This window comes from Ascidia mentula, chromosome 1, assembly GCF_947561715.1.
Source record: "Ascidia mentula chromosome 1, kaAscMent1.1, whole genome shotgun sequence".
Taxonomy (NCBI): Eukaryota; Metazoa; Chordata; class Ascidiacea; order Phlebobranchia; family Ascidiidae; genus Ascidia; species Ascidia mentula.
In genome coordinates, this window is record NC_138566.1 from 1720976 (window position 1) to 2172895 (window position 451920).

Consider the following 451920-nt stretch of genomic DNA (forward strand, 5'->3'; position numbering starts at 1 on the left):
GTTGCTGCCACTTTAACTTCTGGATCATTATCTGGAATGACGTTCAAGAAATTAGGCTGTCGAGGAAAACCAGTATCACGGCACCAAAGAAAGTCTGGCCCATTCAGCCATTGTTTACACTTCAAAAAACTCGTAACTGTTAGTCCCCTTGACGCGTGGTCAGCAGGGTTGTCTAGAGTCGGCACATACTCCACTGGCATGACTTGGACATATTCAATATTTGAACAATGCGATTTGCAACAAAAGTATGAAAGCATTTGCTGGTATTACGTATATATCCGCAAAACTGTCACAAGGTTACAGAATCAATGTCAAGTTGCAATTCCGCTACCAAAATATCAGTTTGTTTTGCTACTACGTTTGCAGCACACAGCTCCAACCTTGGGACGGTCATTGGTTTAATTGGGGCCAACCTAGTTTTTCCACATAAAAATGCACAATGAATATGATCGTTGTCATCAAAAAAGCGAATATACGAAACGCAACCGTAAGCTGTCAAGGATGCGTCACAAAAGGTATGAATTTCAACTCTTACTAAAGGTCCCAAATTTGTCGGTTTGAAACAGCGAGGTATCGTAAAATTTTCTAATGCTGGCAATCATTTGCCCAGCGCTGCCAAGTGTCACTGAAGACCTTTTGAACGGATTGATCCCATGTTAAGTTACTTCTGCACATGTTTTGCAACAACACTTTTGGAGTATGCAATACCGGTGCCGGTAAACCGAGCGCATCATAAAGTGAGCTAACCATGGACAAAATTCCCCTTCGGGTTACAGGACGATTTGGTATGCGAATTTGAAAACCTAAGGTGTCAGCATCTACTCTTCAGTTAATACCTAATGCTCTCTCAGAAGGCAAGGAGTCACGACTGAGATCAAGATCTTTTATCGCGATGGCATGATCACCGGACGGAATTGATTGCATGACTTCGCGACTGTTAGATATCCATTTCGTGATATGAAACCCGCCACGTTTTAGCAGAGAAGTTAGTTCGTGAATCATTGTAATTGTTTTTCTTTCATCATCTAATGATTTTAAGCAATCAACGCAAAAGTTGTTCGATACTGTGTTTACAGTCTCGGGCGAAAGGCTATCGCCGTGATTAATTGCGGTTTGACGTAGCGCAAAATTGGCACAACTTGTAGAACAGACGGTTCCTAACAAATAAACGTTCATTTGATACGTCACAATTTCCTTTTTTATATCACCATCTTGCCACCACAAAAAACGCAATAAATCTCTGTCTTCTTCGGGGACGCGAACTTGGTGAACCATACTTCTTATATCTCCCATTACAGCAATTTTGTCTTGTCTAAATCTACACAGAATACCAAAGAGCGAGCTAGTTAAATCCGGCCCCTGTCAAGTTGCTTAATAGAATTATCGAAACATTTCATAAACAGTTGCTGATCTGGCGACAAACCCTTTCTATTGCTTCCAGCGGTTTCTAAACGTCCCCCATTAACGTCGCTGACTAACAGATTATTCAGCAAAAAAGCTTCTTTCACGACATTACTGTTTATCGTGGTGGATGTTATTTGAACTTTTGCACCGTTTGCCTTGAGTTCACACATAAGTTTCCTGCTACAAAACGTAGATGTGCTACCCGGATCAAGAAACGCGTTAACAATCATCCAATTATCGGAATCTGACCGCTGTACCTTAACTGGCAAAATTGGCAACATAATATTAGCTTCATGGGACTGAACCACGCCACATTTTACAGCGTCCGAATTAGAGGGCGAATTAGGGTTTTCTTCCGGATGCAACAGGGTGCTATGCATTTTTACGCAACCCTCTTTTCGGCATGGATTTGTGCGACTACAGTTGCTTGCAACATGACCAGGTTCGAAACAAGAAAAACACAATTTTTGTCCTTCACAAACTTATATCTTTCTTCAACATTCATTCGTCGAAAGACTTTCACATTGATTCAGATAATGTTCAGCGCGACAACATACACAAATTGGCTTTTTCTGATAGGCGCTTTGCTCGATAAAAATGAATCGACAGCAGAAGTCGCGTAGCAATTCGAACCACGTTTGGAATGTTCACATCCTACACCGAAGATTGGATTATTGGCCTCTCTGGCCTTCTTTCGAACAAACATTGCAATATGTTCAATCGTGATTTCTTTTGCACGATAGTGCATAATATCGTCGGCAACAGAACGCCAATTAATCTTTAACGGTACTGGCAGTTTGTCTATTATTTTTTGCAGCGTTTCTGGATTGTTCATTTTATGTAAACTTCCGAAGCTTTTTAATGCATTAACGCACGATGTATAAGGCATATAGAAAAAGGCTGTAGCGCATCAGCATCATTCATACTAATCTTCGGGAAATTCGTTAGTTTATGAATATAAGACATAGAGATCTGATACGAATGGCCATGGTGCTGCCTAAAGCAAATCTTTAGCTGCGACATACCCTTCAAAAGGAGTTAAATACTGGCAACTTGCCACCAAGTCATGGGCACATCCACTAGTGTACTGCATCAGACAGTATAAACGCTGGCGGGGATCAAATTCCCATTTTTCAATTAGTGTTTCAAAAGCCGTCATAAAATTGAGGTAATCTGCAAGATTTCCAGCAAAAACCGGTACCTTTACATTTGGAAGTCTTGTCGCTGCAATAGTCTGCTGCATTAGTCTTTGGTCCGAAGCAGAATTCTGATGCGATTGTCCATATACTGGCTGATAGATGGTGAAATGTTGCTGAGAGGTTGACGGCATCTGTGGTTCGGGCGCAGACGCATGTGGAGGGAAAAAACATGGGTTAAACACACTGTCACTTCGATTAGCAGAAGTTACAGTAGAAACATTTAATTTGCCCTGTTCTCTTGTTATTACATTTAACAAGGCATCGGTTTCAGACCGAAGTCTTTGGAGCCTCGCCTCAGGGGTAGGCGGCGCTTCATCTCCGACATCTGGTCTATTTAATCTAGACCGAGCACGGGTATTTGGACCCGTATAATCGTTTAGAACTTTACCTTTACGCGGCATCGGAGGGCCGTGTCGAAAACTGTGTAGCCGCAGCTTTTTAATTTGTAGCTGTGGTGTGCTGCTCAATTGCCGCTGTCTACAACTCGTACGCACTTTCCCACTTGTTTATTCAATTGGTGCGGTCAAGATTGTAACGGAAGGTTTTCTATAAATAAATACAAACGATAAACATACAAAATTCAAATTTAACAAAATAAACCACACTTACCGACAGTAAGGCCTGAGTAAGCAACATAAAACGTGCGCTTTCAAACGTGCGCTATTTATTTGGCGTAGACAAATTATAAGCCACGCTTGTAATAAAGCTTACAAGCGGCAGTTATTTCGTTGCGTTCAAGACGCGAAACTTTGGCGATTACATACACCAAGGCCAAATATTTTTTAAAAACCGATCACACAATGAAATAGTTCTCGTTCAATGCTTGAATAATTAAAAGCATCGGCTTGTTTGAAAATTTATGTGTTACTCAATGTTTAATGGTCAAGAACAATCTTTGAATTAATTTAACTGAAAAAAAATCAAATATTACTTGCTGATCACTCAAGCGTGGTATAAAGGTGGTTCCCCTCCGGTGTCCCATTAGTTTCGTTTCGTTCTCGGAAATGCTGCTTAGTTTCGTCCTTACTTAGTTTCGTTCTTACTTAGTTTCGTTCTCGGAAATGCAGAAAGAGGTTGCAATCAAACATTTAGGGTTGTACGCTAGACCCGGCATTTCATTGACTGTCAGTTTCCCTTTTTGTCTTCATCATGAAGCGAACACAAGAAGAAATAAACTTGCATCACCAGAAAGTGATGGATTTTTTAAACAAGTAAGTTTAATTCACGGAGATTTACTGAAGTTAAACTATTGATGTTTTAGTGACAGAAAAGAAACAAAACGATTTTGCAACAGAACGCTTTGTTCCCAAGGAGAAAACTATTCAATACATGATGCTGTTGTTTGTTCTATGTCAGATTATTTTAATGCTTTACTTGGTGTTGAGGTAAGTGTTTGTTATGTAGAAATATTATGAAACCTGAATGTTTGTCATTTAGTTGTCCTCTGTCCGTAAATGCTTTGTTGCAATCAAGCAAAAATTTAATTTAGACAACAACAACAACTCTTTACATTTTAAAATTAATTTAGTTTGTTGGCAAAACTCATAGGTCATGTGGTATAATATCTCAACAATTGAGCAACGAACCATAATATTTTATACCTGTCTTTTATGAACATACAAACCCAGAGTTGTTCATCCCCTTTAGTTTACACCAGGCCTCCATACCACATGGCTTGATACCGACATCCAGCTCATGTTTTGACACAATTGGCTCAGTTGCAACAGTTTAGTCTAGTGTTTGCATATCTGATAAGCATTTCTTTGAGTTGTTACAATATTAAGGTTTAAATTTTTAAGATGTTAAGGTGGTTTTTGTTATTACTCGACAATTACATTGGCTTAACTTTTGTAACTATGCTAGAATGCAACTTACTAGATTGATTTATTTTTTGCTATGGCCCTTGTATTGTTTCTATTTGAACGGGACTGATGTATGTTATTATATGTAAATTACATACCATATTCCAAATGGTAAAGTTGTAAATTTTGGTCACTTCTTTAGACCAGATTGTGTGTGTTTGTTGTGATTGGTTAACTTTGTTTTCTTATAGATGCGCGAGAAATACTCAGATTTTATCAAGGTTGACAATATTCCACCAAAAAGACTGGAAAGTGTATTGGATTATATTTACACTGGTGATATTGAAGTAACAGAGAAAAATGTGTTGGAAGTGTTGGAAGATGCTGATTATACACAGATGGAAGGTATGCAAGTTTTAATCTTTACTGATGTTGATGTGTTAAGAGTGATTATTTCAATATATATGTTCTACATGTGTATTTATTTATTTGCAAACCATGACAAATTTTTGTGTTTGACTATTGTCACGTTGTTGACACCAGGGACAAAACAAATTATTTGTAATCAATGGAGAAGTGAGAACAGATATCACTTCTGAATTAGGTGTGGCTGAACTTTGTTTTGTTCACACTTTCAGAGTTAAAGTCATTTTGTTGTCGAGTCATCCTAAAAATGACTTCAACCGACAACTGTTTGAAGCTAAGAGCTTATGCTACTCGATACAATCTTGCTGATGTGGAAAAGAAAACAAATCAAATGATTGTTGATAACATTGCAACAGTTGTACAACATGATGATTTCTTACAACTTGATGTTGGTGATATGTCTGCAATCATCAAACAGAGAAACAAAGGGGTAATTATGATTAATTTGTATTTTCTCTTTGCATTGTGGAAGAAAATCGTCAAGACTTTTGATTTGAACTTTAAGCTAAATTAAATGTCGACTATAAAAGGTTGGGTAAACGCATCAACAGTTCCTCATCCACAGCCACCAGCTCTCAATGTTGTTTGTTCGTGTTCACACAAAAAGAAGTGCATTCTAGCAATAACTGCAGTTAAAACTTAACATGTATTTTGCATAACATTTACTGTTTTCTAGAAATAGTGGTAACTTTTATATCATATTTTACGACGGACATTTTTAGTAGGTTATGGTCCAGGGGTTCTTATCTGCATGTTTTTGTAACGACCTTACATCAAACCAATAAATATCAACTTTTTATATTTGTTTTAAGTTGCTTTTGTGGTGATTAAACATTTCACGTGACATTTTTACTTTCTATTTGTGTTTTCGGTTTTGATTTACAATTTAATGCAGTCAGATCATGTTAGTACCCTTTTTATGATGTATTTTAACAGTTACTTAACTTGTTGTCACTAATTAGTTGTTGAATGCAGACGGAAGAAGCTGTATTTACTGGAATGGTTCGATGGGTTAATTTCAATCCTTCCCATCGAGAGGATTTGTTTGTGAATCTTTTCTCACAACTTGATCTTTCATCTATTTCAACTCAGTCTCTTGCAACCACAATGAGAAATGAAGTAAATTGTTTTAGTTGATTCGCTTATAATTAGTTTATATATTTAATTCTTTTCAGCCCCTAGTAAGAGGTAACATAGAATGCAGCAATGCAGTCATGGATGCTTTTTCAATGAACTTTGAAAAACCTGGAACAAGTGGAAAAGCAACTTCTGTCAAAAAAGGTGTGATATTTTTTTATATATTGTCACATTATCCACCATATTTATACCACTGTTATGGACAACATGCTTCCCAGTAAGAAATAATTATTTCCTCAACCACAGTGATTTTGTTGTGGACGTCTTATGACGTAACAAACACCTACTATATTATGTTCTCCTCATTTCGCCGGTATAATGTTAAGATATCTGGTGCAAAGAGCACAAATCTGTATATGTTTATAATATTCTATTCGAATAAGGTGCGGTCCGAAACTTTTTGAAATCTCACTTTAGGAAACTTTCTAAAACTGTTGAATTGTCAATAAAAGTGCATATTAAACTTGACCGACCTTATAATACCAGACTGGTGTCAAAGTAATTAAATACTTAAATGAAGCTTGTGTAAATACTATACACAAATACTAACTCCATTCAAAAAGATTGATTAACAAAGCAACAACTTTACCCTCACAAAAATATGTTACCACTGTTATTACCCCCAAAAAAATATTTTGAGCAAACAAAACCATAACAAGCAAATGTTTATGTTTCAGATTTGTCAGGATTTCTTCTCATTGGTGGCCGTAATTCAAAACGAGATTGTGTGAAATGGAATGTTACCACAAAACAACATGAACATTACCCAGTATGTACATTGCTTGCTGTCTTACAGTTTTGCTTTTTAACATACTTTCTCATAAATATACATGCTTTTTGTGTGTGCAAGTAAATGTAAATTTTAACTAAATTTAGCAAGACAGCAAAAGTCCAGTAGCAGCCAGGATTTATTGCAAAACTTGGACACTAATAATTTTTTGTTTATTTCATTGTACATGAAATAATATTCCAAACATGCCCTGGTTTAGTGTAACATGCCAATGACTTAACAAAATATGTTCCATAGTATGTCATGTTTTTTTTATTATCCGAGTTACATGTTTTAAGATAGAGACTTTTCTTTTGTTTTGTGAAACATTTTAATCACTTTGCCTTGATGCATTGTTTTAAATTATCAAAATTTATTTAGAAAATGATCACAGACAGAGTGAACTCAACTTCAGCCAAATTTGGTGAAAATGTTTATGTAATGGGTGGAGATGGTCCAACACAAAGTTGTGAGATGTTGAATTTGGAGGAACGTAAAAACTGGGTAAAAATTGCTGATTTATCGGAAGGTCGACGTTGTGCTGCATCTGCTGTTGTTGGAGGTTGGTGTGGTTATTTCTGAAATTGTTGATTTCTTAACGGGGGGCTGTTCTTTTTATCACTAGTGTGTCTTTGTGTGGTATATGACTATCTTCTCATCTCTCAACCAACTCATTCTTACTGCTCTCCATAAATTTTGTTAGTAATACCCCAATGAAAATTTGTGTTTTTTTGGACTTGTAACAGTATTACTGACAAGTTACCAATTGTTGAACAGAAAGTTGTCCAACTATGTTTTTGGAAACTGATAGTAAATATTTGGTGAATATTTATATGTTTATCAACAATTATCACTTTTATGGACGACCTTGTATTCACTAATTACAAACAAATTTAGATGACTTGTATCTCACGGGCGGTCATGGAAACCAAGGAACATTCTCATCAACTTTGTGTTATTCTGCACAAGAAGACAGATTTAGAAATGGTTTCAACATGTTACAACCAAGATATTGGCATGGAATGTGTTCAATTGACAGTAAGAATGCATCTAAATTCATTTTTGTATAGGAATAATCCCATTACTGGACCCAGTCCCAAATAGTTGGCATGCATCTGAAACAATAACATAATTAACCGTAAACCATAAATTAAAGTAATCAGTAAATCCACTCTATATACCCCAACAATATTCCATGACTGGGCCCAGATGTAAATCAGTCAGTTTAAACTTTTTACCCCAACAATATTCACTTTTGGACATGAAAATGTTGTGAAACGCCGACCTAATACTTACCAGAAATACAGGAAATATTCCATCTACATTTTGTAGTTCTTTATTGCATGAATATCAACCATAATATTGATTAATTTTAATTTGTACGTTAAGAAACGCAGAGCTTACCTCATTGCTTATTACGTAACATTACGACATAATCGTAATATGACGTCACAATAAATATTAACACAACCGATTTGAAAATTTCTTCAGATGTTTTGTTTTCTGTGGGCGGAAGTGCTGGTGGCTTACAACCCTTACAATCATGTGAATTCCTCGATATTCGTGTTGGAACCTCCACAAGAATCGCTTCCCTCAATGAAGCAAGATGGGGTTTAGCATGTGAAGAAATTAAAGGGAAGATCTATGCAATTGGTTAGTGATGAAAAGTTAAGCAATAAAATTAACAGTAAGTGGTTTTTATGTAAATTTTATAAAATACAAATTCTTATTCGTCACCGGTAAATGTATCACGTGATAAATATAATGGAGTTTCCTGAAAAGAATCCTAAACATAAAAACTGGTAGATATAACTCTAAAGTATTAACCTAAAAACACTAAAAAGTTTTAAATCTGACAGGAGGTGGCGATCGTGACTTCCTGCAAACAGTTGAAGAATACGAACCTAGAGTCAACAAATGGAAATATGTTTCTCCTCTCCTAAATCCTCGTCGCTGTCACTCTGCTTGTGTTATTGATGGGAGGATTTATGTTGTGGGTGGGTCGAGGTAAGAATTACTATTATGACGTCACTATACTCCACTGTTTCCCGTTTTATGTGAAAATGTAAATGTTGAGAAACTGGGACAAGTGGGATATACGATGTTATACTTGATTAACAACATTCATATAATGTTTGTTAAATTTAAAACACTTTGCATTACGAAGAGGTTGTATGCGTGGTTCGGTTTAGTGGTGTAGAGGTCTGCGGGTGTACGTTGGTTGGTTTTTGTTAACTTATAAAATTTACTTTTTATGAAAAATGTTGTAGAAAAACTTGCCTGTGTTTGTTGTCTATCTGATTCATGAAACTGTATCATGTTTGTTTTATAGGAGCTTGGGTAGAGGACTCACATCAGTTGAAGTTTACGATCCAACCTCAGATGTCTGGACACATGCATTTGATCTTGACAAACCAGTTGATTATGCGACTGTCGTTGCTGTTTAATATGTTTCCATATTTGGGTGTAGTTGATATTTAACTGAGATTGATCATCTGTATAAAGGTTTTTGTCCCAAATATCGTCTTTGCCAATTGTTTCTCCTTTAACAGCATTTTCTGAGTGATAGATTTTTTAATAAATGTCATTACAAATTTGTGTATCAGTGTCTTTATATGTCAGATTTTTTTCATGCTTTACTTGGTCTTGAGGTAAGTGTTTGTTATGTAGAAATAACGCGCTTGAAATCGCTCCAGTCTTCTTGATATAAACTGAGCGAAACACGACTCAAACACTAGAGGGATGTTAGTTGACAAAAAAAACGCCAGTTAACAAAACTTTGAACGCGGGTTACTCGGCCACCTTACGATGTAGCGGCATGATTTTTTTTATACGATACAGATCATAGGCTGACCTTTCCAACGATACCAAAATTATTAAAGACGGAATTGATTTAAATTTGATTTCATTCGATAGTGGGATGGTATAGGATTGTTTGTGCAAAAGAAAGCTCGCGACTCGGTTTGTAGCAACATTTATCGGCGAAGTATGCACCGGAGCACCCCTAAACCGTGTTTACAATGGGGTGTGTAGGGTTGAAGTGTATTCGGCTCGTACAGCGGCAGCTCAATGTGTTTTTAGACATGTTTAATATTTTTGGAAAGTTGATTTTTGAGCTTTCGTATGGTTGTAAAATGAAACTTGGGCCATAACGATAAAAAAAGTTATTAAGGAAAAATCGATATTTTTTCATGTTTCAAAAATATAAATTCATTTTTCTGCACAAGCCCAATCCGAGTAACCCGCGTTCAAAGTTTTGTTAACTGGCGTTTTTTTTGTCAACTAACATCCCTCTGATGTTTGAGTCGTGTTTCGTTCAGTTTATATCAAGAAGACTGGAGCGATTTTCACGTTAAACGGAATTCTTCTATAGCACAATGAATACTTTTGCCTTAATACAAAATCACACGCACCGTTTGTATTTTCTCTGTAGCGACTTAATTCTATTCTAATGCCGTTATTCCTGAATTAAACTTCCCAATGTTTGTTTCGTTCAATTCAAGTTTCGTGCATATATTCTTAAGGCAATGTTCAATTCCAAGTGCCCTTGTTAAAAGTTTGGTGAAACAAATTTAATGTAGGATTCGGTGTCGATATTCGGATTCGGTTCATTTCCGAATAAATAATAACCTCGTTTTCTGGCTGATTACCTGATGTTTGAACTAAGTTGGCTGCATTTACTATTAACATTTACACCAACACTCAAACATAACCAAGGTATCTTTATACCTATATTGCTATAATTTATACATTATTAAGTCGTGTTATTCAAATCGCTGGTCCGACATATGAAAAGCTATTATAGAGTCGTGTCGGCGATGCCTTTAAGCTTTTTATCGTACAGTGAGCAACTAGTTACCCTTCCTTGGGATTTGTCATTAGACTGCATCAGGTGCTTTCCTATAAACCGTAGACTTTTCCACAAACTTACTCTCATATTTCAACATGCTTCTATTGGATGGGAAGCGTTAAAGGCACATGTTTAGGTTTCGACCAGAAGGCTTTGCCTTTTAAGTTACTTATCTGAAAGTCCAGTGGACAATTTAACAAACACAATGGAGAAAACCAATCCATTACAATTTACTTTATCGAAAAACTTTAACCGGTTTTGGGAATCTTTAATATGAACAATATTGCCCATATAGCTGATGTAAAATTTATATGGTAGAAGTTTTGTTCCTCAATAATTCTCAAACCACCAATAAAGGAGTGGTTTGTATTCAAAAATTATTACATTGTTGTGTGCCATATAACCTCAGTATTTTCTCCAGGCCAGGGAATAATGTGGTCCTCAGCGTTTGGCGACAACTTATGGTACGCGGGTAAAATATTCCTGTGTATTGCTTTGTTCGCAATGTACATCAGGTGTTTCCAAGTCTACCTCGTGTTCAAATACTTCGGGCCCAAGGTGTACATGATGAGGAAGGTTGAGTTGAAACGGATATTTTTAACTTCTGTGAGCTGTAGACAGATGACCGATGTTTCGACCTGTCAGGTCACATCAGTGCAGCTTGGTTTAAAGTTTGGACGTCAAGATCGTCCATAACCACATCAAGCTGCCCTGATGAGACCTGACAGGTCGAAACAGTGGCCATCTGTCTGCAGCTCACAAAATTCATATCATTTTCCTGTTTATATATTTATAACTTCGTTTATCAGACATAAGTTTTATGAAATGCACAAGGATAGTCAAGGTGTGTTTGTATGATCGTCAACTCAATATTTTGTCCACAGTTGAAGGATTTAGTGATTTTCGATGACCTTGAAGCACAAACAAGGCCAAGCAATCGTGTTCAGTGCAAGCATCACATAAATGAGGCAGCTTGTGTATTTGTAATTGCCTAAATGTCTTTTTTGCCTGCGCTTGTGTTTCTTTGCCATTTTTCCATTTTCGGTGTTATGTAAAAATGTTTTTTTCATTCGATTGATTTCCATCATTGCTTTTACAGACTTTTCTTTATTGTTTCTGCACTGATTTCAATAAGTTTTGCACGGGCTATATCGTTGCCTTATTAAAAGTTACTGTTATCAACATTGGGATTTTGAAACTGAATGATGTAATACCTTTACATTCTGCTTTCCTTTGAAACAATTTTTTAAAGTGTGAACTATTTATTTAACCAGATAATAAAAATCCCGCGTGTATTTATTATCCTGACTGGAACAAATGATTGATTTATTAACTCTTACAATGGATTAATTTCAACACACATACTTCTAGTAGTTGGAAGTTTTGTTTCATCTTCTCCAACCATTGCACGTTTACAACGTTTCAATTATTGCACGTGGGTGATGGTAACAACCAATGACCACTGGGGTCGACACAAATTCCACGCTAGACCATTCGGAGTACTTCCTGTACATGGATAATAGCACGACGGCTTAACCTGAAACCTAAGAATACTTCTTAAAACCGATAATATGTTTGCAGGACAGTTGTACTACTTCATGCGTGTGCAGTTCAACTTACAGCGCAACTATTTGTTTTCCACCTAACATAATATGTTGAAACATTACAAGACAAGCTTTCTCAACACGTTTGTTTCAGCTGTCCATGTGGTCAGGTAATGAACACGGTGATCCCCCAGCTAAGAAACCCGTTTTCAGAAACAGAAAACTTATAGCCACCAATAATGTGACAATAAACAGGGTCGAGTTATTTTTCCATTGGTTTAGTTAAGGTAGAGTTTGCTTACCTTCCACACCGATAAGTAGAACAGCAACCAGTAGACACGATAATAAACGATTCATTTTCTTCTCTTTACAAGTGGTGATTGAATATTGAAGTTTTATTAAAATACCAGTCGTAAGATTATGACTCGAAATAGAAGAATTAGATTTTAGTAAAAATCAAAAACTTTTAAACATCCATCTTCCACATTAGCTGTAAAACCAACGGGACGTCAACTTATCGATACTGAGGTTTTTGCTGAGCTTGATATTTTAAATCCTACGTAGTATAAAGCAAGCCATTCGCAAACAGACGAAATCTTCCTGTATTCATTGGAAGTTGTCAAAACGACAGCGTTGGCATTTCTTGCAACTTATTATAATTTAATTGACAAGCAGGAAACCAAAACAATAGCAATTAATGTCGTATGTCATGTAAGTATAGGGACCCATGAACATGGCATATGTCAGTCCCCTTTGTCGCGTAATCGCAGCAATTATCTCTTTGTTTCTCTCTCGTCTTTGATGTATCCCTAGGGATATCCCTAGGGACAATATATAGCTATATATTTGCGACTGTTTCCACAAATAAACAGATCTTGGTTCTCGGTCTAGCGGATCATAATGAGTTCTCTGAGATCATCATTTTCGGTCTCAGATCACGGTGTTCGGTCCCTTCATCGGATTGTTTCGCTTGTGTTGCAAACTTAGTCTTTCTTAAACCTTAATATAAACGTCACCAACTTAACTCTATTTTCTCTTTTAATATTTGTGGTGTTCTGTGTTGCAAAATTTGTGCTATTGTTGCTTTGACGTTCTTACAGCAAAGTTCGGTACTTGACGGCAAAATTTGGGAGATGATAGATCACATTCTATTGCAGTGCTTCCCAACCTTTTTCAGTTCGCGACCCACTTTTAATGCAAGTTTTATTGTGCGACCCACAATGAGATATGACCAAACGAATGACATGCAACAATTTCGTGATCTAATAGAAAACTGTAACATTTAGAAATGCGACCCACTGGTTGGGATGTACTGTTCTAGTTGAATAAACACATACGTATACATATTTATCTGTTGAAGCTATAAATAGACCAAGGCCAAATATGTTTTAAAAACCGATCACACAATGAAATAGTTCTCGTACAATGCTTGAATAATTAAAAGCATCAGTTTGTTTGAAAATTTATGTGTCACTCAATATTTGAAGGTCATAATAAATTTTGAATTAATTTAACTGAAAAAAATCAATTATTACTTTCTGATCACTCAAGCGTGCGATTGGGTGGTTTCCCTCCGGTGTGACATTAGTTTCGTTCTCGGAAATGCTGCAAAAGATGAAATGAAGTTGCAACCAAACATTTAGGGTTGTACACTAGACCCGGTATTTTATTGACTGTCAGTTTAACTTTTTGTCTTCATAATGAAGCGAACACAAGAAGAAATAAACTTGCATCACCAGAAAGTGATGAATTTTTTAAACAAGTAAGTTTAATTTATGGAGGTTTACTGAAGTTAAACTATTGATGTTTTAGTGACAGAAAAGAAACAAAACGATTTTGCAACAGAACACTTTGTTCCCAAGGAGAAAACTATTCAATACATGATGCTGTTGTTTGTTCTATGTCAGATTATTTCAATGCTTTACTTGGTGTTGAGGTAAGTGTGTTTGTTTTGTAAAAATAATATGAAACCTGAGTGTTTGTCGTTTAGTTGTCCCCTGTCCGTAAATACATTGTTGCAATCAAGCAAACATTGTCATTTAGACAACAACAACAACTCTTTACTTTTTAAAATTAATTTATTTTGGTGACAAAACTCATAGGTCATGTGGTATAATATCTCAACAATTGAGCAACATACCATAATATTTTATACCTGTCTTTTATGAACATACAAGCCCAGTGTTTTTCACCCCCTTTAGTTTGCACCAGGCCTCCATACCACATGGCTTGATACCGACATCCAGCTCATGTTTTGACACAATTGGCTCAGTTGCAACAGCTTAGTCTAGTATTTGCATATCTGATAAGCATTTGTTTGAGTTGTTACAATATTAAGGTTTAAATTTTTAAGATGTTAAGGTGGTTTTTGTTATTACTCGACAATTACATTGGCTTAACTTTTGTAACTATGCTAGAATGCAACTTACTAGATTGATTTATTTTTTGCTATGGCCCTTGTAATGTTTTTATTTGAACAGGACTGATGTATGTTATTATATGTAAATTACATACCATATTCCAAATGGTAAAGTTGTAAATTTTGTCAGTTCTTTAGACCAGATTGTGTGTTTGTTGTGATTGGTTAACTTTGTTTTCTTATAGATGCGTGAGAAATACTCAGATTTTATCAAGGTTGAGAACATTCCACCGAAAAGACTGGAAAGTGTATTGGATTATATTTACACTGGTGATATTGAAGTAACAGAGAAAAATGTGTTGGAAGTGTTGGAAGATGCTGATTATACACAGATGCAAGGTATGTAAGTTTTAATCTTTACTGATGTTATTGTATTAAGAATGAATATTTCAATATATATGTTCTACATCAGTGCTTTTCAACCTTTTTAAATTCTATCCGCACTTTTCTGTAGCACAAAAATTTCATCCGTACAATGCGGCCAAACCGCGCATGAAATGTGTGCGAAACCCAGGATGTACACAACTAATACGAACAGCCAGGCTTCATGATAAATTGCCCTTTCTTGGATGTTTCAAAATTTAAAGGATTGGAAACCTACTGACAATTAAAGGGGAAGGATTAGCATTGCTTCTTGAAGCTAACCAAATATGAAAAATTCTTAGACTAAATAGCCTTTTATCGGGCGATTGTCATCTGCACTCATCCGCACCATGTTGCCCATCCGCACAACAAATTTTCGCATCCGCACCAGTGCGGATGGTCCCACAGGTTGAAAAGCACTGTCCTATGTGATTACAGATGAAATCCTAAAATATTAATTTGAACTTTTTCAAATATTTCCTAACTTCTGTACTTGGCTCAAAGCACTGTTCTACATGTATATCATTTTATTTGTCAACCACGACATTTTTCATATCTTAGGTTAATATTATTGTGTTTGACTATTGTTAGTTTGCTGTGATGGATATTGATATGTTTGTACTGTGTAAAATGTTGGACAAAACAAATTATTTGTGATTGATGGAGAAGTGAGCACAGATATCACTTTCAGAATTAGGTGCAGCTCAATTTTGTTTTGTCCACACTTTCAGAGTTGAAGTCATTTTGTTGTCGAGTCATCCTTGAAATGATTTCAACCGACAACTGTTTGAAGCTAAGAGCTTATGCTACTCGATACAATCTTGCTGATGTGGAAAAGAAAACAAACCAAATGATTGTTGATAACATTGCAACAGTTGTACAACATGATGATTTCATGCAACTTGATGTTGGTGATGTGTCTGCAATCATCAAACAGAGAAACAAAGGGGTAATTATGATTAATTTAAATTTTGCTGCATACCTGCATTTAATATTGTTTTTTAAATATTTTAAACATTTTGTTTTTCAGTAAAAAAATAACAATACCAAATGTTTTCAATAAAATTATTATTTTTATATTTTCAGAAGCTTAAATGGTGATTTAAACTCTGTGATGTTTCACTTTTCGTTTCATGCTCTTGGTGTAAATTTAGTATATGATGTAGTCACCGGTGACATTAAACTCTTTATCATTTGTTCAAACTGTTGCTTTGTTATTACATATTAGTTGTTGAATATAGATGGAAGAAGATGTATTTACTGGACTGGTTCGATGGGTTAATTTCAATCCTTCCCATCGAGAGGATTTGTTTGTGAATCTTTTCTCACAACTTGACCTTTCATCTATTTCCACTCAGTTTCTTACAACTACAGTTGGAAATGAAGTAAATTATAAAGTTTGTTATTTTTAGACCTGTGACTTTTTAACATTTGTGTGTTTTTCAGCCCTTATTGAGGAATAATGTTGAATGCTGTCATGCAGTTTTGGATGCTTTGTCAATGAAATTTGAAAAGCCAGGAACAAGTGGAAAAGCAAGTTCAGTTAAAAAAGGTGCAAGATTTGTTTTTTTAATGAAATATTTGTTCTGAATCCAGGTACAGTCAACTACCAACAAGTTAGGGATACTATTCTGTGGCCTGAGATTAAACAAAGGTCTAAAAATAAAACTACATTGATTAGTACAGAGAGATGTGCTTCATCATAACTTACAAAATGTGTTAGTTTCGTAGTTGCATTTAAAAACTTAACTGAAGGTTGTTTAACACAAATACAAACTCCAATGAAATAGGTTGATTTACAAAGCAACAACTTCCCCTGAATGGAAAATATGTTTCCATTGTTATCACCATAATTATTTATTTTACACAAACAATAACCATAACAACCCATATTTATGTTTCAGATTTGTCAGGATTTCTTCTCATTGGTGGAGATAATTCAAAACCAGATTGTGTGAAATGGAATGTTACCACAAAACAACATGAACATTACCCAGTATGTACATTGCTTGCTGTCATATGATTGTGTTTATTTAAGGTACTTTCCCATAAATATACATGCTTTTTGTGTGTGCAAGTAAATGTAAATTTTAACTAAAATTAGCAAGACAGCAAAAGTCATGTAACCATAGGCGCCTAATCCAGGGGGGCAGGGCGGCGGCGACTGACACTGGTTGTTGCAACGTCAGTCTCGCAGTATAATATGCCAACAGGTACTTATTGGTTGTGTCGTAGACCGATCTCGTGTATTCATCATTAACGCTGCCCTTTTGGCTAATACACAGTTTTTCGATACTTGATGACGCCATAATAGCAAATTATGATGTCATAATATAGCCGCCCCCCCTTGGAAAAAATGAAAACTAGGCGCCTATGCCAGTAACCTTGAGAATTTAATGCAATATTTGGACACTGATAATTTTTTTTTAATTCAATTGCACAAGAAAATGTAGCAACATGAATCATGCCCTGGTTTAGTGTAACCTGTCAATGACTTAACTAAATATTCTCCAGAGTAGATCATGTTTTCTGTTATATGTTTTGAGATAGAGACTTTCTTTTATTTAGAGAAACATGCAAATTACTTTGTCTTGATGTATAGTTTCATTGTCATCAAATTTTGTCAAGAAAATGATCACAGACAGAATGAACTCAACTTCAGTTAAATTTGGTGAAAATGTTTATGTAATGGGTGGAAATGGTCCAACACAAAGTTGTGAGATGTTGAATTTGGAGGAAAGTAAAAACTGGGTACAAATTGCTGATTTATCGGAAGGTCGACGTTATGCTGCATCTGCTGTTGTTGGAGGTTGGTGTGGTTATTTCTGAAATTGTTGATTACTAAACCAGAGGCTGTTCCAGGAATAAATGATTGGGGGCCTCACAAATTGTCATAGCAAAAAAAGTAACGCGGTGGCAGACAAAGGGTTTTGTTAATATTTATTTCCACCCATTACTAGTGTGTTTTTGTGTGGTTTATGACTATCTTCTCATCTCTCAACCAACTCATTCTTATTGCTCACCATAACTTTTGTTAGTAATAACCCAGAGAAAAATTGGGAATTCTGCCCAGACACAAAGGCATTTTTTTTTGGACTTGTAACAGTATTACTGACACTTTACTGACAAGTTACCGATTGTTCAACAGAAAGTTGTCCAACTATGTTTTTCATAACATATAGTAAATATTTGGTGAATATTTAGATGTTTATCAACAATTATCACTTTTATGGACAACCTTGTTTTCACTAATTACAAACAAATTTAGATGACTTGTATCTCACGGGTGGTCTTGGAAACCAAGGAACATTCTCATCAACTTTGTGTTATTCTGTACATGAAGACAGATGGAGAAGTGGTTTCGACATGTTACAACCAAGATATGGGCATGGAATGTGTTCAATTGACAGTAAGAATACATTTGAGTTTATTTTTGTATTGGATTAGTCTTATTACTGGACCCAGCTTCAAATAGTTGGCATGCATTTGAAACAATAACATAATTAACCGTTAACCACAAATTAAAGTAATCAGTAAATCCACTCTATTTACCCCAACAATATTCACTTTTGGACATGAAAATGTTATGAAACGCCGACCTCAAACTTACCAGAAATGCAGGAAATATTCCATCTTTATTTTGTAGTTCTTTATGACATGAATTTGAACTTTAATATTGATTAATTTCAATTAAAACCCCGATTGAAAGCTGATCGCTTATTTGTACGTTAAACGCAGTGCTTACCTCATTGCTTGTTACGTAACGTTACAACATAATCGTAATATGACGTCACAATAAATATTAACACAACCGATTTAAAAATTTCTTCAGATGTTTTGTTTTCTGTGGGCGGATGGGATGATGGCGGACAACCCTTACAATCATGTGAATTCCGCGATATTCGTGTTGGAACCTCCACAAGAATCGCTTCTCTCAATGAAGGGAGAAGTGATTTAGCATGTGAAGAAATTAAAGGGAAGATCTATGCAATTGGTTAGTGATGAAAAGTTAAGCAATAAAATTAACAGTAAGTGGTTTTTGTGTAAATTTTATAAAATACAAATTCATATTCGTCACCGGTAAATGTATCACGTGATAAATATAATGGAGTTTCCTGAAAAGAATCCTAAACATAAAAACTGGTAGATATAACTATAAAGTATTAACCTAAAAACAATAAAAAGTTTTACTTTAAATCTGACAGGAGGTGGTCGTGGTCGTGGCTCCCTGCAAACAGTTGAAGAATACGAACCTAGAGTCAACAAATGGAAATATGTTTCTCCTCTCCTAAATCCTCGTTTCCGTCACTCTGCTTGTGTTATTGATGGGAGGATTTATGTTGTGGGTGGATTGAGGTAAGAATTACTATTATGACGTCACTATAGTCCACTGTTTCCCGTTTTATGTGAAAATGTGAAATGTTGAGAAACTGGGACAAGTGGGATACACGATGTTATACTTGATTAACAACATTCATAAAACGTTTGTTAAATTTAAACTTGAAACACTTTGTATTATACAAGGTTGTATGTGTGGTTTGGTTTAGTGGTGTAGGGGTCTGCGGGTGTACGTTGGTTTGTTTTTGTTAACTTATAAAATTTACTTTTAGTGAAAAATGTTGTAGAAATACTTACCTGTGTTTGTTGTGTGCCTGATTCATGAAACTGTATCATGTTTGTTTTATAGGAACTGGGGTGAAGTACTCACATCAGTTGAAGTTTACGATCCAACCTCAGATGTTTGGACACATGCTTTTGATCTTAACAAACCAGTTTATAATGCGACTGTTGTTGCTGTTTAATATGTTTCTATATTTGGGAGTAGATGATATTTAACTGAGATTGATCACCGGCAAAGATGCTCAAATAAAAGTTTTCATGTAAAATATCGTTTTATGCAACTTCAACCAGTTTTATTAAAATCATGTATTTGTGTTTGCAAACCGCTGTATTTTGTGATAATAGCAGATATCCGCAAAATAGCAATTATTCCTTTTGTGGATTTCCAACGTGATTCTGCTACGAATTTATAATTCCAATTCTACAATAGGTGAAGATGTACATTATGTTCAATGCATGTGTGCCTTAAGCATCTTGTTTTCCCTTGTGAATATCAAGTGCTAATCCGCGCTATATGAAGTCCAAAGCAGTCTGTCGCAACCTTTACATGGGCGCCTGACTCGCCAACCCTTTTGGTTTTATCGGTGCCCAAACTATTTTATGTTTCATGTTCATATACGTTGTAACTTGTAAAAATAAAATAGGTTTGATTTTGTTAATAATTTGGTCTTCGTGGAAGGGAGTGATTTTTTTAAGTGCGTGACCCCTACCATGCAGGTCTGGTTTTGTCAAAAATTCGTTTAAATTTGTTGTTAAAAACCCCCTCCCCCAGAATATAAGATAAAAACAGCCACTACTTCAGGATAAATAAACAAGCATGTATAAAGCAAAATTTACGTTTAGCGAATGCATAAATTATCGATGAACATTAGTAGGAAACACCAAAAGCGACAATTTACTTTAAGGCAAAGAAAAACGTGAGGAGTTAACGGCAAACCTGGATGTGGTGAGAGCTTTTTCTGTGGTCATCAGCCCTTGATCGTGTGGATAATAAATATTTTTTGTACAACTATGAAAAATCGTAAATATTAATATCTTTTGCCCGACTTTGTAAACGAACTCAGAGAATTAGGAGAACAAATTTGGTTACATTGTCTTCTGATTCACATGCTGCGATTTCATATATTTAGAAGGCAATAAAATTACATTCTTTGACAATTTCTGCTTTGCCTAAACGCAATTAGTTACCGCTTCACTAAACGCGTTTTATTGCAGAACTCCCATCTATAAACACCAGCAACGCATTTTCAGCCAATCTTTACATTAAATTGCATGTGACGCGGATAAATAAAACATTTTAATAATTAAACTAAGAGATGGTTATAACTTGAAAGAAAATGTTTTTGGTAAAACAAGTAGGTTGATACGACGACCGGCTTTTGAGATACAGCTGATCAATGTCGCGTTCTTGCCGCTGCGAACGAAATCGTACGAAAGCGAGAATATTGTTGGGTGACGTTATAGAAGGCGCTTCAGTCGTGCGAGTGCTGGCAGCAAGCCTTATGCATAGGAATGGAAAACATTGTAAACCAGATTTAGTTTTGCATTAAACAGGGAACAATAAGTGAACAAGTGCAGGAAACGGATTTCGATGTTAATTTGAGCTGCAGATAGATGGCCGCTATTTCGACCTATGAAGTCTTATGTGGTTGCATAATAATAAAACAGTTACTGGGACAGGGTGTTCTTGTGGTTAAAGCTTTTGTGATTGCTAACGTGATGCATGAACTTTTAAAAACACGACAGAAACAATAAACCGTCAATTAAGCAAAAGATAGAAGTAATTCTTTGCTTGGCAGTTGCGTTACCTACGAATTTGTGTCATAAATGATTAGATTAATTCGCCACAATCAACCACTATAACGCCCGTTTGATGCTCCCCGGTTCGTGGAGCGGAACGTCACACGAGGGAAAGGTCAAAACGCGCCTCCTGAACTTCCTCCGAAAATATTCGCAGTTTTTTTATTCGGACCAAGAAGACGGTTTCTGTACAAAATGCATCACATCAACAAATGTACTTTACATTTATAATCAATACAGGCTCACTAACTGTTTTCGGAACCGGCATGCAAACGAATAAATTGCTAGTTCAGTGTTACGCCTAAACAAAGATGCAATGTATAGTCACAAATACCCGCTACGACGTTACACACAATGCTTATCAATTGTTGTGACAACAAACCACAAACACCGCTTTATTAAATGGCACGAACACTCTAAGAATAAAAAAAGCAGTGTAAGTAACTTGTCTGACTCATTTACTTTCCAAGGTACAACGAATGGCATTTTAAGCCATTGCGTTCAAATAGCAATCAAGGTTAACGATAATACAGTTTATCCAATACGCATAATTAAGCTCTTTGCGACATAGAACCGTGCTCCACGGAAGTCAGACACAAAAAAGGACTTAACCACGCTTTCAGTTCAACAAAACTATACCCGTTAACTGTTACGTCTCAAACTACAATAGACTGCAACAATTATAGCAGTGAAAGGAAAAACGGTACATAAATAGAAATCAGCCAATTGCTGGCAAATAAGATGTAACATACCCCCCCACAATGTACGAATCCAAGGAGTACATGTCAACACAACAAACAAACATCGGACAGTAATTGCGAAAACAGTTCACTCGCAACTAATCACGCATCGCGACGTCGCGGCACAATAAGCACAATTTTGCGATTGGGCGTCTTAACGCACCAGTGTGAGTCTTGACGATCACCTGACGCACAACTCCTTTCCGATCAGGAAGTTCCTCAACCACTCGACCCAGGAACCACTTGCTGCGGGGCTGGTTGTCATCCGCCACAAGAACCACGTCATTGACCATAAAATTCGAATGTCCACTTGCCCACTTCGATCTGGGCATGAGCGTAGGCAGGTACTCGCGAGACCATCGCCTCCGAAACTGATCGGCCAGGTATTGTACCTGACGCCACCGGTTTTGATGGTAACAGTCCTTCCCCGTGAACAGTCCTGGTGACATATTCGGCGCTGCACGTTGCAGCATTAAATGATTGGGAGTAAGGGGCTCCTCATCCTTCGGATCGAACGTCACTGGGACCAAGGGACGGGAGTTTAGGATTGCCTCGGCCTCGACCTCTACCATCAGAGTGCACAACCGCTCATCAGACAACGTCTGTTCCGAGAGCAGGGCGTTGAGAATTTTGAGCACAGAGCGTATCATACGCTACCATACCCCACCCATGTGGCTGGCAGTGGGGGGATTAAAACTCCATGCAATTTCGCGTTGTTGCAGATATTGCTGAATCTGCTGTTGGTTCCACTTCTTCAGTTCTTCACGCAGGATACGCTCGGCTCCGACGAAATTCGTGCCGTTATCACTGAAGATCTGGTTTGGACGTCCGCGACGACCGATGAACCGTCGAAGGGCTCCAATAAAGGAGTCGGACGACAATGAATGGGCTATCTCGATATGTGCGGCCCTGGTGGAGAAACAAGTAAAGATACAACCGTACCTCTTTACCTCACTTCGCCCTTGCTTCACAAGAAAGGGTCCGAATACTGAATGCATTCTGGCTCTGCTGCCAATTCATCTTTCTGAAACATCGTTTGAGTCGTGTTTCGATCAGTTTATATGAAGAAGACTGGAGCGATTTTCACGTTAAACGGAATTCTTCTAAAGCGTAATGTGTACTTTTGCCTTAATACAAAATCACACGCACCGTTCGTATTTTCGCTGTAGCGACACAATTCTATTCTAATGCCGTTATTCGTGAACTAAATTTCCCTATGTTTATTTCGTACAATTCCAGTTTCGTGCATATATTCTCATGGCAATGTTCAATTCCAAGTTCCCTTGTTAAAAGTTTGGTGAAACAAATTTAACATAGGATTCGGTATCGATATTCGGATTCGGTTCGATTCCGAATAAATAATAACCTCGTGTTTTGGCTGATTACCTGCGGTTTGAAATAAGTTGGCTACATTTACTATTAACATCTTTTCCTATACTGCTATAATTTAGAGCATTGGTTCTTAAACTTTCTTGGTCGCGCCCCAAGACATTTTATGTTAAATCTTGCGTTCCCAACTCCACGAAAAAATCCTGTTCAAAAACATCTTCTTGTTCGTGTTTAATATCACTCATCGATGAGAGGGATGGGAGATGTTTATTACGTGGTTAAGTGGAAGACAATTCACACCGCGGGTCTACTGTACAGTCGGGTTTGTTCCGTGCTTTTGTCTTCCCACTCACAAGTGCAAAACAACCAGACATTAATCTAAAACTACTATTGTCAACATAATGAACATTATCGCGTCACAGTTATTTAAATTTAAGACAATCCCTTGCCAGTGGCGCTTTTTCGACAAACCACTGCAGCGAAACTTTGTGATTAAATGTCATTTTCGTGTTAAATTGTGCAATTCGATTACTTCGCGTACCTACACTGTAAAAAAAATTTGCTCATTTTTTACATAACTTTTATGGCAGCAGTGGTGCCATAAAAGTTATGTACTTTTGAAAAACAAACTGTATGTATTCAAAATTTCCCGACAGTTCCGTATATCTCCGATACATACGTTTTATGTTAAAATACAGAATGGTCTATCAATTAACCTAAACTTCGTAAACAGATCCAACTCAGTTGTAAAAGAACATATTTCAATGAAAACTTTATTAAAGCGATGTGTTTGGGCCAGGTATGTCCATAACACAAACAGACATGCTGCACAGACAACAAGAACTTACAGTGGGCAAATTTAAAATTTCCACAACTGGCAGTGATAACTTTTAAGTGTTTGAGCAACAGCGACTTAGGAAAACAGCATTCACAAAGTGTTCAAAGTAGCTGTAATTCCAAAAAAGGCAGCAATGCATGGAGGCAACAAAGACCACTCCAACTAGTTACATAAGCATTGTGCTACATGCTCCAATTTGTCTGCATAAATTGCATTTCACATTGAATGGGTGCGTTACACATAAGCAACAACTGTTACACAAAAGCAGTCAGTTTAAAACTTAACATGTAAAGAACAGAAATCTTCGTTATGCACTGAATGAAGCATTACTTCGTCAACGTCAAACAAATTCAAAGAGCACAGAAGTCATTTATGTTGTTAGTAAGTGTTAAAACTTTTGCATGTATTCCATTCATTCTGCTTTTATTTTTTCCCGCCTTCTCTGTTTTAATACCTCTTGGTCTTATTTCAGCAATGGACCTAAACACAAAAACAGCATTCAGACTAACGTATTCATGAAAATAGTATTCAAGAGTTGTATGTCATACCATTGAAAAAACTCCAAAGTGATAGCACTTGACAAAGGGTATTCTATGTCGAATACATAAAATGATGCAAAAACAGTGGCTATTGCATTTGCAGCTGTTGTCACGTTTTTCATGATTACTTGTTTGTCCACTACTATGTCAAAAGTTGCAGCTGTGTACATGGTTGAACCTGAAAATTCCAGTTTTCAAGTTGTGTTATGATATAAAACTTGATGTGACGTAAAGGAAGTATAGTGTGCTTTACAAGAAACAAAACAAAACTTTAACATTTGCTTTTATCTACAAATTACATTTTAGTTATCATCACTTTGTGGATGGGTTTGATATTTGCTCCCTTGTATTTATTTTCATAGTATGTTATTGACAGAAAGAACCTATACTTGTATAGCTACATGAGTTGGTATTGGCTACAATTGACAAGCATATCAAAACATTGACTGTTACCTACCTTTACAGATGATACAAGGCGTAACAGGAAGATTTGCATCTCCTTCCTGAATGAAAAATTTCCATGTTATCAATCAAAAATATTGTAAAGGCTGCATAAAATGCTTTTAGGGATCTCAGAATACCACACCAAAGCAGAAATGAAGTGCTGATTGTGTTACATTAAGTTCCACTGTTGATACTTAGCTTAGAACTGGTGCATAATTGTTAAACTTACTTTCAAAATGAGTGTGTGCAAGTTCTCCCCAAAGTAATGGCAGAGGAGAGCAATCATTCCTATGATGTCAGGTTGAGAATTCATTGTGGTACATTTAGCAGCGCTGATTTCTTTAATCACTGTCTTGATATCTTTGTTTTTTATCTGCATTGATTGCATAAATAATTGAAAATTTGGCATCATTTTATGCATATTTTCTGTAAGCTTTATTATGCTCTTCCCCACAAGTTGTTTAAAATGAACTGAAAAACCATCTTTGGTAAAGAGAATAGGCCATTCGACAAGCAAGTCAGTAATTTGGTACTTTTGTGAGGTAATTACAGATCTTAATCCTGTAAAGCTCCTTTGAAGAAGCGCAGTGGCTTCTTCATCCAGACTTCCTAGTGAACCAGTTTGAAACTTTGCCACAAGAGCAACCCGATAACTCTCTAATTCATCCTGCGGCAACTGGGATACATTACAGTCTTGTCTTTTTCTTAAAGGGCTGGTTTCACTTTCTGAAGAGGATTCTGCAGACCTTTTTTGGCGTTGACGACGACTATTGCTCAAACTGTTTTCTAGTTGTAAAATAAAAGAACCACATCCATCTCCCAAAAACTCCCCATTGAACCCAAAATCAGCCAAAGACTTTGGATATTTAAGAACAACATTGCTTGCAACTATACGTAAAATTTTTCTTCCTGGTGAAGTAAACTTTGTCGAAATATCATCTGAAATGATCCTCACAAAAAGCCTGCGTTCAGATGGAGTTAGTCTTTTTTTTTCTTGCAAACATTTCAATGTCAAATTGGGAATTTTCTCCTCGTTAAGTTTGTACTGTACTGCAGCAGAAAACTGTGGTGAGTGATCATCCTTCGTACAGGTAGTTTGTAATGGGGCATCTGAATTGCAGTCAATTACATTTCCTTGGAGCTTTTCATTTTTAAACTTTTGTTTTATACACTCCAGCAGCTTTCTTCGCTGAATTGGTAAAAGAAAGGGAGAAAGATCTTCATCCTTTATATAAATCATGTCTTCAACAGAAAACGCACCCATTTCCACCATAAAGTCAACAAGGTGCTGTTTAGTTTGTTCAGGCATTTCCACACCACTTTCCACCAGGACATCCAATATATCTTGTTCCACTGGTATGGTGTCGCTATCACTACTTATGGTATCCATTATCAGTACACTGAAAATCTTGAATCTTATACAACTGATACTATAGTCAAGAAATACCCTAGAGGAAACGAAATATAAAACACATTTCACTGTCAGTTTGAACGACAAACCAAGCATCAAAAATTTGATCTGCAAGCAGTCTAGACTTCTTTTACCTATCCGTTCTAATCTGAGCAACTAGTGTGTTAATTACCACTACTAGGTACAAACCTTTAGAGACTAACCACTGTGCAGCATACTATTAGTTAGTTTCCAGGTAATTGTTTGTGGTTAATCTCTATTTGTTTGCACCTAGTTTGGTACCCAGCAGGTTGATGTTGACTGCAAGGCCACACACAAAAGCGAAAGAACCTGTGTCTGGCTGGTGTACCAGCAACACACCAGTTGCTCAGATGAGACCTGATAGGTGAAAGAAGTGTACACTGCTTGCAGCTCAAAACAGGTGAATGAACAGTGCACTGAAAATAACAATCAAATAAACACTACTTTCAGCATGAACAGTAAGCTTGTTCACATGTAAATCACACTGCGAAAAATTGCATGTTTTGCACACAAACACTTTTGACCATCGATTACATATGCTTGCAAAGGATAATAATCCAACAAGTCATCACATTTTACTAACTTAAAATGTTTTGTTGTTTCCGACAAGCAATATATGCCAGTTTTACATGACAAATAAGAGTTGAAATCTTCAATTAACAAAAAAAACTCATTGGAATTCTTAACAATCATGAGTAATATACAACAAAATGTGTGGCGTGATGAGCCTGAATAATGAGAGATATACATGCCACGTCTGTACATTGTTCCATAGTATGTTACATTTGATGTCAAAACAGAATTTTTAGCTGTAATATTTTGGCTCCTTAACAAATGTTTAATAGAGTCACTGTAAGTATGGATATCCAAATACGTACAATTACTAAAGTCCAATGCACTTTTTAAAAATTTTCCAGTATGGATATAGCTGTAATATAGTTGATGTACCTCCGACAATGACTTTGACACATTCTTGAAATTTTTTAAATTTCGGGCAGCTTTTTTAAAAAATGAGTGTTTGCTTTCTAATCTCATTGTCCACAACAAGATCAGTGGACCAAACTGGTGTATCAGGGATGAATAGTGTACCAAGTAATGATGTTTTGGTCGTAGTTTTACATGTGGAAAGATTTCTTGACGGTTTGCAATATACTCTTTAACAATCACATCAAGATAAGCTACTTGTGCTGTAGATATGTAAGAAGCACACACAAGCTCAACAATTTCACGTAGTTGCAATAGTAAACTCCAAACTCTGTCAGAGTTATCAAAAATCAAGTCATATACAATCAATGGGAAAAAACGAAGCAGGCACCAGTTCTCAATAGCCTGTCCAATTAACCTTGGAGTTTTGGATGGCACACAGGGTGGTTTGCTTGATGCATCACTACCTTTATACGGAAATCGCAAAATTCTCTCATTTAATAAGTTGTATGTAAACCACTTTTTGTGCACAAAATATTGTATGTACAAGCCTAAATCATAAGCAACAATGCCTTCAAAAAGATCATGTCCAAGACAAGGTGGCAATCCTGGTCTGCAAACATGGAATGACCTTAACTGGTTAAAAATGGAATTGAATTTAATACCTTTATACATTCCTTCATGAAGTTGTTGTAGACGAAGTACTGCATTGTCATATTGCGCTATATTTCTTCTTGTGCCAGTTTCGTATGGTATGTCATGAAAATCGTGTTTTGTTATCATGCAGTAGCGACAAAAATACTCACAAGAAAAACTTTCCGAGAATCCACCAATAGTGTGGGAACCAAGATTATCTCCCAGAAAAGCAAAAAGCTCAAATTTCACTGTTTTGCCATTACACTCAACTCCATCCCGTTCCAATTTGTTTAAATCTGTTAGAAGTTGTTGGAAAACCAGCTGTTGACCAAAATGTTTAAAATAAGATTCCTTTACCAGCAACACTAAAACAATATTGTCAAGTGAACTTCTATGTGGAATTGGCAAGTTTCCTATCATCGCATAGACAGCAAGCAACTTGTGTTTTTTTCTGCTGGAACCTAGTGGGTTTACAATCTCGAAAGAATCTTGATAGAGTAGAATTTGTATCTTATCTGGATCACTCATGGTTTTAAAAACAGTTCCATCGAAGAAGTCATTTAAACTGTCATGACATTTATTACCTGAGCCATAAACAAAATTTATACCAGCATGCTTTAAAACTAGTTGTACAGTCTCAATAATTGGCACATAGTAGAAAAGGGAGGTTTTCCCAAGATACTGGCCTAAATGCATCGCATGAGGTGCAATGTAACCAAAGCGTTCCTTAAAAAACACAGAGCGACAATGAATGGATCTTAATTTACTGCAAACACTGACAAAGGATAAGTCCTCAATTGCTCTGTTAAATTTCAGGACTTCCTCTTCATTGTGACCTGAGTTTAAAACAACTTCTTTTAGCATGTCATTTCTAATGGTGTCAACAATGGAAATTTCTTCAAGAATGCATTGGATTGTACTTTTTGGAACAAACTTTTGACTTTCCAACTTTAACAGAAACAAAGCAAAACTTTCCAAAACCTGTTTATCATTGGACGCTGAAGATTCCATTATACTAGCCACTGTTGATATACTTTGAGCCACTTCATGTTCTGCATAACAATTGTTATAATTTTCTACACATTCTGAGTTTGTAGCCTGGTCTTGGTCAATGCATGGTACATTTACAAATGTGGTTTCTCTATTAAAGTGACATCTTGAAATATGTGAGGAAAAAGATGAAACCACCATGTATGAGTATTGACAATTTTCAAATGGGCAAGTCACTGTGTATCCCTGTCGAATATGTTCTTTAAGATGCTTTATCATGTTACTGATTGTGGTAAACATTTTTTTGCATATATCAATACTGCAGTGCAGTTGTGGCCTGTAGCCCAAAGACGCACTTGTGGCAAATGGAGACAAGTCAGTACCTGTCTTTTCATAACTGTTAGTGTGCTTTCTTCTAACATGGCTTTTAAAAGAATTATAGTTCGTGTACACTGCTGAACAGTTCCTGAGACAACAACGAAACTGAGCATTTCGCAAATTTCGGTGGCATCTCATGTGATTAAAATATTCAACATTAGAAGGAAAAGATTGGGCACATACACTACAAGCTTGCAGCATTGTTTGTGGCTGGTTTAATACATCCTAGTTACACGACCTAATCAAAAATTGTGTAAGCATCAACCCATATAACATAAGCACATTACGTAAAATGCAATCCTACATCCGACTCTGTTGTTTTATGCTACGTTCATATCTAAATTTAATGCATTGTACGACCAATGCAATTAGGGCATGATCAATTATTTTCCAAAAAACTTACCATACATATTCGTCTACCGTCTGCTCAAAGGTGGTGCATATTTGCGTTAACAGTTTTGCAAACACCTACCTGTTTATGCACATGTTCGATTTTGTTGGAATAAACCAGCCTCCAAATATCGGCCGACATTACATCACCCTGATCTGTTAAGGTCCCGGATGTCTTGCATGCTTTTAACGCATGAGTAATTCCGAAACAATTTGCCACAAAAAATAATCTATCCCACGTATGTTCCTTGTGGTGTGAATAACAATCGGCACATTTAGAATTTAAAATATAGATTTTTATTATAAAACGCATGTAATCGGTTATGTTTCAAAAGTAACTCACTTTGCAATAGAAACAGGATTTGATTGGCTTTAAACCCCACCATTTTGTCACCAAATAACAAGACGGCACATGCTTTGGTGGTGACAAATTATTATTCTTTTATTGGACATCACTACCAAGACAAAAAAATAAATAGTTTTTACGTTGGTTTCACTCTTTTGGCCAGTGTGGTTTGTAACGTTACGCAAAATATGTGTTTTTGCCAAACTAAAAATATGTCACCCCAAAAAAACCTATTACGTATGTAAAATAACCTTAAATGGAGTTACAGACGCAAATATTCTGCGTAGTTTTACATAAAAATAGGTAAACAAAATATACCTACAAAAAATGGCTAAAATGTATGTAATTTAACGAAATTTTTTTACAGTGTACGCATCTGTTATTTTTTGTGTTAATCACTTCATTCTCTACGACAGATAGGTTATTCTCTGACATATGTGTTAATCGATTTTGGTTTTAATTTCTCATCGACGTTTTATAATAATCCGTCCATATTCGCATTTTTCTCATTTCGATGATATTATAAATACCGCCACACGGCCTTAAGCTAGGGAGAGGAAGCGAGAAAACGGACTGAGCGAGACAAAAGCAATTGAAGTATAACTCTCGTCGTTGCATTTAACGTTGTTTGTTTTGAAACAAGGTATGTTTGTTTAGCGTTTTATATTTTGATTAAAAAGTCGCAAAGATAGTTTTTTGGCAGATGTTCTTGGTAGTCTTAGGAGTCAGTTACACGGCGTGTTCATTTCTCTGCAAACGGTCCCTGCAAGACCAAATCTTCGCTCTAATTAAACGTAATATTTCTGAAAACTGAAATACTATACATGGATAGATTGCTGCTTGGTCGCTAAACGGGTATTCTAAAAATTTGAGGTCCCCCTTGTCAACCTTCCACGGCCCTCTAGGGGCCGCGCTCCCAGTTTAAGAACTCCTGATTTAGACAATATTACAGCGTGCTATTCAAATTGCTGGGCCGACGTTTGAAAGACGCCTTTTTGGACATCGCCAGGTTCATCAACATTTGTAGAAACGGACCGGTTGGGTTCAGTGCCTTCAGTAAGTTGTTTATTGACAAACGAAAGTAAAATACACAAGCATGGATCCAATAATATTAATTTTGTGATCATGTCAACCTCAAGTTTGTAAGAATATCATCCTCATCTTCCCATCATCTTCGTTTCAGGGAAGAAGGTGAGTGAGGAACAGGAGACGAAACTTTACACGTTCGAACAACATGTCCTCCAGAAGATGATGAAGAAGAAGGAAGAAGAAGACAAAGACGAACATCTCATGACAATGATCGTTGAGCAGTAAGTTGGTTAGGATTCGAATCCACACAACAATGGCTTTAAACCGATTCTTCTGGATCAAACGTTTGCGTTGAAAGAACTTGATTTAATTCACAACAAATCGTAAAGATTGATAGGATTTGCTTCAAAAATGATGAATTTCTGCCGCAAAGCCTTAATCCCATCTTTAATCTCGCTAAACAAGTCCATGCCTTGAGATATTTTATTTCAAATGGCCGTGGTTCCTATATCATAGAAGATGTTGTTTATGCTTCGATCCCGCTGAAAGTTTGATTCGCCCTGTAACTAAATGTATTTATTTCAGGCAACAGGAATTGCAACTACAAGTGAAGCAATTATTAAACCTTGAGAAACGCAGAAAAAGTTCGAAACTTCAAAAGGTCACAAGTTGCCCTTCTACCACGTGAGCAATGACCTTGAAGCACAAACAAGTTCAAGCAATCGTGTTCAGTGCAAGCATCACATAAATTAGGCAGCTTGTGTATTTGTAACTGCCTAAATGTCCATTTGCCTGCGCTTGTATTTCTTTGCCATTTTTCCATTTTCCGTGTTATGTAAAAATGTTTTTTTCATTTGATTGATTTCCATCATTGCTTTTACAGACTTTTCTTTATTGTTTCTGCACTGATTTCATTAAGTTTTGCGCGGGCCACATCAGTGCCTTCTTAAAAGTTAATGTTTTCAACTTTGCTATTTTGAAATTGAATGATGTAATACCTTTACATTCTGCTTTCCTTTGAAACACTTTTAAAGTGTGAACTATTTATTTAACCAGATAATAAAAATCCCGCGTGTATTTATTATCCTGACTGGAATCTAATGATTGATTTATTAACTCTTACAATGGATTAATTACAACACACATACTTCTAGTAGTTGGAAGTTTTGTTTCATCTTCTCCAACCATTGCACGTTTACAACGTTTCAATTATTGCACGTGGGTGATGGTAACAACCAATGACCACTGGGGTCGACACAAATTCCACGCTAGACCATTCGGAGTACTTCCTGTACATGGATAATATTACGACACAATATCATAAGGTAGATAGTAGGATTTTTTCGGATAGAAATCAACTCCAGTGATCGTTGGAGGAAAACGACATCCTGTAAAAAACTTGAGATGGTTAAATGTTACAAGAAGTGTGATTACAATGATTTTGCTTAACCTGAAACCTAAGAATACTTCTTCAAACCGATAATATGTTTGCAGGACAATTGTACTACTTCATGCGTGTGCAGTACAACTTACAGCGCAACTATTTGTTTCCCACCTAATATAATCTGTTGGAACATTACAAGACAAGCTTTCTCAACACGTTTGTTTCAGCCGTCCACGTGGTCAGGTAATGAACACGGTGAACCCCCAGACAAGAAACCCGTTTTCAGAAACAGAAAACTTATAGCCACCAATAATGTGACAATAGAAATGGTCGAGTTGTTTTTTTATTGGTTTAGTTAAGGTAGGGTTTGCTTACCTTCCACACCGATGAGTAGAACAGCAACCAGTAGACACGATAATAACGATTCATTTTCTTCTCTTTACAAGTGGTGATTGAATATTGAAGTTTTACTAAAATCCGAATTGTTTGATTATGACTTGAAATAGAATAATTAGATTTTACTAAAAATCAAAAACTTTTAAACATCCATCTTCCACACTAGCTGTAAAACCAACGGGTCGTCAACGTATTGATACTAAGGTTTTTACTGAGCTTGATATTCTAAAATCCTACGTGGTTTAAAGCAAGCAATTTGCAAACAGATAAAACCTTTCTGTTTTCCTAGGACGGTGTTTCAAAAATGCACAATGTCGCTAAAGCCGCTAAAGCCGCTAAAGCCCGCTTATGCCCCCTTATGTGGCTAATGCCGCTAATGCCCGCTTATATAGCTAATGCCGCTAAAGTCGCTATTGCCGCTAATGTAGCTAATGCAGCTAATGTTGCTAATGCCGCTAATGCCCGCTTATTTAGCTAATGCCCGCTTATGTAGTTAATGTAGCTAATGCCGCTAACGTCGCTAATTCCGCTAATGTCTCATTGGCTCCTTCAGTTATATTAGCTACATAAGCGTCATTACCGCCATTGGCTACACATAAGCGAGTATTAGCGACATTAGCGGCATTATAGCGGCATTAGCGCCATTGTGCATTTTCCTTGGAAGTTATCATAACGACAACGTGGGCATTTCCTGCAACTTATAGTAATTTAAGTGACACGCAAGAATCCAAAACAATGGCAATGACATATGTCATGTGAGTACAGGGTGCCATGAACATGGCATATGTCATGGACAGACGCGTACATGGAGCATCACAACCCATGCAAGCACAGGGTCCTATGAACGCCATTTGATTGCTTTGGAACTGAGGAATTTCTATTGAAAGGCATGGTCCTATCCACGTTCTTGCAAAAAATTTGCCTTGTTTTTACAGATAAATATGTATATGTTTGTGAAGTTTGTTTCACTACAATGTGATCTACCCTCTTCCAAATTTTGCCGTCAATTTCCGAACTTTGTCGTAATTACATCACAACATCAACAGCACAAATGGCAACGTTTACATTAGGGTTTAAGAAAGACTGTAAGTTTGCAACACAAGCCAAACAATTCAGCGACATCGCCTGAAGAATTCAAGTTGGATTTATGGACAAGTTGCTCTGCCACAACCACATCTATATATTTAGTTTCAGATACAATTATTTCCGAAAACGTTTATGTCATTACCTGGTTGGGATGTACTGTTCTAGTTGAACAAACTCCACATACGTATACATATTTATCTGTAAAAGCTATAAATAGACCAAAGCCAATAATTTTTTAAAAACCGATCACACAATGAAACAGTTCTCGTATAATGCTTGAATTATTAAAAGCGTCAGTTTGTTTGAAAATTTATGCTTGACCCAATGTTTGAAGGTCAAAATAAATTTTGAATTAATTTAACTTTAAAAAATCAAATATTACTTGCTGATCACTCAAGCGTGGGATAAGGTGGTTCCCCTCCGGTGTCACATTAGTTTCGTTCTCGGAAATGCTGCAAAAAATAAAAAGAATTAGTTTGCAAAAATTTAGGGTTGTACACTAGACCCGGTATTTCATTGACTGTCAGTTTAACTTTTTGTCTTCATCATGAAGCGAACACAAGAGGAAATAAACTTGCATCACCAGAAAGTGATGAATTTTTTGAACAAGTAAGTTTGATTTATGGAGGTTTACTGAAGTTAAACTATTGATATTTCAGTGACAGAAAAGAAACAAAACGATTTTGCAACAGAACACTTTGTTCCCAAGGAGAAAACTATTCAATACATGATGCTGTTGTTTGTTCGATGTCAGATTATTTTAATGCTTTACTTGGTGTTGAGGTAAGTGTGTTTGTTTTGTAGAAATAATATGAAACCTTAGTGTTTGTCATATAGTTGTCCCCTGTCCGTAAATACATTGTTGCAATCAAGCAAAAAATGTCATTTAGACAACAACAACAACAACAACAACAACAACTCTACTTTTTAAAATTAATTTAGTTTGGTGACAAAACTCATAGGTCATGTTGTATAATATCTCAACAATTGAGCAACAAACCATAATATTTCATACCTGTCTTTTATGAACATACATACTCAGTGTTGTTCACCCCCTTTAGTTTACACCAGGCATCCATAACACATGGCTCCATCCCGACATCCAGCTCATGTTTTGACACAATTGGCTCAGTTGCAACAGCTTAGTCTAGTGTTTGTATATCTGATAAGCATTTGTTTGAGTTGTTACAATATTAAGGTTTAAATTTTTAAGATGTTAAGGTGAGTTTTGTTATTACTCAACAATTACATTGGCTTAACTTTTGCAACTATGCTGGAATGCAACTTACTAGATTGATTTATTTTTTGCTATGGCCCTTGTAATGTTTTCATTTGAACAGGACTGATGTATGTTATTATATGTAAATTACATACCATATTCCAAATGGCAAAGTTGTAAATATTTGTCAGTTCTTTACACCAGATTGTGTGTGTTTGGTGTGATTGGTTAACTTTGTTTTCTTATAGATGCGCGAGAAATACTCAGATTTTATCAAGGTTGACAATATTCCACCAAAAAGACTGGAAAGTGTATTGGATTATATTTACACTGGTAATATTGAAGTAACAGAGAAAAATGTGTTGGAAGTGTTGGAAGATGCTGATTATACACAGATGCAAGGTTTGCAAGTTTTAATCTTTACTGATGTTAATGTGTTAAGAGTGATTATTTCAATATATATGTTCTACATGTGTATTTATTTATTTGCAAACCATGACAATTTTGCATATTTGAGGTTAAAATTTTTGTGTTTGACTATTATCACGTTGTTGACACCAGGGACAAAACAAATTATTTGTAATCAATGGAGCAGTGAGCACAGATATCACTTCTGAATTGGGTGTGGCTGAATTTTGTTTTGTCTACACTTTCAGAGTTGAAGTCATTTTGTTGTCGAATCATCCTTAAAATGACTTCAACTGACAACTGTTTGAAGCTAAGAGCTTATGCTACTCGATACAATCTTGCTGATGTGGAAAAGAAAACAAACCAAATGATTGTTGATAACATTGCAACAGTTGTACAACATGATGATTTCATGCAACTTGATGTTGGTGATATGTCTGCAATCATCAAACAGAGAAACAAAGGGGTAATTATGAAGAATTTGTATGTTTTGTTTGTGTTGCAGAGCAGACTTTTTATTGCATATGGTGATTAAGCAATAAATTATTAGGCCTCGTATGTAAACCGATATAAGTTGGGTAAGCACATGCTTATTTCATGAGATGTCATTTATTTTTTAGTCTCACAAAGTAAAAGTTGATTCCAGTTGTAATTGCAGTCCTAATGTAAAATGGATTTCACATAGGTTGTAACTTTTACAAGGATTAGTGGACTTTGCTGCATACCTACATCCAATATTGTTTTATTTTACTTTTTTTCAGTAAAATTATTAATGCCAATGATTTTGAAAAAGAATTATTATTTTTATGTTTAAAAAAGCATTATTGGTGATTTAAACTCCTTGATGTTTCACCTTTTGTTTTATTTTCTTGGTGTAAGTTTAGTATTTGATGTAGTCACCTGTGACATTAAACTCTGTATCATTTGTTTAAACTGTTACTTGTTATTACATATTATTTGTTGAATGTAGATGGAAGAAGCTGTCTTTACTGGAATGGTTCGATGGGTCAATTTCAATCCTTCCCATCGAGAGGATTTGTTTGTGAATCTTTTCTCACAACTTGATCTTTCATCTATTTCCACTCAGTTTCTTACAACTACAGTTAGAAATGAAGTAAATTATAAAGTTTATTATATTTAGCCTTCTGTTAGTGGCTTTTAATATTACTGTGCTTTTTTCAGCCGCTCACGAGAAATAGCTTTGAATGCTGCCGTGCAGTTTTGGATGCTTTGTCAATGAAATTTGAAAACCCAGGAACAAGTGGAAAAGCAACAACTGTCCAAAAGGGTGCAAGATTTGTTTATGTAATGTTACATTCAAAAAAATATGTTACATCCACCATATTTACACCACCCACATATCTTATGACTTCAAGCTCCAAATAAATTTCCCACTTCACATAAACTCGAAGCAAATAATAATGCAAATATGTGGTCAGAATCCAGGGACAGTCAACTACCAACAAGTTAGGGATACAATTCTGTGCCTGTGATCAAACAAAAGTACTAAAATAATACCACACTGACTAGTACAGAGAGATGTGCTTCACCATAACTTACAAAATGTATTAGTTTTGTAGCTGTACTTAAAAACTTAACTGAATGATGTTTAACACAAATACCAACTCCAATGAAATAGGTTGATTTACAAGCAACAGTTTCACCTGAATAAAGATATGTTATCACCATAATTATTTATTTTGCGCAAACAAAAACCATAACAAGCAATATTTATGTTACAGATTTGTCAGGATTTCTTCTCATTGGTGGAGGTAATTCGAAACGAGATTGTGTGAAATGGAATGTTACCACAAAACAACATGAACATTACCCAGTTAGTACATTGCTTGCTGTTAAATGGTTTTGCTTATTCAACGTACTTTCCCATAAAAATACATGTTTTTTGTGTGCAAGTAAATGCAAATTTAAACTTAAGTTATCAAGACTGCAAAAGTCCAGTAACATTTCGGATTTAATGCAAGATTTGGCCACTGATATTCTTTTTCAAATTTTATTGCACAAGAAAAAAATAACGCAACATGCCCTGGTTTAGTAAATGACTTAACAAAATATGTTTCAAAGTAAATCATGTTTTCTGTTATTTGAGTTACTTGTTTTAAGATAGAGACTTTCTGTTATTTAGTGAAACATTTTAATCACTTTGCCTTAATGTATAGTTTCATTGTCATCAAATTTTGTTAAGAAAATGATCACAGACAGAGTGAACTCCACTTCAGCCAAATTTGGTGTAAGTGTTTATGTAATGAGTGGAGATGGTCCAACACAAAGTTGTGAGATGTTGAATTTGGAGGAAAGTAAAAACTGGGTAAAAATTGCTGATTTGTCGGAAGGTCGACGTTTTGCTGCATCTGCTGTTGTTGGAGGTTGGTGTGGTTATTTCTGAAATTGTTGATTACTAAACCAGGGGTTATTCCAGGAATAAAGAATTGGGGAAGCCCCCCTCACAAATTGTCATGGCAATAAAAAGTAACGCGGTGGCAGACAAAGTGTTTTGTTAATATTTATTTCCGTTCATCACTAGTGTGCCTTTGTGTGGTTTATGACTATCTTCTCATCTCTCAACCAACTCATTCTTATTGCTCACCATAACTTTTGTTAGTAATAACCCAGAGAAAAATTGGGAGTGAATATTTAGATGTTTATCAACAATTATCACTTTTATGGACAACCTTGTTTTCACTAATTACAAACAAATTTAGATGACTTGTATCTCACGGGCGGTCATGGAAACCAAGGAACATTCTCATCAACTTTGTGTTATTCTGTACAAGAAGACAGATGGAGAAGTGGTTTCGACATGTTACAACCAAGATATGGACATGGAATGTGTTCAATTGACAGTAAGAATACATCTGAGTTGATTTTTGTATTGGATTAGTCTCATTACTGGACCCAGCTCCAAATAGTTGGCATGCATTTGAAACAATAACATAATTAACCGGAAACCATAAATTAAAGTAATCAGTTAATCCACTCTATTTACCCCAACAATATTCACTTTTGGACATGAAAATGTTGTGAACGCCGACCTCAAACTTGCCAGAAATGCAGGAAATATTCCATCTTTATTTTGTGGTTCTTTATGACATGAATTTGAACTTTAATATTGATTATTTCAATTAAAACCCCGATTGAAAGCTGATCGCTTATTTGTACGTTAAACGCAGTGCTTACCTCATTGCTTGTTACGTAACATTACAACATAATCGTAATATGACGTCACAATAAATATTAACACAACCGATTAAAAAATATCTTCAGATGTTTTGTTTTCTGTGGGCGGAAATTATGGCGGACAATTCTTACAATCATGTGAATTCCACGATATTCGTGTTGGAACCTCCACAAGAATCGCTTCTCTCAATGAAGGAAGATATCATTTAGCATGTGAAGAAATTAAAGGGAAGATCTATGCAATTGGTTAGTGATGAAAAGTTAAGCAATAAAATTAACATTAAGTGGTATTTTATGTAAATTTTATAAAATACAAATTCGTATTCGTCACCGGTAAATGTATCACGTGATAAATATAATGGAGTTTCCTGAAAAGAATCCTAAACATAAAAACTGGTAGATATAACTATAAAGTATTAACCTAAAAACAATAAAAAGTTTTACTTTAAATCTGACAGGAGGTTTTGGTCATGACTTCCTGCGAACAGTTGAAGAATACGAACCTAGAGTCAACAAATGGAAATATGTTTCTCCTCTCCTAAAACCTCGTTGGGGTCACTCTGCTTGTGTTATTGATGGGAGGATTTATGTTGTGGGTGGATTGGGGTAAGAATTACTATTATGACGTCACTATAGTCCACTGTTTCCCGTTTTATGTGAAAATGTAAATGTTGAGAAACTGGGACAAGTGGGATATACGATGTTATACTTGATTACCAACTTGCATAAAGTGTTTGTTAAATTTAAACTTAAAACACTTTGTATTATACAAGGTTGTATGCATGGTTTGGTTTAGTGTTGAAGAAGTCTGCAGGTGTACGTTGGTTTGGTTTTGTTAACTTATAAAATTTAATTTTAGTGAAAAATGTTATAGAAAACTTGCCTGTGTTTGTTGTGTGTCTGATTCATGAAACTGTATCATGTTTGTTTTATAGAAACTGGAATGATGGACTGACATCAGTTGAAGTTTACGCTCCGAACTCAGATGTCTGGACACATGCTTTTGAACTTGACAAACCAGTTCATGGTGCGACTGCTGTTGCTGTTTAATATGTTTCCATATTTGGGTGTAGTTGATATTCAACTGGGATTGATCACGGACAAAGATGCTCGAATAAAAGTTTTTGTGTAAAATATCGTTTTATGCAACTTCAACCAGTTTTATTAAAATCATGTATTTGTGTTTGCAAACCGCTGTATTTTGTGATAATAGCAGATATCCGCAAAATAGCAATTATTCCTTTTGCGGATTTCCAACGTGATTCTGCTACGAATTTATAATTCCAATACTACAATAGGTGAAGGTGTACATTATGTTCAATGCATGTGTGCCTCAAGCATCTTGTTTTCCCTTGTGAATATCAAGTGCTAATCCGCGCTATATAACGTCCAAAGCAGTCTGTTGCAACCTTTACATGGGCGCCTGACTCGCCAACCCTTATGGTTTTATCGGTGCCCAAACTATTTTATGTTTCATGTTCATATACGTCGTAACTTCTGAAAATAAAATAGATTTGATTTTGTCAATAATTTGGTTTTCGTGAAAGGGAGTGTTTTTTTTAAGTGCGTGACCTCTACCATGCAGGTCTGATTTTGTAAAAATTCGTTTAAATTTGTTATTAAAAATCCCCTTTCCGAAAATGAGTTAAGATAAAAACAGCCAGTACTTCAGGATAAATAAACAAGCATGTATAAAGCAAAATTTACGTTTAGCGAATGCATAAATTATCGATGAACATTAGTACGAAACACCAAAAGCAAGAATTTACTTTAAGGCGAAGAAAAACGTGAGGAGTTAACGGCAAACCTGGATGTGGTGAGAGCTTTTTCTGTGGTCATCAGCCCTTGATCGTGTGGATAATAAATATTTTTCGTACAACTATAAAAAATCGTAAATGTTAATTTCTTTTGCGCGACTTTGTAAACTAACTTAGAGAATTAGGAGAACAAATTTGGTTACATTGCCTTCTGATTCACATGCTGCGATTTCATATATTTAATTATAAAAATTATATTCTTTGACAATTTCTGCTTTGCCTAAACGCAATTAGTTACCGCTTCAGTAAACGGGTTTTATGGCAGAACTCCCATCTACAAACACCAGCAACGCATTTTCAGCCAATCTTTACATTTTAATAATTAAACTAAGAGATGGTTATAACTTGAAAGAAATTTTTTGGTAAAACAAGTAGATTGATACGGCGAACGGCTTTTGAGATACAGCTGATCAAAGTCGCGATCTTGCCGCTGCGAACGAAATCGTGCGAAAGCGAGAATATTGTTGGGTGACGTCATACAAGGCGCTTCAGTCGTGCGAGTGCTGGCAGCAAGCCTTATGCATGGGAATGAAAAACATTGTAAAACTGGTTTAGTATAGTTTTGCATTAAACAGGGGACAACAAGTGAACAAGTGCAGTAAACGGATTTTGATATTAATTTGAGCTGCAGATAGATGGCCGCTATTTCGACCTATGAAGTCTTATGTGGTTGCATGATAATAAAACAGTTACTGGGACAGGGTGTTCTTGTGGTTAAAGCTTTTGTGATTGCTAACGTGATGCATGAACTTTCAAAAACACTACAGAAACAATAAACCGTCAATTAAGCAAAAGATAGAAGTAATTCTTTGCTTGGCAGTTGCGTTACCTACGAATTCGTGTCATAAATGATTAGATTAATTCGCCACAATCATCCACTATAACGCCCGTTAGATGCTCCCCGGTTCGTGGAGCGGAACGTCACACGAGGGAAAGGTCAAAACGAGCCTCCTGAACTTCCTCCGAAAATATTCGCAGTTTTTTTTCGGACAAAGAAGACGGTTTCTGTACAAAATGCATCACATCAACAAATGCACTTTAAATTTACAATCAATACAGGCTCACCAACTGTTTTCGGAACCGGCATACAAACGAATAAATTGCTGGTTCAGTGTTACGCCTAAACAAAGATGCAATGTATAGTCACAAATACCCGCTACGACGTTACACACAATGCTTGTCAATTGTTGTGACAACAAACCACAAACACCGCTTTATTAAATGGCACGAACACTCTAAGAACAAACAAAGCAGTGTAAGTAACTTGTCTGACTCATTTACTTTCCAAGGTACAACGAATGGCATTTTAAGCCATTGCGTTCAAATAGCAATCAAGGTTAACCATAATACAGTTTATCCAATACGCATAATTAAGCTCTTTGCGACATAGAACCGTGCTCCACGGAAGTCAGACACAAAAAAGGACTTAACCACGTTTTCAGTTCAACAAAACTACCCGTTAACTGTTACGTCACAAACTACAATAGACTGCAACAATTACAGCAGTAAAAGGAAAAACGGTACATAAATAGAAATCAGGCAATTGCTGGCAAATAACATGTAACAAACCCCCCACAATGTACGAATCCAAGGAGTACATGTCAACACAACAAACAAACATCGGACAGTAATTGCGAAAACAGTTCACTCGCAACTAATCACGCATCGCGACGTCGCGGCACAGTAAGCACAATTTTGCGATTGGGCGTTTTAACTCACCACTGTGAGTCTTCACGATCACCTGACGCACAACTCCTTTCCGATCAGGAAGTTCCTCAACCACTCGACCCAGGAGCCACTTGCTCCGGGGCTGGTTGTTATCCGCCACAAGAACCACGTCATTTACCATAAATTTCGAATGTCCACTTGCCCATTTCGATCTGGGCATGAGCGTAGGCAGGTACTCGCGAGACCATCGCCTCCGAATCTGATCGGCCAGGTATTGTACCTGACGCCACCGGTTTTGATGGTAACCATCCTTCCCCGTTAACAGTCCTGGGGGCATATTCGGCGCTGCACGTTGCAGCAGCAAATGATTGGGAGTAAAGGGCTCCTCATCCTTCGGATCGAACGTCACTGGGACCAAGGGACGGGAGTTTAGGATTGCCTCGACCTCTACCATCAGAGTGCACAACCGCTCATCAGACAACGTCTGTTCCGAGAGCAGGGCGTTGAGAATTTTGCGCACAGAGCGTATCATGCGCTCCCATACCCCACCCATGTGGCTGTCAGTGGGGGGATTAAAACTCCATGCAATTTCGCGTTGTTACGCTCGGCTCCGACGAAATTCGTGCCGTTGTCACTGAAGATCTGGTTTGGACGTCCAATGCGACAGATGAACCGTCGAAGGGCTCCAATGAAGGAGTCGGTCGACAATGAATGGGCTATCTCGATATGTGCGGCCCTGGTGGAGAAACAAGTAAAGATACAACCGTACCTCTTTACCACTTCGCCCTTGCTTCACAAGAAAGGGTCCGAATATTGAATGCATTCTGGCTCTGCTGCCAATTCATCTTTCTGAAACATCGTTTGAGTCGTGTTTCGCTCAGTTTATATCAAGAAGACTGGAGCGATTTTCACATGAAACGGAATTCTTCTAAAGCGCAATGTTTACTTTTGCCTTGATACAAAATCACACTCACCGTTTGTATTTTCTCTGTAGCGACACAATTCTATTCTAATGCCGTTATTTGTGAATTAAATTTCCCAATGTTTGTTTCGTAAAATTCCAGTTTCGTGCATATATTCTCATGGCAATGTTCAATTCCAAGTGCCCTTGTTAAAAGTTTAGTGAAACAAATTTAACATAGGATTCGGTGTCGATATTCGGATTCGGTTCGATTCCGAATAAATAATAACCTCGTTTTCTGGCTGATTACCTCAGGTTTGAACTAAGTTGGCTGCATTTACTATTAACATTTACACCAACACTCAAACATAGCCAAAGTATCTTTTCCTATATTGCTATAATTTATACATTATTAAGTCGTGTTATTCAAATCGCTGATCTGAAAAGTCCAGTGGACAATTTAACAAACACAACGGAGAAAACCACTCCATTACAATATACTTTATCGAAAAACGTTAACCGGTTTTGTAAATCTTTAATATAAACAATATTGCCCATATAGGCTAGCTGATGTAAAATTTACATGGTGGAAGTTTTGTTCCTCATTAATTCTCAATCCACCAATAAACGAACATAAGCGTGTTTGTACAAAAAATAATACATTGTTGTGTTACCTTATAACCTTAGTATTTTATCCAGGCCTGGGAATAATGTGGTCCTCAGCGTTTGGCGACAACTTATGGTACGCGGGTAAAATATTCCTGTGTATTGCTTTGTTCGCAATGTACATCAGGTGTTTCCAAGTCTACCTCGTGTTCAAATACTTCGGGCCCAAGGTGTACATGATGAGGAGAATGGTGAGTTGGAACGGATATTTTTATCTTCTGTGAGCTGTAGACAGATGACCGATGTTTCGACCTGTCAGGTCACATCAGTGCAGCTTGGTTTCAAGTTTGAACGGCAAGATCGTCCATAACCATATCAAGCTGCCCTGATGAGACCTAACAGGTCGAAACAGTGGCCATCTGTCTGCAGCTTTAAATAATTCATATCATTTTCCTGTTTATATATTTTTAACTTCGTTTATCAGACATAAGTTTTATGAAATGCACAAGGACAGTGAAGGTGTGTTTGTTGGATCTTCAACTCAATATTTTGTCCACAGTTGAAGGATTTGGTGATTTTCCTTTCCATTATGGGTTTGATATTTCTCAGTTATGGCGTCATTCTTCTTTCCGTCAACAATTATTCAAACCCGACAAAAACGTAAGCAGTCAGTTTGTACGCGTTAACCAACTGCACGTTAACTGGAAGTTATTACTTCAAACAAGTCCATTTACTTTCTAGTTACACGAACACATTAAACATTACATCGGTTGACACTTTCCTCTTGAGTGTCTACAACAACATTATCAGGGTTCCTTACTGGCAACTTTATGGAAACGAGCTTGGAAATGCGACTGTTGCACAAAACAGAAAGTATCTTATTCATTAAGGGTATCTCAAACTCTTTTCTGTACATGAAGAGTTTGGTAATCTGAAATCCATCCTGCAATCTGCAATTATGACACAACAATATAAGTTTCTTCAACTTTAAATCATCCTCAAAGTGCATAGGAAACAACCTGATATCATAGCTGCAGTAAGAACAAAACGTTGAACTGCTAACTTTATTTTTGTTGAAGCCGAATTAAAATTGCAAACGGTCCCCAGGGGGCGCTAGTGCCCATTGTGAGGACCACTGCCTCGATTTGTGGAATATCAAATTGCAAACGGTCAATGTGGGCTAATTTCCAAAATGGAGTTTGTTTTAAGTTTGCTGTTAATTCCACAGGTTACGGGATAGTATCGGCTTTGTTGACTTGCTTCTACATGTTATTCTCGAACATTCTTATGCTCAATCTACTCATCGCCATGTTCAGGTTTGTACTCTTGTGTGGTTAAAAGTATTTGCGTCAACTGCCTGGAACATTACTAAAAAACATTGATCTTGGGTTATTTTGTCGAATTTGTTAAAAATCCGTGAACAAGGTCAAGTGAAATGAATTATTTGCATGTCGTGTAGATGTAAGTTTATGATTTCTATAGTTACACATTCCAAACAATTGAAGACCGCGCAGGAATATTCTGGAGTTACCACAGATTCGATGTTGTTGAAGAGTTTTGTGACAGACCTTGGCTTCCCGCTCCTTTTGTTATTCTAGAAGTCATCGCCAGGTTCATCAACATTTGTAGAAACGGACCGGTTCGTTTCAATGCCTTCAGTAAGTTGTTTATTGACAAACGAATATAAAATACACAAGCATGGATCCAATAATATGAATTTTGTGATCATGTCAACCTCAAGTTTGTGAGAATATCATCCTCATCTTCCCATCATCTTCGTTTCAGGGAAGAAGGTGAGTGAGGAACAGGAGACGGAACTTTACACGTTCGAACAACATGTCCTCCAGAAGATGATGAAGAAGAAGGAAGAAGAAGACAAAGATGAACATCTCATGACAATGATCGTTGAGCAGTAAATTGGTTAGGATTCGAATCCACACAACAATGTCTTTAAACCGATTCTTCTAGATCAAACGTTTGCGTTGAAAGAACTTGATTTAATTCACAACAAATCGTAAAGATTGATAGGATTTGCTTCAAAAATGATGAATTTCTGCCGCAAAGCCTTACTCCCACCTTCAAACTCGCTAAACAAGTCCTTGAGATATTTTATTTCAAATGGCCGTGGTTCCCATATCATAGAAGATGTTGTTTATGCTTCGATCCCACTAGAAGTTTGATTCGCCCTGCACCTAAATGTATTTTTTTCAGGCAACAGGAATTGCAACTACAAGTGAAGCAATTATTAAACCTTGAGAAAAGCAGAAAAAGTTCCAAACTTCAAAAGGTCACAAGTTGCCCTATTACCACGTGAACCATGACCTTGAAGCACAAACGAAGTCAAGCAATCGTGTCTAGTGCAAGCATCACATAAATGAGGCAGCTTGTGTATTTGTAATTGACTAATCGTCTTTTTTGCCTGCGCTTGTATTTCTTTGCCATTTTTCCATTTTCCGTGTTATGTAAAAATGTTTTTTTTCATTTGAATGATTTCTATCATTGCTGTCACAGACTTTTCTTTATTGTTTCTGAACTGATTTCTTTTCGTACCGGCTACATCAGTGCCTTGTTACAATTTCTGTTTTAAACCTTCGATTTTGAAATTGAATGATGTAATGCCTTTACATTCTGCTTTCCTTTGTAATACTTTAAAGTGTGAACTATTTATTTAACCAGATAATAAAAATTCCGCGTGTATTTATTATCCTGACTGGAATCTAATAATTGATTTATTAACTCTTACAATGGATTAATTTCAACACACATACTTCTAGTAGTTGGAAATTTTGTTTCATCTTCTCCAACCATTGCACGTTTACAACGTTTCAATTATTGCACGTGGGTGATGGTAACAACCAATGACCACTGGGGTCGACACAAATTCCACGCTAGACCATTCGGAGTACTTCCTGTACATGGATAATAGTACGACGGCTTAATTCTGTGGAAGGGTAGGATTGTGGTGACCCCCAACGAAGCCTGCCACAATGCTGTCTACCACTTCCCGCTGTCTTTCAGGGAGAGGGTACGTTCTGGCTAAGTAAGAGATCTGGGGGAGGAGTAATGTTTTAGTGAGGATGCTTTTCGAATCGTAGGTCAGAAAGGGGTCGCTTATAGAGGAGACACGGGTGCGTAAAGAGAAAATGGCTTTGCGCCATGCCGCTGTGATTGAGCTGGGGTGTCCGTTTGGTATGTTTAATGGGCTTATGGCCTTACTATTCCAAGTTATCTGATATTGGGTAAAGTTATGAGGGGGATTAATGGTGGCGATCGCCTGGGTTTTGGTGGGATTTACTGTTAAACCTGATATACTGGAAAAATTTGTGACGATGTCGAGGGCAAGTAAAAGGGAGTCGCGGCCGGTCACCGCTAGGGTGACATCGTCCGCGTAGGCGACCGCTTTGTGTACGTTACGGCATGGTGCGGGGATAGACCTAATTGAGGGGTGGTTTTGAAGGGCAGCAAGAAGTGGGTCGACAGCAATCAGGAAGAGGGTCAGGCTAAGGGGGTTACCTTGCCTGACACCTCTCCTGACCGGGAAACCCGTTGTGGCAAACCCGTTGAGGAGGGCTTGTGATGAGGATGAAGAATTGAGTGAAGATAAAAAATCAGTAAAAAGTTGGGGAAAGCGCTTTAGTTTTAATTGTAAGAGGAGCCAGTCAAAAGAAATGGAATCGAAAGCTTTTCGGAAGTCAAGAGAGATAAAAAAGGAGTCTGAATTACGATTTTTGGCTGAATTATGGAGGTCGCGAAGAAGGGTAGTTACGTGAGATGAGGTAAAACCAGGTTGGGAAACTGATTAGGGGAAATTAACTGTGAATTAAAAGGGGTAATACGTAAATTAAGTGTTTTCGTCAAAATTTTATAATCTAAATTAAGAAGGGATATGGGGCGATAATTTGATAACAAAGAAGGGTCAGATTTTTTGAAAATAAGAGTAATATGGCCTGATGTAAACTTAGGAGGGGTATAAGCGTTAAGAAAAGAAAAATTAAGAGCTGATGTGAGGTCGGCCCCGATCAGGTTCCAGAACAGTTTGTAAAACTCTGAACTGAGACTGTCGGGGCCGGGAGTTTTACCGTAGGGAAAAAGAAAAACTGATTTTTTAATTTCTGAAACTGAAAAGGGGGCAGATAAATTTTCTAAATAAGAATCAGGAATAAACTTAGGAGGTTGTTTAAGAAAAATGTTCGAGGGGGTTGGTAACTCAAGATTTTGATTAGAATATAACAACTTAAAAAGATCATAAGTGTGTGAAAGCATTTCTTTGGGGGTAGATAAAGGAAGGCCGAAAGAATCTTGCAACTCAAAAATGGGTGGATTAAATTTTAAAGGAAGAAGTTTTGAATAAAGTGCTTTGTCGATAATGGGTTTAAAATTAGGATCAGAAGATAAGGATTTAAGTAAATTAGAACGTGAGGTTTCCAAATGAAAATCAACTAAGGACTTTTTGACAAAATAAAAGGAACTAAAATTTTCTTTCGAAGGGGAGAAAGTAAGAGTGGTTCGAATATTATTGAGGGATTGTTGAAGGGATGAAACATAATTACGGGATTCTTTAACTTAACGTTTCGAATGATAAATAATAAGGGATTTAATTTTAACTTTAAGGGATAACCAAAATCAAGGGGGTTGTTGAACATGGGAGCAAGTGATGACCAAATAACATAATGACGATTTAAATCATAAACAAAAAAGGGGTCGTAAAAGGTTTTAACATTATTTTTCCATGGGCCTCTGCCCCTTGGTGAAGCAGAGACCAAATTAAGAGTAAGAATAACAAAATCATGATCGGAATAGGGACATGTAATAAAAGAATGATTTTTATGTGTTAAATTAGGAGTAACATAAATTCGATCCAAACGGGATTGAAAATGAAAAGAACGACGGGAAAATTGAACTAAATCGGGGTGGAGTATACGAAAAGAGTCTTGTAACTTAAAAAGGTTAGTTAACTGTGCTAGATTTGTGCAGGGGGCAGAGGTTTTGATAGGGGGAAATTTATCTAATGAAGGGTTTTCAACACAATTAAAATCTCCAGCCAAAATTATAGGGTGCGGTGATGTAACATAGGAATACAGTGAGTTAAAAAATAAATTATTACTAACCGGGTTTCCAGAGGGGGCGTAGATGTTGACAACATGGAGGGTGTGGGTGCGGGTTGAGATGTCGACCGCAATAATACGGCCGGCAGAGTCAGAAATAGATTTTAGAATTCGGAGGTTCGGAGAATTGAGAAGAAATGCGACACCCCCTTTGGCGTAGCCTTCGTAGGGTGCCGAGTTTAAGAGGGCAGGGCCGGAAGTCCATTCGGACTTCCAGAGGGATTCGGTTTGGGGTGAAGAGTGAGTCTCCTGTAGGAGATAGGTGTCAAAAGCTAAAGAGGAAAGATGGCGGAACAAGGCCCGCCTTTTGGTGGCAAGGCCCATGCCATTTACATTCAAGGTACAAATTTTTATGTGTGACGTCATTACTTTTGGTTATTTTAACAAAAAATACAAGAACAAATATACAAACTACGAAAAAATACACTAACAGGTCCATTATTATTGAAAGTTCCATTACAAATGATTAATTATTATAAATTTATATTGTTGTTTGGTTGAAATCAGTTGGTATGCGGACCCCACAGTTACACGTTATTTTTTCTTTTTCTTTTACTCGGTAAAATTCTTTACATACGGTACAACCGGGGCATCTTACTTTGGTCCCATAGTCCACAGCAGGGCTCCAAATACCACATTCGCACTTTAAGTATAATTTCTCACATTGGCACGTAAAGTCACTGACCTCGCTTGGGATTCGTGTGCGACAGCACCTTGTATAGGAGTTCCTTGATCTTCTGTTGCGCTTGCGTGGTTGCGTGCTGTTCGCAGTTGACAGGGAGTCAGAGGGAACTACTTCTGTTGACGCTGTGTTGGTGTCGGTGTCGGTGTCGGCGTCGATGTCGGAAACCGAAACTTCTTCCTCTTCTTTCTCTTCGTGGTGGGTTTGTTGCTACTCCTGATCCTCCTGCTCCTGTTGTATCTCTTCGGGATGCTGTGTGTCTTCGAGCATTGGTTGTTGCTGCTGCTGTTGTTGTTGCAGTTGTTGTTGCCGTTGCTGGTGCTGGTGGTTTTTGCGGCGGAGTTGCGGGCACTCCTCCTTCTCGTGACCCATTTCTCGGCAATAGTTGCAGTGCGGTACTTGGCTGGGGTAATAGAAAGACAGTTTTACGCCTTCAAGCCATACCTCGCGACCAATTGGATGGGTCTTTATAGTTGAGGTCTTGACCATGAAGGCTCTTTTCCCCGCTTCCTTTCGCCGAGGATCCAGCATATTCCAGTGACGGGTTACTGGGGAGTGCCTTTGTACAAAGTTCTTCACCGTTTGCGTGCTCATCCACAGTGGGACATAGGAAACGACCATTCTTTCGATGTATTCTGTGTACGGTTCTGCGTACACGGGTCGTCCGGTGCTCATCAGTTCTGCTGCGAATTGTTTTGCATAGTTTTCAGTAAAAGTATAAAAAGTCACCTTGCAGGCCGGGTATTGTATGAATCCTTTCAGACGGTCAAGGTCGAACTTCATCGCATCGAGGATCTCGTAGATCTCCGTCCTCTTTAATCCGGGATTGAATCGAGCATCGATCTCTCCGCGTCGGTCGACTGGGTAGGTTCTGGCGGGAACACTTCCTATTGGTTTGGCGGCGGTGGGCGCTTCTTTCTTGGACCTGGGCCATGGTTATTCTCAAGTTTCCTGCCTACCACCGGCTCAAAAGGGGTTGAGGATGTTGGTGTCTGATCGCATCGGAGATCAGCTGGAATGTCACCTGGTGCAGAGTCTTGGGCTTGTATTTGGGAACGAGCTGCAATGACCCAGGGGTATGAGGGTTGGTGACAACTTGCCTGTGGGTTTTGGTGGGGATGTAGATTCCTCATCTGTTTTGGTGGAGGCGGAGGAGGAGTCTTCATCGGGAGAAGAAGTGTCTCCATTTTCCTCAGTGGAGTTGGCGACATGCTCGCTCTGCTCTTTGGTCTCATCGGTCTCGATCTGGTGGTGTTTGGTGTGTTTCTTCTTTCTCTTTGCTGCCAGGAGGTGGCATTCGGCCTTGTTGTGGCCATCGGCCTTACAGTGGTCGCAGTGCGGTGGCTGCGATGTGTGGAACGCCGATACCACGTGTTCCCCGAGCTTGAGCTTTTTGGAATGGGGTTGTTTTGGAGGACGGACCTCTTCCTAATAAATGCTCTTTTCCCATTGCTGGTGCGGTACTCGTCATAGAGTCCGTTAGGAAGAAGGTTGATACCATTTAAATTTCTTATTGCAAAGTTCATTGCTTTGATCAGGTTGTAGATCGCTTCCCGGTTCAGCCCGGGATTGAATCTCGCTTCTACCTCTCCATCCCGCTCAATGCGGAAGGGGTCATCGTCAGTGTTGTCTACGTTTTGGGCCGCTACTGCAGCATAAGACGTGCCTACAGGGTTTGTAGCACCTGCCATACTTCAGTGCGCAATACTATAAGACAGTTTGTCCAACCGCTCACCTTGGATTTGTGGTCCTGGAATACGTTCCGGAAAATCCCAGATGATATAATCCAATTTGGCGTAATCCAAGGACTAAGAGCCAGAAACTAACTTGCCTTCTTTGCTGTTATAAGTAACGTAACTGAAGTAAAAAACGAATTCAGGTCTCGTCAGTACTTCTTCAGTAAACGAATGATGTGGTTGTGGCAGAGCAACTTGTCCATAAATCCAACTTGAATTCTTCAGGCGATTGTTTGGCTTGTTTTGCAAACTTACAGTCTTTCTTAAACCCTAATATAAACGTTCCCAACTTAACTCTATTTTGTCTTTTAATATTTGTGGTGTTCTGTGTTGCGAAATTTGTGCTATTGTTGCTTTGACGTGACGGCAAATTTGGGAGAGGATAGATCACATTCTATTGCAGTGCTTCCCAACCTTTTTCAGTTCGCGACCCACTTTTAATGCAACTTTTATTGTGCGACCCACAATGAGATATGACCAAACGAATGACATGCAACAATTTCGTGATCTAATAGAAAACTGTAACATTTAGAAATGCGACCCACTGGTTGGGATGTACTGTTCTAGTTGAACAAACTCCACATACGTGTACATATTTATCTGTAAAAGCTATAAATAGACTGTAGCCGCAGCCTTTTAATTTTAAGCTGTGGTGTGCTGCACAATTGCCGCTGTCTACAACTCGTACGCACTTTCCCACTTGTTTATTCAATTGGTGCGGTCAAGATTGTAACGGAAGGTTTTCTATAAATAAATACAAACGATAAACATACAAAATTCAAATTTAACAAAATAAGCCACACTTACCGACAGTAAGGCCTGATTATGCAACATAAAACGTGCGCTTTCAAACGTGCATTATTTATTTGGCGTAGACAAATTAAGCCACGCGTGTAATCAAGCCTACAAGCGGCAGTTATTTGGCTGCGTTCAAGACGCGAAACTTTGGCGATTTCACTCCGGCCCCTTTAAGGAGGAGAGAATGGAGTGCTTAACTCAGCAAATTGATAACAATACGCAAGAAAACAACTCATTTTGTTACAGCTTCCACTATTAAGCAGATTTTGGTAATGGGTCTTTCTACAAAGCCGTTTTTAGTTTTAATTTTAACAGACCGCACCAGCCCATCGTGGCTGGACGGAAAAGTGGCAACAATGCCTGTCCAAAGAGGCCAGGTGCCTCTGGGCATATTTTCGTCAACAACACAAACAATATCATTAACAATAAAATTGCGATGAGGTTTGACCCACTTCTGGCGTTTGTCCATCAGTGGCAAATATTCCTTCAGCCACCGCTTCCAAAATAGGTCCGCTAGATATTGAACTTGGCGCCATCTGCGCCTTGAATAAATGTCTCGTTTGGTAAAGGAGCCTACAGGAAACGGCTGGTCCGACTTTAGATGTAGGAGGTGGTTTGGAGTCAAGGGCTCAAAATCATCAGGATCGCTGGACACCGTTGTCAGAGGTCGCCCATTAACAATTGCCTCCGCTTCACACATCAGAGATGTTAAACCTTATTCGTCAAGGACTTGCTCCTTGGTGATGGCCGATAGCACCTTTCGTACAGTACGTATGGATCGTTCCCATATTCCACCGTGATGGGACGCACCTGGGGGATTGAAGTGCCATTTGATGTGGTATGAAGACAAAAAATTCACAATTTTAGTTTGGTTCAGCTCTTGGAGCGCCTGCCACAGCTCTCGTTTGGCACCGATGAGATTGGTTCCATTGTCGGAACGAAGCTCGGCCACTTGTCCTCGTCGAGCAATGAACCTGCGCAAGGCTAAAATAAAAGAACTTGTGTCCAAGCTTTTGCTACTCCTATATGAATAGCTCTGGTTGTAAGACAAGTAAATAATGCTCCGTATCTTTTAACTTGTGATCGAGCGCGCTTTACATTGAAAGGACCAAAGTAGTCAACTCCCATAAACGTAAACGGCGGCTTATCGGGGGTTAACCTGTCCTCGGGTAAGGACGCCATCTGTTGTACGCCACGCCTTCCCGTTCTTCTTTTACAGTCCACACAACGGTTCAACACGGAACGCACCAGAGTATTAGCTCTGACCATCCAAAATTGTTCTCTTATCAGAGCCAAAACGTATTCCCTTCCACTGTATAGCCAGAAATTTCGTGAAAATGTCTTGCAATTAGTTCAGAAGCGCGGCCACGTCCGGGCAAGATTACTTTGTGGTGTACTTTAAGCGCTTTACAAAGGCTAGTTCTCCCACCAACACAAATTAGTTCATCAATTAAACAAGGATTCAAGTTATAAATCGAACTGGATTCGTGAATAGGTTTCCCCACTTTTAGGAGTTTATACTCCTTACCGTAATGTTCTTGTTGAATCATAAAGAGTGTTCGATTTTTCGCCTGCTTCAGTTCATCTACGGTTAGAGAGCCTAAAGTTGTTCTCTGATCAGGATTGCGTAATGCTTCTGGAAACCTAAGCACCCAGCCAACAATACGAATCATCGATTGCCAGGATGAGGACCTCTCCAACACCCTGTGCAAAACACTGTTGAAATTTGTAACAACAGCACATGTTGTTGCTGCCAGTTTAACTTCTGGATCATTATCTGGAATGACGTTCAAGAAATTAGGTTGTCGAGGAAAACCAGTATCACGGCACCAAAGAAAGTCTGGCCCATTCAGCCATTGTTTACACTTCAAAAAACTCGTAACTGTTAGTCCCCTTGACGCGTGGTCAGCAGGGTTGTCTAGAGTCGGCACATTCTTCCACTGGCATGACTTGGACATATTCAATATGAGAACAATGCGCTTTGCAACAAAAGTATGAAAGCATTTGCTGGTATTACAAATATATCGCAAAACTGTTACACTGTCGGTCCACAAGGTTGCAATTCCTTTTACCAAAATATCAGTTTGTTTTGCTACTACGTTTGCAGCACACAGCTCCAACCTTGGGATAGTCATTGGTTTAATTGGGGCCAACCTAGTTTTCCCACACAAAAATGCACAATGAATATGATCGTTGCCATAAAAAAAGCGAATATACGAAACGCAATCGTAAGCTGTCAAGGATGCGTCACAAAAGGTATGAATTTCAACTCTTACTAAAGGTCCCAAATTTGTCGGTTTGAAACAGCGAGGTATCGTCAAATTTTCTAATGCTGGCAATTCATTTGCCCAGCGCTGCCAAGTGTCACTGAAGACCTTTTGAACGGATTGATCCCACGTTAAGTTACTTCTGCACATGTTTTGCAACAACACTTTTGGAGTATGCAATACCGGTGCCGGTAAACCGAGCGCATCATAAAGTGAGCTAACCATGGACAAAATTCCCCTTCGGGTTACGGGGCGATTTGGTATGCGAATTTGAAAACCTAAGGTATCAGCATCTACTCTTCAGTTAATACCTAATGCTCTCTCAGAAGGCAAGGAGTCACGACTGAGATCAAGATCTTTTATCGCGATGGCATGATCACCGGACGGAATTGATTGCAAGACTTCGCGACTGCTAGATATCCATTTCGTGATATGAAACCCGCCACGTTTTAGCAGAGAAGTTCGTGAATCATTGTAATTGTTTTTCTTTCATCATCTAATGATTTTAAGCAATCATCAACGCAAAAGTTGTTCATTACTGTGTTTACAGTCTCGGGCGAAAAGCTATCGCCATGATTAATTGCCGTTTGACGCAGCGCAAAATTGGCACAACTTGGAGAACAGACGGTTCCAAACAAATAAACGTTCATTTGATACGTCACTATTTCCTTTTTTATATCACCATCTTGCCACCACAAAAAACGCAATAAATCTCGGTCTTCTTCGGGGACGCGAACTTGGTGAAACATACTTCTTATATCTCCCATTACAGCAATTTTGTCTTGTCTAAATCTACACAGTACACCAAAGATCGAGCTAGTTAAATCCGGCCCCTGTAACAGGCATTTGTTTAGTGAAAACCCGTTAAACTCCGCTCAACAATCAAATACAACCCTTAACTTGTTTGGCTTTTTAGGGTGATATACACCGTGGTGAGGCAGGTACCACACATTTCCGTCATTGCACTGTAGCAATACACGTGGAACTTTGCGAGCATGATCTTCAAGAAGCATTTGATTAATAAAAGAACGATAATGCTCGTAAAACTTAGGGTTTCTCTTGAACTTCGATTTCAATTGTTTGATACGGTTTTCAGCTTGCTTTAAATTTATTGGCATAATCAACTGTGTTTCCCGTTTAGGCAGCGCGATCTCATAATGTCCGGTGTCAAGTTGCTTGATAGAATTTTCGAAACATTTCATAAACAGTTGCTGATCTGGCGACAAAGCCTTTCTATTGCTTCCAGCGGTTTCTAAACGTCCCCCATTAACGTCGCTGACTAACGGATTATTCAGCAAAAAAGCTTCTTTCACGACATTACCGTTTATCGTGGTGGATGTTATTTGAACTTTTACACCGTTTGCCTTGAGTTCACACATAAGTTTCCTGCTACAAAACGTAGATGTGCTACCCGGATCAAGAAACGCGTTAACAATCACCCAATTATCGGAATCTGACCGCTGCACCTTTACTGGCAGAATTAGCAACATGATATTAGCTTCATGGGACTGAACCACGCCACATTTTACAGCGTTCGAATTAGAGGGCGAATTAAGGGTTTCTTCCGGATGCAGCAGGGTGCTATGCATTTTTACACAACCCTCTTTTCGGCATGGATTTGTGCGACTACAGTTGCTTGCAATATGACCAGGTTCAAAACAAGAAAAACACAAACTTATTATCTTTCTTCAACATTCATTCGTCGAAAGACTTTACATTGATTCAGATAATGTTCAGCGCGACAACATACACAAATTGGCTTTTTCTGATAGGCGCTTTGCTCGATAAACATGAATCGACAGCAGAAGTCGCATAACAATTCGAACCACGTTTGGAATGTTCAGATCCTACACCGAAGATTGGATTATTGGCCTCTCTGCCTTCTTTCGAACAAACATTGCAATATGTTCAATCGTGATTTCTTCTGCACGACAGTGCATAATATCGTCGGCAACAGAACGCCAATTAATCTTTAACGGTACTGGCAGTTTGTCTATTACTTTTTGCAGGGTTTCTGGATTGTTCATTTTATGTAAACTTCCGAAGCTTTTTAATGCATTAACGCACGATGTAAGGCATATAGAAAAACGCTGTAGCGCATCAGCATCATTCATACTAATCTTCGGGAAATTTATGAATATAAGACAGGGAGATCTGATACGAATGGCCATAGTGCTGCTTAAGCAAACCTTTAGCTGCGACATACCCTTCAAAAGGAGTTAAATACTGGCAACTTGCCACCAAGTCATGGGCGCATCCACTAGTGTACTGCAGCATCAGATAGTATAAACGCTGGCGGGGATCAAATTCCCATTGTTCAATTAGTGTTTCAAAAGCCGTCATAAAATTGAGGTAATCTGCAGGATTTCCAGCAAAAACCGGTACCTTTACATTAGGAAGTCTTGTCGCTGCAATGTTCTGCTGCATTAGTCTTTGGTCCGAAGCAGAATTCTGATGCGATTGTCCATATACTGGCTGATAGATGGTGAAAGGTTGCTGAGAGGTTGACGGCATCTGTGGTTCGGGCGCAGACGCATGTGGAGGGAAAAAGCATGGGTTAAACACACTGTCACTTCGATTGGCAGAAGTTACAGTAGAAACATTTAATTTGCCCTGTTCTCTTGTTATTACATTTAACAAGGCATCGGTTTCAGACCGAAGTCTTTGGAGCCTCGCCTCAGGGGTAGGCGGCGCTTCATCTCCGACATTTGGTCTATTTAATCTAGACCGAGCACGGGTATTTGGACCCGTATAATCGTTTAGAACTTTACCTTTACGCGGCATCGGAGGGCCGTGTCGAAAACTGTGTAGCCGCAGCTTTTTAATTTGTAGCTGTGGTGTGCTGCTCAATTGCCGCTGTCTACAACTCGTACGCACTTTCCCACTTGTTTATTCAATTGGTGCGGTCAAGATTGTAACGGAAGGTTTTCTATAAATAAATACAAACGATAAACATACAAAATTCAAATTTAACAAAATAAACCACACTTACCGACAGTAAGGCCTGAGTAGGCAACATAAAACGTGCGCTTTCAAACGTGCGCTATTTATTTGGCGTAGACAAATTATAAGCCACGCTTGTAATAAAGCCTACAAGCGGCAGTTATTTCGTTGCGTTCAAGACGCGAAACTTTGGCGATTACATACACCAAGGCCAAATATTTTTTAAAAACCGATCACACAATGAAATAGTTCTCGTTCAATGCTTGAATAATTAAAAGCATCGGCTTGTTTGAAAATTTATGTGTCACTCAATGTTTGATGGTCATAATAAATTTTGAATTAATTCAACTGAAAAAAATCAATTATTACTTTCTGATCACTCAAGCGTGGTATTGGGTGGTTCCCCTCCGGTGTGACGTTAGTTTCGTTCTCGGAAATGCTGCAAAAAATAAAAAGAAGTTGTAAGCAAAGATTTAGGGTTGTACACTAGACCCGGGATTTCATTCACTGTCAGTTTAACTTTTTGTCTTCATAATGAAGCGAACACAAGAAGAAATAAACTTGCATCACCAGAAAGTGATGAATTTTTTAAACAAGTAAGCTTAATTTATGGAGATTTACTAAAGTAAAACTATTGATGTTTTAGTGACAGAAAAGAAACAAAACGATTTTGCAACAGAACACTTTGTTCCCAAGGAGAAAACTATTCAATACATGATGCTGTTGTTTGTTCTATGTCAGATTATTTTAATGCTTTACTTGGTGTTGAGGTAAGTGTGTTTGTTTTGTAGAAATAATATGAAACCTGAATGTTTGTCGTTTAGTTGTCCCCTGTCCGTAAATACATTGTTGCAATCAAGCAAACAATGACATTTAGACAACAACAACAACAACAACAACTCTTTACTTTTTAAAATTTATTTAGTTTGTTGACAAAACTCATAGGTCTTGTGGTATAGTATCTCAACAATTGAGGAACATACTATAATATTTCATACCTGTCTTTTATGAACATGCGTACCCAGAGTTGTTCACCCCCTTCAGTTTACACCAGGCCTCCATACCACATGGCTCCATCCCCACATCCAGCTCATGTTTTGACACAATTGGCTCAGTTGCAACAGCTTAGTCTAGTGTTTGCATATCTGATAAGCATTTGTTTGAGTTGTTACAATATTAAGGTTTAAATTTTTAAGATGTTAAGGTGGTTTTTGTTATTACTCGACAATTACATTGGCTTAACTTTTGTAACTATGCGAGAATGCAACCTACTAGATTGATTTATTTTTGCTATAGCCCTTGTGATGTTTTCATTTGAACAGGACTGATGTATGTTATTATATGTAAATTACATACCATATTCCTGCACCAGAAAGGTTGTGAATTTTGTCAGTTCTTTAGACCGGATTGTGTGTGTTTGTTGTGATTGGTTAACTTTGTTTTCTTATAGATGCGCGAGAAATACTCAGATTTCATCAAGGTTGACAATATTCCACCAAAAAGACTGGAAAGTGTATTGGATTATATTTACACTGGTGATATTGAAGTAACAGAGAAAAATGTGTTGGAAGTGTTGGAAGATGCTGATTATACACAGATGCTAGATGCTGATTATACACAGCGAAAAGCTATCGCCATGATTAATTGCCGCTTGACGTAGCGCAAAATTGGCACAACTTGTAGAACAGACGGTTCCAAACAAATAAACGTTCATTTGATAAGTCATTATTTCCTTTTTTATATCACTATCTTGCCACCACAAAAAACGCAATAAATCTCTGTCTTCTTCGGGGACGCGAGCTTGGTGAAACATACTTCTTATATCTCCCATTACAGCAATTTTGTCTTGTCTAAATCTACACAGTACACCAAAGATCGAGCTAGTTAAATCCGGCCCCTGTAACAGGCATTTGTTTAGTGAAAACCCGTTAAACTCCGCTCAACAATCAAATACAACCCTTAACTTGTTTGGCTTTTTAGGGTGATATACACCGTGGTGAGGCAGGTACCACACATTTCCGTCATTGCACTGTAGCAATACACGTGGAACTTTGCGAGCATGATCTTCAAGAAGCATTTGATTAATAAAAGAACGATAATGCTCGTAAAACTTAGGGTTTCTCTTGAACTTCGATTTCAATTGTTTGATACGGTTTTCAGCTTGCTTTAAATTTATTGGCATAATCAACTGTGTTTCCCGTTTAGGCAGCGCGATCTCATAATGTCCGGTGTCAAGTTGCTTGATAGAATTTTCGAAACATTTCATAAACAGTTGCTGATCTGGCGACAAAGCCTTTCTATTGCTTCCAGCGGTTTCTAAACGTCCCCCATTAACGTCGCTGACTAACGGATTATTCAGCAAAAAAGCTTCTTTCACGACATTACCGTTTATCGTGGTGGATGTTATTTGAACTTTTACACCGTTTGCCTTGAGTTCACACATAAGTTTCCTGCTACAAAACGTAGATGTGCTACCCGGATCAAGAAACGCGTTAACAATCACCCAATTATCGGAATCTGACCGCTGCACCTTTACTGGCAGAATTAGCAACATGATATTAGCTTCATGGGACTGAACCACGCCACATTTTACAGCGTTCGAATTAGAGGGCGAATTAAGGGTTTCTTCCGGATGCAGCAGGGTGCTATGCATTTTTACACAACCCTCTTTTCGGCATGGATTTGTGCGACTACAGTTGCTTGCAATATGACCAGGTTCAAAACAAGAAAAACACAAACTTATTATCTTTCTTCAACATTCATTCGTCGAAAGACTTTACATTGATTCAGATAATGTTCAGCGCGACAACATACACAAATTGGCTTTTTCTGATAGGCGCTTTGCTCGATAAACATGAATCGACAGCAGAAGTCGCATAACAATTCGAACCACGTTTGGAATGTTCAGATCCTACACCGAAGATTGGATTATTGGCCTCTCTGCCTTCTTTCGAACAAACATTGCAATATGTTCAATCGTGAATATCTTCTGCACGACAGTGCATAATATCGTCGGCAACAGAACGCCAATTAATCTTTAACGGTACTGGCAGTTTGTCTATTACTTTTTGCAGGGTTTCTGGATTGTTCATTTTATGTAAACTTCCGAAGCTTTTTAATGCATTAACGCACGATGTAAGGCATATAGAAAAACGCTGTAGCGCATCAGCATCATTCATACTAATCTTCGGGAAATTTATGAATATAAGACAGGGAGATCTGATACGAATGGCCATAGTGCTGCTTAAGCAAACCTTTAGCTGCGACATACCCTTCAAAAGGAGTTAAATACTGGCAACTTGCCACCAAGTCATGGGCGCATCCACTAGTGTACTGCAGCATCAGATAGTATAAACGCTGGCGGGGATCAAATTCCCATTGTTCAATTAGTGTTTCAAAAGCCGTCATAAAATTGAGGTAATCTGCAGGATTTCCAGCAAAAACCGGTACCTTTACATTAGGAAGTCTTGTCGCTGCAATGTTCTGCTGCATTAGTCTTTGGTCCGAAGCAGAATTCTGATGCGATTGTCCATATACTGGCTGATAGATGGTGAAAGGTTGCTGAGAGGTTGACGGCATCTGTGGTTCGGGCGCAGACGCATGTGGAGGGAAAAAGCATGGGTTAAACACACTGTCACTTCGATTGGCAGAAGTTACAGTAGAAACATTTAATTTGCCCTGTTCTCTTGTTATTACATTTAACAAGGCATCGGTTTCAGACCGAAGTCTTTGGAGCCTCGCCTCAGGGGTAGGCGGCGCTTCATCTCCGACATTTGGTCTATTTAATCTAGACCGAGCACGGGTATTTGGACCCGTATAATCGTTTAGAACTTTACCTTTACGCGGCATCGGAGGGCCGTGTCGAAAACTGTGTAGCCGCAGCTTTTTAATTTGTAGCTGTGGTGTGCTGCTCAATTGCCGCTGTCTACAACTCGTACGCACTTTCCCACTTGTTTATTCAATTGGTGCGGTCAAGATTGTAACGGAAGGTTTTCTATAAATAAATACAAACGATAAACATACAAAATTCAAATTTAACAAAATAAACCACACTTACCGACAGTAAGGCCTGAGTAGGCAACATAAAACGTGCGCTTTCAAACGTGCGCTATTTATTTGGCGTAGACAAATTATAAGCCACGCTTGTAATAAAGCCTACAAGCGGCAGTTATTTCGTTGCGTTCAAGACGCGAAACTTTGGCGATTACATACACCAAGGCCAAATATTTTTTAAAAACCGATCACACAATGAAATAGTTCTCGTTCAATGCTTGAATAATTAAAAGCATCGGCTTGTTTGAAAATTTATGTGTCACTCAATGTTTGATGGTCATAATAAATTTTGAATTAATTCAACTGAAAAAAATCAATTATTACTTTCTGATCACTCAAGCGTGGTATTGGGTGGTTCCCCTCCGGTGTGACGTTAGTTTCGTTCTCGGAAATGCTGCAAAAAATAAAAAGAAGTTGTAAGCAAAGATTTAGGGTTGTACACTAGACCCGGGATTTCATTCACTGTCAGTTTAACTTTTTGTCTTCATAATGAAGCGAACACAAGAAGAAATAAACTTGCATCACCAGAAAGTGATGAATTTTTTAAACAAGTAAGCTTAATTTATGGAGATTTACTAAAGTAAAACTATTGATGTTTTAGTGACAGAAAAGAAACAAAACGATTTTGCAACAGAACACTTTGTTCCCAAGGAGAAAACTATTCAATACATGATGCTGTTGTTTGTTCTATGTCAGATTATTTTAATGCTTTACTTGGTGTTGAGGTAAGTGTGTTTGTTTTGTAGAAATAATATGAAACCTGAATGTTTGTCGTTTAGTTGTCCCCTGTCCGTAAACACATTGTTGCAATCAAGCAAACAATGACATTTAGACAACAACAACAACAACAACAACTCTTTACTTTTTAAAATTTATTTAGTTTGTTGACAAAACTCATAGGTCTTGTGGTATAGTATCTCAACAATTGAGGAACATACTATAATATTTCATACCTGTCTTTTATGAACATGCGTACCCAGAGTTGTTCACCCCCTTCAGTTTACACCAGGCCTCCATACCACATGGCTCCATCCCCACATCCAGCTCATGTTTTGACACAATTGGCTCAGTTGCAACAGCTTAGTCTAGTGTTTGCATATCTGATAAGCATTTGTTTGAGTTGTTACAATATTAAGGTTTAAATTTTTAAGATGTTAAGGTGGTTTTTGTTATTACTCGACAATTACATTGGCTTAACTTTTGTAACTATGCGAGAATGCAACTTACTAGATTGATTTATTTTTGCTATAGCCCTTGTGATGTTTTCATTTGAACAGGACTGATGTATGTTATTATATGTAAATTACATACCATATTCCTGCACCAGAAAGGTTGTGAATTTTGTCAGTTCTTTAGACCGGATTGTGTGTGTTTGTTGTGATTGGTTAACTTTGTTTTCTTATAGATGCGCGAGAAATACTCAGATTTCATCAAGGTTGACAATATTCCACCAAAAAGACTGGAAAGTGTATTGGATTATATTTACACTGGTGATATTGAAGTAACAGAGAAAAATGTGTTGGAAGTGTTGGAAGATGCTGATTATACACAGATGCAAGGTATGCAAGTTTTAATCTTTACTGATGTTAATGTGTTAAGAGTGATTATTTCAATATATATATATGTTCTACATGTGTATTTATATATTTGCAAACAATGACAATTTTGCATATTTTAGGTTAAAATTTTTGTGTTTGACTATTGTCACGTTGTTGACACCAGGGACAAAACAAATTATTTGTAATCAATGGAGCAGTAAGCACAGATATCACTTCTGAATTAGGTGTGGCTGAATTTTGTTTTGTTGACAATTTCAGAGTTGAAGTCATTTTGTTGTCGAGTCATCCTCAAAATGACTTCAACCGACAACTGTTTGAAGCTAAGAGCTTATGCTACTCGATACAATCTTACTGATGTGGAAAAGAAAACAAACCAAATGATTGTTGATAACATTGCAACAGTTGTACAACATGATGATTTCATGCAACTTGATGTTGGTGATATGTCTGCAATCATCAAACAGAGAAACAAAGGGGTAATCATGATTAAATTGTAAAAAGGTATATTAAATTTCGACTATAAAAGTTTGGGTAAACTCATCAACAGTTCCTCATCCACAGCCACCAGCTCTGAATGTTGTTTGTTCGTGTTCACACAAAACGAAGTGAATTCCAGCAATAACTGCAGTTAAAACTTAACATGTATTTTGCATATCATATGCTGTTTACAAGAATTAGTGAACTGGTAACTTTTACATCATATTTTGCGACAGACATTTTTAGTAGGTTATGGTCCAGGGGTTCTTAACTGCATGTTTTTTTAACAAACTTACATCAAACCAATAATATCAACCTTTTTGTATTTGTTTAAGTTGCTTTTGTGGTGATTAAACTTTTTATGTGACATTTTTACTTTCTATTTGTGTTTTCTGGTTTGATTTACAATTCGATGCAGTCAGATCATGTTAGTAACCTTTACAGATATATTTTAACAGTTACTTAACTTGTTGTCACAAATTAGTTGTTGAATGCAGACAGAAGAAGCTGTATTTACTGGAATGGTTCGATGGGTTAATTTCAATCCTTCCCATCGAGAGGATTTGTTTGTGAATCTTTTCTCGCAACTTGATCTTTCATCTATTTCCAATCAGTCTCTTGCAACCACAATAAGAAATGAAGTAAATTGTTGTAGTTGATTCGCTTATAATTAGTTTAAATGTTTAATTATTTTCAGCCCCTAGTAAGAGGTAACATAGAATGCAGCAATGCAGTCATGGATGCTTTATCAATGAACTTTGAAAAACCTGGCACAAGTGGAAAAGCAACTCCTGTCAAAAAAGGTGTGATATTTTTTTATATATTGTCACATTATCCACCATATTTATACCACTGTTATGGACAACATGCTTCCTAGTAAGAAATAATTATTTCCCCCGACCGCAGTGATTTTGTTATGGACGTCTTGTGACGTAACAAACACCTACTATATTATGTTCTCCTCGTTTCGCCGGTATAATGTTAAGATATCTGGTGTAAAGAGCCCAAATTTGTATATCTTTATAATATTCTATTCGAATGAGTTGCACTCCAAAACTTTTTCAAATTATACTTTAGGAATCGATTCCAAAACTGTTGAATTGTCAATAAAAGTGCATATTAAACTTGACCAACCTTATAATACCAGTTGGAGAACTGCAAGGTGGAGGCTTGAATGCTGCAACCACCCTTATAGCATTTGTACTCCTGTAATTTTAAACCCTACTCAATTTCCCACTTAAGATTTACTCGTGGCAAATCATATTGCAAACATGTGGTCAGAATCCAGGGACAGTCAACTACCAACAAGTTAGGGATACAATTCTGTGGGCTGAGATTAAACAAATAAATCAAAACTGACCAATATAGAAAGATGTGCTTCACCAAAAAAGCATTAAGAAAGACTGGTGTCAAAGTAATTAAATACTTAAATGAAGCTTTGTGTAAATACTATACACAAATACTAACTCCATTCAAAAAGATTGATTAACAAAACAACAACTTAACTTTCATAAAAAAATATGTTACCACTGTTATTACCCCCAAAAAAATATTTTAAGCAAACAAAACCATAACAAGCAAATGTTTATGTTTCAGATTTGTCAGGATTTCTTCTCATTGGTGGCAATAAATCAAAACGAGATTGTGTGAAATGGAATGTTACCACAAAACAGCATGAACATTACCCAGTATGTACATTGCTTGCTGTCTTACAGTTTTGCTTTTTAACATACTTTCTCATAAATATACATGCTTTTTGTGTTTGCAAGTAAATGTAAATTTGAACTAAAGTTAGCAAGACAGCAAAAGTCCAGTAACAGCCAGGGTTTATTGCAAAACTTGGACACTAATAATTTTTTGTTCATTTGATTGTACATGAAATAATAATGCAAACATGCCCTGGTTTAGTGTAACATGCCAATGACTTAATAAAATATGTTTCATAGTATGTCATGTTTTTTTCTATTATTCGAGTTACTTGTTTTAAAATAGAGACTTTTCTTTTATTTTGTGAAACATTTTAATCACTTTGCCTTGATGCATTGTTTTAAAATTATCAAAATTTATTTAGAAAATGATCACAGACAGAGTGAACTCAACTTCAGCCAAATTTGGTGAAAATATTTATGTAATGGGTGGAGATGGTCCAACACAAAGTTGTGAGATGTTGAATTTGGAGGAAAGTAAAAACTGGGTAAAAATTGCTGATTTATTGGAAGGTCGACGTTGTGCTGCATCTGCTGTTGTTGGAGGTTGGTGTGGTTATTTCTGAAATTGTTGATTTCGAAACCGGGGGCTGTTCTTTTTATCACTAGTGTGTCTTTGTGTGGTTTATGACTATCTTCTCATCTCTCAACCAACTCATTCTAGTTGCTCTCCATAAATTTTGTTAGTAATAACCCAAAGAAAATTTGTGTTTTTTTGGACTTGTAACAGTATTACTGACAAGTTACCAATTGTTGAACAGAAAGTTGTCCAACTATGTTTTTGGAAACTGATAGTAAATATTTGGTGAATATTTAGATGTTGATCAACAATTATCACTTTTATGGACAATCTTGTATTCACTAATTACAAACAAATTTAGATGACTTGTATCTCACGGGCGGTGATGGAAACCAAGGAACATTCTCATCAACTTTGTGTTATTCTGTACAAGAAGACAGATTTAGAAATGGTTTCAACATGTTACAACCAAGATATGCGCATGGAATGTGTTCAATTGACAGTAAGAATGCATCTAAATTCATTTTTGTTTAGGATTAATCTCATTACTGGACCCGGTACCAAATAGTTGGCATGCATCTGCAACAACAACATAATTAACCGTAAACCATAAATTAAAGTAATCAGTAAATTCACTCTATTTACCCCAACAATATTCCATAACTGGGCCCAAATGTAAATCAGTCAGTTTAAACTTTTTACCCCAACAATATTCACTTTTGGACATGAAAATGTTGTGAAACGCCGACCTCAAACTTACCAGAAATACAGGAAATATTCCATCTACATTTTGTAGTTCTTTATTGCATGAATATCAACCATAATATTGATTAATTTTAATTAAACCCTTGATTTAAAGCTGATCGCTTATTTGTACGTTAAGAAACGCAGAGCTTACCTCATTGCTTATTACGTAACATTACGACATAATCGTAATATGACGTCACAATAAATATTAACACAAGCGATTTGGAAATTTCTTCAGATGTTTTGTTTTCTGTGGGCGGACATGATGGCAGACAACTCTTACAATCATGTGAATTCCTCGATATTCGTGTTGGAACCTCCACAAGAATCGCTTCTCTCAATGAAGCAAGAAGTTATTTAGCATGTGAAGAAATTAAAGGGAAGATCTATGCAATTGGTTAGTTATCAGAAGTTAAGCAATAAAATTAACAGTAAGTGGTTTTTATGTAAATTTTATAAAATACAAATTCATATTCGTCATCGGTAAATGTATCACGTGATAAATATAATGGAGTTTCCTGAAAAGAATCCTAAACACAAAAACTGGTAGATATAACTATAAAGTATTAACCTAAAAACAATAAAAAGTTTTACTTTAAATCTGACAGGAGGTTTTGGTCGAGGTCTTGACATCCTGCAAACAGTTGAAGAATACGAACCTAGAGTCAACAAATGGAAATATGTTTCTCCTCTCCTAAACCCTCGTTGCTATCACTCTGCTTGTGTTATTGATGGGAGGATTTATGTTGTGGGTGGATGGAGGTAAGAATAGCTATTATGACGTCACTATAGTACACTGTTTCCCGTTTTATGTGAAAATGTAAATGTTGAGAAACTGGGACAAGTGGGATATACGATGTTATACTTGATTAACAACTTGCATAAAATGTTTGTTAAATTTAAACTTAAAACACTTTGCTTTATACAAGGTTGTATGTGTGATTTGGTTTAGTGGTGTAGGGGTCTGCCGGTGTACATTGGTTTGTTTTTGTTAACTTATAAATTTTTCTTTTAGTGAAAAATGTTGTAGAAAAACTTGCCTGTGTTTGTTGTGTGTCTGATTCACGAAACTGTATGATGGTTGTTTTATAGGAGCTGGGGTAAAGGACTGACATCAGTTGAAGTTTACGATCCAACCTCAGATGTCTGGACACATGCTTTTGATCTTGACAAACCAGTTGATTTTGCGACTGTTGTTGCTGTTTAATATGTTTCCATATTTGGGAATAGTTGATATTTAACTGAGATTGATCACGGACAAAAAATGCTCGAATGAAAGTTTTTGTCAAAAATATCGTTTTATGCAACTTAACCGATTGTTTTTTTTTATTGCAACGCTTTCTGAATTTTTAAATATCATGTATTTGTGTTTGTAAACTGGTGGATTTTGTAATAATAGCAGATATCCGCAAAATACCAATTATTCCTTTTGTCGATTTCAAATGTGATTCTGCTACGAATTTACAAATCCCAATATTACAATGTGTCAGGTTGTGCATTATGTTCAATGCATGTGTGCCTTTTGCGAATCTTGTTTTCCCTTGTGAATTATCAAGTGTTACTCCGCGCTATATAACGTCCAAAGCAGTCGGTTGCAATCGATCACCTCCCAGTGCAACTAGCTGTGATCCTGTGACAGACTGTGATTCTTCGTGAGGAAATCACCTTCACATGGGCGCATGACTCGCCAACCCTTATGATTTTATCGGTGCTCAAACTATTTTATGTTTCATGTTCATGTACGTTGTAACTTGTGAAAATAAAATAGATTTGATTTTGATAATAATCGTGAAAGGAAATGTTTTTTTAAGTGCGGGACCCCTACCATGCAGGTCTGATTTTGTCAAAATTCGTTTAAATTTGTTATTAAAAACCCCCTCCCCGGATATGACTAAAGATAAAAACAGCCAGTACTTCAGGATAAATAAACAAACATGTATAAAGCAAAAATTTACATTTAGAGAATGCATGAATTATCGATGAACATAAGTACGAGAAGCACCAAAAGCGACAATTTACTTTTAGGCGAAGAAAAACGTGAGGAGTTAACGGCAAACCTGGCTTTGGTGAGCGCTTTTTCTGTGGAAAATGACTATTTTTCGTACAATTGAAAAACATTAGTAAATGTTATAATATCTTTTGCGCGACTTTGTAAACTAACCTAGAGAATTAGGAGAACAAATTTGGTTTTATTGTCTTCTAATTCACATTCTGCGATTTTATATACTTAAAAGGCACACCGAAGCGAAGTTATATTTCTTGACAATTTCTGCTTTACCTATACGTAATTAGTTAAATTAGTTACTTAAACTAGTTCACTAAACGCGTTTTATTGTAGAATCCCATCTGAACCAACGCATTTTCAGCCAATCTTCAAATTAAAGTGCATGTGACACGGAAAAATAAAACATATCAATGATTAAACTGGGAGATGGCCATAACTTTGAAACATTTTTGGCAAAAAAGTGGATTGATATGAAACTGGTTTCATAGATACAGCTGATCAAAGTTGCTAGTTTTTAGCGTTGCGACCGTAATCGTGAGAAAGCCAGATTATTGTTGCGTGGCGTCAAAGAAGGCGCTTCAGTCGTGCGAGTGCTGGCAGCAAGCTTTGTGCATAGGAATGGAAAACATTGTAAACCAGATTTAGTAAAGTTTTGCATTAAACAGGGTGACAACAAGTGAACAAGTGCAACATATGGATTTTGTTGTTAATTTGAGCTGCAGACAGATAGTCGCTGTTTCTATGTAAACATGACCGTGTCACGTGCACTAAGTATTGTGACGTCAGACTCATTAATGACGCGAAGTCGGTTCATGCATGACTAGTTCTGACACGAAACCATTTGGGAACTTTATGTTAATATCAAAGCACATTTAGAAGGTGGGTGTGCTGTTGAATAACTTGTTTTGTGTGCAGAAACTTTTGTAGAAAAAAATTTTCGACGAAGTTTAACTCCAGTGTCTGTGTGAACGGTTTTCGAGTTGACCAGTTATTTTTTGTGAGATTAAAACATTATCAGTGTCCTTTCGGACAAGTTAAATAAGAATAGTTTAAGACCACTTAGGGTTTCAGCACTATTTTTTTTTGATGTCCATTTTTTTGCAGACATGGCGAATGCTAACAAAACAATTTATAGGATTCAATATCTTCACGAAAATGTTATGAAATATATATAAATGGAACAACAGAAATCTACACAACCTACATCAGAGAAAAGTTCATCATCACCCGAACCATCAACTACCTCAAACTCAGCCATGGCTGGTTTGTTGCTTGTTTTTTTTTCAATTTTTTGAAATGTGCACTGCATGCCTGATTGGAAAGAAGGACTTTTACAATTTCATCGGCAATCCGTGCAAAAGCAATCGACCAATTAACATCTAAAAAAACATCAGTTTGTTTGTGCAAAGTCTGTCACCGAAAAAACCCTGTGCAAACTACAAACTTTCCAATCCGGACTGCATGGCTAACAAACCCCCAATATTAACTTTTCACATCACCTACCTTGGTGGATAGTGTTGCTACAGGTTTCTGTGATACTTATAAGCAACTTTTTGAGCTGCCATGTTGTAAATTGCAGATGGGGCAGATAATGAGTGAACATAATGTTGGTAACTACAAATCAATCAAATCAATAATGCAAATTTTGAAAGCATGCTGACCTAGCCTTTTTAACTTGTTTTGCCAAGAAGTTTTGTTCATCCTTTTCCAACAATAAACATAATAAGCTTGTTGTCATTGGTTACAGCAAATATGAAATACATTTCTCTGGTATGTCTGGTGTTACAAAACGCTACCCTCATCTTGACGATGCGTTATGCGAGAACAAGAGGTGGTGAACAGTTTTTTGCGACAACAGCTGTTGTCGGAGCTGAACTACTTAAACTTTTTACTTGTATGCTGATCATATTGTACGAACACAAAGGTATGAAAAGTTCTCTACTATGCCTTACCTTGCAAAACATTTTATGACATCAATGTTTTTTCTGTTGATCTTAAATGCAAAATTTAAGGTGATCTGTAGTTTAAAACAGTGAGGTTAATGAAACATTAAGGAATACCAGCAGTAAATTGTTTTCTGACAATTTTACATAAATGAAAGGTTTTAGTTACTTTGTGTGTGGTAAAATCTGTTTCTGAACAGGAAATGTGAAAACATGGGCGTACCATTTGTATGAAAGCATTGTACTACAGCCAAGAGACATGCTGAAAATATCTGTGCCAGCTTTGATATATATGGTGCAAAACAACTTACTGTACGTCGCTGTTTCCAACCTACCCGCTGCAACATTTCAGGTAACTTACTTTATCCATTAATTAGTTTTACTGCTGTTACTAATTAGGTTAGCGTACCTTACATTTTGTAGATTTCAATACACGTTGTAACTTCTGTGTTTATTAGTTGTTTGAATGTTAACTAAGCATCAGTCATTTGATGTTACAACAGTCATTTAATTCTGAACAATAGCTGATCTGAAGCTTATCACATTTAAAAATGTTTAAATTAGCAAACATACATTCTTGCTCAGGAAAACTCATTTTGTATAATGCATTTAAAGGACAAATCCCTGTTTCAGTTTTTGGCACATAGAAATATGACCATAGCATTCTTTATGTTCTGTCGACCTTGACAAAGCTGCGCAACTGATGATTTTAAAGATATGCATTTTTGTCAAGTGGACCAAACATCTTTAACATGATGTTACGCAGGTGACGTACCAGCTGAAGATCCTAACCACTGCAATGTTCTCAGTCACAATGTTGGGAAAATCTTTGGGTCGTCTTCAGTGGTTTGCCATGTTCCTCTTGTTCATGGGTGTAGCCATTGTGCAGGTTTGTTCCAAATGTCTCTATGTGATTAGATAAAGTGTTTTTGTATACCACCCTTTTGTGTAGAGCAATATTAAAAAAAAAATCACAATACAGACTATTGAAACTGTTTTTTTTTTAGTTTTATTTCCTCATAGTTTTAAAGTTTGACTAACCTTTGAGGTGTTTTTCTGTTGCAGGTGTTTATATATATTAATATATACAGAAAATTTGCCCAGTTTGTTTTTACTTCTTTCAATCATTAAATCTTGGTTTATTTAGGTTCAAGTGCAAACGGGTGGAAAAGAGTCAAAGTCAGCCACAGAGCAAAGTGCACTGAAAGGACTTTTTGCTGTGATTTTGTCGTGTCTTTCATCCGGGTTCGCTGGAGTTTATTTTGAGAAAATATTGAAAGGATCCAAAGGTTCAGTTTGGCTTCGCAATATACAGCTTGGCCTATTTGGTGCTCTGTCCGGTTGTATTGGAATAATTACAAAAGATGGGGCAGAAGTCATGGAGAAGGGACTCTTCTATGGTTTCACACCACTCGTATATTTCATTATCTGCATCCAAGCTTTCGGTGGTTTGCTGGTTGCCGTGGTGATAAAATATGCTGACAACATACTGAAGGGTTTTGCAACTTCTATATCCATAATAGTATCCACAGTTGCTGCTGTTTTTATCTTTAGTTTTGACGTGACATTAGTGTTTGTGCTCGGGGCAGCACTGGTTATACTCGCTGTTTATCTTTACAGCTTGCCAAAAACTGAGGAGAAAGTTTTGCCGCGTTAAACATTAAGTTCTGACCCCCTGTTGGTGCACTTAAATTTGTGACTGTACTGTTTTTACACCAAAGAAGCCTAGTTTATTTCACCTCTTGGTCACAATAATTTAACTATGATTGAAGAGGAGTTGTACAACATTATGTATGACTGCCAGTCTGTAGTGATTTTAGCCCAAGTACGGCATTAAACTATTGATGTTATAATTTTTAGTGTAGAAAATATTTCTAGTTTGAAACGCATAACTTTACATTAGATAGTTTTAGTAGAAAACTGACAGTATTTTGTGCAGTAACGTATCGATATTTTGAACATGTCAAACATAGTCAGTGAATTTGTTAATTGTTTTTAACTCTTAGTTTTTGTCTGATAACTGCTTCTTAAATACATTTAATGACATTCACATGAAGTATTTGCACAAACATTCTTTCCTTATCCTCCACCTGGTACAGGTGTTCAAATTGCAGTAGAATTTATAAGCATCGCACAAATATGTATTGCTTGTATGATAAGTAGCTCCATGATACATACTATGTATAGTGATGTGTGACATGCATACAGCTCTATTCACGTGCCTGTTTAAAATGCTCTACTGTTTCCTTTATAAGATGTATGAATAAGAATCGACTATCAAACACCATGCAGTCAAAATTGTCCACTTATTTACTGAATTTTATCAATTTAATTCAAACATTAGTACTAATTATATCAGGGTTTTGTACCACTGACTTCACAATTCTATAGCCTTATTACTGCGATGTTGTTGTTGTAGTTTGTTTATAAACAAGAATAAATGTGTTTCTTGCAACAAGTCCCAATGGTTTTTATTCTTGAACAGACCACCTTGGCAACAGGAACACTTTTAAACAGGTTAGACTGGGTGGGTTTTCTGCCCGAAACATTCCTGTGTTTGTTAAGGGAGTGTCTCTTGTAGTTTCAACAAACAACGACCTTTTCTTATATTTAAGGTCAACCATGAAGAAACTCCACCTCTTGCTAATATAACATGACACCTACATGTCCTTTGTGTGGACACAAATGTACTTAAATCACAGAAGGTTAAAACAAATATTTTTTTTCCATTAATTTGTATCCACTTAATCTGTGCAGCCACACAATGACTCAAATGTAAACAAAATACACTTTTATTTTGAAAACAATTTCTATTTGGAAATTTAAAAACATTAAGTGTTGACGCTTCCCGACATTGTGTCACAAACCTCCTTGTGCTTTGGCCAGTGTTTCACCTGACATTCCCTAAACAAACAATGTGTTTAAATGGTAAAAAGCATTTCAGTAAACACTGTTTATGCCAACCTCCTACAGTACCACTCCACTTTGCATCGTGAGCATCTCTTGGTTGCTTCACTACCACAAACACAACATTTTGGAACTTCTGTTAAAAGTGAATCCATCACTTCGAAATTATAAGTGTCGGCCAATCTGTACAGAAAGATTGATTAGAATCAAATGCACACAAAGAACTTACTTGATAAATAGTGGTTATATACAGTGGTGGGATTCAGCCCGTTCGCACCGGTTCTATAGAACCGCTTCATGAAATTTTATGAGATCAGCCGACCGGTTAGCATTACTGGTTACCGTTATGTAACAGAACCCGTTGAAAAATATGACTTTTGTGATAACCAGCTGACGAAAAATTTGAATCCCACCACTGGTGATATTTGTTTCACACATTTGCTATGTGGGTGGAATTTGAAATTCATATTTCACATAGGCGTAGAATTCATCTCTAGATTCATTTTGTGAGTTAAATAATGGTGTAACAGCTTATAATTTACTTTTAAACCGGAAACAAAAACCTTTGTGCTTGCTGCTTGATTTCTTCAGGACTTGGATCAAAGAAATTTTTCATTTGGTATTTTGCAATTGCTCTCCATTTCCCAGCATTGGTTGAAACAATCCGATCACGAATTTCAGGCAACTGTTCCAATACCAGGTCTGGCCTAAGTTTAATTTTGTTGTTAGTTAGTACATGACCAAAAATATATTACAATACCTGCCTGCATTTAACACTAGGTATTTACATTAAAAAAAATGGTTTTGAAGGTTGGGGGAACTTTTACTCTAAAATTTTTAACAAATAGTCAGAAAATACACAATATTTAGGTCATTTTAGATTTCCATAAACTAAATCATGTTTTCATTACTGCATAATCAGCACTACAACAATTATCACAGTGTAGTAATTTACTCAGTATAGTGGTCAATTTTGCTCTTTGTAAACACATGGGGTTAAATGCTCTTGCCAAAATTAAACAAAAAACACAGGAGGAAACCCTATTGGTACAAACAACAATGTGACATAAACAAATAGTTGTATTTGCTGCATACTTGGGAGGAGCAGGATCCGACAACGAAAGTTGTTCGAGATATTTTCTCAAATCACCAAGAATTGGAAGTTGGTCGAGGAGAACTTCATTCATGTAAGATTTTAACTGAAAACAAAATATTTCGCTTTTTTTTATTTCATTAAAATAGTTTGACTTTCAGGGTGACTTGATCAACTAAAATGGAATTATGTTAGTGGCAATTAAATTATAGGGGCAAATTATATCAATAACAAAACATAATTAATATACTTAGAAACAATTCTGTTTGCCTAACCGTACTTCTGACACATACTGGCTACAACATATAGGATACCAACCTTAACAATTTGTGCTTTATTAAATGAACTAAAGTCATATTTTTTGATGCATTCCATATTCATCAGGAGGTTGTAGAGGGAGAGCCAAACTTGGGCTTCTATCTTGGTTAGTTGAAGAACTTCCGGTCCCTTCATTTCTTCCCATTTTCCTTCTGTGATTTAACATGGGACAATTTCGTGATTGTTCACAAAAGTGTGTCCAAACTTTGGGCTCAAACCCCATCTATTAGGTCCAAAATTATTTGACCATTAGTGTTTTACAGTCATCTAATTTATAAATATTTCACAAAACAAATCTTATTTATTCATTAAACAGAAAGTATAAAAAGATGACTGAAAACCTTTACAAGTTGATATTCACACGAACTCAGCATATGTGTCTGGAGATGTAATTTGTGAACTAATACAGTCAAATGCTGCATTTTTTTTGTTTAGTGAATTCTTTGCACGCTTTTTGTAAGCACCACAGGGTTGTAGTACCCAGTCTGGGAAGCTGTAGATTAGGACAGGGAAATACAAACCAATGTATTTTAGTGTCTTTCCATCTTCAGCTCTGGTCCATGGAGGGTTTTCAATCAGTTCAACCAGAAGACAGGGGATATTGTGTGTATTCATAATACGCGATGTCATGCTCAGTGGCAAGCTATGCACAAAACAGAATGGTTACTGGTTTTTGGTAAAAGAAAATTTTAATTAAAAAATAACCTTTCTAATGCTCCTGTCATATAACGCAGAATAGAAATCACTTTGACAACAATTTCAAAGTCCATTTTTTGTTGTTGTTTTTCAAGTTCCTTTGATAAAAATTTTACTAAACTTAAATATCAACACATGGTACATAGACATCATTCTTTTTATGATTAAGTTGATTTGGTTGAAATTGGTATATCATTTTTTTTACCTTTAATGTATCAACATTTCCGACATCTTTTGATATTTCTTCCTTAAAATCAATTTTTTTCCCGATTGAAGTTGACAACTTCCTGTAACAATAATCAAGCAAATCCAAACTTGCGTCATCAGCCGATTCCAAGCTTTCTTTGTGGAATAAAACGGTCTCCAGAAGATTGACCAGCGTGGCTTCATGGTACAGCTGTAGAAAGAATACAAAATAACCACTGTCTTATGTCTGCACTTTAGCTAAAGTGTTTGAAACACATTGCAGGCAACATACCACCATATATAGAGGAATTGATGTTTTGGGTTTAAAGTTTGTTGATTTGATAACATTGAAAACATTCTGCTTCCAAATCTCAACACTCAGCAGATCCTCAATCAAGTAAGCGACCTAGTAGGGACAATTCATGTCAAACTAAAAATAACAATGTGAAAAGTGTTCATACTTTGCCAAATGTTATAAGAGCTTCTTTAACATATTCTTCTTCTTGCGCTGAAGCACTAAGCAGTGCTTGCATGTTTAACTTCTCGATATATTCATGTTGCTTTTGCCATCTAAAACCATCAAAATTTATTGCAACAAACAACAAACCAAAACTAAATACTTTTAACGCATACTTTAGATCAGTTAAATTCAGGAGTTAAGTGTTTTAAATTTACACCATATGGATATTTAAAACACAGCACACACTGCTTACTTGGGACAGCCGATTTCTTTTACAGGAAAAACTTCCAATGCTTCAATCAATGCCTCAGCCTCGACAGAAAACAGCACGTGTTGTTGTTCATCAGCCATGTTAAAGTCGTATATAATGGTCCAATGGTCCTTACCGTCCGTTTATAGTTGAACACAATGTACTGAGCGTTCTATAAACTCTATCAGCAGCTGCCTTACAAATAAGAATATACCGGTAAGATTTTAAACAAAACTGTTTTCTTGTTTATTTTCCTTTCAAATTCTTGACGATGCGTCACAAAAACCAATCAAGCGTTTCATTTACGGTCCAATGATATTTGCCCGAATAATTTTTTGGGGATCAAAACAGTAACACTTACGTAAAAAAGGAATTTTTAATAACGTGCTACCATTATATTTTGTCTGAGAGGGCAAAGTAAAACACAAATGCAAAATTTATTCAACGCCAGCGTAAGAACAACAATCAGTACACAGTTTAAAATGTCACTTCTTCCATTGTGATGATCTTGCTTTGAATTATGTCTTTCAGCCAAATCTCCCGAAACTTTGACTTTCCGGGTCTGTAATAAACAAAAATAAAAATGTAGCTAATTGCACAAAAATAAGCAATTAAATGTGAGCATGTGAATGACAACAAAGATCATAGATTACCTGTGGATCAGACGATTTCCTTCAAAAACATAATAAACGTCCACTGGCAGAACCTACAAAAAGTTTGCTTGTAGAAAATACGGAAACATACACAGGTTTTCATTTAGAAACACATTAACATTTGCATTGTATTTGTTTAAAACCTAGTCATACAAAACACAATCATTCTTAACCAACAACAAGTCTATATAATAAGGCATTTTGTATATCCTAATCTGTTAACCGGTGTTTAATTTTTAGTCACTAACGACAGTTTCCACCTTTGGTTTTATCTTGGAGACTTGAATAGTGAAATAAACACATGCAGTTGCCCTAGGAATTGGTTTCCGTCTGGTTGGGATGCTCCACCTCACTCTGTACTTAAATCTTGTGTCATAGTCATGTTCCTCAGCAGGACCAAGGAAGTCAATGCAATACAACCAAGCACTATCACGTTTCCATGTCTGCGATTCATGAACATTTCCTGTAATTCTTTTTCTTTGAGTTTTAAGAGACTGGCCCATTTTGTTATTAACACTGTCATGTAAAAATAAGACGTTTCGACAAAAAAATTATGTAATCATCAGTTTGACTGACGCGATTGGGGTAGCTCCATCATTATAAGGAGCTGACCTCCTTATATATTTTTCTTTATTTTAAGGTTCTCTAAATTTACATGATAATGTTCTGTCCACAACAAAAAATAATTTAAGCAAAGATTGTTTTAAAGACTTGTTTTACAGTTTGGTTTGCACGATGGCATGCATAACATACACATGGCTTAACTTGTTCGTAAAACTGCTACTATGGTCAGCTTCTATAGTATAAGTTCCATTCTAAAATAATGATCCAATAATTTATGTTTTAAAATTCAAAGAAATTGGCTAAAATGTTTTACAGCTTTTGAGTGGTATTTACCGAAATAAATTCCTCAATTTGCTTCAAGCCCACTTCACTGTCAAAATCTTGGCAGGGTGACCACTTGATATTGGGGGTTGGTATGTCATCACCATCATTATAATTTATTATGATGTTTGTCTGTACTAAACAAAGTGAATGTCTGAACACAAAAATCTTGTAATTTCTTAAAAAAACTTTCTGGTGAGTGGACAACGACGTACTGAAATGAATTTCGAAATTTTTGCCAGGCATAAAATTACTTTGAAAGTTACATAGACTCACCAAATTATGCCTTTTCTCTAAAGCAACGGCTTTCAAGGCACTCTCAATGGCATTATTCACAAGTTCAAACGCTTGCTGTTCGCAAAAACTTTCCATTTTCTTCTTTTATCGGCACAAGAACTCAATGAATATTATGCTGGATTATGGTTGCCATGGAGACAAAATACGCGAACAATGGAAAGTATGATATCACTGTACCTCTTTATTTAATTTTTATTTTGTAACAATTAAACCTTTATTCACAGAAAAAATGTACTCTTTATTGAGATAACAGATCTTTTGTCAATTTTGTTTTCAAAACTAAAATATTTGGTATGTAACGCTTGATTAGGTTTGCAAAAACATTTAGTCACGTGACGGCAGGAAACGGCACAAATTTTCATTTTGAAAACAAAACATGCTGAGCTGAGATTGTGGGACTTTTAATATATCGAAAACAACGTAGTTGCTGGTGGTGAAGTTTTTTGCATTAATGGGTTGATGGTGGTGAAGTTATGTATTTATAATTGTACACATACAGATTTACCTCATAAAACGTAAATCGTATAAACGTTGTAGGCTATTTTTTTCACAGAACCAATGACATTATAACGATTATCTAAAAATTATCTACTGATTGTGAAAAAAAGTATGTCGATGCCTCCACAGAAACGAGCAGAGTTAAAACAAATCATCCACAATCAACTTACACAAGCCGACATCCAGCAAAAAATCAAGGATGCTGTTTCAAGTGCGTTATCTGAGCAGAAAGATGGAGAGGGTCACCCTGTCACTCACAACCAGATTCTTAGTGACTTAAAGAGACAAGGCTTGGTGCAAAATCTTTTGGAAAAGCTTAAATTTGAATCTCCAATATATGAACATGAAACCAAACCAGCAACACACAAACAAATAGATGAGGAAGTTTTACAAGCTAAAATTACTCAAAAATCAGCTTTGGATCCAACTAGACGGTACTTGTACTTTCAAGTGCTTGGTGGAAAAGCATTTTTGGATCATTTAAATGCTCCTGCACATCCTCAGGCTGTGAGCCAAGAGTGTTCTACATTCTCTTTGCATCTTAACTTTCGTGGACAAAGATTCAAGTCACGCAACGTTCCAGTCGCATGCGAACCAACATTCTGTGAAAGTTTTCTGCTTGAAATCCATTCAGAGGAATCGGGTGAGGGTGCAACAATGGCTGATTTAAAGAGCATGTTGTTTCTCGCTGATGACGTCCACTTGGTGGTGATGCAGCACGACACAGATGGAACCAGTTCTCTAGTTTCCTCTTGCTACATTGAATGGAGAAATGTGTTGACAGCATCACACCAAAGAATGGCAAGATCAGTTGAACTCCTGGGAGTTGGTACAGAATGCAAAATCCCAGCAGGCATTCTGGATGTTCAGTTGGAATTAATTCCCCCAACAAAAGAAGTTGCTCTTGGAAAGGATCTATTTGAAGCCCAACTGCAGCTTGAGAAACAAAGAATTGCGGAGAGGGATAGACTTTTCCTTGTTTATGCAAAACAATGGTGGAAGGAATATCTACAAATTCGAGAAGAACACTCCAGTCGATCGGTTAAGATCTTTGCACAGGATGAAAATGGAACTAACAGATTAGTATGCAATTACATTCGCCCTATGTCTACTGGAAGGTTGTTGAATACTCCCAGAAGTGTTGCACGATTTGTCAGTGCCTTCACATATGAAAAAGCATCAAGCATTGGGTCTGGAAACAAAAATCAATATTGGCTTTCCATGCATTCATTTCTCTGTTGTAAGAAAGGTGACCATGAAGAGCACAGCAACTTACTGTGCAGCTTGCTGCTGGGTTTCGGCCTTCAGGCGTTTGTTTGCATTGGAACAAAGAAGAACCACTCATCTTACAGTTGGGTGATGACAAAATATTGTGATGGTGAAGTCCAGTTCTGGGATCCTGTGAGAGGGGTGAGGTACGTCCACCACAGAGTTGAACCTGATGATCCTCCTATCATTAACCAAGGTGCAACTGCCCATCCTTTCCGGACAGTTGATTGTCTGTACAACCACGAGTGCTTCTTTGCAAATTCCCAATTTCTCAACAATGTTGAGACATGTCACTTTGATTTGGAGGACCAATCGCTATGGAAACAGATAAGTCGTGATGCGATCCACTCTGTTTGTGGTCCAGGGAAGTTAAATTCATCCACCTCATTTCCTCCCCTTGCGACTCCAACTTTGGACCCAATATTGGTGAGTTCCAACCTGGAGATGGAACTGAGATCAATGGTTGTGGATTACCGCAGTGACTTTGAACTGATCACTACATGGGATGACAAGCTCAGTAGGATGCTGGCCACATCTCTTGCGTCATATGAGATTGAAAGACAGAACGGGATCTCCAACATAGGAAATGAGGACTTCCAGGACATGGTCAGAAGAGCAGTTCCCAACGGGAGCACTTTCAAAGGGTTTCCTCTCCAAGTCCTACATCGGGATGCAAGAAGGGCTTTCAAAACAGCCCTGAGGAACTCTGTGTGCACAGAAATCTTGAACTGCAGAGGTGACCAAGTTCGGCATGCTCTCCGTGTCATCGTCACCGTTCTTCCGGATGACGTATTGGTCACGTGGATAATGTTTGCGTGTAGATATCAGTCTGTTTTGTGATTTCAAAGTCTGTTTTGTGTATATTTTTACGGATTAGAATTTTATGTACCGGTACTTGTTTTCGTTTTTATGATGTTTGCTATATTTTATTCTTCAATAGAAATAATACAGAAATATTAATTTCGCGAGGTTTCACTTTAGGGGATTTTTATAGAATTTATATCGGATGAGCCTTGCATTACATTTTCACGTTTTTTATTGCAAAAAAATATCACGCACCGTTATCTAAAAAGCTCCAGAAATTACAAGTGAGGTTTAGGTCAGAACTTCTAAATAATTGCACTAAACGTGTTTCATTCAAAAGAAAAAAAATATGCTATTTGGGATTTCTTGCAGGATACTCGAGCAACAACAAACTGATTTTAGGATGGGGTTGTGTGCGAAAAACGGGGAGAAATTGGTTGGTTGCCCATGTTAACAATTTAGTTTTTTTCAATATGTGGAAGTCATTTTCTTGAATTTAGTATTTATGAGTTGTTGAAATCGTTTTTTTGATGAATTTTTCTATCATTGAAGTATATATGTAAGCAACAGGTTTCATTATTTTACTTTTATTTTCAAGTATTCAGGTGGGACTGCAAGCAATATGAATGACGCTGAAATTAGCGGATATTTTCTGCAAAAACTTAATGACAAACAAACTTCATCTGCCATTGCAGCGATCCAGACACTTCTTGAATGTTTGAGGAAAGATCCTGCTGAGACATTGGCAGGGTTGCTTGACAATTTAAAAACTGCCATTAATGTTCTAACAAGCACAGATTGCATTGCCAGCACTTCTGTGTCATCTGGTTCCGATTTATTTCTCCGATTTATCACTCTGAGTGCATCTCTCGAATCTTCAGACTTTCTACAAGTTAAAGAAGTCCTCATCACGCGAGGGGAGTTTTTTCTTCAAAAAGTTCTTGGATGCAGACAAAAGATTGCCCATCTTGGTGTTCCTTTCATCAAAGATGGAGCGACAATTTTAACCCATTCCAATTCTAGAGTGGTTTTGTCACTAATGAAACAAGCAGCTGAAATGAAGAAGAGGTTTTCGGTTTATGTCACGGAGTCATGTCCAGATGAGTCGGGGAACGAAATGGCTCAAACTCTACGATCGTATGGAATTCCTGTTACTGTCATACTGGATGCTGCAGCTGGATACATTATGGAAAAAGTGGATCTAGTTTTAATTGGAGCTGAAGGGGTGGTTGAAAATGGGGGCGTTATCAATAAAATTGGCAGTTATCAAATTGCTTTGTGTGCAAAAACTCTTAACAAACCACTGTATGTGGTTGCAGAAAGCTTCAAATTTGTCAGACTTTATCCCTTGAGTCAGGAGGATTTGCCCAATCGATTCAAGTACAAAGCTTCCGTGTTAAAATCAAACAAAGTTGATTTGAAGCAAGAACACCCAATCGTGGACTACACGCCACCATATCTGATCAGCATTTTAATAACTGACCTCGGTGTGTTGACGCCTTCTGCAGTGAGCGATGAGTTGATTAAATTGTACTTGTGATTTTTTGGGCGAGCTTTGTGGGTTAATGAATAAACTTGTGCTGCTGGAGAGCTAACGCCTGTTCTGCCTGACAGAGTTTAGGGATGAAACGAATTAAGATGTACAATTTATTGAACATGAACGCTCAGTTTTCGCTCGGCGATTAAAATAGGGCAGTTAACAATTTATCATGTTTTATTTTTTAAGCACTTACTTGCAAAAAACATTTTTGTACATCACAGGGGTAATAAAAATTTACATTTTCTACATGACAGCAACAAACAATAAAACACGTTTAACTCCTTCACGACCTCAGTTGCGTGGATTGTTGCAAACCAAACCTGACTATGTTCAGGTACAGAATGGGATAAAATTTCATGACCACATTTTCTTGATCCTTCATTCAGTGGATGAACTAGAGTCTGATGAAGAATCAGAAGATGAATCTTCACTGGATGTTGGTTTTCTCTTCTTCTTCAGCATCGGGGAGTAGCTTAAGGAACGTGAGAGTTCACGTTTTCGCTTTGTTTTCTCATTGTGAGACGATCTTCTTCTGTCGTCACTGATCCGACGAGGAGGAGAAACAGAAGGAGATCGGATCTGTCTTCTGCGAGGAGGACTTGGAGATGAGGATTTATTTTTGATTTTCTGGACCTTTGATAGAACAGCATATCGACGTGGAGGTGTTGAATCGGAATCAGAACTCGAGCTCTCCTCCTGCATCTTGGGATGTTGGGGAGCTACCACTGGAATCTCAGAGTCACTGGATTCTGACGAGGATGAAGATGTTTCATGCTTCTTATTTTTTTCTGCTCTCCTTACAGAAGAATTTGTTTTCCTTTGATGAGAGCGCTTTTCTGGAGGCAAATCATCTCTTGATGGGTGACTTTGGTGGCGGCGACCTCTTTGTTCAGACATTTTCTGAGATGCTTTTTCATAGTGCTGAGAACGTCTTGGCGATCGGGATAGTTGTCGCTTGGGTGGGGATATATTACGAGATCTGACCTGTCTGGAGTGTTGCTGAATATTTTTCCCTCTTGATGGAGCAGATGGTTCTGAAGAGTCGCTATCAGATGAAGAAGAAGAAGGCCTGACAATCTTTGATGACCTTTTTACTTCTGCTCTGCTTCGTACTTGCTTGGGGGAAGGTTCATCATCTGATGAGCTGTCTGATGATGTCACATTTTGATATTTCACATGTTTTTTCACAAGTTTCTCAACCATAGGTTTTCTTTTCTTCACTCTTTGATTTTCATCATCAGAGGAGGAGGAAGAGCTAGAAGTTGAAGAATCTTGTCGTTTTCTTTCCACTCGAGATTGTTGGCGTGGAACTGCTTGAGATTTCGCTTTCAACTTCTTGCGTTCAGATTCTTGTTCAGCCAAATACCTGCGTTTTGCTTTACTGTACTTTGCAGCATCAGAATCGCTTTCCGATTCATTTCTATTTCTTCTCTGCTTCTGTGGTGGAGATCGGGAGAGCTTCCTTGTTCTGGATGATGGAATTTTTCTTTTATCTGCGACTCTTTTACGCTCCACAACCTTTTCATCAGAACTACTTTCTTCAGATGAAGATTCTGAAGAAGTTGAATCTCTTGCAGTAATTTTTGAATGCTTCTTCTTGACATCTCTGCGAGTCTCGTCTCTTAAAGGTATCCTTCTTGTTACCTCTGGTGAAGACGGTCTTTTTTTCCTGGAATCTCTTGTTGAATTTTGATGATTTCTGCCTTGAGTATCGTCTCTTTTATTTCTTTTATCCATACTTCGGTCGAATGATGGAGACCTTTGTCTTGATGTCTCAGATTGATGCTGTTTTTGGGAATATCTGTCCTTATGTCTAGGAGGCGGTAACTCCGGTGATGAAGATTGCGTCCTTGTTCTTTTATCGTTTTGTTTCTCAGATTTCTTGTTATCTTTACTTGGTCTTGAACGATTTTGCTTGCTCTCAACCTGCCTTTCATGGCTGCGTGACCTCCTACGACGTACAGGAGATGTTGATGGACTTCTTCTGTTTTTGTCCTTACGAATTCTTTCCTCCCTCACTGGTGATCGCTGACGATTTTCCCTGACTGCACGCCGGGGGGAGGGGGTTCTTCTCTGCATGTTACTGTCTCTATGGGAAGATTTTGATTGTCTTTTCCTCTGTGGTGAAACTGACCGCTGTTTGGGAGCTTCTTTATGTTGCTTTTGTTTCTTTGGCCTTTTGGTTTCTTCATTTTCCAGATCAGATGAACTGCTCGAGGGTTTTGCTTTTCTTTGCTTTTTCTTCTTTTTTCGATTCTTTTTATCAGCATCAGAACTTTCTGATGAACTTTCAGAGTCAGATGAGCTCGACGACGATTGCTTTTTTCGACGTTTCTTGCGTTTCTTTTTCTCTTTTTTCTTCTCAGAAACTTCATGTGGTGGGGAAGCACTCGGTGAGCGAACAATCTTATACTGTTTCTGTTCATCTTCTGCCACCTTTGTGTTTCCCATGAACGAACTACCTTTAACATAATCATCTCGGATTCCAAACGCTTTGCGTATTTTCTCGTTCTCTTTTTCTTTCATTTCAGCAACCTGATGTGTTTCAGAGACGATGGGTCGTCCGCTTGCATCTTCCTTTCCTGGGAGACTTTCTTGGTTTTCAAGGAGCATAAGTCGATAGGATTGGACTTTCTCTTGTATTTCCTGTTCGTCATAACCTTGCTCTTCCATCAAATCCTGCACAACATTCTTATATTTAAACTTTTTGCTCTGAACTGGAATAATAAGAATAATTTCATGAATAACAAGCGTTCAGCTATGTACGGAAACTCAGCTTATATTGATATTAAAAGTTATGATAATACAATGCTGATATTTAATTGTAATATTCAAATAAATAAACAAATGCAGGGAAAACTCACTTGAAATTCCATGCATTTTACTTCTGCTCTTCGTTTTAAGTCGTGGAGAATTAAATCTGCATTGGGTTTTTTCTCCAATCTATGCGATAACAAAAAAATTACCAAATACTCATGAACACTGAATATACGTAAATTATAATTTTTACATATAGGCTACAACAAAACAAAATTAATTTTGACCCCATTTCATTTATAGACAAAACAGATTTAAACCAGAGCACATCTTAACAAGAAATTGCACGGGGAGCCCACAAACACCACCATCAATGAAAAAAAGTGTAATGATAACGAAAATACCTAGAGTCAAGTTTGATAAGTTCCTCCTCTGTTTTGAAACCTCCTTTTTCTTTAAACTTCCTAACTGCTGAAAGATTGCGTTGAACATAACCATTCGTGCCACTTCCACGGACAGTATTCAGTCCAATACCATTGTACGACATGTTTTAATCAAATCAGTATGTTGGAAAATTAAAAGAATTATTTATAAATATAAAACAAACCAAGTGTAACTTCACCATAAACGTATTACATTATATCCATATATATGTCTAATTAAAAAAAACACTACAACGCCATTAAACATATTCCTATTTTCTTCACTTCTGTTGGTTGCTCACAGCCTCGCGATTTTGTTCAAAAACTCTCGGCCGCTTTTTATTTCTCATAGAATCCACACACGCGCAAAAACTCAACTGCATACAACCGTAAATTCAAACGACCCACAGCAGAACCAACGATTAAGTTACGTTTTCATTAGAGTTGTCGTAAATATACAAAGCCATACAACAGCCATCACCACATTGATTTGACAATAAACGAAATTGTGAGTATCCATAAAAGTAATTTTTCTTTAAAAATAATGCAAAAACAAGTTTTAAATAAAATTTAACACGTGAAAAAATCGAATAATTTTAATAGTCCTGCAGAATCATTACTAAGCATTGTTTTACCTGATTGCAGAATTTGCAAACAGTTATTTGCATATTGTTTATTGAACGTGCTTTGCTTATCGTAGGTTTAATCTAAACACAATAATACAATGGCCCCAGTATTGTTGGACGCTTTTAATCAACTGCTCGCCTCTGGAAAATACAGGGAATGGCTATCCTTAATCAAAGGCATTCGCAATGGAATTGTGTAAGTTTGTCAAAATAAACTCTTACATACGCAATGTTGAAAAAAATACATCATTATTCACACCACTATGCTTTTGCAGATACGGTGCCAAAATTCGTTTTCCCCATGCGTTGGTCATGACGTTTCTGTTCAAAAGTGGAAGGTAAGTATTATTATGTATTACAACGGTTACCAAGCAGGGGTAAACTTTCTTAACAGGAAATTTGCAAATTCTCAAAACCTCTCTTTGCATTAACAACTATTTTGCAAACTCAGTGTGTCAAAACATGGGGCTAAAATTAGCATTCAAAAGCTGCCAGGAGGTAAATTGGGGAAAAGGGTTGGTAACCTATAATGCATCAAGTGTTGACAATATCAAACTTTGAATCAGTTTTCTTTTTTTTTTAGCTTGAAAGATAAGTTGAAGTTCATATTAAGGGCAACCTACCAACATGCTCGAAATCTTGCGCAGTTTGTGTTTCTATACAAGGTTTTCACTTCAACCCTCGTTAAAATGTCTGGCAAGAAAACTCCGCTGCAATGTGCTGCTGCTGCCTTCGTTGGTGGCTACATTGTTTTTGGTGGAAACAACCCGATTAACCAGCAGGTCTGTACAACTTGACTTGCTAAACATTTGTTTGTACTTTTAGTTTTTTTGCATGGTGTATTTTTGTTTATGACTTGCAATGAATGAACTCAAACAGTTAACAACTTATTGTGATGCAGATTAATATGTACCTTTTGTCACGGATCTTGTTTGGATTATGTCGACTTGGATCAGAAAGAGGATATCTACCATCGTCTGATCCGAAACAAGGTGGAAGAGACTGGTTTCCTTTGTTTGGTGCCACCATGTGGGGTATTGTGTTGTGGTTATTTGAGTACCACCGACACACACTGCAACCATCACTCCAATCTTCAATGACATACTTGTATGATGATAGCCAAGTGTGGCATGATTTTACTGACTTTCTTATTTATAACAAACAGCCATAGTTGACCTTCAATGCTCTGTAACGTCTATGTGCAATGGCGTGTTATTTTTTAATGTTGTCAATTCATTTAATTTTAAGGTACCTTACATGGTTGGAAGTACCACCATTAATCATTTGTTGCTGCCTACTAAAATTATCATGGTATATCTATCACATTCTCACAATTTCATCTCAAAATTCCTCCGAGTAAAAAAGCTTATTATATAGTCTATAAATATTTATTCAAGTGTTATCCAACAGAAGTAAAATTAGGCAAGAATTTCTGCACTTTTTGACTTAGTTACTCCTTTTTCAATTTATTTCTGCAGTAAAAAATGTATTTTTTTGAAATTTATGCAAACAGTAAAGTTTTTTTAATCTTTGTTATTGGTAGGAAATTTAAATACAATTTGCGTTCAACGGGAGTCAATTTTTATGAGAGAAGCAATTAACATTTTAAAATTTTTTTTATGTTAGAATGTTTACTTTTTGTTTTCAAGTTGCAACTAGTAATTTTTTATGTTGGTTTATGTATTTCCTGGAATAGATGAATTCAACCCAGAAACTGGTTGTAATATATCCTGCCATATAATATATGAAAAATTTTTTTTTCCTACCTATCCTTACCTCAATACCACAAACCACACTCATTCAGATGAATCACTTTTACAATGGTATTACTGGAAGTGCAAAACAATCCCATAGTTGTGGCAAAAAGTTGAAACATGCAAAATAGTACCGTGTTTTAAAAACTACGCACGCCTGTGTTAAGTGTAATAGTACCTCACACAAAAAAATAAGGGAAATAATCGTATGTACACAAAAATTATACAGGTGTATTAAGTGGCACCATTTTGTTCTTGATTTTGATGTTAGCACCAAACAGAGGTAGCTTAAATACAAGAGACACCTTATGCAATATTCCAAAAATCTGTTTCTCACAAAATGTTTGTTGTATGCTAGTAGTTAAAAGTCACTTGACATTGGAAATATAAAAAATCAAAATAAAACGTACACAGTTAATATATGAATTGAGCAGTTAAGTTTATAATGAACAGTTTAATTCACACATTTTTTTGATGAAAATATTGCTGACAAAGAGAATTGAACATTAAAACTTTAATCAACATAAGAATTACCAATTGCAAAGACACATAAGGAAAGAAATTTTGCTGCTCCACACCAGCAAATGGATAATTTGTCAACAAATTTTTAAATAGATGCTGGTGTTTCTAGAGCATGGGCCAGATTTCCAGCACTTACAAGAAGTTCATTGATGTAATCGGAGGCAGTGGAAAATACAGGCTCAACTTTAGGAGTGTTATTATGAGTTTGCGGGCTGAAATCAGTCGCCGAATCACTCACGCTGTCTTCCTCCTGCATCAAAACCTTAAGTTGATTTAACTGCTCCCGAATGTTTTGGTTGTGATCTTCGAGAACCTGCACTTGGCCATCAATTCTTTCTGATTGCTGATGCAGAATTTGTGCTTCCGACAGCTGGTGTGCATTAGGTGATATGCCGGTATTCATAGCAAACCTTGTTAATGGGGGCGTTACTTCAATGGGTTGGTCATCCTGGTCAGTCACTTTCACCTTTGGAGGCATGTCTGGTGCAGGGGGAGCATGACTACTCGTGGCAACGTAACTTCCACTGAAAGGAATTTCATCTTGCTTGTGATGAAATAATGCAGAATGACGATGTGGAAACTCAGCAGTTTTCGCCTCCGATTTGTCAAAACCCATTTTCTCACAATATTCAAGAATGAGTCTATGCTCGTCGTCCATTCCTTCAATGAGGGAGTTAATTGCAACGCTATCGTCAAGATGAGCAAGTTGATTGGCATATTGTTGAATACGAACATGTGTTTCTGTTGTAGCACCACTCGACACTGGAAGCATAGCTTGCATCACTTGGTCTTCTGTGTCCCCGTTCTGGCATGTGGTCTCTACTTGTTTAGGCTTACTTTCTGAGAGGTTCAATGTCTTCTTGTCCTGTGGTGTCATTTGTACAGGAAGATATCCTATGTTTTTCTTACTGCTACGCCCTTTTAATTTGTTCTTAAGAACCTTGGTAAAATCTCGTATATTCTCAATGGAAGTTGTCGGCAAGCAATACTCTGCCATTGGATAGCAGAAAATATTGCCATTGGCAATTCTGCCAGAAAAAAAGCAGCTTTGACAAATGTCATAGTTAAAGTGGCGAAGGCTTCTATATCTGAATCCAACTATTGGGCATTCACGGCAAACAGAACACCTTGCAGGGTGGCTCACATTTTCAGCTGCAGCAAGTCTGTGGAGAACTGGAAGCCATACAAGGGACTGCGGTTCCAGTTTCAACCAGTCTATAAATTGTGCAGCATCAATTTCTGGTCTGGTCCCAACCAACTGGAAGCAGCTTCTTATGCTCGGGCCTGCATTGCAACCACCAAAAGCACTGGACTCTCCTAGTTGCCAAGGAATAAACATTAAATTTTCAATGATACTTTCCAAACCACTATTATCCAAAAAACCAGTGGCCGCAGCCACCTGCTGGAAAATATATCGATATTTCTCCTCAAGGCCAGCTTTGCAAAGCGAAACAACACCACATTTGAAAGAAAGCGATGAAATTTGGCCCCTTCTTTTTGTGTCGTAAACATTTAATATCCAGTTGAGACACATGTCAACACACAGCGGTACATTTACCAAAGTTTTGTGTTCATTTTCCAACGAGTCATACAAAGTTGTCAGGCAACCTATCATCTCAAGAATCCCCATGCTTTGTTTTGTGGCAGGAGTTTTGAATGTGGCATTAATTTTGTGTTCAGCAAATGCATTGTTTGCTGTCTGAAGTGGCAGCAAATCAAGACACAGGGCTTTTTGCAATCGCCGGAGCTTCATTGCTGTTCTGTAAGCTGAAAATCTCACATCATTCAAATCAGACATAGAGTCCATCAATTCTGCCATTTTTGGGTGATCCCAACATGTAGTTTGCTTTTGGTGGTTGATGTAATAAGGAACTTTGTTTTCAGCAACTGCCCTTTCCCAAGGGCCCTCAACAGAAGATGTCAAAAACAGTTGGGAGTTTGGGCCAAAATCTCTCACTGCATCTACAAGTTGTTTAACTCGCTCACCGCAATAAACCTGCAGCAACTTCCATCTCATATTTATTTCATCAACTTTGTTCATTGCATCCTGGGATAATCCCATTTGGGTTTCTGTGACAGCTTTAAAGCACTCATCAAGATTGGAAATATTATCTGTCATTGGCTTTATATGAGTAGATTGAAACATTTTCATTTGTACTACGTGCTCCTGCAACGATTCAATCGGAAGCTCTCCCACATTTCTCCATGTGTCTCTTTTAATTTCCAAGGTCTTCAACATCTCTCTGCAACTTCCAATCTGTGTCCATAACTTCTTCAAAAGTGGTAGCAGAGTGTTTATCTGATTGTGAAGCTGGTCGCTCTTGCGTAGCACCATGCTCCATTCCTTTTCTAGTTCAACAACAAGATTCCTCATCAGTTTCAGGATGTTGTTTCTTTCGTATTCTCCACCCGAGAGTCTGTTCTGTTCCTGAGATTCCCGAGTAGTTGAGATATGGTTGGCAAGAGTTGACTTCGCAGTTTCTAAACCACTTCTGATGACTTCCTGTTTAGCTTCAAGCTCCATAACCAACATTTCATGTTGACTCTTTTGCTGCTGTAAGGTATTGATATCAGCGCTGCACTGCATCACCATATTACTGACATGTTCATTTTTTATTCGCAGCCAGTCCAGCAAACCTTCCAAGATACTGCACAAATTTTTCCATTCATTCATTCTTATTAAATATTTCGACCAAAAATTTAGGTTTTAAAGTGCTATGTGCAAAGCAGATACAGGCACATTAAGGAAAACATTAAAATACAACTAGTTTAGGTTAATTCACAACACCATTCGGTCATCCACAGTATTCTACTTCAACAGAGCTTGTCAACAACAAAGCGTAGACATATGACGATTGATTTACAACCATTTTACAATTTCACTAATAACGCAAACGGTCTAGTTAAACCAAAATGATTACAAATCATTTAGATTCAGCGAACATTCAATTGGCGGATAACGAAGACAAGCAAATTTCGGCAGCTGTTTGTTCAACCCACACGACCCAAATAACAACATTCCTTCATAATGGTGCGAAATTACAACAATCCTCCCTCGGGCTTTTTCTTCGACGGGGCGGTTTACAACCAATCAATATATTTTAATTCACCACCTCTTGAATTACCGGTACAAGATAACATATTGCTTCCACATAGACGGGCCAACAAACTTAAATTAATAACCGAAGGTAAAAATTGATGACTCTTTCGCAAAAAAACCTTTGAAAAAAAAACAAATTCAACTCTCTAGCGCCGCAGTGTTTGGCGCTCCGGGATTCTCACGTTATGAAAACGTTTGTTACCCAAAGGTTGGAGGTTTATGTATTGAAGGGAAAGATTAATCGAAAGCAATCGTCATGAGTAAAGCACATCCTCCTGAGTTAAAAAAGTAGGTATTTCGGCTTTTTCTGTTTTTGTATATATCATAACTTCGACCCTAGTAAATTGAAACATATTGATTAAGGCCTATGATAGCTAGTGCTAGACGTTTATTAACTGACCAATAAAATTGCTTTGTTGTTTTCTAGGTTTATGGACAAGAAATTGGAATGTAAGTGTAATAATTGTTTTGTATATAGTGTGACAAATTACTTGCACAAATGCATTTGCTGTGCTTGTGCAAATTTACAGTGATAACAATGCACTGCACCAGATTGGTATAAATGCAGTTGACTTGATTTTGTTATAAAATGTGCAGAGCAAACATAAACTTAGGAGCACAACTCACGGATTTACTCATAATTCTGAGAATGAGAAGACTGGCCCATACTGTTGTTAACATTGTCGTGTTCGGCACAAACTGAGAAACATAAACTAAATATACATTATATATTCACAAAAAATGGCTGACCTTCTGTACAATTAACATGCACAACACAGTGGTCGTTAGTTGGCCTAACTTCTGCATTAATGTTTGTTTCTGTAGTCTTTTGAGCTTGTTGATCACATATCCTGGCTATTAAACTTGGAGGACCCCTATCACCAATATTTGGTGGTGGTTTCCCTATGTTAAATGATTTTAATTGCAGTGTTATTGTTTGGGAGAGTCTCGTTGATAAATTAAGTAAATTTTTCAGATATTTTTTATATATCAACCTTTTAATGCTGGACACCTGCTTCAAGTCATTCTATATTTCTGATGTATTTAAATAAAAAACCTGCAATTGTTTGCTTGTATCTAAAGCACGAAATGGTATGGTAAAAAATGTCTAACATAGTTTCAGGTTCTGTCCTCTTAATTGTTATTGTTATTTGTAGTAAGGTTAAATGGAGGTCGAAGCATCAGCGGAATTTTACGTGGTTTTGATCCTTTTATGAACCTGGTTATGGATGAAAGCATCGGAAAAAAGAAAGATGGGAGCACAGAACAAATAGGAATGGTTGTAAGTAGGACCAACAATCATTATGTAATGTTGGCCAAATTATATTTATCATATCTATGATAAATAAATTGAAGTGAAATGATGAAATCAAAATCGAGAAGAGATCTACAGGTGTTACAATCGAAAAAATAATTTTCATTGATAATATTTACCATAGTGATGGCTGCTTGAATTTTAATGAAACATGTTTAAATATAAACAAAAGCATTTCCCAGAATAATGTTGGGCTTAAAGGAATTTTTTGAACTTTAGGTAGTACGTGGAAATTCCATTCTGATGATGGAATCTGTTGACAGAGTATAGCATGAATCTCACACATTTGTGTCAACACACATTTGCAGTTCTATCTGCCAACTTCATGATGACTTTATCATGCTGAATGTATTGTTTATTTGATCCACTTGTTGCGCGGTCAAACTTTATTTCTGCATTCGCTCTTGATTTTTTATGTTGACTGTTCAATAAAACAGTTGCTCTTTTATCAAAACTGAAATGTGATTCTTGTAAGTGTCCGTGATATACCCGGATTGAGTAGTGTTTTTGCAATGGGGAACACAGTGCAGTTTAACAACAGGACAGCTGCAATTTTCTGGTTTACAGAATAGATTTAATTGCTTGAATAAAATACATGTTAAAGCACGTTTGACGTCACTGGTCTAACATAACAATTCACTTGTGGATGATATTATAAGAACGAAAACAACAACATTATTCTTACAATGTAGTCTAATAATTTGCCGCAATTGAAATGGTGCTGCACGTTCTTTTGTTGCGAAGCACCGAGTTAAATTGTCTTTGCCCCATAATAAAAAAAAGCCTTTGTGGTTGATTGATTTTGATCACGTGGACAAATTGTCTGCGCCGAGGGACAGGAACTTTTATCTTGTTTCATCAGTAAGTGCAGAAAAAGTCAGAGGTAATTGATAAGAGACAACATTTTGAAACAGATTTGCGCATGTTGCAACAAATGCCTTACTTCAATGCTGACTGGTGGAAAATGCTGGTTTTCCTGTTTAGTGTTTGGTTATCCCAGTGTGTGTAAAATCAACAAAACAAAAATGAATTAGTGCAATTTGTACTCTGATTAAAGTAAATGCTTTATTCAAGGTTGTTTCTGTGATTGATGAATTGTCACTGTTTGTTTATGAACAACACGTTTTTCAGTCACAATGCTTTTATTGTGTTTTGACTTTAAGCAACATTGCACTCCGTACAGGTAATACAAGCGCAACTGCTGTAATAACATGCAACTCAACACATAAAATAAGAAAAAGATTTGAACTTGTTTGCAAGGAAGTTATCACAGTGCGTCCAGATAACTTAAGCAAAGAAAAAAAAACTGCAATGTGGTAACTGTTTAAAAGTAACTTGAGTTATCCAACAGTAACAACAATATTGCCTATGTATGTGTAAGCTAGGTTTGGGTAACCAGGACTTGCATACTGCTTAGTCTTGTTTAGCCCGGTAATATTCACGAAATTTGGAATAAACTGATTTCATAAAATCAACATAATCAACCTGGAACTCCGGGAAACTCGGATCAAATGGCGCAATTTCTGAGAAGCAAATGTGACCAACCATTGCTAAGGTTTCCTCGATCCTCTGCATGAAGTATGCAAGAAACAAGGGCAATGGAAGGTAAATACCCATAAATCGAATAGTTCTCCTTGTGCTAACAATGTTCTGTAGATCGGTAGTACACGTACCGATACTACGTGTTGTGGGACGATCTCCCAATAAATCTGATAAGTTGTCCTCTTCAAAATCGTCGAAATCCGGTATTCTGTTGCAAAGCGGACACCGCGTTTCGCGAACTTTCGCCGTGTTTTCGTGCAGGGTAATTTCCTCGTTGAACCCGGACGGACGTCGCAAGTCCGCTGTGGACATTGTAGCGCGCTGGATAACTCGGTCGCACACAGGGCGGTTCAGGTCTTCCAGTTCCATTAAACCTGGAAGCGAGACGGGCGACGCACGAGGTGTGTCGTCACATTTCGGTGCCGCGGTTGAAGCTGTCGGTTCGTTTTGCATGAAATTAACGGGCGTCCGTGAACGGTTTTCCATCAGTTTTAATTTTAGACGCGAATTTTCGGCCATCAACCGCTGGATGTCGTTCTGGTGCTGGGAGTCGCGAATTCTGAGTTGTATGACTTCGTCTTGTAGTTGACGGATTCGCGTGTTTGCGGTGACTGTGAACAAAATAATTACGATTAATATTGTGTGACTGTTGCAGCAAAAGAAATAAGTCGGTTGTTGTACTTTTAATAAAAATAATCGCACATTGAAAAATATCTTTAAAATATTTGCCGCATGGAGCCGGTTATGACCTCGTTAATCCGAGGTTAAAAGCTGGTGACCTCCCACCTCAACGCACTATTATGATCGATAGTTTTTTAATTAGGCCATTTTTTATAAGTTTAGATCGAATGCTGCGCGTGATTAATGGCGTTTAATTTCAAACTAGCATCTGTAACATTTGATCATTCATAAATTTAGTGACTTTAATTATAAATTTAAAAAACGTATTGAAATGGTTGTTTGAAAACGGGGTAGGGTTTTTTTTGATACCATTCTTAAATTTAGCAACAAAAATGACAAAAAAGGGTTTTGAAATGTTATTCAAAATTGCGATGAGGCATTTTTCTCATATTTTCTTTTACAAATTCTCCTTCTTACCGTTTTCGTACAACGCTTCACGCATGATTTTCTCCTGTCTTCGTTCCAACAAAGTTAGAGACCTGTGGTTCATCCCGACCCTCTCCCGCAAACTACATCCTTCACTCGCCTCGCTCTTCACTCCGTGGATTGCCTCGTGAACCTCCTCATTCTTCGATGCGATCATTTCTCTCGCTTTGCGCAATTTCTGTACGAGGGATTCGAGTGTGCTGCAAAAAAACAAATGGAAATCATAGTGGATACGTTAGCAGAAAATGGTTTAACGGCACACGAAATAGTGGGCAGGCCAGTGACATTTTAAAGCCACTAGAACATAGATTTATTTGTGATGCTATGTTTTTTATTTGCGGAAATCACCTAATAGTCGATGGTTTAACCGTTTTTCCAAAAAAAGTCTCACGAGTTTGCAATACGTAAACCACTGTTTTTAAACGTACACTCGCAGTAAATTAACAAAACGTCGATCTGTCAAAAACCGCACCACAGTTTGCACACCATTATTAAACTGGCACTGTTGAGCGTACGCTTTGTGTGTTTAATATACAACAATCGACCTGTTCCGCGTCTTGTTTATTCGACTCGTGACGTAATGAATGATGTAACAGTTGCGCAATGACTCTGTCACGTATGCAAAATGCAAACAGTCGGAGGTGGTCGTTGAACGTCGTTAGTCTCCCTAAAAGGTTTTTCGCCCACGATTTAATTTCATTATTACGCGTTACGAGGAAAATAACTGCGATCTAATATTTGCTTGGTGACACCCTCGTGTCTATTTTTCCTTTCGCACAAACAGAAACAGCAAACACGACATTATTTTTGCCGCCGTTTTCGTGCCGAAGGTTTGTTTTGACAACTACACGTTTCCCTACTTTTAAACTTGAAACGTTTCCACGGAATTTTACTTCAAACACTTTCACATTGTGACGTCACTATATATTAGCGTATTATATTCGAGTTTAACTGCGCAGCATCGGTGAACCTTCCACTGCCACCATAGTGATGTCACTATAACGTTGTCAAGGCGACAGACCTAACTGGAACCGGGGACAAAGTTCTTTAGTTTGTTATTTGTTCTAAAATTGTAACGCGCCATTGTCACGTAACAAGGTGGTGGGCGTCAGGGCGGGATGCGAACGGACAACTTTGTGGGAGACCAACGACCTTGTAGTTGATGTTTGACGTCACACGCGGGGTTTTGTAAGTTTCGGTCTCTGGTTTCGTTGTGTAAATATGGAAAAAAACACTGATTTGAATATCACCTCCTCCTACCTTTGCACAACCCCCGGCGCCATTTTGATGTCAAACCAGGATTTCACAACCAGTTTTAGAAAAGCGCATTTTAGATGCAAGATTAGCCCACTAAATTATATCAGTTTTAGGTTAAAGTTTAAAATATAAATTTTAATTATAAATATTTTTGTTTTGTACACTTATTGGCTCATGACTGTTATGATTATTGCCGACAAGGCTTTACAACTTTCATTTAAGATAAATCTGCTTTGATTTAAAACTTACGATTTATCGTCTTCCCCTTTTTCGTCATCGGAAGTCACTGACGTCACTTCAAAGTATTCTTCCTCGTGGACGTCACAACCGGGCAATGAAACGTCACAATCAGTTTCTGTAGACCCGGGCGGTACGATAACGTCACAATGACCGGAATCGTCTTTTGTGAAATCGTAATCGGTCGAGACGTTTTTATCTAAAGTCTCAATATCTTCGTCGGACATCCCAAGACTTGGTTTGATGTCGGTGGGAATAGATCCGCTTCCTAGATCACCGTTCACACCTTTGTACTCTTCCTTCCATCGCAGAAATGAACGTTGGGTGGCGGCTATGTTACGGTGGAGAACTGCAGACAGGAAACAACGTTAAATTATCGGTTATTTTCCACATAACCAAGCGCCCGAATAATAACTCTGTAGTTGTAATTAGATGTTTTGAGTTTTCGTGGAATTTAGTAAAACATGACGGTAAAATTTTAACATTTTTTTGTAATTTGGCATAACATCAAACATTCTTGCAAAACCCGACATTTTTTACACGTTTTTTAAATCGACTTATCAATTAAAGTTGTTTTTACCAATAGTTTTCACTTGAAACAAACTTTAGCCGCTTCTCAAAATTTATACACGCAAAAAACTTCGTATATAAAAAGATCCATAAAGACTGGTCGGTAAAAACAATGGAAGGAAGTAGGATGTTTACGTTGTGCGTGTGGTGACGGTGTGCCTTATATACCCATAGCTCAACTCGCGCGTACGTTAATCGGTTTAAACGAGGATGCCTGTTTTTGCTCTCACAGTCCATCTATCACGTTTGCTACAAAAACGGCCATTACATCGGGTGTTTTAAAGCAACGTGGGCTCCTTGCATTAAAGGTTTGTACACTGTCACGCATATGCAATGCACATCGTACTCCCGAGGGAGGTTTCGCATATAACGCAACAATCGCTTGTACTTTATGTGCAGCTTCGTTTGCTACTGGTATCTACAAGCCATTACTTTCAAACCCAGTTTTATGGGAGTTAATTGTTATTGTGATGTAAAATCACATTTCTTATTAACTGTCACCTCCCATGCTAGCGTACTCACCTTGAAGCACACTGACAAGGTCATTGCTGTCTTCCAGGGTTTCAATGCTCATCTCCGCAACTCTTTGTAGCATAATATCAGCAAATTTTAACCGATAACCTTCACACAGCTTCAACTTAAAACCAGTTTCCTGGTGCTGCAGGAACACAAAACCGATAAAGTGAGTCACTGTAGATGCTAGACTGACTCGGAAATGACGTAGCAAGCCTGGCGCTGAGTGGTAAAAGTTCACATTCGGTTAACACACACTCCAGAAACACTTAAACTTGTCAAGCAGTCTGTGAAGAATCTCAGCCCGTACCGAGCCCCGGGCGTTTCACGGCACCGAGCATCGAATGTTGTTAAAATTGTTGCCTGACTACTTGGTTCGATCCCACGATCTGTACTTTGTGATATTCACAATATGCGTCATTACAGACCGCTCTGACGATCATCTTTTGCGCGGTGATAATCTAACGATAACGCAGATAAGTCACCTGCGTCAAGTGATTCTTCTACCAATAAACCATCGTATTTAAGATAAAAATTTTCAAACAGTTTATGATACAGTGGTCGATTACACCCCAAATATCGACAAAACTCTACCATTAGGAATATACACATTTCTTTCATCCAGTTACTACGCCTTGATCTTTCTTGCTTGTTAAACTATGTCTTTTCTTTATAATTCGCATATTCTTGTAGTTTTAAACAAAGCCAGTAACCTTTCAAATACTAGCGTAGCACTATACCTAACCCTAATCACGACCACACACTGCACACGCATCTATCCATCAAAGCTTTTAACCACACGTTCTGTCACGAACATCAACAACACGCCACTGAAGGTCACCGTCGAGGTCACCAAGACTATGTACCGCTCGTGTCCACTCTCTTATCACGCCCCCTTCTAGGGAGGGTGTGAAAATGCGAACCAGATTCCACGCGCCGAGAATATAACAGCGCGACTTTGAAAAGGCCGGCGCCGCGCCCCTGCGTGAAAACTACCGCCCCTGAAACCCTTTTTCACCTGCCAAGGTCACGCGACCCGCGACGTCATCGCTGGTTACGTCGCAATGCAAAGTCTACGCCCGTGCGGCGCCGAACCCGCACCACTCGTGCATATATTTCTCTGCAGTCTAGGACATGTGCGTCGAAACATTTGCAAAAGAAAAATACGGTTTAATTTAAATAACTGGTCAGTGCTTGTCCAAAAAGAAGAAACAGCGTTTGAAAATACATTCAACTTGTTTGATTTACAGTCTGGCCACACGCATTGCTGCCCTTGTCATCAAATATGGCCTTAAGCTTATCGTGTGTGTTGCATTCTCCAAGGAAATACCCTGTTTTGCAATTTCGCATCAATTCCAGAGAAATGCCACACCCCCAGAAAATGTGGGAGTAAAAAATTGATTAAATTATTGATCGTAAGAAGGGAATACACGGCAAAACATGGCAGCTGTCGTGTAGCATTGTAATATATAGCTCTTTTGTTGCGTAACAAACCACAGTTGTGACATCACTTTCGGGAATTGTTAACCTTACCTACAACTCGTGGTGGCGAAGTGTTATTTGCTGTAGCTCTTGAGGAGCTCTGCTAACTTTAATAACGCAGCCATTTTCTGTATTAAGCGGGTGTCGCGCTGTTTAAGGAGCCAAGGGCGTTTTAATGAGGCGACAACACTATGCGGTTCGATAGGACTTGACTACAAAACTAAGGTTTAACGAACTTTGACATGCTGCGGTTTTAAGTCGGACGAAGTCCTGAAAATGGCGCTGCTTTCCAAAATATCCACGACATTTTGTGTAGTTGATTTTCATTTCAATTCCCAAGGTTACAACGACATTGCTGGGGCCACATTTCATTAATATCATTTCATGCAGTCGAGTACCTGTATGCTTTGCACTGAGGTCACGAGACATTCTATTATTATCTAATCCGCCGTTTTGTCTTTCGTGTTCTATCGGTGTATCCGTTCCACAATCAGTAAGATCGCCAAGATCACCGGCGGTAAGTTGAAAGAAAAACGCTTTCAATCAAAGTTATAGCACTGCAGACAGACAACTTACAAACCAATGAAGACTTCTCCATTGTCTCCTATCAAATACAATACAGTCTGTCTAGTTTGCTTACACTTATTCAGTTTCCAGAACACGCTGTGCGACTGTGTCAAGCCGCATCGAACTTGCATTGTTACAAACTACATGGCTACCAGCCGTGTGGTTACTGTCTGCTGTATTGTGTGTTGGACTACTCCGACTGGTCTTGTTTAAACAACAAGCAAATGTTCAATGAAGCGGAACATCCCAACTAACCCCTCGTCATACGGATGTTAAGTAAAAAACACAATTCCTGGTGCCGCAAAAAGGTGAAATATCGCCCACTTGGTATTACACAGATGTCAGGAATTTACCTTGCCCACCTTTTTCATGGAATCTTTGTGCCCGGTGCACATTTTGGCGACCCGTTTACTAATCAATACGTCTTTCCACCACATCTGTCACGAATTTTTTTGTGCAAAAGTTGCTTTTTATCTTTTGAAACTTTAAATAAGATTGTGAAGAAAATTTTCATGCCATTAGACGTAGTTTATCAAACTATACCGGATCTTCTGGTTTTGTGTCTGCACGCATTTATCGTTGTGCAAACAGTACGCATTCCTTAACAATGGAGCTGTTTCAAGGCGGTTGCTTTTTGGCGAGGCGGTTCCTTAACACCCTCAGTTTGTTATCTGAACACAAGAAGTCAAACCAGTTACACCAGACATTGTCATATTGAGGCCCGCCAGTCAGGGGTTATTATAAACTAGCGTCACTAAAATGAAATCTTTCATACTGTAGTTTGTAGTTTAATACATTTTTAATAAATCACTACATATGCTGTCAGGCATGTTGTATTGCTGCAATAGACTTTTCGGCCACCATGCATCAGTAGCTTTGTTGCAGCATTTTTTAATTGCAATTTTTTTTGCTTTTCAGGTAAGGCATTTAAACGTTAATTACAGTAAATAGATTAATTCACAAAGTGTGAGAACCTCCTCGTCCACTTCATACCCACACGACCCATTGCAATGTCCCGCCTGTTAATTTTAAGAATATTTTTGTTTCGCGAGTCGAAAAGTTTTTCCACCCCTGAGCCACACATTCTAAATGATTGACAAAAAGTAACATTTGGAGAACGTTTAATATGTTTAACTACACGGTACTATCACTAGCTTGTGCTTTTACTTCGCGAAATGAAAGTTGGAGAATATTTGCAACCTTGTGAATATTCATAGCGGGGTGTGTTTGCATTGCTCGGTTTCGCTTGAGAAATCATGCAAAGACACGACCTTGCATATTTTGTTCTGGATTCTTCTCTGTGACCTTGAAGTTCTTCCCAGAGTTAAAATGAAGGAGAAAACGTTTTACTACGAAACGAGATGCCGGAGGCGGAAACTTACCTCGAACTTTTTTTGCGATTGCAAAAGTTAATTATCAGTTTTATTGCTCAAGATTTTTCAATGAGTCAAGTAAAATGCTTACCGACAATGCTCCTTTGTTTACAATAGCAACTAAATTACAAGCTCGAAATTTCTTATCTAATACAACTTGCAAATGTATTGTCAACAGTGGCAATGTAAAGCTCCATCACTCCCTAATTACCGCATTACAAATGCATTCGCAGCCCCAAAATTCCTTGCAATGCCACAGCTGCGCTGCCTGCAAACCCATAAATATTTAACTCCCTTCTGCATTCTTTCAGTTCTTAACACAAGTGCTGTGCTGTAACATATGTGCTTGTATACCGACAGGCATGAATGACAAAAGGTTAAAGAGCGAACCGGCGATGGAAATCCACGCACGAACGCTTCGTCAACTTTACACAGACTCATTAAGGTGAGACCTCGTATCAAAGCACTTTGCCTTCTATAAATGTTGCAGACGTTTTAAAGCTTTATTCCGGCAGCTGTGAATGGCGTATCCACATATTGTGAAAGTTAAGTGGCATGTAAAAATTTACACGGTAATTCGGGTGGATGTTTAAAGAAACTTTTGTTACCTGTTTTATGTTTCAAAAATGCACAGCTTTTATCCAACCTACTTTGCTCATCCCAATAACTTTGGCTCAATTTTGTGGCAAAGCAATTAAACAATGAATCGTTCTGTATACTTCAATTTACCCTTTTTTTTAACAACCAGCAAACCAAATGAGCTGAACACGCAAGCCTTGAACACGCATGTGTTCCCTGTGCCAAACATGCTTGGCGCCACAAAAAGTATTTCATTAAACTCAGTTCTATGTCAAAAGCTTTACATTAAATAACGATCTGTGCATTCAAAACAACAACAACACCATTTTGTAGTGTCAGTACCAATAACGTCAGTCAGGTTAGCTTCATATAATGATGGAGCTACACCAACCGCGTTATTCAAACTGATGATGGCATAAGTTCTTGGCATAAGCGAAACGTTCTTAAAACGTGACAATGTTAACAACAGTATGGACCAGTCTTTTTATTCTCAGAATTATGAGGAAATCCTTTCCTAAGTACCGACAAGTTTTCACACAAACACAATATAAACTTCCTTCAGGCTTTATGCGGCTGCTGAATGACTTGGTAGAACTGCTGAGGGTGCTAATGTGCTTTCCATGTACAGTTAAACATACACAGTTCCCGCCACGACCCTCTTCCCTGAATGGTGGCGCTTATAACAACAAAGAATCATCTCGCTTCGCTGACTTTTCTAGAGTGTCCACAAGCTCGCTGGACAATCAATAAAATTGGACGAAGCTAATTACTCTAATTACAATTCGGCTTTAAACGATTGGACGTCGCGCCATATGGTTTTACTATATACCCCCAAGATACGAGTTGTCTGTAATTAATAAGGATTATCGTCGTTATTCTTTGTGTGCATTCATATTGTCATTTAGTTTGTTTAATGGTCGTATACCTAACGGTGGGAAATTTACTTGAGATATGGAACTTAGTCATCACTACTTGTCATAAATCTTCTAACACATCGAAACCTCGCAAAATCTCGCGAGCCAGACGTGTAGTGACTTTATGACGTAACAACACAATAAAAGAACTACAAAACACCGACATTTACAAATCCTAAATAATTTTTCGCTTGCAACAAGAGATCCTAAAAAACCTTCAGGCGAACCAACTTTGGGTCGCGACCCACAGGTTAGGGAACACTGCTAAAACACTCTGGACTCACGTTTAAACTTTGATTGTTTTTTTTTTCATTTACACTTACTGGTCATGTGCATTTGTATTGATGAAGACATGCGAGTAATAAATAAAGCGGATATTTTTGGGTGTAAACACTGATGCGAGGTAAACACTATTGTGGAATGCGACTTTATACAAGCGTCAACACTGATCATGATTCGTTCACACTGGCTCCGATAGTTAGAAAGTGGGTCGGATAATATATTCGTTAAAATATCAACTTCGAGACTTTCTGGTGGATGTTTCTCAACAATTGTATGTCAAAGACCATCGTCATAGCCAACCGCAAAGTAACAAACTACGTTCATTAATAAACTGATTTGAACAATACTTGGCAAACACACTTACAAGCAGCATTTATAATCTGTTTCTGTTGTGTTGCAACACATGACGTCACCATAGAAAAGTTTTCTGATACGTAAAAATCTTTCACTGTCTTCGATATTCTGAATGCTCGCTTCTGCAACAGAATCTTGCGCAAAGATTTTCTTGAACATCCACTCGTTTTGACCAAGGAATACGTTCTGCATCCTTGCGCACGCCGCTATCACGTTTGTGACGTAAGCGATGTCAACGAACCGTAAACGTCGAGAGGGGTTTCTTGAATTGCGCTTGGGCGCCGCGTGGTGTTGTTTTTGGCTCGCAAATCAGCGTCACTAGAGGTGCCAGAGCCGCTCTCACTAGGTAGAAGTGTCCGTTTGCGACCTTTAGCTGTCAACCTTGCGTTGGTTCTCAGGTTGGGATTGCTTGAAAACGCTTCCTTTTTCGTTTTCATTTCCTTGGCATCTTTGGACGGTTTCTTACTCGCTCCGCTCTGCTCCCTAGTGGACGGCTTTATTGACTTGGCGCTTACCACACGTTGGCGTAGTTGTATCACTTCTCTGGCTTTGTTGTCACGTTCGGTTTCTGTGTCTGCAAGTCGTTGTTGTAAACAGGCAACTTCTCGTTGCTGAAACATACAGGTTGAAAGTTGATTAATTTCCAGTAATTTTGTTGTTACACAAATACAGTAATAAGACAGTTACGGATGGCCTGCTGATTTGGGTGTTAACGTGACTTACAAAATTACCAGCCCTGTCTGTATTATGCAATGGCCGTATATATGTGATTTGTCAACCCTGTTTCTTTGCGACAAGAAAATATTTCCCGCAATGTCGTCGAATTGAAACTCACCCAAACTGCGTCAAGGGATCGTTTCAATGCGTTGAGATTATCCTGATACGCCAGGTTAAGCTTCTCCGCTATATCGGGTCTCATTATGGAGCCAATCATGTCATTAGGAGGTCGCTCGTTTCTTGACATGTCTGGATCCGATCTTCGGGCAGGAGAGGGCGGTAGAGCGCTGTCCGGGCTCTCGTCTCGTCTGTCAAGATAATAATATTTACTTGTTCGTCACGTGAAGCCAAAATTAATGACGGGAATTTACCCTAGTCGTATTAACTTCACATAGAAGCAACCACGCGTAGACGTTTCCAACTTAGGTTTCAAGCAAAAGTTTAAAAGATCGGAAGGTGTATTTACATGCTTATGTTTAAATTGCGATATTGCCTTGGGAGGAATCAGACAGGTATATACAATATTCACGCCCTATAATTAGTTCCCGAATTATCAGTTTTTACGTTTTATTAATACCCAAGAACGAATTAAAAATGTTGGTAAGCGTTTTCCAATGACTTTGCGTCTTGGCTTGAAAGGTGTTCAAAACAGCAAGCTTTAAATCAACGTCAGCTACTTCAGCATTAGGAGTTGAAATATCGGTTTGTCTGTTAGGCTTCATCAATACGTCAGTATAAAATCAACTTTTTTGTCTTTAAATTGTGTTGAGCTTTTTGTAACCAATTATTTTGTGTCTTGTCATGACTGATATCAGCAAATTGATCAAAAAAAGCCCATAATTGCGGCCCAAATATAAAATACAGCCAAACGCAAAACGATTTAGAATTCGGCGAAATGAGAAGAATTTATGGGTTAGCAAAAATAATATGTATTTACCCGACATCTGCATTGTACGTTCCACTCCTCATGCTGACGTTTACATTTGATACAGACTGGATATTACTTGAGGTTGCAGTCTGTTTAGTTTGAGTCGAACCACCACTGTAGGCGTTTGCAGCGGAACGATTCCTTCTCGCCTGTTGCATGATCAGGTACTGAACAAAACGCAGCAGTTAGGCAAGAAAACCGCCAACCATTTCTAATTGTCTCCGCATATACGTTGGTACATTGATGCGGTATAAGTTCTATCGCAAGTAAATATCTACTCGTAATACCACAATACCAGTTTAAGGCACTCGTAATACCAGTTTAAGGCATACCCATGCGATTACCAAAGGTCCGCCAAGCACGTCACCGTAAATTTGCTTAAACCAGCAAGAAAATCTTTTATTTGGAGCAAAAACAAATCTGCGAACCCAACTTCGAAAACCATACTTTCTTTACAAATGTAACTGTTAGCCCGTGTCTATCGAAGCGTGACCAAAACTCACCTGTACTCGCGGATATTTGCCCAACGACATGTTCACGTCCTCTGACGTCAGCACGAATAACTCGCTGTAGCCACAGGATATGACGTCACACGTTCTTCGGTGGTCTTTACGTAAGTTAAGAATGTTCATCTCGCCGAATACGTCACCGTCGTTTAGCATCGTCATACTCCCGGTGGAGTCCCTAAAGCGACCGCAAGATTATGTTTTGTAAATTTGATGAATCAAAATTGTCTTCGGTATTTTTAAAGTTGCAAACAATAGTAGCAATTTTCTCAAGCAATGACTTATTTTTTTAGCTTCGTACTTAAACTATGTAGCTACACACTGGTTTTTTATTTACTTGAACCTGCTGAACATCACAAAATGTAAACGTGTTTGCAACTAGTATTTTCTTCATGATTTGAGTTTTATAAAAATTTAATGTATATTTATTTTGCACACAAAGTTACAGCGCTCATGACAATAAACATGATACATAAAATCGTGTTGCGGACTGAAGGTTGCACCTTTAACTCACCATTGTACTCAACTACCAACGACTTACTTGATAAGTTGTAGAATTCCCTCTCCAACAATGAACATCTCGTTTCCCGCATCACCGCTTGTGTAAACACACTGACCGGGTAAATACGATCTTCTCTTCATCTTTGTCACCAGCTCTCGTAACAAGTTCGAGTCGCAATTCGCGAGCTCGGGTAACTGCAGGAGAAAATGTAATGTTGCGGGTCGCAGTCGACAAAATTTTTTTTTAAATAAGCAAATTGGAGCCAATGATATGAATTGTGTAAGCTGCAGACAGATGGCCACTGTTTCGACCTGAAAGGTCTCATCAGTGCAGCTGGTGTGACTATCAGACGAATTTGCCGACCAAACGGCCAAGCAAAGACTTCCACTTTGTGGTGACTAGTTTGACACAAGCTTGTTCAGTTTTGTTTCATGCACAAATATCAGTACCTGTCTAAGTGCTTTGAAGTTGGTGTGCCAATTCATCTCGTGCTTTACCGTGACCGGTAGATGGCGCAACATATGCTTTTCGTCCAGGTGATCAAAGTCGGTGCTGAATTGAAAATAAGCATTCGTAAGTTTTCGAATGTTGTGTCACAAATTACTTTAATGGAATTAAAACGATTTCTATTAGTAGTTATTAGTATCGAAATATCAGAAGCAACAGACTTGGCACCGATAATAAGCTTGAATAAATCTTATCCCAGCGTTGAAACGACAATATGTTCACTAAACACATTTTAGACGTTTTATGCTGTTTAAGCACGGTGTTTCCCCCAAACTACTTAAACTGTCGTACTTGAGCCACGTGTGATGATAAAATCTCTCCACTCGGTGGCGCAAGTCTTTCGGAAGATGTCGCTGTTTCATGTATTTGAGAGTTGACGTCATAGAGCGCTCGAAGTCATGCTTCTTTGATTGGTGCGACATTATTAGTGACGTCACATAGCCTGCGTAAAATAAATTATTTTTCCATGAAAACAATATTGTTTGTGGTGAAGATTTACAAAACCGTGAGTCATGTTTTTATTCTCATCTTTCCACGATATAATAAGGAAAAACAAGGTCTTACCAATGATAAAAGCTGTCATAGCGAACCCGATGACGTCAACGTAGATTGTGTAAGCAAACCTGGAAGGGAAAGCAATGATATTGGTCTGTTGTTTTCCTGAATATTATCATTTGTCCGGAAATAATCGAACCACTGCGTTTGGCATCTATAAATGTCCCTCGTATTCCAAATAGGCTGCGTTATTTGGCACGTTGCTTGGGCCTGCACTGGACAGATGCTTTACTGTTATAAATGGTCTTGTTTGGTTGCACTCTGCATGGCTTGACCTCTGTCAACTTACTGATGACCTTTGACGCCATCTTGTTGACTCAACAAACGCGTGGCGTGGAAAAAGAGTTTTGGGTTGGTTTGCATGGCGACATTTTCAGTTCAAATTAAGGACACTCCTTTTATTGGCGCCTTTAGCTTTTCCTGATGCATTTCCGCAACAAATTTCCGACGATTTATGTCACGATTTAGTTTTTAAATTATTCTTTCTGTAACGCTCGACCCAACAATAAAAATCATATTACTTCCAAAACACTGCATTTTCTCTTGCAATTTTTTTAAAAACACATTTTAGTACAGATGGGAATGTAGAGTCTCAGTAATAACCACAATAGTGTGGTATAACGTCGTACAGTGTCGTTATTGGGATTAAATAAAATGTACATAGACCTACTGTCCTTCCCCAAATTCGCCGGTAAATACATATAATACATGGGTTTACATCGTTGCTAAAATAAAAACACTTTGCTTTCAACACTTACTGCCAGTCATTCTCGGGCAGTGGACTGTCCTTGTTCCAGAATAGAGATTGCAGTGACCAGTACAGAGAGTAGGTGTATTGTCGTGTCACGTTCGTGTAGTCGGGGAACAGGGCGGGGTCCGGATAAGCCCAATGACTCAACGATATACCTGGAATTTCACGTATATTAGCAATTGAGTCTGGATATTCATGTTTGCAAGCAAACAAGCACTTTTGTTTGGGACAATTTTTTTAATCCTGCTTAAGTGTTTCTGTGTAAAGCTGAAATAACGATGATACAGACAGTTATATAAATCTTGATTCAAGCATAGATCCAGTATTGTTTATTATTATTTTCGACTGCTTGGGTAATGTATTATTAGTCTCGGTTTGCTGCTTTGCCTGCTGTTCACTTACTAACTACAGTAACGCAGAGAACAATATATAGGTGCGTTACCCTTGATTGGGTATTTGAACATAGGTTTGAACGTACAAATACTCACCATAGCCATTGACGATCGACAGTGAGTAATAAATACACGCGTTGTAGTGCGCCACCAAGAGGGTAATGTGCAGTAGGTTTAAAGTGCGCCACACAGTGGTCCACTGTGTCCATAGCTCCACCATGCGATAAAGTGTGTACTGCAAAACAATGGTTTTGTAAAGTGCGAATCGTTGGTCATGTTGTAAACGTCGCCTGTAGCGTTTGAGCGTGCGTCTTGTTCGAGGTAAAACGGTACATAACATCGGGTAATGCACAATTTAATCTAGTATATCAGCAACACACTGCCCATCACATCAAGCGTAAACATTATATTTACCACGGCATGACAGCTGGTAAGCACAAGCTTCTCAACTATATATTATTTACCTTATATCTAAATCCATATAACGTGTTGGTGTCTTTTATGTTTTAGGACATAACATCTGATAGGTGCCAACTTTTTAAACCGAATAATATTTGCATTATAATTACCTATATCGCGATACTCACCGCTCTGTAAATGCGGATAATCCTGTTCATTCGAAGATAGGGGTTGATTGTAACAACGAAAAATATGTCGGTTGGAAATATTGAAAGCACATCTAACAAGGTTGCCCACTTCTTACGCTGGTGGTGAATGATTTCCTCCGTGTCTGCAAAATGTCAACATTCGAAAGGTCACGTTGCAGCTTGCAGCAACTTGTACTCCGACTTGGCATTTGGCCACTAGCCATTTTGCATTTAAGACACCAAAAGTTGGTAGTTTCATTTTTATGCCACTTGATATGTATTCTGATACAAAGTTGTTGTGCTTTTTTAAATCTTACATACTGTGTTATTTCAAACTCTCAATTGTTGGGAAAAATTAACATGTTATAAAAGGCGACTGCGACTATTCCTACACATTATATACATGTGGCACTTAACAATCAATCTTCTACTTGTGGTTAAAAGAAGGTTTGTTGGGACCTATATTGAGGTGTTTTACAAACCTTGGATATAAACGCCTCCACTCATGAAGCGCGTCCTGAATCTGACGATAATATCGACGATATAAACGATATCGCACACTACGTCAATTCCCAACCATACTCTACTCCATGGTTCTTGAATATCTGGAAAATAAGCAACAAAATCTGGTGTAGAACCACACTCACCACATTCGAGATATAAAAGTTAGATGTAATTTTATGTGATAAGCAATGTGGAGCCAATAATATGAATTGTGTATAAGCTGCAGTAATTTCATGTGTTTGAATCTGTTTGGAGTTTCCTACAAAAAAAAATCATGCACCAAACCTTGTGTAAACTGGGTTTCTTTGATATAAACGTATAAAATGTGTACAACTATGGGATTTTGGACGATTCAAAAATATGTCAAGCAATTATTAATTTGTGTCACGTGACCCAACGTGGAAAGGAGGCCGGGGAAAAAAACTTTTGGTTGAAATCTTTCAAAATTTACAGAAACCAGTAATTTTGGTAACATAAAAAATTCGGGTATTTTCACTTGGAATTAAGGAGTTAAGTGCAAAGTTTCCCTTATCGGGGAAGGTCCAATCACAATTAGGCGAATCGAACTGACAGTTGATTGCCCTTGAAATAACCTTGATACCGTCATCCCTTCCGCTCAAGTCTCTTTGCCGAAACCACATCATCCTATTTGTTACTGATAATATTTTTGCGACGCGCTGTGGTGGACTTGGTGGCTACTGTTGCTTTTAAAGGCGATTCGTGTCATGTTCAAAAGGACTTGAAAATCAATTGTAGAAGACAAAGAAAAATACCGTGAAGTTTTTTTTGCAAAATTTTGTGCTTCGATCATTTTTGTGGATCCGGAGAAAGAAACCAATGCAATTTTTATATTTAATTGTGTGAAGTGTCGCACTCTTGTTACGCATAAAGTAGCATTGTGCTGGTGTACAAAATCAAGTAACCATTGCCAATAGCCAGGCCGTGTCCATCGAACACTCATGCGTAAATACTTAAAATCAGCTACAGTGCAGGTATCTTGTCATTGCATGGCATCGTTTTATTCACATGAAGGCCATGTTTGGTATTTGTGTGTCGTGCGCTGCCAGTTGAAGCCTCTTGGCTCCAAGTCCACGATAAGCCATTAAAACCCTACGATTAAACTGTCGTCACCAAACACACGGGGGGCCTGGTACAAAATTAGCACGAGGAACAAGGTGTTTGACCTAATCACTTCAAGCAATACGATCGTATGGAGAGGAAACGGCACGGAGTTACGTTTCCTCCCTGGATTCCCGCCATTTTGGTGACAATCACTCGCGTGTCGTTTGACAGCTTTCAAGTCCGCTGTTCCAGTTTTGCTCCAAAACATCTGACTTGAGGTTTTTCGGTCAACGCAAATATAGCAAGGATATTGACCTGTTCCTCTATACGGACTTTCCTATTCCTGGATTTAATGGGTTTGTTCAAAGAATTAACTTTACCAATACATATGATGCGGATGAATATTAAATAAAACTCGCATATGATTTGTTCTCGTTTGCAATCAAGGTTTATTTAAACATTCGTTAGAATCTCCGGTGATTTTAAGCGGTTGACCCCTTTGTATGTGTAGAAAGGTTCAAGTCTTGACACGCAACAAAACATCTACAGATTGCACCTATGTTCGTATGTTTTCAAATGACATTATCGCTTTCCCGGTGATCAAAACGCGCGAAGCTAATTGTTTCGTTACAATTGTCCTGTCGAGGCATAGAATTGTGTTACCGCATTCCATTAATTGTATTCATTTCACGTCAGACTCCCGTGCAGTAATATGACAAAACCGTGTCACGCTGTACTCCTCAGAATGATCAACGCAATGGTGATTTATTGTTTTAATGGAAGTAATCTCGTTCCGCCCATCAGTAACGACTGCAATATGTGTGACGTCTGTTATATCAGTATCACTGCAGTGATGTCCGTGGTGACATGTTGAAGGCATACGACTTGATCAATTCAACGTTTAAAAGATTGCTTTCACTGTGCCCGAAAATTTTTCAAACGTATGCGGAAATGACAAAGATTATTGAATAAGGTGAACAAGAATAAACCATGTTATGTCCTTGCCATCACCCAAATATAACGGCACCAAAATCTCCCAGCACAGCATTAAATTTCACCACAACTAAAACTAATCCCGAAACAAAGTTTTTTTTAATATATTTGTGTTCACCCACCTGCAAAGCTCCCGCGTAAGGGAATAACCCACACGTTGTATAACACCGTTGCTGTGACAAACATCAACCAGAAGTAAATGAACGTTGAATCGGGTCGGCGCGTCTTCCCCCAGAGGGAGCTACAGAGCAGCTTTGTGTTGGGCAGTTTGGATGTGAATTCAGTTTTCGGGTCTTCTTTGATGACGCTGCTTTCATCTTCTGTGTGTAGTTTGACAAAAAAATGAATTAAATATATTTTATAACATACAAAAACTGATGATGCCTATATAGGCGAAATTGATATTTGGATCGGTGATTCCCAACCTTTCTGTGGTTGCGTACCACATGGAGATTAAACAATATCGACGCGTACCACCTAGTTGAGTGTTACAAAGTAACCTAGGGGATAAAGTATCGAACATTTTGAGATCACTAACGATTTTTTAAATTCGAACTATATCCGTAAATTACGGGAAGGTGCTCGCGTACCACCTGGATTGCCGTCGCGTACCACTATTGGTACGCGTACCACCGGTTGGGAAACAATGATTTTGATAAACTATCTGACTTTAATCTTAAACATTTTGTTTAAATAAATAAGTTGCTATCTTAAAAAATGTCTGTCGCTGGTATCAAGACAGTGTCAAATTGGGGGCTGGATTCGGCTACAAATGAGGAACCAGCAGTCTTATAACAAACAGGAAATTTGTGGTTGGACGCGGAAATACATTCTTCATGAGGCAATTTCACCACAAATTTTCTGCTTTACCGAATCGCGACTATAGCTCGGGTACTTCCAGTAGCTTTTCTATAACATCCTATAGCTCCTTAGTCTTACAAGTTCTTTGTTTGATGCATATATTTCGCCTACTTATAGACATCAGTACCGCGTATTCAAATCGGGTAAGTCCTATAATTTTGGAGTGCTGTAGAACAGGGATTCCCAATCTGCCCAAACCCAGCGAGGTTTACAAGGAGTTCATAAATTTGTATTTCCGTAGTATTTTACAAGTGAGTTATATTCCCCCAGACACGTTTGTGGGGTCACTAGAAGTTTTTCTGTCGTTTAATTAAAGTTTCTGTTTAAAGTTTTCCCACATTAAATAACTGTCAACAAGAATAAAATCCATTCAAAAGGGTGGGAACCAAAAACAGTTTGGGAAACACTGCAGCAGAGCAATTACCCAACAAGTCCCTCCAAACACAAAGTTACAACTTGATCGCGTTTGTCTTTAGCTTGGAATACACTACACGCACACTCTCCTGTATCTGTCCGTTAAACTTCGGCCTTACATTTATCCACAATAAAAACATGTGAAAATCAAGTTCGTTTGGTAAAGCACAGTTTAATTAACACGGGCGTACCCAGGACAAAATCGTTTTATCTTTGTCACTTTTATGTTTGTCATTTTTCGCCCTGATTGATATTAATTTCGTTTCCAAGGACGGTAAGTGATCGTGTGTTTCCTAAAACCCCCACAAGAACTTTTACCTGATGACGAATCTTCATCATTCCCGGTTTCTTCAATGGTGATTGGAACCGGATTCCCTGCCGAGTTAACCGAATATATTCCAGAATCGTACGCGCGGTAGTTCTTTGACGTTTCGGATCTTTCCGGTTCCGCTTGATCGTCACTATCCGAATATCTCGGCACGTAAGCCGGATTTGTGTAACGCGATGTCCGAAATAATCCGCTTCCATCCGAATCCTGCGTCCCGTGCATATTTCGCATCGCAAACGAATCTTCACCGCGGCTCGACGACGATTGTTCTGGATTTAGAAATCGCGAATCGTTTTGTTGCGAACCATCGGGTGTCACCGAAGCCAGCCTGTGCCATCTCAAAGCTTTGCTGACTGCGTTCGTGATGTTGGAAAACCATTTGTGCGTTTTATCTGTTGGTTTGTCGTCTTCCAAGCTTTGAATGTTATAATCACGACTTCCCGTTTTAGGTTCAGTTGATTTGCGCGTGGTTGCCGACCATGAAACACGTGGTTGTGAAGGTGGTTGACTTTGTTCACCTTCGGTCTGAGAAGTTTCATTTCGCGGGGTTTCGGAATTCTTTTCCCCGCCAACTTCGCTGGCGATCTCTACGTCTCTCTCCGTGTCCATTTTTGTTCCACAACCGACCACTTAATGTATTCTAAAGCATCCCAGCAGATTTGTCAGTGACAAATTTTCGGTTTTTTTAATCCTAAAAATATCGTGAAAGGTTTGCGTGAGTTATTTTTGTTGAAACATTTCGGATCCAAATTAACTTTAATTAAAGACCGACTCCATTAAAGTTTATTCAAAGGCTCAATAGTTCAAACAATACCACTTTAGTGCGCTGCAGACAGATGGCCACTGTTTCTACCTATAGGGTCTCATCAGTGCAGCTTGGTGTGACTATGGGCGATCTTGCCGGCCGTCCAAGCTCACAAAATTCATATTATTGACTCCATGCTTATTTCTATGACACAGTTTCGACAACACGGTTGCATCAAACCCCCGACATCTGCTCGTGAAACTCACCGAAAAGTTGTTTTCAGTCGCAAACCAACACACGGGATTGGATCTGCCAAATCAAGACCAACTAATTACCTTTCCGGACAAATTGCACAAGTGACGTATAAATTAGTTCCGCTCATCGCGATTCGAGCGTTGTCCCGGCAACGCAGTGCGTTCGACCCGAATTTTGTCGTCAACAATTTTATTGACCTAAATTCGAGACAATCAAAGTGGAATTGTGGCCGAAAAGTTCAGGTCGGCCACGTGACAAAACGCCCAACACCTTCAGTCCCTTGACTTCTGTAAAAAACCGAGCAGGAATTTGTAAATAAATGTCTGCCTCTCTTCCTGGGACGCAACTGGTTGCATAAAAATGTTCATGAATGCAATCAGATGACCTCACAAATACCTGGTTATTACCTCATAATCCACATTCCGACAACAACAGAACACTTCGTAAATGTCCTCCCTCGATAATAATACAACAAACATTTATCTGGTACATCTGATAACTTGCAAAGCCAATTTCTGCCTACAATGCATTGTTTGTTTGTTTGTTATCTGTTCTACTTCATTGTTTTCTATTCTAAATCTCACAACCAAACAAGCTTAAGCGCGAAGCGTCATTCCACTTCGAACAATCAAGTGAAAATGAAACTATCACCTTAACATGCGCAATTGTAACCCTGGCGATGCGTCCTATTCACATGGACTGGCGCTGTGTGCTTATAAACTAGCCGCGCGCGCCGCACGGATCGTTGTGATGTGTGTACGGATGACTGCAACACGAGACGAACAAAAAAGCTTTCCAGAAATTTCAACATGTGATCGAAATGGTTGATTGCTTAGGTTTTGCCCGAAGTTTTTTTAAACACTGGATTGTTTGTTTCGATAAACATCTCAATCATAGGAGAATCTTAGAGGTTTCAACGACTTTTGTGCTTGCGCAGTTTCGTTATGACGTATGAAACCATTTGTGCTTGAACAGTGACGTAACAATGTGCATTGGCGGAAATATTGGCATATTTGAATCGATATCAAAGAAATGATCTTTTGGAAAGTTTGTCTGTTCAGGTGTTATTACTCCAATTAGGCAATCGACGAAGTCGGCATTCGGCAACAAATGAATTTTATTGAAAACACAAAATTTTATGTCTCAAGGTTTTCGTTAAACTGTGTAATCTGTTAGAATTATGGCATCTAAAGTTTTACATGATTTTTATTAAGTAATCATTCTTACGTCCCTACAACTCCAAAGTTGTTGTAAGAAATATCATTGGACAAAACACATGCGGATACATGGCCTCTTTTTACTGTTTCCATTTAAAGAAAAATCCAAATTTAGATCCGACCATGCTGTTCATTTGTTCGGTGTGTTTTAAAATCAGCCACAAGGATCTTCCCTGGTGCCCACATTCTCCACATACAGCGGAAACAGTTGAGGAGAAATGAAGAATAATGGATTCTACGTCCCCCGCCACCCTATATCCCCAACATGTTGCTATATTTGTAACTGCGGTGCTTCTCTTCCAACAACAACCTACAATTGATCGTAACTCACCGCAAACAATGCTCGTATATGTTGTGTGCATTTAAATCCAGGAGCGGTCGTGGAAAATGCAGGATTCGATTCGAAAAGAATTTATTTTTTATGATGCCTCCCGAGAAAATGACATTCCGGGGAAATACGACCTAAATCGGGTTATCTGAAAAAGAACCGAAGATGTCGGAACAGTGTGTACAACTGTCTGCAGCTCTCAATGATTGTGATGGTTTTTCTGCACATAAATCGAAGATGTTTTCTTTAAATTATTCTTTGTTTTGACACGAGGTCTTTTTATATTGTGAGTTAAAATGTGAAGTTTCCACCTGTGTCACAAGTAGCGTTGGACAAAGGTTGATATCAGGAAGAAAACCTTCAAATATACCAAGGACCGAATGTGTTTAAACCTCACTCCGTATACCCTGGGTTGTGTGTACAACCGTGAATCCGATATATAACGGGCAACATAAGTTCTCCAAAACACGTGCAAGCGAAAGTTTCAGAATAGTGGGCAAGTTTAAAACACTTAAACCCGTGCGTTTTTACTGGAGCAGTTGTCAGACGGCAGCATGTCAAAACGTACTCTGTGTCTCAGTTCACACAAAACATTTCGAATTGTCACAATGTCGAGAATCTTTTGACGGCGTTGATCTTACAGAAGATCCATCAGCAGATGTCCCTTCCACAGTAAAATGGATGTAAGCGTGCAGCTGTAATCACACCAACCCACAAACACCATCCACCCGTTGATGTCACCTGACACCACGTCACAATCGAACCGCTCGCGCGCTAAACAAACGAACACGACCCCTTCATTGTTTCAACCGCGATTTTTATTCGGAGCACCAAAACACTCCGCTCATCCATTGTCCCTTATCCAAACTTACAACACGGTCGCATTGTGCGTCACAATGATCGGCGCGCTTCGTAATAATTGCTATTGTTTCATGGTGGAGGATCGCTTCTTGTAACCCTCCCCAGGCAGAAGACAAAGCTAGAAATGAGACTAATCAGTTTCCGGTTCGTCTCGCTTAGACTTCGATTGTTACGTCACAAACAGCACTGTGATTCACTGATCAACGATTAAAAGCTGGAAAGTTTTGTAAATATTTGGACAATCAGTTAAACAGTATCGGATTCGGAATGTGTCACGTGATATAGGCCGATCCCGAGCTGATGTATCGTTTATCTCAAAACTAATCTAATCGGATCGTTTTTCTTTAAAAATAACCACAAGATTTTTTCCCAGCTAAGTGATTTATTTCAAGCGGAATTGAGTGGAAATAATCACCCTTGATAATAACTGTCTATGACGTCAGCACACTACATTGTTGCTGCGACACTCGAAATTGTTTTTGTCACGAGTGTCTCGTGCAGGAGGTATCGGGTGGAATATTTGCGTGTGTTTAATTGTTGACGTAACTATGGCCGATTGTCTTCGAAGTGTGCGGGAGATTCTCGAAAACATCCAAAGGTCTGTGCAAAGTTGCGAAATAGCCTTTTTCACTTCTTTGAGCGACCCGAAGTCGCAAATCGACGAAGCGATGAGCATTTTTAAATTAACATAAAATCTTCTGGGCTTGGCCCAAACTTTAACCTGACTTTTCCAGGTTTGTTAAGTTCAACATCAAATATTTCAAAATAAAAGCGCACGAGTTGAATTAGAGAAGTGAATTTGCACAGAAGGTTTTAAACAAAACAACTTGTTTATCGATTTTGGCATCTCGCTATGATTTCTATGTTCTCGTACTGCGACGACAGGTCGTTGCTGGAAAACAATCTCATGGCAGATTTAAAAAAGATCGCTCCATTGAATGAAAGATGTTTCACCGAAGAACAGGAACTTTGGCGCCTCAAGTGGACGCCGACATTGCCACGTGACTGCCAGTGGGGGTTAGTCAGTGCGAGAGAAAGACGCGCGAAGCTTTCCCACGCGTGGTGGTCTTGTTAGGTGCGAAACCCGATTCCAGAAGGGTCGCGCGATGTGGGCGTTTATGTCGTAACAATAGGAAGCGCGTGCAGTGTTCTAGAGGCGGTGGTTGCATTCTTTCGTCGTCTTTGTGGATTGGAAAGGCAACAGACCAGCTGTGAGTTCGTGTCGATGTTGGGGAAATAAACCGACTTGATTGCGTGAAAGGAGCGGAGTCGAGTTATGCCAGCTCATAACCTTGATGGCCGCTGTACATTGTCGTGAAACAAAGTTATGCTAATGCGACACACGCAGATCGTATCTTCAAAGTAAAAGGTTTTTGCAGAATTTCGGAATCAACGGAAAATTTACACATTTTAGGGTTGCAAAATTCTGAACTTTACGACTAACACCAAGCAACGAGATTGCAAACCCTCAGCATCACTGGCAAGCTCGCCACTATTTCCTAAAATACATATTACTGACATGTTTAGACAAGCAATGTACAGTTTATTAGCACAAGCAAAAGTTCGCAAAATGCAACAAATTTAAGTCGGCAATGAAATTTGAACACCAACATTTACAACAAACTCTTAAATATCCCGTGTCGCGATGTCGCTTGTGATGATTGCTGCCGATTCACACTTGAACTATTGACGTCATAATTTGTCACGCCTCATCGGCTCCTTGAAGCCGCATGGCGGCGCCATCGAGACACAACTTCAGTTTCTTCGAAACAGCAACAGTCGCTCTCTGTGAGGGAGATTTAGGAGTTTTTAACCATTGTTACGTCACAAACATCACACGAGACAAAACAATACGATGTTTGGATCGAAAAGAGAAATCGTCACTTACGTTTTTAGTAGTTTTGTTAAGAGCCACAAGCTGATCTTTTGCGTTGTTTACTTCTTGCAAAGCACTTTCGATTATAAACTGGAGTCGGGCAACCTGGAACAACAGTTCATTACATGAAGATGAGCACGTTCTATCCCATGATAGCCTCGGCCTGTGCATATGTTCACAAACAAAATACAAAATAGCTAAACGTGAAGTGTTTGGTGTTTATTCTCCAATGATGTGTATGTTGTGTGTTTGCAGCACCTTTCACGTAAGTTGAATAATAATGCAGTAACATATTACCTCATCTGTTTGATCAGTCGTAGTTGAAGGTGGGTTATCTGGCACACTTTCATCCTCAACCTCCTCTTCCACATCATCATTTTGCTCCTCATCCTGTGATTCTTGTGAGCTTGCATCGAGAACTGCCTTGTCTTCCTCCTGTTGTGATGTTTCATCATCCTGCTCCTCAGACTACATTATAATATAAGGGTGAGACCAATGTTTTCTTCTATTCAGCTAGTAATTGTTTAAAAGAAGCCAGTAAACATTTAAAAGTGTAGGTGCATGCAGAGATTTGAAGAAATTAAAAAATGAAAACCGAACCTCTAGCCTAATTGAACATTACTTTGCTTCAAAACTTTCCCTGGTTTTATTAAAATTATTACAACCCACACTCGTACCTTCTTCTCTTCAACCACAGTTTCAGGTTCATTTTCTTCAGCTTTCTCTTCATCCTGGTTTGATTTCCCATCTATCTCAGTATTGGGTTCCTCATTTTCCTTCACCTTCTCCTCCTCAGGTTCCTCATTTTCCCCCACTTCCTCAACTTCCATCTTTTCCTCCACATCCTCAATTTCCTTGACATCATTTTTCTCCTCTTTTTTAACTTCTTCTTCCTCCTCCTCCTCCTGGAAGGGAATGGCATCAGTCTCTGTGCACCCTTCCTGCTCCTCTGCATCATCCTTCATCTTTTCTTCCACATCCTGACGATCGTCAACATTAACATCCTCAAGATCAAGATCAGCTTGATCCAGATCCGTCATCCCCTCCTTGGCATCTTTCTGCTCTTCCTTTTGCTCACTCCCATCTTCCTCATCTTGTTTTTGACCTTTCTCACCATCCCCATCATTCTTCTGATCCTCGCTGTACTCGTCCATGATAGCAAAGTCATCGTGCATTGCGAGTTCATCTGCGATTGCATCCAGTGGATCGGCTTCAACTGTAAACATGATTTATCGGATTGTGTTATTTGGTTATCAACAAAATACGTGGTAACTACAAAGCCATATTTTTATGTCAAGGGAGTGTTGACAATACATTTTCATCATAGCATCTGTTTTGATTAGAGTTACTCAGTAAGATTATTGTGTGCGGATAAGTAAGAAGAGTTTCTGTTAAGTTTGTGAAACATTTGATTGCTAACACAACCTTTCTGATCGTAACACAAAAACTGTTAGGGGGGGGGGGGAGGTATAACTACTGCATAACAAAGTTTGTCTGCAGACACATTCTTTAAAACCAAGTGAACTTACCAGCAACCTCCTTGCCCTTCTCCACTGGAACATCCTCGGTTTTAACATTTTTCTTCTCTGTTGCATTTTCTTCAATTTTTTCATCTGTTTTTTTCCCATCCTTGTCAGTTTTTGCATCATCTTTCGGTTCAACTTTCACTTTCTTCTCAATGCTGTTTCTCTTGTCGTCAGATTTTGATGACGGAGCTCTTCTCCTATCTGCCGAATGACGTTTATTATCTTTGCCGCGTTCAATGCTGGAACTTCTCTGTGATCTACGCTTGGTGTCAGTCTGTTTGAGACAAAAGCGGTTCATTTTATTAAAAAGTTAATAATTTTCTAATATCACAATGTGTAAAAATACGACTTGAATTATATACGAATATGCAGAAGTTATCTCAAAGTGTCCATTTGTAATACAACAATAAATTAATGGAACTTCTGCATTTTCAAAAATACAAAACGCAATTAAAGCTTTCTGAAACGCTCACTGATGTAACTATAGAACTAGCATGGAACAACTGCAAAGAGTAGTCCATAATATAGTGGAAAAAATAACCAATTCCTGCCAAGCCAAGCAAGATACTTCAAGCAGTAATATCTCGACCACACAAAAAAATGTTTAGAAACAACTGGAACAACATGATTTACCTTCAAGTCCGTCTTTCCATCTTTGGGAGGTGTTCTGCCCGGGGTGTGAGTGACAAGTCGTCGATTGTCCGACACCGAAACGTTCAATCTGGGTTTGTCGTCAAACCTACTTTCACGAACCCTCTTGCTTGGAAGTTGGGTGGTTCCCCTGTGTTGAGAGCACATGATATTTTTTTGGTTTGTCAGATAACAAGTTAACTTACTTTCTAATGGGTGAAATTGATCGTGATCGGCCTCTCTTTCTATCGGGTTGCTAAGAAACAAACAGTAAGTAGTTACTGGGCAACATTCCCATCAAATATTCCACTTTCACAACTACATGATCATAAATGAGGTTTCAACACTTTAGGTAAATGTAAAATAAAACCACACACATGTGTTGGCCTTACCTGCATTCTGAGTTGAAGATCTCTGTAGTTTGATCGGTCGACGAGAACGCTGCACCCGCATACTATAGGTGGTTTTGCTTTGTAATGTTCAACCATTGCAGCCGCACAATCATAAGATTCCATCTCCATGAAAGCCTGTAAATTAAAACCAGACCCTACAGTATTCTATTCACAGATGCTGCAAAACCACATTTCCACAATTGTCGACACCAGTACTTAAACTGCCATTGCATGGGATTAGTGGCAGCAGTTTTTACACAAAAATCAAGGAAAAAGTACAAATTGTTTGGGAGTGTATCTACACATACATAAATTTTTCATAAAATCATGTGTGCCTTTGTTGCTACTTTTTGTTATCATTGTGTAACTAAGTGGGTGGTTAGAAACAACTTCGTGTGGGGTTTCAGTCTTCAGTGTGATTGCAACAGGAACCACTGAAGTACACAATGGTGAAGTGATGTAGTATTAACATTTAAAGCAATTTATGTGCCTTGTTTAAACTAAATTAGCTTCACCTGGGAAGCGTATAGGATTGATCACACAGAAGTAAAGTGTTTATATTTTAGACAGCATGTTGTTAATGATTATAGCCTTGGGCAAAATCACACCTCGATATTAACTTACAACCACTTGTGATGTAACAACCGCATGTTTTAATTTGCACTAAGTTTTGTGTGTTGAAGAAAACCATTTTTCAATCAGGCACCAAATTGTTACAGTTGCTTCATATTCACAACTCACAACAGATTACTCATAATTCTAAGGACAAAGAGACTGGAGAAAATTTGCAAGTTTTTGCCAAAATATCTGAAATAAAATATATCAATGTTTTCTGTAATTTGGACCAGTATCTTTGCCCTCAATATTTACAATTTTTGATACAATAAAAATGTGTTGATTTAATTTATGATTTATAAACCCTTGATTTCAATACCTGATTGAATCCATTCGGGATCTTAGCTTTAATTATGAGAATCTTGGAAACTTTCCCGAAAGCTGAGGCAAGTTGTTTGAGATCAGCTTCAACAATTCTTTGAGATTTAAATCTCATGTAAAGGACACGACCTTGCATTGCTCGCATCTCATCAGCCTACAGTTCACAATGGTGAAATAAAAAATAAATTTGCATTAAAAGAATCTGACTAATCCAGTGCTGTCTAGAGGATTTTAATGCACAACCCTGGTTTGATAACATACCCATCAGAATATGCTTGTGCATATTTTACTTGAAGTAGTGGTGTCATAATAGTGAGGGGTCTTGTGGGTTGGTTTCAGAGGTAAAAAGGCCTTTTTAATAAAATTTAATTTGTTTTTTAGTATCTACTGTTTGTTTTTCGTTCATATCAAAAGAAATTCTAATTTTTGATAAGGTACATAACCAATATGTCTAATTGTAAGTGTCCTTGATTACATTGGAGAGCAGACAAAGCTTAAAACCCACCTCCTTCTTCGCATTCCTCCTGCTGTCCTCCTCCCTTCTCTCACCTCGATCACTGGGAGGGTACGATTGTCGTGGTTGTTGGGGAGCACGAGATTTGCTTGAACCTACAACAGATGGTAAGTAGTAAGTAACAGGGAATTTGTGTCAGTAGGTTTAATAAATATTATAATTAATATGCTTTCATAATGAGTTAAATGCCAGCCACTGGAGAGAAACTGCTTTCTAGTGGCATGTTCCAAGGGATATGTACACTAGCAACCACTGACTGCATAGCAACAGAAACATTAGTAATTATGAAGCAATTCCAATATCCAGAAGAGTCATTTTTGCATTGAAAAACATGCAGCACCAGTCGTGAATTGTCTAAGAAGCATTTGATGTGTGATGGTAAAATCACTTACTGCCGTGGGATTCATATGAAGAAGGTTGCTGCTTTAAAGCTTCTGCTTGAAGAACTTTGATGGCCTGAAGCTGAACTTCCAATACTGCAGGATCAGTCTGACCAGCCTACAAATTAACAATGAATAAATTAGATCAACTTTAAATGTGTTATGATAAAATCAGGATAGTTTGGAACTAATGACCCACATACAACCACTGCAAGGACAACTAGATTGGAAAAAGCATAGTTACCATTAATAGTGGGTTAAGTACAGTTGAAGCAGCTTGAGTGACAGATAAAGATTGCTGAGGAGTTCGTCCGACAGCAGCTGCAAGTGTATTCAACCCCTGTGCATTTGGTTGCAAAGGATTTCCTGCACACACAACGTTAAAATTACAACATGTACATGTAAGTATAGGGTGCATGTTTACATGGGGAGAAATGCGGAAGTTAAGAATTTGATGACCAACATTGCACAAATGTTTTAAACACAACTGTGTTCATCACCAGTGCAGCACATATTTGGCACCCACAATTTTTCTGCTTTGAGATAAATATATTGATGTTGGGCAAAAATTCTTCAGGATTTTATGAACTAAACATGGAGGCCAATACTGTAAGCATGACTAACTTCCAACTGTTTCACGAGAAAACTCTAATAGGCTTTTCCAAAAACGTTTTTGACAAAACTTAACTCTTAGAACACACCACAATCTATAACTGACGTCACCTACCTAACAATCCAGTGGAAGTTGGAGGATTCCTTTCCCATCTGCCTCGTTTCTCCGGGGATGCAAGCAAGTGTGAATTGTTCGACCCACGATTATCTGGTCCTCTAAGTAAACCACGAGGCGACGCCCTGTTCGCTCCCGATCTTGGCTGCAGAAAAGTCGTTTTTAAGTCGAAATAATTAATACAGACAAGGTCTATTTGAAATAACGATACTGGTGATGTCTACAAGCATAAGTGAAATCTATTTATCAATTGAAAATTTTGTAAAACAACACAACTTGAGATTCATTTTTATGAGTTGTTCAAAAATTCTGCTACTAAATCTTTGTTAGCCATAAAAGCTGTTAGGAGAATTTAAACTCTCATTATCACACATGTACAAAAACTCACTGGTGGCTGGGATTTTTTGATGTTGTCAACTCTCTGGGATCTGCCATAATCATGACCCTACATACAATGTTTGATTTAGCAATTTAACAGCATATGTATGAGAGTTTAATATATTTGATGGGTTCGCTACATGCAGTATTTAACCTGCTGTGCTCAAATTCCTACAATAGGAGGTCATCATCGCAGGCAAAAATAAAACATGCCATCACAAAGAAGTGACAACACTAAAACAGAACATCCCAAATAATATTTATTCTTCAGAAATTGGTCATAATCGCCCCCCCTAAATTATCTAGTGGGATTTGACAAAGTGCTTCAGTTTCAAGATTTTGATTCTCGAGTGAAAGGAAGAGGATGTTTGTCAGACATATTTGTTTGAGAAAGGACACAATTTGTTAGAAAGTTGACAGTTCTGTGTTCCCTCTAGGTGATAAAATTTACAGCTTTTGAAGAAATGTGACACAACTGGAGATGTTTGACACCATCATAACTGAAAGCACATTTGCTCATGAACAAACTTTAAGTAAACAAGTTTGAATTAACAAAAAATACTCCCTATATTTTAGAGGGAACAAAGAATAGAATTAACAGTAGCTAATGTGGAAACAATCGACAACCAAGATCCAGTTTGTAAAAGACCAAGCAAGAAGCTAGGTCCTTCCAATTTGATCTAACCCGTCTATGGAAGCAATCAGCTGCTACAAGATAAAGCCACAAAAATTTACCCGGCACTTACCTGGCGATCATCATTAATTTCTTCAACAATTCGTTTTGTTCTAAATTGTTCGTTCCTAGACTGGCTGCTGTTGTACTGATCTGAACTACTGCGAGAATATCGGTCGTTCCTGTCATCTCTAGAATGATAATTGTCATCGTCACGAGGGCGGTCCCGCCTTCGATCAACATTCCTTGCGCTGCCCCCATAAGAATCGTCATCTTGTAAAGATGCCGGTTTGCGTTGCAAGAGTTGGCCACGCTGGGGAGGACCTGCAGATTTAAAACTTGAAGAAGGGGAGTTGTTATACTGGGCGGAGTCACCACGCGAGTACGGTGGCTCTCGAACCAAACTATTTCCACTTCTTTCGTATTGACCTCGACTTTCCGATTGATAAGATGACGCACTCCGTCGATTGTATTCGTACTCGGTTGTTGGATGGGACGGATCGTATGCAGATGAGCTGCTACGCTCCTTTGTGTACTGAGGAGATTGCCCTTTCTTCAGATCTCCTATTGCTCTAGCCAGGTTGTTAACATTGATCTCGTGCTCAGGCATTTGACTCAACTTCTGGATATCCGATTGCGATAAACCAAGACTCTTCATCAGCTGCGAAACTTCATCAGATTTTCTTCCGTCTCCTGACTTCATCTGGCGATCGTCCCAGTTTTGAGGTCGGCCTCCATAATTATCACGAGCTGGAGGTTTCGGAGGAGCTCCAAGAATTCCGTCTCTTACAGATTGAGACGGACGGGAGCCTTGCCAATCACCCTGGCGACTGTTCTTCAAGATGGAATGGGGTTGGGGACGCTGAGCTTGGGTTGGAACAGGGCCAAGAATACCCGAGCGAGAAGTCGGTTGCCTGACGGGGTAACCCTGATTGGAAGCACCCCGGAAACGAGGGGCCCCATATCGATCCATTCTTTACAAACGTTTCTGTTGAACATAAAATTTGTCTACTTAACGTTTGATCTAAGAAGGTAAGTTTAAATCATTTAAAAATAAGAAGGGTTCCGATGGTTTGACAACTTTTCCTCATCTTCGGTTGGAAGTGGGAGGTTGATCACATGATGTCAACTAGGCCAAGTTTTTTGAAGTACAAAATCCATGTGCAGGAAATAATCACGAAAGTGAAAATGTTGAATTAATGAATCGGACAAATTACCCACGCAGGTTGCAAAAAGATTGAAATTAGTTTTATTGAAGTTTATATCTACCGTAGATAAACAAAAAGAATTTTCTGGGCAAAACAAGTTATTTTACGCCATATCTTCACTTAAAAATTTTACTGTTTGGTGATAACCGAGTTGATACAGGCAGATTGTGATGCTCTTGGGTTGATGTTACAAGCTAGGTTCCAAAAGAAGCATTTATTTAGAAATATCATCATTGAAAGCTTAGAAATGAGATTTCTTGCGATTCCTTGCTACATCTTTGATCAGACTATCAGAAACTCTGCCACAACCTCCTAAATTTCTGTGTGAAACTTTTGTGTTCATAACTTTTTACAATGTTTGGCCCTAATATTATTCTCAGCAGTTTTGCAAATTCACAATCCCAGTGATTGGTAAAGCAACATTTGAAATGCAATAATGCAACTAAAAAAATTATGCAAACAAAAACTTGACAAATGACTAATAATTTTACATAAATCCTGTCAACACAGACTGACAAACAGAAAAAAATAAGTCTTTCTGTGACATAGTTTGGCTAGAAGCCAAGCAGAAATGTGTTGCACAATAACAATGTTAAAAAAGTATTTTCTAGTCTTAGATGGATCAAACTTTCCACAAACTACATTCCATAAACAGCTTTTGTTGTCATATTACAAATGTACAAAGCCAGAAAAAAAATGATTAACTCGACACAAACATTTATAAAATTCTGCATTCCGCCCAAAAAATTAATAAACTATTATATATTTTGCATGAAGAAACGTACGTATTTCATATATTATTGCATTAACCAATTGTTTTTGTATGTATTGCCAACAAAATTGCAAAAATTTGCACTTCCAATCACGTCTATTTGTAGTCTTCTTATACGTGTGTTACATTTCTGTTAATCTTGTCAATTAAAAAGCATTATGTGCTCAAGATTTATTCAGTAATAGCACTTAAAAGTATTCTGAATAAATACATACCAGTTCTTGCCTTTTCACAAGATTGTGAGACGTTGTTGAATTCTGTCAAATAAAATTTACCATTGTTGTAATTTTCTGCAGTATTTTGTTACGTAACAATCACATTCTTAACACACAAACTACTACTTACCAGCAACAAGGCCAACGAATATCACAGGACAATTTTCTTTGACACAATTTCTTTTAACTTTCTTGAAAACAAACGAAGCCGAAAAGAAAATGTCGCAAGTTCGATAAATCCCATGAGTTCAAAGTCAACGCTAATTTAATTGTACATTTTAAAAAGAATTTTAGTTTGCTCGCCGCTTATCATGATGCGCGTTTAACACAAGGAAAATGAATAATGTTTTTCAAGTTTTTTAATTCAGTAAATTCTCCACCAATTGCTGTGATAATACACATTTATACCATTAGGTTTACTGATACCTTTTCTCCTATCATGTACTTTTTATTTCGTCGTCCTTGCGCATGCGCACAGAAAAAACAGATCGTTTTGCACTGTTCAAAAATTTTCGTTAATATTAGTTTGTACCAGTACCAATAAAATATGATCTTAATATACTTATGTTGCATTGGCGTTTTGCGACCCATATTACGGTAGTTTATTTCCAAATAATTGATGGTTGCCATCATAGTATACTCTTATGGTAGTGCAACGGCTCCTATTTTCTTTGTTTGTTTTATTGTCTGTGGGAAACTCCGTCACGCATGATTTCCAGGAGATCAAATGCGACTTTTTGCATACGAAGAGATAGGAAACTCGCAAACAAATTCAAATTACTTAAAACGTGGGTAGAGTTTTAAAACGAATTTTCAGTATGTTAAAACAAGTATTATACTGATTCGAATGGGTAAAAAAATAAGAAAGAAATCATTTCCTTTTTGGAAATAACACGTCGTTTTTCCGAAGAATTTTTTGAAGGCCTTGTGCAAATGGAATGAAAAAGCGTAAGTATGCCTCTTTGCATTTGTTTTTGTTGTTAAGTGTGTTTCAACTTGCCTCTGCTGACGTAATTTAACTGTGACGTAATCATGACGCAGATTGTGAGTTCTAATCTGGCTAAAATCTCTTTGTTTGTTGTAGAAAGACATTTCAAGGCAAAATAACGTAGTCTGCCATAAGTAGACTATATTTTGAAGTTATTCCGGGTCTTCAGACATTTATAAATGTGCTGCTAATCTATTTTTGCATGTATCTTACATATTGATGTAATATTTTAATAGGGTTTGATCAATTTTATGTGTTGGATATGTACCAATGCACTCCATAAACTAAAAAGTGACCAAACAAAATTAGTAGATTTTGGTATTATGTCACAAGTTCGCATGTTGCAGTTTAAAGTAAAACTCTACTTAATCTGTCTTCCTTGCCTAAATTTGTATGTCCAAATTATCACATACTATTTTGCCAGAACATGACAGAAGTAATATATTTCAGACAATCTTCAGGATTCTCAGATGAAAGAAGCAAGATTTTTGTACCAATCTCCACATATTTATATCATTGGAATTCTGTCTCTGATGAAAACATTTAATGTGTTCAAATATTAAAATTATTGTAAGTTTTATGGTGTATGATAATAAATTCTAAATCAAAATGTATGACTAACTCCTGTCTATCAAAAACCAATCACCACACAAAAAGTAAACAGGATACTTTGTTTATGTACAATTGCAAAGGAAATACTCATGTCATGCTAGCATCAGAATATATTTATTAAAACCCAAAGCTTCTTTGAAAAATACATTTTTGAATCTAAGTTAACAGGCACATTATGTATTGTTTATTTTTTTTATCTAGTTTTGTTTCTCCACACTGTGAATTTTGTAAATAACAACCTAAAAGAATTCATAAATATGTTTATGTATGGCAATTACACACAAGATTACATATACATAACAAACTGACTCACATAGAAAAAACTGTAGGTGATTATGAAACATATCATATTACATAAATTTGTATGTATATTCTTCAAAAAAATATTTTTGCCTGTGGTAGGCTACTTAACTTCACCAGTTTCACAAACATTATTTCAGAGCAAGCAGCCCCAAAGCATTTCGAGCTTTGGTCATCTGTTGATGTACATTGTAGTTAGGAATTGAATCTTGCATGAAAATCAAAATACCTAAAAAAACGCAGTTTTACACTATAGGATACCTTATAACCGTATTTATGCCTATAAAATGACGTCATGATTACGTCAATAGATTTATTACGTCAACACAGCTATGTATATACATACTTAAACCAAATATTACATAAGGTGGTATACTTACACTTCAAAACTTCCAATTTACACATGGTGTCCAAAAACTGTTCGACAAAACATCACCGTACCTCGGAAAGAAGGGTAGGAAATATTTAATATTTTTAATTATTGGAATCAATATAGTACTAACTTTAACATACTAAAAATTCAGCTCGAAACTCTACCCACGTTTTAAGTAGTTCCAATTTATTTGTGAGTTTCCTATCTCTTCGTATGCAAAAAGTCGCATTTGATCTCCTGGAAGTCATGCGTGACGGAGACAATGGTTGCACTACCATAAGAGTATACTATGTTGCCATCCATTAAATCTGTTACGCACCAGTGATTGTCACGTGACTTTCCGTGGCAAGAACCACTTTTGATTTTAAAATTCTTCTGACATTTTTGAAACTGCATGTAAAAGCACCACTTGACCATTAATAGTTTGTTTGCATCATATATGCGTAGTTATATTATCACTCGTGCGTACGATAAAGGAACTTGTATTTGTTCCGCTTCACGAACTCCGGTTACACAACAAGCGTTGGATATTTCAGTTCCTCTTGCTGCAAACTTACGTACACTTACTGTGAAGCAAGTTTTACTTGCAATTTGCATTGGCTTTGTGTATGTGCGGATTTACCACCATGACATGTAGCAATGGTCTATTTTGCTAAGAGTGCCGCATAAAAGAGACTGTAGTGACAACAGTGTCAATATGAAGCTTGCAGCCAAGGGTTGTTCGGTTTTGCTGTGACCGCCGTTGCGACGTAATTCAATCTTTCGTATTACAACTGAGTAAACAGTTATGTGAAACAGTTATATCATATTACAGTGCTTGCTGCTGCACGTTGGTGAGCATTTGTGTATGCAGCCTGTGTTTGTACCTCTGTAATTTTTTGCACCTGATTGACACACAACACCTAAATAAATATTCGCTTTTAACTTTTAAAATGATCAGCTTCTTGTTAATGGTAATTAGTTGGGTTTAACAGAAACTAAAATATTTGATCAATCTTAACTAACTCACGCATTACTGCAGTTAGGTAGTGTCTTTCGACTTCAAGTAAGATTCGCAATGTGCGAATACCCACTAAACGACCTGCATTGGAGTTAAGTTCCGATGACCTCGCGTAATACGAAGATTACTCAGTTCGTCTGAATATTTAGCTGAACAGAGGTAGAATTCCAAACTGATTGTGAGGTAACAATGGCTGGAGAGGATTGTACAAAGTCTGCCGAAAAATTGAAACTGGAGCACGGTGGCTATGTTTTGGAATTACTTGACAAGTAAGTTAACTTGAAGTACAACCCCTATAGTTACAGACACGTTAAGTTACGCATCAACAAAACACAGTAAACAGTAATAATCCAAATGCGAAAACCTTGTCTAAATGTTTGTTTAAATACAACGGATTGAAAAGAAATCAATCATTTTCGTTGTCAGAATTGAAAAAAAAATGCTTGTATTGTAGTCGATGTTGGAGTTATTTTGATCACACTTTGTTCAGGGACCGAAAAAACGAACATAGATTTTGTGACGTCATTCTACGAACAGAAGAAAGTGATTTCTATGCCCACAAGTGTGTTGTTGGGTTGATGTCCGATTTCTTCGGCTCAATGCTTAAATCTGAAGTAAAACCACTTTTATAAGCTTGACTCATAGGAAAGATATCCTATTGGAACTCACAAAGTTGTTCCTTTATGACGTCACAGATGCTAGAGAGGTACGCGAACGTGGTTCCGCTCCAGCACACATCTCCTCTTCGACTAACAATCATCCTAGACTTTATATACACGGGCGTGGTAAAACTTAGTGACGTCAGTGTTTATGACGTGTTACAAGATGCAGACTACATGCAATTACACGGTGAGGGTCAAGAGTTTTGGGGAAACTCAAAACAATTCTTGACACAATCTTGTACTTTCTCCATTAAAACTAAATTTTACTCTTGGTGTTATAGACTTGTGGTGGTTTACCTTTCTTGCTAAGTTTTTAATGCCGTTACTTGTGTTAATATGTTATTTTTATTAAACTTTTCAAATATAAATGTACGTTTATCGGATAACAATTTTCAAATTTGCTTGTAAAGATCATGTCTTTTAGGATTCCAAAATTTGCATATTTTTTAATAGAAATCGAAACAACATTTCATTACAAAAATACGTTTTCTGTACTTGCAGCTCTGATCGTTCTGTGCGAAATATTTTTGGTGGGAAACACATCACGTGACAATTGCCTGAAGAACCGGTTATTCTCACAACGATTCCGGCTTAAAAAGGCATTAGAAAAATCGAACAACGTGATCAAAAGCAACGTGATGTACGTGTTACGTCACGACGAATTTCTTCAATTGGAATGTGATGACGTCAAGGATATTGTTAAAACTTGTGAGGTGTGATTACATTATTATGTGTTTATTATGATTTACATTATCAAAAAAAAAATCGGGATTATTTCTATAGTAGCCTAGGAGAAAAATTAAAACTGAAGAAAGTTCATCTAATGCAGTGTTTCTCAAACTTTTTCCAATCACGTACCGCTCATTTGTTTTTTGATACACTGCGTACCACCGTATTACTATACCATAACTGTTATGACATAACACCAATGAATAACAATTTAGCCAATATCACCAGTTGCTTGGATTTCTTTATTGTGCATTTGTGACGCAGTAGTATCAACGTGAAACTGTTGCACAGTTGAATACACGATGTCAGAATTACTTCAACAGTGCAACAATTTCACGTTGATACTATTGCGTCACAAGTACACAATAAAGAAAACCGACATCATGTATTTGCAGCGGTTTTGGCTTCTGCAAAGTGCGGCAAATTGTATAGAGTAGACTAAATCGCGTACCACTTGAAAAGCTCTCGCGTACCACTAGTGGTACGCGTACCACAGTTTGAGAACCACTGATCTAATGTATTTTTGTTGCTCTGTTGACTTTAAGATCGAATCCAAATACATGTTTAAAACAGATACAAAGAAATAAATGTTACCTTTGTTTTCTACACGAAATGTATATGGTATCAAATCACGATTATCCATCACACGATTTTAGTATATTGAACAGTATTCCACAGAAAAGTAATCCCATTGGTTTTGTAGATCCCGCAGGACGCCTTGTATAATGCGATAACAAGATGGGTGAAATATGATGAAGATAAAAGAAAAAAGTATTTTTCCCAACTTTTTCCTGAGATGAAATTGGGGCTTCTCCCCAAATCCTTCATTAAGAATGTCGTCGCCAAAGAGGTAAAAGTTGACATGGAAAATAAACTGTTTGAGAAACATAGTTTGTTGGTTCTATAAATGGGTTTATTATTATTATTATTATTTTTTTAACTGCAATAATTTGGAAAAAGAAAATAAGAGAAATAATTTATCAAATTTACTTTTTACATTGGCAATAACTGTGAGAAACGGGATATCTTGAATCCAAAACCTTATATTTTCAGAACCTTGTTTCTTCTTCTTCGGATTGCTTGCAGACTTTGCTTCAAGTTTTGCTTGAAGAGAATAAAAAACATCACAATCCAGGTGTTTGAAGTGAAGAAAGTAAACAATAGACTGATAAAAGTGGGAAAAACTACCAGACCTGTGGCAAATTAAATCTTATGATTTCTATCACTAAAATAGAGTGAGATGATTTTTAATAAATTTTCTCACAATTTCTCAGGTTCATTTGTTATGATTGGAGGAGTTGAAAGGGGAAGAGAATGCGTTCAGTTCGACCACAAGTTTCAACCCAGTAATCTTCCGGTTTGTTCGACAACTTTTATGAAAACTTTCCCACTCGATTTCACATTTTATCGTGCGTTCAGAAATTAAATGATGTCAGAATCGGGTGCGTTGCCTTCATTGACTACCCGCACTTGTACGTCGCCGGCGGCGGATCAACCTCCAGTTTTAAGACAGATCCTTCGAAAAGCGCCGAAATGTACGATTTCGGGGCGCCCACTGGCGGATGGAAATTTATGGCGAACATGAATGAAGAAAGGATGTACGCAGCCGGCTGTATTATACATGGTATACGATCTTCTGTTGGTCATGTTTTTTGCTTGTCATGACCCAAACTTTGAGTGCAGGTTACATTTACGTCACCGGCGGGGGCAATAAATCAGGTTACTTGAGGTCGTGCGAACGTTATGACGTCATAATGGAAAAGTGGAACATATTAGCTGATATGAAGGAAAACAGGGCTTTTCATGGAACAGCTAATTACAAAGGTCGTGTACTTCATTTGAAAATGTTCTTCGGAATTACTGCATTTAGTTTCACCCCAAGTTTACTTTTACCAAGTTTCAATCTTGCGCGATTTCCACGTGTTAAGTCCAATTGGGCATTCCTATTACTGGCTGTCACACCACACGTACTGAAGTGCTCCTACTTAAGGTTACAGATCATTGCTGAGGAGTTTAATGTTTTCACTAAACGTTATATAAATGAAACCACGTGTTGTGGTGCAGACACGATCTACAGCATCGGTGGCTGCAACGAACTCAACCACCTCTTATCCGTCGAAAAGTATCATTACGTCACCGACACATGGAGTGACGTCAGTCCGATGTTTGTGGGAAGGAGTGGGTTGGTGGCGATTGTTTTCGAGAATATGATATACGCAATAGGTAAGCGCGCATATCCTACAACCAACATTGTAAGTCTGCATTAGCGTTGCCAAAGAGAAACGAGCATACAAATTTCCGAAAGTTGTAAAATTGCAAATTTTTTTCCAAATGTCCAATTCGTGACTTAGTTTTTGGTTAATTACCCATTCAGTACACTTAAGTCGGTTTCTACTTTGCTTACAACCTATGACATAACTGTGCGACATTGGTCTCCTATGGCAAACTTCACGGTAAATAGGAAAACCTATTTGTTCTTATAATCTTATTGTAAGAATAATAAGAAATTCCTTCCATTTACATTTTCCCAAAACAATAAATTTAGGGGGATTTTCGGGGAAGATTCTTCCGACCGTGGAGAGGTACAACCCCGAAACCGATACCTGGACACAGATTGCGTCACTGAACGCACCAAGAAACAGACCGACAGCGTGTGTGCTCGGGGGGAAAATATACGTCATAGGGGGGTGAGAAATTATAATGTTGAAATCTTAGAATGAGTAAGTGTTGTAAAATTTTACCTAGTTACTGGACATTGAACGTGGCGGCCTAAGTAAAAACCTTATCATCACTAAACTCAGCACTTATCTTACTTTAATCTTAACCACACACAGACAAGATGGTTCAAGGAACAACTTGACGTCCATAGAAGTTTATTCACATCAAGACGACACGTGGACAGTCTGCTCCGAGTCTATTGACCATCCGCGCTTTAGTTCGGCTATGATTTCTATGTAACCTGAAGTTATCAGCGATTCTTTTGTCCTAAAACTGGGGTTGGTGGAAACCGAACCAACATATTTCCCTGCAAGGTTGTTTCGTCGATCGGAAAAACTCAGTTATGTGGATATCTTTCCCTTTATTTTTACTCCATTTACGACAATAATTTGCAACGAATTATCGGATTTATTTTTAATTGTCATAAACGGCCACAGATTTTCACTCGGGGAGGTAGAAGCGTTTAAGTACAATTCTCAACCAATCATAGCCAAGAAGAAAACACGTGGGCTGCGCTGATTGGTGAAATTCGAAAGTGCCACAAAAACTAAGAGAAAGAAAGCGATTTTCCCATAAAGTCAGTCTCAAAAATACAAAGCTTCGTTCAAGTAAAAAACTTTAACTATTTTACTCAGAATAATTTCGCTTCTTTTGCGCAAACTCTCGCTAGAGGTAAGACAATATTCACAATATACTTAATTACGCATGAGGCATTGCGCGCACACATACATCTCGCTAGTTGTATTAACGGTCAGGGCCTTCACTGTTGATCATAAAGAAAGTGCCAGAATTTGAACAAGCAAGTCTCAGGTCTATTTAAACGTGAAGAAAGTTTACAGTAACATTCCCTCACAAAACAAAACTGGACAAGTTTCAATTTTACGAAACAACTTGATTATAGCTGAAGAGAAATTCAACTGGTTAGTGATGGAAAGGAAGAAATGTGAGAACGGACTCAGACATTACGACTTCGAACTGATTGTTCGCTTAATTAAAGGCCAAATAAAATAAATCGTTTAAAACAAGGAATTCCAACTCGAAATTCGCCATCTCATATAAAAAGGAACTATCGTAAAACCAAAGGAAATATGAAATTGTTCTAGAAATAAAAACACGTGTTTAGTAAGGCAAGAAAAACAAAAAAAAATACTTGATCTGAAAGTGGAAAAAACAAACTTTTCATAGAATGTTTGCTAAAATCATTTTGTTGGAAATATTTTCGTTCTGCGCACACCTTTAGTCAGCAAGGCACAACTTGTCTAGGGTGAAAGTGTTCTTGACGTCACCACGATGCATCACCATGACGTCACTTGCAGTTTTGCATATCAAAAAGGAAGCAGTATTGGCTGTGCATAGAACAATGACATATGTGCATTGAACGAGTGATTCAACAAGACCTATCCTGTAGATATTCATGTACCACAAAGTGCATCACTTCACTAGTTCTCCTCAAAACGATTCAGTACTTTCTAACGTCACAATGTTACGTCTTCCGAGGTTTGTGAAGTCACAGGGGGTTGGTTGGTGGAAATAAGATCAAGTTTCAGAATTTCCCGATCGGGAACCAGAGTTTTCTGGCTTCCTTCGGTGCTTAATGAAGTGGAACTACTCGCCCCGGTTACGTCACCGGTTGATGACGCAATCACAACTGTTGGCAGGGAAGACGAGGGACGGGGCGTTGAGGTCGGTTTCGTTACAGCGATTTGTGGAACTGGTTGACCTGCGAAGAGTTCAAGGTTGTTTTTGTAGCAAATAGTTATTTTTTTAAATCTACGACCAAAATGTTGCAAAAAATGCGAATAAACAAATGCATAAATTATTAATTTTTAACCGTTTTAACACGTCTAATTATTATTGAACACGACGTCACATTCTTTACCATAGAAAACATGGGTAACAATCTCATTTAAATCAACCGAAAATTGCGGGTTTTCCTTTTATTATTCCTCTCAAAAGTGCACCAAACTAAAGTCACGTGACAAAGAAATTACCTTCGTTCCTCTTGTTCTTGCTCGCGGTGATCTTCGACATCGCCTTCTTCCTCCTCATTCTCCGCCACTTGGTGGTGTGCGTGTGCTCGGAGTGTTTCTGTCGGCACAAAATCCACGAGAGAAAAACAAAGACGAACGCGAGAAGTTTGAGACCGAACGCAACTCCGAAAAAGATGTAACGGAACTTTGTTGCGTCATAAATCTGAAAAACAATTTCTACGTAAACAAACAAGCGTGGACGAGTTCGGTGACAATTGGTCAGAATTAGCGACAATGACTTCGATAGTGCAAGAATAACAAACAATTAATCAATCTTTATGACGTCGAAAGTTTCGATTATGCTTCCCAAAAATTACCGACTGATTTTAAATTGCACACAAGTTTCGATTCGTGTAATTATTACGTCACAATCGTGACAGCTGGGCATGAAATTTGGACACTCATCAAAATTGGAAGGGAATTGAAAAAAAGGAGAATTTAGTCTCCTTTCTCGTTAACGTTTACAGAAATGAATGAACTAGTTGATGTAAAATGTAACAAAACATCACAAACATTGACTTTGAAGGCACCAAACCACATGGAAAACTCACCAAACATGATCCTGAGCCGTTTTCACATTGGTCAGAAGCCCCGTTCCACAACAAGCATGCTTGGTCAATGGCTGTACCGAAGTAAATTGGAGCGGGAATGTATGCTGAAGGCACAAAGAATTTCGTGAGTGACAAGAGATTGGTCAGATTTACTTATGTCCAAAAACACATCACAGACGCCGCTTGATCAAAGCCACTTTTATATGTCGCAACGAAACGAGGAAATTCCCCTCTCTATGGGATTCGGCTTTCGGGCAAGACGCCACCCACGATTCAGATCGGGCAGTAAATTCACCAACCATAAAAACCTCACTTCGAATGAAACGCATTGTTATTGTTGTCGGTAAGCTGATGTGGGTCCTGGGTATCATAACAAAAACCAATAGGATTTCCTCCCTTGCCCACAAGCTCGCGTGTTTCTACTAATGTCAACATGCGGTATTTCTAACTGTGGCAAATTTGTGATGTGGGAGGACATTCCCGAGTTACATTCCAATAAGCGCCTTCCATACGAATATGATGACAGTGAATGTGGCGGAAAGATATTGATGTTTGTTGTTGCGCAAAACAATACAAGTGAGTCAAGAAATGGCGATAAATCACGTTCAGTTTGGTGTTAACGTTTCCACGGCGCAAATCTCTACCCCAAAAAAGTTCTTCTAGCAAAATCACTATTTATTGAAATCGACGTTTTGTTCGTTTTCTGACCAACGTTTCTTGAGATATTTCTCATAAATTTCACTCTTCCTCTTTGCTTGCAACGCTTGAGTGCGTCTAAAACAGCCACCATAAAAACGAACGCAACGCGTATAAGTTTAATTTCTATACGTATTTTAATGCCAACCATTTTCGTTCCAACAGAGGTGAATTGGGTTTAAATTAAACCAACTTTCACGATTTGCTTTTGGGCCGGAAAAGGCGAAGAAATGGCGCAAGTTCAAGAAATCAACGCAACTTTTTCCTAATTTTTTTCTCCCATGCAAAGAACAACAGACAGGGGAATTATTGAATAATTCGTGGCGTAACTAATCGGTTGCAACATTGAACGTGGACCTGACATTGCAAACAGGAAACGTTCATCACGATATTGTGGCGTGATGACGAGGGGACATAAATGCCTGGGGCGCTATCACTTCCCTGCTATTAAATTCAACGTTTGCTTTAAGTTGTTCAAATTCGCCACAGGGCGTTCTCCGTAATTTTTGTGACTCGTTAATGCATTCGCACTAAAAATACTGCATTTAACTTCACGTCTCGTCGTAAACAAATTTGTTTTCACAAAATCCAAGTTTGTTTAAACCAATAATTGGACTCAAATTTATTTAACTTTAAAACCCACGAACTATTTGCAGTCAAAATCTTTTATAAAGCAGATTTTTAAAATTTTGTACTTTATTAGCAACATTATTTCAAGAATAACTACTCTACACCCACCTAGTGTTCGGAAGAAGACAAACTGCAATCCGGCAGCGAAAGGTCTTTCGTCATCCTTCACACATCTGTAGGTTACCATTAGCGACGGGGTGTGGGCACACACTGTTGCCTGGCAACAACAATCAACTTATTTCCAAAAATCAAATGAAAAAATTATACGAAAGAATTAACAACTCTACTTTAAGCAAAATAACTCAAACACCTTACATATGGTTTTGGAATTAACTACACAACTTATTACCATGGTAACAAGGAATAAACAAAAGAGAAATGGAACGAAAGATGAAGTGCAGTCTCTTGTGCACTCTCCATGAGTGGCAATTTGTGGCAGGTCTACAGTTGCTTGTGGTAAACAGGAACAATTGAAATATATTTTCTGCAAAAAATTTTGATTGCATTACACATTAGTTGGTAATTACATACAATAGTATAGTTAACTGTGTATTAAAAAAATATATTCAAGTTCTAGTATTCAAAAGCTCTTTGTAACAAATGAAAACTTAAAATAACTTAAATTTTATCATTTTAAAACCATCCCCAATCCATGTTTACTCCTTATTAGTTTTAATATTACCTGAGATTCATTGGTGAGCGCAGACCCCACGCAGCCAGCATAGCATGGATTATAATAAGTGACGTCTCCTGCACAAATTGGTGAGTACGGAGTAGAAAGACACAAACAACCCGAATTACACATGGAAGAAATATTCAACATGGCACTGAAATGAAAAAAGTGATGGTTATTTGGATGCTGTTAATTATCTGAAAAAAGTTGCAAATTTAATGTTATTGTGAATCATTTTAAAATATCTTGATTGAACAAACATTTCGCTAAGATATTTTCTGACAACATCAACAATATGAGGATGCAATATATTTGTTTCCACCAGAGTTACCTGAAAGTTCTTTTACTAGCAGGCATTGAATTAAATACTTCAACCATGGAAATCAGACACAAATAATAGTTGGCAATTAGTGACAGGAAGGAAGTGTATCTCGTTATTAGAAAGAGAGCTCACATCGGACACAAATCTTGCATGGGATTTTTAACACAATTTTTACACAAAATGCTTTTAGGTGGATTGAATTTTTCCAGACCCATGAAAGCAAGAGTTTGGGAAATGGAAAAAGATATTTTAAGGAGCGTAAATTGCATAAATTTTATAACTACGAGCAAAATGGGATTTTTTAATTTTATTAGCAATGATATTTTTTTGCAATTTAGGTCTTTAAACTGATTTTGCAAATCTTGTCAACCAACCAAGGCATTAAATATTAATCAGGATTTCCTTGGAAGCAGCTTAACCACAAACACACAAAACACTATTGATTCTTTTCACCACACTTCAAACTTGTTTGTGAAGGAATTCCTTAAGGGATCAAGACTCTGTGTGGCTTGTAATTTGCCCTTTCATACTCAATCCAGGTTGAAAGACACCAATTACTCAAATTTAACAAACTTGTAGTTGCATCCACTATAAAATGACTCTTTTCGTCAAGTCAAGTCAGACATACAATTTAAAAACTAAACACATATTTGTAACCACCTTCCACTCATTGGATCTTCCAGGGGTGAATTAATCCCGGCAACTTGAACCATCTCACATGATATGAGGAATACGGAGATGAAGAGGAGAAGTGAAAGTAGGTTGCTAAGTAACGCGGTCTGGGCACATCCCGTCATGTTCAGTTTAAATCGTTTTATGATGTAACCTCCAAGCAAAATACCCGTGCCCGCACTTGGGACAAGTACAGCCCCTGTGTATACATAATTTATCTATCGTAAAATACAAGGAAAGGCATTAGGCACCTTTTAAAAGCAGGCATTAATGGAAAAGAGTTTGCATTAACAGGGATTGGGTTTAGAATTTCAGGAGATTTTCACAACTAAACAAGTTGATTATTTACCTGTAAATATGCTGGACTTTGCTGTGTCAATGCTAAAGTGACTTTGTAGAAACTTGGGGACGAATGTGAGGAAAGCTGTGACAATGGAGAATTCGAGGGTGGCCGAGCACGTAACACACAAATATATCGGGTTGGAGAGAAGAGAGAGAAAAGCTTTGGGAAGTTCTGGAATAAAATAAAGTTACAAATTTTGTTCTAGAACTCTTTTAAACAATGGGAAACATATGAGTATATTTTAAAAATATCCCCAAACTCATTGCCAATTTCACCAAGCTAAGACAAGTTTTAGATTGCGGTTCCTAATCCCAAGTCATGGAGTGAACTCACCTTTTAAATTCTTCCCAAAGCTGATAACAGATGTGTCCAAACTATCCAATGTTGTTTCAGTTACCGTGGTAACACTCACAGGGGTTCCGGCCGTGGAATAATCCGGTGTCTCTCTGCGATAAAAACATTTTTCTTAATTCACACGACAACAAAATCCCAGATGCACACGATTGTTAAAAACTTACAAGCCCAACTTTTCCATGTGCAGTTGCCGTGGAAACATGAGTAGAAACACAGAAATGGCAAAGCAAAGACCAGAGCAGAGGAGATATCCCAACCACCTGATGAAAATTTTTATTTAAGTTGACTTCACTTTTTTATTTCTTTGCAAAACAAACAAAACAAGCAAAAATCAACTTTTGTCGATTTTATAAACAATTTTTAGTGCTCACCAGGCACCGAGAAATTGTGGATCATTTGATGAGATTTGAGTTCCAAAATCAATGTAAAAAGTTAAGAAAAATCCTCCAAGTAAATATCCAACTGCTGGACCAATAGCCCCCATGGCATAAAGAATGGCTAAAACCAAAACACAAAACATGTCAGAACAAAATGGTGTCTAAATCAACCAAATGAGCACTTTTCACCACCAATGAGAACTTGGTGTTATAAAATTGCTCAAAAATGACAAATTAAGTGAAAATAATATTTACCCAAATTTTCGTGTTTGAGTTTCTCTATGTGTTAAGTTTTAAATACATTTATGTTATTGAATCATCACAAAATCGAAAAAAATACAGAAAAATTTACTGATTTAAATGTTTGTCCACAAAACCAAGAAATATTTCATCAGTGTCGGAAAACAATTAATTACATTCAGTTACACGACGTGGAATCCCAAAACAAGTTGGGACAAAAGTTGAAATGATTGTTGAAACTGTTCAAGGAACCCTTGGCCTAATCCCTGTTTAAAGTGTTTTGAAATGAGTCTGTCTCAGATGTCACAGCCGGTAAAGTAAACACTCAAAAGGACAATTAAAGTTCATTCAACAGAGATAAGTTTAAAATGTTATTTTTCAAAAACCATTTCAAAATCTGAAATTATATTAAATGAAACACACTTTGAATACATTTGAAAAATTTGTGCACCTTATTTTCCTATTCTACACATGGAGTTGTGAAACAAAGTATTTTTTCTAAGTATTCTGATTTAACAGGCAAACAAGTGATTGAAACAAGATACAATTCTTTCTTGGTTGGAAAAGTTCATCACTAATTAACCAAGTACAGTGACCTAGTAATGGCAGAGACCATTAGTGAAATCCAATACACACGTAGAGTAATGACATTATGGGTTTAAGGAGACTAAATACATTACCTTCTAATCAGACCAGTATTTATAGAAGGTAGAAACCCTGTTGTAAACAAAGTATTTGCTGAATGTGTGATATTCACTGCCTGGGGCATGTTATGCAAACCTGCATTGCTCAGCATTACACGGGTGTGGTGCAACACTTAACAAAGGCATGTGGCACTCACCACATAATAATTGTGGTCTTGATTTGAAACAAACCGTTTTGTATGTTTTATGCGATTATATGAAGTTTTTGTTACAATTTACACAAACAACATTTAGAAAGAACACACAATCACAATATCTGTGTAGGAAAAATTTTTTTTTAAAGATAATATAAAATGATTATGTTTATGACACCAAGAAACAAACATTGTTATGATTGCAATCCTGTCATTTATTCTGTACTTACATATGTATAACGATGAGCTCTCTCTTGGCACGTTGTCATAAATAAACGTTGTCCCCAATGTATAAATCGGTGTGGATCCAATTCCCATAATCATATTTGAAATTACGAACAGGAAAAGATACAGAGAGTTTGCTTCCTAAACAACAGAATCACAGGTAAACATAATAGAGAATTAACAAATGCCAAAAACAAATTGCAACAAATTACCAAACACTTTAAAATACAAATAAACATATAAAAATATTAAGGTAAATCATGCGAAAAATATATTTTATTTGACAGAAGTTTTTCACAAAAACATTGCTTATATCTGTAAGTGGGTCAAACAGTCACAATTTGGTGGCAGATTTCTGACATAAGTCATTAGTCATACCATATGCATAACATCAATAAATAAGCAGGAATGATTTATCAGTGTTTACTTAAAGCATCTGCCTCACCTGGGCTTGACATTTTACATCTGTTGTGTTGGTTTGATTTTCCGCACACAGAAATGCACCAAAATTATCATCTTCTGATATGGTGGAAGGCTGGTAGGGTGACGAAAAAAATTGTGGAAATGCAAAAATCAAAGATCCTGCAAAGTTAAATATGTGTTGTTATTATTTTTTACAACTACAAAAAAATTCATGCTGTTTTAATTATAAAACTAAGGCATGAAAACACAGCAGCAAATATTTTTTTTGTGTTGGACATAACATGCAAAACTGTGGAGCTGTCATGACGATGCACAAGTTAAACAAATGACATCCTTTGAAAGGTGTTGCAGTTGAACATTAATAAAAGTTACATGTGTGGTAAACAAACAAATGGTGCCTACAGCAGAAGCCAGCCACGGCAAATACAGAAAAGATTCTTGTACAAAAGTTATTACCGATGGCAACAGCGACCGACCCGATTCCAACCCATCTTGCCCTATGACCTTTTCCACCAAAGTAGGAGATAAAGACGACAACAACGAGACTACCGATGTCGAAACTGGACACAACTAGGCCTGATTCTGCGCTACGTAATCCATACCTGAAATATACATGTGTTTAATTGCATTTATTATTAACTTAATAAAAAAAATGCTACAGAACATAGAAATATTCAATTTAACACCTTTAACAAATGAATTTATAAATAAACTACAGAACACACCTTTCTTCAATAGTTGTAATAACACTGCTTGTTATTCCAGAAACAAGCATGCTCTGTACAAGAACAAAGAAACTTATTGTGGCGAGGAACCACTTGGGGGTAGCAAAGCGTTGCAAGTAGTAAGGTGTGCAAAATGGAAGACCACATAATACATTCTTCTTCTTTGAAGGCACTGGTAACACAAAAGCTGAATTAAAAAAAAAATGGTCCATGTTTTAAAATATACATGTATTATTATTTGTTGAAAACCTGAATATTTGTAGATTGCATCATAAGATTTTATTAAATGTGTAAAAACTATTGTCAAGTAGCCAAGGGGAAACTTGGCAAACCCTTACCATTGGCTGAGGTGCTTGGCAACTGAAGGGTCATATTGCGATTCGAAGGAGAATTTGTAGAATCCATATCCAAATATCCTGATACGTTGACTACTAGGATGAAGTTTTGTACAACACAAACAACATCACTTTATATAAAACTTGATAAAAATGTGTATTTGCACAGGACTGAAAGAAAGCAATTCGTTTTATCAAAAATAAAACAACCAATTTGAATGCAACCAACAGGTGGTTTCGCTAAACCTAACCAATTAAATACTACGTAGATGGCGTCTCGAACACTTAATTGGGCACCCATAAAACTGACCGGCAAGGCATGCAGCTGTAAAAGCGAAGCATATAATAAACCACAAGGACCTAAACCTCAACTGATCGCAGAAAGGCATAACTAAGAAATAACCCTGACACTCCATGACACGAATACGAGACACGATCTTCGCGTAAAAAGTTCTGCACATCACGAGACTTAAAAATGTAAAACTTGGCGGAAAGCAATGAAAAAATCTGCGCTCGTAAGATACCTTCTAACGCCAGAAGCACAATGTTGCCATGTTGCAAGAACGCGAATAACCTCTGCGAGTTTTTCGCCTGCTTTCTGTTTACAACAGCTCGTGTGAAAAACAACACGGACCACTTGAGGCTAATGTGGGTGCGAAACCCTGAACTGTTAAAATTCAGTGACTAATTAAACACGTTTCTACAAAATTCCACGCCGCAAATCGAAGTGGTAAAACACCACACGCGGCAAACCGACGTCTCTCACATCTAAAAACCTTTTGTCGTGAGCGCTTCGCCGCGTGGTCATTTGCCGAAAAACAGCTGATAGGCCGCTCCATTGTGACGTCATATTGCCTTCTTTCTAAGTGTAGTTGTTGTGATCGCGACACATGAGTGCGCACGGCCCGACAGGCGCGCAACAAAGAACTGTTTTGACGACGTGTTTTTGAAAGGTTTTTGTGCTGGAGAAATTCATCACATGACCTTGCAAATTCCACAAAACACAAAAGGTCTTTAGCTTAAATTGGGCATGGGTCGCGTCTCTTCCAAATGAATGAAGGTTGTACGCGTCGGTATTGTAACACAACCTTTGGCATACATTCAAACACAAAGCTTGATATTCTGCCTGCAAGGTCGATTTGTGATCAAAATGTCAACGTCTCATTAACTAAACGGATGAGAAATGGATCCTTCAATAATATTGGTAAAAAATGTGAAAAAAATATCATGAATAATGTCATTTTGAATATTTTTCCATTATTATTTAAATAAACTTATGTACAAGGAATATAATATATGAATAAAGCTCTTTGTTATACCAAGTGATAGGTCAATAATGACTGATCATCCAATATGTCATGATCTATCACTGAAAACTGCACACACTGCGCCTAATCTCTTTTCCATGGGATTTCAAACCGAATGGCGCCACTGATAGCAGTGGGTTTGGGATTTGACATCTTACAATGCGTAATCAATGAGTCCATTTCCGGCTTGGTCCAAAGTTTTTCATTACGTTGAAATTAAGTGTCAGGAAACACATTCACAGCGCACTGTATAAGTTTCTAATTAAAAAAGAACGTATTTACAAATGTTTCGAAACCAGCATGCAGCCTTAACTATCCGTTTTGGTTCGGATAAGTTACCATTTCATTTTCTGACCAAGAAATATAAAATGAACACAAGTGTCGATTGTACTCATGTCAGAAGCGTTTCTGTTACGTCACACGTGCCCTTATTTTAAATTCTATTGTTGCATCGTTTGAGTGCTAGTATTGTATGAATGTTTGATGGTTACACAGCAGGAAATACCAACTTTTACTAAGAAATAAGACGGATGTTTAGTATCTCCATTATATGAAAAAGTAAAATAAACAAGTGTGCGTTTTCGTTATGGGCAACAGCTTCGGCCTGCTTCTATTGTTACATTACAAAGGACGTTTTACACGTGAATAGTGTAACTCGAACGCAATCTTTATTTAGAAACAATGCCTTTAGAAACAATGTCCATTATATGTACTTATTTCTAAACAGGAGCCCTTGCAAGCAGAAATTTTAATATGCCGTAAAATACTAAGAGGTATATTTGTTCTACCACTGACAAAAAATAACGGTTGGCTTCGATTTTAAACAGACAGAGGTTTAGTTTTCTGTTGACCGGAAACCAGACACCGCGATGCCCATTGTTCGAACAATAAAAGAGATTTTCGTGACGACCTTTGTACTTTCGTTAGAATCGCAACTCCGTGGAAATTGAATCTAGAAAACGTGATTAAAATTGATCTTATTGTTCATTTGTTGTTCGCCAGCTACGAACGTTTTAAGATGTGCTTTCAAAACATTTGCTTCAACTAAGAAAGTCACCATGTTTATTTAACAGCAATAAGCTGTGAATCAGAGGCTAAACTATGTAAGCCAATAATAAAATTCGGCTTAACGACGTGTAAAAGGGGATAAACTGCTTTCGTTACATGGCGAAATTAAGCGTTGACGACAAACCAATTTATTCAGCATTAATTTTACCATAGATGTTTTATTTAGGTAGCAATGCATCTTATTTACTGAATAGCTGTGAGTATTTTCTAAAACACGTTAAAAATGACAATTTATACCAACAAAAAGCAGCTGAACACGAATTAGAAACCACACGCAAAAGACACAAGAGTAAAAAATGAAAAATGGGTACAGCCTGCCTCTAGCGGTTTGCAAATAAAGCAAAACTGGGACCAAACAATAAAACAAAGGCGTTTGAGCAATGAAACATTTAATACGATGACACAACACCAAGACAAACGTCTCCATATTGGAAGTAACGACCAAACCCAACGTGAAGGGTGTGAGTCGGTCCAGCGCAACAGTGTCCATGCCAATCTAGAGGGCACTTGAATAACAAAAGGGGGCCCACGAACACCATTTTCCTCAAAACTAGAGGATTTCTAGCGAAATACTGGGTTTTATCTGTAAGTTTATGTGATCTACAAAAGAAAAGTCCTCGCACGGCATATTTTATTTCACTCAAGATTCCTGGAAATCAACTTCTTAAATGTAAAACCGATTCAACAACCCCCTCTTTGCCCCCTGCAACCTCCCCTGTTTCGTATCATGTGAGACCTGGGGGAATACCCTTCCGTCATCATTGTTGTTTGTGAGGCTGGGGGCCCTAGGGCGCATGGGAATGGGCTTGACGAGTTCCTGGGTCGGATTTAGGGGGCGGGCTGTATGAAACTTCGGGTTTTCAGGGAATTCCCCTTGAATGGGTTTCGGGGGTGGAGGTGGGTGCCGGTGGTGGGGGGAGAGGGCGCGATTGCCGTTCGTTGGGGTTTTCCCTCCTGCCTGGAGTCGCGATTTTGAATTAAGTTCTGAAAAAAGAAGTGAAAAAATACGTGAATAAAAATTTTTGACCTCACTTGTTCAACTCAAAAGTGACAGAAAAAAAGATTTTTCACAGCAATGTTCGAGAGTTTATTGCATAAGTCGTTATTTTTAGCAAACGTCTTCACAAAATCTTATGTTAAGGAAACGAAACAGCAAAATATAAAATACCCATGCACTCTCTATCGGCATCACTCGGTCTGTCACATCTTGAGGCAAGTTCGTCCGCCACAGTATTGAGGCATTCAACTGAGCTTCTGATCAATTGCTACAAAATATGATGAGAATTTGTTAAAGCTGTGGAGTGGAGGCTAAAAATGCCAAAAAATATTTGTGAATAAATTTGACTAAATGCTCTATGGGCTGTTGACCTCAAACCGGTCATAAGTCAAGTGATTTGTTTCTCTTCGTTTTATGCAATTTGTAATCGGGGAACATTTACATAACGTAACTACATTCGTTTTCTGAAAAAAGCAGCAGTCGTAGCTTTTTATTACAGGATCAGCCTGGCCTATAATCAGGAATATATATTTCGCCTCATGGGCATCTTCAGTTCCTGCAGTAAACATAATAAATGATTTTAAAATAATAAATGATCGTTTTCGTTACGCTTTATTGGCAACCGCGCGGACGTTCTTTCCCTAAACATTTAGTAAAGGTTGAGAAGGCTGGCTGTAAACTACCAGGCTCCTCAATATTGTCTGGACCAGTGGTTTTCAACCTTTTTGTGGCCCCTAAAGTAATGATCCAGAGCCTGTGACCCCCTGCTCATCTACGAAACATAGATGGAAAGCTAAACCAGCGAAACTAAAATTTGTTAAACTTATAAGTAAACTTTTATGAACTTATATTAACGCTATTCTATACAACGAGGCCACAGATCACTGTTGAGAAACCCTATTCTGGCCATAGGTCACGATTGAGAAAGCCTATTCTGGGCAATCATGACGAAGTGAGATTAAAGAGAACCATTTAAGAGTTGATCCAAATAACCCAGTTTCAGAGGTATTTAAAACCAATAAAATCCCCACCATATTTGCAGTCGCGTGTAGTGTGTGGCTTGACAACATACCTCGTGCAAAACGACATCTTTGATGAAAGATTCCGTGAAGAATTTTACATCAATATGACCGAACAGACGAGTAAAATACTCCTGTCTTACGTCACTATCGTGTTTCACCCAAACAACAGTGGCCACATAAGCTCCTTCCTCATTGCTGCTCTGTAAGAAAACTCGTTACGATCAAAACAGGAAGTCTATGCAAGGATTTAATCAAATGTCAGCTTGAGGACAATACACCAGCAAACATTGTTATGAAGTTGGAAGTATGGGCTTAAGTTTTATAAAAGCGGATTTGGGCCTTTTGCGTTGTAATTACACTTTCTTCACTGGAATGTGTATATGTAAACGTCACTTAGTCCCTCTTTAAATAGAGTAACATAAACTTGTTCACGTCACAACGGCATGATTTTGGACCTTATTACATCACTTTAGCTTAAGTTTTATGGACAGAATACATAATAGACTGCAAGGCAGCGTAAAGTTTTTTCGTCTTTACAGCTATGCGATTGTTGGAACACAACAACGTACATTCTTCTTCCGTGTTGCGACGACCTTCTCGAAGTCGACCAAATCCAATGAGAGGAATTGTTTGTTTCCGCAAACACTTTTCAGATTATTTCCGATGAGAAGTGTGCTGCGTCGGATGAGCTCGCCTACGTTGTACTTTATCCCGCACGAATAAACATCAAAGCAGTTTTCAACCGAAAGCGATTTCCCGAGAAAAGTCACGCAGTGTTTTATGATTTCTATGTATACACAAGAAAATGCACCCATGAGGTTTTCCAAAAGTCTTTGCCAAGAGACACCAAGTTTTTCTTATTCATTTACAACAACGAAACGAGTTTAATTTTAAATTGAACCGATTTGTCCAAAGAAATGGTGTCTTCAGGACCTACCTTTTTTAACAAAAGTTGAAAAGCATGGGCTAACTCTCTAGCAGTGGCTCATATATTGAAACTTCCCAAACAAGGAAAGACTAGGAACCACGTTTATATCAGACTTATCTGAAAGGTTAAAAGGTCGCCAGTATGAACCCCCAGACGCGACCTACTTGGTAGTTTCAGCAGTTCCGCTGCGTCTAGCAACTCTATGGCGTTCTCGTCCGTCATAAAAATTTGCCCGCTGTAAACAAACTCCACTATTTGCCGCATGGAGTCGCCCTTTACTTCATCCACAACAACGACGTCATTGTTGCCCTGGAAACAGTGACATATCATTGTGATGTGCTTGGCCTTAAAAATTTTTTAAATACATCATAAAATTCCAGTAGTTTCTACACCGGCCACTCAAACCTTTGAAAGAGGCAACCGATATTGAATGAATTGAAAAGTCGTATTCAGGTATTTTTGATGTTTTTTGCCAGGTTGATTTAACAAATTTGATGATGATTAAAAACAATCAAATGTATAAAACGTCATCACCGAAAAGACCAGATATGGTGGTTGTACACAATCCGTTATTGAAAGTTTAAAATATGAGGAAGTGTTTAGTCATCAAACAAGTGTGGATACAATTGTCCTACTCGAATTTGTTGTCGTTCTCGAAAAAATGACTGTTAAATAACATCAAGTTTCCTTAAATGTTCCAATGTGCAAAATTCTGATTCTATTGTTCTACTCGAAAAATTTATCGCATAAAATACCTGGAGATTCTCGAACTTCTCGTCGAAATAACGCGCGAAGCTTGCGAATAAACATTTGTGGACGAAGAATAATTCCCCACCGGCTTCAAGTTGAACCTTGCAATATTTCTTGTCCCTGAACAAGTTGAAGTAACAAGAAGTTAAAACTATCTCTTTTACGAAGAATTAAAATCCATTAAACGAGAATTTTATTCTGTGTTCATGACTGTCATCACTCAAGAGTGGCCATAAATAGCAAAATGGGGGCGAGAACATTGTTTGCTTTGAAACCGGGGAATTTCCACAAAAAGGCTAAATTTCAACTATAATTTTGTGTGATTTCCGTAAAAAGTCCATCGACCCGGATCATTTCTTTTTCTCTCAAAACCCCTGGGTTAACTTGGATGGGAATTAATTATGGACGTAGAATTATCGATATTCCGCATAATTGCTTTAAAATCGTGATACATTATGAACCAACATAAATAAAGCAGTCGAAAATGGCAGAAACCAAACCCCACTGCTTCAAACTCACCTCTGCAATCTCCTAAGAAGTTCCAATGCGTGATCGTCATCGATGATGCTGGGAACGTGAGTTGATAAATCTGCAGAGAAAAATACTTGTTCGAATTAAACGAATATTTGGGGAATTTTACGATGTTAAATAAACGTTGCTTTCTTTCTCGTTTCCTGCTAAAAACGACCAACATAAAGGTTTTAAACAAAACCAGTTCACCTTCACTTGAACTTGTTTCCATATTGAGAAGTTCCTCCTCCCTTTAACTTCGCTTCCTTGAATCAAGATATTTTGCAGTTTTAAAAACACTTAAAACAACAAAGTAAGTATTCTTATAACCACAGCTTCAGGATCATATCAGTACTTCACATATTCTTGGCACTTTTTAGGTTAAGCTTTGCTACATTGTTGACCAAGTGTGACAAGAGACACGCGAATTGGTTCTCCATCAAAACATAATACTATTTATATTTATGTAAAAATTAAGATAAACGCAGTAATGTTTCTTCCAATGGCATGGTTGGCAGGATCTTCCCACTGCGCTTAATCACCGCTATCAATGCCTTGGCTCCGAAGCCTGTAAACCTAAAGCAAAAAACATGGATTCTTTGAGCTGCGTACAAATGACCACTGCTTTAGTTGCAGCTTGGTGTGACCATACACCATCTTGCCGTCTCAACAGACTACTGATACGACCTTGTAGGTCAAAACAATGACCATCTGTATGCAACTCACAGTCTACTCAAATTGTCCAAAACACATTGGCTGAAATAAATGCGACACACTTTCACCAACTACTTGTCGTCGTTTTGTTCAGGCGTGCGTGGGCTACTTATACCCCTGCTATGAGGTTTTAATGTGGAAATCACCACGACCCAGGCCCACATCACGGAAGTGGAAGAACAATCGTTACGTCATCAGGTGGTCATCCATCAAATTCCATTTCCCCGCAAGCCGAGAAGTTTGGGCCAACCTTATCTATGATGGCCCACCGTTATCACACTCGTTGCTATAAGTTATATTCAAAGTACATTTCAAAGTCAAACTTGAAATCAGTTTTGAAGCCAAGTTGATTACAAAAACACATTTTCTTTATTTTAATTCACGATCACTTTAAACGTTACTGAAAACTATTCTAAAATCGAAAATTAAATTCGAATTTAAAGATTTATTCGTTGGAACCAGCATGATAGCGATGGGCCACCATGCTTGTTAAGAACAAAGAACAAGTGTTCGCACGAAGCGTAAAGGTATGCGTTTTGTTCAACCCGGACATTGTTTATTCAAAATCTTATTCATGACAAGGTTTACTGTATTAATTCTACATTGTGTGTTTGTTGGTGGATATTTCAGATAAGGTTGAGCAACCACACTTTTTTTATGGTTTCAAAATGTTTTTGAGGCCTTTACATGAATACTAAAAAGCTGGAAAATATTAAATTGTCTTTAAATTCTTACATGGACAATATCTTACTCTTGGCCACGTTTATAATATGAAACCTAATTTACATACGCGACATCTGTTGTCATGTTGTTTACGTCATTTATTGAGTACAATGCAAAACGTAACTTCGGCCTGTCGTGTTTAACGTCACACCTCATACGATGATCGTCAGTGTTTTACTTCAAATTGCATTGTTACGTCACATAGCAGGCTTGCCGCAATATGCAAATAAGTGCTAATGTGGTGACAAGTGAAAACACCGAAGATTGAAATAAACGTATAATTTTTGCATTCTGTAACAGTTGGTTGTGACGTAATAGTTGCCATTTCAGAATTCGATCTTCACTGTTTCGGAAACCAAGTCTTGTATTACGTTTTACATAACTTCCATCATCACCACCGCCATTTTCTACGTCCGGAATATGACGTCATTTAGTCGAGCGATGATTCATTGTTTGTTTTTATTGTGACGAAACAATGTAAAGGGTGACAGTGTTTATGGGAAGACCGTTTGGTGCGTGGAGTTGAAGAAGTGTAGATTGGTGTTAAAAAGTTAAACTGTGTTTTGAAATTGGCCAGTACTTCGAAGCTGGTTAATTGATGATCTTGAATGGTTGACGTTGAACTACCACCTGCTGTACATGGTTATTACATGCCCAACCTATTATCAATGTGTATGGAATGTAAATTAAGTGCTGCGGCCATTAGACGATACAAGTTTAAGGAGAAAGTGCCCTGTGTTCGCTCGAGGTAGCGTCGTTGCTACGAGTGGTGATATGATGTATTGCACTTCTGTAATTGCTGGTAGCAAGCAAAGTGAAACGGAACTTAGTGTCGGTTACATCACGGTTTAATGGCAGCGTGTAGTGGAATGCTTGTAGCAACGAAGTGGACGGTAGACGTAACAAACGTTACCTGGTGATGAGAACTAAGTGCTGGTTGTTGGTGCGATGAAAGTACTGGAAATCTAACACAAACCCCGCTGTCAAATGAAATGAACCAGAATGTTGTTTGCTCAGGAATTGATCATGTTTGTGTGCAGAGGTGGATGTTCTTGCTTAGTTGTTCAACAGAATAGACATTGCAGACAAATTAAACCGATACATATTTACGTATTGTTTATAAGTTCCACATTGCACAATGCAAATAGAATTATTTTTATGACGTCATACAAGGTGAACTAGCAAAACACTTGGACGGTTGAAATTCTTTTAATATTTGTTGCAAAATTGAAACCGATTTGTTTTCAGAGACAGTAAACAGGTGGTTTGTTGAAATACGTTCAGCAGGCCATGGTAGCAGCCTTTTTCCTTTCCATGCTTGTGGTTGTCGGTGATCCGTTTTAAAGAGATGTTCGTGACGCTTTGTGAAGAGTTGTTGTGGCTTGTGTTGCGTGGGAAGGCGTAAATGTGACAAGTTAACGTGGGCACACGACTGAAAAGGCTTGTGTTTTGTTTTGCGGAATATAACTTCAAATAACTCGAAAATCAGGAAGAATGCGAACAATGTGGCAGGGGGATATTTGATGTGTTTGAGGGTTTACCAACATTGCAATGAACTGGGTTTATCAGCTTGTGTTGAGCAATATATTTTCACTTGTCATGTGTATTGATTGTGAAATGCGCGCTGATTGTTCGTACAGTATGGTAATTTGCACTGTGGAAGACCTGCTAACATTCTGCATTTACTATTCTTATCAGAGTTGTGTTTTTGCAAACTGACAAACAGATTTGCGAACAAAACAGTAAACGTTCAGATACATTGAATAGTTTTACCATCTACAGGAATCGTGAGACGGGACTTATTTGGTTATAAGTTGAATAGAGTGCGTTGAAAAATGTTACAACGTTGCTGTACGGTTGTGCCCAAGCACCGCATCATATTTGTCAATGTAATCATTTGATTCTTATGAGTCAGTTTTTTGAAAAAATAAATCTCCAGTAGACCTTAACACCAGACCTGAAGAAAACCAGACTTTGTACCAATTATGATCTTAAACCCGGATTAAACTCGTGTCAAGTTTGCTGTATTTCGTCAGGTTACAATCAGTTTCTATGGGTTCGTAAAAAAAACTTCAATCAAGGCGCAGAAAAGCTTGTTTTACCAAAAGCACGGATACGTCGCGTGTTTCCCATCCCTTGTGTGTGCAGAGGGCACTCAATCTCTTGGATGTTTGTGAGCAAAATAACTTCAAGTGCTTTAGACAAGCAAATATTTGTGTTTCGCCGCACGACAGAAAAATAAATCCATATTTCACTGCGTGTGGCCCGTGATAGGTTTTGAAGGCTTGAAATATTACAGAGCACAACAGTTTCACGACAAGCTCGATTAAATTTCCATTAGACTGAGCCGCGCGCATTTTGAAAGGCAAACATCCCTCTCTGATGACTGGAAAGACGCATGAAGAAGCTTCTTTAATGTTTTGTTTAAAATTCGTCCCTCCAGAGAAAGTTCAGCGGTGGAAAAAGTCAACTTCGAACAATGATTTATTTTCAAATCGATGTTAAGATGCATGATGGAAATATTGTATTTAGTGATTACAGGAAAATGCCAATTCAAATTCTGGCTAATACTATTATAGAATTAGTCGGCAATCAATTTTCATGAATTGTGATGATCAATTCCTTCTCAGGCGCCTGGCACAAATGCTTCAGTTGTTTGAATTGGAAACATTTTAGTTTTAAGAGTTGTTTTGGCGTCTTGCCAGATTGATCGCGATTCTCGAGATGCCCACTGATTTCACAACAGACAATCGTCAATTAATCTTTACTAGTGTTGTCAACGATAAGATTCCCTAATTTGTTTTTCAGCGTGTTGTTCCTTTGTCACGTCTACCAACCTTTTGCCTTCATTTTCAAACTCAACAATTAAACATTGTTGGAGCAAAAGAACAGGTTTTTTTTTAAATGAATGTTTTGCATTTTCAGGTGTTGTTTCCGTTAACTTAGGTTGGTGGCAACTTTTTTTGTCAGTTGCTGCGACGACTCCGCTTAAAGAATGTCTAGTTCCGTACATGCCAGGAGTATTAACATACGAGGTAAGACCGCGTCACTTTGATGCGGTTTCTTTAACGATTTAATGAGATTATATCTCCAGGCTGAAGTGCATCTTAAACTACACGCATTGTTAAACCTGACTCCAGAAAAAAACATGCTGTTTTTGTTTTTTGGTCAATTCCATGACAAATATGGTGAAGGGACGTCAAAATCCGACGATCTTCACCTGTAATCGCAATGACGATGTTTTTCTCAAAAGTATTTTGCGCATAAAATATGCACGCAATGTAAAATCGCCGCAATTTTTAATTTGGTTTTGAGAATTTGCGCACTCAAGTATAGCTTACTCAACATGGATGTGGAATTACTGCAGATTGCAGAATTTGAATTTTAAATGACGTCATACAGGACTATCTATAGCCCTCAAAATGACAGGCTGCGTTAACTGCTAGGCTTAACTTACTCAAAACGTGCTATTACAATTTTACGGACCGTACATACATTTCTTAGTATTGAGGTAAACGCCGGAAATAACTCAACACACAAACATGTGATTATAAGAATGTGTTTTATGTTCAGGTTCTTTTGATGCAGAAGTTTTCCATGAAACTCACGCCAACGATGTTCTAAACGCCCTGCACAGGTGACCAATTGTTCTGTACATTTACTTAGTCCCATGCAACGTTAAACGTGTTCAATGTCTGTTTCACTGGTATTAAAATGTCACGTCTTTCACAGAAATAAAAAATACTGTGACATCACAATTCACACTAAAGATGCGCAGTTTCCGGTCCACAAGTGCATTGTGGGTACAACTTGTGGATTATTTGATCGATTGTTTTCACAAAACGTGAGTTCTTTTTCTTGTGTGACGTAACAATGTGGTTTGATGTTTGTCCTTTACGTGTATTTTGTAACTACAGATTTAATTAGATAAGAACCTATATTACGTAACTGCGTCACGAGTCGTTTATGACCTCATAATGAGCATTTTATTCTCTCGAATAGAGTAGACAAACGATCATTGATATTATCGAATGTGGATTTGCGCAGGCAATTGTTTATATTTGGCGGTCGCGGTCGCGCCTTAATTGATGACTGGGTTTGTGCCGAAAACAACTTGGTGGTGCAGGAAATCATTTCCCAATCCAATATTAAAGGGAAAATGTACCTCTAATCGAATAATATTGGGTCTCTCCATTGTGATCTCAATAATTTCGTCACCAGGGACAAAGCAAGGATATTAATGTGAGCAACGTGACGTCAACGATCATGCGCGTCATCATCGATTACGTGTACACGAGTACTTTAAATGTGACGGATGAGAATGTGTACGAGCTGTATTCGGCCGCCCAATACCTGCAAATACCCAGTAAGCCCAAGTTGTTGTTAAAAGTTTACATTTTGAATAAGAATGCGGAAGCTAAGATGTTGGACATAAGTGCGCTCCACGGTGGTTCGTCTCTGTTGTTTGGTACCCAGTTCGGTACCCAACGGATCGACGTTGACCGAAAGGTACCACAAAGTGGAGATCTGTGTACCCGACAGTGAAAAAGCTAGCGTAGTGCTGCACCGATGAGACCTGTGGTGTACAACTGTCAGCAGCTCTCAATGATTGCTCTTTTGCATATATATAAGTCATTCGTCAACAGCACTGACGATAAGCACATTTGTGATTGAAACGTTTGCTTTGAAATGTTCAGCATATTAGCTTTGGCTTTCCTATTCAAGGTAGTCGGCTCCAATTCTTTGCACCTAAAGTTTTTTTGTTATGTAACAAAAACCATTATCTGCCAGAAATCAAACGTCACTGCTTGAAATACATCCTAAGCGACCTTCACCCCCGCCAATATGTCAAAGTCCACGATACAGCACTCAAATTTGAATTATCGGAGTTGGGCGATAAAATCGGATCCATTATCGCCGACAAACTTGCATCAGATCGGAAATCGATGTTTGAAATCAAACCAAACGATTTCATTAAAGTTCTTCAGCTTCGGAACAGAAACGTGAGTTATTTTTTTTATGGTTAAGACTTTTTGACAATATTTCTCATAATGTTTTTGATTCATGGGTTTGTGTCCCATGAAAAATCGGGCAACTTACAAAGAAATTCTGCAAGCTCAAATTATAGGAGTTTATATTTTTTGACTTTTCTCATAGCTTTATGGCTGTAGAGTGCGCCTTTACACCACAAACTGTTAAACTTGACTGATGGGATTGTTTTCCGATGAAGTTGTGAGAGTTTGTAAATTAATATCAACAGCAACTTCTATAACTTAATAATCTGTTCTTCTGGCAAAGATAAAACGTAACTTTATTCACCGACGTTTCGCCTGTTATTCAACAAGGCTTCCTCAAGCAACTTCTATATTAAATCCTAACTCGTTTTTTAAGGCAATACACAAGGCGATTTGAAAATTCTTTAAGTACAGAAGCTCGATTTATGTTTATAAATTTGATGTCAATCAGTTTGAGGACAAAGCTGTAGCATCCTCAGTTCCTCCTTTCCTTATATTTCCCAGTTTCAATGAATATTTCCCCTAAACCTTGCAGTTGATATCGGAAGAGGAAACGTACGTGGCGATCGTTGATTGGGTAAAATTTGATTACGTCAAAAGATCGAAATTGTTCAAAGACATTTTCCCGAAAATCGACATCCATTTGTTTTCGAGGCAATTTCTCAAAGAGGTTGTTCTAAACGAGGTGGGTTACTTGCGTCGGGATTCGAACCCGCAACCTTTCGATTTAACATAATATTGTAACCAGGAACTGGTGAGGACTTGTAACTCCTGTCTCAACGTTGTGGTGGACGAACTTGCGAAGGAAATCTCAACACCACCAAGAAATCACAGGAAGAAAATTCAGAAAGGTTCAAAATTGTTGTTTGCCGATTTTTATTGTTGAAAAAATCAGAGCTTTCTCGGCGGACTTCATTGCAGCTATTTTTGTTTAAAAACTTGTCATAACTTGGTATTTTGTTATTGTTAAAACGAACCAAAAATTATATTTTTCAGAAACTTTAACAAGTTTCGTTGTTTCAACAAAAGAAGGAACACTCCATAAATTTGAAATCAGCACAAATTCGTGGAGTGACCTCTGTAAAGTAAGTTGCCGTCTCACTTTTCTTTGCTCTACTCGTTTTCACTAATAACTGGCAATAACTTTACTAATAAATCAGTCAAACGTTCGCACACCGAGCAACGCAACTACCTACTTGCAAATGTTAAGCAACAAGTGTTTAAATCCACAAAACAAATCCACCTGCAAATGAACGTAAGTGTCTTTTTTCGCTCAGTGACCATGTTTGCTTATTGAAAATTTAGGAAGAATTTCATCGGAAAGAAACATCTGTCACTTTCCATGGCAACCACGTGTACGTCATTGGGGGCGTGGGGGTGGATGGGTTGCCCAGCAACAAGGTGTCGAAAATCGACGTGACGTCAGTCGGGTGTGGTTGGCATGAAGTGACGTCGATGAAAGTGCCCAGGAGGCATTGTGGGGCAACTTTCTTCAACGGTGCGTAAAGAATTTTTCTTACATTTTCTCCCAAAACCACGGATGGTGACGTCGCAGCCGATTGTGGAATATCTGATGCCTTTTTAGCGAGAGGATAAAAATGCATTAAAACCTTTCCGTTCTTCCATTTATGGCATGATTTTGACTTCAGGCAAGCTTTACGTGATTGGAGGGGTCGGCGTAGACGGTTGCGACCTCTCATCCACCGAAATGTACGACCCGAAATCCGATGAGTGGAAGATCACGGGATCCATGAATGAAGCAAAATCTCATCCTTCTCTTGTTGGATGTTCGGGTTCGTGGATTTCTCTTCATACAATCGAGATAGTTGTGGGCGAGCCAATGTTCCCATGGTGACCATAAAACCAGCACTCGTTATGTACAGGGTCGTGAGTTCAAATCTCAACGGGAGCGCGTTTTTTTTTAAGTTTTGTTCCGATGTGAAAAGTAATAATGTAGTCGTCAGTTCTAATGAGATAACTCTATTTCCCGAGAGTATTTCACTCAAGTTGAAGGTCAAACTGTGACTCAGGTCGTTTGTACGCGTTGGCGGGAAACAGGGACGACGAGAGACTTCAGTCTGTGGATTGTTACGACCCTGACACTGGAAAGTGGAAACTAACCGCCCCGATTCCACTCACTAAACTATACGGACCCTCAGCGGTACGGATCGATGACGTCATATATCTTATTGCGACGATAGGTGAGACAAACATGTACATGGAATTTGATAAAGTGCAGAACTATTTGCCGAAGCGATATAAAGTCATATGCACATGAGGCGACTATAATGTCCGTGCTTTGGGTCCTGTTATAAATGGACGTACGCCGTTCATATTCAATTGTGATTAGAACATAACGAAACGCTTATATTGTGTTTTTACCCATATGAGATTACTTATATTTAGGTGAATGCACGTTGTATATTCGACCACTGAATATGTTTCTTAATGCACATGTTGAGTTTAAATTTTTCCCGCTGTTATATGTTGTCTGTCTGTTTTCAATTGAGGTACACATGCGTCGCTAGAGGCGCTAAAGTACGACCCCGCAACGGACAATTGGAGCCAACTGACGTCATACAACCTTCCGTATCTTTACACTTCCGCTTGTGCGGTGGAAGGAAAAATATATATGATCGATAAGTGGTGAGTAAACATTGCAAGTGTTTGGCATAATATGAACGGATGCGAGAGTTGAACTACTAATATATCAGTTGCGTTTTATTAGGAGATGGTTACGGTTAAGTCGGCAATCACATTGGATTGTTAATGAGAAGTAAGAAATGCATGTGAAAAGTTGCATATTGTAACGGCAAAAGGGACACTTCCATGCAAATAATGCTTTTCGTCATAGGATTCCAACCATAGATTGTTCAATCTATACATCCAATTTTATGTTTGTGAGGAATACTATTTAAGGCTTTCGTATATTTTGCAACCTTAAATCAAAGACAACAATTGTTTCTTCAGGCGAAAAGGTGACGAAATCGCGATATACGATCCAAAGGACGACGATTGGTCGACGATCATCCCCCAACGCAAGCTCGGAAAACGCGTCCGGGTTGCCATGGCAATATAAATTGACGGTGTATTTTTGAGAAACTGTGCAATTGATTTGTTTTGTACCAACGCAATACAGAGATGTTCCATCGCAAAAGATCTGTTTATATTTAGCAAAGGTCATTATTTTGGAATGCTGTTTTGTTGGAACACATTTTTCAAAACAGCTTTTAGTGTTAGGCTGCAAAAAGTTCCCCAGCACTTCCAGAAAAATGCAAAAAAAACGAAAAGCAAAGAAATTGAAGTGTTTAGCATGCTTGAGTAACTTTCCGTCATGCTCTTTTGTAGCTGAGTCACGTACACAAAATAAATCCTTGCCGCTGTGGTGACGGAAGCAAAAACATACCATTTTATTGGATGGTCACTTGTAACAATATTGACAGTTTTATTTTTTTTTTTTTTATAAATATAACCTTGAGGCTGTAATTTTTGGTAAAGTTAAATTTGCTTTCAAATCAATGACGCAGCCAAGAACGAATAAACATTAGGTGGTCTGGATTAAGAAAAAAACTATTGCTTTGTAATGATTAGGTAACTTGACCACAATTTCGTTCCTCTGCTGGATAAATGGTGAAGGTACTGCTTGGTTGCACAGGGAGTGTAGCGACGATAAAAGTTCCTCAAATTATTGAAAAGCTCAGAGAGGTGTTGCCTGGTGTTGTGATCAGGCTTGTGGTGACGGAGCGGGCAAAGCACTTTCTTGATTTGAGATCAATCGGTGTCGAAGTAAGTCGTAACAATGTAATTCAAGCTTAAAAGACAAATTATTTGAAGGTCCAACTAACGAACAAATTAAGACTGCTTTTCTTTAACAAAATACACAACAGGTGAATTTCAAGTAACTTTAAGCATCACCAGCTTATATGACTAAATGGCAAAGCTCTCTTTGCACACAAAACAAGAATAAGGTTATTACATTTACATAGCCTACCAGATTGGAAAAAATGTCGTGCAAAAATTGACTGATAATCTGTGCAATAAAATTTATCCAATGCATTAACATACGACAAAGATTGCAATTGTCCATACAAATACCAAACTTTCCAATCTGGTTAATGTACAGTGTTTAATCAAATGTATTACCATGTGTTTAGGTCTTCAGTGATTCTGATGAGTGGGAAAATTGGTCAAAGATAGGAGACCCTATTTTGCACATCGACCTACGAAATTGGGCCGATTTGTTAGTAATTGCTCCACTTGATGCGAACACGTTGGGAAAATTGGCTCACGGCATTTGTGACAACCTCCTTACTTGCATCGCTCGAGCGTGGAATGTTAAAGAAAAACCAGTGATAATTTGTCCTGCCATGAACACATTGATGTTTGAACATCCGTCAACAGAAAGAAACATAGAAATCCTAAAAGATTGGAATTATATCGAGGTTCCACCTATAGTTAAGAAACTTGCATGTGGTGATGAAGGTATTGGTGCATTAGCCACTGTTGAAAGTATTGTATCTTGTATTACTGCCAACGTACACTGAGGACAATGAATGCCACTGTAAGTGAAAAGACCCAGGCCCCTGTCACAGTTGTGAAAGCAAACCCAATAAGAAAGCGATTCGGCCCAAAGGCCAAAGTCAGTTTAACAAACAAAATTCCTGATGACATTTTAAATGATGTCAAATTGCAACAAGCTGTCTCATTGCTTCCGCCCAACTACGAGTTTGAAATCTATAAAACTGTTTGGAGAGTCAGACAGGCAACCGCAAAGTGTGTTGCCCTGCAGTTTCCTGAGGGCCTTCTCATGTTTTCATGCATAATATCTGACATCATTGAAACTTTTACTGAAGCTGAAACTGTGGTAATGGGTGACGTGACGTATGGAGCATGCTGTATTGATGATTACTCAGCAAGAGCTCTTGGCTGTGACTTTATGGTACATTATGGCCACAGTTGTCTTGTCCCAATTAATAACATGCCCGACATGAAAATGCTTTATGTGTTTGTTCACATAAAGATTGACAGCACACATTTTCTCGACACTTTAAAGTATAACTTTGAGATTGGATCGAAGCTGGTGATCATAAGCACCGTCCAGTTTATCACCACCCTTCAAGCTGCCAAGAAAGAGTTATTAAACCATGGCTTCGATGTAGTTGTTCCACAAATTAAACCCCTCTCCCCTGGTGAAGTGTTAGGCTGCACTTCACCTTCGTTAAATGGAATAAATGCTAATGCCGTCATTTATCTTGGAGACGGCCGTTTCCATTTGGAGTCAATGATGATTTCCAATCCAGACCTGCCGGCATTTGCCTACGACCCCTACAGCAAGGAATTCACCCGCGAGCATTACGACCATGAAACTATGCTTCACACAAGAAAAAAAGAAATTGCAAAAGCTGTCAAATGCAAGAGATGGGGTTTGATCATGGGGACCCTTGGTCGACAAGGTTCCACTAAAGTTCTCGACCATTTAAGGACTTTGATGCTAGCTGCTGGTAAAGAGGTTACAACAGTTTTGTTGTCTGAGATATTTCCAAGTAAACTGGATTTATTTGAGGACATTGAGGTATGGGTCCAAACTTCTTGTCCTCGTTTGTCGATTGATTGGGGAACTGCTTTCAATAAACCTCTCCTTAATCCATATGAGGCGTCTGTTGCCTTAAACCAACTTGAATACAAAGAAAAATATCCAATGGATTTTTATGCCAATGAGAGCTATGGACCGTGGACTCCTAACAATGAAAAACACCGACCAGCAGTGAAGAAAACAAACAGAACTAAATCATCACAACCTTCAATCATCTCAAAGGCAAATGGGATTTTATCTATTTGAATCCTGTCCTGTCTTGTGTTTTACTTATTTTTATTTTACAAAAAACGTAAGTACAAAAACATTTAATGCATCAAGTATCATATAAAACAGTATGGATTCCAATACAAAATACCTAATTTTTTCATCCATTTTATCTTGCATCTTTCACTTGCATCGTTGCATGTTCGTGTACGGTTGTGTCTCTGTGTTCATCATAATCAATTTCAAACTTTCAAATACGATTTGAAATACTAAGTTGTATACTTTTCTTTGCCTTTATGTCTATATTAGCATTGAAATGTAAAAACGTTTTTGGGGTATTAAGCCATGGACTTATGCATTATTGCAAATTTACTCCTCCAATCAAGTTTCATATGTGTGGAACCACCATAATGAATTCAATTAAAAAAAACAGTTTCATCACTAAACCTTAAACATTCGCATGTGTCGTGTGGTGAAAAGGTGTCCGCATTCAGCGATAATTTTTGACGAAATACAAACGTCACGAAATGCTCGCGGAATTTGTTGCATCGTTTTTTCGCCTCACCCAATAATGTGCAAACTATGCATTGCTTCACAGTGGGAATAAATAAGTTGAAAGAAAACTGTGTTTCGTGGTTTAATTCCATTTGAAGGAGCTTCGATTTTCATTACGTAAGGCTAATTTGGTTACAGTTGAATCGCAGCCAGACTGGATCGAAACCACTTAATTCAAACCTTGCTGGAAACCTGATTTGTGATTATTTCGCTTCGAATACAAAAGTGGGTTTGCTTCAGCCCAGTTGCGAACCCAATGATTGATCGGAAGTGGGTGGATTAACTTTCCCCATTCAGAGGTCGGCAACTGTTCGAACGAAGTTTGCCACTTTATTCCAATTTATGTCAAAATGTGCATCTCTTGAACTACTTGTCACAAATAGATTTTATCACATCAACAACTATTGGGATCTAAACTTATACTATCTCACGTACCATAAGTGGTCCTAATTTAACTCGTATAAGTTCCTACAAAACACAGACTAAATAACCTTAGGAATGGCGCGAGTACAAGGAGTTAACGAAACAAAAAAAGATTGGAAAAACGGTTTGTAATTTCGTCGCAACAAAATCGTACTTTACCATCTTTATTCGGCGATGAAATAGGTTATGTTTTCCATGCAACTAGATTTTCGTGTATAAATAAATCTCTCCGACAAGAACTTATTTCACGCAATCGTTTTAGTTTTGCATGCAACTATGATTCGCTGCTGCCAGAATTCGGATTTGTTCCGGAACATTCCTAATGTAACAAAATTGTTGGGAATGCAGAATTGTTGTTTCGAGGGAGCAACTTGGTTTGGGTTGTCCACTAATGCAAATTGTGCCCGGTAGTGAAAGGGGTTCTTGTTTGAATAAAATAAATTAATTGACCTGAGGTGTAAATTGCACAAACCCGGGCTGGACCTGACCCATATAAAAAACTTCCAAGAAGCCAAACCTGGAATGAATCTGTATGAAAACGGCTCGATTCTTTTATACTTGGAACTGGGGTTGATGTAAACTGGTTTTAGAATAAACTGACATGACAATAAAAAAAAATAACGAATGTAGACGTTTCATTACTTAACGCTTGACTTCAGAAGTCGCCGATGCGTGACGCATTTCAACGTGGCTGTACTTACTACGTCATCAATTGCAGTTTTCGATCTTTGTGTCGTTGCATATCAAGTACAGTTGATTTTTGTTGGAAAAAGTCTGAAACAAGATGTTGAAGTTGTCGGTAGTTTTGTTGCTTGGTGCAACCATCGCTATTACAAGTGCAGCGTTGGTGAATGAAGAAGTTTCGCGTGTAATCGATTTGAAAAGCCATCTGGTGAAAATCTCAACGACCGTCACTTTGAAAAATGAGGGCAGTAGTGGAGTTACTACATTTGAATATGCTGCAGAGCCATCTCACGCCAAACAACTTGCCTACATTTCAATCAGTGAGGTAACATTGACTCCCCAAGTTTAAAAACACGTTTTTTTTTAATTGCAACACATTTTTGTAATTCTTGGTAGGCCTAATTGTAAAACCTGTAAATTTTGTAGGTATATTTTACAACATGAAGACACTTGAGCAAAATACCCACGTTAAAAACCTCTTTTTTAGGACAAAGCAGGTGAGACAACAAACTTGAAACTGGTTGAAAAAGATTCTGTGAAGAGATTATTTACCGTCACACTCCCCAAAAAACTGGATGCCAAGTCCAGCATTAAGTTTGTTGTGGAAGAAGTTTTTTCTGGTGCTCTCAGTCCTTTTCCCAAGTAACTCCTGACTATGAATTATGTCTAAATTGGTTTTCATTAATTTACATTAGAAATGCACAACTCATTAAGGTATGCATTCTGCCATTTCCAATCAATAGAATGTCAAATTTATCTCTGATTTAAACTATGCAAAATGAACTAAAAGCGGGACTTAGGCTTTAGTTTTTGTTCTTAATTTTTTAATTTTATTAAGTTTATCGTGTCCGTTTTGTTTTATGCACTTTATAGTTAAACTATCGTGCAATTTTCTAAAACAGGGAAATCAGCCAATCCCAGAGCCAGCTTTTAGTTTACCGTGGCAACCACTTCTATTACTCACCCTACAAGACTGTGACACAAACAACAAACGTTGAACTTCCATCAAACACAATTGAAAGTTATTCCAAATTTGGAAATCCTTCTAAAGAAGATTCTGTCATCAAGTATGGGGACTCTGATGAGTTCGATAACGTTGCTCCAAATTCACAGGTAGATTATTGAAAATTTGTGATTCTATTTTTTCTGTTACCTAAAGTTTATTTTCAACAGAATAAATAGTGAAAATAACTTGTTTTAAAACTATATCGAAAGCAAAACACCTTTTGGATATATTAGACTCCCTGTTTTTGCCATTTAAACAAAAAAATTTTTTTAATATTTTTTACCGCCAACATTGTTACAGAATGCAATGAAAGTTCATTATGAAAACAACAGCCCTTTCTTGTCCATCACCAAACTTACCAGAGTCATCGAAATTTCACACTGGGGAAATATTGCTGTGGAAGAACATGTGGATATCAGGCATACCGGTTCAAAACTAAAAGGTTCGTTCAGCAGATACGACTACCAAAGACAGCCCAACTCTGGCGCCTCCTCTGTTAAATCATTCAAGACCATCCTTCCAGCTTCTGCTGCAGATGTCTACTACAGGTAAAACGACTTTTTTAGTTTTAATTTCTCAAATAACTTTGCTCAGGATGTATTTTGGGCACGGGACTTAATAGCCTTCGTGGTTTTATCAGGGCCCAATGTCATTTTACTTATGATTTATGCAAAATAATATGATTTGTTCATGTGAACTAATTATTTTTCATATATTCTCAAATTCAATATTGCCATACTAATTCTCAAAAACTATCCATCATTGAAAATGCTTCCCTGCATTGAAAGTTGCATTGGCAAGAAATAATCAACCCCTTGTGAAACTTTTTGCATAAAACTTCTTTTACAAAAGTAAATTGTTACGCAGCTAAAACAAGTGTATAAATATTTTCATTACTCCAGGGATGAAATTGGAAACATCTCGACCTCCAACTTGAACGAAAAAGATGACTCTGTTGATTTTGAGATTCGACCAAGATTTCCATTATTCGGGGGTTGGAAGACCCATTATTACTTTGGGTACAACTTGCCGAGTTACAACTACCTCTACACCAGAGGTAAAATGGGAATAGTAGAACTGCTTGTTATGTTTTATGCACTGCTGTTTTATGGAAAAATTTTAGGATTTTTCCACTCCTGATTTTACGTTTTTGCTTCTGTGTAAATTTTTTACCCAATGAAGTAACACTGACTTGTAAAGTTTTTGGAAAATCTTTCCTTTTTCAGGTGATTTGAATGCGATCAAGATGAGATTTGTTGACCATATCATGGACGAACAAATTGTTGAAGATTTCACCTTGAAAATTATTCTTCCTGAAGGATCCAAGTAAGACGTTCTCACTATCTGAATAATTCCAATGTCATAATATAAGTGGCTGGTGTATTTATTGTCAATATAGTAGTATTATTTTATTTCTGCCCACGATAAAAAAAGGCCCTGAACCCCGTCGCCAACAAAACACTTGCCCTTATTGCAATTTTTTTCTGTTATAATAAATAAATGGTTGCTATCTTTGTTTTTCTTCTTACTGAGACAAGAAAGATCTTTAAATAAACATTATGATTTGTGAATGGTTTAATTATTGCACATATGTGTCAGGAACATCAAAGCAATCCTCCCGTACACCGCAAAACGTGAAAAGGACGAACTCCACCTGACCTACCTGGATACTGTGGGCCGTCCTGTCATCATGTTCACCAAACAAAACTTGGTTGAACAACATATCGACGACTTTACCGTATGTTTATCTTATTTATAAAGGGAAAACTTTTGGTAGCTTCTGGAACTAGTTCAGTAGTTAAAGTTTATGCAAGTGTAAGTTGTGGTTAAATGTGAAGTGGAAGTTTAAACCAAGATTACAAACAGGAATTCCAATTCTATGTACTCACATTTGTTTTTGAGAACTTAGGTTAATTTCCATTAGGAGTCAATTTGTCTCAGTGATTTATGTTTTATTGTGGGTTTGTGGAAACATTAAGAAAGATTATTTTGTGTGGGACACTAATAGGTTACAACTACAAGTTACGGGTTTAAGGCTCTATTGAATGAAAGCTAAGTTTTGACATATTGGCAACAAAGAAAGTCCACAAATGTAAACCTTTCCATTAGATGTTGATTGTCACTGGGGAAAAAATCATGTTCAAACTGTAATCACTATAATTATGTTGCAGCTAACGTACTCTTTCAACCGCCTCCTGCTCTTGCAAGAACCTCTTCTCATCGTGGGAGCCTTCTTCCTCCTCTTCTTTACTGTCATCATCATCGTCCGACTCGACTTCTCCATTGCCCATGACAAAATGTCTGAAGCTCGTATGAGGGTTCAGGGTGTCATTGAGAAGGTCAGTTCAAAGTCATTGTAGTGTCTAGATTTAATGATACTTAAAAAAACTTAACCTTTTACTATATAATTTCTTGTTGAAAGTCTGCGGGGGCTAAAGTGTGTATTGTTACATCACAAAAACATGGCCTTCGGGAGTCATGGACCACTTAGGTCATGCAATAAATTGTTTTTAGCTGACAAAAATCAATTATGCATAAAAATTTTGTAGTTTCTTTGCAAACAGATTGTTTTAGACTGATCACCTGTCATAAAATTAAGTACTGTATTCTTCCGACATTTTGTCTGCCATGCCATTAATGTTATGTCTGAAGATCAGTCAATTTTTAATTTGTATAGTACAAGATTGTTTTAGTTCTTGCTTCTTTATATTTGTTCTGCAAGGTATTGATTTGATTTTTACAAACTGACATATTGTTTAACAGGTGCAATCGGAGCAAGCCAAGCGTGACAGTTGCTACAAAGCTTATGAAAATGCTGTCTCCAAGTTTAAGGTAGTTATACTTGCGTTTCCCTTTCGACAATTATTATTTTATGTTTTGTGTGTTTAGGCAAGTAAGGACCATGCCAAGTTTACCCAAAGCCGGAAAAGTATCGAAAAGGACCACAAGGAGGCGACAAACTCAATCAACCAGTTGTTGGGAAAGCTGAGAGAGGACGCCACCGAGGCTGCTGAAAAAGTATGGAATGAGTTTTATTTATAAATAGAGTGGCTTATGTATTGCTATCTGATTTAGTTTAACTTGATGGAAATTTGTAAACATTCTTTCCGAAAACTTAGGTTGTTTTACTTATTTTTGGACTAATCATGTTATTGAGCATTTCTTTCTATTTGATCATGTGGTGATCCAGGTTATAAAGTGAAAGAGAAAACAATAGGTTTAAAAAGAGCTCTTCAGTGGGATTAAAATTTAAGTTATTGTTCAGACCAGACTTGTTCAGTAAGTCAGATTAGGTACAAAGGCATAGACAGAATCACTTAAGATTAGTTTTAATGATCAACAGGGAGGAATAATTTTGCGACCAAAAAAGACAGAAATAGTGAAGTTGATTCAGGAGCAACAAATAAAACATCGTAACTCAGGGAAGCGAGGAGTTAAGAAGGGATGCTCCCTCATCTCCATACAGGATGCTTTTAATGTTCACACTGTCGAGGAATATTTTAAAACCAGAATAAACATGGTCAGTGGTATAATGCAATGATGCTTGCAATCTTGCATGTATCAAGTTAGATGGGAAATACCAACCTGGTCTGTAACTATCATTTTGTCTAATATTTGAAGTGTGAACAGAAATGTTAGAATAATTTGCAGACAAAGATAAGAAATGCCTTCAATTAGACTGAGTTAAATTGTTTTTAAACCCATACCTATTACCTCACATTGTTCGCTGAACTGGTTTCATTTGAAAGTACAAATATCCTTTAATCTACTCATAAAAAATATTTCCGTGGTACAAATAAAACCACCATTGTTGCGCGTAATGTGACAACATTAGAGCCCTTGTGTCATTAAGTCCTGGGCAATCCGCTTTTTTACTCCGACTGTTGTCCTGTGCTTTTTTATTTAAATCCCAGACGTTACTCTGTAGGTTGCCGGCTTGAACAACTTGGATTCAAACATCAAAGAAAAAATCTCCCAGACGATTCAACTTGCCGAGAAACTGGTTCAAAAGAAGATGAGCCGAGAGCAATATCTCGAGCACGACGGAAAATGCCAGAAAGCGATCGAAGAAATGAAGGATAAAATCTGTGACGTCACGGATGCATTGTGATGTCATAAAAAGTTCATCAACAAACGAGTGTTTCGCAAAAAATATTTTTGGCCAAATTTGTTTTGATGGTTTGAAGCGTTCGTTTTTGTTTTGGAAGCATGGAAATAAAAATGTTAAGTTTTGGACAAATTCTACTCCGTTCACAGGATGTTGAGAGTCGATATCTTGATTGTTACGTAACAAACCACCCGTTTCTAGACCGTGGTAACATGTATTGATACAGCACAGTAGATACGACACCATGCACAGAATAATAAAGCGCTTCCAATTTCCTACCAACGAAATATCACTTCACAATCACAGGACGAAATAATCGTGTTTTTCAATGAGGTACACTGGATGACAGTTAGCTGAAATTTTCCACTACCAAAGTGCGTGATTTTGAGAGGAGAAGTTTTGCGGCAGCCCTCAGCTTGTGTATTGTGTGTGACGTAATATAGCGTTATTATAACGCAACAAATGACGAAGGGGCGAAATGCAATAGATGCCAAGCGAAACTAGAAAATGTTACGATGAAACATTGCAAAGTGCAAAAAGTTAAAACTCGAATGAAACAAAAAAAAAACAGGATTTCGAAAACCCAAAATTCTTCTAAAGTCAAGGCAAGAAGAATTTGCAACAGTTCCCAGTTTTAATGCGATCGTGTACTGCGCATCGTCGCCACCTAGTGTTGAGCGGCATACGTATGTTGTGCGGTTTCTGTGGCGGCACAAAAATGTCGAAGCAGGGTTGACATCAAAAGTTTTATCAAATGTCAGGACCAGAAGTAATTTAAACGAAATCTTTACTGTGGGAGCGGTAAGATGGCGGACATTGTGGGATAATCTGTTAGCGGAAACGAAATATTGTTTACAAGTTTGCGCAATAGAGAAATACCGGCAGTAACAAAACTGGTAAAACAGCAAAGTCTGCGCTACAGGAGAAGGTGAAAATATTCATGCAGAAAAAAATTCCGCTTTTAAAAATAAAAACAAACTTTGCAAGAAAATCCACACAATAAAATTCCGACAATCTAACAAACAGAAACTGAAATGTGACAATCACATTACACGTGAGAAAACAAACAACAAATAGCAATTTTCTTTTAGATTGTATCAGAACATAAATTTACCAAAAACACACACAAAAATCCAGAAATTCATCCAAACAGCAGCATATTGTGACGTAACACAACTACGTATGTGGCGAGAAATTCTGCATTTTAAATATGACGTCAAGGGCATCGTTTGCGTCCTTTGTGATGTAAGAAGGCATGCACAGGTTGACGTCAAACTCGATGTCACGTGGTCCGTGGAAAACTGGAGGTATCTGGTAGGGACTTTCCTGTACGTCACAATCGGTTTTATTACGTTTTATTACGTAACAATTATTGTCTGTGTAACTTTAAGAAGTCTTGAAATTATGATTTTTGTGTAGAAGATTAAAAGTGGGACTTACCCCCGGTTGTGGAGAATACACCCCTGTGCACACTAACACAGAATGACAAGATTCCACATGACTCTGCTGCGATTGTGGCGTCACAGGCTGCAATATGACGTCACACGGTTAGATATGTGTTGAGATTTTGAGTAATAACAATTATTTGAAGAAACCATGCTACAAACAGTAAAACAAAACGCACAAATTCGGGGTCACAACAAAACTTTTTTGTTGTTCGGTGAATTTACAACAAACAAACCATGTTTTTTGATGACAAAGTTTAGCACAAGGATAATTAATAATTACATCGTTTTGCGTGGCAACCGTTGTTATGCTTCGAATACCAGCGTGGACTTGCCGCCACGGTTCAGTGCGCATGTCGCTAGATCCCTGAATCTAAAGTAAAAAAACAACACAAATCATGCAAACTTATCAAATTCAACAGTACAAGGGAAAAACTTTGCAAATGGTTCGAAAGTCCATACAAAAAAAGATTTTAAGATGTTTAAATGAAACGAATACAACAATAAAAGGATTAAACATATTTAACAAACATAACTTATTTAGGTGTTTTACCTGCGACATTTCCCGTTCTTCTGTGATTCGTTTATTGTAAAGATTTGCTCCGTAAATATCAGCCATGGGATTATCCCTGGAGAGTAGAACTTTTAAATGGGAGCAATTTTTTTGAAGATTCCACCATAAATAACGTGTTTAAATGTACAAAACAACGAGTCTATTAATGGAAACTGATTCATAAGAAAACAGAGAATAACAACTTCAAATAGTTTAATAGCACAATAAAGAAAACCGACATCATGTATTTGCAGCGGTTTTGGCTTCTACAAAGTGCAGCAAATTGTATAGAGTAGACTAAATCGCGTACCACTTGAAAAGCTCTCGTGTACCACTAGTGGTACGCGTACCACAGTTTGAGAACCACTGATTTAACCCATCCTAGGCCAAAACATATTTTTAATCATACTGACATCATGACAGTGGTCAATTTGTTACAAACCCGATAGCGTAGAGAGTTCTAACAGGTGACGTCATCCCCATTCTTTCCGACTGCTTCTTGATAAGTTGTTCCGCGTACATGTAAGTTATCTCACTCGGCTTGCCCATCAGTGCGGTGTAGGACAGGGGCTTCCCCACCAACTTTTCGTACACACTTTCGAGGCAATGCATGAATGTACCGTGGCCGAATCTGTGACAGATTGGAGAACATTATTCCATGCATGTAAGGTATCTAAGTGAACAGTTATCAGTGACGTGGATTAAAAATGGGAAATTCATGAGTTCATGCAGAGCATGAAACACTTCTGTGCTGGTAAACGAAATAAAACAAGAATTGCAATCAACAATTACAAACAGAATTCTCCTATCAACAATGTATAAATTCAGCATAAAACAATAAACAACTACTATGACGTCATAAAACTCCAGTGAACATTAAGATCAAGAAGTTGGCGTAAATTAGTTGTTATGTTGCCAGTGTTCAAAGCCGCTACCAAAAGAAGGCGGTGTCCTGTTTACGACCCAGCGAGCCTTATAATATCTTGTATTTCCAGTTACTCAAGTTGTCGCCACGCCAGTAGTTATACATCGTGTGCAGTTCCACGTCTTACAACACGCCCCCAATTCATTTTCCCGACCATTCGCGTTGATTCCACGTCGCCACCTCCTACAGACACGCCCCCATGCCTCGACCAATCAGAGACGCCTGCGTGTTTTTGACGTCTCAGAATAGTTTTAAAGCTCAACTTTTAGCTTTCGAGCGTTTTACTGTCTGTATAAGATTTATTCTGTATTTCACTATCGCATGTATAAAAGCACCAACACTTGCTTTAAGGATGTTATTATGATGTGTAGGTTGCACTCAACGTATATCTATAAGACAGTAGTTTTTCACGCTACTCCTATACACGTCAAAACATTTCACAAGGCAAAGATGCTATAATTAGGATTTGTTTTCAAACGAGCGGTAGATTATTAAGCAGTCCATCATTCTTGTTAAGTGAGGAAATCACGTGTCGTTATGCACTTTTATTATGACGTCACACAAAGTGGTGTGACCAAACAACGGGATGTCCACACATAATTAATGTGTAACGCAACTTACAAATATGGTTTGTGTTTTTTTTGAACAAGAAAGTAAGACGACAAGCACGAAAAAGTATTAAAGGCTGCAAACACCAGTAGCGACTGGAGGCTGCGTTATTAACAACTTACGCCAAACAACCAATATGAAAGACGTCCTTGATTTGACCTCTATTCGCAAACCACTTCGTAAGTAAACGTCGTTCTCTTACTTCAACCAACACACTTATATGATAGGTGTGACGTCATAATGCGCAGAATAACCCAGACAGCTTTGACAATTGAGGTCATTGGTCAATAAGTGGGTTGTGTTTGTGACGCAACACAGCAGGTGACCATTATTTCCAGGAATTGTGCCAGTGACTTGAAAGTGCCATTCTCATTTCGTATTCTGGGCTTGGCTTATTGTTTCAAAAGTTGTCTTTGATATCACAATTTTTTGTCACTAATATGAAATACAGTGTGTTGCCAGCTTTAAATGCTGTTACAAGGAAAATCAGCAAAATTTAGTGTAGACAACCGTGGCTTGCCCAATTAATTATTGATAGCATGTCCCAAATTTTCCTGGTGCAACCCAGCAGCTAAAAACAATGACATTGCATAGCAGGGTTACCAAGAGACCACTATGTATGTGTTGGTGGCTACAGCGACCTGACTATTTTCATGTCATTGTGTTCTGAAATCTCATGACACGTTTCCTCTGTGATGTCACAGTGTGTCATTGATTAAAGCATTATTTCATTTAATGGCCGCCTGAACCATGTCATAGCAGCCTATTAATGCTGTTTGTGTGGCATTACTAATACTCTACACCAAATAAATATGATATATAATAATTTTACAATATTAGACCATTCATCACTCAGGTATATTATATTGTGCTTCTTATAATTTTAAACCAAAAATTTAAACATACATATTAAAATTATTCAAGAAATACTGATGTTTTGCTACTAGGTTGAATGCCAGCAACAGCCTACCAGGTAGCAATGCAGCAGCACAAAGGAGTTTAAATAGATTAGGTCAAATCACACATAAGAAACTTGTTGACGAATAAATCTTAACAGCAAATCAGTTTAATCCTAGCTCACCTCGGCATATGACTTTCCGACATCCACAGCAAATCCATGTTACATGCAAGTACCGGCAAATGTTGGTCGTTGAGCTCCGAGATGGGGTCGGTTAGTGAGCCGTGAGTTAGAAGGATGTCGATGATGAGCTGCAGGTTGGTCTCCCACCTTACAGGTTCCCCAAATAACACGACCGCCTCAATTTTTGGGAATGTGTCCATGGGTGAATGTGGAGGCTTAATAGGAATATAAGAAAAATATTTATTACTCCACAAAGTACTTTGTGGTATTATGTCATTAATAATGCGGGTCATAGGATGTTACTCTGGTAAAATCACACACAGAAAACAAACCCTTCTATGTAAAACACAGTCAGACAAAAAAATTTGAACATTGATTACTTTTACATGTGTAAAACTTTGCAAAGTAAACTGTGATAATTATGTTAGTCTAATGGTGATGCCAAAATTATTAATTGTAGTTACAGATAATTATTCGAATGCTATCATGCAAGTAAACAAACACAATAGTGACGAAAATATGTCTTTTGTGTTAGATTTTGTTGGTCGATAGTTGCTGGTAGGTGTAGGTTTCATAGGTTCATTAAAAGAACAGCTCATTCGGGATAAAGTTGCGAGATTTTTGTTACAATCGATGTTTCGTCTACCATCTGGTGAGACAGTTGTAATAAAAAATCCTGAACCTTTATGCCAGAAGAACAGTTCTTTAAATTTACAATGCCTAGCAGCAAGAGTAGCACTATATTCAAACGTTCAGTTTAAAATAAAAAAAATCATGCTTGACTTTAGGATCCAAAAATACTATTTACCAGTTTGGGTCTTCGTTGGTGATCGACCATGTCGAGGTTAGGAAAAGCCGATCGGATTTGGTCGATTGTGATTGTGTTTGTGAATCCAATTCTCTTAGCGATTTTCTCAACCGGACCTTGTCCAGAGAGGAGGACACACTTTTCATGGTACTCGTTAAACATCCGAAGTGGACTGTGTGACATCATAACTTGCTCTGCTGTCACCTGAAAATTTCAACCACAAAATTTTACCAAGACTGAAAGCCAAATTGGAATGAGCATTATCGTGAACTCCAAACTAAATACAAACATACTTTAAGCTTACTGCATGATCAAAATATGAAGTAAGGTAGCGCAGTGTTTTAAATTATATTTTCATTTTCATAAATGAGGTGATTTTTATACAATACAACAGAGTAATTATTTAAAGAAGCACTGGCCCTAGTTATAGTACCCAAGACAATTATGGTTTACAGCAGGTTTTACCTCCACTTCAAGCAAATTAGACAGTTGTTCAGCTTTGGTCTGTGCAAGTGAATTTCCAGCATTTGTTACAAAAACTGTCGGGACTCGAAACTTTCCATCTTTACCGACAAGTTTTTCTTTGAAAGCTTTTTGAGCAGCTGGAATTACTTTCTTTCCGCGGATTAAAACTCCGTCAATATCAAATAATAAACCAAAATCTGGTTCCTGTGAAATAAATAAGGTGTTTACTTATTATACATTTAAGGAAAATCTTATACTTTGCAAAATACCACTACATTTTGTTTATTAAACCTTCAGGCCAATAAAATTGAAACACACAATTCAAAATTTTTTAAAAACCAGTCAAAAAGAAAAAAACATGAAATAAAAAAACTAAAATACTCACCTTTGTGGCATTGCTATGGAACTTTGAAGAACTTCTCAATATGATTGACTTGCTAAGAGAATTAAAGCAAGCCTTTGAAACATGCTGAATAGTTGGCAGCGACATTCTTGTTGATTTTGTACAAGCAGTGATTGACAATAACCGATTTATAACATTATTATTTTTACACACAAATGTACAAACATTACAGCATAGGAGACACCTAGCAGCGACAAGTTCGGTTGTGGAAGTTTCTGAAAGGTAAGTTCTTGGTCATTTCTTGTCAATATTCGTCTAATCTAAAAGACAACTGCATATACTTGTTACGACTGACAGTTAAACAACTTCGTTGGCAATCTAAAAGGAATCTTTCCAGATCTTCAAGTTTGAAACAACCTTTTTCAACTTACAGAAGCTCCGCAAAGCAACGTTACCGTTTTGATCTGACAGAGAGACGATTAACCTTGAGTAACCCTGCGGAAAATGATTTCGCAATACGCCCCTTTTTATTCTGACCAATCAGAGAGTCTTATATTTGACCAAATCAGCTGAGGGTGGCAGGAGCAGTCAAGCGAAACAAATTTCAATCCGTTAAAATCAAACATAGAATATTTTTGGTATTCTAAGGTAAAATGAAAAGTTGAAGAAAAAAGCAATAAATGTGCATGCATGTCCTTTGTCCATTTTCATCTTTCACATGAACATATTTATCAGTAAATCTGACGGATTATAAATAAACACAAGAAATAAAATCAAAACCATAAACGAGTCAGTTGCAGCGGACATAACAGGCGCCTATGTGAAGGTGATTTCCTCACGGAAAATGGGTTAATTCTCATCAGGATGGGTCGAATTCGCATAATGGGCATTTTTAAACATTTTGCAGAATACGGATATGGACACCGAGTTCTACGATTAATGTGCTTTGGATCAAACTGAAGCAACGGCGCTACAATTTAGGCTTATTTACGAAGATGTGACTACCGTATTTTACGGACCATAAAGCGCACCCGAATATAAGGCGCGTTGTCAATAAATTGCTTTGATTAGTTTTTTGTTCATACATAAGGCGCACCGGGCTATAGAGTTTACCTTTCAAATATGACTTCACGTATTTTAAGGAGTATGGGTTACCGTATAAAGTTTATTTATATAATAATAGTATCGGTACTGGTTTTGAGTGTAGGCAATAAAGCACTACTTGATCCATACATTAGGCGCACCGGCTTATAAGGCGCACGATCAATTTATGGGGGGGAAAAGGATTTAAATTGCGCCTTATGGTCCGTAAAATACGGTACATGAAACAACACAGCAGCAAATTAGGCGCAGGAATCATGCAGGTCAAATCAATTCATTTTGTTCTTGCGATCTTCCAAAAAAAGTGATTGGATTCATTGAATATTCGGATTCGGTCCTGATTTATAATTGTTCTTTCATTACAAAATGCTGTAAGTTTTTGTTTGTATGTGTTTGTTACAACTAAGTTTTTTAATTAGCAACCATTGCAACTACGAAAAAATTCCCGCCTTTTTAATAATTTTTTAAACTACGATGTCTGTGAAAATATTTCCGCAGTTCACAAAGCGTGGATTCGTTCAATTTGTCGGATTGTTGTTGAATCTTTTCCAAAAAAATCGAAGAAAATCGTGCATTTAAAGGTTTTTGATCACCTGTGTTTCCAAGGATAGCGTACAGGTGAACAATTGAATTGTGTTTTGTGTGTGATTGCACCAGTCATAGTGGAACTTCCTAGTTTCTAAACGAAATTATAAAAGGCGTAATATCTAGCCTATAATTGGTTTGGTAAAGGTGTTTTTTTTCCATACATTATCTAATATGTCGGAATTTACAAGGACAAATTCATGTCATGCGTTCGGTTTTATTCCTTGAAAAACATCTCCACTTTGCTTTCAGTTATTTTATTTGCATGGTTAGGCAAAATCATCCATGGTTTCGTCTCACTTGAACCACATGCCATCTTGTTACTTTTGCACTTCACACTTCTCGATCAGTTTCATTTATAACTTTTAAAAACAAAAATTAGCAGAAACTTCCAGAAATAATTAAGGGTCAAACAGTTGATACAGTAGAAGTCCTGGTCAAGAGGGAGGGTTATCTATTTTCTCATACCGAAGAAATTTCTTTGTAATATTCTGTACTTTTGGGAAGAATATAGAATAATAATCTACAGGACAAACGGACTTTTTTTCGGCTGTCATTTATTTCTGATTGTGAATTAGCTTGAAAATAAAGTTTAAGATTGCAGTAGTAGGTTTATAAGTTTAAACATTTAACAACAACATTATAAAACACTTCAACTTCTTTTCTTGATCTTCGTATTTCAAAAAATGTTAAAACCCAAGCTTTCCAACCATTGGGGCCAACCCCCCAATTTTTGCTCCTGGAGAAATGTCAGTGGGAACGTGTTTAAAAACCATCAAAATCATATGATGCAGATGTAACTGTGCCAAGACAGAAAAATAAAAGAATGGTTTGGCTAAAAATAAGTTCTAAAAAGGTGGTAATTGCCACACTATCTTGATGTGGTGTCGCACATCTGCAAAATTATTGTCGTCAGTGATATATGTACTGCATAAAGCTGTTGTCCAGTTTTTACTGGCTTGCACGTAGACAACGATTAATTCAGATAATTTCTGTTGTATTGTTGCGCCCCTAAATTTTAGACTTAAGCATTATAAGCTGTAATAAATTTCTTTGCACTGGGCTTTCACTACTATTTTGCTGTATTTATGTCACATCAGAAGGGAAAATATTGTTGTGTTCAGGAGAAAAAAAACAATTCCAAACTTGAGCAAACCAAAAAGATACAAACTTAAGCAAACTGCAAGCAGTTTATCCAAAACAATAGTCTGCAAATTTCATGATTTTTCAGCAAACTATGATGGTGACCTCTGACCTCACACAGGTTGTGATACTGGGTTTAGTTTATTTTTAAATTGGTTTTGATACTGTTTCATACTTCAACCTAATATAAGTTACTATGATTGACCTGCAGTTAGTGGTTGTTGCTTATAAAATATTATCGTAAAAAAACTATGTTCCAGAAGTTAGCAAGTGGTACAGCCTGATTGATTGGTCTTTAATATTGATTGGGTGTTATAAGCCAACATCCACAGCAATCTCTGAGTATTCTTCAGATTTTTAAAGTAATTGTGTACAAATCTTCATGTTGGTCGAGTCATACTGCAAAGTCAGTCTTCCAGCTATTGCATGTCGAATGAGACATACAAATTTCATCTCTAGAATAAAATGTCAAAATTTTTGTGTTCTGTCAAAAAAATCTGTAAAGAATGAATGCATCACTGGTTCATGAAAGTTTGGAACCGATGTTTTACATGTTGGCCCTTTGTATGATCTATGGTCAGTGGAATAAATCTTAAGGTCAAGGTTTGGGAGAAGCTGATAAACTCTGTTGATACAGCTTTAATTTCTAATGCCGCTATTTTTCTTGTTGTGTGAAATGCAAAGAAGGTTATCCATGGTGGTAGCTGTGTTGCATTCAAACCATTCACCAATAGTTACATAGAAAATTGCAAAATGTATGGTTCGCCTTTTCCTTAGTTTAAAACATAATTTGTACAAATGTAGGTTTCTTCCATCGGGTGCATTTTCAAACTATCTGAATGCTTGTAATCTAAGGGGTGCACTATAAACATGTAGCATCTGTCCTGACATCCTTGAATTGTGGAAAATCCTTTTGCTTGGAAATATAACTTTTCATCAAAGTGGCAGCATATATTGCTAGAAGTTTGTGTGGTTTTTGGGCCACAAACATATGTTAAACTTGCACAAAAAAGTGAAATTGTTTTTTAATGTTGTCAGTGATTCGACGCAGGCTATGTGTGATATCAGGTAAGTCCAGAAAAATATTGTTGTTGCCTCAGTTAGTATGTATATACTTGAAACTCACCACAGGATGTTGGACATGTTAAGCAGGGATTTCAAACACACCTTTGTTTATCATCAGTACTATGTGACTAGCTGTATCGACTGCCACAACTTAACATGTCAGCATCCTGCTTCTGACCTATTTGTTCAAAGTTATTTAAACCCAAGTATTTTGCACCTGAAACACTACAGTGTTGTGAAAGAACAGGTGTTTTTGTATAGTTTGGAAGTGTTAACAATTTAAGGTGATGAGCGCGTACCGACCGACCGATAAAAGATGGAGAGGAGGAGGTCGTCAGAGGCCATATCATCACCAACGGCGATGGGAAAACAATGGACATCATTCCAACCGAAGCCCCCTATGTAGAGGATGTGACAAGTAAGTGAGCAATCCATAGAAAAAAGTTGTTTTCATGTTAAGTTTTGTTGTATTGAAGTTTGTGGTGTAGTGGTGTGATCAGTGGGAAGGAACGTTGTGATTCGTGGGGATCGAGCAGTTGTCATTCACACACTGTGCAAGAAGCTCATGGTCAAGAGGTCACAAGAAGGTTACCTTCCAATGACAGAAGACCACAATTATGCAAAAGTATTGACTTGAACAACAACAACCGTGTTCTCAATAAGCAAATATGCTGTAATCGCACGGACAAACCAAACAATCAATCTCCTTTGGTTGCTAACAATAGTTCTTCCGGTTTTCAAGTCAAACCTGTTGCCACAATTACTGAAGGAAGTGTAGGAACAAAAACAGGTAATGGTGGTGCCAGTGTAGCTGGTTTTATTCCAAGAACTTCAGAAAATACCAATCACTCTTTGAAAAAGGGTTCTTCAATTAATGAGCTTTCAATGTCAACAGAGAGGTCAGTATTTCACTACTATAAAGTGCATTACATGGATAGGCAAATTGTTTTTTGTGTCTGTTACATGTGTTTGCAAGTTAACCAGCCACTTCTGTTGTAACTTACTGTGCTTGATTTTATCAAGATATTTATACCAAGCTGTGTGAATTCAGGCATTTACTGAGTGGTTCTGATTTGGAAGATGACGCAGGATCTTCGCTGTTAGATTTCGACTTCGATGAAGAAGATGCAAAAAGTAATAGCGGCAGCAGTTCCCCAAAAATAACGAAAAGGGTGCGAATCAACGGATGTTTCAGGTTGTTTACAGTTTTTATAGATTTGCCTGTGCATGGACTCAGTGCTCTGTGTTGAATTTTAGCCAAAGCTCTGGTGTCGAAGAAACAAAACCAAAAGTAAATGAAAACTCATCTTTGAGATCAATGTCATTGAAAAACCAAGGTAAAACGTAATATACATCTACGGAAATTAATTTGTTGTAAAACATTTTATTATGAGTCTGAATAAGAAAGCCAAAGCTAATATACTATTGATCAGTAATATAGAATATTATCCTTTGCTTTCTTATTTAGACTCATTACCTCCAAGTATTTTGCACCCAATTTTATTATGTGTGATTCTGGTTTGTGGATTTCATGTAAATTTAATAGTTTCAATGAATTAGTTGTGTGACATTTCAGAGGTAAACTTTCAACAAAACAACGGTGACTTTTTGTATCTCTCTGAGATCTTGGACAAAGACTTTGTTGACCTTGAAGGCAAACCTGCTGTTGAAAGTAGTTTGAATGAGCTTGGTACAAATCACCAGGTAGTAAAATTCAAAACAAAATCTTTGATTAAATATTTATATACAGTGCTCACAGAAATTTGTTTGCAGAAACCTAACACTGAAAACAAAACTTTGGGCTCAAAATGTGTTTCCAAGCCCAAAAGTTGTCTGAAAAAGTTGAACAAAAGAGCGGTGAAGTCAAAGTCACAAACTCGAAAACCTTTAAAACGACCCGGATCTGCAACAAAGAAAACAACTAAAAAAAGGAAATCACAAGAAATGAGGTCTCTCGTTGTGAAAGCTGAGACCATTGAGGGAACTGAGGACGCAGCCAACAATTCTGTCCATTTTATGCCGCTTACTGAGAAACTTTGTCCAACCGAGCACAAAATAGGTAAAGTAGATTATCTATTAATTTTCTGATAATCAGTTTCTCACAACTGTCACTATTTTGAAGTGATTGAAAAGACTGAAAGTCAGGTGACCCTGGCAACAGATAAAATGGCATCGCAAAAGAAAAATTTTGTTGATTTGTTGACAAACAAATTCATGTCAGACTCTGAGATTCCAGAAACGATTGTGATCGATAGCGAAGAGGAAGTGATTAACCAACTAATGGAAGAACAAAAATATCACATCGAGCAAATTAAGAAGAAAAACCTGAATACGTTGCATGGCAACATAAAGCAGACAACAAATAGTGATAACAAAAATGAAGAACCATCGACTCAAAATCAAAGTGAGATTTAATTTTGTGAATACAAATGTTCAGAAAAAATATGCCATGTTTTTATTCATAATTACTGTTGTCATTTTTAATACTATGCAACAATATTTGAGCACACTTGCACACAATTACCCCCTGCTTTGTTGCGACAATATTAATGTTTGCAGGTGGTGTTAGCCTACAAGCACTTGATTGTGAGTATGAGTGGTTGAATATGTACGCCCCCGAAGAGGATTCAGTCTCACTTTATGCCATGGAAAAGTGTGTAACAGGTTTTCCTCTGTATTGTTTACTTACGTTGGCATGTTTTTTTTGTCAGATTGCCAGAAAGTTCGAGTGAGTCTGGAGAAAGCGAAAGTCAGGTTTGATGAGACTTTCTTTTGAATATTTTTCAAATCTTCTAAACTTAAACACAATTCATATTATTGGCGCCATTTTGCTTATCTTAAACACAATATATTGGGTATATACCCTTGACAATTTTCCTTAATCACATCCATTTAACTGTTTTCTGGTCAAATTTATTCAACTGAAATCATGCAGTTACATATAACAGTCTCAATTAAATATCCTCGGTTCCATAAGAATACTGGAAACCCTTAAAAAGGTTGACATATTGAAATGCATTGTTAATTCTATGACCTGCAGACAGATACAGCTGTGTTGACCTAAAATGTCTCATCAGTGCTATTAAGATGACAGGGTCATCTGCAATAGTCACACCAAACTGTACTGATAAGACCATAATAGGTTATAATAGAGTGGCCATATGTCCGCATGCTTAGAATGCGTTGTTAATATTTGTTTGTCAGACGGCCATACAAACTACCTCAAAGGAAGTTCCTTTACCAGAAAACATCAAGGTAAAAATAAGTGTTTGCATGAAGTTTATGATTGGTTTATACTTTTTCTACTCTTTCCACAGAAATCAGTCGACCTGATAAATGTTCTTCTTGATTTTGAAACTCAATCTCAAACACAAATGGCCGCTGAAACATTTTTCCAGATTTTTGTCGGTTCCAAGGATGGAATGCAACATAACAATGTGATTGCCGTCACTAGAAGGTAATTGCAAAGTAATAATTCAGGCTTAAATACTAGAATGAATAGAGTTCCTGACAATGCTAATAAACACAGCATTGTTTGTTGTGGCAAAAATCAACAAACATTTGTGTTAAGGTTTGAGACGAAATTTTTGCACCAAATGTAATCCACATTAAAAAAGACTTGAGTTCTTTATTGTTGTAGGTTGTCATCCTGTTTAAAAAAGTTTGAGCAGTTCGAATACCTTGAAAAGCTTGTTGCCCTCACAGTTGAATTGTCAATAACTCTTGATGAAGATGTTTATGTTACTTTGTTTAAAAATGTTCACCAAAATCAGAATTCAAAATTTGACAGCCTGATAAAACAGGTAAATTATGGGATTAAATTCAGCTATAATATATGATGAGTTTTTCAACTTTCTCCTCAGAAAAACTTTTTTGTTATTTTTGTTAAAGGCACCTAATGTGTCCGATGCATCTTTGAGCATTCACACTTTTAATAATTTTAATTTGAACATTTTTAAGCTTGAGGAACGACAATTGGTTTCATCCAAGTTGGCAAAGAAGATCCATGACCTTTTCAACGTGTCCAGCTCTAATTCTTCCGTATCAAATCAACAATCAAATGATGAAGAACAAGAAGATTCGAGACATGATGTGAGTGAAGATGAAGACAAACAGGTGGAAAATGCACAGTCACCATCACAAGATACTGACAACACAATGACTCGGCAAAGAGAGGATAGTTTATCGGAGACATTTTTGCAGAGTCACAGAATTTTGCAAACATCGGACAAACGTGGGACACAAGGGAACAAAATAGTGGTGGATTGTGTGTTTTCCCCAGAAAAATCATTGAATGAGGAAAGTGCAGAAACTCATAAAAATCGAACTGAGAATTCTGTTCCAGAGGTCGAAGGTCAAACAAAAACATGTGAAAATAAAATTGATTTGGAACAAAAGAAGAAGCAACAAACTGGGCTTCTACCAACACCTGGTATTTCTGCAAACAGAAATTTGCTCCCGAATGTGACATGTGGGAAAAATGGACACTGGTGGAATTTGAATGGAAAAGATCCCAGAATGCAAGGTAATGGATCCACTGCTCGTAACTTGTGGGGAAAAGGCAACCGCAGGACTATCAACGAAAGTTGCGAAGCGTACGATCCGGCAAATCCATCTATTACAGGCACCAGACGGCGACCATTGTCTCCACGACAACCTTGCACCAACGGAACTAAGGGATTTCATCCTATTGTCAATAAGAAAAGTAACAATGTTAAGGTGACAAGCTTCTTTTTTGTAAGATTAATTACCTAAAACAACCAAGTAAAAGTAAAAAAAAAATACTAATAGAAATAGTACTAGGCTTAGTAGCTGTAGAGGGATCTGGCCCTAGGTTAGGCATTGTTTATTTATCTGCGACAGAAAATTACTTTAGTTCGTGAATATAATGAGCCTCGGATTTACGCCAGCAGATTTTATTGTGAAAAATCAGCTGGCGTAAATCCGAGACTTATAGTAACATTTACTAATGATAAAGTACTTCCACATGTTACCCAACAGGATTAATGTTTCTCTTGTTTTAAAATCTTGTTTTTTTTATTCCTGTAGCTTTTATAACACTTTCTCTTTCTTTTAAGTTCCATTCCATTTAACAATCGCTAGTAGTTTGCCAGAGTAAAGTTTGCACACATGGCATTCAGCTAACCTTGTATTTAATGTTAGGCTTTACCGTAACTTTTGTGTAAAGAATAATGAGTTGGATTGGGGATCACTCGGTCATAACTTCGGTGAACTTGTTTCCACGATAACTTCTCCGTCCAATGAGGACAATGTTATGCTAATATTTCTTGAAGCAATGTTGGATGGGAAATTGAAAAGCTCGCCAAATTTTGCTCTCTTTGTACACGGAGCAAAGCAAACTGGGACCAACAAGTGTAAGTTTTTGTTGTGGAGTTAATTTTAATATGGCATCTGGGAGTATAGGAGATTTCCTTTCGAGTAAGACATTGCTTTATGCAACCACAGTTGAAGCAGTTTTTGATGCATTGCTCATATGTTATTGGGCTGCTCTGAAACAAATTCTTTTAAAAATTTGTTTTAGCTATTTTTTGTCTTTCAGTTTTATGATAAAAGCTTGTTGAATTTATTTGGGTGAATTTTGTACCATATTCATTCAAACTTCTCAATTATGTTTCAGATCCTGCTAGTCTGCCAACCATTGAAAAATGTCTTTCGAGAATTGCTGTATCACTGGTTTACCAATGCAACCAGATGTTGGTAATTCATCTACATTTCATCTCGTTCAGAGTGATGTGTTTGGTTTGTAGATTGTTAAATTTTTCAGGCATATGGAATGATTCAGTACATGAGGAAGACAAAGTTAAACTACACTTCCCACTTGCCCGTTAACATCGTCAAAACAAATCCCTGCACTATCGCCATCCGCTTCCTCAACGTCTGTTTGGAGAGATGTGATTATGCCTTGGCCTCTGATATTGCTGCAGGTAAACTTCTGTAGGAGATATTGAGAAGTTTGTTAGAATAAATATCTGGTAGGTAATTATTGTAACAAGATAAAGACGGTCATTTTGCTGAAAAATAGTAAAAAGGGGTTTAATGTTGCTTGTCATAACCAGAAATGCAGTCGATTTCCTTGTTTGCAAGAAAACAGTAAAAAAAAATTATAAAATCATCAACATAATACATTGAAATGAAAGGTTCAGTGCAATTCCTATGTCCTGTAACTCCATTTTTGAGGCTTTCTTCATTCATGTGGAAAAGTTATATTGGAAACATGTGGTCGACAACTGCAAGAGAAATGGGAATGTCATCCATGTATAAAAACCAATCTTTCAACGCAATTTATTACATTTAGATTTCTTTGTGAACAACAAGTCAATGGCGATTGGACCGATTCAAGGTCAAACCATAAGTTCAATGTTAGAAGGAGTTGCGCAACATTGTGTGTTGAAGAAAATGTTTATTCCTGCTGTGAAGTTTCTACAGTCCATCCCTATTTTACATTGTACAGGTGTTGTAGATTCAATGTGTTATATACTTTTTTTTTAATGGAGGGTGAAAGCTTGGGTTGTTTTTATTAATATTATATAGGTCCTAACTTTCCAATAGTATTTTGTAACATTTTTTAACTGTATCTTTATCAGTTTAATTTGGTTTGACCTGCTTTCAACATAGTTTGCACTGATATGTCACAATGTTTATTGACAGCACAAACAATCAGTCATTAGTGAATTCTGTACTCGTGTAAATCTTTTTATAATTAGTTAATCATGCCGTGGTTGCCATGACGGTATAACAGCAAGTCTTCATCACAAAATCCTTTGTTTAACATTTTTATCTAGCCAGAAATTTGTGTAATAACTTCGTTAAATGAACGTTTTGATTTCTTTAACAGGAAGAGAAGTTAAAATCCTCCAGGAAGTCCTCATCTGCCTCCTGCAAGTCGATTCACAACAATTTGACCTTGCAAGGACCGTGTCTGACCTTCTCCTGCAGAGAAAACAGCTCCTCTCAATGAGGGTTATTTTCAACAACTCGCCCATCAACAAGATAACACTCAGTTTTTACAAACGTAAACACTAGATGTCACCACACACATCACTACTGAGTTGAACATAAACTATCAAAGGAAATGGGCTGTTATAGTGTATTTGTGTAAAAAATCAATACGTTTTATTTGGAAATCAATTTTCGTACGGCAGTTTCACTTTAATAATGCAGTAACAGTTGCATATTATTTTATCAGAGAAAAAAGATGATTTGATAAGGTGCTCTGGAAGGATAGATTACTGACAACAATTTGAATTGCAGATTTGGAAGACAAGGGTATTTACTGTTGCCCCCGAATTGCTCAGAGACCCCATCTAGTGTTTATTCCATACACAATGGGTCGATCGGAAATGATTCTTACACTTTACAGGTATTTATTGTGGCAGAAATCCGAGTGCTACCACAGTTGTTTGGGATGTTAATTAATTTTTATTTTTTGGCTCTTTATTGAAATTAATCGAACTTTATTAAGCTTCTGATGCTTTTCAGGCATTTTACTGAGTTGTCGTTGTTTCTGGTTGACATAAAACAAAGACTTCGTCCCAATCTTCCTCTTCGAATCGTCCTACTTCGGAATGATGTCGGACATCTTCACCCCATGATTCCCAACAAACCACCGGCTGTAAGATCTCTATGTTTCCGTTATTGATATTGTGGAAGTGTTTTGATATAAGGTTAACATTATAAGGAGGCACAGATTGCAATAAATTTACTGAATAAAATTAACTGCAAAATGTCAAGTATTCTTTTCACTTCTGAAAAAAAAAATAGTACGATTTTTAGGCTATAAAATAATTACTTTGCCTGTAACCCTGTTGCCACTTTTAACTCACGTAAACTTGTTGCTTACAGGAACAATATGCAAGGGCCAGTGACCTTTTGAAGGAGGTTCTCATGCAAATAATGATGCCCACACTTCAAATACAAACAATCACTAAAGTCCAGACGACCAATGTATGTAATACTATAATAAGTTAATTGAATTACTGTTTATTCCATTCCACCAGCATGCACATGTCTCGTTACTGATTTCAATAATGTAATTGTTATGTTAACTGACATTGCAGCGTTATCTATTTGCCATCTTTGTTTGCAAAAGTTGAATAAGGTTGATTTCTGAACGAGATATTGAATGTTGTCTTGTTTTACAGGAGTTCATGTTTAACATCCACATAAGTTCTGTGAGGGAATGGTTGATCAAAAATACCGAATACAAAGAGTTCAACAAGTAGTTGCTGTGACGTGACAGTGGTCGTTATAAAGATTAGGATGATTTTTTTGCTCTCACTTTTAGCCGGGAACTCGTGTATTTTGCAAAACCTGACAATTCGCAGCTTTTCATGTTTCCTGCCTTGCGCTCCAACAAGTTTCAAATTACTTCGTGATTTTTAATAATCGTGTTCCGCCGCACGTCGGGTGATTCCCCCATTTCGTTTCCTTCCACTTTTCAGTTCCTTTCATTTTCTTTCACAATAAATGACGTAACGCGATTTGTGTCTGACGCGACAACATCCACGGTTTTGGGGACTACGAGTATTTGTAAAGTTGTTTAAGAAAGGCGTGAACATGATTGGGAAGCAATAATACTCCCCCTTAGTTTGGAATAACCAATATACATATGAGAATAAAAAGACTGGCCCATACTGTTATAACATTGGCATGTTTAAAAAAGAAGTTTGATTCAAACTGATGATGGCATAAGTTCTTGCCGAAATGTTTTTAAACATGCCAATGTTAACAACAGTATGGGCCAGTCTTTATATTCTCAGAATTGAGGAGTAAATCCGTGAGTTGTGTTCAAATATACATTTAATTATGGAAATTTCCCTCGGAAACGTACGCTCGACATTAGAAGTCATAAAAGCGTTGCGACCATTACAATTTGCCGCAAAATGTTTCTTTTGTTCTATCACAAAATTAACTAAATAATGTACTTTGTTACGTCACAAAACATCACAAAGTGAGAAGAATACTATTCTGAAGCGGCAAGATTTACGGTGTGATTAGGATAACGATAATCAACATGATCAGACGTAGTTCGGTAACTTTTACATCGTGAAACAATAAAATATCTCCATCATCACGATTCACCTTTATGATGATGGGCAGCATTATAGCGCGTGTCTTGCACCACGTGTATTCACCTTTTTGAAGGTCGTGAGTCACAACATTTTCCCGCCATTTATTTGCATCATTAAGATGGTAAGCAGGTTGGAATAACACGTTATGTTTCAGCTTTTTGTGATATGCTGGATCCCTGTGGCTTGTAATTGTGTAGATGCGCACAGAACAGCTAAGTTTTTTTCCTACAAACGATTTTGGAATAGCTTGTGCAGTTTTAACTTGACTTGTTTTAGTATCTGAAAGTTAGAACCGATATTATAACATAAAATTCATCTCGTAGGTCAGTCAAGACTAATAAGAATATACATTCTAAATCTGGTTTGTTTCTATGTGTTTATTTCTTTCTTTTGTGACGCCACAATTGTAAATTATTACACAAAGCCATTCTAGATCGCTATAATTTTGTTTATTGATGTTTAATTGCAGACTCTATTTGTGTTTTATTGTAATTCACCTTCGCAACTGAAAGTTGGTTCATCAGAATGTATCGCATCCTAATTCTAGCTGTAATCTTGGTTGGGGTTTCTGCCGAAATTTATCATTACCCAGGTGAGTTTATAATGTCCAATTTGCACATACAAACACGAAGCACTTCTGTCTGTCTGTTATCACTGGAAGGAAAATGATCGCTAGGTCATCGCCTGTAGCTGTAGTTAAAATCCTCATATTTAACACCAACCATTAAGATAGTTTCGAGACATTAATCCTGTTAAAAACATGCAGGTACAGGACAATAACCACAATTCCTTTCAGCTTGTGTATTTACTGGGTACCTGACACAACTTTAAGTGGGGTTTAAGCAACATGTCATTTATGATAACAACAGCATTTCTTACTTAAATTGTGTCGTCACAGTGACGTACAAGAGCCTGGGTTGCTGGAATGACGACAAATCGCGTGCAATTACGTCATTGGAAGGACATCCCCTGTTGCGAGAGCCGTACAGAGTGCGTGCATTGGCAATCCAGAAATGTGGATCCCTCGCCAGTCAACTGGGGTATGACGTGTTCGCAATACAGGTTGGTATACTGTTGTTCATGTAGTGGTTTCTTTTCTTTTGTTTCAACACGCGTTATTTTTAAGGGATACTGACGGTGCCTGATTGTAGGCGAAATATATAATATATAAAACATAACGACAAATGACTTTATTCAAAGAGTTGTTTCATGATGTGCTGTTTTTGCATCGTAGAATGGTGGCATGTGCATGGCATCCAAGTCCGCTCGAAAAACTTACCGGTCTTTCGGGAAAAGTAAAATGTGTCGGCCGGACGGGAAGGGAGGAAAGTCCGTCAATCAAGTTTACGAACTCGATATTGTTTCAAAAGGTGTGACGTAATCCGACTTTGGTGAAGATATATAAGTTTGTTTGTTAAAAACACACAACATTAGCTTCATTGCGACATATCAAAACATTTATTTTCGTGGAGATGTCAGCTATTGTAACGGTACGATGGCGTTTACAATCATCGTTATAATAAAGCATACAACAAAATACACGCAGAAGAAAAAAAGAAATTAAATAATTTTTTTTTCAGTTTCAACCACAAGCCTCGGTTGCTGGCGGGTAAGCACCCCACGGGCAATCCCCACACTCGAGAAGCTGGTACCAATATTGAATGGAGATTACGTCACAAGAAAGCAGGCGTTCGAGAAATGCCTTACAGCAGCCGCAAGCAGAGGTCACCACGTGATGGCGCTCGAGGATGGGGGCATGTGTTTGTCGTCATCGGACGGCTTGGAGAAATATATGACGTATGGTGAGAGCGACGGTTGCCAAGACGACGGAAAGGGAGGAGAGGATTCGATGCAGGTTTATCGACTCCGGTATCATTGGATCAAGTGAGTTTTCACCAAATAACTCAAAAAGCTTATGCGGCAAAAAATTACCGGTGGTTGAAAGTATTTAAGTTCACTTAATAAACAGTTTTCTGATTTTTTTATGATTTCGGATGCAACAATGTAAGTTTGGGTGTTTAGTTGAGTATATTCATGCACCAGTATGGTGGCCCATCGCTATCACACACATTTTAACAAAAAAATATCAAATGCGTATTTTGTTTTGCATTATGACTTTATTTTTAATTACGTTTTTGAAAGCGATAATAAATTGAAATGGAAAACGCATTTTTAAAATTAACTTCGTTTTAAAACAGATTTCAAACTTGACTTTGAGATGTATTTTGAATAAAACTTTCAAATAAATTTTTAATATCACTTTCAATTTTATTTTGGAAATCAATTTTACATTTCATTTTCAATTTTATTCTGAAAATAGTTTTAAAATCTATTTCGAAAACCATTTTCATTTTCATTTTGAATTTCATTTTCATTTGAAATATGCGATTTTTTAAATCCCCACGTAGCCCAGCGCTATCAATCCCATACACATACAATAGCCATTGGCCCAGCGCTATCAAATTTAATAGAAATCATACAACGTTCTAAACAAACTTCGTAATTAGTGCTGCAATAAAGTAAAGTGTTGTTTGGTTGCAGACGATGTATTTATTTGTTCCACGTCGTTCTGTTGTACTTGTTTGTGCCATGCGAGGCTGAATTAAAACTAGACAACAATCTTCTTTATAATTCCAAAAAGTTGCGACAGTTTTTGGGAACGAGATTGCGTAGTATATTCATACTACAGTTGCATAAGACGTAAACGTAAACCCTGTTCGAGATGAAACGAGTCAAGGAAACGTGGGAAGATTTCGAAAAAAGGGTCGGAATGAAACGCAGAAAACAAACTAAGGCTGTTCCAGAGGATATAATGGTCCAACGGTTATCTTCGACACCATCAGGAAGAATAAAAAAATTTGAACCTTTGGACACAAGGGATTTTGTTCCCTTCTCTTACGAAGAAGTAAATTTAGAAAACATAAAATTAGCTTGTGAGTCTTATTACCAAGCACCGCCTGGCTCTTGTGATGTACTTGCATCGGACAGAGGACCTTCTTGTTCCAGATATGAACAAATAAAGGGCAAAAAGTTTTACTACGTTAGATTTATGGAGCCAGTAGGGCGCGACAGGAAAGACCTTGTTGAGGAGAAACCACCTCAGCCTGTACAAAAGTCTATCTCCATAAGCACCCTTTTAAAGGCTGGAAAGTTAATAAAAAATGAAGTGAGGTCTGTTTCTGTGGACTTAGAGCAGTTTGTTCTAGATGATTGTGCATGGAAAAGTAAAGCCAACTTACTTTTGCAAGTATCATGCACCAGCTTTGCTAGTGGTGCCTTCCGCAAGGCATTTATGGCAAATCAGGTTCCCCCAAAAGATAAACTTGTAGTAAAACTGTACAATGAAAGTGCTGCTTCCACCATCCAGGAAGATTTACACATTTCTATGGAAGACCATTGCAGAAAGCAAGTTCAAATGCACACAGTGGCAAAGAGTTTGACAGAAAAGTTCTCTGAAAAAGTGCCCATTGAATTTGGAGAACATTTGAAGTATGATGATGTATTTTTTTGCAAATACAATGAAAGCCCTGCTACTGTGGAAAACTATTATTCTGGTGAATTCGTGAAATATGTAAACAATGATGGTTCATGCTGTAAATTCACCAACAACGTTCTACAGCAAAAATGTGAATGTCTGGTGCACTTTAGTTACATATTTTCTGAAAAGAAAATGATGTTGCTCGACATTCAAGGAGTGAACCACACATTATTTGATCCCGAAATTGCTACAACACATCTCTTGGATGAAAATGCAGAAGTGTTTTTTTGTGCAGGCAATTTGTCAAGTGTTGCTATTGATACATTTATTGAGAGTCACATTTGCAACAAATTTTGTGTTATGATGTGTCTTCCTCAACTAAATCTAAATAATACCTAAAGCATGTTTTTGTTACTTTTATGTGACTCTGTAATTTGTTTCAATTCTGCTATTACAAAAGCAAACATGATACATTTGTTTTTATTGTTTCCAGTTATGCAGAAAAATTTTGCCGTAAAAAACAATAGATGCTGTCAGCATCTCCACAAGAAATTAATTCAGGATTGGGAACAAGCTGTAAACATTTATCTTTTATACTGGTGCTTAACCATTCCTCCTGGGCATGTAAAACACCAGATATTTCAGCAACTTCTTTAAGGTCACAGTCATTAACTGTAAGACCTTTACAAGTTGTGCCATAAAATTCAGGACATTCAAAAATATGTACAGGTACACCAGTAGGTAAAAGAATATTGTTTTGATTGCGTATGCGATGACTGTTCCAATTTGCCACAAAAATATCACATTCACGTTGTACAATAGGTTTGTAAATATAAAACAGTAGCTGACGGTCAGTTAGACAATGTGGATCATACTTTCCATTTGTTATTAATGATCTAAGTTGTGCTTTGAAAAAAAGCTCTAATCTTTCATGCAGCTCCCTCCACCAGCGCTCAATTTTATTTGTGTTAGAAGGACCATATATAACACTCTCTGTCGGATCTTCTAAATCTCCATGTTTATTCCTGAGATATGTATTATTGCCATTTTTCCTGTTTCAGTTCCTCTATCCAGTCTTAAAAACTTTGCCATTGTTTGAGTTTCATATATGTGCTCCAAATATTTCTTTCCGATAATCTGAGGGTTGGAGTTTGAGTGAGTAACAAAGAGAAATAACACTTTACGTGAAAATGTATCTATTGCACCATATATGCCCAGCGGAAAAGTGTAGTTTTGATATCCACACAACTTGTCGTGCCCATCCAATGATACAAGTTGAAGAGGGCCACTACAAGCAAACAGTTGTTTGGGTTTTTTAATTTTCTGTCTTACATTTCGACTAGCAACACCCTCAGGGTCTTTTTCTTGCAACACTTTCTGAACTAAATGCCTTGGCACAAAAATTTTATGTTTACACCGTAGCTTTTGATTCATTGCTCGATAACCTAACAGTTTTCCAGGTCCCTGTAACTCTTCATCAACAGCAGCACAAACTTCATTCAAAGAAGTGTCGTATCTTATGTATGTAATATCAAAATAGCGAAGTCTTCGGTCTAGAGTTGCAACACTCCAAGAATATTCAGAAAACCTTTTCTTCACCAACTGCAAAATTTCTTTTCGCTTCATGTTTTTTGCAACACAATTTTGTAACATAGCTTTTAAATCACTACTCTGTTGCCACATTATAACTTTTGCACCTGGATGTGACTAGACCATCAATTTTACAAAGCTGCAAAAATATGACATCATAAGAAAATTTGCAATAAATGCCAAAATAAGACCAAGAAACTTAAAATCAAGTTCAAGATCCGAGCGCAGCGGTGCATTAAACTTGCATTAGTTTAATTGTTTTTATTCTTCCACACGGTGTTAAAGATAAACGTTGGACCATTATATCCTCCAGTCCCCCAAAAACCTATTGTTGGCATCGCAGGCTGTCAATGCAATCTCGTTCCCAAAAATTGGCGCAACTTTTTGGAATTATAAAGAAGATTGTTGTCTAGTTTTAATTCAGCCTCGCATGGCACAAACAAGTACAACAGAACGACGTGGAACAAATAAATACATCGTCTGCAACCAAACAACACTTTACTTTATTGCAGCACTAATTACGAAGTTTGTTTGGAACTTTTATGATTTCTATTAAATTTGATAGCGCTGGGCCAATGGCTATTGTATGTGTATGGGATTGATAGCGCTGGGCTACGTGGGGATTTAAAAAATCGCATATTTCAAATGAAAATGAAATTCAAAATGAAAATGAAAATGGTTTTCGAAATAGATTTTAAAACTATTTTCAGAATAAAATTGAAAATGAAATGTAAAATTGATTTCCAAAATAAAATTGAAAGTGATATTAAAAATTTATTTGAAAGTTTTATTCAAAATACATCTCAAAGTCAAGTTTGAAATCTGTTTTAAAACGAAGTTAATTTTAAAAATGCGTTTTCCATTTCAATTTATTATCGCTTTCAAAAACGTAATTAAAAATAAAGTCATAATGCAAAACAAAATACGCATTTGATATTTTTTTGTTAAAATGTGTGTGATAGCGATGGGCCACCATACACCAGACAAAGCACGCTTGTGGTAGCTGAAAATCTATCTAAAGACGCACCCTTTGTCTGCAACCGTTCTACATATAACGTATCGTATTGAGGCGTTGACGTTAGACAGATTGGAGCACGTTTTACGCTTACTCATAAAATAACTTCACATAATCACTTTGTTCCATCAGATACTACATGATCTGACCTCATTGAATTACGTCACAAACCATCAGAGAATCATGGACTACTTTCCTCATTGTTAAGCGTTCGAAAACACCACAACTAACGTCATAATTTAAACAATTGTAACGTCGATATTTGATGATTATGCAAATTTATGTTAAGTCGAACTTTAAATGTGTTTAGACAAGAAATATATTTCCCAACTTGATTTGTGTGAGTTATCGTAGAATAAAATGTGTTTATTGCTTTCCTGGTTAATTGCAATGTAAATAAAAGATTGCAACCTTGTTTATGTGCATTGTTGCGTACGAAGTTTTGTGGAGTTTGGTTCGCATATAATCTGTAGGTTTGCGAGGTCAACTTTATGTCCACGAATCAAAACCAGCACAGCTGTGGAAAATAACGGTTTTACTAAACAAGTAATCAGTTTTAATTGAGCTGTGAGGCAACCTTACATCAAGAGTTGGATGTTTAAGCTCACGCAGAACAGGGTTCAAAGGATTTAGTGTGGCGCAGTAATTTGAGACGTAATGATCCAATTTCTTGGCAATATTAAGATCTTTGTTCTAAAATTACTTGTGTAGCGTTGAATTATGTACCCCGACCTTCAAGCTTTAATTTTTAGCAAAACTACCTGAGAATATTTCGTATCAGATGTTTTCTACAAACTAAAACGACTACGTAGTTAACTTTATGTGTAGCATTGTTAATTGCCACATATTACGATCAGGCAAATTTCTTTTGGAGAAAACAGTTTTTAAGTAAGATGCAAATTTGGACCTTATTTATATTGACACCACAAAGGTCACATTGTTTTAATCAAACGTTCGCTTATTTTTAACAAGCTGCAAACAAGTTGCCTTTTCAAGGTAAAACAAACTCTCTATGTTTTGAGAAACATTTACTTGCGACAAGTGACCTTTGTTTTACTTTACTAAGATGTAAATTTAACGTTTTATTAAAACAAATTGTTTGTTTAGCTGCTGGAGTCAAATCATCTTACAAGAATGGGAACAACCCTCGTGAAATGTCACTAAGATAAGACGGAAGAAAACGTGATCGATTAAACTCTTATGAGAGGGCATTGCGTGAATAGAACAACTGACAAATGTCACGAAAAAGTAACTTAGACTGAGGTTTGCCAACAGTCAGTGCTGGATCAACTATCACACAGTGCTTGCAAAGCAGCTAGATCGAAACGTTTGTCTCGTCATAATCATTAAACTGATTAGGGATGCAGGAACTGAAAAGTATTTGTAGTAGCGAAGAAAAAAAGTCAAACGACAAAATTCTATAAAAAACTTATTGTTAGTTAATTGTTTAGTTGTTGTGGTTTGTTTTCAAATGAAAAGCAAATTAAATAAGGCTGAACCTAATTTATCCACTGAGCACAAATAACGTGCCCCCCTACAAACGTTGAAATCAAGTTTGTTTCACTTTTGTGAACACGACTAAATAACCACTTTCGATGTTGTGAAGAGTTGATTGAATTAGAAATTAACAAAGCATTAAAAGGTTGAAACAAAAAAATATAACTGAAAGCATAGACATCAAACATATAGTTATGAGGCTGTCACTATTGGCGTTGGGTTTTTGTGTCATATTTGTGTGTGTGGCTTCGGACAAAACCTATTACACAAGTAAGTTTTAAACTGTAACAAAAGCTGGCTTTGTGATTTCGTTAAAATTGGAATCGTTTCTAATTCAAACATGTTTCTGTGCAGTATTGTACGACAACCTTGGATGCTGGAACGACACGCATGAGCGAGCAATAGCCACCGCTGAGGGACATCCCCTTTTACGCGACCCTTGTCATTTACGTTTGGACGCCGTTGAGAAGTGTGCGAGGGTTGCTCACCTTCTTGGAAACGATGTATTTGCTGTTCAGGCGAGTAACTAAATTATGATTGGAAATCGTAATATGTGTGGCAAGAAATCGGACAACATTTGTGTTGATGCAATATTTCGCTGTTTTTATATTAAATAAATATAAATTTCGTATTTTTATTATTTTTCGAGAAACGAACACACATTTTTTCAAGAATTTCCTCAGTGTTTGGTCAAAGTTCCGTGAACCTTGCACTGCCCAGCTTAAATTTATGTTTAATTATTAGAATGGTGGATGGTGCTACACCTCCAAGAGTGCCCTGACAACATATAGAAGGTACGGACCGTCAGATGCATGCCAAAACGATGGCAAAGGTGGACCTCTCGCTAACCAAGTCTATCAGATTTACCGGGTTGTGAAAGGTATCAATTGTTTGATGTTTGTTTCAATGTTGTGGTTTTACCCTTTTTTGGCTGCGCCGGGATTCGAACCCAGGATATCCTGGCCACGAATCCCGATCAGGTTTGCTTCTTGGAATATGAGTCGGGCCCTCTACCAATGCTGCCAATCACCAAGTTTTACCTGTTGTGGGATAAACAACTTTACTTTTGGGTCTTGTGCACTGGATTATGTCCCTAATTATGTCATCAAGATTTATTTGGAATTCTGAATCGCTTGCTGACACCATTTTTACGATTTTGGTCCAAACTTATTTTTTATTTTAGTTGAAACTTGTGACATGGGATGTTGGAGGGACACCCCGGATCGGGCAATACCCACACTCGAGAACTTGGATAAAGTTTTGATGGACAGCTATAGAAATCGTACTAATGCAATAGCAAAGTGTATCGAAGCTGGTGCAAGGCGTGGATACCGGATGGTTGCAATTCAAGATGGGGGGTGGTGCGCTGGTGCCAAGGATGCACACAAAACTTACCAGAAATATGGCAAATGTTCTGAGGCATGCGATGTAGATGGTAAAGGTGGTTTGTGGGCCAATCAGGTTTACCAACTGGAATATCAGTGGATCAAGTAAGTGGTTAACATTATTTTGTGAAAAAAAATGCCGATTTACTTTTCTGTTGATGTCAAATATGTAAATAAGATTAATTAATGCTTGAACATTTTGCAGGCACGAAAGTTAAAGCCCTGAACATCAGCATTCAAGCGTGTGTAAATCAAAAAAATGCAACTTCAAAGCCATCTTTTTGAACATCTTTCAGAAGAAATCTGACGCTAACATTTTATTTTGCTGTGTATTATATATGTATAACTTGAAAAAGTATTGCAGTAACTTTGCAAGTTTCAAATTTGTATCAAATTGTGTTCGTGTAGTTTTTGCTTTTGTTTAAACTTGAATTGTCAGTTTTTAAATAGAATCCATACATTGATGTGCTTTGAGTTATGTTTTTTAGATGAGAAACAAATATTTGAACCAGGGGCTTTTAGGATGTTCGTTTAAGTTGTTGTTGACTGTATGCAATATAGGATAGTTGCTTGACTGCATTGTTCTCATTGCATTCTACAACAATGTTAAATGGCTTTGATTAACCATCATTATTGCTGCTTGTGTGATGTCGCAATCAATTCGCACAATGCTTGTTTAGAAACATGTGCTGCAGTGCTTTTTTAACAAAAGTGTCTGGTAAGAGCAAGTGTTACTGATATCCGACTAACCATGTAGCATCAGGCTTGAAACAAATGTTTATGCGCAATTTTGCATAACTTTTTTCTACACCGAATTTTGGGATTTTGTTTGTATGTAAAAAAATATGCTTGTAGCAGAACACATTTTTCCAACCTCAATAACCCTGAACATTGTTAAACCGACCTTGGTCAATATTTAGCTCTAATTCGAATGTTTACTGCTAACCTACATTGCATTTGCAAAATTCCTTGAACCGAACACGGGCACCCCAGTTGGATGGAATTGATGTTTGTCGTGCAATAAAACTTAATGACAAGAGACCAATGGAAGTTTTATTGCACTCACAAAGATTCCCAAATCGTTAAAAGTGCATGTTAATCTATAACTAAAACCAGGAAATATTGAGCATCTTAGCAGAGCCAGGCAACCTTTAACACACATTCAGCCAACAAGACCAACTCATGTTCATGGCAGTCTGCAAACATTCACAGGCCTTATTTGGATCAGCCTCAACTTTCCTGTTTAGTTTTGCTCCACTAAGACTGAAGGACTTAACTTGCATAATGAAGAATAAATGCAATTTTAGTTTGTGTTGAGGGTGAAAAATATGAATGATGGCCTTTGCTTCATCTGTTGTTGACCCACAAGGACCAGATATTGTAAGTATAACACAGCTGTATGCATTCAATGTTGTATAATGAACTGTTGTATTTTTTAGCTGAGAGAATTCAAAGCTGAAAAATATTTTGTGACGTCAAGCTGTGTGTGGTCGGTCAAGGTAGCTATGGCAAACATAAAAAAGTTGGGTTTCTTTCTGTCAAGTGTTTAAAAGTCACTGGCGGAGAACATGAAGAACATTTGCTAGAAAAAAGGATTATGGTTTTAAATAAATTACCACTGCTGTTTTTGGTGGCACTGAAATATTATCCCCAGAAAAACGTTAGACAATAAAGAAACTAAAAATAAAGTACAAAAATTCCACCCCATTCAAAATGATTCATTTCGTGTTGGTTATTTCAATTTGAGTCTGAAATTTACATTGTCATTAAACATCAGCTAGCTTGGAGAAACTTTGTGACTTTTTCACTACGATGTGAAAAAGCAAGTTGTAAGTTAATGTTTAACCAGCATGAAGGTTTGTGGCAGTTGCCCATACTTGCCTGCCTCGGCCACACCTAATTAAATAGAATTGGTTCCTGTATTGGAAACAGAGTGAAGTTAGCTATTTTTCGTGGTTACACATGTTTAGGCAAAGTAATACAACATAATTCAAACAGTTACATTATTATTTTCCGGGAGAACAAATGGAATCCAGCAAAACTAAATGATGGCAGTTTTCTCGCATACTGCGAATCCAGAAGAACTTCATATAGTATGTATCACCTGTTTTATGTTTATATAATATTCTAATGCAATATTGTTTTGTCAGTTAAGGGAATTTAAAGCTGAAAACATATTTTGTGATGTCGAAAAATGTGAAGTTGGCCGAGGTAGTTTTGGCAAAATTTTCATTGGAAAACATAAAAAAACTGGATTTTTTGCTGTGAAATTCTTTAAAATTACTGGTGGAGAACATGAGCAATTGATGCTGGAGAATGAGTAAGTTATATGGCTCAGTTTAACTGCCCATCAAAAATATCCAACTGTATTTTTAGGTTTAACCAAGAATATGATGTGTTACTGCGTATTCGACATGACAACATATCAATTGTTCATGGATATACCAAATGGCCAGGAGCAATCGGGATTGTAATGCAATTCTATGGAGGGGGTAATTTAGAAGTCTTACTCCTAAATAAACGTATTGAACTTGGATCGTGTTTGATTCTTCGTATGACAACTGAAATAACATCAGCAGTTGCCTACATTCATAATTGCGGGCTTGATAAGCGTGTAGTCCATGGTGATCTTAAGCCTGGAAACATATTCATCACAATAGACATGCGTTGCGTAGTTGGTGACTTTGGATGTGCTCGGCTTGTAAACTTTACTTTATGGTTGGCCATCGGTGTCATAATTCGTCATATTGTACGCGTACCTTAGATAACGTGCGCGTGCCTTATTAACGAACGTGCTCGTTATTTAAAGCCTGGCCAACAGTGTCATAACTCGAATAAGAGCGACATCATGTGGAATAATAAGGTACGCGTGCGTTAATAAGCAGCACGTTCGCTATTAGTGTACATGCACCTTAATAGGATACATTTCATGGCCAACCGTGTCATAAGTCAAACTCATGTACGCGTACCTAATTAACGAACATGTAACTAAGTAACGTGCGCGCATGTTAAGTTGGCCGATAGTGTCATAATCTTAGGTAAAATTACTTGTACTGTCATCAGCTTATGGGAGTCGACATCCTTTTGTTTTCTGCTTTTACTTTTGCAAATATCACTCATGTATCCATCTAGTGGATATCTGTAGTTCGCGCCGTTTACTTTATTGTTAGTCTACACCGGTCCGCAATTATTTTTTGGCGCTACTGACCAAAATATTCCTAATGTCTGGCGACCCCAACAGGAATTTGCAACGTGAGGTTTTACTGCAATCAACTCTGCCTTTGGCAAACTTAACACAATTAAATTGCAACCTATTGAGACTTAAATCCCTAGTTTGACAATATTGAACAAGTAAATTACACATATATTTTATCAAGCGGTTCATAAATGTGAGGTTTACACACAAAAGGCAACATATTTTTGTCACCAAATCAAATGCAACTTTGGCCCGGCTGTGCTAAAGGTTGCCCAATCCCTGGTTTAATCTAGAAGGGAAGTGCCTATATTAGTCTCCTTTAGCACATGTTGGCAGATAGTGTCAGATCTATGGTAAATCCTCAAATGTTATCGCAACTGCTTAAAAATGTGTTTGATCACAGGCCCAAATGTACCATGGCACCACACAAATTTTTCAGTACCGGAAATGTATTTTGCAAATATTAAAAATTTCTTCTCTTTTTCCGTAATTAAAAATTTGGACCAAAATTCACTGGCGACAATCTGATCATGTAGTTATTGGATACACTCCGAATAGACACCGCTTTTTAAACACAATCATGTAAGTAACTACAAAAACCCTACAAGTCCCAGCTAATATTAAGATTAAGCAATTGTAAATTTCACAGCACTAGGGGAGATCAAAATTAAGTCAAATTCTTACATAAAATCACCAATTACACTTAATTCAAGAACTTGCGCACAAGTGTGCGCCAAAGGAAAACGAAGCAAACCAAGGAGGCGATTAAAACTTATTTTACAAAGTTTACATCTTTACGTCGCAATTTAATTGTGTTAAGTTTGCCAAGAGCAGAGTTGATTGCAGCCTCACGTTTCAGGTTCTCTTTAGGGTTGCGAAACAACAAAGTAAATGGCGCGAACTACAGATATCCACTAGATGGATGCATGAGTGATATTTGCAAAAGTAAAAGCAGAAAACAAAAGCATGTCGATTCCCATAACCTGAACACAGTACAAGTAATTTTACCTAAGATTATGACACTATCGGCCAACTTAACATGCGCGCACGTTACTTAGTTACATGTTCGTTAATTAGGTACGCGTACATGAGTTTGACTTATGACACGGTTGGCCATAAAATATATCCTATTAAGGTACATGTACACTAATGGCGAACGTGCTGCTTATTAACGCACGCGTACCTTATTATTCCACATGATGTCGCTCTTATTCGAGTTATGACACTGTTGGCCAGGCTTTAAATAACGAGCACGTTCGTTAATAAGGCACGCGCACGTTATCTAAGGTACGCGTACAATATGACGAAGTATGACACCGATGGCCAACCATATTACTTAGGCAGCAACTCAGATTCAAGGTCAACAAAAACGACAACCATTGACATTGTACTATGCGGCACCAGAAAAATTATCTGATGACGTTAAACCGAAAAAGGAGCAAGACACATACAGTTGTGGTGTAATTTATTATGTCATGCTGGCACGCAAGCAGCCATATCCCTCAGCTGATATTTTTTGGCTAAAAATTCAAAATGGTGGTCGTCCAAACCTTCAAGGTATTAGAGAAATACAGGATGAAACCAATGATGCAAGCAACAGAGAAATAGTTGATGTGATGGAAAGAGCGATGATCAGATGTTGGAATCAAGATCCAAATCAACGACCAGACATGGTTGACATTCGTGATGAATTCCAACAACTTCTTTCCAAACAAGACCCCACAGTAATTTTGCTGCAAGTAGCAAATGCTGCAAGGAACATGCATATTGTGGATCCAACAGCAACCCACAATCCAACTGTTTCACTCAGCCAGTTTTCTACACAGACATGGAAATTTCATGGTATGATATTTTGTCAGTTTCATGAATTCAAGTTTGTTTTGTATCATACTTCCACAATAGTGTTTATGTACAATGGAACTTATATATTGATATGCATGCTTTATATCTCTTGTTTGTGTATTTGTTGAGGATTTTTGTTTCTAGATATTGGGCCTGAAATTAACCAACCACTTGATGGCAACATTCATCCAGTTGAACAAGCACAACAATCCCCACAAGTACAAGGTAAGCAATTTATGTTGCAAAATTATTATCCAAGTATGTGGGCGTCAGAGGCTGTAATCCTTTTTCAATGCAAGCTACCTGGCCGAAAGCATAAACATTGCGCTTATAGAGTTAGCTGCAGGAATTTAAAAGAAACAATCACCGTCATCCGTTCACCAACGGATGACGGTGATTGTTTCTTTTAAAGTATAGTCACCACAAAGTGGAAGTCTTTGCTTGGCCGTTTGGTCTGCAAAGTTCGCCTTATAGTCACACCAGCTGCACTGATGAGAACTTTTAGGTCGAAACAGTGGCCATCTGTCTGCAGCTTATACACGAAACATTTTATTTCGAAAAGTATTCAAAGATTATGAGAAATCTTTCCAAGCCAACGTTTGTTTCACCCTGACTAAGGTCATTGTTTTTGAAAGTAGAATAAAGCCTATATCACCTATACATACATACATACATACATACATACATACATACATACATACAACAAAACACTTGGGATTGCAAATGTTGCTGATTTGCTACTTCCCAAACAACTTTGATGTAAACTATATTGTTTTCAGATGAATTAGCAATTGCTGAAGTTGCCCAGATGCAGATACACCAGATACAACCAAGTGCATCGCAAAATAGAGGTTTTGTAACCAAACATGGAATATTCTATCAAATAATGCTAATAACTGCTCTTTATGTTATTATGAATTGGAATGTAACAAGTTACTATGAACTAAAACATAATAATAATTTTCTGATTGAATAAATAATGCCTAAATGCAATGCATTTAACTGGATATATTTGTCTACAGGTGCAAACAGAAGATCTGCAAGACATGTTACACCCCAAAATCCACCCATTGAAAGAAACCTTCCAGTGGATGATGACTTGCCCAACCCATCACCAGGAAGAAGTGGAAGAGGTAATTTTGTCTTGGAAGTAATCCTACTGTTTCCATTGTACATGATTTATCTGCTAAAAAAGTTTTGAGACTGCATATCCTTGCTATAAAGAGTAAGTTATTTTTAGGTGTTGAAGCTTTAAAATGATCGAAAACACCTTCTTAAAACAGTAGTGTACACATTTAGGTGTGAGGCATGAAATTATTCCACCACTCGAGAACAACATACAGCCTAGTGAAAGAGAACAACAATCACTGCAAGTACAAGGCAAGTGTTTGGGTACAGACTTGTGTTTCTGTATTTCTTTTTATTCACAAAATCTAAATACAAATAGAAGCAAATAGAAGATCTACAAGTCATTCAACACCTGAAGTCCCACCCAGTGGTAGAAATCATCCAGTACATCATGACTTGCCCAACCCATCCACAAGGAGAAGCAAAAAGGGTATATAATTTGTGCTTTTTGATAATCTGACATGGTTAGCATTGAGCATAGCAGCGTGACAGAATCAATACCAACATGTGAAGTAATTTGCTACAAAAATGTTGGTTTGATGTTTGTGTATGACGACTGTAAGAATACCCCATATTGCAGCTACTTCACATGCCTTATGAAATGATTGTCATAAGTAAATTTAAAATATCAATTAAATGGATCTTGTGCTTCATTTATTTTTGTTGCATGAAAACAGATAATCATGCCTTGATAACAACTGTCTGAAAACGTACTTAATTAAAGTTATAAATGGCTTTAACAATTGAACTTTGTACAAATTATATATGTATAAATGTCTAGTCATTGATGAAGTTCATTGCAAGTTATAATACTGTACAATTTCACACCAGAAAAAGTGAAACCTGTTACCAACCCTCTGACACCACCCAGTGACCGTAACCTGAGAGTAGATCATTCCACACCCCACTCATCCCATCAACAACCAGGTAAAATAAAACAGGTGATAACGTAACAAACAAAACATGTGATATGTAAGATAAAAATGTAATGAAAAAATAGAATGTCAAATTTAAGTATCAGCTTTTTGAACATTGACATATCAAAAATTTCCTGTTAAGTATTTCTGCAATGGTGAAAGTAGGATATTTAAATGTTCAGTTCAATATTCATGTGTGGTGCACTAGCTACTCACTATTCACAAACCTATCAGGACAATTTGTTCCAATGAATTTTCTGTTGCAGGGGACTAACTTGTTATTTGAACCATTTTCCTAACTTGATTTTCCTATTTAAAATTGTTATGAAACAGCCATGGCATTGCAATGCACAGATTGAGAACAGTCAGCCAAGCTGGATCAGCCATTTTCCCGACAAGTCGGAGCGAGATCTGAAAAATTAAGCTCCCGGTGAGGTTTGAACTCACGACCCTGGGCTAACTAGGCCCAACGCTCTACCAACTGAGCTAGCTCGGTGGTTTCACGGGGTATATCATGGCCAAGGTACAATGGTGTGCAGGGCACAATTTGTCAGGCGACTTTCACATGCATAGAGGATCTCCACCACCGTAATCAGACAACGCAGAAGTAATACCATGCTTTGAAGGCAGGGTCGCCCCACTATAAAGGGCCTGCGCAGTGGGGCGATCCTGCCTTGCTATGCGAAAGCATGGTATTGCTTCTGCGTTCTTCTATACAGTTTTTTTTTTTTCATGGTATGATATTTAGAAATTTCATGGTATGATATTTTGTCAGTTTCATGAATTCAAGTTTGTTTTGTATCATACTTCCACAATAGTGTTTATGTACAATGAAACTTATATATTGATATGCATGCTTTATATCTCTTGTTTGTGTAATATTTGTTGAGGATTTTTGTTTCTAGATATTGGGCCTGAAATTAACCAACCACTTGATGGCAACATTCATCCAGTTGAACAAGCACAACAATCCCCACAAGTACAAGGTAAGCAATTTATGTTGCAAAATTATTATCCAAGTATGTGGGCGTCAGAGGCTGTAATCCTTTTTCAATGCAAGCTACCTGGCCGAAAGCATAAACATTGCGCTTATAGAGTTAGCTGCAGGAATTAAAAAGAAACAATCACCGTCATCCGTTTGGTGCCCAACGGATGACGGTGATTGTTTCTTTTAAAGTATAGTCACCACAAAGTGGAAGTCTTTGCTTGGCCGTTTGGTCTGCAAAGTTCGCCTTATAGTCACACCAGCTGCACTGATGAGACCTTTTAGGTCGAAACAGTGGCCATCTGTCTGCAGCTTATACACGAAACATTTTATTTCGAAAAGTATTCAAAGATTATGAGAAATCTTTCCAAGCCAACGTTTGTTCCACCCTGACTAAGGTCATTGTTTTTGAAAGCAGAATAAAGCCTATATCACCCACACATACATACAACATTATACTTGGGATTGCAAATGTTGCTGATTTGCTACTTCCCAAACAAGTTTGATGTAAACTATATTGTTTTCAGATGAATTAGGAATTGCTGAAGTTGCCCAGATGCAAATACACCAGATACAACCAAGTGCATCGCAAAATAGAGGTTTTGTAACCAAACATGAAATATTCTATCAAATAATGCTAATAACTGCTCTTTATGTTATTATGAATTGGAATGTAACAAGTTACTATGAACTAAAACATAATAATAATTTTCTGATTGAATAAATAATGCCTAAATGCAATGCATTTAACTGGATATATTTGTCTACAGGTGCAAACAGAAGATCTGCAAGACATGCTACACCCCAAAATCCACCCATTGAAAGAAACCTTCCAGTGGATGATGACTTGCCCAACCCATCACCAGGAAGAAGTGGAAGAGGTAATTTTGTCTTGGAAGTAATCCTACTGTTTCCATTGTACATGATTTATCTGCTAAAAAAGTTTTGAGACTGCATATCCTTGCTATAAAGAGTAAGTTATTTTTAGGTGTTGAAGCTTTAAAATGATCGAAAACACCTTCTTAAAACAGTAGTGTACACATTTAGATGTGAGGCATGAAATTATTCCACCACTCGAGAACAACATACAGCCTAGTGAAAGAGAACAACAATCACTGCAAGTACAAGGCAAGTGTTTGGGTACAGACTTGTGTTTCTGTATTTCTTTTTATTCACAAAATCTAAATACAAATACAGCAAATAGAAGATCTACAAGTCATTCTACACCTGAATTCCCATCCAGTGGAAGAAATCATCCAGTACATCATGACTTGCCCAACCTATCTACAAGGAGAAGTAAAAAGGGTATATAATTTGTACTTTTTGATAATCTGACATGGTTAGCATTGAGCATAGCAGCGTGACAGAATCAATACCAACATGTGAAGTAGTTTGCTACAAAAATGTTGGTTTGATGTTTGTGTATGACAGCTGCAAAAATACCCCATATTGCAGCTACTTCACATGCCTTATGAAATGATTTTCATAAGTAGGTTTAATGTATCAGTTTAATGGATCTTGTGCTTCATTTATTTTTGTTGCATGAAAACAGATAATCATGCCTTGATAACAACTTTCTGAAAACGTACTTAATTAAAGTTATAAATGGCTTTAACAATTGAACTTTGTACAAATTATATATGTATAAATGTCTAGTCATTGATGAAGTTCTTGCAAGTTATAATACTGTACAATTTCATACCAGAAAAAGTGAAACCTGTTACCAACCCTCTGACACCACCCAGTGACCGTAACCTGAGAGTAGATGATTCCACACCCCACTCATCACATCAACAACCAGGTAAAATAAAACAGGTGATAACGTAACAAACAAAACATGTGATATGTAAGATAAAAATGTAATGAAAAAATCTGTTAAGTATTTCTGCAATGGTGAAAGTAGGATATTTAAATGTTCAGTTCAATATTCATGTGTGGTGCACTAGCTACTCACTATTCACAAACCTATCAGGACAATTTGTTCCAATGAATTTTCTGTTGCAGGGGACTAACTTGTTATTTGAACCATTTTCCTAACTTGATTTTCCTATTTAAAATTGTTATGAAACAGCCATGGCATTGCACAGATTGAGAACAGTCAGCCAAACTGGATCAGCCATTTTCCCGACAAGTCGGAGCGAGATCTGAAAAATCAAGCTCCCGGTGAGGTTTGAACTTATGACCCTGGGCTAACTAGGCCCAACGCTCTACCAACTGAGCTAGCTCGGTGGTTTCACGGGGTATATCGTGGCCAAGGTACAATGGTGTGCAGGGCACAATTTGTCAGGCGACTTTCACATGCGTAGAGGATCTCCACCACCGTAATCAGACAACGCAGAAGTAATACCATGCTTTGAAGGCAGGGTCGCCCCACTATAAAGGGCCTGCGCAGTCGGGCAATCCTGCCTTGCTATGCGAAAGCATGGTATTACTTCTGCATTCTTCTGTACAGTCTTTTTATTTTTTTATTTTTATTTAAAGACCCCATGGGGTAGGCAGTGCACTTAACTGTAGTGGTGTCTTTTTTATGAACATTCAAATTTTGAATATTAAAATTCATTGCAGGCTTTTCAGGATTTCTTCTCATTGGTGGAGAGGATTCAAAACGAGATTGTGTGAAATGGAATGTTGCCACAAAACAACATCAACATTTACCAGTTGGTTGCATTTTAATGTGTAAAATAGCTTCACGGTGCCTTAAAACTGTTCACACTATGCATTTCAACTTGTTTATTGCACAAACAAATCCATTTATTTGTGCTAAAATAACAGATTAATTAAAATACAATAAGCTTGGCAGCAACAGCAACATAATACAAGTAAATCTATGTAAAATCACAAAAATGTTAGAGAAAAATTGTTGCATCACAATCAGGGGTGAGCTCAATTGTGATATTTCCTTTTGACAGTTTTAAATTTAAAGGAATAATCTTTGCAATTATATTGGCTGTTTGTTGAAATTACTGTTAAATTATATTTGAACCACAATAAAAATATTAAACTTTGTTAACACTTAGGATATGAAATGTTTACAGAGTTTCACAATTTTCTTTGTAGAAACTGAACTCAGCAAGAACATTCTCAACTTCAGCCAAAGTTGGAAACACAGTTTATGTAATGGGTGGAAGCGGTCCAACAAAAAGTTGTGAGATGATGAATTTGGAGAGAAGTGAACGCTGGATAAAATTTGCTGATTTGTGTGAAGTTCGACAGTCTGCTGCATCGGCTGTTATTAGAAGTCAGTTTTATGATTGAACATAACAATTAATAAAAATCAAATATCTTTGGAACCAATATGTTAATGTTTTATGACACCTAAATTACATTTTGCGACCCCATATATTCATTGAACAGAATAAAATCTGTGCACTTAGGTATGTTGAGGGAGAAATTTTATGCTTGGATTCGTTTATAACAATGTCACCATATTCAAATTGTAAAAGACCGTTTAAGAAATCATAGTGTGTATAAACAGAGTTATATGAAGAAAATCAATGGGTAAATTATGTACTAAGCAGTTTGAGTAAAATACACAGATTACTTACTTGAATTCTACTGTATTTTATCTTGTGGGTGGTACTTTGTTATGCTACAGAAATATTTGTTAATGACAATAGCAAAAGTTGCATAGGAACCAAGTTTTATTGCTACCCAATCTATTTCATTGACAATTCCATGTTGTAGAGAAACTTTACATTTCCGGGGGTCATGGTGGAGATCTCAAACCATTTTCATCCTACTTGATTTATACCATAGATGTAGACAGATGGATAATTGGTGTCAACATGTTGCAACCAAGATGTGCACATGGAATGTGTTCAATTGGCAGTAAGAATATGCTTGAAAACTCCTAAAACTTATAGAGAAGGCTTTCCTTTTTCTTGACAATGCAAGGCAACAATGTAAAATTCGGTTTAAACTTTACACACCCCACAATACTCACTCACTTATTACTCACAAACATTCCATGGAGTCGCAAAACTGTTTACTTATTGATGACGTCATATGCACGAGTTTTAATTTCGTTTCGTGTAAAATAAACAAAAAAAAAATTTTTTTGATTAAACCCATTTTTAAAATAATTATTTTCGTGCTTACTGAGTTCGTGAATACTAAACATGATATTATTTAGTTTTTATTTACATCTTAATATAAAACTGTTCGTTATTTCTACGTTAAAACGTAGTGCTTAACTCAGCGGTGCACAACCTGCGGCCGCGGACGCTATTTTTTGCGGCCGTGCACATTTATATCAAAAAATATAAATTGGCGGCCGTTGTTGCTTCTGAAACTTGTTTTTCCAGCGGTCTCAAGAGTTAAGCTTTTAATTAGGCCCGTTACCATTTCCGCGTTATACACATTCGTTCGCTGTAGCGAGTAGTAACTGGTACAGCCACCGCAACCGAGACACAGCGCAACAATACGGATGGTGACGTCATAAAACATTAATAGCCAATCGGTGAATTGTCATGTGCGCATGTATAGTTGTCGAAAAGCTAAACAGTGCAATCACTCAGTCATATCGCTGAAACGCAAAAGGTTGTTAAAACAAGAGAAAGGGGCGTTTGATCCCAAATGGGAAGTGGATTATTTAATGACGGAGACGTGAACCTAACGTGCAAGAACAAGGCAGCCATTAAATACTTCGACATTTCATTACATTGTAATATACGTAATTTGGCAAATGTAAATAATAAATAGTGCACACTTTTCAGGTATGGAATCATTTCCATTCCTTTCAAATAATGCTCTCGTAATTATCAGGAGTATATCGTTGAAAAAGCAGTATATTCAGTGGCGGCCGTTAGCATACAGTGGTGTGTGTGTTGCGGCCGGCAATAGTAAAAAGGTTGTGCACCCCTGGCTTAACTCAATGATTGTTACGTAACATTACCACATAATCGTAATATGACGTCACAATAAATATTAACACAAGCGATTTCGAAATTTCTTTAGAAATTTTGTTTTCTGTGGGCGGATTTGATGGCAGACAATACTTACAATCATGTGAATTCCTCGATGTTCGTGTTGGAACCTCCACAAGAATCGCTTCTCTCAATGAAGCAAGATGTTATTTTACATGTGAAGAAATTGAAGGGAAGATCTATGCAATTGGTTAGTTATCAGAAGTTAAATATTTACTAAAACTAGTAGTTTTTGAAACTGTTTCTTATTTCCTGGATTCTATCTATTAATGTGAGGTAACTTCAGTCGATTCCATAATATTTTGAATGAAGGTTTGTTATTTTCTTGCTATTCTTGTAGTTTGTTTATTCTTGACAAATAGTTTTTGAATTAACTCAAATTACTGGTTTAGTTTTAAACCAAAAACCATCAAAATATCTTCAGTGTAAGATTTACAACAGTAATTAATATTACTTAATTCACACTACTGTCATTCTGGCAGAATCCAAAATTATTGTTTCGCAAAATGCGTTCCGCATCAATGAGCAGCAATGCACAAGAAGGTTTAACTTGTACAAAAGAGTTTATTGTTGGTATATAACATACCAGTAAGCATTATTTTGCAAAACATTTCACTTCTTAATCATTTCGTACCAATACCTCTGTAGAAGTCCCAAAGTTATATTCAAAATAACCTGAAATACGGATCTTATTGCTCATTTTTACATTGCCGGTGACGTCACTTTCAATCAAATGCCGAACCACTTTCCGCTTCATAGGATTTTTTTTAAATCTCAGTATCTGTCAAGGATAGAGTGAAGAATAGCGTGAAAGTAATAAAAATCGGTAGAGATCCCACGTATTCCATCAGAATGACCTGAAACACGGGTGATTTTTTTTCGCTTTTTTGCATTGCCGGTGACGTCACATTCAATCAAGTGCCAAACCACTTTCCGCTTCATAGGATTTTTTTTAAATCTCAGTATCTGTCAAAGATAGAGTGCAGAATAGCGTGAAAGTAATAAAAATCGGTAGAGATCCCACGTATTCCATCAGAATGACCTGAAACACCAGTGTTTTTGCGCTTTTTTGCATTGCCGGTGACGTCACTTTCAATCAAGTGCCAAACCACTTTCCGCTTCATAGGATTTTATTTAAATCTCAGTATCTGTCAAGGATGGAATGCAGAATAGCGTGAAAGTAATAAAAATCGGTAGAGATCCCACGTATTCCATCAGAATGACCTGAAACACCAGTGTTTTTGCGCTTTTTTGCATTGCCGGTGACGTCACTTTCAATCAAGTGCCAAACCACTTTCCGCTTCATAGGATTTTATTTAAATCTCAGTATCTGTCAAGGATAGAGTGCAGAATAGCGTGAAAGTAATAAAAATCGGTAGAGATCCCACGTATTCCATCAGAATGACCTGAAACACCAGTGTTTTTTCGCTTTTTTGCATTACCGGTGACGTCACATTCAATCAAGTGCCAAACCACTTTCCGCTTCATAGGATTTTTTTTAAATCTCAGTATCTGTCAAAGATAGAGTGAAGAATAGCGTAAAAGTAATAAAAATCGGTAGAGATCCCACGTATTCCATCAGAATGACCTGAAACACGTGTGTTTTTGCGCTTTTTTGCATTGTCGGTGACGTCACATTCAATCAAGTGCCAAACCACTTTCCGCTTCATAGGATTTTTTTTAAATCTCAGTATCTGTCAAGGATAGAGTGAAGAATAGCGTGAAAGTAATAAAAATCGGTAGAGATCCCACGTATTCCATCAGAATGACCTGAAACACGGGTGTTTTTGCGCTTTTTTGCATTGCCGGTGACGTCACTTTCAATCAAGTGCCAAACCACTTTCCGCTTCATAGGATTTTTTTTAAATCTCAGTATCTGTCAAGGATAAAGTGCAGAATAGCGTGAAAGTAATAAAAATCGGTAGAGATCCCACGTATTCTATCAGAATGACCTGAAACACGGGTGATTTTTTTTCGCTTTTTTGCATTGCCGGTGACGTCACATTCAATCAAGTGCCAAACCACTTTCCGCTTCATAGGATTTTTTTTAAATCTCAGTATCTGTCAAGGATAGAGTGAAGAATAGCGTAAAAGTAATAAAAATCGGTAGAGATCCCACGTATTCCATCAGAATGACCTGAAACACGAGTGTTTTTTTTCGCTTTTTTGCATTGCCGGTGACGTCACATTCAATCAAGTGCCAAACCACTTTCTGCTTCATAGGATTTTTTTTAAATCTCAGTATCTGTCAAGGATAGAGTGAAGAATAGCGTAAAAGTAATAAAAATCGGTAGAGATCCCACGTATTCCATCAGAATGACCTGAAACACGGGTGATTTTTTTTCGCTTTTTTGCATTGCCGGTGACGTCACATTCAATCAAGTGCCAAACCACTTTCCGCTTCATAGGATTTTTTTTAAATCTCAGTATCTGTCAAGGATAGAGTGAAGAATAGCGTGAAAGTAATAAAAATCGGTAGAGATCCCACGTATTCCATCAGAATGACCTGAAACACGTGTGTTTTTGCGCTTTTTTGCATTGCCGGTGACGTCACTTTCAATTAAGTGCCAAACCACTTTCCGCTTCATAGGATTTTTTTTAAATCTCAGTATCTGTCAAGGATAGAGTGAAGAATAGCGTGAAAGTAATAAAAATGGGTAGAGATCCCACGTATTCCATCAGAATGACCTAAAACACGTGTGTTTTTGCGCTTTTTTGCATTGCCGGTGACGTCACTTTCAATCAAGTGCCAAACCACTTTCCGCTTCATAGGATTTTTTTAAATCTCTATATTTGTCCAGAATTTATGTCGTCGCAAAATCTAATGGAGTGGCACACTCGATTTTTCACACAATCTCATACATTTTCCCTTCTAATCACAATGTGTCACACTTATAAACTTGCAAAGAACGTTTTATTGTGCAATATGCGTCCAATTCTTTTTCCTTCTTTTTGTAGTGAATATAAATGACCGTAAAGGTAATGCTTGTTAAAATAAATATTTTGATTTAACATTTTCAAATGAAATGGTATTTACTCTTAAAAAATGTTAAATTTGTGCATGATGTTGATGTATCACAGGTGAAAGTCATCTTTGCTTGTTACACAAACATATAAGAAACACAATTTTTATGGTGGCCACTAAATCTAAGAAACAAATTGGGTAAACAGGCACAATTAAAGAAAAAACATTGCGCACGTTTATTCGGACAGTTTTAAATTATCAGGAGTTTTGATAACTGCCACATCTTTGACAATTGAGTTCATGAACATTTCTGCATCATCTGTGGTTAGTACCTACTGGTAACAGGATCAAAGATTGCTGAAATTTTCATGAGTCGGAAACGTTCGCTATTACTGTACATGCACCTTAATAGGATACATTTCATGGCCAACCGTGTAATAAGTCAAACTCATGTACGCGTACTTAATTAACGAACATGCAACTTATTAACGTAACTAATTAACGTGCGCGCATGTTAAGTTGGCCGATAGTGTCATAATTCTATGTAAAATTACATGTACTGTCATCAGCTTATGGGCGTCGATATGCTCTTGTTTTCTGCACCTTTGCAAATATCACTCATGTATTCATCTAGTGGCAGGTAGCGTCAGATCTATGTCAAATCCTCAAATGTTATCGCAACTGCTTAAAAATCTAAGTGTTTCATCACAGGCCCAAATATACCATGGCCCCGCACAAATTTGTAAGTACCGGAAATGTATTTTTCACATATTTATCCTTTGTCAAATTTGTCCTCTTTTTCCAGAATTAAACATTTGAACAGCGAAATTGCGCTGTATTCTCAGCTAACCTTGTACTTTTACGTACGCATATGCCTTTACAAATTATTTTGATTTTAAGTTATAGTAAACATGTACATACTTTGTTTTAATGCGCATGGGCTGCCCACATTCAAAAGAATTTTACAGCGCTTGCAATATGTTGCCACACATTAATTTACAAAGTTTGCATCTTTACGTCGCAATTTAATCGTGTTAAGCTTGCCAAAAAGCAGAGTTGATTGCAGTAAAACCTCACGTTTTAGGTTCTCTTTGGGGTTGCGATACATCAAAGTAAACGGTGCGAACCACAGATATCCACAAGATGGATACATGAATGATATTTGCAAAGTAAAAGCAGAAAACAAGGGCATATCGACTCCCATAAGCTTTGACTTGAAGCTAACTATTTGTTGTTTGAAATGAAAATATACGACGATAGTACAAGTAATTTTACCTAAGATTATGACACTGTCGGCCAACTTAACATGTTACTAAGTTACAAGCACCTTAATAAGTTGCATGTTCGTTAACTAGGTACGCGTACATCAGTTTGACTTATGACGCGGTTGGCCATGAAATATATCCTGTTAAGGTACATGTACACTAATATCGAACGTGTTGCTTACTAACGCGCGCGTGCCTTATTATTCCACATGATGTCGCTCTTATTTGGAATTTGACACTGTTGGCCAGGCTTTAGATATCGCGCACGTTCATTATTACGACACACGCACGTTATCTAAGGTACGCGTACAATATGGCGAATTATGACACCGATGTCCCAAACGACATAACGAACGTGCTCGTTATTTAAAGCCTGGCCAACAGTATGTCCAAAACAACATAATATACGTTTAGGGTTTGAATGTGAAGTTGCAACTTGTCACGATGATTATGCTGGCTAATTGCCTTTGAATTGTCGTTTACCAGTGCACTTGGCTAAGATGCAGGCAGTTGGGTATAATTGTTTATTGATGAAATGTAACTAAATAGCATAAAATAAAATGGAATATATTTAGAATCAAATAGAACGGTCAGAAAGGGCGAAAAGCGTTACCGTATAAACATATAGTCTCGTGATATGCGATATTGTGAGAGAAAGACAAAGACTTTCCCGGTTGGGAATTGCCCTTCTCGAACTCCTGCGTAACAGAGTAAAATTGTGTGTAACAATGCAATGGGTCATGCATGGGCGCCAGTGTTTTGGTTGAATGAGCGCAGATGAACAGGCTGTTGCCAGGGCGATTTTCAGCGTGTTTGGGGCAGTTTTAGTTTGTTTTTCAGGGCTATTAGTCAGGCAGTAAATTGGTAGAGGGTGCTGTTGTACATGTAGCTGAAAAACTACCCAAATATTGAGGTTGATTTTGTGAAAAAATGAATCACAGAAAGTATGTTCAATTTGTGATTTTCTGTTAGTGCGGACCCTTGGCAAGGAATTGTGGCCAAATTTATAATCAAAATAACTACTTAAACTGCTCCCCCGGGGGCATTTTGACCCTCTGTTGGCCATTATTTTGGTCAAAAAAGCAGAAAAAAGTGTAGGTTTGTTTTGTGAAAAAATGAATCACAGAAAGTTACCTCCATTTGCGATTAAGTGAAGCCACCAACCCTCCTCTACACAATTCATGAAGAATTAGATGTCTTGTAATTGTCTTGGGGCCCCACCGGGGCTGTTTGTACACCCCCTAGGACTGACAATTTAGCAGTTAGCCTTTGCAAAACCCCCCAATGTGCTGTCTTAATGCAGCTGCAATCAATTTTTTTTCTGTTCAGCAATAGTAGACCCCCTTCATGAGTCATCAGACCCGGCAATTGTTTTTGGCAAACAAGAGAAACTGTAACCAGGTGCACAATAACAAATGACTTCTAAAACTCAATTTTTGGGATTTAATTGAGAGATGCGGCCTTAAGGAAAAAATGAGAATTCTAAAATGGCACAATATAGGTCTAATTTTTCCTAAAGTGTGTAGACTTATGTATTTTGAAGAACACAAACTGCTTTGGAAGCTGCTCCAGTCACTCATTGCCACCTAGTGGGCACAAAACAATTTTTTTCTGATTTTTGCACATAAATCCTATGGTTGATTCTTGGGGCGCGGACTATTAACAGGCGAAAAAAATTGCATGGCAGGCATGTATTCCTTGCATTACCATTCCGCAACACATTGCGCGTTTAATTTGTGTGAAACTTTGTGTGATATGTACCTCTTCCATCAAGGCATTGTGTACATATGCTTTCTCACCTACCGTGGTGTTTTGTCAGTAATCCATGCTTGTCAAAGTCCTGAATTAACTGTAAATAACATTTTGCATGTTCATAACCAATGAAATGACATTATTTTGTAAATTAATCACTATATTTATTGCCACAGAGGGCAGTCGCTGCCATTCAAATGTTGCTTCATACTGAAAAACTGAGACACTTGGACCATCAGGACTGATGCAATTCATCATCACATTGTAGGTCTGTATTACACTAGCTTGTCTGTAAATAATTTCTAGTGTTGCTGTGCTATTAACTTTTATTAAATACACACTTGGCTTGTGCTTTCAGGCCACTTAATTGCATCACTTTCATCTTGTTTTCATGTTTTTGAGACACGTATGATTTTTTACCATATGCATGTACCTGACTAGCCTTTGGATTTTGGCTAATTACCATTTAATTACTTTAATTAGGCATGAGTACCTGCATGTGAGTGGTGCCTTGCAAGTTCTAGGATATTGTTGTGCATGTATATGAATGACTTTCTGTTTTGAAAGCACATCTTTCCACCCAGAACACACACTTGCTCTAAGGCTGTTGACTGGGCCATATACAGCACTGTAGGTGGCGTCACAAAAACAGCCGAAACTCTGGGCCCGCTGGTCAACCAGGCATAAAACTTCACATGGTAACCAATGAAGGTCCTGTGTTTTGTATTTAATAGGGAATTTGAGATTCTGGGAAAATGGCCTATATTGAAGGCCGCATCTCTGTATTTCTATGGAAAAGACTTTCCCGGTTGGGAATTGCCCTTCTCGAACTCCTGCGTAACAGAGTAAAATTGTGTGTAACAATGCAATGGGTCATGCATGGGCGCCAGTGTTTTGGTTGAATGAGCGCAGATGAACAGGCTGTTGCCAGGGCGATTTTCAGCGTGTTTGGGGCAGTTTTAGTTTGTTTTTCAGGGCTATTAGTCAGGCAGTAAATTGGTAGAGGGTGCTGTTGTACATGTAGCTGAAAAACTACCCAAATATTGAGGTTGATTTTGTGAAAAAATGAATCACAGAAAGTATGTTCAATTTGTGATTTTCTGTTAGTGCGGACCCTTGGCAAGGAATTGTGGCCAAATTTATAATCAAAATAACTACTTAAACTGCTCCCCCGGGGGCATTTTGACCCTCTGTTGGCCATTATTTTGGTCAAAAAAGCAGAAAAAAGTGTAGGTTTGTTTTGTGAAAAAATGAATCACAGAAAGTTACCTCCATTTGCGATTAAGTGAAGCCACCAACCCTCCTCTACACAATTCATGAAGAATTAGATGTCTTGTAATTGTCTTGGGGCCCCACCGGGGCTGTTTGTACACCCCCTAGGACTGACAATTTAGCAGTTAGCCTTTGCAAAACCCCCCAATGTGCTGTCTTAATGCAGCTGCAATCAATTTTTTTTCTGTTCAGCAATAGTAGACCCCCTTCATGAGTCATCAGACCCGGCAATTGTTTTTGGCAAACAAGAGAAACTGTAACCAGGTGCACAATAACAAATGACTTCTAAAACTCAATTTTTGGGATTTAATTGAGAGATGCGGCCTTTAGATTATGCTGGCTAATTGCCTTTGAATTGTCGTTTACCAGTGCACTTGGCTAAGATGCAGGCAGTTGGGTATAATTGTTTATTGATGAAATGTAACTAAATAGCATAAAATAAAATGGAATATATTTAGAATCAAATAGAACGGTCAGAAAGGGCGAAAAGCGTTACCGTATAAACATATAGTCTCGTGATATGCGATATTGTGAGAGAAAGACAGTGCTGGGCTCGTAAATAAAATTTGGGAAAGAAAGCCCCAGCCCATTACGTAGGGTGAAGTATCCCTGTCACAAACAAACTCCCCTAACGATGGAAAGCGATGACAAATTTTTTATCAATGCAGCTTCCAGTTCTGACATTGTCCCAAATGCGACTTGGTGAGTGTCAATGCAAATTCTTATCAACGCGATTGCGGGTAGACTTTCACCCATATGTCAAAGGCGGTTTGCATCACACGATCGCAATTTAAATCGAATGACGCTAAAAAGTACTTAACCCTGATATTGGGATGTACTTCAATATGTAAAAAAAAATGTTTGAAAAATAATGTATGTTCACAGTACGTTTTACACGCAAAATTGACGATAAAGGTGTGCGCAATGCTAATAATTGGGCTAATGGCGACCATGCACATTCGCAATACAAAAAGGAAAACAAACGAGAGAAAAAATCATTTGTTCAAACCTTACTGGATGATGGAACCAAGCTACCCTGGCAGGCTGTCGACCGATTACCGTATCTATAGTGCTGAGTAAAAGGTTTGATACTTCCTGGACCTATTTTCAAATGTTTATCACATTGCTTATATGTGTTTTGCATTCCACGGAAACTGATGACGCCCTTTACAAGGCGAAACATAAATCTAAGCAACCTTCGTATTAAAAGGAAGTCAACATAAATGGTTACATGTACATATTCGCAAGGGTTAGGCGTGTTTATGAAAAGACTAACAAACGCGTTTGGTATGTGTATCAACATACTTTATAAAGCGACGTAAACCGAAATTAAACATGCACAATATCGAATCAAGTCAACCAGCATGGGCAATTGGCATATTTAATCAAGAAGTGTTGCAAAGGATGTTAATGTCGGTATGGAAATAAGGTTAGAATCCGACGATTTCGCCACTACCATTCGTCAATACAAACTCCCAATCGGATAATATTAAGCACCTCAAAGGCTATCGCATAACGAGACAGGATCGTCACAATGAGAAAACCATCATTTGGCAGCTATGGTATTTATAGCATGCAATGTAAACATTTCTGTGTTGTTTGATTACAATGGTGGATATCGTAAATGCAAATTTTGCCAGGCAATTTGTGCACGAAACACTGCATAGGCCAAAATCTGACTTCTCTAATCGTTTCGATCATGTACAGCTCATCTGGTGGAGCGTTGGGCCTCATTAAAAATCGCAAAAAAGTGAAAAAGCCCTGGTTTGAAGTCATTCTGATGGAAAACGTGGGATCTCTACCGATTTTTATTACTTTCACGCTATTCTTCACTCTATCCTTGACAGATACTGAGATTTAAATAAAATCCTATGAAGCGGAAAGTGGTTTGGCACTTGATTGAAAGTGACGTCACCAGCAATGCAAAAAAGCGCAAAAACACACGTGTTTTAGGTCATTCTGATGGAATACGTGGGATCTCTACCAATTTTTGTTACTTTCACGCTATTCTGCACTTTATCCTTGACAGATACTGAGATTTAAAAAAAATCCTATGAAGCGGAAAGTGGTTTGGCACTTGATTGAAAGTGACGTCACCGGCAATGCAAAAAAGCGCAAAAACACACGTGTTTTAGGTCATTCTGATGGAATACGTGGGATCTCTACCAATTTTTGTTACTTTCACGCTATTCTTCACTCCATCCTTGACAGATACTGAGATTTAAATAAAATCCTATGAAGCGGAAAGTGGTTTGGCACTTGATTGAAAGTGACGTCACCAGCAATGCAAAAAAGCGCAAAAACACACGTGTTTTAGGTCATTCTGATGGAATACTTGGGATCTCTACCGATTTTTGTTACTTTCACGCTATTCTGCACTCTATCCTTGACAGATACTGAGATTTTAAAAAAATCCTATGAAGCGGAAAGTGGTTTGGCACTTGATTGAATGTGACGTCACCGGCAATGCAAAAAAGCGCAAAAACACTGGTGTTTCAGGTCATTCTGATGGAATACGTGGGATCTCTACCGATTTTTATTACTTTCACGCTATTCTGGACTCTTTCCTTGACAGATACTGAGATTTAAATAAAATCCTATGAAGCGGAAAGTGGTTTGGCACTTGAATGAAAGTGACGTCACCAGCAATGCAAAAAAGCGCAAAAACACACGTGTTTTAGGTCATTCTGATGGAATACGTGGGATCTCTACCGATTTTTGTTACTTTCACGCTATTCTGCACTCTATCCTTGACAGATACTGAGATTTAAAAAAAATCCTATGAAGCGGAAAGTGGTTTGGCACGTGATTGAAAGTGACGTCACCGGCAATGCAAAAAAGCGCAAAAACACTGGTGTTTCAGGTCATTCTGATGGAATACGTGGGATCTCTACCGATTTTTATTACTTTCACGCTATTCTGCACTCCATCCTTGACAGATACTGAGATTTAAATAAAATCCTATGAAGCGGAAAGTGGTTTGGCACTTGATTGAATGTGACGTCACCGGCAATGCAAAAAAGCGCAAAAACACTGGTGTTTCAGGTCATTCTGATGGAATACGTGGGATCTCTACCGATTTTTATTACTTTCACGCTATTCTTCACTCTATCCTTGACAGATACTGAGATTTAAATAAAATCCTATGAAGCGGAAAGTGGTTTGGCACTTGATTGAAAGTGACGTCACCAGCAATGCAAAAAAGCGCAAAAACACACGTGTTTTAGGTCATTCTGATGGAATACTTGGGATCTCTACCGATTTTTGTTACTTTCACGCTATTCTGCACTCTATCCTTGACAGATACTGAGATTTTAAAAAAATCCTATGAAGCGGAAAGTGGTTTGGCACTTGATTGAATGTGACGTCACCGGCAATGCAAAAAAGCGCAAAAACACTGGTGTTTCAGGTCATTCTGATGGAATACGTGGGATCTCTACCGATTTTTATTACTTTCACGCTATTCTGGACTCTTTCCTTGACAGATACTGAGATTTAAATAAAATCCTATGAAGCGGAAAGTGGTTTGGCACTTGAATGAAAGTGACGTCACCAGCAATGCAAAAAAGCGCAAAAACACACGTGTTTTAGGTCATTCTGATGGAATACGTGGGATCTCTACCGATTTTTGTTACTTTCACGCTATTCTGCACTCTATCCTTGACAGATACTGAGATTTAAAAAAAATCCTATGAAGCGGAAAGTGGTTTGGCACGTGATTGAAAGTGACGTCACCGGCAATGCAAAAAAGCGCAAAAACACTGGTGTTTCAGGTCATTCTGATGGAATACGTGGGATCTCTACCGATTTTTATTACTTTCACGCTATTCTGCACTCCATCCTTGACAGATACTGAGATTTAAATAAAATCCTATGAAGCGGAAAGTGGTTTGGCACTTGATTGAATGTGACGTCACCGGCAATGCAAAAAAGCGCAAAAACACTGGTGTTTCAGGTCATTCTGATGGAATACGTGGGATCTCTACCGATTTTTATTACTTTCACGCTATTCTTCACTCTATCCTTGACAGATACTGAGATTTAAATAAAATCCTATGAAGCGGAAAGTGGTTTGGCACTTGATTGAAAGTGACGTCACCAGCAATGCAAAAAAGCGCAAAAACACACGTGTTTTAGGTCATTCTGATGGAATACGTGGGATCTCTACCGATTTTTATTACTTTCACGCTATTCTTCACTCTATCCTTGACAGATACTGAGATTTAAAAAAAATCCTATGAAGCGGAAAGTGGTTTGGCACTTGATTGAATGTGACGTCACCGGCAATGCAAAAAAGCGCAAAAACACTGGTGTTTCAGGTCATTCTGATGGAATACGTGGGATCTCTACCGATTTTTATTACTTTCACGCTATTCTGCACTCCATCCTTGACAGATACTGAGATTTGAATAAAATCCTATGAAGCGGAAAGTGGTTTGGCACTTGATTGAATGTGACGTCACCGGCAATGCAAAAAAGCGCAAAAACACACGTGTTTTAGGTCATTCTGATGGAATACGTGGGATCTCTACCGATTTTTATTACTTTCACGCTATTCTGCACTTTATCCTTGACAGATACTGAGATTTAAATAAAATCCTATGAAGCGGAAAGTGGTTTGGCACTTGATTGAAAGTGACGTCACCGGCAATGCAAAAAAGCGCAAAAACACACGTGTTTTAGGTCATTCTGATGGAATACGTGGGATCTCTACCGATTTTTATTACTTTCACGCTATTCTTCACTCTATCCTTGACAGATACTGAGATTTAAAAAAAATCCTATGAAGCGGAAAGTGGTTTGGCACTTGATTGAATGTGACGTCACCGGCAATGCAAAAAAGCGCAAAAACACTGGTGTTTCAGGTCATTCTGATGGAATACGTGGGATCTCTACCGATTTTTATTACTTTCACGCTATTCTGCACTCCATCCTTGACAGATACTGAGATTTGAATAAAATCCTATGAAGCGGAAAGTGGTTTGGCACTTGATTGAATGTGACGTCACCGGCAATGCAAAAAAGCGCAAAAACACACGTGTTTTAGGTCATTCTGATGGAATACGTGGGATCTCTACCGATTTTTATTACTTTCACGCTATTCTGCACTTTATCCTTGACAGATACTGAGATTTAAATAAAATCCTATGAAGCGGAAAGTGGTTTGGCACTTGATTGAAAGTGACGTCACCAGCAATGCAAAAAAGCGCAAAAACACACGTGTTTTAGGTCATTCTGATGGAATACGTGGGATCTCTACCGATTTTTGTTACTTTCACGCTGTTCTGCACTCTATCCTTGACAGATACTAAGTTTTTAAAAAAATCCTATGAAGCGGAAAGTGGTTTGGCACTTGATTGAAAGTGACGTCACCGGCAATGCAAAAAAGCGCAAAAACACTGGTGTTTCAGGTCATTCTGATGGAATACGTGGGATCTCTACCGATTTTTATTACTTTCACGCTATTCTGCACTCCATCCTTGACAGATACTGAGATTTAAATAAAATCCTATGAAGCGGAAAGTGGTTTGGCACTTGATTGAATGTGACGTCACCGGCAATGCAAAAATGAGCAAAAAGATCCGTATTTCAGGTTATTTTGAATATAAACTTGGGACTTCTACAGAGGTATTGGTACGAAATGATTAAGAAGTGAAATATTTTGCAAAATAATGCTTACTGGTATGATATATACCAACAATAAACTCTTTTGTACAAGTTAAACCTTCTTGTGCAATGCTGCTCATTGATGCGGAACGCATTTTGCGAAACAATAATTTTGGATTCTGCCAGAATGACAATAGTTAATTCACACATGATGTAATTAAAGTTACATAAACAATTATTTCACTTAAATATAAAACAGAAGCCAAGAAAATTCCTGGACAAAGTTTTACTTTAAATCTGACAGGAGGTTTTCGTGATCTTGACTTCCTGCAAACAGTTGAAGAATACGAACCTAGAGTCAACAAATGGAAATATGTTTCTCCTCTCCTAGAACCTCGTTTCCGTCACTCTGCTTGTGTTATTGATGGGAGGATTTATGTTGTGGGTGGATGGAGGTGAGGTTTACGTTTGAATGTTTTGTACTAGTGATTGTGACGTCACTATAGGGTTTGTTACTCATAATTTAAGGTGTTTAATGACTGCGATAATACATGTAAGTGTGTAATTTGCGCACAACCGACTGACCTTGTTAATGATATAAAGTAAAAGTAAATTTTGTGTCCCAGTATCAGTAATAAAAATATACAGAACATGTGTGTTGTTGTCAGTTGCGTGTGTAATAATGTCCTGATTTTTAACCAAACTCACAGTAATTTTGGTTGTATTTTGGAGTTACAGCAATCCCTCCCCGACATCAGTTGAAGTTTACGATCCAACCTCAGATGTCTGGACACATGCTTTTGATCTTGACAAACCAGTTTATGATGCGACTGTTGTTGCTGTTTAATATGTGTTTATTTTGTGCTGAACAAAAATTACATGTTTTGCTAACATTTCAATACCAGCCTGGTCAACACCCCCAGTAATGTAGGTCAGTGGTGGTGTGCAACCTGAGGTTATAAGGTTGACGAAAATTATCTGTGCAAGAAATATCTGAAGTTCAAAACTTTATACGGCGTCTCGTAGCTAATGGAGGTGGAAGATATTTTGGGCTCTGTATTTATAAGTTGTTATGGGCATAGTTAATATGGCAACATCTAGCATAGTTTCTGTTGCGACAACCCAACTGAAACGTTGGTAAGTGTGTAAAAGATGAAGGTGTAGGCATAGGGTTGACTCTTCGCTTGCAAGACCACATATGTTGTTACGTTTACACGGTTAATGGTTTAATAAGGGATAATTTTGGTCAGATTTAAAGACGGTCATTCCACAAAGATATTCGGTGCAAGAATAATGCGGTCCAAGGAAAATAAACCAACTTTTTTGCTCCCTGACAAAGAAAAACCTTAAAAAAATGTTTTGTGCATCACGCCTGCTTTCTGTTGTCTAGTGTTCTTCTGTTTATACCAAAACCGTTACTAATCCATCACAATGGTGTAGCTGCAAAATATGTGTGTCACTAGCGCTGTTTTAATGACGCCCAAAAAGGTATTTGCTTGGAGTATTCTCGTTTACGTTGCCATAACAACAACGCTGCTCGCAAATTTGCTGATCAATTACTTCTGGTTCTGATAATTTTTCCATAACAACACAATCCTTTCCAACTGCAGTTAAACAAACTTTAAAGTAACATGTGCGTTAGTTAATATTGCATTTTCCTTAAAAGAAAGTTTGTAAGCTTTGTGATCGCTTAAAGCCTGTTTAAGGTGCATGTATTGCGCAAATAAAGACGGGGTTTACCACTACTGCAACAACACAGAAAAATTATCATTAATCCAGCGGTTATTACGCCCGTTTTGTAAAATGTAAAATTCCTGGATAATATTTCATTGTGAGAGGTGATGAGTTGCAACAAGCCGCATAAGAGCCCCTCCTTGACAATCAAGCCCATTCTCAACAGAATCTAACTAGTATTTCTTTCAGAAATCATCAAAATGTCAACCGAAGTCAACGCGCTTTGGCGCTGTTGGCGGTAATAAGGTTCCATAGTGGACAATTGTACGTTACCATGAAGTTAACATCGAAGGGACTTGAAGTTTTGTGCAGACAACCACAAGGGTTTCTACATCAACACACTAAAGTTAACCCGATACCGCTTCATTAACCCTCTCTTAATCGACGACAAACTTTTGCTTGTGACGTAACAATTACAGTTTACAACTGCTGTTTTGATCGGCTCTTAATTACTATCAAAAAGAACCCCTCCTTGACGATCGAACCTATTTCTGCACTGTAAGGACCCTTCGCCATTAGCCATGTTTTACCTGCACGAGAGTTAGGTTTTTTGCAGCAGGCCCCTTTGCAATTAGCCCTATTGTACCTGCGCACATGCGTCTTCCACAACGGGAACGCCAGTCTATCTGAAAAACTACATTTACATAAACTGTTAAAATATAACAGATTAGCAACACTTACATCGTTTACATATTTTGGATTAGTGCTGATTGCCAGCACCATATCACTGAAATAGTGCGACTTCGGTCGCCTCTGACGCCACATGAATTCGTCCAGGTACGTCGGAATATAGTCCCGATGTACACCATTTCTTCGGCGTAACTGGCGTTAAGCCGCCGACCACAGGCTTTCTATTGAGTTAGTGTGGACGCCTTGTGACGTAACATACTGCACAGAGTGATTCACTGTTCTGTGAATATATCCTATGTCTACAAGTGCAAAAACACACGTTTGAAAAAACTACATCTACTGGTCACTAAGTGAAGTTACTTCCTAAATTGTTATAGGCCCGCCACTCGTCGGACCAAATTTCTGTGCCGGGCAAAATATGTCGGCGTAAGGTTACTTGGTCCCTCGAAGGAACCAATTCATAGCGCCCTCTATAACCGGCCTGGACACCGGTCGCGCTCGTTTCAAAACTGGAGGCGGATGTGTTTCAACTGGTTTCTGCGGTCGTGCGAGACTTGTAGATAGTTTTTGGTGTGTTATTGCTCAGATAATCACATTAAATACTTTTTGCTGTTTTATTGATAGGTTAATGCGTGTAAAACGTAGGAATGTATTAAATTTACGCTTATTTTGAGTTAGTGAGCGTTTACGAGACTCGTCCAGCAAGGTCAAAAAGTTGTGTTTGTGTATAGTGAGGTCCCTGTTGGGCTTTTGGAAGTTGGTGCTAAGTTTGTTTATATCATTTATTGTAAAACAGGTCAGATAGGCTACCTATTTAAGTGCCTCAGATGTTGAACCCTGAATATAAACAACATACGTCAACGTTCATCTGCTACAAATAAAATCTTTGTTTTAATATTCTTGTTGCATCCGATTTCATAACTAAAACCTACTGCAGAAGGCATGGCAAAAACAACAACGCTGCATAATAAATTTGCCGATCGGTTACTTAGGGGTCCAATAGTTTTGCCAAAACCAACACAACAGGCCTCTCCAACTGAACCCTAATAAATATGGCTAATATCAATACCAAAGTCAATCGATCAGTTTAATTCAGATGCATTCAACTTTAGAGTAACATGTACGTCTTAAATCGGTTGGTTAATGTCGGGGTTGCCTTACAAGAAATACTTTTGAACTTTAGTTCCGGTTGAGAGCAATATATGCACAAAGTAAGACGGGGTTTACAGAAATAATATCATTAATCCGGCCGTCATTATGCCCGTTTTGTAAAATATGAAAATATATTTCATTTTGCAAACTTATTTTTAATATTTGTGCTGGGTTCACTAAGTCCCCTTTGTCGCGTAATCGCAGCAATTATCTCTTTGTTTCTGCCTCGTCCTTGATATCTCCCTATATATTCGCCACTCTTTTCACAAAAAAACAGATCATTGTTTCGGTCTCACAGATCGCAATGTGATCTCACAGATCTTGGTCTCACAGGTTAGTTCAGATCATCTCTGTTTCGGTCTCAGACCGAACTTAGTACAAGAACAGAGACCATCGGTGACGGGTCCTGCATCCATCGTCGTGTCAGAATGATATTTCTAAACAGTGTTGATTTCGGGTCTTAAGCAATGGAAGCGTTTAAAGCAACAGCAATCCGCGGACTCTTCAGAAGGAATAACGTTATAATAAAAGGAATTCGGAACACGATGAGACATGCTAAGTGTAAGCAATTTCAAAGTGTGTTTAAATACATGACTACGACAATAAAAGTTTCGAGGTTGAGGCATATTTAGGAGGTTGAAATTAAACACAATCACCTTGCACTCACCACCGCCGTACGTCATATTAATTGCTCTCATCCGTCGTAACGCAGCTCATTTGCATTCAAGTTTTTCTAGCACGAAGTTTGAAATCTTTCTTAACTTGTTGCGATACAAATTTACTCTGTTATAAGACTTTTAAGAGTCGTCAAATGCGTTGTGTTGTGGTTTGAATCAAATCAGAATCCCGGTTAGCTATAAAGCGTGTGTTTAACTACAGACCAAACGTAAATTGTGTTACGGTTTTAACACAATTGTCATTTTGGCAGAATGCAAATATGTTGTTTCTAGTGATGTGTTGCGCCGGATCCGACCCAAAATTGTTGCTGCGCTTGTACACTGGAAGGTAGTTGAAGGATTTAATTCCCACTGTCTAAATTTATAATTTTCAAATATATTCATGTTCACGTCGATGCATATTTTTGTAAACCGAAAAGTCTGGTCATCGCATCCCAGTGCAATGGGTTTGGATTCTACGCCAGACGTATCTGTGAGGAAATCACATTTACATGTGTGCTTGACAACCCCCCCAGCAAAACATGTAAAATCACAAGCAAATTTGATGAACAATTTTACAGACTTTAAAATTTTAATTTTTAATTGCTTTCCTGTAAGTCAGCATTAGAATCTTGACAGATCCAAGGATGTTAAGGAAATTATAGGGAACAGAAAGTATTTTGGCATGCAGTTGAAAAAAAAAACATATTTGGATTCTGATAGAATGACAATAGTGTGTTAATGAATTTGTGTTCCAGTTATATGAAAAGTGAAGTTAATGCAATAACTTTACTTAATCGCAATGTTTTTCACATGTTTATCATTGGCTAGTTTTTATTGTACAGATTATTGGTGAATTTTTGCAAAAGTGTGCGGAGAATTTATTATCACATATTCCCAATCTGGCTTGTGTTGCAGGTTGTCAAGAAACTGGTAGCAAATAATCAAGCAGTCGATAACCACAACGAATGGTGGAGTTACATAAAGTGAAGTTTGCAAGAATTTTTTTTTTTAAAATGGGTTGATATCGCATACCAGTGACTCCTAACTAGGTAATATTTAAGTAAACTTAACATGGTTGGTTTAGAAACATTTAAAGTATTGGTAAAAATCATAAGGCTACATGCTGCACTATCGAAATAACCTCAAACATCCCTTCGGGGCTCCAAAACAGTTACAAGACATCTAATTCTGAATGCATTTTGTAGTGGAGGGTTGGTGGCTTCACTTAATTGCAAATGGAGGGACACTTTTCTGTGATTCATTTTTTGCAAAACAAATTTACACTTTTTTAGCCAAAGTAATATCCAACAGGGGCCAAAATGCACTGGGGAAGAGATTAAGGTAGTTGTCTTGCATATAATTTTGACCAGAATTTCTAGATAAGATGTGGGACTAACAGAAAATCACAAATGGAGTGTACTTTCTGTGATTCATTTTTCCGCAAAATCCACCTTAATATTTCAGCAGGTTATGAATCAGATTTTTAACAGCACCCTCTACCATTCACTGCCTGACCGAAAACCCTGAAAACCATGCCAAAACTGTCAAAAACATGCTGAAATTGCCCTGGCAACAGTCTGTGCATCTATGCTCATTCAACCAAACCACTGACACTCATGCAGTATACTCTGTTACACAGGAGAAGGGAATTTCACGACCAACAAACTCTTTTCCAAAGAAATACAGAGATGCGACCATTAGGCCAAATCCTGGCATTAAAGGTTATTCAAATTTTATCTAGAAAGTTGTATTTTTACCTAAAGTGGTTTTCATCACTTTAACCAACGACACTGTTAACCACCACATTTTATTGCAGAACTGAGGCTTTCTTGCAAACTCGATATCCAGTTACAAACTGATCTTGTTTAGGAATTGGCAACAGTTCGTTCAAATAGACAGCACAGCTTCCAGAATAATGTGAAGTACTGATTATGTTCCACAAGGTAGTGCTGTTGGTCCACTGTTGTTTCTTCTTTATAAATGATTTACCACAATCAGCCTTCACTAAACATACATTTGTTTGCTGTCGAAACAGCACTAATTACAACCCAGGCGACATCGCAGCTGTGCACAAAAATAAGAGCAAATAACTTTTCAATGTTTGCTAAAATCTGTCGATGTAGAGATTGTCCCATTTTGTTGGAAAATTCAGCTCTGATTCAAAACAATTAGTTCACATAAATAGTTGCATTCTTCACATTAAATGCTGTTGTTTGCTATGCAGATGTGAAGTTGTAAAATTTAGATGGAATATCTCATTACCATATATCACCTTGCTCTGTAGCCCACTGAACACTGAGTTTTGCTCACCACAATGCCATGGCCCTGGTTGAGAATCCTTGTATTCAAAACCTTTACTTTCATTTACTTTATTCTTAGATTTATTCAAAATGGTGAAGCTATGTTAATTTTTTTTAGTCAAGTTCTGTTGTGATTCAGAAAAAGACTTTAACAAAACAAGATTTGGAAACCTGGAGGAGATTAAAAATGAAGAATACCTTTATACAAGAATCATGTAACTGTGTTACACCATAACATTTCTCATTCACATGTCACTGTGATATGATTTGAATGTTTTTAGACCACATATCAGTATCTTGAAGTTTTATTTTAAACCTCTAGCATGAAGAAAGGTGGCACGTAACAAAGCAACCAGTAATGAAGGTAAAATTTGGGGATAATTGAGCGGGCACACTTTGTGTTAAGCCAAACTCTAGTTTACGTATTGAAGTCAAATTATTTACTCAAGTGCCCCCAGGGGAATACAAAAGAGAATAAGGTATCTATGTTATACTGTAGTTGGACGTTATGGCAACATTATTTTAGCTGCGTAAGTGTAAATGTGCACCGATGTTAACTATGTGTACTGTTTATACTAATTCCAGATAATCGCGTATTTTGGTTCATCGCATCAAAAAGCTTGGCAAATTAGATGTGTGGTTGACCACATTGTGTCTGCGTGATGTAAAGGTTAAAATTAAACACCTGCATTAAAATGTTAAACTTTGACCATCATTATACTCATACAACATTTGCTGAACAAACATTTAAAATTAAGTTAATATACCTAAAGGTTATTAGAACCTAATGTTTAATTATTTGCAGACATGTTTGGAACAACCACTGCTGTTTTTGGTGGCACTGTGATATTATCCCCAAAATAACTTTGTACAATTAAGTCAACCATAAAATAAAGCACAAAATTCCACCCCATTTTAAATGATCTATGTTGTGTTTTTACAAATTATCAAGTGTTGGTTATTTCATTTGGGTCTGAAATGTACATTGTCATTAAAACAGCAGCTAGCTTGGAGAAACTTTGTGACTTTTTTACTGTGGTGTGAAAAAGGAAGTTATAAGTTAATGTTTAACCAGCATTTAGGTTTGTAGCAGTTGCCCATATTTGCTTACCTCAGCCACACCTAGCTATTTAGTTCCTGCATTGGGAAGAGAGTGAACACATTTTTGGACAAAGTAATACAACAAAATTCAAACAGTTAAATGATTATTTTCTGGGAGAACAAATGTAATCCAGCAAAATTAACGATGGCAGTTTCCTCACGTACTGCGAGTCCAGAAGAACTTCATATAGTAAGTATCACCTGTTTTATGTTTGTGTAATATTCTAATGCAATATTGTTTTGTCAGTTGAGAGAATTTAAAGCTGAAAACATATTTTGTGATGTTGAAAAATGTGAAGTTGGCCAAGGTAGTTTTGGCAAAATTTTCATTGGAAAACACAAAAAACATGGATTTTTTGCTGTCAAATTCTTTAAAATTGCTGGTGGAGAACATGAGCAATTGATGCTGGAGAATGAGTAAGTTATATGGCTCAGTTTAACTGCCCATAAAAAATATCCACATGTATTTCCAGGTTTAACCAAGAATATGATGTGTTACTACGTATTCGCCATGACAACATATCAATTGTTCATGGGTACACCAAGTGGCCAGGGGCAATTGGAATTGTAATGCAATTCTATGGAGGGGGTAATTTAGAAGTCTTACTCCTGGATAAACGTATTGAACTTGGTTCGTGTTTGATTCTTCGTATGACAACTGAAATAACATCAGCAGTTGCATACATTCATAATTGCGGGCTTGATAAGCGTGTAGTCCATGGTGATCTTAAGCCTGGAAACATATTCATCACAATAGACATGCGTTGCGTAGTTGGTGACTTTGGATGTGCTCGGCTTGTAAACTTTACTCAGGCAGCAACTCAGATTCAAGGTCAACAAAAACGACAACCATTGACATTGTACTATGCGGCACCAGAAAAATTATCTGATGACGTTAAACCGAAAAAGGAGCAAGACGCATACAGTTGTGGTGTAATTTATTATGTCATGCTGGCACGCAAGCAGCCATATCCCTCAGCTGATATTTTTTGGCTAAAAATTCAAAATGGTGGTTGTCCAAACCTTCAAGGTATTAGAGAAATACAGGATGAAACCAATGATGCAAGCAACAGAGAAATAGTTGATGTGATGGAAAGAGCGATGATCAGATGTTGGAATCAAGATCCAAATCAACGACCAGACATGGTTGACATTCGTGATGAATTCCAACAACTTCTTTCCAAACAAGACCCCACAGTAATTTTGCTGCAAGTAGCAAATGCTGCAAGGAACATGCATATTGTGGATCCAACAGCAACCCACAATCCAACTGTTCCACTCAGCCAGTTTTCTACACAGACATGGAAATTTCATGGTATGATATTTTGTCAGTTTCATGAATTCAAGTTTGTTTTGTATCATACTTCCACAATAGTGTTTATGTACAATGGAACTTATATATTGATATGCATGCTTTATATCTCTTGTTCGTGTAATATTTGTTGAGGATTTTTGTTTCTAGATATTGGGCCTGAAATTAACCAACCACTTGATGGCAACATTCATCCAGTTGAACAAGCACAACAATCCCCACAAGTACAATGTAAGCAATTTATGTTGCAAAATTATTATCCAAGTATGTGGGCGTCAGAGGCTGTAATCCTTTTTCAATGCAAGCTACCTGGCCGAAAGCATAAACATTGCGCTTATAGAGTTAGCTGCAGGAATTGAAAAGAAACGATCACCGTCATCCGTTTGGTGCTCAACGGATGACGGTGATTGTTTCTTTTAAAGTATAGTCACCACAAAGTGGAAGTCTTTGCTTGGCCGTTTGGTCTGCAAAGTTTGCCTTATAGTTACACCAGCTGCACTGATGAGAACTTTTAGGTCGAAACAGTGGCCATCTGTCTGCAGCTTATACACGAAACATTTTATTTCAAAAAGTATTCAAAGATTATGAGAAATCTTTCCAAGCCAACGTTTGTTCCACCCTGACTAAGGTCATTGTTTTTGAAAGCAGAATAAAGCCTATATCACCCACACATACATACAACATTTTACTTGGGATTGCAAATGTTGCTGATTTGCTACTTCCCAAACAAGTTTGATGTAAACTATATTGTTTTCAGATGAATTAGGAATTGCTGAAGTTGCCCAGATGCAAATACACCAGATACAACCAAGTGCATCGCAAAATAGAGGTTTTGTAACCAAACATGAAATATTCTATCAAATAATGCTAATAACTGCTCTTTATGTTATTATGATTTGGAATGTAACAAGTTACTATGAACTAAAACATAATAATAATTTTCTGATTGAATAAATAATGCCTAAATGCAATGCATTTAACTGGATATATTTGTCTACAGGTGCAAACAGAAGATCTGCAAGTCATGCTACACCCCAAAATCCACCCATTGAAAGAAACCTTCCAGTGGATCATGACTTGCCCAACCCATCACCAGGAAGAAGTGGAAGAGGTAATTTTGTCTTGGAAGTAATCCTACTGTTTCCATTGTACATGATTTATCTGCTAAAAAAGTTTTGAGACTGCATATCCTTGCTATAAAGAGTAAGTTATTTTTAGATGTTGAAACTTTAAAATGATCGAAAACACCTTCTTAAAACAGTAGTGTACACATTTAGGTGTGAGGCATGAAATTGATCCACCACTCGAGAACAACATTCAGCCTAGTGAAAGAGAACAACAATCACTGCAAGTACAAGGCAAGTGTTTGGGTACAGACTTGTGTTTCTGTATTTCTTTTTATTCACAAAATCTAAATACAAATAGAAGCAAATAGAAGATCTACAAGTCATTCAACACCTGAAGTCCCACCCAGTGGTAGAAATCATCCAGTACATCATGACTTGCCCAACCCATCCACAAGGAGAAGTAAAAAGGGTATGTAATTTGTACTTTTTAATAATCTGACATGGTTAGCATTGAGCATAGCAGCATGACAGAATCAATACCAACATGTGAAGTAATTTGCTACAAAAATATTGGTTTGATGTTTGTGTATGACAGCTGTAAGAATACCCCATATTGCAGCTACTTCACAAGTCTTATAAAATGATTGTCATAAGTAGATTTAAAATATCAATTAAATGGATCTTGTGCTTCATTTATTTTTGTTGCATGAAAACAGATAATCATGCCTTGATAACAACTTTCTGAAAACGTACTTAATTAAAGTTATAAATGGCTTTAACATTTGAACTTTGTACAAATTATATATGTATAAATGTCTAGTCATTGATGAAGTTCATTGCAAGTTATAATACTGTACAATTTCACACCAGAAAAAGTGAAACCTGTTACCAACCCTCTGACACCACCCAGTGACCGTAACCTGAGAGTAGATGATTCCACACCCCACTCATCACATCAACAACCAGGTAAAATAAAACAGGTGATAACGTAACAAACAAAACATGTGATATGTAAGATAAAAATGTAATGAAAAAATACAATGTCAAATTTAAGTATCTGCCTTTTAAATATTGACATATCAAAAATTTCCTGTTAAGTATTTCTGCAATGGTGAAAGTAGGATATTTAAATGTTCAGATCAATATTCATGTGTGATGCACTAGCTACTCACTATTCACAAACCTATCAGGACATTTTGTTCCAATGTATTTTCTGTTGCAGGGGACTAACTTGTTATTTGAACCATTTTCCTAACTTGATTTTCCTATTTAAAATTGTAATGAAACAGCCATGGCATTGCAATGCACAGATTGAGAACAGTCAGTTCTTCTATACAGAAGGTTCACAGGCTTCGCAGCCAAGCTGGATCAGCCATTTTCCCGACAAGTCGGAGCGAGATCTGAAAAATCAAGCTCCCGGTGAGGTTTGAACTCACGACCCTGGCTAACTAGGCCCAACGCTCTACCAACTGAGCTAGCTCGGTGGTTTCACGGGTTATATCATGGCCAAGGTACAATGGTGTGCAGGGCACAATTTGTCAGGCGACTTTCACATGCGCAGAGGATCTCCACCACCGTAATCAGACAACGCAGAAGTAATACCATGCTTTGAAGGCAGGGTCGCCCCACTATAAAGGGCCTGCGCAGTGGGGCGATCCTGCCTTGCTATGCGAAAGCATGGTATTACTTCTGCGTTCTTCTATACAGTTTTTTTTTTTTTTCATGGTATGATATTGAGAAATTTCATGGTATGATATTTTGTCAGTTTCATGAATTCAAGTTTGTTTTGTATCATACTTCCACAATAGTGTTTATGTACAATGGAACTTATATATTGATATGCATGCTTTATATCTCTTGTTTGTGTAATATTTGTTGAGGATTTTTGTTTCTAGATATTGGGCCTGAAATTAACCAACCACTTGATGGCAACATTCATCCAGTTGAACAAGCACAACAATCCCCACAAGTACAAGGTAAGCAATTTATGTTGCAAAATTATTATCCAAGTATGTGGGCGTCAGAGGCTGTAATCCTTTTTCAATGCAAGCTACCTGGCCGAAAGCATAAACATTGCGCTTATAGAGTTAGCTGCAGGAATTTAAAAGAAACAATCACCGTCATCCGTTTGGTGCCCAACGGATGACGGTGATTGTTTCTTTTAAAGTATAGTCACCACAAAGTGGAAGTCTTTGCTTGGCCGTTTGGTCTGCAAAGTTCGCCTTATAGTCACACCAGCTGCACTGATGAGACCTTTTAGGTCGAAACAGTGGCCATCTGTCTGCAGCTTATACACGAAACATTTTATTTCGAAAAGTATTCAAAGATTATGAGAAATCTTTCCAAGCCAACGTTTGTTCCACCCTGACTAAGGTCATTGTTTTTGAAAGCAGAATAAAGCCTATATCACCCACACATACATACAACATTATACTTGGGATTGCAAATGTTGCTGATTTGCTACTTCCCAAACAACTTTGATGTAAACTATATTGTTTTCTGTTTTCAGATGAATTAGGAATTGCTGAAGTTGCCCAGATGCAAATACACCAGATACAACCAAGTGCATCGCAAAATAGAGGTTTTGTAACCAAACATGAAATATTCTGTCAAATAATGCTAATAACTGCTCTTTATGTTATTATGAATTGGAATGTAACAAGTTACTATGAACTAAAACATAATAATAATTTTCTGATTGAATAAATAATGCCTAAATGCAATGCATTTAACTGGATATATTTGTCTACAGGTGCAAACAGAAGATCTGCAAGACATGTTACACCCCAAAACCCACCCAGTGAAAGAAACCTTCCAGTGGATGATGACTTGCCCAACCCATCACCAGTAAGAAGTGAAATGGGTAATTTTGTCTTGGAAGTAATCCTACTGTTTCCATTGTACATGATTTATCTGCTAAAAAAGTTTTGAGACTGCATATCCTTGCTGTGAAGAGTAAGTTATTTTTAGGTGTTGAACTTGAAGCTTTAAAATGATCGAAAACACCTTCATAAAACAGTAGTGTATACATTTAGGTGTTAACCTTGAAATTGATCCACCACTCGAGGGCAACATTCAGCCTAGTGAAAGAGAACAACAATCACTACAAGTACAAGGCAAGTGTTTGGGTACAGACTTGTGTTTCTTTATTTCTTTTAATTCTCAAAATCTGAACACAGCAAGTAGAAGATCTACGAGTTATGCTATACCACTCATTGGAGGATGGCTATCTACAAGGAGAGGTAAAAAGGGTATATATATATATAATCTGACATGGTTAGCATTGAGCATAGCAGCGTGACAGAATCAATACCAACATGTGAAGTAATTTGCTACAAAATGTTGGTTTGATGTTTGTGTAAGAGATCCCCATATCCTTTTTGCAGCTACTTTGCAAAGTATGAAATGATGAAATGATTGCCTTAAGTAGATTTAATGTATCAATTAAATGGATCTTGTACCTTGTTTATTTTTGTTGCATGAAAACAGATAATCATACTTGGATAACTATTTTTTTAAAAACGAACTTAATTTAAGTTATAAATTGCTTTTATCAATTGAACTTTGTATAAATTATATATGTATGAATGTCTAGTCATTGATGAAGTTTATTGCAAGTTATAATATTGTACAATTTAACACCAGAAAAACTGAGACCTGTTACCAACCCTCTGACACCACCCAGTGACCGTAACCTTAGAGTAGATCATTCCACACCCCACTCATCCCATCAACAACCAGGTAAAATAAAACAGGTGATAACGTAACAAACAAAACACGTGATATGTAAGATAAAAATGTAATGAAAAAATACAATGTCAAATTTAAGTATCTGCTTTTTGAACATTGACATATCAAAAATTTCCTGTTGAGTATTTCTGCAATGGTGAAAGTAGAATATTTCAATGTTCAGATCAATATTCATGTGTGGTGCACTAGCTACGCACTATTCACAAACCTATCAGGACATTTTGTTCCAATGAATTTTCTGTTGCAGGGGACTAACTTGTTATTTGAACCATTTTCCTAACTTGATTTTCCTATTTAAAATTGTCATGAAACAGCCATCGCATTGCAATGCACAGATTGAGAACAGTCAGTTCTTCTATACAGAAGGTTCACAGGCTTCGCAGCCAAAGCATTGCAGCCAAGCTGGATCAGCCACAAGTCGGAGCAAGATCTGAAAAATCAAGCTCCCAGTGAGGTTTGAACTCATGACCCTGGGCTAACTAGGCCCAACGCTCTACCAACTGAGCTAGCTCAGTGGTTTCACGGGGTACATTGTGGCCAAGGTACACTGGTGCGCAAGCGCACAACTTGTCAGGCGACCTTCACATGCGTAGAGGATCTCCACCACCGTAATCAGATAACGCAGAAGTAATACCATGCTTTCAAGGCAGGATCGCCCCACTATAAAGGGCCTGCGCAGTGGGGCGATCCTGTCTTGCTATGCGAAAGCATGGTATTACTTCTGCATTCTTCTATACAGTTTTTGTTTTTTTTGTATTTTTATTTAAAGACCCCATGGGGTAGGCAGTGTACTTAACTGTAGTGGTGTCTTTTTTATGAACATTCAAATTTTTAATAATAAAATTCATTGCAGGCTTGTCAGGATTTCTTCTCATTGGTGGAGAGCATTCAAAACAAGATTGTGTGAAATGGAATGTTGCCACAAAACAACATGAACATTTACCAGTTGGTTGCATTTTAATGTTTAAAATAGCTTCACGGTGCCTTAAAACTGTAAACCCCATGCATTTCAACTTGTTTATTGCACAAGCAAATCCATTTATTTGTGCTGAAATAACAGATTAATTAAAATACAATATGCTTGGCAGCAACAGCAACATAATACAAGTAAATCTATGTAAAATCACAAAAATGTTAGAGAAAAATTGTTGCATCACAATCAGGGGTGAGCTCAATTGTGATATTTCCTTTTGACAGTTTTAAATTTTAAGGAATAATCTTTGCAAATATATTGGCTGTCTGTTGAAAACTACTGTTAAATTATATTTGAACCACAATAAAAATATTAAAAATTGTTAAAAATTGTTATGAAATGTTTACGGAGTTTCACAATTTTATTTGTAGAAACTGAACACAGCAAGAAAATACTCAACTTCGGCCAAAGTTGGAAACACAGTTTATGTAATGGGTGGAAGCAGTTCAACAAAAAGTTGTGAGATAATGAATTTGGAGAGAAGTGAACGCTGGATGAAATTTGCTGATTTATGTGAAGGTCGAGTGTTTGCTGCATCTGCTGTTGTCGGAGGTCAGTTGCTATGATTGAACAAAACAATTTAAAAAAATCAAATATCTTTGGAACCAATATGTTAATGTTTTATGACACCTAAATTACATTTTGCGACCCCATATATTCATTAAACAGAATAAAATCTGTGCACTTAGGTATCTTTAGGGAGAAATTTTATGCTTGGATTCGTTTATAACAAGGTCACCATATTCAAATTATAAAAGACGGTTTAAGAAATCGTAATGTGTATAAACAGAGTTATACGAAGAAAATCAATGGTTAAATTATATACTAAGCAGTTTGAGTAAAATACACAGATAAATTACTTGAATTCTACTGTATTTTATCTTGTGGGTGGTACTTTGTTATGCTACAGAAATATTTGTTAATGACAATAGCAAAAGTTGCATAGGATCCAAGTTTTATTGCTACCCAATCTATTTTGTTGACAATTCCATGTTGTAGAGAAACTTTACCTTTCCGGAGGTCATGGTGGAGATCACAAACCATTTTCATCCTACTTGATTTATAACATAGATGTAGACAGATGGACGAATAATTTCAACATGTTACAACCAAGATATGCACATGGAATGTGTTCAATTGACAGTAAGAATATGTTTTAAATCTTTCAAAACTTATGAAGGCTTTCCCTTTTCTTGACAATGCAAGGCAACAATGTAAAATTCGGTTTAAACTTTACACACCCCACAATACTCACTCACTTATTACTCACAAACATTCCATCAAGTTGCAAAACTGTTTGCTTATTAATGACGTCATATGCACGAGTTTTAATTTCGTTTCGTGTAAAAAAAATTTTTTTTATTAAACTCATGTTTAAAATAATTATTTGCGTTCGTGAATATCAACCTTAAAATTGTTTAGTTTTTATTTACATCTTGATACAAAACTGTCCGTTGTTCCTTCGTAAAACGTAGTGCTTAACTCAATGATTGTTACGTAACATTACAACATAATCGTAATATGACGTCACAATAAATATTAACACAAGCGATTTGAAAATTTCTTCAGATGTTTTGTTTTCTGTGGGCGGAAGTGATGGCAGACAATACTTACAATCATGTGAATTCCACGATGTTCGTGTTGGAACCTCCAGAAGAATCGCTTCTCTCAATCAAGCAAGATGTGATTTTACATGTGAAGAAATTAAAGGGAAGATCTATGCAATTGGTTAGTTATCAGAAGTTACATATTAACTAAAACTAGTAGTTTTTGAAACTGTTTCTTATTTCCTGGATTCCATCCATTAATGCGAGGTAACTTCAGTCGATTCCATGATATTTTGAATGAAGGTTTGTTATTTTCTTGCTATTCTTGTAGTTTGTATATTCTTGACAAATAGTTTTTGAATTAACTCAAATTACTGGTTTAGTTTTAAACCAAAAACCATCAAAATATCTTCAGTGTAAGATTTACAACAGTAATTAATATTACTTAATTCACACATGATGTAATTAAAGTTATTTGAACAAATATTTCACTTAAATATAAAACAGAAGCCAAGAAAACCCTGGACAAAGTTTTACTTTAAATCCGACAGGAGGTTCTGATGGTGATCGTGGCGTCCCTGCAAACAGTTGAAGAATACGAACCAAGAGTCGACAAATGGAAATATGTTTCTCCTCTCCTAAAACCTCATTGCGATCACTCTACTTGTGTTATTGATGGGAGGATTTATGTTGTGGGTGGAGAGAGGTGAGGTTTACGTTTGAATGTTTGTACTAGTAATTGTGACGTCACTATAGGGTTTGTTACTCACAATTGAATCTGTTTAATGACTGGGATAATATATGTAAGTGTAGGATTTGCGCACAGCCGACTGACCTTGCTAATGATATTAAGTAAAAGTAAATTTTGTGTCCCAATATCAGTAATAAAAATATACAGGTCATGTGTGTTGTTGTCAGTTGCGTGTGTAATAATTTCCTGATTTTTAACCAAACTCACAGTAATTTTGGTTGTATTTTGGAGTTACAGCGATCCCTCCTCGACATCAGTTGAAGTTTACGATCCAACCTCAGATGTCTGGACACATGCTCTTGATCTAGACAAACCAGTTTATGATGCGACTGTTGTTGCTGTTTAATATGTGTTTATTTTGTGCTCAACAAAAATTACATGTTTTGCTAACATTTCAATCCCAGTCTGGTCAACACCCCCCGTAATGTAGGTCAGTGGTGTGCAACCTGAGGTTATAAGGATGACGAAAATGAGAAATATCTGAAGTTCAAAACTTTATACGGCGTCTCGTAGCTAATGGAGGTGGAAGATATTTTGGGACTCTGCATTTATAAGTGATTATGGGCATAGTTAATATGCCAACATCTAGCATAGTTTCTGTTGCGACAACCCAACTGAAACGTTGGTAAGTGTGTAAAAGATGAAGGGGTAGGCATAGGGTTTGACTCTTCGCTTGCAAGACCACATATGTTGTTACGTTTACACGGTTAATGGTTTAATAAGGGATAATTTTGGTGAGATTTAAAAGACGGACATTCCACAAAGATATTCGGTGCAAGAATAATGCGGTCCAAGGAAAATAAACCAACTTTTTTGCTCCCTGACAAAGGGAAACCCTAAAAAATGTTTTGTGCATCACGCCTGCGTTCTGTTGTCTAGTGTTCTTCTGTTTATACCAAAACCGTTAATAATTCATCACAATGGTGTAGCTGCAATATATGTGTGTCAGTAGCGCTGTTTTAGTGACGCCCAAAAAGGTATTTGCTTGGAGTATTCTCGTTTACGTTGTCATAACAACAACGCTGCTCGCTAAATTTGCTGATCAATCACTTCTGGTTCCGATAATTCTTTCATAACAACACAATCCTTACCAACTGCGATTAAACAAACTTTAAAGTAACATATGTGCGTTATAAATCGGTTAGTTAACATTGCAGTTGCCGTAAAAGAAAGTTTGTAAACTTTGTGATCGCTTAAAGCCTGATTAAGGTGCATGTATTGCGCAAATAAAGACGGGGTTTACCACTACTGCAACAACACAGAAAAATTATCACTAATCCAGCGGTTATTACGCCCGATTTGTAAATGTAAAATTCCTGGATAGTATTTCATTGTGAGAGGTGATGAGTTGCGACAAGCCGCACAAGAGCCCCTCCTTGACAATCGAGCCCATTCTCAACAGAATCTAACTAGTATTTCTTTCAGAAATCATCAAAATGTCAACCGAAGTCAACGCGCTTTGGCGCTGTTGGCGGTAAAAAGGTTCCATAGTGGACAATTGTACGTTACCATGAAGTTAACATCGAAGGGACTTGAAGTTTTGTGCAGACAACCACAAGGGTTTCTACATCAACACACTAAAGTTAACCCGATACCGCTTCATTAACCCTCTCTTAATCGACGACAAACTTTTGCTTGTGACGTAACAATTACAGTTTACAACTGCTGTTTTAATCGGCTCTTAATTATTATCAAAAAGAACCCCTCCTTGACGATCGAACCTATTTCTGCACTGTAAGGACCCTTCGCCATCAGCCATGTTTTACCTGCACGAGAGTTAGGTTTTTTGCAGCAGGCCCCTTTGCAATTAGCCCTATTGTACCTGCGCACATGCGTCTTCCACAACGGGAACGCCAGTCTATCTGAAAAACTACATTTATATAAACTGTTAAAATATAACAGATTAGCAACACTTACATCGTTTACATATTTTGGATTAGTGCTGACTGTCAGCACCATATCACTGAAATAGTGCGACTTCGGTCGCCTCTCACGCCACAAGAATTCGTCAAGGTACGTCGGAATATAGTACCTATGTACACCATTTAATTGGCGTTAAGCCGCCGACCACAGGCTGTCTATATTGAGTTAGTGTGGACGCCTTGTGACGTAACATACTGCACAGAGTGATCAATTGTTCTGTGAATATATCCTATGTCCACAAGTGCAAAAACACATGTTTAAAAAAACTACATTTACTGGTCACTAAGTGAAGTTACTTCCTAAATTGTTATAGGCCCGCCACTCGTCGGACCAAATTTCTGTGCCGGGCAAAATATGTCGGCGAAAGGTTACTTGGCTCCTCGAAGGAACCGATTCATAGCGCCCTCTATAACAGGCCTGGACACCGGTCGCGCTCGTGTCAAAACTGGAGGCGGATGTGTTTTAACTGGTTTCTGCGGTCGTGCGAGACTTGTAGATAGTTTTTGGTGTGTTATTGCTCAGATAATCACATTAAATAGTTTTCGCTGTGTTATTGATAGGTTAATGCGTATAAAACGTAGGAATGTATTAAATTTACGCTTATTTTGAGTTAGTGAGCGTTTACGAGACTCGTCCAGCAAGGTCAAAAAGTTGTGTTTGTGTATACTGAGGTCCCTGTTGGGCTTTTGGAAGTTGGTGCTAAGTTTGTTTATATTATTTATTGTAAAACAGGTCAGATAGGCTACCTATTTAAGTGCCTCAGATGTTGAACCCTGAATATAAACAACATACGTCAACGTTCATCTGCTACAAATAAAATCTTTGTTTTAATACTCTTGTTGTATCCGATTTCATAACTAAAACCTACTGCAGAAGGCATGGCAAAAACAACAACGCTGCATGATAAATTTGCCGATCGGTTACTTAGGGGTCCAATAGTTTTGCCAAAACCAACAGAAGCCTCTCCAACTGAACGCTGATAAAAAACGCTAATCTCGAAGTCAATCGATCAGTTTAATTCAGATGCATTCAACTTTAGAGTAACATGTACGTCTTAAATCGGTTCGTTTATGTCGGAGTTGCCTTAAAAGAAATACTTTTGAACTTTAGTTCCGGTTGAGAGCAATATATGCACAAAGTAAGACGGGGTTCACAAAAATAATATCATTAATCCGTAAAATATGAAAGTATATTTCATTTTGCAAACTTATTTTTAATATTTGTGCTGAGTTCGCTAAGTCCCCTTTGTCGCGTAATCGCAGCAATTATCTCTTTGTTTCTGCCTCGTCCTTGATATCTCCCTATATATTCGCCACTCTTTCCACAAAAAAACAGATCATTGTTTCGGTCTCACAGATCGCAATGTGATCTCACAGATCTTGGTCTCACAGGTTAGTTCATATCATCTCTGTTTCGGTCTCAGACCGAACTTAGTACAAGAACAGAGACCATCGGTGATGGGTCCTGCATCCATCGTCGTGTCAGAATGATATTTCTAAACAGTGTTGATTTCGGGTTTTCAGCAATGGAAGCGCTCAAAGCAACAGCAATCCGCGGACTCTTCAGAAGGAATAACGTTATAATGAAAGGAATTCGGAACACGATGAGACATGCTAAGTGTAAGCAATTTCAAAGGGTGTTTAAATACATGACTACGACAATAAAAGTTTCGAGGTTGAGGCATATTTAGGAGGTTGAAATTAAACACAATCACCTTGCACTCACCACCGCCGTAGATCATATTAATTGCTCTCATCCGTCGTAACCCACATCATTTGCATTCAAGTTTTTCTTGCACGAAGTTTAAAATCTTTCTTAACTTGTTGAGATACAAATCTACTCTGTAAGACTTTCAAGAGTCGTCAAATGCGTTGTGTTGTGGTTTAAACCAAATTGGAATCCCGGTTAGCTATAAAGCGTGTGTTCAAGTACAGACCAAACGTAAATTGTGTTACGGTTTTAACACAATTGTCATTTTGGCAGAATGCAAATATGTTGTTTCTAGTGATGTGTTGCGCCGGATCCGGGTACCCGGACCCGGCCGGATATTGACCAATTTTTCAATACCCGGACCCGGCCGGATAATACACTTTATATAACCGGATAGTTGGGAAAGCATTTTTGTCCTAAAAGCGGACAAACATTTTGCAAATTACTCGTTTTTGGGACCCAGTCTGTTATACTCGCCGTTGTAAGATTTTTCTGTTATTTGTTATTAAGGTTTTTCGTGATGTGTTATACCATATTAATAAATGCTCACGTTTATTTGTTCCACTCATGACAGGCTAACCTTAACATAGCATTCTGTTTGGCAATCAAACATTTTTGCCATAGTACACGAATCGGTGTTAACAAACTGCCGGATCCAAATTATCCGGCCGGATTTGATTAATAACTATCCGGATCCGGCCGGGCCGGATAATTTGGAACTGGGAACATCACAAGTTGTTTCTTAATCTTAATTTCGAAAGAAACGACAAAAAATCTTTTCAGAAGATTAATACAAACATCTGCCAATTCCAAGTTTTCCATTAGAAAGACTTCAAACACCCTCGATAATTAGCATGCCAAAATACTTTCCACCCCTTATAATTTTTTTGAAATCTCGATCTGTGAAAAATCTAGTGCTGATTGACGAAAAGTAATCAAAATCGGTATAAATCCCAGGTTTCCCATTAGAATGACAATGTTACAGCACCACCATTTCACTGAAGATGAAACGTTTTTAACAATAAAGATAAATGCTAATACCTTGTATTTTTCTGTGTTTTAATTACCCCAAAATTGGTGCTGCGTTTGTGCACTGGAAGGTAGTTAAAGGATTTAATGCCCACTGTCTAAATTTATGATTTACAAATATATTCATGTTCTCATTGATGCATATTTTTGTAAACTGAAAAGTCTGGTCATCACATCCCAGTGCAATGTGTTTGGATTCTACGCCAGACGTTATCTGTGAGGAAATCACATTTACATGTGTGCTTGACAACCCCCCCAGCAAAACATGTAAAATCACAAGCAAATTTGATGAACAATTTGTACAGACTTTAAAATTTTAATTTTTAATTGCTTTTCTGTAATCAGCATTGGAATCTTGACAGATCCAGAGATGTTAAGGAAATTATAGGGAACAGAAAGTATTTTGGCATGCAGTTGAAAAAAAAAAACATATTTGGATTCCGATAGAATGACAATAGTGTGTTAATGAATTTGTGTTCCAGTTGTATGAAAAGTGAAGTTAATGCAAAAACTTTACTAAATCGCAATGTTTTTCACATGTTAATCATTGGCTAGTTTTTATTGTACAGATTATTGGTGAATTTTCGCAAAAGTGTGCGGAGAATTTATTATCACATATTCCCAATCTGGCTTGTGTTGCAGGTTGTCAAGAAACTGGTAGCAAATAATCAAGCAGTCGATAACCACAACGAAATGGTGGAGTTACATAAAGTGAAGTTTGCAAGAATTTTAGACAATATTTAAGTAAATTCTAGACAATATTTAAGTAAACCTAACATGGCTGGTTTAAAAACATTTAAAGTATTGGTAAAAATCATAAGACTACATGCTGCACTATCGAAATAACCTCAAACATCCCTTCGGGGCTCCAAAACAGTTACAAGACATCTAATTCTGAATGCATTGTGTAACTTCACTTAATTGCAAATGGAGGGACACTTTTCTGTGATTCATTTTTTGCAAAACAAATTTACACTTTTTTAGCCAAAGTAATATCCACCAGGGGCTAAAATGCACTGGGGAAGAGGTTAAGGTAGTTGTCTTGAATATAATTTTGACCAGAATTTCTAGATAAGATGTGGGACTAACAGAAAATCACAAATGGAGTGTTCTTTCTGTGATTGAATTTTCCGCAAAATCCAATTAATATTTCAGCAGGTTATGAATCAGATTTTTAACAGCACCCTCTACCAATCAACTGCCTGACTAAAAACCACAGTAAAACTGCCCCAAACACGCTGAAAATGCCCTGGCAACAGTCTGTGCATCTATGCTCATTCAACCAAAACACTGACACTCATGCATTATACTCTGTTACACAGGAGAAGGGAATTTCACGACCAACAAACTCTTTTCCAAAGAAATACAGAGATGCGACCGTTAGGCCGAATCCTGGCATTAAAGGTTATTCAATTTTTATCAAAACAGTTGTATTTTTTACCCAAAGTGTTTTTTATCATTTTAACCAACGACACTGTTAACCACCACATTTATTGCAGAACTGAGGCATTGTGGCAAACTCAATATCCACTTAAAAACTGATCTTATTCAGAAATTGGCAACAGCTTGTTCAAATAGACAGCACAGCGTCCAGAATAATGTGAAGTACTGATGATGTTCCACAAGGTAGTGCTGTTGGTCCACTGTTGTTTCTTCTTTATAAATGATTTACCACAATCAGCCTTCACTAAACATACATTTGTTTGCTGTCGAAACAGCACTAATTACAACCCAGGCAACATAGCAGCTGTGCACAAAAATAAGAGCAAATAACTTTTCAATGCCTGCTAAAATCTGTGGATGTAGAGCTTGTCGCATTTTGTTGGAAAATTCAGCTCTGATTCAAAACAATTAGTTCACATAAATAGTCGCATTCTTCACATCAAATGCTGTTGTTCGCTACGCAGATTTGAAGTTGTAAAATTTAGATGGAATATCTCATTACCATATATCACCTTGCTCTGTAGCCCACTGAACACTGAGTATTGCTCACCACGATGCCATGGCCCTGGTTGAGAATCCTTGTATTCAAAACCTTTACTTTCATTTACTTTATTCTTGGATTTATTCAAAATGGTGAAGCCATGTTAATTTTTTTTCGTCCAAGTTCTGTTGCGATTCAGAAAAAGACTTTTTGGAAACCTGGAGGAGATCAAAAATGAAGAAAACCTTTATACAAGAACCATGTAACTGTGTTACACCAAAACATTCTCATTCACATGCCACTGTGATATGATTTGATTGTTTTTAGACCACATGTCAGTGTCTTGAAGTTTTATTTTAAACCTCTAGCAAGAAGAAAGGTGGCACGTAACAAAGCAACCAGTAATGAAGGTCAAATTTGGGGATAATTGAGCGGGCATACTTTGTGTTAAGCCTACCTCTAGTTTACGTATTGAAGTCAAATTATTTAATCAAGTGCCCCCAGGGGGATACAAAGGTATCTATGTTATACTGTAGTTGGACGTTATGGCAACATTATTTTAGCTGCATAAGTGTAAATGTGCACCGATGTTAACTATGTGTACTGTTTATATTAATTCCAGATAATCGCGTATTTTGGTTAATCGCATCAATAAGCTTGGCAAATTAGATGTGTGGTTGACCACATTGTGTGATGGAAAGGTTAAAATTAAACACCTGCATTAAAATGTTAAAATTTGACCATCATTATACTCATACAACATTTGCTGAAAACAAATATTTAAAATTAAGTTAATATATAGAACCTAATGTTTAATTATTTGCAGACATGTTTGGAACAACCACTGCTGTTTTTGGTGGCACTGTGATATTATCCCCTAAAATAACTTTGTACAATTAAGTCAACCATAAACATAAAGCACAAAATTCCACCCCATTTTAAATGATTCATGTTGTGTTTTTACAAATTATCAAGTGTTGGTTATTTCAATTTGAGTCTGAAATGTACATTGTCATTAAAACAGCAGCTAGCTTGGAGAAACTTTGTGACTTTTTTACTGTGGTGTGAAAAAGGAAGTTGTAAGTTAATGTTTAACCAGCATGTAGGTTTGTGGCAGTTGCCCATATTTGCTTACCTCGGCCACACCTTGCTATTTAGTTCCTGCATTGGGAAGAGAGTGAAGTTAGTTATTTTTCGTGGTTACGCATTTTTGGACAAAGTAAAAGAACAAAATTCAAACAGTTTAATGATTATTTTCTGGGAGAACAAATGTAATCCAGCAAAACTATATGATGGCAGTTTTCTCACATACTGCTAATCCAGAAGAACTTCACATAGTAAGTATCACCTGTTTTATGTTTATATAATATTCTAATGCAATATTGTTTTGTCAGTTGAGAGAATTCAAAACTGAAAACATATTTTGTGATGTCGAAAAATGTGAAGTTGGCCAAGGTAGTTTTGGTAAAATTTTCATTGGAAAACATAAAAAACATGGATTTTTTGCTGTGAAATTCTTTAAAATTGCTGATGGAGAACAGGAGCAATTGATGCTGGAGAATGCGTAAGTTATGTGGCCCAGTTTAACTGTCCATAAAAAATATCCACATGTATTTTTAGGTTTAACCAAGAATACGACGTGTTACTGCGTATTCGCCATGACAACATATCAATTGTTCATGGGTATACCAAATGGCCGGGAGCAATTGGGATTGTAATGCAATTCTATGGAGGGGGTAATTTAGAAGTCTTACTCCTGCAAAAACGCATTGAACTTGGATCGTGTTTGATTCTTCGTATGACAACTGAAATAACATCAGCAGTTGCATACATTCATAATTGCGGGCTTGATAAGCGTGTAGTCCATGGTGATCTTAAGCCTGGAAACATATTTATCACAATAGACATGCGTTGCGTAGTTGGTGACTTTGGATGTGCGCGGCTTGTAAACTTTACTCAGGCAGCAACACATATTCAAGGTCAACAAAAACCACAGCCATTGACATTGTATTATGCGGCACCAGAAAAAGTATTTAAAGGCGCTGAACCTAAAAAGGAACAAGATGCATACAGTTGTGGTGTAATTTATTATGTGATGCTGGCACGCAAGCAGCCATATCCCTCAACTGATATTTTTTGGTTCAATATTCAAAATGGTGGTCGTCCAAACCTTCAAGGTATTAGAGAAATACAGGATAAAACCAATGATGCAAGCAACAGAGAAATAGTTGATGTGATGGAAAGTGCGATGATCAGATGTTGGGATCAAGATCCAAATCAACGTCCAGACATGGTTGACATTCGGGATGAATTCCAACAACTTCTTTCCAAACAAGATCCCAGAGTAACTTTGCAGCAAGCATTAAATGCTGCAACGAACATGCATTTTGTGGATCCAACAGCAACCCACAATCCAACTGTTTCACTCAGCCAGTTTTCAACACAGACATGGAAATTTCATGGTAGCTTTTTGTTTGTCAGTTTCATGATTTCAAGTTTGTTTTGTATCATACTTCCACAATAGTGTTTATGTACAATGGAACTTATATATTTACATACTTTATATCTCTTGTTTGTGTATTTGTTGAGGATTTTTGTTTGTAGATGTTGGGCCTGAAATTAACCGACCACTTGATGGCAACATTCATCCAGTTGAACAAGCACAACAATCCCCACATGCAAGCTACCTGGCCGAAAGCATAAACATTGCGCTTATAGAGTTAGCTGCAGGAATTGAAAAGAGCATTTTAATTTCGAAAAGTATTCAAAGTTATTTTTGATAAGATTATGAGAAATCTTTCCAAGCCAACGTTTGTTCCACCCTGACAAAGGTCATTGTTTTTGAAAGCAGAATAAAGCCTATATCACCCATACATACATACAACAAAACACTTGGGATTGCAAATGTTGCTGATTTGCTACTTCCCAAACAACTTTGATGTAAACTATATTGTTTTCAGATGAATTAGCAATTGCTGAAGTTGCCCAGATGCAAATACACCAGATACAACCAAGTGCATCGCAAAATAGAGGTTTTGTAACCAAACATGGAATATTCTATCAACTAATGCTAATAACTGCTCTTTATGTTATTATGAATTGGAATATAACAAGTTACCATAAACTAAAACGTAATAATAATTTTATCATTGAATAAATAATGCCTAAATGCAATGCATTTAACTGCATTTTCGCTTATCTTAGATCCAAACAGAAGATCTGCAAGACATGTTACACCCCAAAATCCACCCATTGAAAGAAACCTTCCAGTGGATGATGACTTGCCCAACCCATCACCAGGAAGAAGTGGAATAGGTAATTTTGTTTTGGAAGTAATCCTACTGTTTCCATTGTACATGATTTTTCTGCTAAAAAAGTTTTGAGACTGTATAACCTCACTATAAAAGAGTAAGTTATTTTTAGGTGTTGAATTTGAAGCTTCAAAATGATCGAAAACACCTTCATAAAACAGTAGTGTATACATTTAGGTGTTAACCTTGAAATTGATCCACCACTCGAGGGCAACATTCAGCCTAGTGAAAGAGAACAGCAATCACCGCAAGTGCAAGGCAAGTGTTTGGGTACAGACTTGTGTTTCTGTATTTCTTTTATTCACAAAATCTAAATACAAACACAGCAAATAGAAGATCTACAAGTCATTCTACACCTGAAGTCCCACCCAGTGGAAGAAATATTTCAGTACATCATGACTTGCCCAACCCATCCACAAGGAGAAGTAAAAAGGATAATTTGTACTTTTTGGTAATCTGATATGGTTAGCATTGAGCATAGCAGCGTGACAGAATCAATACCAACATGTGAAGTAATTTGCAACAAAAATGTTGGTTTGATGTTTGTGTATGACACCTGTAAGAAGACCCCATATTGCAGCTACTTCACATGCCTTATGAAATGATTGTCATAAGTAGATTTAATATATCATTTAAATGGATCTTGTGCTTCATTTATTTTTGTTGTATGAAAACAGATAATCATGCCTTGATAACAACTTTCTGAAAACGTACTTAATTAAAGTTATAAATGGCTTTAACAATTGAACTTTGTACAAATTATATTTGTATAAATGTCTAGTCATTGATGAAGTTCATTGCAAGTTATAATATTGTACAATTTACCACCAGAAAAAGTGAAACCTGTTACCAACCCTCTGACACCACCCAGTGACCGTAACCTGAGAGTAGATCATTCCACACCCCACTCATCACATCAACAACCAGGTAAAATAAAACAGGTGATAACGTAACAAACAAAACATGTGATATGTAAGATAAAAATGTAATGAAAAAATACAATGTCAAATTTAAGTATCTGCTTTTTGAACATTGACATATCAAAAATTTTCTGTTAAGTATTTCTGCAATGGTGAAAGTAGGATATTTCAGTGTTCAGATCAATATTCATGTGTGGTGCACTAGCTACTCACTATTCACAAACCTATCAGGACATTTTGTTCCAATGAATTTTCTGTTGCAGGGGACTAACTTGTTATTTGAACCATTTTCCTAACTTGATTTTCCTATTTAAAATTGTTATGAAACAGCCATGGCATTGCACAGATTGAGAACAGTCAGCCAAGCTGGATCAGCCATTTTCCCGACAAGTCGGAGCGAGATCTGAAAAATCAAGCTCCCGGTGAGGTTTGAACTCACGACCCTGGGCTAACTAGGCCCAACGCTCCACCAACTGAGCTAGCTCGGTGGTTTCACAGGGTATATCGTGGCCAAGGTACAATGGTGTGCAGGGCACAATTTGGCAGGCGATTTTCGCATGCGTAGAGGATCTCCACCACCGTAATCAGACAACGCAGAAGTAATACCATGCTTTGAAGGCAGGGTCGCCCCACTATAAAGGGCCTGCGCAGTGGGGCGATCCTGCCTTGCTATGCGAAAGCATGGTATTACTTCTGCGTTGTTCTATATAGTTTTTTTTTTTTTTCATGGTATGATATTTAGAAATTTCATGGTATGATATTTTGTCAGTTTCATGAATTCAAGTTTGTTTTGTATCATACTTCCACAATAGTGTTTATGTACAATGGAACTTATATATTGATATGCATGCTTTATATCTCTTGTTTGTGTAATATTTGTTGAGGATTTTTGTTTCTAGATATTGGGCCTGAAATTAACCAACCACTTGATGGCAACATTCATCCAGTTGAACAAGCACAACAATCCCCACAAGTACAAGGTAAGCAATTTATGTTGCAAAATATTTATCCAAGTGTGTGGGCGTCAGAGGCTGTGATCCTTTTTCAATGCAAGCTACCTGGCCGAAAGCATAAAAATTGCGCTTACAGAATTAGCTGCAGGAATTTGGTGCCCAACGGATGACGGTGATTGTTTCTTTTAAAGTATAGTCACCACAAAGTGGAAGTCTTTGCTTGACCGTTTGGTCTTCAAAGTTCGCCTTATAGTCACACCAGCTGCACTGATGAGACCTTTCAGGTCGAAACAGTGGCCATCTGTCTGCAGCTTATACACGAAACATTTTATTTCGAAAAGTATTCAAAGATTATGAGAAATCTTTCCAAGCCAACGTTTGTTCCACCCTGACTAAGGTCATTGTTTTTGAAAGCAGAATAAAGCCTATATCACCCACACATACATACATACAACATTATACTTGGGATTGCAAATGTTGCTGAATTGCTACTTCCCAAACAACTTTGATGTAAACTATATTGTTTTCAGATGAATTAGCAATTGCTGAAGTTGCCCAGATGCAAATACACCAGATACAACCCAGTACATCGCAAAATAGAGGTTTTGTAACGAAACATGAAATATTCTATCAAATAATGCTAATAACTGCTCTTTATGTTATTATGAATTGGAATGTAACAAGTTACTATGAACTAAAACATAATAATAATTTTCTGATTGAATAAATAATGCCTAAATGCAATGCATTTAAGTGGATATATTTGTCTACAGGTGCAAACAGAAGATCTGCAAGACATGATACACCCCAAAATCCACCCATTGAAAGAAACCTTCCAGTGGATCATGACTTGCCGAACCCATCACCAGGAAGAAGTGGAAGAGGTAATTTTGTCTTGGAAGTAATCCTACTGTTTCCATTGTACATGATTTATCTGCTAAAAAAGTTTTGAAACTGCATATCCTTGCTATAAAGAGTAAGTTATTTTTAGGTGTTGAAGCTTTAAAATGATCGAAAACACTTTCTTAAAACAGTAGTGTACACATTTAGGTGTGAGGCATGAAATTATTCCACCACTCGAGAACAACATTCAGCCTAGTGAAAGAGAACAGCAATCACTACAAGTACAAGGCAAGTGTTTGGGTACAGACTTGTGTTTCTGTATTTCTTTTTATTCACAAAATCTAAATACAAATAGAAGCAAATAGAAGATCTACAAGTCATTCAACACCTGAAGTCCCACCCAGTGGTAGAAATCATCCAGTACATCAAGACTTGCCCAACCCATCCACAAGGAGAAGTAAAAAGGGTATATAATTTGTACTTTTTGATAATCTGACATGGTTAGCATTGAGCATAGCAGCGTGACAGAATCAATACCAACATGTGAAGTAATTTGCAACAAAAATGTTGGTTTGGTGTTTGTGTATGACAGCTGTAAGAATACCCCATATTGCAGCTACTTCACAAGTCTTATGAAATGATTGTCATAAGTAAATTTAATATGTCAATTAAATGGATCTTTTGCTTCATTTATTTTTGTTGCATGAAAACAGATAATCATGCCTTGATAACAACTTTCTGAAAACGTACTTAATTAAAGTTATAAATGGCTTTAACAATTGAACTTTGTACAAATTATATATGTATAAATGTCTAGTCATTGATGAAGTTCATTGCAAGTTATAATATTGTACAATTTACCACCAGAAAAAGTGAAACCTGTTACCAACCCTCTGACACCACCCAGTGACCGTAACCTGAGAGTAGATCATTCCACACCCCACTCATCACATCAACAACCAGGTAAAATAAAACAGGTGATAACGTAACAAACAAAACATGTGATATGTAAGATAAAAATGTAATGAAAAAATACAATGTCAAATTTAAGTATCTGCTTTTTAAACATTGACATATCAAAAATTTCCTGTTAAGTATTTCTGCAATGGTGAAAGTAGGATATTTAAATGTTCAGATCAATATTCATGTGTGGTGCACTAGCTACTCACTATTCACAAACCTATCAGGACATTTTGTTCCAATGAATTTTCTGTTGCAGGGGACTAACTTGTTATTTGAACCATTTTCCCAACTTGATTTTCCTATTTAAAATTGTTATGAAACAGCCATGGCATTGCAATGCACAGATTGAGAACAGTCAGCCAAGCTAGATCAGCCATTTTTCCGACAAGTCGGAGCGAGATCTGAAAAATCAAGCTCCCGGTGAGGTTTGAACTCACGACCCTGGGCTAACTAGGTTGGGCACCAAACGGATGACGGTGATTGTTTCTTTTAAAGTATAGTCACCACAAAGTGGAAGTCTTTGCTTGGCCGTTTGGTCTGCAAAGTTCGCCTTATAGTCACACCAGCTGCACTGATGAGACCTTTTAGGTCGAAACAGTGGCCATCTGTCTGCAGCTTATACATGAAACATTTTATTTCGAAAAGTATTCAAAGATTATGAGAAATCTTTCCAAGCCAACGTTTGTTCCACCCTGACTAAGGTCATTGTTTTTGAAAGCAGAATAAAGCCTATATCACCCACACATACATACAACATTACACTTGGGATTGCAAATGTTGCTGATTTGCTACTTCCCAAACAAGTTTGATGTAAACTATATTGTTTTCAGATGAATTAGCAATTGCTGAAGTTGCCCAGATGCAAATACACCAGATACAACCAAGTGCATCGCAAAAAAGAGGTTTGGTAACCAAACATGAAATATTCTATCAAATAATGCTAATAACTGCTCTTTATGTTATTATGAATTGGAATGTAACAAGTTACTATGAACTAAAACATAATAATAATTTTCTGATTGAATAAATAATGCCTAAATGCAATGCATTTAACTGGATATATTTGTCTACAGGTGCAAACAGAAGATCTGCAAGACATGTTACACCCCAAAATCCACCCATTGAAAGAAACCTTCCAGTGGATGATGACTTGCCCAACCCATCACCAGGAAGAAGTGGAAGAGGTAATTTTGTCTTGGAAGTAATCCTACTGTTTCCATTGTACATGATTTATCTGCTAAAAAAGTTTTGAGACTGCATATCCTTGCTATAAAGAGTAAGTTATTTTTAGGTGTTGAAGCTTTAAAATGATCGAAAACACCTTCTTAAAACAGTAGTGTACACATTTAGGTGTGAGGCCTGAAATTATTCCACCACTCAAGAACAACATTCAGCCTAGTGAGAGAGAACAACAATCACTGCAAGTACAAGGCAAGTGTTTGGATACAGACTTGTGTTTCTGTATTTCTTTTTATTCACAAAATCTAAATACAAATATAGCAAATAGAAGATCTACAAGTCATTCTACACCTGAAGTCCCACCAAGTGGTAGAAATCATCCAGTACATCATGACTTGCCCAACCTATCTACAAGGAGAAGTAAAAAGGGTATATAATTTGTACTTTTTGATAATCTGACATGGTTAGCATTGAGCATAGCAGCGTGACAGAATCAATACCAACATGTGAAGTAATTTGCTACAAAATGTTGGTTTGATGTTTGTGTATGACACCTGTAAGAATACCCCATATTGCAGCTACTTCACAAGTCTTATGAAATGATTGTCATAAGTAGATTTAATATATCAATTAAATGGATCTTGTGCTTCATTCATTTTTGTTGCATGAAAACAGATAATCATGCCTTGATAACAAATTTCTGAAAACGTACTTAATTAAAGTTATAAATGGCTTTAACAATTGAACTTTGCACAAATTATATATGTATAAATGTCTAGTCATTGATGAAGTTCATTGCAAGTTATAATACTGTACAATTTCACACCAGAAAAAGTGAAACCTGTTACCAACCCTCTGACACCACCCAGTGACCGTAACCTGAGAGTAGATCATTCCACACCCCACTCATCCCATCAACAACCAGGTAAAATAAAACAGGTGATAACGTAACAAACAAAACATGTGATATGTAAGATAAAAATGTAATGAAAAAATCTGCTTTTTGAACATTGAAATATCAAAAATTTCCTGTTAAGTATTTCTGCAATGGTGAAAGTAGGATATTTAAATGTTCAGATCAATATTCATGTGTGGTGCACTAGCTACTCACTATTCACAAACCTATCAGGACATTTTGTTCCAATGAATTTTCTGTTGCAGGGGACTAACTTGTTATTTGAACCATTTTCCCAACTTGATTTTCCTATTTAAAATTGTTATGAAACAGCCATGGCATTGCAATGCACAGATTGAGAACAGTCAGCCAAGCTGGATCAGCCATTTTCCCGACAAGTCGGAGCGAGATCTGAAAAATCAAGCTCCCGGTGAGGTTTGAACTCACGACCCTGGGCTAACTAGGCCCAACGCTCTACCAACTGAGCTAGCTCGATGGTTTCACGGGGTATATCGTGGCCAAGGTACAATGGTGTGCAGGGCACAATTTGTCAGGCGACTTTCACATGCGTAGAGGATCTCCACCACCGTAATCAGACAACGCAGAAGTAATACCATGCTTTGAAGGCAGGGTCGCCCCACTATAAAGGGCCTGCGCAGTGGGGCGATCCTGCCTTGCTATGCGAAAGCATGGTATTGCTTCTGCGTTCTTCTATACAGTTTTTTTATTTTTTTATTTTTATTTAAAGACCCAAGGGGTAGGCAGTGCACTTAACTGTAGTGGTGTCTTTTTTATGAACATTCAAATTTTTAATATTAAAATTCATTGCAGGCTTGTCAGGATTTCTTCTCATTGGTGGAGAGAATTCAAAACGAGATTGTGTGAAATGGAATGTTGCCACAAAACAACATCAACATTTACCAGTTGGTTGCATTTTAATGTGTAAAATAGCTTCACGGTGCCTTAAAACTGTTCACACTATGCATTTCAACTTGTTTATTGCGCAAGCAAATCCATTTATTTGTGCTAAAATAACAGATTAATAAAATACAGTAAGCTTGGCAGCAACAGCAACATAATACAAGTAAATCTTTGTAAAATCACAAAAATGTTAGAGAAAAATTGTTGCATCACAATCAGGGGTGAGCTCAATTTTGATATTTCCTTTTGACAGTTTTAAATTTAAAGGAATAATCTTTGCAATTATATTGGCTGTCTGTTAAAAACTACTGTTAAATTATATTTGAACCACAATAAAAATATTAAACTGTGTTAACACTTGGGATATGAAATGTTTACAGAGTTTTACAATTTTCTTTGTAGAAACTGAACTCAGCAAGAACATTCTCAACTTCAGCCATAGTTGGAAACACAGTTTATGTAATGAGTGGAAGCGGTCCAACAAAAAGTTGTGAGATGATGAATTTGGAGAGAAGTGAACGCTGGATAAAATTTGCTGATTTGTGTGAAGTTCGACAGTCTGCTGCATCGGCTGTTATTAGAAGTCAGGTTTATGATTGAACATAACAATTAATAAAAATCAAATATCTTTGGAACCAATATGTTAATGTTTTATGACACCTAAATTACATTTTGCGACCCCATATGTTCATTGAACAGAATAAAATCTGTGCACTTAGGTATGTTGAGGGAGAAATTTTATGCTTGGATTCGTTTATAACAATGTCACCATATTCAAATTGTAAAAGACCGTTTAAGAAATCATAGTGTGTATAAACAGATTTATATGAAGAAAATTAATGGGTAAATTATGTACTAAGCAGTTTGAGTAAAATACACAGATTACTTACTTGAATTCTACTGTATTTTATCTTGTGGGTGGTACTTTGTTATGCTACAGAAATATTTGTTAATGGCAATAGCAAAAGTTGCATAGGAACCAAGTTTTATTGCTACCCAATCTATTTCATTGACAATTCCATGTTGTAGAGAAACTTTACCTTTCCGGTGGTCTTGGTGGAGCTCACAAACCATTTTCATCCTACTTGATTTATACCATAGATGTAGACAGATGGATAATTGGTGTCAACATGTTGCAACCAAGATGTGCACATGGAATGTGTTCAATTGACAGTAAGAATATGTTTGAAAACTCCTAAAACTTATGGAGAAGGCTTTCCCTTTTCTTGACAATGCAAGGCAACAATGTAAAATTCGGTTTAAACTTTACACACCCCACAATACTCACTCACTTATTCCTCACAAACATTCCATGGACTCGCAAAACTGTTTACTTATTGATGACGTCATATGCACGTTTTAATTTCGTTTCGTGTAAAATGAACAAAAAAAAATTTTTCTTTAATTAAACCGATGTTTAAAATAATTATTTTCGTGCTTACTGAGTTCGTGAATATCAACCATGATATTATTTAGTTTTTATTTACATCTTGATATTAAAACTGTCCGTTATTTCTACGTTAAAACGTAGTGCTTAACTCAATGATTGTTACGTAACATTACCACATAATCGTAATATGACGTCACAATAAATATTAACACAAACGATTTGGAAATTTCTTCAGATGTTTTGTTTTCTGTGGGTGGAGATGGTGGCGGACAACGCTTACAATCATGTGAATTCCGTGATGTTCGTGTTGGAACCTCCACAAGAATCGCTTCCCTCAATGAAGCAAGATGTGATTTAACATGTGAAGAAATTAAAGGGAAGATCTATGCAATTGGTTAGTTATCAGAAGCTACATATTAACTAAAACTACTAGTTTTTGAAACTGTTTCTTATTTCCTGGATTCTATCTATTAATGTGAGGTAACTTCAGTCGATTCCATAATATTTTGAATGATTTTTTTTCTTGCTATTCTTGTAGTTTGTTTATTCTTGACAAATAGGTTTTGAATTAACTCAAATTACTGGTTTAGTTTTAAACCAAAAACCATCAAAATATCTTCAGTGTAACATTTACAACAGTAATTAATATTACTTAATTCACACATGATGTAATTAAAGTTACATGAACAAATATTTCACTTAAATATAAAACAGAAGCCAAGGAAATTCCTGGACAAAGTTTTACTTTAAATCTGACAGGAGGTGGTGGTCGTGGCTTCCCCCTTGGAACAGTTGAAGAATACGAACCTAGAGTCAACAAATGGAAATATGTTTCTCCTCTCCTAGAACCTCGTTTCCGTCACTCTACTTGTGTTATTGATGGGAGGATTTATGTTGTGGGTGGATCGGGGTGAGGTTTACGTTTGAATGTTTGTCCTAGTGATTGTAACGTCACTATAGGGTTTGTTTCTCATAATTTAAGGTGTTTAATGCGATAATATATGTAAGTGTGTGATTTGCGCACAACCGACTGACCTTGCTAATGATATTAAGTAAAAGTAAATTTTGTGTCCCAATATCAGCAATAAAAATATACAGAACACGTGTGTTGTTGTCAGTTGCGTGTGTAAAATTTCCTGATTTTTAACCAAACTCACAGTAATTTTGGTTGTATTTTGGAGTTACAGCAATCCCTCCCCGACATCAGTTGAAGTTTACGATCCAACCTCAGATGTCTGGACACATGCTTTTAATCTTGACAAACCAGTTTATGATGCGACTGTTGTTGCTGTTTAATATGTGTTTATTTTGTGCTGAACAAAAATTACATGTTTTGCTAACATTTCAATCCCAGCCTGGCCAACACCCCAGTAATGTAGGTCAGTGGTGTGCAACCTGAGGTTATAAGGTTGACGAAAATGATCTGTGCAAGAAATATCTGTATTTCAAAACTTTATACAATGGCTTGTAGCTAATGGAGGTGAAAGATATTTTTGAGCTCTGCATTTATAAGTGATTATGGGCATAGTTAATATGCCAACATCTAGCATAGTTTGGTAAGTGTGTAAAAGATGAAAGGGTAGGCATAGGGTTGACTCTTCGCTTGCAAGACCACATATGTTGTTACGTTTACACGGTTAATGGTTTAATAAGAGATAATTTTGGTCAGATTTAAGAGACGGTCATTCCACAAAGATATTCGGTGCAAGAATAATGCGGTCCAAGGAAAATAAACCAACTTTTTTGCTCCCTGACAAAGGAAAACCTTAAAAAAATGTTTTGTGCATCACGCCTGCGTTCTGTTGTCTAGTGTTCTTCTGTTTATACCAAAACAGTTATTAATGCATCACAATGGTGTAGCTGCAAAATATGTGTATCACTAGCGCTGTTTTAGTGACGCCCAAAAAGGTATTTGCTTGGAGTATTCTCGTTTACGTTGTCATAACAACAACGCTGCTCGCAAATTTGCTGATCGATCACTTCTGGTTCCGATAATTCTTCCATAACAACACAATCCTTTCCAACTGCGGTTAAACAAACTTTAAAATAACATGTGCGTTATAAATCGGTTAGTTAATATTGCAGTTGCCTTAAAAGAAAGTTTGTAAACCTTGTGATCGCTTTAAGGCTGTTTAAGGAGCATGTATTACACTGCGATTTTTTATAACTGCAAAAGAGTAGTAACTTTTGACAAACAAGGAACCACACTGAAACAGAACATGTGAGCAGTAGCACACAGCTAGCAAACACAAATGTAGGGTGCATAAAACTCAGGCCATGACTAACTTCATTACCAGAAAAGTATGTATATAATAAATGTTGACCGAATGACCAAGATTACTTGAAAGTCGTGGAAACGCACGGTCAAATATATGCCCTTGCGCGCTCCAGCCCTATGGAAATACTCGAGCAATAATCGGCCGCAGTGGGCTCACAATTGCCATTGTGACCAAAAGTCCACTTGGCTTATTGCCGAAGAAATAAATACACGAACTCTCCTTCTCTCCCGCGGTGAACATAGGGTTCGGAACCAACAACATGTTTGCAATGAAAGGTGACAATCCAATGGAGGCATAAGTGGAATTGTTGACTTATGAAAGTTCTTGTCCGTTTGGTGCACATTCCTGTACCTATTCGCCAACGTATGCAGAAATACTGTAAATTATTATGCATTCTTTTTACTTATACGCCATGTTGTGTTGCAAATCCTTCACACTGGATTATTGCCTTGACCAAGAAGCCAAGTTTCATTGCAACGCTTAATATGGAATGGAAGAAGTGGATCTTCAGCTTATTGAGGGTTACTTATAGTACGATAGGATTCATCTCTCCGTTGAACATCACATATGTTTAACATCTGTTTTAAGTATTTTGCAGGTTGGTCGCTGGGTTCTTTGTGGCCTATTTGGCTTGAACATCAAGTCATCCGTGCTGGTGCGACTGGGAGCAGTTTTAGCTGACCAAACACAGAGGCGCCTAAAGTCTACAGCCTCAGAGCAGTGTTTCTCAAACTTTTTCCAATCACGTACCGCTCATTTGTTTTTAATGCACTGCGTACCACCGTATTACTATACCATAACTGTTATGACATAACACCAATGAATAACAATTTAGCCAATATCACCACGTGAAATTGTTGCACAGTTGAATACACGATGTCAGAATTACTTTAACAGTGCAACAATTTCACGTTGATACTATTGCGTCACAAATGCACAATAAAGAAAACCGACATCATGTATTTGCAGCGGTTTTGGCTTCTGCAAAGTGCGGTAAATTGTATAGAGTAGACTAAATCGCGTACCACTTGAAAAGCTCTCGCGTACCACTAGTGGTACGCGTGGATATCGAGTTAGAAAGCAATAGAATCGCAGCCCAAGCCAACCTAAAATATGAACGCTCGCTTTGCCCGAGAGGTCATCACAAGGATTTACGCGAGGATTGAGTGTATGTGGCTGTACCTGAAGGCAAATACTTTACAGTCCTAATCAAAAATTTGCAGTAAACATTACATGTACATACAATGTGCTAGTGTTGTAATGATAATGAGAAGTAGTGATATGGCCATTAACAAGTTTAGTAGAAATGAAAATCCAAGGTGCGAAGACCGTGTGGCAGATGTGGTCACTCTGGTCATGAGGAATTAAGTTGCCTTTTCAAAAGTGCCCCGTGTTACAAGTGTGGAATAATAGGTCCCATTGCATCGACTTGTCGGAACCGAAGCAAGCGAAATTTAAACTACATGGCTTCCGAAGATCAACAGGTGCCATTAAAATGTTTTTTAGATTCCATTGGTGCTATAGAACATGATAATTTAGTGATTTGAAAACTTATTCAAACGAGAGAATCATTCCTCTGGGGTTTTTGCGAGTTGAGGTGGAATACCAATCTACCCGTTAATACTTGAACCTTTATATTATGGAAATAAATGGTTCGACTTTGTTTGGTCGTGAGTGACTGCGTGCCTTTTGTAAATCTGGAAGTCATGAAGTTTTTAGTTGTTTGAAGTTTAATGTAACAAACTGTCCGCTGGTCACCGAGTTTCCAGAGGTGTTTGATGACAAATTAGGAACATCAAAAGAATTAAAATGAAAATTGTATCCCAAATCTAACGCAAAACCTGTTTTCTGTAAGGCCAGATCACTTCCATACTCCATAAAGCAAAAAGTTGAAACTGAATTAGAGAGGCCATGACATCTGAAGGAATATTGGAGTCCGTTCCTTACAGTGAGTGGGCAACCCCTGTCGTACCCGTGTTAAAAAAGGATGGTTCAGTAAGATTGTGCGGAGATTTTAAAGTAAGCTTAAAATTCAATCTTAAACATAGAGCAATATCCCTTGCCTCAAGTAACTGATATTTTTGCCACGTTGGCTGGACCACATTGGCTCGTTCAAACCGTCAAGAGAGGTTTACAGTCAATGTCAAACGATACCGGAGACATCAAAAGCAAACTATCAAGATTTTTGCTGTCCTACCGCAATGCTCCTCATGCAGTGTTAAGAGAGTCCCCTGCCAAGCTGTTCCTCAAGTGCAATCTGAGAACCCGCCTGGATCTTATTCAACCCGCGGGAGAGGGAAGGGTCGAGAAGTGCACAGAAAAGCACATCGACAATCACCACGGGCAACGGCCACGAACATTTGAAGTTGGTCAAAAAGTGGCAACTCTTGATTATCGCGCTCGTAGTAAGCGTTGGGCAGTTGGAGTCATTGAAAAAGTTCTCAGGCCACTGACCTATCTTGTTCTTGTAAACTGTAAATTTCCTTGGAAGGGTCACATTAATCAGATAATCGATATGTCAGGAAATACCGTTCGTGATATTGTACAATGTAATTCGCCGTGTTTCGACGATTTTGTTTTTGATAACCGTTCCAACCTTTCGAACGACACTCATGCTCGTTATCCTACGAGAACTCGACATCCGCCATCCAGATATGGATGTGAGAATTAGGATTTGTTTGTAGGGAGGAGTGTTATATATTGTGTTTGTGATCCACGTGTGCTCGCTGAAGCGTAACGACCGCTTTATAAGTACTCCTATATGCCCGAGAGGTCATTACAAGGATGTACGCGAGGATTGCGTGTAAGTGGCTATTACTCAAGGCGAATACTTTACACAATCTACCAACGGACAAGATTAATCTTGCTGAACCATGAAACACTTGTTAGAATGGGGGGTTATGTATCCGACGTCATATTTCTCATATATCATGTTGTGTTTTTGTGGCATCAACTGCATTTTTTTATTGACGTCGGTTAATAATCACGCTTTAAACCCGTGTTAACTCATTTACGGAACATAGGTATTGCAAACGCCTTTACTGACAAAATACATTCAAAAACAACGGTGGTTGGTATTAATTTCTCGAATCAAAGCAGAATAATACACCGTTTAGCAATCAAATAAAAACAACTTCCACCACAAAAATAAACCATAGTACTTTCGTACATAAAGTGAGATTTCTTAAAAGAATGAACAAATTTACTTGAATTAATTTTCTCATAATTATTTAGGACACAAAGGCGTTTAATTCTTATTGGAACAGCATTCCGGCTTACTTTCAGCACTATAATTATCGCTTTGTTGAGGGTGATTTCATAAATTCAAACGAGTAAAAAGAAACAGAAGCATATCTTTAGTGAGAACTGCAAATTAACACTGGGGCCCTTGGATTGGGTTGGACGAAGCTATGCTAAACCTGCCTACCTTTTTAACATTCATCCGTTTTCCTTTTCCTTTTTAAAACAACAGTTAATATAAAGATTATCTTTCTGAAAATTCCTGACCCGGTGGGCGTATTGAAATCTTTTAACATCGACTGGTCGATGAATAGATATTTATTTGCGTTACGCTTTGATAATTTGTAGTCATGGAAACGTAAACGCCTTTTGGGCATTTTACATTGTCCAATAAACAATGGTCGGGTGCTTTGGCCTAGTTAAAATTAACCGTAGATATGTATTTGTAACATTTTATCAAATAATCGTTATGTCCATGATTGCTTTCAGCTAGTCGTATGTTAAATACGATAAGGTATCGGTTTTTAGATAAGGAGATAATGGGTGATCTTTATGCAGTTTTGGTAAAATGGGTTAAATTAAAAAATTATGATTAAAAAATGGCCTCTACACCACCTACTGCTGATTCAGAAGCATTTCATATTGTGAGTATCATGCAGTTTAATGTCTCCATGCAACATTAACAAGTTAAATTTTTAGTTGAGAGAATTCAAAGCTGAAAACATATTTTGTGATGTCGAAAAATGTGAAGTTGGCCAAGGTAGTTTTGGTAAAATTTTCATTGGAAAACATAAAAAACATGGATTTTTTGCTGTCAAGTTCTTTATAATTACTGGTGGAGAACAGGAGCAATTGATGCTGGAGAATGAGTAAGTTATGTTTAAACCCAATTTAACTGTCCATAAAAAATATCAACATGTATTTTCAGGTTTAACCAAGAATACGACGTGTTGCTATGTATTCGCCATGACAACATATCAATTGTTCATGGGTATACCAAATGGCCCGGAGCAATCGGGATTGTAATGCAATTCTATGGAGGGGGTAATTTAGAAGTCTTACTCCTGGATAAACGTATTGAACTTGGATCGTGTTTGATTCTTCGTATGACAACTGAAATAACATCAGCAGTTGCATACATTCATAATTGCGGGCTTGATAAGCGTGTAGTCCATGGCGATCTTAAGCCTGGAAACATATTCATCACAATGGACATGCGTTGTGTAGTTGGTGACTTTGGATGTGCTCGGCTTGTAAACTTTACTCAGGCAGCAACTCAGATTCAAGGTCAACAAAAACGACAACCATTGACATTGTACTATGCGGCACCAGAAAAATTATTTGATGGCGCTGAACCTAAAAAGGAACAAGACGCATACAGTTGTGGTGTAATTTATTATGTGATGTTGGCACGCAAGCAGCCATATCTGTCAACTGATATATTTTGGCTAAAAATTCAAAATGGTGATCGTCCAAACCTTCAAGGTATTAGAGAAATACAGGATAAAACCAATGATGCAAACAACAGAGAAATAGTTGATGTGATGGAAAGTGCGATGATCAGATGTTGGGATCAAGATCCAAATCAACGTCCAAACATGGTTGACATTCGGGATGAATTCCAACAACTTCTTTCCAAACAAAATCCCACTGTAGTTTTGCAGCAAGTAGCAAATGCTGCAAGGAACATGCATATTGTGGATCCAACAGCAACCCACAATCCAACTGTTCCACTCAGCCAGTTTTCAACACAGACATGGAAATTTCATGGTAGCATTTTGTTTGTCAGTTTTATGATTTCAAGTTTGTTTTGTATCATACTTCCACAATAGTGTTTATGTACAATGGAACTCATATATACATGCTTTATATCTCTTGTTTGTATATTTGTTGAGGATTTTTGTTTGTAGATGTTGGGCCTGAAATCAACCGACCACTTGATGGCAACATTCATCCAGTTGAACAAGCACAACAATCCCCACAAGTACAAGGTGAGCAATTTATGTTCCAAAATTATTATCCAAGTATGTGGGTGTCAGAGGCTGTAATCCTTTTTCAATGCAAGCTACCTGGCCGAAAGCAAAAACATTGCGCTTATAGAGTTAGCTGCAGGAATTAAAAAGAATGCATTTTGATTTCGAACAGTATTCAAAATTATTTTTGATAGGATTATTAGAAATCTTTCCAGCCAAGGTTTGTTCCACCCTGACTAAGGTCATTGTTTTTGAAAGCAGAATAAAGCCTATATCACCCATACATACATACAACATTACACTTGGGATTGCAAATGTTGCTGATTTGCTACTTCCCAAACAACTTTGATGTAAACTATATTGTTTTCAGATGAATTAGCAATTGCTGAAGTTGCCCAGATGCAAATACACCAGATACAACCCAGACCATCACAAAATAGAGGTTTTGTAACCAAACATGAAATATTCTGTCAAATAATGCTAATAACTGCTCTTTATGTTATTATGAATTGGAATATAACAAGTTACCATAAACTAAAACGTAATAATAATTTTATGATTGAATAAATAATGCCTAAATGCAATGCATTTAACTGCATTTTCGCTTATCTTAGATCCAAACAGAAGATCTGCAAGACATGTTACACCCCAAAATCCACCCATTGAAAGAAACCTTCCAGTGGATGATGACTTGCCCAACCCATCACCAGGAAGAAGTGGAATAGGTAATTTTGTTTTGGAAGTAATCCTACTGTTTCCATTGTACATGATTTTTCTGCTAAAAAAGTTTTGAGACCGTATAACCTCACTATAAAGGAGTAAGTAGGTGTTGAACTTGAAGCTTCAAAATGACCGAAAACACCTTTATAAAACAGTAGTGTATAAATTTAGGTGTTATTCTTGAAATTGATCCACCACTTGAGGGCAACATTCAGCCTAGTGAAAGAGAACAGCAATCACTACAAGTACAAGGCAAGTGTTTGGGTACAGACTTGTGTTTCTTTATTTCTTTTAATTCTCAAAATCTGAACACAGCAAATAGAAGATCTACAAGTTATGCTACACCAGAACCTACACCCACTGGAGGATGGCTATCTACAAGGAGAGGTAAAAAGGGTACATATATAATCTGACATGGTTAGCATTGAGCATAGCAGCGTGACAGAATCAATACCAACATGTGAAGTAATTTGCAACAAAAATGTTGGTTTGATGTTTGTGTATTACGGCTGTAAGAAGACCCCATATTGCAGCTACTTCACAAGTCTTATGAAATGATTGTCATAAGTAGATTTAATGTATCAATTAAATGAATCTTGTGCTTCATTAATTTTTGTGGCATGAAAACAGATAATCATACTTAGATAACTATTTTTCTTTAAACGAACTTAATTTAAGTTATAAATTGCTTTTATCAATTGAACTTTGTAGAAATTATATACGTAAAAATGTCTAGTCACGCAGTAATATTTCATGCAATGGCATGATTGGCAGGATCGCCCCACTGCGCAGGTCCTTGCTTGGCGATCACAGCTATCGTATCGCGATCATTAGGTTTGCAGGCTTGGCAGCCCAGGCATTGCAGCCTAGCTGGATCAGATCAGCCAATGTCTAGTCATTGATGAAGTTTATTGCAAACTATAATACTGTACAATTTACCACCAGAAAAACTGAGACCTGTTACCAACCCTCTATCACCACCCAGTGACCGTAACCTTAGAGTAGTTCATTCCACACCCCACTCATCACATCAACAACCAGGTAAAATACAACAGGTGATAACATAACAAACAAAACATGGGATATGTAAGATAAAAATGTAATGAAAAAATACAATGTCAAAATTAAGTATCTGCTTTTTGAACATTGACATATCAAAAGTCTCCTGTTAAGTATTTCTGCAATGGTGAAAGTAGGATATTTCAATGTTCAGATCAATATTCATGTGTGGTGCATTTAAAAAAATTCACAACACTAGCTATGCACTACTCACAAACCTATCAGGACAATTTGTTCCAATGAATTTTCTGTTGCAGGGGACTAACTTGTTATTTGAAACATTTTCCTAACTTGATTTTCCTATTTAAAATTGTTATGAAACAGCCATGGCATTGCAATGCACAGATTGAGAACAGTCAGTTCTTCTATACAGAAGGTTCACAGGCTTCGCAGCCAAGGCATTGCAGCCAAGCTGGATCAGCCATTTTTCCAACAAGTCGGAGCGTGATCTGAAAAATCAAGCTCCCGGTGAGGTTTGAACTCACAACCCTGGGCTAACTAGGCCCAACGCTATACCAACTGAGCTAGCTCAGTGGTTTCATGTGGTATATTGTGGCCAAGGTACACTGGTGCGCAAGCGCACAACTTGTCAGGCGACCTTCACATGCGAAGAGGTTCTCCACCACCGTAATCAGACAACGCAGAAGTAATACCATGCTTTCAAGGCAGTATCGCCCCACTATAAAGGGCCTGCACAGTGGGGCGATCCTGCCTTGCTATGCGAAAGCATGGTATTACTTCTGCATTCTTCTATACGGTTTTTGTTTTTTTGTATTTTTATTTAAAGATCCCACTTAACTGTAGTGGTGTCTTTTTTATGAACATTCAAATTTTTAATATTAAAATTCATTGCAGGCTTGTCACGATTTCTTCTCATTGGTGGAGAGCATTCAAAACGAGATTGTGTGAAATGGAATGTTGCCACAAAACAACATGAACATTTACCAGTTGGTTGCATTTTAATGTTTAAAATAGCTTCACGGTGCCTTAAAACTGTTAACACCATGCATTTCAACTTGTTTATTGCACAAGCAAATCCATTTATTTGTGCTAAAATAACAGAATAATTAAAATACAATATGCTTGGCAGCAACAGCAACATAATACAAGTAAACCTATGTAAAATCACAAAAATGTTAGAGAAAAATTGTTGCATTACAATCAGGGGTGAGCTCAATTGTGATATTTCCTTTTGACAGTTTCATATATAAAGGAATAATCTTTGCAAATATATTGGCTGTTGAAAACTATTGTTAAATTATATTTGAACCACAATAAAAATATTAAAATTGATTAACACTTGAGATATGAAATGTTTACAAAGTTTCACAATTTGATTTGTAGAAACTGAACACAGCAAGAAACTACTCAACTTCAGCCAAAGTTGGAAACACAGTTTATGTAATGGGTGGAATGGGTCCAACAAAAAGTTGTGAAATGATGAATTTGGAGAGAAGTGATCGTTGGATGAAATTTGCTGATTTGTGTGAAGGTCGAGAGGATGCTGCATCGGCTGTTATTAGAAGTCAGTTGCTATGATTAAACAAAACAATTAAAAAAATCAAATATCTTTGGAACCAATATGTTAATGTTTTATGACACCTAAATTACATTTTGCGACCCCATATATTCATTGAACAGAATAAAATCTGTAGACTTAGGTACGTTTAGGTAGAAATTTTATGCTTGTATTTGTTTATAACAATGTCACCATATTCAAATTGTAAAAGACCGTTTAAGAAATCATAGTGTGTAAAAACAGATTTATATGAAGAAAATCAATTTAATCTTGTGGGTGGTACTTTAAGCTACAGAAATATTTGTTGATGACAATCACAAAAGTTGCATAGGAACCAAGTTTTATTGCTACCCAATCTATTTTGTTGACAATTCCATGTTGCAGAGAAACTTTACCTTTCCGGAGGTCATGGTGGAGATCGCAAACCATTTTCATCCTACTTGATTTATAACATAGATGTAGACAGATGGACGAATAATTTCAACATGTTACAACCAAGATATGGACATGGAATGTGTTCAATTGGCAGTAAGAATATGCTTGAAAACTCCTAAAACTTATAGAGAATGCTTTCTTTTTTCTTGACAATGCAAGGCAACAATGTAAAATTCGGTTTAAACTTTGGACTCCCCACAATATTCACTCACTTATTACTCACAAATATTCCATGGAGTCGCAAAACTGTTTGCTTATTAATACTTAGTGATGACGTCATATGCACGAGTTTTGATTTCGTTTCGTGTAAAATGAGCAAAAATTTTTTTTGATTAAACCCATGTTTAAAATAATTATTTGCGTGCTTGCTGAGTTCGTGAATATCAACCTTCATATTATTTAGTTTTTATTTACATCTTGATATAAAACTGCCTGTTGTTTCTACGTCAAACGTATAGTGCTTACCTCAACGATTGTTACGTAACATTACCATATAATCGTAATATGACGTCACAATAAATATTCACACGAACGATTTCCAAATTTCTTCAGATGTTTTGTTTTCTGTGGGCGGACATGATGGCGGGCGATTCTTACAATCATGTGAATTCCACGATATTCGTGTTGGAACCTCCACAACAATGGCTTCTCTCAATGAACCAAGATGGTATTTAGCATGTGAAGAAATTAAAGGGAAGATCTATGCAATTGGTTAGTTATCAGAAGCTACATATTAACTAAAACTAGTAGTTTTTGAAACTGTTTCTTATTTCCTGGATTCCTTCCATTAATGTGAGGTAACTTCAGTCGATTCCATAATATTTTGAATTAAGGTTTGTTATTTTCTTGCTATTCTTGTAGTTTGTTTATTCTTGACAAATAGTTTTTGAATTAACTCAAATTACTGGTTTAGTTTTAAACCAAAAACCATCAAAATATCTTCAGTGTAAGATTTACAACAGTAATTAATATTACTTAATTCACACATGATGTAATTAAAGTTACATGAACAAATATTTCACTTAAATGAAAACAGAAGCCAAGAAAAATCTGGACAAAGTTTTACTTTAAATCTGACAGGAGGTTGTGGTGGTCGTGACTCCCTGCGAACAGTTGAAGAATACGAACCTAGAGTCAACAAATGGAAATATGTTTCTCCTCTCCTAAAACCTCGTTACCGTCACTCTGCTTGTGTTATTGATGGGAGGATTTATGTTGTGGGTGGATTGAGGTGAGGTTTACGTTTGAATGTTTTGTACTAGTGATTGTGACGTCACAATAGGGTTTGTTACTCATAATTGAAGGTGTTTAATGACTGGGATAATATATGTAAGTGTGTGATTTGCGCACAACCGACTGACCTTGCTAATGATATTAAGTCAATTTGTGTCCCAATATCAGTAATAAAAATATGTAGAACATGTGTGTTGTTGTCAGTTGCGTGTGTAATAATTTCCTGATTTTTAACCAAACTCACAGTAATTTTGGTTGTATTTTGGAGTTACAGCAATCCCTCGACATCAGTTGAAGTTTACGATCCAACCTCAGATGTCTGGACACATGCTTTTGATCTTGACAAACGAGTTTGCGATGCGACTGTTGTTGCTGTGTAATATGTGTTTATTTTGTGCTCAACAAAAATTACATGTTTTGCTAACATTTCAATCCCAGCCCGGTCAACATCCCCAGTAATGTAGGTCAGTGGTGTGCAACCTGAGGTTATAAGGTTGACGAAAATGATCTGTGCAAGAAATATCTGAAGTTCAAAACTTTATACGGCGTCTTGTAGCTAATGGAGGTGGAAGATATATTGGGGCTCTGCATTTATAAGTGATTATGGGCATAGTTAATATGCCAACATCTAGCATAGTTTCTGTTGCGACAACCCAGCTGAAACGTTGGTAAGTGTGAAAAAGATGAAGGGGTAGGCATAGGGTTGACTCTTCGCTTGCAAGACCACATATGTTGTTACGTTTACACGGTTAATGGTTTAATAAGGGATAATTTTGGTGAGATTTAAAAGACGGTCATTCCACAAAGATATTCGGTGCAAGAATAATGCGGTCCAAGGAAAATAAACCAACTGCTCCCTGACAAAGGAAAACCTTAAAAAAATGTTTTGTGCATCACGCCTGCGTTCTGTTGTCTAGTGTTCTTCTGTTTGTACCAAAACCGTTATTAATCCATCACAATGGTGTAGCTGCAAAATATGTGTATCACCAGCGCTGTTTTAGTGACGCCCACAAAGGTATTTGTTTGGAGTATTCTCGTTTACGTTGCCATAACAACAACGCTGCTCGCTAAATTTGCTGATCGATTACTTCTGGTTCCGATAATTCTTTCATAACAACACAATCCTTTCCAACTGCTGTTAAACAAACTTTAAAGTAACATGTGCGTTATAAATCGGTTAGTTAATATTGCAGTTGCCTTAAAAGAAAGTTTGTAAACTTTGTGATCGCTTGAAGCCTGATTAAGGTGCATGTATTGCGCAAATAAAGACGGGGTTTACCACTACTGCAACAACACAGAAATATTATCATTAATCCAGCCGTTATTAAGCCCGTTTTGTAAACGTTAAATTCCCTGATAGTATTTCATTATGCAAAACTATTTTTTAAATTTGCGCTTGGTTCTTACTCATTGACGTTATGTAGGAATTTGCAAATCCTGTAGATAGATGTGATTGATGAATGAAATCTGGATCAATTTGAACCAAAGGCCTCTGGTAGGCTGTCGATCGCACACCGTATCGATATATCCTGTAGATAGAATGTGTTTTAATTAAATTCCACAGGCAAGTTTATTATCAACAAAAGGCTTTAAATAAGGCGAAAGAAAGATTGGACTCATGTCAAGCGCCCAACAGAAGGTGATTTCCTCGCGAAGGACAGCAGAGTGGCCACCCGACCGTGCTGGCCAAAACAAAACCTATCAAACACATTTGCCAACCCGGTTTAAAGAACGTTTCCTTGGATCCACATCGACAGACCTGAAACGAGGACAGTCCAATCGTGGTGACGTAAATCGGAGAAGGTCGGGATCATCTGAAGGTTGTGCGGAACGGCAGTAAAACATTGTTTTAGGGATACACAGTGGTTTAAAACAAATATAAATTTAACCACGAATAGGAACTGATATGTGGTAGAGGAGTGGTGATAGTGGTAACCCAGGGATGTAAAATGTGAACAGAGTTATATTTGATTTGAATGAGGGCGAATGTCTAATGACAGGGAATCATTTTTCATTTGAGGTTGTAGAATATAATCCGTTATATTGGTTGTATATATTGTACTTTGACAGGACCTTCTGCACCTTATCAGAAGGTTCAGCCAAAGTTGCCCTTGCGGAACATGATAAGACACATCAAGTAGTAGGAATTTAAAGAGTGTTTTAAATACACGCCTACAACAATAAACGCTATTCTTTACTTCTATTCGTTCGGTCATATTTAAGAGGTTGAAATTAAACACACTCGCCTTGCACTCACTATCGCCACCATCGCCGTACGACAATGTTATTTGCTCTCATCCGTCATAACGCAGCTCATTTGCATTCAAGTTTTTGCAGCACGAAATTTGAAATGTGAAGTTTTGTTAAATTGTTGTGGGACTTTCAAAAGGCTTCAAATTGATTGTGTTGTGGTTTGAAATAAATCGGAATACCGGTAAGTATATAGCATGTGTTCAACTACACACCGAATTAAAGTTGTTATGTTACGGTTTAAGTGATTTGTGTTCCAGTTATGTAAACAGTAAAGTTAATACAAAAGCTTAACACGATGCCTGTATTAAGAGCCGCCATTCTTTCTAAAAATAGGGGATATCAAAGACACACCACAAAATTGGTATTTGAATCTATATGTGTTGCAGGTTGTCAAGAAACTGGTATCTAATGACCAAGCAGTCGATTACCACAACATAATGGTGGAGTTACATAAAGTGAACAACAAGCATTGATGAGGTCATAGAGACTGCATTATGATTTTATAAAAATTGGGTCTGTACCAGTCCCAAAAAGACAATATTTAAATTGATTAAACTATCTTATAAATTTATTGCTTTATTTTGCAGTTTATCAAAGGGGGTTTAATAAATTATCACTACCAAGGTTTTGTAGGACTGCCAACATAAGCCACAAGCTGTTTAAAAACAATTTGCCACAGCTTAATTATGTTAGGGGGCCTCTGGAAAAGATTAGGGATGTAACAAACTGACAAATATTCCAGTTCGTGCAAACCCAAAAGTTAAGAAACGTTGGGTGCAAAATAAGTGGAGTTAATAACTTTGAATAAAAAAGCCAAAGCTAAGATGCTGTTAATCATTTTAAGTAAACGTTTCGAACCTATACTTGGTTCATCATCAGTACAGCGTCGAGTTAATAAAGGACTGAAAGGCAGAAGGGAAACAGAAGCAACAACAACAAGTAACAAGCCAGAGGCGTGTAGCATGACAGCAGCGTCGATAGCTCAGAGTGACGTCATCATTTGCATTGTCAAGCTGCAGTGCTACGTGTTGAAAAGGTATAAGGGTTAACCTTAGGCTGTCACTATTAGCCTTGGGTTTGGTGTCATATTTGTGTGTGTGGCTTCGGACAAATCCTATTACACAAGTAAGTTTTAAGTTGTAACTAAAAGCTGGCTTTCTGATTCCGATAAAATTGGAATCGTTTCAATTCAAACATGTTTCTGTGCAGTCTTGTACGACAACCTTGGATGCTGGAACGACACGCATGAGTAAGCAATAGGAACTGCCGAGGGATATCCCCTTTTACGAGATCCTTGTCATTTGCGTTTGGACGCCGTTGAGAAGTGTGCGAGGGTCGCTCACCTGCTTGGATACGATGTATTTGCTGTTCAGGCAAGTAACTAAATTATGATTGGGAATCGTTACATGTTTGGGGTAAATTGCAAGAAATCGGACAACATTTGTGTTGATGCAATATTTCGCTGTTTTTATTTTAAATGAATAAAAATTTCGTATGTTTATTATTTTTCGAGAAACGAACACACATTTTTTCAAGAATTTCCTCAGTGTTTGGTCAAAGTTCCATGAGGCTTGCACTGCCCAGCTTAAATTTATGTTTAATGATTAGAATGGTGGCTGGTGCTACACCTCCAAGAGTGCCCTGACAACATATAGAAGGTACGGACCGTCAGATGCATGCCAAAACGATGGCAAAGGTGGACCTCTCGCTAACCAAGTCTATCAGATTTACCGGGTTGTGAAAGGTATCAATTGTTTGATGTTTGTTTCAATGTTGTGGTTTTACCTTTTTTTGGCTGCGCCAGGATTCGAACCCAGGATATCCTGGCCACGAATCCCGATCAGGTTTGCTTCTTGGAATATGAGTCGGGCCCGCGACTAATACTGCCAATCACCAAGTTTTACCTGTTGTGAGATAAACAACTTTACTTTTGGGTCTTGTGCACTTATTTGGAATTCTGAATCGCTTGCTGATACCATTTTTACGATTTTGGTCCAAACTAATTTTTTTATTTTAGTTGAAACTTGTGACATGGGATGTTGGAGGGACACCCCGGATCGGGCAATACCCACACTCGAGAACTTGGTTAATGTTTTGATGGACAGCCATAGAAATCGTACCAATGCAATAGCAAAGTGCGTCGAAGCTGGTGCAAGGAGTGGATACCGGATGGTTGCAATTCAAGATGGGGGATGGTGCGCTGGTGCCAAGGACGCACACAAAACTTACAAGAAATATGGCAAATGTTCTGAGGCATGCGATGTAGATGGTAAAGGTGGTTTGTGGGCCAATCAGGTTTACCAACTGGAATATCAGTGGATCAAGTAAGTGGTTAACATTATTTTGTGGAAAAAAATGCCGATTTACTTTTCTGTTGATGTCAAATATGTGAATAAGATTGATTAATGCTTGAACATTTTGCAGGCACGAAAGTTAAAGCCCTGAACATCAGCATTCAAGCGTGTGTATATCAGAAAGATGCAACTTCAAAGCCATCTTTTTGAATATCTTTCAGCAGAAATCTGACGCTAACATCTTGTTTTGCTGTGTAATTTATGGATAACTTGAAAACGTACTGCAGTAACTTTGCAAGTTTCAAATTTATTTGCTTTTGTTTAAACCGGAATTATCAGTTTTTATATAGAATTCATGCGTTGATGTGCTTTGAGTTATGTTTTTTAGATGGCAAACAAATATTAATACCAGGGGCTTTTAGGATGTTTTTTAAGTTGTTGTTGACTGTATGCAATATAGGATAGTTGCTTGACTGCATTGTTCTCATTGCATTCTACAACAATGTTGAATGGATTTGATTAGCCATCATTATTGCTGCTCGCGTGATGTTACCATCAATTTGCACAATGCTTGTTTAAAAACATGTGCTGCAGCGCTTTTTTAACTTGAGATTACAAAAGTGTCTGATAAGAGTGATTGTTACTGATATCCCACTAACCATGTAGCATCAGGCTTAAAACAAATGTTTATGTGCAATTTTGCATTACTTTTTTCTGCACCGAATTTGGGGATTTTGTTTGTATGCAAAAAAAAACATGCAGAACACATTTTCCCAACCTCAAACCCTGAACATTGTTAAACTGACCTTGGTCAATATTTAGCTCTAATTCGAATGTTTAGTGCTAACCTTTGTTGCATTAGCAAAATTCCTTGAACTGAACACAGGTACCCCAGTTGAATGGAATTGATGTTTGTCATGCAATAAAACTTAATGACAAGAGGCCAATAGAAGTTTTATTGCACGCACAAAGATTCCCAAATCGTTAAAAGTACATGTTAATCTATAACTAAAACCAGGAAATATTGAGCATCTTAGCCAGAGCCAGGCAACCTTTAGGACGCATTCAGCCAATAAGACCAACTCGTATTCATGGCAGTCTGCAAACAATCACAGGCCTTATTTGGATCAGGCTCAACTTTCCTATTTAGTTTTGCTCTAGTAGGGGGTGTAGCACTCAGCTTGCACAATGAAAACTAAATGCAATTAATCTTTGAGTTGAGGGTAAGAAATATAACGATGGCCTTTGCCTCATCTGTTGATGACAGACAAGGACTAGATATTGTAAGTATAACACAGCTGTACGCATTGAATGTCGTGTAATTAACTGTTGTATTTTTCAGCTGAGAGAATTTAAAGCTGAAAACATCTTTTGTGACATCAATCTGTGCGTGGTCGGTCAAGGTAGCTATGGCAAAGTTTTCCTTGGAAAACATGAAAAAGTGGGGTTTCTTGCTGTCAAGTGTTTGAAAGTCGCGGGTGGAGAACATGAACAACATCTGTTTGAAAAAACGTAAAATTGTGCTTTTAAACAAATTTTTGTGACTTATTAATAATTTTTGTAGTGAATGAACTAACACAAAGTCAAGATAGTTCAACATATTATTTATATTTCTTGTAGATTTAGACACGAATATAAGAATTTACTGCAATCTCGTCATGACAACATATCAACTGTTCATGGGTACACCAAGTGGCCAGGAGCAATCGGGATTGTAATGCAATTCTATGGAGGTGGAAGTTTAAGAATTCTAATCCTGGATCAAGATATTGAACTGGGCCCTGGTTTGATTCTTCGCATGGCAACTGAAATAGCATCAGGAGTTGCCTACATTCACAACTGTGGAATCAACAAGCGATTGGTTCACTTAGATTTAAAGCCAGAAAATATTTTCATCACACCTGACTTGCATTGCATAATTGGTGATTTTGGATGTGCTCGGTTGGTCCAACTGACGTCAGGATCAACAACTCAACTCCCCGGTCAATCAAAATCACAGGGATTGACACTTTACTATGCAGCACCAGAAAGGCTTCTTCATGATGCAAGACCTAAAAAAGAACAGGATGCTTATAGCTGTGGTATCATCTATTTTGAGATGCTAAGTCGTGAACAACCATACCAGTCAGAACAAGGATTCTGGAACAAAATTAGGCAGGGTCTACGACCTGACTGTGAAGCAATACAAAGCCTAAGAGAGCAAAGCAATGCAAACAGCAGAGAAATAGTTGATTTGATGGAAAGTGCGATGATCCGATGTTGGGATCAAGATCCAAATCAACGTCCAGACATGGTCCACGTTCGTGATGAATTCCAACAACTTCTTTCCAAACAAGATCCCACAGTAATTTTGCAGCAAGTAGCAAATGCTGCAAGGAACATGCATATTGTGGATCCAACGGCAACCCACAATCCAACTGTTCCACTCAGCCAGTTTTCTACACAGACATGGAAGTTTCATGGTAAGTTTTGCATCATTGCATTTTTTTGTGGACTGGTGCTACTTTTTTGCTTTATAATTTTGCAATTTTTCTTTAAAAATGATTTTTTGTAGATGTTGGTCCAGTAATTGATCCTCAACAGTGGGGAAATATTCAACCAAGAGATCGAACACAACAACCTCCACAAAGACAAGGCAAGTATAAGTTTGAATGCACAACACATAAGCCCCTTAACTAAAAATGTTCCACACCCCTATGTTTGACCTTTTTTGTCGTTGTTCCAAAGTGTTGAATTGAATCTAGTGCAACTATGCCAGCAACGAAAACCTTGGATTGCAAGTTTTGTGAAATTTCCTACAAAAACACTTTCCCGAAAAACATTGATCTAAATTAAACATAGTTCATTTTTCCATACATTTGATTTACTGTTTTATTATGTCTCAAGATACAAGTGGACAATCTGCAAGTCACGCCACACCCCAAAACCCACCCAGTGAAAGAAACCTTCCAGTGGATGATGACTTGCCCAATCCATCACCAGGAAGAAGTGGAAGAGGTAGTAACAGCAATTTGCAGTGGTTACAGTGGTTGTATATTCACCACAAACTGGAAATCTTTGCCTTCAAAGATTCACACCAAGCTGCACTTATGAGACCTTATATCAGAGGTTCTTAACCTGCGGTCCATGAACCCCCAAGGGGTACGAGAAGATGCATTAAGGGGTCCATGAAACGAAATACAATTATTCCGGAAATCCACGTATTTTCCTCTGTCCATAAGGTTTCGCTGTCCACGAATTTAAATTTTTCGACATTTGCAATGTGTTTCTTGCAAAGGGGTCCATAGCTTTTCAAAGAATGTTTTAGGGGTTCGTGATCCAAAAAAGGTTAAGAAACACTGCCTTATATGATGAAACAGTGGCCATCTGTATGCAGCTCACAGAAATCATATTATTGGCTCCACGTTGCTTGTCTATATTGACCAAATATTTCAATTTGCAGATGTTGGATTTGACGTTAATCTACTACCACTTGGGGGCAATAATCATCAAATTGAGAGAGAACACCAATTACCACAAGCACAAGGCAAGTGTTAAATAAAACCAAATGCATGATAATATTAATATGAAAGTGAATGCAAATAAAATTTCACGCAATAAAAACTGCAAGCTGATAACAGAAATTTAATGTTAGTGTGATGTTTGTTATACAGGAGAAAGTATGTGGACTGCAATGGATTCAAGTGATGTCACAAATCCAAAACTTCCAGTTGGTAAGAACTTTCAAAATTTAAACTGGTTGGGTTTACAAACAATCAAATGCCGTTGTTTGTGTGCCCCGCTATTTTTTATATGAGTTGTTTTCACTGTACTTGTAATTGATGAGTGTTTTTGTTTGTACATGTAGAAACTGAAATGATTCAACCACTTGAGGGCAACATTCAGCCAGTTGAACGAGCACAACAATTACCACAAGTACAAGGCAAGAATTTTGTGTTGTGACATTATGATGGATTGCTTCTTTTGTTGGAGATAATTGCCAGATTGTTTTGAAATCACTGATACCAGCAAATGAACATATGGAAATTCTGTTGCATTTCCTCCAAAAGTAGATCCTAAACACATTTGATGTAAATTGTATAGCATTTTTATGTTAGCACTGCATGTTTCACTGAGTTGCCCATTCACAAAGCAGATGTTATTGTCACCAAATTTGACGTAACCTTTACAGGAAACTGATTCATATAAAAATAATATAACACAAAAACATGTCAACAACTACCCAGACTAAATAACTATGTTTCTGATCATGCAAATAATAATTTTGTTTTTTGTGTCTGTATTTTGTTGTATTTCAATGGACTTACATATCTTAAGATACAAGTGGACAATCTGCAAGTCACGCTACTCCCCAAAACCCACACAGTAAAAGAAACCTTCCAGTGGATGATGACTTGCCCAACCCATCACCAGGAAGAAATGAAATGGGTATTTGTATTTTAAAAGAAACCTCATTGTTTTCATTAAACATGGGTAACATATCTGCATAGGTGAAAGTAGGATATTTAAATGTTCAGATCAATATTCATGTGTGGTGCACTAGCTACTCACTATTCACAAACCTATCACGACATTTTGTTCCAATGTTTATAATTTTCTGTTACAGGGGACTAACTTGTTGTTTGACCCATTTTCCTAACTTGATTTTCCTATTTAAAATTTTCATGAAACAGCCATGGGATTGCAATGCACAGTTTGAGAACAGTCAGTTCTTCTGTACAGTTTTTGGTTGTTTGTATTTTCAATTAAAGCTCCTATGGGGTAGGCAGTGCACTTAACTGTAGTGGTGTCTTTTTTACGAACATTCAAATTCCTAACATTTTAAAATTTGTTGCAGGCTTGTCAGGATTTCTTCTCATCGGTGGCCATAAATCAAGAGATTGTGTGAAATGGAATGTTACCACAAAACAACATGAACATTTACCAGTTGGTTGCATTTTAATGTACAAAATAGCTTCACAGTACCTTAAAACTGTTAACACCATGCATTTCAACTTGTTTATTGCACAAGCAAATCCATTTATTTGTGCTAAAATAACAGATTAATTCAAATACAATAAGCTTGGCAGCAACAGCAACATAATACAAGTAAATCTATGCAAAATCACAAAAATGTTGGAGAAAAATTGTTGCATCACAATCAGGGGTGAGCTCAATTGTGATATTTCCTTTTAAGAGTTTTGAATTTAAAGAAAAATATTTGCAAATACATTGGCTGCTTGCAGACATAAGAAAGTTATTATGTTGAAAAAACACTTTTAAAATTATATTTGAACCCCATAAAAATATTAAAGTTTATTAAAATTTGAGATATAAAATATTTACAGAGTTTCACAATTTTATTTGTAGAAACTAAACTCAGAAAGAGCTAACTCAACTTCAGCCAAAGTTGGAAACACAGTTTATGTAATGGGTGGAAGTGGTCCAACAAAAAGTTGTGAGATGATGAATTTGGAGAGAAGTGATCGCTGGATGAAATTTGCTGATTTGTGTGAAGGTCGACAGTATGCTGCATTGGCTGTTATTGGAAGTCAGTTTTATGATTGAACAAAACAATTTAAAAAAAGCAAATATCTTTGGAACCAATATGTTAATGTTTCATGACACCTAAATTACATTTTGCGACCCCATATATTTATGCAACAGAATAAAATCTGTGCACTTAGGTATGTTTAGGTAGAAATGTTATGCTTGGGTTCGTTCATAACAAGGTCACCATATTCAAATTGTAAAAGACAGTTTAAGAAATTATAGTGTGTAATAACAGAGTTATACGAAGAAAAACAATGGTTAAATTATGTACTAAGCAATCTGGGTAAATACACAGATTACTTACTTGAATTCTACTGTATTTGATCATGTGGGTGGTACTTTGTTATGCTAATTTGACAATTGCAGAAGTTGCATAAGAACCAAGTTTTATTGCTACCCAATCTATTTTATTGACAATTCCATGTTGTAGAGAAACTTTACCTTTCCGGGGGTCGTGTTGGAGATCGCAAACCATTTTCATCCTACTTCATTTATTCCATAGAAGAAGACAGGTGGAGAATTGGTTTCAACATGTTGCAACCAAGATATGCACATGGAATGTGTTCAATTGACAGTAAGAATATGCTTGAAAAACTGTAAAACTTATAGAGAAGGCATTTGTTACCATGACAATGCAAGGCAACAATGTAAAATTCGGTTTAAACTTTAGACTCCCCACAATACTCACTCACTTATTACTCACAAATATTCTGTGGAGTCGCAAAACTGTTTACTTAGTGATGACGTCATATGCATGAGTTTTAATTTCGTTTCGTGCAAAATGAGCAAAAGAAAACTTTTAATAAATCAATCCCATGTTTAAATAATTATTTGCGTGCTTACTGAGTTCGTGAATATCAACCTTCATATTATTTAGTTTTTATTTACATCTTGATACAAAACTGCCCGTTGTTTGTACGTTAAACGCAGTGCTTAACTCAATGATTGTTACGTAACATTACAGCATAATCGTAATATGACGTCACAATAAATATTACCACGAGCGATTTGGAAATTTCTTCAGATGTTTTGTTTTCTGTGGGCGGATGGGATGATGGCTTGCAACCCTTACAATCATGTGAATTCCGTGATGTTCGTGTTGGAACCTCCACAAGAATCGCTTCTCTCAATGAAGCAAGATGGAATTTAGCATGTGAAGAAATGAAAGGGAAGATCTATGCAATTGGTTAGTTATCAGAAGCTACATATTAACTAAAACTAGTAGTTTTTGAAACTGTTTCTTATTTCCTGGATTCCATCCATTAATGTGAGGTAACTTCAGTCGATTCCATAATACTTTGAATTAAGGTTTGTTATTTTCTTGCTTTTCTTGTAGTTTGTTTACTCTTGACAAATAGTTTTTGAATTAACTCAAATTACTGGTTTAGTTTTAAACCAAAATCCATCAAAATATCTTCAGTGTAAGATTTACAACAGTAATTAATATTACTTAATTCACACATGATGTAATTAAAGTTACATGAACAAATATTTCACTTAAATACAAAACATAAGCTAAGAAATCCCTGGACAAAGTTTTACTTTAAATCTGATAGGAGGTTGGGATCGTTACTACCTGCGAACAGTTGAAGAATACGAACCTAGAGTCAACAAATGGAAATATGTTTCTCCTCTCCTAAACCCTCGTCGCCGTCACTCTGCTTGTGTCATTGATGGGAGGATTTATGTTATGTTTGGATCGAGTTGAGGTTTACGTTTGAATGTTTTGTACTAGTAATTGTGACATCACTATGGGATTTGTTACAGATAATTTAAGGTGTTCAGTTACTGGGACAATGCATGTAAGTGTGTGATTTGTGCACAAACAACATGTCCCACCAAAAAAACAAAATTTTACATCCCAAAAATAAAAATATACAGGACATGTATGTTGTTGTCAGTTGAGTAACAATTTCCTGATTTTTAACTAAACACGCAATAATTTTAATTTTATTTAGGAGCCAACTGACATCAGTGGAAGTTTACGATCCAACCTCAGATGTCTGGACACGTGCTTTTGATCTTGACAAACCAGTTTATGGCGCGACTGTTGTTGCTGTTTAAGAAGTGTTCGTTTTGTGCGCAACAAAATTGGCATATATGAGGGGTGTACAATTGTAATGAAGGAATAATTTGCACTATCTTTTTACTTTCCACTGCTAGTATTGTCACCTTTGGATGTTAGAAACTTAACAACATTCAAAAACAATGATCGGGCGCATCAATAAGGATATAAAGTCGTAATGGTGAAATATAAATCACTCTGAACATTGCGTATTGATATATGCGTGTCATTGTTGTCACTCCTGGAACAAAAATATTGTTTTTTATTTATTTTTTACTTTTAAGTTTGTTGCAACTTCCTGTGCTTTGTTACAATGAAAATTCGCAGAAAAACATCCACAAATAAAGTTTTCATACAAAGAACTATTTTTTGTTTTACAAAATGTTTTCGAACCAAGTTTTTTAGTGTTCATCACACGGCAGATGTTTGGAAACACTTGAATTCAGATTCGCCATTGCCGTACAACAAGTTTAATTGCTTTCATCTATCATAACACAAGTCATTTGCATTCAAGTTTTGCTTCCAAAACACATTTGTGAGCTTCAAACTTTTCTCCATCAGCTTCCAACATAACATCAAAGCAGTTTTTAGTTGAGTCTCGATATCTTTAATGATAAACAATGACAAATGTTTAGATAAAAGTATAATAAAATCCACAAAAGAATGTACTGTGACTTATTACAGTATATCATTGTGTAAAAACTGTATTAAGGCTCAAAACTGTAGTTAACAGTGTATGTAATTGTTAAGACAAATACCCTACAATATTCACAAAGCTTCTATCAAAGGATTGAAATGCAATTATAAGTGTTTATCTTGTTCTGGCACTGCCAAAATGTGGGAAATGTCCGCAATTGACCTTGTAAATTATCTCATTTCACTTGGCCACAGTGTTCATTCCTTGCATGGCGAGAAATTGACCACAATTTACAACCCTCTAAATCCATCACTGACTGGCGCAGGGTGATGTGATGGTGTTTATTTGATTAAAAGCTATCTGACTATCAATATTTTAACATCAACTAACATGCCATCCAGGTCTGTTAGAGTTGCATTTCTAGAGAATGATAAACAAAAAATCAAAATAGTAAATATTACACTTTGTAATAATTACATACCCGTGCAATGTTGATGTTGTTTTTGCAGAATGATTATTGCCATATCACTTCATTCGTTTCTCTGATGTCTTTTTTGGCTGAAAGCAACATATTGTACACAACCTAGTAATACCTTTATTGGTAAACACAAGTGAGTTGTAATATTATTTGTAAAAGAAATTCACTAAACATCCAGGGAACAAGTTATTAAAAAAGACTTTTCAAAAAAAGTTCATTGCGTTGCCCCCAACAGCTGCTGTTGGGAAACATTATTATTTCATCTCCGCTATGGTTCAAGATAAACAAACATCGTAACTAACTTTTCATTTTGGGTAATTCCCTGTTTTGCTGAAACTTTAGTTATTTGGATAGAGGGCGTAATATTGCAGAGCAATCTAATTCAAGACGCTGCTGCCTCTCTAATGTTATTTTTTGCAGCATTGCAAAAATTACTACAGCGCATATTATTATTTATCCGTCCAGGAAAATACTTCTAAAAAATAATATAGAATATTTCATGGGTTTGAAGTTTTGTCGAACAGGAAAAAAAACAGTGTTTAATAAAATGTTGGAACAGACTTGAAAAGTTTTGCACCGTTTTCCATGGATTTCCATACGGAAAATAAATAGACATAGTAGCCTACTTCATCACAATAAAGCAACGAACAAAGCATCATCTGCTTCAACACGTAAAGGTTGTGCTGAGGCCTGTTTATTGCTGTATTATGTTCTGTATACTCTACGTCACCAGAGCAAAGTGCGTTCGTTGATAAATCGCGTGTGCGAAAAATACACAAACACAAAACACTGTTTATTTATTAAAACACTACAATTAATTTGTTGGCTGCCTGCATTTCGAACACATTTACTACCTTGCTGTTAAAAGCACAGAAGTAAACATTCGGTGCGTGGGATTCTTTTTCTAAATGATTAAACACATGACAAGTTTCCTGAATATTATGACGCAGTTGTTTACCTTTTCAATTAGCGTCAGATATATTTCAATGCAATAAACTATACCGCAATAAACTATAATAGTTTTTGTACGTTAACGTGCCAATGTTGCGTCAGTATAAACGTATATGGTATAATCATCTGCTGGACCAGGGTTTTCTATCATTTTATATCAGTTTTATAAACGAATTTAAAGGATCAAAGTAAACAGTGACCTTTGTGGTCAATAATACCCAAAACATTTCAATACAACCTTCGCGATATACTGCGTCAAATGCCAAAGATCATGTAGCTAACAAGATTATATTGACAGAGGTAACGTAATTTCACATTGGCGGTCGCTTGCGCGGTCCTGGCGTGTGTTTAACCAGCTACCTTCTCAATTTGGGCAAGCTATTGCAGAAATTTAAGATGCTTGTCGAATGTTTTTTTGTATCGTATTGCGTTTATTTACACCTGATGAAGAGAGAGGTACTCGCGAAAGCTAGTGTGCATTTTTCAATACAAAAATCAGTGCCAAGGCAAGAGAATTCAGTTCGTAGACATAAGTCTAATACGGAACATTTAATAATTTGTTATGTATGCAACACTGCGTCTTACTCGCAGTCATGTATGTGCTTGCAATGCAACTCCGACTCCGCCGAAGCCTCTTTCTGCATTCCTATGCGTATGTCACGAGTCGGTAGGTGGTGCTATTGAGATGAAATACACGGTTTCTGGCAAACACCAACGGATCTTCCGATATACGTAGTGGAAACCCTGACTGTCTTTGGATCCAGAGTGTTTAGATTAAAATTACTTTTCTTTTAGATTCTAATCTAGCTTCTGGAATGGCGTTGGGTTTGGTTTCTCATGTTAACACACGTAATCGTTCAATATAAGCGAACTTACCAAGGATGGAATACCTTTGTTAACTTTTGGAATGTCGAACGGTTTTCTCGCTAACCGATATTCGCTTGACTGCCGTTCTTATTTTAAGGACTTTGTTCCAGTAGGTACTTACCTACTTGTATTGATGGTGATTTGTTTACCACAGCAACAGATTTAACGTTTAATTGTGCTTAGAACTGTAGCTACTAATCAATAACTGCATTATTGCCGTGTGCTAAATATTCGTCTTACCAACGCCTTGTTACTGAGTTAGGAAACTATTCAGAAACTTTCAGAATTCAGTCAGTAATTAATATACGCCTAAAGATGTTTGGTTTATCGCAGTCAATGTGCAGATTCAAACCCATTCTGTACTCTTTAAAGTCGTTAGTACAACACGATGCATTTCTTACAATATGGCCGCCAGGTTGTGCTAGTAAGACAAAATATATTGTTTGCGACAACATCGTTTAGCGTTTAACACACTTCGTGGCCAGTCACCACCTGAACAACTTACATAAGTTAACCTGCGTGGTATCGGTTGATTTTGTATATATATTGTTTTTGCATTGTTTGATTAAAGTCCACATCATACTTTTATTTACGCGACGCAATTTTAGACAAATACTTGCATCAGGGAATATGAATTTAACTAATAATTATAACATGTTTTGGCGTTGTTGAGGTTGTCTTTAGCGTGAATTGTTCCACTTTCATTGTGATGTAATAATAAGAAACTTCGCTAAATTCTCGATATATGTCGCAAATCATTCCAGCTACATATTCTACTGGCGGTTGTATTTGTTGCGTGCGCGAGCAACCAAGTTATAGCCAAGTCCATGCTGCCCTGTCAGATGAGGACTATAGGCGCATTCATCCAACATCTGCCGCCATCCCAACCCTTTATCGCCTCCCCAAGGTCCATACACCTGGCACTACCTTGCGACCTATTATGGCCAAGTTATTGTTTCCTAAAGTTAGAAACGAACGAAAGTTGAAACGTTTCCAACCGTAACAGCGTCATACTTTATGACAAATCAGGCGCGTCCACCTCAATGATCAGCGGAAGTTTTTTTTATCTTTTTGCCCATTCAGTGTTGCTTCGTGGGTCGTTTGGTTTCTGGTAATTTACTTCATGCGATGCAGAGCGTTACATACACGTCAATCCCATGATATTACACCAGAAGTTTGGAACCAACATATCGTTGGTTGAGTCGTATTTCTGCTTAAAACATATTACTTAAATGTTCGCGATCATAGATTAAAAATAATCGTGTGTCGTCCCTGGTTGATATGTGTTTGCTGGGTTAGGGGGTAAGGTAACAAAGGAATTTTTACTGACAAGCTGCTGACCGTGACGTCGTTCCTCTGTGCAGATTTCCACTACAGCGACGTCAGTAACCCGTGTCCAAATTTTGTTAACTTTCTTGATAAGTTGCTTTCCTTTGGTGACAATTGCGTTTGGATTTGGCAAATCGCAATATACTACTTACGTAATTCAGTTACCATGGGTAATTATAGCAACAGGAGATCTGTCTAAAGAGCTCCAAATTTATTAAATCCTGCATTCTTGGGTTAAGAGTTAGTTGCTGGAAGCATGCTACAGTCAACGCGTAGAAACTGCTTTGGAGTCATTTTACACAAATAAGTTGCCAGCTGTTTCACTCCAAGAAAACGTCACGCCTGCTCACGTTTTTGTGAAGTAAGGCAAACGTTCGAGCTTGTAAAAGCGACAATTCAAATGTGGATAGGTTTACTTTGTATTATAAATTATTGCTGTAACAACAAAGTTTTATCTTAAATTGGGTGATCAAACATGTATATAACTTGTGTCCAGGGTAACATTAGGATTTTTGGAATTTCAAACTTTTGAATAAATGTAGCTGGGGAACACTGAATTATGGCTTTTGCCTATTCTAACGAAGATCATGAAGTAATTAATATTGTAAGTATGGCGCAGTTGTTTACGTAGAATGTATTATACAAACCCAAAAATTATGTTGTAATTACATTGATACAAAACTTTCTAGTTGAGAGAGTTCAAAGCTGAAAACATAAAGTGTGACATCAAGCTGTGCATTGTTGGTCAAGGTGCATTTGGTGGAGTTTTGCTTGGAAAACATGAAAAAGTTGGATTTGTTGCTGTGAAGTGTTTAAAATTCACTGGTGGAGAACATGAACAATATCAGTTTGAAAAAACGTAAGATTGTGGTTTCATACGTTTGCCAATATTTTTAATGGCAGCATTTCATTATTTAACTTTATTTGTAAAAATTTAAAGATGTTTCAAACATCAGTAAGTTTATCATTGGTGTAATAGTTAAATGACAGAGGCGATTGCACCAGCTGCCAACATGCAGACAGAAGCAAAGTCAACTGGTAAACATCACATCACCACATATTCTAATAGATCTGATGCAAAAAAAAAAAACTTTAAATTTCAAAAAGACCTAACATCTAACATTACAGGACCTATATGGGTATTAAATTGGAGAAATCCTGTTTTTAAGGCCCTCAGCTGTAATGCATCTAGCGACTGTTCCGCTTGTTTCCAAATGACAGTTGATGGGTCTTGTGACTTACATAGGGACCTAAAATTCTACAAAGTTTAAAAAAATGTTGCTCCTGGATGAGACTGTACAGAGCAAGGACTTGTTGGGCCTCCTGGAAGATCATATGACCAACAGGGGGGTATAAACAGCCCTGGGGGGAGGGCTTTGACACTTTTTCAGCAACTAAATTTGATGCCATCGCATAGAGAAGAGTTGGAACTTACAAAAAATGCAAATGAGTGGGTATTTGAACGATTCATTTCTCTGCAAAATCCAGTTCCATTTTTTGTTGCTCTTTTTACCAAAGTACTGAGTAACCAGGGGGGCAAATGGCCCTAGGGGTGTGGCTAAACCATTTTTTCGGAGGCTAATTTTGATCAAAATTTGTAGATGTGGGATGGATCTTTCATAAAATCGCGTATGATCGGCCACTTAAAAGATTCAATTTTCCACAAATACAGCCTGAATTTTTTGCTCCATTTTCAACATAGTTTTCAGCAGCACCCACCAGCAAGTAACTACCTAATTGAAATAACCCAAAACCCCACTAAAACTGCCCCCAAACACCGTAAAATTTGCCATGACAACAGCAGGAACATGTGCGCTCATTCAACCATAAATTTAACTTAAATGCATCACTGCTTTGCTTGGTGATGCATGAATTTCTATTGTGACACTGCCTTGTAAATTCTCACTCTGTCATCATTATGATTTTGTTTTCTTGCTCATCTTTTCATCCATCTTCCTGTTGGTGAGCACAGATAGTGCAGTCAGTCTCAGTCATTTAATAGTTGCACCAATGGTGAATGCATCTGTGTTTGAAACGTTTGCTTATTGTGACATTTAACACCAACTTATAGTGGAAAGCTATTTGCACATAATTATGTGTAATTTCTTGCAGATTCAGACGTGAATATGAGAATTTACTGCGATCTCGTCATGACAACATATCAACTGTACATGGATACACCAAGTGGCCAGGAGCAATTGGGATTGTAATGCAATTCTATGGAGGTGGAAGTTTAAGAATTCTACTCCTGGATGAAGATATTGAACTGGGCCCTGGTTTGATTCTTCGCATGGCAACTGAAATAGCATCAGGAGTTGCCTACATACACAACTGTGGAATCAACAAGCGATTGGTTCACTTAGATTTAAAGCCAGAAAATGTTTTTATCACACCTGACTTGCATTGTGTAATTGGTGATTTTGGATGTGCTAGGTTGGTCCAAGTGACGTCAGGATCAACAACTCAACTCCCTGGTCAAACACAATCACAATGGTTGACACTTTACTATGCAGCACCAGAAAGGCTTCTTCAATATGCAAGACCAAAACAAGAACAGGATGCTTATAGCTGTGGTATCATCTATTTTGAGATATTAAGTCGTGAACAACCATACCAGTCAGAACAAGGATTCTGGAACAAAATTAGGCAGGGTCTACGACCTGACTGTGAAGCAATACAAAGCCTAAAAGAGCAAAGCAATGCAGACAACAGAGAAATAGTTAATGTGATGGAAAGAGCGATGATCAGATGTTGGGATCAAGATCCAAATCAACGTCCAGACATGGTTGATATTCGGGATGAATTCCAACAACTTCTTTCCAAACAAGATCCCACAGTAATTTTGCAGCAAGTATTAAATGCTGCAAGAAACATGCATATTGTGGATCCAACAGCAACCCACTATCCAACTGTTCCACTCAGCCAGTTTTCTACACAGACATGGAAGTTTCATGGTAAGTCTTGCATGATTTTTTTTAAGGCATTTATTGTGGAATGGTGCTACTTTTTTGTTTCATAATTGTGCAATTTTTATATGAAAATATTTTTTTGTAGATGTCGGTCCAGTAATTGATCCACTAGATGGGGAAAGTAGTCAACTAAGAGATCGAACACAACAACCTCCACAAAGACAAGGCAAGTATTATTGCTTGTTATGTCAGGGACATTTGACCCACCCACTTCATTACCTTGTTTATGTGATTGTTGGAATTAGTAACCGATTTCCACTGTGTTAAAGACATAAAATTGATCAATACATGGCAAAGTATTAAGTTTGAATGACAAACTTTATGGCACAACACACATGCCCCTTAACTAAAAATATTTCACACCCCTATGTTTGGCCTTTTCTGGCATTGTTCCAAAGAGTTTAATTAAATCTAGTGCAACCATGCCAGCAAACGAAAACCTTGGATTGCGAGTTTTGTTAAATTTCTGACAGAAATACTCCTACGAAAAACCTTGATGTAAGTTATACTTAATTCATTTTTCCATATATTTCATATATTGGTTTGTTGTGTCATAAGATACAAGTGGACAATCTGCAAGTCATGCCACACCCCAAAACCCACCCAGTGAAAGAAATCTTCCAGTGAATGATGACTTGTCCAACCCATCACCAGGAAGAAGTGGAAGAGGTAGTAACAGCAATTGTAACAAATTTTTTTGTCAAGTAAAATTGTCATGGCATAAATTATTGCAAAACAGTAGGTAAATAATTTCTGTGAGCTGCAAACAGATGGCTACTCTTTCGACCTAGAAGGTCTCATCAGTGCAGCTTGGTGTGACGACTTTATCGACCAAACAGTGTTTCTCCATAACTATTTTGGTGCCCAACAGATGACGGCGATTGTATATATTCTCCACCAAGTGGAAGTCTTTGCTTTCCAAGATTCACACCAAGCTGCACTGATAAGACCTTACAGGTCTCGAAACAGTGGCCATCTACCTTCACAGTCTAAATTGCATCTGCCAACATCAGGTTGAGATACATTATTTATCCAGTTGTAATTCATATCCTTTACATGCTTTTATCATTGACTAGAAGGTTACAATTCCGAATGATGTTTAAAAATTGAATCAAAATTATGTTTGGAGAGTCGATAAGAAATCTCGCCAAACTGGAATTTGTACAAACCTGAGTAAGGAGATTGTTTTGAAAAGCAGAATTAAAGCCTATCTTACCCATGCAAGCAAACAAAACACTTGGAATTGGGAATTTTGCTGTATTGCTACTTCCAAAAACAATCATAATGTAAATTATACTGCTTCTGTTTTCAGATGAATTAGCAATTGCTGAAGTTGCCCAGATGCAAATAAACCAGATACAACCCAGTCCATCACAAAATAGAGGTATTGTAACCAAACATTACATGTTTTTCCAACTAGTGCTAAAACTAAAGTCCTAACTGCTCCTTATAGTCTTATGAATTAGAATATAACAAATTACTGTTAACTACCATATAATAATATTTATATAATTAATCGTGCTTTCATACAATGCAAAAATTTGTCTCAAGATTGGGTAGAAATGAATAATTTTGTCCTTGAATTAACCTTATCATTTCAAATATTCAAGATATTTTTAACAAAAGAATTTTGTGCCAGATCAAATATATTATAAAAGACTAGGTTATTTTTCAGGTGTTAGAGTTTACAATTGAAAACGATTAAAAAGCATCTTTTATAAAACAGTAGCGCAAAAATTGCCAAAGGAAAATCGCCTTATATTGTGGATATCGGCTTTGTCCCTGATTATTGGCAAATTGATAGTTGCTGAGCAATGGCTGCATTATCGCCCTATTCTAAATATTCGAACAATCATCTCACCAACTCCCTGTTACTACGTTAGGAAACGATTCAGAAATTTCCAAAATTCAGTCAGTAATATACGCTTAAAGATGTTTTATCGCAGTCAATGTGCAGATTCAAGCCCATTCTGTACTCTTTAAAGTTGTTTGTACAACACGATGCATTTCTTACAATATGGCCGCCAGGTTGTGCTAGTAAGAAATTAGCAAAAGTAAACCTTTAATGCGTGGTATCGGTTGATTTTGTATATTGCTTTGCATTGTTTGATTATTGCATTGTCCACATGATACTTTTATTTACGCGACGCAATTTTAGACAAATAGTTGCATCAGAGAATATGAGTTGAACTAATAATTATAACATGTTTTGGCGTTGTTGAGGTTGTCTTTAGCGTGAATGATTCTCAAATTTAACCAAATTTTGATATATGTCGCAAATCATTCCAGCTGCATATTCTTCTAGCCGGTGTGTTTGTTGCGTGATGACAACAGTCGCATTCATCCAACATCTGCCGCCATTCTAACCCTTTATCGCCTCCCCAAGGTACATACACCTGGCACTAACTTGCGACCTATTATAGCCAAGTTATTGTTTCCTAAAATTAGAAAGGAACGAACTTGAAACGTTTCCAACCGTAACGACGACATACTTCATGATAAATCAGGCGCATCCACCTCAATGATCAGCGGAAGTTTTTTTACCATTTTGCCCTTTTGGTGTTGCTTCGTGGGTCGTTTGATTTCTGGTAATTTACTTTACATACACGTCAACCTCATGATATGACACCAAGTAAATGTCGTCCCTGGTTAACATGGGTTTGCTGGTTTATGCATCTTTATCTTATGTTGCCTGATAAAAATGGAATATGTCAAATTTAAATACTTGCTTTTTGTTTCTTATAAAACATATATAAAGTTAGTGTGATGTTTGTTATACAGGTGAAAAATACACTTTGGTGAAATTTTACTTTTTGAATTTTTCTGTATTGAATTGAGGTTAATGGATGGATTTTAAAATAAACTGAATTTGTCATCTATTATATTTCAACACTTGTTGATATGCAGTGATGGTTCATTTACTTATAACCACATTAACATAATGAAAAGTAACACAAATTTAGTGCTTACTATGTGTACTACTTATTCACATGTGGATATGTAAGTGATAATGTTTTGACAGGTGAAAGTAACTCTGAATCTCCAATCACCAAACCTCAAAGCTCAACAAGTAAAAGAAATCCTCTAAATTCCCAATATAAAAATTTGTTGCAGATTTGTCAGGATTTCTTCTCATTGGTGGCCATAAATCACAAGATTGTGTGGAATGGAACGTTACCACAAAACAACATGAACATTTACCAGTTGGTTGCATTTTAATGTTAAAAATAGCTTCACAGTACCGTAAACCTGTAAACCCCATTTATTTCAACTTGTTTATTGCACAAGCAAATCCGTTTATTTGTAAAATCATAGATTAACAGTACAGATTAATTCAAATACAATATGCTTGGGAGCAACAGCAACATAATACAAGTAAATCTACGTAAAATCACAAAAATATAGGAGAAAAATTGTTGCATCACAATCAGGGGTGAGCTCAATTGTGATATTTCCTTTTGACAGTTTCAAAATTTAAGAAAAAATCTTTGCAAATACATTGGCTGCCTGCAGACATAAGAAAACTACCAGGATGAAAACCACTGTTAAATTATATTTCAACCCCAACAAAAATATTGAGTTGGATTAACATTTGAGGTATGAAATGCATACAAAGTTTCCCATTTTTATTTGTAGAATCTGAACTCAGAAAGAGGTAACTCAACTTCAGCCAAAGTTGGAAACACAGTTTATGTAATGGGTGGAGACCGTCGAACAAAAAGTTGTGAGATGATGAATTTGGAAAGAAGTGATCGCTGGATGAAATTTGCTGATTTGTGTGAAGGTCGACAGAATGCTGCATCTGCTGTTGTTGGAGGTCAGTTGCTATAATTGAACAATAAAAATTAAAAAAAATGAAATACCTTTGAAATGAAATGAAATAGCTGCTGCAGCTTTGCAATATTATGGCTTTTTTTGCACATACCAAGTACATCCGTTTGGCCATAGTGCGCTCCACGGTGGTTCGTCGTATCTGTTGTTTGGTACTCAGTATAGGGTACCCTGCAGATCGATATTGACCGAAAGGTACCACAAAGTGGAGACTAGTGTGCCTGCTAGTGTAAAGCTAGCACAGTGCCACTCAACAGCTGCACTGATGAGACCTTACAGGTCGAAACTGTGCATGTACACACCCTGTCTGCAACTTTGCAATAGTAAGAATAATTACCTGAATTCTGCTATATTTTGTCATGTGGGAGCAACTTTTTGTTTCAGAAGTGATTTTATTCATGATTGCAAACATCCAAAACTTTAATAGGAAGCCAGTTTTGTTGTTACCCAATCTATTTTATTGACAATTCCATGTTGTAGAGAAACTTTACCTCTCCGGGGGTCATATTGGAGATCGCAAAGCATTATCATCCTACTTGATTTATACCATAGACGAAGACAGATGGGTAATTGGTGCCAACATGTTGCAACCAAGATATGCACATGGAATGTGTTCAATTGGCAGTAAGAATATGTTTTGAAACTCTCAAAAGTTATACAGAAGGCTTCATTTCCATGACAATCGAAGGCAACCATGTAAAAATCGGTTTAAACTTTAGACTCCCCATAATAGTCACTCACTTATTTCTCACAAATATTCCATAGAGTCGCAAAACTGTTTACTTAGTGATGACGTCATATGCATGAGTTTTCGTTTCGATGCATGAGTTTCGTTTTTTTTTTCGTAAAATAAGCAAAAAAATAACTTTAATAAAATCAAACCCATGTTAAAATAATTATTTGCACGCTTACTGAGTTCGTGAATATCAGCCATCATGTTATTTATTTTTTATTTACATCTTGATATTAAACTGTCCCATGTTTATACGTTAAACGCAGTGCTTACCTCATTGACTGTTACATAACATACCACATAATCGTAATATGACGTCACAACAAATATTAACACAAGCGATTTGGAAATTTCTTCAGATGTTTTGTATTCTGTGGGCGGAAGGGATGATAGCAGAAAACTCTTACAATCATGTGAATTCCGTGATGTTCGTGTTGAAACCTCCACAAGAATCGCTTCCCTCAATGAAGCAAGAGAGGATTTTGCATGTGAAGAAATTGGAGGGAAGATTTATGCAATTGGTTAGTGATCAGAAGCTACATATTAACTAAAACTAGTAGTTTTTGAAACTTTTTCCTATTTCCTGGATTCCATCCATTAATGTGAGGTAACTTCAGTCAATTTCATAATATTTTGAATGAAGGTTTGTTATTTTCTTGCTATTCTTGTAGTTTGTTTATTCTTGACAAATAGTTTTTGAATTAACTCAAATTACTGGTTTAGTTTTAAACCAAAAACCATCAAAATATCTTCATGGCAACATTTACAACAGTAAATAGTACTACTTAATTCACACATGATGTAATTAAAGTTACAAAAACAAATATTTAACTTAAATACAAAAACAAAAATAAGAAAACTCTGAAAAAAAGTTTTAATTTAAATCTGACAGGAGGTTTTGGTGATGGTGGCATCCAGCAAACAGTTGAAGAATACGAACCCAGAGTCAACAAATGGAAATATGTTTCTCCTCTCCTAGAATCTCGCTTCCGTCACTCTGCTTGTGTTATTGATGGGAGGATTTATGTTGTGGGTGGATTGGGGTGAGGTTTACGTTGGGGTCTGTTACTGATAATTTAAGGTGTTTAGTTACTGGGACAATATATGTAAGTGTGTGATTTGCGCACAATCAATCTGCCCCACCAAAAAAAACAAAATTTTACATCCCAATACTAGTAATAAAAAAAACAGGACATATGTGTTTTTGTCAGTTTCAGTGTGTAATAATTTCCTGATGTTTAACTAAACTCACATTAATTCTGGTTGTGTTTAGGGGTTTCATTCAGACCCTGACACCAGTTGAAGTTTACGATCCAATCTCAGATGACTGGACACATGCTTTTGATCTTGACCAACCAGTTTATAATGCGACTGTTGTTGCTGTTTAATATGTGTTTGTTTTGTGATCAACAAAATCGGCATATATCTGGGATGTACAATTGTAACGAAGAAATAATTTACACTACTTTGTAACTTTCCACACCTTATTGTTCAATCCATTGGTAGTATTGTCACCTTTGGATGTCAGAAACTTAACAACATTCAAAAAGAATGATCGGGCGCATCAAAAAGAATATAAAGTCGTAATGGTGAAATAGAAATCACTCTGAAACACAGGTTATTGATATACGCCCGTCATTGTTGGCACTCATTGTAGCGTAGTTTTAGCTACATATCAACGTTTTCATTTATGGACTTAGGTTGCATGGCCAGTTTGTCATTGTTCGGAATGTCTTTCCACTTGGTTTGGGTAAAGGCATTAGCTCGTTTTGTCAAGCGTGTTTCATTTCAAAGTGTAGCGATAGCAACGGTTGTTTATTTACGCGATTTGTGTCTTTAGTGCGATATAATTTCCCAGCCGTTTTGGCGTCATATTAATCTTAAAACCTGTTTAGTTTCCATTTGTGCGATATGGTATCCAGCAGTTTTGGCCTCATATTAATCTTAAAACCTGTTTAGTTTCCATTTGTGCGACATGGTATCCAGCCGTTTTGGCGTCATATTAATCTCCAAGCAACCGTTTGTGTTGTCAAATGATTTATTGGCTAGTTTGAAAGTGTTTGGTTTGGTCGCTGAGATACGTTTAGTTTTCCCGTAACTGTCCTGTGTTGTCTTTCAGTAATCTCCCTTGCCTTGATCACCGCTAAACAATAGTTTGCTTTGTTCTCCGCTTTTTTATGGGTATGTTGCTAGCTGTGAAGTAGTTCTATGTTTGGATTGCGTGATTCTATCTCTGTCTCCTTGATTCGGTTCTGTTCAACTCTGTCTAAGCCCTTGGGCGTAAATTCACTCAGTTTGGCGTTGGTATGTTAATTTCGTATGCTAACGCTAGCTTATCGCTTCATAGTGCCTTTTTTTACCACCTTGCGCTTGTTTTTTTGTATCGTTTTGTTTTTATTTATACTTGATAAAGAGTGATGTACTCGCGAAAGATAGTTTGCATTTTTCAATACAAAAATCAGTCTTCTTAAAGAGTGCCAAATAAAGAGAATTTAGTTCGTAGACATAAGGCTGATACGGAACATTTAATAATTTGTTATGTATGCAACACTGCGTCTCACTCGCAGTCATGGATGTGCTTGCAATGCAACTCCGAATCCGCCGGAGCCTTTTTCTGCATTCGTATGCGTATGTCACAAGTCGGTAGGTGGTGCTATTGAGATGAAATACACGGCATGTGGCAAACACCAATGGATGTTCCGATACACCTAGTAGAAACCCTAACTGTCTCTGGACCCAGAGTGTTTAGATTAAAATTACTTTTCTTTTAGATTCTTCTAGCTTCTGGGATGGCGTTGGGTGGTTTCTCATGTTAACAGACGTAATCGTTCAGTTTAAGCGAACTTACCAATGATGGAATACCTTTGCTAACTTTTGGAATGTCGAACGGTTTTCTCGCTAACCGATATTCGCTTGACTGCCGTTCTTTATTTAAGGACTTTGTTACAGTAGGTACTTACCTACTTTTGTTGATGGTGATTTGTTTATCACAGGAACAGATTTAACGTTTAATTGTGCTTAGAACGGTAGGTGATTCTACTTACCAATGGCTGCATTATTGCCGTATGCTAAATATTCGTCTTACCGACGCCTTGTTACTGCGTTAGGAAACGATTCAGAAACGTCCAAAATTCAGTCAGTAATTAATATACGTTTGAAGATGTTTGGTTTATCGCAGTCAATGTGCAGATTCAAGCCCATTTCTGTACTCTTTAAAGTCGTTAGTACAACACGATGCATTTCTTACAATAACATCCAACAACTGCCGCCACTCCGTACCTTTATCGCCTCCCCAAGGTACATACACCTGGCACTACCTTGCGACCTATTATAGCCAAGTTATTGTTTCCTAAAGTTAGAAACGAACGAAAGTTGAAACGTTTCCATCCGTAACAGCGTCATACTTTATGACAAATCAGGCGCGTCCAGCTCCTCAATGATTTTTTTTTACCTTTTTGCCCATTCAGTGTTGCTTCGTGGGTCGTTTGATTTCTGGTAATTTACTTCATGCGATGCAGAGCGTTACATACACGTCAACCCCATGATATTACACCAGAAGTTTGGAACCAACATATCGTTGGTTGAGTCCAGTCTTCGTATTTCTACTTAAAACATGTTACTTAAATGTTGGCGATTACAGATTGAAAATAATCGTATGTCTTCCCTGGTTAGTGTGGGTTTGCCGAGTTATGCCTCAGTGGGTGAGGTAACACAGCAAGCAGTTTCACAACCGACCATATCGTATGTGTAAGTGTCGGTTTTACTGACGACCACCTAACCGTGACGTCGTTCCTCTGTGCAGATTTTCACTACAGCGACGTTAGTAGATGCCGATATAAGCTTGGGTTTACACATTGGTGTAAGAAAGTTACAGGATCGAACGAGCTATTTATGTTCAACTAAACAAAAATAAATATAGGAAAATGGAAAGATGCTTTACGACTATTGCGAAGACTGGGCTACAATATGATAATTTTGTTTTTGTTGATATTTAGTTTATTTTAAACGAAACCTGTTAAAATGAAAGAGACTTTGATAATTTTGGTATCGTTAGAAAGGTCAGCCTATGAATTGTAATGCGTTAAAAAAATCATGCCGATACCTCGTGAGGTGGCCGAGTAACCCGGGTCCGAAGTTTTGTTAACTTTGTTGTTAAGTTGCTTCCCTCTGGTAACAATTGCGTTTGGATTTGGCTAATCGCAATAAACTACTCACGTAATTCAGCTACCATCGGTAATTATAACAACAGGAGATCTTGTTACGTTGGTTACAGGAAACACTCTACAGTCAACGCTTTGAAATTGCTTTTGAGTCATTTTACACAAATAATTTTCAGTTGCCAGCTATTTCATTCCAAGAAAACGTTGCGACGTTTCCGTGAAGTAAGGCAAACGTTCAAGCTTGAAAAGGCAACAATTCAGATGTGGATAGATTTACTTGTAGATTATTGTTGCTCCAACAAAGTTTTATCTTTGTATATATTTTGTGTCCAGGGTAACATCAAGATTTTTGGAATTTCCAATTTTTTATAAATGTAGCCGGTGGACACTGAATTATGGCCTTTGCCTCATCTAACGAAGATCATGAAGTAAGTAATATTGTAAGTATGACACAGTTTTTTGCATAGAAAGCATTGTACAAATCCTAAAATTATATTGTTATTACATTGATACAAAAAATTTTTTAAGCTGAGAGAATTCAAAGCTGAAAATATCTTTTGTGACATCAAGCGGGGTGTAATCGGTCAAGGTAGCTATGGCAAAGTTTTCGTTGGAAAACATGAAAAAGTTGGATTTGTTGCTGTCAAATGTTTAAAATTCATTGGTGGAGAACATGAGCAACATCAGTTTGAAAAAACGTAAGATTGTTGTTTCATAACATTGCCAATATTTTTTTGTGGCATCATGCAATTATTTAACTTTATTTGTAAAAATTTAAAGATGTTTCAAACATTAGTAAGTTCATTATTAGTGTAATTGTTACATTACTGAGGCGATTGCACCAGCTGCCAACATGCAGACAAAAGCAAAGTTAGCTGTTAAACATCACATCACCCCATATTCTACATAGATTTAATGTAAAAACCAAAATATTAATTCCAAAAAGGTCTTACATCCAACAATACAGACCTTTGCTTAATTCTGGTGATCACTCCATGCTGTTTTACCTGTACATTTACCACATGACTGTGCATCGCAGTTTGACAAAATATCACTGCCTTACCAATTCTCATGAATTCATCATATGATTTTATGTTCTTGCTCATCTTTTCATCCAGTTTAATGAGCACAGTGCAGTCAGTCTCAGTCATTTAATATTTGCACCAATGATGAACGCAGTTGTGTTTGTTAAAACGTTTGCTTATTGTGACATTTAACACCATCTTATACGAAGTGGAAAGCTATATGCACATAATTATGTGTAATTTCTTTTAGATTCAGACGTGAATATGAGAATTTACTGCGATCTCGTCATGACAATATATCAACTGTTCATGGATACACCAAGTGGCCAGGAGCAGTTGGGATTGTAATGCAATTCTATGGAGGTGGAAGTTTAAGAATTCTACTCCTGGATGAAGATATTGAACTGGGTCCTGGTTTGATTCTTCGCATGGCAACTGAAATAGCATCAGGAGTTGCCTACATTCACAACTGTGGAATCAACAAGCGATTGGTTCACCTAGATTTAAAACCAGAAAATATTTTCATCACACCTGACTTGCATTGTGTAATTGGTGACTTTGGATGTGCCAGGTTGGTCCAACTGACATCAGGATCAACAACTCAACTCCCCGGTCAATCAAAATCGAAGGGGTTGACACTTTACTATGCAGCACCAGAAAGGCTTTTTCAAGATGCAAAACCTAAAAAAGAACAGGATGCTTACAGCTGTGGTATTATGTATTTTGAGATGCTAAGTCGTGAACAACCATACCAGTCAGAACAAGGATTCTGGATCAAAATTGAGCAGGGTCTAAGACCTGACTGTGAAGCAATACAAAGCGTAAGAGAGCAAAGCAATGCAAACAACAGCGAAATAGTTGATGTGATGGAAAGAGCGATGATCAGATGTTGGGATCAAGATCCAAGTCAACGTCCAGACATGGTTGACATTCGGGATGAATTCCAACAACTTCTTTCCAAACAAGATCCCACAGTAATTTTGCAGCAAGTAGCAAATGCTGCAAGGAACATGCATATTGTGGATCCAACGGCAACCCACAATCCAACTGTTCCACTCAGCCAGTTTTCTACACAGACATGGAAGTTTCATGGTAAGTTTTGAATGATTTATTTTTGTAAGACATTTTGTGTGGAATGGTGCTACTTTTTTGTTTCATAATTGTGCAATTTTTCTGAGAAAATAATGTTTTTGTAGATGTTGATCCACTATTTGGAGAAAACATTCAACCAAGAAATCGAACACAACAACCTCCACAAAGACAAGGCAAGTATTTTTGCTTGTTCTGTCAGGGGTATCTGACCCACGAGTTTCCGCAATAGTTAACTTCATTACCTCCATTATATGCTTGTTGGAATTAGCAACTGATTTCCATTGTGTGAAAGACCATAATAAAATTGATCAGTATAATGCAAAGTATTAAATTTGACACACAAGCCCCTTTACTAAAAATGTTCCACATCCTTATGTTTGACCTTTTCTGTCGTTGTTCCGAAGTGTTGAATTAAATCTAATGCAACCATGCCAGCAAACAGAAACCTTGGATTGCAAGTTTTGTTAAATTTCTGACAGAAATACTGCCCCAAAAAACCTTGACATTTGATTTACTGTTTTATTATGTCTCAAGATACAAGTAGACAATCTGCAAGTCATGCCGAACTCCAAAACCCACCAAGTGAAAGAAATCTTCCAATGGATGATGACTTGCCCAATCCATCACCAGGAAGAAGTGGAAAAGGTAGTAAATCAGTTGTTTCAAACTTTTTTGTCAAATATAATTGTCATGGCAAATAAATGATTGCAAAACAGTAGCTAAATAATTTCTGTGAGCTGCAGGCAGGTGGCCACTGTTTCAACCTACAAGGTCTCATCAGTGCAGCTTGGAGTGACTCTTCTAGATGACTTTGCAGACCAAACTGTTTTTCTCTGTAAGGATACACCTTTATTGGAGCCCAACAGATGAGTGGAAGTCTTTGCCTTCCAAGATTCACACCAAGCTGCACTGATGAGACCTTACAGGTTGAGACAGTGGCCATCCATCTGCAGCTCACAGAAATAATATTATTGGCTCCAGTTTGCTATATTGTAGCCAAATAATTCAAATTGCAGGTGTTGGATTTGAAGTTAATCTACCACTTGGGGGCAATAATCAGCAAATTGAAAGAGAACAATTACCAAGAACAATTACCACAAGCACAAGGCAAGTGTTGAGTAATACAAAATGCATTGTAGTGTTAATATGAAAGTAAAAATAAATACAATTTCATGCATTAAAAATTGCAAGTTGGTTTTCTTAAGAAACAAATATAAGGTTAGTGTGATGTTTGTTATACAGGAGAAAGTGTGTTGACTGCAGCAGATTCAGGTGATGTGACAAACCCAAAACTTCCAGTTGGTAAGAACTATCTTTAATGTTTTGAGTCGTTTTCACTATACTTTAATTGTTGAGTGTTTTCGTTTGTGAATGTAGAAACTGAAATGATTCAACCACTTGAGGGCAACATTCAGCCAGTTGAACGAGCACAACAATCACCACAAGTACAAGGCAAGTGTTTGGATGCAGACTTTGTTTCACAACATTTTTTTTTTCATTTATGTGATTGGAAAAGTTATATCATAATTGTCATGGCCTGTCAGATACCGTTTTTATTTATACATGGCAAGGGAGTCTTTTTACACAATATTCTGGACCATATCTACATGTACACTGCTTGTTAAGCCCTTTCATTGGTTTTATTCATACAGTCCATAATTTGCACTAAAATGGATTAAGCAATATATGGCCCATAAATAACTAATTGAGGTTTTCGCTAACTTACTGAAAAGCTTCACAGACTTAATTGCATCTGCCAACATCAGGTTGAGATAAATTTTTTATCCAGTTGTAATTCATATCCTTTACATGCTTCCATCGTTTACTAGAAGGTTTTAACATTAAATGAATGGAAATAAAAAAATATCATTAAGAAATCAGGATTAAACACTTCAATTCATAAAATCAGGGTTGTCCCTGTTTATGGGTGACAAAAACTGTAATCTTATTTTCAATGAAAATTGCTGGGCTGTAAGCATACGAGTTGGGCTTGTAGAATTCACTGCATACAGTGAAACTAATATGGTCCCCTAAAAATTTCGAACGATGTTTAAAAATTGAATCAAAATTATGTTCAAAAGAAATCTGGCCAAGTCGGTATTTGTTCCAACCTGACTAAGGTCATTGTTTTGGAAAGCAGAATTAAATCACCGACACAAGCAAACAAAACACTTGGAATTGGGAATTTTGCTGAATTGCTACTTCCAAAAACAATCATAATGTAAATTATACTGTTTCTGTTTTTAGACGAATTAGGAATTGCTGAAGTTGCCCAGATGCAAACACACCAGACACAACCCAGACCATCACAAAATAGAGGTTTTTGTTACTCAACATGACATATTCTGCCAACTAATGCTAAAACTAAAGTCGCAACTGCTATTAACTACCATATAATATTATTTATATAACTAATAATACTTACATACAATGCATAAATTTGTCCCAAGATTGGGTAGAAATGGGTAATTTGGACTTGAATTACACTTATCATTTCAAATATTCAAGATTTTTTTGACAAAATAATTTTGTGCCAGATCAAATACATTACAAAAGAGTAGGTTATTTTTAGGTGTTGGAGTTTACCATTGAAAACAATTGAAAAACACCTTTTTGAAAAACAGTAGCGCAAAAAATGCCTTGTTTTCAAAGTAAAATTGCCTTAGATTGTGGATATAGGCTTTGTCCCTGATTGGCAAATCAATGGTAGCTGATTCTACTAATGAATGGCTGCATTATTGCCGTATGCTAAATATTCAAACAATCGTCTTACCAATGCCTTGTTACTGCGTTTAGAAACGATTTAGAAATTTACCAAAATTCAGTCAGTAATTAATATACGCTTGAAGATGTTTGGTTTATCGCAGTCAATGTGCAGATTCAAACCCATTCTGTACTCTTTAAAGTTGTTAGTACAACACGATGCATTTCTTACAATATGGCCGCCAGGTTGTGCTAGTAAGACAAAATATATTGTTTGCGACAACATCGTTTAGCGTTCAACACACTTCGTGGCCAGTCACCACCTGAACAACTTACACAAGTTAACCTTTGTTGCGTGGTATCGGTTGATTTTGTATATATATTGTTTTTGCATTGTTTGATTAAAGTCCACATCATACTTTTATTTACGCGACGCAATTTTAGTCAAATATTTGCTTCAGGGAATATGAATTGAACTAATAATTACAACATGTTTTGGCGCTGTTGAGGTTTTCTTTAGCGTGAATTGTTCTACTTTCATTGTGACTTAATAATGAGAAACTTAACCAAATTCTCGGTATATGTCGCAAATCATTCCAGCTACATACTCTACTGGCCGTTGTATTTGTTGCGTGCGGTAGCAACCAAGTTATAGTTTAGTCCATGCTGCCCTGTCAGATGAGGAATGTAGGCGCATTCATCCAACATCTGCTGCCACTGCAACGCTTTATGCCCCCAGGTACATAAACCTGGAACTACCTTTGCGACCTATTATAGCCAAGTTATTGTTTCCTAAAATCAGAAACGAACGGAAATTGAAACGTTTCCAACCGTAACGACGACATACTTCATGACAAATCAGGTGCGTCCACCTCAACGATCGGCGGAAGTTTTTTTTACCTTTTTGCCCTTTTAGTGTTGCTTCGTGGGTCGTTCGAACTCTTGTAATTTTCTTCATGCGATACAGAGCGTTACATACACGTCAACCTCATGATATTGCACCACAAGTTTGGAACCAACATATCGTTGGTTGAGTCCATTCTTCGTATTTCTACTGAAAACATGTTACTTAAATGTTGGCAATCACAGATTGAGAATAATCGTATGTCTTCCCTGGTTGATGTGGGTTTGCCGGGTTATGCTTCAGTGGGCGAGGTAACACAGCAAGCAGTTTTACAACCGACCATATCGTGTTTGTAAGTGTCGGTTTTACTGACGACCACCTAACCGTGACGTCGTTCCTCGGTGCAGATTTTCACTGCAGCGACGTTAGTAGATGAGCTTGTGTTTACACATTGGCGTAAAAAAGTTACAGGATCGAACGAGCTGTTTATGTTCAAAAAAAATAAATAAATACAGGAAAATGGAAATATTTTTTACTTTCTTTCGAAAACTGAGCAGCAATGTGATATTTTAGTTTGTGTTTGTGATGCTATTTATTCCAAACGAAACCTGCAAAAATGAAAGAGAATAATTTTGGTATCATTAGAAAGTTCAGCCTATGAACTATAATGCATTACAAAATCATGCCGATACCTTGTGAGGTAACCCGATTCGAAAGTTTTCTTAACTGGCGATTTTTTTTCGTGAGAGTTGCTTCCCTCTGGTGACAATTGCCTTTACATATAGCAAATCGTAATAAACTCTTCACATAATTAATTTACCATGGATATTTATAACAACAGAAGATCTGTGTATAGGGCTTGCCCACATATCACACCAAGAACCAAGCTAAAAAAAAAATGGGTAACATACCAAAAATATGTTGTTCAGTATCTCTGCATTGGTGAAAGTGGGATACTTCAATGTTGAGATCAATATTCGTGTGTGGTGCACTTAAAACAATTCACGACACTTGCTACTCACAAACCTATCAGGACATTTTGTTCCAATGAATTTTCTATTGCAGAGGATTTAACTTGTTATTTGAACCTTTTTCTTTACTTGATTTTCCTTTACAATTGCAATGCACAGTTTGAGAACAGTCAGTTCTTCTATCTAAGTTTTTGGTTGTTTGTATTTTTGATTAAAGCTTCCAAGGGGTAGGCAGTGTGCTTAACTGTAGTGGTGTCTTTTTTAGGAACATTCAAATTCCTAATATTAAAATTTGTTGCAGACTTGTCAGGATTTCTTCTTATTGGTGGCCATAAATCAAGAGATTGTGTGGAATGGAATGTTACCAAAAAACAACATCAACATTTACCAGTTGGTTGCATTTTAATGTTTAAAATAGCTTCACAGTACCATAAACCTGTAAACCCCATGCATTTCAACTTGTTTATTGCACAAGCAAATCCATTTATTTGTAAAATCATGGATTAACAGAACAGATTAATTCAAATACAATATGCTTGGCAGCAACAGCAACATAATACAAGTAAATCTACGTAAAATCACAAAAAATGTTTAGAGATAAATTGTTGCATCACAATCGGGGGTGAGCTCAATTGTGATATTTCCTTTTGACAGTTTTGAATTTAAAGAAAAAATCTTTGCAAATATATTGGCTGTCTGCAGACATAAGAAAGCTACCAGGTTGAAAACCACTGTTAAATTATATTTCAACCCTAGCAAAAATTTTGAGCTGGATTAACACTTGAGGTATGAAAAGCATATGAGGTTTCCCAATTTTTTTTGTAGAATCTGAACTCAGAAAGAGGTAACTCAACTTCAGCCAAAGTTGGAAACACAGTTTATGTAATGGGTGGAGACCGTCGAACAAAAAGTTGTGAGATAATGAATTTGGAGAGAAGTGATCGCTGGATGATATTTGCTGATTTGTGTGAAGGTCGACAGAATGCTGCATCTGCTGTTATTGGAAGTCAGTTGCTATAATTGAACAAAAAAATTAAAAAAAATCAAATATCTTTGGAACCAATATGTTAATGTTTTATGACACCTAAATTACATTTTGCGACCCCATATATTCATTAAACAGAATAAAATCTGTGCACTAAGGTATGTTTAGTTAGAAATGTTGAACTTGGATTCGTTCATAACAATGTCACCATTTTCTTACTATAAATGACAATTTGTCCACAGAATAAATCAACCATCGTGGTAAGTTATTTGAAGAAAATCAATGGCTGAGTTATGTACAAAGCAATTTGGGTATAATAGTAAGAATAATTACCAGAATTCTGCTATATTTTGTCATGTGGGAGCAACTTTTTGTTACAAAAATGATTTTGATCATGATTGCAAACATCTAAAACTTTAATAGGAAGCCAGTTTTGTTGTTACCCAATCTATTTTGTTGACAATTCCATGTTGTAGAGAAACTTTACCTCTCCGGGGGTCATATTGGAGATCGCAAACCATTATCATCCTACTTGATTTACACCATAGATGAAGACAGATGGCGCATCAGTTTCAACATGTTGCAACCAAGATATGCACATGGAATGTGTTCAATTGGCAGTAAGAATATGTTTTGAAACTCTCGAAACTTATACAGAAGTCTTCGTTTCCATGACAATCGAAGGCAACCATGTAAAATTCGGTTTAAACTTTAGACTCCCCCACAATACTCACTCACTTATTACTCACAAATATTCCATCGAGTCCCAAAACTGTTTACTTGAGTGATGACGTCATAAGCACGAGTTTTTAATTTCGTTTCGTGTAAAATGAGCAAAGAAACTTTTTTTTATTAAACCCATGCTTAAAATAATTATTTGCGTGCTTACTGCGTTCGTGAATATCAACCTTATTTTTTATTATTTAGTTTTTTTTGCATGTTGATATAAAACTGTCCGTTGTTCCTACGTTAAACGCAGTGCTTAACTCAATGATTGTTACGTAACATTACCTTATAAACGTAATATGACGTCACAATTAATATTAACACAAGCGATTTCCAAATTTCTTCAGATGTTTTGTTTTCTGTGGGAGGATGGGATGATGGCGGACAACTCTTACATTCATGTGAATTCCGCGATGTTCGTGTTGGAACCTCCACAAGATCATCGCTTCTCTTAATGAAGGAAGAGAGGATTTTGCATGTGAAGAAATTAAAGGGAAGATCTATGCAATTGGTTAGTTATCAGAAGTTAAATATCAACTAAAACTAGTAGTTTTTGAAACTGTTTCTTATTTCCTGGATTCCATCCATTAATGTAAGGTAACTTCAGTCGATTCCATAATATTTTGAGTGAAGGTTTGTTATTTTCTTGCTATTCTTGTAGTTTGTTTATTCTTAACAAATAGTTTTTGAATTAACTGAAATTACTGGTTTAGTTTTTAACCAAAAACCATCAAAATCTGACAGGAGGTTTTGGTGATGGTGGCATCCTGCAAACAGTTGAAGAATACGAACCTAGAGTCAACAAATGGAAATATGTTTCTCCTCTCCTAGAACCTCGTTTCCGTCACTCTGCTTGTGTTATTGATGGGAGGATTTATGTTGTGGGTGGATTGGGGTGAGGTTTATGTTTGAATGTTTTGTCCTAGTGATTGTGACGTCACTATGGGGCCTGTTCCTGATAAATTAAAGTGTTTAGTTGCTGGGACAATATATGTAAGTGTAGGATTTGTGCACAATCAATCTGCCCCACCAAAAAAAAAAAAAATTTTACATCCCAATACTAGTAATAAAAAAAACAGGACATGTGTGTTTTTGTCAGTTTAAGTGTGTAATAATTCCCTGATGTTTAACTAAACTCACATTAATTCTGGTTGTGTTTAGGGGTTTCATTCAGACCCTGACACCAGTTGAAGTTTACGATCCAATCTCAGATGACTGGACACATGCTTTTGATCTTGACAAACCAGTTTATAATGCGACTGTTGTTGCAATTTAATATGTGTTTGTTTTGTGATCAACAAAATCGGCATATATCAGGGGTGTACAAATGTAATGAAGCAATAATTTACACTATTTTGTCACTTTCCACACCTTATTGTTCAATCAATTGCTAGTATTGTCACCTTTGGATGTCAGAAACTTAACAACATTCAAAAACAAAGATCGGACGCAGCAATAAGAATATAAAGTCGTAATGGTGAAATAGAAATCACTCTGAAACACAGGTTATTGATATACGCCCGTCATTGTTGTCACTCATTGTAGCGTAGTTTTAGCTACATATCAACGTTTTCATTTATGGATTTACGTTGCATGGCCAGTTTGTCATTGTTCGGAATGTCTTTCCACTGGGTTTGGGTAAAGGCATTAGCTCGTTTTGTCAAGCGTGTTTCATTTCAAAGTGTAGCGATAGCAAACAGCTGTTCATTCACGTGATTTGTGTCTTTTGTGTACTTAGTGCGATATAGTTTTCCAGCCGTTTTTACGTCATATTAATCTTCAAGCAACCGTTTGTGTTGTCAAATGATTTATTGGCTAGTTTGAAAGTGTTTGGTTTGGTCGCTGAGATACGTTTAGTTTTCCCGTGTAACTTGATCTTCGCTGAACGTTAGTTTGCTTTGTTTTCCGATTTATGTAATGGGTGCGTAGCTAGCTGTGAAGTAGTTCTATGTTTGGATTGCATTATTCGGTTCTGTTCAACTCTGTCTAAGCGCTTGGGCGTAAATTCACTCAGTTTGGCGTTGGTATCGTTGCGTGTGTTAATTTCGTATGCCAAGTTGTTTGAGGCAATAAATAGTGATGTAGTGTTTGCATCTGGTTTTCAATTAAAGTCAGGTTAGGAAAACACAACAATTAAAACTCAAGTGCGATCTTATGTCAAATGCGTTAATCCAGTGGTTCTCAAACTGTGGTACGCGTACCACTAGTGGTTCGCGATTTAGTCTACTCTATACAATTTGCCGCACTTTGCAGAAGCCAAAACCGCTGCAAATACATAATGTCGGTTTTCTTTATTGTGCATTTGTGACGCAATAGTATCAACGTGAAATTGTTGCACTGTTGAAGTAATTCTGACATCGTGTATTCAACAGTGCAACAATTTCACGTTGATACTATTGCGTCACAAATGCACAATAAAGAAATCCAAGCAACTGGTGATATTGGCTAAATTGTTATTCATTGGTGGTATGTCATAACAGTTATGGTATAGTAATACGGTGGTACGCAGTGTATTAAAAAACAAATGAGCGGTACGTGATTGGAAAAAGTTTGAGAAACACTGCGTTAATCAAATAGGATTTTCCATCGATCATAAATAATATTGTTAAGACTCGGCTCGAGGTTCATATTTGGCATATAGGTCGCATACACCCGTGGAACGAGGTGGAAGATATTTTGGGGCTCTGCAATTATAAGTGGTTATGGGCATAGTTAATATGCCAACATCTAGCATAGTTTCTGTTGCGACAACCCAACTGAAACGTTGGTAAGTGTGTAAAAGATGAAGGGGTAGGCATAGGGTTGACTCTTCGCTTGCAAGACCACATATGTTGCTATGTTTACACGGTTAATGGTTTAATGCAGGACATGTTTTGCCTTGTGGTAAAAAGACGGTCGTTCAACAATGATATTCGGTGCAAGAATAATGCGGTCCATGGAAAATATTTTTTTTTTGCTCCCTGACAAAGGGAAACCTCAAAAATAAGCTTTGTGCATCACGCTTGCGTTCTGTTGTCTATAGTGTGCTATTTTCTTTACCAAAACCGTTATTAATTCATCACAATGGTGTAGCTGCAAGATATGTGTGTTACGACTAAGCGCTGTTTTTTGATGACGACAAAAAAGGTATTTGGGTGTAGTATACTCTCGTTTACGTTCATAGCAACAATGCAAGAATAATGCGGTCTGAAGGACTTGACTTACCTTTAGTTCAAATAAAACCAATTTTTTGCTCTAGGGGTTTACCACTACCGCAACAATACAGAAATATTATCAATAATCCAGCCGTTATTACGCCCGTTTTGTGAAATGTAAAATTCCCAGATAGTATTTCATTGTGCAAAACTATTTTTAATGTTTGCGCTGGGTTCTTACTCATTGACGTTATGTGCGAATTTGCAAATCCTGTAGATAGAATATGTTTTGTTTTTTTTTCCCCAGGTAAGTTTTTTATCAACAAAAGGCTTTAAATACGGCGAAAGAAAGATTGGAATCAAGTCAAGCGCCTATGTGAAGGTGATTTCCTCACGGGGATCACTGCCAGACGTCCTGGGAGGTGATGGGTTGCGACAAGCCGCATATTACGTTGAGTGGCCATTCGACAGTGGTGACCATAACAAAACCCTCAAATGCAAACGCCAACTCAGTTTAAATAACGTTTCTTTGGATCCATATCGACAGACCTGGAACGTCCTGAGGACAGTCCGATCGTGGTGGCGTAAATCGGAGAAGGTCGGGATCATCTGAAGGTTGTGCGGAACGGCAGTAAAACATTGATTTAGGGATACACAGTGGTTTAAAACAAATAGATATTTAACCACGAATAGGAACTGATATCTGGTAGAGAAGTGGTGATGGTGGTAACCCAGGGATGTAAAATGTGAACAGAGTTATATTTTATTTGAATGAGGGCGAATGTCTAATGACAGGGAATAATTTGAGGTTGTAGAATATTAAGTGTTAGGCTCCGTTTTGTTGGGTGTATTGCAGCGTATATTGTACTTGGCTGAACCTTCTGCTCCTTATCAGAAGGTTCAGCTAGAGTTGTCCATGCGGAACGCGATAATACACATCAAGTAGTAGCAATTTAAAGAGAGTTTTGAATACATAACTAAACAATAAAAGCTATCGTCACTTGTATTCGTTGAGGCATATGAAATTAAACGCACTCGCCTTGCACTCGCCATCGCCGTACGACAATTTTAATTGCTCTCATCCGTCATAACGCAGCTCATTTGCATTCAAGTTTTTCCAGCACCAGCACGAAATTTAAAATCTCAAGTTTTCTAACTTGTTATAAGACATTTAAGAAGCGTCAAATTGTTTGTGTTGTGCTTTAAACTAAATCGGAATTATGCTAAGTATATATCATGTGTTTAACTACAGACCGAATTAAACACATGATATATACTTAGCATAATTCCGATTTAGTTTAAAGCACAACACAAACAATTTGACGCTTCTTAAATGTCTTATAACAAGTTAGAAAACTTGAGATTTTAAATTTCGTGCTGGTGCTGGAAAAACTTGAATGCTGTAGCAACACGCATGTTTCCCTACTTAATTCATTTGGAACACATACGGACCGAAGACTGCAGGCGGTGTTAAGCTTTCCTGCCGGAGCTCCCACAGGCTTTCTGGCATCCTGCTGGACAACACATTTTTTCTGACACTTTGTTATAAAACGCTCATTTCGTAATCCTTCAACCACTTCAGTCTAGCCAGTCTAGGCTAGTCTTGCCTAATCTCAGTCGCTCGTATTCTATCGGCCCTGTCGTTATTCTTGCCATCGCGCTGTAAACGTTCGCATGTTCTTTTAATAGTTAAATTCGCTGCAATTCAGTCACGTGTTAAACGCGCTTGAAACAAGTTAAACTTAAGCCACCTGGTAATTGCAATCGTGTGTTTCCATTAATAAAGAAGTCTGTTCACGGAGCTTTTAATTCAGTAGTCTATATCAGCAAGAACACGCAAACAGACTTTAGCTTTAGCAAAGCAGCGACTGGGAATCCTACTTGTACGCTGCAATGCAAATGAGCTGCGTTATGACGGATGAGAGCAATTAAAATTGTCGTACGGCGATGGCGAGTGCAAGGCGAGTGCGTTTAATTTCATATGCCTCAACGAATACAAGTGACGATAGCTTTTATTGTTTAGTTATGTATTCAAAACTCTCTTTAAATTGCTACTACTTGATGTGCATTATCGCGTTCCGCATGGACAACTCTAGCTGAACCTTCTGATAAGGAGCAGTAGGTTCAGCCAAAGTACAGTATACGCTGCAATACACCCAACAAAACGGAGCCTAACACTTAATATTCTACAACCTCAAATTATTCCCTGTCATTAGACATTCGCCCTCATTCAAAAAAAATAAAACTCTGCTCACATTTTACATCTCTGGGTTACCACCTGTAACATACGTCACAGAAACCAGTGCTTGTATTGCGTAATGTTTTGCGCGCAGCTTTGCACATGTACTGCATAATCCCACAATGTGACCCAAATGATTGAGCCATCGAATATTCTCGAGTAAAGTGATTCATTCAACATCCTGTTTACCACATAAAATGTCCTCCTATGCTTATGTCACATCACACCTATGTTCTTGTATTATATTACTTCATGCGCCTCATGATATCACGTGACATTATTGACCAATCAGCTCTCATAATGGAGAGCGTTAAAAAGCCCAGGTTAGACCGGTAGATTCATTCTAATTCTATTTGATTCTAATTCATTCTATTTGCTGCCATTCTATTTGCTGGCATCCTAACAACGTTGTATTGAAAGTTGTAATGTACCGTCGTAATGAAGAAGATAACAGAAATGAATACAATTATTCGGGAAGAGATCTTGGTTCTGGGTGCTTTATAGAACGGGGCAGAAGCAGGTTTAACCATCAAAGAGACTCAATAACCGCTCAGGCCACCGAGACCCTGTTAAATATCTCTGAGACCCTTAGAGTTATTTACACACCACTCCTCTACCAGATATCAGTTCCCATTCGTGGTTAAATTTATATTTGTTTTAAACCACTGTATATCCCTAAATCAATGTTTTACTGCCGTCCCGCGCAACCTTCAGATGATCCCGATCTTCTCCGATTTACGTCACCACGATCGGACTGTCCTCAGGACGTTCCAGGTCTGTCGATATGGATCCAAGGAAACGTTATTTAAACTGAGTTGGCGTTTGCATTTGATGGGTTTTGTTATGGTCACCACTGTCGAATGGCCACTCAACGTAATATGCGGCTTGTCGCAACCCATCACCTCCCAGGACGTCTGGCAGTGATCCCCGTGAGGAAATCACCTTCACATAGGCGCTTGACTTGGTTCCAATCTTTCTTTCGCCGTATTTAAAGCCTTTTGTTGATAAAAAACTTACCTGGGGAAAAAAAACAAAACATATTCTATCTACAGTATTTGCAAATTCGCACATAACGTCAATGAGTAAGAACCCAGCGCAAACATTAAAAATAGTTTTGCACAATGAAATACTATCTGGGAATTTTACATTTCACAAAACGGGCGTAATAACGGCTGGATTATTGATAATATTTCTGTATTGTTGCGGTAGTGGTAAACCCCTAGAGCAAAAAATTGGTTTTATTTGAACTAAAGGTAAGTCAAGTCCTTCAGACCGCATTATTCTTGCATTGTTGCTATGAACGTAAACGAGAGTATACTACACCCAAATACCTTTTTTGCCGTCATTAAAAAACAGCGCTTAGTCGTAACACACATATCTTGCAGCTACACCATTGTGATGAATTAATAACGGTTTTGGTAAAGAAAATAGCACACTATAGACAACAGAACGCAGGCGTGATGCACAAAGCTTATTTTTGAGGTTTCCCTTTGTCAGGGAGCAAAAAAGTTGGTTTATTTTCCTTGGACCGCATTATTCTTGCACCGAATATCATTGTTGAATGACCGTCTTTTTACCACCAGACAAAAAATGACCATTATGAAACCATTAACCGTGTAAACGAAACAACATATGTGGTCTTGCAAGCGAAGAGTTAACCCTATGACTACACCTCATCTTTTACACACTTACCAACGTTTCAGTTGGGTTGTCGCAACAGAAACTATGCTAGATGTTGGCATATTAACTATGCCCATAACCACTTATAATTGCAGAGCCCCAAAATATCTTCCACCTCGTTCCACGGGTGTATGCGACCTATATACCAAATATGAACCTCGAGCCGAGTCTTAACAATATTATTTATAATCGATGGAAAATCCTATTTGATTAACGCATTTGACATAAGATCGCACTTGAGTTTTAATTGTTGTGTTTTCCTAACCTGACTTTAATTGAAAACCAGATGCAAACACTACATCACTATTTATTGCCTCAAACAACTTGGCATACGAAATTAACACACGCAACGATACCAACGCCAAACTGAGTGAATTTACGCCCAAGCGCTTAGACAGAGTTGAACAGAACCGAATAATGCAATCCAAACAGAGAACTACTTCACAGCTAGCTACGCACCCATTACATAAATCGGAAAACAAAGCAAACTAACGTTCAGCGAAGATCAAGTTACACGGGAAAACTAAACGTATCTCAGCGACCAAACCAAACACTTTCAAACTAGCCAATAAATCATTTGACAACACAAACGGTTGCTTGAAGATTAATATGACGTAAAAACGGCTGGAAAACTATATCGCACTAAGTACACAAAAGACACAAATCACGTGAATGAACAGCTGTTTGCTATCGCTACACTTTGAAATGAAACACGCTTGACAAAACGAGCTAATGCCTTTACCCAAACCCAGTGGAAAGAGATTCCGAACAATGACAAACTGGCCATGCAACGTAAATCCATAAATGAAAACGTTGATATGTAGCTAAAACTACGCTACAATGAGTGACAACAATGACGGGCGTATATCAATAACCTGTGTTTCAGAGTGATTTCTATTTCACCATTACGACTTTATATTCTTATTGCTGCGTCCGATCTTTGTTTTTGAATGTTGTTAAGTTTCTAACATCCGAAGGTGACAATACTAGCAATTGATTGAACAATAAGGTGTGGAAAGTGACAAAATAGTGTAAATTATTGCTTCATTACATTTGTACACCCCTGATATATGCCGATTTTGTTGATCACAAAACAAACACATATTAAATTGCAACAACAGTCGCATTATAAACTGGTTGTTCAAGATCAAAAGCATGTGTCCAGTCATCTGAGATTGGATCGTAAACTTCAACTGGTGTCAGGGTCTGAATGAAACCCCTAAACACAACCAGAATTAATGTGAGTTTAGTTAAACATCAGGAAATTATTACACACTTAAACTGACAAAAACACACATGTCCTGTTTTTTTTTATTACTAGTATTGGGATGTAAAATTTTTTTTTTTTTTGGTGTGGCAGATTGATTGTGCACAAATCCTACACTTACATATATTGTCCCAGTGACTAAACACTTTAATTTATCAGGAACAGGCCCCATAGTGACGTCACAATCACTAGGACAAAACATTCAAACGTAAACCTCACCCCAATCCACCCACAACATAAATCCTCCCATCAATAACACAAGCAGAGTGAGAGTAACGAGGTTCCAGGAGAGGAGAAACATATTTCCATCTGTTGACTCTAGGTTCGTATTCTTCAACTGTTTGCAGGAAGCCACCATCACCAAAACCTCCTGTCAGATTTTGATGGTTTTTGGTTAAAAACTAAACCAGTAATTTCAGTTAATTCAAAAACTATTTGTTAAGAATAAACAAACGGCAAGAATAGCAAGAAAATAACAAACCTTCACTCAAAATATTATGGAATCGACTGAAGTTACCTTACATTAATGGATGGAATCCAGGAAATAAGAAACAGTTTCAAAAACTACTAGTTTTAGTTAATATTTAACTTCTGATAACTAACCAATTGCATAGATCTTTCCTTTAATTTCTTCACATGCAAAATCCTCTCTTCCTTCATTGAGAGAAGCGATTCTTGTGGAGGTTCCAACACGAACATCGCGGAATTCACATGAATGTAAGAGTTGTCCGCCATCATCCCATCCTCCCACAGAAAACAAAACATCTGAAGAAATTACCAAATCGCTTGTGTTAATATTAATTGTGACGTCATATTACGTTTATATGGTAATGTTACGTAACAATCATTGAGTTAAGCACTACGTTTAACGTAGGAACAACGGACTGTTTTATATCAACATGCAAAAAAAACTAAATAATAAAAAATAAGGTTGATATTCACGAACGCAGTAAGCACGCAAATAATTATTTTAAGCATGGGTTTAATAAAAAAAAGTTTCTTTGCTCATTTTACACGAAACGAAATTAAAAACTCGTGCTTATGACGTCATCACTCAAGTAAACAGTTTTGGGACTCTATGGAATATTTGTGAGTAATAAGTGAGTGAGTATTGTGGGGGAGTCTAAAGTTTAAACCGATTTTTACATGGTTGCCTTCGATTGTCATGGAAACGAAGACTTCTGTATAAGTTTCGAGAGTTTCAAAACATATTCTTACTGCCAATTGAACACATTCCATGTGCATATCTTGGTTGCAACATGTTGAAACTGATGCGCCATCTGTCTTCATCTATGGTGTAAATCAAGTAGGATGATAATGGTTTGCGATCTCCAATATGACCCCCGGAAAGGTAAAGTTTCTCTACAACATGGAATTGTCAACAAAATAGATTGGGTAACAACAAAACTGGCTTCCTATTAAAGTTTTAGATGTTTGCAATCATGATCAAAATCATTTTTGTAACAAAAAGTTGCTCCCACATGACAAAATATAGCAGAATTCGGGTAATTATTCTTACTATTATACCCAAATTGCTTTGTACATAACTCAGCCATTGATTTTCTTCAAATAACTTACCAAGATGGTTGATTTATTCTGTGGACAAATTGTCATTTATAGTAAGAAAATGGTGACATTGTTATGAACGAATCCAAGTTCAACATTTCTAACTAAACATACCTTAGTGCACAGATTTTATTCTGTTGAATGAATATATGGGGTCTCAAAATGTAATTTAGGTGTCATAAAACATTAACATATTGGTTCCAAAGATATTTGATTTTTTTTTAATTTTTTTGTTCAATTATAGCAACTGACTTCCAATAACAGCAGATGCAGCATTCTGTCGACCTTCACACAAATCAGCAAATATCATCCAGCGATCACTTCTTTCCAAATTCATCATCTCACAACTTTTTGTTCGACGGTCTCCACCCATTACATAAACTGTGTTTCCAACTTTGGCTGAAGTTGAGTATTGTCTTGCTGTGTTCAGTTTCTACAAAAAAAATTGGGAAACCTCATATGCTTTTCATACCTCAAGTGTTAATCCAGCTCAAAATTTTTGCTAGGGTTGAAATGTAATTTAACAGTGGTTTTTAACCTAGTAGCTTTCTTATGTCTGCAAGCAGCCAATATATTTGCAAAGATTTTTCTTTAAATTCAAAACTGTCAAAAGGAAATATCACAATTGAGCTCACCCCTGATTGTGATGCAACAATTTTTCTCTAAACATTTTTTGTGATTTTACATAGATTTACTTGTATTATGTTGCTGTTGCTGCCAAGCATATTGTATTTGAATTAATCTGTTCTGTTAATCCATGATTTTACAAATAAATGGATTTGCTTGTGCAATAAACAAGTTGAAATGCATAGGGTTTACAGGTTTATGGTACTGTGAAGCTATTTTAAACATTAAAATGCAACCAACTGGTAAATGTTGATGTTGTTTTTTGGTAACATTCCATTCCACACAATCTCTTGATTTATGGCCACCAATAAGAAGAAATCCTGACAAGTCTGCAACAAATTTTAGTATTAGGAATTTGAATGTTCCTACAAAAGACACCACTACAGTTAAGCACACTGCCTACGCCTTGGAAGCTTTAATCAAAAATACAAACAACCAAAAACTTTATAGAAGAACTGACTGTTCTCAAACTGTGCATTGCAATTTTAAAGGAAAATCAAGTTAGGAAAATGGTTCAAATAACAAGTTTAATCCTCTGCAATAGAAAATTCATTGAAACAAAATGTCCTGATAGGTTTGTGAGCAGTGCGTAGCTAGTGTCGTAAATTGCTTCAAGTGCACCACACATGAATATTGATCTCAACATTGAAGTATCCTACTTTCACCAATGCAGAAATACTGAACAACATATTTTTGGTATGTTACCCATTTTTTTTTAGCTTGGTTCTTGGTGTGATAAGTGGGCAAGCCCTTTACACAGATCTTCTGTTGTTATAAATATCCATGGTAAATTAATTATGTGAAGAGTTTATTACGATTTGCTATATGTAAAGGCAATTGTCACCAGAGGGAAGCAACTCTCACGAAAAAAAATCGCCAGTTAAGAAAACTTTCGAACCGGGTTACCTCACAAGGTATCGGCATGATTTTGTAATGCATTATAGTTCATAGGCTGAACTTTCTAATGATACCAAAATTATTCTCTTTCATTTTTGCAGGTTTCGTTTGGAATAAATAGCATCACAAACACAAACTTAAATATCACATTGTTGCTCAGTTTTCGAAAGAGAGTAAAAAATCCTTCCATTTTCCTGTATTTATTTATTTTTTTTGAACATAAACAGCTCGTTCGATCCTGTAACTTTTTTACGCCAATGTGTAAACACAAGCTCATCTACTAACGTCGCTGCAGTGAAAATCTGCACCGAGGAACGACGTCACGGTTAGGTGGTCGTCAGTAAAACCGACACTTACAAACACGATATGGTCGGTTGTAAAACTGCTTGCTGTGTTACCTCGCCCACTGAAGCATAACCCGGCAAACCCACATCAACCAGGGAAGACATACGATTATTCTCAATCTGTGATTGCCAACATTTAAGTAACATGTTTTCAGTAGAAATACGAAGAATGGACTCAACCAACGACATGTTGGTTCCAAACTTGTGGTGCAATATCATGAGGTTGACGTGTATGTAACGCTCTGTATCGCATGAAGAAAATTACAAGAGTTCAAACGACCCACGAAGCAACACCAAAAGGGCAAAAAGGTAAAAAAAACTTCCGCCGATCGTTGAGGTGGACGCACCTGATTTGTCATGAAGTATGTCGTCGTTACGGTTGGAATCGTTTCAATTTCCGTTCGTTTCTGATTTTAGGAAACAATAACTTGGCTATAATAGGTCGCAAAGGTAGTTCCAGGTTTATGTACCTGGGGGGGGGGGGGGGGGGGCATAAAGCGTTGCAGTGGCAGCAGATGTTGGATGAATGCGCCTACATTCCTCATCTGACAGGGCAGCATGGACTAAACTATAACTTGGTTGCTCGCGCACGCAACAAATACAACGGCCAGTAGAGTATGTAGCTGGAATGATTTGCGACATATAGCGAGGATTTGGTTAAGTTTCTCATTATTAAGTCACAATGAAAGTAGAACAATTCACGCTAAAGAAAACCTCGACAGCGCCAAAACATGTTGTAATTATTAGTTCAATTCATATTCCCTGAAGCAAATATTTGACTAAAATTGCGTCGCGTAAATAAAAGTATGATGTGGACTTTAATCAAACAATGCAAAAGCAATATATATACAAAATCAACTGATACCACGCAGGTTAACTGAAACAACTGATTTACTACCTTTTCCACTTCTTCCTGGTGATGGATTGGGCAAGTCATCATCCATTGGAAGATTTCTTTCACTTGGTGGGTTTTGGAGTTCGGCATGACTTGCAGATTGTCTACTTGTATCTTGAGACATAATAAAACAGTAAATCAAATGTCAAGGTTTTTTGGGGCAGTATTTCTGTCAGAAATTTAACAAAACTTGCAATCCAAGGTTTCTGTTTGCTGGCATGGTTGCATTAGATTTAATTCAACACTTCGGAACAACGACAGAAAAGGTCAAACATAAGGATGTGGAACATTTTTAGTAAAGGGGCTTGTGTGTCAAATTTAATACTTTGCATTATACTGATCAATTTTATTATGGTCTTTCACACAATGGAAATCAGTTGCTAATTCCAACAAGCATATAATGGAGGTAATGAAGTTAACTATTGCGGAAACTCGTGGGTCAGATACCCCTGACAGAACAAGCAAAAATACTTGCCTTGTCTTTGTGGAGGTTGTTGTGTTCGATTTCTTGGTTGAATGTTTTCTCCAAATAGTGGATCAACATCTACAAAAACATTATTTTCTCAGAAAAATTGCACAATTATGAAACAAAAAAGTAGCACCATTCCACACAAAATGTCTTACAAAAATAAATCATTCAAAACTTACCATGAAACTTCCCTGTCTGTGTAGAAAACTGGTTGAGTGGAACAGTTGGATTGTGGGTTGCTGTTGGATCCACGATATGCATGTTCCTTGCAGCATTTCCTACTTGCTGCAAAATTACTGTGGGATCTTGTTTGGAAAGAAGTTGTTGGAATTCATCCCGAATGTCAACCATGTCTGGACGTTGACTTGGATCTTGATCCCAACATCTGATCATCGCTCTTTCCATCACATCAACTATTTCGCTGTTGTTTGCATTGCTTTGCTCTCTTACGCTTTGTATTGCTTCACAGTCAGGTCTTAGACCCTGCTCAATTTTGATCCAGAATCCTTGTTCTGACTGGTATGGTTGTTCACGACTTAGCATCTCAAAATACATAATACCACAGCTGTAAGCATCCTGTTCTTTTTTAGGTTTTGCATCTTGAAAAAGCCTTTCTGGTGCTGCATAGTAAAGTGTCAACCCCTTCGATTTTGATTGACCGGGGAGTTGAGTTGTTGATCCTGATGTCAGTTGGACCAACCTGGCACATCCAAAGTCACCAATTACACAATGCAAGTCAGGTGTGATGAAAATATTTTCTGGTTTTAAATCTAGGTGAACCAATCGCTTGTTGATTCCACAGTTGTGAATGTAGGCAACTCCTGATGCTATTTCAGTTGCCATGCGAAGAATCAAACCAGGACCCAGTTCAATATCTTCATCCAGGAGTAGAATTCTTAAACTTCCACCTCCATAGAATTGCATTACAATCCCAACTGCTCCTGGCCACTTGGTGTATCCATGAACAGTTGATATATTGTCATGACGAGATCGCAGTAAATTCTCATATTCACGTCTGAATCTAAAAGAAATTACACATAATTATGTGCATATAGCTTTCCACTTCGTATAAGATGGTGTTAAATGTCACAATAAGCAAACGTTTTAACAAACACAACTGCGTTCATCATTGGTGCAAATATTAAATGACTGAGACTGACTGCACTGTGCTCATTAAACTGGATGAAAAGATGAGCAAGAACATAAAATCATATGATGAATTCATGAGAATTGGTAAGGCAGTGATATTTTGTCAAACTGCGATGCACAGTCATGTGGTAAATGTACAGGTAAAACAGCATGGAGTGATCACCAGAATTAAGCAAAGGTCTGTATTGTTGGATGTAAGACCTTTTTGGAATTAATATTTTGGTTTTTACATTAAATCTATGTAGAATATGGGGTGATGTGATGTTTAACAGCTAACTTTGCTTTTGTCTGCATGTTGGCAGCTGGTGCAATCGCCTCAGTAATGTAACAATTACACTAATAATGAACTTACTAATGTTTGAAACATCTTTAAATTTTTACAAATAAAGTTAAATAATTGCATGATGCCACAAAAAAATATTGGCAATGTTATGAAACAACAATCTTACGTTTTTTCAAACTGATGTTGCTCATGTTCTCCACCAATGAATTTTAAACATTTGACAGCAACAAATCCAACTTTTTCATGTTTTCCAACGAAAACTTTGCCATAGCTACCTTGACCGATTACACCCCGCTTGATGTCACAAAAGATATTTTCAGCTTTGAATTCTCTCAGCTTAAAAAATTTTTTGTATCAATGTAATAACAATATAATTTTAGGATTTGTACAATGCTTTCTATGCAAAAAACTGTGTCATACTTACAATATTACTTACTTCATGATCTTCGTTAGATGAGGCAAAGGCCATAATTCAGTGTCCACCGGCTACATTTATAAAAAATTGGAAATTCCAAAAATCTTGATGTTACCCTGGACACAAAATATATACAAAGATAAAACTTTGTTGGAGCAACAATAATCTACAAGTAAATCTATCCACATCTGAATTGTTGCCTTTTCAAGCTTGAACGTTTGCCTTACTTCACGGAAACGTCGCAACGTTTTCTTGGAATGAAATAGCTGGCAACTGAAAATTATTTGTGTAAAATGACTCAAAAGCAATTTCAAAGCGTTGACTGTAGAGTGTTTCCTGTAACCAACGTAACAAGATCTCCTGTTGTTATAATTACCGATGGTAGCTGAATTACGTGAGTAGTTTATTGCGATTAGCCAAATCCAAACGCAATTGTTACCAGAGGGAAGCAACTTAACAACAAAGTTAACAAAACTTCGGACCCGGGTTACTCGGCCACCTCACGAGGTATCGGCATGATTTTTTTAACGCATTACAATTCATAGGCTGACCTTTCTAACGATACCAAAATTATCAAAGTCTCTTTCATTTTAACAGGTTTCGTTTAAAATAAACTAAATATCAACAAAAACAAAATTATCATATTGTAGCCCAGTCTTCGCAATAGTCGTAAAGCATCTTTCCATTTTCCTATATTTATTTTTGTTTAGTTGAACATAAATAGCTCGTTCGATCCTGTAACTTTCTTACACCAATGTGTAAACCCAAGCTCATATCGGCATCTACTAACGTCGCTGTAGTGAAAATCTGCACAGAGGAACGACGTCACGGTTAGGTGGTCGTCAGTAAAACCGACACTTACACATACGATATGGTCGGTTGTGAAACTGCTTGCTGTGTTACCTCACCCACTGAGGCATAACTCGGCAAACCCACACTAACCAGGGAAGACATACGATTATTTTCAATCTGTAATCGCCAACATTTAAGTAACATGTTTTAAGTAGAAATACGAAGACTGGACTCAACCAACGATATGTTGGTTCCAAACTTCTGGTGTAATATCATGGGGTTGACGTGTATGTAACGCTCTGCATCGCATGAAGTAAATTACCAGAAATCAAACGACCCACGAAGCAACACTGAATGGGCAAAAAGGTAAAAAAAATCATTGAGGAGCTGGACGCGCCTGATTTATCATAAAGTATGACGTTGTTACGGTTGGAAACGTTTCAACTTTCGTTCGTTTCTAACTTTAGGAAACAATAACTTGGCTATAATAGGTCGCAAGGTAGTGCCAGGTGTATGGACCTTGGGGAGGCGATAAAGGGTTAGAATGGCGGCAGATGTTGGATGAATGCGCCTACAGTCATCATCTGACAGGGCAGCATGGACTTGGCTATAACTTGGTTGCTACCGCACTCAACAAATACAACGGCCAGTAGAGTATGTAGCTGGAATGATTTGCGACATATATCAAAATTTGGTTAAATTTGAGAACAATTCACGCTAAAGAAAACCTCAACAGCGCCAAAACATGTTATAATTATTAGTTCAATTCATATTCCCTGAAGCAAATATTTGACTAAAATTGCGTCGCGTAAATAAAAGTATGATGTGGAATTTAATCAATCAATGCAAAAACAAAATATGTACAAAATCAACCGATACCACGCAGGTTAACTTATGTAAGTTGTTCAGGTGGTGACTGGCCACGAAGTGTGTTAAACGCTAAACGATGTTGTCGCAAACAATATATTTTGTCTTACTAGCACAACCTGGCGGCCATATTGTAAGAAATGCATCGTGTTGTACTAACGATTTTAAAGAGTACAGAATGGGCTTGAATCTGCACATTGACTGCGATAAACCAAACATCTTTAGGCGTATATTAATTACTGACTGAATTCTGGAAGTTTCTGAATCGTTTCCTAACGCAGTAACAGGGAGTTGGTAATTGTTGGGTTTTCGCCATCTCGTTTGCGGTCACTTAGTGTTTTAACTTTCGCCCGGAACATCTAAATTTTAACGAGCCATCGCTGCCAACGAATATAGAAAAAATGTTGCGCAAAAAAAGAATTTGAGCCTCCATAAGATGAAGAAGGTTATCGTAAATAGAAGAAACAGCGAGACGGATGATTTACTAAATCTGACTTTCTCCGTCCTATAGTCGTTTTAAGTCGGTCAATACGGATCATAGAAAACGTTTTTGGAACCGAGATGTTTTTTTTTGTTTTTGCCGATCAACTCCCGGTGCGACCCTAAAGGAAATCATTTTCACTTGGACGCCAGGTTTAGTTTCAATCTCTCTCTTATCGTATTTGAAGCCTTTGGTTGATAATTGCCTATGGTAGAAATACCTTTGGAAATTCTTCTGGAACCTTGCAGGCAATCATTACAAACGTACCAAAACCGAAAGATTTGGACTCGGTCGAATCCGAATATTCAACGAAATTCATACATATTTAACTTCACCAACTGATCCACGCCCAATCTCAAAAAATCGAGCATTGCAGAGAAATTGTATATCTGAAGCTGCACACAGTATATAATTGTAAAGTGGATGTCTTTGCTTGGCCGTTTGGTCAGCAAAGTCGTCTGATAGTCACACCAGCTGAACTGATGAGACCTTATAGGTCGAAACAGTGGCCATCTGTCTGCAGCTTACACAATTTATAATTTTCAAGTCAAACAAAAAAAAAAGTAAAACAACAAAGCTGACCCAATAATGCAGATAGCATAATTGTGTTTATTGGAGACCTTACAGCAGTGATTAGCAGTACTTTGTTATCTCTATGGTGGCCCAGCCTTTATATTCTCAGTAACAATCAAAATAATCTATGATTATTTTTCCTAAAAACTTCAACAATTCTCCCACTTAGTTGGGGTAAATGAATACTACCATCGCATGTCAACCACAGGACTTCTTTTTTAGTGTCAATATCGACAATCCTCTGAAAGAAAGGTTTGCAAAATTTCAAATGATACAATCAGTTTTTATGTTTCCAAACACAATTATACACACACATTGGTTCAGGTCTAAAAAGTTAACAAAACCAAACAATCAAATACTTACAACTTTCACATCACCAATGGTGGGTTTGATAATACTATCTTTAGGCATTCCCTTATTTCATCTTAAATCAAAACATTTATTTCTGAATAGTGAAAAGTCAGCCTGAAATTGAATCCGGGAGATTTCTGGAAAAAGAGATTCCCCAAAAAAAGCGGCGGGCGACGGTCGGGTTTGAGTAAGTAATCGTTGGATTTAGCATAGCATCTCCGACTGAATTGATTCAACTTTGATTTCATTCGATAGTGGGATGATATAAGGTTGTTTGTGCAAAAGAAAAGCTTGCGACTCGCTTTGTAGCAACATTTATCGGTGAAAGTACGTGACGCCCATACATATGGCTTGGTGGTTTAAAAAAGCGGCGGGCGACGGTCGGGTTTGAGTAAGTAATCGTTGGATTTAGCATAGCATCTCCGACTGAATTGATTCAACTTTGATTTCATTCGATAGTGGGATGGTATAAGGTTGTTTGTGCAAAAGAAAAGCTTGCGACTCGCTTTGTAGCTTTTTTTTTCATGTTTCAAAAATATAAATTCATTTTTCTGTACAAGCTCCAGCGAATTTTTCAAAAGTTTTGATATCGTTTGAAAGGGTTTAGCGCGTAGAATATTATGTTTTAAAATTTAGCGAAGCGAATCTTGTTTTCCCGACTAATTTCATAATACGCATATGATATTAATAACCGAATATGAATATATTTTTTTTTAATAATTTTGGTATCGTTGGAAAGATCAGCCTATGATCTGTATCGTGTGAAAAAATCATGGCGCTACCTCGTAAGGTTGCCGAGTAACGCGCGTTCAAACTTTTGTTAACTGGCGATTTTTTTTTTGTCAACTAACATCCCTCTGGTTTTTCCAGGAGGGCTATTAGCACGAAACAGTTGCCAATTTCTGTGTATGACTTGTTTCCAACTTGACTGTAGTGCCACATATTCTGCAATATAATATAATGTTAACAGTGTCAATGGTTAAACTAATAAACAAATTGTTATTTTGATTTTTTTGCAAACTATATTTATTTGAATTCATTTATTAAAACTATAAGCAGCATATGGCTTTGATGAAACTACACTGCAATTGTTTTCAAACCAGCAGTTTGTGGCGGTGTTAGTAATGTATATTTGGACACCGCAAGGTCTGCTATGTGAGCTAACTACCTTCCAATGCTACAGGTGTGGTATATGCATTTTGACTTTTGGTTTAATTACAACCGTTACCAATACCACCACTCCTCTACCAGATATCATGTTCCCATTCGTGGTTAAATTTCTATTTGTTTTAAACCACTGTGTATCCCTAAATGAATGTTTTACTGCCGTTCCGCACAACCTTCAGATGATCCCGACCTTCTCCGATTTCTATCACCACGATTGGACTGTCCACGTTTCAGGTCTGTCGATATGGTTCAAATGAAACGTTCTTTAAACTGGGTTGGCGTTTGCGCTTTGATGGGTTGTTCTTTGGCCAGCACGACCAGGTGGCCACTCAAGCCAGTGCAACTCCTCGAGGAAATCGCCTTCACATGGGCGGTGATTCCAATCTTTCGCCGTATTTAAAGCCTTTTGTTGATGATAAACTTGCTTGTGGATTTTAATTAAAACATATTCTATCTACAGGATTAGCAAATTCGTACATAATGTCAATGAGTAAGAACCCAACAATATAAAAAAGTTTGAACTACTATCTGATAATTTTACATTTTACACAACGGGCATAATAACGGCTTGATTAATGATAATATTTCTGTGTTGTTGCGGTAGTGGTAAACCCCGAGAGCAAAGTAGAGGTAAACCCCGTGGTTTTACGTAAATTAAACGTAAGTCACGTCCTTCAGACCGCATTATTCTTGCATTGTTGCCATGAACGTAAACGAGAGTATACTACACCCAAATACCTTTTTTGCCGTCATTAAAACAGCGCTTAGTCGTAACGCACATATCTTGCAGCTACACCATTGTGGTGAATTAACAACGGTTTGGGTATAGAAAATAGCACACTATAGACAACAGAACGCAGGCGTGATGCACAAAGCTTATTTTTAAGGTTATTCTTAGGAAGAAAAAAAGTTGGTTTGTTTTGAATGGATCGCATTATTCTTGCACCGAATATCATTGTTGAACGACCGTCTTTTTCCACCAGACAAAAAATGACCATTATGAAACCATTAACCGGGTAAACGAAACAACATATGTGGTCTTGCAAGCGAAGAGTCAACCCTATGCCTACATCTTCATCTTTCACACACTTACCAACGTTTCAGTTGGGTTGTCGCAACAGAAACTATGCTAGATGTTGGCATATTAACTATGCCCATAACCACTTATAATTGCAGAGCCCCAAAATATCTTGCACCTCGTTCCACATGTGTATGCGACCTATATGCCAAATATGAACCTCGAGCCGAGTCTTAACAATATTATTTATGATCGATGGGAAATCCTATTTAATTAACTGACATAAGATCGCACTTGAGTTCTAATTGTTGAGTTTCGTAACCTGACTTTAATTGAAAACCCGATGAAAGCACCACACCAATATTTATTTACCTCAAACAACTTGGCATACGAAATTAACACACCAACGCCAAACTGAGTGAATTTACGCCCAAGGGCTTAGACAGAGTTGAACAGAACCGAATCAAGGAGACAGAGATAGAATCACGCAATCCAAACATAGAACTACTTCACAGCTAGCAACATACCCATAAAAAAGCGGAGAACAAAGCAAACTATTGTTTAGCGGTGATCAAGGCAAGGGAGATTACTGAAAGACAACACAGGACAGTTACGGGAAAACTAAACGTATCTCAGCGACCAAACCAAACACTTTCAAACTAGCCAATAAATCATTTGACAACACAAACGGTTGCTTGGAGATTAATATGACGCCAAAAACGGCTGGATACCATATCGCACAAATGGAAACTAAACAGGTTTTAAGATTAATATGACGCCAAAACGGCTGGGAAATTATATCGCACTAAGGACACAAATCGCGTAAATAAACAACCGTTGCTATCGCTACACTTCGAAATGAAACACGCTTGACAAAACGAGCTAATGCCTTTACCCAAACCAAGTGGAAAGAGATTCCGAACAATGACAAACTGGCCATGTAACCTAAGTCCATAAATGAAAACGTTGATATGTAGCTAAAACTACGCTACAATGAGTGCCAACAATGACGGGCGTATATCAATAACCTGTGTTTCAGAGTGATTTCTATTTCACCATTACGACTTTATATTCTTATTGATGCGCCCGGTCATTGTTTTTGAATGTTGTTAAGTTTCTGACATCCAAAGGTGACAATACTACCAATGGATTGAACAATAAGGTGTGGAAAGTTACAAAGTAGTGTAAATTATTTCTTCGTTACAATTGTACATCCCAGATATATGCCGATTTTGTTGATCACAAAACAAACGCATATTAAACAGCAACAACAGTCGCATTATAAACTGGTTGGTCAAGATCAAAAGCATGTGTCCAGTCATCAGAGATTGGATCGTAAACTTCAACTGGTGTCAGGGTCTGAATGAAACCCCTAAACACAACCAGAATTAATGTGAGTTTAGTTAAACATCAGGAAATTATTACACACTTAACTGACAAAAACACATATGTCCTGTTTTTTTTATTACTAGTATTGGGATGTAAAATTTTGTTTTTTTTGGTGGGGCAGATTGATTGTGCGCAAATCACACACTTACATATATTGTCCCAGTAACTAAACACCTTAAATTATCAGTAACAGACCCCAACGTAAACCTCACCCCAATCCACCCACAACATAAATCCTCCCATCAATAACACAAGCAGAGTGACGGAAGCGAGATTCTAGGAGAGGAGAAACATATTTCCATTTGTTGACTCTGGGTTCGTATTCTTCAACTGTTTGCTGGATGCCACCACCAAAACCTCCTGTCAGATTTAAATTAAAACTTTTTTTCAGAGTTTTCTTGGTTTCTGTTTTTGTATGTTGCCATGAAGATATTCTGATGGTTTTTGGTTTAAAACTAAACCAGTAATTTGAGTTAATTCAACAACTATTTGTCAAGAATAAACAAACTACAAGAATAGCAAGAAAACAACAAAACTCAAAATATTATGAAATTGACTGAAGTTACCTCACATTAATGGATGGAATCCAGGAAATAGGAAAAAGTTTCAAAAACTACTAGTTTTAGTTAATATGTAGCTTCTGATAACTAACCAATTGCATAGATCTTCCCTCCAATTTCTTCAAATGCAAAATCCTCTCTTCCTTCATTGAGGGAAGCGATTCTTGTGGAGGTTTCAACACGAACATCACAGAATTCACATGATTGTAAGAGTTTTCTGCTATCATCCCTTCCGCCCACAGAATACAAAACATCTGAAGAAATTTCCAAATCGCTTGTTTTAATATTTGTTGTGACGTCATATTACGATTATGTGGTAATGTTATGTAACAGTCAATGAGGTAAGCACTGCGTTTAACGTATAAACATGGGACAGTTTAATATCAAGATGTAAATAAAAAATAAATAACATGATGGCTGATATTCACGAACTCAGTAAGCGCGCAAATAATTATTTTAACATGGGTTTGATTTTATTAAAGTTATTTTTTTGCTTATTTTACGAAAAAAAAAACGAAACTCATGCATCGAAACGAAAACTCATGCATATGATGTCATCATTAAGTAAACAGTTTTGCGACTCTATGGAATATTTGTGAGAAATAAGTGAGTGACTATTATGGGGAGTCTAAAGTTTAAACCGATTTTTACATGGTTGCCTTCGATTGTCATGGAAACGAAGCCTTCTGTATAACTTTTGAGAGTTTCAAAACATATTCTTACTGTCAATTGAACACATTCCATGTGCATATCTTGGTTGCAACATGTTGGCACCAATTACCCATCTGTCTTCATCTATGGTATAAATCAAGTAGGATGATAATGGTTTGCGATGTCCAATATGACCCCCGGAGAGGTAAAGTTTCTCTACAACATGGAATTGTCAATAAAATAGATTGGGTAACAACAAAACTGGCTTCCTATTAAAGTTTTGGATGTTTGCAATCATGAATAAAATCACTTCTGAAACAAAAAGTTGCTCCCACATGACAAAATATAGCAGAATTCAGGTAATTATTCTTACTATTGCAAAGCTGCAGACAGGGTGTGTACACGCACAGTTTCGACCTGTAAGGTCTCATCAGTGCAGCTGTTGAGTGGCACTGTGCTAGTTTTTACACTAGCAGGCACACTAGTCTCCACTTTGTGGTACCTTTCGGTCAATATCGATCTGCAGGGTACCCTATACTGAGTACCGAACAACAGATACGACGAACCACTGTGGAGCGCACTATGGCCAAACGGATGTACTTGGTATGTGCAAAAAAAGCCATAATATTGCAAAGCTGCAGCAGCTATTTCATTTCATTTCAAAGGTATTTCATTTTTTTTTAATTTTTATTGTTCAATTATAGCAACTGACCTCCAACAACAGCAGATGCAGCATTCTGTCGACCTTCACACAAATCAGCAAATTTCATCCAGCGATCACTTCTCTCCAAATTCATCATCTCACAACTTTTTGTTCGACGGTCTCCACCCATTACATAAACTGTGTTTCCAACTTTGGCTGAAGTTGAGTTACCTCTTTCTGAGTTCAGATTCTACAAATAAAATTGGGAAACTTTGTATGCATTTCATACCTCAAATGTTAATCCAACTCAATATTTTTGTTGGGGTTGAAATATAATTTAACAGTGGTTTTCATCCTGGTAGTTTTCTTATGTCTGCAGGCAGCCAATGTATTTGCAAAGATTTTTTCTTAAATTTTGAAACTGTCAAAAGAAAATAGCACAATTGAGCTCACCCCTGATTGTGATGCAACAATTTTTCTCCTAATATTTTTTGTGATTTTACGTAGATTTACTTGTATTATGTTGCTGTTGCTGCCAAGCATATTGTATTTGAATTAATCTGTACTGTTAATCTATGATTTTACAAATAAACGGATTTGCTTGTGCAATAAACAAGTTGAAATAAATGGGGTTTACAGGTTTACGGTACTGTGAAGCTATTTTAAACATTAAAATGCAACTAACTGGTAAATGTTCATGTTGTTTTGTGGTAACGTTCCATTCCACACAATCTTGTGATTTATGGCCACCAATGAGAAGAAATCCTGACAAATCTGCAACAAATTTTTATATTGGGAATTTAGAGGATTTTTTTTACTTGTTGAGCTTTGAGGTTTGGAGATTGGAGATTCAGAGTTACTTTCACCTGTCAAAACATTATCACTTACATATCCACATGTAAATAAGTAGTACACATAGTAAGCACTAAATTTGTGTTACTTTTCATTATGTTAATGTGGTTATAAGTAAATGAACCATCACTGCATATCAACAAGTGTTGAAATATAATAGATAACAAATTCAGTTTATTTTAAAATCCATCCATTAACCTCAATACAATACAGAAAAATTCAAAAAGTAGAATTTCACCAAAGTGTATTTTTCACCTGTATAACAAACATCACACTAACTTTATATATGTTTTATAAGAAACAAAAAGCAAGTATTTAAATTTGACATATTCCATTTTTATCAGGCAACATAAGATAAAGATGCATAAACCAGCAAACCCATGTTAACCAGGGACGACATTTACTTGACATATTTTAAGCAGAAATACGACTCAACCAATTATTGGTTCCAAACCTTTGGTGCAATATCATGAGGTTGACGTGTATGTAACGCTCTGCATCGCATGAAGAAAATTACCAGAAATCAAACGACCCACGAAGCAACACCAAAAGGGCAAAATGGTAAAAAAACTTCCGCTGATCATTGAGGTGGACGCGCCTGATTTATCATGAAGTATGTCGTCGTTACGGTTGGAAACGTTTCAAGTTCGTTCCTTTCTAATTTTCGGAAACAATAACTTGGCTATAATAGGTCGCAAGTTAGTGCCAGGTGTATGTACCTTGGGGAGGCGATAAAGGGTTAGAATGGCGGCAGATGTTGGATAATTGCGACTGTTGTCATCACGCAACAAACACACCGGCCAGAAGAATATGCAGCTGGAATGATTTGCGACATATATCGACAATTTGGTTAAATTTGAGAACCATTCACGCTAAAGACAACCTCAACAGTGCCAAAACATGTTATAATTATTAGTTCAACTCATATTCTCTGATGCAACTATTTGTCTAAAATTGCGTCTCGTAAATAAAAGTATCATGTGGACAATGCAATAATCAAACAATGCAAAAACAATATATGTACAAAATCAACCGATACCACGCATTAAAGGTTTACTTTTGCTAATTTCTTACTAGCACAACCTGGCGGCCATATTGTAAGAAATGCATCGCGTTGTACTAATGACTTTAAAGAGTACAGAATGGGCTTGAATCTGCACATTGACTGCGATAAACCCAACATCTTTGAGGGTATATTAATTACTGAACGAATTTTGGAAATTTCTGAATCGTTTCCTAACGTAGTAACAAGGCGTTGGTGAGACGATTGTTCGAATATTTAGCATAGGGCGACAATGCAGCCATTGCTCAGCAACTATCAATTTGCCAATAATCAGGGACAAAGCCGATATCCACAATATAAGGCGATTTTCCTTTGGCAATTTTTGCGCTACTGTTTTATAAAAGATGCTTTTTAATCGTTTTCTAACACCTGAAAAATAACCTAGTCTTTTATAATATATTTGATCTGGCACAAAATTCTTTTGTTAAAAATATCTTGAATATTTGAAATGATAAGGTTAATTCAAGGACAAAATTATTCATTTCTACCCAATCTTGAGACAAATTTATGCATTGTATGAAAGCACGATTAATTATATAAATATTATTATATGGTAGTTAACAGTAATTTGTTATATTCTAATTCATAAGACTATAAGGAGCAGTTAGGACTTTAGTTTTAGCACTAGTTGGAAAAACATGTAATGTTTGGTTACAATACCTCTATTTTGTGATGGACTGGGTTGTATCTGGTTTATTTGCATCTGGGCAACTTCAGCAACTGCTAATTCATCTGAAAACAGAAGCAGTATAATTTACATTATGATTGTTTTTGGAAGTAGCAATACAGCAAAATTCCCAATTCCAAGTGTTTTGTTTGCTTGCATGGGTAAAATAGGCTTTAATTCTGCTTTTCAAAACAATCTCCTTACTCAGGTTGGTACAAATTCCAGTTTGGCGAGATTTCTTATCGACTCTCCAAACATAATTTTGATTCAATTTTTAAACATCATTCGGAATTGTAACCTTCTAGTCAATGATAAAAGCATGTAAAGGATATGAATTACAACTGGATAAATAATGTATCTCAACCTGATGTTGGCAGATGCAATTTAGTCTGTGAAGGTAGATGGCCACTGTTTCGTGACCTGTAAGGTCTTATCAGTGCAGCTTGGTGTGAATCTTGGAAAGCAAAGACTTCCACTTGGTGGAGAATATATACAATCGCCGTCATCTGTTGGGCACCAAAATAGTTATGGAGAAACACTGTTTGGTCGGTAAAGTCATCACACCAAGCTGCACTGATGAGACCTTCTAGGTCGAAAGAGTAGCCATCTGTTTGCAGCTCACAGAAATTATTTACCTACTGTTTTGCAATAATTTATGCCATGACAATTTTACTTGACAAAAAAATTTGTTACAATTGCTGTTACTACCTCTTCCACTTCTTCCTGGTGATGGGTTGGACAAGTCATCATCCACTGGAAGATTTCTTTCACTGGGTTGGTTTTGGGGTGTGGCATGACTTGCAGATTGTCCACTTGTATCTTATGACACAACAAACCAATATATAAAATATATGGAAAAATGAATTAAGTCTAATTTACATCAAGGTTTTTCGTAGGAGTATTTCTGTCAGAAATTTAACAAAACTCGCAATCCAAGGTTTTCGTTTGCTGGCATGGTTGCACTAGATTTAATTAAACTCTTTGGAACAATGCCAGAAAAGGCCAAACATAGGGGTGTGGAATATTTTTAGTTAAGGGGCATGTGTGTTGTGCCATAAAGTTTGTCATTCAAACTTAATACTTTGCCATATATTGATCAATTTTATGTCTTTAACACAGTGGAAATCGGTTGCTAATTCCAACAATCACATAAACAAGGTAATGAAGTGGGTGGGTCAAATGTCCCTGACATAACAAGCAATAATACTTGCCTTGTCTTTGTGGAGGTTGTTGTGTTCGATCTCTTGGTTGACTACTTCCCCCAACTAGTGGATCAATTACTGGACCGACATCTACAAAAAAATATTTTCACATAAAAATTGCACAATTATGAAACAAAAAAGTAGCACCATTCCACAATAAATGCCTTAAAAAAAAAATCATGCAAAACTTACCATGAAACTTCCATGTCTGTGTAGAAACCTGGCTGAGTGGAACAATTGGATTGTGGGTTGCTGTTGGATCCACAATATGCATGTTTCTTGCAGCATTTAATACTTACTGTAGGATCTTGTTTGGAAAGAAGTTGTTGGAATTCATCCCGAATATCAACCATGTCTGGACGTTGATTTGGATCTTGATCCCAACATCTGATCATCGCTCTTTCCATCACATTAACTATTTCTCTGTTGTCTGCATTGCTTTGCTCTTTTAGGCTTTGTATTGCTTCACAGTCAGGTCGTAGACCCTGCCTAATTTTGTTCCAGAATCCTTGTTCTGACTGGTATGGTTGTTCACGACTTAGCATCTCAAAATAGATGATACCACAGCTATAAGCATCCTGTTCTTGTTTTGGTCTTGCATATTGAAGAAGCCTTTCTGGTGCTGCATAGTAAAGTGTCAACCATTGTGATTGTGTTTGACCAGGGAGTTGAGTTGTTGATCCTGACGTCACTTGGACCAACCTAGCACATCCAAAATCACCAATTACACAATGCAAGTCAGGTGTGATAAAAACATTTTCTGGCTTTAAATCTAAGTGAACCAATTGCTTGTTGATTCCACAGTTGTGTATGTAGGCAACTCCTGATGCTATTTCAGTTGCCATGCGAAGAATCAAACCAGGGCCCAGTTCATTATCTTCATCCAGGAGTAGAATTCTTAAACTTCCACCTCCATAGAATTGCATTACAATCCCAATTGCTCCTGGCCACTTGGTGTATCCATGTACAGTTGATATGTTGTCATGACGAGATCGCAGTAAATTCTCATATTCACGTCTGAATCTGCAAGAAATTACACATAATTATGTGCAAATAGCTTTCCACTATAAGTTGGTGTTAAATGTCACAATAAGCAAACGTTTCAAACACAGATGCATTCACCATTGGTGCAACTATTAAATGACTGAGACTGACTGCACTATCTGTGCTCACCAACAGGAAGATGGATGAAAAGATGAGCAAGAAAACAAAATCATAATGATGACAGAGTGAGAATTTACAAGGCAGTGTCACAATAGAAATTCATGCATCACCAAGCAAAGCAGTGATGCATTTAAGTTAAATTTATGGTTGAATGAGCGCACATGTTCCTGCTGTTGTCATGGCAAATTTTACGGTGTTTGGGGGCAGTTTTAGTGGGGTTTTGGGCTATTTCAATCAGGTAGTTACTTGCTGGTGGGTGCTGCTGAAAACTATGTTGAAAATGGAGCAAAAAATTCAGGCTGTATTTGTGGAAAATTGAATCTTTTAAGTGGCCGATCATACGCGATTTTATGAAAGATCCATCCTACATCTACAAATTTTGATCAAAATTAGCCTCCGAAAAAATGGTTTAGCCACTCCTCTAGGGCCATTTGCCCCCCTGGTTACTCAGTACTTTGGTAAAAAGAGCAACAAAAAATGGAACTGGATTTTGCAGAAAAATGAATCGTTCAACTACCCACTCATTTGCATTTTTTGTAAGTTCCAACTCTTCTCTATGCGATGGCATCAAATTTAGTTGCTGAAAAAGTGTCAAAGCCCTCCCCCCAGGGCTGTTTATACCCCCCTGTTGGTCATATGATCTTCCAGGAGGCCAAACAAGTCCTTGCTCTGTACAGTCTCATCCAGGAGCAACATTTTTTTAAACTTTGTAGAATTTTAGGTCCCTATGTAAGTCACAAGACCCATCAACTGTCATTGGGAAACAAGCGGAACAGTCGCTAGATGCATTACAGCTGAGGGCCTTGAACACAGGATTTCTCCAATTTAATACCCATATAGGTCCTGTAATGTTAGATGTTAGGTCTTTTTAAAATTTAAAGTTTTTTTTTTTTTTTGCATCAGATCTATTAGAATATGTGGTGATGTGATGTTTACCAGTTAACTTTGCTTCTGTCTGCATGTTGGCAGCTGGTGCAATCGCCTCTGTCATTTAACTATTACACCAATGATAAACTTACTGATGTTTGAAACATCTTTAAATTTTTACAAATAAAGTTAAATAATGAAATGCTGCCATTAAAAATATTGGCAAATGTATGAAACCACAATCTTACGTTTTTTCAAACTGATATTGTTTTCAGCTTTGAACTCTCTCAACTAGAAAGTTTTGTATCAATGTAATTACAACATAATTTTTGGGTTTGTATAATACATTCTACGCAAACAACTGCGCCATACTTACAATATTTTTTTACTTCATGATCTTCGTTAGAATAGGCAAAAGCCATAATTCAGTGTTCCCCAGCTACATTTATTCAAAAGTTTGAAATTCCAAAAATCTTAATGTTACCCTGGACACAAGTTATATACATGTTTGATCACCCAATTTAAGATAAAACTTTGTTGTTACAGCAATAATTTATAATACAAAGTAAACCTATCCACATTTGAATTGTCGCTTTTACAAGCTTGAACGTTTGCCTTACTTCACAAAAACGTGGGCAGGCGTGACGTTTTCTTGGAGTGAAACAGCTGGCAACTTATTTGTGTAAAATGACTCCAAAGCAGTTTCTAAGCGTTGACTGTAGCATGCTTCCAGCAACTAACGTAACGAAATCTCTTAACCCAAGAATGCAGGATTTAATAAGTTTGGAGCTCTTTAGACAGATCTCCTGTTGCTATAATTACCCATGGTAACTGAATTACGTAAGTAGTATATTGCGATTTGCCAAATCCAAACGCAATTGTCACCAAAGGAAAGCAACTTATCAAGAAAGTTAACAAAATTTGGACACGGGTTACTGACGTCGCTGTAGTGGAAATCTGCACAGAGGAACGACGTCACGGTCAGCAGCTTGTCAGTAAAAATTCCTTTGTTACCTTACCCCCTAACCCAGCAAACACATATCAACCAGGGACGACACACGATTATTTTTAATCTATGATCGCGAACATTTAAGTAATATGTTTTAAGCAGAAATACGACTCAACCAACGATATGTTGGTTCCAAACTTCTGGTATAATATCATAAGATTGACGTGTATGTAACGCCTTGCATCGCATGAAGTAAATTACCAGAAACCAAACGACCCACGAAGCAACACTTGTAGCGAAAACAGTGTATATTAATATGAAAATTGTAATATTGGAACTGTTTATATTCGTAACCGGGTTTCCACGTACGAAGGTCAAACTAAACGTGGTAGAGTAATAATTACAGACCTTTAAACAACGACCGCCCTGGCTCTAAAACAATAAAGGACTATAAAGTGCTGTAACCTGTTGGTCCGCCCTGACATGCCTAGCGGGCACTTGTGACTTGTGTTCATGCTTTATATGGGCCATATTGGCTTGCATGATTATTCCATTCTACTTGTGGATACATTTGGACTGCTGCATACGTTTCAGCCATCTTAATACAAGATTAATTACCTGATTGGTGTCGGATTACGGAGTTTACAGAAGAACACGCATAAAAACGCAATAATTGGTTTACCTCGACGTGATCTTGGATTTTCTGCAAAGAACTGAAATCGTGAGTACTTTCTGTCTTATCTATTGAAGAACTCTAAACTGAAGAAGCATTCTCACGATAAATCTACGATAAAAAAGCTATTTCTTATCTTTGCAACCTTATGATGAACTTGCGGATGATAATCTTGACTTCTTGCCATTTCTAAAACAATGAAAGATAAAAAGAAACTGTGTCCAAATCGTTGCAAATCAATTCTTCTCGACGATAGAGCCTGATGTTGTCTTTGGCTTTTCTTTTTCTAACCGAATTTCGAGGTTGGACGAACACCGTTTGACAATTTCAACACGAACATTTCTTTATTCATTCTCTGGTTGATATTCTGTATCCCTTGACGATTCTGCGGACACGAATTCTACGGACACTTTGTTAAATGGTACGCTTCTCTGGAGGATATTTCAAGGTTTTCACATCTTTTGGAGAACGATCTTTTGGATCATGGACTTGAACATTTCCCAATTACTACTCGGATATGGACATGGAATTTTCACCTCGATGGAAGACCTCGCCAACTACTCCTACTTGATCCGGTACTGTAATTAATACGTTTTTTTCTATGTACGTTTTTCAAGCCGAACTGCTGCAAAGCATGTTTTGTTAAATTTTTGTGAAAACAAGAAATACGCCTATCCTTCGCGTTTATGTCATTATATTATTACCCTACATTGTATTTTTTGTTAAAAATTCGCGAATGAAGTTTTGGCCCACATTTTTTTTGTGACATGAGTTAACTTAAAACTAAGCCATCATTTTTATGTTTATGACATTTGTTGCTGCTATTTTCCGAAACCAACATTTTTTTTACCACACTAGTGCCACAAACTTAGTCCTCGTCTACTCTTTCATGACATTTTCTTGTAGCGTAAGTATTTTACGAGAGGACGAATAACTCGCGTAAGCCCATTATTTTCGGAAGTTCACTACCTGTGTGGCGTGACGTGCTTCTACCACAGAATTATTCCAAAATTGGCCTTGAGGATAACGGACTTATTGCATTTTTTTTTATTGCTTCTGCAAGGCCAGCTCTTTTTCTACATACATGCTGATTGATGAACGCTTTTCATATATACGAGATATGAGCCAATTACTTTTTGAAGGCCATATACAGCTGAGCCCTTATTTTATATACGCGCATATTTTTAAGTCGCATGCGGGTCGTTCTTTTCTGAACACACACTTACACATACTTATTTTTTCTATCGACCCAAGAGAAAATGCAAGCATTTGTTGCGCAAGCTATAATGCGATGGAATTGTGGTTCACTATATTTGATATATATATTTTCTTAACGCAGCACGCAATTTTCATAAACCCATATTTTGTGGATATACTCTTCTTTCTTTGTTTTTATTTTTCAGCAAAACAATTTGACCCTAGAACTGTACGAGCTCACGAACCCTTGCGAGACCACACCAAACATCGGAATCAATAACAACGTCGACGCAACTTGTCATCGCTTATTCCACATGCATCAAGCAATTTTATTTTTGTGTGTGTTGCGTCGGTTTTGGAATTGATTGCGACAATTACCTTTGTTACCAAAACTTTGGTGTGGTTTTAAATTGATAATGAAACATTTCGCACGAAGGGGCAAGTGTAGCGAAAACAGTGTATATTAATATGAAAATTGTAACATTGGTACTGTTTATATTCGTGACCGGGTTCCCACGTACAAAGGTCAAACTAAACGTGGTAGAGTAATAATTACAGACCTTTAAACAACGACCGCCCTGGCTCTAAAACAATAAAGGACTATAAAGTGCTGTAACCTGTTGGTCCGCCCTGACATGCCTAGCGGGCACTTGTGACTTGTGTTCATGCTTTATATGGGCCACATTGGCTTGCATGATTATTCCATTCTACTTGTGGTTTCATTTGGACTGCTGCGTACGTTTCAGCCATCTTAATACAAGATTAATTACCTGATTGGTGTCGGATTACGGAGTTTACAGAAGAACACGCATTAAAATACAACACACTGAATGGGCAAAAAGGTAAAAAAAAACTTCCGCTGATCATTGAGGTGGACGTGCCTGATTTGTCATAAAGTATGACGCTGTTACGGTTGGAAACGTTTCAACTTTCGTTCGTTTCTAACTTTAGGAAACAATAACTTGGCCATAATAGGTCGCAAGGTAGTGCCAGGTGTATGGACCTTGGGGAGGCGATAAAGGGTTGGGATGGCGGCAGATGTTGGATGAATGCGCCTATAGTCCTCATCTGACAGGGCAGCATGGACTTGGCTATAACTTGGTTGCTCGCGCACGCAACAAATACAACCGCCAGTAGAATATGTAGCTGGAATGATTTGCGACATATATCGAGAATTTAGCGAAGTTTCTTATTATTACATCACAATGAAAGTGGAACAATTCACGCTAAAGACAACCTCAACAACGCCAAAACATGTTATAATTATTAGTTAAATTCATATTCCCTGATGCAAGTATTTGTCTAAAATTGCGTCGCGTAAATAAAAGTATCATGTGGACTTTAATCAAACAATGCAAAAACAATATATATACAAAATCGCCTGGAGGCCATATTCTTGGTTCCAAACCTCTGGTGCAATATCATCAAGCTGACGTGTATGTAACGCTCTGCATCGCATGAAGTAAATTACCAGAAACCAAACGACCCACGAAGCAACACTGAAAGGGCAAAAATGGTAAAAAACTTCCGCCGATCGTTGAGGTGGACGCGCCTGATTTATCATGAAGTATGTCGTCGTTACGGTTGGAAACGTTTCAATTTTCGTTCGTTTCTAATTTTAGGAAACAATAACTTGGCTATAATAGGTCGCAAGGTAGTGCGAGGTGTATGTACCTTGGGGAGGCGATAAAGGGTTAGAATGGCAGCAGATGTTGGATGAATGCGCCTACAGTCATCATCTGACAGGGCAACATGGACTTGGCTATAACTTGGTTGCTACCGCACTCAACAAATACAACGGCTAGTAGAATATGTAGCTGGAATGATTTGCGACATATATCGAGAATTTGGTTAAGTTTCTCACTATTACATCACAATGAAAGTGGAACAATTCACGCTAAAGAAAACCTCAACAACGCCAAAACATGTTATAATTATTAGTTCAATTCATATTCCCTGATGCAATTATTTGACTAAAATTGCGTCGCGTAAATAAAAGTATGATGTGGACTTTAGTCAAACAATGCAAAAACAATATATATGCAAAATCAACCGATACCACGCAACAAAGGTTAACTTATGTAAGTTGTTCAGGTGGTGACTGGCCACGAAGTGTGTTAAACGCTAAACGATGTTGTCGCAAACAATATATTTTGTCTTACTAGCACAACCTGGCGGCCATATTGTAAGAAATGCATCGTGTTGTACTAACAACTTTAAAGAGTACAGAATGGGTTTGAATCTGCACATTGACTGCGATAAACCAAACATCTTTAGGCGTATATTAATTACTGACTGAATTCTGAAAGTTTCTGAATAGTTTCCTAACTCAGTAACAAGGCGTTGGTAAGACGAATATTTAGCACACGGCAATAATGCAGTAATTGATTAGTAGCTACAGTTCTAAGCACAATTAAACGTTAAATCTGTTGCTGTGGTAAACAAATCACCATCAATACAAGTAGGTAAGTACCTACTGGAACAAAGTCCTTAATTAAGAACGGCAGTCAAGCGAATATCGGTTAGCGAGAAAACCGTTCGACATTCCAAAAGTTAACAAAGGTATTCCATCATTGGTAGGTTCGCTTATATTGAACGATTACGTGTGTTAACATGAGAAACCAAACCCAACGCCATCCCAGAAGCTAGATTAGAATCTAAAAGAAAAGTAATTTTAATCTAAACACTCTGGATCCAAAGACAGTCAGGGTTTCAACTACGTATATCGGAAGATCCGTTGGTGTTTGCCAGAAACCGTGTATTTCATCTCAATAGCACCACCTACCGACTCGTGACATACGCATAGGAATGCAGAAAGAGGCTTCGGCGGAGTCGGAGTTGCATTGCAAGCACATACATGACTGCGAGTAAGACGCAGTGTTGCATACATAACAAATTATTAAATGTTCCGTATTAGACTTATGTCTACGAACTGAATTCTCTTGCCTTGGCACTGATTTTTGTATTGAAAAATGCACACTAGCTTTCGCGAGTACCTCTCTCTTCATCAGGTGTAAATAAACGCAATACGATACAAAAAAAACATTCGACAAGCATCCTAAATTTCTGCAATAGCTTGCCCAAAATTAAAAGGTTGCTGGTTAAACACACGCCAGGACCGCGCAAGCGACCGCCAATGTGAAATTACGTTACCTCTGTCAATATAATCTTGTTAGCTACATGATCTTTGGCATTTGACGCAGTATATCGCGAAGGTTGTATTGAAATGTTTTGGGTATTATTGACCACAAAGGTCACTGTTTACTTTGATCCTTTAAATTCGTTTATAAAACTGATATAAAATGAAGCAACGGCGGCATTAATATATGGGCCTGAAATCTTCTACAAAATGCGCAACCAGATCCTGATAGACAGCTTGCAGTTCCGTTGTTTGTTTTTGTAATTAGCTTTGCGATTTCAAACAGCATAAAATGAAACTTATTTGTGAATAATTGTTATTTTTTGAAACTTTAGCGGTTAACCAAGTCAGGTTCAATCACAAGACGTTTGAAAACCCTGGTCCAGCAGATGATTATACCATATACGTTTATACTGACGCAACATTGGCACGTTAACGTACAAAAACTATTATAGTTTATTGCGGTATAGTTTATTGCATTGAAATATATCTGACGCTAATTGAAAAGGTAAACAACTGCGTCATAATGTTCAGGAAACTTGTCATGTGTTTAATCATTTAGAAAAAGAATCCCACGCACCGAATGTTAACATCTGTGCTTGTAACAGCAAGGTAGTAAATGTGTTGGAAATGTTGGCAGCCAACAAATTAATTGTATTGTTTTAATAAATAAACAGTGTTTTGTGTTTGTGTATTTTTCGCACACGCGATTTATCAACGAACGCACTTTGCTCTGGTGACGTAGAGTTTACAGAACATAATACAGCAATAAACAGGCCTCTGCAGAGAATTTGTTTTGCATTGTATATCTGCAGCTGCACACAGTATATAATTGTTAAGTTAAACACATAAAAATGTTTGTTTTTAAAACAAGAAAGTTGACCCAGTAATGCAGATAGCATAATAGTGTTCATTGGAGACCTTACAGCAGTGATTAGCAGTACTTTGTTATCTCTATGGTGGCCCAGTCTTTATTCTCAGTTACAATCAAAATAATGTGTGATTATTGTTCCTAAAAAAAAAGGTTTGCAAAATTTCAAATAATACAGTCAGTTTTTATGTTTCCAAAAACAATTATACACACACACTGATTCAGGTGCACAAAGCCAACAAAAACAATCAAATACTTACAACTATCACATCTCCTGTGGTGGGTTTGATAATATTAACTTTAGGCATTGCCTTAATTCATCGCAAAAATAAACATTTATTTCTGAATAGTGAAAAGTCAGCCTGAAATTGAATCCCGGAGCTTTTCTGGAAAAAGATTTCCTGGTCAGCAACAAAAATGTATCCCCCACTCTACAAACTGAATAGAATGCAAAGGTTTTTCCTAGTAGATGCAATAGCAAATTTGTTGCACAACTACGCCCTGTTGTTGGGTAAATATTGACCTGATCAGGCCTTTTGTCTCACTCAAAACTTTAATCAAAATCTGTATTTTATTTAAATAAACACGGAGTCGGTGGCACAGAAAATATGAAATCAGCGTCATCAACGTAAGCATTTCTCATCACCAACAAAAAACAACAACATCATAACAACTTAAATATTTGTCAAGTTGTAATTTTAACCACATGTAATTGTAAATAAACAAAATACTATTTATCGAAATGTAATGTTGGCTTAATGTTGTAATGATGTCAGTTTTGGGAACGTCATTATTTTTGTACGCACTAAACATTAGTCAACAGTTGTACTAGATTGCATGTCCTCAACATATTACAAGGAAAGGAAACATAAACTTAAAAAAACTGCGAAAACAATTGTAACACAATTGTATACTGATATCCTAATTTGACGTTTGAGCAGAGTAGCAATTTTTATCAGTGGCAATATACAGCAAACTCTTGAGATATGAACAAACCCATGTGTCGTGGTTAAAAGAAAGCCACACTTCATGTTCACAACATTGAAAAGGCAATATGGTGCACTTCCCATAGTAATTGTGGTTAAGGTGATTGGAAGAATACCTTGTGCCGTTGCACAAGAATTGCGAAATTACTTGACACAAGGTAGCCAGTGAAGAAGGAGTTGCTCTAATTATCAATTCTCGCGTATTTACTTAAACCATATTCATTGCAGTGTGTTTGCATTCAGCTCACCACAAACATTGCACAGTTATTTGTTCACCTGGTTATGCAGGGCTGTAATGTCACATGAGATAAATGCTGTATTATCAACAAATAAACGTAAAACAAATAACAATGGCTCAACAGCATTACCTCGTGAAGCAGCATTATTTATTCACATTTTCCAAGAAGGCTATTTGCACGAAGTTGTTTGCAACTTGACATGAAGTTTGCTGTAATGCCACGAATTCTGCAATGTAATATAATGTTAACAGAGTCAATGGTTAAACTGATAAAAAAATTCATTGTTTTAATTTGTTGCAAAATATATTTGCAAAGATGGGCAGATATGATGAGGATACAGTAAAATTGCTTTATTTACAATTGGATATTTACAAACGTAACATGGACCTGAAGTAAAAACTGGCAATCATTATGTGAGTCAACATCAGTATAACTTTTGATTCATTTAGAAAGCTGTTTTATTTCACCTAGTATAAAAAAAATTACCAATAAATTTTGTGTAATTTACATTACTTTACCCATAATTATTTTCTCAATCTAGAAAAGTTAAAAAAATACCTAATTACAATGAGATTTTAAACTTCTAAGTTAACTGCAACATTGTCTATTAATTGCTGTGCCTTAATACAACAATCAAAGACGATGTTTCAATACTCCGGTGTTAGACTGCTTTAATAGCAAAGAAAGGGGTCCACCATGACAAACATGCCACCTTTCGTTTATCAATGCAGCATGTACAAGGCAGCTTTTATTATATCACAAATACTTGTCGTATACTTTTGCAGATATCAAAAGTCTGTAACTATTTTGTCGTCTGGAATAATATTTTGTTACTACTTAAAAGAACTTGAATCTTTGTCAGTTTGGCACATCCCTAGTCTGTACCAATGTCTGCTCCCTAACATAATTAAGTTATAGCCAACAATATTTTTATGTATAGCTTGTGCCTTGTGGCCTATGTTGGCAGTCCTACAAAATCTTGGCGGTGATCATTTATTAAATCACCTTTGGTAAACTGCAAAATAAACCAATTAACTTACAAGATAGTTTAATCTATTTAAACATTCTCTTGTTAGGAGCGTTATAGACCCAATTTTTATAAAATCATATTGCAGTCTTGTTCACTTTATGTAACTTCACTATTATGTTGTGGTAATCGACCGCTTGGTCATTAGCTACCAGTTTCTTCGCAACCTGAAACACATATAGATTCAAATACCAATTTTGTAGTATGTCTTTGATGTCCCTTATTTTTAGAAAGAATGGGGGCTCTGAATGCAGGCATCGTGCTAAGCTTTTGTATTAACTTTACTGTTTACATAACTGAAACACAAATTAGATAAACGTAACAACTTTAATTGGGTCTGCAGTTGAACACATGCTACATACTTTTTATTGATTTGGTTCAAACCACAACACAATCAATTGACGGCTCTTGAAAGTACAACAATTTAACAAAACTTGAGATTTCAAACTTCGTGCTGGAAAAATTTGAATGCAAATAAGCTGCGTTATGACGGATGAGAGCAATTAACATTGTCGTACGGCGATAGTGAGTGCATGGCGAGTGTGTTTAATTTCAACCTCTTAAATATGCCCCAACGAATACATGCAAAAAAAAGCTTTTATTGTTGCTAGCCTGTATGTAAAACCATCTTAAATTGCTACCACTTGATGTGTCTTGGTGGAAACTAAACAGGTTTTAAGATTAATATGAGGCCAAAACGACTGGGATACCATATCGCACAAATGGAAACTAAACAGGTTTTAAGATTAATATGAGGCCAAAACGACTGGGATACCATATCGCACAAATGGAAACTAAACAGGTTTCAAGATTAATATGAGGCCAAAACGGCTGGGATACCATATCGCACAAATGGAAACTAAACAGGTTTTAAGATTAATATGAGGCCAAAACGACTGGGATACCATATCGCACAAATGGAAACTAAACAGGTTTTAAGATTAATATGAGGCCAAAACGGCTGGGATACCATATCGCACAAATGGAAACTAAACAGGTTTTAAGATTAATATGAGGCCAAAACGGCTGGGATACCATATCGCACAAATGGAAACTAAACAGGTTTTAAGATTAATATGAGGCCAAAACGACTGGGATACCATATCGCACAAATGGAAACTAAACAGGTTTTAAGATTAATATGAGGCCAAAACGGCTGGGATACAAATATCGCACAAATGGAAACTAAACAGGTTTTAAGATTAATATGAGGCCAAAACGGCTGGGATACCATATCGCACAAATGGAAACTAAACAGGTTTTAAGATTAATATGAGGCCAAAACAACTGGGATACCATATCGCACAAATTGAAACTAAACAGGTTTTAAGATTAATATGAGGCCAAAACGACTGGGATACCATATCGCACAAATGGAAACTAAACAGGTTTTAAGATTAATATAAGGCCAAAACGACTGGGATACCATATCGCACAAATGGAAACTAAACAGGTTTTAAGATTAATATGAGGCCAAAACGGCTGGGATACCATATCGCACAAATGGAAACTAAACCGGTTTTAAGATTAATATGAGGCCAAAACGACTGGGATACCATATCGCACAAATGGAAACTAAACAGGTTTCAAGATTAATATGAGGCCAAAACGGCTGGGATACCATATCGCACAAATGGAAACTAAACAGGTTTTAAGATTAATATGAGGCCAAAACGGCTGGGATACCATATCGCACAAATGGAAACTAAACAGGTTTTAAGATTAATATGAGGCCAAAACGACTGGGATACCATATCGCACAAATGGAAACTAAACAGGTTTTAAGATTAATATGAGGCCAAAACGGCTGGGATACCATATCGCACAAATGGAAACTAAACAGGTTTTAAGATTAATATGAGGCCAAAACGACTGGGATACCATATCGCACAAATGGAAACTAAACAGGTTTTAAGATTAATATGAGGCCAAAACGACTGGGATACCAAATCGCACAAATGGAAACTAAACAGGTTTTAAGATTAATATGAGGCCAAAACGGCTGGGATACCATATCGCACAAATGGAAACTAAACAGGTTTTAAGATTAATATGACGCCAAAACGGCTGGGAAATTATGTCGCACTAAGGACACAAATCGCGTAAATAAACAACCGTTGCTATTGCTACACTTCGAAATGAAACACGCTTGACAAAACGAGCTAATGCCTTTACCCAAACCAAGTGGAAAGAGATTCCGAACAATGACAAACTGGCCATGCAACCTAAGTCCATAAATGAAAACGTTGATATGTAGCTAAAACTACGCTACAATGAGTGACAACAATGACGGGCGTATATCAATAACCTGTGTTTCAGAGTGATTTCTATTTCACCATTACGACTTTATATTCTTATTGCTTCGCCCGATCTTTGTTTTTGAATGTTGTTAAGTTTCTAACATCCAAAGGTGACAATATTACCAATGGATTGAACAATAAGGTGTGGAAAGTTACAAAATAGTGTAAATTATTGCTTCATTACAGTTGTACACCCCTGATATATGCCGATTTTGTTGATCACAAAACAAACACATATTAAATTGCAACAACAGTCGCATTATAAACTGGTTTGTCAAGATCAAAAGCATGTGCCCAGTCATCTGAGGTTGGATCGTAAACTTCAACTGGTGTCAGGGTCTGAATGAAACCCCTAAACACAACCAAAATTAATGTGAGTTTAGTTAAACATCAGGAAATTATTACACACTTAAACTGACAAAAACACACATGTCCTTTTTTTTTTATTACTAGTATTGGGATGTAAAATTTTGTTTTTTTTGGTGGGGCAGATTGATTGTGCGCAAATCACACACTTACATATATTGTCCCAGTGACTAAACACCTTAAATTATCAGTAACAGACCCCATAGTGACGTCACAATCACTGGTAAAAAAAATAAACGTAAACCTCACCCCAATCCACCCACAACATAAATCCTCCCATCAATAACACAAGCAGAGTGAGAGTAACGAGGTTCCAGGAGAGGAGAAACATATTTCCATCTGTTGACTCTAGGTTCGTATTCTTCAACTGTTTGCAGGAAGCCACCACCAAAACCTCCTGTCATATTTTGATGGTTTTTGGTTTAAAACTAAACCAGTAATTTGAGTTAATTCAAAAACTATTTGTCAATAATAAACAAACTACAAGAAAAGCAAGAAAACAATAAACCTTCACTCAAAATATTTTGGAATCGACTGAAGTTACCTCACATTAATGGATGGAATCCAGGAAATAAGAAAAAGTTTCAAAAACTACTAGTTTTAGTTAATATGTAGCTTCTGATAACTAACCAATTGCATAGATCTTCCCTTTAATTTCTTCACATGCTAAATCCTCTCTTGCTTCATTGAGAGAAGCGATTCTTCTGGAGGTTCCAACACGAACATCGCGGAATTCACATGAATGTAAGAGTTGCCGGCAATCATCCCTTCCGCCCACAGAAAACAAAACATCTGAAGAAATTTTCAAATCGCTTGTGTTAATATTTGTTGTGACGTCATATTACGATTATGTTGTAATGTTACGTAACAATCATTGAGGTAAGCACTGCGTTTAACGTACAAACAACGGACAGTTTTATATCAAGATGTAAATAAAAACTAAATAATATGATGGTTGATATTCACGAACTCAGTAAGCACGCAAATAATTATTTTAAACATGGGTTTAATTGAAAAAAGTTTCTTTGCTCATTTTACACGAAACGAAATTAAAACTCGTGCATATGACGTCATCACTAAGTAAACAGTTTGCGACTCGATGGAATATTTGTGAGTAATAAGTGAGTGAGTATTGTGGGGAGTCTAAAGTTAAACCGAATTTTACATTGTTGCCTTGGATTGTCATGGAAACAAAATGCCTTCTTCATATGTTTTGAGAGATTTAAAACATATTCTTACTGCCATTTGAACACATTCCATGTGCATATCTTGGTTGCAACATGTTGGCACCAATTATCCATCTGTCTACATCTATGGTATAAATCAAGTAGGATGATAATGGTTTGCGATCTCCAATATGACCCCCGGAAAGGTAAAGTTTCTCTACAACATGGAATTGTCAATACAACAGATTGTGTAACAACAAAACTGGCTTCCTATGAAAGTTTTGGATGTTTGCAATCATGATTAAAATCATTTTTGTATCAAAAAGTTGCTCCCACATGACAAAATATAGCAGAATTCGGGTAATTATTCTTACTATTATACCCAAATTGCTTTGTACATAACTCAGCCATTGATTTTCTTCAAATAACTTACCACGATGGTTGATTTATTCTATGGACAAATTGTCATTTATAGTTAGAAAATGGTGACATTGTTATGAACGAATCCAAGTTCAACATTTCTAACTAAACATAGCTAAGTGCACAGATTTTATTCTGTTGAATAAATATATGGGGTCTCAAAATATAATTTAGGTGTCATAAAACATTAACATATTGGTTCCAAAGGTATTTCACTTTTTTTAATTTTTATTGTTCAATTATAGCAACTGACTTCCAATAACAGCAGATGCAGCATTCTGTCGACCTTCACACAAATCAGCAAATTTCATCCAGCGATCACTTCTCTCCAAATTCATCATCTCACAACTTTTTGTTCGACGGTCTCCACCCATTACATAAACTGTGTTTCCAACTTTGGCTGAAGTTGAGTTACCTCTTTCTGAGTTCAGTTTCTGCAAATAAAATTGGGAAACCTCATATGCATTTCATACCTCAAGTGTTAATCCAGCTCAAAATTTTTGCTAGGGTTGAAATGTAATTTAACAGTGGTTTTTAACCTAGTAGCTTTCTTATGTCTGCAAGCAGCCAATATATTTGCAAAGATTATTCTTTAAATTCAAAACTGTCAAAAGGAAATATCACAATTGAGCTCACCCCCGATTGTGATGCAACAATTTATCTCTAAACATTTTTTGTGATTTTACGTAGATTTACTTGTATTATGTTGCTGTTGCTGCCAAGCATATTGTATTTGAATTAATCTGTTCTGTTAATCCATGATTTTACAAATAAATGGATTTGCTTGTGCAATAAACAAGTTGAAATGCATAGGGTTTACAGGTTTATGGTACTGTAAAGCTATTTTAAACATTAAAATGCAACCAACTGGTAAATGTTGATGTTGTTTTTTGGTAACATTCCATTCCACACAATCTCTTGATTTATGGCCACCAATAAGAAGAAATCCTGACAAGTCTGCAACAAATTTTAGTATTAGGAATTTGAATGTTCCTACAAAAGACACCACTACAGTTAAGCACACTGCCTACCCCTTGGAAGCTTTAATCAAAAATACAAATAACCAAAAACTTAGATAGAAGAACGGACTGTTCTCAAACTGTGCATTGCAATTGTAAAGGAAAATGAAGTGAAGAAAATGGTTCAAATATCAAGTTAAATCCTCTGCAACAGAAAATTCATTGGAACAAAATGTCCTGATAGGTTTGTGAGCAGTACGTAGCTAGTGTCGTAAATTGCTTCAAGTGCACCACACATGAATATTCATCTCAACATTGAAGTATCCTACTTTTACCAATGCAGAAATACTGAACAACATATTTTTGGTATGTTACCCATTTTTTTTTAACTTGGTTCTTGGTGTGATAAGTGGGCAAGCCCTTTACACAGATCTTCTGTTGTTATAAATATCCATGGTAAATTAATTATGTGAAGAGTTTATTACGATTTGCTATATGTAAAGGCAATTGTCACCAGAGGGAAGCAACTCTCACGAAAAAAAATCGCCAGTTAACAAAACTTTCGAACCTGGTTACCTCACAAGGTATCGGCATGATTTTGTAACGCATTATAGTTCATAGGCTGAACTTTCTAATGATACTAAAATTATTCTCTTTCATTTTTGCAGGTTTCGTTTGGAATAAATATCATCACAAACACAAAATAAAATATCACATTGTAGCTCAGCTTTCGAAAGAGAGCAAAACATCCTTAAATTTTCCTGTATTTGTTTTTCTTTTTTGAACATAAACAGCTCGTTCGATCCTGTAACTTTTTTACACAAAGTGTAAACCCAAGCTCATATCGGCATCTACTAACGTCGCTGTAGTGGAAATCTTCACAGAGGAAAGACGTCACGGTTAGGTAGTCGTCAGTAAAACCGACACTTACAAACACGATATGGTCGGTTGTGAAACTGCTTGCTGTGTTACCTCACCCACTGAGGCATAACTCGGCAAACCCACATCAACCAGGGACGACAAACGAATATTCTCAATCTGTAATCGCCAACATTTAAGTAACATGTTTTAAGCAGAAATACGACTCAACCAACGATATGTTGGTTCCAAACTTCTGGTGCAATATCATGAGGTTAACGTGTATGCAACGCTCTGTATCGCATGAAGAAAATTACCAGAGTTCAAACGACCCACGAAGCAACACCAAAAGGGCAGAAATGTTAAAAAACTTCCGCCGATCATTGAGGTCCACGCGCCTGATTTATCGTGAAGTATGTCGTCGTTGCGGATGGAAACGTTTCAATTTCGTTCCTTTCTAACTTTAGGAAGCAATAACTTGGCCATAATAGGTCGCAAGGTAGTGCCAGGTGTATGGACCTTGGGGAGGCGATAAAGGTACGGAGTAGCAGCAGATGTTGGATGAATGCGCCTACAGTCATCATCTGACAGGGCAGCATGGACTTGGCTATAACTCGGTTGCTCACGCACGCAACAAATACAACGGCCAGTAGAATATGTAGCTGGAATGATTTGCGACATACATCGATAATTTGGTTAAATTTGAGAACAATTCACGCTAAAGAAAACCTCAACAGTGCCAAAACATGTTACAATTATTAGTTTAATTCATATTCCCTGAAGCAAATATTTGACTAAAATTGCGTCGCGTAAATCAAAGTATGATGTGGACTTTAATCAATCAATGTAAAAACAATATATATATACAAAATCAACCGATACCACGCAGGTTAACTTATGTAAGTTGTTCAGGTGGTGACTGGCCACGAAGTGTGTTGAACGCTAGACAATGTTGTCGCAAACAATACATTTTGTCTTACTAGCACAACCTGGCCATATTGTAAGAAATGCATCGTGTTGTACTAACGACTTTAAAGTGTACAGAATGGGTTTGAAAGCTGCACATTGACTGCGATAAACCAAACATCCTCAAACGTATATTAATTACTGAACGAATTTTGGTAAATTTCTAAATCGTTTCTAAACGCAGTAACAAGGCATTGGTAAGACGATTGTTTGAATATTTAGCTTAGGGCAATAATGCAGCCATTCATTAGTAGAATCAGCTACCATTGATTTGCCAATAATCAGGGACAAAGCCATATAAGTATAAGGCGATTTTTTTTGAAAACAAGGCATTTTTTGCGCTACTGTTTTTTAAAAGGTGTTTTTCAATTGTTTTCAATGGTAAACTCCAACACCTAAAAATAACCTACTCTTTTGTAATGTATTTGATCTGGCACAAAATTATTTTGTCAAAAAAATCTTGAATATTTGAAATGATAAGTGTAATTCAAGTCCAAATTACCCATTTCTACCCAATCTTGGGACAAATTTATGCATTGTATGTAAGTATTATTAGTTATATAAATATTATTATATGGTAGTTAATAGTAATTTGTTATATAATTCATAAGACTATAAGGAGCAGTTGCGACTTTAGTTTTATCATTAGTTGGCAGAATATGTCATGTTGAGTAACAAAAACCTCTATTTTGTGATGGTCTGGGTTGTATCTGGTGTGTTTGCATCTGGGCAACTTCAGCAATTCCTAATTCGTCTAAAAACAGAAACGGTATAATTTACATTATGATTGTTTTTGGAAGTAGCAATTCAGCAAAATTCCCAATTCCAAGTGTTTTGTTTGCTTGTGTCGGTGATTTAATTCTGCTTTCCAAAACAATGACCTTAGTCAGGTTGGAACAAATACCGACTTGGCCAGATTTCTTTCAAACATAATTTTGATTCAATTTTTAATCATCGTTCGAAGTTTTTAGGGGATCATATTAGTTTCAATGTATGCAGTGAATTCTACAATCCCAACTCCAATGCTTACAACCCAGCAATTTACATTGAAAATAAGATTACAGTTTTTGACACCCACAAACAGGGACAACCCTGATTTTATGAATTGAAGTGTTTAATCCTGATCTCTTGATGATATTTTTTTATTTCCATTCATTTAATGTTAAAACCTTCTAGTAAACGATGGAAGCATGTAAAGGATATGAATTACAACTGGATACAAAATTTATCTCAACCTGATGTTGGCAGATGCAATTAAGTCTGTGAAGCTTTTCAGTAAGTTAGCGAAAACCTCTATTACCGTATTTTACGGACCATAAAGTGCACCCGAATATAAGGCGCACTGTCAATAAATTGCTTTGATTAGTTTTTTGTTCATACATAAGGCGCACCGGGCTATAGAACGCAACGTATTTTAAGGAGTATGGGTTACCGTATAAAGTTTACTTGTTACGTAATAAATGTAAGCAAGTCACAATAGTACAATGAGCAAAAGAAAAATGAGCCTAGTGAATATCACAGTTGCTTTTACCGTAGTTTATTGTGTAAGACGGTGGTTTATTTAAATAATAATAGTAAAATTTAAATTGCGCCTTATGGTCCGTAAAATACGGTAGTTATTTATGGGCCATATATTGCTTAATCCATTTTGGTGCAAATTATGGACTGTATGAATTAAACCAATGAAAGGGCTTAACAAGCAGTGTACGTGTAGATAAGACTCCCTTGCCATGTATAAATAAAAACGGTATCTGACAGGCCATGACAATTATGATTTAACTTTTCCAATCACACAAATGGAAAAAAAATGTTGTGAAACATAAGTTTGCATCCAAACACTTGCCTTGTACTTGTGGTGATTGTTGTGCTCGTTCAACTGGCTGAATGTTGCCCTCAAGTGGTTGAATCATTTCAGTTTCTACATGTACAAACAAAAACACTCAACAATTAAAGTATAGTGAAAACGACTCAAAACATTAAAGATGGTTCTTACCAACTGGAAGTTTTGGGTTTGTCACATCACCTGAATCTGCTTTTTAATGCATGAAATTGTATTTATTTTTACTTTCATATTAACACTACAATGCATTTTGTATTACTCAACACTTGCCTTGTGGTTGTGGTAAATGGTGCTCTCTTTCAATTTGCTGATTATTGCCCCCAAGTGGTAGATTAACTTCAAATCCAACACCTGCAATTTGAATTATTTGGCTACTATATATAAGTGGAGCCAATAATATGATTTCTGTGAGCTGCAGATAGATGGCCACTGTTTCAAGAACTGTAACGTCTCATCAGTGCAGCTTGGTGTGAATCTTGGAAGGCAAAGACTTCCACTCATCTGTTGGGCTCCAATATAGGTGCATCCTTATGGAGAAAAACAGTTTGGTCTGCAAAGTCATATAGAAGAGTCACACCAAGCTGCACTGATGAGACCTTGTAGGTTGAAAGAGTGGCTATCTGCCTGCAACTCACAGAAATTATTTAGCTACTGTTTTGCAATCATTTATTTGCCATGACAATTATATTTGACAAAAAAGTTTGAAACACCTGATTTACTACCTTTTCCACTTCTTCCTGGTGATGGATTGGACAAGTCATTATCCATTGGAAGATTTCTTTCACTGGATGGGTTTTGGAGTTCGGCATGACTTGCAGATTGTCCCCTTGTATCTTGAGACATAATAAAACAGTAAATCAAATGTCTTGATGTAAATTAGAATTATGTCTAATTTACATCAAGGTTTTTTGGGGCAGTATTTCTGTCAGAAATTTAACAAAACTTGCAATCCAAGGTTACTGTTTGCTGGCATGGTTGCATTAGATTTAATTCAACACTTTGGAACAACGACAGAAAAGGCCAAACATAGGGGTGTGGAACATTTTTAGTAAAGGGGCTTTTGTGTCAAACTTAATATTTTGCATTATACTGATCAATTTTATTATGGTCTTTAACACAATGGAAATCAGTTGCTAATTCCAACAAGCATATAATGGAGGTAATGAAGTTAACTATTGCGGAAACTCATGGGTCAGATACCCCTGAGAGAACAAGCAAAAATACTTGCCTTGTATTTGTGGAGGTTGTTGTGTTCGATTTCTTGTTTGAATGTTTTCTCCAACTAGTGGATCAACATCTACAAAAACATTATTTTCTCAGAAAAAATGCACAATCATGAAACAAAAAAGTAGCACCATTCCACACAAAATGTCTTAAAAAAATAAATCATTCAAATCTTACCATGAAACTTCCATGTCTGTGTAGAAAACTGGCTGAGTGGAACAGTTGGATTGTGGGTTGCTGTTGGGTCCACAATATGCATGTTCCTTGCAGCATTTGCTACTTGCTGCAAAATTACTGTGGGATCTTGTTTGGAAAGAAGTTGTTGGAATTCATCCCGAATGTGGACCATGTCTGGTCGTTGATTTGGATCTTGATCCCAACATCTGATCATCGCTCTTTCCATCACATCAACTATTTCTCTGTTGTTTGCATTGCTTTGCTCTTTTACGCTTTGTATTGCTTCACAGTCAGGTCGTAGACCCTGCCTAATTTTGATCCAGAATCCTTGTTCTGACTGGTATGGTTGTTCACGACTTAGCATCTCAAAATACATAACACCACAGCTGTAAGCATCCTGTTCTTTTTTAGGTTTTGCATCTTGAAAAAGCCTTTCTGGTGCTGCATAGTAAAGTGTCAATCCCTGTGATTTTGATTGACCGGGGAGTTGAGTTGTTGATCCAGATGTCAGTTGGACCAACCGAGCACATCCAAAGTCACCAATTACACAATGCAAGTCAGGTGTGATGAAAATATTTTCTGGCTTTAAATCCAAGTGAACCAATCGCTTGTTGATTCCACAGTTGTGAATGTAGGCAACTCCTGATGCTATTTCAGTTGCCATGCGAAGAATCAAACCAGGGCCCAGTTCAATATCTTCATCTAGGATTAGAATTCTTAAACTTCCACCTCCATAGAATTGCATTACAATCCCAATTGCTCCTGGCCACTTGGTGTATCCATGAACAGTTGATATGTTGTCATGGCGAGATTGCAGTAAATTCTTATATTCACGTCTGAATCTGCAAGAAATTACGCATAATTATGTGCAAATATAGGAACACAACTCACAGGTTTTCTCATGATTCTGAGTATAAATAGACTGGCCCATATTGTTATTATTTTAACATGACAGTGTTAACAACAATATGGGCCAGTCTATTTATACTCAGAATTATGTACAAATAGCTTTCCACTATAAGTTGGTGTTAAATGTCACAATAGCAAATGTTTCAAATACAACTGTGTTCATCATTGGTGCAAATATTAAATGACTGAGACTGACTGCACTGTGCTCATTAAACTGGATGAAAAGATGAGCAAGAACATAAAATCATATGATGAATTCATGAGAATTGGTAAGGCAGTGATATTTTGTCAAACTGCAATGCACAGTCATGTGGTAAATGTACAGGTAAAACAGCATGGAGTGATCACCAGAATTAAGCAAAGGTCTGTATTGTTGGATGTAAGACCTTTTTGGAATTAATAGTTTGGTTTATACATTAAATCTATGCAAAATATGGGGTAATGTGATGTTAACAGCTAACTTTGCTTCTGTCTGCATGTTGGCAGCTGGTGCAATCGCCTCAGTAATGTAACAATTACACTAATGATGAACTTACTAATGTTTGAAACATCTTTAAATTTTTACAAATAAAGTTAAATAATTGCATGATGCCACAAAAAAATATTGGCAATGTTATGAAACAACAATCTTACGCTTTTTCAAACTGATGTTGCTCATGTTCTCCACCAATGAATTTTAAACATTTGACAGCAACAAATCCAACTTTTTCATGTTTTCCAAGGAAAACTTTGCCATAGCTACCTTGACCGATTACACCCCGCTTGATGTCACAAAAGATATTTTCAGCTCTGAATTCTCTCAGCTTAAAAAATTTTTTGTATCAATGTAATAACAATATAATTTTAGGATTTGTACAATGCTTTCTATGCAAAAAACTGTGTCATACTTACAATATTACTTACTTCATGATCTTCGTTAGATGAGGCAAAGGCCATAATTCAGTGTCCACCGGCTACATTTATAAAAAATTGGAAATTCCAAAAATCTTGATGTTACCCTGGACACAAAATATATACAAAGATAAAACTTTGTTGGAGCAACAATAATCTACAAGTAAATCTATCCACATCTGAATTGTTGCCTTTTCAAGCTTGAACGTTTGCCTTACTTCACGGAAACGTCGCAACGTTTTCTTGGAATGAAATAGCTGGCAACTGAAAATTATTTGTGTAAAATGACTCAAAAGCAATTTCAAAGCGTTGACTGTAGAGTGTTTCCTGTAACCAACGTAACAAGATCTCCTGTTGTTATAATTACCGATGGTAGCTGAATTACGTGAGTAGTTTATTGCGATTAGCCAAATCCAAACGCAATTGTTACCAGAGGGAAGCAACTTAACAACAAAGTTAACAAAACTTCGGACCCGGGTTACTCGGCCACCTCACGAGGTATCGGCATGATTTTTTTAACGCATTACAATTCATAGGCTGACCTTTCTAACGATACCAAAATTATCAAAGTCTCTTTCATTTTAGCAGGTTTCGTTTAGAATAAACTAAATATCAACAAAAACAAAATTATCATATTGTAGCCCAGCCTTCGCAATATACGTAAAGCATCTTTCCATTTTCCTATATTTATTTTTGTTTAGTTGAACATAAATAGCTCGTTCGATCCTGTAACTTTCTTACACCAATGTGTAAACCCATGCTCATATCGGCATCTACTAACCTCGCTGTAGTGAAAATCTGCACAGAGGAACGACGTCACGGTTAGGTGGTCGTCAGTAAAACCGACACTTACACATACGATATGGGCGGTTGTGAAACTGCTTGCTGTGTTACCTCACCCACTGAGGCATAACTCGGCAAACCCACACTAACCAGGGAAGACATACGATTATTTTCAATCTGTAATCGCCAACATTTAAGTAACATGTTTTAAGTAGAAATACGAAGACTGGACTCAACCAACGATATGTTGGTTCCAAACTTCTGGTGTAATATCATGAGGTTGACGTGTATGTAACGCTCTGCATCGCATGAAGTAAATTACCAGAAATCAAACGACCCACGAAGCAACACTGAATGGCCAAAAAGGGAAAAAATCATTGAGGAGCTGGACGCGCCTGATTTGTCATAAAGTATGACGCTGTTACGGATGGAAACGTTTCAACTTTCGTTCGTTTCTAACTTTAGGAAACAATAACTTGGCTATAATAGGTCGCAAGGTAGTGCCAGGTGTATGGACCTTGGGGAGGCGATAAAGGGTTAGAATGGCGGCAGATGTTGGATGAATGCGCCTACAGTCATCATCTGACAGGGCAGCATGGACTTGGCTATAACTTGGTTGCTACCGCACTCAACAAATACAACGGCCAGTAGAGTATGTAGCTGGAATGATTTGCGACATATATCAAAATTTGGTTAAATTTTAGAACAATTCACGCTAAAGACAACCTCAACAACGCCAAAACATGTTATAGTTAGTTCAATTCATATTACCTGAAGCGACCCAAAAGGAAATCATTTTCACTTGGACGCCAGGTTTAGTTTCAATCTCTCTTTTATCGTATTTGAAGCCTTTGGTTGATAATTGCCTATGGTAGAAATACCTTTGGAAATTCTTCTGGAACCTTGCAGGCAATCATTACAAACGTACCAAAACCGAAAGATTTGGACTCGGTCGAATCCGAATATTCAACGAAAATCATACATATTAAACTTCACCGAATGATCCACGCCCAATCTAAAAAAATCGAGCATTGCAGAGAAATTGTATATCTGAAGCTGCACACAGTATATAATTGTAAAGTGGATGTCTTTGCTTGGCCAACTGATAGTCACACCAGCTGCACTGATGGGACCTTATAGGTCGAAACAGTGGCCATCTGTCTGCAGCTTACACAATTTATAATTTTCAAGTTAAACAAATAAAAAAGTAAAACAACAAAGCTGACCCAATAATGCATATAACATAATTGTGTTTATTGGAGACCTTACAGCAGTGATTAGCAGTACTTTGTTATCTCTATGGTGGCCCAGCCTTTATATTCTCAGTAACAATCAAAATAATCTATGATTATTTTTCCTAAAAACTTCAACAATTCTCCCACTTAGTTGGGGTAAATGAATACTACCATCGCATGTCAACCACAGGACTTCTTTTTTAGTGTCAATATCGACAATCCTCTAAAATAAAGGTTTGCAAAATTTCAAATGATACAGTCAGTTTTTATGTTTCGAAACACAATTATACACACACATTGGTTCAGGTCTAAAAAGTTAACAAAATCAAACAATCAAATACTTAACACTTTCACATCGCCAATGGTGGGTTTGATAATACTATCTTTAGGCATTCCCTTATTTCATCTTAAATCAAAACACTTATTTCTGAATAAGGAAAAGTCAGCCTGAAATTGAATCCCGGAGATTTCTGGAAAAAGAGATTCCCCAACAACAAAAAGGTTTTTCCCACTTCACAAACTGAAAAGTATGCAAAGGTTTTTCATAAGCAGTAAACATTAGTCAACGCTTGTACTAGATTGCATGTCCTAAACATATTACAAGTAAAGGTTACACAAACTAGCGAAAACAGTTGTAACACAATTGTACACTGATATCCTAATTTTACGTTTGGGCAGAGTGTTTTTATCAGAGGCAATATACAGCAAACTCTTGAGATATGAACAAACCCATGTGTCGTGGTTAAAAGAAAGCCACACTTCATGTTCACAACATTGAAAAAGCAACATGGTGCACTTCCCATAGTAATTGTGGTTAAGGTGATTGGAAGAATACCTTGTGCCATTGCACTAGAATTGCGAAATTACTTGACACAGGGTAGCCAGTGAAGAAGGAGTTGCTCTAATTATCAATACTCATGTATTTACTTAAACCATATTCATTGCAGTGTGTTTGCACCCAGCTCATCACAATCATTGCATTTATTGCTCACCTGGTTATGTAGGGCTGTGACACCACAGGAGATAAATGCTGTATCATCAACAAAAAAACATGCAGAAGTGGCTCAACAGCACTACCTTGTGTAGCAGCATTATTTCTTCACATTTTCCAGAAAGGCTATTAGCACGAAACAGTTGCCAACTTCTGTGTATGACTTGTTTCCAACTTGACTTTAGTGCCACATATTCTGCAATATAATAAAATGTTATCAGTGTCAATGGTTAAACTAATAAACAAATTGTTATTTTAATTTTTTTGCAAACTATCTTTATTATAAATTCAGCAGCATATAGCTTTTATGAAACTTCACTGCAATTGTTTTCAAACCAGCAGTTTGGGGCGGCTTCTAATGCTACAGGTGTGGTATATGCATTTTGACTTTTTGTTTAATCACAACCGAAACATAACAACTTTAATTCGGTCTGTAGTTGAACAAATGCTATATACTTACCATAATTCCGATTTAGTTTAAACCACAACACAATCAATTTGACGCCTCTTAAAAGTCTTACAACAAGTCAACAAAACTTCAGATTTCAAATTTCGCGCTGGAAAAACTTGAATGCAAATGAGCTGCGTTATAACGGATGAGAGCAATTAACATTGTCGTAAAGCGGCGGTGGCAATGATGAGTGCAAGGCGAGTGGGTTTAATTTCAACATCTTAAATATGCTTAAACGAATACATGTGAAGAATAGCTTTTATTGTTGTAGGCATGTATTTAAAACCCTATAAAAATTGATACTACTTAAAGTGTCTTATCGTGTTCCGCATGGGCAACTTTAGCTCAACCTTCTGATAAGGAGTAGAAGGTCCAGCCAAAGTACAATATATACAACCAATATAACGGAGCAAAACCCCCTCATTCAATAAAAAGAAAACTCTGCTCACATTTTACATCTCTGGGTTACCACTTCCACCACTCCTCTACCAGATATCAGTTCCCATTCGTGGTTAAATTTCTCTTTTTTTTATTAAAACCACTGTGTATCCCTAAATGAACGTTTTACTGCCGTCCCGCGCCACTTTCAGATGACCCCGACCTTCTCCGATTTCTATCACCACGATTGGACTGTCCTCGTTTCAGGTCTGTCGATATGGTTCAAATGAAACGTTCTTTAAACCGAGTTGGCATTTGCGCTTTGATGGGTTGTTCTTTGGCCAGCACGACCAGGTGGCCACTCAAACCAGTGCAACTCCTCGAGGAAATCGCCTTCACATGGGCGGTGATTCCAATCTTTCGCCGTATTTAAAGCCTTTTGTTGATGATAAACTTGCTTGTGGATTTTAATTAAAACATATTCTATCCACAGGATTAGCAAATTCGTACATAATGTCAATGAGTAAGAACCCAACAATATAAAAAAGTTTGAACTACTATCTGATAATTTTACATTTTACACAACGGGAAAAATAACGGCTTGATTAATGATAATATTTCTGTGTTGTTGCGGTAGTGGTAAACCCCGAGAGCAAAGTAGAGGTAAACCCCGTGGTTTTACGTAAATTAAACGTAACTCACGTCCTTCAGACCGCATTATTCTTGCATTGTTGCCATGAACGTAAACGAGAGTATACTACACCCAAATACCTTTTTTGCCGTCATTAAAACAGCGCTTAGTCGTGTAACATACGTCACAGAAATAAGCGCTTGTATTGTGTAATGAAGTATTTGTAACATACGTCACAGAGGCCTTTGCACATGTACTGCATAATCCCATACTGCGGCCCATATGATAAATTCATCGAATGTTCTCGAGTAAAGTGAGTCATTCAATATCCTGTTTACCACATAAAATGTTATCACAAGATACAAACTCTCGTATTAAACTAACCATTTTAATGCGTCCCAGATAATACAAGGAGGATCAACTCCTTCAGCTAGTGTGCAACAGAATGTGTGAACAAGCGACTGCTAGTACAGCACGCGTGAATCATCTATATCCGTTCCCACAGATAATCTTGATGTGTACTGTATTTTATGTTCCTGCAATATATTACTTCAAGCGCCTCATGATATCACGTGACATTATTGACCAATCAGCTCTCATAATGGAGAGCGTTAAAGAGCCCAGTTTAGACCGGTAAATTCATTCTATTTGCTGGCATCCTATCAACGTTGTATTGAAAGTTGTAATGTACCGTCGTAATGAAGAAGATATCAGAAAAGAATACAATTATTCGGGAAGAGATCTTGGTTCTGGGTGCTTTATAGAACGGGGCAGAAGCAGGTTTAACCGTCAAAGAGACTCAATAACCGCTCAGGCCATCGAGACCCTGTTAAATATCTCTGAAACACTTAGAGTTATTTACAGTCGTCACACACACATCCTGCAGCTACATCATTGTGATGGATTAATAACGGTTTTGGTATAAACAGAAGAACACTAGACAACAGAACGCAGGCGTGATGCATAAAACATTTTTTTAAGGTTTTCCTTTGTCAGGGAGCAAAAAAGTTGGTTTATTTTCCTTGGACCGCATTATTCTTGCACCGAATATCTTTGTGGAATGACCGTCTTTTAAATCTCACCAAAATTATCCCTTATTAAACCATTAACCGTGTAAACGTAACAACATATGTGGTCTTGCAAGCGAAGGGTCAACCCTATGCCTACCCCTTCGTCTTTTACACACTTACCAACGTTTCAGTTGGGTTGTCGCAACAGAAACTATGCTAGATGTTGGCATATTAACTATGCCCATAACCACTTATAATTGCAGAGCCCCAAAATATTTTCCATCTCGTTCCACGAGTGTATGCGACCTATATGCCAAATATGAACCTCGAGCCGAGTCTTAACAATATTATTTATGATCGATGGGAATCCTATTTGATTAACGCATTTGACATAAGATCGCACTTGAGTTTTAATTGTTGTGTTTTCCTAACCTGACTTTAATTGAAAACCCGATGAAAACACTACATCACTATTTATTTACCATGAACAACTTGGCATACGAAATTAACACACGCAACGATACCACCCCCAGTGTGAATTTAATGAGTGAATTTACGCCCGAACGCTCAGACAGAGCTGACAGAGATCCGAATCACGGAGACAGAGATAGAATCACGCAATCCAAACATAGAACTACTTCACAGCTAGCAACATACCCATAAAAAAGCGGAGAACAAAGCAAACTATTGTTTAGCGGTGATCAAGGCAAGGGAGATTACTGAAAGACAACACAGGACAGTTACGGGAAAACTAAACGTATCTCAGCGACCAAACCAAACACTTTCAAACTAGCCAATAAATCATTTGACAACACAAACGGTTGCTTGGAGATTAAAATGACGCCAAAACGGCTGGGATACCATATCGCACAAATGGAAACTAAACAGGTTTTAAGATTAATATGACGCCAAAACGGCTGGGAAATTATATCGCACTAAGGACACAAATCGCGTAAATAAACAACCGTTGCTATCGCTACACTTCGAAATGAAACACGCTTGACAAAACGAGCTAATGCCTTTACCCAAACCCAGTGGAAAGAGATTCCGAACAATGACAAACTGGCCATGTAACCTAAGTCCATAAATGAAAACGTTGATATGTAGCTAAAACTACGCTACAATGAGTGACAACAATGACGGGCGTATATCAATAACCTGTGTTTCAGAGTGATTTCTATTTCACCATTACGACTTTATATTCTTATTGATGCGCCCGATCATTGTTTTTGAATGTTGTTAAGTTTCTGACATCCAAAGGTGACAATACTAGCAATTGATTGAACAATAAGGTGTGGAAAGTGACAAAATAGTGTAAATTATTGCTTCATTACATTTGTACACCCCTGATATATGCCGATTTTGTTGATCACAAAACAAACACATATTAAATTGCAACAACAGTCGCATTATAAACTGGTTTGTCAAGATCAAAAGCATGTGTCCAGTCATCTGAGATTGGATCGTAAACTTCAACTGGTGTCAGGGTCTGAATGAAACCCCTAAACACAACCAGAATTAATGTGAGTTTAGTTAAACATCAGGAAATTATTACACACTTAAACTGACAAAAACACACATGTCCTGTTTTCTTTATTACTAGTATTGGGATGTAAAATTTTGTTTTTTTTGGTGGGGCAGATTGATTGTGCGCAAATCACACACTTACATATATTGTCCCAGTGACTAAACACCTTAAATTATCAGTAACAGACCCCATAGTGACGTCACAATTACTAGGACAAAACAATCAAACGTAAACCTCACCCCAATCCACCCACAACATAAATCCTCCCATCAATAACACAAGCAGAGTGACGGAAACGAGATTCTAGGAGAGGAGAAACATATTTCCATTTGTTGACTCTGGGTTCGTATTCTTCAACTGTTTGCTGGATGCCACCACCAAAACCTCCTGTCAGATTTAAATTAAAACTTTTTTTCAGAGTTTTCTTGGTTTCTGTTTTGTATTTAAGTCAAATATTTGTTCATGTAACTTTAATTACATCATGTGTGAATTAAGTAGTACTATTTACTGTTGTAAATGTTGCCATGAAGATATTCTGATGGTTGTTGATTTAAAACTAAACCAGTAATTTGATTTAACTCAAGTAATATTTGTCAAAAAGAAACAAACTACAAGAATAGCAAGAAAACAACAAAACTTCATTCAAAATATTATGAAATTGACTGAAGTTACCTAACAGTAATGGATGGAATCCAGGAAATAGGAAACAGTTTCAAAAACTACTAGTTTTAGTTAATATGTAGCTTCTGATAACTAACCAATTGCATAGATCTTCCCTCCAATTTCTTCACATGCAAAATCCTCTCTTCCTTCATTGAGAGAAGCGATTCTTGTGGAGGTTCCAACACGAACATCGAGGAATTCACATGATTGTAAGAGTTTTCTGCTATCATCCCTTCCGCCCACAGAAAACAAAACATCTGAAGAAATTTCCAAATCGCTTGTGTTAATATTTATTGTGATGTCATATTACGATTATGTGGTAATGTTATGTAACAGTCAATGAGGTAAGCACTACGTTTTAACGTATAAACATGGGACAGTTTAATATCAAGATGTAAATGAAAAATAAATAACATGATGGTTGATATTTACGAACTCAGTATTTTAAACATGGGTTTAATCAAAAAAAAATTGTTTGCTTATTTTGCACGAAACGAAATTAAAACTCGTGCATATGACGTCATCACTAAGTAAACAGTTTTGCGACTCTATGGAATATTTGTGAGTAATAAGTGAGTGAGTATTGTGGGGAGTCTAAAGTTAAACCGAATTTTACATTGTTGCCTTCGATTGTCATGGAAACGAAGCCTTCTGTATAAGTATTGAGAGTTTCAAACATATTCTTACTGCCAATTGAACACATTCCATGTGCATATCTTGGTTGCAACATGTTGAAACCAATTCTCCATCTGTTTTCGTCCATGGTAAAAATCAAGTAGAATGATAATGGCTTGTTATCTCCAATATGTCCACCAGAAAGGTAAAGTTTTTCTACAAAATAGAATTCTTGATAAAATGTATCGGGTAACAATAAAACTTGGTTCTTCTGAAAGTTTTGGATGATTGCAATCATGAATAAAATCACTTCTGAAACAAAAAGTTGCTCCCACACAAAATATACCAGAATTCAGGTAATTATTCTTACTATTGCAAAGCTGCAGACAGGGTGTGTACATGCACTGTTTCGACCTGTAAGGTCTCATCAGTGCAGCTGTTGAGTGGCACTGTGCTAGCTTTCACACTAGCAGGCACACTAGTCTCCACTTTGTGGTACCTTTCGGTCAACGTCGATCTGCAGGGTACCCCATACTGAGTACCAAACAACAGATACGACGAACCACTGTGGAGCGCACTATGGCCAAACGGAACTGCTTGGTAACCGATAGCGCTAAAGGCAAAACACCAATGTAATATATGTGCAAAAAAGCCATATTATTGCAAAGCTGCAGCTATTTCATTTCATTTCAAAGGTATTTCACTTTTTTTAATTTTTATTGTTTAATTATAGCAACTGACCTCCAACAACAGCAGATGCAGCATTCTGTCGACCTTCACACAAATCAGCAAATTTCATCCAGCGATCACTTCTTTCCAAATTCATCATCTCACAACTTTTTGTTCGACGGTCTCCACCCATTACATAAACTGTGTTTCCAACTTTGGCTGAAGTTGAGTTACCTCTTTCTGAGTTCAGTTTCTGCAAATAAAATTGGGAAACTTTGTATGCATTTCATACCTCAAATGTTAATCCAACTCAATATTTTTGTTGGTGTTGAAATATAATTTAACAGTGGTTTTCAACCTGGTAGCTTTCTTATGTCTGCAGGCAGCCAATGTATTTGCAAAGATTTTTTCTTAAATTTTGTCAAAAGGAAATATCACAATTGAGCTCACCACTGATTGTGATGCAACAATTTTTCTCCTAACATTTTTGTGATTTTATGTAGATTTACTTGTATTATGTTGTTGTTGCAGCCAAGCATATTGTATTTGAATTAATCTGTTCTGTTAATCCATGATTTTACAAATAAACGGATTTGCTTGTGCAATAAACAAGTTGAAATGCATGGGGTTTACAACTAACTGGTAAATGTTCATGATGTTTTGTGGTAACATTCCATTCCACACAATCTCGTGATTTATGGCCACCAATGAGAAGAAATCCTGACAAGTCTGCAACAAATTTTAATATTAGGAATTTAGAGGATTTCTTTTACTTGTTGAGCTTTGAGATCTTGCTTCACTTGGAGACTCAGAGTTACTTCTTTCACCTGTCAATACATTATCACATACATATCCACATGTGAGGAAACACATTTCTTTCTCATCAAAAGTACATATAATAAGCACAAAATCTGTGTTACTTTCAATTATGTTCATGTTGTGGCGGATGCCACCATTTAATTGTAGCGGGTGCTTGATAGTGTTTATTTGTTAGCTATCAAGCACCCGCTACAATGTGGTTGTAAGTAAATGAACCATCACTGTATATCAACAAGTGTTGAAATATAATAGATAACAAATTTAGTTTAGTTTAAAATCCATCTATTAAACTCAACACAATACAGAAAAATTCAAAAAGTAGAATTTCACCAAAGTGTATTTTTCTTCTGTATAACAAACATCACACTAACTTTATATATGTTTTATAAGAAACAAAAAGCAAGTATTTAAATTTGACATATTCCATTTTTATCAGGCAACATAAGATAAAGATGCATAAACCAGCAAACCCATGTTAACCAGGGACCACATTTACTTGGTGTCATATCATGAGGTTGACGTGTATGTAAAGTAAACTACCAGAAATCAAACGACCCACGAAGCAACACCAAAAGGGCAAAATGGTAAAAAAACTTCCGCCGATCATTGAAGTGGACGCGCCTGATTTATCATGAAGTATGTCGTCGATGCGGTTGGAAACGTTTCAATTTCGTTCCTTTCTAATTTTAGGAAACAATAACTTGGCTATAATAGGTCGCAAGGTAGTGCCAGGTGTATGTACCTTGGGGAGGCGATAAAGGGTTAGAATGGCGGCAGATGTTGGATGAATGCGACTGTTGTCATCACGCAACAAACACACCGGCTAGAAGAATATGCAGCTGGAATGATTTGCGACATATATCAAAATTTGGTTAAATTTAAGAAAAATTCACGCTAAAGACAACCTCAACAGTGCCAAAACACGTTATAATTATTAGTTCAATTCATATTCTCTGATGCAAGTATTTGACTAAAATTGCGTCGCGTAAATAAAAGTATCATGTGGACTTTAATCAAACAATGCAAAGCAATATACAAAATCAACCGATACCACTCATTAAAGGTTTACTTTTGCTAATTTCTTACTAGCACAACCTGGCGGCCATATTGTAAGAAATGCATCGTGTTGTACTAACGACTTTAAAGAGTACAGAATGGGTTTGAATCTGCACATTGACTGCGATAAACCAAACATCTTTGAGGGTATATTAATTACTGAACGAATTTTGGAAATTTCTGAATCGTTTCCTAACGTAGTAACAGGGAGTTGATGAGATGATTGTTCGAATATTTAGCTTAGGGCAATAATGCAGCCATTGCTCAGCAACTATCAATTTGCCAATAATCAGGGACAAAGCCGATATCCACAATATAAGGCGATTTTCCTTTGGCATTTTTTGCGCTACTGTTTTATAAAAGATGGTTTTTAATCATTTTCAATCGTAAACTCTAACACCTGAAAAATAACCTAGTCTTTTATAATATATTTGATCTGGCACAAAATTCTTTTGTTAAAATTATCTTGAATATTTGAAATGATAAGGTTAATTCAAGGACAAAATTATTCATTTCTACCCAATCTTGAGACAAATTTATGCATTGTATGAAAGCACGATTAATTATATAAATATTATTATATGGTAGTTAACAGTAATTTGTTATATTCTAATTCATAAGACTATAAGGAGCAGTTAGGACTTTAGTTTTAGCATTAGTTGGCAGAATATGTCATGTTGAGTAACAAAAACCTTTATTTTGTGATGGACTGGGTTGTATCTGGTTTATTTGCATCTGGGCAACTTCAGCAATTGCTAATTCGTCTGAAAACAATATAGTTTACATCAAAGTTGTTTGGGAAGTAGCAAATCAGCAACATTCCCAATTCCAAGTGTTTTGTTTGCTTGCATGGGTAAGATAGGCTTTAATTCTGCTTTTCAAAACAATTTACTTACTCAGGTTGGTACAAATTCCAGTTTGGCGAGATTTCTTATCGACTCTCCAAACATAATTTTGATTCAATTTTTAAACATCATTCGGAATTGTAACCTTCTAGTCAATGATAAAAGCATGTAAAGGATATGAATTACAACTGGATAAATAATGTATCTCAACCTGATATTGGCAGATGCAATTTAGTCTGTGAAGGTAGATGGCCACTGTTTCGTGACCTGTAAGGTCTTATCAGTGCAGCTTGGTGTGAATCTTGGAAAGCAAAGACTTCCACTTGGTGGAGAATATATACAATCGCCGTCATCTGTTGGGCACCAAAATAGTTATGGAGAAACACTGTTTGGTCGGTAAAGTCGTCACACCAAGCTGCACTGATGAGACCTTCTAGGTCGAAAGAGTAGCCATCTGTTTGCAGCTCACAGAAATTATTTACCTACTGTTTTGCAATAATTTATGCCATGACAATTTTATTTGACAAAAAAATTTGTTGCAATTGCTGTTACTACCTCTTCCACTTCTTCCTGGTGTTGGGTTGGACAAGTTATCATCCACTGGAAGATTTCTTTCACTGGGTGGGTTTTGGGGTGTGGCATGACTTGCAGATTGTCCACTTGTATCTTATGACACAACAAACCAATATATAACATATGGAAAAATGAATTAAGTCTAATTTACATCAAGGTTTTTCGTAGGAGTATTTCTGTCAGAAATTTAACAAAACTCGCAAACCAAGGTTTTCGTTTGCTGGCATGGTTGCACTAGATTTATTTAAACTCTTTGGAACAATGCCAGAAAAGGCCAAACATAGGGGTGTGGAATATTTTTAGTTAAGGGGCATGTGTGTTGTGCCATAAAGTTTGTCATTCAAACTTAATACTTTGCCATATATTGATCAATTTTATGTCTTTAACACAGTGGAAATCAGTTGCTAATTCCAACAATCACATAAACAAGGTAATGAAGTTAACTATTGCGGAAACGTGGGTCAAATGTCCCTGACATAACAAGCAATAATACTTGCCTTGTCTTTGTGGAGGTTGTTGTGTTCGATCTCTTGGTTGACTACTTCCCCCAACTAGTGGATCAATTACTGGACCGATATCTGCAAAAAAATATTTTCACATGAAAATTGCACAATTATGAAACAAAAAAGTAGCACCATTCCACAATAAATGCCTTAAAAAAAATCATGCAAAACTTACCATGAAACTTCCATGACTGTGTAGAAAACTGGCTGAGTGGAACAGTTGGATTGTGGGTTGCTGTTGGATCCACAATATGCATGTTTCTTGCAGCATTTAATACTTGCTGCAAAATTACTGTGGGATCTTGTTTGGAAAGAAGTTGTTGGAATTCATCGCGAATATCAACCATGTCTGGACGTTGATTTGGATCTTGATCCCAACATCTGATCATCGCTCTTTCCATCACATTAACTATTTCTCTGTTGTCTGTATTGCTTTGCTCTTTTAGGCTTTGTATTGCTTCACAGTCAGGTCGTAGACCCTGCCTAATTTTGTTCCAGAATCCTTGTTCTGACTGGTATGGTTGTTCACGACTTAGCATCTCAAAATACATAACACCACAGCTGTAAGCATCCTGTTCTTTTTTAGGTCTTGCATCTTGAAAAAGCCTTTCTGGTGCTGCATAGTAAAGTGTCAATCCCTGTGATTTTGATTGACCGGGGAGTTGAGTTGTTGATCCAGATGTCAGTTGGACCAACCGAGCACATCCAAAGTCACCAATTACACAATGCAAGTCATGTGTGATGAAAATATTTTCTGGCTTTAAATCCAAGTGAACCAATCGCTTGTTGATTCCACAGTTGTGAATGTAGGCAACTCCTGATGCTATTTCAGTTGCCATGCGAAGAATCAAACCAGGGCCCAGTTCAATATCTTCATCCAGGATTAGAATTCTTAAACTTCCACCTCCATAGAATTGCATTACAATCCCAATTGCTCCTGGCCACTTGGTGTATCCATGAACAGTTGATATGTTGTCATGGCGAGATTGCAGTAAATTCTTATATTCACGTCTGAATCTGCAAGAAATTACACATAATTATGTGCAAATATAGGAACACAACTCACGGGTTTTCTCATGATTCTGAGTATAAATAGACTGGCCCATATTGTTATTATTTTAACATGACAGTGTTAATAACAATATGGGCCAGTCTATTTATACTCAGAATTATGTGCAAATAGCTTTCCACTATAAGTTGGTGTTAAATGTCACAATAGCAAATGTTTCAAACACAACTGTGTTCATCATTGGTGCAAATATTAAATGACTGAGACTGACTGCACTGTGCTCATTAAACTGGATGAAAAGATGAGCAAGAACATAAAATCATATGATGATTTCATGAGAATTGGTAAGGCAGTGATATTTTGTCAAACTGCATTGCAGTCATGTGGTAAATGTACAGGTAAAACAGCATGGAGTGATCACCAGAATTAAGCAAAGGTCTGTATTGTTGGATGTAAGACCTTTTTGAATTAATAGTTTGGTTTTTACATTAAATCTATGTAAAATATGGGGTGATGTGATGTTTAACAGCTAACTTTGCTTCTGTCTGCATGTTGGCAGCTGGTGCAATCGCCTCAGTAATGTAACAATTACACTAATGATGAACTTACTAATGTTTGAAACATCTTTAAATTTTTACAAATAAAGTTAAATAATTGCATGATGCCACAAAAAAATATTGGCAATGTTATGAAACAACAATCTTACGCTTTTTCCAACTGATGTTGCTCATGTTCTCCACCAATGAATTTTAAACATTTGACAGCAACAAATCCAACTTTTTCATGTTTTCCAACGAAAACTTTGCCATAGCTACCTTGACCGATTACACCCCGCTTGATGTCACAAAAGATATTTTCAGCTTTGAATTCTCTCAGCTTAAAAAATTTTTTGTATCAATGTAATAACAATATAATTTCAGGATTTGTACAATGCTTTCTATGCAAAAAACTGTGTCATACTTACAATATTACTTACTTCATGATCTTCGTTAGATGAGGCAAAGGCCATAATTCAGTGTCCATCGGCTACATTTATAAAAAATTGGAAATTCCAAAAATCTTGATGTTACCCTGGACACAAAATAGAAACAAAGATAAAACTTTGTTGGAGCAACAATAATCTACAAGTAAATCTATCCACATCTGAATTGTTGCCTTTTCAAGCTTGAACGTTTGCCTTACTTCACGGAAACGTCGCAACGTTTTCTTGGAATGAAATAGCTGGCAACTGAAAATTATTTGTGTAAAATGACTCAAAAGCAATTTCAAAGCGTTGACTGTAGAGTGTTTCCTGTAACCAACGTAACAAGATCTCCTGTTGTTATAATTACCGATGGTAGCTGAATTACGTGAGTAGTTTATTGCGATTAGCCAAATCCAAACGCAATTGTTACCAGAGGGAAGCAACTTAACAACAAAGTTAACAAAACTTCGGACCCGGGTTACTCGGCCACCTCACGAGGTATCGGCATGATTTTTTTAACGCATTACAATTCATAGGCTGACCTTTCTAACGATACCAAAATTATCAAAGTCTCTTTCATTTTAGCAGGTTTCGTTTAGAATAAACTAAATATCAACAAAAACAAAATTATCATATTGTAGCCCAGCCTTCGCAATATACGTAAAGCATCTTTCCATTTTCCTATATTTATTTTTGTTTAGTTGAACATAAATAGCTCGTTCGATCCTGTAACTTTCTTACACCAATGTGTAAACCCAAGCTCATATCGGCATCTACTAACGTCGCTGTAGTGAAAATCTGCACAGAGGAACGACGTCACGGTTAGGTGGTCGTCAGTAAAACCGACACTTACAAACACGATATGGTCGGTTGTGAAACTGCTTGCTGTGTTACCTCACCCACTGAGGCATAACTCGGCAAACCCACACTAACCAGGGAAGACATACGATTATTTTCAATCTGTAATCGCCAACATTTAAGTAACATGTTTTAAGTAGAAATACGAAGACTGGACTCAACCAACGATATGTTGGTTCCAAACTTCTGGTGTAATATCATGAGGTTGACGTGTATGTAACGCTCTGCATCGCATGAAGTAAATTACCAGAAATCAAACGACCCACGAAGCAACACTGAATGGCCAAAAAGGGAAAAAATCATTGAGGAGCTGGACGCGCCTGATTTGTCATAAAGTATGACGCTGTTACGGATGGAAACGTTTCAACTTTCGTTCGTTTCTAACTTTAGGAAACAATAACTTGGCTATAATAGGTCGCAAGGTAGTGCCAGGTGTATGGACCTTGGGGAGGCGATAAAGGTACGGAGTAGCAGCAGATGTTGGATGAATGCGCCTACAGTCATCATCTGACAGGGCAGCATGGACTTGGCTATAACTCGGTTGCTCACGCACGCGACAAATACAACCGCCAGTAGAATATGTAGCTGGAATGATTTGCGACATATATCGAGAATTTGGTTAAATTTGAGAACAACTCACGCTAAAGACAACCTCAACAGCGCCAAAACATGTTATAATTATTAGTTCAATTCATATTCCCTGATGCAATTATTTGACTAAAATTGCGTCGCGTAAATAAAAGTATGATGTGGACTTTAATCAAACAATGCAAAAACAAAATATGTACAAAATCAACCGATACCACGCAGGTTAACTTATGTAAGTTGTTCAGGTGGTGACTGGCCACGAAGTGTGTTAAACGCTAAACGATGTTGTCGCAAACAATATATTTGTCTTACTAGCACAACCTGGCGGCCATATTGTAAGAAATGCATCGTGTTGTACTAACAACTTTAAAGAGTACAGAATGGGTTTGAATCTGCACATTGACAGCGATAAACCAAACATCTTTAGGCGTATATTAATTACTGACTGAATTTTGGAAGTTTTTGAATCGTTTCCTAACTCAGTAACAAGGCGTTGGCAAGACGAATATTTAGCACACGGCAATAATGCAGTCATTGATTAGTAGCTACAGTTCTAAGCACAATTACGTTAAAATCAAAAACGTTAAATCTGTTGCTGTGGTAAACAAATCAACATCAATACAAGTAGGTAAGTACCTACTGGAACAAAGTCCTTAATTAAGAACGGCAGTCAAGCGAATATCGGTTAGCGAGAAAACCGTTCGACATTCCAAAAGTTAACAAAGGTATTCCATCATTGGTAAGTTCGCTTAAATTGAACGATGACGTGTGTTAACATGGTAAACCTAACCCAACGCCATTCCAGAGGCTAGATTAGAATCGAAAAGAAAAGTAATTTTAATCTAAACACTCTGGGTCCAAAGACAGTTAGGGTTTCTGCTATGTATATCGGAACATTAGTTGGTGTTTGCCAGAAACCGTGTATTTCATCTCAATAGCACCACCTACCGACTTGTGACGTACGCATAAGAATGCAAAAATAGGCTCCGGCGGAGTCGGAGTTGCATTGCAAGCACATCCATGACTGCGAGTGAGACGCAGTGTTGCATACATAACAAATTATTAAATGTTCCGTATCAGTCTTATGTCTACGAACTGAATTCTCTTAATTTGGCACTGGTTTTTGTATTGAAAATGCACACTAGCTTTCGCGAGTACCTCTCTCTTCATCAGGTGTAAGTAAACACAATACGATGTTTTCATCAGGCATTGTAGAGGTATCTTTTCAACTACATGATCTTTGGAATTTGAGGCAGTATATCGAGAAGGTTGTATTGAAATGTTTTGGGTATTATTGATCACAAAGGTCACTGTGCACTTTGATTATCTTAATTCGTTTGTAAAACTGATATAAAATGAAGCAACGGTGGCATTTTATGTATGGGCCTGGAATTTTCCTTAAACGCGCAACCAGATCCTGACGGACAACTTGCAGTTCCGTTGTTCTTTTTTATAATTAGCTTTGCGATTTCAAACGGCATATAATGAAACTTATTTGTGAATTATTGTAAAATAACTTTTATGCAAGATTAGAATAAAAAAGGAAACTTTGTGCAATTGTTTTATTTTGTTCGTGCTGAGCGCGTCATTAGAGAATTAATTGAGGATTGGAATTAAGGACAGATCAATAGTTTTCCGCAGCCATTTCCGGTTTAAGCCGTTTCAGGGCATCTCGAAAACCGAAGAATTTTGCCGATACTCCCAAAAAGGCCTTTGGTTATTCATTACCTGTTGTTGGAGGTTAACAACATGGTGAATTCTCTTTGACATATACTTTAGTTAAACTGCCTATTTTAGCTGTGACTAGGACGTAGACGACAGTATCTTCGTGTGTAAGCGGTGTTAACGTTGTCCCTTTTTCTTTCTGCGCTTTTGAAAATTGTTGTGTGGTTTACGTATGAAATGCGATTCCTAGATAAAGTCTTGTTGTGTGGCAGACGAAACGTCGGAAAAATACAATACGTTAAATATGCCAGAAGATCAGTCTATTTTTAATAGAATCTTCGTATGTTAGCACTGCTAAACCGGTATGAGCACAAACTTAGTCTAAGCTTGGTTTCCAGATTCATGTGATGTTTCACGTTTGCAGTGTTTGTGTCAACGTAACTCAATTTTTTGGTTGATGTTTAGGCTTACCCGAATCACAGTTCCGTACGAGTTCTCCCGTTTAGTTTTTATGAACTTTTTCGGCAGTTTTTCTTGGACTAAAGATACTCGTGTTGTTTGTTTAAACCGACGCGCGTTGTCAAAACCGACGCGCGTCGTTTGACGGAACCAATATAAAGTTTCTGCTACTCACACTGTGAGCTACAAGGTCAACCGTACGTGACGTATAACAAGAATAATTTACTTTCCACAATAATATATTAAATTTCTACAAACGATTGAAAACCAACCAAAGTAAATCAAAACTACGCAGATTAACAATGCGCAAACGGATCATATTAATTGATTTCGACAATCAAGTAGGAACAGGGGATGCTGCAGTTCCGCAGTGCCCACCCACGATCCACGACTGGAAGTAAATCATCAGAGGAGAAGAAAGACAATGTTAACTAATTATCCCAGTTTCGCTAATTTAGGAGCATTTTTTAACTTTCTGTAATGCAGGCATTTTAATAGAAATTTGCTAATGGGCAAATTACAAATGTTAGTTTGTGGACTGAAACTATACGTTTACACGCGAACATATCACATATCACGTGAATCATTATTTATTGCAAAATTGTAATTAAAATTTCTTTCTAATTTTTATTCTGTTAAATTTAATTTTTTCTCTTTTTTTAGTAGATTTGCGTTCCATATGATTGCACAAACGACAGCAAAATAGGGGAATAACCCGATTGAAAAACAAAGTTTCGGCGGTGGAACCGTTGCCATAGCTTTTGCAAAACAGTTAAACTCAATGGTCGTTTAGTTGTCGATTTTGTGAATAGTCTAAGACTCTGATTGATGAATTTGAATTTTTGTCATTTGGAAATATTATTAATTGCAAAAATCTTGCCAACAGTTTTGTCAGAGAGTCAAGAAACCCCATACATTGAATCAGAAACTTGCTGACTAAACAATTTACACAGACTTTCATCTAAATAAAAATGTAATGAGCAGGGGGGAAGATTGATATTAAACTTTAGTTCTTCCTGCAGCACCCCAATTTAAATGTTTGTAAATTTAAATGTTTACCATGAGGTAAAAAAAAACACTTATTGCTTTAATTTATTTGCAATTTGTGATGAAAAGAGTGAAAAGAAAAATACTCCATGGAAAAAATCATAACTCTCAGCAAAATCATCCCACTACAATCAAGCTATGCATTTACAATTCTGAGCTTTCATTAAAAAATACATTAAAATGTTTGCAATAACCTAATGCTTATACTCAAGAAACCTTATATTGTTTTGCATGAAATTAGTTTGGTATTAATAACTGTGTTGTGTTAAGATGGATGAAGTGAGTGATTTAGAAGAAGCAGAGGTTAGTGTGTGCAGGCAAAAAAACACCAACTTTTGTTCATTTAAATGCTTTTGTCTTTTTCAGCCTGAAGCAGAATCTTCACAAAAACGAGTGGAATGTTTTGAAAGCCAACATCCAGCAAAATTAATAGCTACACTACATGGGTATGTAATGTTTGATGCACATGGCAGATGTTATAATCCGCTTAATATTGTTTTATTCAAATTTGCCAATTTATTTTAACTTTTATGTACATGCGACACAACAGGCAAGCAACACCACTGGGGCTGGGAAAAACAATTGTATTACTTGACAAAAACATTTTACTGCGATGATTCTATGATTAGTGTAAAATGTTGCGAACAGCAAAGCCTTTTTTGTCTTTGTTATGCAAATGAGCTTTGTTTTATTTTTATAAGAATGCTCATTCTCTTGATTGAAAATATGATAACTGATTTAAAGAAAAAAAATTTAAATTCCTTTGAAAAAATATAAACACTATAAAAAATCATTACTTCAGGTCTTTGTTAAAATTATAAACCCAACCCATGAACTTATTGTACATACAACAGTTGCATTTTCAAAAGATTTCGAAGTTCAGCGAAAAACTGTTGTCATGTTGTATTGGAAGCTGATGGACAAAAGTTTGATGCTCACAAATGTGTATTGGTTGCTACGTCAGACTATTTTGACAAACTTCTGAATTCTGAGGTATACCAACAAATAATGTATAATAGAATAGTTGATTACTTTGGAAATATGCAATTAATTTTGCATTTAATTTAGTTCATTTTGAAATTAAATCCTAATGCTTTCAAAGTGTTTGCTTTCGATTAAAACTATTGCTGTATTCAAACTATGCAAGAGGTGTTCCACACTGATGTGACATGTCCCTGTTTATCCATAGATGAAAGAAAAGTATGAAGAAACAATTAAAATATCACAAGTTACAGCTGAAACATTGAAGTTGGTGTTGGATTTTATTTACACAACCAAAGTCACAATTGATGAAGACAATGTTTACAAATTATTGGCTGCATCTGACTATTTTATGTTGCCAGGTTGGTATCACAAGAGAATGCAATACATGGTACTTTTTGTGTTAACAAACCGTTTGAAAGAAAAATACAACAAACAAAACCTTACTTTAGATGTTTAATTTTTTAAAAAGAGGTTTAGATGGAACATGCAACCCAAGTAATGCTTCATTCAGACATTAAAAAAAATAACTAATTCACCACTTTACTCAGATTTGAAGGAACTATGTGGAGTGTTTCTTTTAAATGGACAAACACATGAAAACTCAATAAAAATCTGGACGATGGCAAAGAGATACCATGCCTATAATTTGGAGGAAAAAAGTGGAAAATATATTTGTAACAACTTGATGCAAATAACAAATCAACCTGATGTTTTTCAACTTCAACTTGATGAGTTTAAATTGCTTGTAATGTTGAAGGAAACAAATGCAAAGGTTTGTACTTAAAACTCCATGAATATGTATTTTAATGTACTATATTGTATGTAGATTGTCAAAGAGGAAGAAATATACAAGTTAATTGTGGCATGGATTAATCATAGCCAAGAAAATAGACAAAAATATTCTTCTGTGCTCTTTTTAATGTTGCGTTTAGAGAATATTGATATAAGGTTCATTTCTAAAGTTATTTTGGGCCAGGTAATCCAGCAAACTAAAAGTCGTTTTTGCACAAAAATGTTTGCTGATGTATTTTACTAGGATTTGGTAAGAAATGATAGAAAAACCCTCCTTAAAGTTGTTGATGTTTTGCGATGCCAAAATCGGGTGGAGGACAAGATAAGGAACGGTAATTTTCCAACATAGGATACATATGCTCGTTAAGTTTCCTTGAGATGCTCTTCCAATGAAAAAAATGCATAAAATTATGCAAACATCTTTTAGAAACGGAAATGTACATCCAGCCCTCCACAAGTATTCTTGTTGTCGGTTCCTATGGAGTGTTAAGAAAGTTAGATGTAAGGAACAATTACCAGGAATTCATTTCATCAGTAAGTTAAAAAAAAAACATAAAGTTAGTTTGATAAAAACTTTATATTCCTCTTAAAATTTCCTGTACTACTAACAGAAAAATCTAATGACACTACTGTTTTTTTCATACAGACAGAAATTGGAAGTTTTAGTGCAGCCGTCAAACTTCAGAGATGGATTTACTTGCTTGGGGACGGAAACCGTTATAGTTTTGGCTCAGATTCAAACAAAGTTGTAAGGTTAAACTTGGACTCACCTGATGATGGTTGGGAGGAATGCAATCCTTTGCCAAGTAGATTTGGCAATATAGTTGCAACTGTTGTGGATGATTGTAAGTTTAAATGAATATGAAAAAATGATTGTAAATATCATATGCAAAACAGTTAAACTTAGTTATAAACCCGCATATTTTGTATTTTTGTAGCGTACATTGTTGTTGCATGTGGCCGGGAAATGTATATTTATGAACATGAAACAAGTGATTGGGAAAAAATTGAAAATAGTAAATTTATTGATGAAACGTGCCTTGTTGCCCAAGCAGGTATTGCTTTAAAAATGCTAAGGCCATGTTCTTACCAGAGGGATGTTAGTTGACAAAAAAAAATCGCCAGTTAACAAAACTTTGAACGCGAGTTACTCGGCCGCCCTACGAGGTAGCAGCTTAATTTTTTTACACGTAAAAGTTCATAGGCTGACCATAGAAATTACTTCCAGTCGTGGATCGTGGGTGGGCACTGCGGAACTGCAGCATCCCCTGTTCCTACTTGATTGTTGAAATCAATTAATATGATCCGTTTGCGCATTGTTAATCTGCGTAGTTTTGATTTACTTTGGTTTGTTTTCAATCGTTTGTTAAAATTTAATATATTATTATGGAAAGTAAATTATTCTTGTTATACGTCACGTACGGTTGACCTTGTAGCTCACAGTGTGAGTAGCAGAAACTTTATTTTGGTTCCGTCAAACGACGCGCGTCGGTTTTGACAACGCGCGTCGGTTTAAACAAACAACACGAGTATCTTTAGTTCAAGAACAACTGCCGAACATGTTCATAAAAACTAAACGGGAGAACTCGCACCGAACTGTTATTCAGGTAAGCCTAAACATCAACCAAAAATTTGGGAGTTACGTTGACACAAACACTGCAAACGTGAAACATCACCTGAATCTGGAAACCAAGCTTAGGCTAAGTTTGTGCTCATACCGGTTAAGCAGCGTCAGTAAACATACGAAGATTCCATTCAAAATAGCAGTGCAAACATACGAAGATTATATTCAAAATAGACTGATCTTCTGGCATATTTAACGTATTGTATTTTTCCGACGTTTCGTCTGCCACACAGCAATGGTATCGCATTTCATACGTAAACCACACAACAATTTTCAAAAGCGCAAAAAGAAAAAGGGACAACGTTAACACCGCTAACACACGAAGATACTGTCGTCTACGTCCTAGTCACAGCTAAAATAGGGAGTTTAACTAAAGTATATGCCAAAGAGAATTCACCATGTTGTTAACCTCCAACAACAGGTAATGAATAACCAAAGGCCTTTTTGGGAGTATCGGCAAAATTCTTCGGTTTTCGAGATGCCCTGAAACGGCTTAAACCGGAAATGGCTGCGGAAAACTATTGATCTGTCCTTAATTCCAATCCTCAATTAATTCTCTAATGACGCGCTCAGCACGAACAAAATAAAACAATTGCACAAAGTTTCCTTTTTTATTCTAATCTTGCATAAAAGTTATTTTACAATAATTCACAAATAAGTTTCATTATATGCCGTTTGAAATCGCAAAGCTAATTATAAAAAAGAACAACGGAACTGCAAGTTGTCCGTCAGGATCTGGTTGCGCGTTTAAGGAAAATTCCAGGCCCATACATAAAATGCCACCGTTGCTTCATTTTATATCAGTTTTACAAACGAATTAAGATAATCAAAGTGCACAGTGACCTTTGTGATCAATAATACCCAAAACATTTCAATACAACCTTCTCGATATACTGCCTCAAATTCCAAAGATCATGTAGTTGAAAAGATACCTCTACAATGCCTGATGAAAACATCGTATTGTGTTTACTTACACCTGATGAAGAGAGAGGTACTCGCGAAAGCTAGTGTGCATTTTCAATACAAAAACCAGTGCCAAATTAAGAGAATTCAGTTCGTAGACATAAGACTGATACGGAACATTTAATAATTTGTTATGTATGCAACACTGCGTCTCACTCGCAGTCATGGATGTGCTTGCAATGCAACTCCGACTCCGCCGGAGCCTATTTTTGCATTCTTATGCGTACGTCACAAGTCGGTAGGTGGTGCTATTGAGATGAAATACACGGTTTCTGGCAAACACCAACTAATGTTCCGATATACATAGCAGAAACCCTAACTGTCTTTGGACCCAGAGTGTTTAGATTAAAATTACTTTTCTTTTCGATTCTAATCTAGCCTCTGGAATGGCGTTGGGTTAGGTTTATCATGTTAACACACGTCATCGTTCAATTTAAGCGAACTTACCAATGATGGAATACCTTTGTTAACTTTTGGAATGTCGAACGGTTTTCTCGCTAACCGATATTCGCTTGACTGCCGTTCTTAATTAAGGACTTTGTTCCAGTAGGTACTTACCTACTTGTATTGATGTTGATTGGTTTACCACAGCAACAGATTTAACGTTTTTGATTTTAACGTAATTGTGCTTAGAACTGTAGCTACTAATCAATGACTGCATTATTGCCGTGTGCTAAATATTCGTCTTGCCAACGCCTTGTTACTGAGTTAGGAAACGATTCAAAAACTTCCAAAATTCAGTCAGTAATTAATATACGCCTAAAGATGTTTGGTTTATCGCTGTCAATGTGCAGATTCAAACCCATTCTGTACTCTTTAAAGTTGTTAGTACAACACGATGCATTTCTTACAATATGGCCGCCAGGTTGTGCTAGTAAGACAAATATATTGTTTGCGACAACATCGTTTAGCGTTTAACACACTTCGTGGCCAGTCACCACCTGAACAACTTACATAAGTTAACCTGCGTGGTATCGGTTGATTTTGTACATATTTTGTTTTTGCATTGTTTGATTAAAGTCCACATCATACTTTTATACTTTTATTATTGTCCTTAATTCCAATCCTCAATTAATTCTCTAATGACGCGCTCAGCACGAACAAAATAAAACAATTGCACAAAGTTTCCTTTTTTATTCTAATCTTGCATAAAATTTATTATAACAATAATTCACAAATAAGTTTCATTACATGATGTTTGAAATCGCAAAGTTAATCATAATGAAGAACAACGGAACTGCAAGCTGTCTATCAGGATCTGGTTGCGCGTTTATAGGCAATTTCAGGCCCATATATTAAATGCCGCCGTTGCTTCATTTCATATCAGTTTTACAAACGAATTGAGATAATCAAAGAGCACAGTGACCTTTGTGATCAATAATACCCAAAACATTTCAATACAAGCTTTGCGATATACTGCGTCAAATGCCAAAGATCATGTAGCTGAAAAGATTGGATGGACAGAGGTAACGTAATTTTACATTGGCGGTCGCTTGGGCGGTCCTGGCGTGTGTTCAACCAGCTACCTTCTCAATTTGGGCAAGCTATTGCAGAAATTTAGGATGCTTGTCGAATGCATCTATTGTTATAGTTCGATGTTTTCGCATACAAAAAAGCATTAGGCCTGAAATTTATCTTTGTGTAAATTTTTGTCAGTTTGTTGAAAACATTTGTCAAATGTTTGTACGAACGGTTTAAACTTTGGTGAAAGGAATTTTTGTTTAACAAGTTTGTAATAGTTTAAGCGAAGATAGGTTTTGTTGCAGTCATTTAATATCAGGTGAAATTCGAGCAAAACAACTACAGTTACATTTTGTTTATTGCGTTGTTCTGAACGGCAAATACGCAACAATTACAGCACAATAGTAAAAATAACGTGTATTTTCTATATGTAATGGAACAAATGTACACGAAATCTGCCTTATTGTACATTGTCGTCTTTGTGATTTGAAAAACCGTACATATAAATATCAGGCATTCAATGGAAGGATTTTGGCAAAATACATCACAAGAGCAATCAACTTTGTTCACGATTTGTGACATTAAATTCCTTCAGTAATTTATACCTCCCTTCACTCAAACACGAACATATTATACTCACAGTATCTCTCACGTTGTAAACAAGCTTATTCACCTCACAATAGCCATGATTTTGTCATTCACACAGCAAACATCCAGATTCGTCATTGGACAAACTTGCAATGCGACAAGTTTATTTGGTTTTGTCACTGCAGACCGCATATCCAACTTTAGGTTGTCATCCGACACTTGGGTTGAACGAAGACAGTTTCAACAAAGGAGAGGAGAAATGTTACGTACTTACTGACGTCATACTCACATGGATTGGGAATAGAAGTTATTGGGAGTTGTTTTCGGCTGGATAAGGTTACGAGTTAAGTTAAGAATGGAAATTTAATATTCGAACTTTCACCTCAAACTCTGTGTCGTGTTGTACAAGCCAAATTACAACTTCGTTCTCAAGCATCTCTAATGTCAATTGTGCATGTGTTTATGCAGCAGATAATTTCCCATAAATATGTTTTGCAACAAATAAATGCTATGAATTTTTGCATCTGTTTGATTATTTACGCTATTAAACGTGCGGCATCATGTCTACAAACTGATTTATCTTGCTTTGGCAACCTTCAAGAAGACTGACTTTTGTATTCAAAATTACACAAGCTTTCTCGAGTACCTCTCGCTTCACAGGTGTAAATAAACACAATGCGATACAATTTGTCGTCCGATTTATACCTGGCCGACTGACTATCATGTACTTTGTGATAATCTGTCGGTAGTTGGCAGCATCGTCGTATTACGTCACACTGAAATGCCAGTGGGTGCCCACTTTAACAAGCTCAATCATAGCGTGGACGACATACGGGTAATGGTCTTGCAAAAAGTCAAAATAAAACCAAGACTTGCAAAGGAAACGGTCGAACAACACCACATTGATCGCTTCAACGCCATCAACGATGGGTTAAACAGAGATTGGTGGTTCCAACTATCTACACTACGATGCCCCAAGAACAATGTCGCAACACCAACTTGCCAACTAACGCTAGCTTATCGCTTCATAGTGCCTTTTTACCACCTTGCGCTTGTTTTTTTGTATCGTTTTGTGTTTATTTACACCTGATAAAGAGAGATGTACTCGCGAAAGATAGTTTGCATTTTTCACTGCAAAAATCAGTCTTCTTAAAGAGTGCCAAAGCAAGAGAATTCAGTTCTTAGACATAAGACTGATACAGAACATTTAATAATTTGTTATGTATGCAACACTGCGTCTTACTCGTAGTCATGTATGTGCTTGCAATGCAACTCCGACTCCGCCATAAAGCCTTTCTCTGCATTCTTATGCGTATGTCACAAGTCGGTAGGTGGTGCTATTGAGATGAAATACACGGTGTGTGGCAAACACCAACGGATGTTCCGATACACCTAGTAGAAACCCTACCTGTCTTTGGACCCAGAGTGTTTAGATTAAAATTACTTTTCTTTTAGATTCTAATCTAGCTTCTGGGATGGCGTTGGGTTTGGTTTCTCATGTTAACACACGTAATCGTTCAATATAAGCGAACTTACCAATGATGGAATACCTTTGTTAACTTTTGGAATGTCGATCGGTTTTCTCGCTAACCGATATTCGCTTGACTGCCGTTCTTATTTTAAGGACTTTGTTCCAGTAGGTACTTACCTACTTGTATTGATGGTGATTTGTTCAACACAGCAACAGATTTAACGTTTAATTGTGCTTAGAACTGTAGCTACTAATCAATAACTGCATTATTGCCGTGTGCTAAATATTCGTCTTACCAACGACTTGTTACTGAGTTTGGAAACGATTCAGAAACTTCCAGAATTCAGTCAGTAATTAATATACGTTTGAAGATCTTTGGTTTATCGCAGTCAATGTGCAGATTCAAGTCCATTCCGTACTCTTTAAAATCGTTAGTACAACACGATGCATTTCTTACAATATGGCCGCCAGGTTGTGCTAGTAAGACAAAACATATTGTTTGCGACAACATCGTCTAGCGTTCAACACACTTCGTGGCCAGTCACCACCTGAACAACTTACACAAGTTAACCTTTGTTGCGTGGCATCGGTTGATTTTGTATATATATATGTTTTTGCATTGTTTGATTAAAGTCCACATGATACTTTTATTTACGCGACGCAATTTTAGTCAAATATTTGCTTCAGGGAATATGAATTGAACTAATAATTATAACATGTTTTGGCGTTGTTGTGATTGTCTTTAGCGTGAATTGTTCCACTTTCATTGTAACGTAATAATGAGAAACTTCGCCAAATTCTCGATATATGTCGCCAATCATTCCAGCTACATATTCTACTGGCTGTTGTACTTGTCCCGTGCGTAAGCAACCAAGTTATAGCCAAGTCAGATGATGACTGTAGGCGCATTCATCCAACATCTGCCGCCATTCTAACCCTTCATCGCCTCCCCAAGGTACATACACCTGGCACTACCTTGCGACCTATTATAGCCAAGTTATTGTTTCCTAAAATTAGAAACGAACGAAAATTGAAACGTTTCCAACCGTAACAACGACATATTTCATGACAAATCAGGCGCGTCCACCTCAACGATCGGCGGAAGTTTTTTTACCTTTTTGCCCATTCAGTGTTGTTTCGTGGGTCGTTCGAACTCTGGTAATTTTCTTAATGCGATACAGAGCGTTACGTATGCAGCGAAACGTCAACCTTATGATATTACACCAGAAGTTTGGAACCAAAAGAGAAAACTAGGTTATTTTTTGTGATTACACGAAAGATACACATCTTTGGACAATATACAACAAAATAAGGTAATACAACAAAATTCAAACAGTTAAATGATTATTTTCTGGGAGAACAAATGTAATCCAGCAAAACTAAATGATGGCAGTTTTCTCACGTACTGCGAATCCAGAAGAACTTCATATAGTAAGTATCACTGTTTTATGTTTACATAATATTCTAATGCAATATTGTTTTGTCAGTTGAGAGAATTCAAAGCTGAAAACATATTTTGTGATGTCGAAAAATGTGAAGTTGGCCAAGGTAGTTTTGGCAAAATTTTCCTTGGAAAACATAAAAAACATGGATTTTTTGCTGTCAAGTTCTTCAAAATTACTGGTGGAGAACATGAGCAATTGATGCTGGAGAATGAGTAAGTTATATGGCTCAGTTCAACTGTCCATAAAAAATATCCACATGTATTTTTAGGTTTAACCAAGAATACGATGTGTTACTGCGTATTCGCCATGACAACATATCAATTGTTCATGGGTATACCAAATGGCCAGGAGCAATCGGGATTGTAATGCAATTCTATGGAGGGGGTAATTTAGAAGTCTTACTCCTGAATAAACATATTGAACTTGGATCGTGTTTGATTCTCCGCATGACCACTGAAATAACATCAGCAGTTGCATACATCCATAATTGCGGGTTTGATAAGCGTGTAGTCCATGGCGATCTTAAGCCTGGAAACATATTTATCACAATAGACATGCGTTGCGTAGTTGGTGACTTTGGATGTGCTCGGCTTGTAAACTTCACTCAGGCAGCAACTCAGATTCAAGGTCAACAAAAACGACAACCATTGACATTGTACTATGCGGCACCAGAAAAATTATTTGATGACGTTAAACCGAAAAAGGAGCAAGACGCATACAGTTGTGGTGTAATTTATTATGTGATGCTGGCACGCAAGCAGCCATATCCCTCAGCTGATATTTTTGGGCTAAAAATTCAAAATGGTGGTCGCCCAAACCTTCAAGGTATTAGAGAAATACAGGACAGAACCAATGATACAAACAACAGAGAAATAATTGATGTGATGGAAAGAGCGACGGTCAGATGTTGGGATCAAGATCCAAATCAACGACCAGACATGGTTGACATTCGGGATGAATTCCAACAACTTCTTTCCAAACAAGACCCCAAAGTAATTTTGCAGCAAGTAGCAAATGCTGCAAGGAACATGCACTTTGTGGATCCAACAGCAACCCACAATCCAACTGTTCCACTCAGCCAGTTTTCAACACAGACATGGAAGTTTCATGGTAAGATTTTGTTTGTCATGATTTCAAGTATGTTTTGTATCATACTTCCACAATAGTGTTTATGTACAATGGAACTTATATATTGATATGCATGCTTTTAATCTCTTATTTGTACATTTGATGAGGATTTTTGTTTGTAGATGTTGGGCCTGAAATTAACCGACCACTTGATGGCAACATTCATCCAGTTGAACAAGCACAACAATCCCCACAAGTAGATGGTAAGTAATTTATGTTGCAAAATTATTATCCAAGTTTGTGGGTGTCATAGGCTGTAACCCTTTTCAATGCAAGCTACCCGGCCGATAGCATAAACATTGCGCTGATAGAGTTAGCTGCAGGAATTGAAAAGAATGCATTTTAATTTCGAAAAGTATTCAAAATTATTTTTGATAAGATCATGAGAAATCTTTCCAAGCCAGCGTTTGTTCCACCCTGACTAAGGTCATTGTTTTTGAAAGCAGAATAAAGCTTATATCACCCACACATACATACAACATTACACTTGGGATTGCAAATGTTGCTGAATTGCTACTTCCCAAACAACTTTGATGTAAACTATATTGTTTTCAGACAAATTAGCAATTGCTGAAGTTGCCCAGATGCAAATACACCAGATACAACCAAGTGCATCGCAAAATAGAGGTTTTTGTATCCAAACATGAAAAAATTCTGTCAACTAATCCTAAAATTCGTGCCCTAACTGCTCTTTATAGTGTTATGAATTGGAATATAACAAATTACTATGAACTAAAACATAATAATAATTTCATGATTGAATAAATAATGCCTAAATGCAATGCATTTAACTGCATTTTCGCTTATCTTAGATGCAAACAGAAGACCTGCAAGACATGTTGCACCCCAAAACCCACCCAGTGAAAGAAACCTTCCAGTGGATCATGACTTGCCCAACCCATCACCAGGAAGAAGTGGAAGAGGTAATTTTGTCTTGGAAGTAATCCTACTGTTTCCATTGTACATAATTTATCTGCTAAAAAAGTTTTAAGACTGTATAACCTCACTATAAAAGAGTAAGTTGTTTTTAGGTGTTGAACTTGAAGCTTTAAAATGATCGAAAACACCTACATAAAACAGTAGTGTATAAATTTAGGTGTTAACCTTGAAATTGAGCCACCACCTGAGGGCAACATTCAGCCTAGTGAAAGAGAACAGCAATCACTACCAGTACAAGGCAAGTGTTTGGGTACAGACTTGTGTTTCTGTATTTCTTTTTATTCTCAAAATCTAAACACAGCAAATAGAAGATCTACAAGTCATTCTACACCTGAAGTCCCACCTAGTGGAAGAAATCATCCAGTACATCGTGACTTGCCAAACCCTTCCACAAGGAGAAGTAAAAAGGGTATATAATTTGTACTTTTTGATAATCTGACATGGTTAGCATTGAGCATAGCAGCGTGACAGAATTAATACCAACATGTGAAGTAATTTGCAACAAAAATGTTGGTTTGTTTTTAATTAAATGGATATTGTACCTTGTTTATTTTTGTTGCATGAAAACAGATAATCATACTTGGATAACTATTTTTCTAAAAACGAACTTAATTTAAGTTATAAATTGCTTTAACAACTGAACTTTGTATAAATTATATGTGTATGAATGTCTAGTCATTGATGAAGTTCATTGCAAGTTATAATATTGTACAATTTCACACCAGAAAAAGTGAAACCTGTTACCAACCCTCTGACACCACCCAGTGACCGTAACCTGAGAGTAGATCATTCCACACCCCACTCATCACATCAACAACCAGGTAAAATAAAACAGGTGATAACGTAACAAACAAAACATGTGATATGTAAGATAAAAATGTAATGAAAAAATAGAATGTCAAATTTAAGTATCAGCTTTTTGATCATTGACATGTCAAAAATCTCCTGTTAAGTATTTCTGCAATGGTGAAAGTAGGATATTTCAGTGTTCAGATCAATATTCATTTGTTTAAAGATCCCATGGGGTAGGCAGTGCACTTAATGGTAGTGGTTTTTTTTATGAACATTCAAATTTTTAACATTCAAATTCATTGCAGGCTTGTCAGGATTTCTTCTCATTGGTGGAGAGCATTCAAAACGAGATTGTGTGAAATGGAATGTTGCCACAAAACAACATGAACATTTACCAGTTGGTTGCATTTTAATGTTTAAAATAGCTTCACGGTGCCTTAAAACTGTTAACTCCAATGCTTTTCAACTTGTTTATTGCACAAGCAAATCCATTTATTTGTGCGAAAAGAACAGATTAATTAAAATACAATAAGCTTGGCAGCAACAGCAACATAATACAAAAAATCACAAAAATGTTAGGAAAAAATTGTTGCATCACATTCAGGAGTGACCTTAATTGTGATATTTCCTTTTGACAGTTTTAAATTTAAAGGAATAATCTTTGCAAATATATTGGCTGTCTGTTGAAAACTACTGTTAAATTATATTTGAACCACAATAAAAATATTAAAATTTATTAACACTTGAGGTATGAAATGTTTACAGAGATTTACAATTTTTTTTGTAGAAACTGAAAACAGCAAGAAAATGCTCAACTTCAGCCAAAGTTGGAAACACAGTTTATGTAATGGGTGGAAGCGGTTCAACAAAAAGTTGTGAGATGATGAATTTGGAGAGAAGTGATCGCTGGATGAAGTTTGCTGATTTGTGTGAAGGTCGACAGTCTGCTGCATCGGCTGTCATTAAAGTCAGTTGCTATGATTGAACAAAACAATTTAAAAAAATCAAATATCTTTCGAACCAATATGTTAATGTTTTATGACACCTAAATTGCATTTTGAGACCCCATATATTCATTGAACAGAATAAAATCTGTTAACTTAGGTATGTTTAGGTAGAAATGTTATGCTTGGATTCGTTTATAACAAGGTCACCATATTCAAATTGTAAAAGACCGTTTAAGAAATCATAGTGTGTATAAACAGAGTTATATGAAGAAAAACAATGGATAAATTATGTAGAAGCAGTTTGGGTAAATAGCACAGATTACTTACTTGAATTATACTGTATTTTATCATGTGTGTGGTACTTTGTTATGCTAATTTGACAATTGCGAAAGTTACATAGGAACCAAGTTTTATTGTTACCCAATCTATTTTGTGGACAATTCCATGTTGCAGAGAAACTTTACCTTTCCGGGGGTCGTGTTGGAGATCGCAATCCATTATCATCCTACCTGATTTATAACATAGAAGAAGACAGATGGATAATTGGTGTCAACATGTTACAACCAAGATGTGCACATGGAATGTGTTCAATTGACAGTAAGAATATGCTTGAAAACTCTTAAAACTTATAGAGAAGGCTTTCCTTTTTCTTGACAATGCAAGGCAACAATGTAAACTTTAGACTCCCCACAATACTCACTCACTTATTACTCACAAACATTCCATCGAGTCGCAAAACTGTTTGCTTATTGATGACTTCATATGCACGAGTTTTAATTTCGTTTCGTGTAAAATGAGCAAAAAAATTGTTTTTTGATTAAACTCATGTTCAAAATAATTATTTGCGAGCTTACTGAGTTCTTGAATATCAACCATCATATTATTTAGTTTTTATTTACATCTTAATTTAAAACTGTTCCTTGTTTGTGCGTTAAACGCAGTGCTTACCTCAATGATTGTTACGTAACATTACCACATAATCGTAATATGACATCTCAATAAATATTAACACAAGCGATTTGGAAATTTCTTCAGATGTTTTGTTTTCTGTGGGTGGAAATGATAGCAGACATTACTTACGATCATGTGAATTCCGTGATATTCGTGTTGAAACCTCCACAAGAATCGCTTCTCTCAATGAAGCAAGATGTGATTTAGCATGTGAAGAAATTGAAGGGAAGATCTATGCCATTGGTTAGTTATCAGAAGCTAAATATTAACTAAAACTAGTAGTTTTTGAAACTGTTTCTTATTTCCTGGATTCCATCCATTAATGTGAGGTAACTTCAGTCGATTCCATAATATTTTGAATGAGGGTTTGTTATTTTCTTGCTATTCTTGTAGTGTATTTATTCTTGACAAATAGTTTTTGAATTAACTTAAATTACTGGTTTAGTTTTAAACCAAAAACCATCAAAATATCTTCAGTGTAAGATTTACAACAGTAATTAATATTACTTAATTCACACATGATGTAATTAAAGTTACATGAACAAATATTTCACTTAAATATAAAACAGAAGCCAAGAAATCCCTGGACAAAGTTTTACTTTAAATCTGACAGGAGGTTTGGGTCGTGGCGTCCCCCTGCAAACAGTTGAAGAATACGAATCTAGAGTCAACAAATGGAAATATGTTTCTCCTCTCCTAAACCCTCGTTGCCATCACTCTGCTTGTGTTATTGATGGGAGGATTTATGTTGTGGGTGGATCGGGGTGAGGTTTACATTTGAATGTTTGTACTAGTGATTGTGACGTCACTATAGGGTTTGTTACTCATAATTGAAGGTGTTTAATGACTGCGATAATATATGTCAGTGTAGGATTTGCGCAAAACCGACTAACCTTGCTAATGATATTAAGTAAAAGTAAATTTTGTGTCCCAATATCAGTAATAAAAATATGTAGGACACGTGTGTTGTTGTCAGTTGCGTGTGTAATAATTTCTTGATTTTTAACCAAACTCACAGTAATTTTGGTTAAATTTAGGAATTTCAGCGATCCCTCCCCGACATCAGTTGTAGTTTACGATCCAACCTCAGATGTCTGGACACATGCTCTTGATCTAGACAAACCAGTTTATGATGCGACTGTTGTTGCTGTTTAATATGTGTTTATTTTGTGCTCAACAAAAATTACACGTTTTGCTAACATTTCAATCCCAGCCTGGTCAACACCCCTAGTAATGTAGGTCAGTGGTTTGCAAACCTGAGGCTATAAGGTTGACGAAAATGATCTGTGCAAGAAATATCTGAAGTTCAAAACTTTATACGGCGTCTCGTAGCTAATGGAGGTGGAAGATATTTTGGGCTCTACATTTATAAGTGGTTATGGGCATAGTTAATATGCCAACATCTAGCATAGTTTCTGTTGCGACAACCCAACTGAAACGTTGGTAAGTGTGTAAAAGATGAAGGTGTAGGCATAGGGTTGACTCTTCGCTTGCAAGACCACATATGTTGTTACGTTTACACGTTTAATGGTTTAATAAGGGATAATTTTGGTCAGATTCAAAAGACGGTCATTCCACAAAGATATTCGGTGCAAGAATAATGCGGTCCAAGGAAAATAAACCAACTTTTTTGCTCCCTGACAAAGAAAAACCTTAAAAAAATGTTTTGTGCATCACGCCTGCGTTCTGTTGTCTAGTGTTCTTCTGTTTATACCAAAACCGTTATTGATCCAACACAATGGTGTAGCTGCAAAATATGTGTGTTACTAGGGCTGTTTTATAGTGACGCCCAAAAAGGTATTTGCTTGGAGTATTCTCGTTTACGTTGCCATAACAACAACGCTGCTCGCAAATTTGCTGATCAATTACTTCTGGTTCTGATAATTTTTCCATAACAACACAATCCTTTCCAACTGCAGTTAAACAAACTTTAAAGTAACATGTGCGTTAGTTAATATTGCATTTTCCTCAAAAAAGAAAGTTTGTAAGCTTTGTGATCGCTTAAAGCCTGTTTAAGGTGCATGTATTGCGCAAATAAAGACGGGGTTTACCACTACTGCAACAACACAGAAAAATTATCATTAATCCAGCGGTTATTACGCCCGTTTTGTAAAATGTAAAATTCCTGGATAATATTTCATTGTGAGAGGTGATGAGTTGCAACAAGCCGCATAAGAGCCCCTCCTTGACAATCAAGCCCATTCTCAACAGAATCTAACTAGTATTTCTTTCAGAAATCATCAAAATGTCAACCGAAGTCAACGCGCTTTGGCGCTGTTGGCGGTAATAAGGTTCCATAGTGGACAATTGTACGTTACCATGAAGTTAACATCGAAGGGACTTGAAGTTTTGTGCAGACAACCACAAGGGTTTCTACATCAACACACTAAAGTTAACCCGATACCGCTTCATTAACCCTCTCTTAATCGACGACAAACTTTTGCTTGTGACGTAACAATTACAGTTTACAACTGCTGTTTTGATCGGCTCTTAATTATTATCAAAAAGAACCCCTCCTTGACGATCGAACCTATTTCTGCACTGTAAGGACCCTTCGCCATTAGCCATGTTTTACCTGCACGAGAGTTAGGTTTTTTGCAGCAGGCCCCTTTGCAATTAGCCCTATTGTACCTGCGCACATGCGTCTTCCACAACAGGAACGCCAGTCTATCTGAAAAACTACATTTATATAAACTGTTAAAATATAACAGATTAGCAACACTTAGCCTACATCGTTTACATATTTTGGATTAGTGCTGACTGTCAGCACCATATCACTGAAATAGTGCGACTTCGGTCGCCTCTGACGCCACATGAATTCGTCCAGGTACGTCGGAATATAGTCCCGATGTACACCATTTCTTCGGCGTAACTGGCGTTAAGCCGCCGACCACAGGCTTTCTATTGAGTTAGTGTGGACGCCTTGTGACGTAACATACTGCACAGAGTGATTCACTGTTCTGTGAATATATCCTATGTCTACAAGTGCAAAAACACACGTTTGAAAAAACTACATCTACTGGTCACTAAGTGAAGTTACTTCCTAAATTGTTATAGGCCCGCCACTCGTCGGACCAAATTTCTGTGCCGGGCAAAATATGTCGGCGTAAGGTTACTTGGTCCCTCGAAGGAACCAATTCATAGCGCCCTCTATAACCGGCCTGGACACCGGTCGCGCTCGTTTCAAAACTGGAGGCGGATGTGTTTCAACTGGTTTCTGCGGTCGTGCGAGACTTGTAGATAGTTTTTGGTGTGTTATTGCTCAGATAATCACATTAAATACTTTTTGCTGTTTTATTGATAGGTTAATGCGTGTAAAACGTAGGAATGTATTAAATTTACGCTTATTTTGAGTTAGTGAGCGTTTACGAGACTCGTCCAGCAAGGTCAAAAAGTTGTGTTTGTGTATATTGAGGTCCCTGTTGGGCTTTTGGAAGTTGGTGCTAAGTTTGTTTATATTATTTATTGTAAAACAGGTCAGATAGGCTACCTATTTAAGTGCCTCAGATGTTGAACCCTGAATATAAACAACATACGTCAACGTTCATCTGCTACAAATAAAATCTTTGTTTTAATATTCTTGTTGCATCCGATTTCATAACTAAAAACTACTGCAGAAGGCATGGCAAAAACAACAACGCTGCATAATAAATTTGCCGATCGGTTACTTAGGGGTCCAATAGTTTTGCCAAAACCAACACAACAGGCCTCTCCAACTGAACCCTAATAAATATGGCTAATATCAATACCAAAGTCAATCGATCAGTTTAATTCAGATGCATTCAACTTTAGAGTAACATGTACGTCTTAAATCGGTTGGTTAATGTCGGGGTTGCCTTACAAGAAATACTTTTGAACTTTAGTTCCGGTTGAGAGCAATATATGCACAAAGTAAGACGGGGTTTACAGAAATAATATCATTAATCCGGCCGTCATTATGCCCGTTTTGTAAAATATGAAAATATATTTCATTTTGCAAACTTATTTTTAATATTTGTGCTGGGTTCACTAAGTCCCCTTTGTCGCGTAATCGCAGCAATTATCTCTTTGTTTCTGCCTCGTCCTTGATATCTCCCTATATATTCGCCACTCTTTTCACAAAAAAACAGAGACCATCGGTGACGGGTCCTGCATCCATCGTCGTGTCAGAATGATATTTCTAAACAGTGTTGATTTCGGGTCTTAAGCAATGGAAGCGTTTAAAGCAACAGCAATCCGCGGACTCTTCAGAAGGAATAACGTTATAATAAAAGGAATTCGGAACACGATGAGACATGCTAAGTGTAAGCAATTTCAAAGGGTGTTTAAATACATGACTACGACAATAAAAGTTTCGAGGTTGAGGCATATTTAGGAGGTTGAAATTAAACACAATCACCTTGCACTCACCACCGCCGTACGTCATATTAATTGCTCTCATCCGTCGTAACGCAGCTCATTTGCATTCAAGTTTTTCTAGCACGAAGTTTGAAATGTTTCTTAACTTGTTGCGATACAAATTTACACCACCGTCATTTCGGCGAAATGAAATTTGGTTAAATTGCGAAATTATTTCACGCATGAATGAACACGGCTTCAAACAATTGTGTTCACACAAAATAAGCATTAACTCACGAAAAAAACAAAAATGAGTTGTAATAACAAACATTTCAATCAGCAAGGTGTCCAATATTTGCAAAACAATATCTACACTTTAAAATTGCAATTTTTGAACACCTATAAAGTACATAACAACGAAATGGGTTTGACTGCGGTCACGCTGTGTGAATCCCAGCGATCGCGTATTTTCGGCGCTGCATACAAGTGCTAATTTAATGATGTTCCGGGCCATAGGATTTTTTAAAAATTGGTGTAGAATAGGCTTAGAACATGTAGATCACATTACAATAGCGTTTTTTGAACACCTATAAAGTATATCGCAACGAAATGGGTTTGACTGCGGTCACGCTGTGTGAATCCCAGTATTAGCGTATTTTCGGCGCTGCATACAAGTGCCAATTTAATAATGTTCCGGGCCATAGGATTTTTTAAAAATTGGTGTAGAATAGGCTCAGAGCATGTAGATCACATTACAATAGCGTTTTTTGAACACCTATAAAGTATATCGCAACGAAATGGGTTTGACTGCGGTCACGCTGTGTGAATCCCAGCATGCATGCGCATTGTTCGTCAAAGGCTTTGACTCAAACAGAAGGCAGTGAGCATTTGCGGCGCTGCATACAAGTGCCAATTTAATAATGTTCCGGGCCATAGGATTTTTTAAAAATTGGTGTAGAATAGGCTCAGAGCATGTAGATCACATTACAATAGCGTTTTTTGAACACCTATAAAGTATATCGCAACGAAATGGGTTTGACTGCGGTCACGCTGTGTGAATCCCAGCGATCGCGTATTTTCGGCGCTGCATACAAGTACTAATTTAATGATGTTCCGGGCCATAGGATTTTTTAAAAATTGGTGTAGAATAGGCTTAGAACATGTAGATCACATTACAATAGCGTTTTTTGAACACCTATAAAGTATATCGCAACGAAATGGGTTTGACTGCGGTCACGCTGTGTGAATCCCAGTATTAGCGTATTTTCGGCGCTGCATACAAGTGCCAATTTAATAATGTTCCGGGCCATAGGATTTTTTAAAAATTGGTGTAGAATAGGCTCAGAGCATGTAGATCACATTACAATAGCGTTTTTTGAACACCTATAAAGTATATCGCAACGAAATGGGTTTGACTGCGGTCACGCTGTGTGAATCCCAGCATGCATGCGCATTGTTCGTCAAAGGCTTTGACTCAAACAGAAGGCAGTGAGCATTTGCGGCGCTGCATACAAGTGCCAATTTAATAATGTTCCGGGCCATAGGATTTTTTAAAAATTGGTGTAGAATAGGCTCAGAGCATGTAGATCACATTACAATAGCGTTTTTTGAACACCTATAAAGTATATCGCAACGAAATGGGTTTGACTGCGGTCACGCTGTGTGAATCCCAGCGATCGCGTATTTTCGGCGCTGCATACAAGTGCCAATTTAATGATGTTCCGGGCCATAGGATTTTTTAAAAATTGGTGTAGAATAGGCTCAGAACATATAGATCACATTACAATAGCGTTTTTTGAACACCTATAAAGTATATTGCAACGAAATGGGTTTGACTGCGGTCACGCTGTGTGAATCCCAGCGATCGCGTATTTTCGGCGCTGCATACAAGTGCTAATTTAATGATGTTCCGGGCCATAGGATTTTTTAAAAATTGGTGTAGAATAGGCTTAGAACATGTAGATCACATTACAATAGCGTTTTTTGAACACCTATAAAGTATATCGCAACGAAATGGGTTTGACTGCGGTCACGCTGTGTGAATCCCAGTATTAGCGTATTTTCGGCGCTGCATACAAGTGCCAATTTAATAATGTTCCGGGCCATAGGATTTTTTAAAAATTGGTGTAGAATAGGCTCAGAGCATGTAGATCACATTACAATAGCGTTTTTTGAACACCTATAAAGTATATCGCAACGAAATGGGTTTGACTGCGGTCACGCTGTGTGAATCCCAGCATGCATGCGCATTGTTCGTCAAAGGCTTTGACTCAAACAGAAGGCAGTGAGCATTTGCGGCGCTGCATACAAGTGCCAATTTAATAATGTTCCGGGCCATAGGATTTTTTAAAAATTGGTGTAGAATAGGCTCAGAGCATGTAGATCACATTACAATAGCGTTTTTTGAACACCTATAAAGTATATCGCAACGAAATGGGTTTGACTGCGGTCACGCTGTGTGAATCCCAGCGATCGCGTATTTTCGGCGCTGCATACAAGTGCTAATTTAATGATGTTCCGGGCCATAGGATTTTTTAAAAATTGGTGTAGAATAGGCTTAGAACATGTAGATCACATTACAATAGCGTTTTTTGAACACCTATAAAGTATATCGCAACGAAATGGGTTTGACTGCGGTCACGCTGTGTGAATCCCAGTATTAGCGTATTTTCGGCGCTGCATACAAGTGCCAATTTAATAATGTTCCGGGCCATAGGATTTTTTAAAAATTGGTGTAGAATAGGCTCAGAGCATGTAGATCACATTACAATAGCGTTTTTTGAACACCTATAAAGTATATCGCAACGAAATGGGTTTGACTGCGGTCACGCTGTGTGAATCCCAGCGATCGCGTATTTTCGGCGCTGCATACAAGTGCTAATTTAATGATGTTCCGGGCCATAGGATTTTTTAAAAATTGGTGTAGAATAGGCTTAGAACATGTAGATCACATTACAATAGCGTTTTTTGAACACCTATAAAGTATATCGCAACGAAATGGGTTTGACTGCGGTCACGCTGTGTGAATCCCAGTATTAGCGTATTTTCGGCGCTGCATACAAGTGCCAATTTAATAATGTTCCGGGCCATAGGATTTTTTAAAAATTGGTGTAGAATAGGCTCAGAGCATGTAGATCACATTACAATAGCGTTTTTTGAACACCTATAAAGTATATCGCAACGAAATGAACTTGTCCTAGATGTATTTTTCTGAAATTTTGCTGAGAAACTTGTACTTTTCGATGTCTTCTATATTGTCAGACAGGCGACTAAATGAAAACCAAATTTGAAACCCGTCAACAAAAACAATGGAAGCGATGAATCGATTGAACAATTGCTCCCTTTGGTTTGGCAAGGATTATTTTTTTTCTTCCCGCAGACTTCGATCGCATAACCCTTTAACTTCACTGATAGTAAAGTAAATTGGCAGGCCAGACAGCAGACGTGATAAAACTTAAAGGGTCGTAAATTGAAACAATGGAACAAGGAACTGATTGAACAATTGTATCCTACGAAGTGGCAAAATTTATTTTACTTCCCACAAGGTCCGAAACGTCAGAACTTGATTGATCAAGACGTGAACAAACTTGGAAGGACGCATATAAAAACAAAGGAAGCTGCGAACCGATCGAACAATTGTTTTGCGGAAAACTTTGGAAATTGATTTCCCTTCCCGCAGGTTTAGAAACGTAGCAATTGTTGCATCTTATGTGTTTCGATTTGTCCCCCGTTGGGCTTGACCGGTCCAGTCAAATCGCCAATTTACTTTTCGATCTGTCAAATCATTTTTTTCTTTTTTTGCGAACACCCTATTAAAACTCGTGTGTTTTTAAATTCTGTCATAATATGAACAACTTACAACAAGTCAGCGAGTTGACTTTGAGAAGCTAGTTGTTATTTTTGCAGTATGGTCACATTCAGAGAAGTTATTTTCAAGATTTTTGTGCCATGTGTTGCTGGTAGCAATTTAAAACGCAGAGAGGTTGCAAAGGCGACCGACTGTAGTTTTCGTCCCTATGTTGGACAATGTTTTGGAGGTAAGCATGTCGTGGGTGAAAATTTGTTAAACCCCATGGCATGGATTTGGTTGTTACGCATTTTATTTTTTTTGGTCCAAGATTTTTTTTTCGTTTTATTAGCATTTCTTGTGTTTTACACACTATTTATGTTGTACTGTTTGTGTGCTATTGGCACTGGCTACATATTTAGCGTTGTTCTGCATGCATTACTACATGTACCTGGTCCACACAGAATTTATGTTAGACTGTTTTCTACTTCTAATTGTGCTCACCCGAGGCAGCCTAATCTAATATATGGCATAAATTGCACCGGCTTACGCAGTCTAATACCATCGGGTAAGTTAATGTGGTGTGTAACGCGCACTGGTGGTTCCAGATTTGTAACTTCCGAAGACAAAATGAACCTCATTGCAAAGTATTTGTCCATGCGTGGTCGTAAAAACTTTAGTAGAAACCAAGCACAAGACTTTCTCAGCAACTGTAATCTTTGGGAGGGTTTGCATTCCAGGAAACGTGTGAAACGGCTTTTTAACTTTTGTCGTTCTTTTCGCACGGAAATTAATACTTTATTAAGTAAATGTTCTGGCTTTGAATCCACGCCGTTTAGAAAACAGAATATTTTTTTTAGTGCTGTGCCGTCACTGGTAAAACATTTACACAGATATCCAAACACTTCAAAATTGCCGTGTAAGGCGGTTAATGCCACGTTGAAGTCTTGCAAAATTGCCCTAAGCACAAAAAACAAGCTTAAAGTGAACAGACTCTGGGTAATAGACCCGATGTTTCGACAATCTGTACAAGATTTGTATAACAGGTCAAAGGGATTTAATACTACACCAGTCCCAGTATTAAGTAGTAGTACCCCTTCACGTTCTGAAGATCTTTTCTGCATTTGCAAAACCCCTTATGATGGTAGATTGATGGTAGAATGCGAAACATGCAAACAATGGTTTCACCCTAGTTGTGTTTTTACAAGTTTGTCTGTTCCCGCAACACTTTCTGAAAAACAATGGAAACGTTCTCGCCTCGTTTGTCCAGGTGTAAAACTTTCCTCACCACATAGCTATGAGCACATGTTGGTTGAAAGTGAAAGCATGGACGGTTTAGTTGGTGATAGAGACCCAAGTTTACCTTCCTCAAGCAAACGTTGTAAGGTAAGTTTGTCTCCTATATTACCGGATGTACCTATTTCTCCAATTAGAAACACACTGGATAATTTGTCCAGTGAAATAACCTCTGAAACTTCCCCTAATGTAACAGAAACGTTTGAGGACGATATGGCAACAATTGTATATCGTGATTTACCTTTTGATGAAAATGCTGACGTTTTAAGTGAACTTGGGGGAATAAGTAACGAAACAAAGCAAAAGTTTCCGCACACAGCAGACGTCAATATAGATGGTGTGTTTGTTCTATATGTGCAGGAATGGCAGTCATTAGTCAAAAATAGATCCGTCAACCATTTTGCTAACGATTTTTACATAGGAGTAACAATTAGGGAAATTCGCAAAATATACCCAGGCTGTGTTCCAAACGTGTCCAACAACTATCTTATGAGTTTTGATGGGGTAAAAGACATTACAAAGGAAGAAAAATGTTATAAAGAAGGTTGGATTAACTTTTATTGCGGTCACCGCAGATGTGAAGATTGTGTGTGTGGAGTCAGGTTTGTAGTAACGTTTTGGTCTTTTGTTGATAAAGTTGAAGGAAGGGTTAAAATATCAGGTAAGCGTAACCACCTACCAGGCTGTAAGAAAAGTAGACGAATAACTGGAATAATGAGGATGAAACTTCGAAAGACATTGGTTCATCAAACCGCTGTCAAGCAGCATCGCACATTATTTAACACGCTTTATCCAGAAGAACGATGGCTGGGTGCCCATACGTACCTGCCTTCCCAATCGGTCTTGAACAATATAAAAAGCGAAACGTATCTCGGAACACGTAGAAGTAAGTTGTGGTTTATTGATTTGGATTGTTTGCGTGTCGTGTTGGCAAATCAAAATAAACCATTTATCAGGAACATTCGTTTACACCCTCCAGAAGTAACGCTATATTCCAATGCACAAATAAAAATTTTTAATCAAATTTGTGCCTTTGATATTGCGTACTTGGATGCGACCGGCAGCGTGCTTCGACGCATGGAAAGTTACTCTGATTTTCAAATATATACATTACTAATTCGAAACCCTAATAAGGGTGGGACACCGCTTCCAGTTGCAACTCACGTAACATCGAAGCATGATGCGGTAAACATCAGTCATTTTTTGGAAACATTTTTGTCGGATTGCCTCAAAATATGCAGCACCGTACGCAAACCAAAACTACTTGTTATTGATGGCTCGTTCGCTATGTGGAACTCCGCTTTAAAGGCATTTTGTCACGAAACACGATTGACCTTTTACAACCGATGTTACCGTATTGTTACAGGAGTTCCGTTGAAGAATGACATGCAAGAAACTTTCATGCACAATTGCTATAGCCATGCCATGAAAGCAGCTAAAGTGCTATGCAACAAGTATAGTGAAAATAAAAAACTCCTGAAAACATACTTGTATTGGATTAATGCATTTTTTTGTTGTGTAACTATTTTTGAACTAGATAGTATGGTGGAAAGTTTTATAGTTTTAACCAATAACGAATCCACTTCATCATTAGTGGAACTTCATTTTAAGCGTTTAAAAGAAAAGGTATTTTCTGACCAAGCCGACTGCGACATTAACGAAGGCGAATGTTTTGTTTCTAATTCCGATTTTGTTTACACATCCAAGCATTCAGATAAACTGCAAGAACGCCAATCACCTTTTTATCTCAGATATCGAAGCAAGCTTGACTCCTACTTGAAGTCGGATGTGTCCCAGAAGTTCAATACAAGTACCAGTAAAAATGTGTATTACAACCCAACATTTTGTGCACGTGTAATAGAAATAATTTTGAGTAGAATTTGTGCTACATCAAAATTACTGCTGGGGGATTTATCCCGACATATAAACAAAGAAAAAACCACTCATCAACAGGAACAACTGTTTAATATGTACTCAAGTAAATGTAACTTGTTAAAAAATTTTAAACATCAGACCATTTTACAGAACAATCAAACGCAAGGAATAATCGAAGAGCATTTTGGTGACCTGAAATCAAACATATTAGACGGAAAAAGAGTTGCGCGATTAGATGAATTTGTCATTAAATATCATGAATCAATACTAATTTTACAAAAATTATTTGCAGATTCCATTACACATTTATATACCAAGCCTGGCAGACGTACAAATGTCACTTCGGATGCTGTCAAGCGTACGCAGGTGGTAGAATCTAAATTCAAAAAGAGAAAAAGAAAAGAGAAAAGTTTTTACTCTTCAGAAACGTTTTCTCAAAATCTGAAATACGCAAATAAGCCATGCGATTCCTCTCAAAAATTCGAAAAACTTATTGTCACCCCAGTTCTGCCACGTTTTACGTTTTGTCCAGATCACAGCGAAATTCATACATCGTGCAAAGATCTTGCTTACTATGTTTGGCATCTTATTCCATTTACTCCCACTTCTATTTTTAATACAGCTTTAGTCACGCCTTCTGGTGAGTCACTGTCATGGTTGGATTTGTGTTCGCTTTGCAGTAAACCTAGAGGTAAAACCTATATCTCTTTAACTCAAAATCCAATCAACACTCATAATGATGCAACGATTGGATGGTTAACCAATAATGTAGTAGATTGTTATATTTCCAGAACAGTCAGAAATGCTAATTCCGTACACCCTGGTAAGTTTGGTTTTCTTTCAACCGTATTAGCAGGTGAAATACTGAGTGGAAAGAAGTTAAAAAACATACGAAGGGCATGCCATGGAATGTTTTTTGGAGAAAAATTGTGCGAAAATATTTTCATTCCAACATTGTTCGAGCGACATTTTGTGGTTTTATGGTTTAAACAGGTTAATGGAGAACTGATACTTTTTAATTCAGCTCCGGGGTCCAGCAGACAATTATCAAGTTTAATTAGGAAAAACTTGATACCGATTTTATGCGTTTTCACAAGCAATGAAATCATACAGAAAAACAGCTCACTAGTTGAGCAGGAAGATTTGTCAAGTTGCGGCTTATGTGCATGTTTTACTGTTGACACCATTACAAACTATGTACTGAAGGTAAGTGAATTGGAATTTGTTGTTGCGCGCTTTCGCATTTGGATGTTATACGCGTTAGTTGAAGACTCTGCAAGTTGCAGTGACAAAGTTGCACTATTTTTGAAGAAAAATAGTTTGGTCCAGCTGGGTCTCCCTAATGTTCACAACAACTGTTGGTTAAGTAGTCTGTTTCAAGCAGCCCAATGTTTATTTGATGAGATTCCAGCGGCTACCATCGGTGAAACTTTACGAGAAAGAATCGCTAACTTCATTTGTCGCCTCTATCTCAAACAATCAGATAACAACTTGTACTTGCAGTTGGTCAAAGATGTATGTGGCGCACTTGGCTGGAAGTTGGGTCAGCAACAAGACCCAAATGAATTTTTAATGGTATTTGATTTTAGCTCTATTTTAAAATACTGTAATCTTAACATGTGTTTTCAGTACAAAACATCTGCAACTTGCCAGTCCTGTGGTAATGTTACCGAGTCAGTGCAAGAACAATCTCTACTGAAGTTGCCTGTTGCCGATAACATTGCTGACAATAGTGATCTGGCCACATACTGTGATGCTGAGTTTCGAAACACGGTATTTAGGACATGCCCCTTTTGTCATAAACAAGCTACCACAAATATGGAAGGCCAGATCACTGATGTTTCGAATATATTGTGTATTGGACTTCACAGAAATGTGGATGGCCACAAACGAAAGAGAAGAATCGTTCCAAATCAGGTTTTACATATTTCGCAACATTTCTCTTTTCAGTTAGTGTCCGTTCTCGTGCACATTGGAGACAGTGTAAGGTCGGGTCACTACGTGGCGTATCAATTTTGTGAATCTGGTTTAACTGAATTTGATGACGCAGTTTTAAAACACGTCACTTGGGCTAGTGTTAAAGAAAGAATTCTTACTGGTTGTTGTACATTATTTTACAAAAGAGTTAAATCTAACCTTCACGATCCTAACCAGCAACCAAAGATTGTAATTCGTCGGAAGCGACGCCGCTTCAACGAAGAGGCAGCAAAATCAACCGAATGCCTGGTTTATAAAAATATTACTTTAAAACAACAAGTTAACGGTAAAGATGTTGAAATTTCGGAATTGGACGATTTATCTTCAGACATTAAAGATATCTACGATTTCGTTGCGAAACAGCTCAAAACAGTTCTTTTTCAGACGTTTGAACAAGGTCAGTTCCGGACAGATTGTTACCGCCTTTGTTTATGTTACCGGGAACACACTAAAAGCCTTATAATGTATAATCAAACTGTACGGCAACAAATATTATCGGCAAATGTCCATATGAACCTTTGGAGATTTGTAGAGTTCTCCTTTTGTCAACTCCTTATCCGACAACAACTCGTGGGGACACAAATTTTTCGAAAATCTATTGCTGATTTTGTGCTAAAACCTGAGTTGATCAGTAAACATACCATGTTGGGACATATAGTGTTGGACAAAAAGATAAAATCCAGGTTTATTTTGTGTCAAATACTCAATTTTGAGGCAGAAATTCTGTACGTAATGAAATTTAATAATTTTACGTACGAAGATGCCTCTCTTAAGCTTGGTTTTCCTGCACTGATGTACAAAAATCTATAAAATCCATGTTGTTGTGAATACTTTGTGTCGATTTGTGTTCATTTCCGTGACTGTATGTTTGTTGTATGAGACTTTTTAAAACTTCACCAACGTGAAACCAAAAAAAATATTTGTGTTGTTTGGGTCGTTGCATGCCTTAAGTTGTAGTAATCGCAATTATGCTGTGAATGTTTTGTTTTTGTGTTAATCTTATATTTTTTGCATTTGCCGCTAGGACAAACCTCTTGTACTTAAAATCGTTGTTGCGTTAATCAATGTAAGGCCAGATATGTTATTTTACCCAATAATTTTAAAGGCCGTGGTCTACTTATGCTAAAATCTTATTAGAACTCGCTTTAACTTTAAACTCCAACTTCAATCTGCCAAATAACTGTTTATTTGTTAAATCTTTAAAATAAATCCACTACGGTTGCCGGAACCTTGACGTGGTGTAGTGGCTTTAAACAAATACCGGCAAGTGATACAATATGTTTGTAAAATTATTTTTGCAAAAGCTTATGTGACTTTAAACACAATTCAAAGCGTTTTTTACCGCCCAAAAGTATCCTTGTGTCCTTTTATTGAATGGTAATGTAAAATCATTTACATTAATTACAAAAATTTTGTTTGTAGTTTGCCAACCCACCGTCGTAGCTGCCCCACAAGTAGTGAGAAGCTGCAACACTATGGTTTCTAGCAAACGAAAAGAAAGATGAATTTTAAACAACTTACCTGTATCGCAACAGAGGCCTCGTTGGAAGTGCGGCCGCACACAATGCCCCCAGGAATTTCTCAAAATTTTTTTTTTAATGATGCTAAATAGCTGAGTATGCTGCGACGCACCATTGACGCCTTGTTAAATCCCCATTGGGCTTTGCTACGCCACACAAGATAAAGAATCGTCACTTAATCAATGAAAACGTTCACCCACATAATTCACTGTAATGTGATATCAGTTAAACGTCGACGTTGCCACTTAAAATTCATCCCACACATTTTCGAAACACGGACATATTCGAAAATACCTCCATTTCTGTTTTGAATGATTTTTTTTCGCAACATTTACATTGTTATGCGTGGGCGGAAATAAAAAAGGGGAGATTGTGATACTAAGAGGTATATTTAATTAACATGACATAATCGTTGCGATATATTTTATAGGTGTTCCAAAAACGCTATTGTAATGTGATCTACATGTTCTGAGCCTATTCTACACCAATTTTAAAAAATCCTATGTCCCGGAACATTATTAAATTGGCACTTGTATGCAGCGCCGCAAATGCTCACTGCCTTCTATTTGAGTAAAAGCCTTTGACGAACAATGCGCATGCATGCTGGGATTCACACAGCGTGACCGCAGTCAAACCCATTTCGTTGCGATATACTTTATAGGTGTTCAAAAAACGCTATTGTAATGTGATCTACATGTTCTAAGCCTATTCTACATTAATTTTTAAAAAATCCTATGGCCCGGAACATCATTAAATTAGCACTTGTATGCAGCGCCGAAAATACGCTAATACTGGGATTCACACAGCGTGACCGCAGTCAAACCCATTTCGTTGCGATATACTTTATAGGTGTTCAAAAAACGCTATTGTAATGTGATCTACATGCTCTGAGCCTATTCTACACCAATTTTTAAAAACTCCTATGGCCCGGAACATTATTAAATTGGCACTTGTATGCAGCGCCGAAAATACGCTAATACTGGGATTCACACAGCGTGACCGCAGTCAAACCCATTTCGTTGCGATATACTTTATAGGTGTTCAAAAAACGCTATTGTAATGTGATCTACATGCTCTGAGCCTATTCTACACCAATTTTTAAAAAATCCTATGGCCCGGAACATTATTAAATTGGCACTTGTATGCAGCGCCGAAAATACGCTAATACTGGGATTCACACAGCATGACCGTAGTTAAACCCATTTCGTTGCGATATACTTTATAGGTGTTCAAAAAACGCTATTGTAATGTGATCTACATGCTCTGAGCCTATTCTACACCAATTTTTGAAAAATCCTATGGCCCGGAACATTATTAAATTGGCACTTGTATGCAGCGCCGAAAATACGCTAATACTGGGATTCACACAGCGTGACCGCAGTCAAACCCATTTCGTTGCGATATACTTTATAGGTGTTCAAAAAACGCTATTGTAATGTGATCTACATGCTCTGAGCCTATTCTACACCAATTTTTAAAAAATTCTATGGCCCGGAACATTATTAAATTGGCACTTGTATGCAGCGCCGAAAATACGCTAATACTGGGATTCACACAGCGTGACCGCAGTCAAACCCATTTCGTTGCGATATACTTTATAGGTGTTCAAAAAACGCTATTGTAATGTGATCTACATGCTCTGAGCCTATTCTACACCAATTTTTAAAAAATTCTATGGCCCGGAACATTATTAAATTGGCACTTGTATGCAGCGCCGCAAATGCTCACTGCCTTCTGTTTGAGTCAAAGCCTTTGACGAACAATGCGCATGCATGCTGGGATTCACACAGCGTGACCGCAGTCAAACCCATTTCGTTGCGATATACTTTATAGGTGTTCTAAAAACGCTATTGTAATGTGATCTACATGCTCTGAGCCTATTCTACACCAATTTTTAAAAAATCCTATGGCCCGGAACATTATTAAATTGGCACTTGTATGCAGCGCCGAAAATACGCTAATACTGGGATTCACACAGCGTGACCGCAGTCAAACCCATTTCGTTGCGATATACTTTATAGGTGTTCTAAAAACGCTATTGTAATGTGATCTACATGCTCTGAGCCTATTCTACACCAATTTTTGAAAAATCCTATGGCCCGGAACATTATTAAATTGGCACTTGTATGCAGCGCCGAAAATACGCTAATACTGGGATTCACACAGCGTGACCGCAGTCAAACCCATTTCGTTGCGATATACTTTATAGGTGTTCAAAAAACGCTATTGTAATGTGATCTACATGCTCTGAGCCTATTCTACACCAATTTTTAAAAAATTCTATGGCCCGGAACATTATTAAATTGGCACTTGTATGCAGCGCCGCAAATGCTCACTGCCTTCTGTTTGAGTCAAAGCCTTTGACGAACAATGCGCATGCATGCTGGGATTCACACAGCGTGACCGCAGTCAAACCCATTTCGTTGCGATATACTTTATAGGTGTTCAAAAAACTCTATTGTAATGTGATCTACATGCTCTGAGCCTATTCTGCACCAATTTTTAAAAAATCCTATGGCCCGGAACATTATTAAATTGGCACTTGTATGCAGCGCCGAAAATACGCCAATACTGGGATTCACACAGCGTGACCGCAGTCAAACCCATTTCGTTGCGATATACTTTATAGGTGTTCAAAAAACGCTATTGTAATGTGATCTACATGCTCTGAGCCTATTCTACACCAATTTTTAAAAAATCCTATGGCCCGGAACATTATTAAATTAGCACTTGTATGCAGCGCCGAAAATACGCCATCGCTGGGATTCACACAGCGTGACCGCAGTCAAACCCATTTCGTTGCGATATACTTTATAGGTGTTCAAAAAACGCTATTGTAATGTGATCTACATGTTCTGATCCTATTCTACACCAATTTTTAAAAAATTCTATGGCCCGGAACATCATTAAATTGGCACTTGTATGCAGCGCCGAAAATACGCGAATGCTGGGATTCACACAGCGACACCGCAGTCAAACCCATTTCGTTGTTTTATACTTTATAGGTGTTCAAAAATTGCAATTTTAAAGTGTAGATATTGTTTTGCAAATATTGGACACCTTGCTGATTGAAATGTTTGTTATTACAACTCATTTTTGTTTTTTTCGTGATTTAATGCTTATTTTGTGTGAACACAATTGTTTGAAGCCGTGTTCATTTATGCGTGAAATAATTTCGGTTTTTACCAAATTCCATTTCGCCGAAATGACGGTGGTAAATTTACTCTGTTATAAGACTTTTAAGAGTCGTCAAATGCGTTGTGTTGTGGTTTGAATCAAATCAGAATCCCGGTTAGCTATAAAGCGTGTGTTTAACTACAGACCAAACGTAAATTGTGTTACGGTTTTAACACAATTGTCATTTTGGCAGAATGCAAATATGTTGTTTCTAGTGATGTGTTGCGCCGGATCCAACCCAAAATTGTTGCTGCGCTTGTACACTGGAAGGTAGTTGAAGGATTTAATTCCCACTGTCTAAATTTATAATTTTCAAATATATTCATGTTCACGTCGATGCATATTTTTGTAAACCGAAAAGTCTGGTCATCGCATCCCAATGCAATGGGTTTGGATTCTACGCCAGACGTTATCTGTGAGGAAATCACATTTACATGTGTGCTTGACAACCCCCCCAGCAAAACATGTAAAATCACAAGCAAATTTGATGAACAATTTTACAGACTTTAAAATTTTAATTTTTAATTGCTTTCCTGTAATCAGCATTAGAATCTTGACAGATCCAGAGATGTTAAGGAAATTATAGGGAACAGAAAGTATTTTGGCATGCGGTTGAAAAAAAAAACATATTTGGATTCTGATAGAATGACAATAGTGTGTTAATGAATTTGTGTTCCAGTTATATGAAAAGTGAAGTTAATGCAATAACTTTACCTAATCGCAATGTTTTTCACATGTTAATTATTGGCTAGTTTTTATTGTACAGATTATTAGTGAATTTTTGCAAAAGTGTGCGGAGAATTTATTATCACATATTCCCAATCTGGCTTGTGTTGCAGGTTGTCAAGAAACTGGTAGCAAATAATCAAGCAGTCGATAACCACAACGAAATGGTGGAGTTAAATAAAGTGAAGATTGCAAGAATTTTTTTTTTTGAAAATGGGTCGATATCGCATACCAGTGACTCGTAACTAGGTAATATTTAAGTAAACTTAACATGGCTGGTTTAAAAACATTTAAAGTATTGGTAAAAATCATAAGGCTACATGCTGCACTATTGAAATAACCTCAAACATCCCTTCGGGGCCCCAAGACATCTAATTCTTAATGAATTGTGTAGTGGAGGGTTGGTGGCTTCACTTAATTGCAAATGGAGGGTACTTTCTGTGATTCATTTTTTGCAAAACAAATTTACACTTTTTTAGCCAAAGTAATATCCAACAGGGGCCAAAATGCACTGGGGAAGAGGTTAAGGTAGTTGTCTTGCATATAATTTTGACCTGAATTTCTAGATAAGATGTGGGACTAACAGAAAATCACAAATGGAGTGTACTTTCTGTGATTCATTTTTCCGCAAAATCCACCTTAATATTTCAGCAGGTTATGAATCAGATTTTTAACAGCACCCTCTACCAATCAACTGCCTGACTAAAAACCATAGTAAAACTGCCCCAAACACACTGAAAATGCCCTGGCAACAGTCTGTGCATCTATGCTCATTCAACCAAAACACTGACACTCATGCAGTATACTCTGTTACACAGGAGAAGGGAATTTCACGACCAACAAACTCTTTTCCAAAGAAATACAGAGATGCGACCATTAGGCCAAATCCTGGCATTAAAGGTTATTCAAATTTTATCTAGAAAGTTGTATTTTTACCCAAAGTGGTTTTCATCACTTTAACCAACGACACTGTTAACCACCACATTTTATTGCAGAACTGAGGCTTTCTTGCAAACTCTATATCCAGTTACAAACTGATCTTGTTTAGGAATTGGCAACAGTTCGTTCAAATAGACAGCACAGCTTCCAGAATAATGTGAAGTACTGATTATGTTCCACAAGGTAGTGCTGTTGGTCCACTGTTGTTTCTTCTTTATAAATGATTTACCACAATCAGCCTTCACTAAACATACATTTGTTTGCTGTTGAAACAGCACTAATTACAACCCAGGCGACATCGCAACTGTGCACAAAAATAAGAGCAAATAACTTTTCAATGTTTGCTGAAATCTGTCGATGTAGAGATTGTCCCATTTTGTTGGAAAATTCAGCTCTGATTCAAAACAATTAGTTCACATAAATAATTGCATTCTTCACATTAAATGCTGTTGTTTGCTATGCAGATTTGAAGTTGTAAAATTTAGATGGAATATCTCATTACCATATATCACCTTGCTCTGTAGCCCACTGAACACTGAGTTTTGCTCACCACAATGCCATGGCCCTGGTTGAGAATCCTTGTATTCAAAACCTTTACTTTCATTTACTTTATTCTTAGATTTATTCAAAATGGTGAAGCCATGTTAATTTTTTTTAGTCAAGTTCTGTTGTGATTCAGAAAAAGACTTTAACGAAACAAGATTTGGAAACCTGGAGGAGATTAAAAATGAAGAAAACCTTTATACAAGAATCATGTAACTGTGTTACACCATAACATTTCTCATTCACATGCACTGTGATATGATTTGAATGTTTTTAGACCACATATCAGTATCTTGAAGTTTTATTTTAAACCTCTAGCATGAAGAAAGGTGGCACGTAACAAAGCAACCAGTAATGAAGGTCAAATTTTGGGATAATTGAGCGGGCACACTTTGTGTTAAGCCTACCTCTAGTTTACGTATTGAAGTCAAATTATTTACCAAAGTGCCCCCAGGGGGATACAAAAGAGAATAAGGTATCTATGTTATACTGTAGTTGGACGTTATGGCAACATTATTTTAGCTGTGTAAGTGTAAATGTACACCGATGTTAACTATGTGTACTGTTTATACTACTTCCAGATAATCGCGTAATGTGGTTAATCGCATCAAAAAGCTTGGCAAATTAGATGTGTGGTTGACCACATTGTGTCTGCGCGATGTAAAGGTTAAAATTAAACACCTGCATTAAAATGTTAAAATTTGACCATCATTATACTCAGACAACATTTGCTGAACAAACATTTAAAATTAAGTTAATATACCTAAAGGTTATTAGAACCTAATGTTTAATTATTTGCAGACATGTTTGGAACAACCACTGCTGTTTTTGGTGGCACTGTGATATTATCCCCAAAATAACTTTGTACAATTAAGTCAACCATAAAATAAAGCACAAAATTCCACCCCATTTTAAATGATTCATGTTGTGTTTTTACAAATTATCAAGTGTTGGTTATTTCATTTGGGTCTGAAATGTACATTGTCATTAAAACAGCAGCTAGCTTGGAGAAACTTTGTGACTTTTTTACTGTGGTGTGAAAAAGGAAGTTGTAAGTTAATGTTTAACCAGCATTTAGGTTTGTGGCAGTTGCCCATATTTGCTTACCTCGGCCACACCTTGCTATTTAGTTCCTGTATTGGGAAGAGAGTGAACACATTTTTGGACAAAGTAAAAGAACAAAATTCAAACAGTTAAATGATTATTTTCTGGGAGAACAAATGTAATCCAGCAAAACTAAATGATGGCAGTTTCCTCACATACTGCGAATCCAGAAGAACTTCATATAGTAAGTATCACCTGTTTTATGTTTATATAATATTCTAATGCAATATTTTTTTGTCAGTTAAGGGAATTCAAAGCTGAAAACATATTTTGTGATGTCGAAAAATGTGAAGTTGGCCAAGGTAGTTTTGGTAAAATTTTCATTGGAAAACATAAAAAAACTGGATTTTTTGCTGTCAAGTTTTTTAAAATTACTGGTGGAGAACATGAGCAATTGATGCTGGAGAATGAGTAAGTTATATGGCTCAGTTTAACTGCCCATAAAAAATATTCACATGTATTTTTAGGTTTAACCAAGAATACGATGTGTTACTGCGTATTCGCCATGACAACATATCAATTGTTCATGGATACACCAAATGGCCAGGAGCAATCGGGATTGTAATGCAATTCTATGGAGGGGGTAATTTAGAAGTCTTACTCCTGGATAAACGTATTGAACTTGGATCGTGTTTGATTCTCCGCATGACAACTGAAATAACATCAGCAGTTGCATACATTCATAATTGCGGGCTTGATAAGCGTGTAGTCCATGGCGATCTTAAGCCTGGAAACATATTCATCACAATAGACATGCGTTGCGTAGTTGGTGACTTTGGATGTGCTCGGCTTGTAAACTTTACTCAGGCAGCAACTCAGATTCAAGGTCAACAAAAACGACAACCATTGACATTGTACTATGCGGCACCAGAAAAATTATCTGATGACGTTAAACCAAAAAAGGAGCAAGACGCATACAGTTGTGGTGTAATTTATTATGTCATGCTGGCACGCAAGCAGCCATATCCCTCAGCTGATATTTTTTGGCTAAAAATTCAAAATGGTGGTCGTCCAAACCTTCAAGGTATTAGAGAAATACAGGACAGAACCAATGATCCAAACAACAGAGAAATAGTTGATGTGATGGAAAGAGCGATGATCAGATGTTGGAATCAAGATCCAAATCAACGACCAGGCATGGTTGATATTCGCGATGAATTCCAACAACTTCTTTCCAAACAAGATTCCTCAGTAATTTTGCAGCAGGTGGCAAATGCTGCAAGGAACATGCATATCGTGGATCCAACAGCAACCCACAATCCAACTGTTCCACTCAGCCAGTTTTCAACACAGACATGGAAATTTCATGGTAGCATTTTGTTTGTCAGTTTCATGATTTCAAGTTTGTTTTGTATCATACTTCCACAATAGTGTTTATGTACAATGGAACTCTTATATTGATATACATGCTTTATATCTCTTTTTTTGTGTAATATTTGTTGAGGGTTTTTGTTTGTAGATGTTGGGTCTGAAATTAACCGACCACTTGATGGCAACATTCATCAAGTTGAACAAGCACAACAATCCCCACAAGTACAAGGTGAGCAATTTATGTTGCAAAATAATTATCCAAGTATGTGGGTGTCAGAGGCTGTAATCCTTTTTCAATGCAAGCTACCTGGCCGAAAGCATAAACATTGCGCTTATAGAGTTAGCTGCAGGAATTGAAAAGAATGCATTTTAATTTCGAAAAGTATTCAAAATTATTTTTGATAAGATTATGAGAAATCTTTCCAAGCCAACATTTGTTCCACCCTGACAAAGGTCATTGTTTTTGAAAGCAGAATAAAGCCTATATCACCCATACATACATACAACAAAACACTTGGGATTGAGAATTTTTCTGAATTGCTACTTCCCAAACAAGTTTGATGTAAACTATACTGTTTTCAGATGAATTAGCAATTGCTGAAGTTGCCCAGATGCAAATAAACCAGATACAACCCACTACATCGCAAAATAGAGGTTTTGTAACCAAACATAAAATATTCTGTCAACTAATGCTAATAACTGCTCTTTATGTTATTATGAATTGGAATATAACAAGTTACTATGAACTAAAACATAATAATAATTTTCTGATTGAATAAATAATGCCTAAATGCAATGCATTTAACTGCATTTTCGCTTATCTTAGACGCAAACAGAAGATCTGCAAGACATGTTACACCCCAAAACCAACCCAGTGAAAGAAACCTTCCAGTGGATGATGACTTGCCCAACCCATCACCAGGAAGAAGTGGAAGAGGTAATTTTGTCTTGGAAGTAATCCTACTGTTTCCATTGTACATGATCTATCTGCTAAAAAAGTTTTGAGACTGTATAACCTCACTATAAAAGAGTAAGTTATTTTTAGGTGTTGAACTTGAAGCTTAAAAATGATCGAAAACACCTTCATAAAACAGTAGTGTATAAATTTAGGTGTTAACCTTGAAATTGATCCACCACTTGAGGGCAACATTCAGCCTAGTGAAAGAGAACAGCAATCACCGCAAGTACAAGGCAAGTGTTTGGGTACAGACTTGTGTTTCTTTATTTCTTTTTATTCTCAAAATCTGAACACAGCAAGTAGAAGATGTACAAGTTATGCTACACCAGAACCTCCACCCATTGGAGGAAGGCTTTCTACAATGAGAGGTAAAAAGGGTATATATATAATCTGACATGGTTAGCATTGAGCATAGCAGCGTGACAGAATCAACACCAACATGTGAAGTATAATTTGCAACAAAAATGTTGGTTTGATGTTTGTGTATGACAGCTGTAAGAATACCCCATATTGCAGCTACTTCACATGCCTTATGAAATGATTGTCATAAGTAGGTTTAATATATCAGTTTAATGGATCTTGTACCTTGTTTATTTTTGTTGCATGAAAACAGATAATCAGTTTATTGCAAGCAATAATACTGTACAATTTCACACCAGAAAAAGTGAAACCTGTTACCAACCCTCTGACACCACCTAGTGACCGTAACCTTAGAGTAGATCATTCCACACCCCACTCATCCCATCAACAACCAGGTAAATTAAAACGGGTGATAACGTAACAAACAAAACATATGTAAGATAATGTAAGATAAAATGTATTGAAAAATTAGAATGTCAAATTTAAGTATCAGCTTTTTGAACATTGACATATCAAAAATCTCCTGTTAAGTATTTTTGCAATGGTGAAAGTAGGATATTTCAGTGTTCAGATTAATATTCATGTGTGGTGCACTAGCTACGCACTATTCACAAACCTATCAGGACATTTTGTTCCAATGAATTTTCTGTTGCAGGGGACTAACTTGTTATTTGAACTATTTTCCTAACTTGATTTTCCTATTTAAAATTGTTATGAAACAGCCATGGCATTGCAATGCACAGATTGAGAACAGTCAGTTCTGCTATACAGAAGGTTAACAGGCTTCGCAGCCAAGGCTTCGCAGCCAAGGCATTGCAGCCAAGCTGGATCAGCCATTTTCCCGACAAGTCGGAGCGAGATCTGAAAAATCAAGCTCCCGGTGAGGTTTGAACTCACGACCCTTGGCTAACTAGGCCCAACGCTCTACCAACTGAGCTAGCTGTTTTAACGGGGTATATTGTGGCCAAGGTACAATGGTGTGCAAGCGCACAATTTGTCAGGCGACTTTCACATGCGTAGAGGATCTCCACCACCGTAATCAGACAACACAGAAGTAATACCATGCTTTCAAGGCAGGATCGCCCCACTACAAAGGGCCTGCGCTGTGGGGCGATCCTGCCTTGCTATGCGAAAGCATGGTATTACTTCTGCGTTCTTCCATGGGGTAGGCAGTGCACTTAACTGTAGTGGTGTCTTTTTTGTGAACATTCAAATTTTGAATATTAAAATTCATTGCAGGCTTGTCAGGATTTCTTCTCATTGGTGGAGAGGATTCAAAACGAGATTGTGTGAAATGGAATGTTGCCACAAAACAACATGAACATTTACCAGTTGGTTGCATTTTAATGTTTAAAATAGCTTTACGGTGCCTAAAAACTGTTAACCCCATGCATTTCAACTTGTTTATTGCACAAGCAAATCCATTTATTTGTGCTAAAATAACAGATTAATTAAAATTCAATAAGCTTGGCAGCAACAGCAACATAATACAAGTAAATCTACGTAAAATCACAAAAAATGTTTGAGAAAAATTGTTGCATCACAATCAGGGGTGAGCTCAATTGTGATATTTCCTTTTGACAGTTTCACATATAAAGGAATAATCTTTGCAAATATATTGGCTGCCTGTTGAAAACTACTGTTAAATTATATTTGAACGACCATAAAAATATTAAAGTTTATTAACATTTGAGATATAAAATGTTTACGGAGTTTCACAATTTCATTTGTAGAAACTGAAAACAGCAAGAAAATTCTCAACTTCAGCCAAAGTTGGAAACACAGTTTATGTAATGGGTGGAAGTGGTCCAACAAAAAGTTGTGAGATGATGAATTTGGAGAGAAGTGATCGCTGGATGAAATTTGCTGATTTGTGTGAAGGTCGAGAGGGTGCTGCATCTGCTGTTGTCGGAGGTAAGTTGCTATGATTAAACAAAACCATAAAAAAATCAAATATCTTTGGAACCAATATGTTAATGTTTCATGACACCTAAATTACATTTTGCGACCCCATATATTCCTTAAACAGAATAAAATCTGTGCACTTAGGTATGTTTAGGGAGAAATTTTATGCTTGGATTCGTTTATAACAAGGTCACCATATTCAAATTGTAAAAGACCGTTTAAGAAATCATAGTGTTTTTAAACAGAGTTATATGAAGAAAAACAATGGATAAATTATGTACTAAGCAGTTTGAGTAAAACACACAGATTACTTACTTGAATTCTACTGTATTTTATCTTGTGGGTGGTTCTTTGCTATGCTACAGAAATATTTATTACTGACAATCACAAAAGTTGCATGGGAACCAAGTTTTATTGCTACCCAATCTATTTTATTGACAATTCCATGTTGCAGAGAAACTTTACCTTTCCGGGGGTCATGGTGGAGATCGCAAACCATTTTCATCCTACTTGATTTGCACCATAGATGTAGACAGATGGACGAATAATATCAACATGTTACAACCAAGATTTGGACATGGAATGTGTTCAATTGACAGTAAGAATATGTTTGAAAACTCTCAAAACTTATGGAGAATGCTTTCCCTTTTCTTGACAATGCAAGGCAACAATGTAAAATTCGGTTTAAACTTTACACACCCCACAACACTCACTCACTTATTACTCACAAATATTCCGTGGAGTCGCAAAACTGTTTACTTAGTGATGACGTCATATGCACGAGTTTTAATTTCGTTTCGTGTAAAAAAAATTTTTCTGATTAAACCCATGTTAAAAATAATTATTTGCGTGCTTACTGAGTTCGTGAATATCAACCATCATATTATTTAGTTTTTATTTACATCTTGATATAAAACTGTCCGTTGTTTCTACGTTAAACGTAGTGCCTACCTCAATGATTGTTACGTAACATTACCACATAATCGTAATATGACGTCACAATAAATATTAACACAAGCGATTTGGAAATTTCTTCAGATGTTTTGTTTTCTGTGGGCGGATGGGGTGATGGCGGACAATTCTTACAATCATGTGAATTCCTCGATGTTCGTGTTGGAACCTCCACAAGAATCGCTTCTCTCAATGAAGCAAGAGGTTATTTAGCATGTGAAGAAATTAAAGGGAAGATCTATGCAATTGGTTAGTTATCAGAAGTTACATATTAACTAAAACTAATAGTTTTTGTAACTGTTTCTTATTTCCTGGATTCTATCCATTAATGTGAGGTAACTTTACTTAATTCACACCTGATGTAATTAAAGTTACATGAACAAATATTTCACTCAAATACAAAACAGAAGCCAAGAAAATTCCTGGACAAAGTTTTACTTTAAATCTGACAGGAGGTTGTGATCGTGGCTTCCTGCAAACAGTTGAAGAATACGAACCTAGAGTCAACAAATGGAAATATGTTTCTCCTCTCCTAAAATCTCGTTTCTATCACTCTGCTTGTGTTATTGATGGGAGGATTTATGTTGTGGGTGGATTGAGGTGAGGTTTACGTTTGAATGTTTTGTACTAGTGATTGTGACGTCACTATAGGGTTTGTTACTCATAATTGAAGGTGTTTAATGACTGGGATAATATATGTAAATGTGTGATTTGCGCAAAACCGACTGACCTTGCTAATGATATTAAGTAAAAGTAAATTTTGTGTCCCAATATCAGTAATAAAAATATACAGGACATGTGTGTTGTTGTCAGTTGCGTGTGTAATAATTTCCTGATTTTTAACCAAACTCACAGTAATTTTGGTTGAATTTTGGAATTTCAGCAATCCCTCCCCAACATTAGTTGAAGTTTACGATCCAACCTCAGATGTCTGGACACATGCTTTTGATCTTGACAAACCAGTTTGTAATGCGACTGTTGTTGCTGTTTAATATGTGTTTATTTTGTGCTGAATAAAAATTACATGTTTTGCTAACATTTCAATCCCAGCCTGGCCAACACCCCCAGTAATGTAGGTCAGTGGTGTGCAACCTGAGGTTACAAAGTTGACGAAAATAACCTGTGCAAGAAATATCTGTAGTTCAAAACTTTATACAATGGTTTGTAGCTAATGGAGGTGCAAGATATTTTGGGGCTCTGCATTTATAAGTGGTTGTGGGCATAGTTAATATGCCAACATCTAGCATAGTTTCTGTTGCGACAACCCAACTGAAACGTTGGTAAGTGTGTAAAAGATGAAGGTGTAGGCATAGGGTTGACTCTTCGCTTGCAAGACCACATATGTTGTTACGTTTACACGGTTAATGGTTTAATAAGGGATAATTTTGGTTAGATTTAAAAGACGGTCATTCCACAAAGATATTTGGTGCAAGAATAATGCGGTCCAAGGAAAATAAACCAACTGCTCCCTGACAAAGGAAAACCCTAAAAAAATGTTTTGTGCATCACGCCTGCGTTCTGTTGTCTAGTGTTCTTCTGTTTATACCAAAACCGTTATTAATCCATCACAATGGTGTAGCTGCAAAATATGTGTATCACTAGGGCTGTTTTAGTGACGCCCAAAAAGGTATTTGTTTGTGGAGTATTCTCGTTTACGTTGTCATAACAACAACGCTGCTCGCTAAATTTGCTGATCAATCACTTCTGGTTCCGATAATTCTTCCATAACAACACAATCCTTTCCAACTGCGGTTAAACAAACTTTAAAGTAACATGTGCGTTATAAATCGGTTAGTTAATATTGCAGTTGCCTTAAAAGAAAGTTTGTAAACTTTGTGATCGCTTGAAGCCTGATTAAGGTGCATGTATTGCGCAAATAAAGACGGGGTTTACCACTACTGCAACAACACAGAAATATTATCATTAATCCAGCCGTTATTAAGCCCGTTTTGTGAACGTTAAATTCCCTGATAGTATTTCATTATGCAAAACTATTTTTTAAATTTGCGCTGGGTTTTTACTCATTGGCGTTATGAACGAATTTGCAAATCCTGTAGATAGATGTGATTGATGAATGAAATCTGGATCAATTTGAACCAAAGGCCTCTGGCAGGCTGTCGATCGCACACCGTATCGATATATCCTGTAGATAGAATGTGTTTTAATTAAATTCCACAGGCAAGTTTATTATCAACAAAAGGCTTTAAATACGGCGAAAGAAAGATTGGACTCATGTCAAGCGCCCAACAGAAGGTGATTTCCTCGCGAAGGACAGCAGAGTGGCCACCCGACCGTGCTGGCCAAAACAAAACCTATCAAACACATTTGCCAACCCGGTTTAAAGAACGTTTCCTTGGATCCATATCGACAGACCTGGAACGTCCTGAGGACAGTCCAATCGTGGTGACGTAAATCGGAGAAGGTCGGGATCATCTGAAGGTTGTGCGGAACGGCAGTAAAACATTGATTTAGGGATACACAGTGGTTTAAAACAAATATAAATTTAACCACGAATAGGAACTGATATCTGGTAGAGGAGTGGTGATAGTGGTAACCCAGAGATGTAAAATGTGAACAGAGTTTTATTTTATTTGAATGAGGGCGAATGTCTAATGACAGGGAATCATTTTTCATTTGAGGTTGTAGAATATAATCCGTTATATTGGTTGTATATATTGTACTTTGACAGGACCTTCTGCACCTTATCAGAAGGTTCAGCCAAAGTTGCCCTTGCGGAACATGATAAGACACATCAAGTAGTAGGAATTTAAAGAGTGTTTTAAATACACGCCTACAACAATAAAAGCTATTCTTTACTTCTATTCGTTCGGGCATATTTAAGAGGTTGAAATTAAACCTACTCGCCTTGCACTCACTATCGCCACCATCGCCGTGCGACAATGTTATTTGCTCTCATCCGTCATAACGCAGCTCATTTGCATTCAAGTTTTTGCAGCACGAAATTTGAAATGTGAAGTTTTGTTAAATTGTTGTGGGACTTTCAAAAGGCTTCAAATTGATTGTGTTGTGGTTTGAAATAAATCGGAATACCGGTAAGTATATAGCATGTGTTCAACTACACACCGAATTAAAGTTGTTATGTTACGGTTTAATCAGCGGTGCACAACCTGCGGCCGTACGGCCGCATGCGGCCGCGGACGCTATTTTTTGCGGCCGTGCACATTTATATCAAAATATATGCATTGGCGGCCGTTGCTTCTGAAACTTGTTTTTCTAGCGGTCGCAAGAGTTAAGCTTTTAATTCGGCCCATAATTCACATTTTATTACATTGTAATATACGTAATTTGGCAAATGTAAATAATAAATAGTGCACATTTTTCAGGTATGGAATCATTTCCATTCGTTTCTAATAATGCTCACGTCAACTTGTCGTAATTATCAGGAGTATATCGTTGGAAAAGCAGTATATTCAGTGGCGGCCGTTAGCACACAGTAGTGTGTGTGTTGCGGCCGGCAATAGTAAAAAGGATGTGCACCCCTGGTCAATAGTAAAAAGTGATTTGTGTTCCAGTTATGTAAACAGTAAAGTTAATACAAAAGCTTAACACGATGCCTGTATTAAGAGCCGCCATTCTTTCTAAAAATAGGGGATATCAAAGACACACCACAAAATTGGTATTTGAATCTATATGTGTTGCAGGTTGTCAAGAAACTGGTATCTAATGACCAAGCAGTCGATTACCATAACATAATGGTGGAGTTACATAAAGTGAACAACAAGCATTGATGAGGTCATAGAGACTGCAATATGATTTTATAAAAATGGGTCTGTACCAGTCCCAAAAAGACAATATTTAAATTGATTAAACTATCTTATAAATTTATTGCTTTATTTTGCAGTTTATCAAAGGGGCTTTAATAAATTATCACTACCAAGGTTTTGTAGGACTGCCAACATAAGCCACAAGCTGTTTAAAAACAATTTGCCACAGCTTAATTATGTTAGGGGGCCTCTGGAAAAGATTAGGGATGTAACAAACTGACAAATATTCCAGTTCGTGCAAACCCAATAGTTAAGAAACGTTGGGTGCAAAATAAGTGGAGTTAATAACTTTGAATAAAAAAGCCAAAGCTAAGATGCTGTTAATCATTTTAAGTAAACGTTTCGAACCTATACTTGGTTCATCATCAGTACAGCGTCGAGTTAATAAAGGACTGAAAGGCAGAAGGGAAACAGAAGCAACAACAACAAGTAACAAGCCAGAGGCGTGTAGCATGACAGCAGCATCGATAGCTCAGAGTGACGTCATCATTTGCATTGTCAAGCTGCAGTGCTAGGTGTTGAAAAGGTATAAGGGTTAACCTTAGGCTGTCACTATTAGCCTTGGGTTTGGTGTCATATTTGTGTGTGTGGCTTCGGACAAATCCTATTACACAAGTAAGTTTTAAACTGTAACTAAAAGCTGGCTTTCTGATTCCGATAAAATTAGAATCGTTTTAATTTAAACATGTTTCTGTGCAGTCTTGTACGACAACCTTGGATGCTGGAACGACAACCTTGGATGCTGGAACGACACGCATGAGTAAGCAATAGGAACTGCCGAGGGATATCCCCTTTTACGAGATCCTTGTCATTTGCGTTTGGACGCCATTGAGAAGTGTGCGAGGGTCGCTCACCTGCTTGGATACGATGTATTTGCTGTTCAGGCAAGTAACTAAATTATGATTGGGAATCGTTACATGTTTGGGGTAAATGGCAAGAAATCGGACAACATTTGTGTTGATGCAATATTTCGCTGTTTTTATTTTAAATAAATATAAATTTCGTATTTTTATTATTTTTCGAGAAACGAACACACATTTTTTCAAGAATTTCCTCAGTGTTTGGTCAAAGTTCCATGAGGCTTGTACTGCCCAGCTTAAATTTATGTTTAATGATTAGAATGGTGGCTGGTGCTACACCTCCAAGAGTGCCCTGACAACATATAGAAGGTACGGACCGTCAGATGCATGCCAAAACGATGGCAAAGGTGGACCTCTCGCTAACCAAGTCTATCAGATTTACCGGGTTGTGAAAGGTATCAATTGTTTGATGGTTGTTTCAATGTTTTGGTTTTACCTTTTTTTGGCTGCACCGGGATTCGAACCCAGGATATCCTGGCCACGAATCCCGATCAGGTTTGCTTCTTGGAATATGAGTCGGGCCCGCGACTAATACTGCCAATCACCAAGTTTTACCTGTTGTGAGATAAACAACTTTACTTTTGGGTCTTGTGCACTTATTTGGAATTCTGAATCGCTTGCTGATACCATTTTTACGATTTTGGTCCAAACTTATTTTTTTATTTTAGTTGAAACTTGTGACATGGGATGTTGGAGGGACACCCCGGATCGGGCAATACCCACACTCGAGAACTTGGATAATGTTTTGATGGACAGCCATAGAAATCGTACCAATGCAATAGCAAAGTGCGTCGAAGCTGGTGCAAGGAGTGGATACCGGATGGTTGCAATTCAAGATGAGGGATGGTGCGCTGGTGCCAAGGACGCACACAAAACTTACAAGAAATATGGCAAATGTTCTGAGGCATTCGACGTAGAGGGTAAAGGTGGTTTGTGGGCCAATCAGGTTTACCAACTGGAATATCAGTGGATCAAGTAAGTGGTTAACATTAATTTGTGAAAAAAAATGCTGATTTACTTTTCTGTTGATGTCAAATATGTGAATAAGATTAATTAATGCTTGAACATTTTGCAGGCACGAAAGTTAAAGCCCTGAACATCAGCATTCAAGCGTGTGTATATCAGAAAGATGCAACTTCAAAGCCATCTTTTTGAATATCTTTCAGCAGAAATCTGACGCTAACATCTTGTTTTGCTGTGTAATTTATGGATAACTTGAAAACGTACTGCAGTAACTTTGCAAGTTTCAAATTTATTTGCTTTTGTTTAAACCGGAATTATCAGTTTTTAAATAGAATTCATGCGTTGATGTGCTTTGAGTTATGTTTTTTAGATGGCAAACAAATATTAATACCAGGGGCTTTTAGGATGTTTTTTAAGTTGTTGTTGACTGTATGCAATATAGGATAGTTGCTTGACTGCATTGTTCTCATTGCATTCTACAACAATGTTGAATGGATTTGATTAGCCATCATTATTGCTGCTCGCGTGATGTTACCATCAATTTGCACAATGCTTGTTTAAAAACATGTGCTGCAGCGCTTTTTTAACTTGAGATTACAAAAGTGTCTGATAAGAGTGATTGTTACTGATATCCCACTAACCATGTAGCATCAGGCTTAAAACAAATGTTTATGTGCAATTTTGCATTACTTTTTTCTGCACCGAATTTGGGGATTTTGTTTGTATGTAAAAAAAAACATGCAGAACACATTTTCCCAACCTCAATAACCCTGAACATTGTTAAACTGACCTTGGTCAATACTTAGCTCTAATTCGAATGTTTACTGCTAACCTTTGTTGCATTAGCAAAATTCCTTGAACTGAACACAGGTACCCCAGTTGAATGGAATTGATGTTTGTCATGCAATAAAACTTAATGACAAGAGGCCAATAGAAGTTTTATTGCACGCACAAAGATTCCCAAATCGTTAAAAGTACATGTTAATCTATAACTAAAACCAGGAAATATTGAGCATCTTAGCCAGAGCCAGGCAACCTTTACGACGCATTCAGCCAATAAGACCAACTCGTATTCATGGCAGTCTGCAAACAATCACAGGCCTTATTTGGATCAGGCTCAACTTTCCTATTTAGTTTTGCTCTAGTAGGGGGTGTAGCACTCAGCTTGCACAATGAAAACTAAATGCAATTAATCTTTGAGTTGAGGGTAAGAAATATAACGATGGCCTTTGCCTCATCTGTTGATGACACACAAGGACTAGATATTGTAAGTATAACACAGCTGTACGCATTGAATGTCGTGTAATTAACTGTTGTATTTTTCAGCTGAGAGAATTTAAAGCTGAAAACATCTTTTGTGACATCAATCTGTGCGTGGTCGGTCAAGGTAGCTATGGCAAAGTTTTCCTTGGAAAACATGAAAAAGTGGGGTTTCTTGCTGTCAAGTGTTTGAAAGTCGCGGGTGGAGAACATGAACAACATCTGTTTGAAAAAACGTAAAATTGTGCTTTTAAACAAATTTCTGTGACTTATTAATAATTTTTGTAGTGAATGAACTAAAGTCAAGATAGTTCAACATATTATTTATATTTCTTGTAGATTTAGACACGAATATAAGAATTTACTGCAATCTCGTCATGACAACATATCAACTGTTCATGGGTACACCAAGTGGCCAGGAGCAATCGGGATTGTAATGCAATTCTATGGAGGTGGAAGTTTAAGAATTCTAATCCTGGATCAAGATATTGAACTGGGCCCTGGTTTGATTCTTCGCATGGCAACTGAAATAGCATCAGGAGTTGCCTACATTCACAACTGTGGAATCAACAAGCGATTGGTTCACTTAGATTTAAAGCCAGAAAATATTTTCATCACACCTGACTTGCATTGCATAATTGGTGACTTTGGATGTGCTCGGTTGGTCCAACTGACGTCAGGATCAACAACTCAACTCCCCGGTCAATCAAAATCACAGGGATTGACACTTTACTATGCAGCACCAGAAAGGCTTCTTCATGATGCAAGACCTAAAAAAGAACAGGATGCTTATAGCTGTGGTATCATCTATTTTGAGATGCTAAGTCGTGAACAACCATACCAGTCAGAACAAGGATTCTGGAACAAAATTAGGCAGGGTCTACGACCTGACTGTGAAGCAATACAAAGCCTAAGAGAGCAAAGCAATGCAAACAGCAGAGAAATAGTTGATTTGATGGAAAGTGCGATGATCAGATGTTGGGATCAAGATCCAAATCAACGTCCAGACATGGTCCACGTTCGTGATGAATTCCAACAACTTCTTTCCAAACAAGATCCCACAGTAATTTTGCAGCAAGTAGCAAATGCTGCAAGGAACATGCATATTGTGGATCCAACGGCAACCCACAATCCAACTGTTCCACTCAGCCAGTTTTCTACACAGACATGGAAGTTTCATGGTAAGTTTTGCATCATTGCATTTTTTTGTGGACTGGTGCTACTTTTTTGCTTTATAATTTTGCAATTTTTCTTTAAAAATGATTTTTTGTAGATGTTGGTCCAGTAATTGATCCTCAACAGTGGGGAAATATTCAACCAAGAGATCGAACACAACAACCTCCACAAAGACAAGGCAAGTATAAGTTTGAATGCACAACACATAAGCCCCTTAACTAAAAATGTTCCACACCCCTAAGTGTTGAATTGAATCTAGTGCAACTATGCCAGCAACGAAAACCTTGGATTGCAAGTTTTGTGAAATTTCCTACAAAAACACTTTCCCGAAAAACATTGATCTAAATTAAACATAGTTCATTTTTCCATACATTTGATTTACTGTTTTATTATGTCTCAAGATACAAGTGGACAATCTGCAAGTCACGCCACACCCCAAAACCCACCCAGTGAAAGAAACCTTCCAGTGGATGATGACTTGCCCAATCCATCACCAGGAAGAAGTGGAAGAGGTAGTAACAGCAATTTGCAGTGGTTACAGTGGTTGTATATTCACCACAAACTGGAAATCTTTGCCTTCAAAGATTCACACCAAGCTGCACTGATGAGACCTTATATCAGAGGTTCTTAACCTGCGGTCCATGAACCCCCAAGGGGTCCGAGAAGATGCATTAAGGGGTCCATGAAACGAAATACAATTATTCCGGAAATCCACGTATTTTCCTCTGTCCATAAGGTTTCGCTGTCCACAAATTTAAATTTTTCGACATTTGCAATGTGTTTCTTGCAAAGGGGTCCATAGCTTTTCAAAGAATGTTTTAGGGGTTCGTGATCCAAAAAAGGTTAAGAAACACTGCCTTATATGATGAAACAGTGGCCATCTGTATGCAGCTCACAGAAATCATATTATTGGCTCCACGTTGCTTGTCTATATTGACCAAATATTTCAATTTGCAGATGTTGGATTTGATGTTAATCTACTACCACTTGGGGGCAATAATCATCAAATTGAGAGAGAACACCAATTACCACAAGCACAAGGCAAGTGTTAAATAAAACCAAATGCATGATAATATTAATATGAAAGTGAATGCAAATAAAATTTCACGCAATAAAAACTGCAAGCTGATAACAGAAATTTAATGTTAGTGTGACGTTTGTTATACAGGAGAAAGTATGTGGACTGCAATGGATTCAAGTGATGTCACAAATCCAAAACTTCCAGTTGGTAAGAACTTTCAAAATTTAAACTGGTTGGGTTTACAAACAATCAAATGCCGTTGTTTGTGTGCCCCGCTATTTTTTATATGAGTTGTTTTCACTGTACTGCAATTGATGAGTGTTTTTGTTTGTATATGTAGAAACTGAAATGATTCAAACACTTGAGGGATTAATTCAGACAGGTGATCGAGAACAACAATTACCACAAGTACAAGGCAAGAATTTTGTGTTGTGACATTATGATGGATTGCTTCTTTTGTTGGAGATAATTGCCAGATTGTTTTGAAATCACTGATACCAGCAAATGAACATATGGAAATTCTGTTGCATTTCCTCCAAAAGTAGATCCTAAACACATTTGATGTAAATTGTATAGCATTTTTATGTTAGCACTGCATGTTTCACTGAGTTGCCCATTCACAAAGCAGATGTTATTGTCACCAAATTTGACGTAACCTTTACAGGAAACTGATTCATATAAAATAATATAACACAAAAACATGTCAACAACTACCCAGACTAAATAACTATGTTTCTGATCATGCAAATAATAATTTTGTTTTTTGTGTCTGTATTTTGTTGTATTTCAATGGACTTACATATCTTAAGATACAAGTGGACAATCTGCAAGTCACGCTACTCCCCAAAACCCACACAGTAAAAGAAACCTTCCAGTGGATGATGACTTGCCCAACCCATCACCAGGAAGAAATGAAATGGGTATTTGTATTTTAAAAGAAACCTCATTGTTTTCATTAAACATGGGTAACATATCTGCATAGGTGAAAGTAGGATATTTCAACGTTCAGATCAACGGTCATGTGTGGTGCACTTGAAACAATTCACGACACCTGCTGTGCACTACTCACAAACCTATCAGGACATTTTGTTCCAATGAATTTTCTTGTTGCAGGGGACTAACTTGTTATTTGAACCATTTTCCTAACTTGATTTTCCTATTTAAAATTGTTATGAAACAGCCATGGCATTGCATTGCACAGATTGAGAACAGTCAGTTCTTCTATACAGTTTTTGGTTGTTTGTATTTTCAATTAAAGCTCCTATGGGGTAGGCAGTGCACTTAACTGTAGTGGAGTCTTTTTACAAACATTCAAATTCCTAATATTTTAAAATTTGTTGCAGGCTTGTCAGGATTTCTTCTCATCGGTGGCCATAAATCAAGAGATTGTGTGAAATGGAATGTTGCCACAAAACAACATAAACATTTACCAGTTGGTTGCATTTTAATGTTCAAAATAGCTTCACGCTACCTTAAAACTGTTAACACCATTCATTTCAATTTGTTTATTGCACAAGCAAATCCATTTATTTGTGCCAAAAAACAGATTAATTAAAATACAATAAGCTTGGCAGCAACAGCAACATAATACAAGTAAATCTATGTAAAATCACAAAAACATCAGGAGAAAAATTGTTGCATCACAATTAGGAGTGAGCTCAATTGTGCTTTTTCCTTTTAAGAGTTTCAAATTTAAAGAAAAATATTTGCAAATACATTGGCTGCTTGCAGACATAAGAAAGTTACTATGTTGAAAAAACACTTTTAAAATTATATTTGAACCCCTATAAAAATATTAAAGTTTATTAAAATTTGAGGTATAAAATGTTTACAGAGTTTCACAATTTTATTTGTAGAAACTAAACTCAGAAAGAGCTAACTCAACTTCAGCCAAAGTTGGAAACACAGTTTATGTAATGGGTGGAAGTGGTCCAACAAAAAGTTGTGAGATGATGAATTTGGAGAGAAGTGATCGCTGGATGAAATTTGCTGATTTGTGTGAAGGTCGACAGTCTGCTGCATCGGCTGTTATTAGAAGTCAGTTTTATAATTGAACATAACAATTAATAAAAATCAAATATCTTTGGAACCAATATGTTAATGTTTCATGACACCTAAATTACATTTTGCGACCCCATATATTCATTGAACAGAATAAAATGTGTGTATGTTTAGGGAGAAATTTTATGTTTTGATTCGTTTATAACAAGATCACCATATTCAAATTGTAAAAGACCGTTTAAGAAATCATAGTGTGTAATAACAGGGTTATATGAAGAAAATCAATGGTTAAATTATGTACTAAGCAGTTTGGGTAAAATGCACAGATAAATTACTTGAATTCTACTGTATTTTATCGTGTGGGTGGTGCTTTATTCACAAAAAGTTGCATGGGAACCAAATTTTAATGTTACCCAATCTATTTTATTGACAATTCCATGATGTAGAGAAACTTTACCTTTCCGGTGGTCGTGGTGGAGATCGCAAACCATTTTCATCCTACTTGATTTATACCATAGACGAAGACAGATGGCGCATCAGTTTCAATATGTTACAACCAAGATGTGCACATGGAATGTGTTCAATTGGCAGTAAGAATATGCTTTGAAAACTCCTAAAACTTATAGAGAAGGCTTTCCTTTTTCTTGACAATGCAAGGCAACAATGTAAAATTCGGTCTAAACTTTACACACCCCACAATACTCACTCACTTATTACTCACAAATATTCCATGGAGTCGCAAAACTGTTTACTGAGTGATGACGTCATATGCACGAGTTTTTATTTCGTTTCGTGTAAAATGAGCAAAAACAATTTTTTTTGATTAAACCCATGTTTAAAATAATTATTTGCGTGCTTACTGAGTTCGTGAATATCAACCATCATATTATTTAGTTTTTATTTACATCTTGATATAAAACTGTCCCTTGTTTCTTCGTTAAACGCAGTACTTACTTCAATGATTGTTACGTAACATTACAACATAATCGTAATATGACGTCACAATAAATATTAACACAAGCGATTTGAAATTTCTTCAGATGTTTTGTTTTCTGTGGGCGGAAGTGATGGCGGACAAAACTTACAATCATGTGAATTCCACGATGTTCGTGTTGGAACCTCCACAAGAATCGATTCTCTCAATGAAGCAAGAAGTCGTTTAGCATGTGAAGAAATTAAAGGGAAGATCTATGCAATTGGTTAGTTATCAGAACTATATATTTACTAAAACTAGTAGTTTTTGAAACTGTTTCTTATTTCCTGGATTCCATCCATTAATGTGAGGTAACTTCAGTCGATTCCATAATATTTTGAATGATGGTTTGTTATTTTCTTGCTATTCTTGTAGTTTGTTTATTCTTGACAAATAGTTTTTGAATTAACTCAAATTACTGGCTTAGTTTTAAACCAAAAACCATCAAAATATCTTCAGTGTAAGATTTACAACAGTAATTAATATTACTTAATTCACACATGATGTAATTAAAGTTATATTAACAAATATTTCACTTAAACACAAAACAGAAGCCAAGAAAACCCTGGACAAAGTTTTACTTTAAATCTGACAGGAGGTTTCCTGGGAACAGTTGAAGAATACGAACCTAGAGTCAACAAATGGAAATATGTTTCTCCTCTCCTAAAACCTCGTTGCCATCACTCTGCTTGTGTTATTGATGGGAGGATTTATGTTGTGGGTGGATGGGGGTGAGGTTTACGTTTGAATGTTTTGTACTAGTGATTGTGACGTCACTATAGGGTTTGTTACTCATAATTGAAAGTGTTTAATGACTGGGAAATATATGTAAGTGTGGGATTTGCGCAAAACCGACTGACCTTGCTAATGATATTAAGTAAAAGTAAATTTTGTGTCCCAATATCAGTTATAAAAATATACAGGTCATGTGTGTTGTTGTCAGTTGTGTGTGTAATAATTTCCTGATGTTTAACCAAACTCACAGTAATTTTGGTTGAATTTAGGAATTTCAGCGATCCCTCGACATCAGTTGAAGTTTACGATCCAACCTCAGATGTCTGGACACATGCTTTTGATCTTGACAAACCAGTTTATGATGCGACTGTTGTTGCTGTTTAATATGTGTTTATTTTGTGCTCAACAAAAATTACATGTTTTGCTAACATTTCAATCCCAGCCTGGTCAACACCCCCAGTAACGTAGGTCAGTGGTTTGCAACCTGAGGTTATAAGGTTGACGAAAATGATCTGTGCAAGAAATATCTGTAGTTCAAAACTTTATACGGCGTCTCGTAGCTAATGGAGGTGGAAGATATTTTGGGGCTCTGCATTTATAAGTGGTTATGGGCATAGTTACTATGCCAACATCTAGCATAGTTTCTGTTGCGACAACCCAACTGAAGGACCTATATGGGTATTAAATTGGGCAAATTCTGTTTTCAAGGCCCTCTGCAATAATGCACCTGGTGACTTTTCCACTTGTTTCCCAACAACCGTTGATGGGTCTTGTGACTTACGTAGGGACCTAATATTCTTCAAGGTTAAGAAAAAAATTGCTGCTCCTGGATGAAACTGTACAGAGCAAGGACTTGTTACGCCTCCTGGAAGATCATATCACTAACAGGGGGGGTCATAACCAGCCCTGGAGGGTTGCCTAGGTACTTTTACAGCAACTAACTTTGATGCCATTGCATGGAGAAGAGTTGGGACTTACACAAAAACGCAAATGAGTGGGCAGTTAAACGATTCAATTTTCTGCAAAATTAGGTTTCATTTTTTGTTGCTTGTTTTACCAAAATACTGAGTAACCAGGGTGGCAAATGACCCTAGGGGGGCGGCTAAACCATTTTTTCACACACTAATTTTGATTAAAATTTGTAGATATGGGATGAATCTTTCATAAAATCAAAAATGATTGGACACTTAAACGATTCATTTTTCCACAAATACAGCCTGAATTTTTTGCTCCATTTTCACCATAATTTTCAGCAGCACCCACCATCAAGTAACTACCTCATTAAAATAGCCCAAAACCCCACTAAAACTGCCCCAAACACCCTAAAATTCGCCATGACAACAGCACGCACATGTGCGCTCATTCAACCGTTAATTTAACTTAATTGCGTCACTGCTTTGCTTGCTGATGCATGACTTTGCATTGTGACACAGGTCTACACGTTGGGCATTTCCCAGCACCAAAACTAATTTTCATAGAAATACCAATATGCGTCCTGAAACGTTGGTAAGTGTGTAAAAGATGAAGGGGTAGGTGACTCTTCGCTTGCAAGACCACATATGTTGTTACGTTTACACGGTTATCAATTTAATAATGGACATTTTTTGTCTGGGAGCAAAAGGACGGGTCATTCAACAAAGATATTCGGTGCAAGAATCATGCGGTCTTAAGGATTTACCACTACTGCAACAAAACTGAAATATTGGCATTAATCCAACCGTCACTTTGCCTGTTTTGTAAAATGTAAAATTCCCAGGTAGTATTTCATTGTGCAAAACTATTTTTAATATTTGCGCTGGATTCTTACTCGTGGATGTTATGCGCGAATTTGCAAATCCTGTAGATAGAATATGTTTTAATTAAATTCCCCAGGTAAGTTTATTATCAACAAAAGGCTTTAAATACGGCGAAAGAAAGATTGGGATCAAGTCAAGCGCCTATGTGAAGGTGATTTCCTCACGGGGATCACAGCCAGACGTCCTGGGAGGTGATGGGTTGCGACAAGCCGCATATTACGTTGAGTGGCCACCCGACCGTGGTGACCATTACAAAACCCATCAAATGAAAACGCCAACTCAGTTTAAATAACGTTTCTTTGGATCCATATCGACAGACCTGGAACGTCCTGAGGACAGTCCGATCGTGGTGACGTAAATCGGAGAAGGTCGGGATCATCTGAAGGTTGCGCGGGACGGCAGTAAAACATTGATTTAGGGATACACAGTGGTTTAAAACAAATAGATATTTAACCACGAATGGGAACTGATATCTGGTAGAGGAGTGGTGATGGTGGTAACCCAGGGATGTAAAATGTAAGCAGAGTTTTCTTTTGTTTGAATGAGGGCCAATGTTTAATGACAAGAAATAATTTGAGGTTGTAGAATATTAAGTGTTAGGCTCCGTTTTATTGGGTGTATATATTGTACTTTGGCTGAACCTTCTGCTCCTTATCAGAAGGTTCAGCTAGAGTTGTCCATGCGGAACGCGATAATACACATCAAGTAGTAGCAATTTAAAGGGAGTTTTGAATACATGACTAAACAATAAAAGCTACCGTCACATGTAAGCGTTGAGGCATATGAAATTAAACGCACTCGCCTTGCACTCGCCATCGCCGTACGACAATTTTAATTGCTCTCATCCGTCATAACGCAGCTCATTTGCATTCAAGTTTTTCCAGCACGAAATTTAAAATCTCAAGTTTTGTTAACTTGTTATAAGACTTTTAAGAAGCGTCAAATTGATTGTATTGTGCTTGAAAACTAAATCGGAATTATGCTAAGTATATATCATGTGTTTAACTACAGACCGAATTAAAGTTATATTACGGTTTATCTAATTTGTGTTCCGGTCATGTAAACAGAAAAGTTAATACAGAAGCTTAACACGATGCCTGCATTAAGAGCCCCCATTCTTTCTAAGAATAAGGGATATCAAAGAAATACACAAAATTGTTATGTTACTCATATGCTGCAGGTTGCCAAGAAACTGGTAGCAAATTACCTGGCAGTCGATTGCCACAACATAATGGTGAAGTTACATAAAGTGGGTTCACAACAAGCATTGATGAGGTCATAGAGACTGCATTATGATTTTGTTAAAAATGGGTCAATACCAGTCACTTCCAAAAAGACAATATTTAAATAAATTAAACATTAAACTATCTTATAAATTGATTATTTTATTTTGCAGTTTACGAAAGGGGCTCTAATAAATGATCACCACCAAGATTTTGTAGGATTGCCAACACAAGCTGTTCATAAAAATATTGTTGGCCACAGCTTATATATGTTAGGAGGCCACTGGTGCAGACTAGGGTTGTGCCAAACTGACAAAGATTTGAGTGCGTGCATACAGGAAAAATTATGAAATATTATTCCCACAAACCCAAATATATCTGTGTGTGAGTGTGACATCTTAATTGGTTGCTAGGATACACTAATATAATAACTTTGTGTCAACGCTTCTTGTTTAGATATGTGAAATACTAATGCATTTAGATTGATCAATAGTAATGTTAAACAATGCAAAATTGAATCTATTTGCAAATTGCTAATCACGCTTCTGTGTTTTAGGTAGGTACACCCATGAATCGACTTATACTTGGTTGCACCCATCATAACTATGATACGATATTAAGAGATCGGTTTTCATTGCAATTGAAACAATATTTTTATCCTGTTTTGTAAATTTGTGCCCATAAAACAGTGACAAAAATGGCCGATAATGCAGAAAAGGACAAAAAGTTACCTGTTGCGCCACATAACCATTTAAATACGCTCCAATAAATATTTGCCCACGAATCTTACTCATTATTCGGTACCTCAAGAATATCAAAATTGTTCGGGTTCACCCAGTCACTCCAAATATGTCAAACCTGTTGAAATGATGAACTACACTCATAATCTTTACTGCTGCGATTTGAGCCATTACCAAAACAAGCTGTCAATGCATGTGGCTTGTATTCTCAAACTTGCAATGGAAACTAAAAAATGAACGGAACACTCTCAAATGCTCTTAGCGTGAAATCTTTATTTGAAACTTGTTTAAATCCATTGTGGTATCAACAAAATGAAACAGTGGCCATCTGTATGCAGCTTATTATAGTGAATCAATTAATACTTCATTTGCATTCTAAAAGCACGTCATTGCTATCTAAAAACTTGTTGTTTTATTACAGGTGAAAGATCAGCATTTTTAAATAATACCACAAGCCTGAAACTTATTGTTGGTAAGTTTTTGTGTTTTTTTAAAAGTCTATGTTACTGTTATGGAACTTTCTCAGCTTAAAAAATACTACAATCTACAATACATTTTCAAATAAGGCATTATGCTCTTGTTACCTTACTCCTCTTCTAATGTCATAACATGGTGACACTAATTTTTAAATGATGTAATTATAATAACATCAACAAATGTTTTACTTAAATACAAAACAGAACCTAATTAAATTTTACTTTATGCCAGGTGGAGGTTGGGTTGGTAGCTTCCTGCAAACAGTTTAGGAATACGAACCTAGAGTCAACAAATGGAAATATGTTTCTCCACTCCTAAATACTCGTTGCGATCACTCTGCTTGTGTTATTGATGGGAGGATTTATGTTGTGGGTGGATGGGGGTGATATTTAATTTTAATCTGTACAGCATGAAATATAGGCGTCTTAAGTATTCATAATTTAAGGTGTTTCGTGACTGAAACAGTATATGTAGGTGTGGGATTTGAACAAAACTGACTGACCTTGCTAAAATTGTTGAAAATAAAGTTTTTTTGTCTTAGTACGTGTAATGATATTTTGTTGGTTTCCTTAAGTAGGCATGTACATGTTGAATGGAAATGTGTGAATGTTTAAGTGGACAAAAATATTTGTACCGATTAGAAGAGTCCTCATGTTGGCTGTAGGCAGTCTGTGCCCATGCCATTTTTCATGTTTGCGTGTTTTCTTTTTGTGGTGGTCTTCAATAGTGTTGATTTGCAATTTTTTTCCCAAAAGTACACTATTTTTTAGGTATGTACTTTGAAATGTTAATTGTATTTGTCAAGCTTTTCGGCACTAAACATAAAAATGTTTATTTCAGTTTCTCACTGGGGTAATTCCTTGTTTAGGCAACAAGTTATTTTTAAAAATGGAAAAGTCTAAGAAATTGGACTACTGAAAGGTAACTTGGGGTTTCACGTATGAAAATCGAATCGTGTAAATTGTTTTATCAAACTGAACACCTTCTGTAACTTCATCGTTTGATGCCAATACCTTTCCACAAACCACGGCCAGTGAATTTTGCTTTTAGGTAATGCAGGTGTACTACGTTCTTCAATATTGTTCTTTGATAAATATGACTTAATAGATGCACAGGCAAGTGGGGTGTAGTGCCACATGCGAACGTGACAAAAAAGTGTTAACAAACCTCCCAAAGATAAGCAACCTCACAACGTTTGCACAATTCGAAAACGGTTTACCAGCTATGACATGAATGTAATATATTCATAACTACACTGCTGTGTACTGAGACTGAACAAGCTATTCGTCTGAATTTAATTGTTTCCTAAATGCCTCATAATAAACTTAAACTTTTTACGGAATAAACTTTTGCCAACTAGCCACACAATAATTAGCCAACAAGCCTTTGGCCTTCCTCGGACTCATCACGCCTGCGCCAGCATGAGGTCTTTGCTGTATTAGGATATTCACCAATTGCTGCAGTGGAAAAACTTGCGTGGAAACCGATTAACCTTTTTATTCAGCGGTTTGCATTTCAGTTTTCACAAACTTGCCAAATCATTAAAAACCATACATGGAATATACCAACAGCACAACTTTGCCCACAGCCCGCTGACCTTGGCTGTGCCAACTGGTCAATCCCTAACTAAAAATGAAGCAAGGACTTTGATCCCTATGAGACAAAAATACAAAAAAAAGTGAAGAGGTGGCTTTGCGGCAATCACCGTGTAACGACATGCCTCTGGTGTCATGCTTCTCGCGTTCGGAAGGCTTTCTCAAGCATACCCATCGTAGCACTTTGGTCCGCTTGGTTAAGGCATGTAGCTTACTCGGCATAAAATTATGTGATGATGTATAGCCTAACACGTAGCAATAAAATCAAAAACTACCGTTTCGGCGACATGCCTTGTGATTAAAAAAATATTAGTTTAACATTACAAAACAAACTTCACAGCAGTTTGGCGTTGCACTTGAATTTCATTGACTCCGGCATTAGAAGGCATCGCGCTTGATTTGGTCCGACTCCAGCATCAGTAGCGTTGTGTTCTTTTTGCTCATCAGCTGATCGAAAAATACGCAAAAGAATGCTGATGCTATGATAAAAAGATTATTTTTATGAAGTGTGTGTTGTTGCTATGTTTTTGTGTTTCACAACTTCTTACCGCTAGCACACATAAAAAAAACAATTTAATTACCGTTTTCTGAAATAGTGTTTTTTATTAATTATCAAGCTCATATGCAAATAATATACTCTTGATCATTGAATAAGTTGGATCGATCCATGCATAAATTAGGTTTGTTTCCTCACAAACAAACATACTTTGTTATTCTGAAATTAACAAATGACCTGATGTATGACAGAAGCAAATGTTTAATTACAGATCTGGAAAGGTGCAGTCATTCCAAGCAAATAACCTTTGCCTACGAAAAGGTTGCCCAAATCTTCGGCTTGGAGAATGCTATGCACCAGGACGTAACAAAAGCAAAAACTACAACAGTCATTTCACAACTGTTGTGTTTAACGCATGTTCTTCTGTAAACTCTGTGTATTGTAAATAACTCTAAGGGTCTCAGAGATATTTAACAGTGTCTCGATGGCCTGAGCGGTTATTGAGTCTCTTTGATGGTTAAACCTGCTTCTGCCCCGTTCTATAAAGCACCCAGAACCAAGATCTCTTCCCGAATAATTGTATTCATTTCTGTTATCTTCTTCATTACGACGGTACATTACAACTTTCAATACAACGTTATTAGGATGCCAGCAAAATAGAATCCAATAGAATGAATTAGAATGGATTAGAATTAGAATTAGAATTTACCGGTCTAACCTGGGCTTTTTTTACGCTCTCCATTATGAGAGCTGATTGGTCAATAATGTCAGCACGTGATATCATGAGGCGCTTGAAGTAATATAATACAAGAACATAGGTGTGATGTGACATAAGCATAGGAGGACATTTTATGTGGTAAACAGGATGTTGAATGAATCACTTTACCCGAGAATATTCGATGGCTCAATCATTTGGGTCACATTGTGGGATTATGCAGTACATGTGCAAAGCTGCGCGCAAAACATTACGCAATACAAGCACTGGTTTCTGTGACGTATGTTACACACGCAAAACATTACGCAATACAAGCACTGCTTTCTGTGACGTATGTTACAGTATCCACACCATTCAGGTAAACAATCTTTTATTGAGATGGCTTAAACGTACGGCAGCAGTCCAAATGAAACTACAAGAAATGGAATACTTAAGCAAGCCAATATGGCCCATATAAATCACGAACACAAGTCACAGGTACCCGCTAGGCATGACAGGGCGGACCAATAGGTTACGGCAGTTTAAAGTCCTTTATTGTTTTAGAGTCAGGGCGGTCGTTGTTCAAATGTACTTAGCCTAATATTTATACTACGCCTGGTTTGACCTTTTGTACGCGGAAAAACCAGTCACGAATATAAACAATGTCAATATTACACTTTTCATATTAATATTACACTGTGTTCGCTACAATACAAACCCCATTTTGCAAAAACATCAGAGCATGTAACTTGAGGACCGAAGCATGCTCGTTATGGTCCATTTGTTTTTCAAGGTTCAACGACACAAGCTAGCTCGCAAACCATTTCTTGGTCTGTATACTATGCTGCCTGCAGGTCCTGACCGAGATCTGTGCTGGTCTATGGCAAGACGAATTTCCTACACTTATAACCTCTTCTTATATTATAAAACTTGTTTACACAAATCTTACTTTAAAAGTGTTCATTAAATAATTGCCAGTTTAAAATTAGTAAAAGCAATCATTGGTAATTGCAACGTCATAAGACGACTACAGACCCAATTTACGAACGTCGGTTTACCTCCGTAAAGAGCTAATTAAGAAACTTCAAACAAAAAAAATATCTTGCCGTATTTGATGTAATGTAGTTGACCCTAATGTTAGCGAACCAATTTACAAAAAAACTTTTTTATTTGCGGTATCGCGCAAACCAATTGGATTGTCCCTTACCTATTCCCTGTCTGTTATTACGGTTTTCTGTTCTCTTCCCAGTCTTGTGGACTACTTGAAATAACATTTTATGTCGCACCTAATTAAACGAATGGCCCAATTTGAAGCGAAATTGTCGATCAAAAAGAAACGACGGGTTTACAAATGTCATTGACACCAAACAAAGTACCGTATTTTACGGACCATAAAGCGCACCCGATTATATAAGGCGCACTGTCAATAAATTGCTTTGATTAGTTTTTTGTTCATACATAAGGCGCACCGGGCTATAGAACGCAACGTATTTTAAGGAGTATGGGTTACCGTATAAAGCTCATTAAACAAAAACTTGTTACGTAACAAATATAAGCAAGTCACAATAGTATGAATATCACAGTTGCTAGTTGCTTTTACCGTAGTTTATTGTGTAAGACGGTGGTTTATTTATGATAGTATCGGTACTGGTTTTGAGTGTAGGCAATAAAGCACTACTTGATCCATACATTAGGCGCACCGGCTTATAAGGCGCACGATCAATTTATGAGGAAAAAAAAGGATTTAAGTTGCGCCTTATGGTCCGTAAAATACGGTAATGCAGCTCATGCAACGAATTCATGATTACTAACACTAATTAGTACAGAAAGGTGTCATAACATAATTAGTACATATTATACATGTCACTGGAGCCAAGCAGGTGGTTGTGTTGTGTGTAATTTCCAATACATCGTTTCTGCTGGCGTTGGTCCAAGCCTGACCATTCAAACGCAAGCCTGTTTTGCCTTCAATGTATGTAGTAAAAAACTGGCAATATAGCCCATGGGCTGCCAGGTAAACAGCGAACTTGAAAATTGAAGTTAACGTTCACTGCCTTATTATGTCCTGTTGATGGTACGTGGTAGGAATAGAATTGTACATATTAATTAGAAGACTGAAGTAATTGAAAACCAGAACAAAGGCAATTGTCACATTTCAGCCCAAAGGCTTTTGCCTTTCAGAGTGATGGACAACAAACTCTAAAGTTTTTACTGACGAACTGTACGACTTACATGAGAAGTTACGTGCCACTTATTGCGGCTATTGTTGAAGCTGCACGTAAAATCTTGTAAAACTTTACTCATGTCAAAAGAAAAAATGTGTGTTTTGGGGTTCGGCTTTAACCTGTGAAGCAAAACAAAACAGTATCCCACAAACGGTACGAACAATAGGCACTCCCAGCTACCCAACAATGGAGGATTGAGTATATCGGAGTAACCCATATTAAGTTACTTCTTTTGTGACAGTCACAGTATGTCCCTCTCTAGATACCCGTTGAAGCCTGTTTCACTAGTCTGCAGTTAGGCTGACTGGAAAGAAAAAAATATCCGCGTAGTTTTTGAGAATTGATTTTTAATTACTTATACCAGTTTTTAAAAATTTTGGCCAATATGTGTTCACTACAATGCAAAACTTAAAAAAATGTTGTCAGTTAATTACACTTATATTCAAAAGAAAAAGAAAAATCATGCGAACTCAGTCTTTATAATATTTGTTTTTGATACTTTCCATAATCTTGTGACAGAGATGTAATTGCATAGAAACGTTTACATGGCTGAAGTTGTAGCACAAACTTTTACAGTTAACTTAAAAATCTTCACTTTGAGACTGACTGGTGGCCCTGCAGTAGCTGCATCAGCTGCAGTTCTTGGTTTAGGCGGATATGTTGTATACAGAGTAGCAAGCCACAAAGATTTTGTGCCCACTGTGTTAAGAGTATTTGAAAGAAGGGATGCAACAGCGGCAAATGTTACACACCAAAGTATGGTTGTAACAATTGTGGTTACTGATGAAAAAGTTGCAAAAAATATAAAAGATGGGTGCACTTCCAACAAACTACTGGAAGAAATTAATGACCAGATTCAGGTCTACAATGAAAAATATGATGACAATGCGGAAAGCTTCGAAAGCATTGAAATACTTCAAGAGGATGAAATAAATGTTACTCCTGGGAAGTGGGAAAATTTAAAAAAGTTGTTTGGGCAAAATATTGAGGAGATTCTTGAGAAAGGAGTCAGGCAATATAAGGTGGGTTCTACTTTTTAAGTTTTTCATTAACTTTGATATTTGGTCAATCATCATCATCAGTATCTGACAAAGTAAATTATGATGTGAATTTCAGAAACAGACCATTGAAGAGTTTTTTAAAACCCTACATATCACATTTGCAAAAGAAGACAGGGGGTATCAACAGGTAAAAACAAAATTCTGTTTTGCAAAAAAAAGATTCAACAATGGTTAAAAATGTTGCAAGGATTGTGTTTCTGTTTGCATGATTAGGACATACTAAAAACTGTGTTTTTGGGCCGTGGTTATAAATAATATTCAGACAGTAAACATATTGTCTCCCTCAAATTTAAAGACAAGTTTGGTATCTTTGGAAAGGTTCGTTAAAGCTTTCCAATGATAGTAGAATTGTCTTTCCCTGTCAAACTGTAGTCAAAGTTGTAAGTGTAAGACTGATTTTTATTATGGCAGTTATGATTATTATTCGACTGGTAAACATATAGTCCCCATGAAATCACACATAAGTTAGGTATCACTGTAAAGGGTTTTCACGAGCTTTCCTATTGTAGAATTGTCTTTCCTGTTGCGCTATGAATAAAGTTGTAGCTGATTAATGACAACGCATATTAATATCTGTTACAAAATATTCTAAATTTATAATTTTTTTGCATTTTAATAAAGTTTGTGTCAATCTATGCAACTTGTAAAAAAAATATTCAAATCCCATTAGTAACAGCAGAGTTATGTGCATTTGAAGTTTTGTCGACTGGAAAAAATCTTTTGTTGACCAGCGTCTCTTAAGTGTTTCAAAATAAAAATGCAATGCAAAAGTGATTTGCTTATAAACATTTTTGATGCAGAGATCCTTGAAAGCTGACAAACATGACCATCATCACCAAGGTAAAGTAAAGTCTAGCCTAAATACTACAAACACAAAAATTTATGTTGTGTCAAAAGATAACACAATAATGTTTCATGCAATGACTTGATAAGTTGCCCCACTGTGCAGGTCTTTACTTGGTAATCACAGCTATCGAATCTAGATCATTAGATTTACAGACTTTGCAGCCCAAGGCATGGTTTCAAAAGATACACAACTTTGCGCATTAAATGTAACTTGAACAACCATTGTCAAGTGTACATTGAATGCAACTCGAATGAGCAGTAACAGTTGAAAGGAAGATTAGTTAAAAACTTTTTTGTAGATCACATTTCAACACTGAACTGTATGTATTTGATCCTTACCCTGATAAAACAAGCAAAAACTACTTGCCTTGTCTTTGTGGAGGTTGTTGTGTTTGATCTCTTGGTTGAATGTTTCCTCTAAGTAGTAGTGGATCAAATACTGGACCAACATCTACAAAAAAATTATTTTACAGAAAAATTGCAAAATTATAAAACGAAAAAGTAGTACCATTCCACAAAAAATGTCCTAAAAAATAATTGCACAATTTACCATGAAACTTCCATGTCTGTGTGGAAAACTGGCTGAGTGGAACAGTTGGATTGTGGGTTACTGTTGGATCCACAATATGCATGTTCCTTGCAGCATTTACTACTTGCTGTGGGATCTTGTTTGGAAAGAAGTTGTTGGAATTCATCCCGAATATCAACCATGTCTGGTCGTTGATGTGGATCTTGATCCCAACATCTGATCATCGCTCTTTCCATCACATCAACTATTTCTCTGTTGTTTGCATTGCTTTGCTCTCTTAGGCTTTGTATTGTTTCACAGTCAGGTCGTAGACTCCTCTCAAGCTTGTGCCAAAACTTTTGTACTGACTGGTATGGTTGTTCACGACTCAGCATCTCAAAATACATAATACCACAGCTGTAGGCATCCTGTTCTCTTTTAGGTCTTGCATATTGAAGAAGTCTTTCTGGTGCTTCATAGTAAAGTGTCAACCCCTGTGATTTTGATTAACCGGAGAGCTGAGTTGTTGATCCTGACGTCAGTTGGACCAACCGGGCACATCCGAAGTCACCAATTACGCAATGCAAGTCAGGTGTGATGAAAATATTTTCTGGCTTTAAAGTGGACCAATCGCTTGTTGATTCCACAGTTGTGAATGTAGGCAACACCTGATGCTATTTCAGTTGCCATGCGAAGAATCAAACCAAGTCCCAGTTCAATATCTTGATCTAGGATTAGGATGTTCAAATTTTCACCTCCATAGAATTGCATTACAATCCTGATTGCTCCTGGCCACTTGGTGTACCCATGACAAGATCGCAGTAAATTCTCGTATTCACAGACATTTTGTTCCAATGATTATAATTTTCTGTCGCTGCGGACTAACTTGTCATCCAAACCATTTTACTAACTGTTACGCAACAGCCATGGAAACTGTATGTTTATTTAAAGCTGTCATTAGGTAGGCAGTGCGCTTAACTGTAGTGGTGTCTTTTTACAAATATTCAAATTCCTGATATTAAAATTCATTGCAGATTTGTCAGGATTTCTTCTCATTGGTGGAAAGGATTCAAAACAAGATTGTGTGAAATGGAATGTTGCCACAAAACAACATGAACATTTACCAGTTGGTTGCATTTGAATGTTTAAAATAGCTTCATGGTACCTTAAACTTGTAAACCCCTATTCATTTTAATTTGTTTATTGCACAAGTAAATCCGTTTATTTGTGCGAAAAGAACAGATTAATTAAAATACAATATGCTTGGCAGCAACAGCAACATAATACAAGTAAATCAATGTAAAATCACAAAAATGTTAGAGAAAAATTGTTGCATCACAATCAGGGGTGAGCTCAATTGTGATATTTCCTTTTGACAGTTTTAAATTTAAAGGAATAATCATTGCAAATATATTGGCTGCCTGTTGAAAACTCCTGTTAAATTATATTTGAACCACAATAAAAATATTAAAGTTTATTAACATTTGAGATATGAAATGTTTGCGGAGTTTCACAATTTCATTTGTAGAAACTGAAAACAGCAAGAAAATGCTCAACTTCAGCCAAAGTTGGAAACACAGTTTATGTAATGGGTGGAGACAGTCCAACAAAAAGTTGTGAGTTGATGAATTTGGAGAGAAGTGAACGCTGGATGAAATTTGCTGATTTGTGTGAAGGTCGAGTGTTTGCTGCATCTGCTGTTGTCGGAGGTCAGTTGCTATGATTGAACAAAACAATAAAAAAAAATCAAATATCTTTGGAACCAATATGTTAATGTTTCATGACACCTAAATTACATTTTGCGACCCCATATATTCATTAAACAGAATAAAATCTGTGCACTTAGGTATGTTTAGGTAGAAATTTTATGCTTGGATTCATTTATAACAAGGTCACCATATTCAAATTATAAAAGACCGTTTAAGAAATCATAGTGTGTAAAAACAGAGTTATATGAACAAAATCAAGGGTTAAATTATGTACTAAGCAGTTTGAGTAAAATACACAGATTAATTACTTGAATTCTACTTTATTTTATCTTGTGGGTGGTACTTTGTTATGCTACAGAAATATTTGTTAATAACAATAGCAAAAGTTGCATAGGAACCAAGTTTTATTGCTACCCAATGTATTTTATTGACAATTCCATGTTGTAGAGAAACTTTACCTTTCCGGGGGTCATGGTGGAGATGGCAAACCATTTTCATCCTACTTGATTTATACCATAGATGTAGACAGATGGACAAATAATTTCAACATGTTAGAACCAAGATATTCACATGGAATGTGTTCAATTGACAGTAAGAATATGCTTGAAAACTCCTAAAACTTATAGAGAAGGCTTTCCCTTTTCTTGACAATGCAAGGCAACAATATAAAATTCGGTTTAAACTTTAGACTCCCTACAATACTCACTCACTTATTACTCACAAACATTCCATGAGTCGCAAAACTGTTTACTTAATAATACTTAGTGATGACGTCATATGCACGAGTTTTAATTTCGTTTCGTGTAAAAAAAAAATTTTTTGATTAAACCCATGTTTAAAATAATTATTTGCGTGCTTACTGAGTGCGTGAATATCAACCATGATATTATTTAGTTTTATTTACATCTTAATATAAAACATTCCCTTGTTTGTACGTTAAACGTAGTGCTTACCTCAATGATTGTTACGTAACATTACTACATAATCGTAATATGACGTCACAATAAATATTAACACACGCGATTTGGAAATTTCTTCAGATGTTTTGTTTTCTGTGGGCGGAAGTGTTGATGGCAGACAACCCTTACAATCATGTGAATTCCGTGATGTTCGTGTTGGAACCTCCACAAGAATCGCTTCTCTCAATGAAGCAAGATGTTATTTCACATGTGAAGAAATTAAAGGGAAGATCTATGCAATTGGTTGGTTATCAGAAGCTACATATTAATTAAAACTAGTAGTTTTTAAAACTGTTTCTTTTTTCCTGGATTCCATCCATTAATGTGAGGTAACTTCAGTCGATTCCATAATATTTTGAATGAGGGTTTTTTGTTTTTCTGCTATTCTTGTAGTTTGTTTACTCTTGATAAATAGTTGTTGAATTAACTCAAATTACTGGTTTAGTTTTAAACCAAACACCATCAAAATATCTTCAGTGTAAGATTTACAACAGTAATTAATATTACTTAGTCCACACATGTTGTAATTAAAGTCGCATGAACAAATATTTCACTTTAATACAAAACAGAAGCCAAGAAAATCCCTTGACAAAGTTTTAAATCTGACAGGAGGTTTTGGTGGTTGGGGTCGTGACTTCCTGCAAACGGTTGAAGAATACGAACCTAGAGTCAACAAATGGAAATATGTTTCTCCTCTCCTAAATACTCGTTACCGTCACTCTGCTTGTGTTATTGATGGGAGGATTTATGTTGTGGGCGGATGGAGGTGAGGTTTACGTTTGAATGTTTTGTACTAGTGATTGTGACGTCACTATAGGGTTTGTTACTCATAATTTAAGGTGTTTAATGACTGCGATAATATATGTAAGTGTGGGATTTGCGCAAAACCGACTGACCTTGCTAATGATATTAAGTAAAAGTAAATTTTGTGTCCCAATATCAGTAATAAAAATATACAGGACATGTGTGTTGTTGTCAGTTGCGTGTGTAATAATTTCCTGATTTTTAACCAAACTCACATTTATTTTGGTTGAATTTAGGAATTTCAGCTCCTCGACATCAGTTGAAGTTTACGATCCAACCTCAGATGTCTGGACACAAGCTTTTCATCTTGACAAACCAGTTTGTGATGCGACTGTTGTTGCTGTTTAATATGTGTTTATTTTGTGCTCAACAAAAATTACATGCTTGCAAACATTTCAATCCCAGCCTGGTCAACACCCCCAGTAATGCAGGTCAGTGGTGTGCAACCTGAGGTTATAAGGATGACGAAAATGAGAAATATCTGAAGTTCAAAACTTTATACGGCGTCTCGTAGCTAATGGAGGTTGAAGATGTTTTGGGGCTCTACATTTATAAGTGATTATGGGCATAGTTAATATGCCAACATCTAGCATAGTTTCTGTTGCGACAACCCAACTGAAACGTTGGTAAGTGTGTAAAAGATGAAGGTGTAAGCATAGGGTTGACTCTTCGCTTGCAAGAATGTTGTTACGTTTACACGGTTAATGGTTTAATAAGGGATAATTTTGGTGAGATTTAAAAGACGGTCATTCAACAAAGATATTCGGTGCAAGAATAATGCGGTCCAAGGAAAATAAACCAACTTTTTTGCTCCCTGACAAAGGAAAACCTTAAAAAAATGTTTTGTGCATCACGCCTGCGTTCTGTTGTCTAGTGTTCTTCTGTTTATACCAAAACTGTTATTAATCCATCACAATGGTGCAGCTGCAAGATATGTGTGACACTAGCGCTGTTTTAGTGACGCCCAAAAAGGTATTTGCTTGGAGTATTCTCGTTTACGTTGCCATAACAACAACGCTGCTCGCAAATTTGCTGATCGATCACTTCTGGTTCCGATAATTCTTCCATAACAACACAATCCTTTCCAACTGCTGTTAAACAAACTTTAAAGTAACATGTGCGTTATAAATCGGTTAGTTAATATTGCAGTTGCCTCAAAAGAAAGTTTGTAAACTTTGTGATCGCTTAAAGCCTGATTAAGGTGCATGAATTGCGCAAACAAATACGGGGTTTACCACTACTGCAACAACACAGAAATACTATCATTAATCCAGCGGTTATTACGCCCGTTTTGTAAATGTAAAATTACTGGATAGTATTTCATTGTGAGAGGTGATGAGTTGCGACAAGCCGCATAAGAGCCCCTTCTTGACAATCAAGCCCATTCTTAACAGAATCTAACTAGTATTTCTTTCAGAAATCAACAAAATGTCAATAAAACTACATTTATATAAACTGTTAAAATATAACAGATTAGCAACACTTACATCGTTAACATATTTTGGATTAGTGCTGATTGCCAGCACCATATCACTGAAATAGTGCGACTTCGGTCGCCTCTGACGCCACATGAATTCGTCAAGGTACGTCGGAATATAGTACCTATGTACACCATTTCTTCGGCGTAACTGGCGTTAAGCCGCCGACCACAGGCTGTCTATATTGAGTTAGTGTGGACGCCTTGTGACGTAACATACTGCACAGAGTGATCAACTGTTCTGTGAATATATCCTATGTCTACAAGTGCAAAAACACATGTTTAAAAAAACTACATTTACTGGTCACTAAGTGAAGTTACTTCCTAAATTGTTATAGGCCCGCCACTCGTCGGACCAAATTTCTGTGCCGGGCAAAATATGTCGGCGAAAGGTTACTTGGCTCCTCGAAGGAACCGATTCATAGCGCCCTCTATAACAGGCCTGGACACCGGTCGCGCTCGTGTCAAAACTGGAGGCGGATGTGTTTCAACTGGTTTCTGCGGTCGTGCGAGACTTGTAGATAGTTTTTGGTGTGTTATTGCTCAGATAATCACATTAAATAGTTTTCGCTGTGTTATTGATAGGTTAATGCGTATAAAACGTAGGAATGTATTAAATTTACGCTTATTTTGAGTTAGTGAGCGTTTACGAGACTCGTCCAGCAAGGTCAAAAAGTTGTGTTTGTGTATATTGAGGTCCCTGTTGGGCTTTTGGAAGTTGGTGCTAAGTTTGTTTATATTATTTATTGTAAAACAGGTCAGATAGGCTACCTATTTAAGTGCCTCAGATGTTGAACCCTGAATATAAACAACATACGTCAACGTTCATCTGCTACAAATAAAATCTTTGTTTTAATACTCTTGTTGCATCCGATTTCATAACTAAAACCTACTGCAGAAGGAATGACAAAAACAACAACGCTGCATGATAAATTTGCCGATCGGTTACTTAGGGGTCCAATAGTTTTGCCAAAACCAACAGAAGCCTCTCCAACTGAACCCTGATAAAAAACGCTAATCTCGAAGTCAATCGATCAGTTTAATTCAGATGCATTCAACTTTAGAGTAACATATACGTCTTAAATCGGTTGGTTTATGTCGGAGTTGCCTTAAAAGAAATACTTTTGAACTTTAGTTCCGGTTGAGAGCAATATATGCACAAAGTAAGACGGGGTTCACAAAAATAATATCATTAATCCGGCCGTCATTATGCCCGTTTTGTAAAATATGAAAGTATATTTCATTTTGCAAACTTTTTTTTAATATTTGTGCTGGGTTCGCTAAGTCCCCTTTGTCGCGTAATCGCAGCAATTATCTCTTTGTTTCTGCCTCGTCCTTGATATCTCCCTATATATTCGCGACTCTTTCCACAAAAAAACAGATCATTATTTCGGTCTCACAGATCGCAATGTGATCTCACAGATCTTGGTCTCACAGGTTAGTTCAGATCATCTCTGTTTCGGTCTCAGACCGAACTTAGTACAAGAACAGAGACCATCGGTGACGGGTCCTGCATCCATCGTCGTGTCAGAATGATATTTCTAAACAGTGTTGATTTCGGGTTTTCAGCAATGGAAGCGCTCAAAGCAACAGCAATCCGCGGACTCTTCAGAAGGAATAACGTTATAATAAAAGGAATTCGGAACACGATGAGACATGCTAAGTGCAATTTCAAAGGGTGTTTAAATACATGCCTACGACAATAAAAGCTTCGAGGTTGAGGCATATTTAGGAGGTTGAAATTAAACACAATCACCTTGCACTCACCACCGCCGTAGGTCATATTAATTCCTCTCATCCGTCGTAACGCAGCTTATTTGCATTCAAGTTTTTCTAGCACGAAGTTTGAAATCTTTCTTAACTTGTTGCGATACAAATTTACTCTGTTTTTTAGACTTTCAAGAGTCGTCAAATGCGTTGTGTTGTGGTTTGAACCAAATCGGAATCCCGGTTGGCTATAAAGCGTGTGTTTAACTACAGATCAAACGTAAATTGTGTTACGGTTTTAACACAATTGTCATTTTGGCAGAATGCAAATATGTTGTTTCTAGTGATGTGTTGCGTCGGATTTTGACCAATTTTAGACCTGGCCGGATAATACACTTTATATAACCGAATAGTTGGGAAAGCATTTTTGTCCTAAAAGCGGACAAACATTTTGCAAATTACTCGTTTTTGGGACCCAGTCTGTCATACTCGCCGACAGAAGATTTTTCTGTTATTTGTTATAAAGGTTTTTAGTGACGTGTTACACAATATTAATAAATGCCCACGTTTATTTGTTCCACTCATGACAGGCTAACCTTAACATAGCATTCTGTTTGGCAATCAAACATTTTTTTTTTCTTGATCTGTGAAAAATCTAGTGCTGATTGATGAGAAATAATCAAAATTGGTATAAATCCCAGGTTTCCCACTAGAATGACAATGTTACAGCACCGCTATTTCACTGAAGATGAAACGTTTTTAACAATAAAGATAAATGCATATACCTTGTATTTTTCTGTGTTTTAATTAACCCAAAATTGTTGCTGCGCTTGTACACTGGAAGGTAGTTGAAGGATTTAATTCCCACTGTCTAAATTTATGATTTACACATATATTCATGTTCTCATCGATGTATATTTTTGTAAACAGAAAAGTCTGGTCATCACATCCCAGTGCAATGGGTTTGGATTCTACGCCAGACGTTATCTGTGAGGAGATAACATTTACATGTGTGCTTGACAACCCCCTTAGCAAAACATGTAAAATCTGCTTTTTGAACATTGACATATCAAAATTCTCCTGTTAAGTATTTCTGCAATGGTGAAAGTAGGACATTTCAATGTTCAGATCAATATTCATGTGTGGTGCATTTAAAAAAATTCACAACACTAGCTACGCACTACTCACAAACCGATCAGGACATTTTGCTCCAATCAATTTTCTGTTGCAGGGGACTAACTTGTTATTTGAACTATTTTCCTAACTTGATTTTCCTATTTAAAATTGTTTTGAAACAGCCATGGTATTGCAATGCACAGATTGAGAACAGTCAGTTCTTCTATACAGAAGGTTCACAGGCTTCGCAGCCAAGGCATTGTAGCCAAGCTGGATCAGCCATTTTCCCGACAATTCGGAGCGAGATCTGAAAAATCAAGCTCCCGGTGAGTTTTGAACTCACGACCCTGGGCTAACTAGGCCCAACGCACAGGGTATATTGTGGCCAAGGTACACTGGTGCGCAAGCGCACAACTTGTCAGGCGACCTTCACATGCGTAGAGGATCTCCACCACCGTAATCAGACAATGCAGAAGTAATACCATGCTTTCAAGGCAGGATCGCCCCACTATAAAGGGCCTGCGCAGTGGGGCGATCCTGCCTTGCTATGCGAAAGCATGGTATTACTTCTGTGTTCTTCTATATACAGTTTTTGTTTTTTTGTATTTTTATTTAAAGATCCCATGGGGTAGGCAGTGCACTTAACTGTAGTGGTGTCTTTTTTATGAACATTCAAAGTAGGAATTTGCTAGTGTTGAAAAAACTCACATTAAGTTTGGTTTCTTTTAGGCTTTACGGCGATCCCCTGACATCAGTTGAAGTTTACGATCCAACCTCAGATGTCTGGACACATGCTTTTGATCTTGACAAACCAGTTTGTGATGCGACTGTTGTTGCTGTTTAAGATGTGTTTTTTTTGCAGTCGACAAACCGACGTCAATGTTCGGTTTTTCACTCCGCGACTTGTAACATGTCTGTTGCAACTTTTTTCCTTTTTTAGATAAACGTGCAACCACGAAATATATGTTGAGTGAGTTGGATTATTTGTTGTTGAAAATGGGCTTAACTGTTTTGCCGTGGAACAAAATTTATGTAATTGTTCCGTTGTGAAATCTTTTATGGCAGCGTACTGCAAAATTAGCCCGCGATCTAATTTTCGTTGGCCAGCAATTGTAGTGCGGACAGCAACACATAAGTTTGTAAATATATCTTTGTTCTGTATGTAAAGGCATTGTTTTTTACAAAGAGCTATTTTAAAGCGGTTGAAGCCTTATTCAGCAAGTTGTGCGGTATAGGAAGAGCAAGCAACACAAGACACGTTTAATAAAGCGGATACCACAGCATTAGTAACAGGCAATGCACAGGCGAACAGTGCGGTCGCCACAATTCACCATTAAATCTATTTTTTTGGTTGTCCATCTTGGTAATGTCGCGGTGGCCTCGAACCCAGAAGTATCGCCCGCATAAAGAAGTCCCTCGACACAAGCATGGGCATCTGTTGCCATGACTGGTTGGTGACGGCGGAACTACCGATGGTCGTTAATTAGTGAATTATCTTTCTTGCAAGTGAATCGTCGGAAAGTACTGGATTTACTGGGTCCAAGAAATAGGTGGTATTAAATAATTGTAATGACGGATATTTTGATAACTGCAACTACCTCTATTGTGCAACATGGGAATAAGTCTAATGGGTGTTCCAACAGTTATCCATTATGATCATGCGTGTCGAGCGTTAAACACTTTTCGCTTTTTTCAAGTACTGTTTTCTTGAACTGTGGATAAAAATTTGTGCGTCGTCCTTGTTAGTGGGGTTGATTTGCTGAATGAAAACAAACTCTTACCTCGCGTACGAACAACTCTTACAAAAACATCGGTGATATACTACAAGATAAATGTAAATGCAGTCTTCCCGTTGGAAGGGAATATTACCGGCCG

General features: G+C 37.1%; 50 protein-coding genes, 3 long non-coding RNA genes and 2 pseudogenes across 72 annotated transcripts; 37 read left to right on the plus strand and 18 right to left on the minus strand.

Annotated features, from left to right (window-relative positions):
- Nucleotides 1-4656: 4656 nt before the first annotated feature.
- Nucleotides 4657-9335, plus strand: LOC145917755 (kelch-like protein 23). Its single transcript, XM_083003028.1, has 10 exons — nucleotides 4657-4810; nucleotides 5044-5261; nucleotides 5807-5950; nucleotides 6007-6112; nucleotides 6646-6737; nucleotides 7119-7299; nucleotides 7635-7775; nucleotides 8229-8390; nucleotides 8597-8744; nucleotides 9070-9335. Exons 1-10 carry the CDS (start codon nucleotides 4657-4659, stop codon nucleotides 9182-9184), a joined length of 1461 nt encoding a protein of 486 aa, XP_082859154.1. The 3' UTR covers nucleotides 9185-9335.
- Nucleotides 9336-13949: 4614 nt separating this feature from the next.
- On the plus strand, nucleotides 13950-68155 carry LOC145917791 (kelch-like protein 12). Of its 2 annotated transcripts, XM_083003074.1 has the most exons (11): nucleotides 13950-14067; nucleotides 14736-14889; nucleotides 15645-15862; nucleotides 16155-16298; nucleotides 16360-16465; nucleotides 16818-16909; nucleotides 65720-65900; nucleotides 66236-66376; nucleotides 66860-67018; nucleotides 67230-67383; nucleotides 67714-68155. In XM_083003074.1, the coding sequence occupies exons 1-11, from the start codon at nucleotides 14032-14034 to the stop codon at nucleotides 67826-67828; spliced, it is 1500 nt and encodes a 499-aa protein (XP_082859200.1). In that variant the 5' UTR covers nucleotides 13950-14031; the 3' UTR covers nucleotides 67829-68155. The 2 variants fall into 2 exon arrangements, with proteins under 2 accessions (XP_082859200.1, XP_082859201.1); XM_083003075.1 differs by lacking the exon at nucleotides 13950-14067 and having other exon boundaries at nucleotides 14759-14889; nucleotides 15005-15862.
- On the plus strand, nucleotides 17117-20117 carry LOC145911674 (kelch-like protein 35). The gene is made up of 5 exons (XM_082999089.1): nucleotides 17117-17126; nucleotides 18182-18322; nucleotides 18746-18907; nucleotides 19119-19269; nucleotides 19601-20117. The coding sequence occupies exons 1-5, from the start codon at nucleotides 17117-17119 to the stop codon at nucleotides 19713-19715; spliced, it is 579 nt and encodes a 192-aa protein (XP_082855215.1). The 3' UTR covers nucleotides 19716-20117.
- Nucleotides 24591-26613, minus strand: LOC145911709 (uncharacterized). The gene is made up of 4 exons (XM_082999130.1): nucleotides 25453-26613; nucleotides 25237-25282; nucleotides 24789-24957; nucleotides 24591-24720 (listed from the first exon to the last, which is right to left on the minus strand). Exons 1-4 carry the CDS (start codon nucleotides 26611-26613, stop codon nucleotides 24591-24593), a joined length of 1506 nt encoding a protein of 501 aa, XP_082855256.1.
- LOC145917801 (kelch-like protein 7) lies at nucleotides 36817-40521 on the plus strand. Its single transcript, XM_083003087.1, has 8 exons — nucleotides 36817-36955; nucleotides 37024-37129; nucleotides 37584-37675; nucleotides 38045-38225; nucleotides 38562-38702; nucleotides 39124-39282; nucleotides 39495-39642; nucleotides 39972-40521. Exons 1-8 carry the CDS (start codon nucleotides 36836-36838, stop codon nucleotides 40084-40086), a joined length of 1062 nt encoding a protein of 353 aa, XP_082859213.1. The 5' UTR covers nucleotides 36817-36835; the 3' UTR covers nucleotides 40087-40521.
- Nucleotides 44133-46342, plus strand: LOC145912042 (transient receptor potential cation channel subfamily M member 2-like). Its single transcript, XM_082999471.1, has 7 exons — nucleotides 44133-44279; nucleotides 44588-44688; nucleotides 44770-44884; nucleotides 45238-45344; nucleotides 45511-45686; nucleotides 45814-45940; nucleotides 46240-46342. The coding sequence occupies exons 1-7, from the start codon at nucleotides 44133-44135 to the stop codon at nucleotides 46340-46342; spliced, it is 876 nt and encodes a 291-aa protein (XP_082855597.1).
- Nucleotides 68156-69439: 1284 nt separating the features above from the next.
- Nucleotides 69440-73019, plus strand: LOC145894536 (UDP-galactose translocator-like). The gene is made up of 6 exons (XM_082983155.1): nucleotides 69440-69505; nucleotides 69731-69889; nucleotides 70374-70550; nucleotides 70770-70921; nucleotides 71336-71458; nucleotides 71717-73019. The coding sequence occupies exons 2-6, from the start codon at nucleotides 69802-69804 to the stop codon at nucleotides 72224-72226; spliced, it is 1050 nt and encodes a 349-aa protein (XP_082839281.1). The 5' UTR covers nucleotides 69440-69505; nucleotides 69731-69801; the 3' UTR covers nucleotides 72227-73019.
- A 326-nt stretch (nucleotides 73020-73345) lies between these two features.
- Nucleotides 73346-76713, minus strand: LOC145917792 (zinc finger MYND domain-containing protein 10-like). The gene is made up of 11 exons (XM_083003076.1): nucleotides 76483-76713; nucleotides 76231-76339; nucleotides 76062-76175; nucleotides 75789-75980; nucleotides 75593-75681; nucleotides 75409-75530; nucleotides 74888-75039; nucleotides 74572-74675; nucleotides 74040-74183; nucleotides 73534-73659; nucleotides 73346-73473 (listed from the first exon to the last, which is right to left on the minus strand). The coding sequence occupies exons 1-11, from the start codon at nucleotides 76578-76580 to the stop codon at nucleotides 73401-73403; spliced, it is 1323 nt and encodes a 440-aa protein (XP_082859202.1). The 5' UTR covers nucleotides 76581-76713; the 3' UTR covers nucleotides 73346-73400.
- A 68-nt stretch (nucleotides 76714-76781) lies between these two features.
- On the minus strand, nucleotides 76782-78467 carry LOC145917805 (A-kinase anchor protein 14-like). Its single transcript, XM_083003090.1, has 5 exons — nucleotides 78294-78467; nucleotides 78030-78149; nucleotides 77393-77575; nucleotides 77133-77185; nucleotides 76782-77041 (listed from the first exon to the last, which is right to left on the minus strand). The coding sequence occupies exons 1-5, from the start codon at nucleotides 78387-78389 to the stop codon at nucleotides 76957-76959; spliced, it is 537 nt and encodes a 178-aa protein (XP_082859216.1). The 5' UTR covers nucleotides 78390-78467; the 3' UTR covers nucleotides 76782-76956.
- Nucleotides 78468-78873: 406 nt separating this feature from the next.
- On the plus strand, nucleotides 78874-80974 carry LOC145904595 (centrosomal protein of 76 kDa-like). Its single transcript, XM_082992383.1, has one exon. The coding sequence runs from the start codon at nucleotides 78924-78926 to the stop codon at nucleotides 80919-80921; it is 1998 nt and encodes a 665-aa protein (XP_082848509.1). The 5' UTR covers nucleotides 78874-78923; the 3' UTR covers nucleotides 80922-80974.
- A 292-nt stretch (nucleotides 80975-81266) lies between these two features.
- LOC145902778 (translation initiation factor eIF2B subunit alpha-like) lies at nucleotides 81267-82428 on the plus strand. Its single transcript, XM_082990881.1, has 2 exons — nucleotides 81267-81321; nucleotides 81484-82428. Exons 1-2 carry the CDS (start codon nucleotides 81289-81291, stop codon nucleotides 82423-82425), a joined length of 975 nt encoding a protein of 324 aa, XP_082847007.1. The 5' UTR covers nucleotides 81267-81288; the 3' UTR covers nucleotides 82426-82428.
- Nucleotides 82429-82553: 125 nt separating this feature from the next.
- LOC145913149 (uncharacterized) lies at nucleotides 82554-85869 on the minus strand. Its single transcript, XM_083000708.1, has 3 exons — nucleotides 85587-85869; nucleotides 85290-85368; nucleotides 82554-85104 (listed from the first exon to the last, which is right to left on the minus strand). The coding sequence occupies exons 1-3, from the start codon at nucleotides 85727-85729 to the stop codon at nucleotides 82804-82806; spliced, it is 2523 nt and encodes an 840-aa protein (XP_082856834.1). The 5' UTR covers nucleotides 85730-85869; the 3' UTR covers nucleotides 82554-82803.
- A 139-nt stretch (nucleotides 85870-86008) lies between these two features.
- Nucleotides 86009-87788, plus strand: LOC145913159 (peroxisomal membrane protein 4-like). The gene is made up of 5 exons (XM_083000720.1): nucleotides 86009-86112; nucleotides 86305-86426; nucleotides 86506-86568; nucleotides 86814-87012; nucleotides 87132-87788. Exons 2-5 carry the CDS (start codon nucleotides 86329-86331, stop codon nucleotides 87399-87401), a joined length of 630 nt encoding a protein of 209 aa, XP_082856846.1. The 5' UTR covers nucleotides 86009-86112; nucleotides 86305-86328; the 3' UTR covers nucleotides 87402-87788.
- Nucleotides 87789-88025: 237 nt separating this feature from the next.
- On the minus strand, nucleotides 88026-91217 carry LOC145913140 (dystrophin-like). Its single transcript, XM_083000696.1, has 2 exons — nucleotides 89344-91217; nucleotides 88026-89298 (listed from the first exon to the last, which is right to left on the minus strand). Exons 1-2 carry the CDS (start codon nucleotides 91178-91180, stop codon nucleotides 88592-88594), a joined length of 2544 nt encoding a protein of 847 aa, XP_082856822.1. The 5' UTR covers nucleotides 91181-91217; the 3' UTR covers nucleotides 88026-88591.
- A 590-nt stretch (nucleotides 91218-91807) lies between these two features.
- Nucleotides 91808-93369, plus strand: LOC145904706 (small nuclear ribonucleoprotein G-like). The gene is made up of 4 exons (XM_082992391.1): nucleotides 91808-91894; nucleotides 92034-92056; nucleotides 92764-92888; nucleotides 93141-93369. The coding sequence occupies exons 1-4, from the start codon at nucleotides 91863-91865 to the stop codon at nucleotides 93189-93191; spliced, it is 231 nt and encodes a 76-aa protein (XP_082848517.1). The 5' UTR covers nucleotides 91808-91862; the 3' UTR covers nucleotides 93192-93369.
- A 687-nt stretch (nucleotides 93370-94056) lies between these two features.
- Nucleotides 94057-98291, minus strand: LOC145908185 (uncharacterized). Its single transcript, XM_082995398.1, has 4 exons — nucleotides 98157-98291; nucleotides 97077-97413; nucleotides 95562-95770; nucleotides 94057-95074 (listed from the first exon to the last, which is right to left on the minus strand). Exons 1-4 carry the CDS (start codon nucleotides 98227-98229, stop codon nucleotides 94335-94337), a joined length of 1359 nt encoding a protein of 452 aa, XP_082851524.1. The 5' UTR covers nucleotides 98230-98291; the 3' UTR covers nucleotides 94057-94334.
- Nucleotides 98292-103410: 5119 nt separating this feature from the next.
- LOC145902456 (uncharacterized) lies at nucleotides 103411-113991 on the minus strand. Its single transcript, XM_082990432.1, has 14 exons — nucleotides 113296-113991; nucleotides 111825-112022; nucleotides 109626-109748; nucleotides 109144-109286; nucleotides 108653-108791; nucleotides 108172-108319; nucleotides 107423-107481; nucleotides 107150-107300; nucleotides 106801-106903; nucleotides 106391-106545; nucleotides 105847-106027; nucleotides 105353-105510; nucleotides 104534-104723; nucleotides 103411-104309 (listed from the first exon to the last, which is right to left on the minus strand). The coding sequence occupies exons 1-14, from the start codon at nucleotides 113912-113914 to the stop codon at nucleotides 103908-103910; spliced, it is 2769 nt and encodes a 922-aa protein (XP_082846558.1). The 5' UTR covers nucleotides 113915-113991; the 3' UTR covers nucleotides 103411-103907.
- Nucleotides 113992-118242: 4251 nt separating this feature from the next.
- Nucleotides 118243-127159, minus strand: LOC145917786 (uncharacterized). 3 transcript variants are annotated; one of them, XM_083003068.1, is made up of 18 exons: nucleotides 127069-127159; nucleotides 126939-126980; nucleotides 125173-125731; nucleotides 124817-125067; nucleotides 124081-124137; nucleotides 123693-123837; nucleotides 123210-123331; nucleotides 122978-123083; nucleotides 122577-122680; nucleotides 122070-122225; nucleotides 121136-121270; nucleotides 120950-120999; nucleotides 120747-120894; nucleotides 120117-120387; nucleotides 119265-119803; nucleotides 118885-119055; nucleotides 118600-118692; nucleotides 118243-118497 (listed from the first exon to the last, which is right to left on the minus strand). In XM_083003068.1, exons 3-18 carry the CDS (start codon nucleotides 125714-125716, stop codon nucleotides 118414-118416), a joined length of 2976 nt encoding a protein of 991 aa, XP_082859194.1. In that variant the 5' UTR covers nucleotides 125717-125731; nucleotides 126939-126980; nucleotides 127069-127159; the 3' UTR covers nucleotides 118243-118413. The 3 variants fall into 3 exon arrangements, with proteins under 3 accessions (XP_082859194.1, XP_082859192.1, XP_082859193.1); XM_083003066.1 differs by having other exon boundaries at nucleotides 124817-125731; XM_083003067.1 differs by lacking the exons at nucleotides 126939-126980; nucleotides 127069-127159 and having other exon boundaries at nucleotides 124817-126911.
- A 2786-nt stretch (nucleotides 127160-129945) lies between these two features.
- LOC145901607 (kelch-like protein 12) lies at nucleotides 129946-134720 on the plus strand. The gene is made up of 12 exons (XM_082989351.1): nucleotides 129946-130480; nucleotides 130702-130825; nucleotides 130907-131060; nucleotides 131375-131586; nucleotides 132306-132452; nucleotides 132656-132737; nucleotides 132877-132959; nucleotides 133022-133226; nucleotides 133286-133426; nucleotides 133667-133825; nucleotides 134148-134289; nucleotides 134437-134720. Exons 1-12 carry the CDS (start codon nucleotides 130401-130403, stop codon nucleotides 134558-134560), a joined length of 1653 nt encoding a protein of 550 aa, XP_082845477.1. The 5' UTR covers nucleotides 129946-130400; the 3' UTR covers nucleotides 134561-134720.
- A 140-nt stretch (nucleotides 134721-134860) lies between these two features.
- Nucleotides 134861-143921, minus strand: LOC145901599 (solute carrier organic anion transporter family member 5A1-like). The gene is made up of 16 exons (XM_082989339.1): nucleotides 143758-143921; nucleotides 143420-143591; nucleotides 143151-143296; nucleotides 142717-142853; nucleotides 142277-142412; nucleotides 140963-141089; nucleotides 140756-140851; nucleotides 140571-140683; nucleotides 140244-140408; nucleotides 139883-140093; nucleotides 138910-139054; nucleotides 138577-138711; nucleotides 138336-138444; nucleotides 136902-137005; nucleotides 136312-136513; nucleotides 134861-136040 (listed from the first exon to the last, which is right to left on the minus strand). The coding sequence occupies exons 1-16, from the start codon at nucleotides 143822-143824 to the stop codon at nucleotides 135796-135798; spliced, it is 2310 nt and encodes a 769-aa protein (XP_082845465.1). The 5' UTR covers nucleotides 143825-143921; the 3' UTR covers nucleotides 134861-135795.
- Nucleotides 143922-146371: 2450 nt separating this feature from the next.
- LOC145912263 (kelch-like protein 2) lies at nucleotides 146372-150629 on the minus strand. The gene is made up of 8 exons (XM_082999682.1): nucleotides 150547-150629; nucleotides 150346-150415; nucleotides 149832-149946; nucleotides 149241-149385; nucleotides 148718-148935; nucleotides 148199-148348; nucleotides 147298-147394; nucleotides 146372-147113 (listed from the first exon to the last, which is right to left on the minus strand). Exons 1-8 carry the CDS (start codon nucleotides 150566-150568, stop codon nucleotides 146794-146796), a joined length of 1137 nt encoding a protein of 378 aa, XP_082855808.1. The 5' UTR covers nucleotides 150569-150629; the 3' UTR covers nucleotides 146372-146793.
- Nucleotides 150630-154696: 4067 nt separating this feature from the next.
- LOC145908936 (kelch-like protein 12) lies at nucleotides 154697-159923 on the plus strand. The gene is made up of 13 exons (XM_082996260.1): nucleotides 154697-154808; nucleotides 155347-155410; nucleotides 155506-155617; nucleotides 155995-156139; nucleotides 156565-156776; nucleotides 157324-157473; nucleotides 157537-157639; nucleotides 157785-157873; nucleotides 158094-158286; nucleotides 158438-158581; nucleotides 158819-158989; nucleotides 159299-159434; nucleotides 159759-159923. The coding sequence occupies exons 1-13, from the start codon at nucleotides 154769-154771 to the stop codon at nucleotides 159865-159867; spliced, it is 1668 nt and encodes a 555-aa protein (XP_082852386.1). The 5' UTR covers nucleotides 154697-154768; the 3' UTR covers nucleotides 159868-159923.
- Nucleotides 159924-160412: 489 nt separating this feature from the next.
- On the plus strand, nucleotides 160413-161332 carry LOC145895376 (phosphopantothenoylcysteine decarboxylase-like). Its single transcript, XM_082984181.1, has 2 exons — nucleotides 160413-160574; nucleotides 160943-161332. Exons 1-2 carry the CDS (start codon nucleotides 160416-160418, stop codon nucleotides 161330-161332), a joined length of 549 nt encoding a protein of 182 aa, XP_082840307.1. The 5' UTR covers nucleotides 160413-160415.
- A 5-nt stretch (nucleotides 161333-161337) lies between these two features.
- LOC145895368 (2-(3-amino-3-carboxypropyl)histidine synthase subunit 1-like) lies at nucleotides 161338-163194 on the plus strand. Its single transcript, XM_082984169.1, has one exon. It carries the CDS (start codon nucleotides 161338-161340, stop codon nucleotides 162625-162627), a length of 1290 nt encoding a protein of 429 aa, XP_082840295.1. The 3' UTR covers nucleotides 162628-163194.
- A 1061-nt stretch (nucleotides 163195-164255) lies between these two features.
- Nucleotides 164256-169495, plus strand: LOC145894258 (dolichyl-diphosphooligosaccharide--protein glycosyltransferase subunit 1-like). The gene is made up of 11 exons (XM_082982793.1): nucleotides 164256-164575; nucleotides 164738-164892; nucleotides 165153-165363; nucleotides 165557-165804; nucleotides 166159-166313; nucleotides 166483-166582; nucleotides 166856-166994; nucleotides 167428-167595; nucleotides 168020-168088; nucleotides 168146-168274; nucleotides 169185-169495. Exons 1-11 carry the CDS (start codon nucleotides 164351-164353, stop codon nucleotides 169365-169367), a joined length of 1782 nt encoding a protein of 593 aa, XP_082838919.1. The 5' UTR covers nucleotides 164256-164350; the 3' UTR covers nucleotides 169368-169495.
- A 121-nt stretch (nucleotides 169496-169616) lies between these two features.
- LOC145894269 (haloacid dehalogenase-like hydrolase domain-containing 5) lies at nucleotides 169617-175864 on the minus strand. Its single transcript, XM_082982804.1, has 9 exons — nucleotides 175636-175864; nucleotides 175251-175454; nucleotides 174786-174989; nucleotides 173978-174192; nucleotides 171805-171993; nucleotides 171363-171438; nucleotides 171093-171182; nucleotides 170805-170891; nucleotides 169617-170690 (listed from the first exon to the last, which is right to left on the minus strand). Exons 1-9 carry the CDS (start codon nucleotides 175738-175740, stop codon nucleotides 170541-170543), a joined length of 1320 nt encoding a protein of 439 aa, XP_082838930.1. The 5' UTR covers nucleotides 175741-175864; the 3' UTR covers nucleotides 169617-170540.
- Nucleotides 175865-181761: 5897 nt separating this feature from the next.
- LOC145911170 (uncharacterized) lies at nucleotides 181762-187915 on the plus strand. Its single transcript, XM_082998427.1, has 16 exons — nucleotides 181762-181891; nucleotides 182047-182140; nucleotides 182199-182241; nucleotides 182692-182742; nucleotides 182805-182944; nucleotides 183128-183290; nucleotides 183448-184206; nucleotides 184676-184862; nucleotides 185126-185205; nucleotides 185273-185432; nucleotides 185804-185959; nucleotides 186344-186520; nucleotides 186760-186868; nucleotides 186988-187120; nucleotides 187351-187452; nucleotides 187650-187915. The coding sequence occupies exons 1-16, from the start codon at nucleotides 181768-181770 to the stop codon at nucleotides 187728-187730; spliced, it is 2559 nt and encodes an 852-aa protein (XP_082854553.1). The 5' UTR covers nucleotides 181762-181767; the 3' UTR covers nucleotides 187731-187915.
- Nucleotides 187916-189104: 1189 nt separating this feature from the next.
- On the plus strand, nucleotides 189105-190467 carry LOC145917757 (uncharacterized). The gene is made up of 4 exons (XM_083003034.1): nucleotides 189105-189171; nucleotides 189478-189641; nucleotides 189814-189949; nucleotides 190160-190467. The coding sequence occupies exons 1-4, from the start codon at nucleotides 189105-189107 to the stop codon at nucleotides 190465-190467; spliced, it is 675 nt and encodes a 224-aa protein (XP_082859160.1).
- A 2083-nt stretch (nucleotides 190468-192550) lies between these two features.
- LOC145917759 (uncharacterized) lies at nucleotides 192551-193683 on the minus strand (annotated as a pseudogene).
- Nucleotides 193684-196353: 2670 nt separating this feature from the next.
- LOC145917762 (uncharacterized) lies at nucleotides 196354-199123 on the plus strand. Its single transcript, XM_083003038.1, has 5 exons — nucleotides 196354-196429; nucleotides 196514-196677; nucleotides 196904-197039; nucleotides 197343-197649; nucleotides 197750-199123. Exons 1-5 carry the CDS (start codon nucleotides 196354-196356, stop codon nucleotides 197760-197762), a joined length of 696 nt encoding a protein of 231 aa, XP_082859164.1. The 3' UTR covers nucleotides 197763-199123.
- A 41-nt stretch (nucleotides 199124-199164) lies between these two features.
- Nucleotides 199165-200308, plus strand: LOC145917763 (uncharacterized). The gene is made up of 3 exons (XM_083003039.1): nucleotides 199165-199637; nucleotides 199695-199864; nucleotides 199921-200308. The coding sequence occupies exons 1-3, from the start codon at nucleotides 199590-199592 to the stop codon at nucleotides 200306-200308; spliced, it is 606 nt and encodes a 201-aa protein (XP_082859165.1). The 5' UTR covers nucleotides 199165-199589.
- A 1471-nt stretch (nucleotides 200309-201779) lies between these two features.
- Nucleotides 201780-206925, plus strand: LOC145917766 (uncharacterized). The gene is made up of 12 exons (XM_083003044.1): nucleotides 201780-202582; nucleotides 202727-202807; nucleotides 203362-203433; nucleotides 203605-203715; nucleotides 203882-203962; nucleotides 204030-204140; nucleotides 204542-204637; nucleotides 205533-205613; nucleotides 206140-206211; nucleotides 206383-206493; nucleotides 206660-206740; nucleotides 206810-206925. The coding sequence occupies exons 1-12, from the start codon at nucleotides 202216-202218 to the stop codon at nucleotides 206923-206925; spliced, it is 1380 nt and encodes a 459-aa protein (XP_082859170.1). The 5' UTR covers nucleotides 201780-202215.
- On the plus strand, nucleotides 206805-224265 carry LOC145905509 (kelch-like protein 36). Of its 4 annotated transcripts, none has more exons than XR_014402750.1 (9): nucleotides 206805-206917; nucleotides 207318-207413; nucleotides 207700-207775; nucleotides 208178-208269; nucleotides 208670-208850; nucleotides 209297-209440; nucleotides 210569-210727; nucleotides 216696-216787; nucleotides 223703-223796. XR_014402750.1 is itself a non-coding variant. In XM_082992733.1 (9 exons), exons 2-9 carry the CDS (start codon nucleotides 207378-207380, stop codon nucleotides 224243-224245), a joined length of 948 nt encoding a protein of 315 aa, XP_082848859.1. In that variant the 5' UTR covers nucleotides 206805-206917; nucleotides 207318-207377; the 3' UTR covers nucleotides 224246-224265. The 4 variants fall into 4 exon arrangements, 3 of the variants coding, with proteins under 3 accessions (XP_082848859.1, XP_082848876.1, XP_082848868.1); XM_082992733.1 differs by lacking the exon at nucleotides 216696-216787 and adding an exon at nucleotides 224137-224265 and having other exon boundaries at nucleotides 223703-223853; XM_082992750.1 differs by lacking the exon at nucleotides 216696-216787 and adding an exon at nucleotides 224137-224265 and having other exon boundaries at nucleotides 223706-223853.
- Nucleotides 224266-227675: 3410 nt separating this feature from the next.
- LOC145917768 (uncharacterized) lies at nucleotides 227676-259631 on the plus strand. The gene is made up of 23 exons (XM_083003045.1): nucleotides 227676-227800; nucleotides 228489-228622; nucleotides 229213-229294; nucleotides 229390-229516; nucleotides 229992-231164; nucleotides 231222-231391; nucleotides 231448-232289; nucleotides 232437-232517; nucleotides 233044-233115; nucleotides 233287-233397; nucleotides 253195-253275; nucleotides 253343-253453; nucleotides 253855-253950; nucleotides 254781-254852; nucleotides 255024-255134; nucleotides 255301-255558; nucleotides 255959-256054; nucleotides 256856-256947; nucleotides 257348-257528; nucleotides 257975-258118; nucleotides 258571-258729; nucleotides 259095-259245; nucleotides 259523-259631. The coding sequence occupies exons 5-23, from the start codon at nucleotides 231075-231077 to the stop codon at nucleotides 259629-259631; spliced, it is 3027 nt and encodes a 1008-aa protein (XP_082859171.1). The 5' UTR covers nucleotides 227676-227800; nucleotides 228489-228622; nucleotides 229213-229294; nucleotides 229390-229516; nucleotides 229992-231074.
- On the plus strand, nucleotides 233573-240741 carry LOC145912066 (uncharacterized). The gene is made up of 16 exons (XM_082999490.1): nucleotides 233573-233648; nucleotides 233712-233822; nucleotides 234224-234319; nucleotides 234692-234772; nucleotides 235249-235329; nucleotides 235863-235934; nucleotides 236106-236216; nucleotides 236389-236473; nucleotides 236537-236595; nucleotides 236999-237094; nucleotides 237957-238048; nucleotides 238448-238628; nucleotides 239076-239219; nucleotides 239646-239804; nucleotides 240175-240329; nucleotides 240612-240741. Exons 1-15 carry the CDS (start codon nucleotides 233573-233575, stop codon nucleotides 240213-240215), a joined length of 1485 nt encoding a protein of 494 aa, XP_082855616.1. The 3' UTR covers nucleotides 240216-240329; nucleotides 240612-240741.
- Nucleotides 244108-248101, plus strand: LOC145905607 (uncharacterized). 4 transcript variants are annotated; one of them, XR_014402761.1, is made up of 4 exons: nucleotides 244108-244238; nucleotides 245679-245747; nucleotides 246359-246440; nucleotides 246536-248101. It is a non-coding gene; the product is annotated as an uncharacterized LOC145905607 (long non-coding RNA). The 4 variants fall into 4 exon arrangements; XR_014402762.1 differs by having other exon boundaries at nucleotides 244112-246440; nucleotides 246536-246662; nucleotides 247144-248101; XR_014402763.1 differs by having other exon boundaries at nucleotides 244112-246440; nucleotides 246536-246662; nucleotides 247160-248101.
- Nucleotides 248239-249740, plus strand: LOC145912088 (receptor-interacting serine/threonine-protein kinase 1-like). Its single transcript, XM_082999513.1, has 4 exons — nucleotides 248239-248297; nucleotides 248355-248524; nucleotides 248581-249422; nucleotides 249565-249740. Exons 1-4 carry the CDS (start codon nucleotides 248250-248252, stop codon nucleotides 249738-249740), a joined length of 1236 nt encoding a protein of 411 aa, XP_082855639.1. The 5' UTR covers nucleotides 248239-248249.
- On the plus strand, nucleotides 249937-251685 carry LOC145905570 (uncharacterized). The gene is made up of 5 exons (XM_082992813.1): nucleotides 249937-249992; nucleotides 250165-250275; nucleotides 250449-250535; nucleotides 251109-251198; nucleotides 251522-251685. The coding sequence occupies exons 1-5, from the start codon at nucleotides 249950-249952 to the stop codon at nucleotides 251596-251598; spliced, it is 408 nt and encodes a 135-aa protein (XP_082848939.1). The 5' UTR covers nucleotides 249937-249949; the 3' UTR covers nucleotides 251599-251685.
- A 4721-nt stretch (nucleotides 259632-264352) lies between the features above and the next one.
- On the plus strand, nucleotides 264353-271225 carry LOC145905200 (uncharacterized). Its single transcript, XM_082992432.1, has 15 exons — nucleotides 264353-264498; nucleotides 264554-264723; nucleotides 264783-265624; nucleotides 265765-265845; nucleotides 266198-266269; nucleotides 266442-266552; nucleotides 266719-266799; nucleotides 266863-266934; nucleotides 267493-267588; nucleotides 268462-268553; nucleotides 268951-269131; nucleotides 269510-269653; nucleotides 270113-270271; nucleotides 270641-270791; nucleotides 271068-271225. The coding sequence occupies exons 1-15, from the start codon at nucleotides 264454-264456 to the stop codon at nucleotides 271171-271173; spliced, it is 2403 nt and encodes an 800-aa protein (XP_082848558.1). The 5' UTR covers nucleotides 264353-264453; the 3' UTR covers nucleotides 271174-271225.
- A 1186-nt stretch (nucleotides 271226-272411) lies between these two features.
- Nucleotides 272412-276145, plus strand: LOC145917774 (uncharacterized; annotated as a pseudogene). The gene is made up of 8 exons (XR_014405724.1): nucleotides 272412-272629; nucleotides 272864-272930; nucleotides 273433-273501; nucleotides 274102-274171; nucleotides 274256-274419; nucleotides 274655-274790; nucleotides 275064-275370; nucleotides 275471-276145. The product of XR_014405724.1 is annotated as an uncharacterized LOC145917774 (transcript).
- A 433-nt stretch (nucleotides 276146-276578) lies between these two features.
- LOC145917777 (uncharacterized) lies at nucleotides 276579-283535 on the plus strand. Its single transcript, XM_083003056.1, has 13 exons — nucleotides 276579-276623; nucleotides 276683-276852; nucleotides 276961-277802; nucleotides 277895-277975; nucleotides 278227-278337; nucleotides 278783-278866; nucleotides 278994-279053; nucleotides 279188-279262; nucleotides 279658-279768; nucleotides 280178-280266; nucleotides 280690-280870; nucleotides 281303-282058; nucleotides 282429-283535. The coding sequence occupies exons 1-12, from the start codon at nucleotides 276579-276581 to the stop codon at nucleotides 281470-281472; spliced, it is 2019 nt and encodes a 672-aa protein (XP_082859182.1). The 3' UTR covers nucleotides 281473-282058; nucleotides 282429-283535.
- Nucleotides 283536-287693: 4158 nt separating this feature from the next.
- On the plus strand, nucleotides 287694-297188 carry LOC145905282 (uncharacterized). Its single transcript, XM_082992439.1, has 12 exons — nucleotides 287694-287803; nucleotides 287889-288058; nucleotides 289312-290153; nucleotides 290254-290334; nucleotides 290727-290837; nucleotides 291481-291552; nucleotides 293283-293371; nucleotides 293805-293985; nucleotides 294480-294623; nucleotides 295092-295253; nucleotides 295625-295775; nucleotides 296006-297188. The coding sequence occupies exons 1-12, from the start codon at nucleotides 287759-287761 to the stop codon at nucleotides 296118-296120; spliced, it is 2163 nt and encodes a 720-aa protein (XP_082848565.1). The 5' UTR covers nucleotides 287694-287758; the 3' UTR covers nucleotides 296121-297188.
- Nucleotides 297189-298961: 1773 nt separating this feature from the next.
- LOC145905324 (uncharacterized) lies at nucleotides 298962-309321 on the plus strand. Of its 2 annotated transcripts, XM_082992506.1 has the most exons (13): nucleotides 300776-301009; nucleotides 301114-301182; nucleotides 301544-301654; nucleotides 302026-302116; nucleotides 302252-302311; nucleotides 302387-302461; nucleotides 303257-303328; nucleotides 305829-305917; nucleotides 306353-306533; nucleotides 306989-307132; nucleotides 307586-307749; nucleotides 307983-308133; nucleotides 308400-309321. In XM_082992506.1, the coding sequence occupies exons 1-12, from the start codon at nucleotides 300914-300916 to the stop codon at nucleotides 308067-308069; spliced, it is 1239 nt and encodes a 412-aa protein (XP_082848632.1). In that variant the 5' UTR covers nucleotides 300776-300913; the 3' UTR covers nucleotides 308070-308133; nucleotides 308400-309321. The 2 variants fall into 2 exon arrangements, with proteins under 2 accessions (XP_082848623.1, XP_082848632.1); XM_082992497.1 differs by lacking the exons at nucleotides 302026-302116; nucleotides 302252-302311; nucleotides 302387-302461; nucleotides 303257-303328 and adding exons at nucleotides 298962-299320; nucleotides 299421-299590 and having other exon boundaries at nucleotides 300168-301009.
- Nucleotides 309322-314582: 5261 nt separating this feature from the next.
- On the minus strand, nucleotides 314583-322479 carry LOC145905302 (uncharacterized). Its single transcript, XM_082992464.1, has 11 exons — nucleotides 322225-322479; nucleotides 321955-322124; nucleotides 320536-321377; nucleotides 320363-320431; nucleotides 319891-320001; nucleotides 317992-318080; nucleotides 317377-317557; nucleotides 316777-316920; nucleotides 316162-316323; nucleotides 315778-315928; nucleotides 314583-315510 (listed from the first exon to the last, which is right to left on the minus strand). The coding sequence occupies exons 1-11, from the start codon at nucleotides 322255-322257 to the stop codon at nucleotides 315396-315398; spliced, it is 2067 nt and encodes a 688-aa protein (XP_082848590.1). The 5' UTR covers nucleotides 322258-322479; the 3' UTR covers nucleotides 314583-315395.
- Nucleotides 322480-327876: 5397 nt separating this feature from the next.
- On the minus strand, nucleotides 327877-334893 carry LOC145905490 (kelch-like protein 23). The gene is made up of 10 exons (XM_082992709.1): nucleotides 334672-334893; nucleotides 334489-334569; nucleotides 333986-334096; nucleotides 333271-333342; nucleotides 331381-331469; nucleotides 330765-330945; nucleotides 330125-330268; nucleotides 329494-329655; nucleotides 329054-329201; nucleotides 327877-328824 (listed from the first exon to the last, which is right to left on the minus strand). Exons 1-10 carry the CDS (start codon nucleotides 334751-334753, stop codon nucleotides 328710-328712), a joined length of 1185 nt encoding a protein of 394 aa, XP_082848835.1. The 5' UTR covers nucleotides 334754-334893; the 3' UTR covers nucleotides 327877-328709.
- Nucleotides 334775-335604, minus strand: LOC145917778 (uncharacterized). The gene is made up of 3 exons (XM_083003057.1): nucleotides 335579-335604; nucleotides 334830-335502; nucleotides 334775-334786 (listed from the first exon to the last, which is right to left on the minus strand). The coding sequence occupies exons 1-3, from the start codon at nucleotides 335602-335604 to the stop codon at nucleotides 334775-334777; spliced, it is 711 nt and encodes a 236-aa protein (XP_082859183.1).
- Nucleotides 335605-346252: 10648 nt separating this feature from the next.
- LOC145905216 (uncharacterized) lies at nucleotides 346253-361225 on the minus strand. 6 transcript variants are annotated; one of them, XM_082992437.1, is made up of 19 exons: nucleotides 361137-361225; nucleotides 360678-360872; nucleotides 360032-360205; nucleotides 359222-359465; nucleotides 357680-357774; nucleotides 357410-357579; nucleotides 355868-356709; nucleotides 355695-355763; nucleotides 355189-355299; nucleotides 354737-354817; nucleotides 354620-354658; nucleotides 354470-354544; nucleotides 353309-353380; nucleotides 350712-350800; nucleotides 350097-350277; nucleotides 349497-349640; nucleotides 348888-349049; nucleotides 348507-348654; nucleotides 346253-348243 (listed from the first exon to the last, which is right to left on the minus strand). In XM_082992437.1, exons 5-19 carry the CDS (start codon nucleotides 357710-357712, stop codon nucleotides 348129-348131), a joined length of 2331 nt encoding a protein of 776 aa, XP_082848563.1. In that variant the 5' UTR covers nucleotides 357713-357774; nucleotides 359222-359465; nucleotides 360032-360205; nucleotides 360678-360872; nucleotides 361137-361225; the 3' UTR covers nucleotides 346253-348128. The 6 variants fall into 6 exon arrangements, with proteins under 6 accessions (XP_082848563.1, XP_082848562.1, XP_082848559.1 ...); XM_082992436.1 differs by having other exon boundaries at nucleotides 354620-354655; nucleotides 357668-357774; XM_082992433.1 differs by having other exon boundaries at nucleotides 357668-357774.
- Nucleotides 361226-363604: 2379 nt separating this feature from the next.
- LOC145905293 (uncharacterized) lies at nucleotides 363605-372499 on the minus strand. Its single transcript, XM_082992451.1, has 12 exons — nucleotides 372403-372499; nucleotides 372133-372302; nucleotides 370593-371434; nucleotides 370412-370492; nucleotides 369897-370007; nucleotides 369189-369260; nucleotides 367262-367350; nucleotides 366694-366874; nucleotides 366025-366168; nucleotides 365433-365594; nucleotides 364914-365061; nucleotides 363605-364648 (listed from the first exon to the last, which is right to left on the minus strand). The coding sequence occupies exons 1-12, from the start codon at nucleotides 372433-372435 to the stop codon at nucleotides 364534-364536; spliced, it is 2148 nt and encodes a 715-aa protein (XP_082848577.1). The 5' UTR covers nucleotides 372436-372499; the 3' UTR covers nucleotides 363605-364533.
- Nucleotides 372500-377232: 4733 nt separating this feature from the next.
- On the plus strand, nucleotides 377233-380176 carry LOC145905500 (kelch-like protein 12). Its single transcript, XM_082992721.1, has 9 exons — nucleotides 377233-377310; nucleotides 377374-377453; nucleotides 377877-378000; nucleotides 378197-378350; nucleotides 378540-378763; nucleotides 379028-379115; nucleotides 379211-379317; nucleotides 379430-379628; nucleotides 379722-380176. The coding sequence occupies exons 1-9, from the start codon at nucleotides 377278-377280 to the stop codon at nucleotides 379889-379891; spliced, it is 1179 nt and encodes a 392-aa protein (XP_082848847.1). The 5' UTR covers nucleotides 377233-377277; the 3' UTR covers nucleotides 379892-380176.
- A 5854-nt stretch (nucleotides 380177-386030) lies between these two features.
- LOC145905310 (uncharacterized) lies at nucleotides 386031-391315 on the plus strand. Of its 2 annotated transcripts, none has more exons than XM_082992476.1 (13): nucleotides 386031-386321; nucleotides 386378-386547; nucleotides 386604-387445; nucleotides 387586-387666; nucleotides 388019-388090; nucleotides 388276-388386; nucleotides 388560-388640; nucleotides 388704-388811; nucleotides 389128-389223; nucleotides 389500-389591; nucleotides 389982-390161; nucleotides 390595-390738; nucleotides 391177-391315. In XM_082992476.1, the coding sequence occupies exons 1-12, from the start codon at nucleotides 386274-386276 to the stop codon at nucleotides 390652-390654; spliced, it is 1941 nt and encodes a 646-aa protein (XP_082848602.1). In that variant the 5' UTR covers nucleotides 386031-386273; the 3' UTR covers nucleotides 390655-390738; nucleotides 391177-391315. The 2 variants fall into 2 exon arrangements, with proteins under 2 accessions (XP_082848602.1, XP_082848611.1); XM_082992485.1 differs by having other exon boundaries at nucleotides 388704-388802.
- A 17765-nt stretch (nucleotides 391316-409080) lies between these two features.
- Nucleotides 409081-431004, plus strand: LOC145905164 (uncharacterized). 3 transcript variants are annotated; one of them, XM_082992428.1, is made up of 19 exons: nucleotides 409081-409192; nucleotides 409881-410016; nucleotides 410586-410667; nucleotides 410763-410889; nucleotides 411365-412537; nucleotides 412595-412764; nucleotides 412821-413662; nucleotides 413813-413893; nucleotides 414247-414318; nucleotides 414491-414601; nucleotides 414775-414859; nucleotides 414923-414990; nucleotides 415282-415377; nucleotides 416222-416313; nucleotides 416716-416896; nucleotides 417342-417485; nucleotides 417926-418087; nucleotides 418291-418438; nucleotides 430882-431004. In XM_082992428.1, the coding sequence occupies exons 5-19, from the start codon at nucleotides 412490-412492 to the stop codon at nucleotides 430994-430996; spliced, it is 2415 nt and encodes an 804-aa protein (XP_082848554.1). In that variant the 5' UTR covers nucleotides 409081-409192; nucleotides 409881-410016; nucleotides 410586-410667; nucleotides 410763-410889; nucleotides 411365-412489; the 3' UTR covers nucleotides 430997-431004. The 3 variants fall into 3 exon arrangements, with proteins under 3 accessions (XP_082848554.1, XP_082848555.1, XP_082848556.1); XM_082992429.1 differs by lacking the exon at nucleotides 430882-431004 and adding an exon at nucleotides 418722-418855; XM_082992430.1 differs by lacking the exon at nucleotides 414247-414318.
- LOC145905578 (uncharacterized) lies at nucleotides 420784-424137 on the plus strand. The gene is made up of 7 exons (XM_082992824.1): nucleotides 420784-420891; nucleotides 421501-421626; nucleotides 421701-422238; nucleotides 422323-422507; nucleotides 422743-422878; nucleotides 423152-423458; nucleotides 423559-424137. Exons 6-7 carry the CDS (start codon nucleotides 423166-423168, stop codon nucleotides 423569-423571), a joined length of 306 nt encoding a protein of 101 aa, XP_082848950.1. The 5' UTR covers nucleotides 420784-420891; nucleotides 421501-421626; nucleotides 421701-422238; nucleotides 422323-422507; nucleotides 422743-422878; nucleotides 423152-423165; the 3' UTR covers nucleotides 423572-424137.
- On the plus strand, nucleotides 428022-429540 carry LOC145905588 (uncharacterized). Its single transcript, XR_014402752.1, has 3 exons — nucleotides 428022-428335; nucleotides 428760-428940; nucleotides 429351-429540. It is a non-coding gene; the product is annotated as an uncharacterized LOC145905588 (long non-coding RNA).
- Nucleotides 431005-440381: 9377 nt separating the features above from the next.
- On the plus strand, nucleotides 440382-446121 carry LOC145905481 (kelch-like protein 36). Its single transcript, XM_082992697.1, has 9 exons — nucleotides 440382-440880; nucleotides 440975-441046; nucleotides 441720-441759; nucleotides 443308-443399; nucleotides 443802-443982; nucleotides 444430-444573; nucleotides 445023-445184; nucleotides 445551-445707; nucleotides 445982-446121. Exons 1-9 carry the CDS (start codon nucleotides 440404-440406, stop codon nucleotides 446091-446093), a joined length of 1437 nt encoding a protein of 478 aa, XP_082848823.1. The 5' UTR covers nucleotides 440382-440403; the 3' UTR covers nucleotides 446094-446121.
- LOC145905597 (uncharacterized) lies at nucleotides 441874-443279 on the minus strand. The gene is made up of 2 exons (XR_014402759.1): nucleotides 442316-443279; nucleotides 441874-442216 (listed from the first exon to the last, which is right to left on the minus strand). It is a non-coding gene; the product is annotated as an uncharacterized LOC145905597 (long non-coding RNA).
- Nucleotides 446122-451920: the final 5799 nt, after the last annotated feature.

Bases quoted from the DNA above. Each gene is read 5' to 3' on its own strand.
- LOC145917755 (XM_083003028.1), top strand. From the start codon at position 4,657: ATGCGCGAGAAATACTCAGATTTTATCAAGGTTGACAATATTCCACCA. The intron at 5,951-6,006 runs GTAAATTGTTTT...AATTCTTTTCAG, and splicing joins CAACCACAATGAGAAATGAA to CCCCTAGTAAGAGGTAACAT. The intron at 6,113-6,645 runs GTGTGATATTTT...TTTATGTTTCAG, and splicing joins AGCAACTTCTGTCAAAAAAG to ATTTGTCAGGATTTCTTCTC.
- LOC145917791 (XM_083003074.1), top strand. From the start codon at position 14,032: ATGTCAGATTATTTCAATGCTTTACTTGGTGTTGAG. The intron at 67,019-67,229 runs GTTAGTTATCAG...TAAATCTGACAG, and splicing joins AGGGAAGATCTATGCAATTG to GAGGTTTTGGTCGAGGTCTT. The intron at 67,384-67,713 runs GTAAGAATAGCT...GTTGTTTTATAG, and splicing joins TATGTTGTGGGTGGATGGAG to GAGCTGGGGTAAAGGACTGA.
- LOC145911674 (XM_082999089.1), top strand. The intron at 18,323-18,745 runs GTAAGAATACAT...AAATTTCTTCAG, and splicing joins TGGAATGTGTTCAATTGACA to ATGTTTTGTTTTCTGTGGGC. The intron at 19,270-19,600 runs GTAAGAATTACT...TTTGTTTTATAG, and splicing joins TATGTTGTGGGTGGATTGAG to GAACTGGGGTGAAGTACTCA.
- LOC145911709 (XM_082999130.1), bottom strand. From the start codon at position 26,613: ATGGATACCATAAGTAGTGATAGCGACACCATACCAGTGGAACAAGAT. The intron at 25,283-25,452 runs GTAAGTTTAACA...TTTTTCATTCAG, and splicing joins TGCACACACTCATTTTGAAA to GAAGGAGATGCAAATCTTCC. The intron at 24,721-24,788 runs GTATGACATACA...TTTTGTGTTTAG, and splicing joins ACTTTGGAGTTTTTTCAATG to GTCCATTGCTGAAATAAGAC.
- LOC145917801 (XM_083003087.1), top strand. From the start codon at position 36,836: ATGGTTCGATGGGTCAATTTCAATCCTTCCCATCGAGAGGATTTGTTT. The intron at 38,226-38,561 runs GTTGGTGTGGTT...AAACAAATTTAG, and splicing joins TGCATCTGCTGTTGTTGGAG to ATGACTTGTATCTCACGGGC. The intron at 39,643-39,971 runs GTAAGAATTACT...TTTGTTTTATAG, and splicing joins TATGTTGTGGGTGGATTGGG to AAACTGGAATGATGGACTGA.
- LOC145912042 (XM_082999471.1), top strand. From the start codon at position 44,133: ATGTGGTCCTCAGCGTTTGGCGACAACTTATGGTACGCGGGTAAAATA. The intron at 44,280-44,587 runs GTGAGTTGGAAC...TTTTGTCCACAG, and splicing joins TGTACATGATGAGGAGAATG to TTGAAGGATTTGGTGATTTT. The intron at 45,941-46,239 runs GTAAATTGGTTA...TATTTTTTTCAG, and splicing joins ATGACAATGATCGTTGAGCA to GCAACAGGAATTGCAACTAC.
- LOC145894536 (XM_082983155.1), top strand. From the start codon at position 69,802: ATGGAACAACAGAAATCTACACAACCTACATCAGAGAAAAGTTCATCA. The intron at 69,890-70,373 runs GTTTGTTGCTTG...CATTGGTTACAG, and splicing joins CTCAAACTCAGCCATGGCTG to CAAATATGAAATACATTTCT. The intron at 70,922-71,335 runs GTAACTTACTTT...GATGTTACGCAG, and splicing joins TACCCGCTGCAACATTTCAG to GTGACGTACCAGCTGAAGAT.
- LOC145917792 (XM_083003076.1), bottom strand. From the start codon at position 76,580: ATGGCTGATGAACAACAACACGTGCTGTTTTCTGTCGAGGCTGAGGCA. The intron at 75,531-75,592 runs GTTATTTTTTAA...TTTTGTGCATAG, and splicing joins ATGACAGGAGCATTAGAAAG to CTTGCCACTGAGCATGACAT. The intron at 73,474-73,533 runs GTTGGCATAAAC...TTGTTTGTTTAG, and splicing joins GTGGAGTGGTACTGTAGGAG to GGAATGTCAGGTGAAACACT.
- LOC145917805 (XM_083003090.1), bottom strand. From the start codon at position 78,389: ATGGAAAGTTTTTGCGAACAGCAAGCGTTTGAACTTGTGAATAATGCC. The intron at 78,150-78,293 runs GTGAGTCTATGT...TGTTTAGTACAG, and splicing joins TAGAGAAAAGGCATAATTTG to ACAAACATCATAATAAATTA. The intron at 77,042-77,132 runs GTAATCTATGAT...TGTTTATTACAG, and splicing joins GGAAATCGTCTGATCCACAG to ACCCGGAAAGTCAAAGTTTC.
- LOC145904595 (XM_082992383.1), top strand. From the start codon at position 78,924: ATGTCGATGCCTCCACAGAAACGAGCAGAGTTAAAACAAATCATCCAC.
- LOC145902778 (XM_082990881.1), top strand. From the start codon at position 81,289: ATGGGGTTGTGTGCGAAAAACGGGGAGAAATTG. The intron at 81,322-81,483 runs GTTGGTTGCCCA...TTTATTTTCAAG, and splicing joins CGAAAAACGGGGAGAAATTG to TATTCAGGTGGGACTGCAAG.
- LOC145913149 (XM_083000708.1), bottom strand. From the start codon at position 85,729: ATGTCGTACAATGGTATTGGACTGAATACTGTCCGTGGAAGTGGCACG. The intron at 85,369-85,586 runs GTATTTTCGTTA...GTTATCGCATAG, and splicing joins CTTATCAAACTTGACTCTAG to ATTGGAGAAAAAACCCAATG. The intron at 85,105-85,289 runs GTGAGTTTTCCC...AATGTTGTGCAG, and splicing joins TAAAATGCATGGAATTTCAA to GATTTGATGGAAGAGCAAGG.
- LOC145913159 (XM_083000720.1), top strand. From the start codon at position 86,329: ATGGCCCCAGTATTGTTGGACGCTTTTAATCAACTGCTCGCCTCTGGA. The intron at 86,427-86,505 runs GTAAGTTTGTCA...ATGCTTTTGCAG, and splicing joins GGCATTCGCAATGGAATTGT to ATACGGTGCCAAAATTCGTT. The intron at 87,013-87,131 runs GTCTGTACAACT...ATTGTGATGCAG, and splicing joins ACAACCCGATTAACCAGCAG to ATTAATATGTACCTTTTGTC.
- LOC145913140 (XM_083000696.1), bottom strand. From the start codon at position 91,180: ATGAATGAATGGAAAAATTTGTGCAGTATCTTGGAAGGTTTGCTGGAC. The intron at 89,299-89,343 runs GTAAGCCTAAAC...ACGGGGACACAG, and splicing joins GACATTGAACCTCTCAGAAA to AAGACCAAGTGATGCAAGCT.
- LOC145904706 (XM_082992391.1), top strand. From the start codon at position 91,863: ATGAGTAAAGCACATCCTCCTGAGTTAAAAAA. The intron at 91,895-92,033 runs GTAGGTATTTCG...GTTGTTTTCTAG, and splicing joins CATCCTCCTGAGTTAAAAAA to GTTTATGGACAAGAAATTGG. The intron at 92,889-93,140 runs GTAAGTAGGACC...TTTGAACTTTAG, and splicing joins CAGAACAAATAGGAATGGTT to GTAGTACGTGGAAATTCCAT.
- LOC145908185 (XM_082995398.1), bottom strand. From the start codon at position 98,229: ATGCTACAAAGAGTTGCGGAGATGAGCATTGAAACCCTGGAAGACAGC. The intron at 97,414-98,156 runs GTGAGTACGCTA...TCCTGTCTGCAG, and splicing joins CCTTGTCAGTGTGCTTCAAG to TTCTCCACCGTAACATAGCC. The intron at 95,075-95,561 runs GTAAGAAGGAGA...TTTTGTTCACAG, and splicing joins TGAAGCGTTGTACGAAAACG to TCACCGCAAACACGCGAATC.
- LOC145902456 (XM_082990432.1), bottom strand. From the start codon at position 113,914: ATGGACACGGAGAGAGACGTAGAGATCGCCAGCGAAGTTGGCGGGGAA. The intron at 109,287-109,625 runs GTTTGTAAAACA...GACATTTTGCAG, and splicing joins TGGAGGCGTTTATATCCAAG to ACACGGAGGAAATCATTCAC. The intron at 104,724-105,352 runs GTAAATACATAT...TTATCTTGACAG, and splicing joins ACGTACAATGCAGATGTCGG to ACGAGACGAGAGCCCGGACA.
- LOC145917786 (XM_083003066.1), bottom strand. From the start codon at position 125,716: ATGGATCGATATGGGGCCCCTCGTTTCCGGGGTGCTTCCAATCAGGGT. The intron at 122,226-122,576 runs GTGGGTTTTAAG...TGTGAACTGTAG, and splicing joins GGAGGAATGCGAAGAAGGAG to GCTGATGAGATGCGAGCAAT. The intron at 118,498-118,599 runs GTAAGTGACGAT...TCTCCCTCACAG, and splicing joins TTAACAAAACTACTAAAAAC to AGAGCGACTGTTGCTGTTTC.
- LOC145901607 (XM_082989351.1), top strand. From the start codon at position 130,401: ATGGCTGGAGAGGATTGTACAAAGTCTGCCGAAAAATTGAAACTGGAG. The intron at 130,826-130,906 runs GTAAAACCACTT...ATGACGTCACAG, and splicing joins GCTCAATGCTTAAATCTGAA to ATGCTAGAGAGGTACGCGAA. The intron at 133,227-133,285 runs GTATACGATCTT...CTTTGAGTGCAG, and splicing joins AGCCGGCTGTATTATACATG to GTTACATTTACGTCACCGGC.
- LOC145901599 (XM_082989339.1), bottom strand. From the start codon at position 143,824: ATGGATTCTACAAATTCTCCTTCGAATCGCAATATGACCCTTCAGTTG. The intron at 139,055-139,882 runs GTGGTTACAAAT...TTTTCATTTCAG, and splicing joins GAAGATCCAATGAGTGGAAG to TGCCATGTTGAATATTTCTT. The intron at 136,041-136,311 runs GTAATTTCTTTG...AACTCTTCGCAG, and splicing joins CAAGAACAAGAGGAACGAAG to GTCAACCAGTTCCACAAATC.
- LOC145912263 (XM_082999682.1), bottom strand. From the start codon at position 150,568: ATGGAAACAAGTTCAAGTGAAG. The intron at 149,947-150,345 runs GTGAGTTTGAAG...CAACTTGTTCAG, and splicing joins CTTCTTAGGAGATTGCAGAG to GGACAAGAAATATTGCAAGG. The intron at 148,936-149,240 runs GTAGGTCGCGTC...GTGTATACATAG, and splicing joins GGAACTGCTGAAACTACCAA to AAATCATAAAACACTGCGTG.
- LOC145908936 (XM_082996260.1), top strand. From the start codon at position 154,769: ATGTCTAGTTCCGTACATGCCAGGAGTATTAACATACGAG. The intron at 154,809-155,346 runs GTAAGACCGCGT...TTTTATGTTCAG, and splicing joins CAGGAGTATTAACATACGAG to GTTCTTTTGATGCAGAAGTT. The intron at 157,474-157,536 runs GTGGGTTACTTG...TATTGTAACCAG, and splicing joins AAGAGGTTGTTCTAAACGAG to GAACTGGTGAGGACTTGTAA.
- LOC145895376 (XM_082984181.1), top strand. From the start codon at position 160,416: ATGGTGAAGGTACTGCTTGGTTGCACAGGGAGTGTAGCGACGATAAAA. The intron at 160,575-160,942 runs GTAAGTCGTAAC...CCATGTGTTTAG, and splicing joins TGAGATCAATCGGTGTCGAA to GTCTTCAGTGATTCTGATGA.
- LOC145895368 (XM_082984169.1), top strand. From the start codon at position 161,338: ATGAATGCCACTGTAAGTGAAAAGACCCAGGCCCCTGTCACAGTTGTG.
- LOC145894258 (XM_082982793.1), top strand. From the start codon at position 164,351: ATGTTGAAGTTGTCGGTAGTTTTGTTGCTTGGTGCAACCATCGCTATT. The intron at 168,089-168,145 runs GTAGTTATACTT...TTGTGTGTTTAG, and splicing joins ATGCTGTCTCCAAGTTTAAG to GCAAGTAAGGACCATGCCAA. The intron at 168,275-169,184 runs GTATGGAATGAG...GTTACTCTGTAG, and splicing joins CCACCGAGGCTGCTGAAAAA to GTTGCCGGCTTGAACAACTT.
- LOC145894269 (XM_082982804.1), bottom strand. From the start codon at position 175,740: ATGTCGCTGCCAACTATTCAGCATGTTTCAAAGGCTTGCTTTAATTCT. The intron at 171,183-171,362 runs GTAAAACACCTA...TTTTTACTTTAG, and splicing joins AAGAACGGGAAATGTCGCAG to ATTCAGGGATCTAGCGACAT. The intron at 170,892-171,092 runs GTAATTATTAAT...GTCATATTGCAG, and splicing joins CGGTTGCCACGCAAAACGAT to CCTGTGACGCCACAATCGCA.
- LOC145911170 (XM_082998427.1), top strand. From the start codon at position 181,768: ATGGAAGAACAAAAATATCACATCGAGCAAATTAAGAAGAAAAACCTG. The intron at 182,141-182,198 runs GTGTGTAACAGG...TTTTTTTGTCAG, and splicing joins TCACTTTATGCCATGGAAAA to ATTGCCAGAAAGTTCGAGTG. The intron at 187,453-187,649 runs GTATGTAATACT...CTTGTTTTACAG, and splicing joins CTAAAGTCCAGACGACCAAT to GAGTTCATGTTTAACATCCA.
- LOC145917757 (XM_083003034.1), top strand. From the start codon at position 189,105: ATGTATCGCATCCTAATTCTAGCTGTAATCTTGGTTGGGGTTTCTGCC. The intron at 189,172-189,477 runs GTGAGTTTATAA...GTGTCGTCACAG, and splicing joins CGAAATTTATCATTACCCAG to TGACGTACAAGAGCCTGGGT. The intron at 189,950-190,159 runs GTGTGACGTAAT...TTTTTTTTTCAG, and splicing joins ACTCGATATTGTTTCAAAAG to TTTCAACCACAAGCCTCGGT.
- LOC145917762 (XM_083003038.1), top strand. From the start codon at position 196,354: ATGAGGCTGTCACTATTGGCGTTGGGTTTTTGTGTCATATTTGTGTGT. The intron at 196,430-196,513 runs GTAAGTTTTAAA...GTTTCTGTGCAG, and splicing joins GGACAAAACCTATTACACAA to TATTGTACGACAACCTTGGA. The intron at 197,040-197,342 runs GTATCAATTGTT...TTTTTATTTTAG, and splicing joins GATTTACCGGGTTGTGAAAG to TTGAAACTTGTGACATGGGA.
- LOC145917763 (XM_083003039.1), top strand. From the start codon at position 199,590: ATGATGGCAGTTTTCTCGCATACTGCGAATCCAGAAGAACTTCATATA. The intron at 199,638-199,694 runs GTATGTATCACC...TTGTTTTGTCAG, and splicing joins ATCCAGAAGAACTTCATATA to TTAAGGGAATTTAAAGCTGA. The intron at 199,865-199,920 runs GTAAGTTATATG...CTGTATTTTTAG, and splicing joins CAATTGATGCTGGAGAATGA to GTTTAACCAAGAATATGATG.
- LOC145917766 (XM_083003044.1), top strand. From the start codon at position 202,216: ATGCTGGCACGCAAGCAGCCATATCCCTCAGCTGATATTTTTTGGCTA. The intron at 203,716-203,881 runs GTAATTTTGTCT...GTACACATTTAG, and splicing joins ACCAGGAAGAAGTGGAAGAG to GTGTGAGGCATGAAATTATT. The intron at 204,141-204,541 runs GTATATAATTTG...ATTTCACACCAG, and splicing joins CACAAGGAGAAGCAAAAAGG to AAAAAGTGAAACCTGTTACC.
- LOC145905509 (XM_082992733.1), top strand. From the start codon at position 207,378: ATGATTCCACACCCCACTCATCACATCAACAACCAG. The intron at 207,776-208,177 runs GTGAGGTTTGAA...AATTCATTGCAG, and splicing joins TCTGAAAAATCAAGCTCCCG to GCTTTTCAGGATTTCTTCTC. The intron at 209,441-210,568 runs GTAAGAATATGC...AAATTTCTTTAG, and splicing joins TGGAATGTGTTCAATTGGCA to AAATTTTGTTTTCTGTGGGC.
- LOC145917768 (XM_083003045.1), top strand. From the start codon at position 231,075: ATGATTATTTTCTGGGAGAACAAATGTAATCCAGCAAAATTAACGATG. The intron at 233,398-253,194 runs GTAATTTTGTCT...GTACACATTTAG, and splicing joins ACCAGGAAGAAGTGGAAGAG to GTGTGAGGCATGAAATTATT. The intron at 256,948-257,347 runs GTTGGTTGCATT...TTTTCTTTGTAG, and splicing joins AACAACATCAACATTTACCA to AAACTGAACTCAGCAAGAAC.
- LOC145912066 (XM_082999490.1), top strand. From the start codon at position 233,573: ATGAAATTGATCCACCACTCGAGAACAACATTCAGCCTAGTGAAAGAG. The intron at 233,823-234,223 runs GTATGTAATTTG...ATTTCACACCAG, and splicing joins CACAAGGAGAAGTAAAAAGG to AAAAAGTGAAACCTGTTACC. The intron at 236,474-236,536 runs GTGTTTGGGTAC...GAACACAGCAAG, and splicing joins TCACTACAAGTACAAGGCAA to TAGAAGATCTACGAGTTATG.
- LOC145912088 (XM_082999513.1), top strand. From the start codon at position 248,250: ATGATGGCAGTTTTCTCACATACTGCTAATCCAGAAGAACTTCACATA. The intron at 248,298-248,354 runs GTAAGTATCACC...TTGTTTTGTCAG, and splicing joins ATCCAGAAGAACTTCACATA to TTGAGAGAATTCAAAACTGA. The intron at 248,525-248,580 runs GTAAGTTATGTG...ATGTATTTTTAG, and splicing joins CAATTGATGCTGGAGAATGC to GTTTAACCAAGAATACGACG.
- LOC145905570 (XM_082992813.1), top strand. From the start codon at position 249,950: ATGCAAATACACCAGATACAACCAAGTGCATCGCAAAATAGAG. The intron at 249,993-250,164 runs GTTTTGTAACCA...CGCTTATCTTAG, and splicing joins AAGTGCATCGCAAAATAGAG to ATCCAAACAGAAGATCTGCA. The intron at 251,199-251,521 runs GTAAAATAAAAC...GTTATGAAACAG, and splicing joins CTCATCACATCAACAACCAG to CCATGGCATTGCACAGATTG.
- LOC145905200 (XM_082992432.1), top strand. From the start codon at position 264,454: ATGGCCTCTACACCACCTACTGCTGATTCAGAAGCATTTCATATT. The intron at 265,625-265,764 runs GTAGCATTTTGT...TTTTGTTTGTAG, and splicing joins ACAGACATGGAAATTTCATG to ATGTTGGGCCTGAAATCAAC. The intron at 266,935-267,492 runs GTAAAAAGGGTA...ATTTACCACCAG, and splicing joins ATGGCTATCTACAAGGAGAG to AAAAACTGAGACCTGTTACC.
- LOC145917777 (XM_083003056.1), top strand. From the start codon at position 276,579: ATGGCCTTTGCCTCATCTGTTGATGACAGACAAGGACTAGATATT. The intron at 277,803-277,894 runs GTAAGTTTTGCA...GATTTTTTGTAG, and splicing joins ACAGACATGGAAGTTTCATG to ATGTTGGTCCAGTAATTGAT. The intron at 277,976-278,226 runs GCAAGTATAAGT...TTATGTCTCAAG, and splicing joins ACAACCTCCACAAAGACAAG to ATACAAGTGGACAATCTGCA.
- LOC145905282 (XM_082992439.1), top strand. From the start codon at position 287,759: ATGGCTTTTGCCTATTCTAACGAAGATCATGAAGTAATTAATATT. The intron at 287,804-287,888 runs GTAAGTATGGCG...AAAACTTTCTAG, and splicing joins ATCATGAAGTAATTAATATT to TTGAGAGAGTTCAAAGCTGA. The intron at 295,254-295,624 runs GTTAGTGATCAG...TAAATCTGACAG, and splicing joins AGGGAAGATTTATGCAATTG to GAGGTTTTGGTGATGGTGGC.
- LOC145905324 (XM_082992497.1), top strand. From the start codon at position 299,288: ATGGCCTTTGCCTCATCTAACGAAGATCATGAA. The intron at 301,010-301,113 runs GTAAGTTTTGAA...ATGTTTTTGTAG, and splicing joins ACAGACATGGAAGTTTCATG to ATGTTGATCCACTATTTGGA. The intron at 301,655-305,828 runs GTAGTAAATCAG...AATTTGTTGCAG, and splicing joins ACCAGGAAGAAGTGGAAAAG to ACTTGTCAGGATTTCTTCTT.
- LOC145905302 (XM_082992464.1), bottom strand. From the start codon at position 322,257: ATGGCCTTTGCCTCATCTAACGAAGATCATGAA. The intron at 322,125-322,224 runs GTAAGTAATATT...AAATTTTTTAAG, and splicing joins CATCTAACGAAGATCATGAA to CTGAGAGAATTCAAAGCTGA. The intron at 316,921-317,376 runs GTCAGTTGCTAT...TCCATGTTGTAG, and splicing joins TGCATCTGCTGTTATTGGAA to AGAAACTTTACCTTTCCGGG.
- LOC145905490 (XM_082992709.1), bottom strand. From the start codon at position 334,753: ATGCATATTGTGGATCCAACAGCAACCCACAATCCAATTGTTCCACTC. The intron at 330,946-331,380 runs GTTAGTTGCATT...TTTTATTTGTAG, and splicing joins AACAACATGAACATTTACCA to AATCTGAACTCAGAAAGAGG. The intron at 329,656-330,124 runs GTAAGAATATGT...AAATTTCTTCAG, and splicing joins TGGAATGTGTTCAATTGACA to ATGTTTTGTATTCTGTGGGC.
- LOC145917778 (XM_083003057.1), bottom strand. From the start codon at position 335,604: ATGGTGAATGCATCTGTGTTTGAAAC. The intron at 335,503-335,578 runs GTTTGCTTATTG...AATTTCTTGCAG, and splicing joins AATGCATCTGTGTTTGAAAC to ATTCAGACGTGAATATGAGA.
- LOC145905216 (XM_082992433.1), bottom strand. From the start codon at position 357,712: ATGGCCTTTGCCTCATCTAACGAAGATCATGAAGTAAGTAATATT. The intron at 355,764-355,867 runs GTAAGATTTGAA...ATGTTTTTGTAG, and splicing joins ACAGACATGGAAGTTTCATG to ATGTTGATCCACTAGTTGGA. The intron at 350,278-350,711 runs GTTGGTTGCATT...TTTTATTTGCAG, and splicing joins AACAACATCAACATTTACCA to AAACTGAACTCAGAAAGAGG.
- LOC145905293 (XM_082992451.1), bottom strand. From the start codon at position 372,435: ATGGCCTTTGCCTCATCTAACGAAGATCATGAA. The intron at 367,351-369,188 runs GTTTTTGTTACT...AATTTGTTGCAG, and splicing joins CAGTCCATCACAAAATAAAG to ACTTGTCAGGATTTCTTCTC. The intron at 366,169-366,693 runs GTCAGTTGCTAT...TCTATTTTGTAG, and splicing joins TGCATCTGCTGTTGTTGGAG to AAAAACTTTACCTTTCTGGT.
- LOC145905500 (XM_082992721.1), top strand. From the start codon at position 377,278: ATGGATGAAGTGAGTGATTTAGAAGAAGCAGAG. The intron at 378,351-378,539 runs GTTGGTATCACA...CACTTTACTCAG, and splicing joins TGACTATTTTATGTTGCCAG to ATTTGAAGGAACTATGTGGA. The intron at 379,318-379,429 runs GTAAGTTAAAAA...TTTTTCATACAG, and splicing joins ACCAGGAATTCATTTCATCA to ACAGAAATTGGAAGTTTTAG.
- LOC145905310 (XM_082992476.1), top strand. From the start codon at position 386,274: ATGATGGCAGTTTTCTCACGTACTGCGAATCCAGAAGAACTTCATATA. The intron at 386,548-386,603 runs GTAAGTTATATG...ATGTATTTTTAG, and splicing joins CAATTGATGCTGGAGAATGA to GTTTAACCAAGAATACGATG. The intron at 388,812-389,127 runs GTATATAATTTG...ATTTCACACCAG, and splicing joins CACAAGGAGAAGTAAAAAGG to AAAAAGTGAAACCTGTTACC.
- LOC145905164 (XM_082992428.1), top strand. From the start codon at position 412,490: ATGATGGCAGTTTCCTCACATACTGCGAATCCAGAAGAACTTCATATA. The intron at 412,765-412,820 runs GTAAGTTATATG...ATGTATTTTTAG, and splicing joins CAATTGATGCTGGAGAATGA to GTTTAACCAAGAATACGATG. The intron at 415,378-416,221 runs GTAAATTAAAAC...AATTCATTGCAG, and splicing joins CTCATCCCATCAACAACCAG to GCTTGTCAGGATTTCTTCTC.
- LOC145905578 (XM_082992824.1), top strand. From the start codon at position 423,166: ATGGGATGTTGGAGGGACACCCCGGATCGGGCAATACCCACACTCGAG.
- LOC145905481 (XM_082992697.1), top strand. From the start codon at position 440,404: ATGGCTGAAGTTGTAGCACAAACTTTTACAGTTAACTTAAAAATCTTC. The intron at 443,400-443,801 runs GTTGGTTGCATT...TTTCATTTGTAG, and splicing joins AACAACATGAACATTTACCA to AAACTGAAAACAGCAAGAAA. The intron at 445,708-445,981 runs GTGAGGTTTACG...GGTTGAATTTAG, and splicing joins TATGTTGTGGGCGGATGGAG to GAATTTCAGCTCCTCGACAT.